The sequence below is a fragment of the Saccopteryx leptura genome, chromosome 6, assembly GCF_036850995.1.
Source record: "Saccopteryx leptura isolate mSacLep1 chromosome 6, mSacLep1_pri_phased_curated, whole genome shotgun sequence".
In the NCBI taxonomy this organism is placed as follows: domain Eukaryota; kingdom Metazoa; phylum Chordata; class Mammalia; order Chiroptera; family Emballonuridae; genus Saccopteryx; species Saccopteryx leptura.
In genome coordinates this window covers 133,649,935-134,109,890 of record NC_089508.1, presented here as the reverse complement: position 1 = coordinate 134,109,890, position 459,956 = coordinate 133,649,935, and the positions used below count along the sequence as shown (strand labels likewise).

At 39.4% G+C, this 459,956-nt stretch overlaps 2 protein-coding genes and 1 non-coding gene across 11 annotated transcripts; all 3 read right to left on the bottom strand.

Moving 5' to 3' along the window:
• Nucleotides 1-40,534: 40,534 nt before the first annotated feature.
• Nucleotides 40,535-268,693, bottom strand: RAPGEF6 (Rap guanine nucleotide exchange factor 6). Of its 8 annotated transcripts, XM_066343384.1 has the most exons (30): nt 268,422-268,693; nt 245,790-245,860; nt 243,528-243,584; nt 241,561-241,644; nt 222,323-222,392; nt 203,582-203,725; nt 158,328-158,459; nt 147,109-147,286; nt 143,683-143,819; nt 140,455-140,613; nt 139,805-139,957; nt 135,576-135,740; nt 134,456-134,563; nt 131,732-131,935; nt 126,381-126,489; nt 120,805-121,045; nt 114,104-114,261; nt 107,833-108,073; nt 94,072-94,455; nt 83,839-84,050; nt 76,261-76,384; nt 73,262-73,285; nt 69,780-70,000; nt 61,971-62,162; nt 59,142-59,276; nt 55,820-55,927; nt 52,155-52,383; nt 49,345-49,847; nt 44,630-44,944; nt 40,535-43,027 (listed from the first exon to the last, which is right to left on the bottom strand). In XM_066343384.1, exons 1-30 carry the CDS (start codon nt 268,488-268,490, stop codon nt 43,002-43,004), a joined length of 4,953 nt encoding a protein of 1,650 aa, XP_066199481.1. In that variant the 5' UTR covers nt 268,491-268,693; the 3' UTR covers nt 40,535-43,001. The 8 variants fall into 8 exon arrangements, with proteins under 8 accessions (XP_066199481.1, XP_066199486.1, XP_066199484.1 ...); XM_066343389.1 differs by lacking the exon at nt 44,630-44,944; XM_066343387.1 differs by lacking the exon at nt 55,820-55,927.
• Nucleotides 268,694-273,328: 4,635 nt separating this feature from the next.
• LOC136377812 (U6 spliceosomal RNA) lies at nt 273,329-273,432 on the bottom strand. Its single transcript, XR_010746441.1, has one exon. It is a non-coding gene; the product is annotated as a U6 spliceosomal RNA (small nuclear RNA).
• A 1,315-nt stretch (nt 273,433-274,747) lies between these two features.
• On the bottom strand, nt 274,748-450,013 carry FNIP1 (folliculin interacting protein 1). Of its 2 annotated transcripts, XM_066343398.1 has the most exons (18): nt 449,842-450,013; nt 385,335-385,461; nt 364,533-364,667; nt 360,721-360,821; nt 360,381-360,455; nt 348,114-348,205; nt 336,946-337,029; nt 335,718-335,789; nt 332,483-332,618; nt 329,620-329,821; nt 325,558-325,643; nt 318,689-318,835; nt 316,797-316,966; nt 311,790-313,212; nt 310,831-310,999; nt 286,401-286,598; nt 280,881-280,996; nt 274,748-277,476 (listed from the first exon to the last, which is right to left on the bottom strand). In XM_066343398.1, the coding sequence occupies exons 1-18, from the start codon at nt 449,931-449,933 to the stop codon at nt 277,398-277,400; spliced, it is 3,504 nt and encodes a 1,167-aa protein (XP_066199495.1). In that variant the 5' UTR covers nt 449,934-450,013; the 3' UTR covers nt 274,748-277,397. The 2 variants fall into 2 exon arrangements, with proteins under 2 accessions (XP_066199495.1, XP_066199496.1); XM_066343399.1 differs by lacking the exon at nt 336,946-337,029.
• Between the last annotated feature and the right edge of the window lie 9,943 nt (nt 450,014-459,956).

The window sequence follows — 459,956 nt, the reverse complement described above, 5'->3', positions numbered from 1 at the left end:
ATACCAGGGGGCCTCTGGAATTTTGCTTCATTTTAACATGCTAGAGACTTACATACTAAATATTTTAAATGTCATCTTAGGAGCATGGAACTGTCCCCAGGTGGGTGGCCAGCAGAGGACTGAAGATGGCAAGAGGGTTCTGAACAGCTTTCCTTTAGCTGAATAGTGTCGTGGGTAAGGAGACAGACTCCCTGCTTTCAGCAACCTGTGTGACTTTGAACAGGTCACATAATTTCTCATTAGTTGTTGCTGTGTAACAAACAGTCCCAAAACATAGTGGCTTAAAACAGTACACATTTATTTCTCAGTTCTGTGCGCTGGTTAGGCACTTCTTGTCACACTTTCATTGCAGTGTCTGAGGTCCTTACTGGGGCAGGTGGGATGGCTCATCTTCCAGGAGGCTAGCTGGGCTGCTCATATGGTGGGGGTTACAGTGTACCTGTGGTCAAGAGATCCAGCCCCCAAAACACAAGTACTTTCTGAAGTTCTGCTTGTGTGGTGCCACTGTTCCACTGCCCAAAGGAAGTGACATGGATGAGCCATGTCAGCATAGGGTGTGACAGGGGAGGGACCATTGGAGGGTTGGATACAGGAAGGTGTGAACCAACTGGGAGTTAATCCTGCAACAGTTACCTGAATTTCTCACTTGATCCATTTATGATTGGAGATGACAGACCCTACTTCATGTGACTGTAATGAAGATCAGTTGAGGCAAGAAATATTCTTCATGCTACTCCTCCTTACACCCAAAAACCCTTCCAAATTTCCTGAGCTCTAAGAAATTGATGCCACTGCTAATTGGAAGTGGTGGTGGCCTGAATTGTGCCTCCCCAGGTTGGTGAAATTCAATAGAAGCCTCTTGGAAAATGAAAATGCTTTTTCTCTCCAAGAAAGAGACCCAAGAGATGCTTGAGTCTCTAGATAAGTGGGTGGGTGGGAGGTCTGTCCAGAGGGGCCACTGGCCTGGAGTGGCAGGTGTTTGTTCATGGGGTCCTGATCCCATGGCCTTGGATCTCAGAGGGACTGCTTGTCAGAGTTACACCTGTTAATAAGACAGGTACCTTATTTGGCCACACCCAGACCCCTTCAGTGAGCAGCTATGGGGCAGGGCCTGAGGCCCTGCCTTTTTTTTTTTTTTTTTTTAAATATCTTATTTATTGATTTTTTTAGAGAGAGAGGAGTGAGAGAGAGAGAGAGACAGAGAGAGAGAGAGAGAGAGAAGGGGGAGGAGCAGGAAGCATCAACTCCCATATGTGCCTTGACCAGGCAAGCCCAAGGTTTGGAACCGGCGACCTCAGTGTTCCAGGTCGACGCTTTATCCCACTGCGCCACCACAGGTCAGAGAGGCCCTGCCTTTTAATGACCTCCTCCAACCCCTAAAGGACTTGGCTGGCTCAGCTGTTTTTGCCTGCCTGCCACCTGAAAACTTTGTCTTAGTGTTTCAGGCATCCTCTCCAGAAGCCCTCTGCCTGCCTTTGAACCTCTGCTCTGCTATGAGGAGCTGCAAGGACTTCCCTATGTTCTAATCTCATCTATAAGGCGGGGTGACAATGGTACCTGCTTCTTAGGGCTGCTGTGGGAGATTAAACGAGTTTGTAACGTCCATTAGGACTACCTATTATCAGAACAAATATACACCCCCAATACTGATGAAGATAGAGCATTTCCAACTTTTGCTTTTTGTTTTGTTGCGATTTTGCAAAAGTTGCAATGAGTGTTCTGGTACATCATCTCAGTGCACAGAGTGGGTGGGAACTTTCTTTGGCATTTTATTGCTCTGGGGGTGGGTCCTGTGGTCAGCTGACATATATGTTAAAAGAGATCGGGTAGGTAAAGCAATATGTACCCTAAAAAGAATCAGTATCTTCAGGTTATAAAATAGAGCTCTGACCTCCTCATTGGTGGCTCACTTTGTAGTTCTAATGGAAAAAGGTTTTGTTGGTTTGTGATTTTAGGGGGAAACATCTTCAGGGCATATTTAGGAATTAAAAAAAAGAACTAGAGGTTTGTGGTTAGCCTTTAGAAAGTTGGATCAGAGTAGCAGAAAATCCTAATTCAGATGGACTAGAGCAGTGGTTTTCAACCTGGGCGCTGCAAGAATTTTTATTATTATTATTATTATTATTATTTGTATTTTTCTGAAGCTGGAAACAGGAAGGCAGTCAGACAGACTCCCGCATGCGCCCGACTGGGATCCACACGGCACACCCACCAGGGGGCGATGCTCTGCCCATCTGGGGCGTTGCTCTGTCTTGACCAGAGCCACTCTAGTGCCTGGGGCAGAGGCCAAGGAGCCATCCCCAGCGCCCGGGCCATCTTTGCTCCAATGGAGCCTTGGCTGCGGGAGGGGAAGAGAGAGACAGAGAGGAAGGAGAGGGGGAGGGGTGGAGAAGCAGATGGGCGCCTCTCCTGTGTGCCCTGGCCAGGAATCGAACCTGGGACTCCTGCACGCCAGGCCGATGCTCTACCACTGAGCCAACCGGCCAGGGCCTGCAAGAATTTTTAAAACATGCAACACTGACTATTGAGTCAGGGCATTGATCTCTTTTCCTTGAGATTGTCAAATTAAAACATGACAACAGTCAACACAACAATAGCCATTCATTGTAAATCAAAATTATACCTATTTTTTGTCAGATTGGCAAAAAAAAAATTTTTGTTTTTTGGTGTGCTGCAGAATTTTAGTAATTAGTTCATGTGTGCCATGAGATAAAGAGCTTGAAAATTACTGGGCAACAGGAACTACAAATCATAACGACTCTTTTGGATTTTGTTTTGGCTTTCTCGTGCTCTCTCTCTTGTATAGCAGAATGGTTAGGAGTTCTGGTTCTGGATTGAGACTGTCAGAATTTGAATTCCTGACTAGCTGTGTGACCTTGGGTAAGTTACTTAACCCTTCTGTGACCCCATGTCTCAATTTCCTCATCCAAAAAATAGTGTGATAGCTCAGGTCTTCCTAAAGCGGACAGCACAACAGAATTAGATGTGTGGATAAAGGGGAGTGGGCAGAAGTGGTTCTCAGTGCAATTCTGAGAAAGCCTCTGCCAGGCTGACTGATGCCCCAAAGCATATATCACCTGTTGGGGGATTCCTGCATTGGGTAGATGTGACCTGCTCTGGTACTACCAGGCTCAGTTATGGTTGGGAGCAACCCAGGGACAATGGGGCTTTCAGTGAACCCTACAGCAAGGTGTTCCCTCTCAGGGAAGGACCTCTGCTCACACTCACAGGTTAGAGCTGATGTAACAGGACAGGACACCCTACTCTCATTAGGATGGACCCTTCCCCACTTTCAAAGGACCCTGAGCCAATATGACAGGAATCCTTAATCTCTCCAAAGGGACTGTTTTCCACATTCACAAGGAACAGCCAATGTGACAGGACTCCCTATTCTGTCAAGTGAAATCCCTTTCCACATTTACAGGAGTCACAGCTTATGGGCACAACTCCTTATTTTCACAGCGTTTCCTCTTTACTGTGAGAGAACACCCTCGTCTTCCACGAAGTGCCTTTTCCCCATATTCACAAGACCAAGAATTAGGTGACAGGACGCTCAAATTTCTCAGGGACTTCACACCACATCCACAAGAACGAGAGGTGATACGACAGTACCCCATATTATTTTATTTTGGAACCATCCACACTCTATGAAACCCTGACTTAATATCAGAAGACAATGTATACTCTCAGGTCAGACCTCTCCACATACTCATAATACCAAAAGCTGATGAGACAAAACAGCTTACTTTCTCTGGTGGGACTTCTTTCTACAATTACAGGACCAGAACTGAAGTTTCCAAATTCCCTACTCTCTCAAGTAGGAGCCAACCCATCATTATAGGAGCAGGAGCAGATAAGCCATGACTTCCAACTCTCTTAGGGAAGGACCTCTCCTCACACTGACAGGACACAACTTCAGTAACAGAATTCCAGACTTCTACAGGCTGAGTTTTTCCTTCCCAGTGAGGACCCAGAGCCTGTTGTCCTTGACAGAACTATTTCCCACCCTCCCCAACAGTCCCAATGTGACAGAATCCCCTATTATCATACGTGACTGTTTTCAGAGTTACAGGATTCAAAGCTGAAATGACATGACCCCTTACTATGTCAAGTCAGGCCCTACACCACAGTCACTGGACATAGAGATGATTGCTCACACTTTATTTTCGCAAAAAGAACACTTTTTTAACCCTCAGCGGACCCAGTGATGCAGTGATAAGGCACTCCAGTCTCCCATAGGTGGTTCTCTCTACCCTAACATGACCAAGACCTGATGTCATAGGATCCAACTTCCTCTCCTGTGCTGCCTCTCCCCTTGCTCACATGACCCAGAGCTAACATGACATGACCACTTCCTCTGTCCGGTGAGGTCTCAAAGCTCATGTTACAGGTCTCCATACTCTCTTAGGTAATTCTCCTCCCAACCTCTGTTCTCTATTCCCTCAGGTCTGTCCCAGTTTCACCTCCAGATGCACACTGCCATATAGTAGGCATCTTTGGAACAGCACTTGAGTTGATTCCACCAGGCATTTTTTCCCTGCCATCCAAGATACATCATGGGAATAACACCTTTTTAACTAAGCATCTGCTCTTATTTTGCAAGGACATGTTAAAGCTCTCCGCTCAACTTTCATCATCACTAGCTGAGAATGTCTTCTGTCCCAACGCGAGTTTTTTTTCTATCTGTCTCCTGCATGTGAGGTTCTGGCTCTCATGTAAATGAGGTTCCAATACGTATGTATATCTTAAATTTGATTATTTTCTGTCAATAATCTGAGACATAATTATTAGACCACCCCAAAGATCCTTGAGATTAGAGGGAAGGTTGTTATCTTTAACATAAGAATGTAATCAGAGGCCCTGGCCGGTTGGCTCAGCGGTAGAGCGTCGGCCTAGCGTGCGGAGGACCCGGGTTCGATTCCCGGCCAGGGCACACAGGAGAAGCGCCCATTTGCTTCTCCACCCCTCCGCCGCACTTTCCTCTCTGTCTCTCTCTTCCCCTCCCGCAGCCAAGGCTCCATTGGAGCAAAGATGGCCCGGGCGCTGGGGATGGCTCTGTGGCCTCTGCCTCAGGCGCTAGAATGTCTCTGGTCGCAACATGGCGATGGGCAGAGCATCGCCCCCTGGTGGGCAGAGCGTCGCCCCTGGTGGGCGTGCCGGGTGGATCCCGGTCGGGCGCATGCGGGAGTCTGTCTGACTGTCTCTCCCTGTTTCCAGCTTCAGAAAAATGAAAAAGAAAAAGAAAAAAAAAAAAAAAAAAAAGAATGTAATCAGATATTAGAGGTAAATTTTGAAAGTATATGTACATCAACATTTCCTGAAATAAGATTTAAAAATTTAACTAATGGAACTGATTCTCAAAACTGAACAATTATGTAATTGAAATATGAAAAAACTGCCCTGGCCGGTTGGCTCAGCGGTAGAGCGTCGGCCTAGCGTGCGGAGGACCCGGGTTCGATTCCCGGCCAGGGCACATAGGAGAAGCGCCCATTTGCTTCTCCACCCCTCCGCCGCGCTTTCCTCTCTGTCTCTCTCTTCCCCTCCCGCAGCCAAGGCTCCATTGGAGCAAAGATGGCCCGGGCGCTGGGCATGGCTCTGTGGCCTCTGCCTCAGACGCTAGAGTGGCTCTGGTCGCAATATGGCGACGCCCAGGATGGGCAGAGCATCGCCCCCTGGGGGGCAGAGCACCGCCCATGGTGGGCGTGCCGGGTGGATCCTGGTCGGGCGCATGCGGGAGTCTGTCTGACTGTCTATCCCCGTTTCCAGCTTCAGAAAAATGAAAAAAAAAAAAAAAAAAAAAAAGAAATATGAAAAAACTTACCAATTTAGCTTGTGGGTACAAAACTTGTATTTGAAGTTTCAAAGGTGGGAGTGAACAGGACCAAAGTTTTGCATTACGCATGTTGATTTTAAGCTGGTGAATAAAATATGACTGTGTAGTACGTGTAGTTCTCACCTCACTTTGTCCTAATTGAAGAAACCTGGTTTAGAAAGAAAAGTTTAGCATAAAACCCTAACTTTTGTAGATGTTAAGACTTCTGTGGGAACTTTGGGCCGCCTTATTTTAGACCCCAGGTCCTATAGTTTTGAAGTTGCCTAAACAAAGTAAACCGCCACATATGCTGCACCTTTTCTAAGTTACCTGCATATCACCCATTTCACCTCTACCCTCATGACACTGTCCCATTTTCCAAAATGTCCTACATACCCAATATGACCTCATTGTCTTTGGTATTTGTATGTGAATTCCTTCTGTGCATGTGATAAAAGTTGAGTATCTCCTGTTAATCTGCTTATGTTAACTTGATGACTAGCCCAGCTGTTAGAACTTACCAGGTATGAGCAAATTTTATTTATTATTTACTTTTTTGTGAGAGAGGAGGGGGGCAAATAGGGACAGAGAGGCAGGAAGGAAGAGAGATGAGAAGCATCAATTCTTCGTTGCATCTCCTGAGTTGTTCATTGATTGTGTTCTCATATGTGCCTTGACCAGGGGGCTACAGAACAAGTGAACCCTTGCTCAAGCCAGCGATCATGGGGTCATATCTATAATCCCATGCTAAAGCCAGCAACCCCATGCTCAAGCTGGTGAGCTCGCGCTCAAGCTGGTGACCTTGGGGTTTCAAACCTGGGTCCTTTGTATCCCAATCCAACGCTTTATCCACTGCGCTACCAAGTTTATTATTATTATTATTATTATTATTCACCACAGTTTGGATGAGCCAGCCTTGTGAAATCATTGGCTGGGACATGACTAACTTCTGAACACTGCTGCAACCATGTGATCATGGACATCTTCAAGGAAAGGTAATTATTACTTTTGCTCACTTTTACAGCCTTTCTCAACCAATGCTCCCAGATTTGGTAGAATTTAGAAAGACTGTCAGTCATTTCCTTGTCTGTGACATTTATATCAAAGTAAACAAATATTTGCAAATCTCAGTACTTGGATTTGAGTTATTAAATCATTTCACTTATAGACAGACATGTTATGTGTGCCTGTGTCTTTTGTGTCATTTGTCATAAAAAGGAAATACCTAGGAAGAAAACACAGGCACAGACTTCTCAGGAGCTTGATGCTGAAGCTACCTTGCAGGCTGGGGTGTCGGGTCCACTTCATACCAGCACAGGCTGAGACAATGGTCCTGTGGGTCGCCCACTTAAAAGGCAAATGAGGTATACATTTCCATTTTGTTGTGTTCAGAGAGCAGCAGACCTGTCTGGTCCCCACAATCTGGAAGGTGCTCATACTGGGGTGCACCTGCTGGCCAGTTTTATACACTGGGGTTGCAAGTACATTTCTCAGGACTGGGCCAGCTCCCAGAGTGGTGTCATGAGAAATCCCACCCAATACGGAACCTTTATATTGGCGATCTTAGTTCCCTGTAGTGCCTGCGCACGGCCAGCATGGGAGGGGCAGAGGGTTTTTCGTAGTAAAAGACCAAACCACAATTTAAAAAAAAAAAATCATCCTGCCTGACCAGGTGTTGGCACAGTGGAACCCCAAGGTCTCCAACTTGAGTGCAGGCTCATCCAGGTTGAGCGTGGGTTTACAAGCTTGAGCACAGGGTCACCAGCCTGAGCGTGGGATCATAGACATGACCCCATGATCGCTGGCTTGATTCTTAAGGTCGCTGGCCTGAAGCCCAAGGTCGCTGGCTTGAGGCCAAGTTTGCTAGATTGAGCAAGGGGTCACTGGCTTGGCTGAAGCCCTCCTGTCAAGACACATATGAGAAAGCAATCAATGAACAACTAAGGTGCTGCAACTATGAGTTGATACTTCTTATCTCTCTCCCTTCCTGTCTGTGTCTGTCTCTCTCTCTCCTCACTAAAAAAAAAAAAAAGAAAAAACAAATCCTGATTACAGCCCAGCATCTAATAAAGCAACTGCCTTCAGGGCAACAGGCAGAAAAAGACCAAGGTACAATTTTTTTTTTATCCAGGTCTAGACGCTGTGAGAGGTAGAGGGGTGCCAGAAGTAAAAGGCAATGTGAACCCAGAAGGTGATTTCTCCCCTCAGCCTTCAGCAACTGTTTGAGGACCGGCGGGGGGACCGGCTGAGGGACCGGCAGAGGGACCAGTGGGGAGGCCTGCAGAGCTGGTGCACTGCATACAGCTGGAGATCTGTTAGCACTGTGTGCAAGCGGGCAGTTACTCAGGAAGGGTTTCTAGTGAACATCCCTCAGGGTTCTGGTGAGATCCCCCTTGAGAGTGCCTCCTTGGACTGAACTCAGTGGTGCACTTCTTCTGAATGAACAGATTGACAGAACAGAATCAAAGGTTTCATGAATGACAGAATATCCATACCTAAGTTTTTTATGATTATAAATGTCTTCTTAGGTGGGTTAAATAATATGCTTTATATTACAATCAGTGTTAAAACATGAGGCAACCAGCAAGCACCAGATAATGTGAGCAGGCAGGTTCTTCCCCCAGGTGAGCAGTATGGTTGGGTTAATGAGCAGCGGCAGGGCTGCTATGAGGCTAGAGCTGGGGCCAGATGTGAGGTGAGCAGCCTCATTACAGTAACTGAGCCCCAGAACTGGGGCTCAACCATAAGGTGTGTGGCAGGGTGGCACTTGATGCAAGAAGTGTGTTCAACCTGAAAAATGTGGAGGCGTAAAAAGGAGAAAAGGAATGATGCTCAACTTGAGACTAGATGGGTGTCCAATGTGAGCCTCAGTGGCAGTGTTCAACAGGCATGAGGGAAGTGGCCACTTGGGAGCAAGGAATTGTGTGCTGAGGTGTGAGACTAGCAGTGGCTAAACATGAGGTGAGAGGTAAAGGTGAGGCAAATGTGCGGTATAAAGAGGGGTCTGGGATGAGTGGCTGGGGCCAGAGGGAGACCAGTGGTGGTGTACACATGATACGAGCACCTTATTTGACCACCTTTTGTGAGCACATCCCACAAACAAGATAATGGATTCAGGAGTGTACTACTACTATTGGTTGCAGTTTACCTGAACTTTGCAAGATCCAACCTCACATCTCCTTAGGAGGCAGAGCTAAGCCCTAATAAGCCTAGGATTTTCCACAATAAATGTTATACAAGTGGGAAATTTTATGTGACAGAACAAAGACCCTGACAGGTGTGTTTCTGGAAGAACAGAGCTTGTATATTACAGACCCAGGCTCAGTTACATTCTAGACGCCCAAAGTTTAGGGACTCTTCCCTATTAGAACTGCTGTAACTGCACACAAAGAGCAATCAGAAAAGAAGCTACTTTGGGCTAAACAGTTATAGTGTTTTTACTTCCCTCTGACTGAAAAGAGATGAGGCTGAGAACAGAAGAATGTCACAAACCAGCGTGACTCATACTTTTGCAGGTCTCAGGTGGGGACGGTGGAGGATTAGAAAATAAACACAGAAAGAAAAGGATGGGATTGGGAGGTCTTCTGGTGGCTGATGGCCTACCAAAAGTGCCTGCACTCCCAAAAGCTTTATTTTTATAGTGTAAAGCAAAGTCATTTGCAAATCAAACAGAGCTCAGATACAAAGTCACATTTCTGAGGCAAACCAAGAATTCTCCCCAGAGCCCAAAAAAACCCTCCACCATGCAGAACATCTTAACTTAACAAAAACAAAGGGTAAAAGAAAACTGCCTCCCGTCTTTTCAAAGGACATGGGGAATGGGAGAGGAGAAACAATTAGCCTCACAGCTACATGGAGGTGTGGGGAAGGACATGTAAATTGCCTTTACCAACTTAATCAAACAATCAGAGGTTGTGGGGAAGAGCTTAGCCTTTAGCAATTTAATCAAGCAAGTGAGCTTACCCTGTCAGCTTACTGCCAGTCCCCCCCACCTCTGTCCCTGACAAATCTAAACTGCAAGGACCCTGTCACCTTGCAGTCTCCCACAGAGGAATGCCTTCTGGTGTGTCCACAATACTCCAGATTTTAGTATTTTTAAAAAACATATGTTTTCATCTAGTACGTTTTTGTACAAAATGCAAATGATTTTTTTCTGTTGTTGTTACAATTTACTTCAACAGTACAAAAAAATTAAACTAATTCAAAATCTTATCCCAGGAAGTAAGAACTGCTATAGTTGAAGTATATCCTTCCAGAAAAATCTACATGCACATTTCCATTCTTCTATTTCCTGTGGGTTTCATATACAATTCTAGGTTTTTAAGAAGGCAAAACTTAAGAATATTCAGTTTTTTCTCAATATGTCCATTTTAGACTGTACATTTTCCCATAAGTGTTGAAAGGTTGTACTATTATAATGTTATAAAGTACCACATCCCAGATTCTGAAAGGCACTGTACCTCACTCCATCGAGTTCATGTAGAGACACCCAGTCCAGATGAATTTTGAAGAGTTTTATTAGAGGAGGAGAGTTATTAAATATGCCGGCGCATATGGCTGACACAGGGAATCAGACCCAAATCGTGCAGTCCCCAAAATAGTTCAGGGGCTGCTTATATACCCTTGATCACACACAGGCCGGGGAGAGCATGACATTATGGTACAAGCTGGCAACACTTGTTTAGGGCAGGGGTAGTCAACCTTTTTATACCTACCACCCACTTTTGTATCTCTGTTAGTAGTAAAATTTTCTAACTGCCCATCAGTTTCACAGTAATGGTGATTTTTAAAGTAGGGAAGTAACTTTACTTTATAAAATTTATAAAGGAGAGTTACAGCAAGTTAAAGCATATAATAATAATTACTTACCAAGTACTTTATGTCAGATTTTCGCCAAATTTGGCAGAATAAATCTTTATAAAACAACTTACTATAGTTAAATCTATCTTTTTATTTATACTTTGGTTGCTCCGCTACTGCCCACCATGAAAGCCAGAACGTCCACTAGTGGGCGGTAGGGACCAGGTTGACTACCACTGGTTTAGGGGATACACAGAAACATTAAGACTTTCAAGGTAACACAATCAAAGATGTTTACAAATCTTTCAGGGTTCCTCTTCCCTCACTAGCCTAGAGGTAATTTACTCTCAAGATTCCAGGAAGGGGGAGGAACTATACAGTCAATGCAAGGTGGTATGTTAATTCTGCCTCCTATTGAAAAAGAAAAAGTTTCTAGGTTAACCTTTATTTTAGATTTAAAAGTGAATGACCCATTGTTCTTGCAAGCCAGAAACTTCTACATTCTTCCCCCTCTCCTCCCCAAAGGAGGGACAGGACAGGAAAGTCTGACCATTCCTCCCAGAACATCAACATCAATTTTCAGCCCTTTGGTACCTTACAACAATCCCCACTGGTTCTATTTCCTAAGTCAAATCCTTGACTTAGTTTACTGAAGAGTATGAGGCTGTTGTCTAGGGTTATTAACTTATAACATGTAACAGATATTTGAAGAATTAATGGCATTATAGTCCAATAAAAAAACAAACACTACTGATTAATTTCCTATTAACTATACAATCCTTTTGCAATTTATATAAACTAACTGGCCTTTGTAACAATTTACCTTTTCTTGAACAAACCTTGCTATAAAATTGATTAAACATGGTACAAAATACTAAAGTAATACGACCAATCACCACAGACAATAGCTAGGGTGACTAATTAAACATTCTTTGAAAACCAGTTTTCGGATTGTTCAAATTCTTTTTTCTCTGTACAAACCTCTTACAACCTGCACAAACCTGTAACTTACATAAATCCTCAACTTTCATGAACTTTCTTATCCAGAAATAACTGGCCTTCATAACAACTTGCTTTTTCCTTTTTCTTTCAAAAATATTTCCATACCTTATACCTTCTATTATCAAAACCATACAATTCCTTTCTAGTCAGAACTCTTGATTTTAAAAATCTTAACCTTTAGTGACAATTAAGTTGGCTTTCATTTTACTCTAGTTTCCCTTTTCCCAGAGTCTGATAAAAAGAAGTTCTTAGTGAGTTTTTCATACATTTGCCATATGTAGACCAATCAGCTTCCGGCTTGTGGTTGGAGTAGGGCACGCTGTTTTTCTACCTTAGCAGCAGTGGGAGTTGTCAGGATCACAGTGTGTGGACCTGTCCACGTGAAAGTCAGTCCTTGGGTGATGTAATGCTGGAAGTGCCTCTTGGACAGTCTTTGAACAGTTTGCTGAGTAACCTGTAAATCCTGCAAGTACTTAGGGAAACGGTGGTTACATTTCTTTTACTATTTGATTCATGCATTTTACTTGCCTGGACCTTTTGGTACCTGTGGGCACAATGTAACTTCAAATTAGTTTCTAATTAATATTGGGTTCCTTTCCTACTGTCTTTGAGACTGGACACAAATGCAGGTCCAATACTAGAATGGGCAAGCTAAACCTGGAAAGAATTTTATATAGCAATTTCCTATATTTTAAATGTTTTTCTATAATTTCCTTATTTTGCTTAGTATTCACTTGGCATAAACTAAACATTTCAGATATTATGCCTTCTGTAATAGATTCTAAGTTTGGCTTTTCTAATTGTCCCTTTCTTATTGACCAAATCCTTTTTCTAATTGGTTTCGAATATACCTTTGGCAATAAGGGTCCCAAGACCCCATTGGTTCTGGGTGGCATCTATTCATTTGAATTACTATGTTCCAATTTTGAGGCAGACTGGAAAAATATACAATTAACAATAAAATTCAAATAGCTAATGTTAACAAATACTATAACAAATGTCTTAATACAATAAAGTGATTAGAGCCTACTACATTATTAAACAAAAATAAAATTCTAACTAATATAACAGGATCCAAAATAAAATTCTTACTGTCACAAATGTTCTTAACATGTTAACGTAATTGCACTTTAGTCTGAGAAATGTCCTAAAGAGCAGGAGTTACACATATTCAAGAAAAGTCCAGAAGGCATTGGAGTTGTGGTCACATTCTACACTTTTCAGCTAGAGTTTAAGTCCTAGAGACCACTGCTTCTAGCTGGAATTAGGAGCAGGTCCCAGCCTACAATAGGCATGGGGCATTGAGACAAGAGGAATAAAGGAGACACTATACATTAAATAAAGCAATAAAATCAGACTGTCAATACTCATAGTAGAGATCTTCAAGGAATAATTAAAACTCAAATATTCAGGCAAGGCATAGTAAATGGCCCCTGTGTTCATAAGAAATGAGATCAGTTTACCTGCTACTTGGAAGAAATACCTTAAGCTTGTGAACGATGTCCTTGGGCCTTCAGTGGCAATTCCCAGTAAGATGGGCAAGGTCAGGTCACAGGTAGCTGGAGCAGGGCTAAAAGAGACTGAACCCTCCCTCCATGGAGCAAGGGGGCAGCTTACCTTCTCGTATCCCTCTTTCCACAGCAAAGATGTGTCTCCTGGTGGGGCTGAGAAGCCTGGCAGGCCTCAGCTCAATGACCTTTCTTTCCACTCTTGAAGCAGGGCCCTGATGGAATTCTATGAAGCCCTTTGGGGTGCTGGAGCCTTTAAGAGTGTACGACAAAAGCTGATATTTTCTGATCTCTTTTGGGCCTTATTTGCCTTTTCTGTTACTCCCTTGGTCATTATAGACCTTAAAAGCCATGCTCAGAAGATTTCGCTGAGGGGCTTGAGGGTCCTTATCTATTTATATAAACTTTTAGAAAAAGACAAAAGCAACGTTATTAGCTGGATCAATTAAAGAAAAATAGGTGGGTGTCTGGGTGTCTCCTTTAGAATTCCAGAGTTTCTTCGCTGCTAAATGATTCTGTACATTAGCATTCAAAAGAAATTTTAACAAAAGCATGATAAAATAGATTTGCAGGAGTTCTAAGATATGACTTCTTTTTCTTATATTACTTAGTATAATAAACATTACATAAAAAGACATTATTAATAATTCCTAATATGTATATTTAGACTAAGATTCCAATATTACAGGGATATAAAACAGCAAATAAAAGAATTAACAAAAGGTCTTTAAAATAATATATACATTTTAACATGGAAAATACTTTTATACAATAAGGGATTCTTGGTATAAACTACCCAGCAGGCAAAGAGATATTAACTTTCTTTTGACTCACAGTAATTTACACTATTACATCAATCATGAGGGGCGGGGTAGATGCCTGAGGGAGAAGCAGACTCCAAGAACTCAGAGCTTGCCGCTTTTACCCTTTTTTCTGCAGTTTGTACCCAAGCTCCTTAGCAAGATAATGGGACTTCTTCTAAGCAGGACTTGAATCAATTTGCCACCTGTAAACTAACTGCCTTGCTTTAAGTACAATTTTCACAAAACTACTTTCCCAGTAATGAGCTGCTTTAGCCTATATGAGGTTTCCAATTTTTCCTGCAATTCCCTGAAAATTCCTTTTACAATTTTTACTATTATGGTTAATGCTGTGGGTCTTCCTTATAAACTCCATGTCTTCTACGTAACTGAGAGACTTGGAGGAGAATCCAACACCCTCTCCGCCCATGGGAGTGTTGGAACTTTTCCTCATTTTTACACCAGTGGGGGCAACAAGCCACTATCCCCAACTCACGGAGGGCTTATTTTTAATTTTATTCCCTGTAATCCTATTACTTATGATTCTATTATTCCTTATGGAGTTGCAATTTAATTTAAGAAACTGCCAATTAACTAGCATGTTCCACACCTATGGTTTGTTAATTTCTAAATCATTTTTCTCTCCTTAGAGATTTTTTTTTTCTAAAGAAAAGTTTTAATTTTCAATACTATTCCTGATGTAAGAATGAGACAGTACTCAAACACCAGGTGTGCAGGCTTTATTAAAGGAAAAAGACCTGCTGGGGCACTCCTCCAGGAGAAGTGCCCCGAACAGATTCTGAGGCAAATTTTTATAGGGTTAAGGGAGAGCTTTGAGCAAGTGTGTGTTGCGTCAGCAGTTCTGGTATGCTCCCTTCTGCAGCCCTACGATATCAGCTTCTTGGAAAGCTTCTCCTCGGGGTGGCTGACCAGCCTCCTAGAACTTTTCTGCTTCAGGGGTGATAGTCCAGTAAGGGTGGGGTCAGATAGACAAGAGGAACGGCAAAAGGGCAGTTTAGAAGTTTTGGTAAATTCATGTATCCATTTCTCAACTCTGTGGTATGATAAAAGAAAAAGAAGTGAGGGGAAGAAAAAAAAGGGGGGGAGGTATGAGGTCCAGGAATGAGGTTTGTCTCGGCCGGCTATCTTCTGGAGCTACTTCCTGCTGTTATTCCTATTGGGGCCTCCTTCATGGACCTCTCCCTGGGGCAGTTGGAGTAGGGGTTGCAAAAGCATTTGATTGTAGGTAATCCTGGAGATTGCTCTCATTTGGGCCTGTAGGAACTTGATAAAGAAAGGGGCAAATATTAATATTAGGCACAGAATTAGGATTGGTCCTATAATTGTTACTAGCATGGAGAACAAGAGGTTTTTCCACCATTGTTTGGAGTAGGGGTTGGTACCAGCCCAACCACTGCGGATTCGTTCTTGAAGTTTTCGGAGAGAGTTGACATTCTCCTCGAGCAGGCCAGATTCGTTGATGTAGTAGCAACACTGTTCCTGTAAAAAGAGACAAGTACCGCCCTTCTCTGCTGTTAGTAGATCTAAAGCCCTTCAGTTTTGTAGGGCGACCTGAGCTAGAGAGGTCAGTTGTCTCTGGAGGGAGTCTAGAGAGGTGGCTGAATTATCAAGGGCCTGTTCCAGGTCTGTCTTTAGTTGGTTAGTAGTCCGTATGTAATACTATGGCCCAGGCCAGCCCCACCTATCCCTATAGCTGCTATAGAGGTGGCAAGAGTAAGGCCAAGGAGGACCGGGAGGAAGGCAGCCCGTTTATTTCTACTTGTCCTCAGCTGGTTTGAGAATTCTTCCTCTCCATAATGTTAGTTGTGGTGCAATTATTACCAGGACACAAAGGAGGGGGGGAGAAGGCATTCATAGTTTTTAGAATAGTTCTATTGCACCAGAAGCGAGTTCCGTTAGGGCTGGTTAGAGAAGTTTTGATTGGGATAATAATTATTACATGATGGGGTGGGCCGATTAGTGTAGCAGACATTCAGGGTTGAAGTGGAGTCTTCTAAGAAGAGAGGAACTCCAGAGGGTCTTGAATTTTGGTGGTGTTGAGTGGATATGGTAAAGGAACTGCGGTGATGGGAGGTTTGTTTAAAAAGGCACAGAGGAAAGCAGTGAGAACTGTTGTATACAGAAGTGAGGTTGAGAACTTGGATACCCTGCTTGATGAGTCCTAGTCATGAGAACGGTCGGGAGTAGGGGTTAGAAGATGCTTGTGTTTCAAGTTTATCCTCATGGGTAAGGATAGAATTAGGTAGCTCCCCTAAAAGTTTTGTAGGAGATTTTTCCTTCACCCATTGTCGGTTTAAAGAAAGTATTCCAGAAGGGTTCTGCGATGATGAGGATCGTAAGATAGAAGCTGTTATGCCTCTCTCCCAAAATGGGGCCCAGGGGTCATTTATAGTGAAATTGAAATAGTCTGTAGAGGGAAGGGGTGAGAATTCGCAGTTAATGGTTTTGGCCTCTTTGGGTCCCCCAGGGCATGCCCCCCAGGGTCCAGATTTCCTGGCAGAGCAGTAAGGCTTGCTTTGTAGATGAGGAAAACATAAGGTAGGATCTGAGGAGGTAGATTTTTGTAGGGATTGAAGATTTTGTAATAGAATTGGGACAGTTATGGAAGATTGGCACCCTGCACGGAACAATCCGCAGTTCCTACTGTATGTGGAGGTTGTGGTGAATATGAAGGCCCAACAGTTTCATTTATGAAGAATCTGCAGACATGCTGTTGGCCATAGGATTGGGAGCAAGAGAATGACAGAAGAGTGTAGAGAGCTAAGTCGACTTGGCACAGAAGTGGGCTCATTCCTCCGGAATAGAGGAGAGTTTGAGAGTTAGAGGTCCTGTAGGGGTGGACAGATAGGATTTAGGAGGTTTGCTAATGTAGGATTTGATATGAGAGAGATGAGTCCAGTGGGTATCTCCTTCTATTTTAACAGCTGTGGGAGTACTCAGGATGACTGTGTGGGGTCCCGTCCAAACTGGTTTGAGTGGTGTTTTTTCTTGGGTCCTCTTGTATACCTGGTCTCCGGACAGAAGAGAAAAATGTGTTTTAGTTGTGGGGAAAGGTTGGGGTAGCAGTTTGTTGACCTCAGCGTGTAGGTTGGCTCACATGTGAGCCAGGGCAGGAAAGTAGGACCCTATAGCCGGATCAGAGGGTGTAAGGGGATCAGAGGGTCTAAGACGAAGGGTTTACCATACATAATCTCAAAGGGGCTTAGGTTCAATGGTTTCCTGGGCATAGCTCGAATTCTCATGAGGGCTAAGGGAAGAAGCTGGGGCCAAGGTAGGTGTAGTTCTAGGTTGAGTTTTGTGAGATGATTTTTGAGGACCTGGTTTGCTCGTTCAACCTTCCCTGAGGACTGAGAATGGTATGGAATGTGTAACTGCCATTTGAGTCCTAAGTAGGAAGACAGAGATTGGGTGATGTGAGAAATGAAGGCAGGGCCATTGTCAGATTGAAGCACAGAAGGAAGACCAAATCGGGGAATGTGTTCGGTTAGGATGGTGGCAACAGTGCCAGCATCTTCCCGTTTAGTGGGGAATGCCTCAATCCATCCTGAAAAGGTATCTACTATGGTGAGGAGGTATTTGAATCCCTTATATTTAGGCATATGTGTAAAGTCTATTTGCCACTTTTGGGCTGATAGTTGTCCCCGAGCCTGGTGGGCAGGGAAAGATTTGGGATGTATTCCTCCCTGTGAGGTGCAAGAGGTACAGATATGGCAAGATAATGTTATGCATTTAAGAATTGTAGAAATACTATTACCCGTGAGGAAGGAGTTGTAGATTAGAAGAGGTTGGTAGCCTACATGGAAATACTCGTGTATGGACTGCAAGATGGTGTCAGTCTGGGATTGTGGAAGGAGGAGTTTTCCATCCTTGAGAAACCATTCCTCCTTTTGTGGGAGAGAGGAGTAGTTTTCTCCTTAGTGGAATATTGTGGAGTGAGGTGAGGAAGTAAATTTGTGAATTAGGAGACTGGGTTGCAACCTTCGTAGCTACCTGATCGGCTAAATTATTTCCAGTGGATATAGGAGAGGTGCTTCTTTGATGTCCCTTACAATGAATAATGGCTGCTTGTTTGGGAAGTAGAGCTGCATTTAAAAGATTTTGTATGTATGTGTGGTTTTGGAGGGGATCGCCTTTGGTAGTAAGGAATCCGCGCTCCCTCCAAATAGCTGCAGCTGAGTGAAGAATATGATAGCAATATTTTGAGTCTGTGTAAATATTAGCCATTTTTCCAGAGCTGAGAGTTAGTGCTCTTGTAAGAGCTATAAGCTCAGCCTGTTGTGAGGTAGTACCCTGTGGTAGGGGCTGAACTTCGAGGATGAGGTGTTGGTCAGTGATGATTGCATAGCCTGCCTGAGTGGACTGTTGTCCGGTCTTAAGTGCACTCCCATCAATGAAGAGGGTGAGGTCTGGAGTGGGAAGAGGTGTAGAAGAGAGGTGAGGGAAGGGGATAGCAAAACTTGTGAGAGTTTCGATGCAACAATGTGCTGGGAGTAAGGAGGAGGTAGGGAGGAGTGTGGCCGGATTTAGACTAGAACAGGGCTGGAAAGAGAATTCGGGATTTTCAAGAAAGATATGAACTTGTTGTCATTGAGAGGGTGATAAATGAGCTAAGGCCCGATGAGTAACAAGGTCCTGTAGGTTGTGAGGAGACCTGATGATAACCTTTTGTCCTAATGAGAGCTTTTTGCTCTCAAGGGCTAACAGGGCGGCGGCTGCCTGAGCTTTGAGAGGGGGGGTGCCCATCCCTTACAAGTGGGGTCAAGCTGTTTAGAGAGATAAGCGACTGGTGTAAAGGAGGGTCCCTTTTGATGTCCAAGGACTCCAAGGGCAAGCCCTTGTTGAATATGAATTGAGTTTAAGTCTGAAAGCTGTAGGGCAGGTGCTTGAAGGAGCTCAAACTGTATAAGTTTGGTGAAGGGTGTTTGTATTAGGAATTTAGGGTCTAGGGGTTTGGTGAGTTCCCCTTTAGTGGCCTCATAGAGAGGTTTTGCTAACAGACTGTAGTTAGGGATCCATGATCTGAGGAAACCCGTAATTCCCAGGAAGGAGAGAAGCTCCTCTTTGGTAGAAGGTGTTGGTATGGAGGATATTAAATGTTTTCTATCAGTGGTGATGGCCTTTTGTCCTGGGGTCAGCTGTAGCCCCAAATATATAACGTGATAGGGAGAGCTGTGCCTTAGCAGGAGCTACCCGGTAGCCTAGGTGAGCTAAGAAGTTGAGTAGTTGAATAGTGTCTGATTTAGAAATTTCCAAGGTTGGACTGCAGAGAAGGAGATCATCCACATACTGTAAGATGGTGCTCTGGGACAAAGTTAGTGATTTGAGGTCATTAGCTAATGCCTGTCCAAAAAAGTGGGGGCTCTCCCAGAAGCCCTGAGGTAGGACCATCCAGGTTAGCTATTGTGAATGTAAAGTGTCAGGATCGGTCCAAGTAAATGCGAAATTTTGACAGGATGGAAGGGAATAGTAAAAAAAGCATCCTTAAGATCTGACACTGTAAAGCAGGGGTCTCAAACTCGCATGCGGCCCGTGGGCTGCGAGTTTGAGACCCCTGCTGTAAAGTGTGTAGGATCGGTGGGTATGGTAGATAGGATAGTGTAGGGCAGGGGTCCCCAAACTTTTTTTTTTTTTTTTGTATTTTTCTGAAGCTGGAAACGGGGAGAGACAGTCAGACAGACTCCCGTATGCGCCTGACCGGGATCCACCCGGCACGCCCACCAGGGGCGACGCTCTGCCCACCAGGGGGCGATGCTCTGCCCCTCGGGGGGGGGGGGTGTCGCTCTGCCGCGACCAGAGCCACTCTAGCGCCTGGGGCAGAGGCCAAGGAGCCATCCCCAGCGCCCGGGCCATCTTTTCTCCAATGGAGCCTTGGCTGCGGGAGGGGAAGAGAGAGACAGAGAGGAAGGAGGGGGGGGGGGTGGAGAAGCAAATGGGCGCTTCTCCTAGGTGCCCTGGCCGGGAATCGAACCCGGGTCCCCCGCACGCCAGGCCGACGCTCTACCGCTGAGCCAACCGGCCAGGGCGGTCCCCAAATTTTTTACACAGGGGGCCAGTTCACTGTCCCTCAGACCTTTGGAGGGCCAGACTATAAAAAAAAACTATGAACAAATCCCTCTGCACACTGCACATACCTTATTTTAAAGTAAAAAAAACAGGAATAAATACAATATTTAAAATAAAGAACAAGTAAATTTAAATCAACAAACTGACCAGTATTTCAATGGGAACTATGGGCCTGCTTTCGGCAAATGAGATGGTGGTGCCCCTTCTGGAAGTGTGGCGGGGCGGATAAATGGCCTCAGGGGGCCGCATGCGGCCCACGGGCCGTAGTTTGGGGACCCCTGGTGTAGGGGTTAGGAACTACAGGAGTGATGGGAAGAACTGCAGAGTTAATGGCTCGCAGGTCCTGCACTAGCCTATAAGTGCCGTTGGGTTTGACTACCGGAAGGATAGGAGTGTTGTATGGCGAACTGGTGGGGATAAGAAGTCCTGCATTAAGGAATTTTGTGATGAGTGGTTTTAGTCCTTGGAGGTCTTTGTGGGAAATGGGATATTGAGGTATATTAGGAAAGAGGGAGGGATCCTTAAGGGAGATTTGGACAGGAGTATGATGTCTAGGATGGGTGTTGAATGTCCCAAACCGATGGGTCTACTAGAGAGGAAGGAAGGGGAGGGGAGATAAACGGGGAGTCAGTAAGGTGAGGTGATGAACCACTGACCAACAAAAGGAGAATATTGAAGTTTGTTGTTGTGATGTTTGAGTAGAGCTAAATAGAAATAATTGGAGTGTAGTATTGAGTTTAGTTAGGATGTCCCATCCTAGTAATGGAGTAGGACATTGTGGAATAACTAGAAATTGATGTGTGAATGATGTCTGATCTAGTATACAAGTAAGTGGTGGAGTTATAAGAGGGCTAGTGCGTAGACCTGAGACCCTATGAAAGTATTAGATGAACTCAACAGTCCTCTGAATTCAGGGAGGATGGAGTAGGTGGCCCCGGTGTCAATAAGGAAGGAGATTTTCCTTACCCGCTACACGAAGTTTTACCCTGGGCTCACTGTTGGTGATTCATACCGGGGCCGGTGTCCCAGGGCCTTCTCAGTCCTCTGTTGCCAGGCCTAGGAAATCAGTCACTGACTGGGTATTAGTGGGGAGGTTTTTTTTTGTTTTTTTTTTTTTCATTTTTCTGAAGCTGGAACAGGGAGAGACAGTCAGACAGACTCCCGCATGCGCCCGACCGGGATCCACCCAGCACGCCCACCATGGGGCGACGCTCTGCCCACCAGGGGCAATGCTCTGCCCATCCTGGGCGTCGCCATGTTGCGACCAGAGCCATTCTATCGCCTGAGGCAGAGGCCACAGAGCCATCCCCAGCGCCCGGGCCATCTTTGCTCCAATGGAGCCTCGGCTGCGGGAGGGGAAGAGAGAGACAGAGAGGAAAGCGCGGCGGAGGGGTGGAGAAGCAAATGGGCGCTTCTCCTGTGTGCCCTGGCCGGGAATCGAACCCGGGTCCTCCGCATGCTAGGCCGACGCTCTACCGCTGAGCCAACCGGCCAGGGCCTAGTGGGGAGGTTTGACCTGATCCCTCTCTGGCAACTGGGGCAATCGACTCCCCAATGACCGTCCTGGTGACAATGTGGGCAAGGCCCTGGTGGTGGATGGGGATTAGGACATTGCTTAGCCCAGTGTCCAGGTTGATGGCACTTAAAGCAGGAACCCCGTGGCTCGGATTTGGAATATTGACCCTGGAAGGGTTTGGTCTTTGAGCCCATAGCAGGGTTCCCTTTTAGGGCCTTCGCTAGCATTAGGTAACTCTCCTGATTTCTCTTTTGTTGTTCCTCCTTCTCCGTGTCCTCCCGATTAATGAAGACCTTAAAGGCTAGATTTAAGAGGTCTCTCTGGGATGTCTCAGGCCCATTCTCAAGTTTCTTAAGCTTGCGCCTGATGTCTGGAGCAGATTGGGAGATAAAGTGTGAGTGTAAGAGGGTGGTCCCTGCTGGAGTTGTTGGGTCTAGGCGAGTGTACCTTTGAAAGGCCTGTGAAAGGCATTCTAGGAATTCTCCAGGGTTCTCTTGGGGCCTTTGAATAATTTCTTTAATCTTGTCATAATTGACAGCCTTACTGGCAAGTTTGCTGAGGGCCTGTTGTAGGTAATCAATCATTTGATCTCTTAATTTTCGATCGGCATGATTGAGCTGGTAATTCCAATTAGGATCGTCCGAGGGAACTGCTAGACGACCCATGAGGAGGTTGTTGTTCCTACTGTTTGCCTCATCTGCAATTTGTTGGGCAGTGGTCCATATGCAGTCCTTGTTGCTGGCTGACAGAGAGGAGGTGAGAATAATACTTAAATCGTGCCAGGTTAAGTCATAGGAGTGGGTAAGGTGTTTGAATTCCTTTATGTAAGTGTCTGGATCTGAGGAAAATGACCCTAGGCGGCGCTCAATTTGGGCAAGGTCTGAGAGGGAGAAAGGGATAGCAACCCTAACAATCCCCTCAGCTCCTGCAACTTCCCGAGAAGGTACATGCCTGGCTGGGGTGGCTTACGCGGGCGTAGATGAGGGGGAGAAATTGGAGAAGAGGAATTAGGAGAAGGAGGTAATAGTGTTTTCAGGTGATTGATAGGGAGGTGGAGCAGTAGAAGGAGATGGAGGAGCAGGTGCGGAAGGGACAGCAGAGTGGTCTTGAGGGTCAAAAGTATCAGATGGGAGGGTCAGAGAGAGGAGAGTGGGTAGAATATGAGATAGAAGTTCTGGCCAGAAGAACTTGATAGGTAGAGCATGAAGAGCAAAGAGAAGGTCTAGACCGGAGATAGAAGAAGGCCTGCACGTAAGGGATTTCTGATGCCTTCCCCGTCCAGTGGCAAAAATTGTCAAGATCTCTTAGGATATTGTAATCAAGGGTTCCATTATCTGGCCAGTGGGAGTCATTGTCTAATTTATATTGAGGCCAGACGGTATTACAGAGGAAGATGAGTTTTTTGGTTTGAGGTCAGACAGGCCAAGTTTGGTGAGATTTTTGAGGACACAGCCAAGGGGAGCCTGGCTGGATGGTTTGGACTGGGAGGAGCCCACAGTACAGGAGACTGGTGAGAGAAGGGGGCGTCCCCGCCTCCAGTCACAGTTCCGAGAGGAGAAAATCTCCATAGAAAGAGAGTTTCAGACAGAATGTCATCACCCCAAGGCTGAGATCCTGGGACGTAGGAGAGGGGCCTGGCTAGACGCGCTAGACTTTCGTAGAAGTCCAGTAGAGGAGTAGAGGCAGACCACCCGTAGATATGGGGCCCGAAGTCAAAACCGTCCGACCAGGAACAGGTGTTTTTAGAGAGAAATTTGGAAGCCAACGGGGGGGGGGGGGGCGAGGAGAAACTCCATACCTTCCTGGTCCAGCAGGGTTCAGGACAGGGTCGGACCGCCAGTCGCTCAACCGCGCTCACACAGCCGAACAGAATCAGGGAGTTAGCCCAGACAAGCTGCTGCTGTCCATTGCTTCCCTATTTGTAAGTTTGGCCAGCAAGGGGATCGTCCAGGCAGCCGGTGACTTGTCCCGGGTTTCGGCACCAGATGTAAAAATGAGACAGCACTCGAACACCAGGTGTGCAGGCTTTATTAAAGGAGAAAGACCGGCCCTGGCCAGTTGGCTCAGCGGTAGAGCGTCGGCCTAGCGTGCGGAGGACCCGGGTTCGATTCCTGGCCAGGGCACACAGGAGAAGCGCCCATTTGCTTCTCCACCCCTCCGCCGCGCTTTCCTCTCTGTCTCTCTCTTCCCCTCCCGCAGCCAAGGCTCCATTGGAGCAAAGATGGCCCGGGCGCTGGGGATGGCTCTGTGGCCTCTGCCCCAGGCGCTAGAGTGGCTCTGGTCGCAATATGGCGACGCCCAGGATGGGCAGAGCATCGCCCCCTGGTGGGCAGAGCGTCGCCCCATGGTGGGCGTGCCGGGTGGATCCCGGTCGGGCGCATGCGGGAGTCTGTCTGACTGTCTCTCCCCGTTTCCAGCTTCAGAAAAATGAAAAAAAAAAAAAAAAAAAAAAGGAGAAAGACCTGCCGGGGCACTCCTCTGGGAGAAGTGCACCCAAACAGATTCTGAGGCAAATTTTTATAGGGTTAAGGGAGAGCTTTGAGCAAGTGTGTGTTGCGTCAGCAGTTCTGGTATGCTCCCTTCTGCAGCCCTACAATATTGGCTTCTTGGAACGCTTCTCCTCGGGGTGGCTGACCAGCTTCCTAGAACTTTTCTGTTTCAGGGGCGATAGTCCAGTAAGGGTGGGGTCAGATAGCCAAGCAGAACAGCAAAAGGGCAGTTTGGAAGTTTTGGTAAATTCATGCATCCATCACCTATCTTTTATTTTCTAAATGGGCAAAACCTCTTTTGGCCAGTAGGTGGACATTTGAAATTAATTTCTATTCTTTATTTTAGTTATTTTATCCTTACTTCATTTCTCTTTTTCCTCTGCGCACACAGCAAGCTGAATCCTAACCTAGCCTTGCGCCTGAAGGCAGTGGGGCTTGTCTCTTGGTTTGCTGTTTACTGTTTGCCTTCCACTTGGGTGCAGCGCCAGGGAGACCGGGGAACTACAGAGAGGGGAGGGGGCATTCGTACATTTGCCTCTCTGCGGCTGCAGCCCTACCCTCGCCGTACACCGCGGGGTTTTCTCTCACTCAAACTGCTTACTTGCTAGTCCTTTAGCTTCAGAGTTTGGAGAAACCCTTTCAATTTGTGGGCTCCGTTTTTCTTTCATTTAAATCGCTTGCTTGCCAGCCTTTTCTGTATTAAGCAAGCTTTTAAGCCACTGTGGTGGATTCATTGTTAAATTTAGCCACAGATCAATGTATGGAAACTGATCGGGACAGCCTGGGTTCCCAATTACCATATTCCAGTAATTGGAATTCCTTGGTATTATCCAGGGATTAGAATTCCCAGTTGCTATTACTTATTACAAAACTGAAACTTGTTTCAGGAGAATCTAAGAATTAGTGCACTTATCAAGAAAGATAAGATGGATGATTAGCACTCAGAATAAAAGAGTGTTTGACTATAGAGATATTAATTATTACATAAGGGGAAGAAGCCAACCGAAGAGAATTATTATTATTTTTTCCTCAGACAAGAAACCACCCTACAGGGTGCCCGAAGCTAATTTGAGAAGAGAATAATACTTCGCTACTTAAGACTGCCTTTTAGTCAGAAGCTTCCAATCTTGACACAAAAGACTCAAATAGACACATTTAGACATTGAACAAAGGACTTATACACACAAACAATGTGCGCCTATTTCAATTAAATAATACCGGATAATTTGATGAACAAAGACAAAGCCTCACAGACAAGGGAAGGCTCCCCCTCATGGCCTCTCAGGTGCACGCAGGTGTCAGCACCACAGATTTCCTAACCAGGGGTTTTAGAGACAGAAACATTAAAGCAAAGACTGAGATCTCGACAAACACAGAAATGTCTCTTGGAAGTCTTGGGTCGAGATTAATCAAATCAGGTTAGCTCAGTCTCCACTGATTCAGTGCGATGCGAGACTGACTAATTCTAGATAAACTCAACCTCCATTAGCCTTCCTAGAGATAGACGCATGTCCCCACTTCTGGCATTCACTGAGAGCACAACTAGAACCCAAGACAGGGCCACTGAAACTCCCCACTGACGTCTCGGTCATGGAAAGCCTGCGCGAACTTATGACCACGTCTGGTCTGTTTTGCAACAGATCCAGTTTAAAACATAAAGACTACAGACTAGTTACAATCAACAAAGCAGTTTTTTTTTAAATAATTTTTTTTTTTCAGAGACAGAGAGAGAGTCAGAGAGAGGGATAGACAGGAACGGAGAGATGAGAAGCATCAATTATTAGTTTTTCATTGTGTGTTGCAACACATTAGTTGTTCATTGATTGCTTTCTCATATGTGCCTTGACCCGTGGGGCTACAGCAGACCAAGTAACCCCTTGCTCGAGCCAGAGACCTTGGGTCTAAGCTGGTGAGCTTTGCTCAAGCCAGATGAGCCCGCGCTCAAGCTGGTGACCTCGGGGTCTCAAACCTGGGTCTTTCGCATCCCAGTCTGATGCTCTATCCACTGTGCCACCGCCTGGTCAGGCCCAACAAAGCAGTTTTGAAAGCCCTACCTACTCACCGGGGTTCCACATCCCCGAAGTCACAACTCAGCAAAGCCCCAAATCCACTCTACTTACATTCTAGTTCGACACATAAAAGTGAAAGCAAGAGTTCAGAGGAAAGCCAGAAAATTCAGTAAAGCAGAAAGAGTTGCTTTACTTACCTCCTCAAGTTCTCTGCCAAATTATCCAAACTGTCGAATTTGGGAACCAAAAGGCGTCTATCCAGGAACGGTCCAGACCCCACAGGAAGACCGGGAGCCCTGAAAAGTCTTAGGTGGCACGCCTCTCCATGAGATTCAAGTGGGGCCGGGCAGCTCCCCGAGAGACCAGCCGATTTGGGGTGTCTCTATCCAGACACACGAAACACTGGATAGCGGGTGAGCCCCATATGTTATAAAGTACTGCAACCCAGATTCTGAAAGGCACCATACCTCATTTCATCAAATTCATGTAGAGACACCCAGTCCAGATGAATTTTGAAGAGTTTGATTAGAGGAGGAGAGTTATTAAATATGCCGGCCGCATATGGCTGACACGGGGCATCAGACTCAAATTGTGCAATCCCCAAAATAGTTCAGGGGCTGTTTATATACCCTTGATCACACACAGGCGGGGGAGAGCATGACATCACGGCATGAGCTGGCAACATTTGTTTAGGGGATACACAGAAACATTAAGACTTTCAAGGTAACACAATCAAAGATGTTTACAAATCTTCCAGGGTTCCTCTTCCCTCACTAGCTTAGAGGTATTTTACCCTCAAGATTCCAGGAAAGAGGAGGAACTACAGTCAATGCAAGGTGTATGTAAATTCTGCCTCCTATTGAAAGAGAAGTTTCTAGGTTAACCTTTATTTTAGATTTAAAACTGAATGACCCATTGTTCTTGCAAGCCAGAAACTCCTCCATTCTTGCCCCTCCCCTCCGCAAAGGAGGGACAGGATAGGAAAGCCTGATAGGAAAGCCTGACCATTCCTCCCAGAACATCAACATCAATTTTCAGCCTTTTGGTACCTTACAACAATAATTCTATTGAAACCATTTTCAAACTCTAATGGTGATTTATTTTTGGCATTATTTAGAAGTGGTTTATCATTATTGAATATAAGGCCTCTCTAGTTATCCTATCTTCCTGGTTTCTAGATACACTGCAATGACAACAAGAAATATATCAACTATTACTTCAATCCTTGAAGTTTGTTGAAACTTGCTTCATAGTATAATACAGTCACTTTTAGAAATGGACCAACCAGTGAGCTTCCCTGCTGCCATCTCATGTGCACCTTAGTATAAGAAGCAGGAAAGGGTTCTTGCTACATGTGATTAGCTATAAATTTAAATGTAATGTTATTTAGATGTCTATTTCATCATTTTTAAACATGAGGACTTGAGTGAGTTTTTGTTATTAAGTTCTAAATTAACTTAGAGGATGAAAACCATCCTTTATACTTATTTTTTTATTTTCATCTTTAATTTATTGCGTTGACATGGTTTCAAGTGTCCCATGCAATACAACAAACACCCTCAACCCCACACATCATGCCCTGTGCCCCATGCAAAGTCTCTTTCCACCCTGTTTTCCCCCTTTGCTCCCCTCTTCTTCTCTGAGAGGACACAGTGAGAAGACACCACTCATGAACCAGGAAATAGGTCCTCACCAGACAATGAATCTGTTAGCATCTTGATCTTGAACATCTCAGCTTTCAGATCTGTAACAAACAAACAAAAAAATTTGTTGTTGATAAAACACCCAGTCTCTACTACTTTGTTAAAGCAGCCCAAATGGGCTGAGATATACACCTTAAAATACTAATTTTTATTTGTCAAGTATACTTTAATAAAGCAGGAAAAAACAAAAACCACACTAGACACTTAGAAACAAATCTTAAATGAAAAACATGAAAGTCTTGCCTGTGGTGGCGCAGTGGAGGTTTGAAACCCAGGGTTTGCCCATTCAAAGCACATATGAGAAGCAACTACTATGAATTAATGCTTCCCACTCCTCCCCTTGCCTTCTCTCTCTAAAATAAATTAAAAAAATACATATATACACATAAGTCTTTAAACAAAAACAAACAAATGAGGGCAATAGAACATCTAAGTAAACAGAAATCACAGATTGAAAGACTAAATTTTTAAGACTTTGATTTCCTTCAAATTGTTCTATAATTTCAAGAACATTCAATTTAAAATTGTAATTGTGTATGTATGTATGTGTGTGTGAGTTGATAAGCTGGTTGTAAAAATTTAGAAATGCAATGATACAAGGACAGTTAACATATTCTTGAAAAAAAACAGTGTCAGAGAACTTTCTCTACCAGATACCAATATGTTATAATAGTAGAATAAATAAGACAATGTGGTTGTAAGGTATTTTCCCCGCCGAGGAAGAAAGAAGGGCATAGCCACCAAGTGTGGACTAGCAAAAGCTTTATTTAGTAGAGCGCTTCACAGATGAGGTTCTCTGGTCCGCGAAATGGGGGCCAGAGAAGTCGCGCAGATTCTTCCGGGGGGGGGGGGGCAGACTTATAGGGTCGGTAGGGTGAAGGCGAGTTGATATGACGTGGTGAAATTTCATTGGCTAACAGATAGTCGTTCTTTTTCAAAGGGCTCCAGAGTGTTTCTTTTGGCGTGCATGGGTGTGGGTGGTTCCAGCCAAAGTTCCCGGGCCTGGTTCCTCATGTGACCTTCCCCCCTTGTCAACCGACCTCACAGTGGTATTGGGGAATAGAAGGACAAATAGGCCAAAACAATACAGACCCTAGAATAAAGTCCAACATCCATGGACACTTGATTTCCCGGAAAGATGGCACTGAAGGGCAGTGGAACACAGGACTTATCTTTTCAGTAAATGGTGCAGGGACACTGCGGGTGGGAGAATGAACCTGACCTCTAACTTACAATACACACAAAAATCCCTTCCAGAGATATTTTAGGACTAAATTTAAAAGGCAAAACAGTGAAGTATTTAAAAGAGAACATAAATATATTAGTGAATGTGGAGTAGGGAAAGATTTCTTAAAGAGATCAGAAAAACGCACTAACCATAAAGGAAAAGAATGGTACAGCTCTCTAGTTTAAAATTAAGAACTGCTCTTCAGTAAGAGACACCGTTAGGCATGTGACAAAGCAAGTCACAGAGTGGGCAAAGGCATTGCCATAGCAATGGCTAAGGAGTCATATCCAGAATATAAAAAGAATATCTACAAATTGGTAAGAAAAAGTAGATTTAAAAAAGCACTTCATAAAAGCAGAATTCAAATAGACTATGACCATATAAATATGAAAAGGAGCTCAATCCCAGTGATAAACAGAAGATGAAAATAAAAACAATAAAAAACGTGGGAAGATGCTATGTAAACATAGAGTGTTAGAACAGCAATTAGAGACAGCGAGTGGATTAGAGTCCAGGGGCCTCTCTGACCTGTACTGGAAACAGCAAAACAGCAGGATAAGATTCAGCAACAAGAAATGTTTAGACTCAGAACAGAGATTAGAAGTCAGCATGTTCCTTGTACTTTACTTCACTCCCTGAAAACTGCTGTCTGCTTCCTTGAGTTATTTGTACTTGTTAATAAATACCTGAGAAAGGCTGGGGACAGGGCTTCAGTCCTTTGGCCTGCTGACCGGGGCTGTTGCCTCCCCTTGGACCCTCAGAGCATTTCATCTGGTCTCCGAATAGTTCATTGTCACTGTGACAACTGGTGCCCCATGTGAGGAATGATAACCAAACAACAGGTTTGCTACTCTGAGTAGTTGTCTGCACGACAAAAAAAATCATTAACGTGTCCCAGCTAGAAAGTTCGGTTGGTTAAAGCATCGCACTAAAGCACAGAGGTAGCCGGTTTGATCTCCATCAACCAGTCATGGCACATACAGGAATGGATCAATGTTCCTGTCTCTCTCTCTCTCTTCCTTCCTCTCTAAAAACTATAAAAACAACAACAACAACACACACACACACACACAAAACACAAAACTATTAAGGTAACCACCAAAATGGCCAAAACCCCAAAATACCAGTAGCCAGAACAGCTAAGCAGCTGCCAGGAGTCTCTTTATTTTATTTTTTTTTAATTTTTTTTATTTATTTATTCATTTTAGAGAGGAGAGAGAGAGAGACAGAGAGGAGAGAGAGACAGGGGGGAGGAGCTGGAAGCATCAACTCCCATATGTGCCTTGACCAGGCAAGCCCAGGGTTTTGAACCAGCGACCTCAGCATTTCCAGGTCGATGCTTTATCCACTGCACCACCACAGGTCAGGCCAGGAGTCTCTGTAGTATGTAGTTACAAGTTTGATTGGTCCTTATATATATTTACCTGCTTTTCATTGTTGTTCAGAGTTGGGCCATTAGTATTTTCTGGAGCTTGTCCCATTGGAACTCTGGAAAACACCAATATTCATTAAGTATCCCAAATCCTACATCCAAATATACAAACACTGTACTAGGAAATAGCGTCACTCATTAATGTCCAAAGATATCCAAATAAGAACTAAAATTCTATATTTTCTGGTTAGAAATGCTTTGGTTTTGTTAGCTCTGTGAATGAGCCTCCCAAATTATTTCACTATGGGCTGCAGATTTACCCGGAAAGATGGCTAAGAAATGTTCTTGGTATCAACTTTTTAAAGACAAAGACTCTCCCAACCCCACCCGGAAGAGTTACACTGTAGCATGGTGCCATCTAGTGGTTCCAGTGTAATTTTACCACAATCTTTTCAAGCTCAAATTCTTCTTTTTTCCATTATAATTCAATTTATGGGATGACAATGGTTAACAGAATTATACAGGTTCCAGATGCACTATTCTACAACACATCATCTGTACACTCCATTGTGTGTCTACCACCCCGGGTCTCTGTCCATCACCATTTATCCCCCCTCTACGCTCCTCCACTTTCCCCCCACCCCCTCTCCCAGCAATCACCACACTGTTGGTCATGTCTATTAGTACTTTCTTCTCCCACCCATTTTTGCTCAACTCTCGCTCCCACTCCAGCCCCTGCCCCATTGCCCCGACAGCTATCAGCCTGATATCTATGAGACTGTCTCTATTTTGCTTGTTAGTTCATTCTAATTTCTTCCAAAGTAAAAAGTGTTCAGCCCACGATCACCTGTAACAGTTCCAGAGGGCAGCCTGGCAAACACTTCCCCAGTGTCAGTTCCAAACCCATGTCAAGGTTTTCATGAGATGAATGAAGCACCTTTCATGTTTACTGGACAATTTTCTCTTTCGGCATATGGAAGTATTTTACATATTCTGGTAAAGTCCTTTTTTAGTATATTTTCTAAGTCCATGGTCTTTTGTTCTTTTAAATTGTTTTTGATGAACATAATTTTAAGATACTCAACTGTAACAATACTTTTTTCAAATTAAAGAAAAATTTATTGAGTTGTTATGGTTTGCCAAACCATACAGGTTTCAAGTGTACAACTCGATATATCATCATCTACACACTGCATCATGCTCAATCATTTCCTTTTATAATGTTTTCTTATAAGGATCTTACTTAAGAAACCCCTACCATCACTGAGATTTTGTTCTGTGAGATCAGGGTTACTTCTGTTGTTTGGTACAACTTACAGGTAAAGCCATGCAGGACTTCAATTTTCTTTCTGGAAAGACAAGTATCACACTCATCATTTTGTTATAGGACTTCTAAATTTTCCTTGTTATAGTTTTGTTCCATTTTTCCTATGCATTTTTGCCAAATGAGTATGATATTGGCGGCTGGCTTGTCATATACAGCCTTTATTACATTGAAATATATTCCTTCTATTACTGCTTCACTTAGTTTTCATCAAAAAAGAGCACTGGATTTTACCAAATGCTTTTTATGCATCTATTGATTTGATCATGTGTGCTTTAACCTTAGTTTTTTTAATGTGGTATATCATGCCTATTGATTTGCAAATAATTTACCAACCTCACATCCCTGGAATAAATCCTACTTGATCATGCTGTATCTTTTTAATGCATTGCTGGATTTGGTTTGCTAACATTCTGTTGAAGACTAGCATCTATGTTCATCAGGGATACTGGTCTATGGTTTTCTTTGTAGAGAATTAATCTGGTTTTGGAATTAGGATAATGCTGACCTCATACAATGAGGTTGGGGACCTTCACTCCTCCTAAATATTTTGGAATAGTTTGGGAATAGGTGTTAGTTCTTCTTTGAATATTTGGTAGAATTCATGTTAAGCCATCTGGTACAGGATTTTTGTTTTTTGGGAGTTTTTGGATAACTTCTTCAGTTTCACTAGTTGTAACCTATCCATTCAGCTTCTCTGCTTCTTACTGAGTCAGTTTTGGAAGATTGTATGTTTCTGGGAATTTATCCATTTCATCCAGATTGTCCAGTTAGTTGGCACATAGTTGTTCATAATATTTTCGTCCAGTCTTTTGTGTTTACTTGGTATCAGTTATTTCTCTTTTATTTCTGATATTATTTGGGTCCTCTCTTTTTCTTGATGAGTCTGGTTAAAGGTTTGTCAATCTTATTTTCCAAAGAACAAGCTCTTGGTTTCATTGATCTTTGGTATTAGTTTTTTTTTACTCAATTTCACTTATCTTGGCTCTGATCTTTATATTTTTTTTAGTGAGAGAGACAGAGATAGAGAAGGGGATAGATAGGGACAGACAGGGAGAGAGAAGCATCACTTCTTCATTGCGGCACCTTAGTTGTTCATTGATTACTTTCTCATACATGCCTTAATAGGGGTGAGGGGGGCTCCAGCTGAGCCTATGACCTCTTGCTCAAGCCAGCGACCTTGGATTCAAGTCAGTGAACTTGGAGCTCAAGCCAGCAACCAGGAGGTCATGCCTATAAATCTCATGCTTAAGCCAGTGACCTTGTGCTCAAGCCAGAGACCTTGGGGTTTTTTTGTTTGTTTGTTTTTGTATTTTTTTTCTGAAGCTGGAAACGGGGAGAGACAGTCAGACAGACTCCCGCATGCGCCCGACCGGGATCCACCCGGCACACCCACCAGGGGCGACGCTCTGCCCACCAGGGGGCAATGCTCTGCCGCAACCAGAGCCACTCTAGCGCCTGGGGCAGAGGCCAAGGAGCCATGCCCAGCGCCCAGGCCGTCTTTTGCTCCAATGGAGCCTTGGCTGCGGGAGGGGAAGAGAGAGACAGAGAGGAAGGAGGTGGGGGGTGGAGAAGCAAATAGGCGCTTCTCCTGTGTGCCCTGGCCGGGAATCGAACCTGGGTCCCCCGCACGCCAGGCCGACGCTCTACCGCTGAGCCAACCGGCCAGGGCCGACCTTGGGGTTTTGAATGTGTTCTCTGATATTATTTCCTTCTTTCTACTCATTTTGGGTTTTGTTGTTCTTTTTCAAGCTTTTTTATGTAAAATTAGATTGAGATTTTCCTTGTTTCTAGAGAAAGGTCTGTAATGCTATAAATCTCCTTCTTTGGACTGCTTTCACTGTGTCCCAGATTTTGGGTTGTAGTTTTATTTTCATGTTTCAAGGTATCTTTTTATTTCTTCCTTGATCTCATTATCACATTATTTAGCTTCCATGTCTGTGTGTCTTCTGATTTTTTTCCTTGTGATGATGTTTGATATAATTTCAACCTTCTTAAATTTATTGAGACTTGTATATTTGTGTCTTAGCATGTGGCCTCTCCTAGAAAATGTACCATGTGCACTTGAAAAGAATGTATATTCTGCTGCTTTGGGATAAAATGCTCTGAAGTTACCAATTAAATCCAGCTGCTCGAGTGCCAGTTAAGGCCACCGTTTCTTTGTTGATTTTCTGGCTGGAGAAGCCATCCATTGATGTTAATGGGGTATTAAAATCCCCTACTATGACTGTATCACTGTCAACCTCTCCCTTTATGTCCATCAAGATTTGCTTTACATATTTAGGTGCTCCTATATTGGGTGTGTAAGTGTTTACCAGGGTTATGTCCTCTTGTTGGATTTCTCCCTTTATCATTAGTGTCCTTCTTTGTCTTACTCTAGCCTTTAAGTATATTTTGTCAGATATAAGTATTGGTACCCCATTCCCCCCATTTCCATGAAAGATGACTTTCTATCCTTTTAATCTGTGTGCATCTTTCATTCTGAGGTAGGCTTTGTAGGCAGCATATATATGGGTTATGTTTTCTTGTCCATTCAGCTACCAAATGTCTTTTGGAGCATTTGAGCTATTTACATTTAAAATGATTATTCATAGGTATGCATTTATCATCATTTTATTCTTTTAACTGTGTTTTTTTCCCACCTTCCCTCATTTCTTTTTATTCTTCTTAAAGCAGGCCCTTTAATATTTCTTGTAATACTGGTTTGGTGGTAATGAACTCCTTTAGCTTTTTCTTGTCTGGAGAAGATAAAGTAGGCTTGGTTGTAGGTCTTTGCTTTTCATCCCTTTGAATATTTCATGCCAATCCCATGTGGCCTTAAAATATAGAAAATAAAGGCTCTTAAATGAATAATTTTTGGCAGAACTTATTTTCTCTAAAACAAAGAGACTTTTAGCAGAACTTACTTTTACTGAAGACTCCCTATTCCTGGCCTTGAGGCTGGTCTCCCAGATTGTGGCCTTGGGCTAGCTTTGCAAGGTTGCAGGTATTCTCAGAATGTTTCTCCCTGAATTAACCCTATAGATAATAAGCATTGCAAGAAAGCTTGTTTCACTGCTCTATTTTACTGCTAGTCTTTCTCTCCTCCCCATTCCGCAATCAGCATGTAATTCTGCCTTTAAAAGCTAATTCCAGACTGTAGTTGGGACTGCATGATTTGAAAGGCTTGGGTCTCCGTGTGGTCTGTGTGCACAGCTAGCTAATAAAGACTCCCTAATTTCTTAATTTGGCTTCGTGATTGTGTGGCAGGACATTTGTTTCTTGCTGTTTCATTACAACAGCCTATGATGTTTCTGTTCAGAAATCAGCAGTCTTATGGGACTTTTGTAGGTAACTGAAATTTGTCTTGTGGCTATTTAAGATTCTGTGTCTTTAACTTTTGTCATATTAATTAGGATGTGTCTCCGTGTGGGCCTCTTTGGGTCTATCTTGTTTGAGATTCTCTCCAGTTCCTAGACTGTGTGTCTGTTTCCTTAACCAGGGTAGGAAAATTTTTGGTCATTATTTCTTCAAATAGGTTTTTGATCCCTTACTCTCTTCTCCTTCTGGTACTCCTCTGATGTGAATATTATGCTTCATATTGTCTATAGGTCACAAACTATCCTCAATTTTTAAAATTATTTTTTCTTTTTGTAGCTCTGATTGGGTGTTACTTTTCCTGCCACATCTTCCAATTTACTAATTCAGTCCTCTGCTTCATTCAACCTACTGCTCATTTCTTTCAATGTATTGTCAGATATTGTCATTTTTGACTGATCTTTTTGTTTTCTATGTTCTCTTTTATGTTGTGAATTCTAAGTTCAACTATTACTTTGAATTCTTTATCTGATAAGTTGCTTGTCTCCATTTCACCACGAGAGAGAGAAGGTGAGACAGACAGACACAGACAGGAAGGAAGAGACATAAGAAGCATCAACTAATAGTTGCAGCACCTCAGTTGTTCATTGACTGCTTCTCATACATGCCTTGACTGGGGGCCTTGGGCCGAGACAGCAACTCCTTGCTCAAGCCAGCAACCTTGGGCTTCAAGCCAGTGACCTCAGGGTTTCAAACCTGAGAACTCATCATCACAGGTCAACATTCTATCATTGTGCTACCACTGGTCAGGCCATCTGCATTTCATTTAGTTCTTTTTTTTCCTTTTAAGATTTCTCTTGTTCTTTCATTTGGATCCTATTTCTTGTCTCCTCATTTTAACTGCCTCTTTGTGCTTGTTTCTAAGTATTGGATAGATCTGCTATAACCTCCAGTCTTTGTGGGATAGCTTTATGTAACTGGTGTCCTATGGGGTCCAGTGGCAGTCTCCTTGATCACCTGAGTGTGGTGCTCAAGGAATGTCCCTTGCGTGGGTTGTGGGCCCTCCTGTTGTAACTGAGGCTTGATTGCTATTGGCCCATTTACGTGTGGGATTGTCCCTCAGGCTGGCTGTGAGGCTTTATCTCAACCATGGTGGAATTTGCCTCACCACCAGGATTTGTGCCTGATGAGATCTCCCTTTACATAGGCTGCTTGTGAAGTTAAGTGGACCCTACTCAGATGTTGTCTGTAGCTGGCCACTGGATGCTTTGGTTCTGGGCCTTTTGGGAGGGGCTCTCGTGCAGGCCAATGTAAGATGCTGCCTGTGACTGGACTTTGGCAACTTGTTTGGAGCTATAAGCAGTCAACAGTTTGTGTCTTCCCCTGCTGGGAGCCTGGCTGCGCAGGAGGACCAAAATGCACACCCAGGGTGGCTTTTATCAGTATTGGGCCCAGGGGCAGGCAGCAAATGTCCCAAGGCACTCTGAGATAGGCCTCCACCTCCTTTTAGGCACAGACACTGAAAAAGGCTGTGGCTGTACTTTTCTACAGGGCCTAAGATCCATGAGTGGCTGAGAGGGAGTCCAAAGGGTGGGGCTATTGCTCTTCCTGAGGCTGAGGCCACACAAGAGGGGAGTGCTCCACTCAAAAAGGATAGTATCTGCAGTACTGAAGAATGACTCAGCACAGGGGATGCTGGCAGTTGTCCCTGCATCTTTCCCCCCGGAGCCACAAACCCCAGACTCCTCGTGCAACTCTAGTCTGCTCCCTCTCCCTCTGCCCGAGCCCAGGGTGAATGGTGGCAAATAAAATACAGTGCACTGAGCGTGCCAGTGTCTCTGCAGTCTTTCCCTGATGAACAGAAACCCAACTACTTTGCAGAGCCAGATGTTATATGGGAACCTCTCCCCAGCTCTGGTGCTCTGTGCTGCAGAAGCCAAGCTTGGGGTTTAGACCTCACTCTTCTCAGGGGAAATCCTGAACAAACTAAGATATCCCTCCAGAACCCTAGCTACTGCCTGTTTGAGTGGGGCTAGCCCTTTACATGTCTCCACTCTTCCTACTAGCCTGATATGGCCTCTTCTGTAAATCCTTGCTTATAAGACCTCTTCTGTTCAGCTAATCTTCATTTGATTATTCAGGATGACTGTTCTATAATTTAGTTATAACTCCAGTTTGGTCCTGGGAGGAGGTGAGTGTAATTTCCACCTACTGCACTGCCATCTTGGCTCTCTTAAATTTTGTCATTTTTGTTACCAATTTCTAGTTTCATCCTGCTGCAGAGAGCCTTCTCTGTAAGAGTTCAAATTCTTTGAAATTTTAAAATAATTTCTTTATGTTTAGACTTCATAGCCAACTTTGATAAATATTCATGTTACCTAGAAATCATGTATATTTTAGTTGTTAATTTAGTGTTCTATACAGGTCCTTTAGATTGTTTTTATTCTAATCTTCTATATACTTACTAATTAGCTTTAGAAGGGGATGTGTGCCTGCTTCTGTTATTTAATAGGAGAGTTGTATTAAAATTTAATACATGGACTTCTGTTTCTGGTCAAGGTGGAGCAATGGCACTTTACTCTTCTGACTGAAGTACCTAAAACACTAGACAAAACATGTAAAACAATGCCACTTAAGACATGGAGTATCAGGTGTTGGAGGACAATAATCCTTGAGACCATAAGTAACAAAAAGAGGTGAGACCTACCAATGCTCCAGTTTACTAGGAAATATGTTAATTAATTTACCACACTAACCGATAAAAGAAAAATAATTCTATCATCTCAATAGATTCAAGAAAAGCATTTGACAAAAATCAACATCATATATCCATTTAGTCAACTATTAGTAAAAAGACTACCTATAAAAATGCTATCACAATCACCATGCTCAGCTGTGAAATCTGAAAGCTTTCTCTCTGTGATCAGGAACAAAGAAAGGAATTCCACCTTGACAATTCAAGTCAAGACCATTCTTTGTAGTAAGGCAGGAAATGAGGAAATGAAATGCAAGATGACTAGATATAAACAAAAGTCATTATGAACAGGTAAAATAAATATATAGAAAAATCCAAAAAGAAACTACAAACTGTTAAAATAAATAAATGAATTGAGTTAAGGCTGCTACTAAATACAGGGTCATCATAAAACATTCTAGCCGCAAATAAGAAACCTAAAAGAGAGTATCCAAATAGCCAATAAGTATTTGAAGAGACGCTTAGCATTATTAGTCATTATGGAAATTAAAATTAAAATCACAGACACCAGTGCATACTCACCAGAGAAAAATGAAAGGCAAGTTTGGCAAGGAGAGAACCTCCGTCCCTTCTTTGCACACTTAGAACGAAAGGCTGTGGTACAGCAGGCCTCAGGGTGGCCAGTCTCCGTATCTTTTTTATTCCACATGCTTCTTGATGGTAGTCAGGAGGGAAGGAGCTTCCAAGGTGTACCTGCCAACTACCATATCCTTCCATTGCAGGTCTGGGTCCTCAGGTGTCAGACACATACAGTATATGTGCATTACTTCCCTAGAGCTGCTGCAATAAACCACCCAAAACCAGCAGCTTAACAGAATACCCAGAAGTCCGAGATCAAGGGGTCAGCAGAATGGCCCTTCAGAGGCTCTGAGGAAGGCTCGCTTCCTTGTCTCTCTGGTTCCTGGTAGCTGTCAGCATCCTTTCACCTGTGGCCACGTCATCCTCTTCACTATGTCTGTGTTGTTTCCGTCATCTGCCTTGTAAAGAACATTTGTGATGGATCTAGGGCCCATCCACATAATCTAAAAGGCATCTCCTCATCTTAGAATGCTTAATCCCATCTGGAAAGACTCTCTTCCCATATAGAGTAACATTTACAAGTACAAGGGAGTAGGACTTTGTGTTTTTGGGCAGCCATTATTCAACCTACTACACTTACGTTTAGTATTTTCAAAATAAATGAATGAACTAGTGACACCATGGAGAGATGGTCAGAGGAAGAACGGCCTGGGAAAACCTGCTGTGTGTTGGGAAGGAGTGAACTTGGAGACGACAAAAGTCTCACCTATCATGGGAGTAACATTTTCTGGGTATAGAGGGGAGAATGGGAGGATTGTAGAAAGAGACACTAAGCAGAACTCCCTCCTTCTTTGTCAGGCCCTAGGATCCAATTCTATAAAATAAATTGCTGCTTTTACATATATGTCCTAAAGGGGTAATAAGCACGCTGTGCGAGACCCAGCTAGGTGCCTATTCAATATTCATTCTTTTCTGTTTAACTGAAAAAAATCCCATTTTTATTGGGTCATCAATTGCTCAGCCAAAAAAGTTCATTTCCCAGGTTTCCTTGCAGCTAATAGTCACATGTCAGAGTTTTAACTAGTGAAAAGTAAGCAGAAATATGCAAATAGAGCTTCTGGAAAACTTGTTCGCTAATAAAAAGAGAAACACATTTGTGCTTTTCCCAATCAGCCCTTCCTTCATGAAACACTGGTGAAGCTTCAATGTGTGACGTCAGAACCCCAAGACACTGACATTGATAGCCGTGGGGTCGCTGGGTCAGGCAGCCCTGGACAGTCTGCCTGAGACTTTTCTAAGACAAGCCCTACAGGGTTTAGCCAGTGCTATCGGGTTTGCAGTCAAACACAATTTTAAAAACTGAACAGTATCTTGGTGCTTTACAGAACTATAAAGTCAACTATAATCGTACCATTCAGACTTAAAAAAGGCTTTCACAACAATGTAGGTCCTAGACTGACCCCCCTGAGTGACTTTGTATAATTATTTTATCTGCTGCCATAACATTTGCAATAAAGTGCAGAAAAAGTTAATGTAGATTCTTTATTTATTTCACCAATGTATTAGTAGATATGATAATAAATGGTACTTTTACATTTTCTTAAACAAAAATATAACAAATATTTACACTCAGTAAAAATACAAAAAGAATAGAGAGGCACCGTCTTTCTAAAAGACATAAGTTTAAGAGGTATCAAAAAATAGGAGACAAACATTGCTTGTTAGGATACTTTACAGTCACTCAATTGTGCAGTATGCTCCTTACTACATTATGACTCTGCAGTTTTGTTTCTGTTCTTGCTGAAGTTCACGTTTCAATTTTAAAAGATTAAATACAACTGCATTCTATGTATTAAAGCCTTAAAAAAGCACAATGAAAGCTAAAGAGGAATTGGGATTCAAGTTTAAATTTGAGAATGTCCTGTGACACTAATCTGAAGATTGCTCCCTTTGTTCTAGCCTTTAAGGTAATCCTAAAGGGATACATCTACTTTAGTATCACATTTTTTTTAGAAATTTGAAATATATATCAGAATAACAATCATGTTTTAAATATACAAGGAAATGTTCTCCCTTCTTTCTGTGGGAGAAAACACTTTATACCCGTCAGGTCTGTGTTTGAAAACCCATGGTTCCTGCCCATGTCCGGCCTGGAGCCTCCAGGAGGCTCTGCAGGTGCTGACGAGGTGACTCACTTCGCTCCTGAACAACCATTTAAGGCTGTGTCCCTCCAAAGAGCATTTTGAAAGTAATCACTTGGAGGAAATAAGACTATTAATTACAATGAACTTTTATGGAAGTCTAAACTGAATTTACTAATTTTGCAAATCTTTCATCATGAAGAGATTGTATTGAAACTTATTTGCCAAAAGTCTGCATCAAGGATTTACTGCTTCAACAGTGCTGGCAGATTAAGAGTAGTGGAGTGATGAGGGCACAAGTCTCTATTAGTTATAGATTTATAAAATTAAAACAAAAAAAATGGGGATTTTGAATTGGATCAGATACAGGTTAAGGCTTCTCTTCTTCTTCTCATGTGACAGAGAAGGCAGGAATGAACCCTAAAATAAAATATAAAAACCAAACTCCATGATTTTTAAGGGTTACAAACATATCACACTACAAAGCATTTGGCTTAAGTTCCTGATCAATGTGATCAGCTGATCCTAATACTCACAGTTTAAGCTTAGATGAAACAAAGGCAGCGACAATATGCCAGTCCAAAACCAGGAGCCTCCAACTCTCTGTGCAAGATGCTGGTACCTAAGGTAAAGCTCCCATTTGGTTTGAAAGACTTGATAAACAGACATTGTGCAAACAGCCCATTTTTCTGGGGTAATGAATATAAAATGGTAAGAACACCCAAACTTGATGAAAACATGGCTACTGCAAAAATATCTTTCGCTTTGGATATGAAAACAGAATTGTGTAAATCAGGGAAGGAAAAATCTGTGATCAGATGGCTGTTCACAGGTCAAATCACTACAGTGATACTTTCAAACCAAGATTTTTGGTCTGGCGACTTTCCATTTCAATGGATCCAGAAAGCTATGGAGCAATAGCCTCATTCTGACATACCTGGGGTTCATTTCTAAGGTTTAAGTTTCAGATTAATATTATTTTGTCCAAGAAAATTTTTCAGACATGCTATTTTTCTGAAAATGAAGAAATAATTGCTTTGATGGAAAGGATGGTACTGCCTTTTACCATTTGCAACTGATTTATGATTTTAAAATGAAGGGGATAGGCAGGACACAGGAATAGAGACACGGACTGGAGAACTAGAAAAAAATGAGACAAACTTAAAAGTCACAAAACAACGAAATCCTATAAATTTATAGATGGACAACTATTCAGAAGTAAACCCACTCTGGCTCCAAGTTGATCTGGGTTGTGCATATAATGGCTTTGGTTTTTGTGATTTTTTTTGGTAGTCAAAAAGTTTAAGCTCTCACTTGCCTTTACAATAAAAAACAAAGTTTACACTCAAGATACAGAATACATTATATTTCATTTGTAAAAATGTGGAAAGTCTAGCTCATCCACTAAACAAACCACTGACATTTTAAATAAATACCTCAGAGTGCCATGCCCAACAGGCTGTTAAAAATGTATCTCCTTCCTCTCAAGGTCTAGAATGGGAACCAATAGATAATGATTTCCATAATTCTCTCACCCCCCCCCAATAAAATTTCCAACCAATCATATACCTGGGTGCTGCAGGGCTTGTGAGGTCCAACCGTCTCAAGCTGTGAGATGTGAGCAGGCAGTAGAGCACTGCACAAAGCTAAATTCATCTCCATGGTCACACCACCAATCATGCCACTTCTTTAAAAAAAAAAAAAAGAACTCTATATTTGAGTTAAGAAAATTCTAGTTTTGGGTTTCTATAGGGTAGAACACCCTAGAACCTATTCTCTATTTACTGGATTTATACTTTTAGTTAGATGCAGCATGACTCTCAGTTCAGAAAGAACTGGAATACATGTTATATAATACTAAAATTTCATTCTTTGGAAATCAGGATTGCCCCTCTCTTTCCCAAAGGACTGATAAGAAACCCTGTGGCAGCTTCATTTGGCCTTCCAAATTGGGACGAGCAGGTGGGAGTATTCCCTTCCCAACGCCTCGGCTGCAAAAGGCTTCCCAGTCCGCTCCCACTGAGACTGACATTACACTGGCGCTACAGATCGTTCAAGTCCTGTACAGAGCAAGCACGTCCTTCTTCAAGGTAACTTATGTTTGGTCAGACCAAAGAGTTTTAAAATGGCCTCAAACATACACATTAGATAATGAGAGCTCCCAGATACACAAAACCCCACAAAACTTCAAATAATAAGTTGCTTTTCAAATACACAAGAATATCCTCAGTACTGGCAGCTATTTTGAATTTGTCCATTAGCCCAAGTTATGGCTTTAAAATACCACTACTACTATCTTAAAAATAACTTGTTAAAGGAAAATCTATAATGATACATTATACATGGGGAGGACTGTGAGTTTAGATTGGTCTAGTAACTGTGGTTCCAAGGCAGGTCTGGTGTGCAAAGTGAAGACACAGCCAGACACAAAATCCCCACTGAGGAAACCATGCGATCATCTGCGGGGATTAATGAGAGAGAGAGCAGGAGTCAGGGCTCAGCATGGCTCAGCACAGAGAGACTGACACTCTGGGTGAGCAGCAGCAGTGAGCTGCTTCCTGACAACCGCCTGTGGAATGGTGTGGAGCTCTGCCCACCCTCTCCTCCATGTCTGCAGCAGATGTCAAATGGGTCATCAAAGGCTAGACGGCTGAAACCTGTTCATTTTCTGAAAATAATAAAAATACAATTAAGTGGCAGATCAGCATATACATAAAGATGAACTATCCAACCAACAATCTAGTTATGTTACAAAATTAGGCAATTTCAACAAAAAAATTCTCTCAATGATCCTATCAAAGTTCAGATTTTCCCGCAATGACATTTATGAGTTCTGATCATATTAAAAACTGGTAATAAACTGTAATTTCATAACTTCAAATTACTACTCTATTGTTAGAATAAAATTTCATTTATTTTTAACAAAGCAAACCACAGCTACAGTCAGTGAAAGGTTTTGCTAATAAGAATTGTATTAACAGTATGATTTTAGATAATTGTGCATTTCAATATTTCCAGCTTCCATGTTGGAATGTAAAACATGGATCCACTAATGTCAAGTGCCGCCTCTCAAAGTTATCCTACTGGCCTAAGTTGCTATTAATCACATATAAGAATACTCCATTTGAACTGGAAGAAGGGGATAGGGCATACAATCAAGCAGTTTGCCCTCTTCCATTTAAAAAACACACCATTATCAGGACCAGGCCAGTTAGCTTAGCCTGTTAGTGTTGTCCCAAAACACCCAAGTTGCAGGTTTGATCCCCAGTCAGGCACATATAGGAAGTAACCAATAAATGCATAACTCAGTGAAACAACAAATGAATGCTTCTCCACCCCCCACCCCGTCTCTCTAAAATCAATTAATAATTTAAAATAAACACATCACCATATTTAGGGATTTTTTTTTTTTTTTTTTTCATTTTTCTGAAGCTGGAAACAGGGAGAGACAGTCAGACAGACTCCCGCATGCGCCCGACCGGGATCCACCCGGCACGCCCACCAGGGGCGGTGCTCTGCCCCCCAGGGGGCGATGCTCTGCCCATCCTGGGCGTCGCCATATTGCGACCAGAGCCACTCTAGCGCCTGAGGCAGAGGCCACAGAGCCATGCCCAGCGCCCGGGCCATCTTTGCTCCAATGGAGCCTTGGCTGCGGGAGGGGAAGAGAGAGACAGAGAGGAAAGCGCGGCGGAGGGGTGGAGAAGCAAATGGGCGCTTCTCCTATGTGCCCTGGCCGGGAATCGAACCCGGGTCCTCCGCACGCTAGGCCGATGCTCTACCGCTGAGCCAACCGGCCAGGGCCAGGGATTTTTTTTTAAGTTAAAGGAGAGGAGATCGTGAGACAGACTCCCACATGGACCTCAACTGGGATCCACTAGGCAACCCTCTTCTGGGGCTGATGCTGGAATCAACCAAGCTATTTTTAGTGCCTGAGGCTGAAATGCAGACCAACCAAGCTATCCTCAGTGCCCAGGGCTGATGCTCAATCTAATCGAACCACTGGCTGTGGGAGGGGAAGAGGGAGTGAAGGGGGAGAGGTAGGGGGAGAGAAGCAGATGGTTGCTTCTCTTGTGTGCCTGACTGGGAATCTAACCTGGGACATCCACAGGCCAGGCCTATGCTCTATCCACTCTGTCAACCGGCCAGGGATCCCCCTCCACAGATTTCTGAGACACTGAAGAAAACATTATTGATTATCTACAATACCAGAGTAAAGACCATTTAATGTGTTAATTCATTTAACAGCCATTAAGATAGTTTGTCAACATACCATCTGCTTCACTATCTGCATCAGTCACGTCTGCTAGTTTAGGATGGGATGGCTGCAAATTATGACTCTGAGGCTGAGTTACAATCTTCGATGGAACACAGGCCATGGGGTTGCAACTGAGAGAAGCTGGTGGCAGTCTAGACACGCTGTTATGCATCATCTTTGACCTCTGCACTGCCACACTATAGTCTGGAGGTTTTAGGTGTAAGAGGGCTCCTTCCTTTAGGTCCGCTAAAGAAATCCCCATGTATCCTGGAGGAGTGGGAGGTGGCTCCCTATACCTATCCTCCTTCTTGGGTGAGGTGACACAGTACACTGGCATGAAAAATAGGCAATGAACATATTAATGAAAAATGTAAGAACTCAGAAAAAAACATTGAAACTTATTACAATGACAAAATAGAACTTAAAAACAGGCAAAATGAATAAATATGTACCTATTTAAATACAATGATAGATTTAAAAACATTTTTAAAAAGCTTAATAAATTTATTATTTAAACCTGTTTTTAAAATACATAAATTACATTAGGTTTTATAAACATTAAATAGAATGAACTAGAGTTGAAGGAGATGGCAGATGATAATTAAGCCTTCACATAATAGAAGTGTGTGACAAATGCCTTAAGAAATATCAGCCCCAAAGATGACTGAGGCAGAAACATTTTAAGAGTCCACCCTAAGTATCTATCCTCTGTTGACTGGGTTTTCATATAAATGACTTTTGGGCCCTTTATTTAAGGCTGTTCTACTCTCAGCAGCTGAGACAAGAACCATTGTGATTTAGCCTGGCCTGTGGTTGCCTGTGCAGTGAATAAAGTGTCGACCTGGAACACTGAGGTCGCTGGTTCGAAACCCTGGGCTTGCCTGGTCAAGGTACATATGGGAATTGATGCTTCCTGCTCCTCTCCCTTCTCTCTCTCTTTCCTCTATAAAACGAATACATAAAATCTTAAAAAAAAAAAAGAAAGAACACTGTGGACCACTGTTTGAGGGTACTCCTGGGTAGACTAAGATGTCAGTGTGGCATATAAACAACTTGAACTTTCCTGGTACAGAGGAGCTAGTTCCTTTACTAGACTTACCTCTAACGTTTGCTCTGTGATGTGGAATGTGGAATGTGGAAGCAAAAACCATAATTTTAGGAAAGCCATCTTAAATTAGGTTTCTATAATTTTCAGTGAACATTAAACATAATGGTGACTTAAAATTCTGTTCCCTAAGTCTGTAAACTCTGGGACTAAGACAAAGGTTTAGAAGCACCAGAAACAGGTTAAAGTGGGAGCTCTGTAAGACCAGTCTGCAACCCACAGAATAAATGGCTCTGAATTTCTTAATCACAAAAGTGACATTAAAAACAAACAATACCTATATGTAAGCAGAATAAATTTCAAAGACCGTTAAAAGAATTCTAATATTAATTCTCCCTTTAAAGGATCAAGTTTGTCCATAATAGAATTTCTAGAACTCTATTTGTAAAATTCACACATAGTATCGAGGTCAGAAAGGATGTGCATTCCCATCCGTGGAGGATGGAATGAGAAGGGATGGAGAGGATGTCAGAAGAAGAAAAACAAGAATGAAGATTGTAAGTGACACGTGCCCAATCATCTAGAAATGAAATAAAAGATTTTTAAAATCTATGATCCCAAATGGACAAGAAGGATTTTATATCCTTGCACACTCACGCTTAGATATCCATATATTGTGGCTATCTTAAAGGTTTAATAATAATAAAAAAAATTCTTGGGAAAAAACTAATGAACCAAAACCCACTCTATAATGCAATCTGCCAAGTGAAAAACAAAGTGCTTTAGCCCTAGCCGATTAGCTCAGTTGGCTGGAGCACTGTCCGGAAGGGCCGAGGTTGCCACTCTGATCCCTAGTCAGGGCGCATACAGGAATAAGATCCATGTTCCTGTCTCTCTCTCTCTCTCTGCAAAATCAATAAAATAATCATTAAAAAACAAACAAAACCAAAAAAGTGCATGTTTACCTGTCACATGTTCAGTAATTTCCTTTTTTTTGGAGAGAAAGAGAGAGAGAGAAAGAGAGGAAGCATCAAATCATAGTTGCAGCACTTCAGTTGTTCATTGATTGCTTCTTATATGTTCCTTGACCCGGGAGGAGTGGGCCTCCAGCTGATGCAGTGACCCCTTGCTCAAGTCAGCAACTGTGAGCATGCTGATGAGCCTGTGCTCAAGCCAGCAACTGTGAGCATGCTGATGAGCCTGTGCTCAAGCCGGTGACCTCAAGGTTTCGACTTGGGTCATCAGCATCCCAGGCTGATGCTCTATCCACTGCGTCACTGCTGGTCAGGCTCATATTTAGTAATTTCAAATGACATCGTGAATATGCTACAGAATTAAAAGTTGATTATGATAATATTGATACAAAGTATAGTCATTCCACCTAAATAGAAAAGCAGGGGCTATTATATTCCAGTATTTATGTAATTCAAGGAAGACATTAAAAAAATGTAATTGATGTCTTAAACACTAGAAGAATATACCAGAAGTTGTGTGTGATTAGAATGGAATCACAAACAAGAGCTAGCATACTGTGATGAGCTTCAGGAGGCTGTACTGAAAAGTGTTTGGATTTCCTTATCACATTTCTCTCACTTGCAGAACCTAAAGGTTTGAAAGTTTCTACCATGTATGTATAGCAACTTTGGTCCACACAATTTTTGATGTGACCAAGAGGATAATCCCTTTATTATTATTGCCCACTAATGTGGAATTTCCTCAATGAACAAAAAGATCTCAAAAACAAAACAAACCTGTCCCCCTGAATTAGAATACCTTCATACTAGCCCTTTCATTTTTATTTTATTTTTTAATTGAGAGGAAGGAGATAGTGAGACAAGACTCCCACATGCACCCTAACTGGGATCCAACCGGCAACTGTGTCTGGGGCTGATGCTCAAGTCAATTGAGCTATCCTCAGTGCCCGGGGTCAACACTCAAACCAATCAAGCCACTGACTGAGGGAGGGGAAGAGAGAAAAACAGGAGAGGAAGGAGAAGAGAAGCACATGGTTACTTCTTGTATACCTGTTGGGCAGATAAAATGTATTATGCTCACTTTGTTAAAGATTACGCTGCCCACGTGAGGCCGTAGCCCAGGTGATATTAATGTGTGTTGAGAATCCTTGTAGCCTGGGGCTTGGTTTTGGGATTAAGCCTTTCCCACCCTTTTTGATGTAGGGCGGTACAATCCAATCATGCCACGGAGAAGTGACTTTGTAGTAGAGACTTCCCTGTATTGTATATTGGATTAAGAGTTTGGATTGCTACACTATAAAATGGGGACGAAGTGGGAGCCTGGACTCTTGGTTCCTGAGATTAGCATGAGAGAGCAGAGGAGAGCAGAGAAAGGCCACGTGGAGTAGACCAGGAGAAGCAGCCAAGATGGCAGAGTGCTGAGAGAGAAGCCAGTTTGGGCAGAGTTTGTATCTGGGAGCTGGAAGGAGATGGTGAACTGAGGAGAATAAGGCCGGTGAGCTAGAAACCTTTGATTCTAGGAAACTCGGATAAGTCAGTGGCTTTGTGAGCACTGAATGTGACTGGGTTTTGGAGCCCAGTGTGTTTTTACTTGCCCGCCGGGTGCAAGCTAGGATTAAAGACTATGGCGCACCAGTTTTTGGCTCCGTTGTTTCTTTACTGACTGTCCGAATCCAATGCGAACCTGCATGGGCCGGGCTGCTCTGATGGTGGCCCTTGCCCTGCCTGTTGGCTTTACAATACCCTGACCGGGAATCAAACCTGGGACATCTGCACGTTGGGCTGATGCCCTATCCACTGAGCAAACTGGCCAGTACCACCAGCCTTTTCATTTTAATAAGCTTAAATACCTGACTCAAAGCCCTTGAGTAATCATGAACTTTAAAATAATAATATGTTGGCCCTGGCCAATTGGCTCAGCAGTAGAGCGTTTGGCTGGCGTGTGGATGTCCCGGGTTTGATTCCCAGCCAGGGCACACAGGAGAAGCAACCATATGCTTCTCCACCCTTCCCCCTTCTCTCTCTCTCCTTCTCTTGCAGTCATGGTTTGAGTGAACTGGCCTCGGGCACTGAGGATGGCTCTGTAGCCTCACCTCAGGTGCTAAAATATGTAGCTTGGTTGCTGAGCAATGAAGTAGTGAATTCAGATGGGCAGAACATTGCCCAGCAGGGAACTTGCCAGGTGGATGGATTCTGGTTGGGGTGCATGCGGGAGTCTGTCTCTCTGTCTCTCAATTAAAAAAACCAACAAATTAATATTAATAATAATTTGTTTGGCCTGACCAGGTGGTAGACACTGAGGACTCAGGTTTGAAATCCTGAGGTTGCCAGCTTGAGCATGAAATCATAGACATGACCCCATGGTTGCTCAAGCAATTGAGCCCAAGATCACTGGCTTGAGCAAGGTGTCAATGGTTCGTGTGGAACCTGCCAGTCAAGGCATGTATGAAAAGCAATTAATGAACTAAAGTGCTGCAACTACAAATTGATGCTTCTCTTCCTTCCTGTTTGTCCCTATCTCCCTCTCTAAATAAATAAGTTTGTTTGAAGAGGGAAGAAAGAGGTTGAAGTGAGATCTTTTTAAGAATAAAATTCTATACTTAATCTTAGTCAAAAGGCCAAGAAGCAATAAGAATAAAATTCTAGACCAAAATGTCCCAATGCCATTTTTACCACTTATCTCTAAAAGCCAGACACAACAAAGAACTTACCAATCAAGCCCTTTTCTGTACTTGAAGTAACAGTTTTATAAACTGGGTCACTGCCATCCTTTGGGTCCAAGCCTTCGGATGATTCAGCTGGGGTGCTCTCCAACACTTTCCGCTTAACTGTCCCATACTTTGGTTCACACAAGTCAGAGAGAGAACTGGAGGAGTCCCAACTCTGTCTCATCTGATTAGCCTCCAGGCTTTCTTTACAGTGACCACAAGTTCTAGAGCAGCCTTTAGGACAGGAAGAGGGCTCGCAGTCAGTGGGTTCAACTTCAGCAATGGGGCCATCTAAATGGGTATGTCGATAAGAGTTCAAAAAGTCCCAGCCTTTTAGGTTTGGAAGGCTTTGGATGTTGTCATGGGAACTGCTGGAACAGGAAGTCCAACTTCCACGACCACTATCAGCTGCTTCTATAATGATGTGCTCATGAGAAATCTCTTCATTGCTCAGAGAAGATGAGACAGCTAAATGCCTGATCAGAGATGGCTTTGAAAGTGTCCATCTAAAATTAAAGATGCACAATTAAAAGTAATTTACTGGCTTACTGGAAAAGCTTTGTTCTGTCCATAGCAAGTATTAAATGAGTACAAGAGACTACATAACATGTATCACAACAAGTGTTCATGCCAAAATTACCTTGTAATTTTTATCCTATCTTCAATCATCACTAAACTTCTACTGGCATTAATGTTAATACTTAGCTGGAAACATACACTGGAGAAACGCAAATACTTAGCAAGGTTTCCTCAGAATTTTTCTTGAATTGATTTTAAATAAGAATGAAAAATAAGGTTTGAAATGAATAAAATTAAGTATACATTTTTATTCTTGGTCAACATAATGCTAGATTCTCTCCATGCATGCAGAATTAACAATTCCCAACTACAGGAATGCACCTCTGAGGTTAACCTATTTTTCAGTTTACCTTTGAGGTTACCTAGTAAAGAGCAACGTTCCCAACTACCTACTACTAAATGAAGAAGCCAAAGTAAGGCTCTTGGAACAAATCTAGCCAACAGCCCATTTTGTACAATCTGGAGTAAAGCATGGTTTTTACATTCTAAAGGGTTCAAAACAAAACAAAACAAAATACTCCAAAGAATTTGAGACAGAGACCATACATAGCCTGCAAAACCTAAAATATCACTATCTAGCCCTTTACCAAAAAGAAAAGTTTGTGAACCCCTGATTTATAGTAGAAAACAGGGCCAGCAAACTAGGGACCATGGCAAATACAGTTCTCTCTCAGTTCTTTGTGTGTGTTTTTTTTTAAAGATTTTATTTACTCATTTTAGAGAAGTGAGTGAGATGGGGTGGGGGTGGGGAGGGAGGAACAGGAAGCATCAACTCCCATATGTGCCTTGACTGGGTAAGTCAGGGTTTGGAACCAGCGACCTCAGCATTCCAGGTCAACCCTTTGTCCAATGCACCACCACAGGTCAGGCCTCTGCCAGTTTTTGTAAATAAAGTTTTATTGAGACAGAATACACCCATGTTTACATATTGCCTAAGGCTGTTTTCTGGCAAAACAAGGCCAGCAGTTGCAGCAGACCTTATGGCCTGCAAAGCCTAAAATATTCACAAGTTTCATAGAATATTTATTTGACTCCAGGTCTAGAAAACCAGTTTAGAGGCCTTTACAAATATGATGACACTTTACCTTACATTTTTCTTATTAAAGATTACCAGATCTAACAATATTCATCAGTTTAGAATCAGATTTCTTAAAGATTTCCATTTTGCTTAAAATTTAAATTCTTTGGCCCTGGCTGGTTGGCTCAGTGGTAGAGCGTCAGCCTGGCATGCGGAAGTCCCGGGTTCGATTCCCGGCCAGGGCACACAGGAGAGGCGCCCATCTGCTTCTCCACCCCTCCCCCTCTCCTTCCTCTCTGTCTCTCTCTTCCCCTCCCGCAGCCGAGGCTCCATTGGAGCAAAAGATGCCCCGGGCGCTGGGGATGGCTCCTTGGCCTCTGCCCCAGGCGCTAGAATGGCTCTAGTCGCGACAGAGCGACGCCCCGGATGGGCAGAGCATCATCCCCTGGTGGGCATGCCGGGTGGATCCCGGTCGGGAGCATGCGGGAGTCTGTCTGACTGCCTCCCCGTTTCCAGCTTCAGAAAAATACAAAACAAACAAACAAACAAACAAAAAATTAAATTCTTTGGCTAGCCAATAATACATACTCCCTAAATCAGTATTTTTCAACCTCTGGTCTGCACACTGGTCCTCCAGAAATTTCATGCTGGTCTTCAAAAGAATTAACCACCTTGATGCTATATGAAGATTATAGACCAAACAATCTTAGTCAAATTCACTTATGCTCAGGGTGATTTCTGCCTTAGAAATCCTCAAAATAGTTCTCCTATTTCACTGGTCCCCAAGTGTAAAAGGTTGAAAACTATTCCCCTAGATCATACTTTCAGAGTGTAAGGATCAGGGACTTCCTACTCCCCAACCTGCCTACAAGATGTGTACAGCATTGGGCATGCTTCCCACTACACAATCTTTTTGAACAATCTCTCACCTAAGAGCCAGAATGCAAAACCACAACCCCATATCAGTAACAACTTAACTTTGAGCTCATACTGATCGAAAAGGTACATATGATAGAAAGTTACTTGAATTCAGTAACACTTAAAAAACAAGCATACATACATTTTTCAAAATAGTACTTATTTGACTATTCAGTGTATAGAGAATACATGCTTCTAAAGCTCCCCTTGCTAGCACCCCACAGGGCAATTGGGGAGCACTGTTTGCAGTGGCCACTGACTGGGGTTTTGTGATATAAACATAGGTGAGGACATTTACCCAGGGCCAAGCTGATTATGGTCTCCTGTCCCTGAGGAGTGCTCTGTCTTTTCCAATGCCCCACTGGGTTCAGGGACCACAACAGCCTGAGAAGAACACCGTTCATCCTGTAGAGCTGCAGACATCGAGTCAACAGAACAATTGCTCACAATGCTAGACCGTGAAGAAATCTCACTGTGGCTGGAGTCAGACAAGTTGTCAGACTTAGCTGATGGTATAAGTGTATAACCTGAATGAGAGAAGACAGGTGATTAAATGACAATAAGAAAACAGGTTGGGAATATAAGGGAAAATTCCCTTACATTGTCATTCACTCCAAATTCAAGAAATAAAAAAGGCTAAGTTTAGTATTACTGAGAAAACTAGTCCAAAGGTCTATCCGCCCCAGATTCTCACATGGCTACAAGAATTTGATAAAATAAGAAGGCACTAAGTATGTTAAAAAACATTAAAAAGTAGACCTAAGTTTTTCACCCTATGCCCTCCCTTTTGACTAATATAAATTATTTCATGGCCTGACCTGAGAGTCCAAAATACCAGCTTGAGGTAGGAGAACAGAGTCAGGAGTCAATGGGAAAAATTTATTTTTGCTTTTTCAAACCACATACACTTACCCCAGATATTCTGCTTACATCACCTAAGAAGTCTTGCCCAAGTTTAAAGCCACTGTTTTAGCATTTTTAAATAAATAGTTTTAGACTTGGGATTTAATTTTATACTTAGTTTTTTTCTTCACCAACTTTGCAGAATTTTACATCTAACAGCTGAACTGACATAAGAATGTATTATGAAGAAAACGGCATCTACCTGTTTTAAATTGTTTTATGACTTACTGCACAGCAGATATAGCTAGAGTTTTTCTTTTGCATTCTTTGGAATAAAGAGCTGGAGGTGGAGTGAGGTGGAAGGATCCCAAAACAAATCTACAGACTGAGAGTTATATGCACAGAGTTGGTTTTGCTAAGTGTTAGAAAAGTAACCAAACTTCTTTTGCCTAGAAATAAAAGAAAATGCCATAGTAATCCTAGCAAAGAGTAAGCCTCAAAGAAGCAATGATCTTCTTATTCAGCGAGAGACTGTGGTTTAACAGGTATATAACCTTTGGTTCAATTCCTAGGAATCTCAAGAACTACAGGCTTTATACTCACATATAACTCAAGTCATTAAAGAACATTTTCATTATTAAGCATTTTCATTAACTATTTCATAGAGAATAATCAATACCCAGAAAATGTGTGATTTATCTTAGCTCATGGGATGGGCATAAGACAAACCAGTCTTGACCCCTGCCCCAGTCCTCTCATCCTGGGATCACTACTATTTCTCAAAGTCCTTCAGGAAACCAACTGGTCAATTTTCAAGAGGACCAAGAAAATGGATGTGGTAAATAAAGGAAAAATAATTTAAAAAATTGAAGGAGAGGCCCTGGCCGGTTGGCTCAGTGGTAGAGCATCGGCCTGGCGTGCAGGAGTCCCAGGTTCGATTCCCGGCCAGGGCACACAGGAGAAGCGCCCATCTGCTTCTCCACCCCTCCCCCTCTCCTTCCTCTTTGTCTCTCTCCTCCCCTCCCGAAGCCGAGGCTCCATTGGAGCAAAAGATGGCCCGGGCGCTGGGGATGGCTCCTTGGCCTCTGCCCTAGGTGCTAGAGTGGCTCTGGTAGCGACAGAGCGACGCCCCGGATGGGCAGAGCATCGCCCCCTGGTGGGCGTGCCGGGTGGATCCCGGTCAGGTGCATGCGGGAGTCTGTCTGACTGCCTCCCCGTTTCCAGCTTCAGAAAAATACAAAAAAAAATAAAAAAAAAATAAAAAAATGAAGGAGAATCATAGATACAGAGAACAGACTGACGATAGCCAGAGGGAAAGAGGTTTAGGGGCTGGATGAAAAAGGTGAAGAGATTAAGAAGTACAAATTGGTAGTTACAGAATAGTCATGGGGATGTAAAGTACAGCATAGGGAACCTATTAATATTATTTATTATATATACTATGTATAGTGCAGGTGGGTGCAGGAAATGTCGGGGGAGCACTTTGTAAAATATGCTTGTCCACTGTACTGTATTCCTGAAACTAATACAAAATAATACTGAATGTAAACTGTAATAAAAAAATAAAATATTAGAATTCTCAAAAGAAAAAATAGTTCTTTTATTCTAGGGGATAGACTTGCTTTACTGTGTTTTTGAAGTTTTGTGTGAGAGAGAGAGAGAGAGAGAGAGAGGGAGGGAGAGAGGGAGGGAGGGTAGAGAGAGGGAGGGAGACAGACAGGGAGAAAGATGAGAAGCATCAAACTCATAGTTGCAGCACCTTACTTGTTCACTGATTGCTTTCTCATTCGTGCCTTGACCGGGGAAGGGGGGGGGGGGCTCTAGCTGAGCCAGCGATCCCTTACTCAAGCCTGTAACCTTGGGCTCAAGCCAATGAACGTGGGATCACGTCAATGATCCCATGCTCAAGCCTGCAACCCTGTGCTCAAGATGGTGAGTCCGCTCTCAAGCAGGTGACCTTGGGGTTTTGAACCTGGGTCCTCAGTGTCCCAGGCTGATGCTCCATCCACTGTGTCACTTCCTGGTCAGGCTTGCTTTACTGTTTTAAAAATTTCCTCCCTATGCCTCTTAGATCAGTATTTTGTAATATGATCAATTTTAACAGTCACCTGAAAAGCTTACTAACACACATCATTGGGCCCATTTCTGGAAATTCAAGTTTAAGAGATCTGCAGTGCAAAACAGTAACTGTATTATAACAAGTTTCCCAGATGATTCTGAACCTGCTGTGTCACACCATCTCCTCCTCTTCCCCTGATCAGAGATATATGAAAAATGGGTGATAAAAAAGTGTATGTGGACAAGAGGCAGGCTGTTGCCCCCCCCCCCCAAACAATTCTTTTTTCTTTAGTTTGTAAAGTAGTTGCAGTAAGAAGAGAGCAATTAAATTCTCTAAAGCAAAGGTTCTGTCTGATGAGATCGTTATTGGGGGTTTAACGTGGAAGTCAATACTGGTGTCTAAAAAGCCTCATCTACTTATTTCACTCTCAGAACCAGCTGCTAATGGTAGGAAATAAAGCGAACTACAGAATACACAATATAAAGTTTACTAACATTAATAAAATAACATGGAAAAATAAAGCACTTTAATTCAATAGAACTTTGTTGCTAAAGGACCTGTAACACTAATCATAAAATACTTATAACTGGTAGCTTACTAAATTGTTTGTATAAGCTTTGACAGATAACTTAAGCTACATTTACATTAATAAATAAAAACAAATTTAACACTAAAGTTAAGTAATGAACTTCAGAGTGTCTTCCTCCTTTTAGACTTGAATCGCATATAGAAGCAGTTTAAAGCGTTACTGTTGCCTCGGCTATTTGAATTGAAGATGTCATTCCCTTTCTCATCTTTGATGTTGCTTCCAACATCCTTCACTTTCTCACAGATTTCTGTAGCTTGATTGTGATCTGCGTCCTCTTTTTTGCTGTTGACTAGTCTCTCCCTTGAAAGAGTTCTTTCCCTAAATCTTCTAAACGGGGATGTCATTCTTTTTCTGGCTGTGTTCTCACAACTTGTCCTGTCTCTATTCTCCTCAGTGGCCTTCTTGGTCCTGTCTGTTCTTTTGGCTGTGCTCCCGGTAATTTGAAGGATTTTCTTTTGCAAGTAAACCCCACCTATGCCGGGGTAGCTGTAGCCACTGCTCGTGGTGCTGGGTTCACTGGGAGGGGCTGAGGACCCTGAGAGGTGCGGCAAGATGCTGTGATCAGATACGACAATGCCAACTGGAAGGAGAGATGTGAAAACCCTGTCATGGTCAATTAATTCTTTCCAATTAGTCACAATTATCCTGGTTTATATAACATTTCACTATTAAAAATTCTAACAATTTGATAATATCTGAAAAACTGAAATATAACAACATATTTTAATACATGGAGAGTCTACTTATAGCAATTACACAGCAGTCATTGCAAGACAGAACACAGGATAAAGATCACCTTGATCAAAATAAGCTGGTAATAAAAAACTACTAGAAGTAAGCCAAGCTGGTAAAATCATAAGCAAAAATATGACAAAAGTATTCTCAATAGTATCTCTAGAATTTTCAGGCAGATTCTACTAAGAAAAAGCTTAGCAAAAATCAGGTAGGACATATAAATAGTTTATACAATAAATGTATTTATAAAGCACAATTTCTGATCCTGTTGTATCTTTTTTTTTTTTTTAAAAACAGAGACAGAGAGTCAGACAGGGACAGACAGACAGGAACAGAGAGATGAGAAGCATCAATCATTAGTTTTTCATTGCGCGTTCCAACACCTTAGTTGTTCATTGATTGCTTTCTCATATATGCCTTGACCTCAGGCCTTCAGCAGACAGAGTAACCCCTTGCTCGAGCCAGTGACCTTGGTTCCAAGCTGGTGAGCTTTTGCTCAAACCAGATGAGCCTGCGCTCAAGCTGGCAACCTCGGGGTCTCGAACCTGGGTCTTCTGCATCCCAGTCCAACGCTCTATCCACTGCGCCACCGCCTGGTCAGGCCCTGTTGTATCTTAAAGGTAGAAAGGCTGCCTTCTTTAAGTACTGCAGAAGATAAAAGTTAAAGCCTTTTGACTTCATATATTTTATGGTGGGGGATAAATGAAAAAGGTGAAGGGAAATATAGTCAATAAGACTGTGTTAAGTTTGCCTGGTGACAGATGATTACTAAAATTAGGGGGCCGATTACATTCAAAGGTATGTAAATTTGAAATCACTGTATTATATATCTTAAACATAATATACTTAAATAAAAGATAAACTATATAAAAGTAAAAAAAATGAAAACTTGTGAAATATATGAAGATAATTGTTAGAAAAAAATTCCAAGGTTTAATAATAACTAGGTACTGATCCTAAAAATGTATGCTTGGTTTTAACAGCATTTTTGATTGATCATAAGCTATAGGCAAAAATCTGTCTATGGAAATATACAGAACTATCAGGTTGAGGTTTTGAAAGATCACATGTAAGAACAATTAGAAATAGTTCTAAAGAACAGAATTTCTTCAGGTTCCTAAGGATCCTCAACAGACTACGAAAGACACAATAAACATCATAGTTGCTTATTGGTCATACATGGAAAGGCACAACAGAGAAAAGATTTCTCTATTTCAGTTAGTGAGAGTGAATTTTGGCTGGGAATAAGAACAATAGGAAAATTCCTGTTCCTAATATCTCTTCCCAGAAGTCACATGGTTAGAAAGTTGTCTATAATGGGTCCTTTGAACAGCCCCCAAAGGTGATAAAAGGTGGCAAGGTGTTCCTGAAAGAGCAATGAGGGCATGTGGGCACTGTCCATCTGGACCTCCTGTGGAATGGGCGCTGTTCCCAGCCCCCCTCCTCCAATCTGACAGGACCACCAAGACAGTCAAGAGATGAAGCACCTGTGTGCCTCACAGAATCACATATGAGCTTACATACAACAGGATCAGAGACTGATGTTTTACAAACACACCTTTTATATATACTATTTATATTTCCTATTTGGTTTTTACAAAGCTATCCTTTCCTTTCCTTTTTTTTTTTTAAGTGAGAGAGGGGAGATAGACTTCCACCGGGTGCCAATGCTCAAATCAACTGTGCTGGCTGCGAGGGGAAGAGAGAAGGGGGAGAGAAGCAAACGGTTACTTCTCATGTGTGCCCTGACCGGGGATCGAACCCAGGACATCTGCATGCCGGGCTAACGCCTTTTCCACTGAGCCAATTGGCCAGGGCTACAAAGCTTTTCTTAGTAAAATCTGAATGAAAATTCTAGCCAGACTCAGCTGTGTGGAAGGAAAAGGGCAGACAAGTTATGGAGCTATGTTGCCCTGGGGTAGAAAAAGGGAAAGAGAAATTCCTATTCTTGAAACTTACCATGTATCAACCTTAATCCAGATTGTTTCATTCAATCCTTATATAAGTCCCCTAAAATAGGTGGTTCTCCCTCATTTTACAGATAGAAAACCTGACCTTATTATTACAGCAATAGTAGGGGACACAGTCAAAATCCAAATCAGGTCTAACATCGCTGTACCCCATTGCTGCCTCACAGGGAACAATAAGAAAGAACCCCCCCACCCCCCGAAAAAGATGAAACTTAGGACATGGGAGCCGAGGAAGGCTCTGGAAGCTTTTTCTTCCTGCTAGACTTCATAAACTTGTCTTCCCTCTGACCATGTTCTATCTGTACTATGATTAAAGATGTAATTCTTTTATATCCATGAACAGAATGCCAGAACTAAGGAGCCTTTTCAACAGGGCACATATGATGTGGATGGGCCAGGGTAAAAACACACACCATTTAGAACGCTAAAATGTAGCTGATGTAAAATGGCATCTACATGCATGACTACTCAGGCTGGTCAAGAAAAGCTTATTCTGAAGTACAAAAACATGTAAATGAACAAAAGTGATTTCAATTTTTTCTTTAACTCAAGAGGTTCTACAGAAATACTACTATAAATGTAAAAATCCATAAAGGTAACACTCTATTACTAAGAAAGGAATGTATCAACCTAAATATTTGTTTCTTATCCTAAACCTTGCTGTTGGTTAAAAACAATTTCTTGTAGAAATTTGCATTTTCAAATACTCCACAAAATGTTAAAGAACAGGAAACATGAACAGCGAAGCGACACTAGGAATCTGCACAGAACAAAACAACTGTGACTCTGCAGTCATTCTTCTTTTGTGTGTGTGTGTGTGTGTACTTGTTTGTGTTTCATTTTTTTATTCTACCTTCATTCTTGTATGTGCCTGTCCTTTATCAAGTCAGGATCACTCTCTGGAACAGGAGCCTACCTAATACTTGGAAAACACATGCATAATTCATTCCAAATCATGCAAGTTGAAAAAGTATTGGAAGTTAAGCTTGTCTTCATATTTTCTGTTTTCACTATAGATTAAAAAACAAAATGTGTGTTACAAAGTGTTGTTTTGTAAAACAAGAACTAGCCTGACCTGGTCTGTCTTACCTTTGCGTGGGGAGACTTGCGGAGATCCAGGAGGACTAGAATGTAAGGATGATGCCACAGAAATAGTGTCTTCTGTATGTTTTTTACCACTTATTTCTTCACTTGTTCCTAAAACTTTCTGAGGTAAACTTGTACCTAAAACAAAATCAAAGAAATAAACAAACATCACTTCCCAACTAAAATATCTATAGTTGCCTAAATTACTACATAACTAAAGCCATGATGCACAAGGCTAGTGCAGTCGATTGAAATGTGTGAATGACAAACGGAGACTCAATGACTAGGTAATGGCACAGAGATTCTCACCTCTAGGTTATTTGTTCAGATTCAGCCAGTCAGCACAGACCAGATTATAATAGTTCTTTTCTGTTTCATGACATAAGGGAAAGTGGTTTAACAGTCTAAGTCCCACTCCCACAATTGACACACTTGTTGGAAGTCTTAATAAGGAAGGCATGATTCCAACTCTTCCCTCTAGAGGTGGCCTCTCCAGTGAGAGCAAGGCGTGGGCGGGGCAGTGCAGGGTGCTGGCACTGTCACTACCTGTGGTGCAGCTGTGCTGTGGGCACACAGAGGAGGCTGCAGGGCTGCCAGGCCAGCCTTTCTCAAGAGCACTAAATTCACACTACAGGAGAGAAGTAAACAACAGAAAGAATCATGAATTTATAGAAAAATAGTATGGAGCCCACTGGAAACATTGCTGCAAAGTTCCATCATCTGTCTAACAGCTGGCCCTGTTTAGTGTAGCTCAAATTTAGCAATGGTTTCAATATATTGACATTTTTACATATGTCTCTAAGAAATGCCAAAGCTACTGACACTGTTCTCAACCAGTAAAGTAAGCCCACGGACCAGGATTCCTGACAAGCAGCCCTTTGACAATGAAACAATTTAAATCATGGCATGCTCACACTACTTTTACTTAAGTGCCATTTTAATGTAAATGTATCTATCACATAGCTAATGGCCATATTGCAACAAGAAGGAAGAGGGCTACCTGGCACAAGTAATAATGCATCTTGGGTGATGACATCTAAGTAAGGAACCAGAGCTAGACCTGTCCCATTTCTTATTTCTACAAGCAAACATCAATTGTACCAATTTTCACCCAATTACCTCTCCATTTCACAGCCATCAAACTAGTTCAGGCTCTGAGCAACTTCCAGCTAGCTGTTAAAGAAGCTCTCCATCTGGGCTTCTAACTCCAGTCTCATTGCGCACCCTACCGTCGCTCTCCAGCATAAATTGGACCAAACCTCCCTTGTTCAATAGCTCAATCTCTTCAATAGCTGCCCACAGGCAATTTAGCATGCCATTTTATAATCTCAGCATGCTTGGGATTTCACTTCTCTTCATCCTGGAAAGCTGTTCTGCACAGTGATTAAAAGCAAGGACTCTGAGCCAGTCAGCCTTACTCAATGCCCAGCTCCATCACTCTCTGGTGAAGTGTAAGTTATTTAGATCCTCTATGGCTCCCCTGGTCAAGTAAGAGAGTTCTATCATATAGGGTTCTTATAAAGAGTAAATGAATAAAACATATATAATTAGCAAAGCACTTAGAGCTGTGCCTGACCCTCAGCAAGTGTTCTGTAACTGCTAGCTTTATTTATTATTGTCTCAACACCCTTCCTGTAGCTCTGTACTCAGAAGCAGCAAATGCTTGTAGCTCCTTGGAGATACCAAGCTTTTCCTCCAAGTGAAGCAATTTTCTGGAATCTTTACCTCATTAACTCCTTCCTAATCAATGTTTAAGGCTTAGGTTTTATCTTCAAAAAGCCTCCTGGGAAGCCCTACCTTCCTCACCTCTGCCTGCCCCTAAAAGCTCTCCCTTTTCTGTTCTTTCCTATGTTCTGCACACATCCCAGCATAGCAGCAGACTCATTCTACTGCAGTTCTCTGCTTGTGTGAGTGCCCATATCACCAGGGTGGAAACCTGGCAAAGGTGTAGGCATTGCATTACTTTGGATCTCAAAACAAAATAAAATTAAATTCACATTTCAGAGTTCTGTTGAATATGTCCTATGTATAATGCATAGACTAGGACCAGTGGTTGGCAAACTCATTAGTCAACAGAGTCAAATTTCAACAGTACAACAACTGAAATTTCTTTTGAGTCAAATTTTTTAAACTTAAACTATATAGGTAGGTACGTTCCTTACCGAGGTAGCGCCCGCACATGGTATTTTGTGAAAGAGCCACACTCAAGGGGCCAAAGAGCCGCATGTAGCTTGCGAGCCAGTTTGCCAACCACTGGACTAGGTAATAATGCTAGGAACCAAGTCTAATCTGGCTCCCAATCTAAAAGCAATAGTGATACTATTAAAACAACAATTAATAGTAATTTGGCAAGGGCTACATGGCCTAACAGAGGGGGGGAAAGCATGGTCTACATAATATGTACTTTATATTCTTGTTGTCTCCTAACTAGGTTTTTAGAAGTAGTCACTAATGAAAAACCAACACACAATCACTTTTACTGTAGAATAAGCAATTTCATGCTTACAGGTTGCATTTACATTATATAATTGATTTAATGTACCTTTGACTGCAGTAAGCCATTGGTACCTAAGTGTATTGCTGTTAGGGTTTCGGCTGACATAATTACAGGAATTCCAATGTCAGCATTTCAAATATATATGCTGTCATCAAATATCTATAGGCAAAATGAGATATTTTTTGAAACATGAGAGATGACTGTATCTACATATGCTCAGAAGATAGCAATCTACAATAGCTATCTTCTGAGCATTTACGTTGGTAACTATTTTTCATTCTAACTCCTAAGGCAATTTCAATGAAGTGAAGTGATATTAATTTGTGAATACTCACTCAGTGTGGCAGGGTCTTTTGACTGCCCCTTCTTTCTGGTGGGGTACAAATTCACAGCTGGCACTTGAAGCACCTGGCTTACTCTGTGGGGCTGATGCAAATGAGCTTTTGCTATTTGTCCAGCTGACCTCATAGGCACGGGAGACATTTCTGATGATTTGGCTGATCTTTTCTCAATTAAATTCTTGGTCACTAAAAGAAGAGAGTGAGAAACACATAATTCTGCACTCTTTCAGGCAAAATTATTACCACTGACAATAAATGGCTGCATTAAAACCATTTTTTAACAAAAAATTAAATTTCCCCCCCAAAAAGTTCACCTAAATATTATAAAATGTTATCTTTAAATTTTTATAGAATTATTAATTTTACTTCCTAAATGCTTTTTGAATCCACTAACTTCATTATTTCCATCTCTACCATCCCCTTGCAGGCTAAGTTAACATCCTCTTATCTATACTACACACACACACACACTCTCTCTCTCTCTCTTTTTGTGTGAGGCAGATCCTGTCTCGGGTTTCTTTGTACATATACCAAAGGAGGACACCAGCCCACTGCAGGGAGCAGTCCAGGGGTCACACCAGTCCTTCTGTCTCAGACCAGCAAGAGACCTCTACACTGGTGCTTTCATGGGTATCTGGGCACCTTTGGGAGCTTGAGCTGTGGCTGCAGTCACAGGCTGGAACTTGGTTTGAGCCTTGGCCTTTGACCAGCAGAACCCGAGATCCTTGGTGATGCGGGCATGAGAACATTCCCCAAGCTGCTGTTGGCGATGCAAACAAGTCTACTGAACTTGCAGATGCTGCCCTTTGGGATCTTGGGCTTGACCTCCTTGGTCTTTTGAGGACCCTGAGTGCCTTCGCACATACACTCATGGCCTTGGTGTTGTTGGCCTGCATCTTCTTCAGATCCTTCCTGTGTGCTTCCTGGTAAAGTGCACATTCCTTAGGAACTTGGTGTCAACACCCTTAAGACATTCATATCTTTGTGGTTAGGGTTTCTTGACACCATTTCTATGCCATTTTCAGGACTAGCTATGTGTATTGTTTCTCCTGGACTTGGCCATGTCTGCACCAAAGCCTGTAGCTCCCAAAGCATTTGGAACTGGAACTGGAAGAGCTAATATCTTCTCATCTATGCTACTGAAATACTCTCCTCACTCTATCAGTTCCAGCTGCCTTCAAATCATTCTCCATACAACAGCAAGGTGACTTTTTCAATGGGAAAATCTGATCATATCACTTTCTTCTCTAAATGCCAAGCACAAACCTTTAGATGACTTGCCACTACTCTCAGGATCAAGATCCAGATCCCCAAACAAGGCCTGACATCTCTGTTTGATATAACACTCCACTGTCCTGCAAAGACTAGGTGAGAGCCCATGTTTTCCATTTGTGGGGAGCCCTGTGACTTTCTGTCATAGCACTGATAATTGCAGGGCAAACAAAAGTAGATTTATACTTGTTCATATAGAAAATCATATAATACTTAGTAATTGTGTTTTGTGTACTTAAAACTGTCAACCTACTTTTGCCAACTTGCTTGTGATTAATCAATTAATGTTTTTCCCTTCCAGCAAGGGCTCTATATCTTGTTCACTACTAACTCCCTATGGACCCACTGACTGACAGTAAAACAGATGCTTAATAAGTATTTGTTCAAAGATTAAGTGAAATTATTTCAACAGCTATACACAGGAATACCAGAAATATGGTTAGAATATTTGAAATGAATGCCAGAATTAAAAACTGAGAACTCTCGCCAGACCAAGTGATAATGCAGTGAATAAAGCGTCGACCTGGGATGCTGAGGACCCAGGTTCGAAACTCTAAGGTCGCTGGTTTGAGCACAGGGTCGCTAGCTTGAGCGTGGGACCATAGACACGACCCCATGGTTGCTGACTTGAGCCCAAAGGTAGCTGGCTTGAAGCCCAAGGTCGCTAGCTCGAGCAAGGGGTTACTCACTCTGCTGTAGTCCCCCGGGTCAAGGCAATCAATGAACAACTAAGGTGCCACAACAAAGTGTTGATGCTTCTAGTCTCTCTCGTTTCCTGTTTGCCTGTCCCTGTCTCTCTTTCTCTCTATTGCTAAAACAAAATAAAACAAAACAAAAACAAAAAACTGGAGAACTATCAAATTAAGAAACAAAAAGTTGCTTCTTTTGTATGAAACCAATACTGCAGACCAAAGGAAAAAGCTTCTCCTTCAGGTAGCACTTTTCATTCTTGAATCAGTTATTCAGGGTGGTTTCAATGTAGGCACAACCTCAGCATTCCATGACATATTTGTTTTAAACACCAAGATAAAAGCAAAATTAGCACATTTACCCTGTCCCAGCACAGCTAAAATAGTTAGCTGCTATGCTTTTATTTTGAGAGCCTTGAGAGTACTTTGAGTGGTAAGAATTAGGGAACACCTCAAAAAGTCAAAACACAGGGACCCCTGGAAGATAATACACAGTGTCCCATCAACTAATTGAATTCAAGATGTTATATTTTCATTAGAGCCATAAAACACATTTTCCCTCTCCTTTCACTAATCATCTATGGACATTTTATCAATTGCTACAGTATAAGAAAAGTATCAAGAGACTACTTTAAACATAAAAGAGTTCATAGGTAAGTACCAAAGCCCACATATACTGACTTACTAGGAAGAACCAAATTCTACAATGCTCAGCAATCAACTCGTTTGGGTTTGGGATGGTCATTACTTAAACATTTAAAAATCAATTTTGTAAGCCCTGGCCGGTTGGCTCAGCGGTAGAGCGTCGGCCTAGCGTGCGGAGGACCCGGGTTCGATTCCCGGCCAGGGCACACAGGAGAAGCGCCCATTTGCTTCTCCACCCCTCCGCCGCGCTTTCCTCTCTGTCTCTCTCTTCCCCTCCCGCAGCCAAGGCTCCATTGGAGCAAAGATGGCCCGGGCGCTGGGGATGGCTCCTCGGCCTCTGCCCCAGGCGCTAGAGTGGCTCTGATCGCAATATGGCGACGCCCAGGATGGGCAGAGCATCGCCCCCTGGTGGGCAGAGCGCCGCCCCATGGTGGGCGTGCCGGGTGGATCCCGGTCGGGCGCATGCGGGAGTCTGTCTGACTGTCTCTCCCTGTTTCCAGCTTCAGAAAAATGAAAAAAAAATAAAATAAATAAAATAAAAAAAATAAAAAAAATAAAAATCAATTTTGTAATAGAAATCAAATAAAGACTCTCAAACCAATTTTAAAAAGTATGCATTGAATTAAATTTTCACAAAACCCAGTTTAAGGAAGCCCCCTAGGTTTTCTCATTTTAAATCAATTATTAAAATTTGGTGAAGGACACTGTTTAGTATTGTAAAAAAAGAAACAGATAAGACTAGGGTGGGTGTGAGAAGAGGTGTGTGTGTGTAGAGGGCTTGGGGGGGAGGAAGAATGCAGAGGTAAGTATGTGGAACAAAGGTATGTCGGTAGACCCTTTCTGGCCCTTAAAATTTTAACAATAAGCGAAGCATAAAACAGATTTCTATGTTCTTGAGTATCCTAACTCAGATTTAGGGAACAAAGAAAGGCTGACAGTGAAGACAAAAGACAAAATAAATACCCTTTTATCAGCTGAAAGCAGGAATAATAAATTGTGCTCCATAAGATGATCAAGTCTATTTTGAATTATTTGGAAGAAAATATTTTTGATGATCATTCAAAGCAGGGTCAGAGTGACTTTTTTTTTTTAAGTGACAGACAGGAAGGGAGAGAGATGAGAAGCATTAACATGTAGTTATAGCACTTCAGTTGTTCACTGATTGCTTTTTATATAGGCATTGATGGGGGGGAGGCTCCAGCCAAGCCAGTGACCCCTTGCTCAAGCCAGTGACCCTGAGGTCATGTCAATGACCCCACGGTCAAGCCAGCGACTCCATGGCTCAAGGTGGTGAGCCCATGCTCAAGCCGGATGAGCCCACACTCAAGCCGGCGACCTTGGGGATTTGAATCTGGGACCTCAGTGTCCCAGGTTGATACTTTATCCACTCTACCCCTACCGATCAGGCAGTGTCAGAGTGCTTTAATAAATATGTGTATGGGCCCTGGCCGGCTGGATCAATGGTAGAGCGTGGGCCCAGCGTGTGGCAGTCCTGGGTTTAATTCCCAGCCAGGGCACACAGGAGAAGTGCCATCTGCTTCTCCACCCTTCCCCCTCTCTGATCTCTCTCTTCCCTTCCTGCAGCCAAGGCTCCATTGGAGCAAAGTTGGCCTGGATGCTGAGGATGGATCCATGGCCTCTGCCTCACGTGCTAGAATGGCTCTGGGTTGCAACGGAGCAATGCTCCAGATGGGCAGAGCATCGCCCCCTGGTGGGCATGCTGGGTGGATCCCGGTCGGGCGCATGCAGGAGGGAGTTTGTCTGTCTCCCCACTTTTCACTTCAGAAAAATTAAAAAAAAAAAAAAAAAGCATATGGTTTTGAACAGTAAAATGTGAGTAAATTTTAAACATTCTATACACTTTTTCAGTCTTTACCATTTTCCCATGGCTGACTCTATTCTTGATAGCTCATATGTGGTAAGAAAATTTCCCACATATCTTTCAAGCCTATACATATTTTTTATTTATTATTATTATTATTATTTTTGTATTTTTCCGAAGCTGGAAACGGGGAGAGACAGTCAGACAGACTCTCACATGCGCCCGACCGGGATCCACCCGGCACGCCCACCAGGGGGCGACGCTCTGCCCACCAGGGGGCGATGCTCTGCCCCTCCGGGGCGTCGCTCTGTCACGACCAGAGCCACTCCAGCGCCCGGGGCAGAGGCCAAGGAGCCATCCCCAGCACCCGGGCCATCATTGCTCCAATGGAGCCTTGCTGCAGGAGGGGAAGAGAAAGAGAGAAAGGAGAGGGGGAGGGGTGGAGAAGCAGATGGGCGCTTCTCCTGTGTGCCCTGGCCGGGAATTGAACCCGGGACCTCTGCACGCCAGGCCGACGCTCTACCACTGAGCCAACCGGCCAGGGCTCATATTTATTATTTTTAATGACCATAAACCATTTCTTGTACTGATAAGGAAACAGTGTACGTAAGTGTTCTCCAGCATTTTATTAGTGATTTTTTTTTTTTTACTGTAACATATTAGAACTCCTTTGTATAAGCAGTTTTTTTGGGTGCATTATCTCACTGGAATACAATCCCAATACTGGACACGTTATAGGTTGCTGTGAGGAGTAAATGACATTCCTTTTTTCTTTGAGTCTAATATTCCATTAATAAAATTTATTTTTTATTATGAGGACTAAATGACATTCTTTATAAAGTGCTTAGCATGATTACTGACATATAGAAAGCTCTCATTAATTCCTAGCTTTTATTCTTTCTTTTTCCTAATAGGTTTGATGTAGAAAGAATCATGGAGATAAAACATACACCAAACCCTTGCTTGGTGAACAGAACCTTGCTTAAATGGTAGCAATGAGATCAGACTGCATCTCCATTCCACATAGGTGTGCTTTTCATCATCCTTCTTTCCTTTTCCCATCAGTAGAAGTGTTCAAGATATTTTTGTAACAACATTTACTGAATGAATCGTTACCCTGTATGTTAAAAGTCATTGTCATATCTAAAATATTTAAATCAACATTTGGTTGTATTTTCACTCTTTTCTGCTACTGACATACTTTATTACTATGCAAATACCACACCATTTAACAATCTCAGGCTCAACCTATGATGGTTACCAATTCCCCCAATCAATAAGAAACACAGAAACAGAAAATCTGAACCTCCCCCTTCAAAATTCTATGCTCTATGCTTCCCATTGGTGTTCCCACATGCACATACTGTTCACTTGTAATTTAAGATTATTTACTTTTCTTTTTTCTTTTTCTTAAGTGAGAAACGGGGAGGCAGAGAGACAGACTCCTGTAGGCACCCCAACTTGGATCCATCTGACAAGCCCCCTACTGGGCAATGCTTGGCCCATCTGCAGCTGTTGCTCCATTGCTCTGCAATTGAGCTATTTTATTTTAGCACCTGAGGCAAAGACATGGAGCCATCCTCAGCACCCAAGGGTAACTTGCTCCAACAGAACCATGACTACAGGAGAAGAAGAGAGACAGAGAGAGAGAGAGAAGGGAGATGGGGAGGGGTGGAGAAGCAGATGGTTGTTTCTCCTCTGTGCCCTGACCGGAAATCAAACTTGGGAGAGCATCCAAATGCTAGGCCGACACTCTACCACTGAACAAACCAGCCAGGGCCTAAGATCATTTTTATTTTGTTGTTACAAAAGATGTACTGTATCACCTTTGATTTGTGTTTTTACAACTCATGATTTCAGTGACTCAGATACACAGGTATTCTGTTTTATATTAAAAAAAAATCAATATTAGAATAGGCTTTCTCGCCCATATTTTTTTTATATATTAACAATATCAGAATGTGTCTGATTTTTTATTTACCTTACTTACTGACACCTATAATATATGTGTTATCTCTAACAGTGTTTTAATTTCTTGTATTTTCTAGTTGGTAACTATTATCCATGAATTATTTTAAAAGATAAACATCTCATTTATTTTTACTCTTAATTTAATACAGGTAAAATGTTTCCAAACAAAAGGGCTTTGGTATAATGTTTTGGTTTTTTTTAAAAGACTTTTTATTTACTGATATTTTTAGAGAGGGGGAAGAGAAAGGAAGAGGGAGGGAGGGAGGGGGAAGTGAGGAGAGGGAAGGGAGGAGTGGAAGCATCGACTCACGACTCACGACTCACGGTAGTTGCTTCTTGTTTCTCATATGTGCTTTAACTGGGCAAGCTCAGGGATTCGAACTGGTAACCTCAGCATTCCAGGTCCACACTTTATTCATGTGCTACTATGGGTCAGGTAATGTTTTGGCTTTCATAAACAGACTTTATAATGCTTTATATTTTTATTTAAAATTTTTAAAAATTTATTCAGTGAGAGAAGAAGGGAGGGAGGGAGGGAGAGACCAAAACATTGAGCTGCTGCTATATGTGGCCTGACCAGGGATCAAACTGGTAACCTTTGCACTTAGGATGGTGCTCTAACCAACCAAGCTATCCAGCTTGGGCAAGAAGATTTTATAATGCTTTAAAAATATTTTTTTAATTTAATTTAATTTTTTTTTTTTTTTTTTTTTTTTTAGTGAGAGGAGGAGAAGCAGAGACAGACTCCTGCATGTGCCCTGATGGGGATCCACCCGGCAAGCCCACTAGGGGGTGATGCTCTGCCATTCTGGGGCCCTTTCTCCATTGCAACCGGAGCCATTTTTTTTTTTAGCACCTGAGGCGGAGGCCATGGAGCCATCCTCAGCGCCTGGGGCTAACATGCTCCAACTGAGTCATGGCTGCAGGAGGGGAGGAGGAGAGAGAGGGAGAGGGAAAGAGAAGGGGACAGAGAGAAAGGAGAGAGTGGTAAAGAGGGAAGGAGGGAAGTAGGGAGGAAAGGAGGGAGGGAGAGAGGGGCGGAGGGAGGGAAGGAGAGAAGCAAGATGGGGAGGGGTGGAGAAGCAGACAGTTGCTTCTCATGTGTGCCCTAACCGGAGATCAAACCTGGGACATCCACACGCTGGGTCGATGCTCTACTGCTGAGCCAACTGGCCAGGGCGATAATGCTTTTTTAAGATGAATTAGCCTGTTATTTCTGGCATAAGGTAATCATTAGGAATGAATGGGATTCTCTGATTAACAGGATAACATGATGCTTGGGTTCTGTCAGTAATTTTTTGTAAGTGAAAGTTAATTTTCTTAGAACCTCAGCACAACTCTAGAGAAATAAATTTCTATTTTATTGTGCTAGTTAATGCCATATAAGAGAAAACTAGTACTCACAGGTACCATATGCAGGCTCCAACTGCAATGACATTATCTGGAACTTCTCCTCATCTGTCTCCACATCCAGACTAGAAAGATACTGCTTCACTTTCCTTGCCATCTGGGCATCCTCATAGAGCTTCTTAGCATTAAGCAGAGAGCTTCGGCGTGCTCTTTTTTTGTGAGCACCTCCCTGAACATCGAGCATGTTTGAATTTGTGCTGCCTTGGCTCAGTGACCTGGTAAGACATAGAGATCACATCTAAGAGGCTATAAAGATGAGAAGCATGGCAGAAGATTAAAGAAGTTTTATTCTGTTAATGCTTTTGCATGCTGATGATGTAAATGAGTTAAAAGATGAAGAATATTAATGCAAAGTAATATGGCACATACAGCAATGTTCTAAGTTTTAAGATTTGGCAAAGTGTAGAATTCAAAAGAACAATTTGCCCCTGAACAATGAACTCCATCTGACTTGTGTTTGTGCCTATGTAATACATGGCACACTGTGACAAGTAAAAGCATTCCCTTGGGCCTGGAGCTCACCCATACTTTGAGTATACAGCAAGAGCCTGAATCAAGGCAAGCCCATCATCAGCCCCATCTTTGCACCAGGGTCTTTCAGCACAGGAGTTTCTAGAGCAGCTGTCTGTCCATCTGTGCTGCTTTGGACATGCTATAGCCATCACCATACCAGTCTACCACAGGCCCACTCTCAGCATGCTGACCAATTTTAACAGTAACCAGATGTTGGCCAAAATTCAAAGAGTATACCAATAAGAAAAGTAACAGGATTTATACTCAATTAAATATAGGCAGAGATCAGAAAGGTAGTAAAAAGCTACTCCATGCTTCCCCTCACAGATGAAATGGTTAGGCACTATGTGGATACTAGGACTGGGGATCTGGGACCTTGGACCTTCCTTCTGCAATGTCTCTGATGTGATAGAACTGCAAGCTGGGCAGAAAGAACCACAATTCAAATTAGCTTTAGTTTCATCAAATGCTATGTTTTTTGGCAAATTCCCCTGTACAATGACTACATCTAGAACCAGAGGAAAACAAGAAAGACAGTGATATTTGTCCTTTCTAACAAGGCAAGGCAACACAAGGTTCTATGATGAATTTTATTTTAAAAGCAGTTGCCATTCCGAAATAATAAAGGTATCTATGGATGTTCTAAGCCTAATATTTATCCAAAAATATTCTTAAATACACGACCACAAACCATACAATAATTTGTTCTTCAGTGCTCATGTACCCAATTAAAAACAGATACTAAAATCCTAACACTTTCATTGTAAATTAAGTGAAACAAAGTTGTGAAAGTGTTATGGTATTCCTTTTCTTTCACAATTTTAAGATTTTGAAATAGGGTATGTCTTAAATTTGATGGCAACTTTCAATGGCTATTGGTCAGGCAGAAACTGTGACATGGTTGTCACTGATTACACTTGCAGAAAATTTCAAAACTTGCAGAATAGTTTGTAGAAAATCCAATGACATTAGTGAATTACTCCTTTAACCCAGGAACCAAATGATTTTAGGAGGCAGTGAATCTGACAAGTTCAACAACACCCCAAAGCAGGAATTAAGGTTAGCTGTAAGTATTTGCAAAGCCAGCCTATGTGCACAGCACCGGTAGCTTTTACTTCTTTTGAGGCTCGTTTTAAAAAACATATTACCAACACACTGATGGCACATATGGCGACACTCTGGGCAAAAACTCCAGAAACTAAAAACTCTAAAAAACTCTAAAAGTGATTTAGAAGACGCATATTCTGAAAAAATTTTAACCAATTTAATTTGCTTATATTTTCCATTTTATGAATGCAAAAGGGTATTATGTGATAAAAATACATACTAAGTTTATATAAGAGCTCTTTCATTAAGTATAAATTTAGTGGTACCTAAAATAAATGTGTGTACAACAATTGTGGTCTTAGAATTTAAAAAAAAATGCAGTGAAATCAAGCCCCAAATTTAGGAGCAAATTTTAATACAAATATTTAAATATTTTAAAAGTATTAAATATACATATAATTTATACTTTATATGTAAATAACTATAAATATATAATCATATGAAACATAATGAATATAAAATAAAATTTAAAATATTAAATATAAATTTAAAATTAAATATAATTTTATCTTAGTTGATATTCAGAGAGAGAGCATAAATAAAAGACACATACAAAATTTCTAAAAAATGCAACAGTGTAAAACTGACAAAGTATCTTCTACTTCCAAAACAGAAAACTCTTACGCAAAAAAGAAAATACCTAGTATCTGCTGGCATCATACAGTACAATCCTAAAGCCAAATAGTCAGTGAATGTGGTACATAAATCATTCAAACACTGCAAATTCCCACTCTTCTTTATAATAAAATGCCAGGATTCAATTTCTATATTCAGCAAGAAGAACCAGAAACAACTAGTATATAAATGTGTAACACTGAAGAAAACACATGAGAAACACAAAGAAGGGAAAAGAAGGTAGAAGGAAATTCAAGTTTACCAAACTTCAACAGAAAACATGACCACAAATAAAACATGACTCAAGTTAAAGTTAGTGGCTCACAAAAACTCCTTCTTACATGTAATAAAAGCATCTAACTTCATGATTCATTAAATTCTTAAAGTTAACAAAATTCTTCTTATGTAATCTCTTCGTCCACAAAAAACAATTATTTCTTCATAAAAAAATGAAAGGACTGCAGAGATGATGATAGATTCTAAAAATTCTGATTCTAGATAGATACCTAGCTATATATAAGCTAAGATCTATACCTACCTACTTGAACAACAAAAGGTGGCAGTTTCTGATTCTACTAGTTTTAAGAGACAAAATGGAGTCTTTAATTAAAAATAGGAGAAATTAAAATAATCTATTTTAATTATGTATTAACTCAATTTTATAGTATAGTTCAAACAAGGGCTGCCTCTTTTTAGAATACTGATGTAAAAACGTAACCTTTATAAACCTCATCCATTTTTATATTTATTTATGTATTTATTTTTATAAAATATGACATTTGAATAAAAGAAAATGGGGTGGACTCTAAAGTCAGAGTATCTAGGTTTGAATCCACCACCAATGAGTTGTTAAATTTGGACAACTGTATTTTGCCATCTATACCATGAGAATAACAGTATTTATTTCATAGGGTGGTTTGGAGAACTAAATAATTCATATAAATGCTTAGAACAGTGTACGGCACACAGCAAGCACACAACAAATATTTTCTATGATCATCATTTAACTGACCTTGCTAAATAAGAACCTTTTAAAAGGGACTTTCAGAACGTCAATAAAAAAGAAATAGCTGTTTCTATCACTACTTTCACTTTGTTAGCAAAAGGCATTTGTCAGGAATGTAGGTTGACAGGGTTAATAGAACGCATGCTATTTTATGTGCGTGCATTAATGAAAAGGATGCAGTATATGTTAAGAGTTGCACAACCTGCATTCCAGGTGCATTCATCTCTACACTTACCCCAGACTCCGCCACCTCTTCTTCCTGTAAGCAAGAGCCACAAACATTGAAGCATGTGTTTGAATAGGAAAGCACAGAAAAAAGACAACAGGTAAGAGACAGAAAAGCTTTGGAGACAGAACATGAATAGAAAAATTTTACTAGGAAAAAATGGTTGCTTAACAGTAAAATTGCTTCAATGGAATACAGAGGAATAAATTATAAATATTCAAGGCTAAAAAACCCTACAATATTTTAAAGATTTGCTTTTAGACTAATTATATTTTTAATACGCAATTCATCTAGGTTTAGATTAATAAGAAGCTTAAGGAAAAACATTTATACTTAAACAAAATTAAAGGATATTTCAAAATGAATATAAAGTGATAAAAAAAGATTTGATTTTTTTTATTAAACAAGAACATCAGAAAAGCAAATGACAAATCAAAGAAAGTTGTTTGACTATGCAAATGAGATGCAAAAACCAACTTTTATTTCATTGGTGAAAATGCACTACACAAAAGGCTGAAAGTACTTGAGTATCTATCTGCACGTTCCCTGATCCTCTAATTCTTGTGAGCAGTAAATTTACTAAAAATTGTGAATTCAAAGTTTTTAGGGAAGAGAACAAATTAAGGGATAGAACTTTTAAACATTTTTTGGAAAGGATTTTTGAGTCATTTATTTAAGTGATGGATAAAATTAATGAGAAACAAAAATCTATAATGTCACTTTTAAGTGCAGAAATTCTCTGACTGTATTTTATAAGAAATTTTGACCAGAATATCCAACTTAAAAAAAATATAAAAATTTTTGTAGTATTGTATATCTTTATAGTACAACTGGAGTGAATAGTTTTTTTATTCTTAATTTTTCCCATTTTTGCCCCCCTTCATCTCCCACCAGCCTCAGCACACCCCAGGCCTGCACCTAGTGAGTTTCAGTGTAGACAACTCAAGATTCTAGTTTTTGGCCAGTAAATTGATTACTGTTAAAATAAAAGAGGTTACTTTACTTTGTCCACACTACATAATATGTACCACCAAAATGGACAATTATTTGCTTAAGAAAAATAATACATTTCAGTAATGAATGACAAACAGAACTGATTCGGGAGAACTTCAGTCCGATCTAATTATAAACATTTTATTTTTTCTATATTGTATTCTGCTCGGCCCCAGCCATTTCCAAGAAAACAATCAAGTTTATTAATTTCTTCTTCAGTTTTTTCATTCTTTGTTCATTTCTGAAGCATAGCTGGTACTCAGTATATCATTAACTGGTCTAGCAGAGTCTCAAATTCATTATGTCTTCAGGAATCAGAGTGCCAACATATGTGAGTACACGAAGGACCATGTAAGACAACACACAGTGGTGGGGCCACTGGACAGGGACATGCAACAACATCAAAAAAACCTCAAATAATAAAGAAACAAAAAAACCTTTCTCTAGGTCTGCTTTGGTTCCTGGTTCTTACTGTTTTCCACTTGCGCACTGCTGAGCAATGACATCTCTCATTATAGGTAGTGACCTCAGTGACATGAGTGAGATGGACAGAGAAGAGGAGCTCTGACATCCCTTCCTCCATATTTTGAGGATCTCTAAACTAGAGCAACCACTAGACCAACTATTTACAAAAAACAGAAACACCTGAACAGTAATTCAAATAAAGCTAAACTAAAAAACCAATCCTGACACATACTAATTGGTTATAAAAACTCCATCTCCAATTTTTTGAAGAACCAGCATTTTTGTTTTCTTAGTGAACTGTATTTTTTTTGTGTGTATTTTTCCGAAGTTGGAAACGGGGAGGCAGTCAGACAGACTCCCACATGTGCCTGACCGGGATCCACCCAGCATGCCCACCAGGGGTTGATGCTCTGCCCATCCGGGGTGTCGCTCTGCCACAATCAGAGCCATTCTAGCGCCTGAGGCAGAGGCCACAGAGCCATCCTCAGCGCCCAGGCAAACTTTGCTCCAATGGAGCCTTGTGGGAGGGGCTGAGGGAAGGGAAGAGAGAGACAGAGAGGAAAGAGAGGGGGAGGGGTGCAGAAGCAGATGGGCGCTTCTTCTGTGTGCCCTGGCCGGGATTCGAACCTGGGACTCCCGCACGCCAGGCCGACGCTCTACCACTGAGCCAACTGGCCAGGGAGTGAACTGTATTTTTTAAGCCAGAGGAATTGTGGTCTGCCTCTGTTAATATTTCATTTTTAAAGCTCTTTCTGTACTGAAGCTATGCACAAAGGCCCAGAGGAAAATCAGACCTAAAATTAAAGCTCTGTTTACTCTGAAATATTTTAAAATTACTGGAACAGCTTGATAACATACTTTAAGTTTCATAGAATTTGAGGAAGATTTTGTTATTATATTAAAAATGAATTTTAAAAAGCATTCTTAGAAGATCAGGTTAATACGGAATACAAATAGTATTTTCCATTTTTATTAAGAAGGAACATGTTTAAATGTGCACTTTCTAAATTCTGTTTAAAGATGTTACACAGCAGCACCATAACTTCAGAAAAAGAGTATCTTTTAAAAGGAGAATAAAATATGACTTAGATGTAAACAGAACCTAAAAACAGGAAAAATAAAAGACAAATGCATATTAACTAATTTACAAATTAGGTTCAAAACCAGACGAAAGTATTTATATCTTCTGTGATAACTTACGTAAAAATCAGCAACTTACACTTAAGTTAGCTAATATTTTAAGGAACAAAAATACAGAACTATTCACGTACTCAAAAAAGCAACGCAGAACTAGGGTTCAAATCTCAGCAAATTATGTAATCCTGGACACTACACCTAACTGCTCTAAATTTCAGTTTCTTCATATGTAAAAGGAAGGACAGTATCATCTACTTTTAGGAGTTACTGCAATAAATGATTACTTTGAGCTTGTGCAAAGCACCCTGTACAACACAAAACAAATGGTAAATGGTCAAATAATGACAAATATTATTTCACTTATATCACTCCTGATGCCACTCTGTAACACTTTTACATACTTCAATGCATACCTCTGTCTGAACATCATAGCTGGGTCCATGTTAGCAGAAGTCATTCGAATAACTTGACGGATTTCTTTGGCAATCATTCTTAGCTTCTCAAAATTTACTAAACCATCTACTTTGGAGTCATTTCCTGTGGAATGAAAACTTTTAATTTTCAAAATTAAAGTATCTATACAAAGGTAGCAGAAGTCAATTTATTATTCTTGGGGGGAGCTATAAGATCTTTCCTTCTCAAACTGCCACTCTCATTTATAGGAATTGATAAAACTATAGATAATTCAATCCTGTGCCCAGGGAATGAGCTATTGGGAGGGATTCTATTCCTAGGGGGTAATGATTATGAATACCACAAAGTAATAAACAGCATAGCTTCTAAAACCAATTTCATTATGCTATAGGCGCACTTGTAAAATGTGCAGCCTCTCACATCTGCCTCTCCAGATGCTCAGCCCACTCTCAGGCAGTGTATACTTCAGTTTTAACCAGAGACCACAAAGAGTGAGCTTGGGTTCAATTAACCCAGTTTTCTATGATTTGCAGTATTTTTTTAAACTTTTTTTTTTTAAGGACTTAATTTTTCAGAGAGGAGAGAGAGAGAGAGAGAGAGAGAAAGAGGAATAGAGAGCGAGAGAGAGAAGGGAGAGGAGCAGGAAGAATCAACTCCCATATGTGCCTTGACCAGGCAAGCCCAGGGTTTTGAACCGGCGACCTCAGTGTTCCAGGTCGACGCTTTATCCACTGCGCCACCACAGGTCAGGTGATTTGCAATATTTGAAAAATTGTTAAATGAACTCAACATTTAAGAAACAAGATAGCACATGAAAATAAGAATTTCTGACTTCCTTTGAAGGAAAAAAGAGGGGTTAGGTGGGAGATTAAATAATAGGTCTATTTTCCCAAATGGCAGTAATTAGTTAAAATTAAGAGGTGGATGGCTAGTAAGGATAAACATTTTCCAGTTTGCCACTCACTTTCCCAGAATTTAAATTTATAATCATGACTTTAATCATTTAGCACAAATCTGCTTCTTCATAAGTTATATTTTTGTTTTTGTTAAGTAGTTTTAAGAAAAATTCATATATAATCCTTATTCCAAAACAAGGTAAAGATACTACAAAGAAAGAAAACTATAGGCCAATATCCCTGATGAACTTAGATGCTAAAATTCTCAACAAGATATTAGCAAATTGGATCGAGTAATACATGAAAAAAATCATACATCATGATCAAGTGGGATTTATTCTAGGGAGGCAAGGCTGGTATAATATTTGCAAATCAATCAACGTGATTCATCACATAAACAAAAGGAAGGGAAAAAAATCACATGATAGTATCAATAGATGGAGAAAAAGCATTTGATAAAATCCAGCACCCATTTATGATCAAAACTCTCAGCAAAGTGGGAATACAAGGAACATACCTCAACATGATAAAGGCCATCTATGATAAACCCACAGCCAACATCATACTTAATGGGCAAAAACTAAAAGCAATCCCCTTAAGATCAGGAACAAGGCAGAGGTGCCCCCTTTCACTACTCTTATTCAACATAGTTCTGGAAGTCCTAGTCACAGTAATCAGACACGAAGAAGAAAGAAAAGGCATCCAAATTGGAAAAGAAGAAGTAAAATTTTCATTATTTGCTGATGACTTGATACTGTACACATAGAAAACCCTAAAGTCTCAGTCAAAAAACTACTAGAACTGCTAAATGAATTCAGCAAGGTGGCAGGTTATAAAATCAATATTCAGAAATCAGTAGCGTTTATATACACCAACAATGAACTGTCTGAAAGAGAAATTAAGGAAACAATCCCCTTCACTATTGCAACCAAAAAACACAAAGTACCCAGGAGTAAATTTAACCGAGGAAGTTCAAGACTGTACTTGGAAAATTATAAAACATTGATAAAAGAAATCAAGGAAGATACAAACAAGTGGAAGCATATACCGTGTTCATGGATAGGAAGAAAAAACATCATTAAAATGTCTATACTACCCAAAGCAATCTATAAATTCAATGCAATTCCTATTAAAATACCAATGACATACTTTAAAGATATAGAACAAATACTCCAAAAATTTATATGGAACCAAAAAAGAACATGAATAGACTCAGCAATCTTGAAAAAAAAAATAAAGCAGGGGTATCATACTTCCTGATATCAAGTTATACTACAAGGCCACTGTACTCAAAACAGCCTGGTACTGACATAAGAACAGGCATACAGATCAATGGAACAGAATAGAGAACCCAGAAATAAACTCACAGCTTTATGGTCAACTGATATTCGACAAAGGAGGTAAGAGCATACAATGGAGTAAAGACAGTCTCTTTAACAAATGGTACTGGGAAAATTGGACAAATACATGCAAAAAAATGAAACTAGACCACTAACTTACACCATTCACAAAAAATAAACTCAAAATGCATTAAAGACTTGAATGTAAGTCGTGAAACCATGATCATCTTGGAAGAAAACATAGGCAGTAAGCTCTCCAACATCTCTTGCAGCAATATTATTTGATGATTTAACTTCATGGGCAAGTGAAATAAAGGTTGGGATGAAAAAATGAAACTCTATCAAACTAAAAAGGTTTTGTACAGCAAAAGACAACATGAGCAAAATAAAAAGACAACCCACACAATGGGAGAACATATTCACCAACATGTCTGATAAAGGGTTAATAACCAAAATCTACAAAGAACTTGTAACACCAGGAAAGTAAACAATCCAATCAAAAATTTGGCAAAAGAACTGAATAGACACTTCTCTAAGAGGACATACAGATGGCCAATGGGCATATGAAAAAATGTATAACATCACTAATCATTAGAGAAATGCAAATTAAAACCACAATGAGATACCACCTCACACCTGTCAGAATGGCGCTCATTAACAAAACAACACATAACAAGTGCTGGCGAGGATGTGGAGAAAAGGGAACCCTCCTGCACTGCTGGTAGGAATGCAGACTGGTGCAGCCACTGTGGGAGACAACATGGAGATTCCTCAAAAAAATAAAAATAGAACTGCCTTTTGACCCAGCTATCTCACTGCTAGGAATATATCCTAAGAATAACAAATCACCAATTCAAAAGGAGAAATGCACCCCCATGTTTACTGCAGCATTGTTTACAATAGCCAAGATCTGGAAACAGCCAAAGTGTCCATCAGTAGACAAGTGGATCAAAAACCCATGGTACATATACACAATGGAAAATACTACGCGGCTGTGAAATAGAAGGAAATCTTACCCTTTGCAACAACATGGATGGACCTGGAGTCTATTATGTTAAGCGAATAAGCCAGGCAGAGAAAGAAAAATATGTGGTTTCACTCATATGAGGAATACAATGAATAATGAGAACTGGGGAATGGAAGAGAGGCAGAGAAGGGGTCAAAGAGTCCAAGAGGAAAGTGGGTAGAAGGAAAGGGGATGAGAGGAGGGGATCAAAGAAAGACATTAGTGAAAGTATATAAACATAACACAGAGAGATAGAGGGCAGGATAGTAAGTTATAGAGGAAAAGGGGGAGGGCGGTGGGGGTAGGGGGCAAAGAGGGTGTCAAGGAGAACAAGAGGGGAGGGAAGGAGATATATTCGGGGCTACACTTGTAACTATGTAAACACAACAAATTAAAATCAATAAAAAAAATTCATATAACTTTCAAATGGTCTTTTTTTCTTTGAAGAGAGTATGTAGGAGACCAGACTAAGTCTGTTTGTTGGCTTATCCAGTTAAACTACAAGGCAAAAAATATATTGCAAGGGCAATCTGACTGTATATATAGTAGTGTTTTGTTTTTCACACCTATCTTTAAGAGTTAGCATATCCCCATCTATCGCCATGGCAGCCCTTGAGGTGTCTCTGTGGAACTCCATGTTCTTGAAGACAAGTTGGATATAAATCTGGAACACAAAGGGGCTTGCCTTCTCCTAGTAAACAGCACCTATATATTGGACATATGAATTTTTCAGAGTCTCAACATGGGTTGGAAGGAAAATAATCACCAAAAACACTTTCACATAAACATTTTTGAGGGAGCACGTCACTGCATTGTAATAACCTTATGAAAAAAGAGTGATAATAAAAGGGGTGACAGTAATACTAGATAATTTGAATGTTCCTGCTAGGGACACATGCTGATTTCAGAAAAGAGCAATGCTGAACTGAAAACTTAGTGCCATCCTGACTTCTGAGGTTACAGGAAAGAACTTAAGTCCAGGTAAACGTCCAGTGCTTTGGGTTGGGATCCTAAAGGGATATATCCTGGGATTAAGAATGAACTGAAGGTAGACTGGGATAAAAGTTCAAAAGTTAAATTATCTCAAAATGTGAAAATGTATTAATGTAATTTTTGATTGCTAGCAATCCTGTTGCCTGACAGAAGCAAGCTTTAATTCTCTCTAGAGGATTGGAAAATCACCTAAAACTTCAGAAGTTTGTAAATTTTTTAAGTGACAGAGACAGAGAGAGGGACAGACAGGGACAGACAGAAAAAAAGGGAGAGAGATGAGAAGCATCCATTCTTTGTTGCGGCACCTTAAGTTGTTCATGGATTGCTTTCTCATATGTGCCTTGACTGGGGGCTTTAGCAGAGCCAGTGACCCCTTGCTCTAGCCAGTGACCATGGTAGTCATGTCTGTGATACCATGCTCAAGCCAACAACCCCGTGCTCAAGCCAGAGGAGCCCGCACTCAAGCTGGTGATCTTGAGTTTTGAACCTGGGTCCTCTGCATCCCAGGTAAACACTCTATCCACTGTGCCACCACCTGGTCAGGTTATTTCTGTAATTTTTAAATACACAATATTCACTTGGTCAAAAATAACCAGGGCCGGCCATCAGGTAAAAAGGTAACACGATGAAAATGAAAAAAATAAAAAAGGTAAGAGAATGGTATCCACAAAGGATCCAGGTTATGGAGTTATTAGAAACAGATTTTAAAACAACTATGTTGAATATGTGCAAAGATACAAAAAACAACACTGAGACCTTTGGCAGAGAGCAAGATAAAAAGACAAATAAATATAAACTATAAAACTGAAAAACAAAACAAAACAAAATAAAAACAACCCAAAATAACTGGAATTAGAAATCACTAATAAATTTAACAGTAAATTAGACATGATTAGAGAGAGAATTAATAAATTGGAAAATAGGTTGGAAAAACTATCCATAATAAAGAATGGTGATACAAAAAGATGAGAAACACAGAAAATATGAGACAGTAGGGGCAGTAATCAGGTCTAACAGAAGTGAAATCAAAATCCCTAAAGAAAAGCTCATAGGAGAGCATATAAAAAATTTAAAGACAGAACAGTAGGATTTTCCAAAACTGATGAAAAATATCAAAACAAAGCTTTTAAGATTTTAAATAAATGATTAAGAAGAGCAGAATACAGTTAAAAAGAACAGCAAATAAGACTGACAACTGTCTTTTTAACATTAACAATGGAAACGAGAAGACAATGAAATGTTTTCTAACATGTTGAAAGATAACTGCCAACCAAAATTATGCTTTAAGAATATCAAGTAAAAATATTTTCAAATAAACAAAAACTAACACATTTCATTACTATCAGAGTTGTACTTAAGAGACTAAAGTAAATCCCCCAGCAATATGGCAGCTTTGAAGTACAGAGAAGAAAAAACAAAATATAACCAAAAAAACCACAGTAGGCCCTGGCTGGTTGGCTCAGCGGTAGAGTGTCAGCCTTGGTTCACTTCCCAGCCAGGGCACACAGAAGTGCCCATCTGCTTCTCCACCCTTCCCCTCTCCTTCCTCTCTATCTCTCTCTTCCCTTCCCGCAGCCAAGGCTCCATTGGAGCAAAGCTGGCCTGGGTGCTGAGGATTGCTTCATGGCCTCTGCCTCAGGTGCTAGAATGGCTTTTGCCGCAATGGCGCAATGTCCCAGATGAGCAAGAGCATCACCCCCTGGTGGGCATGCTGGGTGGATCCCGGTCGGGTGCATGAGGGAGTCTGTCTGACTGCCTCCTTGCTTCTAACTTCGGAAAAATACAAAAACAAACAAACTAGAAACAAACAAAAACACAGTAAATCATCATCACATGGGTAAAGCTAAATAAATACTGACTTTACTAAACAATGGTAGTTATCATGTGAGATTTAAAGGCATGGCAACAAATACATATAAGTTATTGGTGAGCAAATAAAATGTAAATGGTCTAACTTCTTTGCTTGACACACAGAAAAGTACTAATAAATATTTAACTAATATCAACAAGTATAAATACTATAATTGTCTACTGTAACAACAGAAAAATAGTGAAGTAGTGTCTAGTTATCTAGTTTACGGAGTAGGACAAATACCATGTCACCTCACCTCCCCCAAAAAACAATTCAGGAAGATTGTAGATAAAACATATGATAAAAGATCAGTAAGCTAGGCTTTTAAAACTAAGAACTTGCTGTTCATCATCAAAAGAAACCTTAAGAGAGTCAAAAGGAAAGTTGTTTTATACCCTGGATTTATAAAAATTTCTTACAAGTTTATTAAACAGAAGACAACGTAATAAAAAATTGGCAAGAAACTCAAATTGATAATTGACAAGAGGACAAATATATAAAGGATGCTCTTCCTCATTATTAATAAGGGAAATGCAAATTAAACCTCAAAACTGTTGACATAGATAAAAATAAAGATTTATCAGGTGTTGGTAAGAATGAGGAATGATAAGAACTCGAAAAACACTGCCAGTGTTCCACTTTACTAGATAATGTAGTCAAGTTTAGAAAACATTTTGGCATTATCTAGTTGACTACACAAATATCAGAACCCATAAATTCCACCCTAAGTTATATCAAACAAAATGCACGTGGACTGAGAGAGATGTACAAGGATATGTGCAATAACACCATTATTCATAACAGATGAACAGTGGAAATCATCAAATACTCATCAACAAAATGGATAATACAAAATAGTTTTAAATAAGTACAACTATACTCAGAAACACGAAAAGAGCTCCCAAATCCAAAATGTTGACCAAAATAAGCTAGAAAACCAAAACAAAACATAAAATGGTAAACATATCCTGTGTTTCTATTTATATAGTATTCAAGAGCAGGCAGAACTAAACCACAGTATTTAGAAGTCAGAATAGTAGTTACCTTTGTGGAAGAAGATGAGAATGATAAAGTAGGAAGGGGCAGGTATGAGCTCCTGGGAGCCTGGCAATGTTTTATTTTCGGTCTGATATTGGTTATATCAGTGTTTCTGCAAATGTACTAGGTTGTTTAAATTTTTTTGGGCACTTTTCTGTATATGTTGAGTAGCTTAAAGAAAAGCTGGAAAAAATATTACTAAACAAAACCCAATATGATCAAACTGTCTTATCTTGATGTGAGGTTTATGCTTAAATGAAGAGGCTAAAATATCCAAATTTGCTCTTGTCAATAATGTGGGTTTGGATTCCTAAAATTTGTTACATTTACCCGGGTAATGCTTTAGTGATATATAATAATTAGACTGAAAAGATATATTCAATATAATAAATCACACTGACCTAGATTTAGCTGAAGCTAAACATGTTAATTTTCAAATAACTTGTAAATACCTTCATGTAGAAATGTCATATCTTTCTTGACAACGGGGAAGAGTGGAATAATTGGAGGTTGCATGCTTTGACTACTGAGAATATTTCTATACTTTGCCATGTTTCTAGACGGATCAAAAAGGTCTTGCAGATCTTGCAGGTGTTTCTCATATTTGCTTGGTAACTTTTCCCAAGTACCTCTCAGTCGTGCTACAGATGCCAGGTTCAAGCCACTGCCAAAGATGAGAATAAAAACATTAAAAAGGACTTGATAAGAGAGAGGACTCAGGTGGGTAAAGTGCACACATCAAGTGTTTCTAATAAAGCTAAAATAAGCAGGGACATATTTCAATGTGTTGAAATAAACAGAGTAAATCATGAAAAAATAAAGAAAAAGGACTCTGTGATCTTAAAACGAGAAAATCCTCTCTTTACATTACTTGCCTGCTGTTGTAAACCAATAGACTGTATTGGAGGCTGCATGCTTTGACTACTGAGAATATTATAGTTTGCATGTAACTGACAAATAATAATTCCATAAAACATACACTTAACTTTAAAACTTCCAACTATCACATGTTTTTGTTCTACTTGGAAATAACTTTATGGAGACATTATCTATTTGTGAGTGGTTTACGGAATGCTGAATACAACTGTTTTATATGTGAGGCAATTTCTGGGGCTGACTCAGCCTTCCTCCTGAGGTTTTGTCCACTAACGCCCCTGATTACAACACTTCTACATCCTGACAGTCGAATCCTGTCCCCTGGGGCTCCACACATTCAATGTCCCTTTCTACAGGGTTTTAAACAACTCAGATAGCCCTAACTTGAATTAGGCAATTAGGCTCCAACTCTTCCCTATCCCTTTATTTCTATAACACCTCCACAGGCAGGCGGTCACATGAATAAGCACATAAATAGTGCAATTTTCTTTTTATTAAATTAAAAAAATATTTTTTTGAGAGAGAAGCACTGACTTGTTCCATTTATTTATGCATTCACTGGTTGACTCCTGTACATGCCCTGACTGAGGATCGAACTTGCAACCTTGACATATTGGGACGATACTCTAAACCAACTGGAGTACCTGGCCAGGGCAGTGCCTTAATTTTCTTATTAGTAATCCCACTTTTATTCTAAGTCACCTGACTTTCAACCACATCACTGCATTTAAAATGTTCTCTTGCGTTCTGATTTTAAGGTGTGGAGTTAAGGTATCTTCATTCCCTTTGATTCTCAAAAACCCATCCCAAACAACTACAAGGATGAACAACAAATACAAATTTCATCTCCACTGAAACTGGTATCTGTAACTGCTAAATCCATTAGAAAGGATACGAAAAATAGTCAAGATAAAATAGGAGTATGCAAAATACTGAAAAATGATGTCCACAGATGAAAAGCTCAATGAAAGCTGATATAGCACAGTTCTTCAAAGCAAGTATAACACTGAAGACAAAAACATCATCCTTTATTTAACACAACAGTAGGCTGAGAGAATAGGCAGGAGCTAGACTCTGTTCTTTACCATTAGGGAGTGTCAAGGAAAGAAAGATTATAACAGTACACAGAGTAAAAGAACATTTTGCTGAGAAGCAGTTTAGCAGAGACAGGATAGAAGGGAGAAACTGAGCTGTAAGCAGCCTAAAGGTACCAATCTCCATTAGTTGAAAAGAAGTTAAGGGTAAAACAATTCACCTATACAAGCTTCATTCCTGCTGGCCTGCAACACTACCCTGGCTCCTCTCCCACATGAACCTCTTGCAAATAGATGGTACAGGAAAGCTCATGTCATTTAAAAAGAAGGACTGAACACAGGATCTATAACAAGCTGCCACAGGAAAAATAAATAGTTAAAAAACACAAAGCAGAAAATTGTTGCCAACAACTAAATAAAAATTGGGAATAATCAACAACCTAGTTGTGATTTTTAAATGAATCAGTGAAGTAAATAAAGAGCTTAATGCAATGATACTAAGAGCTTAGGAAAAATATGGTAAGAGAAGTTGATTAAAAGGATAATAAAGTTTAGGAAAAAAATAGAAGAAAAAATAAAGCCAATACATTGGAACCCACGTAAATAAAAAGGTGAAACTGCTAAAAACTTGTGCAAGTGATATGGAGGAAAAGATTAATAAAAGCAATCAAATGAAATGGACAGCTGAAAAGGATGAGAGAAAATAATAGATATGGAAGACACAAGAGATGGAAAATCTATATAAGCGGTATCCTTGAAGAAGGAAACAAAAATAAATAGTGGACTTGAAAAAATATTTAAAGGTACAATTTAAGAAACTTTCCAGAAACAAAAGAAGAATTGAATTTACAGACTGAGTAGACACCACCATTACAGAGAACCTAACACAGAACTAAAAAGATGTAGAAGCATCAATGTAAAGGTAAATAACTTCAGAGATAAGGAAAAAATCTAGGGAGTAATCTCAGAAATTTAAACAGCTACATAAAATGCTAGTTGTAGAGCCAATGTCTACTAAGTTTCCAAGAAATAATGTTTTCATTTTGTTTTGTTTTTAAGAGAGAGAGAGACAGGAACATCCAGCTGCTCCATATGTGCCCAGACTGGGGAATCAAACCAGCAACCTCTGTGCTCTGGGACAACACTCCAACCAACTGAGTGATGTGGTCATAGCTCCAAGAAAGGATATGTGAGAAAAGAATTTTAAAGCCAAACAAACTGTCATTGAAGTTCAAAGGCAACAGAAAGGCGTTCTCAATATGTTCAGGAAATACACAGAGTTCCCAAAATTTCAACCAAGAGATGACTGGCAGATTGATATCAGCATAATGGTAGCATAAGACAGTCCTCATTTTATTTCCCCACTTCAACAACAAAAATTTAGCATGTATCCATGAACAGAAGTGCCTCTGATGGAGTTGTGGGACTCATCACCGCATAGCAGGGGACCTGGGAGGAGCCTTGCCCATAGGTGTACCAGGTAATAGGTGGCTAAACTTTGGTACCAACTGTGGAGCCCCCAGGAGAGTGTCAGCAGTTCTGGCTCCTCTCAGCTGTGGTCTGGGAAGACCTGTGGAACATGGACTTGGGAAGTCACCTATAGACAAGAGAGCCTTGTGGAAGTCCAGGTTTCCAGAGAAGTTCCAACATTTTGTTGGAATAAAAACTAGTTTGGTTACTGTGCCCGGGTCAGCTGATGGCCCGTGATTTCTCCCACGCAGAAAAGGGAAAGCCTATGAGTAAATGCTTGGCTTCCTTCACTGTTTGGGACACTGTCAAAGACACTCACTTCTCTCTCAGAGAATCCAGGACATCCCGGGAAAGCTCCATAACTGCAGGGAGATGAGCAGTGTGGATATAAGATTCCTGGAGGGCATTAAAGGGATGCAGTTTCTGCTGATGCTTCTGCTTCTGGACTATAAAAGGAAGCCTACTCAGGAGTCAAAAGGAATCACCTCATCACAGATTTCCCACAACTACCCATGGGCACCTGCAGTGCTCTGTGTATCAAACCCCTACCTCCCTCTGTTTTGCTGCTGGCTCCACTATCTGTGGGGAAAAGAGAAACCACAAACCTGAAGGACAATTCAATAAAATAAAATAAAAAAACCTAATCAAACTATAGAAAGCACAAAAAGGAACTATATGAATACCTGGAACTGAAGAATTCAATGAAAAGAAAAATGTCATCACAGAGAGCATTTACATCATGGTAGACCAAAGAGAAGGAAAAATCATTGAGACAGCTTGAGAAAAAAATGAAAGAGTAAAAGAAAACCTACATTATATAAAGGAACCATCAAAGAAAAAAGACAATATCTAAAGTATTGGAGTTCCAGAAGGAGACGAAAGGAACAGAAAGCCTATTTAAAGAAATATGGCAGAGCCTGACCAGTGGTGGCGCAAAGGATAGCAGTGGTAATCAACCTGGTCCCTAGCCCACTAGTGGGCAGTCCAGCTTTCATGGTGGGTGGTAGCAGAGCAACCAAAGTATAAATAAAAAGATTTAACAATAGTAAGTTGTTTTTATAAAGATTTATTCTGCCAAACTTAGCGAAAATCCGACATAAAGTACTTGGTAAGCAGTTATTATTATATACTTTAACTTGCTGTAACTCTGCTTTATAAATATTATAAAGTAAAGTTACTTCCCTACTTTATAAATCACCAATACTGTGGAACTGGTGGGTGGTTATAAAATTTTATTACTAACAGATATAAAAGTGGGCAGTAGGTATAAAAAGGTTGACTACCCCTGGGATAGAGCATCGACCTGGGATGCTGAGATCCTAGGTTCAAAACCCTGAAATCACTGGCTTGAGGACAAGCTCACCAGTTTGAGCATGGGGTCACCTGAATGACCCCATGCTTGATGACCCCATGTCAATGATCCCATGGCCACTGGCTTGAGCAAGGGGTCATTGGCTCAGCTGGAGTCTCCCCTCCCCCATCAAGGCACATATGAGAACCAATCAAGAAAAACTAAAGTGATGCAACTATGAACTGATACTTATCTCTCTCCCTCTCCCCCACTTCTTAAAAAAAAAAAAAAGAAAAAAGAAATATAGCAGACAACTTCCCAAACCAGAGAAGAGATCTGGACATCCAAGTTCAGAAAGCTAGATCACCCCATTATTTCAATCCAAAACAACTTTCTTCAAAACACTTTATAATAAAACTGTCAAAAATCAAAGAGAGCCTGACCAGTGGTAGTGCAGTGGACAGAGCGTCGACCTGGGCCTGTGAGGTCCTAGGTTTGAAACCCCAAGGTTACTGGCTTGAATGCAGGCTCACCAGCTTGTACATGGGTTCCCTGAAATGATTTCAAGGTTGCTGGTTTGAGCAACAGGCCATAGGCTTGGCTGGAAGCCCCCCATTCAAGGCATGTATGAGAAGCAATCAGTGAATAACTAAAGGGCCACAACTACGAGTTGATGCTTCTCATTTTTCTCCCTTCCTGTCTCTCTCTTCAAAAACAAACATACACCTCAAAGATAGAATTCTAAAGGCAGCAAGAGAAAAAAGATTGTAACCTACAAAGAACCCCCCATTATGCTATTAGCAGATTTCTAATTAGAAATCATACAGGCTAGGAGAGAGTGGGATATATTCAAGGTGCTAAAAAAAACCAAAACAATGGCCAAACACAAGAATAATCTGGCAAAACTATACTAGAGAAATTAAAGACTCTCAAAAAAAAGGGGGGAGGGCAGAGGGAATTCACTAGCACTAAAACTGCCTTACAAGAAATGCTGAAAAGAGTTCTTCAAATTGAAATAAAATGATGATAACCAGTAACATGAAACCACATGAAAATATACAACACTGATAAAGGTAAATATATTAAATTCAGCAAAATCTCAGTACTGTAATATGCTGGTATGTTCACCACTTATCTAAAGTATAAAGGTTAAAGAACAAGAGCATCAATGATAACTATAGCCACTATAATTTGTTAATGAACACAAAATAAAACAAGGCAAATTGCTGACTGACCAGGCAGCAGTGCAGTGTAGACCATTGGCCTGGGATGCTGAGGACCCAGGTTTGAAACTCCGAGGTTGCCCCTTGAGTGCACGCAGGATCATCCAGCTTGAGTGTGGGATCATGGAAATGACCCATGGTCACCAGCTTGAGCCCAAGGTCGCTGGCTTGATCAAGGGGTCACAGGCTCAGCTGGAGCCCCTGTTCAAGGCACGTATGAGAAGCAATCTATGAACTAAGGTGCCACAACTATGAGTTGATGCTTCTCATCTCTCTCCCTTCCTGTCTGTCCCTCCTCCCTTCCCTCTCAATAAAATTAAAAAAAAAAAAAGGCAAATTGTGACATTAAAAACACAAAATGGGGAAAATAAAAGGGTAGAACTTTGTATGTGATTGAAGTTATCAGCACCAAATAGACTATTATACATTGTTTTATGCAGGTCTCATGGCAACCACAAAGCAAAAATCAACAGTAGACTCACAAAAGATTAAGAAAAGGGAATTAGAGCATGTATGTGTTACATGTCATTAAATCCACTCTGACTCCAGGGGAATCTATGAATGGGTGATGTCCACAATGTCTTATCCTCAACAGCCTCGCTCAGATTCTGTAGTCTCATCCCTACGGCTTCTTTCATGGAATAAATCCATCTCTTATTTGGTTGCCTTCTTTTTCTGCTGCCTTTTATTTTTACCAGCACTACTGTCTTTACCAAAGAACCCTGGCTTCTCACTACAAAAAAAGATTACGTCACAACAAATACAATAAGAGAGTAAGAAAGGAATAATTACAAAATGGCCAGAAAATAAATAAATAATATGGAAATAGTAAGTCCTTAAATATCAATCATTACAGTAAATGTAAATGGACTGAATTCTCCAATCAAAAGGTAGAGTGGTTAGATGGATTAAAAAAAAAAGACCCAATTATAAGCTGCTTATTAGAGACTCATTTCAAATTAAAGAACACACAGAGGCTAAAAATGAAGAAATGGAAAAATATATTCCACACAATTAGAAACCAAAAGAGAGCTGGGTTGGTTACGTTTACGTCAATGTACTGTTTAAGCCGAAAACAGTAACGAAAAAAGGGGATTATATAATGATAAAAGGGTCAACTCCTCATGAAGACATAACAATCATAAATATATGTGCACCCAACACTGAAGCATCTAATTCTATAAAGCAAATATAAACAGATCTAAAGGAAGAAATAGACAACAATACAATAATAGTGGGTGACATCAACACCCCACTTTCAGCAATGAATAGATCACTCAGACAGAAAACCAGTAAGGAAACGTTGGACTTGAACCATACTTTAGGCCAAACAGACTTAATGGACATATACATACACTATATGACATTCTATCCAACATTAACAAATTATTTACTCTTCTCAAGCATGCACAGAACATTTTCCAGGAGAGATCATAAGACAAGCCACAAAATCTATTTTGGCAATTTTAAGAAGACTGAAGTCATACCAAATATCTTTCCCAACCACAATAGTTGAAACTAGGAATTAGCAAGAAGAGAACTGAAAAAATCCACAAGTACGTTGAAATTAAACAACACACTCCTGAGCAACCAATATATCAAAAAAAAAAAAAAAAAAAAAAGGGAGTTAAAAAAGAAAACAAACTCTAAACAAAGGAAAATAGACACACAGCATAAAACCTATGGGATACTGCAAAAACAGTTCCAAAACTAAAGTTATAGTGATAAATGCCCATTATACAGAAAAGAAAGACCTCAAATAAATTAGCTATATGCTTCAAAAAATGGGAAAACAAAAAACCCAAAAAAACTTAGCCCAAAGTTAGAAGAAATAACTATCAGAACAAAAATAAATAAAAGAGGCCAGAAAAACAATTGAAAGGATCAAAGATATAGATAAAACAAAGAACTGTTTTTTTAAATGATAAAATTGACAAATATTTGGCCAGACCAGTGATTTTCAACTGGTGTACCACAAGATTTTTTAAAATATGCAATACCTTACTTACTGTTTAGTCAGGGTCACTGACATCTTTTCCCATAGTGTTAAATAAAAAAATAATAGCCAACACAATAATAGCTGTTTGGTGTGAATGAATCAAAATTATATCTATTTTTTGTCAGATAGGCAAAAAATAATTTTTTTGGTGTGCCACAGAATTTTAGTATTAATGTGTGCCACATTAGGAAGAAAAAAGTTGAAAATCACTGAGCCAGATTAAGAGAGAATTTAAATAAAATAAGCTATTTAATGCAGTCAGAACAGACTAATTCACTTGTGTCATCTTTGCTGAAAAGTTATGCCCTCTATATTCTTTGATATACTTTAATATGAATATAAGAATACAGAGCAAATAACTTTACATGAACTACTGAAAATACATATAATAAAATGTTCTTCAAAAAACCCCATTTTTTCCGGCCCTGGCTGGTTGGCTCAGTGGTAGAGCGTTGGCCTGGCGTGCAGGAATCCCGGGTTCGATTTCTGGCCCGGGCACACAGGAGAGGCGCCCATCTGCTTCTCCACCCCTCCCCCTCTCTTTCCTCTTTGTCTCTCTCTTTCCCTCCCGCAGCCGAGGCTCCATTGGAGCAAAGATGGCTCGGGCACTGAGGATGGCTCTGTGGCCTCTGCCTCAGGCGCTAGAATGGCTCTGGATGCAACAGAGCGACGCACCAGAGGGGCACAGCATTGCCCCTGGTGGGCATGCTGGATGGATCCCGGTCGGGCACATGCGGGAGTCTGTCTGACTGCCTCCCCGTTTCCAGCTTTGGAAAAATGCAAAAAAAACCCAACAAACAAACAAACAATCCATTTTTTCCATTGATTTTTGAGAACGAGGGAGGGGAACAGAGAGTGAGAGAGAGAGAAGCATCAACAACATATTGTTCCACTTAGTTGTGCACCTACTGATTGCTTCTCGTATGTGACCTGACCGGGGCTCAAAATGACAACCCTGTGGTCAAGCTGGAGCCCTCTTGGGATTGAACTAGTGACCTCAGCAGTCCAGAACAACACCATATCCACTGCGACACCAGCCAGGGCAGAAAAAAAACCTCTTGACCAAAGCAAAGTCTTTCAAAACTAAATCCTTTCTTATGCTCATCTTGAGGATAGTCTTCCCTTGGCATTAATGACATTATCATAACTGTGCTGTTCTGGTATTTCTTGCAGTTGGTCCTTTTCTCTTTGACTGGATTTTCCTCTTTACCACACAGTGAGAATGACTATTTAGGTATGGTTTTTAGCCAACTATCATTTTTTTCTACACTGTCTTTTTACACAGACATCTTTCACGGTGACAATTCCTTTTCTTCATGGAGTACTTCAAACTGAGCCTGTAACTCTAAAATTCTTTACTTATGCTTCCTTTAAAAATAGTTCAAATTTCTAGAGTTTATCAATGGCATCTCTGTTCCCCTGTCTTAGACCCAATTATTAAAAGCTGTGAGATAGGTGGTCTCAATTCCTGTATTAAAAAACTGATCTTCAATTTTTCATTGACTCACTGCTACTACACAGGACAGGCAAGACTCAAAGAGGGTAACCAGGTTAATCTCTACCCAATACTTCTATAGTGCCTAGTTAAATTATACTATTGAACTGGGTAACTTCCTAAAGGTGTTTCTTATTACCACAACAGAATAATGATTAAAAAGTTTCTATAAAGATTCCAATTTTTATCATGTGAGTACTAGAACAAATCATAATTAAATTCTGGAAGGATTCTGGGAGGAATGTATATAGATGGAATTGGTTATGGTGGAATTTGCTGTTATATGGCTTTATAAATGGCCCAAACTATAATTCCCTCCCCCCACCATCTTTAAAATTAGACTTGCTTTATGAGGAATCTCTCTGATGAGTGTCAGAAAACAAATTAAAGATATTGGTTTTTCATTATGAGTAGGGATAAGGAAGATGCTCTTAGTTCATGTAACCATCCACACTTCCTGGGCTTATAAACACTGAAGGATTTTTATAATTCAATCTACCTTGTTTGGGCAGCAACACAGCCAGTGATACCCCACACAGTGCCTGGGAAACAGGAAGAGCTCACCAAATGGTTGCCATCATTATCATCATAGTTGCTGTTGTTACAAAACAGCAATTTTAGGGTAGAGCAGTGATTTTCAACCAGTGTGCAGCAGAAGGCACACAGGAGTGCCACAAGAAGTTTTAAGTCATGCAGTATCAGACTACTTAGTCAGGGGCACGGATCTCTTTTCCTTTATATTGTAAAGTTAAAAAAATGAGAAGAGTCAACACAATAGGTATCTGATGAGAATGAATCAAAATTATACCCATATTTTTGGTCAGATTAGCAAAAAATGTATTTTTTGCTGTGCTGCAGAATTTTAGTGATCAGTTTATGTGTGCCATGAGATGAAAAAGGCTGAAAATTACTGGGTTAGGGCATCAATACCATACTGTGATTTTTCAGTGCCAACTCTAAGTCAGACAGGTACACCAAGATGCCCAGTCTAGAATCTGATGGTGAAGACCAGCTGCTGGGCACACATGCAAAGAGGGTGCAATCCAACAGAGGGGGACAAAGGAGAAAAGGAGGCAAGGCAATCACCCATAGTCACCCCCACCCAAAAAAAAATGTCATAGAAAGATGGAAGAAACAAAGAGCCAATACTACCAGAGTGGAAAATATATTAAATTTAACAATACTTTAGAAAAACCTATTAATTAAACTTTTCCTCTCCTAGCCATTTAATTCTTAAGCAGAAAATCAACTTTATGTCTAATATGACAAAATCATACAAGTATTTGTATAAACTTACCTTATTATTGCAAACATGGAATTGAAGTTCTTACATTCTCGACAATGAAGTGCAATTTTAATAAAATGCTTAATAATCTTCATTCGTTTAAGCTGATTTGATTCGGTTAAAACCTCTGAAGCAACCCAGAATGTCTCTTGGTTTACAATGTCTTCAAACTCTTTCAAGCGAGTACTTCCTGTTTTGGAATCTAACTTAAAAAGGTCATCAATGTATTCAGTAGGTTCAATATTACGAAACAAATCAAAGTCCCTCATTGACAGCTGCGTGGCCAGCTCTATGGTGCTGAGCTGCAGCATAGACAGCTGGCTTTCCTTCACTAGTTCTTGAGCATCTTCATCTGAACATAAGGTTTCTGTTTCCATGTTATTTTTTAAATAATACCTAAAAGAAAAAAATAATTATAAGTGATTTTATATTTATAAGAGCACTTTCCCTCTTTATTATTTGCATTTTATTTTTAAGGTGAGAGGAGGGGACATAGTGGGGCAGACTCTTGCACACACCCCAAGCAGGATCCACCTAGCAACCCCTCCCCCCCATCTAGGAGAGATGCTCACGTAAAAAAAATGTTTAAAAAAAAAAAAAAAAGAGGTGGCAAGATGGCGATGCAGTAGACGGATGTATCAACTTCCAACTCCCAGAACCAAAGTGGATAACAACTTAATTTTTTATTTTTTTTTTTGTATTTTTCCGAAGCTGGAAACAGGGAGGCAGTCAGACAGACTCCCGCATGCGCCCGACCGGGATCCACCCGGCATGCCCACCAGGGGGTGATGCTCTGCCCATCTGGGGCGTTGCTCTGCCGCAATCAAAGCCATTCTAGCGCCTGAGGCAGAGGCCACAGAGCCATCCTCAGCACCCGGGCAAACTTTGCTCCAGTGGAGCCTTGGCTGCGGGAGGGAAAGAGAGACAGAGAGGGAGGAGAGAGGGAAGGGTGGAGAAGCAGATGGGCGCTTCTCCTGTGTGCCCTGGCCGGAAATCGAACCCGGGACTTCTGCACACCAGGCTGATGCTCTACCACTGAGCCAAACGGCCAGGGCCGATAACAACTTAATTTTAAGAGCCATCATCCAGAAAAACCAACTTTGACCTAAACTAAGAGGACTCTTTAACCAAGGAACATGGAAGAAGCCACGTTGAGACTGGTAGAAAAAGCAGAATCATGGAAAGGGCTGCCCAGCTGGCAGGAGCTAACGGCAGCCCGGAGAGACTCACGTGGCAGGAAGACAGTTTAGCGGAGAGGAGAGGGTCCTGGGACCCAGAAACAAAGCCCCAGCCTGTGGCCCCAGAGCCTAGAAGAGGCGTATGGACAGTATTTAGCTGCAAAACAAGTCAGGATACTGTTTGTGAGAAAGAGACAGTTTTTCTCAGACCCAGGATTCTTCTTAAAGGGACCTCACAGAACACCTCTCTCACAACCACTCACCCGGAGCTCCGAGGGATGGGAGAGAGGAGAGGACCGGAGCAGCGGGAAGAGACGGTAATCTAGAAGGCACAGAGAGAAACACTTTGAGGGACAGCCACCCTAACCCCTGGGACGAGTCACTCCCCAAATCTGAAGTGAATATTTCCCCTGGAACCAGCAATACCAACAAAGGGAAGCAGGACACCAGGCAAACAAGCTCTCCCGCGGCACTCAGAGTAGAGTCGCTTAGAAGGAGGGAGCTTTAGGGACTACAGTACCAAGTGTTAGGGTCTGAGCTCCAGTGCCCCCACCTACATTGCTGAAGGCTTACTGGAGGGCGGGGGGGGGGATGACAGGATGGGGACACTGAAGTGCGGTTACATAGGCGGGGCGGAAGCCAGCTGGCCATGCCTGAGCTCAGTCTAGCCTGGTGGGGGCGGAGGGGACATGCCAAGCAGTCCCAGCCAGCTGCGGCCCGCCTGCAACCCCATTTGCAGGGGAAGGGCGGGGGCCAGGGAACAGGCCCGCAGCTGAGCAAAGGTGCTCACCTCTGCCCTTGGAGCCAAAGCTAGTGGCCTGTGCAAAGTGCACAACCCCACCCATGGGGGCAGGGCGAAGGCTGAGACCAGCTGAGGCTTGTTGATCCAGGCACATGATCACAGACCCTCCCATGGAGAGGCAGAAACCACAGCCACAGCAGACCAGCGCCTGCAACACCCATACCCCAACGCCCTAGGCAGCAGCGTCAGGGGGTGGGGGGCCTGCAGACAGACCACACCTAGGGAACACAGAGGCCACACCCATTGGATTCCAGTGGCCAAACCCTTCTTATACACAGACGAAATGGGCAGGCAGAAGAAATGCAATCCAAATGAATCAAGAGAAATCCCCAGAGAAGGACCTGAATGAGTCAGATATAACCAATTTACCAGATGCACAGTTTAAAATAATAATTCTTAGGATGTTCAGAGAGCTTAGAACAACAATAGATGGTCATTATGAACACCTAAATAAAGAGATAGCAAATATAAAAAAGGACATTGGAAATAATAAAAAAGAATCAGTCAGAAATGACAAATACAATATCAGAACTGAAGACTACAATGGAAGGAATTAAAAGCAGGATGGATAAAGCTGAGGATGGAATCAGCAAGTTAGAGGTCAAGAGAAACGAAGGCACGAAAGTAGAGCAGAAAAAAGAAAAGAGACTCAAAAAGTCTGAGGAAACTCTAAGAGAGCTCTGTGACAACATGAAGAGAAATAACACCCGCATCATAGGGGTTCCTGAAGAAAAGAAAGAACAAGGAATAGAAACTTTGTTCAATCAAATCATAGCTGAAAACTTCCCTAAATTGAGGCAAAAAAAGTCTCACATGTTCAAGTAGCACAGAGAACTCCATTAAAGAGAAACCCAAAGAAATCTACACTAAGACACATCATAATTAAAATACCAAAGCTAAGTGATAAAGAGAAAATATTAAAAGCTGCTAGAGGAAAAAAAAGCTATCACCTACAAAAAAGCCCCCGTAAGGATGACATACGACTTCTCAACAGAAACACTTGAGGCCAGAAGGGAACGGCAAGAAATATTCAAAGTAATGCAGAACAAGAACCTACAACCAAGACTACTTTATCCAAAAGGGCTATCATTTAAAATTGAAGGAGAAATAAAAAGCTTCCCAGACAAAAATAAAAACAAGACTCAAGGAATTCACTACAACCAAACCAATGCTGCAAGAAATGCTAAGGAGTCTGTTGTAAACAGATCAAAGGGGGAAAAGAATATAGCAAAAGAGGAATACACTTTAAAGAATAACATGGCAATAAACAACTACATATCAATAAAAACCTTAAATGTAAATGGATTCAATGATCCAATCAAAAGACATAGGGTAGCTGCATGCATAAGAAAACAGGACCCGTACAAATGCTATCTACAAGAGACACACCTTAAAACAAAAGATGCACATAGACTGAAGGTAAAAGGATGGAAAAATATTTCATGCAAATGGAAATGAAAAAAAAGTTGAGGTAGCATCTTAGAAGAAAACATAGGCAGTAAGCTCTCTGAGATCTCTCACAGCAATATATTTGCTGATTTATCCTCACGGGCAAGTGAAATAAAAGACAGGATAAACAAATGGGACTATATCAAACTAAAAAGCTTTTGCACCGCTAAAGACAGTAAGAACAGAATAAAAAGACAAACCACACAATGGGAGAACATATTCGACAATACGTCTGATAAGAGGTTAATAACCAAAATTCATAAAGAACTTGTAAAACTGAACACCAGGAAGACAACCCCTCCAATCAAAAAATGGGCAAGAGAGAAATGGCGCCGTGAGGAGAGCGACCGACAAATCTCCCGAAAATTTCAATAAGTTCATCAACCAGAGACAGAAAAATCTATCCTTGGAGCGTATTGAAGTTCCACACACTGAAGGCGAAGGCAGGATCGAGCGAAAAATTGACTAAATATATAATCAACCCTGAAGGAAATAAGTCAGACAAAGAAACACTCTGTCTTCCTCACTAACCTGAGCCAAGGGTGCTTTCACTTGGAACTGAGAGTCGGGGGGAGCTAAGGGTGTGGAGGAGGCTAGGCTGCAGCACTGATGTTCGTTCAAGCCAAGGAAAGAGTGTGCCTGTGGTGGGTCAGCCCACGTGAGCAGCCGCCCGCGCCACGAGCAACAGCTGCCAGCGGCATGCAGGGAGTGCGCCAAAGCGAACTTCCCTATGCCCGAGCTTCTCTGGGCGGGCGGGGTGCCTCACTCAGCCATCCAAGCTAACAATCAAGCATCGGGGGAGGGGCGCTCAGGCAGCTTGCAATCCTTTCTGGAGCAGATCTGCAGATCCAATCGCTGAAATTAGCTTAACCCACAATTTGCTCACTTCCCAACTGACCTACGTGGCTCTAATTGACAAGCTCTCTCTCAGTTCAGCGATCTAAGACAAGAGGCGTGTTATTTTTTAGTGCCTCTTGCTAAAGAGGTGGGGGCAACTTCTGATTGGCAGAGCTTTCATACTCAGGGATATACGCTAAAAAGAGGGACTTGGCAGATGTTAAGACCTACTGTACTGCAGGCAGCGACTGGGGTATCTTCTTCCCAGCCAAAACAGGTTACAAAGTGCGGAAAGCCTGGGGAGACTGGTCCCACAGAGTGCTAGGCATGCTGAACAGGCCTGGAGGCTCATAGAAAGTCACCGAGAAGCAATTGGCTCCCAGCCCCGCCTGATTACACTGGCGGCTCTGACTGCCAGAGCCTTACCCAGTGCCCTGCATTGAGTGGGGATAGAGTGGGGATTTGCCAGCTCTTTGAGCCTCTTACTATCCAGGCAGAGGCGGTGGCAGCCTCATTGCTGGATCATCAGGCTGCTAATTCAGGAAGGAGAGACTAGGAGAGAGGCTCCAGGAAAAAGGACTCTCTCATTGTCGCAGCCGGCAAACGCTAAAAAGCCTTGACTACGAACGAGACTGAAGCCAAATATATGACACTGCCATAGAGCAGGGGTCCCCAAACTTTTTACACAGGGGGCCAGTTCACTGTCCCTCAGACTATTGGAGGGCCGGACTATAAAAAAAAACTATGAACAAATCCCTATGCACACTGCACATATCTTATTTTAAAGTAAAAAAACAAAACGGGAACAAATACAATATTTAAAATAAAAGAACAAGTAAATTTCAATCAACAAACTGACCAATATTTCAATGGGAACTATGCTCCTCTCACTGACCACCAATGAAAGAGGTGCCCCTTCCGGAAGTGCAGCGGGGACCGGATAAATGGCCTCAGGGGGCCACATGTGGCCCGCGGGCCGTAGTTTGGGGACCCCTGCCATAGAGTCTCATCAACTGCAAATCCCTACCTAAGCGTGCCACAGGGGCAGATCCTGGAGTACAGAGTCACTGACCAGGAAGAGGGAGAGAAAAGAAAAGGGAAGAAGTAGTTAACCTGTCAAAATCAAGAAAAATCCACAGACTTTATAACTTGTTCCACTATTTTTTTGTTTCTTTCATCTTCCTGCCTTTATTATTATTATTTCTATTTCTTCCACCTTGGTCCTTTTATTCTCTGCCCGTCTTATTCTTTCCTTTTCTTGAACTATACTACCCATAAGTGTTACATTTTATTTCCTTTCTTCTTCCTTAGTCTCCCTGAGGGTTATACGCCAAAACCCTAACTCTCTCTCTCTTTTTTTGTTTTTTTTTTCTTTTTTCTTCCTTTCCTTTTCCCCTTTTTCTTATTTCTCCCTATTAGTTTCTTCTTTTCTCCTTTTACTTTTCCTTTCATTCAATCCTCATTCACGAACAAATTATTTAATTGGGACTCAAGTTTTTTTGTGTGTCATTTTGGGTGCTTTTTATTTTGCTTTGTAACTCATTAGCATTCCTCCCAACCCAGGATCTCCATTCTATTTAGTCTTTGCTCCACTTATTACAATAGTTATTTTTTTCTCCTTTTTCCTGTTCCCCTCATATCCCTCTCATTATATCTCTTAGTCGACCAACACTTACAAGAAAATCATTTTATACTTGACCCAAATTTTTTCTTTTTGTATTTTGTGGGTCCCTACTTCCTTTTTTGACCCTTGAACACTTCCCCCCAACTCAGGCCCTCCGTTATAGGCAGTTTTTGTTCCATTTAGCATAATATAATTCACAGTTCATCACGATATTTTCCTAAGGAGAAAGGGAGGGGAGGGGAAGAGAAGAAAGAAAAGGGGAGGGAAATAGTAAATTATTATTTTTTTCGAAATTTTTTTCCTTTTTTTTTTTTTCCTTTTTATTCTTTATTAATTCACATTAGAGCTATCAACAAGACCACCCTCAGATGCCATTAAGAAAATGGAAATCGAATATCATGGATACAAAAGATAGAGAAGTAACACAGATAGATGTGGAAAAATCTATGGAGAAAAAATTTAATATATTGGAAACCTTGGAGCTAAATGACAGAGAATTTAAAATAGAAATCCTAAAAATACTCAGACATATACAAGAAAACACAGAAAGGCAATTTAGGGAGCTCAGAAAACAACTCAATGAACACAAAGAATATATTACCAAGGAAATTGAAACTATAAAAACAAATCAAACAGAGATGAAAAACTCAATTCATGAACTGAAAAACGAGGTAACAAGCTAAGCTAATAGAACAGGCCACATAGAAGGTAGGATTAGTGACATAGAAGACAAGCAACTTCAGGCACAACAGAGAGAAGAAGAGAGAGACTCAAAAATTTAAAAAAAAATGAGAAAGCCCTAAAGGAACTGTCTGACTCCATCAAAAAGAATAACATAAGAATAATAGGTATATCAGAGGGAGAAGAGAGAGAAAATGGAATGGAGAATATATTCAAACAAATAATAGACGAGAACTTCCCAAGCCTGTGGAAAGAATTAAAGCCTCAAATTCAAGAAGCAAACAGAACACCGAGTTTTCTTAACCACAACAAACCTACTCCAAGGCACATCATAATGAAAATGGCACACACCAACGACAAAGAAAAAATTCTCAAGGCAGCCAGGGAAAAGAAGAATACAACATATAAAGGAAGGCCTATTAGATTATCATAAGATTTCTCAGCAGAAACTCTATAAGCTAGAAGAGAGTGGACCCCAATATTTAAAGTCCTGAAAGAGGAATTTTCAGCCATGAATACGATACCCATCAAAGCCATCCTTCAAGTAGGAAAGAGAAATAAAAACATTCACAGATACAGAAAAGATGAGGGAATTTATCATCAGAAAACCCCCACTCCAGGAAATACTAAAGAGGTTTTTCCAACCAGATTCAAAGAAAAAAACAAAACAAAACCACAAGTTAAAGCTCCATCAAGAACACAATAAAATCAAATTTAAATTGTGACAACAAAAGCAAAAAAAAAGAGAAGACGGAGATTAACAGTAGGAAAGAAAGATGAAGTGCAGAAACACTCATAAGATAGTGTACTAGCCCTGGCCGGTTGGCTCAGCGGTAGAGCGTCGGCCTAGCGTGCGGAGGACCCGGGTTCGATTCCCGGCCAGGGCACATAGGAGAAGCGCCTATTTGCTTCTCCACCCCTCCGCCGCGCTTTCCTCTCTGTCTCTCTCTTCCCCTCCCGCAGCCGAGGCTCCATTGGAGCAAGGATGGCCCGGGCGCTGGGCATGGCTCTGTGGCCTCTGCCTCAGGTGCTAGAGTGGCTCTGGTCGCAATATGGCGACGCCCAGGATGGGCAGAGCATCGCCCCCTGGGGGGCAGAGCACCGCCCCTGGTGGGCGTGCCGGGTGGATCCCGGTCGGGCGCATGCGGGAGTCTGTCTGACTGTCTCTCCCTGTTTCCAGCTTCAGAAAAAAAAAGAAAAAAAAAAAAAAAAAAAAGATAGTGTACTAGAATGAATATGGTAGGTACCCTTTTCATTACTTAATGGTAATGACACTTGAAAAAACCACCACAGAAGCATATGACTTAAAAAAGGTAGCAACAGAGGAAGGTATGGAATACAAACAAACAAAAACATATGATAGAAAAACAAAAGAGAAGAATCAAACAAGATACAAAATTAACAAAGCAATTTATAAAATGGCAATAGTGAACCCACAAGTGTCAATAATTACACTAAATGTAAATGGTTTAAACTCACCAATAAAAAGACACAGAGTAGCAGACTGGATTAAAAAAGAAAATCCAACTGTATGCTGCCTACAAGAAATACCTCTAAGCAACAAGGATAAAAACAAATTCAAAGTGAAAGGCTGGAAAACAATACTCCAAGCAAATAACATCCAAAAAAAAAAAAAAAAAGCAGGTGTAGCAATACTCATATCTAATAATGCTGACTATAAGACAGAAAAAGTACTCAGAGACAAAAATGGTCATTTCATAATGATTAAGGGGACACTGAATCAAGAAGACATAACAATGCTTAATATATATGCACCAAACCAAGGAGCACCAAAATATATAAGACAGTTACTTATTGACCTAAAAACAAAAACTGACAAAAATACAATCATACTTGGAGACCTCATAACACCGCTGACGGCTCTAGATCAGTCATCCAAGCAGAGAATCAATAAAGATATACTGGCCTTAAACAAAACACTAGAGGACCTGGATATGATAGACATCTACAGGACATTTCATCCTAAAGTAACAGAGTATACATTTTTCTCTAGTGTATATGGAACATTCTCTCAAGAACTGACCATATGTTGGGTCACAAAAACAACATCAGCAAATTCAGAAAAACTGAAATTGTACCAAGCATATTTTCTGATCATAAAGCCTTGAAACTAGAATTCAACTGCAAAAAAGAGGGGAAAAAACCCCACAAAAATGTGGAAACTAAACAACATACTTTTAAAAAATGAATGGGTCAAAGAAGAAATAAGTGCAGAGATCAAAAGATATATACAGACAAATGAAGACGACAATACGACATATCAGAATCTCTGGGATGCAGCAAAAGCAGTGATAAGAGGGAAGTTCATATCACTTCAGGCATATATGAACAAACAAGAGAGAGCCCAAGTGAACCACTTAACTTCACATCTTAAGGTACTAGAAAAACAAGAGCAAAGACGACCCAAAACCAGCCAAAGAAAGGAAATAATAAAAATCAGAGCAGAAATAAATGAAATAGAGAACAGAAAAACTATAGAAAAAATTAATAAAACAAGGCGCTGGTTCCTTGAAAAGATCAGCATATTTGACAAACCCTTGGCAAGTCTCATAAAGGAAAAAAGAGAAAGGACTCATATAAGCAAAATCCAAAATGAAAGAGGAGAAATCACCACAGACATCATACATATACAAAGAATTATTGTAGAATACTACGAAAAACTTTATGCCACTAAATTCAACAACCTAGAAGAAATGGATAAATTCCTAGAACAATACAACCTTCCTAGACTGAATCATGAAGAAGCAGAAAGTCTAAACAGACCAATTAGCAGGGAGGAAATAGAAAAACTATTAAAAACCTCCCCCAAAATAAAAGTCCAGGCCCAGACTGTTATACTAGTGAATTCCATCAAACATTCAAAGAAGACTTGGTTCCTATTCTACTGAAAGTCTTCCAAAAAATTGAAGAAAAAGCAATACTTCCAAACACATTTTATGAGGCCAACATAACCCTCATACCAAAACCTGGCAAGGACGGCACAAAAAAAGAAAACTACAGACCAATATCTCTTATGAATACAGATGCTAAAATACTAAACAAAATACTGGCAAATGGAATACAACAACATATTAAAAGAATAATACATCATGATCAAGTGGGAATCATCCCAGAATCTCAAGGATGGTTCAACATACGTAAAACGGTTAACGTAATACACCATATCAACAAAACAAAGAACAAAAACCACATGATCTTATCAATAGATTCAGAAAATGCATTTGATAAAATAGAACACAACTTTATGTTTAAGACACTCAACAAAATGGGTATAGAAGGAAAATATCTCAACATGATAAAGGCCATATATGGTAAACCATCAGCCAACATCATATTAAATGGCATAAAACTGAGGACTTTCCACCTTAAATCAGGAATAAGACAGGGTTGTCCACTCTCTCCACTCTTATTTAACGTGGTGCTAGAAGTTCTGGCCAGAGCAATCAGACAAGAGAAAGAAATAAAAGGCATCCATAGCAGAAAAGAAGAAGTAAAGGTATCACTTTTTGCAGATGATATGATCCTATACATCGAAAACCGCAAAGACTCCACAAAAAGATTACTAGAAACAATAAACCAATACAGTAAGGTCGCAGGATACAATATTAACATACAAAAGTCCATAGCCTTTCTATATGCCAACAATGAAATATTAGAAAATGAACTAAAAAAAATAATCCCCTTCATGATTGCAACGAAAGAAATAAAATACCTAGGAATAAACATAACAAAGAATGTAAAGGACCTATATAATGAAAACTACAAAGCATTGTTAAGGAAAATCGAAAAAGATATAATGAGATGGAAAAACATTCCTTGTTCTTGGATAGTAAGAATATATATAATCAATACGGCCATATTACACAAAGCAGTTTATAAATTTAATGCAATTCCCATCAAAATTTCTATGACATTTTTTAAAGAAATGGAACAAAAAAATCATCAGATTTATATGGAACTATAAAAAACCCCGAATAGAAAAAGCAATCCTAAGGAAAAAGAATGAAGCTGGGGGCATTACAATACTTAAAACTATATTATAGGGCCATGACAATCAAAACAGCATGGTATTGGCAGAAAAATAGACACTCAGACCAATGGAACAGAATAGAAAACCCAGAAATAAAACCACATATATATGGTCAAATAATTTTTGATAAAGGGGCCAACAACCCACAATGGAGAAAAGAAAGCCTCTTCAACAAATGGTGCTGGGAAAACTGGAAAGCCACTTGCAAAAGAATGAAACTCGACTACAGCTTGTCCCCTTGTACTAAAATTAATTCAAAATGGATCAACGACCTAAATATAAGACCTGAAACAATAAAGTACACAGAAGAAGACATAGGTACTCAACTCATGGACCTGGGTTTTAAAGAGCATTTTATGAATTTGACTCCAAAGGCAAGAGAAGTGAAGGCAAAGATAAATGAGTGGGACTACATCAGACTAAAAAGGTTTTGCTCAGCAAGAGAAACTGACAACAAAATAAACAGACAGCCAATAAATGGGAAATGATATTTTCAAACAACAGCTCAGATAAGGGCCTAATATCCAAAATTTACAAAGAACTCATAAAACTCAACAACAAACAAACAAACAATCCAATAAAAAAGTGGGAAGAGGACATGAACAGACACTTCTCCCAGGAAGAAATACAAATGGCCAACAGATATATGAAAAGATGCTCATCTTCGTTAGTTATTAGAGAAATGCAAATCAAAACTGCAATGATACCACCTCACACCTGTTAGATTAGCTATTATCAACAAGACAGGTAATAGCAAATGCTGGAGAGGCTGTGGAGAAAAAGGAACCCTCATTCACTGTTGGTGGGAATGTACAGTAGTACAACCACTATGGAAGAAAGTATGGTGGTTCCTCAAAAAACTGAAAATAGAACTACCTTATGACCCAGCAATCCCTCTACTGGGTATATACCCCAAAACCTCAGAAACATTGATACGTAAAGACACATGTAGCCCCATGTTCATTGCAGCATTGTCACAGTGGCCAGGAAATGAAAACAACCAAAAAGCCCTTCAATAGAAGACTAGATAAAGAAGATGTGGCACATATACACTATGGAATACTACTCAGCCATAAGAAATGATGACATCGGATCATTTACAACAAAATGGTGGGATCTTGATAACATTATACGGAGTGAAATAAGTAAATCAGAAAAAACCAAGAACTACATGATTCCATACATTGGTGGGACATAAAATCGAGACTAAGAGACAGGGACAAGAGTGTGGTGGTTACTGGGGGGGAGGGGCACAAAGAAAACTAGATAGAGGGTGACAGAGGACAATCTGACTTTGGGTGGTGGGTATGCAACATAATTGAAAGACAAGATTACCTGGACATGTTTTCTTTGAATATATGTACCTTGATTTATTGATGTAACCCCATTAACATTAATAAAAATTTATTTATTAAAAAATAAATAAATAAATAAAAAGGGGAGAAAATAAATGAATAGACACTTCTCCAAAGAGAACATGCAGATGGCCAATAGGCATATGAAAAAATGCTCAACATCACTAATCATTAGAGAAATGCAAATTAAAACCAGAATGAGATATCACCTCACACCAGTCAGAATGATGCTCATCAACAAAACAACACAGAATAAGTGCTGGCGAGGATGTGGAGAAAAGGGAACCCTCCTGCACTGCTGGTGGGAATGCAGACTGGTGCAGCCACTGTGGAAAACAGTATGGAGATTCCTCAAGAAATTAAAATCAAACTGCCTTTTGACTCAGCTATACCACTTTTAGGAATATACCCCAAGAACACCATAGCACTGTTTGAAAAAAGAAATGCACCCCCATGTTTATGGCAGCATTGTTCACAATAGCGAAGATCTGGAAACAGCCCAAGTGTCCGTCAGTGGACGAGTGGATTAAAAAGCTTTGGTATAGGCCCTGGCTGGTGGTCAGCAGTAGAGTATCCGCCTGGCGTGCGGGGGACCCGGGTTCAATTTCCGGCCAGGGCACATAGGAGAAGCGCCCATTTGCTTCTCCACCCTCCCTCCTTCCTCTCTGTCTCTCCCTTCCCCTCCCGCAGCCAAGCTCCATTGGAGCAAAGATGGCCCGGGTGCTGGGGATGGCTCCTTGGCCTCTGCCCCAGGCGCTAGAGTGGCTCTGGTCACGGCAGAGCGACGCCCCAGAGGGGCAGAGCATCGCCACCTGGTGGGCAGAGCGTCGCCCCTGGTGGGCGCGCCGGGTGGATCCCGGCCGGGCGCATGCGGGAGTCTGTCTGACTGTCTCTCCCCATTTCCAGCTTCAGAAAAATACAAAAAAAAAAAAAAAAAAAAGCTTTGGTATATATATACTATGGAATACTACTCAGCCATAAGAAATAATGACATCGGATCATTTATAACAACACGGATGGACCTTGATAACATTATACTGTGTGAAATAAGTAAATCAGAAAAAACTAAGAACTATGATTCCATACTTAGATGGGACATAAAAATGAGACTCAGAGGACATGGATAAGAGTGTGGTGGTTAGGGGGGAGGGGCACAAAGAAAACCAGATAGAAGGTGATGGAAGACAATTTGACTTTGGGTGATGGGTATGTAACATAATCAAATGTCAAAATAACCTGGAGATGTTTTCTCTGACCATATGTACCCTGATTTATCAATGTCACCCTATTAAAATTAATAAAAATAATATCAGTGGATTGTAAAAAAAAATTTTTTTTTAAATTCCCGTATATTCATTAAAGGACAACTACTTAGGAAAAGAACTGTGAAAACTATGGCTTCTTTTCCTCAAAGTACATATGGTCACAGTAAAAACAAATTGATAAATTAATACATACACAGTCAGATACATGTAAAGATATGTATCATTTATTTTCTTCCTCTGTATAAAACAGAGATTAGACTACATCAGTGGTTCTAAAACTGGTTTAGAAAGAGGGTTAAAGCAGTTTAGCAAACTGTTGTCCCTTTCCTTTACCCACTTTTGGGTAGCCATTATGAGAGCATATCTAAAATTATGGTGGTAAGCTGGGGAAAAAAAAGAGAGAAATCCTACTTCAATTTTAAAGAGAACTCAGTGGCCTAAGACAGGATGTTTCTATTTACAATGGTTTTTAACACGGAACCTTCAAAAATGCATCTAGAAATAAGTACATTCACTAAGAAGCACATTTACCTTCCATTGAGCTGAATCCTATCAGCTAATTTGGAAAACTGGTCTGGAAGTCTTCTCTGCTTTATGACACCCTCCAGAGTAACAGAAACTTCACAGAGAGAGTATGTGTCAGATGCTCCAGTCAAACCAAATTCATGAACAGCGTGACAAACAACTTCTTTAGCTGTTGTGTCTTTACTGATGATAATGTAGCAACTCTGTTGATCTGCTTTGAAAACTCTTATAACTTGATCAGGAATATCTATATAAATACAAAAATGTACGCTGTTATTTTCAAGAAAATTACTTTTAACTCTTCAAAAAGAAATTTGGAACCAATGATACCTCTAACCAGTGAAATATACATTTCCATTTCAAGTTAACAGAGATCACTGCTTCATTTATTGATAAATGTTTCTAATTTCTCAGGTGACAAAACACTAATACATGTTCACAGGAAAACACAAAGAAAACGATAAAAATTAGTGTCTTACTATACATACAATTTGGAAGCCACAATTCCTTTTATTTATAAACACTTTGAAGAAATTTTTATATATTTTAATTATCCAAACTCGAGTACACATTCACTTTCTCTTTCCTTTTTGTGAACATACTATAACATCCTCTGGGAAGGAACAGAGAATTGTTCATCTTACTAAACAGCGTCATACTCTGTTAAAGCCAGTTTTCGCCCCCAAGCAATGTACAGTTAGACAGTCATATAAGACAATTCAGGTATCATAAATGGGTACCTCAAGAAAAATTATTTAATCAGTTCAGATTTTAGGTTTGAAGCTAGACTATACTTAACCATACCAACAGACATTTAAAAAGATTCTCAGGAGTACATTTGATTCCTATTTCATTAATAAAATTCTTACAGATAAATGAATTCAAGAAAGAATTCTCGGCCCTGGCCGGTTGGCTCAGCGGTAGAGGGTCGGCCTGGCGTGCGGGGGACCCGGGTTCGATTCCCGGCCAGGGCGCATAGGAGAGGCGCCCATTTGCTTCTCTACTCCCCCCCCCCCTTCCTCTCTGTCTCTCTCTTCCCCTCCCGCAGCCAAGGCTCCATTGGAGCAAAGATGGCCCGGGCGCTGGGGATGGCTCCTTGGCCTCTGCCCCAGGCTCTAGAGTGGCTCTGGTCTCGGCAGAGCGACCCCCCAGAGGGGCAGAGCATCGCCCCCTGGTGGGCAGAGCATCGCCCCTGGTAGGCGTGCCGGGTGGATCCCGGTCGGGCGCATGCGGGAGTCTGTCTGACTGTCTCTCCCCGTTTCCAGCTTCAGAAAAGAAAAAAAGAAAAGAAAAGAATTCTCAGATATCTGGACTTTCAACCCAAAGGCAAATATTCTAGAGTGCTAAGCATAATTATGTAAAATAAAATAAGATATGTAAAGAATGCATGGATTGATGCTAAGGTTACATTAAAAATGGGAGAATTTTTTATGTATTCAAGATGATCCTATACACACAAATGAGACCACATCAAAAGACTGACTCTTTGTTCTACTCTAAATTGTTAACTGATGAACAAATATTTATGGAGTTTGTTATGTACCAAGAGTGTTTGGGTGATTAAGGACACAGTAATAAACGAGAAGGACGAAGTCTCTGCTCTCAGGGATTTGTGTGCATTTAAGAAAGGAAGTGGGCCCTGGCCAGTTGGCTCAGCGGTAGAGCGTCGGCCTGGCGTGTGGGGGACCCGGGTTCGATTCCCGGCCAGGGCACATAGGAGAAGCGCCCATTTGCTTCTCCACCCCCCCTCCTTCCTCTCTGTCTCTCTCTTCCCCTCCCGCAGCCAAAGCTCCATTGGAGCAAAGATGGCCCGGGCGCTGGGGATGGCTCCTTGGCCTCTGCCCCAGGCGCTAGTGGCTCTGGTCGCGGCAGAGCGACGCCCCGGAGGGGCAGAGCATCGCTCCCTGGTGGGCAGAGCGTCCGCCCCTGGTGGGTGTGCCGGGTGGATCCCGGTCGGGCGCATGCGGGAGTCTCTCTGACTGTCTCTCCCCGTTTCCAGCTTCAAAAATTAAAAAAAAAAAGAAAAAAAAAAAAAGAAAGGAAGTGGTGGCTTAAGAAATGACAGACAATAATTAATAAGACACTCCTTCTAGTGAAAGTGGCACAAAGAAAACAGGGCAGCAGTACAATGGAATACATGGCCAATGACTGATGGACTTGTATAAAAGAGCCAGAGAGTAAATAATAAATCTTGTAAGCCAAGAAAGAAAACAAGTTTCCATAAGTTTTAAACAAAATTCAAAATATAGTAATAATGCAAATCTAAAGCATGTAAAGATATATAAACTGTAAACATCCACTAAAAGAAGACTGGTTAAATGGAATACTACCAGCTTTTAACAAATTTTTGGTAGAACATCATATCCTGATACCAAAAAGTATTTAAGTTATATTTCTTAAGTGAAATGGGCTAAGTGGAGAAAAAGTAAAGCATACTATTTAAGGTAAAGGAAATGATACACACATTTTATGTTCACTGAAATTTCTGGAAATGAACAATTACTAATTCTGGGAAGTTAAGACATATTCTGTCCTTAATATAAAGACATATTCTGTCCTTAAAGTAAATGAACAATTGCTAATTCTGGGAAGTTAAGACATATTCTGTCCTTTCTGTGCAGTCTGATTTTTACAGAACTGTAATCGTATGTTCCCTTATAACTAAAAGTTAAAATAACTCAGATTTGCAAAACAGAAATTATTTAAAGTTTACTAACTATTAAAGAAATAAAATAGCCTGACCAGGCAGTGGTACAGTAGATAAGAGCATTGGACTGGGATGCAGAGGACCCAGGTTCAAGATCCCAAGGTTGCCAGCTTGAGCACGAGCTCATCTGGTTTGAGCAAAGCTCACCAGCTTGGACCCAAGGTCGCTGGCTCGAGCAAGGGGTTACTTGGTCTGCTGAAGCCCCACGGGTCAAGGCACATGTGAGAAAGCAATCAATGAACTAAAGTGCCACAATGGGGGGGGGGGATAAAGATCTGTGCTACTAAATGAAAGAATAAGCAAAAGTTTCATAGGCCTCATCTTGAATTAGGTCAAACATTACAAAAGAAACTTTCACAAGTTATAGAACAGCATGTAAACTCTGATGCTATGAATATAAAAATATAAAGTCAAAGAAGTGACTAGAAGAATACATGCCAGTATATAGTGGGAACCTATAAGGGGATAGAAAAGTTCTGCTTTCTGCTTCATTCAGTTATTGATTGTTTTAAAATAGAATGCTATACATACACATAAACAATAGAAACAGAATTCTGCAAGATACTTACAGTAAAAACCAACAGCTGTAGGCAGCAAAAACAAAGCAAAACCACAAAAAGGTCAGCAATCAAAAGCAGACTAATCCAATAGTTCTGTAGCTTTGTACCTGCTTTCTAATAACTTTAAACATGCACCATCAATATGACTGAGATCAAGACAGATAAAAGGTAATCAACCTTGGCTAATGTGATACATGAAGTGAAATATAAAAAAGTGTTGCAGTACATAATTCAAGGAGTCAAATTTAAAATTAATTGAAAATATTTAATTCAACATAAATATAAAATAGCACCATAAAAGGCCTTTCATAAACTTGTACATTTTAGGGTTTAAAAATAAAATTTATACGGTAAATAGCTATCTTATACATGCTCACTTATATTGCTGGTAGGTACACAGGCTGCAGACTAAGCTTTGCAGGCATCTCCTCTGAACAGACTAATGAAAGGCATTTTCAGCCCTTTCACTATGTTTTCAATGAGAGAATTATGCAACCAATCTGAAATCAAACTGAGTAGCAACTTCTCTTCGCATTATGCTCATATTAATTTCAGCACAATGAGGCCTACAGTTTCTAAGTTTTAATAATTCTGACCTCTTCCCTTTGCTCCCCCAGCCAAATCCCCAAATTCTCTTTCCTCTTTCTCTCTCCTCTCCCTAAAACCCATCCCTTACTCTCTTAGCCTCACGTCTACATATTCTGGTGGCAAAAACACAGCCCTAAGAATCACTCAGTGTGTGCACTGAATGAATACACATTGTCTTACGACAGCACAGGCAGACCTCATTTTATTGCACTTTGCTTTACTGCACTTCACAGATGATGGGTTTTTACAAACTGAAGGCAAGACCTTCCAAAAGCAAAACAATTACAACCCCTTTTACTGCATCACTTGCTTTATTGTGGTGGTCTAGAGTCAAATTTGCAGCATCTCTGAGGTAAGCCTGAATGCATACTGTATTTAGTTTGTGCTCAGGTAGTGTGAAAATATTTTACTTGTGAATATAGAGTAAGAAGTACTGCTATGGCCCCGGCCAGATAGCTAGCTTGGTTGGTTAGTGAGCATCATTAAGATGCACAGAGGCTGCGGGTTCAATCCCTGGTCAAGGCACATACAGGAACAGATTAATGTTTCTGTCTCTCTTTCCCTTCCTCTCTCTAACATCAATATATATTTCTTAAAAAGTTAAAAAAAAAAGTACTGCTGAGACACACAAATAAATTCCCATGACAAACAACTGAGAGACAATGAAAACATGCTCGAGATTTCTGGAAAATGAAGGATTGACTGCAGCTAAGGGCCGTGGCTTCCCCGATGAAGTAACATTTGAGCTCAACACTGAGGAAGAAGAGAAAGTTCACGGTATATGCAGGAAGAGAACACCACAGGTGACCAACATCAGGGGCACAGACAGTTCGGAAGGTAAGTGTCAAACACACTCAGGAAAGACAGATGAGATGCCAATGGAGACAATGGGAGGACAAGAGGCTAGAAAAAGGGCTCAAAATCATGCTGTGAAAACTGGACCCAACACTATTAAGTTATTGTCTTTAGGCCCCAAACCCACCCTGCCTTGTTATGACAGGGTGAAACACTGTAACCCACATCTCTTCTTGGTCAGCTCTCTTTTAGGTTCTGCCACAAAGGGGCACCAGGGGTAGACTGCAAGGTGAGAGGAAGAGGAGGCTTTCTGCTTCACGTTTTTTCTTGTGGGCTTCTGCTCCTGTATCACCCCAGCACCACTTTCCACCCACCCTGAGAGTGGCATTTCTTTCACATACCAGAAGCTGAACCCAGTTTGTAGCTTTTCTACCTCTGTGATTCCTCAGTGCTTGCTTTTTAACCCTTTTAGGTAAACTGTTTGCTTTATACCTTGGTAATAATTCCTTATATTAACTTCCCTAAAATATCTCAAGCAGTTTCCATCTCATGACTAGAATCTTGGCTAATACAGAAATCACTAGGAATTTCAAAGGGAGGTTACATTACAAAATCTTACATTACAAAATCTTTGTTTCTAGAAAGAACACTGTTAGTCAGGTAGAGAATAGGATGTGTCAGAGATAGATTATTGAATTTAGTAACCTTTCTAGTGGTAAAGAAGTAAAATAAAAAAACAATATGTAGAATGACTTTCACTCAGCTGCATTTTTATGTTATGTCCTACAGTTATTTAAATTGCTATAAAACATAAGTTTTACTATTATTCTTGTATTCCATATTCCCTCCTTTCTATATAATACCGGGATTCATGTAATTGAATTTCCTCCCTTTTTACACTAGCTGCTAGGAATGTCAGTACCAAAACTGAAACTGAATTCCAACCACACAGATCTCTGTAGAGGTCACTTTTTCCCTTCTCTCCTTGGACCCAATTATATATTTCAATTTTTAACTGTATGTGTCTTTTATTGAAAGCCATTTCAAATCTTTTCAATTGATAAATATAAAAATTTTCAAAGCCAAAGTGTTTCTTCCTCATAATAAATTTTATTTGAAATTTTAAATTATATAGTTAAATGATAATTTCTGCCTCTGTGTATCAATACACTGAAAGTTTGAACACCAGTGTTAAAGATATTATAGTATTTTAATTAACAACACATACCAAAAATAACTTTAGCTTTGGGTGTTGGGGGAAAATCAGTGTTTCTAGAAAATTATTAATCTATTTCTGTATCTCAAAGAGAAAGATAAGTGAGGCACTTAGATTAAAGTAATCTGCCTTATCCTTTTCTCCACCCTGGATGTTTTTTGGCTAAGAAGTATCTCTGCTCTCACTGCACTGCTCAGACTGGGGTTTGTTAGACAGCTAAATTAATTCATACTAAAGGAAGTATCACTTCAGCTTAGACAAAAGGATATAATCTTCTTAGCTTTTTGAAATAATAATCTAGAGGTAGGAAAAGAAGGCTGCAAGCAAATCTAGCATGTGTTACACAAGGGTCCACCATCTATTTGTCTATTTGGTACAATACTGCTATATGAAACCACAGGCAAAAATCACCTGAAGGATTAGAAAAATCCAACATGCTGGTGGTAGGCTGCAGGAGATCCGGGCTGCTGGATGACAGAGTTCCAGGAATAGGCATTATAGCCAGACTGTGTCTACAGTGTCTCGTTCCCACAATGCTGTCATCCTGTGATTGGCTCAGGCCTCCATCACTTAAAAAGAAATGTCATATTATCACTTTAAAGTACTTGAGCGTTTGTAATAGTAAATATTACTGTTTTCTGTGCACTAAGGCATATTGAACCAATACAAAGTAGTGACTTTAACAATTAATGTATTACATAATTTTTTTATAAAATGAACTGTAATAATGAAAATTTCAATAAAATGTTTTTAATAATGACACAAATAAAACTTAATTTACATTTCTAAGTAATTCTACCACATGATAGAGAAATAGCCATAAGAAATTGCTAGTGGAGATTAAATTGAACACGTGTATTTAGGAAGCCTTTGAGATCTGCCAGTTTCAGCGGACACCATATAAATGAAAATGCACAACCAACACCATAGAAAGGTTCTGTCTCTCAAAGGGAAGGCTTGGTGACCTCCTAGGCAAAAGATGGAGTTGGGTCTAAACCCAAACCAAAAATAGGGCAGGTTGTAAAAAACCAGTGGGGCTAGGTTCAAGTGACAAGATAAGAAAGGTCTTTCAATAGATGAACAATCAGAACTGCTCAAACCATCAAGAATAGAGAAAAGATAATAGGACGATGGTACAGTAAACAGCAACAAACATCAATGGAAATATGTGACAAATAGAAAGGAGAAGGAATAAAGAGGACTTGAAATGAAAATTGAAGAAAATAATTTGATAGTCTCTAAAGTTTATTCTAATAGCACATTATTTCTTGTATCATCTCTCAAGTCTAATTATTTGGCTGTTTCCTAGATGCGAACATCAAAACCAAAACAGAGAGCAAATCATTTAAAGTTAACTTTCTTTAAGGGTTTGCAATACAACTATCAATTAAATGTTCATATTTAAGCAAATAAAATGCTTTTCCTTTAAAATGTTTTTAAGTGTTACATAAACAACTAAATCTAAGAAGAAAAATAAAAACAGAAACATAACTATCACTTAACTTTAGATAACCACAAAAGTCCTAATAAAACACAGCAAAAGTAAACCGTCCTACATAGAGTAGTAATAAAAAGAAAAAATTTCCAACAGCATTAACAATCAAAATACCATTTATTTATAAGCATTACGCTTAGGTGAAAACCAATGCTTTAGGTCCAGTGATGGCGAACCTTTTTATAAAAACCGCCCACTTTTGCAGGGCTGGTCCAGTGGGGACCAGGTTGACCAGCACTGCAAAAGTGGGTGGTTTTTATAAAAAGGTTCAAAGTTTCACCAATTTGGCTTTAGGTTAATATTCTCATGTAAATTTTAGTGACTGCAGCATTCTACTCAGTACTGCTCCAAGTTTATGAGGTATCATAGAATACTTACCTATTAGCATGACATGGATTAATGTCTGTCTTAAAAATGAGTGATGAGACACATCTAGAATATGTTAGTAGTAAAAAATAGGATTGAGGCAGATTAGGAAATTATGCAAGACTGAGTGCAAAGGGTTTTTAAATAAACAGCTAAAGCTGTTAATAGCCAGACAGGGAAGATAGCCAGGACAAAGGAGAGCAGAGGAGACAGGAAAACGCATCAAGTCACAGAAGACAGCAAAGTAAGTGTTTCTAGAGTGAGCTATGTCAGACACACTTGGGTTATTAGCTGTGTGACCTCAGGGAATTTTCTGTTTCTAGACACTGATTTCTTCATCTAAAAATGTGAATAAAACTATCTCCCAGGACTACTTTAAGGATTAAATTAGGCCACATAGGTGAACACTGGCACAGAGAAAAACAGGTTTCCTATTTTTAAAGAAGACTAGGAAGTATATATTTTTACCAAGATTAAATAGAATGGTAGAAACAAGAAAGGATTTTAAGCAAGTCATACTTAAATAAATACAGTGGGGGACAGATGGGTATGACAAGTAAAGGCACTACAGGAATATAAAATGTTTTCCTGGGGAGAGAAGGCAGTCTAATTTGACAGATGAGACAAAGAAAATAGCTTATTTAATTAATTTGTGCTTATGCTACATTGCCTCCTTGTAATTAGGCATGTATTCCTGATGATCAGGGCTAAATACTCTGTTATGTAAGAGAAGGGCTAAATACTCTAAGTTATCTATCCTAAGAGAAAAAAAATGAGCGAGGGCTTTCACAGATTTAATATTTATAGCTTAATAAGTAATTTGGCAACAATTTAAATTATATAGGAAATAAAACTTTTCTTTTTAAAAATGCAACAGCCTGTCTTTCACAAATTTTTTTAAAACAAATCTGCCATTTTTTAAACACAGAGGGTCAGATAAGTGAATCCAAGAAAGCGAACTGTTAAAGAGATTAGAGGGTCCCACTAATAAAGTGAAAACAACTTTTAACAATGTTAAAATGTTACAATTTTCTACTAAAGGAAATTGGCTGCATTAGCAACCGTAAATTATAATTTAGAGACTAAGAGAAGTGCATGAAAAACTAAAAGCTCTTAACTCTCTTACTAATCTTAAATTTAACATTACTTTTGCTTTTTAATAAGCAATAGATATACTATACAGTTATAATAATGTAAACTGGTTACAAATTCACATTAATGAAGGTGTGAGCCAATACAAATGAAAACTATATTCATGTTAAGTACAACATGCTGTGACATGAAAAAAAAAATAGTATGTAATTGGAAAAAGTTCATGCTTGTTTATAACCTGAATAAAGCCTATTTGCAAATAATGATGTCATTTCTTACCAAAACAGTCTCCTGAGGTGATGCAGTAACAGAAACAAGGCAGTTTGAAAAATTCTCAATAATTCCCTGACACTAAATTTACTTAAAGTATATTTCAATTTTCTATTATGAAATTAAAGAGGCTGTATAAATATCAATATGACAATAAAAATAATCCTAATATTAAAAGAAAACAAAAAATGTATGCTGACAGGTGACAAAAAACTTCTGATAAGCAAACAAGGCTGTCTACTTCTGGGACTGTTACAATGGATAATACAAAGATGTTATGTAGGCATCTTTATATTATGTGATTGAAGAAAACAAAAGCTGAGCAATTAAAAATTAGGAGATCAGATTTCCTGAATTGTGAAATAGTCTCAGGTCAATAAAAAGTACATTGCTATGTCTTAATTTACAGATGTTACTCAAAATCAGTAACTTTTTTTTTCATTGCTAATTTTCAGGAGAATTCTTTCATTTTAATATGATGTCAAGGTTAAGGATTTTGAGAATTATGTTTTTATCTCAACTATTTATTCAATTACTTCCTTTGCTGCTCTCACAGATGTAGACACTCTTATAGTATTTCTAAGACAGCTCATCTCCTCCTCTTACAGAAGTGAGCGCTGCAAAAAGAAGACAACAAGCACCCCTTCAAGGAGTCCTGGAACATAAGAGACGTTCAGAAATGGGTTAAATTTTTTTTTTCATTAAAAAATAAACATTCAATGTAGAAAACTTGAGAAAAAAATAAGAAAATATTACCTATAAAACTGCACCTCATTAAAAACCACAATCAACATTTACTTTCTAGTCATTTTTGCAATATTCAAAGCATATTTAGCCAATTCCTTGTAGTTTACATTTAGGGTATTTCCAATTTTGTTTTATAATAGATAAAATTCCTAAGAACACCCATATATAAGCCTTCATCTAATTATTACTAGAAATGGAATTACTGAATCAAAGGTATAAATATTTTTAAGCTCTTAATAAAAAATTGTTCAAATGCTTTATAGAAAGGTTACATCATTTTATATTCCCACAGCAGTTTAAGCTTATTATCTATCCTAAGTTATCAATTTGAGTCCTATTTTCTTTGTTGATCTTTAATTAAAGCTTCCTGATCTAAATTATATATCCTTGATTATTATGAATGCAGACCAATAGATTCACATACCAGAGTATGTGATTTTTTTATTGAAGTCTTCTATCTAGGGAGTCTTTTGTGTGTATAGTAAAAGGGGTTGTCTGAATTCATGTTTAATAAATGCCAAAAAATATGACAACATTCTCAAAAATAAAAAATGGCCATTCCAAAAGGCAAAATGACAAATAGCATTTTACTTAAAACATGTTTAGAAGAGATAGTTTAATATCAACTCCTGAAGGGCATTTTATTCATGTTTGTATCCATAGCCAGCAGCCTGCTGTTGGCACAAAATAAGAGAATACTTATTGACTAGTAAGTGAAAAATCCCTTCTGATTTTAAGTAAAACTATTTCTAGTAGATCTTTTTTTTTTTTTGTACCAATATAAAGAAATAATGCTTGAATATACTCAAATGATTGCTCACAGACACTTAAATTTCCATGCCTTTTCTATAACGAAAGACAGAATCCAAGCATTAATAGAAACTTGGTCCTGTCTAAATGTCCATAGAGACCTTTTAGATGCCAAAAGGTCCTTAGTATTTAAATCCCAATCTGAATCCTGACTCACCTAGGCTACGGAGGCAGGAAGGGTTATTACTGGCAATACAGCCACAAGTTATTAGATCAATAAAACACATTAGCATTTCTTATGCTAATTAGCATATCTTGTAAACCAAAAGTAAAAACTGGACAAGTTATAGGCTACTGGAACTCAAGGACATTTTCTAAGCGTGGACATTTCTGGACAGGACTATATACCTGGCGAGGAATCCAGATGGAGTAACTAATTCCTACTCCCTGAAGGCGATACTGTGGAGATGAGATATTGATTTAGCTACCTGAAACCTGAATATAGCTTGTTGTAATGTGAAGCTGACAAGCTAAAGTCAGTTGCAATCAGTGTTCTCTGGTTTCTGATGACAAGTCACAATCATGCCACTGTTTAAAATGAGAACCACTTAAAGGAGATACTTGTACTCCAGACCAAACCCACTGGGGTTTCTGGAAACCCACAGAGCCTTCCTTCCTGAGGAGCATCCATAGGGAACTCTTCTGCCTCTAGTCTTCCCTTCTTTCTCCTTTTCCTCAGTGAATCTGGTCATCCAAAACTGTTCCCAGTTGCCTCAGTGTGGTCTGGCCCCCTTGCATTCTCCTTACTCAACGCTCATCTGTGGGAACAAGCCTTTTCATAGTTATTTGCTGTGCTGCTATAGTATGTTCAATATTGTAAAGAATTTTCCTATTTTAAAGTTATGATTTTTATAGAACACTCACCTCGAGGAGAGCAGTCATTCAGAAAGGAATGAGTAAAAAATGTTCTAGAAATGAGTGACATTAAGAACAGAGCTCAGGATGTTTCAATCCTCTTTGAGCCCCAATTTAAATAAAGAACAAATTTGTCGCCCTGACTGAAAATAACATCAAGATGGAGAACGTTTTCTGATCAGGAAATCTTGAGATCTTGACATAAAAAAGGAGAGCTGACATTTACCTATTTCAAAGTTGCCTCCTAATTAGTCTTCTTGCTATTACTGCTAACTGTGCTGCACCTTCAACCCCAAACTACAAATACGCTAACAGAGAAGTTATTATAAGCACAAATCTTAGATCATATTTCTTCTTTGGCTCCCCATTATGATATAATGAAGTCCTAATGTTTGGCATAATAATTAAAGCCCTTCATAACCTAGCACTTACCAATTTCTCTTGTTTCACCTTTAGGTATACAAAAATAGTCTATTCAAACCTACCAGGCTTGTTCCTGCCTTTGTACATACCAAAACATTTATCATTCTCTAATGTACCACAGGCCTGCTTTCCCTTTTAGATCATCAATTCTTGAAGGACAAGAAACTTGCTCTACTTATCTTTCCATATTTCTAGCTCTGAACATTGGGCCTAATGTATAATAAATATATGGAGATTAAGAGTTCCTGGTATAAACTGCTTAGGAGATAGGAACTACATATCTCTTTTCAGCTCTATAATTATCACCTGTCAGAGTGTCAGGAACTATCAGAAGCCAAGTATTTCCTTTGAGCATGTTTTATTTGAATATGCTTTTTTTTATTTCACTGATTGTGTCAGTCTACTATGTGCTAAATACTGTATTTGATTAGAACTTTTCTGATTGTTTTAAAAAGTAGGTAATGTAAAATATATAGTATAATATAGTATATACTAGAATCATTTCCAGTCATGGCACTTCAGTGGATTGATTTCATCAGTATTTTACAGACCTTAATTTACATTGAAAGTCTTGAAAATTTTCTCGGTTTTAGTGACATCTCAATTTGGAAATAGAAATAGATTTGACTAATAGGTCAGCTTTAGAACTCAAGAGGGAATAAACAGTGTAATAAGAGAAAGATAATTCAAAAGATAACCTACAGTGTCTCAAGATTTAAGGTGCCCAAATTTGTAGGTCAAGGGACTGAAATTGTACCAAAAATATACCAAAGTAAAAAAAAAAAAAAAAAAGACTTTATAAAATAAAATAGAAATTGTTTCTAAAATTAAAAATAAGGCTAATGGAAGACTATATAATCTAACAGCGATAATTTCAATGGACAAGATGGGGAGACATTCAGAATTTATTCTTTCTTATTTATGGATTGCTTGTAGATTTTGATGCATTAGTTGTATAAAAAATAAAAAAAACTGACCAAACTTCCCTTCCCCAAAATAAAAGTTTTACAGTTACTAGGAAAATGTCCACATGACTGAGAATGGTATTACATACCTAAAGAGTTTGGGAGGCAAGATACTAAATCGTGTTTTATCCAAAATTTTCCTGATTTTGTTTCTTCCACCTGAAACAGTATTTGCTTTTATTTTCTTATTTGCTTTCTCTTGTGATGTTTGCTCAATATCTCCTGGTACATCCTGGATTGAGTGGCGATTACTTTTTTTTTCAGCAATTTTGGGAATATGAGGAACACCAGATTTCTCTTGTTCGGTCCTACTAAGTAACTCTTTAAACACTGTGGAAATAAATAAATAAACTTGTCATTACTTTGAATCAGAGTTTTTTATCAACAACAAATTTTAAGAACATGGTCACTTTCTATTACTTGGCCTTTCACAGCCTTATTCATGAAATTTACATCCATCCTTATCAGTTATGTCATTTACTTTTCTTTTCAGTTTATATACCCGACTATACTCCTGATGTTGTCCAAGAGCGACAAAATAAATAAATAAATAAATAAATAAAAAATAAATAAAAAGGAACTGAGGAAAATGGAAAGAAAGTGCACAGACGGCTAGCATGTTTGAGAAGTCCAGGGGCTCCTATTTAGGAAATAAGCAATATAACTGCTAATCAACTCAGCTTTCATTGAAACAGATATTTAGATTCTATTATTTATGTTATTTCTAATGATAACATGAGATGTGATATATGTAAGTATTACATCGGACTTTGTTTTGCAAAATTTAGCCATTAAATAAATGGAAAAAGCTTTGTTTGACCTGTTTTTACCAGAAATAAATAGGACTAAATTTGGTAACATGACAATTTCCTCAATCACATTCATGAGACTTATGTCACTCAGTAAAATAAAGCAACGAATGAACATTCACAACAGTGGTCTGAAGTAAAAAATCAATCTTCTTTAGATAACGTTCTACAACCTTCAGTGTGGTGAGTGCACCATCCTGAAGGAGGGCCCCAGTGCATTGGGGGGACTGGCCTGTCTAGCAAGCTCTTGTCTAGATTCAATTTTTCTCCTTGTGAGAGGAGCTATCTCTCCCTGAGATCAGGCTAAAGAAAAATATACCCGTAATAAGTGACTCATTTTCCAGTTAAAAAAAATATCACCTTTTTTTCATTAAGTAATGTCATAAAAAGGTTTTTTTGGTTGTTATTTTAAATGTGTGTTCTTAAATAAGGCAGATCAACTGGTAGAGAAAAGAAAAAATTAAGGCTCTAACCAGTTGACTCAGTGGTAGAGCATCAGAACAGGGTGTAGATGTCCAAGGTTTGATTTCCAGTCAGGGAACACAGGAGAAGGGACCATCTGCTTTTCCACTCCCATGCCCCCTCTCTTCTCCTCCTGCAGCCATGGCTCAAACCGTTGGAGCAAGTTGGCCCCGGCATTGAGGATGGCTCCATGGCATCATCTCAGGCCCTAAAATAGCTTGGTTGCCGAGCAATGGAGCAGTGGCCCCAGATGGGCAGAACACTGCCCAGTAAGGAGCTTGCTGGGTGGATTCTGGTCCAGGCCTCCCTCTCACTTAAAAAACAAACAAACAAACAAAAAATTAAAAAGATAAATGCTAAAGAAGAAGGTAACTTTTCTAAAGACTTGTGGTGCCTGCAGGGGTCTGAATGGAAGATAGTGGGTACATATTTTTTTTAAATGCAGGTCTTCAGCCCTGTGAGATGTAGAACCTCAGCATATCAGTAGGTGTAGCTTTGAGCAGTATCACTCTGTATCTTCATAGAAGAAAACTATAAATTGTATGAAAGTGCCCACTGAAATCCTAACCACTGATGATTATGATATTTTTTTCAGTTATTTTTTAGGACAAATCAATTTCTACAACATCAAGGACTAAAAAGCAAGATTCAAATGAACAAAGCCATAAGAATTGACACATTACAACCAAAAATAATTTGGTTTTCAGTTGTAAAACTCGACCATTTTGAAAGTTTCAATCAGAATGACTTAACATTACCAAAACATATTGTAAGCTTATGCAAGCACATTTTCTGCCTTCAAAATAGAGGAAATCTTTAGGAGTCACCTTTCAAAGACACTCCGCTTGATTGAAATATACTAAATTCCTTTTTTCTATTTTTTAATTTCAATCTATTTTAAGCCATGTGGGAAAGGTAAAAATACTTTTTTGAGCTAAAATCAAGATATCCATTCATTCAGAAAATATCTGCTTTGCCTGACCTGTGGTGGCGCAGTGGGATAAAGCATCAACCAGGAACACTGAGGTCGCCGGTTCGAAATCCTGGGCTTGCCTGGTCAAGGCACATATGGGAGTTGATGCATACTGCTCCTCCCCCTTCTCTCTCTCTCTTTCTCTCCCTCCTTTCCTCTCTCTCTCTCTCCTTCCTCAGAAAAAATGGAATAAAGTACTTAAAAAAAAAAAAATTAGAAAATATCTTCTAACTTATAAATATGTCAGGAACTATACTAGATATCTGCAGAGTCCCCCTGCTGTGAAACATACAGTCAGTCTAGTCTAAGAGACAGTCTAACATAAGGGACAGAGAGAACATATGAGACGTACTAATTAGACAGCAGGAAAGGGAAAATCTTCCCTGATTAAGACATTGTGTAAGAAGAGGTCAATAAGTAGATTTTAATTAGGTAATGGGAGGGGAAGGAGGAATGATTCTAGGTAGAGCAAATCTCTAGTTCAAAGTCCCTGTGGTAAAAGGAATGTTTAAGAAAATAAAGATGACTAGAGAGCAAAGGAGAAAAGTGGCAAGCTAATGCAATGGTGAGGTGTCTGAATTTCCTGTTAAGAGCAACAGATCTCTGAATGGGCAGCAGATACCTCTGGCAGTGGCGTGCATGTAAGGCTCAATAGTGTACAAAGTAGTTGATACCTTCACTGGACTTGCGAATATAAGCAAAAATCTGTGGAGGCTCTGATTCATAGATAAAGAAATGTCTGTGTTGAATTAAAAGAAAATAGTTAAAGACAAAAATGAACGGATGGTGAGCAAATGTAATTATAATACCATTAAACAACACTACCAGATATATGGGCTAGAAAGGAGCCCATATATGTGCCAGGAATAAATAAAAGTTTAACATTTGATTAAAATTTTCTTACTCTCTATATACAGGTATGTGTGTGTTTACACACATACAAACAATAAAGCAAATATTTGCAACCTTTAAGACAATTGATGTTCAAACTAATCAAAAGACGAATAACTCAATATAAAAAATGGACAAATAAAAAGACTATAAAAAGAAATATTAACATGTAAAAAAATGCTCAACCCATTATTATTATTATTATTATTATTATTATTATGTGAGAGGAGGGGAGATAGCGAGGTGGACTCTCACATACATCCTGACCGGGATTCACCCAGCAACCCCCATCTGGGGCCATGCTCAAGTACCAAGCTATTTTTAACATCTGAGGCTAATGTGCTCCATCCAACTGAGCTATATACTCAGTGCTCAGGGCCGAGCCCAAACCAATCCAGCTACTACTGGCTGTGGGAGGGAGAAAGGGAGGAGGGATGGTAGATGGTAGCTTCTCATGTGTGCCCTGACCAGGAATCGAACCTGGGATGTCCACATGCTGGGCCGATGCTCTATCCACTGAGCAACCGGCCAGGGCCTTCAACTACCCTCATTATTTAAAGAATGCACAATAACTATGAAGTTGATTATGCACAGTGCAGAGCTGTTCTTATACACTGATGAAGTGTAGAGTATGCAGACTGGAGTAAACTTTTGGAAAATAAAACTCTAGTAACTGTCAAAAGGAATTCCACTTTGAGAAATTTAAAGGTGTGTCTATATTAGCACAAAAAATAACTATAAAGAACTTTTATTACATCATTCTAAATAACAAAAACTGATAAGCTAAAACATCAGTTCAAAAGGTTATGATAATAATGCACTGGAATTCTAATGCAATAACAATTACACAAGAAGTAAACCTGTATGAACTCATGTGGAAAGATACAGAATACTGTATATATGATAGTATCAGTTCATGGTGTATCTTTCTAGTGTTTTAATTCTCAAGACTTTATAAATTAAAATGCTAATACATTATCTGAGTGGTGGGATTTTATAAGATGTTAGAAAGTTGTGAAAGCCAAGAGGAACAGATACACTATAATTCCAGAGAAAGAAGAAGGGAAACTGAGCCTGCCAGCTGTTTTCTCTCTGGGGTCATTTGCTGAGTCTAACATGAGGTGTGGATCAGAGAAATGGGCTCCACTATAGAAAGAGACTTTGGATGGCTCTGCGTACTGGCATAAAAAAGGGAACAGAGCAAAGCCCGAAAGCAGTGTCACTGTCTTTGCCTGGGATATCGCTATTAGCAGTGTCGCATACTTTGAGATCTTCTTTACTGTCATGCTGTTAAACACTGTTTTATACTATTTTGTATTTTTACACATAATATTTGACACCAGTCAGTAATTATTATGTGCCTTTAATAAAAAGTTAGAGGTATAAGAACCCTATGAAACAGAGCTGGAGAAACTGAAGCTTTGAGAGATTCAATAATTTGATCTTGGTGACAGAGCCAGCTCTGCTTTTGTATTTTCCAAAATCAGAATCCTTTTAGTTTTAACCCAAAAGTTGATGTTTCTAGAGACTTGTTTCAAACTCCAGGAAATTTACTCTCTGGTCAGGTTCATTGTTTAATTAATACATTATTAGGAATTGCAAAGACAGTTATTTACCAGACTGTACATGACATAATTCAGTAAAAGGAACTCAAGTGAAAAGAGAAAAAATAACATGTTTCATTTTTCATTATGAGTAAGTGCAGTATAAAGAGAAGCCAAAGAGGAAAAAAAAAATAGAACATACTTCCTTTTCCATAGACGTAGCTTTTAAAGCCAACTCATTTCTCAAATTACAACCTAAATGACCTGGAGGAATTTTTCCTCCCCACTTCATAAGAACTAAAATTTTCTATGCTAGTTTTCAATTGTTATACTGTAGTCCTCCTCAGAATGTTAGGGAAAATCCAAAGGTATTCAATAAAACCAAACTATAGTAAGTCATTTCTAAATGTTTAAAAAAACTAGTAGCTTCAAATTAAAGGTACAAGCTTCATTCAAATATAAACAGGATCAAAATACACATCAGGCACAGTAATCAACATTTTTACATAAAAGTAAACTATTTTTTAAAGTTTATAATTTACTGCTTAATTCAATGCTTTATTCACTTTATTTCCATGAAACAGCTAATCTCACATTCATATAATTATTTCATAAAGCTAGCCAAAACATTAGAAGATTGATTCGCACATTATCAGAGGGGGAAAGCCTAATTCTGACTTCTAAGTTTCATTCAGGTCACTTTAAGTCCCACTCAGTATCTTCCAACATAGTACAGTAGACATTTTATAAACGAATAACTGAATATACTTGTACAAGTGTTTTAGAATGTACTTTCTAAAGTAACAAATACAAATAATAAAACTAAAATTTTAGAATACATAATACTATATCTCAACATCAAAGATCCTAAAAATTCTAGTTTAGATGAAAACATTTTTACATTTTACTATTCTTTTTATTGTGATGACTTTTTTCTATTATAAATAAATAAATCAATAAAGCTCAGTTTTTACAAAAAAACTCACCAAAAATGTTTGTCTTCACAGTAAGTGCAAGATGAGTATTATTCCTCAAAATTTCAAGGGCCTTCACAAGTGTAATATTCTCAAAGTTTTGCCCATTTACTTCCATTATCTTCAAGAAAAGATTTGAAAAATACAAATTAAGACAGAAATATTTGTTACCACTGAAACCTTAAGTTTAATGGTAAAAACCATAAAATGATACTTAAATAAAATGAACCTATAAATGAACAATGGTTACCTCTGTAAGAAGTTAAATTACTCTCTAATATTTTTCTCCACATTGTTGTATTTCCCCAAATCTTCACTATAAACATTTTTTTAAGTTCATTTCCTCTGGGATATTAGAGAAATTAAAAGAAAAAAAAAATAACAGGTTGGTTTATACAAAGGAAAATTTTATTTTGTATTTTTCCGAAGTTAGAAGTAGGGAAGCAGTCAGACTCCTGCATGTGCCCAACCAGGATCCACCCAGTATGCTCACCAGGGGGTGATGCTCTGCCCATCTAGAGCGTTGCTCCATTGCGGCCGGAGCCATTCTAGCACCTGAGGCGGAGGCCATGGAGCCATCCTCAGCGCCCGGGCCAACTTTGCTCCAATGGAGCCTTGGCTGCGGGAGGAGAAGAGAGATAGAGAGAAAGGAGAGGGGGAAGGGTGGAGAAGCAGATGGGCGGTTCTCCTGTGTGCCCTGACCAGGAATTGAACCCAGGATTTCCACACGCCAGGCCAACGCTCTACTGCTAAGCCAACCAGCCGGAGCCAATAAAATTTTTAATTATGTTATCAGTTCATAATAATTATTGTAAGTATGTACAAATTTTAGTGAAACACTCTAAATGCAAATTTATTGCATTTGAAAGAGATAAAAGTGGTACTCTAAATACATCTAATAATATCCATTGCCACTGACTGAATCAGCCAGTCCAGAAGCACTCAACATAAACTGTAGTGTGGTTCTTCTTCCATGTAACACTGTTGACCCTTCCAGAAAGGCTTCCCATACTTGCTGTACCTCTGGAGCTTATTTAAAAAACACTAATTCCAAGGATAAAGGATAAAGAGATAAACATAATGAACAAAAAAGCAGCAGCTCAGAGGACAGATCTCAGGGACTGATACAAAAATTCCAAAAGAATAAAAAAGAGTGAGAAACAAAATATTAAGAAATAAAATCACAGAAGTAAAATTCCTACAGTTGGAAAAGTATTCTCTTCATACAGAATTGCATCATCTAGCACATAAAAAGTAATAATAAAGATATTTTAAACATATCTTATTAAAATTTTGTATTCCAAGTACAGAAAACAAGAAACTGTAAGTACCACTGTAGGGATGGAGGTGAGGACCAAAGGTACTTAGAAAAATAAAAGCTGGTTTAACTTCTCTTGAACAACAAACACTAAGATGTGTTTAAAAGTGACTTAAAAGTTTTTTGGGAAAATAACTGACCAAAGAATTTTACACTCCACTGAACAAAAGCATTACCAGACATGCAATGATAGTACCCATTTTCCCTTTTTGAAAAAAGTACTAGAAGACACTGTGAGATGAACCAAATAATGGGGAAATACAGCATAGATGAAAGTGCTCAATGAAATCAGTAAGGTAAGTGTAAATGTGTAAATACCATATTTCCCATGTGTAAGATGCACTTTTTCCGAAAAATTTGGAGTCTAAACACTGGGTGTGTCTTATACAGTGTTTGTAGATTTTTTTTACTTGCTACTTGTATTTCCCACTTTTTCACACTTTTGCGCTTATTGTTGAAAACACTTATTTGTCATCAGGCACAGATAAGGACAAGCTAATCGATGGGAGTTCTGACAGCGATGAGGAGTTGTATGAATTTTATGATGAATAAAACTTGCATTCAAAAACTTTATGTAATACATTTTTTCCAAATTTCAGGCCCCAAAATTAAGGTGCATTTTATACATTGGATCGTCTTTTTTTTTTTTTTTTTAATAATTTTATTTTTAATGGGGCAACATCAGATCGTCTTATACAAGGTCTACCAGAAAGTTCTGTCTGTTTTTGGAATAAAACAAAATACAAATTTTTCTTACCGTCAATAAACTTTATTAAATAATATAATTGCCATTATTATTGATTTCTTGCCAGCGTGAGGGCAATTTGTATATCCCATTTTTGAAAAATGTTTTATCTTTTGATGCGAAAAATTGAACCAATGCTTGTTTGATATCTTCTTCATTTTTGAATTTTTGCCCTTCAAAAAATTTTGTAAGGACAAAAACAAGTGATAGGTGGAGGGTGCTAAGTCCGAGGAATATGGTGGATGTGACAGACATGCTTCTGTAGCATTTCTTCCTTGTTGAAATTCGTACAAATTACAGTGCGTAAATTAACTTTATCAGTAGCCATGGGTACACTATCGCTTCACACATAAGACTAACGTGAGTCAACTTTGTTTTAGTTAAAGTGCTACGGCAGTATGTATACATTAAGTGATAAAAATAGAGAGGCACACATGCACCGAATAAACATGTGCTTACGTGTCAAAACTTGTTGTGATAGAAATGGACAGAACTTGGCCCTGGCCGGTTGGCTCAGCGGTAGAGCGTCGGCCTGGCATGCGGGGGACCCCGGTTCGATTCCCGGCCAGGGCACATAGGAGAAGCGCCCATTTGCTTCTCCACCCCCACCCCCTCCTTCCTCTCTGTCTCTCTCTTCCCCTCCCGCAGCCAAGGCTCCATTGGAGCAAAGATGGCCTGGGCGCTGGGGATGGATCCTTGGCCTCTGCCCCAGGCGCTAGAGTGGCTCTGGTCGCGGCAGAGCGACGCCCCGGAGGGGCAGAGCATCGCCCCTGGTGGGCGTGCCGGGTGGATCCCGGTCGGGCGCATGCGGGAGTCTGTCTGACTGTCTCTCCCCGTTTCCAGCTTCAGAAAAATACAAAAAAAAAAAAAAAGAAATGGACAGAACTTTCCGGTAGGCCTTATACATGTGAAAATACGGTATTTATAAGTAATAAATGTATAAAACAACGCAAATGAAAGTATTCTTTAAGAAGAATGTTAAAAAATGACAATCTAGATCTGAAATCTCGGACAGTTTCAACAATACTTGGGGAGGCTGAGGAAGAAGTAAAATTTCTTTTCTCAGGAATGAAATCATTGGATATCAGTGATTTTCTTCTGTGAAGAATGAGATTCCTTTTTTTTTTTTTTACAGGGACAGAGAGATAGAGAGAGAGAGAGAGTCAGAGAAAGGGATAGGCAGGGACAGACAGACCGAAACGGAGAGAGATGAGAAGCATCAATCATCAGTTTTTCGTTGCAACACCTTAGTTGTTCATTGATTGCTTTCTCATATGTGCCTTGATCGCGGGCCTTCAGTAGACGGAGTAACCCCTTGCTCTAGCCAGTGACCTTGGGTCCAAGCTGGTGAGCTTTTGCTCAAACCAGATGAGCCCATGCTCAAGCTGGCGACCTCGGGGTCTCGAACCTGGGTCCTCTGCATCCCAGTCCAACGCTCTATCCACTGTACCACCGCCTGGTCAGGCAGATTCCTTTTTTTTTATTTGATAGATAGGGACAGACAGACAGGAACGGAGGGAGATGAGAAGCATCAATCATCAGTTTTTTGTTGTGACACCTTAGTTGTTCATTGATTGCTTTCTCATATGTGTGTTGACCATGGGCCTTCAGCAGACAGAGTAACCCCTTGCTCAAGCCAGAGACCTTGGGTTCAAGCTGGTGAGCTTTTGCTCAAACCAGATGAGCCCGTGCTCAAGCTGGCGATCTTGGGAGTCTCAAACATGGGTCCTCTGCATCCCAGTCCGACGCTCTATCCACTGCGTCACTGCCTGGTCAGGCAAGAATGAGATTCTTGAATGTGTTTACAATGAATTACTGGAACAATAAGTATACTGACTCCAGAATTCTCAGTACTAGGTATCTTTAATAAGTAGTCCGGGATAAGGCCCTGAAACTTCTATTTTAAAAAAAATTCCCTCTTAAGTAAAGAAAGAATGGGATTATTATAATTTTATGTCCGAGTTTCTTTACCCCTTGCGTTACTGACATCTGGGCTGGAGAATTCTGTTGTGGAGGCTGTTCTGTTGTGGGGTATAGTAGCCTGTTTAATAGTGTCCGTGGCTTCTATCCACTATATGTAAACAGTAACCCCCAAGTCATGACAATTAAAAATACTTCCAGACACTGCCAAATGTCTCCTCTGGGAGGCCAAGTCACCCTCCGTTTGAGAAGACTGTTCTGAGTTATAGAACAACTTCTAATGTGAATGTCTCAAATTAAAAAAAAAAATACCACAGTTCAGTTAAAAGTAACATAAAGTCACATTCTGAATTCATGAATGAACTAAAACAATTTTCAAATGGGAAAAAGTAAGCTTCCCAAGTGATTCAACTAGATTTGGGAAACTACTCTTTGCTGTGTATGAGAATCATCTACAAAGAGCTTTGAGAGAAGTCTAGATTTCCAGACTTCACCTCTGGAGAATGTGATTAATATGATTAACAGGACTGATATGAACCTAGGAATTGCTTTTTTTAGTAATAAGGTTGTCAGTAATCACATTTTGAAATACACTGCTCTGTAGTTACCTAAAGCCTACAAGGAGAGAATAAATCCCTATCAACTTTCTCCCAGTCTTTTTTCTAGTCTCTTACCTGGATCGCTACTTATAAATGCAGTTTTGCTATTATATGAACATTATTTATACTGAAACCAACATTTATGGCCACTGAGACTTTAGAATGTCATGAGCGGAAGTGTGCTCCTTCCAAGCGAGCTCTGTGGGATACCCTGAAGTTGCCAGATGCAGCTTCTCAATCCTTGGAGGATGGGCAGAAACACTCAGAAAGGTCGTGCTGATGACCATGATGTTTCTGGCCAAACTCTAACAAATTTTCCATTGAAAGTAATAAATATATGACAAATATATTTTTAAAATAATCCGTTTTAAAATTCCTTGTCTAAAAAAGCAGCTCAAACAGTATTTCCTTAAATTGATCATGCTTATTTGAAAAAATAACAGATGAGGAAAAAAGGAGACATATTACTTAAAAGAAGGCTTTAATTTAAGTGGTTGGTTATTCACTTACCTTACCAATTATCAACCAGTGTGGCACAAGAATTTTTAAAACGTGCAATACCTGAATATTTAGTCAGGGGCACTGACCACTTTTTCCTTAGATTGTCAAATGAAAAAAGATAACAGCCAACACAACAGTAGCCATCCAGTGTGAACAAATCAAAATTATATTGACTTTTTTTGTCAGACTAGTGAAAAATGTACTTTTTGATATGATGCAAAATTTTAGTAATTAGTTTACGTGTGCCACAAAGTGGGAAAGTTGAAATTGAGTGACTTACCTGATCACCACGCTTCAGCCCCGCCTCAGCGGCTCTGCTGCTAGGTTCTACTCCTTCCACAAAAACACCGAAGCCCTTTTCACTTCCTCCATTAAGGCTGAAATGCAGAGGGGACTCTCGGGAGGCCTTTTGCAGCACAATCTGCCTCCACTTAGCCTTTGCAGCACATGCAATATTCAGTAACCGGAGATGACCATTCATTTTCTAGAAAGTAGAAAAGGGAAAAACATATATACAAATGTATGTATCTACTCCTATAGGATTTTCAAAAATTACCTAAAATTATTAGAATTAGAGCTATATTTGAAATACAGAGTAAAGAACATATAAGCCATGTTAAATAGAACTGAAAAAGGGAAAACTTCCACCCCAGAGCCCTCTCAAGAATCTCTTAATACAAAAACTTCTAGATAATCACGGGTTAGAAAAGATTTCAAAGTGATATCTCATTCAGAGGAAGATGACAAGAAAACTATTCCTTATTTCCTTAACTTTCCCTAATAGTATGTATTCTCTTATCTCCTGGCTGTTATAAAAAACTCAAATTATTTTTAAAACCTTAAAGGACCCGAAGCACCTTTTGTAATATACTGCTCACAAAAATTAGGGGACATTTCAAAGTGAATATGAAGTGATAAAATATCCCCTACTTTTTGTGAGCAGTGTACTACCTGATATTCAAAGATACATTCATGTTTTCACCTCCTCCAGGAACGTTATTCCTATATTATTTTAGACCTTCCTTAAACTTAATAATATTCTAATTCCAAGGTTCTAACACCAGTTTAATATTCAACTACTCTCAAATAGTGTAATTTGTATAAATCTCATGTCTGTAACAAGAAGCTCAATGTTTTTCAGAATAGGGGTGAAGTGTTACACCTGTTCTGATCCTATACAACATACCTGAGAGTACAAAGTAGAATTTTATAAGTAATTGAGGAACTGGCTGATTATTGGGGAAAAAAAAATCCCATGATTTGTTCATCAGCCCTTTGAGTATCTCCACAGCCAGCACTGGGAGAGAGACCTAAGTGATGGAGGCCTCTAGGACCTCCTAATCAGGTTCCCCAGTGCCACTCATTTTCCCCACTGTGCATAACGCAGATGTGATGTTCAAAAGGCTACAAGAACCATGGGGTAGGAAAAGGGCAAAAATCTGCCAACTTTCCTCTCTTTATGCAACTCGATCCACTTATACTCTATAAGTAATGACAATAATTCTTGAGCTTTTGCTATGTGCCAGGTTTTGTTCTCAGATTGTTATATTCATTAGCTCATTAAATCCACAAAACATTCCCAATAAATGGGGGACTACTATGTATAAAATAAGACAACTGAGGCACAAAAGTTTACGCAACTTGTCCAAGTTAATATATAGCAAGTGGTGGGTTTTGGTTTTTAATTCCGGGAATGACTCCTCAAGCTGTATAATTATCTGCTTCAAATTGCAGTGGCTCGAAGCAGACAACACAGTTGCAGTACAAAGTTGTATATCTAGCAGGAAGAATGAAACAGATTTATAAATAGCTATCGTAAATGTTAAGAGGACCTTGAGGTGACTATCTTAGGTGCTGAATAGAGTAAGTGAAATCTAATGCAGAAGGGAGACTTAGTCTAATGTAGATCTGATATATATAACAGGCTTTGAAGGGTGCACAGTTTCAAATAGCAGTACTGGAACAGGAGAATTCTAAATTGAGAAAACTGGAAAACAGTATAATCTGGTTGGCTATAATCCAGGATGCACAGGAAAAGGTTTAAAAACGTAGATAAGGGACCTGAATATATGGGTGAGAAATCATTTTGGTAGAAAATACTATGGTATATTGACAGAGATAATTCAACTCATTTGTGGCTTAAAAAGAATCTTTTGGCCACAAAGAATAGGTTAGAACAGTGGTAGTCAACCTGGTCCCTACTGCCCACTAGTGGGCGTTCCAGCTTTCATGGTGGGCGGTAGCGGAGCAACCAAAGTATAAATAAAAAGATACATTTAACTATAGTAAGTTGTTTTATAAAGATTTATTCTGCTAAACTTAGCGAAAATCTGACAAAGTACTTGGTAAGTAATTATTATTATATGCTTTAACTTGCTGTAACTCTGCTTTATAAATTTTATAAAGTAAAGGTACTTCCCTACTTTATAAATCACCATTACTGTGGAACTGGTGGGCGGTTAAAAATTTTACTACTAACAAAAGTGGGTGGTAAGTATAAAAAGGTTGACTACCCCTGGGTTAGAAGGAAAAGAGACTATCTAAAATTAGGAGACTCTTATAATAGATCAGTCATAAGGAAATGAGGCCCTAAACTGAGGAGTGAAGAAGAAATGGCTGAGAGAGAGATCATGGGAAATATGTGTATGCCTAAATCAGTGACCCAGATGACTTTAGCAATTGACTGGACATCTTGGCCAGAGAATTCAAGGAAGAGTGGGGACCACATATATGTACCAGAGTTTATAAGCATGCGGGACAGGGAGAAAACATATTAGCCTTAAAGCAGAAACAAAAGAGTCAGGAGGAAGTATGTTTGTTTGGGTCAGAGTGGCAGAGGACAAGCAGAAGAATAAAATATGGATTTGGAAGTTCTCAGAACAAACATTCAAGACACAGGAGAAGATGAAAGCTGTTCTGAATTGCTGTTTTGGGGCAGAGTGAAGGAGGGATCCCTAAACTTTAAAAAAAAAAAAAAAAAAAAGTAAAATCTTTTGAGCCTTACTGTATCTTCCAGATTTTTTTCAAATTCCTCCAGAAATCGAGTCATAGCAGGATCACCTTCAAAATCATTAAAATGGTTATTTACCCATAATAATACAATCCGTGTTACCTGTAGAAACATGAAAGAGGCAGCATACTGTTATAAGGGGTATTCTTTTGCAAAAATAGATTCCAAAAGCATGTCCAAAACTGAGTTTCACAGCTAAATTCCTATCCTATCTTGATTTATTACCTCTTCTTTTCTTCAAAGAGTGTTCTTGTTTTAGCCCTTATAGTTAGGCCTCTGGTCCATTTTGGGTTAATTTTATATTTGGTTTAAGTAAGGGTCCAACATTATTCTTCTGCACGTGGGTACCTAGTCTCTAAATCATTTCTGCTCATTTTTAGCATCTTTTATTTCCTCAGCAACCAAAGTATAATTCTGAAGTTGAGGGGTAGGTCTGCAGTTTTAGTTTCCTAAATAAGAGAGTTCCACAATCCGACTACATCTAACTTTTTTCTTTTAAAATACAACTCGGACACACTAGACAATATGGCCCTACTTTTATGTTTCTTATAATAACTCAATTCTACCAGTTTGTATGGTATTACTAGTCTTTCCATTAAATGTACAAATATCCCCTAAAATAAGATATAATCTATTTAAAAAAGCAAACAATGTTTAATGGAAAAAATCCTCAAATACAGATTTAAATAAGTCACAGCAGATATAAGTTAAGGTAAAAAAGACCATCTGTTTTCAAATAATTTCAACATATTTTATTTTGGCGCTACAATCAATCTAAGCTCTCGTCAAAAAAATTTACTTGTAAATATTCTTTCTGAACTATCAATCAACTTTTAAATTTCCTTCAGAAACAACTATTTTGAGAAAGTTCAAAAATCTCTCATACAACTCTTGTTTTCTGAATTGATAGCTACACCATCACGTTATTCCAGTTTTTGTCTTTTAAGGCTCATATACACTTTTAACATGCTATTTTGTCACAAAAGTAACTACAACACAGACATATATAAATACTGGCTCACTTATTTTTTTAAATAAGCATTTATCAACTGCAAAAGGTCTTATGAACAAAAATTCAATCACTTCTGTGTCCTTTATATTTTATAAAACCAACCTTATCCCTTAAGCTGTCAATTTTAAACCATCCCAATAGCTTGATCCCAACATCCAAAGGACTTTCAAGAAATGTCCTATAAGTTAACAGAAAATCTTCTATATATGTTGGGTCCACAATGGAATGCTCTTCTATTAAATGCATGATGAGACGCTCAGGTGTTGCCTAAAAATCCAAGGATAGAAAAGATTAGAAAATAAATAACTCAGAAACCAAAGAACTCCTATTAATCACTTCTCTTTCTGGCCACTCCACTAGGTAAGTCCTCAAAGAAGAGTTTCACCTTTAAAACACTTATTAGTACTGAGATTAGATAGTCTCTACAGGTTATAATCCATTAGTATCCAGAGGTTTAGCGAGAGAGAAAGAGGAATAAAAATTTTCTCAACTATAGCTGTTTTTACTGGCATTTCATCATAGCAGGGCTTCTGAACTTCTCTGATTTACCCATGTGTGGACTGTTACTGCCACTTATCCTGCAATGAAGAGATGTAATCATGACTGTCTCAAGGCAACAGAAAAGGTTAGAGTTAAACTTAAAACTTTCCTTCTAATTTAAACATATTATAAATTCTCTTCTGCCTCAGGCTATAAGAACACACACCAGTTCAAGATAGCATTTTTTTTTTACTTCCCAGTTTTTCCATGCAATTCACCATCTTGATAAGAACCAGTTCTGTAGTTTTTACATTAATTCAGAGTTTTAACTGCTTACCTGTCTCCAAATTTATAAAAAGGAATATAAACAACATTTATGTACTGCTCGCTCATCTTTGAGCTTCTAAATCAATGTTAAAATTTATTACCTTTGCAGCCTTTTAAAAATGGATACACAGAATATAGAAATAAACCAGATGTTAAGCCAAATACATATGAAAACCAACTGCCATCTACAACCTCAAACTTCGTTTTGTTTTATTCATCCAAACAATTCATGGGCCAGAACAACTGTATAGGAAACATATACCAATACTAATAATGTTTGTATCTAAGAAATTTTTTTTAAGAAAGTACCCACTGCTGACAGCATATGTAAATCATCCCCTAGCAGGAAGTCAGAAGTAAGGCTCTTCATATAACCTATTTAAGAGACAAGGCAACAACACATCGTTCCTAATCTTCTTCCACCCTCAAAACACTCAAGAGTACCAAATTGGGTTTATCATTTAGGCCAATCATGATCTGAAGTCTCTTAAATCCGGTTCTTAGATCACGTATAGGGAAGTCATGGGTGGAAATGATCAACATGTTAAAGAAAGCCATTATGCTGATTGGCTAAAGCAGTGATTTTCAATTGGTGTGCCACAAGAATTTTTAAAACATGCAATAACTAGTCATGAGCACTGAACTTTTCCCCCTCAGATTGTTAAATTTAAAAATGACAACAGCCAACACAATAGCCACCAGATGTGAATAAAAATCACACCCATTTTTTTTGTCAGATCACCAAAACATATATTCTTTGATGTGTCATAGAATTTTAGCCACAGTTTATGTGTGCCACACGGTGAGAAAGGTGAAAATCACTGGGCTAAATCACTGAGGCAGGGTACCTGTGGAGACTAAGCTATACATTTAAAACTTTATATAAAGATGAGTCCCACAGTCATGTAAAGATGTGTCATGGAGGTGCTCACTAGCATCTAATGAGGTAGGATTCTGGGAGACAGGGTATATAGAGTTGGCAGATGAAGGAGATGGTTAACCATTTAGAGACTGGTCATGAGGCACTCATCTATAAGTATCAATAATTACATAGAGCATAAAAAGAACCACTGTTGGAGAAGGTACTTACAAATGGAAAGGCAAGGCTAGAAAAAACTGTGGTATAGCAATGGAATTGGGAGTACTGGTATGAATTCTAGATTATTACAGATAGATGGAGAGATATACAGAAGTTATAGATGTGTATGTATTTATAGCTAATACTGACATCTATTTCCAAGCTCTGTCTGAGGAGAGGTTCTAGAAGTAATGACACCTCAGTGGCAATGAACAGAGTAAGTGCCCAGATCTTGGTTTTCAAATGCTGTTCTCCACTGGAAGATCCAGGAAACTCAAGAGAAATGGCTGATTCCAAAGCTTGTAAAGGAGAAATAAAAGACAAACCTGGAACATCTTGTTTTGCCAGCTAATAAGGATGCTCTAAAAATAATAGGCAACATGCCAAAAAGATAAAGGAGTCAGCCTAAGACAGTCTCACTGGCCAACTCTGGATAAGGTGACTATCAAAAAAAACACTGATGGTAATGAAATAAAACACGAGTCCATACTGATATAATTAAATTAATGGGGGAGAAGGGAATGCTCATCCTTACAGCAGTATGAAAATAAATGTAGAAAAAAATAATGAAAATAGAAAAATCACCATCTCAGCCAGCAGTAGTCAATGGAAGTAAAGACTGGTAAATAGAGATTTGCAGGATATATTGCCAATATCCCAGAACATCTTTCCTCCAAACACTCATCAGTCAAAGGGTAAAATGGTGACTTCACAGTGAAGAAACCTGGCAAACAGACACGAATGTGACGAGGTGATTAAGTGGCAGGACAGGCTGATGTGAGTGCTCCCTGGCAGGATGCACTGGGAAGAGCGCAGCACTGACCCAGACGTCCTGCCTCGAAGCAGGACTTGAGTCTGGTCCAGAGGAAACACGGACTAGATCCAGGCTGAGGGTTATACGAGAGAATATAGGGTCTGTCTTTAAAACTACTGAGAACATAAACAGGGAAAGACTGTTCCTGGGGGAGAACGTAGTGACATGACATGAATGCAATCGCATTCCCAGATGATATCCTGGACCAGAAAGGAAGAAGAGCCACTGCCAGAATTGCTGAACATTTAAACAGGGTCTGTGGGCTAACGGGTTTTACTTTATCAATGTTCATTTCCTAATATGAGTATGGTATTTACATAAGAGAGTGTTATTATTTTGAAGAAATATACAATGGAAAATTTAGGACTGTAAGGCATCACATCTGCAGACTGCTCTAAAATGGTTCAGAAAAAGACTTGATAATGAGGCAATGCAGTGAAATGTTAACATATAGGGAAACTGAGACAGGGAGCTCTCTTAAGTTTGAAATAATTTAAAAATAAAGTATTAAAAAAATAAGCCCTCACAATGCCTGACCTGTGGTGGTACAGTAAAATAAAGCATCAACCTGGAATGCTGAGGTTGCCAGTTCAAAACCCTGGGCTTGCCCGGTCAGGGCACATATGGGAAGCAACAGCTATGAGCAGATGCTTCCTGCTTCTCCCCATCCGCCCCTCCTCTATTTAAAAAAAAAAAAAAATCAGTCAAAAAAACAAACAAACAAAAAAAAACCCCACAAAAAACAAAAACAACCCCAAAAGAAACCATAAGCCCTTACAAAAAGATAGCCTATAGGCAATCTATCCATATGTTCATCTTTACTGCATACAAAAGTTACACTTAATAGTTCAGAAAAGAAAGTGTTGAGAACTAGCCTATTTTGAGTACCAATCTAATATCAGTCCCTCATATTCTTAAATAAGTGCCTGCATTTATAACATGTTTACTTATTTTGGAACCAAGATTAACTGGAAAACAGAAACAGTAATGAATTTATTTCCTCTCTTACAATTATGATTGCTCTATTTTATAACTAGAGGGCTTTAAAGAGACAGAAGAGTAAGGGAATAGGAGAGGCAAGGGAGCAAGGGTTAGAAGAGAGGGAGTCAAAGAAGGGAAAGCATTGTGGGCATCAATACTCAGACTCTACAATGTGCTAATGCTTTTGATTTATCTCATTTAGCCCTAATAAAGCCTTTTATATCATCCCCATTTGCAGATAAGAAAACTGAGTTAATGCCTGATTCAATGGCACACTGAATCTTCATCTAGGATGCCTTATGCCTTCATGGTTGGTCCTTTCATTTTGTTTTGTTTTAATATTGCTGTTCTGATGAAATCAACTCCCATTATCAATGGATCATAAAATGAATTTAAGAAGAAAAACTTTAACCAGTATAGCCTAAAATAATATCCTATTTATACTGATATTAAATAGCAATGTCACTCTTTATCACTAAAATGTGTAAAAACCAACTTAGGAAAAGGCAGAAAGAATCAAATACTGTTATTTAAATTAGATTTCAAAGTTAGTGAATTGTCCTGCATTACTCAAAAAGTGGTTCAGAGTGTTCTGGTCAAGATGAAATCTTTATTCCATCAGTGACTAGAATAAGAAGTAAAAACACCCACCTTGATTACTATGTGTCCTTTCCTGGTTCCACTCCGATCTAGTTCACGGTGCTCATGCACCATAACAATTTCTCCCTCTTCTTCAACTTTATGGGTGTTTTTTTCCACATGATTTAAAATTCTCCAATAATCCTGCTGGGCTATGCAGACAAACTGTCCGAGAACAACATGGGGACAATGAATAAATCTATAGTACATAAATATATCACTGTGCACTAAGGCAGAGCACAGCGGGAGAAAATCAAGTGGCATCAGCTCTTCTTTATTAAATCACTTTAATCCTTAACAAAAATCAAGGCAAAATAAATAATTCACTCACTAAGAAACCAAGAAATCTTTGAACTTAAATTCTGCTCTAAAAGGAGAAGTAACAATATGCAAAGAAAACATGAAGCACAAATTAGAAACAACTCAGAAGTTCCTTTTTCTTTCCTTTATTAAAAAAAAAATGAGCTGGCTAGTATTAGACAGAAATTTAACAAACCAGCATTTATTTGGTATATCCTCTTTTAAAAGTTTACAATTTGTTAAATTCACAAATGTGAAATGATATAAAATCTAATTTCCTTTGTTAACTGTGAGCCTTTGAAACTTGTAATTTTTAAATGAAGCTATTTTAAGTGAACAAAGAAAAGAGTACATGAGCTTACCTGACAATCATCTACTTTAGTCCTAACAGCTCCATGCATGTACTGCTTATCCAGGGTGGGAGCAATGCCAAAACTATTTCCCATAAAGAGATTTTCAACTTTTCCATCTGAATGGCTGATTTCTACAGTGCCATTTAAAATAACATACCATGAATCAAGCTATAGAAAAAAAGACAGGTTTTAAGTCTTTTTTAAAAAGTTGTATGTTAACTTTGAAAAATATACAGAACTTCTATATATAATTTTAAAAAGGGAAGATTTGATATATTACTAAATACTGTCAGTAACACCTGATGCCTATTTTACTTTTTTCTTTTAGTCACCAAATGAATTTGGGGAGTTTCACTACTTAAATAATATTATGGTTAAGACTACAGGCTCTTGGAATCTGAGTCTAGTGACTAAATGAGTGATATTGGGCAAGTTATTTAGCCTCTCTATGTCTTAGTTTTTATACTGCTAAAATGGGCATAACAGTACTTACCATAGAACTTTTAAATATATTAAATGAATTTATACTTATTAAGTGCTTAGAATGGTGCCTGGCATATAGCAAGAACCCAAAAGGAAAAAAAAGGTAGCTAGTGATTAATTCAGAAAGACTACTAAAAGCCCAGATTTTAGGACATATCTAATAAACTAGTATTCAAAGATTTTCCTGTTAAGAAAACTGCCTTCATTTAATGGCATTTAATGCTGGAAGGAGATCTCAAGGTCTACTTTGTATCAATGAATTACCACTTATTCTCATTTAGTATCTCTTTTATCAGCCTAAACTCTAAACAATATTATTTAAGGGAAATCTGAATTACCAGTTCTGAAGGAGAAGCACTGGCAATAAGATATTTTTTCAAAGTGTACTTTTTAATATTTCATATTTAAAATATAAAATATACTCATGTGGACAATATAAATTGAGGACAGGAACTGTGCTTGATTTTTCCACTACAATATACTCCCTGTGTCTACATTAGTACCTGGCACAAAGTATGCACACAACAAATTTTTGCTGACAAAACTGTGGAAAAATAGGAGAATACAAAAATTTGTGAAAAAAAGTCCTTCAAAATTCCACTGTTTACAGTTGTTAAAATTTAGTTTATTTTTCTCCTATGCTCATTTTATATTGTTGAAATATTTAGACTACTATGCCTTTAAAAAAATTAATACTATATTCATGTGTTCATCAAACTTTATTTTTTAAAGCACAATCCTGTGTGCCAAATGTATTCTATAACATGGGGAGAAAGTATGTTAACAAACCTAGAAAAGAAACCCCTGCCCTCAAAGAATTTCCATCAAACTTTAAAATGACTTGAATACCTTCACAGTATTATATCCCGTGGATGTATAATAATTTAGTTAACCATTGCTTATAATTGGATTATACTGTGGTCATATCCAACTTTAAAAAATTTTTATTTAGAAAATTACATTTAAAGGGGTGACATTGATCAGAAGAGTACACAGGTTTCAGGCAAACATTTCTATAGCATTTGAACTATTATGTTGTGTACCCATCATCCAAAATCAAATCATTTTCTGTCACTGTATATTTGTCCCTCTCTACTCCCTTCCCCCCAACCCATCCCCCTGATAACCACTTCACTTTTATCTAGGTCCATAAGTCTCAGTTTTATATTAAAAAAATGTTGCGATGATCATTTTCTGGTGTAAGTTTTTGAGTTTTATATTGTCTCAAGGAAAGACATTTATAAGGAGAATAATAGGTTAGAAACTGTTAATACTTTTGAGTCCCAGGTTAAAAATTTTTAAATGACTTTCTAGAAATACTACTGGCAGTCTATAATATTCACTGACTGACACCTCAGCACTATTTTTTATCAATTTGATAAAAAATATAGGGCAGTACTTCCTAACAGCAATTATACCTTTCAATTTCTCTGCATTCTTCCTCCACCTATCCACAAATTGCCATCAAGCACTTCTGAATGCAGAACCGCTACATAAATGCCTCAACTGACAGGAGTCCACCAGGAGGCACAAATAGCAATGAATTTCCCTTATTCTTTTCTTTAAAAAAAAAAAAATAGGCCCTGGCTGGTTGGCTCAGTGGTAGAGCGTCAGCCTGGCGTGCAGAAGTCCTGGGTTTGATTCCCGGCCAGGGCACACAGGAGAAGCACCCATCTGCTTCTCCACCCCTCCCCCTCTCCTTCCTCTCTGTCTCTCTCTTCCCCTCCCGCAGCCGAGGCTCCATTGGAGCAAAGATGGCCCGGGCGCTGGGGATGGCTCCTTGGCCTCTGCCCCAGGCGCTAGAGTGGCTCTGGTCGCGGCAGAGCGACGCCCCGGAGGGGCAGAGCATCGCCCCTTGGTGGGCGTGCCGGGTGGATCCAGGTCGGGCGCATGCGGGAGTCTGTCCGACTGTCTCTCCCTGTTTCTAGCTTCAGAAAAATACAAAAAAAAAAGAAAAGAAAAAAAAAGAAAGAAAAAAAAAAGCCCCTGCTGGTTGGTTCGGCGGTAGGGCATTGGCCCGGCATGTGGAAGTCCTGGGTTCGATTCCTGGTCAGAGCACAAAGGAGAAGCAACTATCTGCTTCTCCCCCCTCCTTCCTTCTTTCTCTCTCTCTTTTCTGCTTGCAGCCATGGCTCAAATGGTTTGAGCAAAGTTTTCCCTGGGCACTGAGGACGCCTCTATGGCCTTGCCTCAGGCACTAAAATAGCTCCATCGCTGAGCAATGTAGTAGAAGCCTCAAATAGGCAGAGCTTCATCTGGTAGGGGGCTTGCCAGGTGGATCCTGGTAGGGGTGCATGTGGGAGTCTGTCTCTGCCTCTCCACTACTCACTTAATAATAATAATAATTTAAAAAAAAAATATATATATATAATATACAAAAGAGATAGGAGAGTTGGGTAAATACCTGATAAATATTTTAAACAATAATGACATAAATATACAAATAGAATAATTAAAAACTGTTTTACTAAAGTCTTACAACCTAATTTGAGAAGTAAAAACAAATGTGGTTCAATAACTATTATCTATTAAACATTTATTCTGTGCAAGGTTAACTGCTAGGAAATCAAAATTGAGACAAGTACATAAAGCAAAAATTAAAAGTAAAAACTTATCTCAAGAAATTATAATTACCTCAAACTCTGCATTCATTAAAAAAAACTGTATAAGTTTTAAGTCAGGATTTCCACAAGTTTATGTTTATAAAAATTACCTCCCACACTACATAATATATAACATTTATTGCTAACCTACCTCTTGTCCATCTTCAAGAATAATAGCTCCAGCCTGCTCCACCACTTCAAAAATCATCACTGAGCAGAGTTCTCTCCTTACACTCATGGTCATGTTTGCAAAAGCTGGGAGCTGATGCATGAACTCCAATAATTGTTCTATGAAAAAACAGAAATTGTAGTACAGAGACGGTCGAGGACTATATTTTTAAGATACAATAAAATCTAGACTTTAATGTCTAACATCCCAATCAATTTATAAATTTATGCTGCTAAAGTAGAGAAACCAAGGCACAAGATAACTGTTGGCTAAAAAACCAGTTATTTGGTTAACAAATGTTTTTAGACTCCCATGAAAATATAGACACACTAGAAGACAGCAGAACCCACAACCTTCAGGCAGAACCTGGAAACTGCAGATTTATATAGGCTGGAGAGTTTATCTAATTTTCTTAGCCCAAGATTCCACTCCATGGTGGTTAGTGATGTCCTTTGATGTAATAGATTTGTGAAAAAGCATTTTGTCTAGTTCTTATTGGGCTAAAATTTTTAAGAAAAATGTTATTAATAAATGTCAATAATTAAGTTAGAAATAACAAATGTGAATTCTACTTGAGTATTTGTCAAAGGAACAAGGTCCCTCTCTTTAATTTAACCAATAAATGTGTGTAAGTGCCTGCCTTTGGCCATTCCATGGTATAAATACATGAGGAATAAAGATAAAAAGAGAGAAACACAAATAAGCAGTCAGGTAAGGGCTGAAACAGAAATAACTATAAGGTGCTATCTACCCACAGATAATTGGGAGTTAGTAGTAGTTCAATTTTTAAAAGCTATGGGAAAATAACACAGTGTATATATAATTCTGTATCATCAAAAATGTACTTTGTTTTTGTCTAGATAATGTTTGCAACATGAGTTTAAACTGCAGGTTACTTAACTGTATGTCAAGGAATGTTCAAATGTATTGAATTTTACTCACATAGATTATGATTATTAGTACCAGCATCTTCTTATTGAACAACTGTAATATGACTATTTACAGGGAAATCTAGGATAAAATCTTGAGTCACAACAATATATGACCGTAATCTCTATCTTTTTTTTTTTTTTTTTTTTTTTTCCTGAAGCTGGAAACGGGGAGAGACAGTCAGACAGACTCCCGCATGCGCCCGACCGGGATCCACCCGGCACACCCACCAGGGGCGACGCTCTGCCCACCAGGGGGCGATGCTCTGCACCTCCGGGGCGTCGCTCTGCTGCTACCAGAGCCACTCTAGCGCCTGAGGCAGAGGCCAAGGAGCCATCCCCAGCGCCCGGGCCATCTTTGCTCCAATGGAGCCTTGGCTGTCGGAGGGGAAGAGAGAGACAGAGAGGAAGGAGGGGGGGTGGAGAGGCAAATGGGTGCTTCTCCTATGTGCCCTGGCTGGGAATCGAACCCGGGTCCCCCGCACGCCAGGCCGACGCTCTACCGCTGAGCAAACCGGCCAGGGCCCGTAATCTCTATCTTTAAGATAATACTAAAGATAGCATCTTCAGTATTATTCAACCCCCTAAAGCAGCGGTTCTCGGGCGGGGGTCGAACAACCAAAACACAGGGGTCACTTAAAGCCATTGGAAAATACATATTTATTATACAATACATTTTTAAATAAAATATGTATTTCCGATAGCTTTAGGCAACCCCTGTGTTTTGGTCATTTGACCCCCGCCGGGGTCGCGACCCACAGGTTGAGAACCACTGCCCTAAAGTATAGTAATTACTTGTTTAAGAAATTACATAAAGGAAAATAAAGTTTTAACCAAAAATTATATGCATGCATATTTTTTCAAGCTAGAGAAGTAAAAATATGGTTTTTGATAACAATCTTTTGTTGAAAAAAGCTAATTCATAGACACTGGACACTGATGTAGTGTTTTAAATGTCTTATGGACATGAAGAGGTTAATCACTTTAACATAATCAAAACTGGCAGCCAGGATGTGAGTGAGGGTGACCTGGCTGTGATGTCACCTTACTGATCACTTGGGTTAATTCAGTTATCTGGCTTGCTAGGCAGGAGTCCCCTTCCTCCCTCACAGATCCATGAGCAAAGCTGTGCACTCAGTCGAAGAGGACAACCTTCCCCGATAGAGGAAGACTGTTCTTTGGTCGGGGGTGTACAAGTAGCTGCAATCCCCTGCTAGACCCTCTAAACAAACTCTCCAATTGGGGCAGCCAGCCTCAAAGATGGCCCTAAATGAGCCCTCCCTCTAGAGCAGGGATCAGGAACTATTTTGGCTGAGAGAGCCATGAACGCCACATATTTTAAAATGTAATTCTGTGAGAGCCATACAACAACCCATGTACCTTATGCATTATCCAATAAAAATTTGGTGTTGTCCTGGAGGACAGCTGTGATTGGCTCCAGAAACCCACAACCATGAACATGAGCGGTAGGAAATGAATGGATTGTAATACATGAGAATGTTTTTTTTGTTTTGTTTTTTTTTTGTATTTTTCTGAAGCTGGAAACGGGGAGAGACAGTCAGACAGACTCCCACATGCGCCCAACAGGGATCCACCCGGCACGCCCACCAGGGGCGACGCTCTGCCCCTCTGGGGCGTCGCTCTGCCGCGACCAGAGCCACTCTAGTGCCTGGGGCAGAGGCCAAGGAGCCATTCCCAGTGCCTGGGCCATCTTTGCTCCAATGGAGCCTTGACTGCGAAAGGGGAAGAGAGAGACAGAGAGGAAGGAGGGGGTGGGGGGTGCCCTGGCCGGGAATCGAACCCGGGTCCCCCGCACACCAGGCCGACGCTCTACCACTGAGCCAACAGGCCAGGGCATGTTTCATATTTTTAACGTTATTACTTTTTTCATTAAAGATTTGTCTGTGAGCCAGATGCAGCCATCAAAAGAGCCACATTTGGCTCGCGAGCCATAGGTTCCCAACCCCTGCTCTAGAGAGTTACGTCCTCATGCATTCTCCTCTCATATTATATGAAGGCTGACAAACAGAACTTCGAAGAAGTAATGATAAGTCACTCTTGAAGCCAGATCTTGAAAAACACTGTGGCATCTGCCTTACTCTCCCTTGGACTACTTACTGTGGGAGATGCTGACTGCCATGTCGTGAGGACATTTAAGCAGCCCCTGGAGAGGCCTACATGGTAAGGACGTGAAGTCTTGTGCCAACAGCCCTGTAAGTAGTGACACTGGAAACAGGACCTCTAGCTCAGCTCAGCTAAGCCTCAGATGACTGCCAACATTCTGATTATAACCCCATGACTCTAAGTCAAAACCACTTGGTGAGGCTGCTCCTGAATTTCTGATCCAAAGAGTATGAAGATATAAATGTGTGTTGTTTTAAGTCACTAAGTTTTGACTAATCTGTTATACAGCGACAGGTAACTATATCTAACTTAAACCACAAAATTCTTATTATGAACAGGAGCATTTTTTTTTTACCAATGTCATCATCAGTTTTGTCTGCAGGTTCTTTTTCAAGGCATTCTCGAACAAGATCTCGTCCCTGCAGCGGATCTGTTCGATCAATCTCTTCATCTTCCTCTTCTTCATCTTCAGAATCAACAGGTCCTTCTGGAAGACGTGTTAAATCTACATCTCCTACCTCACTTTCTGTAGCCTACAGAAAGAAATCTTGATCATTTATCATTTCATCTTATAAAAATTATATGTCACAGTGTGAATAAAAACTATCCTCAATACCAAATAGTATAAAGAATTAGGCAATACTATATGTTGAATCAAAAACAAAATGATATTGCCTAAAATACAGTCTCATCATTCCACAGTGTGACAGCTAGGTGACAGATGTGACCTGGTAAATATAAAATGGTTAGGAGACTCTAACATCACTAAACGTTTTCCAACAAACATTTGTATTTTTTTGTGTGTGACAGAAAGACAGAAAGAGGGACAGATAGTGACAGATAGGAAGGGACAGAGAGAAGCATCAATTCTTCATCGCGGCACCTTAGTTGTTTACTGATTGCTTTCTCATATGTGCTTTGACCAGGGGGCCTACAACAGAGCAAGTGATCCCTTGCTCAAGCCAGCAACCTTGGGCTTCAAGCCAGCAACCATTGGGCTCAAGCTAGTGACCATGGTGTCATGTCTATGATCCCGCGCTCAAGCCGGTGAGCCTGCATTCAGGCCAGTGACCTTGGGGTTTTGAACCTGGGTTCTCTGCACCCCAGTCCAATACTCTATCTACTATGCCACCATCTGGTCAGGAAACACTTGTATTTCTTATTCTTAAAAGTACATTTCCTAAAATATGAAGTGCAGGAAAGACAAAGACAGTTTACCAACAACCATTTTAAGAGTACTCAGGCTACACTGGGTTTTGTAAATAAAATACCATTTTTTCACCAGAGGTTTAGTGTCTAGTAGGGCAAGTAGTCACTTAAATTAAGAAAATAAATATAAAGAGAGCAGTACTGAAATGTACTATAAAAGGCCTACCGTGAGGGACTGCACAAATACTCTTGACTTACCAATACCTTATTTGAATCTAATATTGTGTCAGGAAGAGCAGAGATTAATCAAACTGATCTTTAAACATATTTATAATCTCAACTCTGGAAACATTACTCTTAGATACTTATAGAGAAAAAAGCAGATTTTGGAATATGAATTAAATATTCATAGAAAATAATGAAGGTATCTTTCAGGAAAAATACTGTCCTGAAGTGCATTAGTTGGCAGTATTTCTAAATTTACATTCACTTGATAACTATTAATAAAAACAACATGAATACTGAAGCAATTACAGAAAATATGAGTTACCATAATCTTCAAATACTTAAATCTCATCTCCTGTATCGAACATTTACTGTTTTATCTGCCCAGAAGAGGATCTTTTTTCTTTTAGGGAATAGATCTCCTTCAACTTAACCCAGAGATAACAGTGGGGAACAGTGCCCTGTTATTGGCTATATAAGCTAAGATAGAAAGATCTCGTCTGGACTTTTATAATTGGAGCTGGAGGGCAGAGTGTCCTTTTCCCTCTGGTTCATGAACTGGAATAACGTGATGCCGAGTAGCTTACAGCCACATGCGAAAGCCTTTCTGTGGTAGGAGAAAATGGAATAGAGAAAGAGGCAGAGGAATTGGAAGTACACTGAACAAGAGGGGCAGACTTAGAAAGGCAGAGACAGACAGACAGACACAGAGCAACAAAACAGTAGAAATAGATAATGCAGGACAGAGATAAGAGGGTCTAACACAAAGAGCACTTGTGGCACAAAGCATCACAGGAGAGAGGGAGAAAGAGCAAGTAAAGCCACAGGGAGCCAAAGGACTAGAGAGAACAGTGGCAGACACACCTGTCAGTACCCAGGGTCCCTGAAGCCACAACTGCCTGTGCATTCTCCGTGGGTCACTAAATATCCCTTCCGGCTGTTGTTACTTCCACTTAAGAATGATACCTGCAGCTAAGAATCCTAACTTGTTTTCTAAGATCCTGTTTTATACTGCCTTTGGATTTTTACACAGCTTTAAGAAACAACTAGTTTAAACCAGATTAAATACACAACATGATCTATAAGATTAGACAAACTGTTAAGGATAATATAGGAACAACCCTACCTCATGACTAGAGTGTTCTCCTGAGTTAATTTCTGGCTGTGGAACTTTAAGGTTTTAGTGGCGCATATTTTGAATAATAAATATATCTTCAGAACCAGAAACTTGCTAACAGATTACAATCCCTTTTCAAGGACAGTTTTAATTTAAACATGTGTGCATGCTAAAACAGCTTTCCTAAAAACCTAATTCATTTACACATACTGATTTTAATCCAGGAAACTAGTATAAAAAAAACACTAAAGCAGTTTTTTCTACACAAGTTCATTAATTTTTCAGAATACAGAGCTCATTCCCAGAATAGCTTTTTCACTGGACCACTTAACAGACGATCTACCTACAAATCTGGGTTCTTAAACCACCCTGTCCTCATCTCAGTTTCAGGTTTTTATCTTGACCCAGAGACTATTTCAACCACGTCTCATACTCATCTTTTAGATTATAAGTCTGATAAAAAGATGGAGGTTCACACACAAAAAAGGCAAGATGCAATTCAGTTATGTGAACAGTAAGGGAGGCTTATCACCATCTGCGTGACAAGTGAAGATATCTAAGAAAACAGCTCTTCAGAGAGAATGTAAATCATAGATAGAGGTTGAAAGAAGGCTACTAAGTGTTTCAAGGAATTTTTAAGGCCATGTGGAAAGGAAAGAATTTAACCGATCCTTATAATTGTCTTTTATCTGTATTTTTTCAAAGTAGGATTCAAAGAAAAAAGATGAAAAAATTAAGATGTTAAGAGCATACAAGAGAAATATGACACCAAAATAAGAATTAGAATAAAAAAATAAACAGTGGCCAAACACATGCTAGGAAATTAAAAGAGGATTTGGTAACTTAAAAATAAGTAAATAGAGTGAGCTATGTAGAAAGAGCCCAAGGTCTAATTCCCTGATTAAACAAAGGCAAGCAGGTGTTTAAGCAGAGGTAGGGTAAGATGATCACCAGGACTGGATGCAGTTTCTGGGAAAAAAGTTTAATTCTCCAATAACTAGTTGAGAATTTTAAAACTGTATCCATAGCCTGACCAGTGGTGGTGCAATGGATAAAGTGTTGACCTGGAACATCGAGGTAGCTGGTTCGAAACCCTGGGCTTGCTTGATCAAGGCACGTGTGGGAGAGTTGATGCCTCCTGCTGCTCCCCTCTTTCTCTCCCTCCTCTGTAAATTGAATAAATAATAATAAAAAATTTAAAAAAGACAACAGTAGCCATAATGTCCGGCATACATTAAAAACTTACTAGACAGGTGATAAGCAGGAAAAAGTGATCCATGACCAGGAGAAAAATCTATCAGTATAAAGAGGCCCAGGAATGACAGAGATGAAACAAAGGAAGGAAAAAAGCCAAAGCAAAAAAAGCAAAAGAAGCAAAAAAAAAAAAAAAAAAAAAAAAAGCCAAAAAGAAAATTCAAGGATTTGTATGATAATATCCAAAGTTGTTACAAAAAAGGTGGCTTAAAGATACACGGTTTTCAGTAAGATAGGATACACAAAAGATCAGAGCCCTGCACTTTGAACTATGTACTTTAACCTGGCACTTGGAATATAGTAGACCACCAAGAACATTACACTAAATGAATTAAGTCCAAAAAAAAAAAGTATACTAAAAAGACCTACTAAGACAAATATTAAATCTGTGTTTTTTCTTTCCCACAGTATGAGTGTGTCTCTATGTATATGAGTAAGTATACAATTTGGTGAGACAGTCTGAGGTGCTTTTCTGATGAGCTGGCCTTCCCCAAATAAACCACCAGATGACTTCCTTTTCCTGTTTGTATCCAGATAAACATGAAGCTATAATAAAGGGAACTACAGTTTGGAATAAAAAGCTACAAAGTTACAAAAATCATGTTTTCAAATTTAGAGCAAATATTAAGCCAGAACCTTAGGTTTTAAGTGCTTCTATCTTCTGCATTCCTATTTTCAGTATTTCATGCAACCTTTACCATCGACCACTTGGTTCTTAACGTTTCTTTTTTGTCTTTCTCAGCAGGGAAAGAATCATGTGAAATTAATCCTTCACAATGGTGCTGTCCAGCCTGGCCCATTCCATCATCTCTATATCCAGTAGGCAGCCAAAGTCAAGTCTCCGCCACCCCAGGTAATCAAGCGTTAGTTAGTAAGTGAGCCTTGGAAACAATACTGGTTTCTACCTACAAATGTAATTCAACTAAAAAAAGTTTCTAAATTACTTTCTAAATGCCAAAACTGTGCTTAACTCAGCATGGGAGATACAAGTAAGAAAAAAACCTCGCCCACCACAAATTTACTATGATGATTAAAAGGCAAGTGTACACATAACTGTACTAACCAACAGAATGGAAAGAGGCATGATGCACAGAAAACTGCAGTAGTTCCAAGATACGTGACAATATAAAAATGTCACCTAGGTGGAGCTGCTGGCAGAGCAGCATTACCAAAACATTGAACAGGGACAGGCAAACATGGTCAGGAAGCAGCCATTATGCATTAGTCATGGACCAGAATTTACAACATGCAAGTGATGACTGGTGAAATATAAAACCGAATTTGCAGATTATGGTTGGAAGGGAAAGGCTTGGAACTTGAATATAAATCTGAAATGAAGAGTATGAATTAGGTAACAATGAAGCACTGAAGCTTTTTAAACAGAAAAGTCATAACTGTTTTTAGCCATTTATTTCAGGTGAAAGTTTAAAAGAGATATCAAAGATAACAGATTTTGACTAGGACACAGATGATATTCTTAACAGAAATACTAAAGACAAGTAGAAGAAAACATGTGGTAGGCAAAGCTAGATGAGGTGTCAACAGAACATCCTGTTGGAAATGTGGCATCAGAGCTCTGGAGAGACTGAGTAGTGCTCTGAATTGAGGTATCATACTGCGAGGCAGTAAATGACGTTTTGGGATTTTTAGGAACATGTTTATGTCCTAAACAGAAGCTAAAAAAATACAGGGGAGTGCTAAATGTGTGGATCAGGTTGTTCAAAAGTACAGTTGTGTTACTAAAAGACAAGGATACAGTCTGAGAAAAATGAGGTGATTCTGTCTTCATGTGGTCAGAGAACAGTTAGAGACCTACAGGGTAGCCTACTACACATGGGGTCTACATGGGGCTCCTAGGTTTCAAGTCTGTACAGCATGTTATGGTACTGAATATTGTAGCCAACTGTAAGATGATGCTATCTATATATTTGTGAATCTAAACAAATCTAAAAATAGAAAATGTACAGTAAAAATACAGTATAAAAGAAAGTATGTGTTCATGTGCACATATACGGGGTGGAGATATTGAGAGGAAGCACCATTTGAGGGAGAGCAGTCATAACAAGAAAGGGGAGAGAAAGGGTCAGCAGAAATGGAAAGAGATGCAGGAGCTAAAGCTTTAGAGGAGAAATAACAGAAGAGATGGGGAAGGAAAAAAAGACGGGGGGAGGGGGACTAAGGGAGGAATTCAACTGGGAGGAAAGATAAAAAGAAATGAAGGGAAGCGAAGTGAATTTGTGTGTGCGTTCAGTCGTGTACCCACATGCACAAGTGCTGGTGGGCTCCAGGGCTGCCCTCTTCCCAGCCCTCTCTCCTTGCTCCCTGCCAACTCTGGACAGGCAGAGGCAGGTGGAGAGCATGTTGAGCCTCCTCACTGATTTAAACTAACCAGAGCTAGCACTAAATTCAGCATCTTAGCTGGGTCTAGCATTTTCTTTTAACATCACAAAGTTTTTGCTTATAATCTATTAAAATCTTATGGGACCACATTGTATGTGTGGTCCATTGTTGCCCAAAATGTTATGGCCCATGACTGTAAGTTAATGAAGAAAAACAACTGCTTTTGTTCAAGAATCAACATTTTACAATGTCACAGCTCCTGGAAAAGACTGAAATAAATAGAAAAAAGAACCTAGAAGGAAGCACTCCTATTTCTTGTGTATTCTTTAAGAATACAGCCTGACCAGGCAGTGGCGCAGTGGATAGAGCATTGGACTGGGACATGGAGGACGCAGGTTTGAAACCCTGAGGTCGCCAGCTAGAGCGCAGGCTCATCTGGCTTGAGCAAGGCTCACCAGCTTGAGCCCAAGGTCACTTGGTCTGCTGTAGCCACCTGGTCAAGGCACATATGATAAAACAATCAATGAACAACTAAGGTGCCACAATGAAGAATTGATGCTTCTCATCTCTCTCCCTTCCTGTCTATCTGTCCCTCTCTCTGTCTCTGTCTGTCTGTCTGTCTCTCTCTCTCTCTCTCTCTCACACACACACACACACACACACACACACACACACACACACACACACAAATACATAAAATACCATACCCAAGAACATTCTAACATCTAAATAAATACTTCTAGCTAAATTTTTTTTTTTTTTGTATTTTTCTGAAGCTGGAAATGGGGAGAGACAGTCAGACTCCCGCATGCGCCCGACCGGGATCCACCCGGCACGCCCACCAGGGGGCGATGCTCTGCCCACCAGGGGCGATGCTCTGCCGCTCCAGGGCGTCGCTCTGTTGCGACCAGAGCCACTCTAGCGCCTGGGGCAGAGGCCAAGGAGCCATCCCCAGCGCCCGGGCCATCTTTTGCTCCAATGGAGCCTCGCTGCGGGAGGGGAAGAGAGAGACAGAGAGGAAAGAGAGGGGGAGGGGTGGAGAAGCAGATGGGCACTTCTCTGTGTGCCCTGGCCGGGAATCGAACCCGGGACTTATGCACGCCAGGCCGACGCTCTACCACTGAGCCAACCAGCCAGGGCTCTAGCTAAATTTTAAGCTAATCTTATTAATAACATATTCACGCTCAAAGTATTACTTGCATTTACCCCAGACTGTGACAACTGCTTTATTTTGAGGTTTCTTTGAGAACAAAAGGCTTTTCTTTTTAAACCAGAAGATATAAAAACTCTTAAGAAGGAAATACATAGGGGCACAGCCACACGTTTGGTCACATAAAATGATGTAAACAATTTTCCTGTTAAGAATTATTGCTAGGATGACTCTCTTCTCTCTTCACCCCAACTCTCCAAATTAAAAATAGTTGCATTACTTTTGCTTCTACTGTTATAAACCATGAACGAGTTAGATGTGCACTTTTAAAATCTTCCAAATACTGAAAAGTTCAAATAACAAGACAAAATACTTCAACTGTTGCTGGCCAACAACCTGTAGCTAACGGGTGTATTCACAGCTTTAATAGGTACTGCAAAGGAGGACTGAGGTTATGGGGAAGACTAAGAGTACAGTACTGATATGTAAACCTTCTCTCTTCTCCCCTTTAGTCCTGAGGATCTGACTGCATACATACAAACTGCTTGGTGTTATTTGCTTATCCATTTTTTAAAATTGTAGAGATATTTTGCATTTGAGGTAGGGCATGTATTTTTTTTTTAATTTTTCTTTACACCTGACATAGTATATTAGTTTCAGGTGTACAAGACAGTGATTAGACATTTACGTAACGTAAGAACTGAAGAAGTGATCACCCCAGTAAGTCTAGTACCCACCTGGTAACATACAATACATAGTTATTACAATAGTATTGACGAAATTCCTGGGGAATATATCAATTTATTATTTTTGCTCTTTGTCTTTTTACCCTCTAATTATTCCTTTACTCTTTTTCCACAATTATATATTACATATTGTATTTTTCTGAAGTGAGAAGCAGGGAGGCAGAGAGACAGACTCCTGCAAGTGCCCAACCAGGATCCGCCAGCATGCCCACCAGGGGTCAATGCTCTGCCCATCTGGGCCATTGCTCCATTGCAATTGGAGCCATTCTAGCACCTGAGGCAGAGGCCATGGAGCAATTCTCAGTGCCCGAGCCAACTTTGCCCCAATGGAGCCTTGGCTGTGGGAGGGGAAGGGAGAGCTAAGAGAGAGAGGTAAGGGGGAGGGGTGGAGAAGCAGATGGGCACTTCTGTGTGCCCTGGCTGGGAATCGAACTCAGGACTTCCACACACCAGGCTGACACTCTACTGCTGAGCCAACTGGCCAGGGCCTCAACTTTTATTTTTAACTGCACACCCTATTTATATCCTCTTTTAAAATCTATTAAATACAGAAAAAAATAATGTTCAATGAAAAAACATCGCAAAAGCTTAAAGAACATAATAAGATGTACCCACAAACCTATCACCATTAGAAAAACAGTTACCATTTGGTCCTCTTGAATTCAGATTGGCATCCCATAGATACGAACACCAAATATATATATAAGTATGCATGCACATATTTTTATTTAAAGATTTTATTTACTTTCCATTTTTATCTTTGTAGGTTTGCTTGTTTTCATCTCTATACTACATATTTCTATCCTTTGGCTATTGTCCTAAAGCTTACCTAAAGCCCAGTTTAAAATTTTTTACCTAATTGGCTACTCTTAAGACTGTTATCTTACATTTTTGCATATTTGACTTCAGTTTTATAATTTTCTTAAAATTTCTGAATTCCTATTTTGGTTCTAGAATTTCACTATTTTTGTTCCTTTCATATGTCTACTCTCCCTAAATTCATTAAAGCTAACTTCTATATTACTGGTGACTTTATAAGTTTCAATTTGTCATCATTTAATGTGGGAATATGCTGTGAAAACATGCAGAGTTAGGATAACAATCAAAGACAGAGAGGCGTCTTAGGACAAAAGCCCTACATGGACGAGAGTCCAGGGCATCTCTGACCTCATACTGGAAACAATGCATGCTGGAAAAGGCAAAACAGTAGGATAAGATTTAGCAACAAAAGGATGTTTGGATTCTTGTCCTTTACTTCACCCCCTGAAAACTTCTTCCTTCTGCTTCCTTGAGCTATTTTGTACTTGATAATAAATATGTGAGAGTAAGGTTGGGGACGGAACTTCAGTCCTTCAATCTGCTGACCAGGACTGTTGCCTCCCCTTGGCTTCTCCGTGCATTTTATCTGGTCTCCGAGTAGTTTTTGTCCCTGTTACAAGTGGTGCCCCATGTGAGGAAGGGGAACCAAATGACCGGTTTAACTATAAGATCTTACTTATTCGACCTCCCGGAAAATGCAAACTGGAAAGGAAGAAAACACATTGGTGGTAGCCAGGGACTGGGGGTCAGGATAAGTGACTGTCCACAAAAGGATATAATGTACTTTTTGAGGTGATGGAAATGTTCTATGTCTACACGTAGGCTATTGTAAGAGGATGAATTTTATTATATGTAAATTACATCTCAGTCAACACCAAATAACAAACATGATCAATGATATAGAATGCATAAATGATATGATTTGGTGCTGTGATGACAAAGGGAGGAAAGCCAATGGCAACTTCCAGGTTTCTGGGGCATGGAAATGCATCTTCTTCACTGTGTAATGGAGACACTCCTTTGTGATGTAGGACAACTGGCAAGGATACCGGTCCACACTTTATCCAATCTTAAAATGAAACTCTTAAAAGCTAGAGTAAGGTGTTGAGAGTGTTCCTGAGGAAGGAAAACATATGGAAGGCTGGAGCAGGCCAGTACTTACAAGGCCATGGTCCTGTAGCAAAAGACCTCCAACCACACCAGGGGGTATATCCCAGCCTTAGCCTCAGGTGGGCGAACCAGTTAGTAAACATCCTATAAATGCTAATATAAGTATAATGCTTTAGAATCTCCTCTAGGATCCTGCCAAACTTACAGAACCCCACTATGTGTTCAGCCCATTTTATAGTTCATAGTAAAGTACTGGCCTTTCCAAGTGACCCTGAATCTAAATCTGTGGGCCATTCTCTTATCCCTTTTCTCACAATCATCTAGGACTCTATTCCTTGCTCCAAAAAGGTGATCACATCTAGTTTAGAAATGGACATATAATGAGACTAGGTTATCTACAGTCTATCAACACCATATCTCTGTTGTCAAGTCTCTTCAAGTAAGGAGCAGACAGTCCCACTTATCCTGGACAAATCTATAGCCACATCCCTGAACTTCATTAATCCAGGATCAATCTTCCTTGGGGTTCTTCTCTAGGAAAAAAAAAGAGTCTAGAGGAGACATGACTCTACTTTGACTTTTAGGTGTGCAACAACTGTTATTTCTCCCATGAGATACTTCTGGTGAGGGGCAGAATGCATGGGACCCAACAGTTAAAACACACACACACACATAGTAAGTGGCCCCAGAGCCACTGCATTTAATTTACTTTTAAATTTTTTCCTGTTCTGTCTACTATAAAATGGTGATGAGGGAGAATTCCTCGCTCTATTATAAAATGCCAAAAATGAATATGTTGATGGCCATAGCAATGACTTTTGTGGAGAAAACCCATGCAGAAACCAAATACAGAGGCTTTTTCCAACCTGCATCTGCCTACAAACTTCTCTTAACAGAGGAATACTGATTTTCCTAAAACATCTGAATCTGGGTAACTCAGTCAAAGCACAGTCTAAAATGTTTCCCTCAGACAACAATGATTCTATTTAATTTGATCAGTACTATACAATAGCTACTAACCACATGTGGCTGTTGGGCACTTGAAATATGGCTAGTCTGTACTGAGATGTTGCTGTTAAATTTATAATAAGCTCGCTATTAAAGACAGTATAAAAAATAAAGTAACCGACTCATAATTTTAAAATACTGATTACATGTTGAAATTATAATATTTAAATATAGTCTACTAAATAAAATATATTATTAAAATGAATTTTACCTATTTCTTTTTATCTTTTTAATGTGGCTACTAGAAAATTTAATAGAGCCTTTACATTACAAAAGCAACTTTAATTTTCTTCATGACTTGACTTATAGGAGACATATAGTCATAACAAATATCAGCATTTTAAAAGTTTAAGTTCAGTTGTTTCAATAACTAGTTTTTACCATAGCAAGCACTACATGGGTTCACCTGAAGAAAATAAAAAGAATACTGTGTCCATACATTGTTGGACCATATTTAATCACCCTCAAAAGACAGGTCAACTTTTTACTAAGGACTGAATACTTGAAAGAGTAAATACAGCACGTTTTCCCAAAACCTTATGCCTGAATTTCAAACCCTACTTAAAAGTCATGTGACTGCCTAAGGCACAAGCACAGGATACCTGGAGAATAAAAAAAGCCATATATATACAACACATAAACCCCTACGGTATTACCTGGTAGATATCAGATAAACTGCTGCTTCCAGAGTCACTAGCGATGCTACAACCGGAATGACTAGAAGACACGTGAGTCACCTGTGGATGAGAGTTGTCTGTGATGTGCATCTTCGTAAGATCGGCTGGAAGCTGAAGAACAAAAATGCTTTAGATATTCTAAATATCAAAGTTCATCTTTGTAAGAGATCTTGACATAATTTAACTTCTGCAACAAATTTTTGTTTCATGTATATTCATTTCTAACCTAAATTCTCCATTCTTAGCAAAAAATCTTAGGAAATGATAACCTCTCACTATTAGGCAAGCCTACAGTGGAAGCCCACTGAACAGTTTTCATGAAAGATTACCTATTAGGAAAAGTGTTTCAGAGGAAAAATTTGATCCCCTCAAATATCACCTGTTTTCACTGTAAAGAGTAAGAATGTTGTTATACACATTTGTGTGCACACACACCAATACTCAATGTTTGCTAGTACCAGAAAACAGCAATATTTTGGATTAAAGTACAATAGGCCTATGATAATAGTGCAAATAAGGACGAAATAAGTCATAGAAGACAACCAGAAAATTATTATGTACTGGGAAATTATAAAGCAGACCTCTAAATAGTCCATGGCTAAATGAAGTCACACTTGGAAGTCAGAAAATATTTAAATAGAAAATTAAAATGCTTTATATCAAAACCTGTGGAATAGCTAATACCATACTCAGAGGTCATTTTATAGCTTTATTGTGTGTATTTAAAAAGGCAGAAGAAAAATCAATGAGCTAACTATAAGTGCTTACAATAACTATAACTGGTTACAATATTAAAAAAAATTCCTCCCACTTCATTTTTATTGTTTAGATACAAAGAAAAAAAATGCCATTTAGGAATGAATAGATGGAAAGGCAGAGATGAAAATAGTTTTAAAATGTCAGATGTTTGGTTGTGGTTGTCAGATGGAGACGTTCAATACACCCAGATTCCTAGAGATGAGACCAAGGAGTAGAAGGTCATCCATAAAAGTACCACCGTGAACCCAAAGCCAGAAGAACAAGTCTGCAAATTGGCTTGGAAATGACACTTATAAAATACTGTGCAGTCTTCATCTTCACTAGACCCTAAAAGGCAGGTATTACTATTCTCCCTACTTAACTGATGAGGAACTGAGGCACCAGGATTTGCAACTTGTCCCAGATCTACCACTCATGTAACTAGTGGAACTGAAATTTGAGCTCAGATCAATGTGGTTCCAATACTCCGCTAACTCATAAATGTGATTCCAGTACTCTACTAACTCCTTTTCCCAGGAACTGCTGGCAACATAATGATGAAAACAGATGGATGGGTCTTACCTTCAAGCAGCTTAGTGTAAAAGCGGCGAGTGGACACAGATTTACAAGCATCTATCATCTGCTTTCTACTTTAAGAAAACTCAGATCTTCACACAGGAATCCCCTTAACCTCTTTATCTAATGGAAATAATGATGGTGATCACATAGCAAATGTTTCGGTGCTCACTATATGTGCCAAATATGAAAATTTGGGGCTGGTGGCCCAAAATGAGTTTTGCTTTTCTGCAAAATTTAGCTGAAACATTTTATTTTCATGTGGAAAAAACACTCCTCTATTATTTCTATAAATAATTTGAAATTTTTCCAAAACTGAAACCAATATATATACATGCTAGTGAGAAAAATTGCCTATCGTTTTTAAAAGTGGCCAGACACTGGAGATGTTAAAATTTTGTAATTCTGAGATGACGTCAGAGTAATGGCGGAGTAGGAAGCGATAACGATAAATCTCCCCCAAAACTCAACAAGATCTTCAACCAGAAACAGAAAAACCTATACTTGGAACCTCCAGATGCTTCGCAATACACCCAAAGGTATGGTCGAGTGAAAAATTGGTGAAATATATAACCAAACCCCGAAGGAAATAGGGAGTAAGAAATGCTCCGCCTTCCTCACTAACCTAAACAGGGTGGCTTTCTCTGGTAACTGTGAATATAGAAACGGAGGAGGGCAAAGGGGGTGAATAGATCCAGGCCGCGGCACAAACGGCCGAACAGGCTGTGGCACGGAGATCCAAGCCGAGGAAAAACTGATCCTGTGGCAACCCGGGCAGTACAAGCTAACACTCGCGCCAAACCCAAACAAAGAAAGGCAAGCGGGGCAGCCATTTTACTCAATCTCCTGGTCGGTGCGCAGTTAGTGGGCGAGAGATTTCTTCCTAAGCCCCAGGAGTGGGTGCCCGTGTTACCCCACAGAGAGGCAGAATCAGAGGCCTTTCTGTGGGCCGAAAGCAGAATCTCTGGGCAGCCCCAGCGCCCTGGGAAAGCCGCGCACGGGAGGGAGCGAGAACTAATTCCAACGGTGGAAATTTTCCGTGCTGGTGGGGGTTTCACTCAGAGGGAAACGCGGCCGGCCTCATACCCTGGTCTGCGCGCAGATAGGGAGTGAGAGATTCCTCCGAGTGCCTCGGCAGTGCGCGCCCGTGTTATCGCACAAAGGGGCAGAGTCAGGGGCCTTTGTGTGCGCCAAAGCAGAATCTCGGACTGCCCCAGCGCCCTGCAAAAGCCGCACACGGGGACGGAGGGAGAGACAATTCCAACGCTGCAACTTTTCCATGTGGTTGGGGGTTTCACTCAGAGCGTGAGACAGCTGGCCGGATATCCTGGTCTGCGCGTGCAGACAGTGAGTGAGAATTTCCTCCAAGCGCCCCGGAAGTGGGCGCCCGCCTGTGTTACCGGACAGGGTGGCAGAGCCAGAGGTCTTTGAGTGGGCGGAAACCCTGCCTGATTATGCTAGCAGCTCTGACTGACTGAGCCTTACCCAGAGCCCTGTGCTGAGTGGAAATAGAGTGGGGAGTTGCCAGCTCTTTGAGCCTCTTACTATCCAGGCAGAGGCAGCAGCAACCCCATAGTTGGATTATCAGGCTACTAATTGAGGAAGGAAAGACTAGGAGAAAGGCTCCAGGAACACGGACTCTCTCACTGTCAGAGCCTATAAATGCTAATGAGCCTTGACTGCCAACGAGACTAAAGCACAATACATGACATTGCCATAGAGACTTATCAACTGCAAACCTCTACCTGAGCGAGCCAAAGGGGCAGAACCCGGGGTACAGAGTCACCGACCAGGAAGAGGGAGAGAAAAGAAAAAGCAAGAAGATAACTTCTCAAAATCAAGAATAATCTGCAGACTTTATAACCTATCCCATTTTATTATATTTGTTCGTTTGTTTCTCTTATCTTCATTCTTGATACTTTTTTTCCTCCTCCAATTTGACTGATTAACTCTCTGCCGGTCTTACTCTCTCCTCTCCTTGAACTACACTACCCATAAGTGTTACATCTCCCATTATCTTTTCTCTCCTCTTTTTTTCTATGAGGGTTGCACTCCAAAACCCTTAACTCTCTCTCTCTCTCTCTCCTTTCTTTTTTCTTCTTTTAGTGGTTTCCTCTTTTTTTCTCTCTCTCTTTCTTTTCTCCCTCTATATTAGTTTCTTCCTTTCTCCTTTACATCTCCTCTCATTCAAACCTCAATAACAAACAAATTATCTTATCTGGGACTCAAACTTATGTTTGTGGCATTTTGGGGGGTTTTTACTTCACCTTTTTAACTCACTAGCAGTGCTCCCATCCCTGGCTCTCCATTTTATCTAGTTCTTGTTCCACTAAATACAATAGTAATTTTTTAATTTGTCCCCCCATTTTTCTGTTTTCCTCTTATTCCTCTCATCATAACTCTTAGAAAACCAACACATAAAAGCAAATCATTTTATTCTTGACCCAAATTTTTTCCTTATTTGCTTTTTGTGGGTCCATACCACCTTTTTTTTTTTTTTTTTTTTTGCCCCTTTATTACTTTTCCCCAATTCAGGCCCTCCATCACAGGCATTGTTTGTTATAATTCACAGTTCACCACAAGATTTTCTCAAGAAAGAGGGGAGAGGAGAAGAGAGGAAAAAAGGAGGGGGGAATAATTTCCTTTTTTTAAAATTTTTATTTTATTTTTCTTTATTTCATTATTAATTTTTTTTAAAAAAAAAACAACTCTTCGATTTTTAATTTTTTTTATTATTTTTTTAAACTTTTTATTCTTTATTAAATCTCATTAATACTATCAACAAAACCACCCTCAGATGCCATTAAGGAAGAGAAAATCAAATATCATGGATACAAAAGAAAGAGAGGTAACACAGCTAGATGAGGAAAAATCTATGGAGAAAAAATTTAATATATTGGAAACCTTGGAGCTAAATGACAGAGAATTCAAGATAGAAATCCTAAAAATCCTCCGAGATATACAAGAAAACAAAGAAAGGCAATTTAGGGAGCTCAGAAAACAACTCAATGAACACAAAGAATATATGTCCAAGGAAATTGAAACTATAAAAACAAATCAAACAGAGATGAAAAACTCAATTCATGAGCTGAAAAACGAAGTAACAAGCTTAGCTAATAGAACAGGTCAGATAGAAGAGAGGATTAGTGAAATAGAAGACAAGCAACTTGAGACACAACAGAGAGAAGAAGAAAGAGACTCAAAAATTAAAAAAAATGAGATAGCCCTACAAGAATTATCTGACTCCACCAAAAATAATAACATAAGAATAATAGGTATATCAGAGGGAGAAGAGAGAGAAAATGGAATGGAGAACATACTCAAACAAATAATAGATGAGAACTTCCCAAGCCTGTGGAAAGAACTAAAGCCTCAAGTTCAAGAAGCAAATAGAACTCCGAGTTTTCTTAACCCCAACAAACCTACTCCAAGGCATATCATAATGAAATTGACACAAACCAACAGCAAAGAAAAAATTCTCAAGGCAGCCAGGGAAAAGAAGAGTACAACATATAAAGGAAGGCCCATTAGATTATCATCAGATTTCTCAGCAGAAACTCTACAAGCTAGAAGAGAGTGGACCCCAATATTTAAAGTCCTGAAAGAGAGGAACTTTCAGCCACGAATACTATACCCATCAAAGCTATCCTTCAAATATGAAGGAGAAATAAAAACATTCACAGATACAGAAAAGATGAGGGAATTTATCATCAGAAAACCCCCACTCCAGGAATTACTAAAGGGGGTTCTCCAATCAGATACAAAGAACAAAAAAAAACAGAGCCACAAGTAAAAGCTCCAAGAAGAACACAATAAAACCAAATTTAAACTGTGACAACAACAAAAAGAAAGGGGGGGGGGGAGAAGATGGAGATTAACAGTAGCAAAGGACGATGGAGTGCAAAAGTACTCACAAAATAGTTCGCTACCATGAATAGGGTGGGGACCCTTTTCATTACTCAAAATTAACCACCATTGAAAAAACCACCACAGAAGCACATGAGATAAAAGGGATAGCAACAGAGGAAAGATGTATGGAATACAACCAAATAAAAACAAAAGATAGAAAAACGAAAGAGAAGGATCAAACAAGACACAAAACTAACAGAAAGCAATCTATAAAATGGTAAAAGGGAACTCACAAGTGTCAATAATTACACTAAATGTAAACGGATTGAACTCACCAATAAAAAGGCACAGAGTAGCAGAATGGATTAAAAAAGAAAATCCAACTGTATGCTGCCTAGAGGAAACTCATCTAAGTAACAAGGATAAAAACAAATTCAAAGTGAAAGGCTGGAAAACAATACTCCAAGCAAATAACATCCAAAAAAAAGCAGGTGTAGCAATACTCATATCGGATAATGCTGACTACAAGACAGGAAAAGTACTCAGAGACAAAAATGGCCATTTCATAATGGCTAAGGGGACACTGAATCAAGAAGACATAACAATTCTTAATATATATGGACCAAACCAAGGAGCACCAAAATATATAAGACAGCTACTTATTGATCTTAAAACAAAAACTGACAAAAATACAATCATACGATTTCCTGGAGTGACGTCAGGGAAATGGCGCCGTGAGCAGCGCGTCCAACAGATCTCCCCACAATCACAACAAATTTATCAACTAGAAACAGAAAAATTTATCCTCGGAGCATTCCAGAGTTCCACACAAACTGAAAGCAAAAGGACTGTTATCACTTGAATCTGAGAGACGAGGGTGTGGAGGAAGCTAACTACCAAAGAAACGTTCATTCAAGCCGCGGAGGGAGTGCGCCTGTGTGCTATCAACAAGACCACTCTCAGATGCCAATAAGAAAGGGGAAATCGAATATTATGGATACAAAAGAAAGAGAGGTAACACAAATAGATGTGGAAAAATCTATGGAGAAAAGACTTAACATATTGGAAGCCTTGGAGCTAAATGACAGAGAATTTAAAATAGAAATCTTAATAATACTCAGAGATATACAAGAAAACACAGAAAGGCAATTTAGGGAGATCAGAAAACAACTCAATGAACACAAAGAATATATTACCAAGGAAATTGAAACTATAAAAACAAATCAAACAGAAATGAAAAACTCAATTCACGAGCTGAAAAATGAGGTAACAAGCTTAGCTAACAGAACAGCCCAGATAGAAGATAGGATTAGTGAAATAGAAGACAAACAACTTGAGGCACAACAGAGAGAAGAAGAAAGAGACTCAAAAATAATAAAAAACGAGAAAGCCCTACAGGAATTGTCTGACTCCATCAGAAAGAATAACATAAGAATAATAGGTATATCAGAGGGAGAAGAGAAAGAAAACGGAATGGAGAATATACTCAAACAAATAATAGACGAGAACTTCCCAAGCCTGTGGAAAGAACTAAAACCTCAAATTCAAGAAGCAAACAGAACACCAAGTTTTCTTAACCCCAACAAACCCACTCCAAGGCACATCATAATAAAGATGACACAAACCAATGACAAAGAAAAAATTCTCAAGGCAGCCAGGGAAAAGAAGAGTACAACATATAAAGGAAGGCCTATTAGATTATCATCAGATTTCTCAGCAGAAACTCTACAAGCTAGAAGAGAATGGACCCCAATATTTAAAGCCCTGAAAGAGAGGAACTTTCAGCCAAGAATACTATATCCATCAAAGCTATCCTTCAAGTACAAAGGAGATATAAAAACATTCACAAATACAGAAAAGATGAGAGAATTTATCAGCAGAAAGCCCCCACTCCAGGAAATACTAAAGGGGGTTTTCCAACCAGATTCAAAGAACAAAAGAAAACACCACCACAAGTAACAGCTCCACCAAGAACACAATAAAACCAAACTTAAACTGTGACAACAAAGGAAAAAAAGGGGGGGAGGATGGAAATTAACAGTAGCAAAGGACGATGAAGTGCAGAAATACTCATAAGATAGGGTACTACAATGAATATGGTAGGTACCCTTTTCATTACTTAATGGAAACCACCCTTGAAAAAACCACCACAAAAACACTTGACTTAAAAAAGGTAGCAACAGAGGAAAGAAGTATGGAACACAAACAAACAAAAACAAATGATAGAAAAACAAAAGAGAAGAATCAAACAAGATACAAAACTAACAGAAAGCAATTTATAAAATGGCAGTAGGGAACCCACAAGTGTCAATAATTACACTAAATGTAAATGGATTAAACTTACCAATAAAAAGACATAGAGTAGCAGAATGGATTTAAAAAGAAAATCCAACTATATGCAGCCTACAAGAAACACATCTAAGCAACAAGGATAAAAACAAATTCAAAGTGAAAGGCTGGAAAACAATACTCCAAGCAAACAACACCCAAAAAAAAGCAGGTGTAGCAATACTCATATCTAATAATGCTGACTACAAGACAGAAAAAGTACTCAGAGACAAAAATGGTCATTTCATAATGATTAAGGGGAAGTTGAATCAAGAAGACATAACAATCCTTAATATATATGCACCAAACCAAGGAGCACCAAAATATATAAGACAGCTACTTATTGACCTTAAAACAAAAACTAACAAAAATACAATCATACTTGGAGACCTCAGTACACCACTGACAGCTCTAGATCGGTCATCCAAACAGAGAATCAATAAAGATATAGTGGCCTTAAACGAAATACTAGAACACCTGGATATGATAGACATCTACAAGACACTTCATCCCAAAGCGACAGAGTATACATTTTTCTCTAGTGTACATGGAACATTCTCAAGAATTGAACATATGTTGGGCCACAAAGACAATATCAGTAAATTTAGAAAAATTGAAATTGTACCAAGCATATTTTCTGATCATAAAGCCTTGAAACTAGAATTCAACTGCAAAAAAGAGGGGGAAAAACCCACAAAAATGTGGAAACTAAACAACATACTTCTAAAAAATGAATGGGTCAAAGAAGAAATAAGCGCAGAGATCAAAAGATATATACAGACAAATGAAAATGAAAATACAACATATCAGAATCACTGGGATGCAGCAAAAGAAGTAATAAGAGGAAAGTTCATATCACTTCAGGCCTATATGAACAAACAAGAGAGAGTCGAAATAAACCACTTAACTTCACACCTTAAGGAACTAGAAAAAGAAGAACAAAAACAACCCAAAACCAGCCGAAGAAAGGAGATAATAAAAATCAGAGCAGAAATAAATGAAATAGAGAACAGAAAAACTATAGAAAAAATCAATAAAACAAGGAGCTGGTTCTTTGAAAAGATCAACAAAATTGACAAACCCTTGGCAAGACTCACCAAGGAAAAAAGGCACAGGACTCAAATAAATAAAATCAAAAATGAAAGAGGAGAGATCACCACGGACACCGTAGATATACAAAGAATTATTGTAGAATACTATGAAAAACTTTATGCCACTAAATTCAACAACCTAGAAGAAATGGATAAATTCCTAGAACAATACAACCTTCCTAGACTGAGTCAAGAAGAAGCAGAAAGCCTAAACAGACCTATTAGTAGAGAAGAAATAGAAAAAAACATTAAAAACCTCCCCAAAAATAAAAGTCCAGGCCCTGACGGCTATACCAGCGAATTTTATCAAACATTCAAAGAAGACTTGGTTCCTATTCTACTCAAAGTCTTCCAAAAAATTGAAGAAGAAGCAATACTTCCAAACACATTTTATGAGGCCAACATAACCCTCATACCAAAACCAGGCAAGGATGGCACAAAAAAAGAAAACTACAGACCAATATCTCTAATGAATACAGATGCTAAAATACTAAACAAAATACTAGCAAATCGAATACAACAACATATTAAAAAAAATAATTCATCATTATCAAGTGGAATTCATCCCAGAATCTCAAGGATGGTTCAACATATGTAAAACGGTTAACATAATACACCATATCAACAAAACAAAGAACAAAAACCACATGATCTTATCAATAGACACAGAAAAGGCTTTCGATAAAATACAACACAATTTTTTGTTTAAGACTCTCAACAAAATGGGTATAGAAGGAAAATATCTCAACATGATAAAGGCCATATATGATAAACCATCAGCTAACATCATATTAAATGGCACTCAACTGAAGGCTTTCCCCCTTAAATCAGGAACAAGACAGGATTGTCCACTCTCTCCACTCTTATTTAATGTGGTATTAGAGGTTCTAGCCAGAGCAATCAGACAACACAAAGAAATGAAAGGCATCCATATCGGAAAAGAAGAAGTAAAGGTATCACTTTTTGCAGATGATATGATCCTGTACATCGAAAACCCCAAAGAATCCACAAAAAGACTACTAGAAACAATAAGCCAATGCAGTAAGGTCGCAGGATTCAAAATTAACATACAGAAGTCAATAGCCTTTCTATATGCCAACAATGAAACAATTGAGAACGAACTGAAAAGAATAATCAATCCCCTTCACGATTGCAACAAAAAAAATAAAATACTTAGGAACAAACATAACAAAGAATGTGAAGGACTTATATAATGAAAACTATAAACCATTGTTAAGGGAAATCGAAAAAGATATAATGAGATGGAAGAATATACCTTGTTCTTGGCTAGGAAGAATAAATATAATCAAGATGGCCATATTACCCAAAGCAATATACAAATTTAATGCAATTCCCATCAAAATTCCAATGACATTTTTTAAAGAAATAGAGCAAAAAATCATCAGATTTATATGGAACTATAAAAAACCCCAAATAGACAAAGCAATCCTAAAGAAAAAGAATGAAGCTGGGGGCATTACAATACCTGACTTCAAAATCTATTATAGGGCCACGACAATCAAAACAGCATGGTATTGACAGAAAAATAGACACTCAGACCAATGGAACAGAATAGAAAACCCAGAAATAAAACCACATATATATAGTCAAATAATTTTTGATAAAGGGGCCAACAACACACAATGGAGAAAAGAAAGCCTCTTCAATAAATGGTGCTGGGAAAACTGGAAAGTCACATGCAAAAGAATGAAACTGGACTACAGTTTGTTCCCCTATACTAAAATTAACTCAAAATGGATCAAAGATCGAAACATAAGACCTGATACAATTAAGTACATAGAAGAAGACATAGGTACTAAACTCATGGACCTGGGTTTTAAAGAGCATTTTATGAATTTGACTCCAAAGGCAAGAGAAGTGAAGGCAAAAATTAATGAATGGGACTACATCAGAATAAGAAGTTTTTGCTCAACAGGAGAAACTGGTAACAAAATAAACAGACAGCCAACTAAATGGGAAATGATATTTTCAAACAGCAGCTCAGATAAGGGCCTAATATCCAAAATATACAAAGAACTCATAAAACTCAACAACAAACAAACAAACAATCCAATAAAAAAAATGGGAAGAGGACATGAACAGACACTTCTCCCAGGAAGAAATACAAATGGCCAACAGATATATGAGAAGATGCTCATCTTCATTAGTTATTAGAGAGATGCAAATCAAAACTGCAATGGGATACCACCTCACACCTGTTAGATTAGCTATTATTAACAAGACAGGTAATAGCAAATGTTGGAGAGGCTGTGGAGAAAAAGGAACCCTCATATACTGTTGGTGGGAATGTAAAGTAGTACAACCATTATGGAAGAAAGTATGGTGGTTCCTCAAAAAACTGAAAATAGAACTACCTTATGACCCAGCAATCCCTCTACTGGGTATATACCCCCAAAACTCAGAAACATTGATAGGTCAAGACACATGTAGCCCCATGTTCATTGCAGCATTGTTCACAGTGGCCAGGACATGGAAACAACCAAAAAGCCCGTCAATAGATGACTGGATAAAGAAGATGTGGCACATATACACTATGGAATACTACTCAGCCATAAGAAATGATGACATTGGATCATTTACAGCAAAATGGTGGGATCTTGATAACATTATACGAAGTGAAATAAGGAAATCAGAAAAAACTAGGAACTGCATTATTCCATATGTAGGTGGGACATAAAAGTGAAACTAAGGGACACTGATAAGAGTGTGGTGGTTATGGGGGGGGAGAGGGGAGAGGGGAGAGGGAGAGGGAAACGGGGAGGGGCAGAAAGAAAACTAGAAGGTGACAGAGGACAATCTGACTTTGGGTGATGGGTATGCAACATAATTGAATGACAAGATAACCTATACTTGTTATCTTTGAATATGTGTATCCTGATTTATTGATGTCGCCCCATTAAAAAAATAAAATTATTTAAAAAAAAAAAGTCCACTCCCACAATAAAGAAACCTGTTTCCCACAGCACTCTCCAAACATTTCCCAATATTCTTATTTTTCTACAATATTCTTATTAACATCTTTACCATGTAAGAAATAATGCTTTAGGCCTGACCAGTGGTAGTGCAGTGTATAGAGCGTCGAGCTGGGACTCTGATGTCCCAGGTTTGGAAGCCTGAGGTTGCTGATTTCATTGTAGGCTCATCCAGCTTGAGCACTGGCTTGCCAGCTTGAGTGTGAAGTCTCTCCCATGGTTGCTGGCTTGAGCCCAAAGGTCACTGGCTTGAAACCAAGGTCACTGGCTCAGCTGGACCCCTCCCCCTACCCCCCCATCAAGAAATGCATAGGAAAGCAATCAATGAAGAACTAACATAACACAACTATGAGTTGATGCTTCTCATCTCTCTCCCTTCTTGTCTGTCTCTCCCTAAAAAAGAAAGTAAAAAAAAGAAATAAGAAATGATGCAAAAGCCCATGCATCTATCCAAGAAATAGTCATAGGGTAAATTAATTTTTTGGGGGCGGTGGCAGAGAACTATTTGAATCTAGATTGTCACAAATGCAGACGTGTGTATACATAAGAGTGGTATTACTATATATATACAAACGTTCAAGATTCAGTCTTCAAGAATAACCTGCCACAACAATGAATGTAGGGAAATGTATTCTTTAATAAAAGACTTAACTATCAGAAACTTTTTGCCTCTTACAACCATACCCAGCATCATTTCATTTAAGAGAAGAGCATTCAAACGGCTCTGTAAGTAAAAAGTAGTATTTACTATTAACATTAAAAACAATGTTTAAAAAATTGCACAATTTCCCAACAGAACAGCATTCCTCAAAGATCTACTGTTAAATTTCAAACTGTATTACAACTTGTTTTTTAAAGCACAGTTACCAAAAAAACCTGAAAAATAAAAACTAAAACTAAAGTATAGCTACCTGATAACAGAAGAACTGAACCTGTCCAGAAATCTCTTCTCCATTAACCTTATTTAAAAGACCAAGGAATAAAGATTATTCTTATGCATATCACAAATTCTGTGAATTCTTTTTTAAAATTAATTTTAGAGAGGGGGGGAAGGGAGGGAGAGAAGGGTGCAAGACATTTACTGTATTTGTTCTTCCACTTGTTTATGCATTATTCATTGGTTGATTCTTGTATAGGCCCTGACCAGGGATTAAACCTGCAACCTTGGAGTAGTGGGATGATACTCTTCTAACCCAACTGAGCTACCCAGCCAAGGCCTGTAACTTCTTGTATACTACTCATAGAAGACATTTCAGAACTCTACTCAACTGTAAATATAAATTCCTAACAAGCTTTCTGGTCTAATTTCCCATTTACTGAACATGAATACTAGTCATAAATGCAATAATAAAACATCACAGAGTTTAGGAGATTAAAAAGGATAGTTAAAATACTAAAAAACAAATGCAGCTCAGACCTCATTCTCACTGGGGATAGAATAAGGAGAATGATATTTGAGATGAGTCCCAAGGATGATGATTTAGACTAAACATACTGACTAGTACTGACAAAGACCCAGAGCTGCGTTGCCTAATATAGTAGCCCTAGTCACATGGTGCCTACTGAGTCCCTGAAGCGTAGTTAGTCAAATTGAGATATGCTGTAAGTGTAAAATGCAAATTGGATTTAGTTAAAAAATAATTTATTAATCATTACATTTTTATTACATGTTTAAAAAACCTATTAAATATATTACATTAATTTCACCTTAAATTTTTTCTTTAAATGTGGTTACCAGAAGGTTTAAAATTACATATGTGGTTCACATTATACTTCTGTTGAACAGTATTAAGCCAGAGACCTGAATAATCATGATTCACTGAAGAAACAGTGAGCAGACCAGTACAACTCAGGCAGGAATTTTTGTAAGATATAGGAGATGAAGGGCTGGATGCAGTATTCTTGGGTGCTTAGATTTCCTGTATGAGAAAGAAAGCTATCAGAGAGTTTTAAGCAAGAAAATAAATGGAAGAGATTTGGTTTTAAAGAAGATCACTCTGGAGGCATATAAGATGAAATGAAAGAAAATTATGTATGTGGGAGATAAGAAACACTAGTCAAGAAACAAGAAGGAAGCCTTATGAAACTAAAGGAGCTCTACCACTAAATAGTGATGTCATAGAAGTGTCAGAGGACAGAGAGACAAAGAGACAGAGGCAGAGACAGAAAAAACAACTGCCTGATCAGGCAGTGGCACAGTGGATAGAGTGTCGGACTGGGATGCGGAGGACCCAGGTTCGAGACCTCAAGGTCGCCAGCTTGAGCACGGGCTCATCTGGTTTGGGTAAAGCTCACCAGCTTAAACCCAAGGTCACTCGCTGGCTTGAGCAAGGGGTTACTCGGTCTGCTGCAGCCCCACGGTCAAGGCACATATGAGACAGCAATCAATGAACAACTAAGGTGTTGCAACGAAAAACTGATGATGCTTCTCATCTCTCTCCGTTCTTGTCTGTCTGTCCCTATCTATCCACTTCTCTGACTCTCTCTCTGTCTTTGTAAAAAAACAAACAAAAAACAAAAAACAAAAAAAAAAAAGAAAGAAAAAAGAATAAAAGAAAGAGAAAAAAAGAAATACCCTGACCTGTGGTGGTGCAGTGGATAAAGTGCTGACTTGGAATGCTGAGGTCTTCATCAGTTCAAAACCCAGGGCTTGCCCAGTCAAGAAGTAACTACTATGAGTTGATAATTCCTGCTCCTCCTCCCCCATCCTTTTCTCTCTCCTCTCTCTCTATCTCCCTCTCTCTATCTCCTTCTCTCTCAAAAATTGGAGAGGGGCATGTGAAGAAGAGAGTGTGAGCACAAAAAATATATTCTAAAACCAAAAGCAGTCTGGAGCTTCTTTTATGGAGACAGTCTAAAATTTTTCAAAAGCCCTAGAGAAAATAGCTATTATATATGTAATCAAAGCAGCCTTGGTTATACACCAGCACTGTGCTTGAGGCATGTGAAAATACAGAAGAAACAGGCACTCTTTCACTTCTTTCCCCAGAGAAAGAGAGAGGCAGGAAGGGAGAGATGAGAAGCATCAACTCATAGTTGTGGTACTTTAGTTGTTCACTGATTGCTTCACGTATGTGCCTTGACCTGGGGCTCCAGCCGAGCCAGTGACCCCTAGCTCAAGCCAGCAACCTTGTGCTTCAAACCAGCAATCACAGGGTCATGTTTATGATCCTCTGCTCAAACCGGCAACCAGCACTCAAACCTGCAATCTCAGGGTTTCGAAACTGGGTCCTCAGCATCCCAGGTCAACTATCCACTGTGCCACCACCTGGTCAGGCAGAAACATGCACTCTTAACTCATTACTTTTACTAAAGATGATGGTTGGGAGATATTGTTCAATAACTCAATATGTATTTGAGTTTTTAAATCCTAAGACATATTTCTCCCCATTTTAACTTTTTTAAAACCACAGAGAAGCTTTTTAATCAATATTTGCACTTAACAGTGAGTTTATTAAAAGCACCTATAAAAGTTATTGAGAAAAGAGAGTGCCTGACCAATTTGAGGACAAGCAAGGAAACCAGAGTGAATAGGAGAAGTATAGTAGAAGATAAAGGGAGGAGGAGAGACCACACAAGGTCATAGTGAAGACCTTGACTTGCACTCTGAAGAAAGTCTGCCAAGGAGAAGGGAGTCATCTGCTGTGTCAAACACTATAGGCAGTTAAAGTAAGATAAAGGCCAAGAAATTACCTGTAGATTTAGGTGTGTGTAAAAGTGAGACTGCACACTTTTTAGACCAGTGCCTGTAGGAGCACCTAAAGTAGGAAAATAGAAGCCAGAACCGTAACGCCTCCTTCACTCAGTGAACAGTCACTTCAGGAAAGCAACATTAAATATGTAGACCAGGAAAGTGAGCTCTCAGCTAAGAATCTCTCAAGAAAAGTCAACCGCTTGCAAGAAAACTCCAAAACACACAACTAAGAGAATTTAAACTTGAAGAGTTTAATAAGACAATGAGAAAAAGACTAGTATCCATAGTATAAAAAAGTTCTTAACCAAGAGTAATTGTGAAAATGTGTCAGATTTCAGAAATGAAAGACACAATGATTAAATAATAAAGATTTAAAGGTAAATAGAATAGCAATTGGTCCCAATTAGAGAACTGAGTTAGTGAGCCCAAAGATCAAACTGAAATGCAGAGTGGGAACAAAAGATGGAACAAAAGTTTAGAAATGTTATGGACAGATCCAGACTTCTAAGATCTGAAGTGATAAAAGAAAAACAGTTGCAGTTTTCAAAAAATACAAATTTCCCACATCTGAATACAAATGCAAAGCTTCACCTTGAGACTTCCAAGTGCCAAGAAGAGGAAACAAAACAAGTTTAGATAAGCAACCATAAAACTTCATGGCGTCAAGGATAAAAAACATAAAGCAAAATACAAGTAATCACTAATGAGAAGAAAAACAGGTAACTAGCAAAGGAACAAGACTTATAAGGAGACCAGACTTTTCATCACCAACGTGGAATGCCAGAAGACAGTGCATTAACTTTTCAAAGTGCTAAAGGGAAAGGACTTTAGAGTGGTTATTTAATATACAAAGAAACAATTATTTTAAGAATTAATATAATGTAAAGTAAAGCATTTTGAACATACAAGGACTTAAGTTCCAGACTTAAGCTCCTAGAAGCACTTATTTTTATGAACAAAATAAATGAGTTCAGATATAATGAAAGCCGAGTAGTTGCATGGGAAAAATACATGAATTAATAAATAAAACCAGTAAAATGTATTGGAAAACCAAAGTAGCAAGCATAAAATATTAATCACAAGTTGAATGTGTTTACTCACAATCCAATTGAAATTCCATTAATCAATCGTTAACATGAGAGATGGAGGAGAGGGAAGAAGACACACACTCTATTATAAATATTATACTTATCTTACATGGCAAAGTAGCAGTCATAGAATCCTGCCCAGATATATTTGCTGACATTTAATGAAACCTTAGAATCTGATCTTTAAAATCCTTTTTGGGCCCTGGCCGGTTGGCTCAGTGGTAGAGCGTCGGCCTGGCATGCAGGGGTCCCGGGTTCAATTCCCGGCCAGGGCACAGAGAAGCGCCCATCTGCTTCTCCACCCCTACCCCCTCTCCTTCCTCTCTGTCTCTCTCTTCCCCTCCCGCAGCCAAGGCTCCATTGGAGCAAAGATGACCCAGGCGCTGGGGATGGCTCCTTGGCCTCTGCCCTAGGCGCTAGAGTGGCTCTGGTAGCAATAGAGTGACGACCCGGAGGGGCAGAGCATCGCCCCCTGGTGGGCAGAGCCTCACCCCTGGTGGGCGTGCAGGGTGGATCCCGGTCGGGCGCATGCGGGAGTCTGTCTGACTGTCTCTCCCCGTTTCCAGCTTCAGAAAAATACAAAAAAAAAAAAAAAAATTCCTCTTTGGATGTCCTATACTTGTTAAATCTTAAATCAAAAGTGGGTTACCAGTGTTCCCAAGGGCTATTATTTGTTGCTATTGTAAAAACAAACAAAAAAACCCCACCCCCTATATCTAGTTCTTAATTTTCTTTCGCTGGTCTCATCCATTTCCCTTCTAAATGTCATTTTAAACCTTAGTGCCACTACCAAGCATCAGCGATGTGTGGGCCCTACAGGTGGCATTTGTACTAAAGATGCCACCCATGTCTTACCAGATAATAGCATAAATGAAGTGTGTACTTAGGCTTCTTTCCATCTCTTTATATTCGAATCAGCTGTTTGCCAACTGGGCAGTGAATTTAAATGTCCTTTTAAAAGCTGCTTTTAAGAAAGATATACAAAGAGCTATCCTTCAGATAAAACAGTACACCATGATGTTTTCACAGTATTTCTCCCTTAGTCACGATCAATAGGACAACCTTTAAACAAAGGCATGATTTCAGATCAAGCTAAGAAATGCCTCTATTGCGCCTGTCTCTATTCAACAGATTAAGAAATCTTAACACAATGTTATAATTATAGTGCTTACTAAAAGATTTAGTTTTATAAAACAAAACTAAAAATTCATACTTTTCTGTTTTAAAAATGTATGTAATAGGAAAAAAACCTGAGTGGAATTAAATTCAGATCTACATAAGGTGCCACTAAGAACAATATAATTTATTGAATTACAATGTATTTTTCCTAAAACCTAGCATATGCTGTTGTGTAGCATTTTGTTTTCTGAGTTAATGTTTGTTTTAAAATAACAAGTATAATATATGATCTTCAATGATCTCAAGATAGTAACTGTTCACTTACTATTCTAAAAATACTTAAGAATATTATTAAAATATTTTCATGAAATTATTTTTCATGAGTATTTTCTCATTATTTCACTGCTTAATTACCCAGTTTTCATAAAATAATACAATAATTTATTTGATAACACCATATCAGTGATATATGTATAATATAAATATAGCTCAATACATCAACCATTTAAGGAAATGAGGCAATACAATACATTCAAGAGTACATTAAATAGTATGATGTCAGAAAAGGACAGCAATAGCCATAACCAAATGATAATTCAGTCTTAAGACAGAACACTTTAGAAGTATTGCATTTTAAGTCTAGAGATTATTATGTAAGTGTTTTTCAAATCTTCTTAGAGGCATATTAAAATATTTTAGAGATTCCTTTAATTGAAAAACAAAATGGCCATGAGATTGAGCTTTTTTGATTGCACTGTAGTTCTTGTTTTTAAAGTTAAGAAAATAAAAGCACAAGAAAGCTCACAATTCAAAATAGAACTTAAATTTAATAACTAGATTATATCAATCTCAAAGAAAACAGCAACAATTACTTACTTTGGAGGCCCATGGTTGAAGACAATTGGCATAACAGCGAACAAGAAAAGCCATTTCCTAGGCTGGAAAGGGTAGTTTCCTTTTCAAACCAGAGCCACACTGATGAATATGTTGACAAAATTCTGTTAAGTTTCTTTTTACAAATCATACACCATTTGTAGTATTATATCTAAGTATAAAGGCAGCTTCTCCAAATCCCTTTCAAACTGAAATCAGGAGCTTTCAATAGCTTATAGAATTGTTCTAAAAACTGCAACAGTTTTCATCAAAATGTTCACTTTCAACAAGCAAATAATAGTAAATCAAGACCTTTATATTTCTGGCTCTGAACATACAGACATACACATGCTTCCTCAGGCACCTGGCACACACACATGCAGTGGTAACACAACAGATAATAATGTATCAACAGCAAATAAGGCAACATGCACCAAATCCGGGTTGCTGGATTCTGAGAAACCTTTCCTCTCTGTATTACAGCTTTGTCTTTTCTTCAACTTATTTCATTCTGTAGAGCAAGCACTGCAGTAATTCTTCTGCTTCAGAAGCAAACCAGAATACTGTATCCTTCAGATGAAAGTTTCTTCTTTTATATCTTAACCACTAGAGGTTAAAAAAGAATAAAATCAACCGTTGAGCAAATGGTAGTTAGAGGATATATGCTCTAACAGGTTTGTCCTGTAGCGTGCCTGAGAATCTCCAAAATTAAAAATTGTCTCTTCTTATGTGCCCTATTCACAGCTCTGCAGTACAGCTTCTTGTTCTAATGCACTGTTAAAACAGTAATGTAAGTCTGGCTTCCTGGTTGAAAATTTATAATATGGTACAAAAAAACCCACTACATCTTCTGCTAAAGAAGACTGTATGTTAGTGTCTTAATTCCTACTGTCCTTGCTGGTTTCACAGCAGCTCCCTAAGGAGAAACTCCTATTGATTCTATGCTCTGCAGTAAGATGAAATATCTAATAAGAAGGAAAGAGAGTGGGAGGAGAATAAAGCTAAAAGGATGACATCACCTGTATAGAAAGCCTTCAGAAACTGCATTAGATCAATTGGCTACTGTATCTGCAGATGTAGCCCAAAGGGCAATTTATTAACACACACACACACACACACACACACACACACACCCTTCTGTGAGACATTCCAGCAAGCTAAATTCTGTAAGAAAAAAAATTGGCTTAAGCACCTATTTCAGTTTTAAAAATTCATTTTAATCCTATGCACTGACTCACAGCTTTATTTTAAAAGCCATATTTCCTAATATTATTCAAATTTAACACAGTATTGTCCTCCCAAGGGAAAATAATTAGCTTTGATAAGATACTCTTGCATTGCAAATACATAAGGTAGCCTGGTTCTCAGGTGTTACATATGTATTTTTAACACTACTAATTCAGAGCTTTCTGCTTGCAAAACTTCCTTTTTATCAAATAGCTGTTCTGAAAGTTATAACTTTCAGGACCACTCTAAATTAACATTAAAATGTCAAAACCAGTATGAAGATTTGTATGTAAACAGTACATTTAAAATACAAAAATAACAGAATCTCATTTTGCAAAAGAAAGCGGAAAAAAAAACAATCACAGGCACAACAGCCCACTTGCAGCATGCACCAGTCCTCTGGGAAAAAGAGCAATCTATGCAACATGGTATTTTCCTAGAGCCCAATGCTCAGTTCCTAGAAAGAGATGGGGAGCCACTAAAACTCAAGTAATCAAAGAAAATGATAAAGCCTGCCTTTAAACTATGCTTGGGCTAGAAGGAAATATTTTTTTCTATAAAAATTACATTTAAAAAATCCTTAATTTTGTCCCACCCTCTCCAATCTGAAAGCACAATTCCTCCAGTGCCCACCCTTCTTTGTCATGCTTCTGCCACAAGCATCTACTGCAGCTGCTCCCACAAAGAGTTTGCACTTACGGTTGTAATGGTGCCTCCCCAATGGTCAAAGGAAGACAGAGTTTCCAATGGTAAAATACAGTCAGTATACCTCCAGGCAGCGAAATTAGAAGAATAAGAATTAATGAGCGTATCAAAGTAGTAGAACTATTTTTGCTTTATTCATCTAACACTACTTTGGTTTAGGAGGTTTGCAATATAAAAGGAAAAATTATTACCTGATTATCACAAAGGACTCCACTGACTATCACAGAAATATCTTGTTATTAGGGGGTAAAGAGAGTTCTTCAATACCCCTGGCAAAGTATGAGTCATTTCTGAACACACTATATTGACAATCTGAGTTATGCTGCTCCTTACAAGACTAGAATTTACTTTAGTAAAACTAAGTATTATTCTGAACAAAGACATGTCATACTTTCAAAATATGTGATCATTTATGAATTTAAGTTTCCATAAAACTTAAGAATTATTTTTTTTTCTGAAACAAATTTCAAGAGACATTCCCAATATGCATTTATGCATAAAACTAAATCTCACAAATACAAATAAGCATGACTCCAGTTTCCTAATGTAAAAAAACCACAGGACGTACAGGTTGATTTTCAGGCACCAATACATCTTTTCCAACTTAATTTAAATAGGTCAAAATTTCAACAAAACGTTAAGCGTTCCAGAATAAACAAAAATCTAACTTTAATTACTCATTTTTTTTTTTTTTTTAATCAGGGGTAGGCATTGGAGGCCATAGTCAGGAGTTTGGGGTTTTTTTTTTTTAAATTTAATTTATTTATTTTTAAAGAGGAGAGAGAGGGAGAGAGGGAGAGGGAGAGAGAGAGAGAGAGAGAGAGAGAGAGAGGAGAGAGACAGAGAGAGAGAAGGGGGGAGGAGCTGGAAGCATCAACTCCCATATGTGCCTTGACCAGGCAAGCCCAGGGTTTCGAACTGGCGACCTCAGCATTTCCAGGTCGATGCTTTATCCACTGCGCCACCACAGGTCAGGCTAATCACTCATTTTTTAAAATAGAAAAATAAGTAGGCGCTTTGTATGCAATGAATCCAAACATTTCCTAAAAATAAATTTCTATAAGACAAACATTTTGTACATAAGTAGTATAACTCAAAAACATTTCCATTTCAATGTCAGACAATAATAATATTCATGTATAGTACCAACAGGATAAATTACAACCAAATCAAAAAGTAAAATCCTAATAGGCACCTTTCTCCCTTTTTATAAATCATGTTGATAGCACACAAAGACCTCAAGCTGAGCAAGGGAGACAGCCATCTCAGAGCTGCTTTAAAATACTGCTGCCCTGTTGGTGAAATGCAATCACTAATGCCATATGTTCAAACTAGTAGTAAACACCAACTCAATAAAGGAACAAGTCTCTTTTCCTTTCTTTGACCTGTAAGTGAGGATGACATCACCCTTTTCCTTGTTCTACCAATCATCTCATAGTATCTACCATTCTAGAGAATTGTAAGGTGAATCTAGCATGCAAAATATCCCTGTGTAATAATACTATGAAAGAAAAAAGCAGGCTAAATTCTATATTCAGCATATGAATCCACTACCTCTCTGACAACACATTACACCACAGTTTCTCCAGAAATAATGACAACCTCAAAATTAGGAAGAAATAAACAACTTATGAAGAGAACAGCCAGTAATTTATCAAATAACTAAACATACATGATTAGGTGACTAAACAATTTTCACTTCTATCGCTTGTAGAATTTTATCTTGATCTTATTCCATCACTTTACCAATTCAAATGAAGTAATAATTGTAGCAAGGGAGCACACCGTCCCTGATCCACACATTCTCCAGGAATCATCACAACAGGATAACCATTCAGGAACACATTCCCCCAACCCTAAAGAATACACTTTCTCTGCATATGAAATGCATGATGCTAAACCACACTAATGAAATCTTTAGCTTTGAAAAGGTCTTTTATACTACTACAAAATAAAGCAATCAATGGGTGTTGGTTTTGCAAAGTTTCAAACCATTACAAAATATTTTTATAACAATGTAAATATTATATAATTTAAATTTGTGTTAATTGTATAAAGCATTTCTAAACAAAAATACAGAGTAAAATATTTGAAACATACTGTATAGATAGCCCAAAATGAGGTTCTGATAAGTTACTAAATAATAAATATTCCTTTTATTTCAATAAGTAACCACATTGAAAAGAAGGGGAAAGAGGTCAACATGGAAAAGGAAAGTTAGCAGAAGATATATATTCTAGACATTATGAAAACCAAATAGTAACAATAAAAACTGGCTTGTAGCAATCTCAGGTATAGTCACAGTTTTATTCTCCAGCACAGTGAAATATAATCACAATATAGAAAAGCCAAACCAAAGGGAGTAAGGAACAAAGGAAAAATTATGTAGTTTTACAAAATTAAACAGACCACTCATTTCTGTATTTTAGCTGTATTTGGTCTTTCAAAGATAAATTGTTAAATTAACCGATTTATATAGTAAAAATACTGTAATACTTCTGGAAAATGAATGAATGACACTTTACCATCATGTCAGAGGTAACATACAAGCTCTGATAAAGGATTACAGCAAGGTTTTCCACCTTTTTCTGCCCCACCTCCCTTGGTAATACGAAATGAATCTTTGTAGTTATCAGAATCTGGTTAACGCTAATTACTGGTGCCTCTCAGGAATTTGAGCTTTTAAACTGTAGCCTATCTATTCCTCAGCCTTTCTGAAGGAGGGAAGGAAGCCAGAGTATCAACACTCTCCCTTCTATTCTTCTGTAAAGGGCAGTGTGCTTCATTCAGCACACTGTCACCTCTGTCCGCTACATGATTAGCATCATGCAGTTGCAAACCCGGTCAAAGCCACCGGCAGGACACAATATGCACGATGAAATATGATCCATCCTGAGGGAGTGCTCGAGGAAGAAAAAGCAAAGAGATAGAGGGAAGCCTTCATCACCAACTGAGGTGATGTAAGCTTCTATAATTAGAATCAGTGAAACTGAAGGAACAATAAAAAGGCACTACCATGCTTTTATTTTCCCCAACGCTGTGCAGTTGTATCAAGGATTTTTTATCTACTCACACAAATACAAGAATACGCTAGTATATAATGTCATGTACATTTGTATGTAAACCTAATGTAAAGTTTTAACATAGTGTATTATTCTCTTCAATAAATAAGATCTGCCCAATAATTAAAATAGTTATGTATAAACATGACTGGAAAAAGAAGTCTCATTTAAAAACTGAAAATACAGTTTCCATTTGTAAATTCTAGCTTAGAGATCAGCTTTTCATCATTTCTCTAACTTTAAGTGCTGCATTTTCTAGTACTATGAAAGCCAAATGCCAAACATAGTGCAGTTACTGAACAGGCAACAAAAACTAAAAAACAGTAACAATCAGCATTAATGTTTGTTATGTTTGCGTACTTATTCCCCTTTCAACTGCAATAAATCATTATCTTAGATCCCTAGTATACATCAACAACAGAGTTCCTGCAAACAACCTTTAAAAGAGCTTTCTTTAGCAATTACTGTATAAAATATTTTAAGTATGATAAAATCTTCCTTATCTGGTTGCCTGGGCAGATCCATAGGAATCAGTGTCATCTTTAAGGGAATAAGAACTGACGAGACACCCAGGGAGGCATGTCCTGCCCTCCTCCTAACACTACTAAAGTTCATACAGACTACACGGTAAGACCAGGGGTCCCCAAACTACAGCCCACGGGCCGCATGTGGCCCCCTGAGGCCATTTATCCAGCCCCCGGTGCACTTCCAGAAGGGGCACCTCTTTCATTGGTGGTCAGTGAGAGAAGCATAGTTCCCACTGAAATACTGGTTAGTTTGTTAATTTAAATTACTTGTTCTTTATTTTAAATATTGTATTTGTTCCCGTTTTGTTTTTTTTTACTTTAAAATAAGATGTGAGCAGTGTGCACAGGGATTTGTTTATAGTTTTTTTTATAGTCAGGCCCTCCAACGGTCTGAGGGACAGTGAACTGGCCCCCTGTGTAAAAAGTTTGGGGACGCCTGGGTAAGACAATTTGAAATAATGGACAACTTATAAGTTAGCAATACTTATGTAGAGCCTTAAAAATAACTTTTATACCCTTAACCCAGTAACTTAACGTCTGTGAATAGAGCCTAAGGGGAAAAGAAAGTTATACCTGTAACAAATTTAGTCACCCAAGTTGTTTGTAACAGGAGAATGTAGGAAGCTTCACCAGAATACTTTGTTATACTAATACAATATGTTAAAAATAATGTTTAGAGAAAATTTTAATTGTATGAGAAGTAGAAAGTCAAGACATATAACTAAATATTTAGCATTATCTAAATTAAAGATCTGAATTAATCAAGATACATACATTTAAAAATCATTAGCAACACTAGCTATCTCTTGTTCTATTACAGCAAATTAATTTCCTTCCTAATATTCTTCTATGTTTTTCCATTTCTACAATGAGTGTTTCACAATTATTTAAAAATCTCCTGTAGGCAGGCACTTTGTCCTACTTAATTACAATACCATCCCTTTGCTTATTATTCTCTGTTCATGTGAAGTAGGTACAAGAACCTCCTATGTATGCACTTTCTACATACTTGTAGAAGACAAACAAAAAGCCGAATTCTCCTAGGAGTTGTTAGACACAAAAATTTAAAAAAATAAATCCTCTTCTGTTTTTCAGGTTGGAAGCACCATAAAGAGTGCCTCTGTCCACCGTACTCTGGGTTGTAAACAGTGTGAAAGGAGAAAGGATACTGAAAAGCTGCAGGCCCTCAGCGGGGGAGCTCCAAATTTCTCAGCAGCTGTCTGGTCAGCACTCACACTATCTTGTATACTAGTGAGATCCGCAAAGGCTTCACATACAAACTTCCTTTCTTTAGAAGTGGTAGAAAATTGTTTATTCATTGACTCTTTCATTCTACAAACACGTATTTACCGAACATAAAATATAATTGAAAACAATCAGGATCCACCAAGTCCACAAATACAAAATAAAATTCACAATGTTGACAGTTTCTTCATCAGTTACTCTGACTTTCACAATCCAAACTTGCAATTCTGGAAACAGACACAAGAGTAGTGTCTGCACCTCCTTCACTTTGACTTGAATAACTGTTTAAATTATTTGTTCACTGCTACTCTGCTATGGTATGAATGTTTGTGTCCCTCCCAAAATTCACATATTGAAATCCTAATCTCCAAAGTGATGGTGGGGCTCTGGGATTGGGATTAGTGTCCTTATAAAAGAGAGCCCAGAGAGCTGCCTAGCCCTTTTACACCATGTTGACACAAAAGTTGACAGTGTGTACATAAAAACAAACAAAATACACACACAAACAAAAAACACAATGTATTCTCTAGTTCAATTCCCACTCCTGCTACAGGGACTGAGGGGGTTATATAGTCCTTAAAATTCCAAGTCAGTGTTTGAGAAAAAACAAGAACCCATATCATCCAATTCCTGGTTGAATGTATATTATATCACATCAAACAGAGGCTCTGGCTTTTATTAACTTGCCTGTATAAACAATTTTACTTATCTGCACAGTTTCTTTGGAAAATACAAATGAGTAGTCTTGAGACAAGTGTTGGGATACTGACATGGTCTTAAAGTTTGTGGCCCACCAAAAGTCATATCTAGAAATCCTAATTCCCAAGGTGATGGCATTAGGAGATGGTTTCTTTGGATGATGATCAGGTCATGAGAAAGGAGCCTTCATGACTGAGATTAGTGCCTTTATATAAAAAAAAACAAGACCCACAGAGCTCCCTAGACATCTTCACCATGTAAGGAGACAGTAAAAGGCTGGCACTCTACAACCTAAAAGAGGGCCTTTACCAGAACCTGACCATGCTGGCACCCTGATGTTCGACTTCTAGCCTCTAGAATTGTGAGAAATAAATTTCTGTTGTTTATAAACCATTGAGTTTGTGTTATTTTGTTACAGAAGTCTAAACAAACTAAGACATTCTCCAGATCTCAGCAATTCCATGTTTTAACCCAAGTCCTCTATTTTCTCATGAGCAGGCTAGGGGGTAGGGTTCTATTTCTCATTGCAGGAATAGCTTGATTAGTTACATAAAGAACCCATGAGCCCTGGCCGGTTGACTCAATGGTAGAGCATCAGCCTGGCGTGCAGGAGTCCCAGGTTCGATTCCTGGCCAGGGCACACAGGAGAAGCGCCCATCTGCTTCTCCACCCCTCCCCCTCTCCTTCCTCTCTGTCTCTCTCTTCCCCTCCCTCAGCCAAGGCTCCACTGGAGCAAAGTTGGCCCGGGCGCTGAGGATGGCTCTATGGCATCTGCCTCAGGTGCTAGAATGGCTCTGGTTGCAACAGAGCAACGCCCCAGATGGGCAGAGTATCACCCCCTGGTGGGCACGCCGGGTGGATCCTGGTTGGGCGCATGCTGGAGTGAGTCTGACTGCCTACCCCGTTTCCCACTTCAGAAAAATACAAAAAAAAAAAAACACAAAAAACAAACAAACCCATGAAAACAAAACCCATTTTGCTAAAAACCTTAAGATGCCCATCCATACTCAAAAATATCTAGCCATTACTCAGTTTACCAACATAAAGGTGGTTAAATGATCTGGTCCTAGTAATCAATCACCTTTCAATTCAGCTGCACTGACAAGTGTAACTTAACCTGTCTAAAGATACTCTGAATCCAAACAAAACATGGAGCTCTGCAGGAGAGCAGGGAACATAAGGTGCAAGCGCAGAAGTAGCAAATGAGAAAAGTTACTTGCTACATTAGTAATCTGTAAGCCTAAAATGAAACAGCAGATTCCAGTGTCACACCAGGACTATGACCTGCCATACTATCCTAGAATAATAAATTAGAGCACCAATTTTCAGCCTTTTCATCTCACGGCACACCAAAATATTTATTTTTTGAAAATCTGATAAAAAAAGAGGCATAATTTTGATTCATTTACATCAGACAGCTATTGTTGTATTGGTTGTTGTCATTATTTAATCTTACAATCTGAGAGAAAAGAGGACAGTACCCATGACTAAAAATTCTTGCTGTACAACTAGAGGGGAAAATATATGTAGAGAAAAAAGGAAGCCCCTCATATTTAAAATGACGACCCGTGATGTTGCCCTCTAAAGCCCTCTTTCCAAGTGTCCCTATGGAAAGAGCTGGCTGGCCCCACTTCTGTGCAGGAGCTGTGATGGAGAAAAAGGGGAAGATGACCAGCAGCTTATCTGGTGCTGAGAATGCTGAAAGCACCACAGGCAACAAGAAAGAAAATATTATGATTTAGTCTATTGAGAAAATTGGGATATAGTTAGAAGATAATAAGCACATCAAATACCCACACGGTTTATTATTCAAAGAGCAGAAGAAAAAAGGAAAAATCAATGAAAAGGACTATAATTCCATAAAGAAGTAGTCAACCACTAAGATTTTTTAAACCTTTGAATAATGTCAAGATTTATGTTTGAGTTAATAATGTTTCTATAAAAATGAGAATGCAATGTTGTCTGACAGTCTAGAGATTCATTTAAAGTTAAATAAAGATATATTTGCGGGAGATGATGTCAGAGTAATGGCGGGGTAGGAAGCGATACCGATAAATCTCCCCCAAAACTCAACAAGATCTTCAACCAGAAACAGAAAAACCTATACTTGGAGCTTCCAGATGCTTTGCAATACACCCAAAGGTATGATTGAGTGAAAAATTGGCTAAATATATAACCAAACCCCGAAGGAAATAGGGAGTAAGAAATGCTCCGCCTTCCTCACTAACCTAAACAGGGTGGCTTTCTCTGGTAACTGTGAATATAGAAACTGAGGCGGGCAAAGGGGGTGAATACATCCAGGCCGCGACACAAACGGCCGAACCAGGCTGTGGCACGGAGATCCAAGCCGAGGAAAATCTGATCCTGTGGCAACCCGGGCAATACAAGCTAACACTCACGCCAAACCCAAACAAAGAAAGACAAGCGGTGCGGCCATTTTACCCGGTCTCCTGGTCGGTGCGCAGTTAGTGGGCGAGAATTTCTTCCTAGGCCCCGAGAGTGGGTGCCCGTGTTGCCCCACGGAGAGGCAGGGTCAGAGGCCTTTCTGTGGGCCGAGGGCAGAGTCTCTGGGCAGCCCCAGCGCCCTGGGAAAGCCACGCACGGGAGGGAGCGAGAACTAATTCCAACGGTGGAGATTTTCCGTGCTGGAGGGTGTTTCACTCAGAGGGAAACGCGGCCGGCCTCATATCCTGGTTTGCGTACGCAGATAAGGAGTGAGCGATTCCTCCGAGAGCCTCGGCAGTTCGGGCCCGTGTTATCACACAGAGGGGCAGAGTCAGGGGCCTTTGTGTGGGCCAAAGCAGAATCTCGGGCCGCCCCAGCGCCTTGCAAAAGCCGCGCACGGGCATGGAGCGAGACTCAATTCCAACGCTGCAACTTTTCCCTGCGGTTGGGGGTTTCACTCAGAGCGTGAGACTGCTGGCCGGATATCCTGGTCGCAGACAGTGAGTGAGAGTTTCCTCCAAGCGCCCCGGAAGTGGGCGCCCGCCTGTGTTACCGGACAGAGTGGCAGAGCCAGAGGTCTTTGAGTGGGCAGAAAGCCCGCCTGATTATGCGAGCAGCTCTGACTGACTGAGCCTTACCCAGAGCCCTGTGCTGAGTGGAAATAGAGTGAGGAGTTGCCAGATCTTTGAGCCTCTTACTATCCAGGCAGAGGCAGCAGCAACCCCATAGCTGGATTATCAGGCTACTAATTGAGGAAGGAAAGACTAGGAGAAAGGCTCCAGGAACACGGACTCTCTCACTGTCGGAGCCTATAAATGCTAATGAGCTTCGACTTCCAACGAGACTAAAGCACAATACATGACATTGCCATAGAGACTTATCAACTGCAAACCTCCACCTGAGCGTGCCAAAGGGGCAAAACCCAGGGTACAGAGTCACCGACCAGGAAGAGGGAGAGAAAAGAAAAAGCAAGAAGATAACTTCTCAAAATCAAGAATAATCTGCAGACTTTATAACCTATCCCATTTTATTATATTTGTTCGTTTGTTTCTCTTATCTTCATTCTTGATACTTTTTTTTTCCTCCTCCAATTTGGCCGATTAACTCTCTGCTGGTCTTACTCTCTCCTCTCCTTGAACTACACTACCCATAAGTGTTACATCTCCCATTATCTTTTCTCTTCTCTTCCTTTCTCTCTATGAGGGTTGCACTCCAAAACCCTTAACTCTCTCTCTCTCCTTTCTTTTTTCTTCTTTTAGTGGTTCCCTCTTTTTTTTCTCTCTCTCTCTTTCTTTTCTCCCTCTATATTAGTTTCTTACTTTCTCCTTTACATCTCCTCTCATACAAACCTCAATAACAAATTATCTTATCGGGGACTCAAACTTATGTTTGTGGCATTTTGGGGGGTTTTTACTTCACCTTTTTAACTCACTAGCAGTGCTCCCATCCCTGGCTCTCCATATTATCTAGTTCTTGTTCCACTAAATACAATAGTAATTTTTTAATTTGTCCCCCCATTTTTCCGTTTTCCTCTTAATCCTCTCATCATAACTCTTAGACAACCAACACCTAAAAGCAAATCATTTTATTCTTGACCCAAATTTTTTCCTTATTTGCTTTTTGTGGGTCCATACGCTCTTTTTTTTTCTTTTTTCTTTTTTTTTTTTTTTTGCCCCTTTATTACTTTTCCCCAATTCAGGCCCTCCATCACAGCCATTGTTTGTTATAATTCACAGTCCACCACAACATTTTCTCAAGAAAGAGGGGAGAGGAGAGGAGAGGAAAAAAAGAGGGGGGGAATAATTTCCTTTTTTTTTAAAATTTTTATTTTATTTTATTTTTCTTTATTTCATTATTAATTTTTTTAAAAAAAAAAACAACTTCGATTTTTAATTTTTTTTATTATTTTTTTTAAACTTATTATTCTTTATTAAATCTCATTAATACTATCAACAAAACCACCCTCAGATGCCATTAAGGAAGAGAAAATCGAATATCATGGATACAAAAGAAAGAGAGGTAACACAGCTAGATGAGGAAAAATCTATGGAGAAAAAATTTAATATATTGGAAACCTTGGAGCTAAATGACAGAGAATTCAAGATAGAAATCCTAAAAATCCTCCGAGATATACAAGAAAACACAGAAAGGCAATTTAGGGAGCTCAGAAAACAACTCAATGAACACAAAGAATATATGTCCAAGGAAACTGAAACTATAAAAACAAATCAAACAGAGATGAAAAACTCAATTCACGAGCTGAAAAACGAAGTAACAAGCTTAGCTAATAGAACAGGTCAGATAGAAGAGAGGATTAGTGAAATAGAAGACAAGCAACTTGAGGCACAACAGAGAGAAGAAGAAAGAGACTCAAAAATTAAAAAAAATGAGATAGCCCTACAAGAATTATCTGACTCCATCAAAAAGAATAACATAAGAATAATAGGTATATCAGAGGGAGAAGAGAGAGAAAATGGAATGGAGAACATACTCAAACAAATAATAGATGAGAACTTCCCAAGCCTGTGGAAAGAACTAAAGCCTCAAGTTCAAGAAGCAAATAGAACTCCGAGTTTTCTTAACCCCAACAAACCTACTCCAAGGCATATCATAATGAAATTGACACAAACCAACAGCAAAGAAAAAATTCTCAAGGCAGCCAGGGAAAAGAAGAATACAACATATAAAGGAAGGCCCATTAGATTATCATCAGATTTCTCAGCAGAAACTCTACAAGCTAGAAGAGAGTGGACCCCAATATTTAAAGTCCTGAAAGAGAGGAACTTTCAGCCACAAATACTATACCCATCAAAGCTATCCTTCAAATATGAAGGAGAAATAAAAACATTCACAGATACAGAAAAGATGAGGGAATTTATCATCAGAAAACCCCCACTCCAGGAATTACTAAAGGGAGTTCTCCAATCAGATACAAAGAACAAAAAAAAACAGAGCCACAAGTAAAAGCTCCAAGAAGAACACAATAAAACCAAATTTAAACTGTGACAACAACAAAAAGAAAGAGGGGGAGAAGATGGAGATTAACAGTAGCAAAGGATGATGGAGTGCAAAAGTACTCACAAAATAGTTCGCTACCATGAATAGGGTAGGGACCCTTTTCATTACTCAAAGGTAACCACCATTGAAAAAACCACCACAACAGCACATGAGATAAAAAAGATAGCAACAGAGGAAAGATGTATGGAATACAACCAAATAAAAACAAAAGATAGAAAAAAAAAGAGAAGGATCAAACAAGACACAAAACTAACAGAAAGCAAGATATAAAATGGCAATAGGGAACTCACAAGTATCAATAATTACACTAAATGTAAACGGATTAAACTCACCAATAAAAAGGCACAGAGTAGCAGAATGGATTAAAAAAGAAAATCCAACTATATGCTGCCTACAGGAAACTCATCTAAGTAACAAGGATAAAAACAAATTCAAAGTGAAAGGCTGGAAAACAATACTCCAAGCAAATAACATCCAAAAAAAAGCAGGTGTAGCAATACTCATATCGGATAATGCTGACTACAAGACAGCAAAAGTACTCAGAGACAAAAATGGCCATTTCATAATGGCTAAGGGGACACTGAATCAAGAAGACATAACAATTCTTAATATATATGCACCAAACCAAGGAGCATCAAAATATATAAGACAGCTACTTATTGATCTTAAAACAAAAACTGACAAAAATACAATCATACTTGGAGACCTCAATACACCGCTGACGGCTCTAGATCGGTCATCCAAACAGAGAATCAACAAAGACATAGTAGCCTTAAACAAAACACTAGAGGACCTGGATATGATAGACATCTACAGGACATTTCATCCCAAAGTGACAAAGTATACATTTTTCTCCAGTGTACAAGGATCATTCTCAAGAATTGACCATATGTTGGGCCACAAAAACAACATCAGCAAATTCAGAAAAATTGAAGTTGTACCAAGCATATTTTCTGATCATAAAGCCTTGAAACTAGAATTCAACTGCAAAAAAGAGGAAAAAAATCCCACAAAAATGTGGAAACTAAACAACATACTTTTAAAAAATGAATGGGTCAAAGAAGAAATAAGTGCAGAGATCAAAAGATATATACAGACTAATGAAAATGACAATACGACATATCAGAATCTATGGGATGCAGCAAAAGCAGTGATAAGAGGGAAGTTCATATCACTTCAGGCATATATGAACAAACAAGAGAGAGCCCAAGTGAACCACTTAACTTCCCACCTTAAGGAACTAGAAGAAGAAGAACAAAGACAACCCAAAACCAGCCGAAGAAAGGAGATAATAAAAATCAGAGCAGAAATAAATGAATTAGAGAACAGAAAAACTATAGAAAAAATTAATAGAACAAGGAGCTGGTTCTTTGAAAAGATCAACAAAATTGACAAACCCTTGGCAAGACTTACCAAGGAAAAAAGAGAAAGAACTCATATAAACAAAATCCAAAATGAAAGAGGAGAAATCACCACGGACACCATAGATATACAAAGAATTATTGTAGAATACTATGAAAAACTTTATGCCACTAAATTCAACAACCTAGAAGAAATGGATAAATTCCTAGAACAATACAACCTTCCTAGACTGAATCAAGAAGAAGCAGAAAGCCTAAACAGACCTATCAGCAGAGAAGAAATAGAAAAAACCATTAAAAACCTCCCCAAAAATAAAAGTCCAGGCCCTGACGGCTATACCAGCGAATTTTATCAAACATTCAAAGAAGACTTGGTTCCTATTCTACTGAAAGTCTTCCAAAAAATTGAAGAAGAAGCAATACTTCCAAACACATTTTATGAAGCCAACATAACCCGCATACCAAAACCAGGCAAGGATGGCACAAAAAAAGAAAACTACAGACCAATATCTCTAATGAATACAGATGCTAAAATACTAAACAAAATACTAGCAAATCGAATACAACAACATATTAAAAAAAATAATTCATCATTATCAAGTGGAATTCATCCCAGAATCTCAAGGATGGTTCAACATACGTAAAACGGTTAATGTAATACACCATATCAACAAAACAAAGAACAAAAACCACATGATCTTATCAATAGACGCAGAAAAGGCTTTCGATAAAATACAACACAATTTTATGTTTAAGACTCTCAACAAAATGGGTATAGAAGGAAAATATCTCAACATGATAAAGGCCATATATGATAAACCATCAGCTAACATCATATTAAATGGCACTAAACTGAAGGCTTTCCCCCTTAAATCAGGAACAAGACAGGGTTGTCCACTCTCTCCACTCTTATTTAATGTGGTACTAGAGGTTCTAGCCAAAGCAATCAGACAAGACAAAGAAATAAAAGGCATCCATATCGGAAAAGAAGAAGTAAAGGTATCACTTTTTGCAGATGATATGATCCTATACATCGAAAACCCCAAAGAATCCACAAAAAGACTACTAGAAACAATAAGCCAATGCAGTAAGGTCGCAGGATACAAAATTAACATACAGAAGTCAATAGCCTTTCTATATGCCAACAATGAAACAACTGAGAAGGAACTCAAAAGAATAATCCCCTTCACGATTGCAACAAAAAAAATAAAATACTTAGGAATAAACATAACAAAGAATGTAAAGGACTTATATAATGAAAACTATAAACCATTGTTAAGGGAAATCGAAAAAGATATAATGAGATGGAAGAATATACCTTGTTCTTGGCTAGGAAGAATAAATATAATCAAGATGGCTATATTACCCAAAGCAATATACAAATTTAATGCAATTCCCATCAAACTTCCAATGACATTTTTTAAAGAAATAGAGCAAAAAATCATCAGATTTATATGGAACTATAAAAAACCCCGAATGGCCAAAGCAATCCTAAAGAAAAAGAATGAAGCTGGGGGCATTTCAATACCTGACTTCAAACTCTATTATAGGGCCACGACAATCAAAACAGCATGGTATTGGCAGAAAAATAGACACTCAGACCAATGGAACAGAATAGAAAGTCCAGAAATAAAACCACATATATATAGTCAAATAATTTTTGATAAAGGGGCCAACAACACACAATGGAGAAAAGAAAGCCTCTTCAATAAATGGTGCTGGGAAAACTGGAAAGCCACATGCAAAAGAATGAAACTGGACTACAGTCTCTCCCCCTGTACAAAAATTAACTCAAAATGGATCAAAGATCTAAACATAAGACCTGAAACAATTAAGTACATAGAAGAAGACATAGGTACTCAACTCAGGGACCTGGGTTTTAAAGAGCATTTTATGAATTTGACTCCAATGGCAAGAGAAGTGAAGGCAAAAATTAATGAATGGGACTACATCAGACTAAGAAGTTTTTGCTCAGCAAGAGAAACTGATAACAAAATAAACAGAAAGCCAACTAAATGGGAAATGATTTTTTCAAACAACAGCTCAGATAAGGGCCTAATATCCAAAATATACAAAGAACTCATAAAACTCAACAACAAACAAACAAACAATCCAATAAAAAAATGGGAAGAGGATATGAATAGACACTTCTCCCAGGAAGAAATACAAATGGCCAACAGATATATGAAAAGATGCTCATCTTCTTTAGCTATTAGAGAAATGCAAATCAAAACGGCAATGAGATACCACCTCACACCTGTTCGATTAGCTGTTATTAGCAAGTCAGGTAATAGCAAATGTTGGAGAGGCTGTGGAGAAAAAGGAACCCTCATACACTGTTGGTGGGAATGTAAAGTAGTACAACCATTATGGAAGAAAGTATGGTGGTTCCTCAAAAAACTGAAAATAGAACTACCTTATGACCCAGCAATCCCTCTACTGGGTATATATCCCAAAAACTCAGAAACATTGATACGTAAAGACACATGCAGCCCCATGTTTATTGCAGCATTGTTCACAGTGGCCAGGACATGGAAACAACCAAAAAGCCCATCAATAGATGACTGGATAAAGAAGATGTGGCATATATACACTATGGAATACTACTCAGCCATAAGAAATGATGACATCGGAACATTTACAGCAAAATGGTGGGATCTTGATAACATGATACGAAGCGAAATAAGTAAATCAGAAAAAAACAGGAACTGTATTATTCCATACATAGGTGGGACATAATAGTGAAACTTAGAGACATTGATAAGAGTGTGGTGGTTACGGGGGGGAGGGGGGAATGGGAGAGGGATAGGGGGTGGGGAGGGGCACAAAGAAAACAAGATAGAAGGTGACAGAGGACAATCTGACTTTGGGTGGTGGGTATGCAACATAATTGAACGACAAGATAACCTGGACTTGTTATCTTTGAATATATGTATCCTGATTTATTGATGTCACCCCATTAAAAAAATAAAATTATTAAAAAAAAAAAAAAAAAAAAAAAAAGATATATTTGCTGCTTGACCTTGGTGAAAGAAAGATACTGCCCCTTACTGGTTCTAGCTTAATTTTACCACTGAACTTGACATATATACCAATATTAATTCAACTCAAATTTGAAAAACATTCACCATTGTAGGATATAGGATATTTAAAACACAACTTTATATAAAAATAGACATTTAAGCCTGACCTGTGGTGGCACAGTGGATAAAGATTCCACCTGGAATGCTTAGGTCACTGGTTGGAAACCCCAGGCTTACCCAGTTAAGGCACATATGACAAGCAACTACTATGAGTTGATGCTTCCTGCTCCCATTCCCTTACTCTTTCTCTTCTTTCCTTTATTTTTCTTTCTTTTTAAAATTTATTGATTTTAGTGTGAGAGAAAGGGAGAAAGAGAGAGATAGGAACATCGATCTATTCCTGAATGTGCCCTGACCAGGGATTGAATCAGCAACCCCTGTAAATTTGGGATGATGCTCAAACTAACAGCTATCAGGCCAGGGCATCTCTCACTCCTTTCTCTAAAATCAATAAATAAAATCTTAAGTTACTTTTTTTCTGTTATCCTTAGAATAGAACAGAATTATATGAACATACCTGAGTAAGTATGTGTAACATCCTATGGGCCCAATGAGAAGGGTGTTCTATGAATAAGAATGTCAGGGGAGACTTCTTCAAAGAGGTCATGGATAAATAAAATCTTGGGAACTGAGCAGGACTTTGGCAGGAGGACATGGTAGGAAGCCATTATGGATAAAAGGAGCAAATGCAAGTTAAGATTCAAGTTGGTTCATCAAAGAACAGAATCACATTAAGAAGCCATTAAGAACCTTCCAGGAAGAAAGGAAAGGACCACAGGAAAGGATCTCCAGCAAATAATGGGCCAGTAAACTGAAAAGGCAAGACTGGGGGCCAAATGAGAAAGAGATTGATAGCATATTATCTCAAAACTTAAAAATATTTTTCCCCCACTGATTTGAGAGAGAAGCATCAACTCGTGTTGCACTTACTTATTCTATTTAGTTGTGCACTCACTGGTTGCTTTTCGTATGTGCCCTACCTAATGGGATTAAACCCCTAGCCGCTGCAGACTGGAAAGATGCTCTACTTAGCCACCTGACCAGGGCCTCAAAACTTTTTAAAATAAAAAATTCTACATTTCTAAAGTATGCAATTTATTTATAAGTGAACATATTACCAGGAAAGATATTTTGTGTTCATTATGAAACACTATTACAAAAATCCTCAGAAACTGAAAATGATAGCTATACATATAAACACTGCTATTTTCTTCCCATATATTGACTGTTCTACAATCTACAATTAGGACACCTAGGCTAAACTATTGGCCTTGCTAACTACTATCAGAAAGAAGGCCTTCAAATCAGTAATTCTAAAACCAGTCATTAGTTTTTGGCAGACATCCCGTTATTTATATGGCTTCTGGCCACCTGCTGTATATAATAAAACAACTCATTCAATGACTTTCATACACATATTGCAACCACTTTATCTTACAAGGCTGGGTAAAGAAATTACCTTCCTCAAAGTGAACTGTGATTGCATGCTACAAAAACACACAGCAGCTGTCTGTTCTAACTTTTGATTTTATTTTTCATACCTTTATTCTCCCTTTGTTCTGAATCTTTAGCTTATTTGTTTTCAATTATCTTAATACATTACATATTTTGGTAAACATTTTATATCCAGGTATAGAATAATAGATAAATGATAAAATTATTCTGTAAGCAATAGGAACAAGGATATTTTTGAGTATTTACAATAACAACAACAGGAATAGAAGCTGCTGACATTACTAAATTTTTTTTAGGGCATCAAATATTAGTTACAGCCTTTTCTATGTATTCTCTCATTCAATCCTCACAAATCTATAGATTATAATATATGAAAACAGATGCAGAGCCTGACCAGGAGGTGGCGCAGCGGACAGAGTATTGGACTGGGATGCAGAGGGTGCAGGTTCGAAACCCCAAGGTCACAGGCTTGAGTGTGAGCTCATCTGATTTAAGTACAGCTCACCAGGTTGAACCCAAGGTCGCTAGCTTGAGCAAGGGGTCACTCGCTCTGCTGTAGAACCGTGATCAAGGCACATATGAGAAAGCAATCAATGAACAACTAAGGTGTCACAACAAAGAATTGATGCTTCTTATCTCTCTCCCTTCCTGTCTGTACCTATCTGTCCCTAGCTCTCTCACCAAACAAACAAAAAAACAACAGGCCTGATCTGTGGTGGCACAGTGGGTAAAGCGTCAACCTGGAATGCTGAGGTTGCTGGTTCAAAACCCCAGGCTTGCCTCGTCAAGGCACATATGGGAGTTGATGCTTCCTACTCCTACCCCTTTCTCTCTCTGCCTCTGTCTCCTCTTTCTAAAATGAATAAAATGTAAAAAAAAAAAAGTTGATAAAAAGAATCAACAAACAAACAAACAAAAAACAGATGTAGAAAGGTTACACAGGAACCTAAACAAGCTGATACACTGATACAAGAACAGGCAATCTTATTCTGACAGGCAATATTCTCTGAGAATACAGTGATGATGGTTCACATTTCTTATTTTTTTCTTCAGTGAGAGGAGGGGAGGCAGAAGAGACAGACTCCCACATGTGCCCAGACTGGGATCCACCCTGCAAGCCCACTAGGGGGCGATGCCCTGCTCATCTGTATTGCTCCGTTGCTCAGCAACCAAGCTCTTAGCACTTGAGGCGAAGGCCATGGAGCCATCCTCAATGCCTGGGACAAACTCACTCCAATCAAGCCATGGCTGCAGGAGATGGAGACAGAGCAAGAGAGAGAGAGAATGGGAGAGAGGGGGAGAGAGGGGAGAGAAGTGGAGAAGTAGATGGTTGCTTCTCCTGCGTGCCCTGACAGGAAATCGAACCCAAGACTTCCACATTCTGTGCCGATGCTCTACTGCTGAGCCAACCAGCCAATGCCAATGGTTCACATTTTCAAGGCATGATAGTCCAAGGAAAGACAGGCATATGAATAAACAATTACAATGTAGTATAATAAATGGTCACAGATATATACACAGGGTATTATGGGAATGCACTGATGTGTACTTAACCTTTCCTATGAAAAAGTCATGGAATCCTCCCCCATAAGATGATTGAGTCTTGAGGATGCTTAGGATTTTGTCAAAAAGACAAAGAATAGAAGGACATTCTAAGTAAAAGAAACAATATAAAAGTTTTTTACAACACATACACACACACCAAATGTTAACTATGGAGATGGATGTATTAACTAACTACATTGTGATAATCGTTTCGTAATATGTACATATGTATATCAAATCAGCTTGTTATATTCTTTAAACTTATACAATGTTGTAAGTTAATTATATCTCAATAAAGCTGACATAATTAAATAAAAAACATGATCTCTTTAAGGCTCAGCAAGGAAAGGAATATGGAGAAAAATAAAGATAAACCTGAAGAGGTTGACAAAGCCCAGACCTGTGCTGTCCAATATGATAGCTACTAGTCATGCAATTACTTAATGAAATAATTTAAAATTACAATTCCAAATTTTAAAGTCCTGAGTCATACAAGCCACATTTTAAGTGCTCAATAGGCATGTGAGGACAGTTATTACCAATTTGTCAAGTATAGTTGGAAACATTTCCATCACCGCAGAGTTCTATTAGACAGAATTGGCCTATACTCTGAAGGTCCTTATATGCTAAATCACGTTCTCTGATAGATGGTGGCAGGAAGAAAATGAAAAGATTTAAGAATTTAAAAGAAGTGATCCTGTTAGAGCTTCATTGAAGACTGACAGAGATAAAATGAATCAACTAGTTGGTGCCAAGGGATAGGGAAAAATACAGGGATAGGGCTAGCAGTAGGGAAACAAATGAGAATAGAAAAGCCTATCTTAACATCAAATAAACAAAATGGTAAGCAGATACCTTTTAACGAAGATATTATGCAAACATTTTTCAATTTAAAAAAAAAAATTCTAGTGTGGAAGTCCTGGGTTCAATTCCCAGTCAGGGTACACAGGAAAAGCGCCCATCTGCTTCTCCCCCCTCTCTTTTATCACTCTCTTCCATTCCCCCCCCCCGCCAAGGCTCCACTGGAGCAAAGTTTGCCCAGGCGCCGAGGATGGCTCCATGGCTTCTACCTCAGGTGCTAGAATGGCTCTGGTTGCAGTGGAGCATTGCCCCCTGGTGGGCTTTGCCAGGTGGATCCTGGATCCTGGTCTGGCACATGCAGGAGTCTGTCTCTCTGCCTCCCCACTTCTCACTTCAAAAAAAACATAAATAATAATAAAAAAATAATCCAAATTAAAATGAAAAAAGACTGCTTTTACAACAAAAGTTGGTTGGGGGAGTGTAAGAAATTACTATTACAACTGTTATAGAAGAATGGCAGTGATAGGATACAGGGAAATTAATGGGAAGGGCACACATTTTGAAACATTTGAGAGTAAGAAACTAAATATTACTGACTGACTGGACTGTGAGTGTACACATATGTCCCAAATACTTCAGTAAGGCAGGCAGATCCAATACCACTATCCTCATTTTCAGACATGAAGCACAGGGGGTTAGAGGAAATGTCCCAATCATAAAATGAAGGAGTTTCAAGAAAAATGGCTCATTTAAATACTAGACCAGCGATTTTCAACCACTGCGCCTCAAGAATTTTAAAACATTCAATATCTCACCTTTTTTCTGTTAGACTGTGAAATAAAACAGCCAACATAACAAGAGTCGTCCTGTATGAATGCCATCTTGAACCATAAATAAAAAGATCACACAACAGAGTTATACCTTACTGAACACATTGCACAGTAAGGTTGCATCTGATTGGTTAAATCTTGGTATCAATCCTTATATACAAGTACAGTATCTGACTTTTTTACAAGTCATTCTGGAGCAAAATGCGTAAGATTACTACTACTACCACCGTGTGTGTGTGTGTGTGTGTGTGTGTGTGTGTGTGTATGTGTGTGTGTGTGTTTCAATCAAAATTATACCTACTATTTTGTCAGATCAGCAAAAATATATTTTTGGTATGCCACAGATTTCTAGCAATTAGTTTATGTGATCCATGGGATGAAAAAGGTTGAAAATTACTGTATTTTACTATTTCCACTTGGCTTAATTACCCACCCATGTCATCAAATACGGCCTCCTATAACCTTTTTGCTAGTTCTAAATATCAAATATACCCTCCTCAAAGATCAAAGTTCTAAATTCTATGAGAAATCTGGAGACATTTAAATTTGTTGCAAACGCTGATAACAATACCTAAAAGAGATGCAAAAATATTACTGTAACAGAGATGCTCCTTTTAACATTAAAAAAACTTTCAATTAAAATTATGGTTCTCATCTTTTTTTTTTTTATGTGCCTGGTTCTCATCTTGATGTAAAGCAATGTATAACAAAACTATGAAAATATTTTATAACAATAAAACATGCCTGCCTTGGCAGGATAGCTCAGATACTTAGAGCATCATCCCGATATACAAAGGTTGTGGATTTGATCCCCAGTCAGGGTGCATACAGGAACAGACAGATATTACAGTCTCTCTCTCTCTCCCAAAAAATTAAATAAATAATAAAAAACCCGTATTTTTCTTTTTCTTTTTTTTTTTTTTTCATTTTTCTGAAGCTGGAAACAGGGAGAGACAGTCAGACAGACTCCCGCATGCGCCCGACCGGGATCCACCCGGCACGCCCACTAGGGGCGGTGCTCTGCCCACCAGGGGGTGATGCTCTGCCCATCCTGGGTGTCGCCGTGTTGCGACCAGAGCCACTCTAGCGCCTGAGGCAGAGGCCACAGAGCCATCCCCAGAGCCCGGGCCATCTTTGCTCCAATGGAGCTTTGGCTGCAGGAGGGGAAGAGAGAGACAGAGAGGAAACCGCGGCGGAGGGGTGGAGAAGCAAATGGGCGCTTCTCCTGTGTGCCCTGGCCGGGAATCGAACCCGGGTCCTCCGCACGCTAGGCCGACGCTCTACCGCTGAGCCAACCGGCCAGGGCAAAACCCGTATTTTTCAATTGGTCTAAGCATTCAGTTAGAAAACACATGCAAAATCCATAATATTCACATAACTTGATGTACAGATTATGTACTGATAATTATGATAAAGAAAACAACAGCAACAAAAGCTTCTTTACATCTTTAAGAATTCTGACCTCCGGCACTTTAGCAAGAAAAAGTTGATGAGGATTTGCAAATGAGAAAAGAATCTGTCAAATTTTCACTGTTATCTAAAAGAATAAATGATTCCTCCTGATGTTTCTCTTTGAATTGCTGACAGCAGAACAAAAGAAATAAGCCTATAAATAGCCATAAAACCAATTCTCTACTGGATGCTTATTTATCAGATGCTCAATACTAATTAAGATTTTTTGCTACATAGCCTCCTTACCTAGATCAACTACCAACATGTAGGAATTGGCCAAATGCATTGGTTTTACACATACAGGGGGTCCTTGGGTTACGACAGTCTAAACATACGATGTTTCAAGTTTACGACACTCACTCCCATGAAAACTTAAAAAAATTGAGACATGAGTGTTTTGGCTTATGCCATTAGCATTGTAATTACAGACTATGTGGACGAACTAGTTTGGTTGCACAAAGCTACCTTTTAAGGTATTGCTAGTGCTGGACAATGTCCCTGATCACCCTGCCCACTTGAGTGACTTTAACCATAATGTCAAGGTTGTTTACCTTCCACTTAATACCAATGCCCTTTTACAGCCCATAGACCAAGGTGTCATTGCCTTTTCCAAGGCCTATCACCTCCAGAGAACATTTGCTATGGCCCTTAATGCAACTGAGAAGGACAAGAACCTGACACTCAAAGACTTCTGGAAGTTTTATAAATATTGATACTTACAAGGCTGTATAAAACGTTGCTTTTGCCTGGGATGAAGTGAGGTGAATAAATTGAAATGGTGTGTGGAAAAAACTGTCCCCAATTTGTGCATGACTTCATGGCTTTGAGGAGTCAGTGGAGGCTGTAACAGAGATACTGGCATCATATAGAGAGGAGCTGTCTGCTAAGGACCTCATTCAGCTGGAGAAGCAGCTAGATTTTGATTTTCCAACTGTGTTAGGATAGGGTGTATTTCTACTTACACCAAAATTCGGGTTACGTCACTGTTATAGGAACAGAACTGTGTTGTAATCCGAGGACCCTCCATAATTGGTGAGATGAATTTTAAGTCAATGAAAATTTCTTAATACTGCATTTTCTAAGTTGCCTGAATATATCTTGTTTAGAAAAAAAAACACAAAACTTATTACTTCAAGACTTACCAAATAAGTAAGATGACCAAAAATCCTCCTCTAACCTAGTCTCATGGTTAATAAAGCAGTTTTATCAAACTTGAATCAACTTAAGTTTCTCCCTCCCATGATCTGCCAACAAATTCCTGAGGGTACTAAATAGGATAACCACTTAAAACTTGCTATCTAAGGCTTCACATACAAAAATGCCACTCTTTATTTTCAGTCACCAAGTGGACAGAATCCCAAGCAGTGTTCTACTGCTCTTTCTGGTCCACTCAGGAAACAAGTGTATCCCCAAAAGGACAACTTTCAGATACCAAGACTTGGGAAGAGAACACACTACAGCTGAGTCTAGAATAAGCAAGTAATCAAAATACACACAAAAATTACACACTTTAACTCATAAAAGAACAAAACAGTACAATTAAAAATACTTTAGCACTTCTACTACTTAAAATTTTTTCTGAAGAAACTAACATATTGGCATATATAATCACAAAGACACATCACCTTAAATTTTAAAAAATACAGAAAACTAGAGAAATCTAAATGAACTAACCTTGGGAACTAAATAAATAATGGCAATTATTATAATGTAGTAGCATGGTATTATTAAGACAATGGTTATATAAACAGGTTGTGAGACTAATCAACTTTTAACTTAGACACATTTAAAATAGACACATATTACTTGTATAATAAAGCAAAAACATGTTAGCTTAAATTAATTAGTAATGGGAAAATTTATTATAAAATAAGTTATTAAATAATAAGAACAAGAAACAAACTTTGTATTATCTGGATGCAGTAAAAAAATTTTGATACTATATCATGATTTTGTTTGTTGTCAGAAAGAAATATACTAAATCAGTGAAACTAGGCAAATGTGACTAAATCCTTAGAGCTGCCTTAAATTTAACACTTATTCCAGTACAAACAACTCTCTTTATAAATAATCCTCTTTCTTCTTCACATGGATTAAGTAAATTTCTCTTTCTGACAGCCAAAAGAATACACCCCAAGGAATTTTACTGCAATCAATTTCTAGATTGTTTTTATATTTTGGGGGAACATGACTTCTTTGAAAACTGATAAAATACAACTGGATTTATTCTTTTTAGATTATCCTTACTTCTTGATTCAACTACTTTTCAGTCTAAAATGAAGTTATCTACAATTACAAAACTGAAGACTTCTGAAGAAACAGCTTATGTTCCTTCTGGTCTCAAACAAGTTAATTATCACATCTGCTTCTTTTTCAGTATTTGCACATGAAATATACCTTTAATACTTGAATTTATGTTTCCGTAGGAACACACATTATGCATATTTGTCCCACACCTCAAGGGTAAAATTGATATTTTTCTTTTGTATGCTTTATAGCAGGGGTCTCAAACTCGCGGGCCGCGGGCCGCATGCGGCCCGCAGACTAATCCACGAAGTTCAAAATATTTTGGATAAAATTAAGTAAGCTAGGGGCCTACTTGTATTTTTCATTTCTCTAGCATCTTGCTCTGCGGCCCACATGCTGAGTTGAGTTTGAGACCCCTGCTTTATAGCATTATCAGAAAAAGCTCCAAATGAGTCTAGCACTTGAGTTCTCAGGACTCTAATATATAGTTCATTCAGGCAAGAAAAGGCAAGAAAATGCCAAGAAAATCTACACAAATATGTCCAAAAAGATACAATAAGAATATTTTTACATTATTTAAATAAAAAAAAGAAACCTCTCACTGGTAAGAGTATTTCTACCCAATTCAATAAAGTAGAAGTATTTTTTTTTTTTTTTTTTTGTATTTTTCTGAAGCTGGAAACGGGGAGAGACAGTCAGACAGACTCCCGCATGCACCCGACCGGGATCCACCCGGCACGCTCACCAGGGGCGACGCTCTGCCCCTCCGGGGCGTCACTCTGCCATGACCAGAGCCACTCTAGCGCCTGGGGCAGAGGCCAAGGAGCCATCCCCAGCACCTGGGCCATCTTTGCTCCAATGGAGCCTCGGCTGCGGGAGGGGAAGAGAGAGACAGAGAGGAAGAGGTGGGGGGTGGAGAAGCAAATGGGCGATTCTCCTATGTGCCCTGGCCGGGAATCGAACCTGGGTCCACCACACGCCAGGTTGACGCTCTACCGCTGAGCCAACCGGCCAGGGCCAAGTAGAAGTATTTTTTAAAAATTATGTGGTATATATATGATATACTGACCAGCACCAAAGTTTTACACGTAGAGCCCAAACGTTGATTTTACCCAGATATATGTAAAGATACTGTACAGGAAAATTAAGGAAGATCCATGAAATGTCCTTATATATACTCACAGAAAGATAGGTGTTAATGTCCACATCATCAGTAATGGTTTGACGTTCTCCTTTATAGTTAATTTTCCGAAACCTTCGTCGAGACTGTCTAGCAGGAATTTCTCTTTGGAGAATATTATCTTCATTATCTTTGGAATTCTCTACCTGAAACACATGTTCATATTCCTGATTAAATATCCAATTTTTCCATATTACTGACAGTCTATAGAGTCTTAACAAGCTCATAAGGAGGCTTCATTTACTTCTTGCAAGAAACTGCCTCAAGATAACAGTCTGTGTTATGCTTATGAGTTCAGAAAGATTAAAGGTGATGTATTTATAAAGATCTGGAGACCACAGTTTCCTTCCAGGAAATAGTCTTTCTTGCTCACATAAACATATATCCTCTAAGTAAAGTCACTTACCAGAAATGAAGTTAAACTACACCTACACATTCAATTATTATAACTCCTTGGCTAGTCTAATTACAAACTGCCTGATTATATACATATTTTATTTAGCAAACCATCAAGGATTTTATGTCAGTGAATTTATAAACACTAATGCATTAGTCTTTGTTATCCACCTTAATGTATGGCAATAGCCAAGAATAAGGCTGGATTCTTTTAAAAAAGAAGGGAAAACTAACATTTATTGAAGATTTAACATGGGCCAGTATGCATATAGATTATACTATTTAGTTTACACAACAGGCCCAGTAAGCAGGTATTACTATCTCGTTTATAGACAAAGTAAAATCCAAAGATATTAATGACTTTCCAGTCTCAGAAAAATGACATTTATTAAAGGTGAGCTGGAATTCAGGTCTGTCTCCAAAACTTATGCTACCAACACAAGACCACATTGCCTGTCTAATCACAGACTAAGCCATAATTTTAAAAACTTACTTTTACAAATGTTATGTCCTAAAGTATAACTTCACATCCAAAATATAACAAATATTTCAGTCTCCCCACCTGGGCTACTTTTCCTACTAATGTCTTATCTTTTGCTAATATAAAAAATGTCTCAGGGCTCTGGCCAGGCAGTTAAGTTGGTTAATCCATTGTCCTGATATGCCAAGGTTTTGGGTTCAATCCTTGGTCAGGGCACATACAAGAATCAACAAATGAATGCATAGATAAGTGGAACAAAAAACAGATTTTTAAAAATCTATTCTGCTTCCTCTCACTCTCTAAAATGAACGAAAAAAAAAAAAAGTCCTTGTCACCCAAGTATGAAATTTCATCATTTCCATCTCTTGCTTGTCTTTTCAAATCTTATCCTTAATCATTTCTTAGAACTTGTCAATTCTTTTTATGAACGACTCACACAATGTCCTTTCTTTTATTCCTATTACAACTAGTACTTATTCAAGTCTTAACCACTTCAGACCTCAAATATAGTAATAAGTGATCTTGCTGTTTCAGACATGGGCAGATAAATCAGTGGTTTTCAAAATATCAGGGCGGTTAACTTTTTTTTTTTTTTTTTTTTGTGGCAGAGACAGAGAGTCAGAGAGAGGAATAGATAGGGACAGACAGGAAAGGAGAGAGATGAGAAACATCAATTCTTCATTGTGGTTCCTTAGTTGTTCACTGATTGATTTCTCATATGTGCCTTGACCATGGGGCTACAGCAAACCAAGTGACTCCTTGCTCGAGCCAGCGACCTTGGGCTCAAGCTGGCGAGCCTTGCTCAAACCAGATGAGCCCACGCTCAAGCTGGTAACCTCGAGGTCTCGAACCTGGGTCCTCCACAACCCAGATATACTTTTCTCAGATGATCTATCCACTGTACCATCATCTGGTCAGGCAGGGCGGTTAACTCTTTTGCAGACCCAACATGAAATTTCTGTTGGACCAGTGGTTGAAAAACACTGAGATAAATCATAATTATTACCTCAGGCTTTCTGTTCAAAATACTACAATAAACCTATAATAGTTACCAAATAAAATTTAAACTTTTACATTGGATATTTAAATTATATCTTTATCATTTTATCTTATATGTGTAATCCTGGAAAAACTGCTCTTTCCTCTTCCTCACCAAAAACCCTCTCACATAAAAGCTCTAATGAGATATGCAAAATTCCCTGATGACTTCTCAGAAAGAATTGATGTCTAAGCCGCTCTGTTTTAGGTGTGAGAGTTCAAGAGTAGGCAGCCAAGCCAATGTGACTATTCACGAGTCCTTATAGGTAACTTATTTCCTCAATTTGTATTATCCTACTCATTGTATCTTCACATGCTGAAGTGCTACTAATCATTTAAGACACACCTCAATTGCCATCTTATCCATAACTATCAGAGATATACTTTTCTCAGACTGTGACTGGTTTATTGTGTGTATACAACCTGAACTTCTCATACACGAGACACGCTCCCTATATTCTTCAGACCTTTGCATATGCTCTTACTTCTGCCTAAAAATTTGTTCCTCCTGTGCCAACATCTTAGCATACTTCATGACCCACTTCAAACAATCCCTCCTCTGTCCCAGGAAGGTGCTACTTATTCTATAGCACTTAGTACATTAACCATAATTAGATAAGCCTAACTCACTAACAAGCTCCCTAAGACAGGATCAGCATTATAGTATATACCTTTGTTCACTTAACATTCAAGAAATGTGCAATAATGGGCATTACATTAACTTCTATTAAATTATCTCTCCCTAAATAAGTTAGGTCCTCGGAAATATGTAAATTTTTCAACAAATATACCAGCAGGCAGAATAAGTAATGGAAAATTACTCTTCTGAAAGGTAAAATCCAGAAGAGACAGGGAATTGATTTCTAGCCCAACAATTATAAAATTTTGTGTAGATAGCAAATACATGCTTCTTTCTTGTAATTCAATTTCCTTTCTAAAAATTGATGGGACAATCATAGTATTTCCTGAACCACTACACTGGGCCATGTACCAGAAACTGTAAGTTATATCACTTAAGACTCACAATGACACTACTACAAGCAAGCCTGTTATAAAAGATGTTAGAGTCGCTTAAACGCAAGTAAGGTCTCAAAACCCAAGTCTAATAAAAAAGTTCAAGTCCTTCACATTGCCCTACTCCAAAGGACAAACTAGATCATCAAGGGTCCCCAAACTACGGCCCGCGAGCCACATGCAGGCCCCCGCCGCACTTCCGGAAGGGGCACCTCTTTCATTGGTGGTGAGAGGAGCACAGGATGCATCCGCATCCTGTTCTGGAGTACTGTATGTGGCAGTGCCGCCAAGTGCTGCATTGCTCACGTACAGTACTACTTCCGGTGATGCGGGACGCACGGGTCATGGCTCCGGAAGCGCATCATATCACTTGTTACGGCTAGCAGTGACAAATATGGAACCGGACATTGACCATCTCATTAGCCAAAAGCAGGCCCATAGTTCTCATTGAAATACTGGTCAGTTTCTTGATTTAAATTTATTTGTTCTTTATTTTAAATATTGTATTGTTCCCATTTTGTTTTTTTACTTTAAAATAAGGTATGTGCAGTGTGCATAGGGATTTGTTCATAGTTTTTTTTTATAGTCCGGCCCTCCAACGGTCTGAGGGACAGTGAACTGGCCCCCTGTGTAAAACGTTTGGGGACCCCTGAACTAGATTATCTACTTCAGGTGAAATCCCAGTATCATGATTCGTAAATCTTTTAATATCTACCATTCATTAAGCAAAAGCAGAGATTTAAACAATAAAGTTTTAAAAAAATAAGTATAGTAGTAAATAATCTAGGAAGGGAGTTTCTAAACTTCAATTTCGGCAAAAGTATCAAATGAAAAATCTAATAATATATAAAGGTTTAAGTGCCTTTTAAAAAGCTCCCTTTAAATACAAGAAAAATATGAGACTTTTAAAAAATAAAACTTTGCCAAGGCATACTGAAATGGCAACAAAGTAAAAAAGCCAAAGACCAAGAATGAAGTGAAACCAAGAATACCAGGAGGCAGGCTACTAATAAAGTGTCTGATACACCAGACAATTTCTCAGCTCAGAAACTAGACTTTCCACTTTGAGGGTTGTAGGAAGCAAGAGAGACAGAAATACTGAAACCCTCACTGTAAAGGCTGAGCACAGCACAGGCCCAGTCTGCAGGGGACAGGAAGAAAATGTGCAAGGTGCTGAGAGCAGAGGGGTAAGAAAGCAGCCAACAAAAACCATTTCCTCTGAGAATTCAAAACATCAGCCATCCCTCACACATGTCTGTTGATTGAATTCATAACACCTTAGCACATAAATAAATTTAAAGTAGTTGTTAAGAACTGATAATGCACATATGTAACTGGAAAGAACTCTAAAATCTCTTTGCAAGAATGTAACTTTAACTCAAACCTCAAAAAACTCCCACACCTAGCGGCCCTGGCCGGTTGGCTCAGCGGTAGAGCGTCGGCCTAGCGTGCGGAGGACCCGGGTTCGATTCCCGGCCAGGGCACACAGGAGAAGCGCCCATTTGCTTCTCCACCCCTCCGCCGCACTTTCCTCTCTGTCTCTCTCTTCCCCTCCCGCAGCCAAGGCTCCATTGGAGCGGGGATGGCCCGGGCGCTGGGGATGGCTCTGTGGCCTCTGCCCCAGGCGCTAGAGTGGCTCTGGTCGCAATATGGCGACGCCCAGGATGGGCGGAGCATCGCCCCCTGGTGGGCAGAGCATCGCCCCCTGGTGGGCGTGCCGGGTGGATCCCGGTCGGGCGCATGCGGGAGTCTGTCTGTCTCTCCCTGTTTCCAGCTTCAGAAAAATGAAAAAAAAAAAAAAAAAAAAAAACAACTCCCACACCTAAAGTTCAAGACATAAAACCGCATGTACAAACATACCAAAAAAAAAAACAAACCTCCCTAGTTACAACAAAACCCAATCACATGAGCAAATAAGACATAATGAGCAATAACAGAAAAAGGACAGCAGAATCACACTTAAAAGCATTCTAATATATTGGAAGAATCAGATAACATAAAGCTGTAGTTTTAAAAATACTTTCAAACAAAAAGAAACTGAAAAATGAACTCGAGACTATAAATAGCAACGAAGATGGTGAGGATTGAGCAGGAGAAAAAAAAATTCCTCCAAGTGCTCTTTTGCCCTACTGCCAGGCTAGCAAGCAGTGAGTTTAACAAGAGGAACAAGACTATGAAGTGATATCCTAAGACACAAAGGAGCACAGTATGCAGCACAAAGCCAGGAAGATATGGAAATAAGAAATAGTAAATATAGAGGTTTGGTTGAAATGATTAAACATATATCTAAATAAATTTCAAGAAGGTAATAACAGAAAGAGGAATAAGACGTATTCCAAAAATAAATTGTCTTTTTTTTTCTGTATTTTTCTGAAGTTAGAAGCAGGGAGGCCATCAGACAGACTCCCGCATGCGCCCGACCGGGATCCACCCGGCATGACCACCAGGGGGCGATGCTCTGCCCATCTGGGGCGTTGCTCTGTTGTGGCCAGAACCATTCTAAAGTCTGAGGTGGAGGCCATGGAGTAATCCTTGGCACTCAGGCCAACTTTGCTCCAATGGATCCTTGGCTGCAGGAGGGGAAAAGAAAGACAGAGAGAAAGAAGAGGGGGAAGGGTAGAGAAGCAGATGGGTGCTTCTCCTGTGTGCCCTGACTGGGAATCAAACCTGGGACTTCCATACACTGGGCCAACACTCTACCACTGAGGCAACTAACTGGTCAAGGCAAAAATGACTTTCTATTAAAAATAAACAAACAGCCCAAATCAGCCCCAAAAATCCAAAGCAGAATAATTAGCAACTACAACTATAAATTCACACAATAAATATAAACAAAGACTTTTAATGAGGCCAGAGGGGAAATACAGATCCTCTATAAAGGAAGGGCAGTTAGATTAATCACTGACACCTCAAAAACAATGGATTTCAGCAAATACAATGTATTGTGTGCTGAAGAAAAAATATCAGCTTCCTAAAATTGCATTCATGACAAGAACATCCTCAAGGAGGGAAAATAAAGATATTTTCAGGCAAAAAAAAAAAAAAGCCAGCTGAGATATTTATCAAAAAAATGCCTTTATAAAGAAAATTGTAAAGAGTGTGCCTCAGACATAACATGTATGTACACATAAGATACAAAGAAAAATTAAAAGAAAAACATTAATTCATTATTAAATATTTGCATAAATACTGTACGCAAATAATGATTGCATAAAATACAATAAGGCAAAATTTATGGGAAAAAAAAGCAGAACTAAAATAGTGGACAATTGCAATTAAATTTGAATACAGTCACCAGTATTAAACTTTTATAAGTTCACTACTAAATTGGGTTTTTTAAGTAAGCATATAAAAATAGCTAGAATTATAAGAAAAAGAATAGACCAAACACAATATCTAAGGGAGTGCACTGTGAGAGAAAGGGTACTTGCAATAAAAGAAAGCAAAAATAAGAGACCCCCCCCCTCCAAAGGAACAAACACAAAGCATATAATGTGGTAAAAGTTCAACCAACCCATTTACAATCATGATGAATGTAGTAAACAGAAGTCCTTCCAGGTTAAAACACAAACAAAACACAAAACCAATCATACCAAATGCAGAGAAAAGGTCTAGTCCTCACGTATCAAGACTCACAGCATCCGGATACAAAATTACAACAAAAATAGTACCAGAAGCCCTTGCCAACTGGCTCAGTGGTAGAGCGTCAGCCCAGAGTGTGGAAGTCCCAGGTTCAATTCCCAGTCAGGGCACAAAGCTGAAGCGCCCATCTGCTTCTCTACCCTTCCCCCTCTTCTTTCTCTCTATCTCCCTCTTCTCCTCCTGCAGCCAAGCCTCCACTGGAGCAAAGTTGGCCCAGGTGCTGAGGATGGATCCATGGCCTCCACCTCAGGTGCTAGAATGGCTTCGTTTGCAACAGAGCAACAGCCCAGATGGGCAGAGCACCATCCCCTTGTGGACTTTCCGGGGGGATTCCAGATCCTGGTTGGGAGCATGCGGGAGTCTGTCTCTCTGCCTCCCCACTTCTCATTTCAGAAGGAAAAAAAAAAAAAAGTACCAGAAATTAAAATCACAGACTAACAGATCAGTAAGAAATAATGAATGCAAGAATACTAAACTTGTCAAATTGGGCCCAGAAATGCAAAAAAAAAAAAAAGTAATAACACAGAACACAAACAGCTCAAGTCAAGTTTTCACTGGGAATGCAAGGATAGTTTAATATTCGAGTATCTATTCATGTAAGTTATATTAAGAAATTAAAGAAGTCCTGCACATGGCTCAGTTGGTTAGAGCACCATCTGGAAGCACAGAGGTTGCCAGTTCAATTCCTGGTCAGGGCACACACAGAAACAGATCGATGCTCCTGCCTCTCTGTCTCACTCCCTCTCCCTCTCTTTCTAAATCAATAAATAAAAAAGAGAGATTAAAGGAGAAAAAGGCATAAATTAATGTAACTTTGGACAGAAGCCAATAGTTTTTTGGTATTTCTTTGCTTTCTGACACAAGAAATCCCAATCAAATAATTACCTACTGCACATGTGATGTAAGTCATTATTTAATGGAGGCTTGTACCCTTTCAGTGGGGGAATGGCATCGTGTTTCTCCATGTATAAGTAGCTCCAATGTATAAGATGCATCTTAATTTTGGGGCCCGAAATTTGGAAAAAAAATTACAGAAAGTTATTGAACTCAAGTATTATGAATCAAAAAATTCATACAACTCCTCATCACTGTCAAAACTCCCATCCATTAGCTTGACCTCATCTGTGTCTGATGACAAATCTCTGTCCATACACTGCCTCGTCCTCAGTTCCATCTATGGTATTTGAAATGCCACAACCATTCTATAAGATGCACCCAATTTTTAGACCCCAAATGGAGGGTGGGGGTGTGTCTTACACATGGGGAAATATGATATTTCCTAAACCATAATCTGGGTTCTTTAACTACTAGGAATAATTAAAACTACTTGGTCGTCATGTCTTCTCAACTTTTGCAATGAAAAGCCCAGGGGACACATTTTTTCATAAAGTGGGAAATATTTTTAAGGAAAAAAACAAAAAGGTCATATGCTGATGTTGACATTTCCTATTCAAATTCTGGACTAGATTTTTTATTTAATACATTTGATTTTGTATAACTCTTCTATGTTAGAAAAAAAATTTGATTCCTAATCACAATAATCTATTTTCATTTTAATAGGTGGATGAAGCCAATTAATATTAATGTTATGACTAATACTTATTTCAATTTATGATAATTTTATAATTATATGTATTTGCTATATTTCTTTGAAATGTGCATTATTTGCTTTTAAATATAAAAAATGTATTGTTTTCTTTGGTACTTAGGAAGACCTGTATTTTTGTTTTTCACTTCAACTTTATCAAACACCCTTTGTGTATTTTTTCTCATGCAATTTTTGAGCTATAATTCACATACCATAAAATTCACCCTTTTAAAGTGTACAATTCAGTGATTTTTTAATATATTCACAAAGTTGTACAACTATCCATTGTCTAGCTACAGAACACTTTCATTAACCCCCACCAAAACTCCTACATCCATTAACATCTATTTTTTGTCTCCAGGGATTTCCCTATTCTGGATGTTTCATATAATTGGGACCATACTATTAGTGGCTTTTGGTGTCTGGCTTCTTTAATTTAAATAATGTTTTCATAGTTAAACAATGTTGTAGTATATATCAATACTCGATTCCTTTTCATTACAGAATAATTTTCCATCATGAGGACATATAACATTTTGTTTATTCATTTATCAAGTTGAGGGGCATTTGGTTTCCACTTTTTAGCTATTATGAATAATGTTATGAACTGTAGAGGAGATTTTATATGGACATGTTTCAATTCTCCTAGGAGTGAAACTGATGGGTCACATGGTAACTGTTTTTAACTGTTTGAGGAACTCTCAAACTGTTTTCTAAAGTAGCTACACCATGTATTTCCAACAACATGTGGGCTTTAATTTCTCTATACCAGTGATTTTCAACCTTTTTCATCTCATAGCACACATAAACTAATTACTAAACTTCTGCAGCACACCCAAAAATATATTTCTTGCCAGTATGATAAAAAAATGTTACTAATTTTGATTGATTTACACCAAAAATAATAAAAAATAGTAAGTACCGACCCTTTTTGCTACAAAGTGACTTATTAAAAAATCAGATGCCTAGCCTGACCTGTGGTGGCACAGTAGATAAAGCATCAACCTGGAACACTAAGGTCACTGGTTCAAAATCCTGGGCCTGCCCAGTCAAGGCACATATGGGAGTTGATGCTTCCTGCTCCTCTCACCTTTCTCTCTCTCTCTCTTCTCTAAAATAAATAAAGTTAAAAAAAAAAAAAAAAAATCAAGGTGTCTTTCTAAAAAAAAAAAAGAAAATCAGGTGCCTATACTTGTATGTAAGGATTTGTGGTACCAAGAATTAGCCAATCAGACACAACCTTATTATGTGATGTGACCAGTAAGAAGCAACTCTATATTATATTTATGGTTCAAGACAAGGCATTCACAACAACGGTTATTGTTGTATTGGGTGCTGTCATTTTTCTACCTGACAATCAGAGGGAAAAGAGGACAGTGCCCCTGACTAAACAAGTACTGCACGTTTTAAAAATTCTTGTGGTACACCAGCTGAAAACTGCTCTTCTCTACCACTGCCAGTGCCTGTTACTGTCTCCTTATTTTCTTATTAACCCTTCTACTATCTGTTGGGAAAGACAGTCTTCCTCGGGCCTTCTGTTGCTTCTACATATTTTGCCGGGTTTGTCAAAAATACAAAGTCTTAACCATTCATTCACTTAGCTGTTTCTCACAATTGTATTTGTAGAAAGCAATTCTGAAGGACAATGTTTCCTGCTAAAACAACAGCAGGCTTGCTTACTCTAACACCAATATATTCCCCAAGGTCAGTGTTTCTTAGCTGCAATCCAAACCTACTATATGTTTGGCATCCACCTGAACTATCCAGCATTGCTTCCATGGGACTTAGGTAGCAAGGGGAACCTACAGAAATATGCTAATCATTATTCTGCTTGTTATACCATGAGTCATAACGTTTTTGTTTCTGGCTCAAGAAACTTGTGCCATAAACAGCTTGTAAATACAGTAAAATCAAGTCCCAGACCGCATATTATTTAATTTAGCAGCTTTTATCGGTATTTCTACTCTCTCACCTGCTGTTTATGCAATAGACAAATAACAATCAATAAACATTCTTTATTCCTATTTCACTCTTCCTTTCTGTCCCTTTTTGGTTGTATTATTTCTACAGTGTGTCCGTAAAGTCATGGTGTACTTGTGATCAGTCACAGGAAAGCAACAGAAGACAATAGAAATGTGAAATCTGCACCAAATAAAAGGAAAACCCTCCCAGTTTCTGGAGGAGGATGTGGCAGCATATGCGCATGCGCAGATGATGACGTAACACCGTGTATACAGCGGAGCAGCCCACGGCCATGCCAGTCAAGATGTGGACGGTACAGAGGAAAGTTCAGTGTGTTCTGTAGCTTGCTAAATTCGAATCCGTGACCAAAGTGCAACGTGAATATCGGCACGTTTATAACAAAGCGCCACCACATAGGAATAACATTACTCGGTGGGATAAGCAGTTGAAGGAAACGGCAGTTTGGTGGAGAAACCCCCTTCTGGTAGGCCATCAATCAATCAGTGACGAGTCTGTAGAGGCTATACGGGATAGCTATCTAAGGAGTCCTAAAAAATCTGTGTGTGAGCCCACATCGAACTGCACTGAATAGGTATGAAACTGGGAGAGTTTTCCTTTTACTTGGTGCAGATTTCACATTTCTATCGTCTTTTGTTGCTTTCCTGTGACTGGTCAAAAGTGCACCATGACTTTACAGATATACTTTATTTTGTCACAACATGTAATATATGTACAATAGTCTTTCCCTCACATTCCTACCTTATTTTTATTTTATATTTTGAAATGTTCATCTTTGCTTCTTTTGCTGAGTTTTCCCCCACTTATTTCTCTGCTGGATAAAACATTCTCTAGTCTATTCCTTAAAACTAGCACATGGATGCATTATTCCTTAAATCTGTGTATGTTGAAAGCTGTTTTGCCATAACCTAGGTATCTGAAAGACAGTACTGCTAAATACAAAATCTTTGGGTCACATTTTCTGAGTTTTGTTTTTTTTAAAATGCTTCTCCAGTTGCCTAGCTTTGGCTGCCTCAGTGGATTTTAAAATGTCTAAACCAGTGTAATTCTTTTAGCCTTTGGAAGTTACGAATGTTTTTGCCTAGAAGCAATGAGGACTTTTTAATCTTTGAAATCTAATAGTCTGAATTTCCATTATCTTCTCTGATACTCGCTTTATTCCCCCCAGCTTTGAGATGCAGTTGACATATGTATAACATTGTGTAAGTTTAAGATATATGATGTGATTTGACACATTTATATAGTGCAAAATGATTACCACCACATCGTTATATATTTACCATTTCATTTTTGTGGTGAGAATGTTTAAGATCTCTTTCAGCAACTTTTGAATATGTAATACAGTATGACACTTTTACTTCGTTCTTTGTATTATTTTCATTCACTTGGTTCCTTTCCTGCCTTTCTTCAATGTACCTTATTTTCATTTGAGTCTATTCTCCCTGGGGCACTCTGTAATTTGTTTCTAAGATTATTTTTCTTTCTATTCCATTTCTTTATAGAGTTCATACTCTTTTAACTCCATTTTCTTTTCTTGGTTGTTAAATTTCTGATTTTACATGTTTTTTCAATACCCTTAAAATACTTGATGCAATATATGTAACTCAGTCTGGAATGTTGTCATAGTTTTCATTTTCATGGTTGTTTTTCTGGGGGTAAAGAGGAATTTCCCACAGTTGATAAGTAATCTCATTTTCTTATATCTTTGTTACAGGTATATATGGATTTATTCATCTCCCATTTTTACCTTTCTGTATTAAAATGTTTTTACAAGATTCCTAGTTTAATAGCACTCTCCTTTGTCAAAAACTTTTAAGTCCAGATATTTTAGTGCACTTTTTTCTTTTTGTTTTGTGGGTGGAAGAGGTTGTTAGACCTTGATTTTGTGTTCACTTTGTCTTGTAAAAATCTAAAACTTCCCCATGTACTTTTCTTCTTTAGCACTTAAAATACCAAAGGAAATTTGTTTCCTTTTTACCTTTTGTCTTAACATTGAATCTAAGCATTTAGAAAAATATTTCTGCAAATTACTCATAATTTAGAATAACTTCCCTACACATGCGCACATGCACACACACAGTATTCCTGGCAGTGCAGGTCAACCTTAGATCCGTTTGCTTACTAGCTTCCATCTGTCTTTTCTGCAGATCTGCTTGGTCAGCCTTTGCTCACCACAAAGACTTGCTCAGAGGAGTACAGATGGGAAGGTGAGAAATCACGGTCTGGGAATGGGTGGTTTCTCTTTTTGTTTATAATTGTTCTTTTTTTTTCAACAGAGAAAGTCAGAGAGAGGGACAGACAGGAAGAGAGTTGAGAAGCATCAATTTTTTTCGTTGCAACACCTTAGTTGTTCATTGATTGCTTTCTCATGTGTTCCTTGACAGAGGGCTATAGCAGATGGAGTAACCCCTTGCTCAAGCCAGCGACCTTGAGTCCAAGCTGGTGAGCTTTGCTCAAACCAGATGAGCCCGTGCTCAAGCTGGCGACTTCAGGGTCCCGAACCTGGGTCCTCTGCATCCCAGTCCAACGCTCTATCCACTGTGCCACCGCCTAGTCAGGCAGTTTATAATTCTTTCAAGTTTGGGCACTCTCTGTCTTAAATTTATGCTATGAGCATGGCTTGCATGTAGGTTTCATACACCATTCTTGTAGAACTCTGCATTGTTTTTAGACAAAATTTGAGAGATAGGTAGTTAAGTTGTTAGCACTGTCAGGCTACCAAGAAAAGTGAGATTTAAAAATTAAAATAATAAACGAATAAAATATCATAAAATACCAATTAAAATAGCAATAATATTGTCATGAGCAATGTCTTTTTAATAAGCATGACTCCAAACCGAAGTCATAAAAATAAAAAAGTAAATATGACAGAAAATTCATTTTAGATATAGTTTTAAAAAATGACAAATTTACAGCCTCATAAATATTGTAAAAAGCCTTATTTACTTACTAATGTAAACATCTTATGAACAAATAAGAAATCATACAAGCAGAAAAAATTAGCAAGAGATATGAGTAATAAGAAAAACAAGGCCCTTGGCCCTGGCCTGTTGGCTCAGCGGTATTGGCCTGGCATGTGGAAGTACCATGTGCGATTCCCGCTCAGGACACACAGGAGAAGCGCCCGTCTGCTTCTCCACTCTCACCCCTCTGCTTCCTCTCTGTCTCTCTTCCACTCCCGCAGCCAAGGTTCCTTTGAAGCAAAAGTTGGCCTGGGCGCTGAGGATGGCTTTATGGCTTCCGCCTCAGGCACTAGAATGGCTCCAGCCACAGCGGAGCAACTCCCCAGATGGGCAGAGCATCGCCTTCTGGTGGGCATGCCAGGTGGATCCTGGTTGGGAGCATGCAGGAGTCTGTCTGTCTGCCTCCCCACTTCTAACTTTGGAAAAATACAAAAACAGAGAAAGAAAAAAGAAAAAAAAAACAAGTCCCCCATAAAGCATATGAGAATATGCACAAATTAATACAAGGAGATTTCTGTATCATTTTTAGGATTAAAATGACTAACATTTCAAATAATCTGGAAAGTGTTCAGTAACAAATACTTAACAATTAACTATGGAGTTATTCAAATTTGTACAAATACATAATAAAATCATCTGACAGAACTTATCGAAATATTAAACATGTACTTGTCAACATATGTATTCACACATACACACATATACTCAGACCAAGCCTTTTTATAAATTCTAAATAATTTCATCTAAAAAAAATACACAGATGTAACCAAGATTTGTACTGGATCAAAATGTTCAAGACAATGTGACCAGGCAGTGGCACAGTAGACAGAGCATCAACCTGGGATGCAGAGGACTCAGGCTGAAAACCCCAAGGTCACTTGAGTGTGGGCTCACTGGCTTGAGCATGGGATCACACACATGATCCCATGGTCATTGGCTTGACCACGGGATCACTAGCTTTGCTGTAGCCCCCTGGTCAGGGCACATATGAGAAAGCAATCAATGAACAACAACTAAGGAGCCACAACAAAGAACTAATGCTTTTCATCTCTCTCCCTTCCTGTCGGTCTGTCCCTATTTGTCCCTCTCGCTGTCTCTGTCACACACACAACAAAAGTTCAATATAAGTATTTCAAAAGATATAGTGAATAATTAAAAAAAAAACCAAAACTCATAAATATGAGGAAATGATAAAATCTTTCAGAAATCTCAGAGATAAGATTTAAAAATTTGAGTTATTTTATCCTATAAACTCATAAAGCATTTTAAATTATGCTGGTCATCAATAAAATACAGTTTTGGAATTTAAAAATTACCAACCATAAATGTATATATATACTTGATATCATTTATTGATTTAAAAAATTTAATGTTATATATACATGCATATTTTTTTCTGAAACATTTGAGTAGAAATTGAATAGAGAGTGCTTCCTGTCTCCAAGTATGTCAATATATATATATATATATATATATATATATTTTTTTTTTTTTTTTTTTTTTTTTTTGTATTTTTCCGAAGCTGGAAACAGGGAGAGATAGTCAGACAGACTCCTGCATGCGCCTGACCGGGATTCACCCAGCACGCCCAACAGGGGGCGATGCTCTGCCCACCAGGGGGCGATGCTCTGCCCCTCCGGGGTGTCACTCTGTTGCGACCAGAGCCACTCTAGTGCCTGGGGCAGAGGCCAAGGAGCCATCCCCAGCGCCCGGGCCATCTTTGCTCCAATGGAGCCTCGCTGCAGGAGGGGAAGAGAGAGACAGAGAGGAAGGAGAGGGGGAGGGGTGGAGAAGCAGATGGGAGCCTCTCTTGTGTGCCCTGGCCGGGAATCAAACCCGGGACCTCTGCACGCCAGGCCGATGCTCTACCACTGAGCCAACCGGCCAGGGCCTATATATTTCTTAAGAACAAAGACTTTGGGCCCTGGCCAGGTGGCTCAGTGGGTCATCCACTGACCTGGCACATCAAGGTCATAGGGTTTGACTGCCAGTCAGGGCATGTATGAGAAGCAATCAATCAGTGAGTGCACAACCAAGTGGAACAATAAGTTGATGCTTCTCTCTCCCCCATCTCTTCTCTCTTTCCCAAATCAACAAAAAATTTAAAAACAAAGACTTTGTCTTATAAAATCTCAGTATAGTTATCAAAATCAACTTTCACCTAATAATCCTCAGTCCATATTCAAATTTGATCAATTGTGCCAACAACATTTACTCTTATGCCCTGCCCTCTCTTCAACATTTAGTATAAAACCAAGCACTATATTTAGTTATGTCTCTTTTTTCTCTTTTAATTTGGAACAGTTCCTTCATCTGTTTCTTGACACTGGAATATTTTAAGGGTATAGACCAGTCAATTTGTAGAATGTCTTCAATTTTGTTTATTTCCTAATAATTAGATTCAGGTATGCATTTCTGGCAAGAATATATAAGAGATGATGTTTTGTCCTCAGTGAATCCTATCAGTAGTATGAACTAGTTTGCATCCATATTGATGGTGGTAGGGATGATTTTTGTGCCACAGATATCCTTTGTGTTTCCACATCAGAAATTTCATAATTTTTTCCTTTGTAAATGGTTTGTGGGGAGATCACTGAAACTATACAAATATTCTGTTTCTAAGTAAACATCAGTCACAAGTTTTACCATTCATTGCTGATTTTCTAGATTAAACCATTTGTTCCATATTTATTAGCTGGCATTGGACTATTAGGTAAAAATTTCCCCCTCTTCATCCCTTCCTTCCCAATAGGACTTATAAATTTTTATATTACACATGGGGGTACTATCAATAACTATGATTTTTTATTTCCACTACCAAATTTTCCCAGATTTGGCTAATGTAAGTTTCTTCAATATGGCTCCTCTATCCTTTTGCCTGGATCCTCTAGTTTTGAAATACTTTATAGCAGGCGTCCCCAAACTACGGCCCGCGGGCCACATGCGGGCCCCAGAGGCCATTTATCCGGTCCCCCGCCGCACTTCCGGAAGGGGCACCTCTTTCATTGGTGGTCAGTGAGAGGAGCACTGAATGTGGTGGCCCTCCAATGGTCTGAGGGACAGTGAACTGGCCCCCTGTGTAAAAAGTTTGGGGACCCCTGCTTTATAGGGTGGGTGATGGAACTACTTTATATTCTGACAGGGAGGTAGGTTTTAAGGAGCATTTTAAAAATCTCAACAAAACGTACACTTAAAATACATGTATATATTTATATTAATACTCTAGCTAATAGTGATTTCTGCAAAGTTATGGACAAGCAATTCTTAAACTACCTTAAGTAAATTTATTGATGATAATGGAAAATAAGTTACTTATTGTTAGAAAAAGGAGATAAAAACAAGCAAAAGGAAAAAAATCAAAATAAACTCTGGGTTTTAAGCAGAGATATATAGATATTACAAGATAAACATGGACGTGTGTGTGTGTGTGTGTGTGTGTGTGTATGTGCGTATGTATACATCCACTCACACATATTTTCTAGCTCTCTTTCTGAGAGGCCCTAACAGCAATGAGTAGAGCAATGAAAACAAAAGGCAGCCAGATCTGGGTTTCTAAATAGTACTATCCTCCAAAGCCAAGAAGGCTAACTACAGGTTTGGGATGAAAAAGTATAATCTTCCCTTTAGTTTCAAAAGAAAAATAGCCCTGGTCGGATAGCTCAGTTGGCTGGAGCATCATCTCAATACACAAGGGTTATGGGTTCGATCCCCAGTCATGGAACATACAGGAACAGATCAATGTTTCTGTCTCTCTCTCTCTCCCTTCCCCTCTCTCTAAAATCAATAAATAATTTAAAAAAATAATTCCATAATTAAATACACTGAACTGTATACTTAAAAATGGTTAAGATGGTAAATTTTGATGTTAACTGTATTTTATTCCCAAAAAATACTGTGAACACTATAGTAAAAGCACTATTTTCCCAAAAAGTATGAGAAATACATCAATCAACTAACTTGAATAAATAAGAAAACCAGTAGTGCCTGAGGTAGATTTCTTGCCATGTTCCTCAATCTATTAATTTTAAAAAGGTAGTTCTGAGGCCTTTATGTCATCCATACCAACACTTAAAATAAATAAAACAATACATAGTCCAAGTCTTGGATAAACTTGAATTCAAGCACAATTCACTGAATACTTACAATGCAGGCTGCTGAATAAGATGTAATCTTTGCCTTCTGTAGGATTTTAAAATCCAGTAGTCTTTATAAAATATAGGACACAGAATTCATGATAATGTAGATGATTCAGTTTAGGAAAGAGAAAACAAAAACTGTTTGAAGATGTCAACCTGACTTTAGCACCATAAAATGGAAAAGAGGTTTAGTTTTTTAGTGACCTGGCTTTGAAATGTTTCATCAAGAATTCAAGCTCTTTTGTCAATAGTTTAAATGAAATCCGAAGACATGATCATCTACATGAGATACTAGTGTGACAATGAGTCCCTTCAGTATAAGCTATTTTCTAGTAAGGTCATCTCAGAACAAGGTAAAAGAGAGCCGTATTCTGGATTCTCCTAATGCTTAAAAAAAAAGTTTCAGATTTTTCTCAAGTTACATCAATTAGCTAGCTTTCTTGGAAAAAGTAAAAAATTATTCATTAAGTACACTCATAAAGTAAAAACATTAATGTCTTCTAAACTATTTCTTACTTGAATAAAACTATCTTTCATTTTTTCTCTTTCCCGCCAGTCAAGGGGACAGAATACAAATGTTCAAAGATCACAGAATATGAGTGTTCAAAGATTACTAATGGTCCCGGCCAGTTGGCTCAGTGGATAGAGTGTCGGACCAGCATGTGGATGTTCTGGGTTCAACTTCTGGTCAGGGCACACAGGAGAAGCAATCATCTGCTTTTCCACCCTCCCCCTTCTCTGTCTCTTCTCCTCCTGCAGCCATGACTTGACTGGTTTGAATGCATTGGTCCTGGGCACTGGGGATGGCTTTGTGGAGCCACCACCTCAGGCACTAAAAATAGCTTGGTTGCAACGATGGCCCCAGATGGGCAGAACATTGGCCCCAGGTGGAGGTTGCTGGGTGGGTCCTGACTGGGGCACATGTGGGAGTCTGTCTCTCTATCTCCCATCCTCTCATTTGGAAAATAAAATATATTGCTCACAAAAATTAGGGGATATTTCAGAACAAATATGAAGCTGTAAGATATCCTCTAATTTATGTGAGCAGTGCAAATAAATTTTCTGGTAGAAGTGGTAAAAGAAATTACCAAATTTGGAACATGTTATGTATGACTGTATCATGTTTCAAATTCTCTCAAGGATCAAAAATTTTTTAACTAGATAGAAATATATCAAACTTGGTAGATAATTCTGATGCTAATTAATAAAATATTTAAAAAGTAATAAATAGTAAGGCCCTGACTGTTCAGCTCAGTTGGTTAGAACATCATACCAAAACCACAAGGTTTTGGGGTTTGATCCCCAGCCAGGGAACATCTGGGAAGCAACCAATAAATGCACAACTAAGTGGAACAACAAATGAATACATTTTCCTCTCTCTCAAATCAATAAAATTTCTAAAAAGTCATAATAATGAAACTCCTTGAGTGTTCAAAAGCCTACTACATTTAAAGTTGAAACTGAAGCACATCAAAAAACAATTCAGCATTCTTTAAAGTTCTTACCACAATCATTTCTGAAGGCTCTAATACAAGACAATCACATCCTCTTTTTCCTCCAAACTGCTTACCAAAACTATAAAAACAGAAAAACAATTTCTTTAGCAAAGGTTATAAAAAAATATATCAATATAGGAAAAAAAACAACCCCCCTCAAAAAAACCCAACATGTTAACCAAGAAATTCTGATCCCATCATTTTTATTAATAAGATTTCCTTAAAAACAAAACACATATAACTTATTTCAATACAGTTTTGTGTGAAAATTCTTTTAAAATTTCTGCCTTTAGTCTCTAAAACTGATTATAAAAGACTCCTACCTAGTCCTGGCCAAGTGGCTCAGCTGGTTGGAGCACTGTCCTGAAGCACAGAGGTTACCAGTTCGATTCCCCAGTAGGGAACATACAAGAACAGATTAATGTTCCTGTCTCTGTCTCTCTCTCGCCAAAATCAATAAAAAAAAAAAACAAACCTCACTCTTGCCTAATGTCAAATTTTTCATCTGTATAATTTATGTACTGAATAAAAGTAAAAACACAACAAAGACTAAAACTACAATTATGTAACACTGTATAAAAGTAAATTATTATAGTATTTTGAGAGCAGTATTAGATAACAGCTAACAACTTTAAAAACATTTACAATTGAATATAAAAAGAAATGTAGGAAGAAAGAGAGGTGATTCATTTAAAAATAGTGTTGGAGCCACTGCCTAGCTCTTTGGAAAAAACTAGAACTGGATTAGTACTAAAAGGAAGTGTATTTTTCTATTTTTCATCTGGGAGAAAACGTTCTAAGCAAACCAAAAAAGCAAGCATTTATAAAGGAAGAGATTGATGTTTTCATTAAAAAAATAAATTTTAGAACGGTAGGGGGAATAAAAAAAATACTTGCTAATTATACGATACAAAAGGTTAACATTCTTAATATACAAAGTGCACTTAAAAATTATAAAAGCCATCTAAAATTAAGTAGTGGGCAATTATACTATGTATAAAATTTATTCCAAAAACAACAAAATAAAAATAACCTCTATTAATAATGCAAACAAAATTTAAAACACCAAAAAATGAACTTAATAAATACAGAAGACATTTATAAAAAAAGAGACAATTTTACTGATGAACTGGAATAGGGCTTGAATGAAACAAGTCAATTCTCCACAAAGCATAAGTTTATATACACATATTAATTTATAACAAAATTCTAATCAAAATCCAAATGAAATTACTTTTGAATATAACAAAAAACCCACTTGTTTTTCTTTAGCAGAACTGTATTATTTTGTGCTTCCCCAATCTTTTATATCATCTAATACATAAAACAAAAACAAACTTGTAAGTTTGTTTTCATACAAAATGGAATAACAGGTTCTAGATTTATTCTCCCACCTGAATAAATAAAATATATAAACAGTTTTAAGGCACTAAAAATCAGATAGAACAGGGTTATGCTCCCTAAGAGAATTAAAAAAAAAACAAAAAAACAAAAAAAAAACTAAGATGGCCCCTACAATAAATACTGTATCCCATTTTACTGCTTTTAGGCAATCTCTAGACCACAATGCAAAGAAAAGCCTAAGAGAGCCTGGCAATCTCAATGAATTGAAGAGACAGAGATACTTTTGGGGTATAAGTGAAGGGAGAAATATTAAAATTTATAAAGCAGAGAACAGAAAAGAAGGGAGCAGGAGAGAGAAAGAGAGAGAGGGCGAGAGAGAGAAAGTGAGACAGAAAACCAGAATGCAGAATATGTATGACAATGCACGTGTGAGTGCACATACGTGCTCTGGTGACATTCAGAAAAGTTCCCTTGAGTCTTTGGGTGACAACTATGAATATATGAGAACTAAAGGCCAGAATACAAAGATGAAAATACACTCAGCACAGTAGGGCCCTCAGAAATTTATTTCCTTAGTAATGTGATAAATTAGTCTTACAATAAAGAAATGCCCTGGCCAGATAGCTCAGTTGGCTAGAGCTTTGTCCCAATACAGAAAACTGTGGGATTCCATCCCTAGGTCAGGGCACATACAAGGAACAGATTGATGTTTCTGTCTCTTTCTTTCTCTTCCTTTGTATCTAAAATCAATTAAAAAAAAAAAAAACCCAACAGCTTAATTTTCGAAAATGTTAAATAAAAAGAAGAAACACTGGTTTTGCCCAAACAAATATAAAAGATTCAACACGATCAAATGGATTCCAATTAGCCAAACTGCATGTCAGAAGAAAACCTAATACTATCCTAAAGAAATACAGCAAAAAGGCCCTGGCCAGTTGGCTTAGTGGTAGAGCATCGGCCTGGCGTGCAGGAGTCCTGGGTTCGATTCCCAGCCAGGGCACACAGGAGAAGCACCCATCTGCTTCTCCACCCCTCCCCCTCTCCTTCCTCTCTGTCTCTCTCTTCCCTTCCTGCAGCGAGGCTCCATTGGAGCAAAGATGGCCCGGGCACTGAGGATGGCTCTGTGGCCTTTGCCTCAGGTGCTAGAATGGCTCTGGTTGCAACAGAGCAACGCCCCAGATGGGCAGAGCATTGCCCCTTGGTGGGCATGTCGTGTGGATCCCGGTTGGGAGCATGTGGGAGTCTGTCTGCTTCCCCGTTTCCAACTTCAGAAAAATACAAAAAAAAAAAAAAAAAAAAAAAAAAGGAAAATAAATAAATAAATAAAAGAAATACAGCAAAAGCTGAAACCCTGGCAAGGTAAAATGCGCAATATCCAATATACAGTAAAACAAAACAAAACAAAAGGCATGCAAAGAAACAGGAAAGGCCCTGGTCAGTTAGCGCTGTGGTCAAGCCCTGCATGTGGATATCCCAGATTCAGTTCCTGGTCAGAGTACACAGGAGAAGCAACCATCTGATTCTCCATTCCTCCTTCTCTTCCTTCTCTCTCTCTTTTCCTCCTGCAGCCATAGCTTGCTTGGAGCAAGTTGGCCCCAGGCACTGAGGATGGCTTCATGGCTTCGCCTAAAGCACTAAAATAGCTCAGATGCCAAGCAATGGAGCAACAATCCCAAATGGGCAGAGTATTGCCCTGTAGGGGTCTTGCCCGGTGGATCTCCAGTGGAAGCTCATGCAGGAGTCTCTCTGCCTCCTAGTTCTCACTCAAGAAAAAAAAAAAAAAAAGAGAGAGAAAAGGAAAAAGAAAAATATCATCCATAACCAAGAGAAAAACCAATCAATAAAAACAGACCCAGAACTGTTAGCAGTGAAGGAATAAATAGACAAGAACATAAAAATAGCTACTTCTAAGTATGTTCCATATGTTGAAAAAAGTAGAGATAAGTATAAACAAGACAGAAGATACAAAAAAAAAGGCCCAGTGAATTCTATCACATCCCAGATGCATTTACATAATGATTGATTGTCGCATTTTTTTGTGTGTTGTTAAAACTGTATGTAGCTTCAGACAGTATCAACTTCATATACCCAATATAAAGTTTCCTCTCAATTTTTCACCTATCAGTTTTAGTATCCAATTTTAATCAATGCCTAGGTCTAAAACATTATTAGAGCTATTGAAATAGGTATTTTTCAATTCTATCATTCCTACTGAATTTATCAGCTAAAGCACTGATATAAAGAAATATACTCCTGCATCAACTATTTGAGTTCTTAGAATAATAGTTTATACAAAAAAAGGCAGGATAAATGCTTCAACTACAGTATAGATGACGTGATTATATATAAAGCAAACTCTATGAATTTTATTTTTAAAAAAGCTACCAGAGCCTGACCAGGTGGTGGCACAGTGGATAGAGCGTTGGAGTGGGATGCGGAGGACACAGGTTCGAGACCCTGAGGTTGCCAGCTTGAGCACGGGCTCATCTGGTTTGAGCAAAGCTCACCAGTTTTGACCCAAGGTTGCTCGCTGGCTTGAGCAAGGGGTTACTCGGTCTGCTGTAGCCCCACGGTCAAGGCACATATGAGAAAGCAATCAATGAAAGGTATCACAATGAAAAACTAATGATTGATGCTTCTCATCTCTCTCTGTTCCTGTCTGTCTGTCCCTATCTATCCCTCTCTGACTGTAAAAAAAAAAAAAAAAAAAAGCTACCAGATATAAATGAATTTAGCAAGGTTGAAGGATACAGGTTTTAAATAAAAACATATAATATTTAAGAAATCAAGTTATCAAAATATGTATAAGACCCCACAAAACTATAAACTAACAAACTACAAAATACTGCAGAGAAATTAAAGATGATCCAGTAAAATGGAATATATCTTGTTTATGGGAATAAACTACAATTTCTTTTAGTTCTAATCTAATTTTAGTTTGTTCCAAAGATGTAGTCAGTAGCTCCAACACTATTATTTTTAAATAAAAAAGCTGGCTTGGGGAAATGATATAATAATTCCAAAATTTATATAAAAATGTAAGAAACTTTTAAAATAGCTAAAACAATTTTGGAAATGGCATGGCATGATATCAACTTATAGATCAATGAAAGAAGATAGAACAAAATCAGACCCACATATACATGGTTCAATTGATTTTTGACAAAAGTGTCACGGAAATTCAAAGGTGAAATGGTATTCTTTTATAAATGGTGATAAAACAAGTAGATATCAAAACAGAAAAAAATGAAAGAACTTAATATAACACCATAAACAAAAAATTAGAAATGGATCAGAGATATAAAAAAATGGAAATTATACAATTCTAACAGCAATAAAATCTTTGTATATACCCTCAATGACAGGAAGTTTCCCTCTGTATATCTAGTAGGTTCAAAAGATTTTATCATAAACAAGTTTTAATTTTGTCAATTTTTGTGTTTACTGAAAATATGTGGTTTTTGTCCATTATTTTATAGCAGAGTATATTGTATTAATTGATTTGTGGATGTTAAACTTCACTGCATTTCTAGAATAACAATTTGTGTCCAATACTTTCAAGTTTGCACAGAATGTATAATAATATTGCTCAAACGTTTGAAAACATTTGGCAGTAATGCCATTGGGGCCTAGACATTTCTTTGTGGGAATATAATTATTAATTTCTTTACCTTTTATAAGTATATTCAAAGTTTCTATTTCTTTTTGAGTCCATTTACGGTATTATGTCTATAATATTTGCCCACCTATTGATGTAAATTGCCTCATAAAATTATTTATTTTTAAAGATGTTTGTTTATTGATTTTAGAGAGAGGAGAGCAAGAAAGAGGGTGGGAGGAAGAGAGGAAAACATTAACTCAAGTTGTTTCTTGTATGTGCCTTGACCAGGTAAGCCCAGGGTTTCAAACAAGCGACCTCAGCATTTCAGGTCAGTGCTTTATCTACTGTGCTACCCACAGGTCAGGCATAAAATTCTTTAACAATACAGCGGACCCTTGAACTGCACAGGTCCACTTATAAACAGACTTTTTTTTCACTGTAAATGTATTTTCTCTTCCTTCTGTTTTTCATATATATATATATTTAAGCAGGGCAAAGAAAGGGATTTTAAATACTATCTAGGAACAGAGAAACAGAGAGATGAGAAGCATTAATTCTTCATTGAGGAACCTAGGTTGTTCATTGATTGCTTTCTCATACATGCCTTGATTGGGAGGCTCCAGCCGACCCAGTGACCTCTTGCTCAAGCCAGCGACCTTGGGCTTCAAGCCAGTGATCCTTGGGCTCAAGCCAGCAACCATTGGGTAATGTCTATGATCCCAGGCTCAAGTCAGCGACCCCATGCTCAAGCCTGATGAGCTTGTGCTTAAGCCAGCAACCTTGGGATTTTGAACCTGGGTCCTCTGGGTACCAGGCCGATGCTCTATCCACTGTGCCATCGCCTGGTCAGGCTATAACTTTTTTTTTAAGAGAGAGAAAGGGAGAAAGAAAGACAGGGAGAGCGATGAAAAGCATCAACTCATGTTTGAGGCACTTTAGTTGGTCGCTGATAGCGTCTCATACTTGCCTTGACCTTGACGAGAGGCAGAGGATGACATTCTCAGGCCGAGCCAGCAACCTTGGGCTTCAAGCCAGAGACCTTGGGGCTCAAGCCAGCAACCATAGGATCATTTTGATGGCCCCATGCTCAGGCTGGTGAGCTTGCACTCAAGCCAAATGAGCCTGTGCTCAAGCTGGCAACCTTGGGATTTCAAATTTGGGATTTCAAATTTGGGATCCAAGCATCCCAGGTTCACATTATCCACTGCGTTTCCACCTATCAAGCTATCACATTTTCTTTTCTCTATTTTATTGTAAGACCACCGTATATAATACATATAATATACAAGTATGTGTTGACTGTTTTACATTATTAGTAAGGCTTTTAGTCAACGGTAGATATTAGTAGTTAAGTTTTTACACGGCTTTTCAACTCCACAAGGAGGGAGGGGGTCATTACCCTAAACCCTTAAATTGTTCAAGGGTCACTTGTACTTTTAATTTCTTTAGGACAGTAATATCCTCTTTTTCATGCCATATTTTGGTAAGCTGTATCTTTTTTTTTTATAATGGTCAGTCTCAAGGTTTATCATTCTGTTCATCTTTCAAAGAACCAACATTTCTTTTCAATGATTTCTCTCTATTGGTTTTCCGGTTTGCATTTCATTAATTTCCACTTGAACTTTACTTCTGTTTGTTGCCTTGAATTTATTTTGCTATTCTTACTAAGACAGAAACTTAAGATGACTAAATTAAGACCATTATTCTTTTATCATAAATTTCCCTCTAAAATGCTTTGAGTCCTAAAGTTTGATGTGTGCTCACTTTCATTAATTTCAAAACATTTTCTTTTTTTTTTTTTTTTACTTTTTTTTTTTTAAATAATTTTATTTTTTTAATGGGGTGACATCAATAAATCAGGATACATATATTCAAAGATAACAAGTCCAGGTTATCTTGTCGTTCAATTATGTTGCATACCCACCACCCAAAGTCAGATTGTCCTCTGTCACCTTCTATCTTGTTTTCTTTGTGCCCCTCCCCACCCCCTATCCCTCTCCCATTCCCCCCTCCCCCCCGTAACCACCACACTCTTATAAATGTCTTAGTTTCACTATTATGTCCCACCTATGTATGGAATAATACAGTTCCTGTTTTTTTCTGATTTACTTATTTCGCTTCGTATCATGTTATCAAGATCCCACCATTTTGCTGTAAATGTTCTGATGTCATCATTTCTTATGGCTGAGTAGTATTCCATAGTGTATATGTGCCACATCTTCTTTATCCAGTCATCTATTGATGGGCTTTTTGGTTGTTTCCATGTCCTGGCCACTGTGAACAATGCTGCAATAAACATGGGGTTGCATGTGTCTTTACGTATCAATGTTTCTGAGTTTCAAAACATTTTCTAATTCTGTTGTCAACTCTTCCTTGACCAATGGGTCATTAACAAATGTATTGTTTAAGTTTCCATATTTCATTCCAGTATTGATTTATAGTTTAATTCCAACATACTTTAGTTGGAGGACAAATGGAATGGTTTCAATCCTTTTAAGTTTATTGAGACTTGTTCTTTAGCCTAGTATATGCCCTAGAACAGTGGTCCCCAACCGTTTTTGGGCCACGGACCGGTTTAATGTCAGAAAATATTATCACGGACGGATAAATGTATCACGTGACAGAGACAAGCATCAAGAGTAAGTCTTAGACGGATGTAACAGAGGGAATCTGGTCATTTTTAAAAAATGAAACATCGTTCAGACTTAAATATAAATAAAATGGAAATAATGTAAGTTATTTATTCTTTCTCTGTGGACCGGTACCGGTCCGCGGCCCAGGGGTTTGGGACTACTGTTTTAGAATACAGAATGATCTATATGTCTGAAAAAAAATTATGTGTCAAATCAAAGTGGTTGATAGTACTTTCCAAGCTTTATCTTTCACTGGGGAACAATTTTTTTTTTTCCATTTTCTGTTGCATGAGGTTTTAGAACTGTTTCTATATACTTCTGCATCGCTGATTCCAAATCTGATATTCGTTTTTTGGTGCATGCTCTAGTTCTTATGCAATTTTAATTTCTTTTTGTTACAGTTAATGGCATGTATTGGTTTTTAAATTGGAGTTAAAGGGCAACGACTCTTGGATTGAACATAACCACAAGGAAATTAATGTTTTACAAGCATCACTTTTACATAATTGTAGTTGTTTTTAAATGTAAAAAATTATCTGATAAAAACACCCTCTTATTTTGTCTTAAGATTGAATCATGGCTTCTTCAAGTAGGTGTAAATGTAAGAATAGTCCTGACATCTTCTGTTATATATGTGGCTGTTACACACTTCAACGTCAAAGGCGGAATATTTCATCATTTGTGACATGTGCATATTTTGCCTATTTTCAAGTTCCCCTTGGTGATCAAGACAAGAATTGGGCTCCTCATACTGTGTCATAATTGTGAGGAAATACTTCATGACTGGACAAAAGGAAAACGCAAAGGAATGCCTTTTGGTATTCCCACGGTTGGGCATGAGCCTAAGGACCATAGCAGTGACTGTTATTTCTGTCTAATCCATACAAAGGGCATTGGCAAGAAAAAATGGCATATGATCCTGATATTCCTTCAGCAATACGACCTATCCCACACTCTGAGACACTCCCGGTTCTAGTTTTCAATGGTTTTACTTCCTCTAAGGACGAAGAAAGTGAACACGGTGATCAAGTGTATTTTGATAAGACGCATGAGGAAATGGTTGTAGAATCAATCTGAAGGGTCTTCTTCTTCTGATGCCAAACAGTCATTAATCCCTCAGCAGTTTAGTCTACCCAAATTGAATGACTTAGTAAGAATGACATAAAAATTGTCCTCGACTTTCTGATGTACGAGGAGCATAACTGGATCATTTGTGTGGATCTTAAAATGGTAAATTTCCTGCTAGGACAACAGAGAGTTTCAAGAAGTATCCTTGCTTTCTGTGTTTGTGGGACAGCCGAGCTCAGGAGAAACACTGGACACAGAAGGAGTGGCTGAAACGTGAAGCTCTGGAAGTAGGGATGCAAAATATTGTAAATGAACCTGTAGTTAATCGAGACGGGATCATTTTTACCCACTTCACATCAAACCTGGCTTAATGAAGCAGTTTCTTCAGGCTCTGAATAGAGAAAGTGAATGCTACCAACATAATTATTTCTGCTTTTCCTGCCTTGTCTTTCGAGAAGATAAAAGAAGGTATATTCGATGGACCTCAAATTCGAACCCTCGTACGTGACAAAGAATTTGCCAGGAAGATAAGGAGGAGAAAGCAGCATGGCAGTCTTTTGTGGCAGTTACAAAGAACTTCCTTGGCAACAAAAAAGCAGAAAACAATGAACTTCTGGTTCACAGGATGCTGTTGGCTTTCCACAACATTGGATGTAACATGAGCATTAAGATTCACTTCCTGAACAAGTCACCTTGATAAGTTTCCCGAAAATCTTGGAGCTGTTAGTGATGAGCAGACTACTGCTGGAGCATCATACGAGATTGTCCTCAACAAGTACACAAACACAAGAGCTAAAAACGCAAATTTTTGCCTGAATAGAATTTAAATAAGTTTTGCGCAAGTTTTATGATTAAAATAAGTTTTAATATGTTCTATTCAAAATTGTAGACAAATTCTGATGCAATCATATCTTTTAGTGTATTTACAGCATTATATAAATTATTATATTTTCACAAAGATGATGCCCAAGAAGACATTCTACTTCATTATGTTAAACTAAAAATGTTGAAAATTTTACAATAAGATGAAAACCTAAAATCTTGAATTGCAAAAAGAACTGTAGCTTACAGAGGAAAACTAATGTCAGATTTGAGATCAGCATACTCAAATTAGGTAGAACAAGTGTTTTTGTGGATGCAACAAAAATTTTGTTCTATTTTTCAGTCTAATAGTTCTGTCAAATATTGAGTGTACAGTCTTAAAATCTCCAGCTGAATTTCTACTGCTCCTTTCAATTTATTGTCTTTACTTCTCATATTTTGTGGCTCTATTATTAAAAGCATATACAATAAAACTGTCATGAGTTCCTAAAAGAATGATCCTTTTAGCACTGTGAAATTTTGCTCTTACTCTCTAGCAATATTTCCTGTTTTGCAGTCTGGTTTGAGTGATATTGGTAAGACAACAGCTCTAGTTTTCTTATGAATACAATTTGCCTAGTATATATCCTCTTCCATCCATTTACTTTCAACATTTTGTGCTTAAAGCTAAACTATTTCCTGTAAACAGCATATGTTTAAATCTTGGATTGTCACAGAGGCTGATAATGTCTATCTTTTGATCAAAATATCTAGACCACAAACTTGTGAAATTATTGATGAGGCTGGATTATGTCTGCCATTTTCCTATTTATTTTATAAATACCTCATCTTTTTTGTTCCTCTGTTCTCCTTTATTGCCATCATTTCTGTTAAATGTCTTTAGTGTACCATTTTATTTCCTTGATGCCTTTTAAATGTGATTGTTTTGTTATATTAATAGTTATCTAGAGATAACAATATGCATTATGAATAAAGCAAGGCTGTCCACTCTCACTACTTCAAACCACACAGAACTGGAGATTCTAGCTGCTATAATAAAGCAAGAAAAGATGTTAAAGGCATATAGATGGGAAGGAAGATATAAAGCAGTCTTTGCCAAGACAACTGATCCTATATGTCAGGCATCCCCAGCTACGGCCCACGGGCCACATGTGGCCCCCTGATGCCATTTATCCGGCCCCGCTGCACTTCCGGAAGGGGCACCTCTTTCATTGGTGGTGAGAGGAGCACTGTATGTGGCGGCACCGCAAAGCGCAGCGTTGCTCACGTACAGTACTATTTCCGGTGACGCCGGACGCACGCGTCACGGCTCCGGAAGCGCGTCATATCACTTGTTATGCTAGCAGTGACAAATAAAGAACCGGACATTGACCATCTCATTAGCCAAAAGCAGGCCCATAGTTCCCATTGAAATACTGGTCAGTTTGTTGATTTAAATTTACTTGTTCTTTATTTTAAATACTGTATTTGTTCCCTTTTTTTTTACTTTAAAATAAGATATGTGCAGTGTGCATAGGGATTTATTCATAGTTTTTTTTTATATTCCGGCCCTCCAACAGTCTGAGGGACAGTGAATTGGCCCCCTGTGTAAAAAGTTTGGGGACTGCTATATGTAGAACTCTAAGGACATACAAACTAAACTACTAGAACTTAGAGCAGGGGTCGGGAACCTATGGCTTGCGAGCCAGATGTGGCTCTTTTGATAGCTACATCTGGCTCACAGACAAATCTTTAATAAAAAAAATGTTAAAAATAGAAAACATTCTCATGTATTACAATCCATTCATTTCCTACCACTCATGTTCATGGTTGTGGGTGGCTGGAGCCAATCACAGCTGTCCTCCGGGACAACACCATTTGGATAATGAGTAACGTACACAGGTCGTTTTATGGCTCTCATGGAATTACATTTTAAAATATGTGGCATTTATGGCTCTCTCAGCCAAAAAGGTTCCCGATCCCTAACTTAGAGTATGTCCAAGTCACAGGATATAAGATCAAAATATAAAAACCAATTGTGCCTGACCTGTGGCGGCACAGTAGATAAAGCATCAACTGAGGTCGCCAGTTCAAAGCACATGCAAGAAGCAACTACAAGCTGATGTTTCCAACTCCTCTCCTCTCCCCTCCCCTCCCCTCCGCTCCCCTCCCCTCCCCTTCCCCCCTCCCCTCCCCTCCCCTCTCCTTTCTCCTTTCCTTTCCTTTCCTTTCCTTTCCTTTCCTTTCCTTCCTTTCTTTCCTTCCTTCCTTCTTTCCTTTCTGTCCTTTCTCTCTTTCTTTCTCTTTCTTTCTTTCTCTCTCTCTCTTTCTCTCTCTCTCTCTTTCTTTCTTTCTTTCTTTCTCTAGAATCAACAAATAATATCTAAAACAGAAATTTCCTCAACTTAATAAAGACTATGTACACAAAACAGCTGATCCTAGCAGGTTGGCTCAGCAGTACAGTGTCAGCCCGGTTTATGGAAGTCCCGGGTTTGATACCTGGTCAGGGCACACAGGAGAAGCGCCCATCTGCTTCTCCACTTCTCCCCACTCCCTCCTGAAGCCACAGCCGGAATGAGAAAGTTGGCCCCAGGCACTGAGGATGGCTCCATGGCTTCGCCTTAGGCACTAAAATAGCTCAGTTGCCAAGCAACAGAGCAGCATCCCCAGATGGGCAGAACATCAGCCCCAGACAGGGGTTGTTAGGGTGGATCCAAGTTGGGGCACATGTAGGAGTCTATCTGCCTCCCTGCCTCTCACTTGATAAAAGATTTTTTTAAAATAGCTAATATCATACTTACAATGGTGAGAAACTCAATGCTTTACCACTAAAATCAGGAACTAAGAAATGTCCCCTCTCTGTCAATTACTACTTTTCAAGATCATACTGGAAGTCCCGCTGACACAATAAAATAAGAAAATAAAAGGTATACATACTGAGAAGGAAGACATAAAACTGTCTAGGTGACATGATCATCTTTGTAGAAAATCTGAAAAAACTGACCAAACAGATTCCTGGAACTAATAAGTGATTTAGCAAGGTTACAGAACACAAAGTTAACACATAAGTTAATTGCATCCAATATACCAGCAACAAACAAGGGGAATTTGAAATTAAAACTATAATGTCAGTTACAGTAGCATCCAAAAAAAAAAAAAAAAAAGATAGTATGGTAAAACTCCAACAAAATATGTATAAGATCTATATGAGGAAAATTACAAAACTCTGATGAAAACTATCAAAGCAGAACTAAGGGCCCTGGCCGGTTGGCTCAGTGGTAGAGCGTCGGCCTGGCGTGCAGAAGTCCCGGGTTCGATTCCTGTCCAGGGCACACAGGAGAGGCGCCCATCTGCTTCTCCACCCTTCCCCCTCTCCTTCCTCTCTGTCTCTCTCTTCCCCTCCCGCAGCCAAGGCTCCATTGGAGCAAAAGATGGCCCGGGTGCTGGGGATGGCTCCTTGGCCTCTGCCCCAGGTGCTAGAGTGGCTCTGGTCGCGACAGAGCAATGCCCCAGATGGGCAGAGCATCGCCCCCTGGTGGGCGTGCCGGGTGGATCCCGGTCGGGCGCATGTGGGAGTCTGTCTGACTGCCTGCCCGGTTTCCAGCTTCAGAAAAGTACAAAAAAAAAAAAAAAGGCAGAACTAAGTAAATGAAGACAATCCATGTTCATTGATAGTAACAATGTTATGAAATGTCAGTTCCCAACGATTTAGAGACTCAATGCAATCCCAAATGACCGGAAAGTTAGTTGTTTTGTGGATACTGAGAAACTTATCAAGTTTCCATAGAGAGGCAAAAGGCCTAGCATAGCTAACAACACTGAAGGAAAAAAAGAGGATTTGACACTATCCAATTTCAAACTTACCACAAAGCTACAGTAATCAAGACAGTGTGGTATTAGTGAAAGAATAAACAAATTCGTCTATGGAGCAGAATAGAGAGCCCACAAATAGACTCACAAATACAGTCAACTGATCTTCGTTCGACAAAGGAGCAAAGGCACAGTAGAGCAAAGTTAGTCTTTTCAACAAATGGCACTGAAACAACTGGACATCCACATGCAACAAACAAATAAATGAATCTAGATACATGGTGATGGTTTTTTAGCTATGACACCAGACACAATATATAATAGTTGACCAGTGGTGGCGCAGTAGATAGAGCATCAACCTGGAACGCTGAGGTTGCCAGTTTGAAACCCTGGGCTTGCCTGGTTAAGGTACATATGGGAGTTGCTTCCTGCTCCTCCCCCTTCTCTCTCTCCCCTAAAATTTTTTTTTTAATTTTATTTATTTGTTTATTTTTTTACAGTGACAGAGAGTGAGTCAGAGAGAGGGATAGACAGGGACAGACAGACAGGAATGGAGAGAGATGAGAAGTATCAATCATTAGTTTTTCGTTGCACATTGCGACATCTTAGTTGTTCATTGATTGCTTTCTCATGTGTGCCTTGACAGTGGGCCTTCAGCAGACTGAGTAACCCCTTGCTGGAGCCAGCGACCTTGGGTTCAAGCTGGTGGGCTTTTGCTCTAACCAGATGAGCCCGCGCTCAAGCTGGCGACCTCGGGGTCTCGAACCTGGGTCCTTTGCATCCCAGTCCGACGCTCTATCCACTGCGCCACCGTGGTCAGGCTCCCCTCTCTAAAATTAATAAAGTCTTTAAAAAATATGTAATAGTAATAACTGATGAGCTGAATTTCATTAAAATGAAAAATTTCTGCTGTAAGAAAGACAAAGTCAAGAGAATGAGAAGACAAGCCACAGACCAGGAGAGAATATTTGCAAAAGGTATATCCAAGAAAGGAATTTTATCCAAAATACAGTGTGTCAATAAAGTCATGGTGCACTTATGACCGGTCACAGGAAAGCAACAAAAGACGATAGAAATGTGAAATCTACACCTAATAAAAGGAAAACCCTTCCAGTTTCTTTAAGATGGTGTGGCACCATGTGCACATGCACAGATGATGATGAGGCACCGTGTATACAGCGAAGCAGCCCACGGCCATGCCAGGCAAGATGTGGAAGGTACAGAGGAAAGTTCAGTGTGTTCTGTGGCTCGCTAAATTCGAATCCGTGACCAAAGTGCAATGTGAATATTGGCGCGTTTATAACGAAGCGCCACCACATAGGAATAACATTACTCGGTGGGATAAGCAGTTGAAGGAAACTGGCAGTTTGGTGGAGAAACCCCCTTCTGGTAGGCCATCAGTCAGTGACGAGTCTGTAGAGGCTATACGGGATAGCTACCTAAGGAGCCCTAAAGAATCTGTGTGTGAGCCCACATCGAACTGCACTGAATAGGTATGAAACTGGGAGAGTTTTCCTTTTACTTGGTGCAGATTTCACATTTCTATCGTCTTTTGTTGCTTTCCTGTGACCGGTCAAAAGTGCACCATGACTTTACGGGCACACTGTATATTGTGTTTTTTTTTTCCTGTATTTTTCTGAAGCCAGAAACGGGGAGAGACAGTCAGACAGACTCCCGCATGCGCCCGACCAGGATCCACCCGGCATGCCCACCAGGGGGCGATGCTCTGCCCCTCCGGGGCGTCGCTCTGTTGAGACCAGAGCCACTCTAGCGCCTGGGGCAGAGGCCAAGGAGCCATCCCCAGCGCCCGGGCCAACTTTGCTCCAATGGAGCCTCGGCTGCGGGAGGGGAAGAGAGAGACAGAGAGGAAGGAGAGGGGGAGGGGTGGAGAAGCAGATGGGCGCTTCTCCTGTGTGCCCTGGCCCGGGACTTCTGCATGCAGGCCAACGCTCTACCACTGAGCCAACCGGCCAAAGCCTGTATATTGGTTTTTGTTCACATATGTATTAGATACTAGAAAAATACTAATAAAATCTGAAAATAAGTTGAATGGTGTGGGTGACAATAAAAGTGGAAATAATACTTCTTAAAGTACTTGTTACACTGTTTATACTTTGCAATAGTACAAATTTATTACTCTGTCAAGAAATTATGTCTTTAGAAAATGGACAATGCTATTTAAAGGTGAAAACCTTTCCCAACCCCAATGACTAGAGTGCTTGATAAGTACAGACATGCAATAAACACTTTCTAAATGAATTAATGCCTCATTGCCTGAGAACTTTGATTAAAATGCTGGTTCCCTTCTTCTTTACCAACCTAATCTTGATTATCTATAGAATCCATGTCCAAACTCTCCAAGATTTTCTTTCCATGTCACACAATAAATAGGCTCTTTTTATGAGCGCCTGTTGGGAGGTTCTAGCAGGGAGCACAGCTACTCATATACCCTTGACCGAAGAACAGTCCTCCTTTACTTTCTTTGAGAGGGAAGCACCTGGAGAGGCAAGGGAGGAAGGGGACAGCCAGATCATCTGAATGAACTCTGGTAATCAATGGGGTGATAGATGCTGCATCCCAGGCAGGCCCTTTTAAAACAAAACAGTCATCCAAATCCAAGGCAAGGCAGTCCTCTTTTTTGTCTTAATGCCTGTGTCTTACATAGAGATGACAATCAATGCTTATTTCCTGAATAAATACATGCATTCAATTGTATAGTATTTAAAAATCACATATAATACAATCCTTGCTTTTTTGCACTACAGTGAGAGTTTACTGTGACAATTAAAAAGTAAATTCAATTCTAGAAAAAGACTAAATTCATTTCAAAAAAAATTTAAATTTCAGTCTTGAATTATTATATTACTTTTGTCCTTTGTTTAAAGTAAATTACAAAATACATGTATGACTAGTTTAAATCACATATAAAATTTCATTATAAAACAGAGGGTGCACTTAAATACTTTATTAAAATATATGCAAACTAGAGTTTAGGAGGTAAACTCTATAATATAATAATTCAAGGACCTGTCACTCCCTAAGTGAAGTTTCTAAGGGGTTCATAACTTGGGGCATGACAGGATATTTTTTCCAAGTTGATAAGGCACCATCACCACAAGAGACATTACTTGGTCTTTTTTTATTATTATTTTGGAAGTAACAAATATTGAGTGTACAACTTTGACCTATCTTCAGGGTCTCCTACAATCCAATGATAGCAGTTCATATGCAGTAGAAGTCACTATATCACTGAGCTTTGTGGCCCAGCATTCCCAATCATAACTTTAGTATCCATGATATAGGGAAGCTCCATGGAGCTTCTCACAAGGACTAACAGAACAATGACAGTGCAGACCCCTATGTCCTCTTCTAAAATAACTATAGCAGGTCCTCAAATAATGTCATTTAATTCAGCATCATTTCATTATAATGCTGGGGGGGAAAAAATCTGATCCCCGTAAGGTGTGGAGTTTGTTTGTTCTCCTCATGTCTGCATATATTTTTTCTAGGTACTCAAGTTTCCTTCCACATCTCAAGGATGTGCATGCATGCTGGCTAATTAGCATGTCCACAATGTTCAGTCTGAATGGGGGGGTAGTGAGCTCTGCAATAGAAGGGTGGGTTCCCACTTAGCGCCCTGAGTTGCTAGGATAGACTCTGGCCACCTGTGACCCTAGACTGGTATAAGCGGGTTAGGAAATAATTATACCTTATTTGTTTTCATTAATATTCCTTAAATGTATGTAGAGCTTCAATGTTTAAAACTAGAAGTGTTTTGGGTCTTTGTTTAGAAGTTGGTTATGTTTCTGAGACCAGAAATATGCCATTGGAATTCAAGTCTTATATCAATTAGCCTATGTTAAACCTGGTTTTGCTGTAAGTCATTTCAATTATAGTTGTAGTTTCCAAAAATCCATCTATGCTGTTAACTGACTACTTACTATATTCTAATTTTTAGAAACAACTTCTGGCTTGCTGCCTAATCATACATGGGAGATCTGGTGACTATGTAGTATCAACTTCCCATCAGGAGCTGCATACATAGCCATAAGGGTTGGGCATGAGCAGTAGCTAGCAATCTATTATAAAATAAATATGGTATACGAGATACTGAGTTCGCCCAGGTCCAGAATAAGCTGCACCAATTCCTGTTGCATTCCTCCTCCACCTCAATCTGTGCCTAAGCCCACCTGTGGAGTTCCCTATGACCAGTTACTGAAGAAGAAAAAAACTCGAGCCTGTTTTGCAGATATTTCTGCACAACATGCTGGTACCACCCAAAAGTGGACTGCTCTACTCGGAGGTAACCCCAAAAGAAAGTGGTGAAGGAAAATCCTCCTAGGAAACGGAACTTCAAGTTGTACATCTGATTATCCATTTTGCCTGAATTGAGAAATGGTCAAAATTATTGATCTACACAGATTCATGAGCAGTTACTAATGGTTTGGTTGAATGGTGAGGAACTTAAGGTAAAAGGATTAGAAAACTGGTAATAAAGAAGTCTGGGAACAGGTCTGTAAATGAATCTCTTTCAGAATGGAGAGAGACTTTGAAGATATCTGCATCCCATATGAATGTCCATATGCATGCCCAAAAGGTATCCACTGTAGAGGAGACTTTTAATAATCAGGTAAACAAAATGACATGCTCTTTGAGTGTCAAACTCTTTTCCCAGCCATCCCTGTGCTTGTTCAATGAACCCATAACTGAAGTGGCCACAGTGGCAGAGATGGAGAATACACGGATTTAATGCTAATGTTACTGCTGGGCAACTAATCTGCCAACAGCATAGAACAACAATGAGTCTTATTTATGGCACCATTCCTTAAATAAGCAAGAACTACTATATATTTTATTTGTAAAAATAGTCAACAATGTTTTATTCCACTAGTCAAGCAGCACAGATTTCATTTAACTAAAGGTGAATGGACTGTTTCAGGACTCAAGATATGACTTTAAAAATGGCCTAAAAACTAAGATTTCCCATGCATCTATTGAGTAGACTGCTCCTTGATACTTAATAGCTTTACAACTAAATTAATTTAGCTGCGATCAGAAGTCTTACTTTCTTAAAAGACCAAAAGTCTCTCCTCAACATTATCAGAAAAAAGTCACTAAAAATTACCTTTTCATGTCACCAAACTATAATTTAGGTCCCACAATGTTAAGAATTGCTGACAAAACAAATTCACCTGGAATAATACAACTGACCATTTTTCTAACTACCCTCCTTCTCATCTTTTACCTAATAATCATGGTTGCTCATGATAATTAACAATTACTTATTAACAGCCAGGCACTGTTCAAGAATTTTATTATATATCAATCCATTCATTCCTCAAAACTAGCCCATGATATAAGTCCTATTATTGTCTTCATTTTATAAATGGAAAAACTGAGGCAAAAAGGGATTAAATAATTTTCCCAAGAAGTAGTAGATCACAGACATGAAACTGAGGTAGTCTGGCTCCACACTGTCAACTTCTATAGACCTCTGTTGAGAGCTTTGAGCACTAGCTTGCCAAAATCTCATAAAGACACTTAAGCAGGTACTATTATTATCCTCATTTAACAGTCAAGAAACTAAAATTTGCCTAAAATCAGACAACTAATAAAATCAGGATTATTTTATTTAGTTTGCCTTTTTCTAAAAACCAATTTCTTAACTAGTAAGATATAGTGCCCCTCTCTTTATAATAATATCAATGAATCCAGAAACCATCAGATAAGTCAGATCAAATTTCTCATTAAACAAAAGATCAAATAGGAGTAAGATACATCATGGTATTAACTTAAAAGGTTACACCTTCAGAAATATGAACTATGAGTTTATTTCAGCCAAAGTATTTCCAATTACCAAGAAAGACATAAAATGTATTACTTACTGAGAGAAAACATTCTAAATAAAATAGTTTAACATAAAGACAAAATAAATAAGTATAATGTTAACTTTGCCTCCCATATGCACTGAGCAGTGAACATAAACGCACCTGCAAGGAGGTAAGACCATGGAGTCTTTCATAAGCACAGATCCAGAAAGCAGGATGTACCAACATCTGGCAATAGTTTCTGAGCTGTTTAAATAAATAAATATATGAGTAAATAAACACACATTCACATGTATATGGATTCAGTGTGAAATACATAACATGAAATATATCTTAATATTGCAGCTCATTGAAAATTAAGTAACAAATGATGTTTACATAGAAAAACCTATAATCGTTATATTTAGACTTCAGAGTGTATGTTTATTAGCTTTAGCTTATTGTATCATTAACTTCACAGTCTTCATTTTTGTGTACTATATCATCACATCTGATGAAGATTAACTTAAATATTGTATTATATCTGCATATTAGAGATTCTGTTTCTGGTAACTTTAATGTATACTGAAAACAATATTATTTGGAATTCAAAAATTTACCAATGTTGTATCTTCACTTTCAACTAAATTTGGATCATAATGATCCACTTATTTCTTTTCAATGTTGTTCTGAAAGACACAAAAATATGCCTACCCAGTCTCTCATTTTATATGTTTGAGAGATAAAATAAAGGATTATGAGTGGACTTGTCTGTCAGCATTTTAGTTCAGCTAAATCTCCAGTGAAAACCCAGAATCTTGTTAGATGTTAGTTCATAATCTAAACTAATCTTTCTCTCAAATATCTTTATCGGACCTAAGGCTTCAATCACTAAAATGCTTTAGCACCTTCATCAAAAATACACTGTTCATTGGTGTTTCCTTTTATTTTTCTAAAGATTTTTATTTATTTATTTTAAAAGATTTTATTTATTCATTTTAGAGAGGGGAGAGAGAGAGAGAGAAAGAGAGAGAATGGGGAGGAGCAGGAAGCATCAACTCCCATATATGCCCTGACCGAGCAAGCCAACAGCTTCAAACTGGTGACCTCAGAGTCAGGCTATTTATTTTTTAGAGATGAGAGAGAGAGAGAGGGGGAGAGAGAGGGAGGGAGATGTACAAACATAATGAGATAACAAAATGAAATGGACATTAGATTCTAATGTTGGAATCTCCTAAATTTGAGTGAGGTTTTAAGAATTGTATTCCTAAGAATATTAACAGGAATGAGTCAAGAAAGGCATAAAATGACATGAACAAAATGTTCAATGACACTATTATTCACAATAGTAAAAAACTGGAGGCCCTGGCTGGCTGGCTCAGTAGATAGAGCCTTGGTCCAGTATGCAGATGTCCCAGGTTCCATCCCCCATCAGCACACATGAGAAGCGACCATCTGTTTCCCCTCCCTCTCCCTCTTCCCCTCTCTCAGCCCGTGGCTCAACTGGTTAAAGTGCCGGCCCCAAACACTGAGGATAGCTCAGTTGGTCCGAGAGTTGGTCTTAGGTGCTGAGGACAGCTCAGTTGATTGGAGCATTGGCCCCAGATGGGGGTTGCCAGGTGGATTCCAGTTGGGGTGCATGCAAGAGTCTATCTCTCCTCCACTCACTTAAAAAAAAGAATTAAAAAAACTGGAAACAACTTAAATATCTGTTAACAGGATCTATGAATTGTGTTTTCACATGACTGTATACTATAAAGTAGAAAAAAAGAATGCAAAACACATAAAAGAATTTCAGACATCTGTGAAGTAAAAAATGTCTTACCAAAGATTTTTATCTGACATTCAAAAAAAAGCAAAATTATGGCAAGAAAAGTCAGAACCTTTCCAAGAAAACTGACTAGAGCCTTCTGGAGAGCTGACATGTTCTGTATGTTCACACAGGTAGGAGTCACACGGCTGTATATGTTTATTAACCTTTGTCGCACTGCACATCTTTTGTGTGCTATATGCCTGCTGTATTTCATAGTCTTTCAATATATTTCAATCTGCTCCACAGAATATCTCCAGAATGAAATGAACTTCAAAGCTAAAAGTCAAAATTTAAACATTAAAGCAATTAACTTAAGCAAATTAAGGAAAATACTTACCAAAAAAGAATTTGATTGCCACTGTATCTCTCATAGCGTGCTCTTGCAGACATTAATCTAAAATATTTTAAAAAGTAAAAATTTTAAAGATTTTACTTTAAATTTTGTTTTATTTTATTTTTTTTATTTTATTTATTCATTTTAGAGAGGAGAGAGAGAGAGAGAGAGAGAGAGGAGAGAGGAGCTGGAAGCATCAACTCCCATATGTGCCTTGACCAGGCAAGCCCAGGGTTTCGAACCAGCGACCTCAGCATTCCAGGTCGACGCTTTATCCACTGCGCCACCACAGGTCAGGCTAAATTTTGTTTTAAAAATTCTGTTATGGACACCTCAACAGAAAATGATCAGCTCTACCACTAAATTTTCTACTAAAATACAAGAATTTAGAAATATATACATTAAATGTAATATTTTCAAAAACAATCAGACACTAAATGGCAACAAGTAAAATACTTTTATGTGTATTCTATAACCTGTAAAATAATGTTCCTTTTCATTATGAAAAAATATGCATTTGTTTGATTCAAACAATTCTTATGTGAAGAAGTCACTGGCAGAGACAAACACAAACACAAAAATCTGTTGAATATATAAATTTGCTTATATTTAAAAAATAATCTTAGTATCACTAGACGTTCTAATTTTCAGTTTTCTTTTTACTTGACACACACTAACATCTGAATTATGTTACACAGAAAACAGAAAGTGATAAATTCCAAAGAATTGATTAGCAATCTGGTCCATATCCCAAAACTTAAAGAACTAGAGAAAGGGATGGATAAGCTGGGCATGGAAAGAAAACACATTTTGGCCCTGGCCGGTTGGCTCAGCCGTAGAGCGTTGGCCTGGCGTGCAGGAGTCCTGGGTTCGATTCCCGGCCAGGGCACACAGGAGAGGCGCCCATCTCCTTCTCCACCCCTCCCCCTCTCCTTCCTCTGTCTCTCTCTTCCCCTCCCGCAGCCGAGGCTCCACTGGAGCAAAGATGGTCCGGGCGCTGGGGATGGCTCTGTGGCCTCTGCCTCAGGCGCTAGAATGGCTCTGGATGCAACAGAGCGATGCCCCAGATGGGCAGAGCATCATCCCCTGGTGGACATGCCGGGTGGATCCCGGTCGGGCACATGCAGGAGTCTGTCTGACTGCCTCCCCGTTTCCAGCTTCAGAAAAATGAAAAAAAACAACAACAACACATTTTAATTAAATGTTATGCAAAGTTGCAATAGTTAGTGCTTTACAGCACTCAAAAGTGTTTTTATACATACAGGATGGGGAAAAGACCGGTTTACAGTTGTTTGTATGGTAAATAATACAATATTAATATAAGAATAAACTGTGTTTCTTGTACTCACAACTGTAAGTCTACTTTTGACCCACTCAGTAAAATCATAAAGACATTAGGTAGAAGGAGAGAAAACTCATTTTACAAGAACAGAAAAATGAGATTCATAAAGTTTATGGATCTTGACCACAAGAGCTTATACCAAATCAAGAATCCTGCTTCTTCTGCTTAATATACACTAAATCCATACCAGGCCCATTTTAAGCATTTCACATATTGTAGTAAATATCAATAGGAATTACAAAAAGAAAAGTTTTGTGTTCATGGACTATCAACATACTGAGCGCTGTGTTTTGCTTCACATAGTTACAGTTGACCCTTAAACAATATGGGTTTGAAATGAGCAGGTTCACATATATGTGTATTTTTTTCAGTAAGTACTGTAAATGTATTTCTCTTCCTTATGATTCTTTTTTTTTATTTATCTATTTTTTAAAGATTTTATTTATTCCTTTTAGAGAGAGGAGACAGAGAGAGAAGGGAGGGAGGAGCAGAAAGCATCAACTCCCATATGTGCCTTGACCAGGGAAGCCCGGGGTTTCGAACCAGCGACCTTAGTGTTCCAGGTCGACACTTTTACCCACTGTCCCACTGCAGGTCAGGCTTCCTTATGATTCTTCAATAACATTTTCTTTTCTCTAGCTTACTTCATTATAAGAATACAGTATATAATACATATATCATATAAAATATGTGTTGATAGAATGCTTATGTTATTAGTAGGGCTACCGATCAACAGCAGGTGATTAGTACATAGTTATATTTTGGGAAAGTCAAAAGAATATGGGATTCCCATGGTTAAAAACCACAAATTCCTTATACTTATCCCACAAAAAGCCCCTAAAAGATTTGGCCCCTGCAACTATCCACCTAAACTCATCTGGTGAGCTCCACAGCACAGGCTCTTAAGCAAGCATCGCACTTACCTAAGCTGATGTTCCCTGAGGTTAGATAGTATTTCCATTCCATGAAGATAAGAATAAATAGTGTTTAAGTCCTAAAGGAAAGAAAATACTTTAGATTATTTTAAACATACTTTTAAAAATATGACATCCCACAATTCTGATTTTAAGCAAACAACCACTTATGATAGAACTGTGAACTATGGAAGAGTCATAAAATCTCTGAATCATAAGATCTGAAAAGGTAGAAAGAACTCTCTCAACCCCTCCTCAGCATGGCTGATGGCCTGTACTCAAACAATGACAAAAATTACAATTATTTCATATGAAAGTCTATTTCATTTCTGAATAGATGTAACCTTTCTTCTTCAGCGACCTCCAAGTACAGTGTGTGTCCGTAAAGTCATGGTGCACTTTTGACCGGTCACAGGAAAGCAACAAAAGACGATAGAAATGTGAAATCTGCACCAAGTAAAAGGAAAACTCTCCCAGTTTCATACCTATTCTGTGCAGTTCGATGTGGGCTCACACACAGATTTTTTAGGCTCCTTAGGTAGCTATCCCATATAGTCTCTACAGACTCGTCACTGACTGATGGCCTACCAGAATGGGGTTTCTCCACCAAACTGCCAGTTTCCTTCAACTGCTTATCCCACCGAGTAATGTTATTCCTATGTGGTGGCGCTTCGTTATAAATGTGCCGATTTTCACGTTGCACTTTGGTCACGGATTCAAAGTTAGCAAGCCACAGAACACACTGAACTTTCCTCTGTACCATCCACATTTCGACTGGCATGGCCGTGGGCTGCTCCGCTGTATACACGGAGTTACGTCATCATCTGTGCATGCGCACATGCTGCCACATCATCCTACAGAAACTGGGAGGGTTTTCCTTTTATTTGGTGTAGATTTCACATTTCTATAGTCTTTTGTTGCTTTCCTGTGACTGGTCAAAACTGCACCATGACTTTACGGACACACTGTGTTTGAAAGTTATATCGTTTTTTGAATCTTACTGTCGTCCCCCCCCCCCCACCCCCCACCGACTGCACAGTCTCAGCATTTGCAGGTTCTCTATCTTTAAGCATCTTGGCTGACCGCCCCTGGAGATGACCTGATCTGTCAATACTCCTCTTAAAATATGACTTTCTAAGAAATCTTCTTCTGAAGGGACTCAAAGTGATATTAATGTACCACCTAGGTGCAGTGGTCGGCAAACTCATTAGTCAACAGAGCCAAATATCAACAGTACAACGATTGAAATTTCTTTTGAGAGCCAAATTCTTTAAACTTAAACTATATAGGTAGGTACATTGTTATTAACTTAATTAGGGTGGAGTACCGTTTGTGGAAGAGCCACAAGGGGCTAAAGAGCCACATGTGGCTCGCAAGCCGGTTTGCTAAGGACCTAGACTAGACAAACAAGATGCCCAATGAGACAATCCTACTGTTCACTCTCCGAAAGAGAGTTCGGGAATCTTTCTCTAGCCTTCATTCAGATAACTAAGTATTTAAAACACCAGTATGATACAGTATAACCACCCAAGAGAAGTGGTACAGCAAAAGGAGAATGTGGGAGCAGTCAACATTACGGACAGAAAGAGGCATTCTGCCACGGATGCTATGTAGAATGTTGGTATACAGGGATTATAACCAGTTTAAATTATCTACATAAAATGTACTTCCTTATTCTCTTATAAGGAATAATGCCTTAAGACCAGGGTAGACTGCTCTCACACACTGCTTTCCTGCTTTGATACGCAACTGGACAAGAGAATTATCAGATGAAAGAAGAAAAAGAAAAGACACCTAAGACAACTTGCTTTTTTCAACAGGGTAGTAAAACAACATAGAAGAGAAACAGCAATAATTTTTATTCCAAAAATTACAACTGCCAATTAACTGTGATGGATTCAAAGACCATACATACCTCTGCTAAATCCTTACTAAGATGAGAGTGATAAATCTTTTTAAGTATTTTTTAAAGGATGAATAGATTCAAATAGGAAACCACAGCAAATGAGAAAGGACTATAAAATACTAAAAGCAGATAGAGTAGCTGGTATGGTAAAGTGTATTTCCCAAGATGGCTACAAAGATGACATTTCTTATCCCATAAGTTCTTTTGAAATGAGACGTTACCACTCTCCCATTAAAAATTGGAACCTATGTGCCCTCCCCATGGATCTGGGTGGTCCTCTGATTTTTTCAGAGCAAAAGAATGTGGCAGAAGTGAGAGTGTATAACTTCTAAGACTCAAGTACCCTGAGACCACCAATGTTGTGAGAAAGCCCAAGCTGACCTCACTGACAGAGAATGGCCAAATGAAACAGCACCAAGCACCAGAATGTAAATGAACTCCTTCTTAGATGAATCCAGCGATAAAACCAAGAGAAGGATCTCAGTCAAACATTCATGGGGCAAAAGACCCAACCTCCTATCCAAAATCTTCTGAACTGAGGTAATAAATAGAGTCCTGGCAAAAGTCTGGCTCACAGGGCTTACTGAGCCTGGAAACCCATCTAATAGTGTCTCTCCACTCCCCCACCCAAGTTTATAATTAGAATTTATATTAACCTCCCAAGTTGGAATGACCCCCACAATGGGCCTATGTACTAAAAGCTGTCATAGTGGAAAAAGTCAAGTGAAAACTTATGAAATTACCTCACTCCTCAGGATAAAATAGTAAATAAAATAATACGGTTTCCAGAGTGTCATCGGTAAAGAATAAAATCATTCAGGGTGACGCAGAAAGCAGATGGATGCTAGAAAATGACTATAGATTGCCATAGATTTAACCAAATTCTAGCCTTGTCCACAGCTGCAGCCCCAGATATTAATACCATGCTGGAACTGATTATTTCAGCTTCAGGTATTGATTTGGTGAATGCATTTTTTTTCCATCCCAATTACAAGAGAGGATCAGAAACAATTTGCATTCATGTGGGACAATATTATCTTACTTTTTTTTGCATTAGGACTATTTTAACACTTGCTCTCTATCATAATATAATCTGAAGACGTCTAGACCTTCTGACCCATTACATAGTTGATTTGCTGATTAAACAGAATGAACAAGAGAATGAGCAAGAGGTGGCTAGTACCCTACAGTTTTTGGTAACAGATTCAGAAAGTGGGAGGTAAACTGTATGAGGACTCAAAGACCTGCCACTTTAATGTTTTTTAGGGGTGCAGTGGTCAGAGGCATTAAAGGACATACCCTCCAAAGTAAAAGACAAATAGTTGAAACTTCAGCTTTAGGTAAAGATGGAATAAGATGGACTAAATTTACTCTCCACCTTAAACAACTAAAAATCAAAACCATATACCATATTTTTCACTCCATAAGACACACACACCCCCTCCAAAAGTGGAGGGGAAAATGCCCGTGTGTCTTTTGGAGCGAAAATTATGGTATTTTATTAAATATTTTAACACACCATTTGGTTCAGAATATTTTTTTTCTTATTTTCCCCTTTAAAACCCTAGGTGTGTCTATGGTCAGGTGCGTCTTATGGAGTGAAAAATATGGTATATGAAACAATCAAGAGACTAAGACCTCAGGAAACAAAACAGAGAAAGCAGAGAGGGGGGAACATAAGGTGATTGATTTACATGATTATCAGTCCTTACTGGGGGTACCACCTTTGAGTTGAGGAAAGAAGCTGACAGTCTGGGGAGCGGGTGGCTAGAGTGTGCAGAGCAGGAGAGAAAGAGAGCGTGCGCGTGCTAGCTCAACACAGAGAGGAAGTATGTTCTGGAAACGTACAGAGGTTCTTATTTGAGTCTTAAGTTTAATACTGCTCATCTCATGCATGTGAAGAAATATCTGAAGTCAAGGACAGAACCACTGGAAAAGATAGAGTAGTGATCCGCAAACAGGACTGATTTTGTCTCATGGGTGACAGAGCAATGTCTGTCACATTTTGGGCTGTCATGATTTGTGGGGGGGGGGGGAGAATTGCTACTAGTATCAAGTGACTAGAAGTCAGAAATGCTAATAAACATTCTAAAATGCTCAGGACTAGGTCCTAGACTCTAAGATTTAATAGGCCAAATGTCAACAGTACTGAGGTTTAAACACCCTGATTTTAGTGAACAGTACCCAAAACTCAAACAGTAACAGAAAGAGTTCCAGTTCCCATCAGGCAAAGTGAAATATCTTACAAATCACAGTGCATTTAGGAGAATACTCAGGAAGATTTGGACTCAGTATTGAGGCAAAATTAACCATAGACTAGATGCTACTCTTGAGGTGCTACATAACAACTTAAAGAAAAAAAAATGTCTAAAAGAATAAAATGTTTTGCTCTGCAGGAGCCCCCTGGTCAAGGCACATATGAGAAAGCAATCAATGAACAACTAAGGTGTCACAACAAAGAATTGATGCTTCTTATCTCTCTCCCTTCCTGTCTGTCTGTTCCTATGTGTCCCTCTGTCTCTGTCACACACACACACAAAAAAATCTCAAAAAAATATATATTCCATATGTTCACATGAAACATATTCCATATGCTCTGGAAGACAAAGAAAAGATTAAAAATAGAAACAGTTTTTAAAACCTCAGAGATGAAAACTGTAATACCTGAGAAGGAAAATATTGGACGGGATGAAAAGCACATTAGACATTGCAGGTAATTAATCCTGCAAAATGGCAGTAAAGAGCTAAAACCACCACACCTGAAACCCAGACCTTGATTTCTAAGTAACATTTCCTTAAAGGAAACCAGGGTTCCTTGGATAAATGGCTGATTTCAGTATTAGGGCAAGGAAAAGTACAAGCCTATAACATTCTTTTGTGCTAGAAAGGTATTGCTTAAAGACTAATGGGGTCATGTCAAAAGGACATAGAAGCTGACTCTGAAAGGGCTCACACTAGCTATATTTGGGGCAATCAAATAAAAACAATAATGACAATATTAAAAATACAAAAATAATCCTTGAATCACAGTGATATTTTTAAAGAGGGAGAAAGTAAGGTGGGGAAAGTTCTTCTATACAAAATCCCAGCCAATAAATGTATAATGAATATACAATTTAAAAATTATCACTTTGTAACAGCAAAGTAATAATTTAGGCAAGGATCATCAATGCACACTAAAGCTAAAACACTGGTGGAAATAATGATAACCACACATTCTCAAAGTATCATTTTCAGAATCAGTTACAGCTTATAGCACTGCACCTTCACACCAGAGAGATACAGGAGATCACAATTAGCATCCCCAATAATAGCAAGAACTGACAATAGGTGTTTTCCGATGGGAGGAGATAGGAAGTACGGAACACCTCCACGTACTTTCTCAAGAAAATAATTTAACCTGAATGTTAACATGAGAAACCAGATGAATCCAAATTATGGTAATTCTAGAAGACAAGTAGCCAGACCCTTCAAAAAGCCATGTTCACAAAAGGAAGAAAAACGAGGACTATTCTAGATTAAAAGAGACTAAAGAGATATGACAATGAATGTAATGTACCTTGACTGGATCCTGGAGTGAAAAGCAAAAAATGGTAAGAAACATCCTGGAGACAGTGGTGAGGGGTTGAAGTGTCATCAGGTCTGCAATTTTCAAATAGTTTAGAAAAATAAAGTACATGCTAGAGAGACAATATAAGGTAAATATGGCAAAAGTCTTCCAATGTTTCAGTAAGTTTTAATTTTTTTAAAAATACAAAGATAAAGGGTGGGAAACATGACTATTTCCTGCTTTCTCCAAGTGAGGACCTCATTTAAAATTGAAGAAAAAACAAAGAGCTTTCCAGACAAGAAAAAGCTGAAGGATTTTGTTACCATCACACCAGTATTATGAGAAATGTTAAAGAGCCTACTTTAAGAAGAAAAAGGAGAAAGAAGAGAAAACAAAAATAGAAGAACATAGTTAAAAGAATAAAATAGCAATTAATATGTACCTGTCAATAATCACTTTAAATGTAAATGGCAATCCAAAGACAAAGGTTAGCTAAACAAATAAGAAAGCAAGACTTACATATATGCTGTCTACAAGAGACCCACCTCCAGAATGAAAGATACATACAAATGAAAAAGATATCTCATGCAAACTGAAATGAAAATAAAGCTGAGTAGCAATACTTGTATCTAACAAAATCAATTTCAAACAAAGGCTATAGACACAAAGGATACAATACAATGATAAAGGAAGCAATCCAACAAGAGGACATAATCCTTGTAAACCTTTATGGACTCAACACAGAAGCACTTAAATATATAAAACAAATCTTGATGAACATAAAGGGAGAGAGTGACAGATACAGCTACTGTAGGAGATTTTAACACTCCACTGACATCAGTGAATAGATCTTCCAGACAGAAAATCAACAAGGAAACAGCAGCCTTAAATGACACATCAGATCAGATGGATCTGACTGATATCTTCAGAGCATTTCATCCCAAAGCAGCAAAATACAAATTAAAGTGCACATGAAACATTTTCTACAACAGACCATGTTAGTACACAAAACAAGTCTTGATAAATTTAAGTTTTAAATAACTTCAAGCATCTTTTCTGACCATAATGGTATGAAACTAGAAATCAATCAGAAAAAAAAAAATAACCCAAAATACACAAAGACAGGGAGGCTAAATAACAATGAGATCAAGAAAGAAATCAAGATACCTTTAAACAAATAAAAATGAAAAAAACAAAAACCCAAAAATCAATGGGACACAGCAAAAGCAGTCCTAAGAGAGAAATTCATATCATTACAGGCCTACCTCAAAAATCAAGAAAAATTTCAAATAAATCTAACTTTACACTTAAAGGGACTAGAAAAAGAGCAACAAACAAAGCCCAAAGTGACTAGAAGAAGATAATCAAGATCAAAGGAGAAATGAATAGAATCTTAAAAACAAACAAACAAACAAAAAACAATACAAAAGATCAATGAAACCAAGAGCTGGTTCACTGAAAAGATAACAAGATTGACAAACCTTTAACCAAACTCATCAAACAACAACAAAGAAAAACAAAAACAAAAAAGGGAGGACCTAAATAAATAAAATAAAAAAATGAAACAGGAGAAGTAACAACTGATACCATAGAAAAAGAATTGTAAGAAAATAGCATGAACAGCTACCAACAAATTGGACAATCTGGACACAGTGGATAAATTCCTAGAAACAAACAATCTTCCAGAAGTGAATCAGGAAGAATCAGAAAACCTGAATAGATGGACTACAACTAATGAAACAGAAACAAGTCAAAAAATCCCCAACAAACAGAAGTCCTGGACATGATGGTTGCAAAGATGAATTTTACTTAAAACATACAAAGAATTAACACCTAGCCTTCTTAAAACTATTCCAGAAAATTCAAGAGAGGAGATTCCCAAGCTAATTTTATGAGGGCTGCATTATCCTAGTTCCAAAGCCGGAAAAAGGCACTACAAAGAAAGAAAATTATAAGCCAATATTCCCAACAACCATAAATGCTAAATCCTCAACAAAATACTGGCAAACCGGATCCAGCAATCCATTAAAAAGATCATGAACCATAATCAAGTAAGATTTATCCTGAGATGCAAAGTTGATACAATATCCACAAATGAATAAATGTGATACAACATGTAAAATGAAGGATAAAAATCACACGATCATCAATAGATGCCAAAAAAGCATTTGATAAAATCCAGCACCCATTTATAATAAAAAACTATCAGCAAAACAGGAAAAGAGAAAACATACCTCAATGTAATAAAGGCCATATATGTGCAAACCCACAGCCACATCGTATCAATGGGCAAAAACTGAAAGTGTTTCCTTAAGTTTGGGAATAAGACAGGGATGTCTGCTTTTGCCAATCTTATTCAACATAGTACTGGAAGTCCTAGTCACAGCAATAAGACAACAAAAAGACATAAAATGCATCCAAATTGGAAAGGAAGAAGTAAAACTGTTATTATTTGCAGATGACATGATACTGTACATAGAGAACCCTAAAGATTCTACCAAAAAACTACTAGAACTGACAAATTCAGTAAAGTAGCAGGATATAAAATATATATCCAAAAACCAGTTGCATTTCCATACACCAATAATGGAACTTTCAAAATGGAACACTAAGAAAATAATCCCATTTACAACTGCATCAAATAAAATAAAATACCTAGAATTCAATTTAACCAAGGATATAAAAGACTGTACTTGGAAATAAGAAGACACTAAAGAAGACAAAAATAAGTGGAAGCATACACAGTGTTCATGGATAGAAAGAATTAACATCATTAAAATGCCCATACTATTCAAAGAAATCTATAGATTTAACATAAATCCTGTCAAGATACCAATGGCATATTTCACAAAACTACAACATTCCAAATACTTATATGGAACCACAAAAGACTCCAAACAGCCACAGCAATCTTAAGAACAACCAAGTGGGAGAAATCATGGTCCCTGATATCAACCTGTATCAGCAATTTTCGAAGAGTGTGCCGCATGAATTTCTAAAACGTGCAATAACTGATTATTTAATCAGGGGCACTAACCTCTTTTCTCTTAGATTGTTAATTTTTTTTAATTTTCTTAATGTTAATTTTATTGATTTTAGAGAAAGGAAGGGAAGGAGAGAGATAGGGAGAGAGAGAGAGAGGAAAGGAGAGAGACAGGAAACATCCATCTGTTCCTGTATGTGCTCTGATGGAGATCAAACCAGCAACCTCTGCACTTCGGTACAATGCTCCAACCAACTGAGTTATCTGGCCAGGGCTAGATTGTTAAATTAAAAAATGACAACATCCAACACAGTAACAGTCATCCAGTGTGAATGAATCAAAATTGTACCTGTTTTTTTGTCAGATAGGCAATACATATTTTTTTGGTATGCCACTGATTTTTAGTAATTAGTACATGTGTGCCATGAGATGAAAAAGGTTTAAAATCGCTGAATTATACAACAAGGCCATAGAAATCAGAACAGCATGGTACTGGCATAAAAACAAATATAAATATAGATCATGAAAGCAAATAGAAAGCCTAGAAATAAATCCATGCCTTCATGATCAATTAATATTTGACAGAGGAGGCAAGAACATACAATGGAATATAAAGACAGTCTATTAAATAAGTGGCATTGGGAAAATTGGACAGTTATGTGCCAAAATTGAAATAGACCACCTTCTAACACTATTTACAAGAATAAATGGATTAAAGACTAAAATGTTAGCCTCACATAACCATAGAAATCCTAGAAGAAAACATAGGCAGTAAAACCTCAGATATTTCTCACAGCAAGACTTTTTCTATGTCTCCTCCGACAAGGGAAGCAAAAGAAAAAATAAACAAATGGAACTACATCAAACTAAAAAACTTTTTGCACAATAAAGGAAACAATCAACAAAATTAAGGTAACCCACTGAACTAAAGAACATATTCCAGCCTGACCAGGCGGTGGTGTAGTGGATAGAACGTCGGACTGGGATGCAGAGGACCCAGGTTCGAGACCCCGAGGTCACCAGCTTGAGCGCGGGCTCATCTGGTTTGAGCAAAAGCCCACCAGCTTGAACCCAAGGTTGCTGGCCCCAGTAAGGGCCTACTCGGTCTGCTGAAGGCCTGCGGTCAAGGCACATATGAGAAAGCAATCAATGAACAACTAAGGTGTTGCAACGCGCAATGAAAAACTAATGATTGATGCTTCATTCACATCTCTCTCCGTTCCTGTCTGTCTGTCCCTGTCTATCCCTCTCTCTGACTCACTCTCTGTCTCTGTAAAAAACAACAACAACAACAAACAAACAAAAAAACAATAAAAAGGCTTTTCTCTGAGTTTTGGTGACCTTAAAAAAAAAAAAAAAAGAACATATTCCACCAATGATACATCTGGTAAGGAGTTAATAACCAAAATCTATAAAGAACTTATACAACTCAACACCAAAAAACAAACAATCCAATTATAAAATGGGAAAAGGACCTGAATAGACATTTCTCCAAAGGACATAGAGATGGCCAACAGACATGAAAAGATGCTCAATGCCACTAATCATCAGAGAAATACTATTTAAAACCACAATGAGGTATCACCTCACACTTGTCAGAATGGCTATCATGAATATATCAAAATTGGCGATGATATGGGGAAAAGAGAACCTTAGTGCACTAATGATGGGAATGCAGATTGGTACAACATTGTGGAAAGCAGTATGGAATTACCTTAAAAAATTAAAAATGGAACTGCCTTATGATCCAGCAATCCCACTTCTGGGAATAGATTCAAAGAAACCAATACACTGCTTTGAAAGCATAAACGCACCCCTATGTTCACAGTGGTATTATTCACAATAGACCTAATTTGAAAGCAGTGCAAGTGCCCATGAGTAGATGAGTGGATAAGCTGTGGAATACTACTCAGCCGTAAAAAAGAAGGAAATCTTACCTTTTGCAACAGCATGGAAGTACCTGGAGTGTTATGCTAAGTGACATGAGCTAGTCAGACAAAGACAAGTACCATATGATTTCATTCGTATGTAGAATCTAAAGAACAAAACGACTAACAAAAATATTTACCACACAAATATTAGGCAATTTCCCTCAAAAACAGTATTATTCTACTCTGCCTCAGAGTCATTTAAGGAGCTCTTAAATAATCCAAACTCCACTTGGCATCTGTGACACTCATAAACCCCTCTAAAAAAATCTACTGTGATGAAGTCTTCTCCTTTTATATAGTTAAATGCTTTTAAGAAGCAAAACTAGTGTAGGCTACTATCTTCTGAAAACAAGTTTAAGTTGTAAACAGAACAGTATAAGACTGTTTTCATCTGACAGTCCAAGGACTGGCACTGGTCTGCTGGCAATTTTGTGCCAGCCGATGAAAGTGTTAACCACCATATAGAGTCTATAATCACTGGTCCATAATCTTCATACAACATCAGGGTGGTTAACTTTTTTGTTGACCGGCATTATCATGGTATTACTGACTGGGAGAGGTAAGGGGGGTTCTGGAGTGCTAGTATCATGATTTGGTGGTAGCTAAACAGCTGTAAAAATTCCTAGGGTACGTGGATTTTACTGTACAGTGTATATGTATTACAGTCAATTTCAAAGTTAAAACAAAAAGTCTGGTAGAAGGCAGATACTCCCACTCCAATCAGTCTCTATCTCACTATCTCCTATGATACTGCCTTATCTTGCACCTAAACTACTGAATTTGTTGCCTATAACCAGGACCATGTCTCCTGGTTTCTCTGTTATCCTGATAAAATCATTAACAGTTTTATCTTTCACGCATAAAAGTATCTTGGTTTGGACAAATGTTATGTGTTCATCCTACCTATAAACCCCCCTGCCTCTAGTCCAGTCCGTATATCTTCAACAATGCCAACAGATTAAACTTTGTTTCTTTTATTTTTTCTAAGTGAAGAAGAGGGGAGACAGTGAGACAGACTCTTGTATGTGTTCTGACAGGAATCCACCCAGCAACCTCCACTACCTCCCCACATACTAGCCAGTGTTTTACAACTATTTTTCATTATCACACCCCTACTGAAGAGCATTTGTAGACATTTTTTCCCAGTTTCCACTCCATTCTCAATTATTTTTCACTCGTCCCTAAAAAAGGTTTGTCCCTTTGGAGATGACATCACCCCCATTGGGAACGCATGTTTTAGATTTAAAGATTGGCTTCTCATTCTACAATGTACCTGGCTTGCCACCATTAGTGCCTTTGCTCCTGTTGTTTTCTGCATGGAATGGCCTTCATTCTGGATATCACTCAGCTATTCATGATATTTAAGAATTAATTTAATACTTCTCCAAGAAGCCTTTCCTTTCCCCATTTGCAGTCCCAAAGTCCCCTACCCATACCTTTGTCACTAATAACCTTAACATTTTACTAATGTTTTCATGTCTGTCTCCCAAGTCACTGAAGAATAGGAACCATGTCCAGTTTCTTACAACCTTGGCTTTTATTGTGCCTGACATATCATTTGTTAAATAGATAGATAGCAGTGTTATCATCTGGGTGAGGTAACCATACATTGCAGCTTACTTGAGATGGCCCTTTTTAAAACTGTTATTCTAGCATAAATATTAATAGTATCTTTTATTCCTCAAAATGATTTATATGCTAACTTATATTACTAACCTATCAGGCAGGGGAAATAATTAAATTCTGAGCAAGAGTAGATAGAACACGATCAGACTTGAGTATTATTAGGCCTCTCTAGCAATAATGACAATAAGTAAAATGACTAAAGCAAAAAATTCATGGGTCAAATAATAAAAAAGAGCCTGAACTGGGGTAGTAGAGCTGGAAAGAAAGTGGTAGAGATATTCAGGACGTAAAATCAACAAAGTTTAGTGATCAGCATAGAAAAAGACAACAGTGAAATCAAGAGTTTCTGGATTGAGTAACTGGGGCAGTCACCAGCAGAATACTGAGGAAAAATTACAATGGCTTCAATTTAGGACTGCTGATTGAAGAATCTAGAGTTAATTTAGTGGTTAGATATATGGATCTGAAGCACAGAAAGGGGGTAAGATGAATTATACTGCCCTAGGTGTCAGCCTATAAAAATTAACTGAAGTCACATGTTGACTCAGATGTAAAAAATCAGCAGTTCTAATGAATAGAAAGTAGAATCTTTCTGACATAAGCAGTTTACAAAATTAATTCTGAATTTTGCTTTAACATATTTATTGATCACTTGATACATGCAAAATATGGTATTAAGCATTCAAAAAGGGAATTACACCATGAGAGAGATAAGGAGTTCCAAGGAAAAAAAGAAAGTGTGCATAGAGAAAATGGTATTGAATAAATGAGTTTACTGAGTTGAGAAATTAATTCAAGGTCTCAATTTTGAAATGAAAACCTTAGCAGCTTTTGTTGTTTTACAGCCCTTAAACTTCCCACAGAATATTTAAATCTAAAATTTTCCACCAAAAAAAAACCCCAGCCTGACCAGGCGGTGGCGCAGTGGATGGAGCGTCGGACTGGGATGCTGAGACTCCGGGTTCGAGACCCCGAGGTTGCCAGCTTGAGCATGGGCTTATCTGGTTTGAGCAGGGGCTCACCAGCTTGGACCCAAGGTCGCTGGCTTGAGCAAGGGGTTACTTGGTCTGCTGAGGGCCTGCCGTCAAGGAACATATGGGGGAGCAGTCAATGAGCAACTAAGGTGTCACAATGCACAATGAGAAACTAATGATTGATGCTTCTCATCTCTCCGTTCCTGTCTGTCTGTTCCTATCTATTCCTCTCTCTCTAAAAAAATCAAACAAACAAAAAACAAACCCCCAAAACCCCACCAAAGAAACACTTTGCATCTGGCCAGGGGTGGCACAGTGGGTAGTGTCAACCTGGAGCTCCAAAACTCTAGGTCACCTGTTTGATCCTGCCCATTTGAGAAGCAATCATAACAGATGCATAACTAAAGTGGAGCAATGAGTTCATACTCCACTCTCTCCTGCCACTTCTCAAAAATAAACAAATAAACAAACAAGAAAAAGAAAAGGAAAATCTTTGCAAAGTTGAAAAGGAAATCAGAGAACTAACTGAAAACAGGCAATGTGCTGTGGAGGCTGAAGCTGTAAAGTAAAAGGGCCAGAAAAGGAAAAACTGTTAGAACACAGTTCTAAATGGCACACTTTACGACACGTTTTCACGTTCAGTGTCTGGCTCACTAGGATTATGTTTGAGTTGACAGTTTCACATAAGGACAACAGATGGTTCAAAATAAAGGAACCATTAATTTTGTCCTAGAAACAGAACAGTTCTTTATTTATTAATGATATGATACAAACATCTGATTACTAGATTTTAAGACACTGATTCTTATCTATTTTTTTCTTACAGTTCTTTGCATTAGAATTTTTTTCTCTTAATTCTTTGCACTAGGTAGTTAAGAAACTATAAGCTGAATGAATGAATTGTATCTTCTTCTATTACACTTTATTCACCTGGCTTCCAGGACACTACCTTCTCTTGGTTTTTCTTCTACTGCACTGTTTACTTTCATTCACTGCTCTTTGCTGGTTTCTGCTCTTTTCCCGTTTGTAATGACCAGGTGCCCCAGGCACTGTCTTTGGTCCTCTTCTATTCTTTAGGTACACTCACTACCTCGGTAATTCCGTCCAGCCTCATGACATTAAGTAATATCTATAAGCTAACGACCATAAAATTTCTACCTCCAGTCAAGATTTCTCTTTAAGAATATAAATTTGTATACCCAACCCCTTCTTCAACATTTCTAATAGACATTTCAAACACAACACATTCAAAACTGAGTTTCTGTTCTGATCTTTCCCTCGGAAACCTCCTCTTTAAACAGCTTTCTCCATCGACCTGATGGCAATTCAAACTCACTTTGATGGTAATTCCAATACTCCAGTTATTCAGGCCAAAAACCTGAAACCATGCTCAATTCTTCTCTTTCTCTTAAAGCACATATCTAACCCCTGAGTAAATTATGTTGGCTAACTCATCAAAATATTTCCATAATTGATTACTTCACACCACCTGCATTACAATCACTTTGAGTTATGATCATCTCATCCTTGCTTTAACGTGATAGCTTCTTATCTGATGTCCCTGCTTCTTTCTATACTTGCACCCATACAGTCTATTTCCAACCCAGCAAGCAGTCAAGGAACTCTTTAAAAAAGTATGGTAATATCACTTTTCTGCTTAAAACTTTTGGCATTCCCCTCTATCACCCAAAATAAAAGTCAAAGAATTTACAATAATTTTGAAAGTGTTACATGCTATGCCTCATCTTATAGAGCCACCATCACCTCCCTGACTTCATTTCTTATCACTTTCACCCTTGTTCACTCTTCTACGCTTGCTATGCCTTGAATGCACCACACGTGTTCTCCTCTTAGGGCTTCTGCAATGACAATTCTCTCTACTTGGAAAGCTTTCTCCATATGGCCCCAAGGCTAACTCCATCACTTGCATCAAACCTTTAATTAAAAGTCATCTCTAGCAGCATCAGCCCAGCGTGTGGAAGTCCCACCCGGGGCACACAGGAGAAGCGCCCATCCGCTTCTCCACCCTTCCTCCTCTCCTTTCTCTCTCTCTCACTCTTTCTTCCCCTCCCGCAGCCAAGGCTCCATTGGAGCAAAGTTGGCCCGGATGCTGAGAATGGCTCCATGGCCTCGGCCTCAGGTGCTAGAATGGCTCTGATTGCATTGTAGCAATGCCCCAGATGGGCAGAGCATCACCCCCTGGTGGGCATGCAGGTGGATCCTGGTTGGGCGCATGCTGGAGTCTGTCTCTCTGCCTCCCCCCTGCTTCTCACTTGGCTGGGGGGGGGGGGGAGTCACCTCTAGCAGCACAACATTGACCATCATTTCAATGCCTTCATCCTGCTCCTGTTTTTATTAGCAGTTATCAGCTAACATATTATGTAACTTGTTCATTATATTTACGTGCCTTCTCTCCCCCTTCTATTAGAATGTAAGCACCACTAGGGCAGGTGTGTTTTGTTCACTGGTACATTATAGTGCACTGCATAGTACCTTAAACTAGTAGGCTTTCAACAAATAATTGTGGAATGAATATATTTATATTAGATCCTTAAGAGTTCACTAAAAAAGCAAGGATTTTCTGAAAGTAGAAATGAACTTGTGAGAATTTCATCAAATCATATACCACACATAAATTATCACTAGAATTCAGGTGACCACTTTTTTATTCAAACTTACTGCAAATTCTACACACTTCAAAAGCACTTCCAATGAATTAATAAGCAGTTAACAGGCTATGCTATTAGATATCAAAGCTCTATAAGTCTGCGCACTGTGAACAGTTGTGTAGTATTAAACCATGCTGCTTGTTTCAGTAAATGAAGATAATGTACTTAACAAAGGCATACAATGGCCAACATAACTTTGTGAACAGTTTAGAAAATTTTATAAAGCTTAAAAACAGGCAATTTCAAACTAGGTAATTCTGCTGTTAAAGAGAAGTAGGATTTTCCCATTAAAATGTGAATGTGGAGATGACGTCAGAGTAATGGCGGAGTAGGAAGCGATACCGATAAATCTCCCCCAAAACTCAACAAGATCTTCAACCAGAAACAGAAAAACCTATCCTTGGAGCCTCCAGATGTTTCGCAATACACCCGAAGGTATGGTCGAGCGAAAAATTGCCTAAATATATAACCAAAACCCGAAGGAAATAGGGAGTAAGAAATGCTCCGCCTTCCTCACTAACCTAAACAGGGTGGCTTTCACTGGGAACTGAGAATATAGAAACTAAGGCGGGCAAAGGGGGTGAATAGATCCAGGCCACGGCACAAACGGCAGAACCAGGCTGTGGCACGGAGATCCAAGCCGAGAAAAAACTGTGCCTGTGGCAAGCCAGGCAATACAAGCTAACACTCGCGCCAAACCCAGATAAAGAAAGACAAGTGGGGCAGCCCTTTTCCCCGATCCCCTGGTCGGCGCGCGCAGATAGTGGGCGAGAGATTCCTTCCAAAGCCCCGGGAGTGGGCGCCCGTGTTATCCCACAGAGAGGCAGAGTCAGAGGCCTTTGTGTGGGCCGAAAGCAGAATCTCCGAACCGCTCCAGCGCCCTGAAAAAGCCGTGCGGGGGGGGGGGGGGAGGGGAGGGAGTGAGAGCCAATTCCAATGCTGGAACTTTTCCGTGCGGGTGGGGGTTTCACGCAGAGGGTGAGGCAGCCGGCCTGATATCCTGGTCTGCGAGCGCAGATAGTGAGCGAGAGTTTCCTCCAAGCGCCCCAGAAGTGGGCGTCCACCCATGTTACCGGACAGGGTGGCAGAGCCAGAGGTCTTTGAGTGGGCGGAAGCCCCGGCGCCTGATTATGCTAGCAGCTCTAACTGACTAAGCCTTACCCAGAGCCCTGTGCTGAATGGGAATAGAGTGGGGAGTTACCAGCTCTTTGAGCCTCTTACTATCCAGACAGAGGCAGCAGCAACGCCATAGCTGGATTATCAGGCTACTAATTGAGGAAGGAAAGACTGGAGAGAGGCTCCAGGAACAGACTCTCTCCCTGTCAGAGCCTATAAATGCTAATGAGCCCCGACTGCCAACGAGACTGAAGCACAATACATGACATCGCCATAGAGACTTATCAACTGCAAACCTCTACCTGAGTGGGCCAAAGGGGCAGAACCCGGGGTACAGAGTCACCGACCAGGAAGAGGGAGAGAAAAGAAAAAGCAAGAAGATAACCTCTCAAAATCAAGAATAATCCGCAGACTTTATAACTTATCCCATTTTATTATATTTGTTCGTTTGTTTCTCTTATCTGCATTCTTGATATTTTTTTTTCCTCCTCCAATTTGGTCGATTAACTCTCTGCCGGTCTTACTCTCTCCTCTCCTTGAACTACACCACCCATAAGTGTTACATCTCCCATTATCTTTTCTTTCCTCTTCCTTTCTCTCTATGAGGGTTGCACTCCAAAACCCTTAACTCTCTCTCTCTCTCTCTTTTTTCTTCTTTTAGTGGTTCCCTGTTTTTTTTCTCTCTCTTTTTTTCTCCCTCTCTATTAGTTTCTTTCTTTCTCCTTTACGTCTCTTCTCATTCAAACCTCAATAACAAACAAATTATCTTATCTGGGACTCAAACTTATGTTTGTGGCATTTTGGGGGGTTTTTACTTCACCTTTTAACTCACTAGCAGTGCTCCCATCCCTGGCTCTCCATTTTATCTAGTTCTTGTTCCACTAAATACAATAGTAATTTTTTAATTTGTCCCCCCATTTTCCTGTTTCCCTCTTATTCTTCTCATCATAACTCTTAGTCAACCAACACCTAAAAGCAAATCATTTTATTCTTAACCCAAATTTTTTCCTTATTTGCTTTTTGTGGGTTCATACCCCCTTCTTTTTTCTTTCTTTTTTTTTTTTTTTTTTTTTTCCCTTTTATTACTTTTCCCCAATTCAGGCCCTCCATTACAGGCATTGCTTGTTCTATTTAATAAAATATAATTCACAGTTCACCACAAAATTTTCTCAAGAAAGAGGGGAGAGAAGAGGAGAGAAAAAAAGGAGGGGGGGGAATAATTTCCTTTTTTAAAATTTTTATTTTATTTCATTTTTCTTTATTTCATTATTATTTTTTTTTAAAAAAACAACTTTTTGATTTTTTATTTTTTTAACTTTTTATTCTTTATTAAATCTTATTAATACTATCAACAAAACCACCCTCAGATGCCATTAAGGAAGAGAAAATCGAATATCATGGATACAAAAGAAAGAGAGGCAACACAGCTCTGAATGGGTCAAAGAAGAAATATATAGACAAATGAAAATGACAATACGACATATCAGAATCTATGGGATGCAGCAAAAGCAGTGATAAGAGGGAAGTTCATATCACTTCAGGCATGTATGAACAAACAAGAGAGAGCCCAAGTGAACCACTTAACCTCACACCTTAAGGAACTAGAAAAAGAAGAACAAAGACAACCCGAAACCAGCTGAAGAAAGGAGATAATAAAAATCAGAGCAGAAATAAATGAAATAGAGAACAGAAAAACTATAGAAAAAATTAATAGAACAAGGAGCTGGTTCTTTGAAAAGATCAACAAAATTGACAAACCCTTGGCAAGACTTACCAAGGAAAAAAGAGAAAGAACTCATATAAACAAAATCCAAAATGAAAGAGGAGAAATCACCACGGACACCGTAGATATACAAAGAATTATTGTAGAATACTATGAAAAACTTTATGCCACTAAATTCAGCAACCTAGAAGAAATGGATAAATTCCTAGAACAATACAACCTTCCTAGACTGAGTCAAGAAGAAGCAGAAAGCCTAAACAGACCTATTAGTAGAGAAGAAATAGAAAAACCCATTAAAAACCTCCCCAAAAATAAAAGTCCAGGCCCTGACGGCTATACAAGCGAATTTTATCAAACATTCAAAGAAGACTTGGTTCCTATTCTACTCAAAGTCTTCCAAAAAATTGAAGAAGAAGCAATACTTCCAAACACATTTTATGAGGCCAACATAACCCGCATACCAAAACCAGGCAAGGATGGCACAAAAAAAGAAAACTACAGACCAATATCTCTAATGAATACAGATGCTAAAATACTAAACAAAATACTAGCAAATCGAATACAACAACATATTAAAAAAATAATACATCATGATCAAGTGGGATTCATCCCAGAATCTCAAGGATGGTTCAACATACGTAAAACGGTTAACATAATACACCATATCAACAAAACAAAGAACAAAAACCACATGATCTTATCAATAGACACAGAAAAGGCTTTCGATAAAATACAACACAATTTTTTGTTTAAGACTCTCAACAAAATGGGTATAGAAGGAAAATATCTCAACATGATAAAGGCCATATATGATAAACCATCAGCTAACATCATATTAAATGGCACTAAACTGAAGGCTTTCCCCCTTAAATCAGGAATAAGACAGGGTTGTCCACTCTCTCCACTCTTATTTAATGTGGTGCTAGAAGTTCTGACCAGAGCAATCAGACAAGACAAAGAAATGAAAGGCATCCATATCGGAAAAGAAGAAGTAAAGGTATCACTTTTTGCAGATGATATGATCCTATACATCGAAAACCCCAAAGAATCCACAAAAAGACTACTAGAAACAATAAGCCAATACAGTAAGGTCGCAGGATTCAAAATTAACATACAGAAGTCAATAGCCTTTCTATATGCCAACAATGAAACAACTGAGAATGAACTCAAAAGAATAATCCCCTTCACGATTGCAACAAAAAAAAATAAAATACTTAGGAATAAACATAACAAAGAATGTAAAGGACTTATATAATGAAAACTATAAACCATTGTTAAGGGAAATCGAAAAAGATATAATGAGATGGAAGAATATACCTTGTTCTTGGTTAGGAAGAATAAATATAATCAAGATGGCCATATTACCCAAAGCAATATACAAATTTAATGCAATTCCCATCAAACTTCCAATGACATTTTTTAAAGAAATAGAGCAAAAAATCATCAGATTTATATGGAACTATAAAAAACCCCAAATAGACAAACCAATCCTAAAGAAAAAGAATGAAGCTGAGGGCATTACAATACCTGACTTCAAAATCTATTATAGGGCCACGACAATCAAAACAGCATGGTATTGACAGAAAAATAGACACTCAGACCAATGGAACAGAATAGAAAGCCCAGAAATAAAACCACATATATATAGTCAAATAATTTTTGATAAAGGGGCCAACAACACACAATGGAGAAAAGAAAGCCTCTTCAATAAATGGTGCTGGGAAAACTGGAAAGCCACATGCAAAAGAATGAAACTGGACTACAGTCTCTTCCCCTGTACTAAAATTAACTCAAAATAGATCAAAGATCTAAACATAAGACCTGAAACAATTAAGTACATAGAAGAAGACATAGGCACTAAACTCATGGACCTGGGTTTTAAAGAGCATTTTATGAATTTGACTCCAAAGGCAAGAGAAGTGAAGGCAAAAATTAATGAATGGGACTACATCAGACTAAGAAGTTTTGCTCAGCAAGAGAAACTGATAACAAAATAAACAGAAAGCCAACTAAATGGGAAATGATATTTTCAAATAACAGCTCAGATAAGGGCCTAATATCCAAAATATACAAAGAACTCATAAAACTCAACAACAAACAAACAAACAATCCAATAAAAAAATGGGAAGAGGACATGAACAGACACTTCTCCTAGGAAGAAATACAAATGGCCAACAGATATATGAGAAGATGCTCATCTTCATTAGTTATTAGAGAGATGCAAATCAAAACTGCAATGGGATACCACCTCACACCTGTTAGATTATTAGCTATTATTAACAAGACAGGTAATAGCAAATGTTGGAGAGGCTGTGGAGAAAAAGGAACCCTCATTCACTGTTGGTGGGAATGTAAAGTAGTACAACCATTATGGAAGAAAGTATGGTGGTTACTCAAAAAACTGAAAATAGAACTACCTTATGACCCAGCAATCCCTCTACTGGGTATATACCCCCAAAACTCAGAAACATTGATACATAAAGACACATGCAGCCCCATGTTCATTGCAGCATTGTTCACAGTGGCCAGGACATGGAAACAACCAAAAAGCCCGTCAATAGATGAATGGATAGAGAAGATGTGGCACATATACACTATGGAATACTACTCATCCATAAGAAATGATGACATCGGATCATTTTACAGCAAAATGGTGGGATCTTGATAACATTATACGAAGTGAAATAAGTAAATCAGAAAAAAACAGGAACTGCATTATTCCATAGGTAGGTGGGACATAAAAGTGAAACTAAGAGACATTGATAAGAGTGTGGTGGTTACAGGGGGAGGGGGGAAAGGGAGAGGGAAAGTGGGAGGGAGAGGGGCACAAAGAAAACTAGATAGAAGGTGACAGAGGACAATCTGACTTTGGGTGATGGGTATGCAACATAATTGAATGACAAGATAACCTGGACTTGTTATCTTTGAATATATGTATCCTGATTTATTGATGTCGCCCCATTAAAAAAAATTAAATTATTAAAAAAAGTGAATGTATCATAAGTAATATTTAAAAGTGAAAGTGACATTATACATTGCAAACCTTGCATGATAACTCTCTAGTGATATAAAAACTATGGCAGATTCACCTGTGATCATGGTTAATGCCTACATTTAGCTCAATTACTTCAAGAAACATCATAGGGAAATTAAAACACCTGGGATTATAAAAGCAGATATTAAAAAAGGACTCGGGAAAATGCATTTGCCTGTTTCTATGCAAAGATTAAGATCTCCAACAATGCAGTTTTACCCATAAAAGGCTACAATTATGGCTTGAATAATGTTATTGCACAAAAGATCAGCCAAAAGTTACTGAGACCTACTATGAAAAACGCTATAAATCTGAAAAATTCAAGAGATTAAGGAAGAATTAACCAATGCTTTTAATTTCATTTATTGCAACTATACACAAGCTAATCCAACAATTCATTCACGTTTTTAGTTTTTCTTTCTAATAGAAAACACACCACTTATCATAAAAACTTCTTCAAATCAAGGAAAATCTGCCCCCAAAATCTAAGCACTCTATAAGGATGTTCAAAGTTTTACAGGTTTTAGTCATATATTTGAAAATCAGCTTTTAGGTCAAGTGAAAATCATTTAAGCTGATGCCATTACTGACAACCCAACAACCAAGCTTGGGTCCAAGCACAAAACACTGTAAAATTTCCCAATGACAGTGTGAACAAGTTCCTCCAGAACTGATATTTAAATATGCATCATCCTCCCCCAGAATTCATTATCTGACTGGATGTAAAGTTTGAAAGCAATTTTGAAAACTTCACCTTTTTTTAGTTACTTGTAGAGTATAGCAGGGAACCTTCAAAGAGAAGTTCTTTCCTAATAACATGGCTGTAATCCTTCACTTAGTTTCTATCTCGTTTTTCAGTCTACCTACCTAAGAGTAATGTCACTCAGAAACCCACATTTTACCCTGAAAAATAACGATTTAGTAAATGCTGCTTTCTTATCTAAAACACTAGGAAGTCACCGGCAAGTTCGGTGAGCGGGGAAGGCCCGGCTCAGGGGGCGCAGAGGAACACCCACTCTGGCAGCAGGTGTGAGGCTCTGGCAAGGGGACAGTCGCCGCAGGTTTCGGCCCGACAAGGGATACGCTGTCCGAAGGACAGCGAGAAGTATGCCGGGCTTGCCGGCCTTACCTCCGGGGTCCGCTCCGGCGGCTTCTTCTTCAGCGCTTGCCTAGCGCCGGGGTCCACGGGTGAGTTCATGGTCGCGGCCCCGGCCCCGTGCTCCCTAACCTGCCCTTAGCAGCACATACGACAGTCCATTCACCTCAGGTAGGGGGTCTGCACCCCCTCACCTATGAGGAGTGGAACTTCAGCCAACGGCAGGGACCCGGTTCAACCAAACAAGCCTTCACAACGCCCGCCCAGGACCTCAGCCCACGCGCGACTGGCCAGAGAAAAGCCAGCGCGGGGGGGGGGGGGGGGGGGGGAGACAAGTGCGCATGCGCAGCGCGCGCACACACGCAAACGAGCGCCTTAGGGCGTGGCTCCGCGGTGACTTAAGAATTTGGGCGGTACAGTTAGACCTCTTCTAACACTTCGTGAGATTTAAGGACGCGTCGCGAGACTTCATCTAAACCCTCTCGCAGGATCCGCCTCGGATGTGAGGCTTCGGCCGCTCCAGCTTCCGGTGGAGACCCCGGAAACGCGCTGCGAGGGAAGGAGTAAAAAATGGCTTGGAGCACAGCCGTGAGGAAGGCGTTTTAGGTGGAGTTGTGTTTGTATCCAAACCCGGAAGCTCAGGGTGTGGCCACGGCCGCGGCCCACGCACCCCCCTTTCGAGAGCGTGCGGAAGTCAAAGTCGCCATTTGGCGAACAAGTTCTTGCAACTCTTTTCTGTTTATCCTAAGAAAAGGAGTCTCTTGTAGAAGAGCCCCAGCGACAAGTCCTTGTCCTGTCCAAGACGGACGTCCTGAGATCAAGGCAGAGAAATCACAGGCTCCCGGCCTAGCAGTGGTGGGCAGCCACCGTGCCGGCGGCCTGCTCAGGCAATGCCGGGTCGTGAAGCTAGTTTGCTGCGTTCACGTAACCAGGGCCCAGGGCACCCCTCCCTCCGTCCCACCCTAAGGCAGGGGGGCTTAGGGTTGCCTGCACTCCAGAGTGACCGCTTCTGTACTGTATTGTACATATACAGTCTTGTTTCCCAACCAATGGGTCCATTCGTAAGAAAAACATACCTTTCTTCGGGCAACCAGAAATCCGCATGAGTATATCTACCTTATTATAGAAATAACTCCAGAATCCATCCTTCTGGAACAGTTCTTTTCACTCCTACCCCATACAGAGGCTGCACAGATTTGCTTACTTTGGAGCCACCATAGACAGACATGTCCTTTCCACTAAATTTTAAGCTCTCTGAGGGCTGCGTATCACATCTAGGTACATCTTATTTCTCACAGCAATTACAATAGCTCACTAAACTCAGATTTGTGATTATGACGTTATTCACAGAAATTTTCTAATGAGATGATACGAATGAAAAGTGTTTTCTAGAGTAACAAAGGAAAAGAGGTTCAAACTACTACATTTACCGTTTCTGAGACTTGGTTATGGTGGCTGATGTTGAGAAGGGGTTTCCGTTAGTCGTTAGGCTTGCTCAAACGAAGTTTACAACATAACATTAGCACATTTCTGAGTATTGGACAAAAACTTGACCACAGCAGTTGTGGTTCAGCCATTCTGGAAAGCAAGTTCTTGTGGAGAGATCACGAGGAACTGCAAGCCCATTTTCATTCACTTTTTTATATCCTTTTTTTTTTTTTAGTGTTTTTTAATTTTTTTTCTTTAGTCATTTTTAGAGAGGAGAGAGAGGGAGAGAGAGACAGAGAGAGAGGAGGGGGGAGGAGCTGGAAGCATCAACTCCCATACGTGCTTTGACCAGGCAAGCCCAGGGTTTCGAACCAGCGACCTCAGCATTTCCAGGTCGACGCATTATCCACTGCGCCACCACAGGTCAGGCTATATCCTTTTCAAGTTCTACCTAAGATCACAAAGGTTATTCCTTCCATTCTTCACAAGTCACTTTCCAGAGCCACATCAATATTTGAAAGAAGGAAAAGGAAATAAGCATGATGGACTTTATTCCCATCATGGAAATGGACTTAAAGGACAAAACCTGAATTTGTGTATGTAATAGGACATTTCTAGTTAAATCAGTTAAGTTCTTTGAACTTCAGTTTCGTTATATGTAAAATGGGGATAGTCAAGAAGCTAGTGATTTGGGATTCTTTTAAGATTATGTTGAGATAATTCACATGAAGCACTTAAAGATGTTGCCCTGCACAATCCAAGAACTCTATTCTATTACTTTATCTCTCGGAAGTGACTTCTCTAAAGCAGAAATTCAAGTCTGAAGAATTGAATTTTTTTATGACATTTTTCTTCATTAACAACTATTCAGAAATACCCTTAAAGTATTCATGAAGATGTGGAGTTACAAGAACTCACAAACTATGGGTGTAAATTGGGAAACCACTTTGGAAAAAATATATAAAGCTGAAACTTAACATACTGTATGACAAGTCCATTCTGTGATATATACGCTAATACCCATGTACACCAGAAAAGTTGAACAAATATTATTTTTCACATTAACCCAAACCTCCATCAATAGGATGGATAAACTGTAGTATATTCTTTCAGTGAAAGAGCAGCTACATAGCACATGGATGATTCTCCAATATAATGTTGAGAGAAAAAAAGCAAAACACAAAATATGTAGTTATAATTACACAAAGTACAAACACAAGCAAAATTAAAGTATGTATATCACTTAGGAATGCACAGAGGTAAAACTATAAAATAAAAAGCAAGGAAATAATTCAGGAAAGTCAAGTTGGGCCCTGGCCAGTTGACTCAGCGGTAGAGTGTCAACCAGTATGTGGAAGTCCTGGGTTTGAATCTGGTTAGGGAACACAGAAGCGACCATCTGCTTCTCCACCCCTCCCTTTCTCTCTCTCTCTCTCACCTCCTCCTGCAGCCATGGCTCATGGCTCAAATGATTTGGGCAAGTTGGCCCCAGGCGTTAGGATGGCACCATGGCCTCTTGGCTCAGGCACTAAAATAGCTCAGTTGCTGAGCAATGGAGCAACAGCGACAGATGGGCAGAGCATTGCCCCATAGGGGGCTTATAGGGTAGATACCGGTCGGGGCAAATTTTGGAGTCTGTCTCTCTGCCTCCTCACCTCTCAATTAGAAAAAAAAAGTCAAGTTGGTAGTTATAAAAAGGAAAAGGGGTGGATTTTGATCAGGATAGAACACATGGAGAGGGCTTCTGGGTTACTAAAATTAATTTACTCCTTGACATAAATGATGGTTACACATTAGTGTATATTTGTTCATTTTTCTGTATATTTCACAGGAAAAATGAATTACATATTTAACAACTTATTTTATTAGGCTTTATCATAAGATAGCAACAGTAAAAACTATTAATATCCATAGCAATTATACACATCTAAATTTATGCACATTTTCAAAATCTAACTTGTCCTTACTATCTTATCTTGTATTATGCTCTGGTATGCTGCAAAAAGGAGACAGTGAAGGCACTCACAGCTCTTTCCAGAGGAAAAGCAACCTCCAAGATAGGATTCACCAGCATTAATTTGTGTCTGAAAGGAAAAAAATATTAAATTCTGGAAAAATAAAAACATGGTTGAATCTTAAAAAAAGTGGCTTAACTTGTTACCATTCCTTATTTATCTTCATTATACTTACGACAACCCAAGAGCATATTTTTGTCTATCTCCATCAGCAGAAAATATGTAAACTCCATGAGAACATAAAATAAAGTCTGTGCCATTTATTCTCACATCCCTGGCACCCAGAACTTTGCCTAGCACATAACAGGTGTTCAATCAGTATTTGCTGAATGAACAAATGGAACTACCTAAGAATATGAGAGATTTTGCTATTAGAAAGATAGGCACTTGATTGCTATTAATGGTCAAGAAAGATGCCTAAGTAAATAACTGTTTTATTATGCAAAACTGTGCCTGAAGCAGACACAATCACATGGCCTTCTTTCCAGAATGAGCAAAACAACAAAAACAGGGTAAAAAGCACTGGATTTAATAACACTTGGAATGAAGTAAGAAATTGAGATTTGGAGCATGTTGGGAGATTGAAGCACTACTAGTGGAAAAATAAGCATGTGCTGGTCCAAATCCAGATCAGTTTCTATCAATGAATCAGAATCTCTGAGCGTGGGACCTAGGAATTGATATTTTTCAACAGCTACTTGGGTGTTTCTAATATGCAATCAGGTGTGAAAACTACTTTAACTCAGGTTCTGCACAAGTCTAACCCATCTTAATTCCAGCCTCTGTAACAGAGAGAGAAACTGACTTGTGAGTGCTGGACCCAATGTGTGATACAAGTGGCATCACAAATTGCTGGAGGAAATGTGTAAATATTCCATATATATATATATAAATATATCATAAACATGTTATATAATATATATTCCTTATAAAAATTATTTATTTACACACTTCAACTATGTCACTCACCTTGAGACAATTTAGGTAACACTGCCTTTACCAATAATCTTAATCTGAGCACTGAAGTGACTATTATAAAGACATGCTTTTACACTGTTCTTGTCCTAGTCATTTGGAAAGGAAACTCAAGCCTTTTCAACTTAATATTCTCCTTAGAGTAAATACAAGTTTATAGGAGGTCTAATCAGACTGTTAACCCAGACAAGCTGTCTGCAACCTAATGAAAACCAAAAGCCTCATCAAAGTTCTCCTAACAGATAATGAGTGGGAATTTCCCATATTCTTTAAAAAATCTCTTTTAGACTGCTTATATGTGTTATCCTCTCTTCAGGGAAGTCTCACATCTTAAATCTAGAGAAGACATGGCCAAGTCCACAGTCTGTACTACAAAGCACTGATAGCAAGCACTACACTCTCCAACCTCCCTTTTATTAGCCTAAATCTTCCCCACACAGAGTCACAATTCCCCAGGCCCAACTGCACCTTAACTTCAGGTTTGGTCCCACTTAACATTCCACTCCTATCTTCCACATTGGCAAAGACATGAAGAATTCCCTGTATCTTTACATTTGTGCGCAGGGGCCATGCTAATCTTCTCTGTATCGTTCCAATTTTAGTATATGTGCTGCCGAAGCGAGCACTGTATCTTTACATTTGTCACCACATACTAACTGGAAACCATTCTGGTCTGAGACAGAATGGACCCAGATAGAAAAGTCTATTGCCTAAGACTAAATTTTCTATATTTCTCTCATATTACCAAAATCATCCCTTTATGCTTCTTGAAAAGGTTGCAAAATTTCTCACATTTATGAGGGAACAGCACTTATAAACACAGGTACTAATTTGTGAATGCTTCTCAAATATTGTATACTTCCTCTCTGCTTTAAACCAGTGCACTTACTCTCTTTGGTCAAATATAAGGGTGATACATGTAAAATGATATGAAAACAGCCTGGCCTGTGGTGGTGCCAGTTTGAAATCCTGGGCCTGCCTGGTCAAGGCACATATGAGAAACAATCAATGAACAAATGAAGTGAAGCAACTGTGAGTTGATGCTCCTTACCCTCTTGCTCTCCCTTCCTTCTCTCTCTCTAAAAATCAATAAATAAAATCTTTAACAAAAAAGATATGAAGACAGGCACTACAAAAAGCCCCAGGTCTAATCCTGCCTCCTAGCATCTCTGCCCAAATCAACCTAACCTACCAAGGTTCAACCTAGCTGAACCACTGCTGCAGAGCAGGCACTAGGACTGATGGAAGAGCTGACTTCCCTGCAATGCAGATGTAGAGGACAGACTTGCTCAGAGTCACATGCAAATCAGTGAACAAACCAGGTTTAGAACACAAATCAATTGGTCAATTTTTGTTTAATTGTAAAGTCAATAGCAATTTCTTTCAGATACAATGCTCATAACAGGTTTACATGTTTTTTTTCTAGGTTTTAAATGATATTGAGTATGTTTTTACAAAAGCATTTAAAGAAATTTTCAATTTGTCATTATAAGGATTAGGTCAAATCTAAGAATATACCCGTATTTTTTTTTATAAGAATATACGTTAAATTCTCCCCACAGCAGGTGGGGGCCATAGAGAAGAGGCTGGATAGATTGCCTAGTAACAGTAGCAGCCAAAAAATACTGAGCATTTTGGAGTGTGCCATGCATTAAGATAAATTCTTGACCTTCATTATTTCACTCGATTCTCACAACCACCTTGTAAAGTAGATTCAAAATTACCAAAACAGGTATTTAGGACTAGAAAAAGACATTACAAACAAGATAACATGCCTAAAAGTTTCACATTTGAAAAATGGATCCAGACAGTAGAGTCCATGTTAACCAAAATCATCCCTCTATGCTTCTTGAAAAGGTTGCAAGATTTCTTACATTTATGAGAAATCTTGGTTACTGTTCCTTATTGAATAATACATGAAAGAAAGACCAAAATCATCCATCAAATTGACGTGTATTTATTGCACAAATTTCCCCTAGAACTGGGGTGTTATTACAATACAGGTGTACATTTGAGAAATATATACAGAACAAGAAACAGTATGTGCATTTACCCCACCATCTAAATAACTTAAGAGAAAGCAGAACAATTTCAGAAGACATCTACCAGAAACAGGCATTGTGTGAAATCATTTTTTAAGTGATCATCCTCAGTGTATGCCAATTACAACAAAATTAAATTTGTGCTGGTATGTTTATTGCACTTAATAGTTTCAAACTCAAAATTAAGACCTATTAATAAAAGCCAGGGCTATTTCAAATCTAATCAATTAGTTTATATACAAGGAAAAATTCGTTTTAAATATTAATGTAAAAGATCCCTTTTCATTTCCTATTGCAGCAAACAGGTTTTTAAAAATACGTAACAGATATCTGTCTGTACCATAAGAAGTTGAAAAAATATTTTGAATATGTAAAAACTCTTTTCACATTCATCATAATGACATTTTAATGAAAGCAGCTTACTCCATGGGCTTTGTATAAAGAAAAAATGACTATGATGAAGGCAGCAGAAGTTACAGAAGTGCTGGGAATTATAAGACTCAGGAATCCTATAAGGATTAATGAAATCTATACGAAACTATAAGCCTTTTCCTTCCAAGCAAAGCTTACTTTTAAGAATAACAGTAGCAAGAGTCACCCATTTATTGAATAGATTTTCTAAATGACAATTTATTAGAGAGTTCAAATAGTTAGGACTGTGAATAGTTTAATAATTAAAAAAAAAACATGCAAAACAGACATTATCTGCCTGCTACATATCGTTCTGAACTACAATAAAAAATATAATGACCTATATATGTACTTTTATATTATCTGAGTTCTGCTAAAGAACTTGATTCATAGAATTCCAAACTTAGAATAGAATAGTGAAGAATTTAATAATAGAATAAGAATATTAAGTCAAAGAAAATATATCCATAAACACTGTTTGGCAGCAAGCCATCCATGGGAGACTCAGGTACTAACTGGGACCAGTTGATAGGACACAGAACAGAATGATTGCAGGCACATCAATTTCAGGTTTACATTCCATTAAAACAATCATTTCTTCTTAACCTACGCTGGAGAGTTCTTGAATATGACACAGAGAGCAAGGCAAAATGTGACCCAACACTATAATAGAAAGGTCCAAGCCTCAAACCACAGAAGTCTTTCTTAATTACTGAAAATTCAAACAGGAAGAGTGAATGTATTATACAGGAAATGTATTTAGTAATAAAATAAGCAGGTGGTTTTTTTTTATAGCTAATCCACTAATTATTTTAAAAATAGTCCATGAAAGCAGAAACCATCTTCATTTCTAGAATTAAAGTATTTGGACAAGATAAGTAAAGAATAAACTATAATGTAGTATTCAAGTAAACTGAGGTAGTAGAGCATATTGAAAACTTTACCTACCCATCTTTCTATTTACATTACTTACAAGAGTTTGGTTCCATATTAGCCTTTCTTACAAGCAACACTCTACAGTATATACAAACCAATAACTGAAAAGTGAAAATCTTTGAAAAAAAATTAGCTTTTGGAAGAAGGGAAATTTAAGAAAAAACAACTTTAAGAGTTAATAACTTCTATTAGTGTAAGTTGAATATTAAGAAGCAATGAAACAAATATTTAGTTCCTATGGGTTCAAGGATGACTGATACCGAAAGCAAAGGCTTCGGCTACCTGAGCACTTTTGAAAAAAAAAATATTATTTTTGCCAATGCTTTGGTGCAATTTGTAATCCTAATTTTAATTTATTAAATTAGACGGAAATATGTAAATATTAACATTTATAAGAATTAGCTTATACTTATAAACAAAACAAATAGTATAAAGTAGTATTCTTATCTGGGAATCTACATTCCCCAGCCTTAAAAAATGATTGACTTTACTTATATTTTAGGGTTTTTGAAAAAGAAAATCATAAAGTAACATTTCAACATTATATACAATCAATAATAGTTGAAAATATATATATATATGTAAAAAGGCATATTTATCAATCTTTTACTTCTATTTCTGCTTTTTAAAAAACTAGATACATATGTACACTTGGATGGATAACATAACACCGATTTACTTACACTCATTCTTTTAAGTTTCTTATAATTAACAGGCTGTTTAAAATACTTTGAAAAAACCCCAGAAATTAGTTATTTTGAATTGACAAAACAAAATAATATTCAAGGTTTCGTAATCCTCTGTACCTTAGGAATAAAGAAATAAAACTAATGAAATGACTCAGAGTCATTTAAACGTGAGACATTTGTTGCTTTTTATGAGCTGTGGCAACACTGTAGTAATCATATAAAATTCTTCTATGTTATTCATTTTATAGAAATTTGTTGGTTACACTTCAGTTTGTTCAAATTTTTCCCCAAAAAGTACTTATGCTATTTTAGTTTTACTTGGTTAAAAATCTACCACCACCCAAAAAGTCTAGTCAAACAGAAAAAGACACACGATGATCACACAGTAAGCCTGCAATGCAGGATACCCAAGTGACTGACTCACTCAGATGGTAATCTAATGGGGAAAAAATGCCAAATGCATGATGTATCTGCTTCCTTGGTTTCTACTTAACATTCCAAACAATCTTTATGTTAAAGGAGTATCTGAGCAACATATGGAGAGTGAGTGCTTGCTACAGCAGCCAGAAGAGGAAGATCACTGGATTCAATCCTGAAATTAAGGAGGGAAAAAAAAGTCAATCAGACTTTCTGTACCCAAGACACGAGTCCTATAGGCAATGACTGCTACCTGTAAAATCACTATACCTCAGCAATCAAGACCTAGGCCAACCTGGCCAAAAGACAAAGGTAAGAGAGATGAAGACAGAAACAGTTAGAAATATTTCAGTAAGTAAAATCTGGAATAAAAAAAAATTTTTTTAAGCATCTGAAATCTAATGGTAAGTCATGGATGTAGGAAAGCATCTCCCTAACCTGCTGATGGGACCATGCATCAGGGCAAAGGACAATGTCTAAGAAATACAATATAGTATAATAATAGAATAATAGTGTACATCATATTGTTTTAAATACAAATGTTTCTATAAGAGGACATACTTGGGAAGAAATAATGAAAGCATCTTAAAAATACATCCTACCACAATTTGCAGGAGAAAAAAATGGCCAATAAATATAAAACACTCATGAGGACTCATTCATGGTTAGAGAATAAATAAATCTAAATAAGTAAAGTATAATCATATTTCATTTCCCAGCTAGTAGCCTGACAAAGATTAAAAAGTTGCAAATAGTAAAAGAAAGACTGTGCTTCCTGCTGTTTCTGAGCATTCCGGTACTTACAGGATAGCATTTTCTGTTATGTATCAAAACAACTATCCATATCTATCAAAAACTTAATACATGCCTGACCAGGTGGTGGCGCAGTGGATAGAGCATCGGACTGGGATGAGGAAGGACCCAGGTTCAAGACTCTGAGGTCGCCAGCTTGAGCGCAGGCTCATCTGGTTTGAGCAAAAAGCTCACCAGCTTGGACCCAAGGTCGCTGGCTCTAGCAAGGGGTTACTCGGTCTGCTGAAGGCCCACGGTCAAGGCACATATGAGAAAGCAATCAATGAACAACTAAGGTGTCGCCACGAAAAACTGATGATTGAGGCTTCTCATCTCTCTCCGTTCCTGTCTGTCTGTCCCTATCTATCCCTCTCTCTGACTCTCTCTCTGTCTCTGTTAAAATAAATAAATAAATAAAACTGTTTTTAAAAAACCAAAAAAAACACTTAATACATGTGCCCTTTAACCAAAAATTCAACTTCAAATAACTAACCTATAAACTTCAAAGATTTATATTGATTCTAGCACTGGCTTGTAATAGCAAAAAGAAAAAACCCAGAAAATACAACACCATATAATATACAGCAATTAAAAATGAGATAGAAGTCCTGGCTGGCTAGCTCAGCAGTAGAGTGTTGGCCTGGCGTGTGGAAGTCCCGGGTTCGATTCCTGGCCAGGGCACACAGGAGAAGCGCCCATATGCTCCTCCCTCCTCCCTCCTCTCTTTTCTATCTCTCTCTTTCCCTCCAGCAGTCAAGGCTCCATTGGAGCAAGGTTGGCCCACGGGTGCTGGGGATGGCTCCATGGCCTCTGCCTCAGGCGCTAGAATGGCTCCATTGCTGTGGAGCAGCGGCCCAGATGGGCAGAGCATTGTCCCCTGATGGGCATGCTGGGTGGATCCCGGTCGGGCGCATGCCTCCCTGCTTCCCTCTCTCTGCCTCCCTGCTTCTCACTTCAGAAAAGTACAAAAAAAAAAGATCAGTATGTGCTTATATGAACAAACATTCTAGATATGTTAAAAGGCAAGTTGCCCAATGATATATAGAGTACAAAATCAATTATAATTTTTATCATATACATTGAAAAAGTTGTCAGAAGAAAACAGTCTATATTATCTCTGTTTGGGTGAAGGTGGCAACGTGGAGAAAAGGCCATGATGACTTTTCATTTTATGCCACAATGCACTATAAACTTCAGTTAAAAACACATTACTTTAAAAACTAGTTTATATTTTTTGCCTGACCTGTGGTGGCACAGTGGATAAAGTGTTGACCTGGAACACTGAGATCACCAGTTCAAACCCTCAGGCTTGCCCTGTCAAACACACACATGAAGCAACTACTGTGAGGTGATGCTTCCCGTTCCTCCCCCACCCTTTTTGTCTCTGTCTCCTCTTTCTAATATCAATAAATAAAATCCTTAAAAAAACCCCAAAAAACAGTTTGGGCCATTGCCGGTTGGCTCACTGGCTCAGAGGCTTCCGCCTCAGGTGCTAGAATAGCTCCAGTTGCAATGGAACAATGGCCCAGATGGGCAGAGCATTGCCCCCGGTGGGCTTGCCAGGTGGATCCCGGTAGGGCACATGTGGGAGTCCGTCTCTCTGCCTCCCTGTTTCTCACTTCAGAAAAATACAAAACAAACAAAAAAACAACACCCAGTTTATATTTTTTTTAAATAAAGACATTATGCACAGGCTATCATCTATTTCCAATCTGGATGGTAAGAAATAACATTAATGAAAGAATTTAATTTGATGTTGGTTCTTTTTCCCCTCATTAAAAGTGAATCTAGGCCCTGGCCGGTTGGCTCAGTGGTAGAGCGTTGGCCTGGCGTGCAGGAGTCCCGGGTTCGATTCCCAGCCAGGGCACACAGGAGAAGCACCCATCTGCTTCTCCACTCCTCCCCCCTCACCTTCCTCTCTGTCTCTCTCTTCCCTTCCTGCAGCCAAGGCTCCACTGGAGCAAATTTGGCCCAGGCGCTAAGTAAGGATGGCTCTGTGGTGTCTGCCTCAGGCGCTAGAATGGTTCTGGTTGCAACAGAGCGATGCCCCAGATGGGCAGAGCATCACCCCCTGGTGGGCATGCCGGGTGGATCCCGGTCGGGCACATGCGGGAGTCTGTCTGACTGCCTCCCTGTTTCCAGCTTCAGAAAAAAAAAAAAAGTGAATCTAGTTTGTTTTCATTTATTCAACTAGCATTTCAAGAAATACACACACACAAAAGAAATACACACACACACACACACAGAGGCCATAGAACATAAGGAAAGCGATCACAGAACATAATGAAAAGGGCTATACTATGTCTCCCACCAATTTATCTGTTCCTTCAGTTAACATTTTAGATAACTGCCTTCTTCCCAAGAATAAATGAAGAGCAGACAGACATATAAATAATGGGGAAGGAGTGACAATATGAGGATAATGGACTACTATCCAGTGTGCTGTTATTTCAATCAGCTTATAAGGTAGCAGGGAGGCTAAGAACAAGTTTTCAACATAGTTATAAATAAAATGGAGTATTACTTATTTTTCTATGACAAAAATTTAGATTAATTCATTTTTATCTGACTGTATCCGCACCTAACTGTAATGACTCAGGGGACAATGCGTTTCAGATCAGTGGAAGATGGGGAACTGCTCTTACATGGTACAGAGCAACCTGAATGATAACAGTGTCCAGCTTCTAACAGGAAAAAATAATTTAAAAAAAGGAGATTCTGAGGAATAACTCTTGCTTAAAAACACACACGGTGAAAACCAAGTCAGAAAAGAAATGATGAACATACCCTAGAACAACTCCCAGCTCCTTGACATGAACACGCATCTGTCCCCTCAGGTACTCAGACAACATTTTGCTCTTGAAGTACAGCTCCTGTAACCGGTCTTCAAGATGCATTACACACTGCAGTTAGAGGGAACCAAGACCAGGTCAGAAAATGGTGTGCAATTCTGAGTGAGGGCAATTTCCAAAGCAGGGTTTTGACAATTCATTAGTTATCTCAACATAAACTACAATTTGGAGCACATTTTTAAAGCAGGTAATTTTAACCAGTGTAAACCTTTTTCTAGGTCATATTAAAATTTTTGAATTTACAGAGTTTTTTTTTAAAGTGGTAAATAATACACAATATAAAATTTACCATTTTAATCATTTTTTAGTGTATAATTGAGGCATTAAATACACTCAAAATGTTGTACGACTATCACCACTATTCATTTCCAGAACTTTAAAAAATGTTATTTCAAATTTGATAACACTTATAAGTTAATATATTTCAAATGTATTTACATAGGATAGGCTTCATTCTCCTGTAAAAGAGCAAAAGATAATGAGTTTGCAACAGCTCACAGAGAATAGTCTGTAGTCCTTTCCAGAAGAGAAGTGTTTCTAAGCTGGAACATTAAAACCTAAAACACATTTCATTATTGTCAATTAACTGGCTTAATTTACTACAATAGGTAATTTTCCTTGTGAACTAATGCTATATACGTTTGAGAAAAAACTGTGAGCTGCAGGTGTTACAATACTAAATCCTTTCAATGAAAATCAACTATTAAAGTTCCTAATAAAAATTCATTTTCTTCTTATAAAAACATAATTCAATATATTTTTGTACACTTATTGTTTTGTGATGTTTTTTTCCATAATGTTCACTTAGACTGAAAAACATCTCAGTGAAAATGTTTACAATATATATATTTAATAAAATTAATATGTATATCTACACATAAAATACAATATACCACATTACCTATTTTTAAGTATATAATTCAGTGACATTAAGTATATTTACAATGTTGTACAACATCATCAACATCCATTTCTAGAACTTTTTTTCATTACCCCAAACAGAACTCTACTCATTACACAATAATCCTTAATTTCCTCCTTCTCCCCACCCCTGGTAATATCTGATTTATGGCTGAATAATATTCCATTTTATGTATCTGGCTTTATTTGTTGATGGACATGAATTGTTTCCAACTTTTGGCTATTATGAATGATTTTGCTATGAACGTTATGGTACAACTGTTTTTGAGTTCCTGCTTCCAACTGTTTTGTGTATACACCTAGAAATAGAATTTCTGGATCAGATGACAATACAATGTGAAACTTTTTGAGAAATTGCAGAACTATTTCCCATTGCAGCTGCACCATTTTACATCCCCACTGGCAATGTATAAGTGCTCCAATTTCTCCATATCCTGATCAATACTTCTTTTTAAAATTTTATTTATTGATTTATCAAGAGAGAAAGGAAGAGAGGCAGACAGACAGAAACACCAATTTGCTCCTGTATGTGCCCTGACTGGGGATCAAATCAGCAACCTTTGCACTTTGGTACCATGCTCTAACCAACTGAGCTCTCCGGTCAGGGTACTGTTTTGTTTTTCCCCCTAATTCAGTGAGAGGCGGGGAATCAGGAAGGCAGAGAGACAGACTCCCGCATGTGCCCCAACCAGCAAGCCCACTAGGGGGCGATGCTCTGCCCATCCGGGGCTGCTGCTCCACTTCTCAGCAACTGAGCTATTTCAGCACCTGATGTGAGGTCATAGGGCCATCCTCAGTGCCTGGGACAAATTCCTCGAACCACTCGAGCCATGGGGGGTGAGGTGGGGGGGGAAGACAGAGAGAGAGAGAGAGAGAGAGAGAAGGAGAGAGAGAGAAGGGAGAGGGCGAGGGGTGGAGAAGCAGACGTGTGCTTCTCCTGTGTGCCCTGACTGAGAATTGAACCCAGGACTTCCACATGCCAGGCCGACGCTCTACTTCTGAGCCAACCAGCCAGAGTTCTTTTTTTGTTTTTCATTTTAATTATAGCCATTTTTATGGGTGTGAAGTAGTATCTCATTGTAGTTTTGATTTGCATTTTCCTAATAACTAAGAATATTGAACATCTTTTCATGTGCCTATTGGCCATTTGTATTATCTTCTTTAGGGAACATTCACTTGTCTATTCACTTGTTCCTTTGTCATTGTTGAATTGTTGGAGATCCCTATATATTCTGGATATCAATCTCTTCAGATATATAATTTCCAAATATTTTCTATTTCATGGGTCACCTTTTTACTCTGTTGATAGTGAGTATCCTTTAATACAAAAAAGTTTTCAATTTGATGAAGTCCAACTCATCTATTTTTTTACTTTTTTTGCCAGTGTTTTTGTTGTCAAATTCCAGAAATCACTGCCACATCCAATTTCATGAAGATTATCCCCTATGTTTTCCTCGGAGTTTTCTAGTTTTAGAACTTAAATTTAGGTTTATTCAAGTTTAGACTTAACTTTGAGTTCATTTTTGTATATGGTATAAGTTAAGGATTCAACTTCATTCTTTTTCATGTGGCTATCCAGTTTTCTCAGCATGAGTTGTTGAAAAGTGTCCTTTGTCGTCATCTTTTGAAAAGTCTCCCTTGGCAAAAACCAGTTAACTGTATATGTAAGGGTTTATTTTGGGGCTGTTTATTATATTCTATTTGTCTATATATCTGTCCTTATGTCAGTACCACACTGTTTTTATTGCTATTACTTTGTAGTAAGTCTTGAAATAAGGAGGTATGAGTTTTTCTACTTTATTCTTTTCAAGATTGTTTTGGTACTTCAGGGTCCCTTGAGATGTCACACACATTTTAGGATGAGTCCATTTCTTTAAAAAAAAGTCAGTGGAATTATTGATAGGGATTTCAGTGGAATAGATCACTCTGTAGAGCACGGTCATCATCATAAGAGTAAGTCTTCTCATCCATAACATACAATGTGTCTTTCCATTGATTTATGTCTTTAATTCTGGAAATGTTTTGTGTTTTCAGTGTAAATGTCTCTTGCCTCCTTAGCTAAATTCATGTCTTACTATTTTATTCTTTTGATGAATTGTGCTTTTTTCATTTCGTTTTCAATCTGAAATAGTTGCTGATATGCAACTATCTTTTTTTTTTTTTTTTTTTTTTTGACAGAGACAGAGAGAGTCAGAGAGAAGGACAGACAGGAAGGAGAGAGATGAGAAGCATCAATTCTTTGTTGTGGCATATTAGTTGTTTTTGATTGCTTTCTCATATGTGCCTTAACCGGGGACTACAGCAGATGGAGTAACCCCTTGCTCAAGCCAGCGTCCTTGGGCTCAAGTCAGCGACCTTTGGGCTTAAGCCAACAACCATGGGGTCATGTCTATGATCCCACACTCAAACCAGCGACCCCACGCTCAAGCCAGATGAGCCCACACTCAAGCCGGCGACCTTGAGGTTTCAAACCTGGGTCCTCCGCATCCCAGTCTGATGCTCCATCCACTGCATCACCACCTGGTCAAGCGAAATGCAAACATCTTTGGATGCTGTTTTTGTATCTTGAGACTTTGCTGAATTCATTTATCAGGTCTATCAGTGTTTTGTTTTTTTATTTTTATTTTTCTTTTCTTTGCTCCTTTTTTTTAAATTTTTTTTTATTTTTTATTTTTTTTACAGAGACAGAGAGAGAATCAGAGTGAGGGATAGACAGGGACAGACAGATAGGAACAGAGAGATGAGAAGCATCAATCATTAGTTTTTCGTTGCACATTGCGACACCTTAGTTGTTCATTGATTGCTTTCTCATATGTGCCTTGACCGCGGGCCCTCAGCAGACCGAGTAACCCCTTGCTTGAGTCAGGGACCTTGGGTCCAAGCTGGTGAATTTTTGCTCAAACCAGATGAGCCCATGCTCAAGCTGGCGACCTCGGGGTCTCGAACCTGAGTCTTCCACATCCCAGTCCGACACTCTATCCACTGTGCCACCGCCTGGTCAGGCTCAGTGTTTTTTGTGGAATCTACATTTCCTACATATAAGAGCATGTGAACTACAGAGATAATTTTACTTCCACCTTTCCAATTCGAATGCCTTTTTTCTTGCCTAGGACTTACTACGTTGAATACAAGTGGGGAAAGTGGACATCCATATCTTATCCCTCATTTTAGGGGTAAATCTGCAGTCTTTCACCACTGAGTATGTTAGTTGTGGGTTTGTTATATAGTTATATATGGCCTTTATCTTGTCGATCTACAGAGGTTTTTAACTATGCCATATTATAGTTCTCCTAAGAAGAAAAAGAACCTTGTAAGTTGGAAATGTTGTCTTTGGTAAGACGTTACCAGTATTATGAAGGGGAATCATTCAAGTCCTGACATACCAATGAAGGTCCAGAATGCACTGGCATTCTGCACAAAGCTTAGGGACATTGTATATCCATACCTTACTAGTCAGACATTAAATTCTGGCTGCAGAAATCATAGAAAATATTATACAAACATTTATACATCCCCTTCTTTCTAGACCTGGGCTGCCACAACAAAATACCACAGACTCAGTGCCTTAAACAACAGAAAATTTATTTTCTCACAGCTTTGGAGGCTGGAAGTCTGAGACCAGTGTGCCTGTATAGTTGGGTTTTAGTGAGAATGCTTTTACTGGTTAAGAGGCAACTTTCTCCTTATGTCAGGGGTCCCCAAACTTTTGATACAGGGGGCCAGTTCACTGTCCCTCAGACCGTTGGGGGGTCCGGACTATAAAAAAACTATGAATAAATCCCTATGCACACTGCACATATCTTATTTTAAAGTAAAAAAACAAAATGGGAACAAATACAATATTTAAAATAAAGAACAAGTAAATTTAAATCAACAAACTGACCAGTATTTCAACGGGAACTATGGGCCTGCTTTTGGCTAATGAGATGGTCAATGTCCGGTTCCATATTTGCCACTGCTAGCCGTAACAAGTGATATGACGTGCTTCCGGAACCGTGACGCATGCGTCCCCGTGTCTCCGGAAGTAGTACTGTACGTGAGTGATGCTGCGTTTTGCGGCGCCACCACATACAGTACTCCAGAACAGGATGTGGATGCATCCTGTGCTCCTCTCACTGACCACCAATGAAAGAGGTGGCCCTTCCAGAAGTGCGGCAAGGGCCAGATAAAAGGCCTCAGGGGGCCACATGCGGCCTGCGGGCCATAGTTTGGGGACCCCTACCTTATGTATTCACATAGTAGAGAGAGTGCAATTTCTCTCCTTCTTCTTATAAAGATACTAATCCTATCATGAGGGCCCTGCCCTTGTGATCTAATTAACCCTAATTAGCTCCAAAAGGCCCATCTCCAGATACCACGCTCTGCAGGTTAGGGATCCAACACATGAATTTTAGAGAAACACAAACACTCATTCCATAACACTTTCTTTCAGGAAAACAATGTAAAAGCTAACAGCAGTGCTTAATGTAGGCACATAGTAAACAGAGTTTAGTCACCTAATAAGTGTTCAAATTCAAGCCTCATACATACTTACAAAATTTGGAGACAAGTTATGTTTATAAAGTTGAAGAGTAGAATGAAGCAGATTGGAAACAAGACTGGAAACCAATACTTCCTTTCCCAACTTATTATCTGTTACTCGTCTCTGGCTACTGGCCACTTGCACAGTCCATTTATCCATATCTGCTATAATACAGACAGCTTCTGCTATTGGTTCATCCAACACTGGATGCTGGAAAGAAAAGAAACAGCATCTTATGAGAGAACGAAATTTTCCAGAGATATTGCTAATAAAATGAGGCAAGGAATACATACAAAGCACAAACAAAATAAAAGTATATTAAATTACAACAGCTACTGCCAACTATCAAGGTACAGATTCATTATCAAAACTTTGTATTCTTTAATTTAGAACTTAACTTTCTCTGGCCTTTTTATCATTCATTCATTCATTCAACAAATTTACTGAGTACCAACCATGTGCCAGGCAACTGGAAGAAAATGTTTATTACCTTGACAGAGCTAAATATTTTTTAAATAGGACAGGATTCACATGAACAAGTCAATGGTAAGACTCTGTGCTAACAACCCCAACCTTTCGGACATTAATTTGTTTGAGCACCTCAGGAGCTAGTCCTTGATTACATGAAGTATCTTGCTTCTTAAGTGTGCTAGGTTTTACTATTTTACCAAGATGTATATCAAGAGTATAAATACAGAAGTTAAAAGCAGACAGATCAATAGGTACTAACATGGTCAAATGGAGAAAGTCACTCTATACATTCATATACACATAATATAACTGTTATATTTTTAAAAATTCAGATCTATATCTAAATTAAAATTTATAGGAAAAAAGAATGAAAATACTCAAATCAAACTATTTATCACAAACATCATTGTGAATAATTATGGAATATTAAGAGTGTAAAGAAAAAATTGTGGCCCTGGCCAATTGACTCAGTGATAGAATATCAGCTCAGGGTGTGGATGTCCCGGGTTCAATTCCCAGTCAGGGCACAAAGGAGAAGTGACCATCTGTTTCTCTACTCCTTCCCCTCCTCTCTCCTTTCCTCTCCCGCAGCATGCAATTGGTTCAAGTGCATGGCCCTGGGCGATGAGGCTGGTTCTGTGGAGCCTCCGCCTCAGGTGTTAAAAATAGCTCGGTAGTGAGCATGGCCCAAGATGGGCAGATCATCAGTCCCAAATGGAGGTTGCCAGGTGGATCCCGGTCAGAGTGTATGCGGGAGTCTACCTCCCCTCTTCTCACTTGGAAAAGAAGGAAAAAAAAAACACAATTTCTTCTTTTTGCTTTGTATATCTTTTTATTGTTTGAATTGTTTTGACAAGCTATACCTAAATGAAACTTTCACAATGCACAGTGAAAAGTTTTGTTAAGTCATATATACTCATAAAAGGATCACAAGCATATGACTTTGATCCTGACTTTCCAAGGCTAACACATAAAGACCAAAAATGACTATTAAGTACACAGTACCTCTACCAGAAAGAGATGATAGCTCTATAATGCTCAATACTTTGACATCGTTCTGCTTTAAACAGGTAAGGATTTCTTCAACACTGGCCATATAGATTAGCAGCAGTAAAACTGAGCTAAAAACTCTAATTTGAAATACTTGAACCCAGCAGCCTTTTTTCATTCAGGCTTTATGTTACAACAATTTCATAGCTATAGAATATAAGTTTGCTCCTGGATAAACCGAGGTTTGGTACCCTCAAGGGACATACTTTTGTCCAGTTAATGAACAATAACTTTGAATAAAGCTTTTTGTTTGATACTAAGGAAATAAAAACAGTGAAGCTCACAGTCTTGTGAGGAAGATAAAAATAAGTAACACCTGGCTATAAAAAGACATGTGTAACAGAAGAAATAGAAACCATGTGCCTGGGTAGCCAAAGAGGGCAACAGTGGGTTCTGTGTGACTAGGAAGGGACATAGGAATATGACATCTGAAGTATGGATGGGATTGCTCTTGATAAATGGGAGAGGAACACGGATAATTCTGTAAGAGGAAATGTCATGACAAGACTCAGACATAGAATTAGATTACATGTAACTAAAGTTGTGCATGGAAAAGAAAAGGGCTGGAAAGATAAATTGTGAAGACCTTCCACGGAACTCTAAGCTTTGTATTTGATTTTATAAAATGATATTCAAATATTTATTTGAGTCTTATGAAGGATATATTTTTCTATATATCAACTTAATTATTAATATACAATTTAGAAAACAGAATATACGACTAAAAATGTAAGGTGTACCTAAAACAAGATAATAGCGAACATACACTTTAATACAACCATCTCTGTGGTTATAAAAGAAAAATAAGACAGGAGGTATGATCAAATAACTAAAGCAGATTAACAAATTGTTAGAGGCAGTGAGCCTCACTACCTTCAAAAGCAGTGAGCATCTTTATTTTTTTGTTGTTGTTTTTGGGGTTTTTATTTAATTGTGGTCACCCCGAATGCATACCCCTCCCGCCTATTCCCCTCAACATCTCCTTAGCCCCCCTCCCTACAGAGCCCTCCCCCTTTCCCTTCAGGTTTATCCCATCCTATCATCCCCTTTCCCTCTGTCTTCTTTTCCTCAAGTCCCTTTGATTCCTCCTCTCTCAATTCCGTTCCTCAGTTCTCATTATTCCTTGGATTCCTCAAATGAGTGAGGTCATATGGTATTTTTCTTTCTCTGCCTGGCTTATTTCACTCAACATAATATAATAGTTTCCAGGTCCCTCCATATTGTTGCAAAAGGTAATATTTCTCCTTCTTTTTCATAGCCCCATAGTATTCCATTGTATATTTGTACCACAGCTTTTTAATCCACTCGTCCACTGACGGACACTTGGACTGTTTCCAGATCTTCGCTATTGTGAACAATGCTGCCATAAACATGGGGGTGCATTTCTTTTTTTCAGTCGGTGATATGGTGTCCTTCGGATATATTCCTATAAGTGGGATGGCTAGGTCAAAGGGAAGTTCCATTTCTAATTTTTTGAGGAATCTCCATACTGTTTTCCACAGTGGCTGCACCAGTCTGCATTCCCACCAGCAGTGCAGGAGGGTTCACCTTTCTCCACATCCTGGCCGGTACCTATCATGTGTTGTTTTGTCAATGAGCGCCATTCTGATTGGTGCGAGGTGGTATCTCATTATGCTTTTAATCTGCATTTCTCTAATGATTAGTGATGATGAACATTTTTTTCATTTCTCTATTGGCCATCTGTATGTCCTATTTGGAGAAGTGTATTCGTTTCTTGTGCCCATTTTTTGATTGGATTGTTTGTCTTCCTGGTGTTGAGTATTACAAGTTCCTAATAAATTTTTGTTATTAATCCCTTATTAGATGTATTGTCAAATATGTTCTCCCATTATGTGGTTTGTCTTCTTATTCTGTTCATATTGTCTTTAGCTGTACAAAAGCTTTTTAGTTTGATATAGTCCCATTTGTTTATCCTGTCTTTTATTTCATTTGCCTGTGTAGATAATTCAGCAAAGATATTGCTGTGATAGATGTCGGTGAGCTTACTGCCTAAGTTTTCTTCTAGGATACTTATGGATTCATGATTTACATTTAAGTCCTTTATCCATTTTGAGTTAATTTTTGTGCATGGTGTAAGTTGGTGGTCTAGTTTCATTTTTTTGCAGGTAGCTGTCCAGTTTTCCTAACATCATTTGTTAAAGAGACTGTCTTTACTCCACTGTATGCTCTTACCTCCTTTGTCAAATATCAATTGTCCATAAAGATGAGGGTTTATTTCTGGGTTCTCTGATCTGTTCCATTGATCTATATGCCTGTTCTAATGCCAGTACCAAGCTGTTTTGAGTACAATGGCCTTGTAGAATAACTTGATATCAGGAAGTGTGATACCTCCCACTTTATTCTTCTTTTTCAAGATTGCTGAGGCTATTCGTGTTCTTTTTTGGTTTCATATATATTTTTGGAATATGTGTTCTATATCGTTGAGGTATGTCATTGGTATTTTAATTGGTATTGCATTAAATTTATAAATTGCTTTGGGTAATATAAACATTTTAATGATGTTTATTCTTCCTAACCATGAGCACAGAATATGCTTCCACTTGTTTGTGTCTTCCTTGATTTCTTTTATCAATGTTTTATAATTTTCTGAGTACAATTCTTTAATCTCCTTGGTTAAATTTACTCCTAGGTACTTTATTTTTTGTTGTTGCAATAGTGAAGGGGATTGTTTTCTTAATTTCTCTTTCTGACAGTTCATTGTTCGTGTATAAAAATGCCTCTGATTTCTGAGTATTGATTTTATATCCTGCCACCTTACTGAATTCATTTATTAGGTCCAGTAGTTTTTTTACTGAGACTTTAGGGTTTTCTAGTATATATACAGTATCATATCATCTGCAATTAATGATAGTTTTACTTCTTCTTTTCCAATTTGGATGCTTTTTCTTTCTTCTTCTTGTCTGATTGCTGTGGCTAGGACTTCCAGAACTATGTTGAATAAGAGTGGTAAACCGGGGCATCCTTGCCTTGTTCCTGATATTAGGGGAATTGCTTATAATTTTTGTCCATTAATTATAATGTTGGCTGTGGGTTTGTCATAGATGGCCTTTATCATGTTGAGGTATGTTCCCTGTATTCTCACTTTGCTAAGAGTTTTGATCATAAATGGGTGCTGGATTTTATCAAATGTTTTTTCTGCATCTATTGAAATTATCATGTGGTTTTTCTCCTTCCTTTTGTTTATGTGGTGAATCACATTAATTGATTTATGAATATTGTACTATCCTTGCCTCCCCAGAATAAATCCCACTTGATCATTATGTATGATTTTTTTCATGTATTGCTGGATCTGGTTTGGTAATATTTTGTTGAGGATTTTAGCATCTAAATTCAACAGGGATATTGGCCTATAATTATCTTTATTTGTGTTGTCTTTGCCTGGTTTTGGAATCAGAATTATGCTCGCCTCATAAAAGAAACTTGGAAGTGTTCCTTCCTCCTGAATTTTTTGAAATAGCTTGAGAAGGACAGGAGTTAGTTCTTTGAATGTTTGGTAGAATTCACAAGTGAAGCCATCGGGCCCAAGAGTTTTGTTTTTTGGGAGCTTTTTGATAACTGTTTTGATCTCTTTTGTTGTAATCGGTCTGTTTAGGTTTTCTGATTCTTCCAGATTGATTTTTGGAAGATTATATGATTCAAGGAATTTGTCCATTTCACCTAGGTTGTTTATTTTTTTGGCATTCAGTTCTTCATAGTATTTTCTTACAATATTTTGTATTTCTGTTGTGTCGGTTGTTATTTCTCCACTCTCATTTCTAATTTTATTTATTTCAGTCCCCTCTCTTCTTTTCTTGGTGAGTCTTGTTAAAGGTTCTTCGATCTTGTTTACCCTTTCAAAGAACCAGCTCTTGGTTTTATTGATCCTCTGTATTGTTTCTTTAGCTTCGATGTCATTTATTTCTGCTCTGATCTTTATTATTTCCTTCCTTCACTACCTCTGGGCCTCACTTGCTGTTCTTCTTCTAGTTCTCTTAGATGAAGGGTTAGGTTGTTTATTTGAGCTTTTTCAAGCTTCTTAAGGAATGCCTGTAGTGCTATGAACAGCAGTTCCTCTCAGGACTGCTTTTGCTGTGTCCCATAAATTTTGAGTTGTTTGCTCATTATCATTTGTTTTTAGGAATTTTTTAATTTCTCCTTTGATTTCATTGTTAATCCATTCATTATTTAATAACATGCTTTTTAGTTTCCATGTGTTTGAGTATTTTTCAGTTTTTCTGTTGTGGTTGATTGCTAGTTTCATGCCATGTGATCAGAGAAAATGCTTGATATGTTATCAATCTTAAATTTGCTGAGACTGTGTTTGTGTCCTAACATGTGGTCTATCTTAGAGAATATACCATGAGCCCTTGAAAAGAATGTATATTCTGCTGCCTTAGAGTGAAAGGTTCTAAAGATACCTATTAAATCAAGTTGATCTAGTGTGTGCTATAAGTCTGCTGTTTCTTTGTTAATTTTCTTTCTTGAGGATCTATCTAGTGATGTTAGTGGGGTATTGAAATCTCCTACTGTTATAGTATTGCTGTTGATCTCACCCTTTATATCCATCAAAGTCTGCTTTATATATTTAGGTGCTCTTATATTAGATGTGTAGATATTTATGATGGTTATATCTTCCTGTTGGATTGCTCCCTGTATCATTATGTAGTGGCCTTCTTTATCTCTTACAATAGTCTTTGTTTGGTTTTTATTGTTTTTTTTTTTTATATTTTTATTTTATTTTATTTTTTTACAGAGAGAGAGAGTCAGAGAGAGGGATAGACAGGGACAGACAGACAGGAACAGAGAGATGAGAAGCATCAATCATTAGTTTTTCGTTGTGCATTGCAACACCTTAATTGTTCATTGATTGCTTTCTCATATGTGCCTTGACCATGGGCCTTCAGCAGACCGAGTAACCCCTTGCTGGAGCCAGCGATCTTGGGCTCAAGCTGGTGAGCTTTTGCTCAAACCAGATGAGCCCGTGCTCAAGCTGGCGACCTCAGAGTCTCGAACCTGGGTCTTCCGCATCCCAGTCCAACGTTCTATCCACTGCGCCACTGCCCGGTCAGGCTATAGTCTTTGTTTTAAAGTCCATTTTGTCTGATGTAAGTATTGCTACCCCAACTTTTTTTTCATTTCCATTTGCATGAAATATTTTTTCCATCCTTTTACCTTCAGTCTATGTGCATCTTTTGTTTTAAGGTGTGTCTCTTGTAGACAGCATATGTACGGGTCCTGTTTTCTTATCCAAGCAGCTACCCTATATCTTTTGATTGGATCATTTAATCCATTTATATTTGTTATTACTGATATGTAGTTGTTTATTGCCATTTTATTCTTTAAAGCTGTATTCCTCTTTTGCTATATTCTTTTCGCACTTTGATCTGTTTACAACAGGCCCCTTAACATTTCCTGCAGCATTGGTTTGGTTGTAATGAATTCCTTGAGGTTTTTTTTTTTTGTCTGGGAAGCTTTTTATTTCTCCTTCAATTTTAAACAATAACCTTGCTGGATAAAGTAGTCTTGGTTGTAGGCTCTTGTTCTGCATTACTTTGAATATTTCTTGCCATTCCCTTCTGGCCTCAAGTGTTTCAGCTTTTAATATTTTCTCTTTATCGCTTAGCTATGGTATTTTAATTATGATGTGTCTTGGTGTAGGTTTCTTTGGGTTTCTCTTTAATGGAGTTCTCTGTGCTTCCTGAACTTGTGAGACCCTTCCTTGCATCAATTTAGGGAAGTTTTCAGCTATGATTTGATTGAATAACGTTTCTATCCCTTGTTCTTTCTCTTCTTCTTAGGAACCCCTATGATGCGATGTTATTTCTCTTCATGTTGTCACAGAGCTCTCTCACAGTATCCTCAGACCTTCTGAGTCTCTTTTCTTTTTTCTGCACTGATTTTGTGCCTTTGTTCATCTTGTCCTCCAACTCGCTGATTTGATCCTCAGCTTCATCTATCCTGATTTTAATTCCTTCCACTGTGGTCTTCATTTCTGATATTGTATTTGTCACCTCTGACTGATTCTTTTTTAATATTTCAATGTCCTTTTTTATACTTGCTATTTCTTTATTTAGGTGTTCGTAATGACCATCCATTGTTGTTCTAAGATCCCTAAGCATCCTAACAATCATTATTCTAAACTCTGCATCTGGCAGTTTGGTTATTTCCATATCACTCAGATCCTTTTCTGGAGATTTCTCTTGTGGATTCATTTGGATTGCACTTCTCTGTCTTCTCATGTGTCTGTGTGTTTGGGTGTGTTGTTTGTAGGGCTGGTTGAGTCTAGGTTTGGTGTTGTCTGCCTCCAATTTTCAGTTGTGTTATTTCTAGGTCTTCTTGGGTTGGCATCAGCTGTTATTTTTCCAGCAGTGAGCATCTTTAGGAGATGAGAATTATGAAGAAGGTCCATCTATTCATTATCCTCACAAAGAAATGCCTAATCATATAACGGAGAAACTGCTATGAAAAAACTTTGTTTAACGATTCACAAACCACTCTAGAAATTAACTTTATAGGCCTGATCAGGTGGTGGCACAGTGGATAGAACGTTGGCCTGAGATGCTGAAGACCCAGGTTCAAAACCCTGAAGTTGCTGGCTTGAGTGCAAGGTTCCCGGCTTGAAAATGGGATCACATACATAATCCCATGGTCGCTGGCTTGAGCCCAAGGTTGCTTGCTTGAGCAAGGGGTCACTTGCTCTGCTGGAGAACTCCCCTTCCCCTTCAAGGCACATGTAAGAAAGCAATCAATGAACAACTAAGGTGCCGCAATGAAGAATTGATGCTTCTCATCTCTCTCCGTTCCTGCCTGTCTGTCCCTGTCTGTGGGGGAGAAAGCTATATTAGGTTTGCTTGCTGGTTTACTGGTTGCAAATACTTTGCTCGATTAGTGCATAAGTGTGGATAGTCTATGTAAGGGTATAGGTGCTGGTGCTCAGAGGGGATTGCAGATTGAAGATAGCAAACTGCCCGCCTGCCACTGTGAGGTGCCTGAGAAGCAGTTTTCCCATGCCTATTTGCTCATCCGCCATTGTAAGACTCTATTAAACAGGAATGGCCCAACACTTTCTGGCTCTGCAGTTTCTCTACCATCTGCCTGAATCCATGTATACCAGCTTGGCCCCAACCACAAGCATTACACTGTCTCTTTCTCTCACTTAAAAATAAATAAAAAATTAACTTAATAGCTCCTCAATCAAAAGGCATGTGGCTAAGATTTAAAAGGTTTACCAAACCAAAATATTATAAACCATATCTCTCTCTCTCTCTTTTCTCTATTTGGGGGGGGGGGGGGAGGTAAGGAAAAAGAAAATGGTCCCAAGTCAGTAGTCTTGCAGGGGAGAAGAGCTTAAATTCCAAGTTTAAAATCAGAAATAGCCTGACCAGGCTGTGGGACGCAGAGGACTCAGGTTTGAAACGCAAGGTCGCCGGCCTGATCGCTGGCTCATCCAGCTTGAGTGTGGCCTAATCAGGCTTGAGTGTGGGGTCACTGGCTTAAGCATGGGATCAGGATCATAGACATGACCCAAGCATGGAATCATAGACATGACCTCATGGTTGCTGGCTTAAGCCTAAAGGTTGCTGGCTTGAGAAAGGGGTCACTCACTCTGCTGTAGACCACTGGTCAAGGCACATAAGAGAAAGCAATCAATAAACAACTTAGTTACCGAAAGGAAGAATTAATGCTTCTCATCTCTCTCCCTTCCTGTCTGTCTGTCCATCTCTTTCTCTCTCACACACAAAAAAATAATAAGATCAGAAGTAATTCAAATCAACCTCACTTTAAAAGTTGTTAAACTAAAAAAAAAAAAGAAAAAGAAAAACAAAGGTTGGGGGGGAAGTGCAATGCTAGTCCTTTATTGTGAAATTGCTTAATTTTACTCAATTAACTGCCATTTGCAATAGCCTTATCTGATAAAATTTCAACTTCACTAATTTGAGTCCTTACCTTCACCCTCAACTTTTGAAAAAAATAGCCTACATCAATGGCAGCATATTCTGATTTTTAAAAACTTTTAAAAATTTATTTAGTTATCTTTTTAACTCAGTAAGCGAAGGGGAGGCAGAGACAGACTCCTACATGTGCCCCAAATGGTATCCACCCGGCAAGCCCACTAGGGGCGATGCTCTGTTGCTCAGCAACTGAACTCTTCCTAGCACCTGAGGTGGAGGTTATGGAGCCATCCTCAGTGCCCAGGGCTAACTTGCTTCAATCAAGCCATGGCTGCAGGACGGAGGTGGGAGAAAGTGAGAGAGAGAGAGGGGGGGGAGGGTAGAGGGGGATGGACGGAGAAGCAGATGGGCACTTCTCCTGTGTGCCCTGACCGGTAATCAAACCTGGGACATCCACACGCCAGGCCGACGCTCTACCACTGAGCAAACTGGCCAGAGCCTCAATTATCTTTTTTAAAAATAAAATGTGAGACCTCTAATGTTACAGAAGGAACAGGTCTTAGGAACACTGCATATTGCTGTCTAAACTGCAATGTTTTTTGGAGAAAAAATTAACCAACATGCATCAAGAACATGAAAATAGCCTTAACCTTAAAAACTATCTAGTAACCTCATTTCTGGGAATCTAGCCTAAAGAATTTTTTTTTTAAGTGAGAGAAGGGGAGATAGAAAGAATTCCACATGTGCCCTGACCAGGTTCTATCTGGCAACCCTCTCTGGGGCTGATGCTCGGCCGACGCTCAGACCAACTGACTATCCTCAGTGCCCTGGGCTGATGCTCAAACCAATCAAATCACTGGCTGGAAGAGGGGAAGAGGGAGAGAAGGGAGAGAGGAAGGGGAAGAGAAGCACATGGTCACTTCTCATGCATGCCATGACCTGAGATCAAACCTGGTACATCTGTATGCTGGGCCAACACACTATCCACTGAGCAAACCGGCCAGCACCTAGCCTAAAGATTTAAATTCATTGGAACATATTAACAGTATTAATATTATTTATAATGGTAAAAGGAAGAAAATTTCTTTTAAAAGTTTAGCAATAGAGAACTGAGAAATAAACTCATGCATTTACCCTCAATTAATTTATGTCAAAGGACCCAAGAATATACAATAGAGTACATGAAAAGATGTTCAATATCACTAATCATCAGGGACATGCAAATCAAAATAAAAATGAGAAATCACCTTATATCTGTTAAAATGGCTATCAAAAAGACAAGAGATAAGTGCTGGTGAGGATGTGGAGAAAAGGGGATCCTTGGTACACTGTTGGTGGGAATGCAAATTGGTATAGCCACCATGCAAAAACACGGTGGAGTTTCCTCAAAAAATTAAAAACAGCCTGACCAGGCAGTGGCGCAGTGAATACAGCGTCGGACAGGAATGCGGAAGGACCCAGGTTCGAGATCCCGAGGTTGCCAGCTTGAGCGTGGGCTCATCTGGCTTGAGCCAAAAAAAAAAAAAAAAGCTCACCAGCTTGGACCCAAAGTCACTGGCTCGAGCAAGGGGTTACTCGGTCTGCTGAAGGCTTGCGGTCAAGGCACATATGAGAAAGCAATCAATGAACAACTAAGGAGTCCCAACGAAAAACTGATGACTGATGCTTCTCATCTCTCTGCGTTCCTGTCTGTCTGTCCCTATCTATCCCTCTCTCTGACTCTCTCTGTCACTATAAAAAATAAAATAAAATAATAAAAAAAAATTAAAAAAATAAAAATATTAAAAACATAACTATCATATGATCCAGTAATCCCACCTCTGGGTATATACCCAAAGGAAATAAAAACAGGATCTCAAAGAGATATATGTACTCCCATGTTAACTGTAGCATTATTAACAATAGTTAAGGTATAAAAACAGGCCTGGCCTGTGGTGGCACAGTGGATAAAGCATCGACCTGGAACACTGAGGTGGCCAGTTTGAAGCCCTGAGCTTGCCTGGTCAAGGTACATATGGGAGTTGATGCTTCCTGCTCCTCTCCCTGACCTTCTCCCTCTCCCTCCACCTCTCTAAAATAAACAAATTTAAAAAAAATTTTTTATAAAAAGATATAAAAACAACCTGTCTGTCAATAGATGAATAAAGAGGATCTGGAACACACACACACACACACACACACACACACACACACACACACACACACACAAATGAAACATTATTCAGCAACAAGAAAGGAAGAAATCCTAACATTTGCCACAGCAAAGATGGACCCTGCGGGCATTACGCTAAGTGAAATAAGTGTGACAGAGAAAGACTAATAATATATATAGATCTCACTTATTTGTGGGCATCTAAAAAACCAAACTCATAAAAACAGAAGAATAGCTTGGTTGTTGACAGTTGTTGGGGGGGTAGAGGGTAGAGTAAAATGGATAAATGTGGTCAAAAGGCAAAAACTTCCAGTTATAAGAAAAATAAGTTCTGGAGATATAATACACAGCATGGAGACTATAGTTAACAATACTGTATTGTATATTTAAAAAGCTGCTACGAGAATAGATCTTAAAAGTTTCCAACAGAAAAAAAAGTTGTAATTGTGTGAGGTAATGGATGTTAAGTGAACTTACTACAGTAATCATTTCACAATATCTATGTGTACATATATCATGTACACCTTAAATTAATACAGTATTATGTCACTGATCTAGCAAGAAAACAACAGAGTTGAGCAATAGAAGAGTGAGAAATACTAACCATACAACAAAACGAAGAATAAAAAAACACTAAACAACAAGGTTTTAAAGTATGTTAATATGAAGAAATTCTCTTATATCAACTATTCAGTGAGAAAAGCAAATTCAAAACAGTAACTATAACATATACATATATATATCTGCATATAAATATAATGCCATATATAAAGTATGTGTATATGCACATACAGGCATGCATACATTTTATCTATGTATAATTATATAAACATTTACTGTATAAGGGCATATATAAAAATGTAAATTTCAGTGTTTTAATTATATAGTAGGGAAATTATGGTAAATCTAGATAGAAACAAAGTTTGTGAAGAAATCATCAAAACTATATACCATATTTCCCCATGTATAAGGTGCTCCCATGTATAAGACGCACCTTATGTAAAAAATGTATTACATAAAGTTATTGAACTCAAGCTTTATTCATCATAAAATTCATAAAACTCATCTACACGAAAAAGTGAGAATTGCAATTAAAAAAATCTACAACCACTGTATAAGATACACCCATTTTTTAGACCACAAATTTTTTAGAAAAGAATGTGTCTTTTACATGGGGAAATATGGTATATAGCAGTGGTCCCCAACTCCGAGCCGTGGACCGGTACTGGTCCGTGGGCCATTTGGTACTGGTCCGCAAAGAAAGAATAAATAACTTACATTATTTCCATTTTATTTATATTTAAGTCTGAATGATGTTTTATTTTTAAAAAATGACCAGATTCCCTCTGTTACATCCATCTAAGACTCACTCTTGACGCTTGTCTCGGTCACCTGATACATTTATCCGTCCCGCCCTAAAAGCTGGTCCATGAAAATATTTTCTGACATTAAACCAGTCCATGGCCCAAAAAAGGTTGGGGACCACTGGTATATAGTATATATAAAACATATATGTACACAGGCCCTGGCCAGTTGGCTCAGTGTATAGAGCACCAGCCTGGTGTATGGATATCCTGAGTTCGATTCCCAGTAAGAGCACACAAAAGAAGTGATCACTTGCTTCTCTTCCCCTCCCTCTCCTCTCCCTCTCCTGCAGCCAGTGGCTCAATTGATTGGAGTTGTCTGCCGGGAGCAGAAGATAGCTCCGCTGGTCTGAGTATGTCAGCCTCAGGAGCTAAAATTAGCTCAGTTGATTCCAGCACTGGCCACAGATGGGGGTTGTGGATGGATCCTGGTTGGGGCACACGCGGGAGTCTGTCTCACTATCTCTCCTTCCCTCACTTAAAAAAAAAATATATATATATTTATATTTATATTTATATTTATATTTATACATGCACATTAAAACATGTCTATATATACAAGGCCTCAATTTTTTTTTTTTTTTTTTAGAGACAGAGAGAGAGTTAGAGAGAGGGATAGACAAGGACAGACAGATGGGAACGAAGAGAGATGAGAAGCATCAATCATCAGTTTTTTGTTGGGACACCTTAGTTGTTCATTGATTGCTTTCTCATATGTGCCTGAACCTTGGGGCTACAGCAGACTGAGTAACCCCCTGCTTGAGCCAGTGACCTTGGGTCCAAGCTGGTGAGTTTTGTTTTGTTTTGTTTTTTGCTCAAGCCAGATGAGCCCGCGCTCAAGCTGGCGACCTCGGGGTTTTGAACCTGGGTCCTCTGCATCCCAGTCCAACTCTCCACTGCGCCACTGCCTGGTCAGGCGAGGGCCCCAATTTTATATATGTATATGGTATGTATAAACAGACATGCACACATATATACATACATACAGAATAGTAATGATAACAAAAAGATATAAGGTACAGCATGCCTAATATATACAAAACAGCCCACAATAGAATTCTGCTATATAAACATTAGTATCACCTTCATTATAGCCAAAGACACTGAGGTTCTATTGGATTAAGTGTTTTGTCTTAGGCTATATAGGCAGTAAGTTGCCAAGTCTGGGTCTTTTGGAATGCCACATACTACATAATGACTGGGAGAAGTTTTTATACTTAGAATGAATGCCACTGAACAATCAAGTTAGAAAAATTTCTGTTTAACTTTCACCAGACCTCAACATTTTCTAAAGCAAATATATCTTTATTTGGTAGTAAGAAAAATGCCTCGGCCCTGGCCGGTTGGCTCAGTGGTAGAGCGTCAGCCTGGCGTGCGGGGGACCCGGGTTCGATTCCCGGCCAGGGCACATAGGAGAAGCGCCCATTTGCTTCTCCACCCCCACCCCCTCCTTCCTCTCTGTCTCTCTCTTCCCCTCCCGCAGCCAAGGCTCCATTGAGCAAAGATGGCCCGGGCGCTGGGGATGGCTCCTTGGCCTCTGCCCCAGGCGCTAGAGTGGCTCTGGTCGCGGCAGAGCGTTGCCCCTGGTGGGCGTGCCGGGTGGATCCCGGTCAGGCGCATGCGGGAGTCTGTCTGACTGTCTCTCCCCCTTTCCAGCTTCAGAAAAATACAAAAAGAAAAAAAAAAAAAGAAAAATGCCTCCTTCTCTGAAACCTGGGAGAAAAAGACACTCCACTAATATAGTTTAGAAGAATAAAATTGTATCTTTTTTCAGAAGAACCATTCTCATTATTTATGTATTAAAAGGTTCCTACATCTTTTCCATGTAGGCACATTAAAAATAGTTCTCATGTTAAATGTACTGAGGATAAATTTTAAGTATACAATAACTAAAACTATTAAAAATAAACTTTATAATGAACAGATAAAATTGAAACAGATTCATAGATACAGAGATCAAACTGGAGTCAGAAGGAAGGAGTATTGGAGAAGGTGGGATGAAATAAAGTGGTGGGATTAAGAATTACTGAATAGTAGTTATGAAATAGTCAGGGAGATATGAATAAAATATAGCATAGGAAATATAGTTAATAATATTGTAATAACACTTGAATTGGAAGAAACACTTTGTAACCTATTATGAATGTCTATCTGCTGTGATATAGACACCTAAAACTAATATAGTGTTAAATGCAAACTGTAATAAAAAAGAAAGTTATTCTCCATTAAAGAATAAATCTTATATACCAATAAATCTTATAAAAAATAAATCTTATACACCAGTAGGACCAAATGACTGATAAGAAATTTAACAACCTGTTAGTGCTGAGATTAGGTTGGTATTTTAGCCTGACCAGGTGGTCGCGCAGTGGATAGAGCGTCGGACTGGGACACGAAGGACCCAGGTTTGAAACTCCAAGGTCCCCAGCTTGAGCGCATGCTCATCTGGTTTGAACAAGGCTCACCAGCTTGAGCCCAAGGTCGCTAGCTTGAACAAGGGATCACTTGGTCTTCTGTAGCCCCCCCCCATCAAGGCACATATGAGAAAGCAATCAATGAACAATTAAGGTGCCGCAAAAAGAAATGATGCTTCTCATCTCTCCCCCTTCCCTTCCTGTCTGACTGTCTCTCTCTGTTCCTCCGTCACCAAAAAAAAAAGTTGGTATTTTACTTTAAATTTTTTCTACAATACTGCTTTGATAATAAATACGTATGTCATAGGGAAAGACTAGAACTCCAATTACTAAAATAGAGGGCAGAACATAAAAACTCATCCTTTTTACCATTGGGGAAAGAGTCCAAGAGACAAGACAATTAATACAAAAGTCTTACAAGTTTTGTAATGCCAATTTTGCTATTTGTATCTATAGTACCTTCTGTTCATCTATTTTAGAGACAGTATGGAACAAGAGCTTAAGTACAGAGCTAAAAGTATAGGCTTTATTTTAAGGACTGATTTCTAGCTCTGCCATTCCCTAAGAATCCTTGAAACCTTTCAGTGCTATACTTGAAATACAGGGGTGTTAGTAGTAAGGTAGTATTATAAAATTAAGTGAGGCATTACATTTAAGTGTCTAGTACATACTAAGGCCACAATAAATACTAAATGCTTATTGTTGTTGTTTCTATTCCTCTAATAATTAGCACGTAGAAACGCTTAACACCAAAATGCTTTGTTTTCAGTAGGAAACAGTAACCCCTTCCAATGCCAGGCTTTCAGAAAGAACACCAAAGAAAACCACGTGTGGTAACAAGTACAGATAGAGGAAGAAAAGAGACTGAATGACTAAGATCAGGCATAAGGAAGAACAAGCGGACACAGAGACAGCATTACAAGGACCCACATGGGATTTCCTCTTCTCACAAAAATTAGGGGATATTTTATCACCTCATATTTATTTTGAAATATCCCCTAATTTATACTTACTGAGCTCTATGTTAGGTACTGGAAGGACAGAACTGAAAAAATATAAATGATTCCTTCAGCCTGAATACCACTGATATAAATTCTTTCTTCTGAAGCATTAAATTACTTATTACACCATCTGCAAGTATTTTTTTAAGTGTTGTACTACAATTATTCACTTACTTGCCTTATTTTCTCTATTACTAAATAAGTAACTTGAGGTCAGAAACTATTTCTTTTTCATCTATCACCTTGTTAGCACTATGTTCAGAACATAGTAAATATTTGATTGCTGTTAAAAGGTTGAGCAACATAGCTTTTAAATATGAAGAACATGAGTTTAATTAAGTTTTCCTGGATTTACCATTATTTCCTTACTATAAATAAAATGTCAAAATTTATAACTAGGTATTTTCTACTGACACAGAAAGTTTAAGCCTTTCTGACTAATAATTAAGTGACTGCTTGTTCACTGAGCCATATTTTCTCAACCATGATTTCCCAGTTGGCTTTCTTCATTTCCTTTTTAATGTTTGGGTTTTTTTGGGAGGATGGCAGGGGTTTTGTTAAAAAAAAAATATTCAAGTGACAGAATTTAAGGGAAAAACAGAAAATTTAACAATAGGTGTGGGCTCGTTATTCCACTCTCAATAACTGATGAAACAACTAATGGAACAGGAAATCAGCAAGGACACAGGCTATCAAGCTACTTGACCTGACTTCGACAGAACATTCTGCCCAACCACAGCTGACTATCTTTTCAAGTACACGTAGAACACTCTCCAGGATAGAACATCTGCTGGGTCATAAAACAAGTCTTAGTAGGTTTAAAAGGATTAAATCAGACAAAGGATGTTGTTGACCACAACTAATTTACAAGTCAACAATAAGGAAAAACTAAGAATTTCACAAATATTTGGAAACTAATCATCACACTTATAAATAACTCAAGGGTCAAAGAAATGGTAGCTGGATACAAGCTTAATATAAACAAATCAACTGTACTTCTACTGTCTAAGAATAATTTGAAAGAAAACAATTACAAAGGGAAAAAGATGGCAGCGGAGTAGGCAGACGCACAGATGCCCAGCTCTCACCACCAAACTGGAATACAAATCAACTTAGGAAAAATCAGCAGAAAAACCAACTCTGAACTGCAAGAACAGCTCTCAAAAACCAACTAGCAAAGAAGAAGCCACAACAATCCTGGTGGGGAGAGCCTGAATCTCCTCTGCTTACAGGAACGGAGGGGGGGGGCGGTGAGGCTGAGAGCCCAGAGGGGATCTCACACAGGGAAAAGAGCAGACACTACCACTTGCCTGGCGACCAGGGAGCGAGGTGTGTTGAAAAGACCAGCTTATATCCCAAGTGGAAAGGACAGGGAGAGGGACAGACTGTGAGGGGCTAAGGAATGCAGGAAACGAACTTAAAAAGCTGACTCATCTGTGCTGGAGGCGGCCAGAGCTGGGGGAGGAACTGAAACTTTCACAAAACAGAGCTGAAGTGCTTCTGGATCAGAGATCTCCGGAAATCTATCCAGCTCCAATAGCGCAACAAGACACAGCTGAAAACAAGAAGTGGGGAGGAGGGGCAGTAACTCAGGTCTCCATGGAGATCTGAGATATACCTCCCCCTACTGAAGCTGAGAAAACACCCTGCTCCCAGTGAGATTAGCTGGCTAAAGAGGCCTTCAGAGTCTCAGGTTACACCCATCGCATTCCTGGATACAGTTTCAATGAAGCCCCCTGCTGAGATCAGTAAACAAGACCATCACCTGTTAAGAAAACAAACAAATAAAGACTTCAAAGCTGCCCAAATCCAAAAGTGGATTACAGATAACAGCTGATACCAACCCAAGAAGACCTAGAAATAACAACTGAAAACTGGAGGCAGAAAACACCAAGCCTAGACTCAACGAACTCTACAAATAAAACACCCAAAAACAGACAATGAGAAGACAAAGAAGTGCAATCCAAATGAAACCACAAGAGACACCTTCAAGAGATGAACTGAGGCCCTGGCCGGTTGGCTCAGCGGTAGAGCGTTGGCCTGGCGTGCGGGGGACCCGGGTTCGATTCCCGGCCAGGGCACATAGGAGAAGTGCCCATTTGCTTCTCCACCCCCCCCTCCTTCCTCTCTGTCTCTCTCTTCCCCTCCCGCAGCCAAGGCTCCATTGGAGCAAAGATGGCCCGGGCACTGGGGATGGCTCCTTGGCCTCTGCCCCAGGCGCTAGAGTGCCTCTGGTCGCAGCAGAGCGACACCCCGGAGGGGCAGAGCATCGCCCCCTGGTGGGCAGAGCGTAGCTCCTGGCGGGCGTGCCGGGTGGAACCCGGTCGGGAGCATGCGGGAGTCTATCTGACTGTCTCTCCCCGTTTCCAGCTTCAGAAAAATACAAAAAAAAAAAAAAAAAAAAAAAGAGATGAACTGAGTGATATGGAAATAATCAAAATTCCAGATGTGGAGTTCAAAATAATAATTGTAAGGATGCTTAGGGATCTTAGAACAACAATGGAAGTTCATTATAAACACCTAAATAAAGAAATAGCAAGTATAAAAAAGAATCAGTCGGAGATGACAAATACAATATCAGAAATAAAGACCACAATGGAAGGAATTAAAAACGGGATAGAGGAGAGGATCGAATCAGCAAGGTAGAGGACAACTGGAATGAAGGCATGAAAGCAGAGAAGAAAAGAGAAAAGAGACTCAAAAAGTCAGAGGAAACTCTTAGAGATCTCTGTGACAACATGAAGAGAAATAACATCCGCATCATAGGGGTTCCTGAAGAAGAAGAAAAAGAACAAGGGATAGAGACTTTGTTCAATCATATCATACTGAAAACTTCCCTAAATTAATGCAACAGAAACTCTCACAAGTCCAAGAAGCACAGAGGACTCCATTAAAGAGAAACCCAAAGAAACATACACCAAGACACATCATAATTAAAATACCAAAGTTAAGCGATAAAGAGAAAATATTAAAAGCTGCAAGAGAAAAAAAAGTTATCACCTACAAAGGAGCCCCCATAAGGATGACATCCGACTTCTCAACAGAAACACCTGAGGCCAGAAGGGAATGGCAAGTAATATTCAAAGTAATGCAGAACAAGAACCTACAACCAAGACTACTTTATCCAGCAAGGCTATCGTTTAAAATCGAAGGAGAAATAAAAAGCTTCCCAGACAAAAAACAACTCAAGGAATTCATTACAACCAAACCAATGCTGCAGGAAATGTTAAGGGGCCTGTTGTAAACAGATCGAAGTGCGAAAAGAATATACCAAAAAAGGAATACACCTTTAAAGAAGAAAATGGAAATAAACAACTACATATCAATAATAACCTTAAATGTAAATGGATTAAATGATCCAATGAAAAGACATAGGGTAGCTGCGTGGATAAGAAAACAGGACCCATACATATGTTATCTACAAGAGACACACCTTAGAACAAAAGACACACATAGAATGAAGGTAAAAGGATGGAAAAAAACATTTCATGCAAACGGAAATGAAAAAAAAGCTGGGGTAGCAATACTTATATCAGACAAATTGGACTTAAAAGCAAAGGATATAGTAAGAGATAAAGAAGGCCACTACATAATGATAAAGGGAGTAATCCAACAGGAAGATATAACTATTATAAATATCTATGCACCTAATATAGGCGCACCTAAATATATAAAGCAGACTTTGATGGATTTAAAGGGCGAGATTAACAGCAATACTATAATAGTAGGGGATTTCAATACCCCACTAACATCACTAGATAGATCCTCAAGAAAGAAAATTAACAAAGAAACAGCACACTTATTGGAAACACTAGATCAACTCGATTTAATAGATATCTTCAGAACCTTTCACCCTAAAGCAGCAGAATATACATTCTTTTCAAGTGCTCATGGTACATTCTCTAGGATAGACCACATGTTAGGGCACAAAAGTGCTCTAAACAAATTTAAGAAGACTGAAATCATATCAAGCACTTTCTCCGATCACAATGGCATGAAACTAGAAATGAACCACAACAGAAAAGCTCAAAAATTCTCAAACACATGGAAACTAAATAGCAGGTTGTTAAATAATGAATGGATTAAGAATGAGATCAAAGAAGAAATAAAAAAATTCCTAGAAACGAATGACAATGAGCATACAACAACTCCAAATTTATGGGACAAAGCGAAAGCAGTGCTGAGAGGGAAGTTCAAAGCACTACAGGCACACTTTAAGAAGCTAGAAAAAGCTCAAATAAACAACTTAACCCTGCATCTAAAAGAACTAGAAAAAGAACAGCAAGTAAAGCCCAAATGTAGTAGAAGGAAGGAAATAATAAAGATCAGAGCAGAAATAAATGTCATAGAGGCTAAAGAAACAATAGAGAGGATCAATGAAACTAGGAGTTGGTTCTTTCAAAAGGTAAACAAGATTGATGAACCTTTAACTAGACTCACCAAGAAAAAGAGAGAGAGGACTCAAATAAATAAAATTAGAAATGAGAGAGGAGAAATAACAACTGACACAATAGAAATACAAAATATTGTAAAAAAATACTATGAAGAACTGTATGCCAAAAAACTAGACAACCTAGATGAAATGGACAAAGTCCTTGAAACATACAATCTTCCAAATATCAATCTGGAAGAATCAGAAAACCTAAACAGACCGATTACAACAAATGAGATCAAAACAGTTATCAAAAAACTCCCAACAAAGAAAAGTCCGGGACCCGATGGCTTCACAACGGAATTCTACCAAATATTCAAAGAAGAACTAACTCCTATCCTTCTCAAACTATTTCAAAAAATTCAAGAGGAAGGAAGACTTCCAAGCTCCTTTTATGAGGCGAGCATAATTCTGATTCCAAAACCAGGCAAAGACAACACAAAGAAAGAAAATTACAGGCCAATAGCTCTGATGAATATATTGATAGATGCTAAAATCCTCAACAACATATTAGCAAACCGGATCCAACAATATATGGAAAAAATCATACACCATGATCAAGTGGGATTTATTCTGGGGAGGCAAGGCTGGTACAATATTCGTAAATCAATCAATGTGATTCATCACATAAACAAAAAGAAGGAGAAAAACCACATGACAATTTCAATAGATGCAGAAAAAGCATTTGATAAAATCCAGCACCCATTCATGATCAAAATCTCAGCAAAGTGGGAATACAGGGAACATACCTCAACATGATAAAAGCCATCTATGACAAACCCACAGCCAACCTCATACTCAATGGGCAAAAATTAAAAGTAATACCCTTAAGATCAGGAACAAGGCAGGGGTGCCCCCTTTCACCAGTCTTATTTAACATGGTCCTGGAAGTCCTAGCCACAGCAATCGGACAAGAAGAAGAAATAAAAGGCATTCAAGTTGGAAAAGAAGAAGTAAAACTATCATTATTTGCAGATGATATGATATTGTATATAGAAAACCCTAAAGTCTCAGTCAAAAAACTACTGGACCTGATAAATGAATTCAGCAAAGTGGCAGGATATAAAATCAATACTCAGAAATCAGAGGCATTTTTATACACCAACAATGAACAGTCAGAAAGAGAAAATAAGGAAACAATCCCCTTCACAATTACAACCAAAAAAATAAAGTATCAAGGAATAAACTTAACCAAGGAGACTAAAGACTTGTACTCAGAAAATTACAAAGCATTGATAAAAGAAATCAAGGAAGATACAAACAAGTGGAAGCACATACCGTGCTCATGGTTAGGAATAATAAACATCATTAAAATGTCTATATTACCCAAAGCAATCTATAAATTCAATGCAATACCAATTAAAATAACAATGACATACTTCAAAGATATAGAACACATATTCCAAAAATTTATATGGAACCAAAAGAGAACACGAATAGCCTTAGCAATCTTAAAAAAGAAGAATAAAGTGGGAGGTATCACACTTCCTGATATCAAGTTATACTACAAGGCCATTGTACTGAAAACAGCCTGGTACTGGCATAAGAACAGGCATGTAGATCAAGGGAACAGAACAGAGAACCCAGAAATAAACCCACAGTTCTATGGACAACTGATATTTGACAAAGGAGGTAAGGAAATACAATGGAGTAAAGACAGCCTCTTTAACAAATGGTGTTGGGAAAATTGGACAGCTACCTGTAAAAAAATGAAACTAGATCACCAGCTTACACCACTCACAAAAATAAACTCAAAATGGATAAAAGACTTAAATGTAGGCCGTGAAACCATAAGCATCTTAGAAGAAAACATTGGCAGTAAGCTCTCGGACATCTCTTGGAGCAATATATTTGCTGATTTATCTCCACGGGGAAGTGAAATAAAAGACAGGATAAACAAATGGGACTATATCAAACTAAAAAGCTTTTGCACAGCTAAAGACAACAAGAACAGAATAAAAAGACAAACTACACAATGGGAGAACATATTTGACAATACATCTGATAAGAGGTTAATAACCAAAATTTATAAAGAAGTTGTAAATCTCAACACCAGGAAGACAAACAATCCAATCCAAAAATGGGCAAAAGAGATGAATAGACACTTCTCCAAAGAGGACATACAGATGGCCAATAGGCATATGAAAAAATGCTCAACATCACTAATCATTAGAGAAATGCAAATTAAAACCACAATGAGATATCATCCGCCCTGGCCGGTTGGCTCAGTGGTAGAGCGTCGGCCTGGTGTGCAGGAGTCCCGGGTTCGATTCCCAGCCAGGGCACCATCTCCTTCTCCACCCCTCCCCCTCTCCTTCTTTTCTGTCTCTCTCTTTTCCTCCCGCAGCCAAGGCTCCATTGGAGCAAAGTTGGCCCCAGGCGCTGGGGATGGCTCCATGGCCTCTGTCTCAGGCGCTAGAATGGCTCTGGTCACAACAGAGCAATGCCCCAGATGGGCAGAGCATCGCCCCCTGGTGGGCATGCCAGATGGATCCTGGTCAGGCGCATGCGGGAGTCTGTCTGACTGCCTCCCCATTTCCAACTTCAGAAAAATAAAAAAAATAAAAAAATTCAAAAAAAAATAAAAAAAAACCACAATGAGATATCATCTCACACCATTCAGAATGGCGCTCATCAACAAAACAACACAGAATAAGTGCTGGCAAGGATGTGGAGAAAAGGGAACCCCCCTGCACTGCTGTTGGGAATGCAGACTGGTGCAGCCACTGTGGAAAACAGTATGGAGATTCCTCAAAAAACTGAAAATCGAACTGCCTTTTGACCCAGCTATCCCACTTTTAGGAATATACCCCAAGGACACCATAGAACGGCTCCAAAAGGAGAAATGCACCCCCATGTTTATGGCAGCATTGTTCACAATAGCGAAGATCTGGAAACAGCCCAAGTGTCCGTCAGAGGACGAGTGGATTAAAAGGCTTTGGTACATATACTATGGAATACTACTCAGCCATAAGAAATGATGACATCGGATCATTTACAATAACATGGATGGACCTTGATACCATTATACGGAGTAAAATAAGTAAATCAGAAAAAAAACTAAGAACTATATGACTCCATACATAAAAGGGACATAAAAATGAGACTCAGAGACATGAACAAGAATGTGACAGAAACAGGGGTGGGGGGTGGGGAGAGGGGGGAGGGGCTGAAGAAGGAGAGAGGGGTTGGGGGAGGGGAGGGGCACAAAGAAAACCAGATAGAAGGTGACAGAAGACAATTTAGCTTTGGGGGAGGGGTATACAGCACAATCAAATGTCAAAATAATCTAGAGATGTTTTCTCTCAACATATGTACTCTGATTTATCAATGTCACTGAATTAAATTTAATAAATAAAAAAAATGTAAAAAAATTAAAAAAAAGAAAATTCCATTCATATTTAAACACTTGCAATTTTATTGATATTATAAGTAGTCTAATGATAAACATCTATGAATTATATACAGTGCTTTCTGTATTTCAGATTTCCATTTGGATATTTGAAATCAACTTGCTTTTATGGAGACAGGTATGAAAGTGATTGTTTCAGAGAGCAATGATTGTATTACACAGTCGAGTGTGACCAAAATACAAGGCAATTCTGGGTTGTACTGGTTAACAGAGTTCACTCAAAAAAAAATTCAAGAGTAGTGAAGGTCACTTACCTGTACAGCATGGGACAAATCTGACAGCAGACACTGACGGAGCCTCTCATCATTCCCAATTCCTTGAAGAACAAAGTCAGGCACATAAGACGAACAATAGCCACCCAACAAGGACCTCCCAAAATTGGCGATGTTGGGCTGAACAGAACTCACTTCAATTAACTTTGACCTACAAGAAAGGTCCCAAAAGAAGGTATACCTAATTAGTAATAAACACATTTTACTAATAAAAAGAAGTTTGGACTCTACTAGTCCATATTTGATACCATCATTTTCTACAAAATACATTTAGAGTATGATCATTCTTACATAAAAATTGGCTTAACTGTTCAATCAGACCACAAAATACTCCCTTCTTATCCAGAGAGGGTCTGATAAATAACTAATGAGGTAAGCTAAGCATAAATCTTTCATAACAGACTTTAGGAATGCTTTCCCTTATGGATGTAATACATTCTAAATACAATCAGATTATGAAAACTATCATCTAAAACAAAGTAGTTAAATATATCACAAACCTAAAGTTTGGTTTCTAAATTTTCTCAAGTATGAACCTTCTCCTTGTATACTTGACCCAGGATACACATTCCCTGTTTTCCTCTTAGTCTTGGCCACATTTATTTATAACAGCCATTTCCTATCTTCTCAGTGATTATCTCTCCCTAGTTGCCTGGCTGAGCATAGTTCCTTTTTTGAGGCATAATTTACTCCTAATGGCCTGAAAACTCCTAAGAAGTAAGGAGTCTCCTAAGTATCAACATAACTTTCCCCTACTACCTTCACAAAGCCTTTCTGGGGTGCCTGCAGGACTTAGCCTTTAATCTTTCCTATGAGTAATAGAACATAATAATAGAGAATTTGTCTAGGAAAATTATCTCTTCGTTTATATAAGTTACTACTAACCCTCAGAAACTAGCTAAACAAAATAATGGTACATATTGCAGGTTGTTCTTACTCACCCAGGAAAAGGTATCTCATCTTCTTCTGCCCAATCTTCTTGCTCACCTCCATAATAACTGCTTACTTGTCTAGTCATATCATGACCTGTATCTTCACTTTCACTATCCCCAAGTGCACTATCTGAACTTTCATTTCTTGGAATGTCCCATTCAGTTCCTACAGCAATTTTTTTCTCTGAATTTCCTTTATCCCCATGGGGGACAAGAATGGAGAGTGTATCTCTTTGGTCCTGCTGAGGATAGCAGGTTTTACATGAATCTTGGTGAGCTCTTTCTACACATTTACAAAATTCATTGTTCTGTTTGCTATTTTTTGTACACAATCTTCTTGAAAACTCTAACATACAGCAGTGTTCTTTACTGTCTGTACTCGTTTTAGTGGGAATATCATCGATAGTCCTGGTTTCAATTGAATCATCATTAAAATATTCATCAAATAAGCTCATGCTTTCTGGGTCTGAATGATTCCAACAGGGAAGTTCAGAGGGCTCTCCAGAAACCATGTTCAGTATATCAGACTCTCTACATTGGTCCTTAGTTGTCTGTTTAGTTTCTTGATGCTGACCAATAGCCCCTCTTTCTTCTTTCAGTGGTTTGGTGTGATGCCTGGTAATCTGATCCACCACAACCTGACTCCGGAGTTCAGTATCAGAGTCAGGTGACATAGAATCCCCAATCAAGAAAGTAACCTTTGTTTGGTTTGCTTCACAAGAGAATGCAGTAGTCACAAGCTTATCTGGAGGTTTCTTTTCCACAACCATTCCTCCAGGGAATCTCAGCACTCTGCCTGTGTGATTACCAGAATCCAGCAATTCCTCACTCTTCCCTATTTCTTCTGTTAGCTCTAAGTCTGACTTCAACAATGCACATTTGTCAACTGGAGCAGATCCCGTGCAAACAACTGTCTCTAATTTGGTGTCAAGGCAAGTTCTTAATTTATCTCTGCACTGTTTAACATCAGCAGCATTTTCTTCTTGGCAGTCAGAGGGAGCAATCAGTTGGCACTCATCTGCAATTTCTAGCAGCTCTTTAGAGCTGTTTTGAATATCTTTGCTCTTTCCTCTTGAAACATTCTCTGTATTTTGCCCAAGGAGGGGAGGACTGCAATATTTACAGTTAAAATTAGGAGTCCTTGTTTCTTCTGACTCTTTAAAGAGCAAATTGCTTTTGTTTCTATGCATTGTGACAAGCACATACTCAGATTCTTCTATTTCACCTTTCTCTAATGTGGTAGTAATTACTGTGCCTGGCATAACAATGGCTTCATCTTCTCCGTTTTCTAAAAGATGGGTTTCTTGAAGTTCAGAGCATCTTATGAAATAAGTAAGAAAATAAAGCAGCCTCTGGACCATGTCTTGTCGTTTGCCAACTATCACAGTCCTTGTTAACCTTACAGGAGAGCCAATAGCACCGTACAAGTCCCCTGCAAGGGAAAAAATCAGTTAATGGATACATCCTTTACTCATATAGCTAAGCACGCTATTCTAAATTACTGAAAACCTAGTCTTAGTCTATGAGGGTTCAGGTTTATTCTTAGTTCTGTAACAGATGAGTGACATTTTCACTTTTGTATCCCTACTAAATATGAATATGCCATTATATTAAAAAAGAGGGCAAGGGCCTGACCAGGTGGTGGTGCAGTGGATAGAGCGTTGGACTGGGATGAGGAGGACCCAGGTTCAAGAACCCAAGGTCGCCAGCTTGAGAGCGGGCTCATCTGGTTTGAGCAAAGCTCACCAGCTTGGACCCAAGGTCACTGGCTCGAGGAATGGTTACTAGGCCCACGGTCAAGGCACATATGAGAAGGCAATCAATGAACAACTAAGGTGTCGCAACGAAAAACTGATGATTGATGCTTCTCATCTCTCTCCGTTCCTGTCTGTCTGTCCCTATCTATCCCTCTCTCTGACTCTCTCTCTGCCTGTTTAAAAAAAAAAAAAAAAGAGGGCAAGGGTAACTAAGTTATCAAAGTCATTTCTATATTTATGCAACAGCTCAAATTAAAGCAACAAAGGTGTCAAAATACTTTAAAATAGAGAATACAAAGTCATTGATTTAAATCTAATTCAATTTTGCAAATTGTCTGTATACACATTTAAAAACCTCTTTTATACTTTATAAAAAACCCTCACACTTTTTTGCCTTAGCAGTCCCCAAAATAATTCCCTAATTTTCATTGCTCTCCAAGTGTAAAAAGTTTGGAAATCACTGCTATATAAAGAGTACTATTATAAATTTTCTTTTTTGGCTAAGTCACTGGCCCTAATACCATCATGTCACTGCTCAAAACTATTTTTAAGTTCCCACTAATTACTAAATAAATTGAAACTGCTTTGTCATAGCAAGTCAGTCTTTCATGAATAGTTCTGCTTTACTTCTCCAGGTTACCTTCTTACAGTTACCTTTTTGCATCTTTATTTTGCACTTAAACCAGACCAATGAAAATGCTCAGCACTTTTAACACCTTGACTCCTTTACTCATTTCACATGCGTTTCCTTCTCTATTTTTACCAGTCCAAAGCTTCCCAACCAGTCATCCTCCCATGGGCAAAAGTAAGTTTCCCCAGTTGAACTCCCACTGAACTTTTCCTTTCTTTTATAGTTCCTCTTTGAATTAATCATTATTGTCCATATATGTATTACCTATAGTATAATACTGTCAACTTCTTGAGGGCAAGGACTAGATAGCATTCATTTTTATATCCTCCAATGCTCTTTGCAAAGAGCCTTAAATTTATCATGTACTCAATAAATAGCTATAGCATTGAAATAGGTTTGAAATGCCTAAAAATATTACAGAATTATGTGATTTGAAAAAATAAAATTATTAACAATACAACAGAATACTATTCAGCATTAAAAAGAAATGAATGAGCCTGACCAGGCGGTGGTGCAGTGGATAGAGCGTCGGACTGGGATGCCGAGGACCGAGGTTCGAGACCCCGAGATCACCAGCTTGAGCGCGGGCTCATCTGGTTTGAGCAAAGCTCACCAGCTTGGACCCAAGGTCGCTGGCTCGAGCAAGGGGTCACTTGGTCTGCTGAAGGCCCGTGGTCAAGGAACATATGAGAAAGCAATAAATGAACAACTAAGGTGTTGCAATGCACAATGAGAAATTAATGATTGATGCTTCTCATCTCTCCGTTCCTGTCTGTCTGTCCCTGTCTATCCCTCTCTCTGACTCACTCTCTGTCTCTGTAAAAAAAAAAAAAAAAAGTCTTCATCTCAACAAAAATTAAAAAAAAGAAATGAATGATTAATATATATATACAAAATAAGTCAATCTCAAAAAGAAGTCAGACAAAATAAACAGAATATCCTGCTATGATTCCATTTATATAAAACTCTAGAAAATGCAAAATAATCTATAGTGACAGAAGGTAGACCAGGGGCTGCCTTGATATATGCAAGGGTAGACAGTGAGAGTGCGGAAAAACAGGAGGGAGGGCATGAGATAATTTTGGAAGTGGTGGACATGTTCACCATCTCAATTTTGGTGATGGTTTCAGAGGCATTTATATTTTGACATATACAGGATGGGGCAAAAGTAGGTTTACAGTTGTGAGTACGTGAGTTTAGTCTTGTATTACAATTTACTGATTATTGTATTATTTTCTACATGAACAACTGTAAACCTACTTTTGTTCCACCCTGTACATCAAAACTTACAAAACTATATACTTCATAAATGTGTATGGCATATATCAATTACTATATAATTCAGTAAACAAAAGGAAAGGAAGGAGAGAGGGAGGGAAGATGGGAAAAGAGGGTGAGAGGAAGGAAGGAGAGAGGGACGGAAGGAGTTTGGTTACTAAAATTAATAAGCTACATGACAATCTGCCTGGCAGCTCACTCACCAGCATAACCTAAGGGAAGATCCTACCAGGTCACCAAAATGTTCTCATCATATTCCTAACGGCAATAGAGTAAGGTTGGACCAACAGCAGCTGCATTTACCAGACATTGACCTAAGCATTTTACATGTATTATCTCATTTGTTTTTATTTTATTTATTTATTTTTTTCATTTTTCCAAAGCTGGAAACGGGGAGGCAATCAGACAGACTCCGGCATGCGCCCGACCGGGATCCACCCAGCATGCCCACCAGGGGGTGATGCTCTGCCCCTCTGGGGCGTCACTCTGTCGCATCCAGAGCCATTCTAGCGCCTGAGGCAGAGGCCACAGAGCCATCCTCAGCGCCTGGGCCATCTTTGCTCCAATGGAGCCTTGGCTGCGGGAGGGGAAGAGAGAGACAGAGAGGAAGGAGAGGGGGAGGGGTGGAGAAGCAGATGGGTGCTTCTCCTGTGTGCCCTGGCCGGGAATTGAACCCGGGACTCCTGCACGCCAGGCTGACGCTCTACCGCTGAGCCAACCGGCCAGGGCCGTATTATCTCATTTAAACGTCATAACTTTATGAAGTATGTACTACCAATTATTATCCCCACTTTGCAAACAAGGAAACTGGAATCAAATGAGGTCTGCCTGATTCTACAGCCTGTGCTTTTTTAAGCAACATGCTATACTGCCTTCCTAATGACTGTCTATGCATCAATTAGCCCCTCTTTTCTGTTAACCATTTATTCACTGGGGCCTAGCACACAAGGAAACAGTTTCCAAAATTACTCAACAAAGTGGAGCAATACAAACCTCAAAGGCTGCTTTTCAGTTAACCAGACTCATTCTAGCTATCACAGCTGACTTTGTTGACTCACTTTTTCTGGGCAAAGGACCTAACACAAACTCCCCTGAAGACCCTGAAGTTACTAGAGTACCAGCCATCATCCTGTTTCTCTTGCTTCAGCTGCAGCTATCTATAAGGAATATTAGGCATAAGATGGGAAGGCAGAGGACAAAACAATTTAGCAGACTTGAAAGGACAAATACTGAACAGATGCTTTAGAATGGAGGAGGTAAAAGAGAGCACTTACTTCTTTTTTCTTATTATTTGCTATAACTCCAAACAGTTACACAAAAGTCAAATGTAAGGCTTATCAAACTACTTACCCAGTTGCGCCCAAAGTGGGTTATACGGATGAGTCTTTGCCAACATGTCCACACTCTGAGAGGAATGTTTTTCTAAAAATATTTTTATAGGTGGTTGTCCATTTGGCATGACTGTTGGAACCCAGGCAAGATGATTGGTCAGAACTGCAGTAATGAGGGCTGGTAAGAATCTGAAAACAAAATGCACCCTATCAGATTCCAATCTGTCTTCATATAAATCCTCAAGTAAAATACGGTGACAGAATAAAGCAAAGAGAGCATGAATTCTCATTTGGTCAAACAGCACAAAAAAAGGGGAGGCAGATGAAAGGATAGGCAAATCACCAGAAGGAAAATGAAAATAAGTTTTCAGTTGTATAAGAATCTAAGAAAATCCTTAAAATAAAGACAGCATTCACAAGGAGCTATTTCTGATCATAATTACAAAACAAAAGTGTGGTTTTACTTGAAAAACTACGGATTCTTCTCAGTGTTTAATTGGCATAGTTATTAACAAATCAACCAGGAGGTTTGTATACAATTAATAAATTAGAAAATGAAGGAAAGTATTAAACAATCTACCACCAAAAAAGAATAAAAGCATTGAATTCTATGAATTTGATGTGAAAAAAAAAGGTAAAATATCACATTAAAGATGGATCATTGGAATCCTGGCACTTCCTTATACAGACTGGGACTAAAGTAGGTTTGTAGTTGTAACTACATGAAACAAAGAGTTTATTCTTGTATTGGTACTTATTAATTATTGTATTATTTTCCATATGAATAACTGTAAAACTAATTTTGCCCCAACCTGTATCTAATTTCTTTTCTATAGAATGGAAGAAAAAAAATAGATGTATTCACAAAAAATGAGAAGCCTCAGAGAGTTCTGCAAGATGTCAGGATTTTAATTTTCACACATAGACATTTTTACTCTTTCTCATTTATCAAGTTCTGTGGCCTTCTTCTATACCCTATATATATATATATTTTTAAAAGAAGAACATTTTACATCTTTTTTTATTTTTTTATTTTTTACAGAGACAGAGAGTGAGTTAGAGAGAGGGATAGATAGGGACAGACAGACAGGAACAAAGAGAGATGAGAAGCATTAATCATTAGTTTTTCATTGTGCGTTGCAACACCTTAGTTGTTCACTGACTGCTTTCTCATATGTGCCTTGACCGCGGGCCTTCAGCAGATCGAGTAACCCCTTGCTGGAGCCAGCGACCTTGGGTTCAAGCTAGTGGGGCTTTTTGCTCAAACCAGATGAGCCCGCACTCAAGCTGGCGACCTCAGGGCCTCGAACCTGGGTCCTCTGCATCCTAGTCTGACGCTCTATCCACTGCGCCACCGCCTGGTCAGGCTATACTCTATATTTTAATTATTGTTTTTTGTTTGTTTGTGAGAGGCAAGGAGAGAGAGATAGAAAGAAACATTGAGCTGCTCCTATATGTGCCCTGACTGGTGAATTGAATCGGCAACTTCCATGCTCCAGGACAACGCTCCAACCAGCCAAGCTGTCCGGCCAGGGCTTAATTTTTCTTGAGACAGAGAGAGGAAGGGAGAGAGAAGGGAGAGAGAAGGGAAGCATTCATTTGTTGTTCCACTCAGTTGTGTATTCTTTGGCTACTTCCCATGTGTGCCCTGACTGAGGATCGAACCTGCAACCTTGTTGTTTTGGGATAATGCTCTTAACTGACTGAGCTAACCAGCCAGGGCCTCAATTATCTTTTAAAATTCTGTTTTGATTATTAATAATATCAAAAAATTACAAAGATAACAGTTAATTCTATTACTTTTGTGATTGAGTTTGAGCACAATTTGTTATTACAGTAAGTTATAGTAAAAATAGCTACGATATTTAAGATCGCTCAGATAGATAAATAGTTAGATAAAGTAAACCATACTGATTTTTTGAAGCATTTTCCATTAGAAAAGTGAACTCCTTCATGAATCGATGGCAAAGCTGGTTCTTTTCTGGGATCCCTGACATCATTGTAAGCCAGACAGGCTCTCCAATTCGTGGCATTGTGTAAAGATTATAAATTGTTGTCCTAAAAAGAGGAAAACATAATTTGAAAATCAGTTTGCAGAATTACATACCTTAAAATAAAGTTATCTTGCTGTCTTGGGGCTCCCACCTAGATTATTAAAGCTTTTTAGAGGAGACAATAAATCAAGTTATTTCTTCTTTGTCATCAGCACAGTTCTATGGAAAATATTCTGTACATAAACTCAAAATATGTTGGCTCTGGCACTGGCTCTGTCCTCAATGACTGTATGCCCTCAGGTAAGTTATTTCCCTACTTTAAGCATCAGTTTCCTCTGCCTGTAAAATAAAAGCATAGGAGTAGATCATTTCTAAATCCCCTTCTAGTTCTACATTTCTTTGGGGGGGGGGGGAAGAGACAGAAAGAGAGTCAGAGAGAGGGACAGATAGACAGAAAGGGAGGGAGATGACAAACATCAATTCTTCATTATGGTTCCTTAGTTGTTCATTGATTGATTTCTCATATGTGCCTTGACGGGGGGCTACAGTAGACCGAGTGACTCCTTGCTCGAGCCAATGACCTTGAGCTCAAGCTGGTGAGCCTTGCTCAAACCAGATGAGCCCACGCTCAAGCTGGTGACCTCGGGGTCTCGAACCTGGGTCCACCACATCCCAGTCCAATGCTCTATCCATCCACTGTGCCACCACCAGGTCAGGCTAGTTCTACATTTCTAACATATATGCTTTATTTATTTATTTATTTATTTATTTATTTATTTATTTTTTACAGAGACAGAGAGAGAGTCAGAGAGCAGGATAGACAAGGACAGATAGACAGGAACGGAGAGATGAGAAGCATCAATCATTAGTTTCTCATTGCGCATTGCGACACCTTAGTTGTTCATTGATTGCTTTCTCAAATGTGCCTTTATTTAAAGATAATGCAAATAATCAAAAACACAGAAAAGAAAATTTTGTAAATGAGGTAATAGCTTATCCATATACCCACTTAAAACAACAGTTCATAAGCATCATTTTGTTGCCCACACTGAGACATTTCAGTAAAGTTCTGAAGGATGATAAGAACACTAGATGGCTGTATTTTGACTCTCAACCTTTAAAAGATTTCCTTGAATTAACAGAAGAAAGGAGTATTGAACAATTATAATAGTGATCTTCTGGCTATTTCATTTTCTTAGGCAATAGCTAGTCTCATGACTTGCACTCTTTCCTGAAGTCTTCAAGAATACCTTTAAGATGTTGATTCTTTTCCTTTTACATTAGTATCTATTCAATGAAGTCTTATACTCTCACCAGACAGTAACTCCTACAAAGCTGAGCCTTAAGAAACTAATTGGTCTCTTCTCTGATAGTTCCACAATATAACCACCTCAAAATAATCACCTCGGCATAATTCCCTAACACTGAGAATATAAGAAAGAAAAGAATTCTTGTACCTGAACAAGTTTCACTGATAGAAATACAATATATTACAATGGACAGAGATGACAAATACAGGTTAATGTGTTCTTAGTAAGACATAAAATCATTTATGAGAACTTAAGAATAAATAAATAGAAAATTAAAGGTATTTTACAGAGAAAAAACAACTAGAATAAAAACTAGGGATATGTGAAAATGTGTCTTTTTAAAGCCTATTAAGGAAAATCAGATAAGATGAAAAACAGAATAATGTGTTTATTCGGTTCTGATGCCCCAGTGAATATCACTTAAGGATCTGAAAACAAATAAATCACTATAACAAACAGACCAGGAAAGAAACCATAATGACATTTAAAATTATAGAGAATAAAACATAAAGAAAAATGTTAATTGAAGTAGTGCAGGGGTCTCAAACTCGCGGCCCACGGGTCGCATGAGGCCCACTGAACAATTTTGTACTGATTTTTTTTTGTTTTCAACTGCAGTGAGAAAAGTGTTGCATAACAGTTGCCTTTTGTAGACCTAGTGCGGCCCGCCAAACGGCTGTGATCTTGCTCTGCGGCCCACATGCTGAGTTGAGTTTGAGATCCCTGTGTAGGGTATAGGAAGACATGGGTTATATTGCTCATACAGATGGGCATATATAAGAAGCAACTAAACTGCACCCTCAGAAATAAAAATAGGCTTAGGACTCACAAATGCCTGGTAGAGAATAGGAGTTACAAAGAACTATAAACTGGAAGACTAACTCAAGGTCCACAAATGGTCGGTGACCCCTTATCTCCACTCCATTTTCCCACAGAATGACTACAGACAGGAAAGCAGATATAGCAATTGCATGGCCCAAAGAACTGATGCCCCCAAACCCTTTCTGACATTTGAATATTTCAAAGTAAATAAACAGGTACACAGTAAATCTTGTGGTATTAAAATTTCATGGTGGAGGGAAATGATTAGGGGGAAAATGTCTAAATATGCTCCTTCAGGGAGTATTAATTAAAAAATGGTTGAGTAACACTGCCCTAAAGTGAAGTTATACAGTATGCACAGACCTCCCAACCTTTACCTTGGTGCTTCACTCTCAACTACAAATGGACAACCAAACTACTGATACATAGGGAAAGCCTTCAAAAAGAGAGCAACACAAACAGAAAGTCACACACACACAAAATGGCCCCAGAAGAAATAAAAAAGAAAAACATGAAAGAAAAAAGACACAGAAGAATAATCTAGGAATGCCAGTTTCTAAAGAAATGAATTCAAGAGAGAAGAAATAGGGGAAAATATATCAAAAAAAGCAGAATACTTTCCGCAGCTGAAAAGACAAGACTGTGCTAGAACTAAAGTGAGAGGCTAAACTCATGTAGAGTTCGACTATGCTCTAAAATGGATAAATCAAGCCTGAACAGGTGGTGGCATGGTGGACAGAACATTGACCTGAGACACTGAGAACCAAGGTTCAAAACCCTGAGGTTGCCAGTTTGATTACCAGCTTGAGCGTGGGATCTTAGATATGACCCCATGGTTGATGGCTTGAGCCCAAAATTTGCTGGCTTTTAGTGTAATATATATTTTTATTTCTTAACCATTTGAATATACTTTTTGATTAAAAGAAACACTGTATAAATGGAACGAATGAGCTAATCAATTCATTTTCCATGAATCTTCAGCCTATCAGTGTCTATTACAAATCTATGTGTCATGGGCCAGGACCAGATCACTAACATTAGTACTTACAGTGGTTCACTGAGAACATTAGCTTTAGTGTTATGGTATTTAAGGATATATATTATGACCTCAGAGTGTATCAGGTACAAAGAAAGCAAAAGAAATTGATTATGAGCGATGCTTCTCAATATATACAAGTCTATGTTGTCATCAATGATCTAGAAGTAATGGTGCTTTCTTCCCCATTAATAACTATGCCCTACCAGTCACTGGTAAGAATGGCAAGTATTTTCAGTCAACTATTTTTCCTGATCTGTCCTTAAAGAATGAAAGACACCTTTATTTACAAAGGAACTGTAGACATGCTTTAGCTTTGTTTGTTATGCATTAAGTCTAGGTAAAAATCCAAAGACCTCATCTTTACGAGGAAACTATACCTACTAAAACATACTTCCTGCTTCTCTAGGTGTCAGGACTTCCATATATGTGAATCATTTCCTTCCTCTTCTCAACTACCCAAAATTAATTAATTATCTGGCCTAAAATAATCCTCTACTTTAAAATTTATTTAAATGTTGGCCATGGCTGGTTGGCTCAGTGCTAGAGCACTGGCCTGGTGTGTGATGTCCCAGGTTTGATCCCAGGTCAGGGCACACAGGAGAAGCCACCATCTACTTGCTTCTCCATTCTCCCCCTTCTTTCTTCCCCTTTCTGTCCTCTTCCAGCAGCCATAGCTCAATTGGTTCAAGCACATTGGCCCCAGGCACTGAGGATGGCTCCATTAAGTCACTGCCTCTGGCATTAAAAATAGCTTTGTTACAAGCGTGGCCCCAGATGGGGGTTGCCTGGTGGATCCCGGCTGGGGCTGGGGTGTACGTGGGAGTCTATCACTCTTATCTCCCCTCCTCTCACTTGGAAAGAAAGAAAAAAAATTATATAATTGCTAACTTTTAATAACCACTTAGTTTGAAAATTAAGTATGATAATCTTATTATTTGTAGGAATGTTCTATAAAGTTGATGTGAACACTGAATTAGTGAACACCAAGTCACTGTTTCTAGGGGAAACACAGGAATAAGGTTCCTGTGTGCCTCTGGTCACAACATTCTTGTCAACTCATCAATACCTAATCTTGCAATATTATGAGGATTATTATATATAAATTTTAAAATTGAATACATTGAATTCACAGCCAATAGCACTGACTCTTGCCTGAATGAAGCTTACCTAACAAATATATTTTTCTCTGTAAGGCACACCACAGCCTTCTCACACTTAGGAACACTGGTCAGCATTTCAGCACTATGCTTGAGGGCCATTTTTAACAGCAAAATCACTAACAAAAAGCAAAAAATGCAAATACAAACTGGTGCTATATATATAGATGTCTAAAAGGACACTTCTTTAAAGAATGAGAGCTGAATAAAAAGGTAGAGCATTGTCTTGTTCAACTTCATCAGGGAATGTATGTGCAGGCCACTCAAATTTTTCACCGTTCCATGCATGTCCACAAACGATCGTAAGAGCACTGTGAGTATACATACAGTGGGGTTAAAAATTTTAGCAAGTAGGTGAATTCACAAATACAGAATTCATTTATAGATTGAAGGACTTCTACAAATAACCTTCTTAATGAAAATTATGAATTTATAAAGTATTTTTAAGATACCATAAGAATGCTTAACTAACTTATATAGCCTTTCAGATTTGCATAGTAACTGAAGAGAAATAATCACAGCAATACAAAAAGAAAGGTACACAATCATGATATACATTTTTAATAATTTTTGAAATTCAATGTTCTAAATTCTACGCAATCTTAAAACTCTAAGGCTAGGCCATTCATACTACCTTATTACCAAAGCAATTAACTCACAAGTATTTAATTCAATTGTTTTATTCTTTTTGTTTATTTGCTTGTTTTTGTATTTTTCTGAAGTTGGAAACGGGGAGGCAGTCAGACAGACTCCCACATGCGCCCAACTGGGATCCACCCAGCATGCCCACCAGGGGACGATGCTCTGCCCATCTGGGATGTTGCTCTGTTGCAACCAGAGCCATTCTAGCACCTGAGGCAGAGGCCATAGAGCCACCCCCAGCGCCCGGGTCACCTTTGCTCCAATGGTGCCCTGGCTGCGGGAGGGGAAGAGAGAGACAGAGAGGAAGGAGAGGGAGAGGGGTGGAGAAGCAGATGGGTGCTTCTCTTGTGTGCCCTGGCCGGGAATCGAACCCGGGACTCCTGCACGCCAGGCCGACGCTCTACCACTGAGCCAACCGGCCAGGGCCTAATTCAATTATTTTAAATAAAAATATTGTTTACAACCTAAGAGTATTCTAGTAGGAATGAGTCTTATGACAATATTTACTATTCTGGTAACCTCCGCTGGATCTATAATAACAGTGTTTCCTCAGAGCTCAAATGGGGACTCTTGGCCTTCTGCCACAAAGCTTGTGACTGCAGAAAAGAAACTGTAATCCAATAATGTAAGTAGGAGCTCCAAGTTCAAGGGCACAGATTCATTCCCTTGTAATACTTCAGAATGTAAAACTCAGAAATAATATGGAGGGATTCTTTTAGGCAAATAAGCAAAGATCTATCCAATCTAAAGGAGGAAAGACCAAGAAGATAAGATGAAGTAGACCTGAAACAATTGTCTCAGAAGGCAACACACATCAGTCATTTTGTGAGATTTCCAATATAAGTTTATATGCAATATGTTTGCTTGCCATAATGAGATCAGTTATAGCAGTAATTGAAGCTTCAGGCACAAACTTTGTTGTGCGAAAAACTATTTGCTTTGCCATATCTAAAGAAAGAATCAAGCAACACTTATTTGCAACATCAAGCTCATATTCCCTATATGCATGTATCCTTCTATTCCATGTATCCAAGAACATCTGATTCTTATCACTAGTTAAATAACACTCAACTAATCCCTATAGCTATGAGCCCAAGAGACGACAAAGCATATTTCTGCTAGTATAAAGATCTGCATCAGCCTGACCAGGTGGTGGTGCAGTGGATAGAGCGTCAGACTGGGACACAGAGGACACAGGTTCAAAACCCTGAGTCTGCCAGCTTGAGTGCAGTATTATCCGGCTTGAGCACGGGCTCGGCTTAAGTAGGGGATTGCTGGCTTGAGCGTGGGATCATAGACACTACCCCACAGTCGCTGGCTCAAGCCCAAAGGTTGCTGACTTGAAGCCCAAAGTCACTTGCTTGAGTCCAAGGTCACTGGCTTGAGCAAGGGGTCACTCACTCTGCTGGAGCCCCCCAATCAAGGCACATATGAGAAAGCAATCATTGAACAATTAAGGGGCCTCAACAAAGAACTGATGCTTTTCATCTCTCTCCCTTTCTATCTGTCTCTATCTGTCCCTCTCTCTGTCACCAAAAAAAAGAGGGGGGGGGGGAGGATCTGCACCATATTTGCATGTTTAATGGTCCAATATTAAAAATCGTCCTGCTGATGGCTCCTAAATGTGCCTGAATCATAGGCACATTTAATATTTAACAACATAGGAGCCCATGGCCTGCTGGATTACACCCTCATTTGACTATGGTACAAAGAAATTCAAAGAATTAAATTTTGTCAGGATTAAGTTAAAGAAAATAAATCTTTCTATATACACAGCAAAACAACTCTATATTATGAAAAGGTGGAGACTATGTACCTGAATTCACTTAGGGCATCAACTATTCGATTATAAGCCAAACTCCTCTGACTGGCATCAGCTGATCTCCGACTCATTTTCATAGCCTTGAAAGCAATCAAATAGTTAATTCTTATACTGATCATGGGCAAAATAGGGGGGGAAAAAACCCTGAAAAACAAAGTCACATATTTCCACAACTCTACTACCATTGTTATCTAGAAAAATATAAAAACAATATTCACAGTGGCTTTCTTTTATGCACTAAGGTCATTAATGATTGAAACAAATTTCAAAATTTTCAACTATTAAATTTCATATTGTAACTGTCAAACCACAGAATGTCAACACACAAAGAACTGATGTTGACAGTTTCTGGGTTAAATAAAACTACTTTTTCCCCAAAATAGAAAAAGACACAATGCTAACTCAATAACAATAGCTCATGGTTTCCTCTAATATTTCACAAATAATGGTTAAGAAAACTTTTTTTTTTAAGAAAACTTTTTTATAAAATCTACTGAAAGATATCTCAAGCTATTAGTAATATATGCTTTCTTTAAAACATACTTAGCCAAGGTTGAAAGCCTTCCTTTAAGTAGAAAAAAGGGAATTAGGATTGGGCTATGAATGTAAAAACAAAACTCTGCAATTTTGTGTATTTTTAAAAGAAAATGTAATTCTGCATTACTTATGTAATCACAAATTTTTAAAAAATTTTAAACACACATTTAAGAGAAGGTCAAACTTCTTCAGACCAGAAATCATGTTAATGAACATAAAAACCTTTCTTGGGTAAAAGTGAAAATTACTATATGTGTTTCAATCTGTTGAAAGACTCTCAATTTATAAAGAAGTAAGCTTTTTTAGTTAGAACTGAGCAGTATTGTTCCTTAATTTTACCAGCAATAAAATTATAGATCTGAAAAGGTAGCACAAAATTCAAAAAAATTCCCAAAGTGCCCAGAAACAAAAATAACTTTTCATTTAAAAAAAAGTTTGAAAACTGGCCCTAGATGATAACTTCTTTGAATGGTCTGTTTATTATATTCCACTACTAATTAACAATTGTAGAACTTTTAAAATTAAGTCTATACATTTATGTTAAAGTATTTATTCATTCAGCTCTATGTTTCAGCTTTAATAAAAAATGAAATATTATCTTAAATATTCAAAGAACTGTAAGTATGTATACTTTAGGTTACAGATGTCAGAGCATTTAAACATTTGACAAGTCATCATCAATGAATTCTATAGCGCCTAAATATTTCAAGTTTTATAAAAAGCTTAAATGCTTCCCCCTGTAACTCAAAATGTCAGTTCAGCCACAAAGAAATTTGTGTGTATTGACTTTGGCAACAACAGAGTACAAAAAAGGACAGCAGCCAACAGAAGAAAAATGTCACCAGTGTCTAACTTTTGAAGAAGCAAAAATGGTCTTTTTACTCATTTGCTCTATAAAAAAAGTGCTGCTAGTGATCTATTTACCTTTTGACAGATTAAATGTGAATAATTAGTATCACTGTTTCCTCTAGAGGCAAACAATTTTTGGTCACTACTAAGTTATAGAAATGTATCCTCTGCTTTCTAAATCATTCTAATTGGTCTTCCCATCTCTGGCCTCTTATTCTAGTCTCTTTTAAACATGCTGCCAAATTAATCTTCCTAAAGCACAATTTAGAGACAGCCTTAAAAACAAAGTCAATCCTGGCCAGGTGGCAATAAAGCATTGTTCTGGTATACAATGAAGTTGAGGGTTCGATCTCTGCTCAGGGCACATATGAGAAGCAATGAATGCACAACTAAATGGAACAACTAAATGGAACAAGTTTTTAAAAAGTCAAAAATTTCTTGCAAGCATTCTAGATTCTCTAAGATCTGTATCCATTAACTCTTCCAGCCATCCCCTCTTTGCACATTGTTACAGGGGTGAAGAACTTTAGTTATACCCACTGATTCACTGGTTCAACTTCTGATAATTTCTTCTAAAAAACAATCTAAAAGTCACCAATGTTAACTACATTGTGAGAAAGTAGAAATGGCCTAACAGAAAAATTGTTACTTAAACTAAGGAAAGAGACTAATATATATTTAAGTATTATTAATAATGACATGAGAAATGTGTATGTTACAATAATGAATTTTTTAAATAGGCATATAATTAAAGCAATATGGACAGAGCACAATCCCAGTCAAGCAAAAGTACCATATGCATAGAAATAGCCTGGACAAGACTTCTAGCAAAATGTTAATGTTAATCTTTGGGTGGCAAAGGTATCAATTTTTCTTGCTATTCTGCTATATCCAATTTTCTTATATATTCTTTAAGATGCAGTCCAAATGAAACACCTTCCCAATAGGAAGTCACTTTTATTTCTTATAAACTCCTAAAAAAAGAACTTGGCTTGTTCTCCTTTTTTAGTTATCCTTATGTTCTATCTAGAATTCACAATTTTCTTAACTTATATAAATTTATTGTGTACATTAGCAGCAGCAATTGATCACTCAAAAAAAATTATAACACTATCTTCACTTGGATCCCCCCAAAAAAGAGTCCTCTTGTTTTTCTTCCTACTAGAATGGCCAATCCTCAGTCTCTGCTCCTCAAATGCTCCTCAATTTAGGCCTAGAATCTCTGCTTCTCTTCTCTCCCTCAATCAGGTTCAAGCCTTTTTGTTTCTAAGATTTTATTTATTGTTTTAGAGAGAAGGGGGAGGGGAAGGTATGGGAGGGGAGGGAAGCATCAACTCATAGTAGTTGCTTCTCGTATGTGCCTTGACTGGGCAAGCCCAGGCTTTCAAACTGGCGAACTCAGACCTCAGCATTCCAAATTGACATTTGATCTACTGCACCACTACAGGTCAGGCCAGTTTCACAGCTTTAAATACCATCTCTACACAGGTGATTGTGCAGCCTGGACCTTTTCATTAAACTCTAGATTCATAAAAACCACTTAGATGTCCAAGGAGGCATCTCAAACTCTTGATCTTCATTTACCAAACCAGTTCCATCCATAGTTTCCCCACTTTAGTATTGACAAGTCCATCCTTCTTATTGCTCAAATGAAAATCTATTGCTCTTTCTCTTAACACCCAAATTCAGCCCATCAGCTAACTCATTAGCTCTATTTTCAAAATAGATCCAGAACCCAACCACTTCTCAGCAATTTTACCACTAAATTGGTTTGCATATCCATCATCTCTCACTCAGATTATCCCAACAGCCTCCTAACTGGTCCTACAACATCCACCTTTGCTCCAAGAAATCTATTCTCGACCAGTATTAAGAATGAGCTTCATAAATGTCATTCCTCCACTCAAAACATTCTGAGGAACATTCTTCTCCCAGATTGGTTTGGCTTACTTTCTTCATATTTCTGGACCATATGCCATTTTATCAGGAGCCAATAGTCTCCCATTTTCTTAAGGGTAAATGCCAATGCTCTTACAATGGTATCCTATAAAGCCCTACATTATTTTGTCTTATTTTTAACCCAGCCACTTGGGTCTCCTTCCTGTTGCTTAAGCATCAGGCTTACTCCTGACATAAGACCTCTTCTCCTGCAACATTATTCTGTCAGATAGTTGTAGCTCACTTCCTTCATATTTCTAGACCATATGTCATTTTATCAGGAGCCTTCCAGACTGGCCCATAAAAATTACCAATCTTTCCATCCATCATCCCTTATAAATCTTTCTTTTTAGTTTTCTCCACAGCACATATTCCCTTCTAGATTGTTTATATATTTGTTTATTTGCTATTCCATGAGGTCAGGAGTGATTCACATTGTATCTTTAGTTCCTAAAATAGTGCCTGCTGCATATGGGCCCTCAAATATTTATTGATTGAATGAATAGACAAATGGCCTTAGATCTTTTTTTTTTTTTTGGCCTTAGATCTTTAATTAGGCAATAAGCTCCTTAGAGTTGAGGTTTATTTTGAATTTCCCATAGCATTTGGTAGGGTGTCTTCACACTGTCTGCTAATTTTTGAGTCAAATAAAAATATAAACACAATGCTTAATAAAAAAAATAAGTAAAAAAAAAAGGGATATAAACAAAGCAATAACATAACTATGCTTACCTGTTCTATTGCACTCTTTAATTTGTTCATGTGGCTTTCAAAGAGAGGAAAATGTGAAAAGAAGAATTCATTAAATTTGTTATTTTCATCTTCATCTTTGGATAATGAAAAGATTACCCCAATTGCAATCTTCTTTTTTCTCACAATTCCTGGGTTAGGACCACAGCTTTCATCTGATAGATTAAAGCTTTCTTCTATAGACCTTAAAAATAAATTTTTATTAAAAGTATATAAAAATCATCAAACTTGCAATTCAATCTTCTTGCTAACTAAATGTAGGCAATCTAAAGGTCTTCCAATGTTTTATCAGGTAAATCTAAAAACATATCAATTCTAAATCTCTTCAAGAAATCTACTGACTATTCCTTCCTGGTCAAATTTTTATATTTTAATTGAGTCATATTAAAAACACTTTGACTCAATTAAAAGTCACTAAAAAATAGAGATAATTCCAACTAATAACAACCAAAATATGCCTGAATTTTAAGGTTTAAAGATGAGTCTGATATAATCTCTTCACTGCTCTAGAATGTACTTGTGTCTTCTTTTGATTCCAGGAGTAAAATCAAAGATAAAGAAACAAAGGGAGTGAGTATAGGAGAAGCTTCATTATCTATAGCTATACTTAACAGAGACTAAAAAAGAATCTTTCAAGAATGAATTAACTTGCCAAAACAGAAACAGACAAAATTGAAATATGAATACATGCAACATATGGGTCAAAGTCCTAGTGGAAGAGTTAAAACTATAGAAAACTTAAAAGAAAGCACTGGGTGAAAGCTTTATGATACTGGATTTGACAATGATTTCTTGGATATGACACCAAAAGCACAGGCAACAAAAGAAAAATAAAGAGGCCCTGGCCAGTTTGGCTCAGTGGTAGAGCGTTGGTCCAGCATGTGTAAGTCCTGGGTTCAGTTCCCAGTCAGGGCACACAGGAGAAGCGCCCATCTGCTTCTCCACCCCTCCCCCTCTCCTTCCTCTCTGTCTCTCTCTTCCCCTCCCACAGCCAAGGCTCCATTGGAGTAAAGTTGGCCCAGGTGCTGAGAATGGCTCCATGGCCTCCGCCTCAGGTGCTAGAATGGCTCCAGCCGCAACAGAGGAATGCCCCAGATGGCCAGAGCATAGCCCCCTGGTGGGCATGCCGGGTGGATCCCAGTAGGGTGCATGCGGGAGTCTGTCTGACTGACTCCCCACTTCTAACTTCAGAAAACTACAAAAAATAAAAATTAAAAATTAAAAAAGAAAAATAAAGAGATAAATTGAACTACACAAAAATTAAAAACTGCTGTGCATCAAAGGATAGTATCAATAGACTGAAAGTCAACCAACCTATAGAACGGGAGAAAATATTTGCAAAGCATTTGTCTGGTAAGGGACTGCTATCCAGAATATGTAAATAATTTGAAAACTCAACAACAAAAACATAGACACCAAAAACAAAACAAAATAACCTGACTTAAAAATGGACAAAACACTCTAGTAGACATTTCTCCGAAGAAGACATACACATGGTCAATAAGCACATAAAAACATGCGTAACACCACTAGCCATTACAAAGATGCAAATAAAAATCACAATGAGATACCACTTCACAGCCATTAGGATGGACGGCTATCATAAAAAAAACCCAAAAAACAATTGGTAATAATGTGGTGAAATTAGAACTCTTGTGCATTTCTGGTGGAAATGTAAAAGGGTATAGCCACTGTAGACAATATATGACTACTTGAAAACTTAAATACAGAATTACTATATAATCCAGTAATTTCGCTTCTGAGTATAGACTCAAAAGAATTGGAAGCAGGGACTTTAACTGGTATTTTATAGACCAATGTTCATAACAGTATTATCCACAATAGCCAAAAGGTAGAAACAATCCAAATGCCCATCAACAGATGAATATAAATAAAATAAATGAGGTATATACACACACACACACACTGGACAATTATTCAGCCATAAAACAGAATGACGCCCTCTCCAGTTGGCTCCATGGTAGAGCATCAACCTGGTGTGTGGATGTCCCGGGTTCAATTCCTGGTCAGGGTACAGAGGAGAAGCGCTCATTTGCTTCTCCACCCCTCCTCCCTATTAGTCCCCCCTTCTCCTATCCTCCTGCAGCCATGGCTCGATTAGAGCGAGTTGGCTCCAGGCACTGAGGATGGATGTCTCCATGGCCTCCGCCTCTGGTGCTAAAATAGCTCTGGGTGCAATGGAGAAAGCGCCCCAGATGGGCAGAGCATCGCCTCCTAGTGGGCTTGCCAGGTGGATCCTGGTTGGGGCTCATGTAGGAGTCTGTTTCTGCCTCCCCTCTTGTCATTAAAAAAATTTAAAAATAAATAAATAAATTTTAAAATTGAAAACAAACAACAGAATGAAATTTAGATTCATGCTACAATATAAATAAACCTTGACAAAATGCTAAGTGAAATAAGCCAGACAAAAAAAGGACAAATAATGTATGATTCCACTTACATGAGGTATCTAGAGAAGTCAAATTCATAGAGACAAAAAATAGAATGATGACTGCAGGGACTAGGAGGAGGAAGGATGGGGAGTAACTGTTGTTTAATGGTACAGAGTTTCAGTTTGGGGAGATCAGTTCTGGATGTGAATAGTTCGACAACAATATGAAGGTACTCAATGCCACTGTACTATACATACCTAATAATAGTTAAAATGGTAAATTTTGTTATGCATATTTTATCACAATTAAAAATAATGCAACATATTTAAAAAGTTTTAAGTCCAAACTTAAAGTACATAAATGCAAGTCCAGTCTCTAAAAGAAAAACCAAATAAAATTGTGTTTAAGGAGCTGTTCAATCCCGTTTATGTAAATTGAACGTTCCAACTTACCATCTAGGAAATACCCCATTCTCCAAACTTGTTGTTTGGCTGCGTCGCCAACGTCTCTGGTAGCTGCTGGCACAACTTCGGGTAAGTGAGGAGTTTGGTGAAGGAAACGGTGTAATAAGCAAGCTGCTGAGAGATGCTGTTAAGTCAGAATAAGAACACGTATAATATATGCCAATTAATATATAAGCAAAAGGACAACTTTCTTTTTAACAAATTTAACAGTGGTGACTCAAATTTTCTATTTTGCTTCATGAGCCTCTAAAATTTTCACTTAATAACATCATTTTTGGAGCAAGGTCTCAGAGGAGAAAAGTCATATATTAACAGTGTGTTGGCAAGAAACTCTGAAACAATCCCCCTTGACATCCTTACTCCCAGCCCCACCCCAGAAGAAAAGGCTACTTTGAAACAAAGCATTATCACTTTGGCCAGGAAACTATCCCCTAACTTAGCTGATCCCTTAGTCTTTAAAGAAAATATGATGTGATTAAATTTTAATGCAGAAGTTGGATTTTAAGAACAAAGCTATATTTGAAAATAAATGTCTAAATGTCATTTAAAGATGACATTTAAAGGTACCATGGATTGCTTGTGCTTAGGTAGTCAAGCTCTCTGGAGCCTTCTAATGGTTGACAGATCAATTCCAACATAATGATTATTACTGATGCAATCCTGTAACTGTCTACATTATTCTCTTCCTAAAACCCTTCGCTGTAACCCCAAAACCCTGTCTTTTGCCTGGGATGCAAAAAGCTACAACTCTTTATTTTTTCTTGGGCTATGGATGCTCTCCTTCTTCCCACTGGATCTGACATTAAGAAATGACATTAAGAGCTTGCTTTTGTTTGGCAATATTTTTAGATCCTCATCTTTGTGATTATAACCACACTGAAAGTTTATAAAGCAATCTAAAATAGGGAGGTTATTAATATCATCTATAAAAAGGTACGTGCTACATATCATTTTTGGACACCAGGGCCAAAAAGAGGTTGTCATTATAAAATTTGTTTCTCTTGCAAATTCAATGATGAAGGGAAAGAGCTTTAGTACCAAACATCTGAACTACCAATGAATTAATTCTAAACTACTTTCTTGAAAAGAAGATTACATTTTATCAATAAGTACGTAAAATTTGTAGACTTAAAACTGGGTATATTTAATAAACCTAAATATGGCTTCAGTGAAATATCAAATGCTACTCTAAATTTGGAAAAGCTATGTTTTACTTAATTCTAAAATTAAAAATAATCCTATTAAGTAAAAAGGAAAATACACAGCTTAAATAGTATGGAAACTTAACAGCTTGAAGAAGCCTTATAGATCAATATAGCCAGGCCCTTCAATTTAGACTTGAAGAAAATGAAGTACAGAGATGTGAATGTATCACTTCCAAAAATGTTGGATAAAATGATGAGAATTAAATTTGAGCCACAAAAAATTACATTTCTATATTAATAGAAGCAAAGGTATTAAGAGAAATATACTCTAGATTAGTTCTGAAAAACAAAAATAACAAACTCAATTAGAAAAGAAGAATGAGCCTGACCAGGCAGTGGCACAGTGAATAGAGCATTGGCCTGGGATGCTGAGGACCCAGGTTCGAGACCTGAGGTCACTAGCTTGAGCATAGGCTCACCAGCTTGAGTGCAGCATTGCCTGCTTGAATGTGGGATCATAGACATGACCTCATGGCCACTGGCTTGAAGCCCAAGATCACTGGCTTGAACCCAAGGTCACTGGCTTAATCAAAGGGTCACTGTCTTAATCAAGGGGTCAATGGCTCAGCTGGAACTCCCCATCCCCATCAAGGCACATATGAGAAAACAATCAATGAATAACTAAAGTGCCACAACTTCAAGTTGATGCTATTCATCTCTCTCCCTTCCTGTCTGTCCCTGTCTTTCTCTCCTTTTCGCTAAAAATATAAAAATTTTTTTAAAAAAATGAAAAGGATGAAATTATTTGAAAGATGCAGACTTTTCATATTCAACAAATGGTTCTCAACTCAGAATCAGGTGTTAAAATTTTTCCTGTTGTTTTGTTTCTCAAATGTGGATGCCTACAACTTTCTTTAGGCTAAATCAGTCTTCAGGAGTGGAGTTCAGGCATCTGAAAAAACTTTTTGAAATTACTTGTTATTCTAATGCAAACCTACGGATTATAATATATGGTAAAGCTTGATCTTTCCGTCTATACTCTATTTAATTGTAATTAATTTGGATAGCAGAGCCACATAACATGACAACACATATGGATAACTACAGTAAATAGTTTCTCATATCTAGCAATAACTCAGGCCTAATGCATTATTTTTCAAGACACATCAAGTATTATCCCTCCATAAAGCACTACTGGCAGGCATCCTGTCCCTTGCCCAGGCTGTCAGGTTTCCTTTCTCTAAGCCGCCTAGGTCGCGACCCACAGGTTGAGAACCGCTGCTCTAAGCCTTTCTGCAAAGTCTATCACAGAATGTAGAACCATTGCCTATGACAGATGATTTTCCTGACTGTTCTCTCAGTAAACTCTGTTCCTTAAGGAAGAATCTGGGCTTCACTTTTTTTTAACTCTCCAGCTTGATTCAACAAAAGTCTGTCATACAAATTTTAAGAGAATCCATATTTGAAAAAATAATGTGTATAACATTAGTTCAAAATGCCTAAGTCTTTCTGGGAAAGAGACAGTCTGACAGTTTAAACTCTAGTTAGGAGCAAGCAGATATAAGCAAATGTGTTCTATTCTATAGCCCCTCTCTGTCTCATTTTCGTTATTTTATTTATTGATTTTTAGAGAGAAGAGAGAGAGGGAGAGAGAGAAAAAGGGGGGGGGGAGAAGTGAGAAGCATCAATTCGTAGTAGCTGTTTCCTCTATGTGCTTTGACTGGGCAAGCCCAGGGTTTTGAACCAGCGACCTCAGCATTCCAGGTCGATGTTTTATCTACTGTGCCACCACAGGTCAGGCTAAGCAGTCTCTTGAGCAATACTTCTTTTCTTATAGTAGATAAGCCTAAGCCAATGTGCATTCATCCAAGCCATGCTCCACCAGGCACATTTAAAAGTAAATATAAAATATTTTAAATTTAAAATATTTTTCTCTGTGTCTCTACAATTTTCTTGTAACATCAATACTAACAAGCTGTATACATAACACTAAAAGATAAAGGCAAAGGTAAAAAAGAAAATCAATGTCAGCTAATGGTTTTATGAAAAACTGGAGTAATACATGAATCTGGCATTACCAGAGCGTGCTATGCCACTGTCTCTGTCCTCATTCAGCTCTCTTCCTGGCATGTCCATTGGGTTGCTGTGAACTGTGAATCAAGAAAAAAACTGTTAGTTATAATGTATATTGCTATTCAGGATGACGCTGTTTCTTCTTTTAAACAGCAAATTCAATCATGCTCATCTCATTGCATTCCTTTAGTTTTTCGAAAGCATGTCACAACCCAACACCAAGAGCTATTATTCAGTTGAACAAGCTTTGAAATCTATCTAATGATTTGACATATAGTATGAAAATATAATATCTAAAAAAGCAAGGTTAATAACTAAAATAAGTATTCCAGAAGTATATTCAATGACATAGCAAGATATTCACAGTATATTTGATGAAAAAAGCAAGCTACTGAACAGTAAGGATGACTGCTGGGGCTAAGTGATGGGTATATGATAGTTCACTCTGTTTTGCCTATCAATGTATGTTCAAAAATTCTACATAATAAAAATTTAAAGAAAATTATTTAAATAGTATGATCCTAGTTTTGTTTTTTAAAAAAACTAAGGAGGTTATTTCTGGCTGACAGTTAACATGCTTTTTGTGTATTTTTCACATTTCCAAAATTTTCTATAATAAATACATATTGTTTATATCTCACATTTCAAGAAAAATATTAAAACAAGAAGTTGAATAAACTTCCTGAATATTGAAGCATGAACACACTCTACATTGATATAAACAAATATATATGCCTTTCACAGAGCAATTATAATGGTGCTTGTTCATCTAAATCTTAGCTCCAAGAGAAATCATTCTTATGAAATAGTATAGATCAGAAATTCTACAATAATAATATGATAGGATATTTTCTGCAATTGGTGAACTATGGTACAAAAGCTACTCAGTCATGGAAACAAGATAGTGTCACATTAGAAATTCCAACTGGATTATGATATTTATACTAAAATTTGGTTTGGAATTCTAAGTTAAAATCATTATTACATAATGAGATAAGAAATGACAAACATTGAAATTTCATAAAAATGTCAATTACACTGATAAAGTTTCTGGAAACTTCAAGAACATATTCATAGAAATGGGTTAAGTTCTTGCACTTTCTAAGCAATGTTTTCTTAACCAAACCCTCCCCAACTGCATTTATATATATACTCTCTTGTTTCCACAGCTTAACTATAGATTCTAGCCAGTGGGGGATATCAACTAGTCTACCCACACAGCACATCGCAAACCTGCAAAGAAAGAAGCACTCCTGATCAGGCGGAGCGGACCCTGTTCAGAGAATGCCCGCCTGGGGCTGCAGAACTGTGAAAGACCTACATGGCAAAAATGTAAAATACACATGAAAGAGAGCTGTTAGAGAAGCTGCAGTGCGTCAGGGATAAAAGGTGAGCGAAGGCAGCACAAAAGCAGGCCAACAAATATGAATAGAAACTTAAACTAAAAAAGAAAATTTCTGCTGGTTTCTCTTTTTTAAAACAGGATGATTTCCCTCTGGTCATGGCAAACATAACAATTTCTTGTTCATTTTTATTAATAAATGTATATATAATAAAAATAAGCTTCCACTATACACAGTAAAAATCATTTTAAATGTTCAATCTTTTCTAATATAAAACAACCTTTTTAAAGAGCCAAAAACCACAATAATGTTATCTATATAATTTGACATTTGCCAAATAAATTTATTTTAACAAGTCAGTTTTAAAATGACAGTATTCTTCTGCAATAGCAGTAAAGAGAAAACCACCTAAATATGCGGCTAAAAAAAACAGAACACAACATACAACAAAGAGCAAATACAAAAAAGAAATCCATTGACAAAATAAGTACAAAAACAGTTTTTTCTAACCTAATGGTAAGTTACAACATCATAGAAGAAACCAAACTACCTAAACCCAGGGGTCAGTCACTAAGGAAGCAGGCCACCAGTGCAGCCTGTCAGGGCCAGACTTCTGGCTGCTCAAGAAAAGTGACTACTACAGACTTGACAAGAAAGAGCGACATTACAGCCTGGAAGCAAGCCACTGGGTTACCTGTTAGTTATTCTAAGTCAAGAAAGCCTAAATAGCCAACTATGAGATTTACCTAGGATAGAATAAGAGTCTGTTTTAAAAAGTGACAAATGTAGTTTTCAAATTGCTAATATTTTTTATAACAAAAAATTTTATAATTATAGTACATATGCAACAATTCCTCCACGTTTCATTGTTCAGCTTTCTTCAGTTCTCCCTTCAAAACTTAACTGCTCTCTTTAAACTCCTCCCTGCCTGTCTCTTCCTTAGTCTCAGCATATGATTTTGTATCCCACAGTCATCTGCAGATACCTATCTATGTGTGCACACACAGAATTCACCAGATGAGAACTCACCTCCATCTACCAACCTCTCTCTAAATTTAATCAAATTCTCACCTATCCTTGCCTCCTTCCTGCCAGCTGTAATAACATTATTCAATCCTTACTATGTGCTAGAGACTTATTCAGTGAAAAATCCTGAAATGTCCCTCCCTCCCTCCCCCTTCCAAAACAAATTCTTTTAAATCAACCAGGACCTTCAAAAATCTCACTTGGCCAAGTATCACCTCTATATCTTACCTCATCCAATTCCTTATAACCTCCTTTTCCATCAACATTTAAGCACAGTCAAAACCCTTTCACCTCACTATGTATCTAATCCTATAGTTCTGCAGTTCTTAAAATGTGGTCCAAAGACCCCTTGGAAGTCCCTGCGACCCTGTCAGGGGGTCGGTGAGGACCTTCCCATTCCAACTATATATCTATGACTGGATTTTTACTAATACGCTCCAACCAAAACAACGTATCACAAGAGATTGAATACAGAAGCAGATATGAGAATCTGGCTGCTTTCTAGTAAGCCAGACATTTAGGAGATTTGCAAAACTGTAAAACAATGCCACTCTTCTAACTTATTTTTGTCGTAGAAAATAAATGTTATTTACATTAACATGAAAGGGGTTATTAGTATTATTTTTTAATGAATTGCCAAATAAATATTTTGAAATTTTCTCTTTTAGTTTCTAATACAGTATATACCAATAAAAGTAACTAAATATAAACAAAAGTTCTCTGTGGTCCTCAATAATTTCTAAGTGTTTAAAGGGGCCCTAAGACCAAGACATTTGAGAACCACTGCTTATCTTAGGAAAAAAGACTTAACTTCTGAGTCTCTCCTGTCCTCTGAAACTGTTCACATAGGTCACCAAAAGCCTTCCTGTTATTTAATGCAATCCATACTATCTTTATTACCCTGCAGCATATTTGATGCTGACAATATTTTGAATTTCCCCACCTCAGTTTAACACATTCTTAAGTTTTTTTCTCATTCTCTTTTATTTATTACTTCTCTTCCCCTACTCCTTTAAAGCCAGCATTCCCTAGATTACATCCTCAACAACCTTCTCATTCTTTACATGTCTAGGTCATCTCATTCACTCTTATGCTTTCAATCATCATTTATATGCTAATGATTCTCAAATACATGGTAGATACAGCTAACAAAGAATTGTGTTCTTTCTTCCAAAATATCAAATAGACTCTGGGAAGCAGCTGCTCAGCTAGGGACCACATTTCTCAAATCTCCTTATAGGGTAAGGAAAGCCCTATGATTAGTTACCACCAAGGCAATGTGAACAGAAGTGATATATGTCACTTTCAAGCTGTGGTGTTATAAAGTAGACATACCTTCTCCATACTTACTCCCTTCACAGGCTCACACAACTAAGCATAGTGCTAAAGAAGGCAGAACTCCAAGGAAAGAAAGAAATCTGACCTCTAGCCTGACCAGGCGGTGGCATAGTGGATACAGTGTCGGACTGGGATGCGGAGGACCCAGGTTAGAAACCCTGAGGTCACCAGCTTGAGCGCGGGCTCATCTGGTTTGAGCAAGGCTCACCAGCTTGAGCAAGGTGTCACTCGGTCTGCTATAGTCCCTTGGTCAAGGTACATATGAGAAATCAATCAATGAACAACTAAGGTGCAGCAAAGAAGAATTGATGCTTCTCATTTCTCTCCCTTCCTGTCTGTCTATCTGTCCCTCTCTCTGTCTCTGTCACACTCACACACACAAAAGAGATCTGACCTCTAAACACTGGAGATAAATTACTTACCAATGAGGAATACTCTTTTTCCTATTACATGATTGGTGTAATGTTTTAAAATCTTACATGTTCTTTAGTTTCTATGTTATAGCAGTTACTACTACAATACATCTATCTAACCAACTATAATGAATATTTCTTTTTAAAATTTTTATTAATTTTAATTTATTGTTAACATGGATTCAAGTTTCCTACTCAATATAACACCCTCAACCCCCACCCCTGTGTCCCCCACTATATCCCTTTTGTCCCCCTCCCCCAACTTCTTCCCCCCTTCCTCTGGGATTTGTTGTCCTGTTGCCTGTATCTACGTGTTATGTATATATAATTTCACTAATCCCTTCACCTTCTCTGATCCCATCCCCTCATCCCCCTTCCCTCTGACAGCTGTTCCTCTGCTCCCTGTGACCCCGCCTCTGCCTCTATTCTGTTCGTCAGTTCACTTTGTTCATTAGATTCCACATATAAGTGAGATCATATGATATTTGTCTTTCTCTGCCTGGCTTATTTCACTTAGCATAATAATCTTCAGGTCCGTCCATGCAATTGCAAAAGGTAAGATTTCCTTCTTTTTCATGGCCACATAGTATTCCACTGTGTATATATACCACAGCTTTTTAATCCACTCATCCACTGATGGACACTTGGGCTGTTTCCAGATCTTGGTTATTGTAAACAATGCTGCAATAAACATAGGGGTGCATATCTTCTTTTGAGCCAGTGATTTAGTATTCTTAGGATATAGTCTTAAAAGTGGGATAGTGGGATAGCTGGGTCAAAAGGCAATTCCTATAATAGTCTTCACTTGGCTATCCCACCAATAGTTCTAATCAAAATGCCTACACCTAAAATCATTAATTCTCAATATTTCTTGTTCCTCCCAGTGAATGACGCCAATCTCCATGCAATTATTACACAACAAGATAGCAAAGTACCACCCTTGATTCATTCCTCTTTTTCCCTTATCTTTTCTAATACCAAGTTCAGTCCACTCTATTTCCAAAATGAACCTCTCGATAACTCTCTATCCTCGCTGACACAATCTTGCTTTAGGTCTCCATTTGTCACTTAGGTTATCATAAACAGCCTTTTTCCCTTCTTTTTCCAAGTGAGAGGAGGGGAAATAGAGAAACAGACTATAGCAAGCACCCCAGCCAGATCCACCTGGCAACCCCAATCTGGGGCCAATGTTCTGCCCATCTTGGACCATGTTCGCAACTGAGCTATTTTTAGCACCTAAAGCAGAGGCTCCACAGAGCCATCCTCAGCGGCCAGGGCCCATGCATTCAAACCAATCTGAGCCATGGCTGTAGGAGGGTGAGAGAAAGAGAAAAAGTGAGAAGGGGAAGAAAGATGGCTGCTTCTCCTATGTGCCCTGACCGGGTATCAAACCTGGGACATCCACACGCCAGGCCGACATTCCACTATTGAGCCAACAAACCAGGGCACAAACAGGCTTTTAATACAGGTCTTTTTTCAAACCCACTGGCTTACTTGAATCCATTCCCACAATAATTAAAATATTTTGCAGGGATAAATCTGAACTGAATACATTAATACACAGGCATACCTCATTTTATTATGCTTCTTACAAATTAAAGGTTTTTGGCAACCCTGCACTGAGCAAGTCTATTAGCTTTTTCCACCAGTATTTGCTCACTTCATATCTGTGTCATATTTTGGTAACTCTCACAATAATTCAAACTTTCTCATCATAATATTTGTTATGGTGGTCTGTGATCAGTGATCTTTGCTGATACTATTATAATTGTTTTGGGGATGCCATGAACCACGCCCATATAAGACAACAAACTTGATCGATAAATGTGTGTGTCCCGACAGCTACTCCAACCGGCAACTGCTCCATCTCCCTCCCTCCCCTTGGGCCTCCTTAATTACTGAGCCAAAACAAAGTTGAAATTAGACCGATTAATAACCCTACAATGGCCTCTGAGTGTTCAAGTGAAAGGAAGAGTCCCACGTCTTTCATTTTAAATCAAAAGCTAGAAATAATTAAACTGAGTAAGGAAGGCCTGTCGAAAGCCAGGACAGGCTAAAAGCTAGGCCTCTTGCACCAGTTAGCTAAATTGTGAATGCAAAGGAAAACGTCTTGAAAGTGCCACTCCAGTGAGCACATGAATGATAAGAAAAACAGCCTATAGCTGATATGGAGAAAGTTTTAGTGATCTAGATAGAAAAATCAAACCAGCCACAATATTTCTTTCAGTCAAAGCCTAATCCAGAGCAAGGCCCTAACTCTCTTTAATTCAAGGATGATTGAGAGAGGTGAGGAAGCTGCAGAAGGAAAGTTTGAAGAGATAGCAGAGGTTGGTTCATGAGGCTTAAGGAAAGAAGCTGTCTCTTTAACATAAAAGTACAAGGTGAGGCAGAAAATGCTGATATAGAAGCTGCAGCAAGTTATCCAGGAGATCTAGCTAAGATAAGTAATCAAAGTAGCTACTCTATTAGCTTTTCAGTATAAATGAAACAACCTTACAGTGGAAAAGATGTCACCTAGGACTTCAACAGCAAGAGAGAACAGAGGTCAAGCCTGGCTTTACGGCTTCAAAGCTTCAAAGGACAGGTTGACTTTCTTCTTAGAAATAATGCAGCTGGCGACTAAGTTTTAGCCAATGCTCATTTGCCATTGTGAAAATCCTAGGGTACTTAAGAATTATCCTAAATCAGCTCTGCCTGTGCTCTATAAATGGAACAACAAAGCCTGGATGACAGCACATCTATTTACAACATTGTTCACTGAATTATTTTAAGCCCACTGTTGAGATCTACTACTCAGAAAAAAACTTCCTTTCAAAATATTGCTGTTCACTGACAATGCAACAGGGCACCCAGGAACTCTATCTAATGAAGATGTATGATGAGATTAATGTGTTTCCATGCCTCCTACACAACAATTCTGCAGCCCATGGGTCATCAAGGAGAAATTACAATTTTCAAGTCTTATTATTTAAGAAATACATTTCATAAGGCTATAGTTGCCATGGATAGTGATTCCTTTAACAGAGCTGGGCACAGTAAAATGAAAACCTTCTGAAAAGGACTGGCCACTCTCAAGGCCATTGAAAACATTTGTCAAGACTGACCAGGGGTGGCGCAGTGGATACAGTGTCGGACTGGGACGCAGAGGACACAGGTTTGAAACCCCGAGGTTGCCAGCTTGAGTGCGGGTTTGTCTGGTTTGAGTGCCTTGGACTCTGGCTCACCAGCTTGAGTTCAAGGTCGTTGGCTTGAGCAAGGGGTCACTCAGTCTGCTGTAGCCCCCTGGTCAAGGCACATATGAGAAAGCAATCAATGAACAACTAAGGTGCCACAAGGAAGAACTGATGCTTCTCATCTCTCTCCCTTCCTGTCTGTCTGCCCCTATCTGTGCCCCTCTCTGTCTCTGTCACATACACACACACACACACACACACACACACACACACAGAAAACCACTCATCAAAATATAAACATGAACAGTATTTTAAAGTTGACTCCAACTCTCACAAATGACTTTGAAGGCTTTAAGACTTCAGTGGAGGAATTAACTACAGATGTGTGGAAACAGCAAGAGAAATAGAATTAGAGGTGGAGCCCGAAGCTGTGACTGAATTGCAGCAATCTCACGATAAAACTTAATGAATGAGGAATTGCTTCTTTTGGATAAGCAAAAAGAGTGGTTTCTTGAGATAGAATCTATTCCTGATAAAGATGCTGTCAAGGCTGCTAAAATAACAGCAAAGGATTTAGAATATCACATCAACTTAGTTGATAAAACCATAGTAAGGTTTGAGAGGAATGGCTCCAATTTTGAAAGCAGGTCTCCTGTGGTTAAAATGTTATTGAACAGCATGTGTGCTACAGGAAAATCACTCATGAAAGAAAACTTCACTGTTGTCTTACTTTGAGAACTTGCCACAGCCATTCAATTTTCAGCAACCACTACCCTTGATCAGTCAGCAGCCAACAACATCAAGGCAAGACCCACCACCAGCAAAAAGATTATGATTTGTTGCAGGCTCAGATGATGGTCAGCATTTTTTAGCAACAAAGTTTGTTTATTTTTTTAGCGAGAGAGAGAGAGAGACAGACAGACAGACAGACAGAAAAGAAGATGAGAAGCATCAATTTTTAGTTGTGGCACTTTAGTTGTTCATTGATTGCTTTCTCATATGTGCCTTGACTGGGGGACTCCAACCAAGCCAGTAATCCCTTGCTCAAACCAGTGACCTTGGGCTCCAAGTCAGCGACCTCTGGGCTCAAGCCAGGAACCATGGGGTCATGTCTATGATCCCACACTCAAGCTGGCTACCTCAGGTTTTGAACCCGAATCCTCAGCATCCCAGGCCAAAGCTCTATCCACTGTGCCACCACCTGGTCAGGTAGCAACAAATATTTTTAAATTAAGGTATGTACACTGGGGTATTTTTTTTAGACATAATGCTATTGCACACTTAACAGACTACAATATAGTGTAAACATAACTTATACTCACTGAAAAAACAAAAAATTTGTGTCACTCACTTCACTGAGACATTTGCTTTATTGTGGTGGTCTGGAACCAAACCTACAATATCTCGTAGGTATGCCTATATTCTGAAAACTCCTCTGTGGTGGCCTTAAGAATGCACCATAAAGATCTCTAGCTATAATTTTATTACTTTTTTTTCATTTATTGATTTTTTAGACAGAGTAGAAGGAGAAGAGGGAGAGAGGGAGAAAGAGAGTGGGAGAGAGAGAGAAGGAAGGAGGGAGGGAGGGAGGGAGGGGGAATGGAGGGAGGAGAGGGATGGAGGGACATGAAGGGAGATGGAGGGAGAAGAGAGAGAGAGGAGGGAGAGGAGGGAGAGGAGGGAGAGGAAGGAGAGGGAGGGAGAGGGAGGGAGAAAGGGGTAGCAAGACGGAAGGAGAAAGGGGTAACAAGACAGAAAGACAGTGATTTATTGTGCCACTTGTTTATGCATTCATTGGTTGAATCTGGGGATCAAATCTACAACATCGGCGTATTGGAACGATGCTCTAACCAATTGAGCCATTCAAACAGGGCTATAAGGATTTTAAGTGACAAAGTATACCAGCTGCTGTATTCTGAGATCCACTATCATGCTTGTGCAAATTCACATGTCCCATAGGCTGCATCTAGCCAATGACTAAACAGCAGATAGAGTAAGGCAGGTCCATTTTGGCAAGAAGTGAGTCTATTCTGAAAACAAACTTTGACTTGAAGACTTGTCAATGGCCTTACCAAGTCTTCCTTAAACTGTGGGCAGGCTGGACACTTCCATAAAACCTATTCCTATCTTTTACTTGGGCTCAGACTTTTATCACAATCCAAGGGCGTTTTTGACCTTTACCAGCTCCCTCCTCATTTTTTCTTACATAGTCATTTTCCCCTAATAAAATCCTTGCATGCTTAATCCTGTCTTGGCACCTATTAAAAAACAGGTGGAGGACCCAAACTAACATACCCTCACTGGTACCCAATGCTCAAAGCCTAATCTAAATTCCTCAGGATGACCCACAGTGTCCTTTGTGACTCGGTTTTTGCTCACGTCTTTCTTTTCACTTCCTGTGCACCATCCACATTCATTTATAAACATTCTTCCCATGTGCTATGATCTCTTGCCCCTAGGTCTGTGCACATGCTACTACTTTTTTCCAAGAACATTTCTTTCCCCAACTATCAAACTAATCCTTCAAGCTTATGCCTCACTTCTTCAAGGAAGCTTTCACTGATTCTCCAGGATTGAATTAGGCAATCTTCATTTTTATCAAACCCTGCTCTGAACCTTGTCCACTTAATTACAGTATATTATAATTGTTATATTACTTGTCTGACTCCCACTATCAATACACTGAGATAGAAACTGTGCCTGGTATACACTGTATACTCAAGGACTAGCGGAGTAGTTGGCCTATGATAGGTGCTTAATAAGTATTTGTTGATTGGAAATTTAAAGAAAATAAGAAATGGTTCTCAAATACTTTTTTTTTAATGAGAAGAGAGGAGATAGACTTCTGCATGCACCCATACCGGGATCCACCTGGCAGCCCCCGTCTAGGGTAGATGTTTGAATCAACCAAGCTATCCTCAGCACCCAGGGCTGATGCTAGGACCAACTGAGTCACTGGCTGTAAGAGGGGAAGAGAACGAGAAGGGGGAGAGGAAGAGAAGCAGATGGTTGTTCTCATGTGTGTCCTGACCGGGATCAAACCCAGGACATCTATACACCAACCAGGCCAACAATCTATCCACTGAGCCAAATGGCCAGGGCCCAAATATTCTTGCTTCACAGTAAGAATGTACAAATAAAACGTGTTCATTATTTAAAGTCTGTACTCTGTTAAATAAATTAATTTCCTATTCCATATTAACATAGTAAGTATATCTAGTATCTATAGTATAATTAATTACCTTTATAAGTGATAATAAATTTGTATTAGTAAAATACATAATTTTTAATAAGCCCCTTGAGCTTTAAAAAGTGTCAAATTACAAAAAAAAAAGATTCAGTTATTCCTTGTCACATCTTTACTTTGTTAAAGCCCATAAAATAATTAACCAAGTTAGGAAAAAAGCAGAACTTGTATTTTTCTACAAAACATACATACTTTCTAAAGTACATGCCTGATATTACCTAGCCCACAGGATGTTTAATAAATGCTCATTTGAAAGAACAGAGATTATTTTAAAAAATAGAATTTTTAATATATTTTTAAAAATACTATTCAAGGCCCTGGCCGGTTGGATCAGTGGTAGAGCGTTGGCCTGGTGTGCAGAAGTCCCAGGTTCGATTCCCGGCCAGGGCACACAGGAGAAGCGCCCATCTGCTCCTCCACCCCTCCCCCTCTCCTTCCTCTCTGTCTCTTCTCTTACCCTCCCGCAGCGAGGCTCCATTGGAGCAAAGATGGCCCGGGCGCTGGGGATGGCTCCTTGGCCTCTGCCCCAGGCGCTAGAGTGGCTCTGGTTGCAACAGAGCGACGCCCGGGAGGGGCAGAGCATCGCCCCCTGGTGGGCAGAGCATCGCCCCCTGGTGGGCGTGCCGGGTGGATCCTGGTTGGGCGCATGAGGGAGTCTGTCTGACTGTCTCTCCCTGTTTCCAGCTTCAGAAAAATACAAAAAAAAAAAATACTATTCAAGCCCTGGCCAGCTAGCTCAGCAGGAGAGCATCGGCCTGGCGTGTGGAAGTCCCAGGTTCGATTCCCGGCCAGGGCACACAGGAGAAGCACCCATTTGCTTCTCCACCCTTCCTCCTCTACTTTCTGTTGTCTCTCTCTTCCCCTCCTGCAGCCAAGGCTCCATTGGAGCATAGTTGGCCCAGGCACTGAGGATGGCTCCATGGCCTCCGCCTCAGGTGCTAGAATGGCTCCGTTGCAGCAGAGTGGTGGCCCAGATGGGCAGAGCATCGCCCCTTGGTGGGCATCCCAGGTGGATCCAAGTCAGGCACATGTGGGAGTCTATTTGTCTACCTCCCCCCTGCTTCTCACTTCAGAAAAATACAAAAAAAAAAATACTGTTCAAGTTGGGAAAAAATATTTTTTACAAATTCATATAAGTAATATTTATTTACATTAATTACAAATAATTCTCACTAATCAGGAAACGAGAGAAATATTCATCCTATTCTAAATGCTATCATAATATACTACAGTTCTCTATACACTGGGAATATTGTCAGTTGCAATTTAGTTACACTTTCTAGGATAAAACAAATGACTAGAAATGTTAAAAAGTTTGTCACTTTAAAATGTTAAACTAAAATAACAACCAAACAAATTACTAAATAGGTATCCCCTTTTTTTAAAAAAAAAATTACTAAAAAGAAATCCCTTAAGAAACATCAAACTTGAATATCTTCTCATCTGAATTACAGGTCAAAAATGAACAGCATTTCAAAATTACTTGTATTGTTAAGGAAGAGAGATGGGAGAAGGTGTAATTAATACCAATCTTCCTCAAGTGAAATATTCAAAAGAGAAAGGGCTTTTTATATCAATACCAGTGCCTTTCAAAGATGCATCAAAGTTAGAAACAAAAACAAATTTGATAGATCTTCAGCAGTTCTCTCTCTTTTCAGACACTAAATAAACATAATGCTCAAATACATAAAAATTAAGTTTTTCAAATAGTATGTTATATTTACGATTTAAAAGCCGTTTCCATTCCTATTATTTGAAACTCTTTGTTCTTATAAAAGATCTATATTATTAAGAAAGAAGTGCAAATCCCTGTTATACTGTTCACATTTTTAAAACTTATAAAACAAAAGGAACCATTTACCTATATTTCCAAGTAGTCCATTAATAACTGTGTTACTATCAGCCTTTAATGTACTGTTGTCCTGATTGATGAATTCAAGACTGTCTTGCAGCCTAAAGGAGAGAGAAAAAAAAATTCCAAAATCATTTTATGCTCTTAATGGCCATTCTGTACCCCAAGAAAATTTTAACTGTGTAATAGTTTTTTGTTTTTGGTTTATTTGTTTTTTAGTGAGAGAGACAAAGGTAGAAACAGAGAGAGGGATAGATAGGGACAGACAGAAGGGAGAGAGTTGAGAAGCGGCATCGTAGTTGTTTATTGACTGCTTTCTCATAAGTGCCTTGACTGGGGGTCTCCAGCTGAGTCAGTGACCCCTTGCTCAAGCCAACGACTATGGGGTCATGTGTATGATCCCACACTCAAGCAGGCAACCCCACGCTCAAACTGGATGAGCCCACACTCAAGCCAGTGACCTCAGGGTTTCAAATCTGGGTCCTCTGGGTCCCGGGCTGAAGCTCTACCCAGTGCACCACTGCCTGGTCAGGCTGTGTAAAAGTTTTAAAACTTCCGTTGGTACTATAAACTAATTAATTTAAATAAGTCTGAGGGATAAATCCAGCCTTCTGCCTGGTTTTGTAAATAAAAGTTTACTGGGAAACATCCACACCCATTCATTTACACATTGTACATGGCTGTTTTAATGCTATAATTGCAGAGCTGAGAAACTACAACATGCTGTCTGCTCACAAAACCAAAAATATTTATTATCTGGATTGTTACAGATTTTTTTTTTTTTTTTTTTTTTCTGAAGCTGGAAACGGGGAGAGACAGACAGACTCCCGCATATGCCCGACCGGGATCCACCCAGCATGCCCACCAGGGAGAGACGCTCTGCCCACCAGGGGGCGATGCTCTGCCCCTCCGAGGTGTCGCTCTGTTGCGACCAGAGCCACTCTAGCGCCTGGAGCAAAGGCCAAGGAGCCATCCTCAGCGCCCGGGCCATCTTTGCTCCAATGGAGCCTCGGCTGCAGGAGGGGGAGAGAGAGACAGAGAGGAAGGAGAGGGGGAGGGGTGGAGAAGCAGATGGGCGCTTCTCCTGTGTGCCCTGGCCGGGAATCGAACCCGGGACATCTGCATGCCAGGCCGACACTCTACCACTGAGCCAAACGGCCAGGGCTACATTAGGATTAAACTCTTAAAAATTAGTACTTTTGGAGTGACGTCAAGGAAATGGCGCCGTGAGCAGCGCATCCGACAGATCTCCCCAAAATCTCAACAAATTTATCAACTAGAAACAGAAAAATTTATCCTCAGAGCATTCCAGAGTTCCACACACGCTGAAAGCGAAAGGACTGTTATCACTTGAATCTGAGAGCGGGTCGGAGCTGAGGGTGTGGAAGAAGCTAACTACCGCACGGACGTTCATTCAAGCCGAGGAGGGAGTATGCCTGTGGTGAGTCAACCCACGTGTGCAACTGCCCGCCCACACTCTGCGAGCAGCCGCCGACATGCCGTGAGAAACCGCGCATCCGGTCGCAGAGCGAGATCCCTTGCACCGCGAGTGTCCCCAGCGGCCCGCGCACTGCGAGTGAGAGTCCCCAGCCACCAGCGTGCCTAGAGTACCCCATTCACTAGCGTGCCCTGAACGTCCAACTCGCCCACACGCCCAGAGCACCCCGCACACCCAGAGTGCCCCATTCTCCCCCGCACCCAGTGCACCCCAGCCGACAGCGGCAAGGCAAGCAGGAAGGGCGCCAAAGCTATCTTCCCTACTCCGGAGATTCTCTCCGTAGGCGGGGCACCTCACCCAGCCATTCAAGCTAACAATCAAGCGTTGGGGGAGGGAAACGCAGACAGCTTGAAATACTTTCTGGAGCACAGCTGCGGATCCAATCACTGAAATGAGCTTAACCCACGAAATCTGCACACCCACAGGGCTCTAATTGATAAGATCTCTCTCAGTTCAGCGATCCAAGACAAGAGGCGTGATATTTTTTAGTGCCTCTCGCTAAAGGGGCGGGGGCAACTTCTGATTAACAGAGCCTTCATATTCAGGGATATATGCTAACAAGAGGGACTTGGCAGATGTTAAGATCTATACAGCAAGCAGCGACTAGTGCCTCTTCTTCCCAGCCAAAACAGGCTACAAAGTGTGGAAAGCCTGGGTTGAGTGGTCCAACTGAATGCTAGGCGCTGAACAGTCACCTTGACAACAATTGACTCCCAGCCCCGCCTGAATACACTGGAGGCTCTGACTGCCAGAGCCTTACCCAGAGCCTTGCGCTGAGTGGGGATAGAGTGTGGATTTCCCAGCTCTTTGAGCCTCTTACTCCCCAGGCAGAAGCAGTGGCAGCCTCATAGCTGGATCACCAAGCTGCTAATTCAGGAAGGGGAGACTAGGAGAAAGACTCCGGGAAAGCAAACTCCCTCATTGTTGGACCCTGCAAACGCCAACAAGCCTTCACTACCAACGAGACTAAAGCCAATTATATGACATTGCCATAGAATCCCATCAACTGCAAATCCCTACCTAAGGGTGACACAGGGGCAGAGCCTGGGGTACAGAGTCACCGACCAGGAAGAGGGAGAGAAAAGAAAAAGGAAGAAGTTAACCTCTCAAAATCAAGAAAAATCCACAGACTTTATAACTTGTTCCACTATTTTTTTGTTGTTGTTGTTTGTTTCTTCTATCTTACTGCCTTTATTATTATTATTTCTATTTCCTCCACCTCGGTCCTTTTATTCTCTGCCCATCTTATGCTTCCCTTTTCTTGAACTACACTACCCATGAGTGTTACATTTTATTTCTTTTCTTCATCCTTACTCTCCTTTAGGGTTACACTCCAAAACCCTTAACTCTCACTCTCTCCCCTTTTGTTTTTTTTTTTACTTTTCCTTTTCTTCTTCCTTCGTTTTTCTCTTTTTCTTATTTTTTCCTTTCTACTCGTTTCTTCTTTTCTCCTTTTACTTTTCCTCCCATTCAATCCTCAATCACCAACAAATTATTTAATTTGGGACTCATTTTTGGGGTTTTTTTTTTTTTTTACTTTTGTTTTTGGTTTTCTTTTGTTTGTATGTTTTTGAGGCATTTTGGGTACTTTTTACTTTGCTTTTTAACTCATTAGCATTCCTCCCAACCCAAGGTCTCCATTGTATTTAGTCTTTGCTCCACTTAATACAACAGATTTTTACTTATTATTTTTATTTTTTTTCTTCTTTAATTATTATTTTTTTGCTCCTTTTTTCTGTTTCCCTCTTATCCCTCTCATTATATCTCTTAGTCGACCATCACTTACAAGCAAATCATTTTATACTTGTCTAAGATTTTCTCCTTTTTTTTGCATTTAGTAGGTCCCGACTCCCTTTTTTGCCCCTTGAACTCTTCACCCCAAATCAGGCCCTCTGTTATAGGCAGTTTTTGTTCCATTTAGCATAATATAATTCACAGGTCATCACGATATTTCCCTAAGGAGGGGAGAGGAGGGGAAGAGAAGAAAGAAAAAAGGGGGAAATAATAAATTATTAGTTTTTTTTTTTGTGGGGTGTTTTTCTTTATTGCTTTTTTTTTTTTTACTTTGTATTCCTTATTAATTCTAATTAGTGCTATCAACAAGACCACCCTCAGATGCCAATAAGAAAAAGGAAATAGAATATTATGGATACAAAAGATAGAGAGTAACACAAATAGATGTGGAAAAACCTATGGAGAAAAGATTTAACATATTGGAAAGCTTGGAGATAAATCACAGAGAATTTAAAATAGAAATCCTAAAAATACTCAAGAGATATACAAGAAAACACAGAAAGGCAATTTAGGGAGCTCAGAAAACAACTCAATGATCACAAAGAATATATTACCAAGGAAATTGAAACTATAAAAACAAATCAAACAGCCTGACCAGGTGGTGGCGCAGTGGATAGAGCGTTGGACTGGGATGCGGAAGGACCCAGGTTCGAGACCCCGAGGTCGCCAGCTTGAGCGCGGGCTCATCTGGCTTGAGCAAAGAGCTCACCAGCTTGGACCCAAGGTTGCTGGCTCCAGCAGGGGGTTACTCGGTCTGCTGAAGGCCCACGGTCAAGGCACATGTGAGAAAGCAATCAATGAACAACTAAGAAGTCACAACTCGCAACGAGAAACTGATGATTGATGCTTCTCATCTCTCTTCGTTCCTGTCTGTCTGTCCCTGTCTATCTCTGCCTCTGTAAAAAAAAAAATAAAAAAAAATAAAAACAAATCAAACAGAAATGAAAAACTCAATTCACGAGCTGAAAAACAAGGTAACAAGCTTATCTAATAGAACAGGCCAGATAGAAGATAGGATTAGTGAAATAAAAGACAAGCAACTTGAGGCACAACAGAGAGAAGAAGAAAGAGACTCAAAAATAATAAAAAACGAGAAAGCCCTACAGGAATTGTCTAACTCCACCAGAAAGAATAACATAAGAATAATAGGTATATCAGAGGGAGAAGAGAAAGAAAATGGAATGGAGAATATACTCAAACAAATAATAGATGAGAACTTACCAAGCCTGTGGGAAGAACGAAAGCCTCAAATTCAAGAAGAAAACAGAACACCAAGTTTTCTTAATCCCAACAAACCCACTCCAAGGCACATCATAATGAAGATGACACAAACCCATGACAAAGAAAAAATTCTCAAGGCAGCCAGGGAAAAGAAGAGTACAACATATAGAGGAAGGCCTATTAGATTATCATCAGATTTCTCAGCAGAAACTCTACAAGCTAGAAGAGAGTGGACCCCAATATTTAAAGCCCTGAAAGAAAGGAACTTTCAGCCAAGAATACTATACCCATCAAAGCTATCCGTCAAGTATGAAGGAGATATAAAAACATTCACAAATACAGAAAAGATGAGAGAATTTATCATCAGAAAGCCCCCACTCCAGGAAATACTAAAGGGGGTTTTCCAACCAGATTCAAAGAACAAAACAAAAGAAAACCACAAGTAACAGCTCCACCAAGAACACAATAAAACCAAATTTATACTGTGACAACAAAAGAAAAAAAGGGGGGAGAGGATGGAGATTAACAGTAGCAAAGGTCGATGAAGCGCAGAAATACTCAAAAGATAGGGTACTACAATGAATATGGTAGGTACCCTTTTCATTACTTAATGGTAACCACCCTTGAAAAAACCACCACAAAAACACCTGACTTAAAAACTGTAGCAACAGAGGAAAGAAGTATGGAATACAAACAAACAAAAACAAATGATAGAAAAAGAAAAGAGAAGAATCAAACAAGATGCAAAACTAACAGAAAGCAATTTATAAAATGGCAATAGGGAACCCACAAGTGTCAATAATTACACTAAATGTAAATGGATTAAACTTACCAATAAAAAGACACAGAGTAGCAGAATGGATTAAAAAAGAAAATCCAATTGTATGCTGCCTACAAGAAACACATCTAAGCAACAAGGATAAAAACAAATTCAGAGTGAAAGGCTGGAAAACAATACTCCAAGCAAACAACACCCAAAAAAAGCAGGTGTAGCAATACTCATATCTAATAATGCTGAGTACAAGACAGAAAAAGTACTCAGAGACAAAAATGATCATTTCATAATGATTAAGGGGACACTGAATCAAGAAGACATAACAATCCTTAATATATATGCACCAAACCAAGTAGCACCAAAATATATAAGACAGCTACTTATTGACCTTAAAACAAAAACTGACAAAAATACAATCATACTTGGAGACCTCAATACACCGCTCACGGCTCTAGATCGGTCATCCAAACGGAGAATCAATAAAGATATATTAGCCTTAAATGAAATACTAGAACACCTGGATATGATAGACATCTACAGTACACTTCATCCCAAAGCGACAGAGTATACATTTTTCTCTAGTGTACATGGAACATTCTCTCAAGAACTGACCATATGTTGGGTCACAAAAACAACATCAGCAAATTCAGAAAAACTGAAATTGTACCAAGCATATTTTCTGATCATAAAGCCTTGAAACTAGAATTCAACTGCAAAAAAGAGGGGGGAAAACCCACAAAAATGTGGAAACTAAACAACATACTTCTAAAAAATGAATGGGTCAAAGAAGAAATAAGTGCAGAGATCAAAAGATATATACAGGCCCTGGCCGGTTGGCTCAGTGGTAGAGCGTCGGCCTGGCATGTGGGGGACCCGGGTTCGATTCCCGGCCAGGGCACATAGGAGAAGCGCCCATTTGCTTCTCCACCCCCACCCCCTCCTTCCTCTCTGTCTCTCTCTTCCCCTCCCGCAGCCAAGGCACCATTGGAGCAAAGATGGCCCGGGCACTGGGGATGGCTCTGTGGCCTCTGCCTCAGGCGCTAGAGTGGCTCTGGTCGCAACATGGTGACGCCCAGGATGGGCAGAGCATCGCCCCCTTTGGGCAGAGCGTCGCCCCATGGTGGGCGTGCCGGGTGGATCCCGGTCGGGCACATGCGGGAGTCTGACTGTCTCTCTCTGTTTCCAGCTTCAGAAAAATGCAAAAAAAGAAAAAAAAAAAAAAGATATAGCAATAGTAACTATATATACACTCAACATCAGAATACCTAATCATATTATGCAAATACTATCAGATCAGAAAGGAAAAAAACAGACAACAATGTAGTAGTAGAGGACTTTAATGCCTTACTTTCAATAATGAATAGATCATCCAGACAGAAAACTAACAAAGAAACGTAGGACTTAAAGCATTCTTTAGACCAAATAATATAAACAGAAGATTATATCAATCAGCAACAGAAACACATTCTTCTCAAGCACATATGAAACACTCTCTAGGACAGGGGTCCCCAAACTTTTTACACAGGGGGCCAGTTCACTGTCCCTCAGACCACTGGAGGGCCGGACTATAAAAAAACCTATGAACAAATCCCTATGCACACTGTACATATTTTATTTTAAAGTAAAACAAAACAAAACGGGAACAAATACAATATTTAAAATAAAGAACAAGTAAATTTAAATCAACAAACTGACCAGTATTTCAATGGGAACTATGCTCCTCTCACTGACTACCAATGAAAGAGGTGCCCCTTCCGGAAGTGTGGTGGGGGCCGGATAAATGGCCTCAGGGGGCCGCATGCGGCCCGCGGGCCGTAATTTGGGGACCCCTGCTCTAGGACATATCACATGATAAATTACAAACCAAGTCTCAGCAAATTGAAGAAGACTGAAATCATACCAAGTATTTTTTCCAATCACAAGGATATGAAAACTAGAAATCAGTAAAGGAAGAAAGCTAAAAAATTCACAAATATGTGGAGACTAATAAACATGTCCCTAAATAACCAATGTGTCAAAGAAGAAATCAAAAGAAATATCAAAAATATCTTGAAACAAATGAATATGGAATCACAGCGTATCAAAACATATGGGATGCTATAAAAGCAGTTCTAAGAGGGAAGTTCATAGCAAAAAATGCCTATTAAAAAGCAAGAAAGATCTCAAATAAACAACCTTACTTTATACCTCAAGGAACTAAAAAAAGAAGAAAGTCCAACAAAGTCACTAAAGCAAGAAAGTATAGTAAGTACTCCCTTAATATCAGTAAGTTCTGCCACTTTAAGTGAAATGATATATAATGAAAACAGTTTTACTACAGGCTAATTGATATAAACAAAAGTTAGGTTCACTTAAACAACACTGAAGAAAATGACACTATTCAAGGACCTGTGTTAACAAAAATCAGAGACCAGAAAAATAATAGAAAAATGTCAGAAGAAAGAGATTTCAAATAAATAAAATCAGAAATCAAAGCAAAGACATTACAACTGATACCACAGAAATAAAAAGGATCATGAAAGACTACTATGAACAATTATATGCCAACAAACTGGATAACCCAGAAGAAATAAAGTTCTAGAAATATACAACCTACCAAGACAGGATCATGAAGAAATAGAAACGCTGAACAAACCAATAACGAGGAAGGAGATCCAATTGGTAATCAAAAGCCTCCCAGCACATAAAAGCCCAAGACCAGATGGTTTCACGGGTAAATTCTACCAAACATTTGAAGAATTAATGCCAATCCTGAAACTTCCAAAACCCAAAGAGGAGGAAACACTCCCAAACTCATTTAATAAGGCTGTAATTACCTTGACAACAAAGCTAGATAAGAACACCCACCACAGGGAAGACCAATATCCCTAATGAATATAGAGGCAAAACACTCAACAAAATATCAGCAAACCAAATTCAACAGTACATTAAAGCAGTGGTCCCCAACACCCGGGCCACGGACCGGTACCGGTCCGTGGGCCATTTGGTACTGGTTCACAGAGAAAGAATAAATAACTTACACTATTTCCGTTTTATTTATATTTAAGTCTGAACAATGTTTTATTTTTAAAAAATGACCAGATTCCCTCTGTTACATCCGTCTAAGACTCATTCTTGATGCTTGTCTCGGTCATGTGATACATTTATCCATCCCACCCTAAAGGCCAGTCCGTGGCCCAAAAAAGGTTGAGGACTACTGCATTAAAGGATCATTCAACATGAACAAGTAGAATTTATCCCTGGGATGAAAGGATAATTCAACAAATGCAAAGCAATAAATGAGATTCACCAGATTAACAGAATAAAAGGTAAAAATAATGATTATTACAACAGGAACAGAAAGATCATTTAACAAAATACAACATTCTTTCATGATTAAAAAAAACCTCAACAAAGAGCACAGAAGGCATATATTTCAACATAGTAAAGGCCTTATGTGACAAATGCAAAGCCAACAGCATACTCAACAGTGAAAGGTTGAAAGCTTTTCTTTAAGATCATGAACAAGGCAAGGATGCCTATAATCACTACTCCTATTCAATAGAGTACTGGGACTATTAAACCAGTACAATCAGGCAAAAAATATAAATAAATAAAAGACATCCAAACAGGAAAAAAAGTAAAACTGCTTTCAGATGATACAATTTTATACAGAGAAAATCTAACGACTCTACCAAAAAACTGCTAGAACTAATGAACAAACTCAGTAAAGTTGCAGAAAATAAAAATATACAGAAGACAGTTGTGTTTCTATACATTAACAACAAAACATCTGGAATAAAATAAGGTATTTTGCATCAAAAATAACACAACAGCATCAACAATCAAATAGGAAGAAATTTAACCAAAGACATAGAAGACTCACCAATGAAAACTACAAGCCTTTGATGAAAGGCATTGAAGAAGACGAAACAAATGGAAAAATACCCCGTGTTCATGAATTGGAAGAATGAATATCGTTAAAATGTCCATATTATCCAAAGCCATTCTACAGATTCAATGTAAACCCTATCAAAATTCCAGTGCCATTTTTCACCGAAACAGAAAATCAATCTTAAAATCTGTATGGAGTCACAGAAGACCCTGGATACCCAAAACAATCTTGAAAAGAATAAAGCCACAGGCATCACACTTCCTAATTTCAACTAAACTACAATAATTAAACAGTAGGGTATTGGCATAAAAATAGACACATAGAACAATGGAATGGAATCAAGAGCCTAGGGGGGAAAAAAACCCACATATACAGGATGGGGCAAAAGTAGGTTTACAGTTGTGAGTATGCAAAATACAGAATTTATTCTTGTATTATTATTTATTGTATTATTTACATATGAACTGTAAACCTACTTTTGCCTCACTCTGCATGATCAACTAATATTTGATAAGATAACCTAGAATAGGTCATGGCTGGTTTGCTCAGTGGATAGAGTGCCAGTCTGGCATATGGACATCCTGGGTTCGATTCCCAGTCAGGGCACACAAGAGAGGCAACCATCGGCTTCTCTCCCCTCCCTCTTCCTCTCGCAGTCAGTGGCTCAAATGGTTCAAGCATCGACCCCAGGCGGTGAGGATAGCTCTTTGGTCCCAGTTCAGCCTTAGGCACTAAAAATAGCTTGGTTAATTTGAGCATCAGCCCCAGGCAGGGGTTGCCAGGTGGATCCCAGTCAGGCACATGTGGGAGTCTGTCTTACTACCTCCCCTCCACTCACTTAAAAAAAAAAAAGTAGGACTACATCACACTAAAAAGTTTCTGCACAGCAAAGAGAAGCATCAACAAAATAAAAAGCAACTCATGGAATAGGAGAAATATTTACAAATCATAAAAGGTGTGAATATCCAAAATATATAAAGAACTCATAGAAATCAACAGCAAAAAAACAAACAACCCAATTAAAAAATAGTTCCTCTGAATATTCAAAGGATATGAATAGACAGTTTTCCAAAGAAAACATACAAATGGCCAACAGATGAATAAAAAAGTGCTCAAAATCACTAATCATTAGGGAAATGCAAATCAAATCACAATAAGATGTCCAATCACATCTCTTAGAAATGGCATCAGTATCAAGTGTTGGCATAAGTGTGAAGAAAAAGGAACCCTTTTGCACTGTTGGTGGGAATGTAAATTGATAGAGCCATCATCAGGGAGATAGTCTGAAGGTTCCTCAAAAAATTAAAAATAGAACTACCATATGAAATAGCAATCCCACTCTGGGTATATAGCAAAAATAAATGAAAACAGGATACCAAACAAATACCTGCACTCCCATGTTCATTGCAGCATTTTTTTAAAGACTTTATTTATTCATTTTAGAAAGGAGAGAGAGAGAAAGAGAAAGAGAGAGAGAGAGAGAGAGAGAGAGAGAAGGGAAGGGAGGAGCAGGAAGCATCAACTCCCATATGTGCCTTAATCAGGCAAGCCCAGGGCCCCAAACCGGCAACCTCAGCGTTCCAGGTCAAGGCTCTATCCACTGTACCATCATAGGTCAGGCCCATTGCAGCATTATTTTTTTAACTAAATGTATCAGGGGTGACACTGGTTAATAAAATTATATAATTTTCTGGTGTACAATTCTATAATAAATCAGCTAACATAATTCTGATCTCCTTCTATCACCATATGTTTTATCTTCTCCATCCTATCCCCACCCCCCTTATTCTCTGGAAACGACCATCCTAGTGTCCATGTCTATGAATTTGTTTTGTTTGTTGCTTTCTGTTTTGTATCCCACATGTGAACGAAATCATATGATTTTTGCCTAACCAAAAAAAATTTTTTTAAATCATATGGTTTTTGTCCTTTTTCATCTGATTTATTTCACTTAGTATGATACTCTCAAGATCCATCCATGTTGTCTCAAATGACAATATTTCATAATTCTTTTAGTGTATTATTTTCTATACAAACAACTGCAAACCTACTTTTGACCCACCATGTATGTACATCTTCTTTATCCAATCACCTGTTAAAGAACATTTAAGTTGCTTCCATGTTTTAGCTGTTGTGAATAATGCTCACTGCAACAACAGCCAATACATAGATACAATGTAAGTATGTCAACAATTGAGTAAATAAAAAAGATACCATTCATTCATATACACACATACAAATATTATGCAACCATGAGAAAGAAAGAAATCCTGTGACTTGCAACAATTTGAATAAATTTTGAGTATGCCAAGTCAAGTCAGTCAGATAAAGAAAAACAAACATTGTTTGACAGCACTTATATGTGAAATCTAAAACTCAAATGGAATGGGTAAACTCTAAAACTCAAACTCAGATCCTGGATGGGCAGCTCAGTTGGGTAGAGCATTGCCTCAACATGTTCCATCCCTGGTCAGGGCACATATAAGAATCAACCAATGACGGCATAAATAAGTGGAACAAGTCAATGTTTCTCTCTCTCTCTCTCCCTTCCTCTCTCTCTCTTAAAAAAAAGGGGGGGGGGGGGTGAGCAATAAAAGAACCAAACACAGAGAAACAAAGAAGAGTGGTGGTTACTAGGGGCTGGACGTGAGTGAAATGGGAAGCTAATGATCACAGGTTGCAAACTTCAGTTATCAAACTAATGAGTTCTGGGGATCTAATATATGGCAGATTATAGCTACTAATACTGTATTATATACTTAGAAGTTGCTCCAACAGGAAATCTTAAATGTCCTTCCACAAAATATAAATGACAAGTATGTGAAAGGATAAAGGTAAATAGCTAGTGCTATGACAATAACCATTTTGCCATATGTAAATATATCAAATCAACAAGTTGTATATCTTAAATTTACATAATGTTATGTAATGTATGTAATTTATTTAATGTTATGTAAAGCTGGGGGGGGAGAACCTGGCTTGCATAAATTTATAAACTTAAGGAATGGGGGAAAAATATCTAAATTTAAGTTGCAATCCTGAGAGCAGTCTGTTAGTTTTCAAATTTTGCACATCTTAAATAATTCGTTTCTCCCTGCATCCACAACCACTTACGTATTGAGACTCCCACAGATGCTGCTGCCAGTCCGTGCAGTGAAAACTTTGCTAAGCATAAGTTGCGGAGGAGAACTATGAAAAAAAGAGAGGGAAAGAAAAAGATCAAAACTAAAACACAAGAACCTTTTTAATTTATTATAAATAAAAATGTATAATTCACCGAGATTTCATAGCAGAGTCACAACAGCCATGAAGCAGCATTGAACCCATAGAACATCATACAGTAATCTGACATGCTCAATCTGAGTGAAGACTGTATGAAAATCTTTTATCTTAAAAAATATTAACTATTCTACTGAATGGATTCATTGAGAAAACATAAAAAAAAATCCCTTACCGGATCTGATGAATTTTTAAGGTGGATCCTTTGTAGCTCATTGCTACTGAGCCAAACATCATCTCCCCAAGCATATTGGCATCAGAAGAGCACCGAGAACCCTAAACAATAACCAAACATGAATAAGATTGTAGAATTTAAAACCTTATGACCATTTCAAATACTGCTTTTTAAAAAAATTCCAGCCCTGCCTGGCAGGCTCACTGATAGAGCATCAGATCGGTGTGTGGATGTCCCGGGTTTGATTCCTGGTCAGGGCACACAGGAGAAGCAACCATCTGCTTCTCTACCCCTTCCCCTTCTCTCTCTCTCTCTCTCTCTCTTTCCCTCCTGCAGCCATGGCTCAATTGACTTGATCAAACTGTCCTAGGGCACTGAGGATGGCTCCATGGCCTCTGCCTCAGATGCTAAAAAATGGCTCCAGTTGCAACTAAGCAAGGGCCCCAGATGGGCAGAGCATCACGCCCTAGTGGGCTTGCCGGGTGGATCTCGGTTGGGGCGGATGTGGAGTGTCTTTCTCTGCCTCTCCTCCTCTCACTAAAAACAAAACAAAACAAAACAAAATTCCTTTGCTGTAGTTAGTCTATATAATGTTTTTAAAAAACTGATTCTACACTGTTTTGCAGCTTTTCTTCATTTCACAGTGTCCTATAGATCTAAACATAATGTTAGACATGGATAGCATTCTACTGTATGAAAATGCCAGTTTATCAAGCCAGCTCCCTTTACTGATGAATACTTAGGTCACTTCCAGGTTTTTGCTATTAGAAGTAATGCTCAAGTGAGCATGAGTGATCTTTTGTATATGCAATGCTTCCCCACGACACATTATCTTTAAACTTCTTCCTCTATCTAGGGATAACAAGAAGTAGAATTCATAAAATTTTGTACAGTAACTTTTCCCGCTCCTACTGTGCAAAATAGGCATTCATAAGTGGTATAATTTGTGCCTATTTTGTGTTTTATAAAAAAGGACTTATTTGAAACATCAGAATATCTTGTTTTCAAAAAACTGATCAAAAAGTTATTCCTTTCCATTATGCTTTAACTGTCTTCACAGGAGTCAGAAAAAAAGCTAAAAATTGAATTCATTCAATTGGCTACTATACAGATATTGTGGCAAACATCACTACTTACCTACCAACCATATTATTCCTTATATAATATTTTAATGTGACATAACCTATAACAAAGGCGATAATTAAGAAAGTGTTATTATTTTTAATGCTTTATTGTTTAAAGGCCCTTATTTGAAAGGTCAATTCTTTGCAAGTACTCATTGCTAAAAGCTAATTTATAATAATCGATGTATATCAAAGGTAATGTTCTAGTTACTTGAAATTGCATTTTATCAACTGTAGTATCTGTTACAATAATACAATGCCTTCTTGCTAAAAAAGCAGATTTCCAGGACTATACTAAACCTATCACAATATCCAGTATATGACTTGCAAATCTGTGCCTTAAAAAAGAAAATCTTGCGGTAGAGCGTCGGCCCGGCGTGCAGGAGTCCAGGGTTCGATTCCTAGCCAGAGCACACAGGAGAGGCGCCCATTTGCTTCTCCACCCCTCCCCCTCTCCTTCCTCTCTGTCTCTCTCTTCCCCTCCCGCAGCCAAGGCTCCATTGGAGCAAAGATGGCCCGGGCGCTGGGGATGGCTCTGCGGCCTCTGCCTCAGGCGCTAGAGTGGCTCTGGATGCAACAGAGTGAGGCCCCGGAGGGGCAAAGCATCGCCCCCTGGTGGGCGTGCTGGGTGGATCCCGGTCTGGCGCATGCGGGAGTCTGTCTGACTGCCTCCGTTTCCAGCTTCGGAAAAATGAAAAAAAAAAAAAAGAAAATCTTGCACCAGCCGGTTGGCTCAGGATAGAGCCTCAGCACAGCATGTAAAGGTTCCGGGTTTGATGCATAGGAGAGCGACCATCTACTTCTCCCCCGCTTCTCCTCCCCATTCTCTCTCTCTCTTCCCCTCCTGCAGCCATGGCTTGTTGATTCAAGCATATGGGCCCAGGCGCCAATGATGGCTCCATGGAGCCTCCGCCTCAGGCACTAAAAGTAGCTCAGTTGGGAGCATGGTCCCAGATCTAGGCAGAGGATCAGCCCCAGTCGGGGGTTGCTGGGTGGATCTTGGTCAGGTTGCATGCGGGAGTCTGTCTCTGTATCTCCCCTACTCTCACTTTAAAAAAAAAAAGAAAGAAAATATCTAGTAGTTTTGATGCAAAATGAGATTACAATCACTCACTGCTTCAGGGTTAGTAAAAATCTGAATCCATTTGCTAATATTCATTTCTTTTTTATTTCATTGATTTGAAAGAGAGAGGAAGAAAGGAGAAAGGGAGAAAAGCACCAGCTTGCCATTCCACTTAGTTGTTCCATTTAACTATATAATCACTGGTTCCTTCTTGCACATGCCCTGACCAGGGATCAAACCCACAACCTTGATGCGTTTGGACAATGCTTTTATCCACTGAGCAACTCGGCCAGGGCTGCTAATATTCATTTTTAACTGCATAATATTAGAAAGAAAAGCAAGTTTGCACAATTGGTCAAATTAGAAAACATGCAAATTGGCACACATAATAATGTTAAATAGCACAGCACTAATAAGAACTCGTTAAGGTATCATGCTAAAAAAAGTGAAAGAGGGCCCTGGCCGGTTGGCTCAGCGGTAGAGCGTCGGCCTAGCGTGCGGAGGACCCGGGTTCGATTCCCGGCCAGGGCACATAGGAGAAGCGCCCATTTGCTTCTCCACCCCTCCGCCGCGCCTTCCTCTCTGTCTCTCTCTTCCCCTCCCGCAGCCAAGGCTCCATTGGAGCAAAGATGGCCCGGGCGCTGGGGATGGCTCTGTGGCCTCTGCCCCAGGCGCTAGAGTGGCTCTGGTCGCAATATGGCGACGCCCAGGATGGTCGCAACATGGCGACACCCAGGATGGGCAGAGCATCGCCCCCTGGTGGGCAGAGCGTCGCCCCATGGTGGGCGTGCCGGGTGGATCCCGGTCGGGCGCATGCGGGAGTCTGTCTGACTGTCTCTCCCTGTTTCCAGCTTCAGAAAAGAAAATGCAAAAAAAAAAAAAAAAAAAAAAAAAAAAGTGAAAGAGGAATAGAGAAGGGCAGGAGGAACTGTGTAGTATCCCCTAATATCTGGAGCTATATCTGGAGTTTAATAACTTCCAAGTTCTTTCACATATTACTGTCACACTGATCTGGTATTAGGGCCAATTTCCACCCAAACACAATTACCTAATTACAAACACTTTAAAAGGCCAGAATTCCATTTTAGTACTGCTAAATATAAAATACTTTATTCATTCGTGCAAGCTTGGTTGACACAAATAAATTCACATTTGCTTAGTATGATACCAAATACTGATTGTACATAAAATACAGCAAAAATATAGAGAAGTTGCTATGTAGTTAAATAAAAATGAACAAGTCTGTGTATATTTCCAATCACACTGCCAAACTATAGCTGAACTGTGTAATTATTTTATATTTACCTTCAAGTTTCAATAATTTAAAAGTATATAAAATAAGAAATTATTCTGGTAGCCTAAAAAAGCAGAAGTAGAAAATAAAAGGTGGAGAATATATATCCCTGCTACCTATGCCCACAGTTCTCTGTACTTCCCCCAACCTAATATTTATCCAAGTACATAAGTTATTTGTTTAATTATCTTCCTCCCCAGCTACAATTAGCTCTAGGAGTGTAAAAATAGTTCATTTTATATCCCCAGTCCCTCAAATAGTGCACAACATACTGACTGTAGATATTAAAAAATATTTACAAATGAATAAATAAAGACATCAGTGATCTTACCTGGTACTTAGGACATTGTTCTTTTACATCAGAAGATGAAGTAATAGAACTATCTAAAGAAGAAGAGCTGTCTCCTCCAGGTTTCAGCTGGCAGCATTTCCCAAAGACTTTAACTTGAGCATCACTACAGAGTTTCTGAAATAGAGATATTATCCCCATTCATACTTGAACTGATTTTTAACCATATATACAGATTTAATTATAACATAAAAACCTTTGAAGCCTGACCTGTGGTGGCGCAGTGGGTAAAATGTCAACCTGGAAACGCTGAGGTTGCTGGTTCAAAACCCTGGGCTTGCCTGGTCAAAAAGCACATATGGGAGTTGATGCTTTCTGCTCCTCCCCCCCCCTCTCCCCCCTCTCTATAATGAATAAATAAAATCTTTAAAAAAAAAAAAAACCTTTGAAAAATCAAGGGTAAAATTCACTTTAATACAATGACTACTTTTATTTTACCAAGTTCTTTCCAATACTGATTTTTATTCTTTATTTCATAACTGTAAAACTTGTGGAGTTTGCATTATACTTTTCCTACCAACATTATTAAATCATGGGGATTTTCCCTCTATTACTATGGTAAATGTTTATTACACTAATGACTTAACAAATATACTGCAGTTTTCAAATTATTTGGTCTCAAAACCCTTTAATGTTCTTAAAAATTATTGATGGGCCCTGGCCGGTTGGCTCAGCGGTAGAGCGTCGGCCTAGCGTGCGGAGGACCCGGGTTCGATTCCCGGCCAGGGCACACAGGAGAAGCGCCCATTTGCTTCTCCACCCCTCCGCCGCGCTTTCCTCTCTCTCTCTTCCCCTTCCGCAGCCAAGGCTCCATTGGAGCAAAGATGGCCCGGGCGCTGGGGATGGCTCTGTGACCTCTGCCTCAGGCGCTAGAGTGGCTCTGGTCGCAACATGGCGACGCCCAGGATGGGCAGAGCATCGCCCCCTGGTGGGCAGAGCGTCGCCCCCTGGTGGGCGTGCCGGGTGGATCCCGGTCGGGCGCATGCGGGAGTCTGTCTGACTGTCTCTCCCCGTTTCCAGCTTCAGAAAAATGAAAAAAAAAAAAAAAAAAAAAAAAAAAAAAAAATTATTGATGACCACAAAGGCTTTTTATGTAAGTTGTATCTATCAGTATTTTAATTAAACTGAAAAACTTTTAAATACTTATTAAGTCAGTTAAACACACTATACTCACTACAAGTGAACATAAGTAACATTTTATGAGAAAAAAAAATAAAACTTCTTGGAAGACCACTTCAGCCACCAATCACAAGTCCTGGGCCTCCCATACTTCTGACCCATCTACTATAATCAGGGGTTCCCTGACCCCTCTTCTCAGGCTCAATAATTTGCTATAATGGCTCATAGAATTCAGGGAAACACTTTACTTACTATTTCCAGTTTATTATAAAGAATTACTAGAAAGAACATGAATGAGCAGCCAGATGAAAGAGTATACTGAACGAGGTCTGAGTACAGGAGCTTTTATTTTTATTGGATTGGGGTTTGCACCCTCCGGGCATGTGAATGTGTTCACCAACCTGGAAGCATGATTGATGAAATCACTAATCACTGGGTTGTGGAACTGAAACTTTCAACCAGGCCTCACACTGAAGATATCAAGGGGCCCATCAAAATTCATCTCATTACCATAAACTCAAATATAATTAAATGGTGCTTGTTATAAATAAAAAAAAACTTCTGGGGAGAGATGCAGGGGTGGAAGAAGAAATGAAAATGAGTTCTATATTTTACTCTATGTACATATGTATGAATTTAATCTTTTGAAATAAAGCATTTTTAACCATTTTTTATTTTTACTGATTGATTTTAGAGAGACAGAAAGAGGAAGAGGGAGGAAGAGGAAGGAAGTGGGAGAGAGGAAGAGAGGGAGGGAGAGGGAGGGAGAGGAAGAGAGAAAAGAAGGAAGAGGCAGAGGGACAGAGAAAGAGAGAGGAAGAGAGAGGATAGGGAGGGAGAGAGAGAGGAAGGGAGAGGCAAAGGGAGAAGGAGAGGGTGAGGGAAACATTCATTTGTTGTTCCATTTAGTTGTGCACTCATTACTTACTTCCTGTACATGCCCTGACCAGGGATGGAACCCACAACCTTGGTGTTTTGGGATGATGCTCTAACCAACTGAGCAAACCAGCCATGGCCAAATTTTTAATAAGCGTTAACCTTCGGACCACAAGGTTGTGCAGTCTAATGTGAAAGAAAAATATATTTCTACTTTTTCTTAATTCCTCTTCCTCAACAAGTTTGAGCTTTCATGTTTACAATTACCAAACTTGTAATCCACCAAGGTCTGTGATACTCCTAAAAGTATTCCAGTACTTTACCACAGTTACCAGTATGTCCACTCTTCCATGAAAGAGACCATAGGAAAGTTTTCAGAAGTAATTTCATTGACCACAATTTTTGGAAGACCAAAGGCACTGCATTAGAAAACATCTGGTAATTTCATATCATCTCTAACCAAAACTGTAAAGAGAGAGTGTGGTAATGAAAAAACAAAGGCTTTAAAACTAAATAGACTGAATTTAAATCTTGGCTCCTTGGGCAAGTTACTTGACCTCTCTAAGCCTCATATGTTTAATGAGGAGAAAAGCACTACCTAATGGATAGGTTATTATGAACACTTTAAGGGGTATATCCATGTTTGTGTGTCTCTCATTACATACTTTATACATAAATAAATATATATAGTGTCCTATATAGTGTCTAGAACTAGCATATGCTTACTGATTTGCAGTTTAATTATTAGAAAAAATTTAAAAGTAGAGACTAACATAATTGAATGCCTATTCTGGAGTCAGGAACTTCACTAGGAATTTTTCCTTTATAGTATTTCATTTAAACACTCACTAAAAATATTAGTATTTTCAGTATTGATATTCTTGGCCACATCTTAATAACTTTACTACTTACTGATCACCAATAAATGCTAGACCTTTAAGTATATCTTCTATAATACTCAGTGTGGTAGATATTATAACTCAGTTTTACTGATGAGAAACCGGAAGTCCAGAGAAGCCAAGTAACAGAGGTTACAAGAGCTAATAAAGTCTGTGATATACTTAAGAGTCAAAATCCGGTTGGCCTGACAGACCCACTACTGCCAAACACCATCTTATCTGTTAACAAAAGCATTTATGTATGAGTACAGAGCACTAGGGAACAGAGGTGAATAAAACAGACACAACCCTTTTCCTCATGGAACTAACAATCTAATGGGAAATGAGACATTTAACAAATAATTAGACAAATGAAATATCTATTTCAAATATGTTTTTTAAAACTATTAATAATGATATGAGCTTGGCTAACTCACAGGCACTTACTATCTGGTCAGGTACTATTTATTCTGTTGTACATATACTTTACTCTTATTCCTCATAACTCGACAAAGTAGGCAATATTATTATCACCATCTTACAGATGAGAGGTCAAACAACCACCATGTTTAAATGAACTGTCCAAAAGAGGGTCAAGGGATATCAAAGAAGTTACCCCTGATCATTTAATCAAGGACTACAAAAAAAGAAAAAGCATAAGAGGTAAATGAGGAAGACGACTAGAAAGACATTCCAGACTGAGGGAACTATGTATATCCAATCTCTGAAACAGGAGCAACTTGCTAGAGGGAGAAAAGAAACAAACATACATCAGTTCCAACACTGAAGCATAAAAAGCGCGTGTAGAGGTGTACATAAAAGCTCACATACACACACACACACTCTCCCTCCCTTTCTTCTACCAACTTCCAAGCTGTCTAATGTCTTTTCTCTCTCCCACTTTGAATTCATGGCTTTTTTTAAACCAAACAACTTTAGTGGAAGATGGTCTAGAAAGGGGACAGGAATCTGTCATCAGCAACCCTCAGGTAGACACAGGCTTTCTATGAGCACAATTGGAGGGGGGAAAAGGTTTGATTTTCTTTTCTTACTATTTTACTCTTATTCTTAAGGAAAATGATTGATTATTTATTTACTTATTTTATTTAATTTAGTAAGAGGAGGCAGAGAGACAGATTCCTGCATGCGCCCCAACCAGGATCCACCCAGCAAGCCCGCAAGGCAGCAATGCTCTGCCCATCTGGGGCGTTGCTCCATTGCTCAGCAACTGAGCTCTTCTTAGCGCCTAAAGCAGAGGCCAGAGAGCCATCCTCAGCACCTGGGGCCAACTCACTCCAATAGAGCCATGGCTGCAGGAGAAGGAGGTGGAGAGAGAGACAGAAGCAAGAGGGAGAGGGGTGGAGAAGCACATGGGCACCCTTCCTGTGTGCCCTATGAATCAAACCCAGGATCACAGAGCGAACCAGCCAGGTCTGATACTTGTGTGTGTGTGTGTGTGTGTGTGTGTGTGTGTGTGTGTGTGTGTGTGAGAGAGAGAGAGACAGAGACAGAGCGAGTCAGAGAGAGGGACAGATAGGGACAGACAGACAGGAAGGAAAAAGATGAGAAGCATCAATTCTTCGTTGTGGCACCTTAGTTGTTCATTGATTGTTTTCTCATATGTGCCTTAACCGGAGGGGCTCCAGCAGACTGAGTGACTCCTTGCTCAAGCCAGCAACTCTGGGCTCAAGCCAGCAACTTTGGGCTCAAGCCAGTGACCTTAGGTGTCAAGCCAGTGACCCTGGGCTTCAAGCCAGCGACCTTTGGGCTCAAGCCAGCAACCATGGGGTCATGTCTATAATCCCACACTCAAGCTAGCAACCCCACACTAAGCTGATAAGCCTGTGCTCAAACCAGTGACCTCGAGGTTTTGAACCTGGGTCCTCTGTGTCCCAGTATGATGCTTCATTCACTGTGCCACTGCCTGGTTAGGCAAACTGAATATTTTAATGTGTATATCCTACAAAGAAAAACTTCCCCTATACATCCACAATGCAGCCAAAAATTCAGGAAATCATCACAGATACATTCTAATCGTCTAATCTTCAGAGTCCATTAAAATTTGGCCAGTGGTCTAAATTAAACATCCTACAAAAAGCCAAAAGATATAATTCACAATCTTGCATTGCTTCCTTCATAACTTCTAATTAGAAGTTATTATATAGCTATAATTATCTAACCAAATCCCATGTCCTAATGTGATCAAGACTCAACTATGAACACTTGTATAATATTTCAGAGTGAATAAAAAACCCTCACACGTTATAATTTGTATTCACCTTGTCAGAGGTATATGAATTTTCTGATGTACAACTTTATCGTGTGTGTAATGAATGAAGTCTGGAACATGTGAATAATCATGTAACTTCACTGGGAACTTGTGAAATAGCATTGTATCATCATTAAAATAAAAACAATGTCCAGAATAAGGATAGTATCATGTAATCAAATCACACTGGATTCATTTGGCTACAGTGTTCAAAGAAACCATATCTCAATAATTTTTACATTTCAGCTATAAGAAAAATATTCAATCCTTAGACCTTATTAAAAATAAAAATAAATTTTTACAAGCAAAATTTGTTTATTAAAATCATTGAATATATTCAGTTTAATAGGTTTTCCAGTTTGATAGTAATTTTTCAAAGAATATAATGGAGTTCGGAAACATGGTTTGCAAAAGCTATACACTGATCAATAAAATTTTATTTCAGATAATATTTAGGTATGCAAAATATGTTAATTTCTAAAACAAATCAAAGCATTTATGTAATTCACTAGTCATAGAATTTAAAATGTAAAAAATACCCAGAATTTAAAATGTAATAAAATACACAGCTCCTCCATTTACTCCCCAGACTCATTAAATTTACTCTAAATACATTGTGTTTGTTTTGCGTAGAAATACAAAAAAAAAAATTTCTTTATCCTACAAGGTGCTGTTATATTCTTCACAGAGAATTTCTTAATTCAACCAAGTCCAGAAATAAATCATATTTCATTGTGAAATACTGTCTTCCCTACCATCACAGATAAAAGGTACTATATAAAGTGAATTATGATCATCTATCATCTTTACAAGAAAACCATCATGTCTTATTTAAAGGGACTTCAATAAGTTGGGGTTTTTTTTGTATTTTTTCTGAAGTGAGAAGTGGTGGGGGTGGGGGGCAGACAAACAGACTCCCACATGCACCTGACCAGGATCCACCTGGCATGCCCACCAGGGGGTGATGCTCAGCCCCTCTGGGGCATTGCTCCACTGCAATCTGATCCATTCTAGCACCTGAGGTGGAGGCCATGAAGCCATCCTCAGCACCCGGACCAACTTTGCTCCAATGGAGCCTTGGTTGTGGGAGGGAGAGAGACAGAGAGAAAGGAGAGGGGGAAGGAGGAAGCAGATGGGCACTTCTGTGTGTCCTGGCTGGGAATCGAACCTGGGACTTCCACATGCCAGGCCAATGCTCTACCACTGAGCCAACCAGCCTGGGCAATAAATATTTTTATAATGGCAATTTTTTTTTTTTGTATTTTTTCTGAAGCTGGAAACGGGGAGAGACAGTCAGACAGACTCCCGCATGCGCCCGACTGGGATCCACCTAGCACGCCCACCAGGGGCGACGCTCTGCCCCTCCGGGGCGTCGCTCTACCGTGACCAGAGCCACTCTAGCGCCTGGGGCAGAGGCCAAGGAGCCATCCCCAGCGCCCGGGCCATCTTTGCTCCAATGGAGCCTTGGCTGCGGGAGGGGAAGAGAGAGACAGAGAGGAAGGAGGGGGGGGTGGAGAAGCATATGGGCGCTTCTCCTATGTGCCCTGGCCGGGAATCGAACCCGGGTCCCCCACACACCAGGCCGACGCTCTACCGCTGAGCCAACCGGCCAGGGCCTAATGGCAATTTCTTAATCTGATGTAGCTTCAAAGTAAACAAGTTTCATTATTATGATTTTGATTCAATTAATTACACTCAAACTATTTAGTGAGCCTAAATATTACTATTGTCTATGTCTACCTCTATTTGACAACTTTCAAATAAATTATTTTTCAAATCCAAAAATTCAGAATCAAGCTGATATTAAATTACCTAAGAAACTTATAGCTGTTTCCAAATTTAAAAGTGTTAGTTTCTTTTTGGTAAAGGAAACTGAGTAAAATAATTTGGTAAAGCTCACAATCTAAAGTTCTTCACTTATAATTTACGATAACATTATTTTGTCAGTTAAGATAGAACTTTTTCTCAATAAACTTTTTGGTAAGTTATGTGGCCAAATTAGTTTTATAATCCTTATTCTCTTATAGATTGTTTTAAACTAAGAAAAAGAAACAACACGAAAGGTGACTTCAACATTTATCTTATCTATACAAAGACAGGCAGAACAGCAGCAAATTGTCAATGCCCAAACTATCTCAGCATGATATATGGACCCAAAATTTTGTGTAATAAGTTTAAAATTATAATGTATATCCCAAAGTCATTCTTTGTCTATAGAGAACCCACATGATTTGATGTTCAAAGGGCATAAGTACAGTCAAGATGGAAAAAAATCACTTAAAGATCAAACAGCTAGCAACTTGGGAGAAATAATGGGCATTTCAATGTGTTTTGTAGTTTTCAAAAGGAACATATGAAATCTTCATAAAAGTATTTACAGGATTTTTATAATAAACTTCTAAACTGTAATTAAAATTCATCAAAATATGTCCTGAGTACTTAACACATGTGAGGCTATGTGCAGTTTAGGAAAGAAAGGTGGATAGCAGAAAAATTTACTTTGTTTTCTTCCCCAGTCTAAAAACAAATACACAAATCTAGCTATAACATAGAAGTCTATGAAAGATTATTAGCAAAGGACTATAACAATTCTGATGGAGGAGAAAAGAAATATGCCTAGAGGAAGTCAGAAAGGTTTCATAAAATTCTGGTGAGATGAACCCTGAAAGAGGATAAATCCATGTAGGAAGATGACACATAGGATGAAGACATATAAAACAAGGAAGACTAGAGGTATTCACAGCTGTTTTCTAGTTACTGATAAGTCTAGAAAAAAATTAGAAAAGAAGCAAGGTTACAGGAAAATTTGAGAGGAATGAGGAATGAGGAATGAGCGGTTGGTATAAGATTAGAGCCAGTAGACAGATTACTACTGAGACACAGAGAGACAGAGAGGAAACAGACAAGCAGAGGATGCCAAGAGCTGGAGAGGAGAGAGTGAAAAGCAACACTGAGGAGAGACAGTAGAACAAAGATAATTGGTGACATCAACAACAGACATTGAGAAGGAAGAGTAACAGAGACAGAACAGAAAATGACAAAAGAACACATGTGAAGGAGAGTAAAAGGATATTTTGTTGGTGTTGGGTAAAGAGGCTTTGCGAACACTTGCAGGCAAAGAAAAACAGCTAACTGAGAGGGAAGAGGAAGGTATCAGCAGAGAAGACTAATGAGACTAATGAAGCTCCATCCCAGAAAGGGTGGGTAGAATGGGTTCAGAAACGACATGAGGCCAAGACTCACAATGCTGTTTAAAGGATGCCTGGCCTACGGTGGCACAGTGGATAGAGCACTGACCTGGAATGCTGAGGTTGCTGGTTCTAAACCTGGGCTTGCTGGATCAAGCTACATATGATAAAACAATCAATGAACAACTAGAGTGAGGCAACTATGAGTTGATACTTCTCACTCTCCGTCCCTCTCTCTCATCTCTCTGTAAAATCAATAAAAATAAAATCTTAAATAAATAAAAAGAATGCTGAAGAAACTGACAATAAATGGCATTAATTAAGGTAAATAGCGGTAATTGCTGCAATTCAGTGGAACACTATCAAGCACAAAGAAAAACCTCAATAAATATTTGCTAAAAAGTAATCAAAAGAGCATTGATTAACCAATCAATGTCAATCTATCAGCCTCAGCCTAGTTCAGCTGAGCTATCAGCAGAATAATTACAAACACAGGGCAAAAAGACATCTCTTTTGCCACTACCCTTAAATTTCAACAGTTTGCTTTACCATTTATAAGTCTATGACTCTGGCACCTGACCACCGAGATATTCAAACCAAAATGTTGGATTTATCAAATGCTTCCTTCTCCCTCAATCCTGCCCATCTAACTAAACATTCTTCCTATAGTACCCAAAGTAATTTTTTTCATGGTATCTTTAAAATTGAGATATAGGCCCTGGCCGATTGGCTCAGTGGTAGAGCGTCGGCCTGGCGTGCAGAAGTCCCGGGTTCAATTCCCGGCCAGGGCACACAGGAGAAGCGCCCATCTGCTTCTCCACCCCTCCCCCCCTCCTTCCTCTCTGTCTCTCTCCTCCCCTCCCGCAGCCGAGGCTCCATTGCAGCAAAGATGGCCTGGGCGCTGGGGATGGCTCTGTGGCCTCTGCCTCAGGCACTGGAGTGGCTCTGGTCACAACAGAGCGACGCCCCGGAGGGGCAGAGCATCACCCCCTGGTGGGCAGAGCGTCGCCCCCTGGTGGGCGTGCCGGCCTGGTCGGGCGCATGCGAGAGTCTGTCTGACTGTCTCTCCTCGTTTCCAGCTTCAGAAAAATACAAAAAATAAATAAATAAATAAAAATAATAAAATTGAGATATAATTAACATATTATATTAGTTTGGGGTGTACAACATAATGATTTGATATTTGCATATATTGGGAAATGATCTCCACAATAAAAGTCTAGTTAACACTCATCACTGTGTACAGCTACAAAAATTTTTTTCTTCTGATGAGAACTTTCAAGATCTACTCTTTAGAAACTTTCAAATACATATAAATACAGTATGATTAACTCACTATATAGTTCATTATACACCCATGACTTATTTCATAACTGAAAGTTTGTATCTTTTGACCCACTCACCCATTTAACCTACTTCCATGCCCACCTCCAGCAAACACTTGTCTATTCTCTGTATTTATGGGGTCAGTTTTTTTAGATTCCACATTTAAGTGAGATCGTGCATATTTGTCTTTCCCATTTATTTCACCTGTCATAATGCCCTCAAAGCCCATCCATGTTGTTGGAAATAGCAAGATTTCATTTTTTTTTATGGCTGAGTAATATTCTATTGTATCTATGCACCCCATTTTCTTTATATATTCTTCCATCAATGGATTCCTTGGTTACAGCCCTGACTTGTCTACAGTAATAATGCTGCACTGATCATAGCATTCATATATCTTTTCAAGTTAAGTGTTTTTATTTTATCTTTTGCATAAATATTCAAAAGTAAAATTGCTGGATCATCTGGAAGTTACATTTTTAATTTTGTGGGGAACGTCATACTGTTTTCCATTCCCACCAACAGTGCACAAAGATTCCTTCTTCCTTCACATCCTTGCAAACACTTGTCTTCTTAATAATAACCATTCTAAAAGGAGGTGATATCTCATTGTGGTTTTATTTTGCATTGATTAGTGCTCCTGAATATCTTTTCATGTATCTGTTGGCCATCTGTATATCACCTTTGGAAACATGTCTATTCAGATCCTCTGTCCATTTTTTGAATTGGGTTCTATAGTTTTTTTTGTTGTTTTTTTATTACTAGTTGTATGAGTTCTTTATATATTTTGGATATTAACCCCTTATCAGATATATAATTTACAAATTACATTCTCTCATTTACAAATATTTTCTCTCATTCAGCAGGTTGCCTTTTCATTTTGTTGATGGTTTCCTTTGCTTTGCAGAAGCTTTTTACTTTGCCATAATTCCACTTGTTGATTTTTGCTTTTGTTACCTTTGCTTTTGATGTCGAATCCAAAAAAAAAAATCATTGCCAAGAAGTGAAGTCAAGGAGCTTTTTTGCCTATGTTTTCTTCTAGGAGTTTTAAAGTTTCAGGTCTTATATTTAAACCTTTATTTTGAGTTAGTTTGATGTATGGTGTTAGATAGTGGTCCATTTTCATTCTTTTCTATGTGGCTGACCTATTGTCCCAACATTTGGGGAAGAGACTATCCTTTTCCCAATGTATATTCTTTGCCCTCTTGTCATAAACTAATTGATCATACCTGTGTGAGTTTACTTTTAGGCTCTCTACCAAAGTGACATTTTTCAAATGTAAACCAAATCTCCTTTAATGGCTGCCCTCTACATTTAGGGTATAATCTAACTTTCTAACCCATACTTGGAAGGCTCTAAATACACTGGCTCCTGATCCATCTCACTCCAGCTTCACCTCTAGCTACTTTACATATTAATTACCATTATTCCAACTAGAGTTGCCAGCTTTTAGTTCCTTCAATTCACCAGTCTCCTAAGTCACTTTGCAACCTACATTTGCTGGTCCTACTACAAGGAATACTTATCATCTTCTATTCCATGTCTTCAATTTGTTCAGATATCAGCTTGAATTTCACTTTCTCAGTGAGACTTTGCTTAATAGCCCAACACTCAAAATGATGAAAAGTGGGTTCCTTCCTCTGGAATTTAATAAGCATTGTATGTGTTTTGCTTATAATACTTAATCACAATTTAGAATTATTAATCTGTATATTTCTTTGTTCAATGTCTACCTTCTATTAAAAGGTGCCTAATTGCAGAAACCTGAAGATGGCAGCGGAGTAGGTGGACGCACAGACACCCAGTTCTCACCACCAAACTGGAATACAAATCAACTTAGGAAAAATCAGCGTGAAAAACCAACTCTGGACTACAAGAACAGCTCTCAAAAACCAAGGAGCAAAGAAGAAGCCACAACAAACCTGGAAGGGAGCGCCTGAATCTCCCCTGCTTACAGAAACAAAGGGGGGGTGGTGAGGGAGAGAGCCCAGAGGGGATCTCACCCCAGGAAAAAGAGCAGAAAATACTGCTCACAGCCACTTGCCTGGCAACCAGGGAGATAGGTGTGTTGAAGACCAGCTTATCTCCCAAGTTGAAAAGGAAAGAGAGAGAGAGGGACAGACTGTGAGGGGCTAAGCAATGCAGGAGACGATCTAAAAAAAGCTAACTCATCCGTGCTGGAGGTGGCCATAGCTAGAGGAGGGACTGATCCTTCCCCACAAAACAGTACTGAATCGCTTCCAGATCAGAGATCTCCAGACATCTCTCCAGCTCCAATCAGCGCAACAAGACACAGCTGAAAACAAGAAGTGCGGAGGAGGGGCAGCAACTCAGGTCTCCATGGAGATCTGAGATACACCTCCCCCTACTGAAGCTGAGAAAACACCCTGCCCCCAGAGAGATTAGTTGGTGAAAGAGGTCTTCAGAGTCTCAGGTTACACCCACCACATGCCTGGATACAGTTTCAAGGAAGCCCCCTGCTGAGATCAGTAAACAAGACTATCATCTGTTAAGAAAAGAAACAAATCAAGACTTCAAAGCGGCCCAAATCCGAAAGTGGATTACAAATAATGGCTGATACCAACCCAAGAAGACTAGAAATAACACAACTGAACACTGGAGGCAGACAACACCAAGCCTAGATTCAACCAACTCTACAAAGAAAACACAGACAATGAGAAGACAAAAAAGTGCAATCCAAATGAAACCTTCAGGAGATGAACTGAGTAATATGGAAATAATCAAACTTCCAGATGCGAAGTTCAAAATAAAGATTGTAAGGATGCTTAGGGATCTTAGAACAACAATGGATGGTCATTATGAACACCTAAATAAAGAAATAGCAAGTATACAAAAGAATCAGTCGGAGATGACAAATACAATATCAGAAATAAAGACCACAATGGAAGGAATTAAAAAAAGGATAGATATAGCTGAGGATCGAATCAGCGAGTTGGAGGACAACTGGAATGAAGGCATGAAAGCAGAGAAGAAAAAAGGAGAGACTCAAAAAGTCTGAGGAAACACTTAGAGAGCTCTGTGACAACATGAAGAGAAATAACACCCGCATCATAGGAGTTCCTAAAGAAGAAGAGAAAGAACAAGGGATAGAGACTTTGTTCAATCATATCATAGCTGAAAACTTCCCTAAATTAATGCAACAGAAACTCTCACAAGTTCAAGAAGCACAGAGGAATCCATTAAAGAGAAACCCAAAGAAACCTACACCAAAAAACATCATAATTAAAATACCAAAGCTAAGCGATAAAGAGAAAATATTAAAAGCTGCAAGAGAAAAAAAAGCTATCACCTACAAAGGAGCCCCCATAAAGATGACATCCGACTTCTCAACAGAAATACTTGAGGCCAGAAGGGAATGGCAAGAAATATTCAAAGTAATGCAGAACAAGAACCTACAACCAAGACTACTTTATCCAGCAAGGCTATCATTTAAAATCAAAGGAGAAATAAAAAGCTTCCCAGACAAAAAACAACTCAAGGAATTCATTACAACCAAACCAATGCTGCAAGAAATGTTAAGGGGCCTGTTCTAAATAAATGAAAGTGGGAAAAAATATAGCAAAAGAGGAATAAAGCTTTAAAGAATAAAATGGCAATAAACAACTACATATCAATAATAACCTTAAATGTAAATGGATTAAATGACCCAATCAAAAGACATAGGGTAGCTGCGTGGATAAGAAAACAGGACCCGTACATATGCCGTCTACAAGAGACACATCTTAAAACAAAAGAAAGACATAAATTGAAGGTAAAAGGATGGAAAAAACATTTCATGCAAATGGAAATGAAAAAAAGCTGGGGTAGCAATACTTTTATCAGACAAATGGACTTTAAAACAAAGGATATAGTAAGAGATAAAGAAGGCCACTACATAATGATAAAGGGAGTAATCCAACAGGAAGATATAACTATTATAAATATCTATGCACCTAATATAGGAGCACCTAAATATATATAGCAGACTTTGATGAATTTAAAGGACAAGATCAACAGCAATACTATAATAGTAGGGGATTTCAATACCCCACTAACATCACTAGATAGATCCTCAAGAAAGAAAATTAACAAAGAAACAGCATAATTATTGGACACACTAGATCAACTTGATGTAATAGATATCTTCAGAACCTTTCACCCTAAAGCAGCAGAATATACATTCTTTTAAGTGCTCATGGTACATTCTCTAGGATAGACCACGTTAGGGCACAAAAGTGGTCTCAACAGCCTGACCTGTGGTGGCACAGTGGATAAAGTGTCAACCTGGAAACGCTGAGGTTGCCGGTACAAAACCCTGGGCTTGCCTGGTCAAGGCACATATGGGAGTGGATGCTTTCTGCTCCTCCCCCCTTCTCTCTCTCTCTCTCTAATGAATAAATTTTAAAAATCTAAAAAAAAAAAAAAAAAAGTGGTCTCAACAAATTTAAGAAGATTGAAATCATATCAAGCACTTTCTCTGATCACAACGGCATGAAACTAGTAATGAACCACAACAGAAAAGCTCAAAAATTCTCAAACACATGGAAACTAAATAGCAGGTTATTAAATAATGAATGGATTAAGAATGAAATCAAAAAATAAATTTTTAAAAATCCTAGAAAATAATGACAATTAGCATACAACAACTCAAAATTTATGGGACACAGCAAAAGCAGTACTGAGAGGGAAGTTCATAGCACTACAGGCACACTTTAAGAAGCTAGAAAAAGCTCAAATAAACCTAACCCTGCATCTAAAAGAACTAGAAAAAGAACAGCAAGTAAAGCCCAAATGTAGTAGAAGGAAGTAAATAATAAAGATCAGAGCAGAAATAAATGACATAGAGGCTAAAGAAACAATACAGAGGATCAATGAAACTAGGAGCTGGTTCTTTCGAAAGGTAAACAAGACTGATGAACCTTTAACTAGAATCACCAAGAAAAAGAGAGAGGATTCAAATAAATAAAATTAGAAATGAGAGTGGAGAAATAACTGACACAACAGAAATACAAAATATTGTAAGAAAATACTATGAAGAACTGTATACCAAAAAACTAGACAACCCAGATAAAATGGACAAATTCCTTGAAACATACAATCTTCCAAATATCAATCTGGAAGAATCAGAAAACCTAAACAGACCGATTACACCAAATGAGATCAAAACAGTTATCAAAAAACTCCCAACAAAGAAAAGTCCGGGGCCTGATGGCTTCACAAGTGAATTCTACCAAATATTCAAAGAAGAACTAACTCCTATCCTTCTCAAACTATTTCAAAAAATTCAAGAGGAAGGAAGACTTCCAAGCTCCTTTTATGAGGCGAGCATAATTCTGATTCCAAAACCAGGCAAAGACAACACAAAGAAAGAAAATTACAGGCCAATAGCTCTGATGAATATATTGATAGATGCTAAAATCCTCAACAACATATTAGCAAACCGGATCCAACAATATATGGAAAAAATCATACACCATGATCAAGTGGGATTTATTCTGGGGAGGCAAGGCTGGTACAATATTCGTAAATCAATCAATGTGATTCATCACATAAACAAAAAGAAGGAGAAAAACCATATGATAATTTCAATAGATGCAGAAAAAGCATTTGATAAAATCCAGCACCCATTCATGATGAAAACTCTCAGCAAAGTGGAAATAAAGGGAACATACCTCAACATGATAAAAGCCATCTATGACAAACCCACAGCCAACATCATACTCAATGGGCAAAAATTAAAAGCAATCCCCTTAAGATCAGGAACAAGGCAGGGGTGCCCCCCTTTCACAACTCTTATTTAGCATAGTCCTAGAAGTCCTAGCCACAGCAATCAGACAAGAACAAGAAATAAAGTGCATTCAAGTTGGAAAAGAAGAAGTAAAACTATCATTATTTGCAGGTGATATGATATTGTATATAGAAAACCCTAAAGTCTCAGTCAAAAAACTACTGGACCTGATAAATGAATTCAGCAAAGTGGCAGGATATAAAATCAATACTCAGAAATCAGAGGCATTTTTATACACCAACAATGAACAGTCAGAAAGAGAAATTAAGGAAACAATCCCCTTTACTATTACAACCAAAAAAATAAAGTAACTAGGAGTAAACTTAACCAAGGAAACTAAAGACTTGTACTCAGAAAATTACAAAGCATTGATAAAAGAAATCAAGGAAGATACAAACAAGTGGAAGCATATACCGTGCTCATGGTTAGGAAGAATAAACATCATTAAAATGTCTATATTACCCAAAGCAATCTATAAATTCAACGCAATACCAATTAAAATATCAATGACATACTTCAAAGATATAGATCACATATTCCAAAAATTTATATGGAACCAAAAGAGAACACGAATAGCCTCAGCAATCTTAAAAAAGAAGAATAAAGTGGGAGGTATCACACTTTCTGATATCAAGTTATACTACAAGGCCATTGTACTCAAAACAGCTTGGTAATGGCATAAGAACAGGTATATAGATCAATAGAACAGAACAGAGAACCCAGAAATACACCCACAGTTCTATGGACAACTGATATTTGACAAAGGAGGTAAGGAAATACAATGGAGTAAAGACAGCCTCTTTAACAAATGGTGTTTGGAAAATTGGACAGCTACTTGCAAAGAAATGAAACTAGATCACCAGCTTACACCACTCACAAAAATAAACTCAAAATGGATAAAAGACTTAAATGTAGGCCGTGAAACCATAAGCATCTTAGAAGAAAACATAGGCAGTAAGCTCTCCAACATCTCTTGGAGCAATATATTGGGTTGGGGAATAAGTTCGTAGCATTTTTACCGAAGACTTTTATTTAAACAAAAAACAATAATTTTATCAATAAGTTAATCAATTATATATTTGCCGTTGCTGTTTACAACCTCTTCCCACCTCTCTACCAATTTGTTGATGCCATTCCATCAAAAATCGCCTGGTCTGGTGTCAAAGAAGTTGTTGAGCCAGTTTTTAAGGACCTCTTTGTTATCGAAGGTAACACCCTTCATATGGTTTGACAGGGAGCGGAAAAGATGGTAATCGGTCGGTGCAAGGTCCAGAGAATAAGGCGGATGCTGAAGGACCTCCCATTCGAGCTCTTGGAGTGTGGCTTTGACGACTTGTGCAACATGGGGCCTGGCATTGTCGTGAAGGAGTATGGTTTGACCATGTCGATCAGGTCTTTTCAGTCGAATAGCCTCATTCACGAGGTGTAGCTGGGCAATGTAGAGCTCCTTGTTGACCGTGGCTTCTTTTCTTTTTTTTTTTTTTTTTTTTTTTTTTTTTTTGTATTTTTCTGAAGCTGGAAACGGGGAGAGACAGTCAGACAGACTCCCGCATGCGCCCGACCGGGATCCACCCGGCACGCCCACCAGGGGCGATGCTCTGCCGCGACCAGAGCCACTCTAGCGTCTGGGGCAGAGGCCAAGGAGCCATCCCCAGCGCCCGGGCCATCTTTGCTCCAATGGAGCCTCGGCTGCAGGACGGGAAGAGAGAGACAGAGAGGAAGGAGGGGGGGGTGGAGAAGCAAATGGGTGCTTCTCCTATGTGCCCTGGCCGGGAATCGAACCCAGGTCCCCCGCACGCCAGGCCGACGCTCTACCGCTGAGCCAACCGGCCAGGGCACGTGGCTTCTTTTCAAGCATTTCCCAGTTCTTCATCGAATTCAGAAGGCCTTCCGCTGCGGCACGTGTCATCGATGTCAAAGTCGCCATTTTTGAACTTTGCAAACCATTTCCATGCTGTAGACTCGCCTATGACACCTTCTCCATACACTTCACAAATGTCCCGGGCTGCTTCGGCAGCTTTTTGACCTCGATGAAAAGCAAAGAAGAGCAGGTGTCGAAAATGTTGATTTTTGCCTCCTGGGTATTCCATTTCTAAGCCTCAAAACTAATAAAAAATTAAATAACTCAAAAATACAATTAACATAGTTTTGTAGAGCAGAAAGAGTTTTATCAAATGAATACTTACCCTTTGCCAAACAGCAAACAAATCGTTGTAAAATAAAAGAAAATATAAAAACGCTACGAACATATTCCCCAACCCAATATTTGCTGATTTATCTCCACGGGGAAGTGAAATAAAAGACAGGATAAGCAAATGGGACTATATCAAACTAAAAAGCTTTTGCACAGCTAAAGACAATAAGAACAGAATAAAAAGACAAACTACACAATGGGAGAACATATTTGACAATACGTCTGATAAGGGGTTAATAAACAAAATTTATAAAGAACTTGTAAATCTCAACACCAGGAAGACAAACAATCCAATCCAAAAATGGGAAAAAGACATGAATAGACACTTTTCCAAAGAGGACGTACAGATGGCCAATAGGCATATGAAAAAATGCTCAACATCACTAATCATTAGAGAAATGCAAATTAAAACCACAATGAGATATCACCTCACACCAGCCAGAATGGCGCTCATTAACAAAACAACACAGAATAAGTGCTGGCGAGGATGTGGAGAAAAGGGAACCCTCCTGCACTGCTGGTGGGAATGCAGACTGGTGCAGCCACTGTGGAAAACAGTATGGAGATTCCTCATAAAACTGAAAATCGAGCTGCCTTTTGACCCAGCTATCCCACTCTTGGGAGTATACCCCAAGAACACCATAGAACGGCTCCAAAGAGAAATGCACCCTCATGTTTGTGGCAGCATTGTTCACAATAGCGAAGATCTGGAAACAGCCCAAGTGTCCCTCAGAGGACGAGTGGATTAAAAAGCTTTGGTACATATATACTATGAAATACTACTCAGCCATAAGAAATGATGACATCAGATCATTTACAATAACATGGATGGACCTTGATACCATTATATGGAGTGAAATAAGTAAATCAGAAAAAACTAAGAACTATATGAATCCATACATAGATGGGACATAAAAATGAGACTCAGAGACATGAACAAGAACGTGATGGCAACGGGGGTCGGGGGTGGGGTGGGGGGAGGGGGGATGGGGCGAGGAAGGAGAGAGGGGGTGGGGGAGGGGAGGGGCACAAAGAAAACCAGATAGAAGGTGACAGAAGACAATTTGACTCTGGGTGAGGGGTATACAGCACAATCAAAGGTCAAAATAATCTGGAGATGTTTTCTCTCAACATATGTACCCTGATTTATCAATGTCACTGCATTACATTTAATAATTAAAAAATAAAAAAAAAATTAAAAAAGGTGTTTTTAACAGAGACTGTTAAATTCCAAGTGCCTAGTACTCTGTAGATAGTTATTTGTGCAAATAAACATACTTCAAGAACATTTTGCAATGCTTATTTTTTTTTATCAGATTGAAAAAAGTGTCCAAATAATGGTGATTAAAAAAAAAAAAAAAGGTACAATCCTCAGAAAATTGAGAAATGTGTTAGTAATTACAAGGCTACAATAAAACCTGGCAAAGTCATTTTGTTTATTTTTTTTATTTTTTTCTTTACAGGGACAGAGAGAGAGTCAGAGAGAGGGAGAGATAGGGACAGACAGACAGGAACAGAGAGAGATGAGAAACATCAATCATCAGTTTTTCGTTGCGACACCTTAGTTGTTCATTGATTGCTTTCTCATATGTGTTTTGACCGCGGGCCTTCAGCAGACTGAGTAACCCCTTGCTTGAGCCAGTGACCTTGGGTCTAAGCTGGTAAGCATTTTTATTTTGCTCAAGCCAGATGAGCCTGCACTCAAGCTGGCGACCTCAGGGTCTCAAACCTGGGTCCTCGGCATCCCAGTCCAACGCTCTATCCACTGCGCTACCACCCGGTCAGGATGGCAAAGTAATTTTAAAAGGCACCTATTATGCCACTGCAGTAGGTGCTGAAGATAAAGCTATAAATAAGACAATGGACTACAGCCAATATATCAATTTTTTTATTGATTGAATTTTAGATAGGAAGGAGGGAGGGAGAGAGGGAGGGAGGGAGGGAGGGAGGGAGGGAGGGAAACATCAATCTGTTTCTGTATGTGCTCTGACTGTGGATTAAACCAGCAACCTTTGTGTATCCAGACAACGCTCTAACCAACTGAGTCATTGGCCAGGGCTCAATTTTTTCTAATAACACAAATTCTCAAATACAAACTGCCAAGTCTCAAAAAAAAAGTATGTTTGCTTTAATAGACAATTCTACTGTAAAAAAGCTTTCCCAAAGTATTTTGTTTTCAGTTGTTTACTGAAATGTTAGTAAAAATTGTCAATTTAGGGGAGGGGAGAAAACACAATTCCAAGATTCCATTTCCAGATTACAGGTCCAGGGGACTGATTCTTTATACCAGAAAAAATAATGGCAATATAGCAGCAGCAAAGATAACCATAATCACCTAGGTTTTTTTGGCTGATGAAGTCAATGTGCTACTAATGCTAAAGCAGTCATAAAATATTTCAAATATAAAACTGCAAGTTAACAGAATAGATTCTCTTGCTACCATTGCAGAGTAGGGAAAACATGATAGGTTAAGGACTGTAAATTTAAATGGCATTGCATCTTGAGACAAATAATTTTAGACAAGTAATTTCACCTCTCTAGGTCACACTTTCCTCAACTGTAAGACGGGAGGTTTGGACCAGATCCTTTATAAAGATCCCTGTAGTTCTAGTCATCTCTCTCAATACAAATACATAAATAAATAAATAAATAAATAAATAAATAAATAAATAAATAAATAAATGTCAAACTAAAATGTTCTGTGATACTAGAGACTGATGACAAATTAGGCAAGTGTTTTTTACCTTAGAAAATATATTAAAAATTCCAGGCTCTGAATTATAAAAGCATGGCAAAGATATTTTACATTAATGAACAAAAATACCATAATTAAAATTTTATTCACTTTCGCCTGACCTGTGGTGGTGCAGTGGATAAAGCGTCGACCTGGAAATGCTGAGGTCGCCGGTTCGAAACCCTGGGCTTGCCTGGTCAAGGCACATATGGGAGTTGATGCTTCCAGCTCCTCCCCCCTTCTCTCTCTGTCTCTCCTCTCTCTCTCTCTCTCTCTCTCTCTCTCTCTCACTCTTTCTGTCTCTCCCTCTCCTCTCTAAAATGAATAAATAAAAATTAAAAAAAAATTTATTCACTCTCTTTAATTAAAATATTTGACATTAAATTTCAACCAAATCAATAATGATGCTCACCGATACAGATATGTCCTCATTTTTTCTCTTAACACTGGAGTCAAACAAGACATTTCTCCCTCGTCTTTCACAGTCTTGATATACAATCAGTCGAATTTGGCTTGGATCAAACTCCGGCAAAGGCCAACTTTAAAAAAAAAAAAAGATTCATTAGAATTATTTTAATAAACTATTTCACATAAATTTCTAAAATAAAACCTATATTAACAGAAACCAAAGCTGTATTATGGCTCAATTCAACCATTTAGTTAGGGCTGTAAACTTACATAGCTATGAAATTTTAAATTTAAAAAATAATAAAAGTTGTGGCAAGTTATCCCTTGGTGCATATAAAATGTAATTATCCCATATTAATCTAAAAACAGCTAACTTAAAAATATGTAAGTACATTTAACATAACAAAAATACATATTGATTTCATGGCACAGACATAAAGGTAAGCCATCATTTTAAAATTGTTCTGTGACTTTCATTTTCATTCATTCATTTAGTGTTTTTCTGAAGTGAGAAGCAGGGAGGTAGAGAGAAAACTCCTGCATCTACCAGGCATAGCCACCAGGAGATGATGCTCTACCCATCTAAGGTATTGCTCTGTTGCAACCAGAGCCATTCTAGCGCCTGAGGCGGAAACCATGGAGCCATCCTAGCACCCAGGCTAACTTTGCTCCAAAGGAGCCTTGGCTGCAGGAGGGGAAGAGATAGAAAGGAGAGGGGAAGGATGGAGAAGCAGATGGGCTCTTCTCCTATGTGTCCTGACCGGAAATCGAACCCGGGACATCCACAGACTGGGCTGACACTCTACCACTGAGCCAACCGGCCAGGGCTATGACTGTTTCTTTAATATGTAAATGCAAAAACAAAAGTAGTTTAAAACTAAGTACTTATAAAATAATAACAAGAAAGTAATGTAACAAGAAAGTAAAATAATTCACAAATGTGGTGTGAATTCTCATATATAACTGGTGTGAGTAAACAATGACACACTCTCTTCAAAGAACAATCTTTTAAATAATATGCTAAATAGATAAAATCTAATAAAACTGAAGTTGACCCCAGCAATTCTTTTCCAGAAAAGTTTGCCATTATGCACCAGCCTTTTCGTAACAGCTGGAAAAAAGCAACAATTTAAACATTCATCATCAGAAGAATGGGTAGATATTATGATTTATTCAGGCTATGAAATACTATATAACACAATAAACATCAGCTATAAGCAAAAGCAAACGCGCGCACACACAGCTACCATATTTTTTCATTTATACAAAGGTAAAGTTTTATTTAGTGATGCATCACTTTAAAAACTATAAGGAAAATGAAATGATGGCCTTAACTTTTGGAAAGTGGTTACCTCTGGGAGTAAGGTTGGGGTGGGATATAATAACCAGGAAGGGACATACCAGGTAGATTGGGGCACTATGTTTTGTATTTTGACTAGACAGTGCTTAATAGATTTCCACATTACAGTTAAAATAAAAAAAAAGTCACTCCATTTGTTTGATGTGCTATTATAATACATTTATTTCAGAATTTAAAAGATTAATGAAGTGAGAGAGATAGAGAGGAGAGGGAAAGAGAAAAAACAATAAGCTGTGAATAACAGACTGGTGAACTCAACACACTACAACTGATGGAACAATGGTAGTCACTAAAAAGCATCCACTAGCTATAGAAACAAAAAGTCATTTGTGATCACAGTAAGGACAGCTAAGGAGTAAAAGAGTACACGAATCAGATTGTAGAGGATTGAGGAGTGAATGGTAACAGAAAATAATGAATTTTAAATAATTATCAAGGGAAGAGAAAGAAAAGGAATTATGAAGTAGAGTGATATCTATCTTGTCATTATAAAGGACACATCTGAACATGTTTACATATTGATGACAGAATATGAAATGGAAGGGAGATGGTGACTCATAAAGCAAGGCTTCTGAGAGAATGGAGGAGAACAGGATATAGAGTACAGGTGAAACGTTTAGCCTCAAACAGAAGAAAGGATAACCCCTAAACTAAGATGGAAAAAAAGGAGGTAAAGATGCACATAAGGACAAAATATTTGTAGACAGAAAGTAAAATGTTGAGTAAATTCATGTCTAAGAGCCCTATTTCCTTTGTAAAGTAGAAAGGAAAGAAATAAAGAAGTTGTAAAATATGGGAATAGTAGAGAGTAAACAGTAGTTGTGAGAATGAAAATATGTTAACCAGAAAACATACGATTCTGGGAAATGCTGCAAGTGTACATGAGGTTGAAAACTATGACTATGTACCAGCAACAAACTAGTTGAGTCATTTTCTCCCACAAACACTCAAGTGCTTGAATTTGGATCATATTGAGCCCAGGTAAGGATTTGGATATGTAGACAAAACAAAAGGAAAGAATGGACATGGGGATACAGCAGAAGACTCAAGAATACAGCTGAAAGAATGGATAATGGAATCTAAGCTAGTTAGGGAAGACAGTCAAGATTGAAAGTCAGCAAATTTGAAGAAAATTGGGGCACTGTGGTCAAAGTGCTGAAATAACATGAAGCGATACTGTGCAGAGGCAGGGAAATGAGAAAAGGAGACTATAATCACAGGATAGATACTAGAGTTTAAGATATAGAGGTAGAACAATTCATCATTCAATAGTTATGTGCCGAACACTGGTTAGGGTTAGATAAGAAAGAATCTGCTCTAGAAGCAAAAAGACAGTAGTACCTAAGTAAATAAATAAACATGTTAATTTTAGGTAAGTGGCAGGTGAAATAAATCAAAACAGGAAATCAACAAACTGTGACAGAAGTGGTAGTAAGAAGATAATTGATAATGAGAAAACTTGAGGTACAATTTACATAAAATACAGACATTTCAAGTGTATACCTTCATTAGTTTTGGAAAATGTGTACACCTGTATAACATGATTGTAATCCCAATAAAGATGTAGAACATTTCAGACACTCCAGAAGTTTCCTTCAGATACCTTTCTAGTCCATTCACTTCATACCTCACCTCTGGCCAATCAGTTTTGACTTCTATAATCACAGATTAGTTTTACCTGTTCTAGAACTGCATATAAGTGGAATTATCAGTCTGAATGCTTTTGTGTCTAGATTTTCATCTCAACAATGATTTGGAATTCTTCTGTGATATTGTGTGATCAACTCGTCATTTCTTGTTATTTCTGAGTAGTACTTCAGTGTAGGAGTATATTCTAGTTCATTTATCCAATCTCCCATTGACTGTAGTTTGGGGTGTTCCCAATATTTTGCTAGCATGAATATTGCAAAGGACATTTTTGTGGCAGTCTTTGGGAACATGTATTTTGTTGGGTATGTATGTACCTGAGAAGAATTGCTCAGTCATAGCTGCCAAATAATTTTCCAAAATGGTTGTGCCCTTTTACACTCCTAACAACAACTCTTAAATGAGAGTTCTAAGTGCTTTATATTCTTATCAACAATTGGTGTTATTGGGTTTTTAAATTTTAGTCATTTTAATGATTGTGGAAGGGTTTTAATTTGCATTTCTCTGATAATTAATAAATACTGTTAGCTCAGAAGTATGCAGTGAAGAAACACACACAGCTACAAAGGCAGGCTGTAGCCACAGCAACACTCAGAGCCATTTCAGGAAAACATGTTAGAACCTCATCATTCAGGCAATGAATAAACAAAGGTGTTTAACAATAGATGACAAGATCATTCATTGACAAGATCATCACATTGACAGAAACTTAAGAACTGAAAAGAGAGGGAGGTCTAGAAGTACCTGAACCAAGGAATAGAACTGACGACAGATAAGGACAGAGCTGGAAGTGATTCAGGAGACAGAGATAGGATCTGGGAGACAATGTGGTGAATGATGAAAAAAATGACTGACTCTGTTTTCAGATTTGATTAAAACAGTTATCAATAAACAAGGTAGAGAATATGGGGTGGGAGGGAATAAGGATGTTAATAGGCTGATTTAAAGTGACCTAAGACAACAGCAGAATAATGTCCTATTGATTAATAAAAAATGGTCTTAGAGCTTAGAAGAAAGGCTGAAACTAGAAATCTAGACAAAAGAGTCAACGACACATAGTTGGTAATAAAATTACTTAATTGAAAAGAGAAAGGAAAGTGAAGGACCAATAAACTAGAATTTTAAGACCCAGTAATATTTTAGCAACAGAGAAAAGAAAAGCAGGAAAGCTAAGAAGATCAGTAAACACAGACCACTGGAGACAAAAGAGAAAACTCATGGTAAAAGGTCATTTCAAAAGTCAAGTAAGATGAAGATGATAAAAAGAATAGTACATAGTGCCAAATGCTGCAGAAAGGCCAAAATTTTTAAAAACTACAAGTGTCTATGAGATTAATCAATGTGGTGGTCTTTAGTACTCTTCAAGAACCATTCCAGTGGAGAAATACAGTGTAAAAAGGAGCTTAGACTTAGGGACATGCCTGAATAAGAACAGAGATGGAAATGACAAAGTTTATATTTAAATGAAAATCTTTTGTGAAGTTGTTTTGACCTTACAAAAGAAATTCCTTGAGTCGATTGTTGTTCAAAACAGAAAAGCTGGTCAAAGTTATCTGGGAGGACATTTGTACTTCTTCAGATCTTCAGAGTATGTACCAGAAATGGAGAGGTTTCTTCTAAAGCCGTAATGGCGAACCTTTTTATAAAAACCACCCACTTTTGGCCTGACCAGGTAGTGGCGCAGTGGATAGAGCGTCGGACTGGGATGCAGAGGACCCAGGTTCGAGACCCCGAGGTCACCAGCTTGAGCGCGGGCTCATCTGGTATGAGTGAGGCTCACCAGCTTGCACCCAAGGTCACTAGGTTGAGCAAGGGGTTACTTGGTCTGCTGTAGTCCCACAGTCAAGGCACGTATGAGAAAGCAATCAATGAACTAAGGTGTTGCAATGAAAAACTGATGATTGATGCTTCTTCTCATCTCTCTCCATCCCTGTCTATCCCTCTCTCTGACTGTCTCTGTAAAAAAAAAAAAAATTAAAAAAATTAAAAAAAACCAAAATGCCCACTTTTGCAGTGCTGGTCAACCTGGTCCCTCCTGCCCACTAGTGGGCATTCCAGCTTTCATGGTGGGCGGTAGGGGAGCAACCAAATGGCGCTGCGAACTGCAGTTCAGGCTACAGGCTGAGAACCAACAACGGCTTAAACTGAAACGAGTGTTGATTGTTTCGAGAGCTGCAGTATGAAATGCAGGCTGAACACCAACAGTGCCTGGAATTGGCACAGTCACTTGAGAAGGAATTACGGGTCCAAGAGTTGCAGTTTGCCCTAGAAGCTGAATGTTGGCAGCAACAGTTGTTAGAGAAACAACTGTGAGTTCAAGCGCTTGAGTTCCAGCTTCAAGCCGAAAGCCAGCAGCTGCAAGAGCCAAAGCAGTCGCTGAAGGAGCAGCATCTATGTTGGTGGAGTGGCTGAGTTGATGGTAGCAGGTGCTTCCCCTCCTCTTCTGAGGATGAGGTGGTTTGGGCTGAAACTGCCATCTGCAGACTCAGAGCCCAGCTTATAGTTACCCAGAAGGTAAAAACACAGCAGCCAAGAGTGCCTCAGGGGCAGGCACAACCCTCCACACTAGTAGAGTCTGGCCCTACACCCAGCCAGAGTTGATGGAGTTGGGGGTGAAATTCAGGCAGAAACCCACTGAGTCCCTGGCAGGTTGGTTGCTGTGGTTGTGAGACACAGGGGGTGGATGGCATCATGCTCTCTGGAACTGAGATAGAGAAATAAGCCACCATTATCACGCACTCCTCCTTGAGGCAGCATCTTCAAAACTGCCATGACAACCCAGGAAATTATACCCTATTAAAATGGGTGTCAGATGCCATTTGTATAGTCTAGCAAAATGCTGGAGATTTGCCGGGGGCAGTGAATCAGTTGCAGTTGTATTCTGAGAAGTGGCAGGTCCTCCAGTAACTAGGAATGAAGAATGCTGCTTTCAACCTGAAGGCCCTGTGGGCCAGATGAGGAAGTATTTATGGCAGGAATGAGGGACCATATTCTCTGTAGGGCTCATCAGCCCTTTTTGGGTCACTAGTGGCTATCTTGAGCCCCTGTGCGGGGCAGCCCATCAATGTGGTTACACAGACGGTGACAGATTTGAGGGAGGTGGAGGCAGCACAAAATAATAAAGCTGTGTGAGCTATGGCCTGTGCTGCCCACCTTCCCACTCTCAACCAACGAGAGAAACAGGCCTATAAAGGTTACCTGAACACAGATGTGGGTAGATTTGATTGCGGCTGGGGCAGATAGGAAGAAATTAGATAGCAAATCTATTAAAGTTCTTTTAAGAGCTTTAGCAGCTAAACCGGAACAGAAGTTCCAGCTGCTGAAACGAACAGCCCCAGCAGCTACAATAAAATGGTTGATGTGCAGGTGACACAGTTACAGGATTATGTGATGGAGACAGCTGAGAGAGAGGAGGACCCATTGTTCCCGTTTGAATAGAGGGAAGGCTGAGGGACCCATTAACATGGATGAGCTGGAACCAGAGGCACCATGTGGAATTGGTCTAATGTGCAGCAGGTGTTGACCTTAGAGGATAATAAGTGCTTTTACAGCAGCTAAGAAAACTGTCAAAGCAGCACAGGACTTGAATGTGTTTGACCTCTTCAAGATCTGTGAGCTTGCTGAGGGGTTTGTATGGGGTTTGTGGCAATAGACAAAGCACTTATGGAAAGGCACTGAGGTCCATTAATAAAGAGCTGTATGGCTAGTTCCCTGTAATGGACCTTCATCTTGAGTGATTTGTAAAGACAGCTGTGCTACTGTGGACTGATCATTGAGCAGTATAATTGATTCTTGAAGCAGGGACTTCAACACGAAGGGGCCACTGGCTCCCTTGTTGGATAGACATGCTGCTTATGGACAGTATGAGAGACCCTGATGAGGGGGTCACCTGTGGAGGTCCTCCTGCACCATGCAATTGCTCCCATCCAGTTGCAGAAAGTACCAAGGATACTTTAACAGCTTCAATAGACATAGCCCTGGACTATACAGGCCCTCCTGCCTACCATGGGGAAAAGGGCTAGAAGTGGGCCTCCAGTTTAGTCCCTGGGCACAGTGTTCAGGGAGACATTGTGAAGGGCACCTTTGTAATTATGTATAACTTACGCTGTTGCTGTAGTCTTTTTCTGTCATGTACCTCACTCCTCGCACAGGAACCATCACAGAAGATACCTGTCACATAGATTGTGAGGCGAGCAATCCTAAGGAGGTGGACTGTTGGGAAAACAGCAACATTAGGCTTGCTTGCTTGTACTTTGCACAATCAGTGCATGAGCACGTGGCAGAGCCACATGTGCATAGCCTATGTAAGGCTATGGGTAGTTTGACTCAGGTTGGATTGCGGATTGCCTGCCCACCACTGTGAGGGGCTGTTTTGTTGTTTGTTCATCTGATGCCTTAAGAAGGGGGTTTTCCTCTGCCTGTTTACTCACTGCCATTGAGAGACTCTAATAAACAGAAATGGCCCTACACTTTCTGGCTCCACAGTTTCTCCACCATGTGCTAGAATCCAATGTGAATTTGCCTGGCCTCAGCCACTGGCACTACAGCTGGTCATGCAGTTTAGACTCCTTGATTTCATATCACTAGTCACGGAATTTAGACTCTCTTCTGACCTCTCCTCCTTTGGCATATAACCAGTCATGTGTTTTTAGACCCTCTTAGAGGAGGAACAAACAGAAAAGCTGGAGAATAGCATTTAAGCATTAATCCCTAGAGATAACAACTAGACCTCTGTTGTGTTTCAGCTACAGGCCCAGAAAAGCAGGAAAACAGACAAAAGCCATGGATGACCTCAGGACCAGCTGCACTAACAACTCCCTGTTCTGGCACAAACCAATCAGTGGAGAACACGACCCCAAAAGAACACATCTGGAAACCTGATAAATATTCTATTCAGATCCTCTCCTGGGACCTCTCATAAAATCCCCACCCCTAATATCCCTTAGGACAGAGGTCCCAAGGCACTCTCTGTGCCTTTCCCTTTCCCTTCTCCCGTTCTTTCCCCCAAGCACATATTCCTTGCCCCTCTCTTTTTCTTTTTTTTTACAGAGACAGAGAGAGAGATAGACAGACAGGAACGGAGAGAGATGAGAAACATCAATCATCAGTTTTTCGTTGCGACACCTTAGTTGTTCATGGATTGCTTTCTCATATGTGCCTTGACCGGGGGCCTTCAGCAGACCGAGTAACCCCTTGCTCGAGCCAGCGACCTTGGGTCCAAGCTGGTGAGCTTTGCTCAAACCAGATGAGCCTGCGTTCAAGCTGGCGACCTCGGGGTCTCGAACCTGGGTCTTCGGTATCCCAGTCCGATGCTCTATCCACTGCGCCACCGCCTGGTCAGACGCCCCTCTCTTTTTCATCAGCTGTAAGAAACCCAAGACTTGTAACCAGAGGAGCAGTGACAGCGGCAGCTTGTCCCAGGCTCACCCCCGAACCTGTCTCCAAGTCCCCCTTTCCTCTTTCTTCTTGCATGGCCGATAAATTCTTCCTGTACTTGCTGTATTTTGTCTCTTGATTGAATTCTTTCTTCACAAAAAGAACCAAGGTCTCCTCACTCTCCCTTAACATTTTAATAGGCCAATAATTTTAAATGGTTATATAGACATCCTAAGTTTTTCATTTTTCAAATGCAAGGGAAGCAAAAATGACCTACCTAAAGTAACTGTTCTGGTTAGTGCTGCTGGTCTCTTCCTTTCCTTTCACTCCTATCTCTGCTCTAATCTGCTGGTATTCACTTCTGATCAGCACTAAAAAAGGGTTTGGAATAACCCTATATTATACTAGAACCTAAATTTTCTGATGTCTAATCCACCATGCTTGCTACTTCATCACTTCATCATGTTGCTCTTTTTTTTTTTTTTTTTTTAGATTTTATTTATTCACTTTAGAGAAGAGCAAGAGAGCTTGGGGGGAGGAGCAGGAAGCATCACTCCCAGATGTGCCTTGACCAGGCAAGTCCAGGGTTTTGAACCAGCAAACTCAGCGTTCCAGGTCAATGCTTTATCCACTGTGCCACCACAGGTCAGGCTCGTGTTGCCTCTTTTCATCAAAATTTAACTGAAGACATAACTAAGCCAAATCACAAACAGTGTTAAGTACACTGTTAGTACACTACTACCTTCATAAAAATTATTTATATACTACAGGCAAAACTTTCCTCAGAATTAAGCTACGGTGTTCAGCACATTAACTTAAACATTAGTGAGAAAATTACTCAGTGATGAACCACAAACTATTTTAAGACTCTACACAGATGTTATTTATAGTTTATGTCAACTTATCTGCTCTGCATGTTTTTTATCTGACACCTTCAAAGAATGCCAATAGAAAGTAAACATGCTGGCCTGACCAGGCCGTGGCGCAGAGGATAGAGCGTCGCATTGGGACCCAGGTCCAAAACCCTGAAGTCGCTGGCTTGAGCACAGACGGGTTCACCAGCTTGTGCACGGGGTCACTGGCTTGAACATGAGATTATAGACATGACCCCATGGTTGCTGGCTTGAGCCCAAAGGTTGCTGGCTTGAGCTGAAAAGATCACTGGCTTGAAGTCCAAGGTTGCTGGCTTGAGCCCAGAGTCACTGGCTTGGGCAAGGGGTCACTCATTCTGCTGTAGTCCCCCAGTCAAGGCACATGAGAAAGCAATCACTGAACAACTAAAGAACCACAATGAAGAACTGATGCTTCTCATCTCTCTCCCTTCCTGTCCCTCTCTCTGTCTCTCTCTGTCTCTGACACACACATACACACACACACACACACACACCAAACAAATTAAGTTGATAGATACGTGAATTCCAAACTGCCCTCTTGATGTTCCGCTTATCTGTCAGACCTCACCCTTACTGGACTATTTACCCTGAGACAGAGGAATTCCAAAAAGCTGAGAAGCTTCCCCAAGGAGGGGCTCCGGACACACCAGGACTTTTGATTCAACACCCACATGCTCGAAGCCCCCCAAGGAGGAGCATTCCGGACATACCAGGACTTTTGCCTCAGTATCCCCTCAGGCTCTCCCAAACACTATATAACTCGCCCCTAGTCTGTAACCGGTTCCTTTCTTCCTTTCAATAAAGCCTGTTACTCTGGTCTTTCGGACTCCCATGGATTCCAACATTTGGTGCCGAAACCCAGGGCAGGGTACTAACTGCCTGGACGATCCCTCTTTGCCATTCAAACTTACAACCAGGGAAGCAATGGGCAGTGGCAGCTCGTCCCGGGCTTACTTCCTGATTCTGTTTGGACGTGTAATTGTAGGTCGATTGGCCGGCAGTCTAACCCTGTCCTGAACCCCTGCTGGACCAGAAGGTAAGGAGTTTCTCCCTTCCCCTTCCCGGGTTGGCCTCTAAATTTCTCTCTAAAAATACCCCTTTCTGGTCGGACGGTTTTCTCTGATACGCCTCACGTTTTGAGGGGTTTGACTCAGTCTCAGTGGACTGCACGGAAGACTAGGCGCCTAGCCAAACCTCTCCACTCTCTCGGACTTCTCGTCCTTGGAGCTCCCTGACAGGTGGTGACGACCTCTATCAGGGACGACTCCCCCACACGGAGATTCTCTCCACTTGAGACAGTGGCAAAAGGCGGGGATGCCCCCTCTTGCTCACCTGTCTCCACTCTGGGCTCTTCAGAGTCTAAGCCTTCCGACCAGACCCCTCTAGGATGTCTCATAAAAATCCTCGCCAAATTCGGTCTCTCAGACCTCAAACCAAAGAAATTAATCTTCTGTAACACGGCATGGCCTCAGTACAGACTAGACAATGACTCCCATTGGCCTGAAAACAGGACATTCGATTATAATATCCTAAGAGATCTTGACAATTTTGCCACCGGACGGGGAGGGCATCAGAAATTCCTTACGTGCAGGCTTTCTTCTCCTTTCTCTCCTGTCCTTAATTTCTGTCCTTTCTGTTCTACACGCAGGCCGGTTTTGGCCAAAGAAACCTCACCTAAAACCTCTGTTCCTAATCTTTCCTTCTCCACGGACTCCCAAACTCTCTCCTTCTCCTGCCTGACCCCCGGGGCACCCTCTCTCGGGACCCCTCTCTAGTCTCTCAGCAAATCTTTTTGCTGGAGTCTCTTCCCTCCAGAAAGCTCTTCCCTTCACTGAATCCTGTTTTCTCATTTCACCAGTCTCTTTCTCCTCCCCTGCTGGCCAGGGGCCTCTCCCTTCTCCACTGTGTTCTTCGTCCCCTCCCCCCTCCTTAGAAGCTGTGCCTGTCTCATCTCTGACCTCTCTTCCCTCCTTACAAACTGCAGTTCTGTCTCCTCTCCGACCCCTCCTCCTTCCTTACAAACTGTGACGTGCCTCTTTCTTCCTTGCCCTCTCCTCTCTCCTCAGAGCTCTAAATCCTTTTGACTCCTCTGACCATGTGGCGCCACACCAATACTTTAACCTCCTTCTCTCCTCCTGCAGAATCTGACTCTCCTTCTTTCCATCCAGCTGCTCACACTGTCCATCCGTCTGCTTTCTCTCTTCCTTCCCTCTCTGCCGGCAACTCCCTGCCATCTCGAAAAACAGAATTGTATATTAAGCTATGTGAATAAGTAATCTGTCTTGTCTCATTGTTTGTCAGAAACTATTTCTAGTGAATTGAAACAACTAAAGCGCGCTCATTTAAATTTCTTAATTCATAATATGTGAAGTCTTTGTTTAATGTGTAACTGTGTCTGTTTCTAAGGCCTTAAACCAGTAATTACCCACCTCATAAACCAGGTTTACTCATCCCCACGGAATCTCCCTGCAATACCCCCATCTTTCCTGTTCGAAAACCTTCAGGAGCTTATCACCTGGTACAAGCCTTATACCTAATCAATGAGGCAGTAATTCCCCTCCATCCAGTAGTCCCTAATCTCTACAAGTTACTGTCACACATTTTCTCAAACACCACTCACTTCAGGGTTCTAGACCTCAAAAATGCCTTCTTTACCATTCCTCTACACCCTGACTCTTACTTTCTGTTTGCCTTTACCCAGACACTAATGCAGCCCAGCAGTTTACCTGGATTGTCTTACCCCAGGGGATCAGAAACAGCCTACACCTGTTTCGGCAGGCACTAGCTCAGGATTTAGCAGCATGCAATCTGAAAACTAGTACTCTCTTACAATATGTAGATAACCTACTCCTCTGCAGCCCCTCCCTGCCTGCCTCAAGGAGACACACCACCACCCTTCTTAACTTCCTCACTATGAAGTGTTATCCTGTCTTCTCTGCTAAGGCTCAACTTTATTCTCAGTCCCTAGTCTATCTAGGCATTACTTTAACCCCCACCACCTGAAGTCTCACCCTAGATCAAACTCAGACCCTCCACAGTCTCCAACCACCTACCACAACAGATCAAATATTTTCTTTCCTCAGTCTAATAGGCTTCTTTAAACACTGAATTCCCAATTTTGCTCTCTTAGTCAAGCCCCTCAGTGAGATCTTCTGAGCATGGCTTTTAAGGTCTATAATGACCAAGGAAGTAACAGAAAAGGCAAATAAGGCCCAAAAGAAGTCAGGAAATACCAACTTTTGGCTCCAGCACCCTAAGGGGTTTCACAGCATTCTATCAAGGCCCTGCTCCAGAGTGGAAAGAAAGGTCATTGAACTGAAGCCTGCCAGGCTTCCCGGCCCCACCGGTGACACACTTGTGCTGTGGAAAGAGGGACATGAGAAGGTAAGCTGCCCCCTTTCTCCATGGAGGGAGGGTTCAGTCTCTCCTAGCCCTGCTCCAGCTACCTGTGACCTGACCTTGCCCAGCGTGCTGGGAATTGCCACTGAAGGCCCAAGGACATCGTTCACGAGCCTAAGGTATTTCTTCCAAAAGCAGATAAGCTAATCTCATTTCTTGTAAACACAAGGGCCATCTACTATGTCTTGCCTGAATATTTAAGTTCTATTTATCCCTCAAAGATCTTTACTGTGGGTATTGACAGTCTGATTTTATTGCTTTATTTAATGTTTAGTATCTCCTTTGTTCCTCCTATCTCAATGCCCCATGCCTATTATAGGCTGGGACCTGCTGGTAATTCCAGCTAGAAGCAGTGGTCACGAGGACTTAAACTCTAACTGCAAAGTGTAGAAATGTAACACCCTTTCCCTAAGTACTTGCAGGTTTTATAGGTCACTCAGCAAACTGTTCAAACACTGTCCAAGAGGCACTTCCAGCATTACATCATCCAAGGACTGACTTTCACATGGACAGGTCCACACACCGTAATCCTGACAACTCACTCCCACTGCACCTTTCAGCCTGCCTCACCAAATCAGGAACTTTCTACTTGTGTGGGACCAACACCTATCTGTGTCTCCATACTAATTAGACAAAAATCTGTATCCTAATCTATCTCACCCTAAATATCAACCTAATCCCACCCCATGAGCCTCTTCCAGTTCCTAATACACTATCCATCAATGTAAGGACCAAACAAGCTATACAGGTAATTTCTCTTCTTATTGCTTTAAGAAATCTCTACAAAAGTAGATCTAGGAACAAGGGACACACTGCCCTGTCTTATTCCTATTTACTCTCTCTCTCTCTCTCTCTCTCTCTCTCTGAAGCCCAGTGAATTCGTAAACATGGAATCAGTGGTTTCACACAAACTGGGCATCTTACTATTGCCTTTCATTAGTTTACTCACTTTCCTATTTACTTTTCTAACTTTTAAACCCTACCTCTTACATTTGTTTACCAGTTTCTTACAGAACTGCATGCAGACCTTCGCCAATCAGACAACTGGAAAAATCTACCTAACCCTACACATCAACCCTGAAACCTGCCCTCATGAAACAGAAAAATCTGAAACCCTGTATCAGCAAACCTCCTAAATCCTATCTTTCAACCTTTACAGGTCCCCTAACCCTAAAGCTCTCCCATATTCCTGAAGAACTAGGAGAATAAATAGCAACACCTCTTAATGCTTCTCAGTCTTTTTCCCTTCACATAGTAAAAGGACAAGATCACTGGGTCTTTTTGGAGCCTACAAACGGACATGAAACATTTCTTTTAACTCAAGCTAACTGCTCTCTCCAGGTCTGCCAGGAAAAAATATCTCTAACTTTACCATGGAAGAACTTTCACACACACACACCCCTATACAACCCTCCTTATCTCTGCATTGCTAATCTCCAAATACCTGCCTCTTTCTTTATTAAGTTCATACAGGCCGGGATGAGAGAAATCTCTAGGATTACCTACAATCAAATGCTCCTACACTCCTATTCCCCAGTACCCCAAGGAGAACTTCATGAGGGAAATATCAAATAGGTAGGGATGACAGCAGGAAGAAGCCGCCCCTCAGCCCGAGAAGTTCCCTCCTGAATGTTCTCCAAACCCTCTCTTCCTCTTTACCACACATATTCAATCCTTCTAAAAAAACTTACACCAACAGGTTCCCTGTCTCCTAAAATCCCCATATGTCCTCCCATTCAAGAGGAACCAGACCAGCATGTCTCATGAGGCTCATACAAGAGACCATGTATCACCATGTCACTCTGTCCACTTGGCACTAGCAGCAAGCAACTAACAATTATTACCTCGCAAAATTTTTGTTTACTTCCTCACTCAGGTTTTCAGAAACATCGCCTGGTTCAGACCTCACAGTATGGAAATTGATGACCTCCTTAACTGGATGAAGGACTTGGCTTGGCAAGATTCCCTTCTTGAGTTCTCTCCAGAAGAAGAAATAATTTTCCAATTTTTTCTCCTCTTTCTCCTCATCACCCCTCACCATATATTATAAAATTAATAACTGCCTTTCTTTTATATGTAACCACAGAGTCGAGAAATGATAGATACGTGAATTCCAAACTGCCCTCTTGATGTTCCGCTTATCTGTCAGACCTCACCCTTACTGGACTATTTACCCTGAGACAGAGGAATTCCAAAAAGCTGAGAAGCTTCCCCAAGGAGGGGCTCCGGACACACCAGGACTTTTGATTCAACACCCACATGCTCGAAGCCCCCCAAGGAGGAGCATTCCGGACATACCAGGACTTTTGCCTCAGTATCCCCTCAGGCTCTCCCAAACACTATATAACTCGCCCCCTAGTCTGTAACCGGTGCTCTTCTCCCCCAGGAGGAGTGCCCGGCAGGGTTCCTTTCTTCCTTTCAATAAAGCCTGTTACTCTGGTCTTTCGGACTCCCATGGATTCCAATGTAAGTAAACATACTGGAATAGACACCGCCTTTACATATTGACACCTGTACCTCAGGAATATATGAATTCCTATAACTGCTAAATTAGGGCTAAATTATGCACTGTCAATGAGAACAAGGTGGCTTCCAAGGAGGCAAATTTGGTTCTTGAGGGGAGAGAGCTGGGGAGGAAGGAAGACAAAAGTCTTAAGATATTAAAATAGGTGTGGCTTCCAAAGGACCACAATGCTTATGCAAATACACAGTAAATCTGTGGTATTAGAATTTCGGTGGCCCTGGCCGGTTGGGTCAATAGAGTATCAGCCCAGCATGTGGATGTCCTGGGTTTGGTTCCCAGTCAGGGCACACAGGAGAAGCGACCCCCAGCTTCTCCACCCCTCCTCCTTCTCCCTCTGTCTTTCTCTCCCTCTCCTGCAGCCATAGCTCCACTGGTTTGAGCAAACTGGCCTCAGAGCTCAGGATGGCTCCATAGGCTCTGCCTCAGGGGCTAAAAAAATGGTTCCACTGCTGAACAATGGAGTTACAACCCCAGATGGGCAGAGCATCACCCCCTAGTGGCCTTGCCAGGTGGATCCTGGTTGGGGCACAAGTGGGAATCTGTCTCTCTGCCTCTGTTTCTCTAAAAAAAAACAAAAGAATTTCAGGGAGGGAGGGTAGAGATTAAGGAAAAGACTGTCTAAGATAGGCTCCTTAGGGGGACCATAATGTAAAAAAAAAAAAAAAAAGGTTGAGAAACACTAGGCTAAATGCTAGTCTGTATCTCAACACATTAATAATTGTCACACTTACAGAAAATACTTAAGCCCTGGCCAGTTGGGTCAGTGGACAGAGCATTGGCCCAGCATATGGATGTCTCAGGTTTAATTCCCGGCCAGAGAATACAGGAGAAGCAACCATCTGCTTCTCTCCCTCTCCTTCTCCCCCTTCTCTTCCCTCAGCCAGTGGCTTGACTGGTTTGAGTGTCAGCCTTGACATTGAAGATTGTTCAGTTTGTCCAAGCAGTCAGCTTCAGGTGCTGGGGATAGCTCAGGTGATTCGAGCATCAGCCCCACACAGAGGATGCTGGGTGGATCCTGGTCTGGCTCACTATCTCTCCTCAGAAAAAATTTTTAAAAAAGGAAAAAAAAGCTAAATAATTCACTTTTTATTCTGTTTGAACAACAACTCTTCTGTTTCATCAATCATCTTAAAATTGAAATTTCATGAACTTGCTTCTTTTTCTCTACCCCCTACTTCCAATTGATCATCCATACATTTTCACTTTTACTTAGCATCAAAGGGTCTGGAATAATTTCTGACTATACAGTACACTTATCACACCTGAAGTTTTGTTTTGTTTTTGTTTTGTTTGTTTTTTACAGAGACAGAGAGAGAGTCAGAGAGAAGGATCGACAGGGACAGACAGGAACAAAGAGAGATGAGAAGCATCAGTCATTAGTTTTTCGTTGTGACACCTTAGTTGTTCATTGATTGCTTTCTCATATGTGCCTTAACTGTGGGCCTTCAGCAGACAAAGTAACCCCTTGCTCGAGCCAGCGACCTTGGGTCCAAGCTGGTGAGCTCTGCTCAAACCAGATGAGCCCACGCTCAAGCTGGCAACCTCGGGGTCTCGAACCTGGGTCCTCCATATCCCAGTTCGATGCTCAATCCACTGCGCCACCGCCTGGTCAGGCTACACCTGAAGATTTTAACTTCATTCATTCAATAATTATTTGTGTAGTGCCTAATACGTACCGGGTACTATGTTAGTTTGTCTTTCCTGAGCCTTATCCATCATTGTTGTCTCAATGAAATGAACACATTCAAGGCAATGCTGACTAACTTTGAGAACCCATTAATATCCAAAGCTCCTGCAAGAAATGGAAAGAGAGTGTAGCCAAATTTCAAATTATGCATGTAGAATAAAAGAAAGAGCCCCCAGTACTGGTAAACATTAACTTTGGTAAAGGATAATTTATTGAGGAAGGAAGGGAAGGATGATAAAGGAATGAATGGAGGGAAGAATGCTAAATTACACTACAAGAGACAAGCAAAAGCTTTCCCAACGTCAACATCAAAATGCCAAGAACTGGTCACCATCAGAACCCCAAAGCACCATAGCCAAAATGATTATATACAATTGGAGAAATATTTTCTGTACATGGAAAAAGTGATCCAAGTTTTTTTAAAAACCTGTAGAACAAATTTGTTTTAGAGAAATTTGGTGCTCACTAGCCAATGTTTAATTTAAATGTCTCCTGAAAGTAAAATATATATCTTACAATATTTGTAACTTTACATAACAGTTTTTTTCCTAATTTTATATAGCTTTATTTGTAGCTTTAAAAAATCCACAACAGACCAAAAGTGCTTTGAGAATTCATGTTTTCATTTGGAAGGCAGCTGTGCTCACCACTACACCACCCCACCAATGCATACTATGCTTTGTTTTGTTCTTAATTCCAATTATTTTTTTAAGTGAGAGGAGGGGATATAATGAGACAGAATTCTGCATAAACTCAGGTCAGAGTACACTCAGCAATCCCATCTGGGGTTGATACTTGAATCAACTGAGCTATTTTTAGCACCTGATGCTGATGCACTGGGACCAACTAAGCTATCCTCATTTTTGGTCCCACAATGAAGACATAACATTCACTATTCCCTCTGTAAAACACACTGACCAACAGAGTAGATCAAATGAATGTATATTTACATGTCTTAAGCTAAAAATAAAAATGTAACAACACATAGTTTAAATTCTTCACTTAAATTGACTTTTTTCCATAAATCTGGTGGCCCTGGCTGGCCAGCTCATGGATAGATAGTCAACCCAGCAGCTGGACATCTGGGTTTCATTCCTGGTCAGAGGAAGGTACACATGAGAAGCAACCATCTATTTCCCTTCCCCTCTCTTCTCCCCATTTCTCTTGCTTTCTGTCCTGCAGCCAGTGGCTTAACTCAGTGGTCCCCAACCTTTTTTGGGCAATGGATTGGTTTAATGTCAGAAAATATTATCACGGACTGGCCTTTAGGGTGGGACGGATAAATGTATCACGTGACCGAGACAAGCGTCAAGAGTGAGTCTTAAAAATGAATGTAACAGAGGGAATCTGGTCATTTTTAAAAAATAAAACATCGTTCAGACTTAAATATAAATAAAACGGAAATAATGCAAGTTATTTATTCTTTCTCTGCGGACTGGTACCGGTCCGTGGCCCGGGGGTTGGGGACCACTGGCTTAACTGATCAAGTGTTAGCACCAGGCACTGAAGATAGCTCAGTTAATTCGAGCACATTGGCCCCAGACAACGGTATTCGTGTGGATACCAGTTGGGGTGCATGCAGAAGTTTCTCTCTTTATCTCCCTTCCTCTCACTTTCTGGAAGTCCCAGTTTTATCAGATAAGAGAGCTTTTTCTTTTCATATATTTACTGTACATTTTAAAAAGCAGTAATTATGAAAGCAATTTCCAATTATTTCTAGTAAAAGAATACTTTTTTAATGTGTTGAAAAGTTTAGTATCCAATAACTGAGATATTATGAATTCACTACAGTATTAATTAAAAGAACATCTATATATGCATGAGAAACGTAACTACATATTCACCAATTATTTGCTCAGTATACAGACAGTAAAAACTCAGTATTTTGTAGGGGCAATGACTGAATTCAATAACTTCTCCCTAACTTAGGGGTCAAAAGACCTAAGGTCAAAATGTATACAAAATTAGAGAAACCATATATAGGAAATTAGAGGCACCATAAAATACATGTAAAAATTGCACTGCAGAAAGGTTTTGAAGTCTTAAAAATATTTAAGAAAAGATAGAGATCACTAAGAGTATCATTCATTGCATTTCTGTTGTTAGTCACACATTATAGAAGTGCTTAAATTTTCTTGAGTAGATAGGATCATCAGTAACAAAATGCCGTTATTGCACCAATTTTGCTTTTCAATATAATTCAAACTGATTTTGTAAACAGTAAAAATTCATCTGAGGTTGACAACTAGGTTAATCACAAACTTTAGTTTATATTTTGTTTTGGCTTTTCAGGCTTCCATATCTTCCTTAGAAATATAAAGAAGCTAGGAGAGATAATGAATGTAACAGAACTGCAACTAATTTGTTGAATAAGTGAGTGAATGAATCACTAATTCAGGAGGTACCACTTTAGTGCTGGAGTCCTTTAGGTATAGGCTTTATCTATAGTAATTATTTCTCTAAAAATTTATAATCCTCTAACCTGACAGATAAATAATCCCATGATTTGTTCATCTCAGTTCCAAAGAACTTAGTTATCAATTTAGGACTTTTTTTCTTATCAGAAAAATCTTGATTTTTCTACATTTTAATAAACTACTACATTAAAATTTTTTTGATTGATTTTAGAGAGAGAGAAAGGAAGGGAGGGAGAGAGAGAGACACAGGAACATTCATCTGTTCCTTTAAGTGCCCTGACCAGGATCAAACCAACAACCCATGTGCTTTGGGATGATGCTCTATCCAACCGAGTTATCCGGCCAGGGCACTACTACATTTTAATAACATAAATATAGGTTACACTATATTATAGTATATATTATATTATAGTGTATAGCATAGTGTATAGTATCAATACACTAGATAACATACTAAAGATAGTCTGTTAATCTTTAGTCATACTAAATTCAATTATACCCAGAATATTAATAAAATCATAATGATTGTCATTTACATTTCAATGACAAGTATAGTAAACTACTTGGCTGTAGGATTACTATATTTCATCAAATTAAATAATATATGTAAAATATATTAAAATAAAAAGAAAAACTGTTACTAGCATTAAAGATCCCAAATCTGTTTATATTTATCTCATTATCTAACATGTATAAAATCATTTACAAAAAGTAAAATTTTATATAAACTATTTAAGAGAAGGGAATTAATCATTTATAAGATGAATTCTTGGTGAAATGAAACCTCAGCAGGAATAAATTTCTATACCCTGAGAGCACAGCATATATCATATCAAACAGTATTTGCTATCATATTTAGTGTTTCAGTACTGTAACACATACACTTAATTGAAACACTATATACCTGACCTATGTGGCAAATTTTACCTTTCTGATGTTAATTCTGTATACCTGAGAATGTAAGAAACTTCTGTGGAACACTGAATGTTAAAATAAGCTAAAAAATAGAGAGAGCTAGTATCCAAGTTTTCAACTAAGTTATACACATTGAAAAAATATTTTTAAACAACTTTCATAGAATTTATTTAAAATATAAAAGCAATGTATCTTAGTCTAAATTCACTACTAATTCAAATTATTTAATTCAACCCAGAAATGATTAAAGGAGGACACATAGTTAAGATGTGTACAGAGCATCAAAAACATTACCATTACTATATAAATTCAGGTCAGTAAAATTAAAAAATATTAACTACAGCCTGACCAGGTGGTGGCGCAGTGGATAGAGCATCGGACTGGGATGCAGAGGACCCAGGTTCGAGACCCCGAGGTCGCCAGCTTGAGCGTGGGCTCATCTGGTTTGAGCAAAGCCCACCAGCTGGAACCCAAGGTTACTGACTCCAGCAAGGGGTTACTCGGTCTGCTGAAGGCCCGCGGTCAAGGCACATAGGAGAAAGCAATCAATGAACAACTAAGGTGTTGCAAAAGGTGTTGCAACGTGCAACGAAAAACTAATGATTGATGCTTCTCATCTCTCTCCATACCTGTCTGTCTGTCCCTGTCTATCCCTCTCTCTGACTCACTGTCTCTATAAAAAATAAATAAAAATTAAATTAAAAAAATATTAACTACACATAAATAACATTATGATCATCAATAAGTTCACTAAAAATGTCAAGTTTTTCATTTAAATTTTACTTAAAAAAATATATACATATGAAGTAAATAAACGCACATGCTTTCCAAATATCTATAGTGAGTGTTCCTATGTAAACATGAGAAAGAAAAGCAGTGCAGTGAATGACAGAATAAGATACACATATACCAAGGACTTATATATAGTATTCTTAAATCAAATATTTAAAAGTAGTAATTACCACCTGCTTAAAACATTCTCAAAAGTCCTAAACTTATCACCATAATATTAATAAATCTTTCATTGAAAAAAGTATATCTAAAACCTCAGCATTTAAATTTTTCCTCACCTATTTTAAAGTAAACATCAGCAAATTTACAACTAGATTTGAGTTGATTCTGATGTTAGCGTTTGAAAGTAACATCTTGAGTCGAACACTACGTTAATGTTAACTCTATTTCTCTTTAGCAGTTCCACTTTTCAAAATCTCTAAAACTTCAGTTATGCACAACTGCCAAACCAAGTTAAGAATAGAAATGAACCATATTTATCTGAAACCACAAGACTGTCAGGTGATATACCAAGAAGTCTGACTTAATGCAAATAAAAGCCTCTCTATGCTGCAATGCAAAAGGCTTAATCCTAGCAATAGGACCTCAGGGGACTGAGAGCCTTAAGAAATCTATTGCCCATGACAAAATCTGTTTTTGCAAAAGACTCCATCTATTCATCCAGTCCTACCATTTCACAAGGAACATCCTGTTCTTTGGTTTCACTAGTCTGGGATTTTAACAGAAGCAAATTATAATACTTTTCAATTCCTTTATCTCTTTTACTATAAATATATGATTAAAGAGTATCAACCTAAGTATTCTGTAAACTAGATGCTGTCCTGACAGCTAATGCAAAACTAGGAATTCCATTTTTTGGTTTTTCTTTTTTTTGAGAGAGAGACAAAAAGAGAGGTAGAGAGACAAAAGACAGAGTCAGAGACAGACAGGAAGGGAGAGAGATTAGAAGCATCAACTCATAGTTGTAGCACTTTAGTTGTTCATTGATTTCTCATATGTGCCTTGACCGGCAGGTCTCCAGATGAGCCAGTAACCCCTTGCTCAAGCCAGCGACCACAGGGTCATGTCTATGATCCCACACTCAAGCCGGAGACCCCACGCTCAAGCCGGACTCACCATGCTAAAGCTGGTGAGCCCGTGCTGAAGCCAGCAATCTCAGGGTTTTGAACCTGGGTCCTCGGCATCCCACATTAACACTCTGTCCACTGTACTACCACCTGGTCAGGTAAGGAATGCCAATTTTTTAAAGGGTGCTTTAACTCAACAAGGGATGGTCCTGCAGTGAGTGCTTGGGCAACCATTGCTAGTACCTAACTAACCCTTTAACAATCCCCATCAATAAGGAACTCGGGCTCACCTAATGAACAAGAAAATAGTTTAACTCCTTTTCTTAATTTTCCTCTGTCCCAAGTCTGCCATTTCAGACAACTACGCATACATATTCTTGGAAGCCACAGCAAATTTGTGCTCTACCAAGATAACAAACAACTGGGAAAGCAATTCCTAATGGTCAAAGGACCCAGACAGTCAGTATGTAAATTGGCTCACTAGTCTGAATTCTATGTTGAATTCATAAAAATAAGTCTAAAACAAAATACTAGTTGTAAATTTATATTCAATAAAACTAGTCTGTTATATTACTTGGTTGGTTCATGAAATAAACCTTTCAGCTTGCTTTTAAAACACTGTCCTTTGCCTGACCGGTGGTGGTGCAGTAGATAGAGCATCAACCTGGGATGCTGAGGTCCCAGGTTTGAAATGCCAAGGTCACCAGCATGAGCACAGATTCATCAGCTTGAATGCAGGATTGCCAGCCTGAGCACGGGATCATCAATGTGATCCCATGGCCACTGGCTTGAGGCCAACGTCTCTGGATTAGGCAAAGGGTCACTGACTTGGCTGGAGTCTGCACCCCCCACCCCCAGTCAAGGCACGTATAAGGTGCAATTGATGAACAACGAAAGTGCTGCAACTACGAGTTGATGCTTCTCATTTCTCTCCCTTCCTTTCTCTGTCTCTCTCTTGCAAATAAAATAACAACAAAAAAAGCAGCACTATCATTCACTGTGTTTTTATTTTAACTTATATCAGCATGTTCTTCCAGATAAACAAAAGAACACACCTGTGTATTGTGCTATTAGGATTAACTGCAGTAACAAAAGTACCTTAATACAGTGTGTCCGTAAAGTCATGGTGCACTTTTGACCGGTCACGGGAAAGCAACAAAAGACGATAGAAATGTGAAATCTGCACCAAATAAAAGGAAAACCCTCCCAGTTTCTGTAGGATGATGTGGCAGCATGTGCACATGCACAGATGATGACGTAACACCGTTTATACAGCAGAGCAGCCCACGGCCATGCCAGTTGAGATGTGGACGGTACAGAGGAAAGCTCAGTGTGTTCTGTGGCTCGCTAAATTCGAATCCGTGACCAAAGTGCAACATGAATATCGGCGCGTTTATAACGAAGCGCCACCACATAGGAATAACATTACTCGGTGGGATAAGCAGTTGAAGGAAACTGGCAGTTTGGTGAAGAAACCCCATTCTGGTAGGCCATCAGTCAGTGACGAGTCTGTAGAGGCTATACGGGATAGCTACCTAAGGAGCCCTAAAATATCTGTGCGTGAGCCCACATCGAACTGCACTGAATAGGTATGAAACTGGGAGAGTTTTCCTTTTATTTGGTGCAGATTTCACATTTCTATCGTCTTTCGTTGCTTTCCTGTGACAGGTCAAAAGTGCACCATGACTTTACGGACACACTGTACAATGGGCTATTAGTCCACAACCTAACAGACAATATGCCAAGACCAAGAATCATTCCCCATATTCAACATGAGAGAAACAGAGGAGCCTGACCAGGTGGTGGCACAGTGGATAGAGCATCAGACTGGGATGCAGAGGACCCAGGTTCAAGACCCCAAGATCTCCAGCTTGAGCACGGGTTTATCTGGTTTGAGCAAAACTCACCAGCTTGGACTCAAGGTTGCTGGCTTGAGCAAAGGGTTACTTGGTTTGCTGTAGCTCCACGGTCAAGGAACATATGAGAAGGCAATCAATGACCTACTAAGGTGCTGCAATGAAGAATTGATGCTTCATCTCTTTCCCTTCCTGTCTGTCCCTATCAAAACAAAACAAAACCAGAGAGAAACAGAGGAATAGCTTCTGATCAGCCAAACTTGGATTTACATTCCAACTCAGCCACATATGGACTATGATTTTAGAAAAATGCCATAATTTCTCTAATCAACAGGTTCCTCAACTCTAAGACAGGGTTATCTCTATGAATAGTCAACGGATAGTGTGTTTTATCTCGGCAATTCTGAAAACAGTGTGCTACACATATCAAGAGTTCAATAACATTTGATGAATTACATGCTACTGGAGATCTCATCCAACACAATGCCTTCTTGTCTCACTTATAAAAATGGTTTTAATTATAATACTTTAAAATTAATTCTAATAATCCTGATACTTATTGAGATATATAAATAACTGCCACAATGGTTTGAGCAATTTCTTCACAATTCATTAAGCAGAAATTTTTAAAATCCATCTTATGTGGGGGGGGGGGCAGGGATATATGTAAAATCTCTATACTTTCTGCTCAATTTTGTTGGAAACCAAAAACTTCTAAAAACTAAAGTTTATTTTTTGAATAACCCTCCTGTTTGTGTATGTTAGAAGCCTGAATACAGATACAAAAGTAAATTGATTTTACGAGGTCTAACAGATCTAAGGTTTCACAGCTCATTCATGTGATACAAATCCGGGTTTAATACATATAATCATATATAATACAGACATGTTTACTGAAGCAATAAATGTATTAAAGAGGGAAAACAAGAAACAACTAAAATGCCTACCAATAGAAGACTTGATAAATAAACTGCAATAAAGTCAGCCTTCCAATATTCATGTTTTTTAGGGTTTTTTTACAGAAACAGAGAGAGAATCAGAGAGAGGGATAGATAGGGACAGACAGGAACAAAGAGAGATGAGAAGCATCAATCATTAGTTTTTCATTGCAACACCTTAGTTGTTCATTGATTGCTTTCTCGTATGTGCCTTGACCATGGGCCTTCAGCAGACCGAGTAACCCCCTGCTTGAACCAGCAACCTTGGGTCCAAGCCGGTGAGCTCTGCTCAAACCAGATGAGCCCGTGCTCAAGCTGGCGACCTCGAGGTGTCAAACCTGGGTCCTCCACATCCCAGTCTGACACTCTATCCACTGTGCCACCACATGGTCAGGCTCCATATCCATGTGTTTGCATCCAGTTGGCCTTCCATATTGCAGCTGGGAATTATGCTTGAGATTTCACAGATGCGAAGGGCCTACCGTATGCCATTTTATATAAGGGACTTGAGCATCCACAGATTTTTGGTTTCCATGGGATGTCCTAAAACCAATCCCCCATGGATATGGAGGAACAGCTGTACACTCAATCAGTGGGATACTGTTCACACCTTTAAAAGGATGAGACAGAGCTGTACATGAAGAGCTCCAAGGTAATTACTACATGAAGAAGAGCTGGGTTCAAAACAGTATGTATACTATTTTTTGAGGCAATCAAACATCAATGTCCTTGTATGCACATTAAACATTTTTAGAAAGATAAATAAAAAATATATAAAAATACATAAGTGTTAAAAAGAAGTGACTTCTGAGAAATGAAACTGAGAGTTGGAGAAAGGGCAACATTTACATTTGCTCTTCTATACCTCTCATCTGGTAACAAAACTTCACATTCATTTTAACAAGCACTTCTTTGACTCCTCAGATTTTGGATACCCTCTCCTTTAAGAAATACTTGATATTTCTTAAAATAGCTTGATAACCGGCCCTGGCCGGTTAGCTCAGTGGCAGAGCGTCGGCCTGGCGTGCAGGAGTCCCAGGTTCGATTCCCGGCCAGGGCACACAGGAGAAGCGCCCATCTGCTTCTCCACCCCTCCCCCTCTCCTTCCTCTCTGTCTCTCTCTTCCCCTCCCGCAGCCAAGGCTCCATTGGAGCAAAGATGGCTCGGGCGCTGGGGATGGCTCCTTGGCCTCTGCCCCAGGTGCTAGAGTGGCTCTGATTGCGGCAGAGCGAAGCCCCGGATGGGCAGAGCATCGCCCCCTGGTGGACTTGCCGGGTGGATCCCAGTCGGGCGCATGCAGGAGTCTGTCTGCCTGCCTCCCCGTTTCCAACTTCAGAAAAATGCAAAAAAAAAAAAAAAAAAAAAAAAAAAAGCTTGATAACCACCATAATCTTATGGCAGAACATGATTTATTTTCCACTAAACATTCCAGGATAGTCAAGAACTAGCCAGAGAAAAGTTGATGGCCACTAGCTCAAAAACCAGCCAAGTGCCACAAAACTTAAAAAAGGAAATGTTTCAAAACAGGAAAGACAGTAGTTGAATTAAAAGTTTGTTTCTCTAATGTAAACCTATTAAAAAGTCTCTATTCACCCAGATGCTCAAACCAAAAAATCTAAGTCACCAAGTCCTGTTTATGCTATCTCTAAATGCCTTGAGTTAGACCACCATCACAACCACACTGTCCCCCAATCCTAGTCTGAGCTACCATACTATCTCACTGCTTAGTCTCCTGGCCTCGACTGCTTTTCTTCCTATTTACTCTCCACAATGCAGCAGCCAAAGTGGGAAAATCTCAACATGTCACCCACCTACTAAAAATCCCTGGTTGACAGCCCACTACCCTCGGGATCAAGTTCTCATTTTTTTTTATTTGTTCATTTCAGAGAGGAGAGAGAGTAAGAGGAGAGAGAGAGAGAAGGGGGGAGGAGCAGGAAGCATCAACTTCCATATGTGCCTTGACTGGGCAAGTGCAGGGTTTTGAACCGGCAACCTCAGCATTCCAGGTCGACACTTTATCCACTGCGCCACCACAGGTCAGGCAAGTTCTCATTTTTTTAATGGACTTAGCCTTTGCCTCTTCTCTTCTCCCATCCCCTGCTCATATCCACTCAAATGAGTTATTAAAGTGAAAAGTTTAAACTTTCAACTTTCATTGTGTTTCCTCTTTGGTCTAGCATACATTTTCTTTTCTTCCCCTATTAGTCTGGTTCGTTTTTCAGGTCTCAGCTTACTCGTTACTTCCCACCAGAAGTAACGGATCACTCCAATCCCCCACCTTACATCTGGAATAGGTCCCTCCCATTTGCTTCCACAGCATTTCCCTCCCCCAACAGAGCCCTAAACTGACATCCTCCACCCCACCACCTAAAGGGTTACTGTTATAATTGCCTAATTACTAATTACTGTTTCCATTTCTACTGGACCATAAGCCCTGTGAGTACAGGACCATACTTCTCTCATGTACAGCTGTATTCTACTGTCTAGCACTGTGGCTAACATTTTGTTAACAAGCCAAAATTAATTTTTTAATAAAATCTGATAAAATAAAAATACCTTATCTTGAGATCAGTTTAATGTTAATGAAACACTAAAGATTTTAGTGCATTTTTCTTTTCTTAAAAACTTATTTATTGATTTCAGAAAGAGAGGAATGTGGAGGGAGAGCAGAAAATAATCAATTTGCTTCTGTATGTGCCCTGACCAAGGATCAAACTCACAACCTTTGCATTTTGGGATGATGCTCTAACCAACCAAGTTATCTAGGCAGACTGGTGAGTTGTTTTTTAAATGAGAATAAAATAAAATTACCTCTTTCAATATCTAATTGCTCATATTTACTCTGAGGTACACAGTCATTTCAAAGGGCATTTCATTTAATATTCCCTCTAGTTTTTTATCCTCAAAAAGAATAATCATTCTAAACATAATATAAACTGACTGTACAATCCTCTGTTCTCTCTCCCCCAAGAATTGGGGAGATGGTCTAAGTCTTAAATATTAGGGAGATTTTATGGAAAAGTACCAGAATATTTCACTTTAAATGCCCCCATTTTCAACTTTTACTCTCAGTGCTGATCAAATTTAAACACAATTCTTTTATTATTATTTTTTTTTAGAGAGAGAGAGGAAGGAGGAGAGAGAGAGGGAAACATGGATCTGTTCCTGTATGTACCCTGACCAGGGATCAAACCAGCAACCTCTGTGCTTTAGGACGATGCTCTAACCAACCAAACTATCTAGCCAGGGCTAAACACATAAATGGTTTTTAAAAAGTGTTTAAAATATATGACATTCACAGAACCTGGACTTTATTTTTAATGATGACATTTTTTTAAATTACAGGTTGGCCTCCAATTTTTATTATACATTGAATATCATTTAAGTTCCTTAAGCCGCTATGTGCTCACCCATAAAATAGTTAATTACATACTTCTCCTCTACCAACCTCAATCACAGGTTGTTAGGAGAACAAAATAATACACATGAAAACAATCTATAAACTAAACCTGACTCTGTCTACCTGCTTTGTCTATAAGGCATTCATTCCACAAGAAACCTAGAAAACCAGCATGAACAAAGCCAGACAATAGTGTGCAGGCTTTAGAAAGGCCTGCTTACAAGACTGGCTTTTGGCTGGCATTTAGAAACCCGCTGGTAAACAGTTCCCTACGCTGATATGAAACTTCCCCTAAGTCACTGAGTGTGGCTTACCATTATGACTAAACTTTACAAATAACATAATTTATTCTGAATATCTCCTTTTTTTATGAAGTCAAAATCTGGAAACATGCTAGAGTGACCAGTTCCCAGCAAAAATTCGAACACTGCCCAAGTCCCATTAGAATAACAGTACATCATTGCTGGAGGATTTAAATGCATCCTGGGTGAATCCACTGAGAGAGGACATTTGAAAGTTCGCACCTGTTTTCCTCTGAACTTTGCTCCACATGCCTTTCCTTTGCTGGTTTAGATACAGTGTAAGCTTTGTATACTTTGACAGTAATAAATTTTAGCTGTGAGCATGAATATATGCTCAATCCTGTGAGTTATTCCAATGAATCACCAAACCAGGGATGGTCTTGGGGCCCCTCAACACAATAAAGAAAATATATTCACAGCATAAGTATCATGTCTATCTGTCTGGCATAGGAATAGAATTTGCAATACAAAAACAGAAGTGGTCCTCCATGCCCAGTGTCATTAAAAATCAAAAGCAAAAAAACTTTCTGTTCAGTTGTGGAATAAATAACTGTTTCCACAATATCCCTGCCCCTTTAGTTACTCAAGCCTTCTAGTTGATTAGTTTTAGTGCAGATGCCTTCTGGCTGAGCTGGACTCTGCAGCCTGACACATCAATGCTTCTTTTACTCCCATCCACATTTCTCCAGATCCTATACCTTCTAGATATACTCTTGGATATCTTCAAATCCTGAATTCCCACCCCCACCACATATCCCCACCATAATCTTGCTTTCTCAACTAAAGAGCTTTGCTATGATAAAAACAGAAACATCATACAGTGGCCTAAATGAACCTCCCCTGTTGCTTACCACATCTATAATTCATCTCTTATTAATCTAGCATATGCCCCACGTTTAGCCCTATCATTGTTATCAGACACCCTTTCAGGCTTCATCATTGTATCCTAAAATCTTTATAGCCATTCACACTGAAAACCAACAAAAACTAGTTCAGACTATGAACTGTTCCCTAGTTTGCTTTCTCCCTTCCTTTCTTTTGATAGAACTAACAGAGTTTTCAGGGGTATAGGGCTACCTAGCCAGATACTACATTTCCCAGCTTCCCTTGTATCTAAGTGTGGTCATATTACCAAGTTCAAGTTAATGGAATAGAAGAGGAACTGGTGTGTGTGCAACTTCTAGGTCATCTTGTTAAGCACAAACAGCTTTTCCTTCTCTCGTTACTCCTTTCTTAATAGCTGAGAAACATCAATAACTAGTGCAGCCTCCTCGGCCTCAGAAAGGAAAGCCAGAAAGCAGAGCTGTCATAGAGAGCCTACCAGTTTGGATCACTAAGGTAATTTCATGCAACTGCACTGTTTGCCTGCCAAAAACTACTTACCTTTCTTTTTAAGTTTTTACTATTATATAAGAAATAGTTTTATCTTACTTTACTGTGTCTCGTAGTTTCTGTTAGAAAGCTTATACCCTGATAGTTACATCAGTCTGGGTTTCAGTCTCACTTCTTAGGCAAGTTGTTTTCTCTTTCTGGAGTGAGAACCCCTAGAAAACCACTTCCAACTCTGAGTCTATGATTGGTATACACTGCCCTCTGATTTTTATTAAACCAGACTTTTTATTAGCAGTGCAATGTATAGAGTAAACCATGGTGCTGTATTTCAGAAGTATAAATTTACAGAATAAGCTTCACAGTTATAACCATGCACCTAAATACAAACTAGTCTTAGGATGTTCATATAAACTTAAAAATTTTAAACACATAAATTCACATACAGTGGTGCCTTGAGATACGAGCAGACCAACTTTTTTTTAAGATACAAGCTGCGACTCAGTCCATATTTTTGTTCAAGATCCGAGCAAAATTCCGATATGAGTCGTAATTTGGGAAGCTGCCGCTAGTTGGCGCGCTGGCACACAGGCCCAGTATCAGCAGCACAACACCAGCATCTTGTTCTTTGTTACGTGTTACCTGCAGAATCAAGTCGAATCTCGTGCGCTGTACTCGTTCTTGCATCATTTTTGCATTTTTTACTAACTTTTTTTGTGTGCTATCATGGGGCCGAAGAAAGTGAGTGTGAAGGACAGTGGTGAGAAGAAGAGAATGATGTCGACAGAAGTAAAGCAAGAAATAATAGAGAAACATGAGCATGGTGTACGAGTGATTGAACTGGCAAGGCTGTACAACCGAAATGCAGCTACAATTTGTACCATCCTTAAACAAAAGGATGCTATCAAAAGCGCAAATCCAGCGAAAGGAACTACAATTCTATCCCAATTAAGGACAAATATCCATGAAGAAATGGAGAAGCTTCTGCTGGTGTGGATGAAAGAGAAAGAGCTGGCAGGAGATACAGTGACGGAGATGTAATATGCAAAAAGGCACGTATTATTTACGGCGACTTGAAGAAGAAACAACCATCAACCTCAAAAGAGGCAGCAGAACATACAGTTAAGGCAAGTCAAAGCTGGTTTGAAAATTTCAAGAAGATATCTGGCATGGTGAAGCTGTGAGTGCCGACGTTAAGGCAGCTGAGGAGTACATAGCACGTTTTGCTGCGCTTATCACAAAGGAAGGTTACATGTCCAAACAAATGTACAACTGTGATGAAACAGGATTATTTTGGGAAAAAATGCCCCGGAGGACTTTCATCACCGCAGAGGAGAAGAAGCTGCCAGGCCATAAACCCATGAAGGACTGTCTGACCCTTGCACTATGTGCAAATGCTAGCAGTGACTGTAAAGTAAAGCCACTGCTAGTATATCATTCCGAAAATCCTCGAGCCTTTAAGACTCACAAGATTCTTAAAGAAAAACTGCAGGTTATGTGGCACGCCAATGCTGGGGCATGGGTTACACAGCAGTTTTTTATTGAATGGGTAAATCTAATCTTTGGTGTTGCAGTGAAGAAATATCTTCAAGAAAATAAACTCCCAATGAAAGCATTACTAAACCTTGATAATGCTCCAGCCCACCCACCTGGTCTTGAAGATGGCATTCTCGATGAGTTCAAATTCGTGAAAGTCCTCTACCTCCCACCCAACACGACTTCAATCTTGCAACCTATGGATCAGCAGGTCATTTCCAACTTTAAAAAGCTTTACACAAAGCACTTGTTCCACCGCTGCTTTGAGGTGACTAAGAATACAGTTCTAACCCTTCGCGAGTTTTGGAAAGATCACTACAACATCGTGATATGTTTACACATTATTGACTTGGCATAGCAAGAGGTTATAAGAAGAACCTTGAACTCAGCATGGAAAAAGTTATGGCCTGATGTTGTTGCAGACAGGGACTTCGAAGGATTCAAACCAGAGGAGACCGAGGTAGAAGCGTTGGAGGAGACTGTGTCCCTCGAAAGTCGATGAGTCTGGAGGTAGATGAGGGTAATGTAAACGAGCTCGTCGAGGAACATGAGGAGGAACTCTCAACTGAGGAGTTGAAGGAGCTACAGATGATGCAACATTCGGAGCTTCTACAAGAGATTAGTAGTGAGGAAGAGGTAGAGTCGGAGGAAGTGATTTCTACAAGTGAAATTAAACACATGCTGGCAATGTGGGAGAAGCTTTCAAGTTTCACTGAAAAGAAACACCCAGAAAAAGCTTCAACTGCTCATGCTTCAGCACTTTTTAATGACACTTGTTTGTTACATTTCTGTAACATTTTAAAAGGCAGGCAAAAGCAAACCTCTTGGATAGATTTTTATTCTAAAGTCCTGCATGCAAGTGAAAGTGCCGCAAGTGCAGCCAAAAAGGCAAAAACAGGTGATGATTAAAAGAAAAATATGTAATGTTAAGCTTAGGTTAAGTTTAAAGTTAAGAAAGTGCATTTTTTTAAAATTAAGTTTTTGTGGTTTCATTTTAAGTAAAGAAAGTGCAGTTTGTTTGTTTTTTTTCTGAAGCTAGAAACCGGGAGAGACAGTCAGACAGACTCCCGCATGCGCCCGACCGGGATCCACCCGGCACGCCCACCAGGGGCGACGCTCTGCCCACCAGGGGGCGATGCTCTGCCCCTCCGGGGCGTCGCTCTGCCGTGACCAGAGCCACTCTAGCACCTGGGGCAGAGGCCAAGGAGCCATCCCCAGCGCCCGGGCCATCTTTGCTCCAATGGAGCCTCGGCTGTGGGAGGGGAAGAGAGAGACAGAGAGGAAGGAGAGGGGGAGGGGTGGAGAAGCAAATGGGCGCTTCTCCTGTGTGCCCTGGCCGGGAATTGAACCCGGGACTTTTACATGCCAGGCCGACGCTCTACTGCTGAGCCAACCGGCCAGGACCAAGAAAGTGCAGTTTTAGTTTTGTTTAAAGCAGGGATCTCAAACTCACGGCCCGCGGGCCGCCGAACAATGTTGTACTGATTTTTGTTTTCAACTGCAGTGAGAAAAGTGTTGCGTAACAGTTGCCTTTTGTAGACCTAGTGCGGCCCGCCAAACGGCTGTGACTTGCTCTGCAGCCCACATGCTGAGTTGAGTTTGAGACCCCTGGTTTAAAGTAAAGAAAAATGCAGTTTTAGTTTACATTTAGTGTTAAGAAAGTGCAGTTTTAGTTTAGGTGTCTACAGTACCTGCATCCCTCCCTCCCTCCTCCTCTGCCATTCACCTCCGTTAGCTGCACTCGTCTGTTTCCAAGGTAAGAATACAGTACTAAATAACACTTTTTTATTTTGTATATTTTGTTATGCATTGGTAAAGTATACATGTGTGTTTCTTAATTAAAAACATGTCTTTTTTCATTATTTAGGATGGTTTGGGGATGTTTCACAGGACTGGAATGTATTAAATCTATTTCAGTTATTTTAAATGGGAGAAATTTATTTGATATATGGGTTGACTGACTTACGAGCTCTGTTACAGAATGAATTAAATTTGTATCTCAAGGTGCCACTGTATATGGGAAGGAGTATAGCACAGTAATTAAGTACATATGTAGTTTTTTTGTGTGTGTTTTCTTTTGTTTGTTTTTCAGAGACAGAGAGAGTCAGAGAGAGGGATAGACAGGAACAAAGAGAGATGAGAAGCATCAATCATTAGTTTTTCGTTGCACGTTGCAACACCTTAGTTGTTCATTGATTGCTTTCTCATATGTGCCCTGACCGCGGGCCTTCAGCAGACTGAGTAACCCCTTGCTCGAGCCAGTGATCTTGGGCTCAAGCTGGTGAGCTTTTGCTCAAACCAGATGAGCCCGCGCTCAAGCTGGCGAGCTCAGAGTCTCGAACCTGGGTCCTCTACATCCCAGTCCGATGCTCTATCCACTGCGCCACCGCCTGGTCAGGCATGTACATAGTTTTGGGTTTTTTTAATTTTTATTTATTTATTTATTTATTTATTTATTTATTTATTTATATTTTTTACAGAGACAGAGAATGAGTCAGAGAGAGGGATAGACAGGGACAGACAGGAACGGAGAGAGATGAGAAGCATCAATCATTAATTTTTCATTGCGCGTCACAACACCTTAGTTGTTCATTGATTGCTTTCTCATATGTGCCTTGACCATGGGCCTTCAGCAGACTGAGTAACCCTTGCTGGAGCCAGCAACCTTGGGTTTAAGCTGGTGGGCTTTTTGCTCAAACTAGATGAGCACGCGCTCAAGCTGGCGACCTCTGGGTCTCGAACCTGGGTCCTCTGCATCCCAGTCCGACGCTCCATCCACTGCGCCACCGCCTGGTCAGGCTGTACGTAGTTTTAAAAGCAGACAGATCAAGGTACAAGTCCCAGCTCTGTCATTTATTAGCTGTATGGGAAAATACAACTACTAATGTAAATAACCATATAACTTTAAGGATCTAGAGGAGCTTAGTAAGTATGAAGCATTGAGCACAATTCTTGTCATGGTATAAATATATAATAAAGGTGATTATTATTAACTGATTAATTACATTTTTTTTTCTTTTTTTTTTTCTTTTCTTTTTTTTTTTTTTTTTTGAAGCTGGAAACAGGGAGAGACAGTCAGACAGACTCCCGCATGCGCCCGACCGGGATCCACCCGGCACGCCCACCAGGGGCGACGCTCTGCCCACCAGGGGGCGATGCTCTGCCCCTCTGGGGCGTCGCCATGTTGCGACCAGAGCCACTCTAGCACCTGAGGCAGAGGCCACAGAGCCATCCCCAGCGCCCGGGCCATCTTTGCTCCAATGGAGCCTCGGCTGCGGGAGGGGAAGAGAGAGACAGAGAGGAAAGCGCGGCGGAGGGGTGGTGAAGCAAATGGGTGCTTCTCCTGTGTGCCCTGGCCGGGAATCGAACCCGGGTCCTCCGCACGCTAGGCCGACGCTCTACCGCTGAGCCAACCGGCCAGGGCCTGATTAATTACATTTTAAAAGATCTAGTAAATGTGCCTGATGAAGTGGTAGAGCAGTGGATAGAGCATCGAACTGGGATGCAGAGGGCCCAGGTTCAAATCCCCGAGGTCACCGGCTTAACTGCGGGCTCACCAGCTTGAGCGTGGGATCAGACATAACCCCATGATCACTGGCTTGAGCCCAAAGGTCGCTGGCTTGAACAAGGGGTCACTCGCTCTGTTGCAGTCCCCCAGTCAAGGCACATATGAGAAAGCAGTCCATGAACAACCAAGGTGCTGCAACAAAGAATTGATGCTTCTCATCTCTCTGGCTTCCTGTCTGTCCCTATCTGTCCCTCTCTGCCAAAAAAAAAAAAAAAAATCTAATGAATAACTAAATGTAGTACTCGGAGAGTGCTAACTATTTCTCAAAATAACCTAGTGGTAGAAATAAGAAGCCTCAACAATTTGACTTTGTAATTATCGTAAGGCACTAGAGGGATATTAAAATGAGATGTTCCAAAGGAAGCTAAAATGTATCTGGATGTACCGCTGCTGTAAAGTCAGGAACAGAAATGTAATTTTGAAAATCAGCTGGCCCTGGCTGGTCGGCTCAGTGGTAGAGCATCATCAACCCAGCATGTGGAAGTCACAGGTTCGATTCCCAGTCATGACATAAAGAAGAAGCGACTATCTGCTTTCTCCCTTCCTCTCACTCCCCCTCTTTCTCTCTTCCCATCCTGAAGCCATGGCTTGATTAATTTTAAGGCACTGGCCCCAGGCACTGAGGATGGCTTCTCAGAGCCCCTGCTTCAGGTGCTACGGGCAGAGCATCAGCCCCAGAGGGGTGTTGCCAGGTGGATAGAGGCACATGTGGGAGTCTGTCTCTGTATCTCTCCTCCTCTCACTTAAAAAAAAGGAAAATCAGCAGCAGAAAATTGGCAATTGCTACAGGAAAATAAATCTTTTTCTTTCTTTTTTCCTTTCCGCTTCCAAATGATCTCCGCATCAATAGATTTTTATCTAGGTTGAGAAAAATCTCAGTATTCTTTTTTTTTTTTCTTTTTTGTATTTTTCTGAAGCTGGAAACAGGGAGAGACAGTCAGACAGACTCCCGCATGCGCCCGACCAGGATCCACCCGGCACGCCCACCAGGGGCGATGCTCTGCCCACCAGGGGGCGATGCTCTGCCCCTCCGGGGCGTTGCTCTGCCGACCAGAGCCACTCCAGCGCCTGGGGCAGAGGCCAAGGAGCCATCCCCAGCGCCCGGGCCATCTTTGCTCCAATGGAGCCTTGGCTGTGGGAGGGGAAGAGAGAGACAGAGAGGAAGGGGGGGGGGGGGTGGAGAAGCAAATGGGCGCTTCTCCTATGTGCCCTGGCCGGGAATCGAACCCGGGTCCCCCGCACGCCAGGCCGACGCTCTACCGCTGAGCCAACTGGCCAGGGCCAAAATCTCAGTATTCTTGACAACATGAAAAACTGAACAAAATATGCAGATAATCTTGTGATGACCCTTTTTTTTTAGCTAGTAGCTTGCTATTAAGTTTAATTTCTAAGTTATCAAATAAATATAAACAAAATTTCAAAACCAACCTGCTGGTATTTTACATATTTAATAATGAACCACACCGGACCAGTGGTGGCCCAGTGGATAGTGTTGACCCAGGATGCTGAGGGCCCTGGTTCAAAACCCTAAGGTTGCCAGCTAGAGCATGGGCTTCCCAGCTTGCACGCTGGATCACTGACAAGATCCCAAGGTCGCTGGCTTGAGCCAAGGGTCACTGGCTCAGCTTGAGATCCACAGTCAAGCACGTATGAGAAGCAATAAATAAAAAACTAAAGTAACTACGAGTTGATGCTTCTCATCTCTCTCCTCCCCTCCCTCTTTCTTAACTGTCTCTTAAAAATCATCATCATCATCATCTTCAATCTGATGGCCACTATTCTGATGGTCTTTTAATTCACAAAATGTTACTGAACTTAATGAGAATCAAGAAGTTATCTGAAAGAAAGCAAACATCATTCAATCATCAAATTAAAGCATTTTGAATTCCCAAACTGGAAAAATTAAAGTGTTTTATTTTTCAACATCAGCCTAAAGTTAATGGTTGAAAGTTGGGATACTGCCCTAAAACAGTGTTTTTCAACCACCAGTCCATGGACTGGCACTAAATTTCTGGTGCACTGGTGGTTGAAAACCACTGGTCTAAAATATAAAAATAGGTTTCAGAAAAGTCTTTGTCCTATGGGTTATTCAGAGAAGGCCTCACAGATAAGAACTAAAATAAGTGAATTTAAGCCCACAGTGGTGATTCCACAGGCACATACAATAAAAGCAAAAGTTTGAAAAATTAAGCATTATCATAGTGACACCAATTTCATTAAGTTATTCAATCCTTCTTCAAATAAATTTTTAGCTAATAGTTTAAATTGATAATCATTCTCAAAATAACCTCTAAAGCACACACACAAAGATTTCTAGTATCTATCACTTGTATTTCTCATGACAATCTTAAAATCCAGGGCCTGAAGATATATCACACGTTGCCCTGGCCGAATTGCTTGGTTGGTTAGAGTGTTGTCCTTAAGTGCAGAGATTACCAGTTCAATCCCTGGTCAGGGCATGTACAGAGAAAGATCTCTATTCCGGTCTCTCTCGCTCTTGCTCTCTCCCTTCCTCTCTCTCTCAAATCGATAAATAAAAAAAATAATTTAAATAAATTTTAAAAGATATCATAAATAGATATAACTTTTTTTAACCTTAAGCTTTCCTGTTCCACTCATTCCAGTCTCACCTTCTGGGAATATAATGCTTCACCAGGTCACGCTATTATCATATCAATACTCACATGTTTCCAAAGATAAAGATTCCTCCAACATTCTAAGATTCACCTGTAACAGTGCCTAATCATGTCGCATCCCTCTTTACCTTGAGAAAGCTGTTCCTCTTCCTGACTCTACAGAGTTGATCCCATCCCTTCTCATCTCTTGTACAAGCTTACCTGCTATTTGTAACTGATTTGTTTCTTTCACCCATTTATCTCTAAAAAGCCCCATGTTATTGCCACATTTCCTTCCACCTCAAACTTGAAAAAGTTATCTAAGCACAGCTAAGGCCCTATTCAATCTGGGCACAACATTTGACACTTTCAGCTCCTTGCGCTCTACTCCCTAATAACCTCATCTCATCCAGTTTCCAACACATTATCATTTCCTGGCTTTCTTTCTGAACTCAGGTACAGTAGGGTTTGGATCCAAGGCATATGTTTTTAAAAACCTTAACACAGGCCCTGGCCGGTTGGCTCAGTGGGAGAGCTTTGGCCTGGCGTGCAGGAGTCCTGGGTTCGATTCCCGGCCAGGGCACACAGGAGAAGTGCCCATCTACTTCTCCACCCCTCCCCCTCTTCTTTTTCTCTCTTCCCCTCCTGCAGCGAGGTTCCATTGGAGCAAAGATGGCCCAGGCGCTGGGGATGGCTCCATGGCCTCTGCCTCAGGTGCTAGAGTGGCTCTGGTCGCAACAGAGCAATGCCCCAGATGGGCAGAGCATCACCCCATGGTGGGCATGCCGGGTGGATCCTGGTCGGGCACGGGAGTCTGTCTGACTGCCTCCCAGTTTCCAGCTTCAGAAAATTACAAAAAAAAACCAAAAACCTTCACACAGACAACGGAATACTACTCAGTAACAAAAACAAACTATTTATATATGCCATAACATAACTAAACCTCAAAAGCATTTACTAAGTGAAAGAATCTGATACCAAAGGCTACACAATGCATGATTTCATTTATATGACATACTGATAAAACCAAAACTATAGGAACAATAGTTTTGTTCCTGGATGTGGAGGAGGGAAGAAATCACTAAAAGGGGGCAAAAGGAAATTTTTGGAATGATGGAAATGTTCTATATCTCAACAGTTGAAATTATATAACATACATCTGTCAAACTCATCAAAAACTGCAAATCTGCCTGACCAGGTGCTGGTGCAGTGGATAGAGCGTCGAACTGGGACACAGAGGACCCAGGTTGAAACCCCAAGGTCGCCAGCTTGGGCAAGGGGTTATCTGGTTTGAGCAAGGCTCACCAGCTTGAGCCCAAGGTCACTAGCTTGAGCAAGAAGTCACTCGGTCTGCTGTAGCCCCCTGGTCAAGGCACATATGAGAAAGCAATCAATAAATAACTAAGGTGCCACAAAAAAAAAAAAAAAAGAAAAGAAAAACCCCTGCAAATCTATACTGATACTCAATAATCACTAACCTTGCCACACCCTTTCCTTAGGCTACACCCCCATGAGCATGTCTCAATTTTAAGTATCCCTTCCTTACTTTGTTCATCCTGAAAATTCTAATGCATCCTAAATTTAGGATGCAGCTCAATGCCACCTCCTCTAACAGAAACAGAGGTAACCACTAAATAGAGATAATCTCTTATGTAAGCTCAGAATCATTTATATAGCTTTATTAGAGCATATTATAGTCATCTACTTGACTTTTACTGGGCATTGTAGAATTAATTATGAAAATACAAAGATGAATAAAACAAAACCCTTGCTGACTACCTATTCAAGTATCAGTTTCACAGCTCCTAAAAGAGAGTTCTTAACACATTGTTGAACGCTCAAGAGTTAATTCATGCTTGCACTTGCATTAGCTATTTCAGTTTTTGAAACTCAAGGTAATATAGGATTACTGTATTTGTGCATTCTACAGAAGATATAGTTAAAGCTGCATGCATATTAGACTACAACAAATACATGAAAGCAGTCGATCAAGCAGACCAATATTTGGCGAACAGTGGTATCTTCCAAAAAAGTATAAAGTGGTCTAAAAAAGTAGCATTCCTTCTGATTAATTGCGCTTTATTCAATGCATTCAAAATTTAGTGTAATTACAATAGACAAAATAAAATAACAAACATTTCTACTTGAAGTAGGTAGGGGATAGATATCTGCTGGTTCAAATGAATGCAGCTCAGAACCTGACACTTCTTCTGGTACTTCTAAAAGAGCTCCTTACATGATACACCTTTTAGGCTTTCAGGGCAACTAAAAGACCACGTTTTAGAAAAAGTAGTCCCTGATATAAAAAAAATCCAACTAGAACGTATAAAGTGTGTTTCAAAAGGAAAGCTCAGCGAAACCAGATATATTTGCAAAATATGTTGTGTACCATTACACTCAGGTGATTGCTGTACAGTATACCACACCAAAAAAAAGTTACTAATATATATAATATGTACTAAAATATAATATGTAGTAGATATGTACAAAGTTTCATTTAAATTCATTTTGCATAAATAAAGTATACGGAAGTTTATTTAGATTGTTTCACTTTCATACTGAAGTTTATTTAGATTGTTTCACTTTCATACTCAATTACGAAAAAATAACCAGTGACATGAGATAAATTCTGTGTAAAATTGCCGGTCAACAATTAACATCAAGACTAATGATCCACAGGGGATCTGTGGTTCAGTGTGGAAATGAACATGGATAGAGAAAAATACGATACATTTATCTTCACTAACTTCAAATCACAAGTTAGCATTCGCTTCAATTAAAACGTAGGCAATGAACCCCAGTGGTCCTAGCAGTTCCTATGACTTAGATCACCAAGAGGAATCATAAATAGTTTCATTATGCTGCAGTTGACACCAATATCTAAAAAAGTTGTTTATGTCCATCATTACAATACTTTATTAAACCTACTTTTAATGAGTTAATATGTAGTACATGCTACTATATCACAAACTTAACGTTTTGACATTTCATTATGAGTTTCCTTTATGATCCTATGTATTTTATCTTACATGTTTATAAACATATTTCTGAGAAGAGGTCTATAAGCTTTACCAGGCTGCTAAAGGGATACTTGGCTGGAAAATGATTAAGAATCCCTGTCCTACTCTTCTCTATACACCCATTAACAGTGTCTGGCATTAAAAAAAGAAAAAATTGTGCCCAAAATGTGCTTACCAAATGAATGAACCAACATATATTTGAAGTCATTATTTAACTCCTATGCATTTTTAAAACAAAGTCGAAACAGTCCTTATTTTCCAAATAGAGTAAAGTAATCATATCAAATACGACATCCTGTGTTACTTCTAAAAGAGTAACGCTGAACAAGTCTTTGGTTATAGGTTTTGTTTTTGTTTTTGTTTTTTGAGAGAGGCAGGGAGAGAGAGACAGGAACATCAAGCTTCTCCTGTATGTGCCCTAACCAGGGAATCAAACCAGCAACCTCTGCGTTCTAGGATGATGCTCCAACCAACTAAGACATCCAGCCAGGGCTTAATTATTTTTTTATTGATTGATTGCATGTCAGAGAGCCAGAGAGAAAGCAAGGGGAAGGGAAGCATTCATTTGTTTTTCCGAAGCATTCATTTGTTTTTCCACTCAGTCGTACATTCCTTGGTTTCTTCCTGTGTGTGCTCCAACCAGGGACCAAGGTTATAGATTTTTAAGAGCTCTAACTTAAGATCAAATTTTGAAAGCTACACACCTGATATCTAATTTTTTTTCATTTCATCCTTTTCCATTATTTTCTGTAAGATTTTAGAAAATTCATTCACAAAGGCTCTTGTTATTATGAAGGAGTAATCATAATAAAAGTAATTCTTAGTATAAAACAAAGCCGTCCCAATACATGGGTCTGCATGTTGAAGGTGGTAAGCAAGGTTAGACAATAGCTAAATATCAGAAGATAAACACGCAATTAAAATTACCTAGTAATATGACTTTAATCTTTAGATATTATTACTAAATATTTAGAATATTATTACTAAATATTTAGAATATTTAGTATATATCTGAAATATTTTAAGAAACACAGTCATCAGATTTGAGAATCCTTCAACAAAACCTCTCCACTTGAAAGGAAAGAGACTGGGAAGCTTATACAGCAAGACAGACATTTTAATAAATGTTTCCTCAAGCTCTCTCTCAGTAACTACTAAGAACCATTAAATAACCTCTATTAACTTGTAACTTATTAATAATGTTACAAAACTTTTAAAAAATATGTAAACAAATGTGCTACATACTGCTTCTGTATTGAGGTATAGAGAAATGAACTAGACTCTAAAGTTGCCAGTTTCTCAGAAGTTCCTAGTTTCATAGAGGTATATACCCAAGTAAAAATAATTATGATCAAAGACTCTAATGCATAGTTAAGTTGCAATGGAACATTATTGTTTGTTTAGTATCTAGTTTCCGGTTCCAAACTACTATAAATAAGATATGAGACACCAAACAAACCTACATAATACCAACTGGTACCTACAAGACAACAAGGCCTTTTTCCTCTTGGCAAAGTTATTTTATTGTGCATGCTATATTTTCAGAATGCTGAATAATCTTTGCTCTAAGCTTTTCAAATTAACATGTAAATGTATCAGTATATTTGGCAGGAAGAAAATGTAAAATCCCAGAGCATCTTTTATATACAAATAAGAGTGAGGATTAAAAAAAAGTTCATTTAAAAAAAAACTATCAATCTAATAATTTCAAGTAGATTGTTAAAAATTTTTCCATTGATTTGAGAGAGAAAGGGGGGAGGGAGGGAGAGAGGGAGAACAGGAAGGAAAAGAAAGAAAGAAGCATCAATTTGTCGTTACCCTTAGTTGTTCCATTTAGTTATGCTCTCATTGGTTGCTTCTCATATGCACCCTGACCGGGAATTGAACCCATGACCTCGGTGCAGCAGGATGATGCTCTATCCACAGAGCCACCTGTCCAGGGCTCACACTAAATTTTTAAACTATTTTAAGATTACCTGGTCTTTGCCTGACCAGGCGGTGGTGCAGTGGATAGAGTGACAGACTGGGACGCGGAGAAACCAGGTTCGAAACCCCAACATCGCCAGCTTGGGCACAGGCTCATCTGGTTTGAGCAAAGCTCACCAGCTTGAGCCCAAGGTTTGAGCAAGGAGTCACTCGGTCTGCTGTAGCCCCTGGTCAAGGCACATATGAGAAAGCAATCAATGAACAACTAAAGAGCCTCAATGAAGAACTGATGCTTCTCATCTCTCTCCCTTCCTGTCTATCTGTCTCTGTCACACAAAAAAAAAGAAAAAAAAAATTACCTGGTCTGTGGTGGCACAGTAGATAAAGCATCGACCTGGGACCGACACAAGCAATCAATGAAAAATTAAAGTGTTGTAACAACAATGAATTGCCACCCCCTACCTCTGCTCTGTAAAATTAATAAATAAAGGTCTTGGCCAGTTGGCTCAATGGTAGAGCGTCAGCCCAGCATGTGGATGTCCCGGGTTCAATTACTGGTCAGAGCACACGAGAGAAGTGCCCATTTGCTTCTCCACCATTACCCCTCTCCTTTCTCTCTATCTCTCTCTTCTCCTCCTGCAGCCAAGGCTCTATCGAAACAAAGTTGGCCCGGGCACTGGGAATGGCTCCATGGCCTCCACCTCAGGTGCTAGAATGGCTCCGGTTGCAACAGAGCAACGTCCCAGATGGGCAGAGCATCGCCCACTGGTGGGCATGCCAGGTGGATCCCAGTTGAGCGCATGTGGGAGTCTGTCTCTCTGCCCTCCCTGCATCTCATTTCAAAAAAAATACAATATATATTTTTGTATATATATATATATATCAATATATACACACACACGTGTATATATATACACAATATATGATATATATAAATACTATATATACAAATAAATAAAATCTTTAAAGAAAGCTTCTGCAACGCTTTTAGATAAAATATTTTAAGATTACATTCTTGAAATTTTCTCTAGGTAAGTGCTGAATTTTATGTAATTTTAATTTAGTTCTTATCATAATTAGCAAGTTGGAAAAATTAAATTCAATAAATGCATATAAAAGTATTTCTAGTCCATGACCTCTAAAACATTGTCTCTAATTCTAAAAAGTTAACTCCTGAGGAATCCATTACAGCCAGACTACATAGTTGAGCTACTACTTAAACTTCTTACTACTATAAAACCACGTGGTTGCCAGTAATTAGGAGGAGGAGAAGGGGTCTGGTGGCAGAAGGATAGCATTAGGGAATTCTTAGGATCACTGGAATTGTTTGGCATGGGTGATGGTAAAATTATGTAGCCATGTGTTATGGCTGAAAATAATTACATGTATTGTATATGCATGTTCTCAGCAGCTATTCACAATACCCAAAAGGAGCAAACAGCCCAAACATATATCAGTGAGTGAATGGATAAACAAACTGTGGTTTATATATACAATGAAGTACTAGTCAGCCATAAAAAGGAATGAAATACAGAAACATGCTACAATGTGAGTAAACCTTGAAAATATTATGCTAATTAAAAGAAGCCAGACTCTAATATAATCATATATTTATATGAAATATCGAAGATAAATCCAAAGAGACAGAGTACAGATTGGTAGTTGCCAAGGGACTGAGGGGGAAGGGAAAGAGAAGAACTTTGAAGTCATGGAAATGTTTTGGAACTAGTTATAAATAGATAAAGGTAGTAGTTGTGTAACACTATGAATGTACTAAATGCTACTGAATTATTCACTTTAAAATGGTTAATTTTATGTTATAATGGTTAACCGTATATGAATTCACCTCAATAAACTATACATATGTATGTATATACACATTATATGAAACTTCACACATAAGCAACACGGTGATCATGATGATGGTGTTACAGATATAATGATCTGTGCTTTTAAAAACTAGACAGGGCAAATAGCATCTGCCTTTATCATGCTTAACATTTAAGGAATATGCAGAAAGCCTGGAAAGGTGAAACATATTCATAAAAAAAGAGAGAGACATTCCTCTGTAAAAACATAGTAATGGCATAAAACAAAAAACAGATTCTCATTTGACTGGCAAGTCTTGTTTGAATGAGAAAGCTTAAAAACAATTTCAGTAAATCTTTGAAATCAGTTACTGACATTTGGCTTTGACAGTTATGAAACTCACTAAGAAAGTAAAAACATGGCCTCATCTAAAAAGCCCAGAAGCTGCTATTTGTTGTTGGCAGGGAGAGAGACCTTGTCACCAACTTAGAAAAGAGCAACCCTTAATGGGTAAGTAAGTGCTTCCCAATCGCCAGAGTTAAGATATATGCCATGAACATCACAGGACACTAGAGGCCAGAATTCATGACTTGATTCACTCAGCAACTGGCATCCTCTGTGTGTCATTCACTCTATCAGCCCTAGGTACACCTAAATAAAGTCATCCGGGCTCTAAACTTCAAATATTCATAGTTCAAATTCAAGTCTCATTGAATGTGAAGTGAAAGAAATTCTTTCTCTCCTTCCTTCCTTCTCTCCTTCCCTCCCTCCCTTCCATCCTTCCTTAGAAAAGGAGAGGGAGAGAGAGAAAGAGGAAAGGAGAGAGATGAGAAGCATCAATTCATATTTGGTGGCACTTTAGTTGTTCATTGATTGCTTCCAGCCGAGCCAGTGACTCCTTGCTCAAGACAGCGACATAGTGTTTGAGCCAGTGACCTTGGGCTTCAAGCCAACAACCATGACATCATATCTATTGACCCAGTGCTCAAGCTGGTGAGCCTGCACTCAAACTGGCAACTTTGAGGTTTCAAATATGAGACCTCAGCGTCCCAACTTGATACTGTATCCACTCGGACTAGAAAGGAAGTCTGATACATGACTAGTTGAGTAAAAATTGGTATAACCAATTTGGAAAATAATGCAGCAAAATCTAATAAAGCTAAACATATACATATCATATAACTTGTAAATTCAATCGAAGGTACATATTCAACAGAAATGTGTACATAGCTTCCAAAAATATCTGTACAGAAATGCTCATAGCAGCATTTATTTATTACAAGCTCCAACATAAATGATCCAAATATCCATCAACACAATAGCTTGGGTAAATAAATAGTGGCCTACTCACACAACAGAATACTGTATGTAGTGCAGTAGCTCTCAAGCAGGGATGATTTTGCCTCCCAGGGGACATTTAGCAATGTCTGGATATATTTTTGGTTATCACAACTGGAGGCTGCTACTGGCATTTAGTGGGTAGAGGTCAGGGATGCTGGTAAACATTCTTCAATGCACAGGAGAGCCCTCCCCACAAAAAAACAAAGAATTATCCCATCCAAAATGTTGAAGGGCTGAGTTTGAAAAATCCTGACTCACAGTAATGAGAATGAATTAGATCACACAGATTACAAGGACAAATTCAAACAATGTTGAGCAAAAAAAGAAACCAAAGAAGAATGCGTACCTAGCCTGACCTGTGGTGGCGCAGTGGATCAAGTGTTGACCTGGTACGCTGAGGTTGCTGGATTGAAACCCTGGGCTTGCCCACTCAAGGCACATATGAGAAGTAACAACTGATGCTTCCCACTCATCTCTCTCTCTCCTCTGTCTAAAACAGCGGTTCTCAACCTGTGGGTCGCGACCCACAGGTTGAGAACCACTGCTCTAAAACATTAAATAAAATCTAAAAAAATACTACAATGTACTTCAAATAACATTAAAAAAAGAAACAAAGAAGAAAGAAAAGAAAGTGAAGAATGCATATCTATAATTCCATTTACATAAAGTTCAAAGTCAGGCAAAATTAACCCTTGGTGTTAGAAGTCAGGGTAGTGCAGGACAAAAGGACATGAGGGAGACTTCAAGGGGCACAAGCAATGTTCTGTTTCTTGAGTACTAATTATCTGGCACTGTGTGTAAATTTATTGAGCTAAATAGTTAAAATGTGTACATTTTTCTCAGGTATGTTATTCTTAAATAAAAAGTTTCTTTTAAAAAACTCAGAACAAAAGGAAATTTTACTATATATAATTTTAAAAATAAATTTCTATGGCAAATCAGTTAAAAATCATTGGTAAATATTCGTCCGAAAATTTTTCTCTTGGCGTGTGATAATTTTTAAGTCCTAACTCTGTCACTTACCAGCTGTGTTGACCTTCAGCAAGTTATATTTTTCATGTTTATATATTTTTAAATTATAGAAACAGACTCACTGCCAAGGAAATATAAACATAAAGTATAAAATGTGGAAGTATACATCTTACCAATCTTTCTCCACTCTCAACACATGTACAAATAAACATGTTACTAGAGTTAACATGCATACATTTATAAAAGCACAATCATATTACGTACTACCCTGCAATTTTTTAATTTATGTGGCAATCTCTACCAGGAAATACAGAGTTTCCATAATCTATTTAATAGTTACACCATATTCCAATGTATATACAGGTCTGTGCCTTAAAATGAAATAATAAAACCAATTTTATCATAGGCTAACAAAAGTTAAGTTCTGACTGACCAGGTGGTGGCACAATAGATATAGCATTGACCTGGACCACCTGAATAAAAATATTTTCAGTTTTGGCCCTGGCCAGTTGGCTCAGCGGTAGAGCATCAGCCTGGCATGTGGAAGTCCCGGGTTTGATTCCCGGCCAGGGCACACAGGAGAAGCGCCCATCTGTTTCTCCACCCTTCTCCCTTCTCCTTTCTCTCTGTCTCTCTCTTCCCCTCCAGCAGCGAAGGCTCCATTGGAGCAAATTTGGTCTGGGCGCTGAGGATGGCTCCGTGGCCTCCGCCTCAGGTGCTAGAATGGCTCCGGTTGCAACAGAGCAATGGCCCAGATGGGCAGAGCATCACCCCCTGGTGGGAATGTGGGTAGATCCCAGTTGGGCACATGCATGAGTCTGTCTCTCTTCAGAAAAATACAATATATATATATATATATGTTTTCAGTTTTTTATGTGCAGCTAAGGCTCAGTCCCACAGTAAAAATTCTTAAATACTAACTATATTTTGTACAGGGCATTGTGCTCCAGCTAATTAGAATAAAATCTCAATTTGTTTCCACTTTTCAAAAACAGACATATTTATATTATTTCAAGTATATATAATAGATGACATTTATTACTGTTCATTGGGAAATCCTCTCTGCTCACAAAAATTAGGGAATATTTCAAAATGAATATGAAGTGATAAAAAATGCATTTGATTTTTTTTATTAAACAAGATCAGAAAAGCAAACAAGCCTGACCAGGCGGTGGCGCAGTGGATAGAGCGTCAGACTGGGATGCGGAGGACCCAGGTTCGAGACCCCGAGGTCACCAGCTTGAGCACAGGCTCATCTGGTTTGAGCAAAGCTCACCAGCTTGGACCCAAGGTCACTGGCTCGAGCAAGGGGTCACTCGCTCTGCTGAAGGCCCACGGTCAAGGCACATATGAGAAAGCAATCAATGAACAACTAAGGTGTTGCAACAAAAAACTAATGATTGATGCTTCTCATCTCTCTCCGTTCCTGTCTGTCTGTCCCTATCTATCCCTCTCTCTGACTCTGTCTCTGTAAAAAAAAAAAAGAAAAGCAAACAAGTCAAAGAAAGTTGTTCAATTATGCAAATGAGATGCAAAACCAACTTTTATTTCATTGATGAAAATGTACTATACAAAAGGCTGAAAGTACTAGCTAGAGTATCTGCACATTCATTGATCTTGAAAGTGCACATCCTGCAATTTCCTGGCCCTTGCAATGCCCCTGCAACACGATTTGCCTGAATGCGAAGCCTGCAGAGCCATAGAACGTCTTGAAGCTGGTCAAACACAGACGACAGTGGTAACAGCACTTGGAACATCCCAAAGTGTGATTAGCACACTGTGGAATCGCTTTCAAGAGACTGACACAGTATGAAGAAGACAAGGGCAGGGTCGCCCATCTGCCACAACAGCAAGAGATGACCACTACTTGACCTTATTGGCAAGAAGGAATAGGCGCAACAATGCAACAGAGCTGTAGTAACAGTTTCTTGCCACCACTATATGACGGATATGCACCCAGACCATACGAAATCAGCTCCATCATGTTGGACTGCATGCCTGGCAACCAACAGTATTCATTCCGTTATCTGCTGAACACTGTAGAACCCGTAGACAGTGGACTGATGAGCATCATCACTGGACCCATGATGTGTGGTCAACTGTCCTCTTCTCTGATGAGTCATGGTTCAATCCACAGCCTGAAAATCATCATGTCCTGATCTGGCGTGAACGAGGAACACGGGAAAATCCAAGTTTCATGCAAGAAAGGGACTGCTTCGGTAGTAGTGGAATCATGGTGTGGGCTGGCATCAGCACTGGTGGTCGTACCGACCTCTACATCGTCATCAGAAACAGATCGCTCATTGCTGTCAGATATTGAGATGAGGTCCTGTACCCTATAGTGGTACCTTATGCTGGAGCAGTTGGAAACAACTTTCTTTTCATGGACAATAATGCAAAGCCCCACCATGTACATCTCAACAACAAGATGCGTCAGGAGGCAGGAATCGAACACATGGACTGGCCTTCACATTCTCCAGACCTGAATCCCATTGAACATGCTTGGGATGCACTGGGAAGACGTCTGGCAAACCGTCCAATGCCTCCCACACACTTCTTGAGCTGCAAGTTGCCCTGGAGCAAGAGTGGCAAAGGATCCCACAAGAACTGCTGGACAGTCTGATCCTGTCCATGCCCCCTTGCTGTCAGTGTGTTTGGGCAGTATTGGGTGACCATACACCCTACTAAACAGTCAATGTGTAGCACTCTTGTCCAGTTTGACATGCTTCTGTTCACCTCTGCCAATATGTCACTTGCTACTCAATCATGATAGCTGAGTCTGCATTTCACTTGCATAATCAGACATCTTTTTTTAACATGTTTGCTTTTCTAATGTTCTTGTTTAATAAGAAAAATCAAATGCTCTTTTTTATCACTTCATCATATTCATTTTGAAATATTCCCTAATTTCTGTGAGCAGGGCAGAATGTACCAATACAAGAGATAATGTTCTAATTAAGCAAAAAATCAAAGATAACATTTCATCACTTCTCAACCTTTTGGCTAAGATCAAGTATAAAAGGTAGTAGTATCTTAACAAATGAATAAACTAGACATTCACACAGAAAAATTGAAGCTTAACCCTATCTCATTCCATATACAAAATTAATTCAAAATAGGCCATAGATGTAAACAAAAAAGCTCAAAAACTATAAAATCTCTAAAAACAAGAGAAGCCTGCACAATAGCTCGGTTGGTTGGAGCCCTGGTCAGCAAACTGTGGCTCGCAAACCACATGTGGCTCTTTGGCCCCTTGAGTGTGGCTCTTTCACAAAATACCACATGTGGGCGCTACATTGATAATATACCTACCTATATAGTTTATGTTTAAAAATTTAGCTCTCAAAAGAAATTTCAATTGTACTGTTCATGTCTGGCTCTGTTGACTAATGAGTTTGCCGACCACTGGGTTAGAGCACTGTCCTGAAGTGCACAGGTTACCAGCCCAATCCCTGGTCAGGGCACATACAGGAGAAACAGATTGATGGCCTTATCTCTCACTCTCTCCTTCCTCTCTCTCTAAAATCAATAAAATAAACATTTAAAAAAATGACAGTTGAAATAAAAATAGATACAAAATTTAACCCAAAAATAATGTTGATAAAATCTCCCAGAATTAGGATAGGAAGAAGAAATTGGAAAAGGGTGAAAAAATAACTTGAAGGATCAATACAGGAAGCTCCTGGTGGAGTTTCAGAAAGTGATAAAATCATCAAAGAAATCATTTAAGAAAATTCCCCAAACTAAAATGTCTCCATTGAAAAGCCCACCAAGGCCCTGGCCAGGTGGCTCAGATCGGCAGTTTGGCATGTAGTTTCCCGGGTTCGATTCCCAGACAGGGCACACAGGAGAAGCAACCACCTGTTTATCCATCCCTCTCCCTCTTCCACCATCTCCCCTACCCCCCACCTCTCTCCTCCTCCTACTCCCACAGCCATAGCTCAACTGGTTCAAGTGCACAGACCCCCGGACACTGTGGATGGCTCCATGGAGGCTCCGCCTCAGGTACCAAAAATACCTGTTTTGAGCATGGCATGAGATGGGAAGAGCATCAGCCCCAGATGGGGATTGATGGGTGGAACCCAGTCGGGGAACATGCAGGAATCTATATATCCCCCCTCCATTCACTTGAAAAGAGGAAGGGAAAAAAAAAAGAGGAGGCCCTGGCCGGTTGGCTCAGTGGTAGAGTGTCGGCCTGGCGTGCAGGAGTCTTGGGTTCGATTCCCGGCCAGGGCACACAGGAGAAGCGCCCATCTGCTTCTCCACCCCTCCCCCTCTCCTTCCTCTCTGTCTCTCTCTTCCCCTCCCGCAGACAAGGCTCCACTGGAGCAAAGTTGGCCTGGGCACTGAGGATGGTTCTGTGGCCTCCGCCTCAGGCACTAGAATGGCTCTGATTACAGCAGAGCTACGTCCTAGATGGGCAGAGCATCACCCCCTATGGGCATGCCGGGTGGATCCTGGTCGGGCACATGCAGGAGTCTGTCTGACTGCCTCCTCGTTTCCAACCTCAGAAAAATCAAAAAAAAAAAAAAAGAGGAAAAAAGCCCACCAACTATAAGTAAATAATTTTTTAAAAAACAACTAAGTACATTACTGTTAAATTTCAAAAAAAAGTAAAGAGAAAATTGAGAATATCTCAAAAGTGTCCTGAAGGTTAAGAGTTACGGCTTTGGCAGCCATAAGAAATGATGACATAGGATCTTTTACAGCAACATGGATGGGCCTTGATAACATTATACTGAGTGAAAGAAGTAAATCAGAAAAAACTAAGAAGTATATGTTTCCATACATAGGTGGGACATAAAGATGAGACTCAGAGACATGAACAACAGTGTTGGGGTTACAGGGTGGGGGGAGGTGAGGGAGGGGGTTGGGGGAGGGGAGGGGCACAAAGATCATGGCTTTTCAGCATTTGCCATATTCCCCCCTTAATCTATAGACAGACAGCAAATATTTACGTATGGTGTTCCCACTATAAAGACTGCTGTCTTAGGGACAAATGCTGATAAACTATTTCAGCAGTTCTTCCTTCTTCAAAGACTTATATGTCAACATAGAGCTCCATGTTTCATAGGACCTACTCAAGCTCACTCCACGCTCCCTGCAGCTTTATAGCACAAGGGAATGTCCCCCCCTTTTTTTTTTTTAGTATTTTTTCTTCTATTTATTTATTTTTTTGTATTTTTCTGAGGATGGGGATGGGGAGGCAGTCTGACAGACTCCTGCATGCGCCTGACTGGGATCCACCTGGCATGCCTACCAGGGGGGAATGCTCTGCCCATCTGGGGTGTTGCTCTGTTACAACCGGAGCCATTCTAGCGACTGGGGCGGAGGCCATGGGGTCATCCTTAGTGCCCAGGGTGGCTTTGCTCCAGTGGAGCCTTGGCTGCGGGCGGGAGGAGAGAGACGAAGAGGAAGGAGAGGGGGAGGGGTGGAGAGGTAGATGGGCGCTTCTCCTGTGTGCTCTGGCTGAGAATTGAACCCAGGAATCCTGCACACCAGGCCAATGACTCCGACGGGTCTACCATATCATGCTTTTTACTTAAAAAAAAAAAATTTACATTTCTTTTGAATGCTGATGAACAGGAGACACCAAATCTTTTTCGCCTGCAAACTACTACCTTCTTTATTAGATCTAGTTAATAACACTGTTCTGTCTTTTTTCCAAATAGCTCCAGATATATGGAAAAGATTTATATAGGTGGATGGGGATCCTCAAACCCCTCAGCAAGATCTTCTGAGCATGGCTTTTAAGATACCTAGAGGCAGAAAAAGCCCAATATAGAGATCAGGGGAACTACCAGCTTTTAGGATACACCCTTAAAGGCTCCAACACCCCAAAGGGGTCTCATAGGATGCCATCTGGGTCCTGCTTCAATAGTGAAAAGGAAGGTCATTGAGCTAAAGCCTGCCAGGCTTACACGCCTCTGCTGTAAGGAAACAGGGACACTGGAAGGTGGGCTTACCCCTCGCTCCTCTAAGGGAGGGTTCAGTCTCTTCCAGCCCTGCTCCAGCCACCTATGACCTAACCTTGCCCAGAAAGCTGGGGTTTGCCACTGAAGGCTGAAGGTGCCCAGGGCCGTCAGCCCCATCTACGACACTGTGGACGAGCCTAGGGTATTTCTTCCAAGAAGCAGGTAAACTGATCTCATTCGCACAAGGGCCACTTAACTATGTTTTGTCTGAATAGTCACGTTTTTTATTCTTCCCTCAAAGATCTCTGTTGTGGGTGTTGATAGTCCTATTTTCTGCTGCTTTGCTTAATATATAGTGTTTCCTTTATCCCTCCTACCTCAATGCCCCACTCATATTTCAGGCTGGGACCTACTCCTAATTTAGAGCTCTCTTTCCTCCTTTTGCCAACTTGTATTATGAATTTACCTTTGCCACCCAGCTTAGTGTATCCCAAGGTTCTCTTTACCAGGCCACAGTCACAGAACTCCAGGGAAAAGCAACCTGGTCTCAACTCTCCAGGCAGAGGAGAACAGAAGCTCCATATCCACGCATGCTGCAAATGGCTTTTTCCAGTCTACCTGAATCATTACCAGCTAGAAGCAGCGGTCATTGGGACTTGGACATGAGCTGCAAAGTATAGAGTGGTGACAATTCCAGTGCCATGCGGACTTTTCCTGTGGGGAACTTTCCTGGACTCCTGCTTTCTGTGACAGCTCCTAACAGACTGAACTGTGTTCGGTTGCATTTTTCAGGGATTTGGCATGGTGATGGGGCCAACTTGGACTTGGTGAACATGTTAAGGACACTACTCTTTTAGGGATTCTTACTGTATTGGCCAAGAGTTTGCTTAAAGGCTTTTAATCACTGTAAAAAAAAATAGAGGACTGGATGAAGAAGATGGGGCACATATATACCATGGTATACTATTCAGCTAGGAGAAATGATAACATCGGATCACTTGCAGCAGAATGGTGGAGTCTTGGTAGCATTGTGTGGGGTGAAATGGGCGAATCAGAAAAAACCAGGAACTGCAGGATTCTATACATTGGTGGGACATAGAAGCGAGACTAAGAGGCATGGACGGGAGTACGGTGGTTACGGGGGGTGGGGGGAGGGAAGAAGGGAAAGGGGGAGGGGGAGGGGTACAGAGAGAACTGGATGGAGGGTGGCGGAGGACGATCTCTCTTCGGGTGATGGGTATGCAACAGAACTAAATGACAAGATAACCTGGAAATGTTTTCTTTGAATGTATGTACCCTGATTTATTGATGTCACCCCATTAAAATAAAAATTTATTTTAAATAAATAAATAAAAGAGTTACGGCTTTGGCTTTCTCAGTAGCAATACTGGAAGGCAAAAGACAATGAAACAAAGCTTTCAAATTTTCTGAGTTAAAATGATTCTCAACAAAGAATTCCGTATCTACCAGACTGCTGACCAAACATAAAAATAAATAAATTTTCAGACTTGGAAAGTCTCAAAAATTTATCTTCCAAGCACTCCTTCTCAGGAAGCTCTAGAACAGCGGTTCTCAACCTGTGGGTCGTGGCTCTTTTGATGGCTACATCTGGCTCACAGACAGATCTTTAATAAAAAAAATAATGTTAAAAATATAAAACATTCTCATGTATTACAATCCATTCATTTCCTAATGCTCATGTTCATGGTTGTGGGTGGCTGGAGCCAATCACAGCTGTCCTCCATGACAAAATCAAATTTTCATTGGATAATGTGTAATGTACATGGGTCCTCATGAGGCCAGGATGTAAACTTCCCTCCTTTTAATCAAGTAGTCAGCTAGCTAATTGCAGAAACCCCCTTTTTTTTTTTTTTCAGAAACCCTTTTGATGAAGAAGATGGCTAAAAGATATATATATGAGCAGTATCGTAATTTTCAGCAGGAATGGACAGAGGAATTCGCCTTTGTGGAGAGAGCAGGTTCTGCAGTGTGTCTAATATGCAGTGATAAAACTGCATCGACACAACGGTCAAATATAAAGCGGCACTTCAACACACGCCATACTACATTTGCATTGAAATATCCAGCGGGGGACAGCAGGAAGAAAGCATGTCAAGAGCTACTGTGCAGAGTGCAAGCTAGTCAGCAGCAACTCCGTGTTGGGACCCAACAAGGTGACTGGAATTCAGCCAGCTCTCCTGGTGCTTTAGCAATTGTGAGAAACAGAAAGCCATTCACAGATGGGGAGTATGCCAAAACATTCATGCTTGATGTTGCCAATGAACTTTTTGATGACTTTTCAGATAAAGACAAGATACTCAAATGAATAAAAGACATGCCTCTGTTGGCAAGAACTGTTCAAAATCGTACCATCAAGATAGCAAGTTAAATTGAGACAACACAAGTGAAGGACATAAATGCAGCACCATTCTTTTCTCTCGCTTTGGGTGAGTCAACAGACGTAAGCCATTTATCCCAGTTCAGCGTGATTGTAAAGTATACTGTCGGTGACACACAACATGAGGCAAGTCTTGCTGTTTTACCTATGAAAGAGACAAGAGGGGAGGATTTATTCAAGTCTTTCACTGAGTTCGCTAAAGAAAAAAATCTACCAATGGATAAACTTATTTCGGTGTGTACTGATGGTGCTCCGAGCACAGTGGAAAAAAACAGAGGATTCGTAGCGCTTCTTCAGGAACATAAAAAGAGACCCATCCTAAGTTTTCACTGCATCCTACATCAGGAGGTGCTTTGTGCTCAGATGTGTGGCAAGCAGCTTGATAAGGTGATGTCACTGGTCATTCCGGTGGTCAACTTTATTGTTGCCCGAGCTTTAAATGATCACCAGTTCAAAACACTGCTGGGTGAAGTTGGGAATAATTATCTTGCTCTGCTTCTGCACAACAATGTGCATTGGTTGTCAAGAGGAAAGGTGCTCAGCTGTTTCGCGGCTTGTCTGAGCGAGATCTGGACTTTTTTTTTTTTAATTTTATTTATTTATTTATTTATTTTTTACAGAGACAGAGAGTGAGTCAGAGAGAGGGATAGACAGGGACACACAGACAGGAACAGAGAGAGATGAGAAGCATCAATCATTAGTTTTTCATTGTGCGTTGCAACACCTTAGTTGTTCATTGATTGCTCTCTCATATGTGCCTTGACCGCGGGCCTTCAGCAGACCGAGTAACCCCTTGCTGGAGCCAGAGACCTTGGGCTCAAGCTGGTGGGCTTTTGCTCAAACCAGATGAGTCCACGCTCAAGCTGGTGACCTCGGGGTCTCGAACCTGGGTCCTCTGCATCCCAGTCCGACGCTCTATCCACTGCGGCACCGCCTGGTCAGGCTGGACTCTTCTTGAAATGAAAATGTCGAGCATCCTGAGTTAGCTAACACTGAGTGGCTCCTGAAATTCTACTATCTCGTGACATGACTGAACATCTGAACCAGCTCAATGTGAAAATGCAAGGTGTTGGAAATGCAGTCTTATCCCTTCAACAAGCAGTGTTTGCACTTGAAAACAAGCTAGAACTCTTCATCACCGACACTGAAACAGGTCGTTTACTACACTTTGAAAAACTGGGAGAGTTTAAAGATGCATGCACGGCAAGTGACCCTGCTCAATATCTCCAGCAGCTAGTGGGCTTCACATCTAATCTCCAGCAGTCATTCAAAGTGCGCTTTGGAGAATTTCGTGAGCATACCAGTCTTTTTAAGTTCATCACCCATCCACACGAGTGTGCAGTGGACAATGCCGACCTGAGTTACATCCCTGGTGTCTCCGTCAGAGATTTTGAGCTACAAGCTGCTGACCTGAAGCCCTCAGACATGTGGGTGAATAAGTTCAAGTCACTTAATGAAGATTTGGAAAGACTTGCACGACAGCAAGCAGAGTTGGCAAGTAAACACAAGTGGGGAGAAATGAAAAAACTTCAACCCATGGACCAGCTGATTGTCATAACTTGGAACGCACTTCCCATCACATACCACACACTGCAGCGTGTGAGTATTGCTGTACTGACAATGTTTGGCTCTACATATGAAAGTGGGCAGTCTTTCTCCCATCTAAGAACGTTAAAACCAACCTCCGATCACGTTTAATGGGTGGAAGTCTCAACGTTTGCATGAAGCTTAACCTCACCACGTATCAACCAGACTACCAAGCCATTAGCAAAACCATGCAGCACCAGAAGTATTGAATAATAGCATTAATGGTAAGAAGTACTTTATTCATCATTGGTTAGCAACAGCATAACAATGTTATTAAAAAGAATTCAGACTTATTGTACTTTAAAAGTGTTGGTCTTACATAAAATGCACACATTTATCAATACTTGTATTTAGTGTTAAACAGCCTGATCAGGCAGTGGCGCAGTGGACAGAGCAAGAGCATCAGACTGGGATGTGGAAGACCCAGGTTCAAGACCCCGAGGTCACCAGCTTGAGCGCAGGCTCATCTGGTTTGAGCAAGGCTCACCAGCTTGGACCCAAGGTCTCTGGCTTTAGCAAGGGGTCACTCTGTCTGCTGTAGCCCCACGGTCAAGGCATATATGAGAAAGCAATCAATGAACAACTAAGGTGTCGCAATGAAAAACTAATTATTGATACTTCTCATCTCTCTCCATTCCTGTCTGTCTGTCCCTATCTATGCCTCTCTCTGACTCTCTCTCTGTTTCTGTTAAAAAAAAAAATTAATAGTGTTAAACATATTGTATGGCTCTCACGGAATTATATTTTAAAATATGTGGCGTTCATGGCTCTCTCAGCCAAAAAGGTTCCCGACCCCTGACCTAAAGCTCTACCAATACAGAAAATTAATACATAATGTCTAAGAAGAATAGATTTCTTAACAGTACACTCTTATTATTTGAAAATATATGAAAAGTAAATACTCAAAGAAACGGCCAAAATAATTGAAAAATCAATTGCCTTTAGGATCAGAAGGGTTTTACTATAAGTAAATTCCTACCACAGTGCTGTTGGGTTGGGGGCAAAAAATCCCAATAAATAAAATTTAGAGTCAGATTGTCAGAAGTGATGAGCATGCCTAGGTGTTCCAAGGATCCCAAAACCATTCATGTCATAGCTGGTGTATTAACCCAGAGTTTTACTGTCTAATGTTTAACCTATGTTCAGGTATTTCTTGGTAAAAATTTAAAATATTTAAATTATTCACAAATAATTCCTATTATATTTCTGCATCCTATAATGGTACAGCATATATGCTTTATATATTGTAAAGTAACTAGGAATTAAATCAAAATTGGTACAAAAATACGAATCCCTATTTATGGGAACCATATCACACCTCCATTTTATAACTTATAAACTTATAAACTTATAACTTATAAACTTCACAATGTAGTTTCTGGGTATAAATGTAAATCTTTAAAAATTATATAACAGACCACAACACCGTGGGAAGAAAGCAGGCCAAAAAGTTGCAAAGAATCTGCCAGTTGCATCCTACAAATGAGATCATAACTGTATAAACTGAAATGGCTCATCCCCCATACTCTTGAAACCAACTCTGCCACTCTAACTATTGAGATTTGACTAGGAAGTACTGAAAGTATATGACAGTGGCAAACCACCAATGGGGTGACTTGGAATAAAATGCTGTTATATCAAGGGATATTCTATATTAGGCAGTATGAGTACAAAGAAGCAGGTCCCTAGAGCTCTGGCTATGTCCTCAAAGAGATAGTTTAAGTTATTACAGTTCCCCTAAGGCAGGGGTCTCAAACTCAACTCAGCATGTGGGCCGCAGAGCAAGATCACAGCCATTTGGCGGGCCGCACTAGGTCTACAAAAGGCAACTTTTACGCAACACTTTTCTCACTGCAGTTGAAAACAAAAAAAAATCAGTACAACATTGTTCGGCGGGCCGCAAGTTTGAGACCCCTGCCCTAAGGTCTGCTTAACAATCTTACAAGGTCTAAGGACCGAGAATGCTCAAATGGAATCCCATGGTACTCCAAAACCTCTTGTAGTCTCGAAATAAATTCCCACTACCAAAAAGAGTACGTTATTTCATTTATTCATTCTTTTATCCACTCAGCAAATATTGAACATGTTGGGTAAGACATCTCTGTGTATATACACAAAAGCACACACAAATTCTGAATGTAGTAAAGGATAGGAAGAGAAAGTAAGAAGGGTTTTAAGGAATACATATAAATGATCGAACCGATTACTGGAAAATCAGATCATCTTGCCATCTTTTTTTTTTTTTTTTTTTGACAGAGAGATTCAGAGAGAGGGACAGACAGGGTCAGACAGGAAGGAAGAGAGATGAGAAGCATCAATTCTTCATTGCGGCACCTTAGTTGTTCATTGATTGCTTTCTCATATGTGCCTAGACTGGGGGGGAGGGGGACTCCAGCAGAGCGAGTGATCATTTGCTCAAGCCAGCAACCTTGGGCTTCAAGCCAACAACCTTTGGGCTCAAGCCAGCGACCATGGGGTCATGTCTATGATTCCACACTCAAGCCAGCAACCCCACGATCAAGCTGGTGAGCCTGCACTCAAGCCGGATGAGCCTGTGCTCAAGCTGGCAACCTCGAGGATTCGAACCTGGGTTCTGAGTCCCAGTCCGATGCTCTATCCACCTATCAGGCCCATCTTGCCATCTTTAAAAAATAAAAAGTGCCTGACCAGGCGGTGGCACAGTGGATAGAGCGTCGGAATGTGATGCAGAGGACCCAGGTTCAAGACCCCGAGGTCGCCAGCTTGAGTGCGGGCTCCTCTGGTTTGAGCTAAAGCTCACCAGCTTGGACCCAAGGTCGCTGGCTCGATCGAACAAGGGGTTATTCTGTCTGTTGTAGCCCCACGGTCAAGGCACATATGAGAAAGCAATCAATGAACAACTAAGGTGTCGCAACGAAAAACTAATGATTGATGCTTCTCATCTCTCTCCATTTCTGTCTGTCCGTCCCTATCTTTCCCTCTCTGACTCTCTCTCTTTCTCTTAAAAAAATAAAAATAGTAATTAAATTTTCCTTTAAATTGGTAAACTCTGATTTCAAATAAAAGCCTGATTAAATTACTCACTTGGTGGAAAAATAACCTAAAACAGAAACACCTTTTTTAAATGAATTAAAATGGTTTTGGGGGGTTTTTGTTTTTTGTGGCAGAGACTGAGTCAGAGTGAGGGACAGATGAGAGGGACAGAGGAAGGGAGAGAGATGAGAAACATCAATTCTTTGTTGTGGTTCCTTAGTTGTTCATTGATTGATTTCTCATATGTGCCTTGACCAGGGGAGTGACCCCTTGCTCGAGCCAGCGACCTTGGGCTCAAGCTTGTGAGCCTTGTTCAAACCAGATGAACCGTGCTCAAGCTGGCGACCTCGGGGTCTCAAACCTGGGTCCTCCACATCCCAGTCTGATGCTCTATCCACTGCGCCACCCCCTGGCCAGGCGAGTTAAAATGTTTTCAATTCAGTAACTATTTTCATTCATTTGTTCATTCATCAAATATTTACTAAATGCCTTCTATGAATCAAGCACCAGGAATACAGCACTGCACAAGTATGCATGTAACTTATAATCTAGTGAATGATACAGATGCCATGATGGGGAAATACAGGGAAAACATGAGTTCTATTGGGACTTTAAAGAAAGATGTATTGTAGCTGTTTTATTACAAGTAGTATACAAACACATGAACCCCACTATTCTCAAGAAACATTATTTTGATTCAGAATCCACAGCTAGAGGAATAATTAGAAAACTAAAGAGGATAAATTGATGGGTGAAGAAGTTTGAGAAGGAATTCTAACATTTGAGTACCTCCCATGCCATTTATTTTATTTTTTTTTAAGATTTTATTTATTCATTATAGAGAGGGAAGAGAGAGAGAGAGAGAAGGGGGGATGAGCTGGAAGTATCAATTCCCATATGTGTCTTGACCAGGCAAGCCCAGGGTTTTGAACTGGCAACCTCAGCGTTTCTAGGTTGACACTATCCACTGCGCCACCACAGGTCCCCCCCATGCCATTTAATCCTCAAAGCAACTCTAAGGTGGTAAGGTGCAATGTACATTTGGGACTGTATCTCCAGCATCCACTCCCCCACTCAGCTGTGCACATATACTCAATCTTTAATGATGACATGATACTGCTTCCCAAGGTTATATATACAGAAACTCTTGGGGCAAGAATCTGAACTCTAGTTCATCATACCAAGCTACAACTCTAGAAAAGTTGAGAAGTTTGAACTCTGTTAAAAACAAAGGCTGTGAAACTCAAATGTCAGTTCACATCTTAATTTTATCATTTACTGTGTGACCTGAGCAAGGTTCTTCACTTATCTGTGCCTCCATTGCCTCATTTATAAACTAGGAATAATCAGATCTACTTTATTAACCTGTTCTGAGAATTAAATAAATTAATATGCGTAAAGGACTTAAAGTGGTGCTTGGCACAAAATAATTCCCAACTAAGCAATAGAAATCAATAGAGATTTCTGAGTGATTTGATCAGAATGATGGTTTTAAGAAAATCAATTTAGTAATGGTGTAGAGCAGTGGTCCCCAACCTTTTGGGGCCACGGACCGGTTTAATGTCAGAAAATATTTTCACGGACTGGCCTTTAGGGTGGGACGGATAAATGTAACACGTGACTGAGACAAGCGTCAAGAGTGAGTCTTAGACGGATGTAACAGAGGGAATCTGGTCATTTTTAAAAAATAAAACATCGTTCAGACTTAAATATAAATAAAACAGAAATAATGTAAGTTGTTTATTTTTTCTCTGCGGACCGGTACCAAATGGCCCACGGACCAGTAGTGGTCCGCGGCCCGGGAGTTGGGGACCACTGCAATAGGGTAACCATGAAAGATAAAAGGCTCAGAAGGCTTCTTTATCAAAAGTCTCTCCTATCTGAGTCCTGTTTCAGCTTATCATCACTGGGCCTTGTATATTGCTTACTCTAGGAACTCTTAAGATGCTGAGCTATAGCTAGTGGCCAATGGCTAATTGTGTCCAAGCCTGATTTGACAACTTAAGCTGACTGAAACAAAACCAAAAAAAAAAGGTTCTAGAAAGGAAAGCATGATATACTGGAATGAAATTTTAGTTTACTCAAAAATCCAAGTTACGTAAAAAGATGAACATTAGTTATTCTTCACAAATTAAATTAAAAACACAGCAAAATATTGCTACACCTTCTAGAATGGCTATAATCAAAAAAGACTAAAAACTGAATAATAGTAAATTTTTAAAGATTTTGTTTTCTTTTGATTTGAGAGAAAGAGAAAGGGGGGAGGAGTGGGAAGCATCGTACTAGTTGCTTCCCTATGGGCCTCAACTGGGCAAGTGTGGGACTTCAAATTGGCAACCTCAACATTCCAGGCCAACACTTTATCCACTGCACCACCACAGGTCACGCTAATGCAGTAGATTTTCTCAGATGGTTATTATAACACACACAAAAAAACCCTTAATTGCCAAATAGACAACTATCAGGTATGGAAGAGGATGTGGAGTAATTGTAACCTTCAGATACTACTGGTGAAAATACAAAATGATACAACTTCAGAAAAGTTTGGCAATTTTTTTTTTAAGTTAAGCGTATATCCCAGCAATCCGACTCTTAGGTATCCACTCAAGAGAAATGAAAACACAAGTCCACATAAAAATTTGTACACAAATGTTCACAGCAGTAGTGTTCAATACAACCTAAATCTGGAAACAACCCAAATGTCTGCTGATTGGTGAATAAACAAATTGTGGTATACCCATACAACAGAATACCACTCAGCAAATAAATGCAAGTAACTACTGATTAACACAAAAACAAGGATGAATCTCAAAATCATCACTGAATTAAAATAAGCCAGACACAAGAGACTACTGCCAGCATAATTACATTTATATGAAATTCTAAAAACGTCAAAACTTATGTCATTAGACAAAAAGCTGATCAGTGGCTGCCCTAGGGGAGAAAGGGTTAATGACTGACTTGCAAAGGAGCAAGAGGGAACTTTTTGGGTGAGGCAAATGTTCCAAACCATCACTGGGGTTGTGGGTACATAACTGTATACATACAACAAAAGTCATAATGTACTTGAAATGGCTCAGTTTTACAGTACGTAAATTAGAGCCCAATGAAGTTTTTTAAAAAGCTGTGGCTTAATTAGATCTGCAAGTTACTGTGTGATGTCAACCAGTTTTCAATTTCTGACATGTATAGTCGTACATGTTTTATTTTTAAAGCAATCCTTTTTTGTACTGCAGTTATTGAGCTTACACGTAATTCTCACTTCCACTGGAAAAAGGATCATGTAGTTAACTGTACTGCTACTTGTGCTATTTTACAAGGCTGTTGTGAAATACCACATGAGATAACTACTGAGAATGTGCTTTGGCAACTCTAAAGTAGTATTGCACAACTATACGATAGATTTCACATTTTTAAAAAAACAGATATGAAATGTTTTTTCATATGAATGACTTGAGACACTTGGAAACTTGAGTATCCCAAAGTCAGCCTTTACTCAGGAGTAGAAAGCCTATATACAGTGGTCACCTTTTCAATATCATTCCTAAACCTGCTTTCTACGGGCTCTTGATTTATTGGATAGCTCAATGTATGAGTATCTAGACTGCACTTTCATTTTTCATAAAGAAAACACTAAAGAAATGTTTAAAGAAGATGAGCATGGAAAGGCATTTATTTCCCAGTGGAAAACACCAAAACCTAGAGAAGTATATTTCATTACTTTACAAAGATGTTTCCAACTGAGATTTTTCTTGCTAACATCAAATTCCTTTCCATTTACTACTTCAACTCTACATGTAATACTGAATATTTATAATGTAACCAGCATTAGCAAGAGTGCGTGAATAATTTTAATACCAAAACTTTTTAAGCCAGTGTAGTAGTCATTTCACACTTTGGCCTGTTGCAAAATTTAACAGATTCTCATTTTTTCCTACTACCACTGCACCACTGGGTTCCCCGCTACCCTACCAGGGATGAGTGATACTTGACATTTTACATATACGAGTTTCCACACCGCAACAAGTCTAAAGGCTGTTTTGAAGACAACCGCTTCTTCAAATACAGTTTGGAGACTAAATTTTGCCCTGAATTCAGGTTTTTATTACATCAAGTCTGACAACTTTAAAAAGTTTTCTATGCGCAACAGGCACTGCAACCAAAAATTAAAAGTCTGTAGTATCACAAAATATTCTGCTGTCGTTTTCAATTACTAAAGGCTCCTTTTAGTAGCAGTTCTAAGGGGATGATTCTATGATTAAATTCTACGGTCATGCCTCATTTGCTTCGGTCGTGGTTTAGTAGTCACCATAATCTCTTAGGTTTCACATTCTTCCTTCGACAACATTAAGGCCGCTCGGTCCGGTAACTGCACACCTCCAATTCTAGTTTCCAAGAAACCTGCAAGAACGGCATCTTGCCCACTCGCTCCTGCAGCCTTCCCTCCGCTCAGCAGACTGGCCAGCATGTGCAGCCTCTTCACACCACCAATCCGGCTGAGCCGGCGCACGCGGAGGGCGACTGGTCACGCGGAGAAGGGGAGAACTTCTCCGCCCGGAGGACGGCGGCGGAGGCCAATCCAGCCCGCGCCCAGCTCTCCATACCGCCAGAAAAGCGTGTGGACCCCACGCTCAGGCCGCGGGGCTCGGTCCGCGGACAGCGGAGCAGGACGTCAACAAACGGAGAGGAGGAGGGGGAAGGGGCGACGCGAGGTGGGAGACGGGGGCAGGGAGGCGGGCCTGACTGCAACCCCCCACTGCACGTCCGCAGCAGCCTGGCCCCTCCGCGCGGCTGGGGCCGAGCACGGGCCCAGCGCCGCACAGCCGTGCGCGCGGGCTCCGAAGGCACCCAAGCGTCTGGAGCCGCAGCCCCAGGCCAACGGCTCCGCGCCCCCGCCCGCGGCGCCCTACCTGAACACGCAGTCCGGGTCCCGCGCGTCCCGACCCGGCGCGCCCAACCCGTTCCGCTTGCTGAAAAGCTTCTGGAACAGCGTAGGGGCCATGCTGGCCACGGCCCGAGCTGGGGTCACTCCTCAGGGAGCTTGCAGGGCCCCGCTCTCAGAGCCGCCCTGCCACCCCCATGGACGCCTCAGTCATATGACAGAAATTAGTCACTTCAAATGGCCACGGCGCGCGGGGCGGGGCGCGAGGCAAAGCCGGCGTTCATTGGCTGGCGGTGAGCCGCGTCACGTGGCGGCGGAGGAGGGGGCTAGATGGGGGCGTGAGGCGGGGCTGGCGCCCATATGCTGGCGACTGGGTTCCCTCACGTGGCAGCTGACGGGGCGGAGCGTGCGCAGGGCGAGAGGGGGGCGGGCGGAACGGGCTGGGAGAGGGGAAGGGAGGCTGGCGGGGAGGCGCTCCAAATTCCTAGTGAGGCTGCGGCAGGGTGGCGCGGGGACAACGCTGGGGATTTTGGGTAGCAGAGCCTTCAGCTACCCGCCCCCTCGACGGAGAAACATGCTAGAGCAGCACGGGCAGCCGACCCTTCCTCGTGGACAGAGTGCCCTGCCACTGCCACGACTCCCAGCAGCGATGGCCTCGCCAAGGACTGCGGGCAGCTCGCAGAGTTGGCCACTAGCCCCTCCTGACACGGGGAGTTAATCCCTGGGAAGAGCTAGCAAAAGGAGGTTGAGGATTGAGGCTTGATCTTAATGTGTAGGTATGAGGAACTGGGGAATTGTAAACAAACGGGTTTGAAAGTATGAAAACTTCAAAGGATTAAATCATTGCTCATAAATGACCTTACTCTATCAAGGTTTAGATCAGGGGTCCCCAAACTGCGGCCCCCTGAGGCCATTTATCCGCCCCCGCCACACTTCCGGAAGGGGTACCTCTTTCATTGGTGGCCAGTGAGAGGAGCATAGTTCTCATTGAAATAATGGTCAGTTTGTTGATTTAAATTTACTTGTTCTTTATTTTAAATACTGTATTTGTTTCCATTTTGTTTTTTTACTTTAAAATAAGATATGTGCAGTGTGCACAGTTTTTTTTTTTTTATAGTCCGGCCCTCCCAATTGTCTGAGGGACAGTGAACTGGCCCCCTGTGTAAAAAGTTTAGGGACCCCTGGTTTAGATCAAACTGGTCATAACTTTTCAGCAGCCCACTCATTCACCCACACCTACTCCAGGATAAAGAATTTTGAACTATGGAATGCAATTCTCTAATACATATTATGTCAGGTATGTGGTTGAAAGGTTAGAATAAAATATTTTTTTGAGGATTTAATTTAACTAGGCATACAAATAAAACCTTCTTAAGTGGCTACAACATTCTACTGATTTACAGCTATAAAATAGGTGGTTTTATACAGAAAGAAAGTATTTGGCAGGATATACTATATTACAGATTATCAGTGGTCAACATGTTGAGTTTCAATAGTACAATGTTTTTTAAACACTTTATATATGATTAACAATTTATTAACTCCATAAATATTTGTCTAAGCACTGGGGATCCAAAGCAAACCAAAAATACAGAGACTGAGCTAACTTTCTATCTGAGGAAACAGTAACTAAGTAAACAAGGTAATTTCAAACTAGTGTTCTGAGTAAAAACTTAGCAATGAAATGAGGGAGAGGGGAAGGGCTCTCTAAGGAGGTCACATGTGAGGTGCTCAGGTTAAGATTAAAGTTCCTCTGTACATTGCCCAGGCTCCAGAAGTTACTGGGCAACACAGGTGCAAAATAGCAGGACTATATCATTTGTACATTTAAGATAATCCTCTGGACTCTGGTGTGAAACATGGATTTATTTTTTTATTTTTTTAAAGATTTTATTTATTGCCGGACTTGTGGTGGTGCAGTGGATAAAGTTTTGACTGAAATGCTGAGGTCGCTTGTTTAAAACCCTGGGCTTGCCTGGTCAAGGCACATATAGGAGTTGATGCTGCCTGCTCCTCCCTCTTTCTCTTTCTTTCTCTCTCTCTCTCTCTCTCTTTCTACCCTCCTTAAAATCAGTAAATAAAATCTTTTTTAAAAAAGACAGGGTGGGTAGTGAGAAGTATCAACTCAGTACTTCACTTTAGTTGTTCATTCATTGCTTGTCCTACGTGCCATGACACGGCAAGCCCAGTGTTTTGAACCCATACCCTCAGCATTCCACATCCATGCCTCAACCACTGCACCACCACATGCCAGACTGAAAGATTTATAAGTCAAAACAACCTAGGTATATTTTTCTCACAAAATATGAAAATGGAATGAAATTTTTGTGAACAAAAAAATGAAGTCAATGTAACTTTTAAGAAGTAAGAAAATGCACATCTTATACAATTAATCATTTGAGGAAGTTTTGGGGTTTTCATTTATACTAGCAAGTGACACTAAATAAGTATAAATGTGGGAACAGTCTGAAGCCTGTCTATATGGGACCAAATACACTGAGGACTCATGGCTAGTCCATGACTGGCACAGAGAAGAGAGTAATTCCAGGTCCCTTCAGAAGGACGTTTCTAAATACAATAACTTTGTGTGCTTTCATCTTGGAAAACAGTTACTTCACAGATAATTACAGATATTAATAGGGAAAGAACATTACTGCATGCATAAGAGCTACTTTCAGGATTCTCTAATTACATAATGACTTTATTTCTGTAGCCTTAGTCTTATACTTGAAAGGTACAGAAAACACTAAATTTACTTGCTAAAATTTATTACATTTCCTTTATGTTGCAGTATAATACTCAACTTACAGAATGGAGAGCACTGATATGATACATGTTCGTCATAAAAAAGACATAACTAGGCCCTGACCGGTTGGCTCAGTGCTAGAGCATCGGCCTGGTGTGCAGGAGTCCCGGGTTCGATTCCCGGCAAGGGCACACAGGAGAAGCGCCCATCTACTTCTCCACCACTCCCCCCCCACCCCCCGCAGCCAAGGCTCCATTGGAGCAAAGTTTGCCCCAGCGCTGAGGATGGCTCTGTGGCCTCTGCCTCAGGCGCTAGAATGGCTCTGATTGTGGCATTACAAAAAAAAATAAATAAATAAGAGACATAACTATACTTAATTATGCAAATTAAACTGGAAATCTATATATATATTTTTGTATTTTTCTGAAGTTGGAAACGGGGAGGCAGTCAGACAGACTCCCACATGTGCCCGACCAGGATCCACCCGGGATGCCCACCAGGGGGCGATGCTCTACCCATCCGGGGCGTCGCTCTGCCACAATCAGAGCCATTCTAGTGCCTGAGGCAGAGGCCACAGAGCCATCCTCAGCACCCGGGCCAACTTTGCTCCAATGGAGCCTCGGCTGCGGGAGGGGAAGAGAGAGACAGAGAGGAAGGAGAGGGGGAGGGGTGGAGAAGCAGATGGGCACCTCTCCTGTGTGCCCTGGCCGGGAATCAAACCCAGGACTCCTGCATGCCAGGCTGACGCTCTACCACTGAGCCAACCAGCCAAGGCCTGGAAATATTTTTAAATTCAATAAAGGTGCATAGTTTTTTCTTTTTACTTCACACTACCTCTTTCCCCAAAGAGGTGGAGGTGTCTTAAAGTTGCCTCTTTAAGTTTAGGGAGTCAACTAGGAGAAAATGTGAGAAAGAAAATAATTATCCATTTATTAATGTTATATGAATGTGGAACTGTTGAGTTAGAAAGATGAGATGTAAGGCTTACATTTTTACACAGGAGAAGATTCAGCCTCCTCCAAAACTGCAAGAGCCTATTGGTCTTATTGCAGGAATCAAAGGAGGACAAAAACGCCTAGATAACTTGATGAAGGAAATAGGATTTATTAAGCCAGCAAAGCACATGTGACTTGTAGCTCTAAAACACGGGCTCCCCAAAGTTGATTTTCTTACAGGTTATATACCTTTATAGTATCTAAGCAATGGGCATGTGATTTCTTTGTTTAAGGTTTACCAGGACTCAGGGAAAGGGGAGGGAAAGTTTCAGTGAGGTCAGCAAGGGAGAAGGGGTTTCTAGATCACTGGCCTTAGTTACATATACGGTCTACCAGAAAGTTCTGTCCATTTTTTGAATAAAACAAAATACAAATTTTTCTTACCGTCAATAAACTTTATTAAATAATATAATTGCCATTATTAATGATTTCTTGCCAGCGTGAGGGCAATTTGTATATCCCATTTTTGAAAAATGTTTTATCTTTTGATGTGAAAAATTGAACCAGTGCTTGCTTGATATCTTCTTCATTTTTGAATTTTTTGCCCTTCAAAAAATTTTGTAAGGACAAGAACAAGTGATAGTCAGAAGGTGCTAAGTCCGAGGAATATGATTGATGCAACAGAATTTCCCAGCCTAGTTCTGCAATTTTTTGATGAGTCCCCAAAGCAGCATGTGGCCTGGCATTATCATGATGCAGTATGATGTTCTTCCTATTGAACATCACCGGCCTCTTTTCTTGGACTGCTGTCTTTAAATTATCCAGTTGCTGACAATACTTCTCCGAATTGAGCTTTTTGTTCAGTTTTAAAAGCTCATAATGTATTGGTCCTCGAATGTCCCACCATATACACAACATTCTCTTATTCAGAGTCAAATTTGGTTTAGAGGTGGAAGGGCTAGATTTTCCGGGTTCACAATATGCCCTTTTCCTTACAATGTTTTCTTAGGTAATCCACGTTTCATCCCCAGTTATCATCCGGTTCAAGAAGGGCTCGATTTTGTTCCGAGCAAGCAGAGATGTGCATATGACGAATCGATCATCCAAATTCTTCTGACTTAATTAATGTGGCACCCATCTTGAATATTTCCACACCAATCCTATCTTCTGAATATGGCCCGAAATGGTTTGCTGAGCTGAATTAAGCCTTTCTGCGATCTCTGATGTTGTCAGAAAAGGATCTTGCTCCAACATGGTCTTAACAACATCATCATCAATCAAAGATGGTCGCCCAGAACGTGGCTTATCAGAAAGGTCGAAATCACCTGTTTCAAATTTTTTGAACCATCTTCAGCATGTCCTATCAGAAATTGTACCTTCATCAAACACTTTCTTTTTTTTTTTTTTTTTTTTTTTTTTTGCATTTTTCTGAAGCTGGAAACAGGGAGGCAGTCAGACAGACTCCCGCATGCGCCCGACCATGATCCAACCGGCATGCCCACCAGGGGGCGATGCTCTGCCTATCCACGGGGTCACTCTGCCATAACCAGAGCCACTCTAGCGCCTGGGGCAGAGGCCACGGAGCCATCCCCAGCTCCTGGGCCATCTTTTGCTCCAATGGAGCCTCAGCTGTGGGAGGGGAAGAGAGAGACAGAGAGGAAGGAGAGGGGGAGGGGTGGAGAAGCAGATGGGTGCCTCTCCTGTGTGCCCTGGCCGGGAATCGAACCCGGGACTTCTGCACGCCAGGCCGACGCTCTACCACTGAGCCAACCGGCCAGGGCCTCATCAAACACTTTCAATAAATTTCTACATGCTTCTGTAGCATTTCTTCCTTGTTGAAATTCATAAAAATTACAGTGGCGTAAATAAACTTTATCAGTAGCCATGGGTACACTATCCCTTCACACATAAGACTAATGTGAATCAACTTTGTTTTAGTTAATTTGCTACGTCAGTATGTATACGTTGTGATAAAAATAAGAGAGGCACACATGCGCCAAATAAACATGTGCTTATGTGTCGAAACTTGTTGTGATAGAAACGGATAGAACTTTCCGGTAGACTTGATACATATCCTGCTATTCTTGCTTTGTATTGTAACTATGGGATATAGTTAATTTATTACTGGCTGACTCGGTTACCCCTGCTGGCTCCTCTCCATTGTATTCTTTTTGTTTCTTCCTTCTCAGGGACGAGGGGGCCTGCCCCTCCTTCCTCACTCCCTCCTTTGAGAGTTCAGAATTTCTTTTTTACTGGAGTCTCACATTCTTTATCTGATCCTAAGGGGAAGGCCTGATAGTGGTGGGTAAAGTATACATAGGCTGTTGTTCATTGCTATACTGTGGCCTCTATCATGTTCCTTATGCTGTTCATCAATAGTGGCAACAAACATGGACCTATTAAGCAAATCCCTATGAGTAGTAAGACTGCTCCTATTAGGGTTTTAAACCTACTAAAGGCTGAGAACTATCCCCTAAAGAGGCTACTGAGGTTTCCTTTAACTTTGGTCTGGGCTATTTTTGGTCCTTCTATCCATTTCCCCCATCTTCCCACTGCTATTTTTATTTTAAATATTGTTGTAGTAGGAGTATCTATAGGATTATAATAAGACATGGGGCTTGCTATCCCCTGAGTCACACACTGAATATTAAGTCTGATTATAGGTACAGGTCCTTTTCTGAGTTCCCTCACACTCATAGAAGCTATAGAAAAGCAAGGTGGTGGAGACCTTCTGGCCATGGATACATGCAGTTCACGGTCCTCTGCCTTAGTTTCCCTCCATCCCTAAAGTCCACTTATAAGGAGTCCCACAGCAAGGTTCCTCAAGCTTAGGTTGTGAGTGGACTAGCTAGCTCCTGGTTTGTGGCTGGAGCAGGGCATGTTGTCCTTCTCAGGGTCAACTTACAAGGGTTGGCAGGGTCAGTCTCTGCTGTCCACAAAGGTGTCTCCACTGAGGCTGCAGGCTTCAGCCGGCTGTGGTGAATCCAGGCAGGTATGCTTTCTACCTTGGCAGCAATGGGAGTGGTCAGGATCACGGTGTAGGGTCCCTTCCACCTGGGTCAGAAGGGAGCCAGATTCTAATCCTTGACCTACACCTGGTCTCCTGGGAAAAAAGAATGGGTAGGGGCAAACTGATTGGAGCCCTATCTAGTACCCACTTGGATATGGTACCAGCTACCTTGCCTAAAGCTTCTCATTGCCTATGTAGTTCTGTTTCTCCTAATTCTTGGGGAGTCCCTGGCAAGCTATGTAATTTTGGGGGAGGCCTATTCTATAATACCTCATAAGATGAATACCCGGTGTTCTTGTAGGGGGTGCACCGAACCTTAAACAATATTAGAGGCAAAGCTTGTACCTATTTAAGACCTGTTTCCTGACATAATTTGCTAAGCCCTAACTTCAGAGTTCTATCCATGTGTTCCACCTTTTTCGAGCTCTGAGGTCTGTATGCTGCATAAAGCTTCCAGGTGATGTCCAATGCTTGAGCTGTTCCTTGTACTATCTTAGCCACAAAGGCTGGGCTGTTGTCAGGGCCTATCTGGAGTGGCAGTCCAAACCTTGGAATTACTTCTCTGAGCAATGTACTCATTACTTCTCTAGCTTTTCAGACCGGGTGGGGTAGGCTTCTACCTGTCCTGAGTAGGTGCATACTAACACCACAGGTACTGGTAACCTTAACTTTTGGACATCTCAGTGAAGTCCACCTGTATATCCTCAAAGGGGGTGGCCCTGTAGGACTGAACACTGGGGGTTACTGAAGGTCCTTGTTTCGCATTATTCTGATGGCAGGTTGAGCAGCACAGGCTGACTTTCTTGGCTAGGGTTGCCAAGAGAGGGATATAGAAGTATCTCCCTAGCAGTTTTTCTCTTTTCTTGTCCCAGATGGGTGGCCCCAACAGGTGAGGAATGACAACTCTACCATCTGGCAGTTGCATCTAGCCGTCCTTTAATTCTCTGGCCCCTTCTTTCTCTATCTTTTCTCTCCCTTGGAATATCTGGGTACATGTTCTGGGGCCCACAGGATGAGAGGGGCTATCATACGCTTGTGGTAGGACAGGGTAGAAGCACTCTGCCTCTGTATCTGCTCTGGCATTTCTCTGGGCTTCTACTGTTCTTCCCTCTGTCCTTGGCAGTGGATCACTGCTACTTGTTTTGGCTTCCATACTGCTTCCAGAAGCTAGAGGATTTATCCTGTACATTTAAGATTTTTGCCCTCAACAGTTAACGGTCCTCTCTCTTTGTAAATTGCCCCATGTACTTGGAGAATGAGAAAAGCAAAACAGGAATCTGTAAAGATATTCACTCTTTTCCTTTCACTAAGCTCTAAGGCTTGAGTCAGGGCAATCAGTTCCGTCTGCTGAGCAGAAGTGCCTTGGGGTAGAGGCTGTGCCTCTACAGTCTCTGCTAGAGTTACTACTGTATACCCTGCCTGCCTTTCTCTTCTTGAGTTGATGGAGCTGCTTCCATCTACATATAGCTCCTAGTCAGGCTCCCTTAGGGGTTGATCTAGCAAATCTAGCCTGCTGGAGTACACAGCATCAAGCACTTCTAAGCAATAGCTTTGCAGCTTTCCCTTATTCACTGGGAGCAGTGTCACTGGATTTAGAGTGGTACACACCTCTATTACTAGTCTTGAGTTTTCACATAATAAACTCTGGTACTTAGTGAGGTGGGCATTAGTGAGCCAGTGATGTCCTTTGGCATTCATCAGAGTCACTACTGCATGTGGCACCCACACTTTTAGGTCTTGTCCTAAAGTTAGTTTGTCTGCCTCCTGCACCAGCAAGGCAGTGACTGCTAGGGCTCTCAAGCATGGTGGCCAGCCCTGTGCAACCCCGTCTAGTTCAGAGAGGCCACCGGTCTAGGCCATGACCCTAAATCTTGGGTTAATACACCTACTGCTGTCTTGCTCCTCTCTGAGACATACAGCACAAAAGGTTTTGCTAAGTTATAAAGACCTAACACTGAGGCAACTTGTAATTCCTTTTTAAGAGTCCAAAAGGCACCGTCTTATTCTGGCCCCCAGTCCATGAGCTCTTTTTCTCCACCCCTTTGTGACTTCATAGAGGGGTTTGGCCAATAATTCAATGTTGGGGGTCCACAAACAGCAGAATCCTGCTGCACCCAGGAATTCTCTAACTTGTCTCCTTGTGGTGGGGACTGGAATGTTCTAAATAACCTGTTTCCATTCTACTCCTAGCCTCCTTTCCACCTGCTGGAGAATGAATCCTAAGTATTTTACCTGCCTTTGGCAGATCTGGGCCTTCTTCTTTGAGACCTTGTATCCATTCTTCTCTAGATGGTGTAGAAGCTCATCAGTTCCTTGAGCACATCCTTGGAGAGTCTCATGACCTAGAAACAGGTCATTTATGTGCTGAAGGAGGGCACACTGATGTCCTGTGCAGGAAACCTCTGGAGGTCCTGAACAAGGGCCTCCTCAAAGATGGCAGAGGAGTTCGTGAACCCTTGTGGGAGCCTAGTCCAGGTGTACTGCACCTTTACCACTGTAGCTGGGTCCTCCCATTGGAAGGCAAACAGCTCCTGGCTTTCAGGGGCAAGTTTTATACTAAAGAAGGCATCTTTTAAGTCCAAGCAAGTGAACTATGAGACTTGAGCAGGGAGGAGGCTTAGGAGTGTATAAGGATTTGGTACTGTTGGGTGCAGGGTCACTGCTGCCTCATTTACAACCCTCAAGTCCTGTACTGGCTGATAATCATTGGTCCCCAGTTTTCTGACAGGGAGCAAAGGAGTATTCTAGGTTGACTGGCATAGGATAACAATGCCATACTCTTTGAGCCTCTGTAAATGCACTTGGATTCCTTCCAAGGCCTCCCTAGGAATCGAGTACTGTTTCTGGTTGATGGGCAGTGCCCTAGGTTTTAACTCTATCTGCACTGGCACTTGATTTATTGCCAGCCAGGGGAGGGGGAGTTCTTCAGGGTATTTTTGAATTAGTTTTTGGCTTGGAGGCTTCCCAGTTGCAGCAGCAAAAATCCTTTACTCCTCCTCTCTGGGGGTGGTTAGAGTTAGAACAAGCCTGGGCTTAGGCACCTGTTGTAACCTCCCAGCTAGGGGAAGAGAGCCTGGGCCTGATTCTGGCGATGCAGTGGGAGTCACCTCCGGCTTGGGCTCAGGCGAGCTTATGCTGGGACCTCATAAATCTGACGAAGACAGGCCTGAGTCAGTGCAGTATCTGGGGTGGACAGAGAGTCAGGTTTGGACGGGTAGAGCCTCAACAGCACATAAGGTGGAGGAGCCAGAGATTCTGCTTCTTCTGGTTCACTAGGGGTTAAAATTTCTGTCATTGGCTGCTACAGCGGCTCTCTGGGTATAGTGGAACTCTTCCCTGCTTTAACTACCAGTACTGTAGAAGCCTGACCTCTAAGTCAAGTGGGTGGGTGAAAAACTAGTGTAAGCCAAGTGTCTATGTAGGGAAACTGGTCGGGGTGGCCTGGATCTCTA

Coding starts and splice junctions, on each gene's coding strand:
- FNIP1 (XM_066343398.1), bottom strand. CDS start 449,933: ATGGCCCCTACGCTGTTCCAGAAGCTTTTCAGCAAGCGGAACGGGTTG. Junction 364,668..385,334: donor ATGAGGACATATCTGTATCG/GTGAGCATCATT, acceptor TCTCTATTTCAG/AAACTCTGTAGTGATGCTCA. Junction 337,030..348,113: donor TGGACTACTTGGAAATATAG/GTAAATGGTTCC, acceptor TTTGCCATGTAG/GTCTTTCACAGTTCTGCAGC.
- RAPGEF6 (XM_066343384.1), bottom strand. CDS start 268,490: ATGAACTCACCCGTGGACCCCGGCGCTAGGCAAGCGCTGAAGAAGAAG. Junction 121,046..126,380: donor TGTGAAGACAAACATTTTTG/GTGAGTTTTTTT, acceptor TTATTTCCACAG/TGTTTAAAGAGTTACTTAGT. Junction 59,277..61,970: donor AAAAGACCCTGCCACACTGA/GTGAGTATTCAC, acceptor ATTTTGTTTTAG/GTACAAGTTTACCTCAGAAA.